Source organism: Anabas testudineus, chromosome 11 (assembly GCF_900324465.2).
Source record: "Anabas testudineus chromosome 11, fAnaTes1.2, whole genome shotgun sequence".
NCBI classification, from domain to species: Eukaryota; Metazoa; Chordata; class Actinopteri; order Anabantiformes; family Anabantidae; genus Anabas; species Anabas testudineus.
In genome coordinates this window covers 9,861,120-10,426,299 of record NC_046620.1, presented here as the reverse complement: position 1 = coordinate 10,426,299, position 565,180 = coordinate 9,861,120, and the positions used below count along the sequence as shown (strand labels likewise).

At 39.6% G+C, this 565,180-nt stretch overlaps 9 protein-coding genes and 2 long non-coding RNA genes across 15 annotated transcripts; 6 read left to right on the top strand and 5 right to left on the bottom strand.

Annotated features, from left to right (window-relative positions):
- The first annotated feature begins 739 nt into the window (after positions 1 to 739).
- LOC113154450 (synaptic vesicle glycoprotein 2A-like) lies at positions 740 to 15,149 on the top strand. Of its 2 annotated transcripts, XM_026348671.1 has the most exons (13): positions 740 to 783; positions 4,569 to 5,312; positions 5,965 to 6,145; positions 6,401 to 6,552; positions 6,757 to 6,890; positions 7,041 to 7,130; positions 7,288 to 7,395; positions 8,024 to 8,112; positions 8,196 to 8,360; positions 8,465 to 8,598; positions 10,598 to 10,804; positions 10,895 to 11,054; positions 11,339 to 11,522. In XM_026348671.1, exons 2-13 carry the CDS (start codon positions 4,703 to 4,705, stop codon positions 11,520 to 11,522), a joined length of 2,214 nt encoding a protein of 737 aa, XP_026204456.1. In that variant the 5' UTR covers positions 740 to 783; positions 4,569 to 4,702. The 2 variants fall into 2 exon arrangements, with proteins under 2 accessions (XP_026204456.1, XP_026204457.1); XM_026348672.1 differs by lacking the exon at positions 740 to 783 and having other exon boundaries at positions 4,703 to 5,312; positions 11,339 to 15,149.
- A 336-nt stretch (positions 15,150 to 15,485) lies between these two features.
- On the bottom strand, positions 15,486 to 20,591 carry ctss1 (cathepsin S, ortholog 1). Of its 2 annotated transcripts, XM_026348674.1 has the most exons (8): positions 20,494 to 20,591; positions 19,247 to 19,367; positions 19,045 to 19,167; positions 17,758 to 17,907; positions 17,454 to 17,678; positions 17,181 to 17,346; positions 16,687 to 16,792; positions 15,486 to 16,605 (listed from the first exon to the last, which is right to left on the bottom strand). In XM_026348674.1, the coding sequence occupies exons 2-8, from the start codon at positions 19,364 to 19,366 to the stop codon at positions 16,506 to 16,508; spliced, it is 990 nt and encodes a 329-aa protein (XP_026204459.1). In that variant the 5' UTR covers position 19,367; positions 20,494 to 20,591; the 3' UTR covers positions 15,486 to 16,505. The 2 variants fall into 2 exon arrangements, with proteins under 2 accessions (XP_026204459.1, XP_026204458.1); XM_026348673.1 differs by having other exon boundaries at positions 19,045 to 19,367; positions 20,494 to 20,513.
- A 3,269-nt stretch (positions 20,592 to 23,860) lies between these two features.
- LOC113154640 (leucine-rich repeat and immunoglobulin-like domain-containing nogo receptor-interacting protein 1) lies at positions 23,861 to 28,523 on the top strand. Its single transcript, XM_026348947.1, has 3 exons — positions 23,861 to 24,075; positions 25,861 to 25,947; positions 26,048 to 28,523. The coding sequence occupies exon 3, from the start codon at positions 26,056 to 26,058 to the stop codon at positions 27,883 to 27,885; it is 1,830 nt and encodes a 609-aa protein (XP_026204732.1). The 5' UTR covers positions 23,861 to 24,075; positions 25,861 to 25,947; positions 26,048 to 26,055; the 3' UTR covers positions 27,886 to 28,523.
- A 949-nt stretch (positions 28,524 to 29,472) lies between these two features.
- vps72a (vacuolar protein sorting 72 homolog a) lies at positions 29,473 to 37,469 on the top strand. Its single transcript, XM_026350245.1, has 6 exons — positions 29,473 to 29,882; positions 31,422 to 31,574; positions 32,161 to 32,281; positions 32,499 to 32,675; positions 33,161 to 33,305; positions 33,567 to 37,469. Exons 1-6 carry the CDS (start codon positions 29,766 to 29,768, stop codon positions 33,952 to 33,954), a joined length of 1,101 nt encoding a protein of 366 aa, XP_026206030.1. The 5' UTR covers positions 29,473 to 29,765; the 3' UTR covers positions 33,955 to 37,469.
- Positions 37,470 to 39,276: 1,807 nt separating this feature from the next.
- LOC113155483 (ras/Rap GTPase-activating protein SynGAP-like) lies at positions 39,277 to 77,142 on the top strand. Of its 3 annotated transcripts, XM_026350249.1 has the most exons (21): positions 39,277 to 40,393; positions 43,426 to 43,529; positions 51,114 to 51,202; positions 51,438 to 51,559; positions 55,195 to 55,348; positions 55,558 to 55,656; positions 55,781 to 56,020; positions 56,115 to 56,450; positions 56,631 to 56,775; positions 57,452 to 57,596; positions 58,066 to 58,302; positions 59,214 to 59,415; positions 59,702 to 59,734; positions 60,274 to 60,464; positions 62,390 to 62,594; positions 63,877 to 64,455; positions 66,651 to 67,160; positions 67,343 to 67,504; positions 69,336 to 69,547; positions 71,148 to 71,220; positions 72,473 to 77,142. In XM_026350249.1, exons 2-21 carry the CDS (start codon positions 43,430 to 43,432, stop codon positions 72,509 to 72,511), a joined length of 3,873 nt encoding a protein of 1,290 aa, XP_026206034.1. In that variant the 5' UTR covers positions 39,277 to 40,393; positions 43,426 to 43,429; the 3' UTR covers positions 72,512 to 77,142. The 3 variants fall into 3 exon arrangements, with proteins under 3 accessions (XP_026206034.1, XP_026206036.1, XP_026206035.1); XM_026350251.1 differs by lacking the exon at positions 71,148 to 71,220; XM_026350250.1 differs by lacking the exons at positions 39,277 to 40,393; positions 59,702 to 59,734 and having other exon boundaries at positions 43,430 to 43,529.
- A 2,627-nt stretch (positions 77,143 to 79,769) lies between these two features.
- LOC113155389 (relaxin-3 receptor 1-like) lies at positions 79,770 to 80,960 on the bottom strand. The gene has a single exon (XM_026350089.1). It carries the CDS (start codon positions 80,958 to 80,960, stop codon positions 79,770 to 79,772), a length of 1,191 nt encoding a protein of 396 aa, XP_026205874.1.
- Positions 80,961 to 93,492: 12,532 nt separating this feature from the next.
- Positions 93,493 to 98,389, top strand: LOC113155135 (zinc finger protein 516-like). Its single transcript, XM_026349657.1, has 4 exons — positions 93,493 to 94,801; positions 95,674 to 96,957; positions 97,112 to 97,176; positions 98,270 to 98,389. Exons 1-4 carry the CDS (start codon positions 93,493 to 93,495, stop codon positions 98,318 to 98,320), a joined length of 2,709 nt encoding a protein of 902 aa, XP_026205442.1. The 3' UTR covers positions 98,321 to 98,389.
- Positions 98,390 to 135,623: 37,234 nt separating this feature from the next.
- tshz1 (teashirt zinc finger homeobox 1) lies at positions 135,624 to 162,036 on the bottom strand. Its single transcript, XM_026350268.1, has 3 exons — positions 161,742 to 162,036; positions 160,850 to 161,525; positions 135,624 to 140,183 (listed from the first exon to the last, which is right to left on the bottom strand). Exons 2-3 carry the CDS (start codon positions 160,887 to 160,889, stop codon positions 136,840 to 136,842), a joined length of 3,384 nt encoding a protein of 1,127 aa, XP_026206053.1. The 5' UTR covers positions 160,890 to 161,525; positions 161,742 to 162,036; the 3' UTR covers positions 135,624 to 136,839.
- A 1,186-nt stretch (positions 162,037 to 163,222) lies between these two features.
- On the top strand, positions 163,223 to 171,160 carry LOC113155500. Its single transcript, XR_003298133.1, has 4 exons — positions 163,223 to 163,348; positions 164,859 to 164,951; positions 165,038 to 165,160; positions 170,729 to 171,160. It is a non-coding gene; the product is annotated as an uncharacterized LOC113155500 (long non-coding RNA).
- A 97,359-nt stretch (positions 171,161 to 268,519) lies between these two features.
- Positions 268,520 to 542,574, bottom strand: csmd3b (CUB and Sushi multiple domains 3b). Its single transcript, XM_026349411.1, has 72 exons — positions 542,322 to 542,574; positions 483,973 to 484,195; positions 457,539 to 457,651; positions 438,693 to 438,890; positions 410,684 to 410,891; positions 390,329 to 390,441; positions 376,709 to 376,786; positions 372,469 to 372,556; positions 372,172 to 372,296; positions 362,771 to 362,892; positions 355,921 to 356,024; positions 354,734 to 354,846; positions 346,566 to 346,748; positions 345,946 to 346,272; positions 343,893 to 344,087; positions 341,806 to 341,944; positions 340,806 to 340,993; positions 340,208 to 340,396; positions 336,581 to 336,697; positions 336,017 to 336,232; positions 332,752 to 332,940; positions 331,413 to 331,513; positions 331,136 to 331,204; positions 330,830 to 330,986; positions 328,712 to 328,903; positions 325,846 to 325,972; positions 325,443 to 325,645; positions 325,025 to 325,216; positions 324,548 to 324,686; positions 324,208 to 324,395; positions 323,115 to 323,233; positions 322,700 to 322,775; positions 322,443 to 322,559; positions 318,923 to 319,036; positions 318,737 to 318,832; positions 318,432 to 318,635; positions 318,018 to 318,142; positions 317,394 to 317,490; positions 315,432 to 315,536; positions 315,211 to 315,329; positions 314,695 to 314,764; positions 313,947 to 314,063; positions 313,484 to 313,693; positions 312,334 to 312,522; positions 311,088 to 311,265; positions 307,935 to 308,080; positions 303,368 to 303,448; positions 302,657 to 302,770; positions 302,325 to 302,513; positions 301,933 to 302,091; positions 299,625 to 299,813; positions 297,435 to 297,620; positions 296,807 to 297,001; positions 295,706 to 295,879; positions 293,873 to 294,046; positions 289,930 to 290,103; positions 288,959 to 289,144; positions 288,529 to 288,702; positions 285,202 to 285,384; positions 284,935 to 285,111; positions 283,262 to 283,441; positions 282,334 to 282,507; positions 281,945 to 282,118; positions 279,182 to 279,255; positions 278,135 to 278,246; positions 277,866 to 278,045; positions 276,892 to 276,951; positions 276,300 to 276,458; positions 274,707 to 274,843; positions 274,189 to 274,276; positions 273,494 to 273,629; positions 268,520 to 272,885 (listed from the first exon to the last, which is right to left on the bottom strand). Exons 1-72 carry the CDS (start codon positions 542,572 to 542,574, stop codon positions 272,726 to 272,728), a joined length of 10,920 nt encoding a protein of 3,639 aa, XP_026205196.1. The 3' UTR covers positions 268,520 to 272,725.
- Positions 397,676 to 400,763, bottom strand: LOC113154963. Its single transcript, XR_003298081.2, has 5 exons — positions 400,673 to 400,763; positions 400,431 to 400,580; positions 399,535 to 399,890; positions 399,027 to 399,191; positions 397,676 to 398,641 (listed from the first exon to the last, which is right to left on the bottom strand). It is a non-coding gene; the product is annotated as an uncharacterized LOC113154963 (long non-coding RNA).
- Positions 542,575 to 565,180: the final 22,606 nt, after the last annotated feature.

Here is a 565,180-nt window from a genome sequence, read left to right as displayed (position 1 = left end):
ACTGATCCAACATTACTGTCCAAATGTGTCATTACACAGTGGAACTATTGATGGAGCTTGGTTGTGCTGGTCCAGTGCACACATAAAAATGGTGTTTTACATGTGAACCAACATTATAAAGTGTGTAACACAGGTAAAAGAGCCAATAATAACTCGTAATTATTATTTGTAATTGTTTTTGTAACTACATCTTTATCCTTGCCACCATATTTACTCATTATAGACTCATTATAGAATTTTATTTCTTGTGTCCTGGGAGAGGAACATCTTCTCGCGGTGCAGGTGATAACTCAGATTATGGCAACAGGAGTCAGGCGTTCTTGCACGTGTGTGTTGTCGCTTCACACAATTTCTTATTGACGTTCATCTATTAGTCAAAAGAGGAGGTGATGCGTGTGCGCGCATGCGTGCGAAGACGCAAGTTCAATAAGAAAATGCCGTTTTGAGATCTGACGCGCAAACCTGTCATTAGCCTTTACGTAGGCAAAAGCGTAAATTGCGCCACCTTTGATGGCGAAGTGAGCGCAGATATGCGCCAAACCCGCCACACATGAAGGCGTTACTTTGCCGCTGCGCCTGGGTTTTGCGTGGGGGAGGGGACCCCTGCGCATCACTGAGTGGGCTTCTCTCCTCCAAACCGCGCAGCATCATCATCATCATCATCATCACTCGGTCGGTTCACAGCGACAGCCTCGTACGCATCCTCCTCCTCCTCCTCTTCCTTCTCTTCATCATCATCATCATCATCATCATCACCATCTCCGGGCTGAAGAGGGAATTCAGGTGAGCTCAATCTTTACCGTGAATAATAATCAGCTGTTTAATGACAGATGGCGCGTCCTGGTAGTGTTTTCGTGCATTAAGACGTCGTGAGGACGACGACATGGGCGTGTTCTGCGATGCTTTTTCTTCTTTACACAGCGTTTTAACACCGATTTTGTGAATCGAGTCGTCGGCCCTACAACCTAACACACGTCGTGACCTGCTGGCTGGGATTTCTAAGAATGAGCGCAGATGTCAGGGAGCAGGCGAACAGACAATCCCCCTGGTGTACTTGACAGATTTATATTTTTAATCCGCTCGTGTTTGCAGGCTTTGTGCAAATTGGCCTCTCTCAGCATCGCGGCCTGTTTCCTCTTTAACATCACCGAAGACAGTTATGATCGGAGTGGACGCTTGAATTCGCACATATTTCATCAGAATAAGACATTTCCATTTCCTCTCCCTGCGCTTATTTGCTTGTGAAACATATTTAGAAAGGATCCTAAAGCAGCACACATATAGAAACCCTGATTGGGAATAAGGCCACTTAATAATATTCGGTTTAAGGGAAGATTTGAGGGATTTTTCTTATTAAATCTGGAGATTTCTCACTTGACGCCTCATAGAAATCTCCCATTGCTTCGTGGTGTGATGGAAATCTCTGCTTTGGTCATGCAAGGAAGTAGTAACCTGATGCTGATTGATTTTCGAATGGGGGGGGTGGAAAAATAAAAGGGTTTCTGAGAGCATCCTCCTCATCCTCAGGCCTTCATCTCATCTCCAGTGACAGGGCTGTGTGGTCTAGACTGCATGAGGCTGTAGAGATGCTGTCAGCTAGGAAACCGAAAATGGGAAAGAATGCGGTGAGAAAGTGTGTTTTAAGTCTGACCAGTGCTCAGTTTGTGTGTGGAAAAAATGGGAATAAGACGAGCGCATCTGCAGCTACTTGTTGCAATGATTCAGGAGTGTGGATGTTATCAATGTGTGTATTAGAAAGCCAGGAAGATGAATGTGCATGTTTATGGATCAAAGCATTGGAACTAAAGCATATGAGGATCCTAGTGTGTTTAAATGTGCCTTTATGGCAAAATAGAGCATGTGTTAATGACACAGTCATTGCTTACTGAGACGTATAAATACAACTGAACCCTTGTTCATGCAGTTCTGTGCTTTTCCCAACACAATGTGTCAAAATGTCTGCTGTGAAGAAGATAATGAAGCTTAGCGTGTACCCACCCACACGCTGCCGAGGTCTAATGACACAAAATAGATGAAAACATCCTTCCAGGTATAACGTGTGTGTGTGTGTGTGTGTGTGTGTGTGTGTGTGTGTGCAGCGGCTTTAAAATAAACCAGCTCCTTGGTTTTTTCCTTGTGTGCTCACACTTCTCTGTGTTCATATTGTTGTCGCAGAGGACAGTGATTCCAGGCCTGTAAGTGCTTTGGTCCAAGATATTATTAGTTTAGTGTCCCACAGTTTAGCCTGGCTGACCAGGCCTGCAGGGGTTTCTTTGATCTGCGCCAGTAAATCTGCTCGTCATGCTGGCAGTGAAGGATCTGCGTCCTCATGACAGGAGATGATGTGAGAGTGATATAAATAAACCCAGTGTTTACATTCATGTGTTGACAAAAGGTCCAATGTAGAAATCATATCTAGAGCTGAAACAACAACAGTTAATTTACAGAAGTTTGTCTTGTTTATTGATTAACACTATTTTAAAAAGGTCATTTTTATGCAGAAGGTTCAAGCGTTGTCTGGTTTTTCCCAATTATGTGAGGAACTGCAGCTTTTCTCTGATCTGAATAAATATATAAGGAATTAGTGAGTGTCTTTGGGATTTGGGCAGTTTTTTGAGAATGTTGGTTGCAATTAACTCACAATTTAGTTATTATTTAGGGATGAAATAAAGAAATCCACAATAGAAATAATGTGTTTATATAGTTGCAGGCCTCAATGCTCGATGCAAAGCAATTATGCACAATGAATATAAACCAAATCAATAAACAAATTAGTGGACTTGGATGTGCAACAAACAACAAATGATGTACTGTACTTGACTGAGTGATAGCTGTGGGTGTGTCATGTCTTTTATGATTTGTACTTACTTAGCTGTGAAGAGAAAGTTTCTCTTATACCTCACGTAGTGGAGAATATATATGTAGCTTTTATATTTTTTATCATAAGTAGCACACAGAGAAAAAAAAACAACCTTTAGACTAATTACTGCAGACAGTGACGTCATACACTTTAAGAATTTAAGTTATGTTAAGTTGTTTTTAATCCAAAATTTGAATTATTTAATTGTGCACGATAAACTTAAAAAGCTGGCAATTAGTTTTTATCATAAATATATTTATATATTACTTTTAGGTCACAAATGTAATAAAAATCTAATGGTTTAGTACATATGTATATTGAAATGAATCACACAGTGTCTTATAATACAGAAGCAAATAGAGCCTTATAAATATTCTTCAGGATAACTGTCTTTTTAAAGGAGATGTGATACTGCAGGTGGTAAATTAGACCTAAATGCTGCAGCTTCTGTTTCTCAATTTCAAGGCTCATTTGTTTCAGTGCAGAGCTTCTCTAGTTGTTCAGTTTGTGATTTTAGGAATTACTTTATTTCATTAATCCATGAAGAAAATGTCAATATTCTCAATGTATGTATGTTTCAATGGTCACATACAGTATAATCTCTTACATTACTCAGGACTTTGTATTGTAGTGAAGCGGATGTGGTTTATAGGATGTTAAGGGATGACCACAACAACAGCAGAGGCCTCAGAGTGATATTCTTTTATTCCACACGAGTGTCTGATCCTCTCAGTCACATTTCATTTGAGTCATGGTTATGCACTGTAACTCTTCACCATGAACTGAGGCATTCAGGGCATTTCTGCACCAGGAAACATTCATTAGAAATCACTCTCACTCTTCAAGGCTAGATATCTCGCCCTGTAATTACTGCTTAGACCCATCTGTGACTCAGCAGAGAGCACATGCTGGGAAGATATGGAAATGCAACAGGTGTAGTCTGGAAACCCATCATTAAAGCGGGGTTAGGAATCCTAGTTAGCTGAGTGAGAAATAAAAAATGAAGAAAAAAAAAAGATGTGGCTGTGGAGCAATAGGCAAGGATGGATTATGTGACAATGGACATTCAGTGGCAAGAAAAAGTATGTGAACCTTTGGGAATTTCTGGCTTTTCTGCATTGATTTATTATAGAATGTGATCTGATCTTCATCTAAGTCAAGAGTATTAATAAATACAACGTGCCTAAAATAATATAACTGTGTCACCAGTGTGTATGAGAACACCTGACAGTAAGATACAGGTAGGCAAACGAGGAAAAACTGTTCGGTTGTTCAAAAAACAGGCTTATTAGGTGTTCAGGCAATAATGTCAGTCAGTGAGAAGCAGATGCAGAAACAGTCTGTGCAGAGACAGGCAGGCAGTCCAAAGTAAGCAACCAGTATGCAGAAGAGATGATGAGCCGATTCAAGAATTAGGCAGAGGTGAAAACAGGTACATAATAATGCCAACAAGGCAACTGGTAGCCAGACAGACAAACAGTGGAATCAGCTAGAAGCGAGTACTGTTATAGACAATCTAACAAAGTGACAGTAGAAACTGACAGGTAGAAAAACTGGTGTTAATGAGGGCACACGGAGACCAGCTGTGTTGTTAGATAGGCTGGGTGTCTGGTGGGGGAACTGGACTTTATAATGAGTTCCTCCATCCACATGCCTGAATTACTAGAGAAAATCAATTGGCTGATTTATATTTCCACTTTTTCCCCAGACGTAAGAAGAGCCTGTCGTCAGTCAAGTCTGTGTTTCTGTGAGGTGAATCCTGACCAACGGAAGCACCAGCAGGTTCAGGAAGCCTCTTAACGCAACCTTTGACCACGTTTGCATCTCTGGAGACTCCTAAAAATGGAGGACAACTACCAAAACCGGACTGCATTCATAAAAGGTGCCAAAGACATTGCCAAAGAAGTCAAGAGGCAAGCCTCCAAGAAGGTTGGTCGCTCAGTGGATCGGATGAGCGATGAGTACAGCAAGCGCTCCTACAGCCGTTTTGAAGAGGACGATGATGACGACTACCCCATGCAGGGAAGCCAAGATGGAGGCTACTACCGTGGAGACAGCCAGGCGGCCAACGATGATGACGGCGGCCACAGTGACTCCACAGAGGGTCACGATGAGGATGATGAGATCTACGAGGGCGAGTACCAAGGAATCCCCAGGGCTGATTCAGACAAAGGTAATCTGGCTGGAGGTCCAGGCTCAGTGAGGGCCGGAGGCCAGCAGTTCAGAGACATCGGCGTGTCCGAGGCCGAGAGGAGGAAGGACCAGGAGGAGCTGGCTCAGCAGTATGAGACCATTTTACAAGAATGTGGTCACGGGAAGTTCCAGTGGACCCTGTACTTCGTGCTGGGTCTGGCGCTCATGGCTGATGGGGTGGAGATCTTTGTCGTTGGGTTTGTCCTTCCCAGTGCTGAGAAGGATATGTGCCTGTCTGAGCCCAACAAAAGCATGCTAGGTAAGGCGCCTCCTCCTGTTGTGGCTTGACTATGTCGAATCTATTGTGGGTGATTAACAATCGGTCTGTGTGGCCAGTGCTTAAAGTACTTTATTCCCCTGAGCCATAGATTTCAGCTGTTGTCCAAGAACTATTAAAAACATAAATGAGTCACACTGAGTCAATCCCACATACAGTGTCCTGTAAATACTCAACAAGGCAGCAAATGTGTAGAAACCATGTGGAGGCTTGTTTGTAGCTCTATGAAGCAGCGTGTTTAAGTGTGTGTACGCGAGCTGACACAGAAATGAAGACATGGATAAAACAGTTACGATCTTCTAGTATTTACTACAAAGAAGCAATAAAGTAAATTAGATTATTAGGTTATTGCCCTTTTTTTTAAATCAACATTTTTGTGACCCATTTTTAAAGATACAGAGCTCCAGCAGGGAATGAAACTGGGGTTGAGAGACACAAATAGAGCAGAAAAGTTAATTAATAGTTAATTTAGGACTGAAACATTGTAGGTTTTAGTGTTTTTATTATCTGTTGGTAATGCCTGATCTTTTTTATAGAGGTTTGTCAACTTCCATATTAAACTGTAAAGCATACGGTTTGTTTTAACAGAAGCTGACGTTTTGTAATAGTTTCATCTCCCGTGCTCTGTCCACAGGCCTGATTGTATACTTTGGGATGATGGTTGGAGCTTTTCTCTGGGGAGCTCTGGCTGATCGGATAGGCCGTCGGCAGTCTCTGCTCATCTGTCTCTCCATCAACAGTATCTTCTCCTTCTTCTCGTCCTTCGTCCAGGGCTACAGCACCTTTCTGTTTTGCCGGCTCCTCTCAGGTGTCGGGTGAGGAGTCGTATAATTCCCTTTTCCAATTTAGGCTGTGTATTTCTAGATATTGCTGAAATTCCTGGTTCATTCCTTATAGTGAACTTGCTTTGGTTTAGAGGGAGTGAGTAATTTACTGCAGCAAAGTGTAGTCTTCTTTAGTAGTAGATATATAGTCACCAGTTGCTTCTAACTTGACAACCTAAACTTTATGAATCTCTGCAGACAACAGTTTGACTCTCTCTGGGATCTGTTGGTTTCTGATCTTTGCAGGATTGGTGGTTCGATTCCCATCGTGTTTTCCTACTACTCTGAATTTCTGGCCCAAGAGAAGCGCGGTGAACACCTCAGTTGGCTCTGCATGTTCTGGATGATTGGGGGAATATATGCATCTGCTATGGCCTGGGCTATAATCCCACATTATGGTGAGTACAGTGATCTGTCCATGAATGTTAGTGGGATAGTTTGGAGCTGGAATGAGTAAAATAAAACATGGATCATACTGTTTTTCTACATATATTCCAGATTAATCTTTAAAAGACAGGTTGTATGATCTTATCTGTCACTGATTTGAGTTTAAGGTGTGATCTTAATCTTTTCTGTTGATGTGTTTGTGTTTGTCTCCTCAGGATGGAGTTTCCAGATGGGCTCAGCATACCAGTTCCACAGCTGGCGTGTGTTTGTGTTAGTGTGTGCATTTCCTTCTGTTGCAGCCATAGCTGCCCTCAACGCTATGCCAGAGAGCCCACGCTTCTACTTAGAGGTCAGCAGATGTTCCTTCTGACAGGATTAGCTGGCTTCCGTCATAACCAACACACTACTTAAAACCAAATATGAAATCTTTTGGGTATAGATGAGATGATTTCTTCTTCTTTTAAAATACATGGGATAAGTCCGACCTTTACTTTTTCAGAATGGCAAACATGATGAAGGCTGGATGATTCTGAAGCAAGTTCATGACACGAACATGAGAGCAAAGGGATACCCGGAGAGGGTGTTTTCTGTGAGTATCTTAACTTTACGTATTTCCTTTAAAACACTGAGCAGCAGTGGACAGGAACAGTAAATACAGGAGCTGCATAAGCTGGTATTGAAACTTGGGCAGAAGTCACGCATCTGATTTTTGTCTCTTCTTTTGTTTTTGTGCTTCTTCATCTAAGGTCACAACAATAAAGACGGTGAAACAGGTAGATGAGCTGGTGGACACTGGCACTGACACTCCCGTCTGGCAACGCTACAGACTGAAGATTATGAGTCTGTCGAAGCAGGTGAGTTAAGCTGAGAGGTGAAAACTCCTGGTTAAAAATAAAATAATTCACCATTTAGCTATTCTGAGAAGGCTAAAGAAGCTAAGGAACAGACTGTAACCAAGGATGAGGTCACTGATATGGAGTTTACAATGATATGTTATTTTCACATGCTTAAACTTTCATTGTGGTTCTCAGGGCAGCAAACTTTCCCAGTTTTCTGCTTGATTTTTAATTTGCATTCAGCCCACGCTCTGTTACACTCACTCGCCTACAGGCCCCATCTTCTTCTGAATCTGCTACTGCGCCACCTGCTTAACGCCTACTGTAAAAAGTCTTGATAGTAAGACTTGAAGCTCTGTGATGAGACTGAAGAACTAGTTCCATGCAAATACCCATACGTATAATACCCGTATCATAAGGGAACTTTGGAAAAACAGCAGGGCTGTGATGTTGCGTTCAAGTGTCACCCTCTGTGCTTCAAGTCCATTCTAGCTTTACATGTTACATTACGTCATCAGCACAAAGTAAGAGCATATGCAATGTGTGTGAAAATTGCCATCGGATCAGACATTTACTAAGATCTTAAATCTGGCCTCCAAAGCTTTGTTTTTTTTAAATTAAAAGTTTTTTTTTTCACATGTTGCAGATGCGGAATAACATTCTTGCCTGCTTCAGCCCTGAATATAAACGGACAACCTTCATGCTCATGGCTGTCTGGTTTACCATGTCTTTCAGGTAAACTAACAACTCAAAAAACCTGCAGTTACATGAGTTTTTCCACAAAGCACGCTCACGTCTGAAGTTTGTTTGTCTTGCAGCTATTACGGCCTGACTGTGTGGTTCCCAGACATGATCAAGTACATCCAGAAGCAAGAATATGAATCAAAGACGAAGACATTCACTAAAGAACGAGTGGAGCACGTCACTTTTAACTTCACCCTGGAAAACCAAGTGCATCGCCAGGGACACTACTTCAATGACAAGTAAGAATTTTGTGAGCTGTAGTTTCTGTTTCGGGACACGAATACCACAGCACAGAACTATTTATAAAAATGCAGTACAAAAACTGGAAAATACTGTTTACCAGGTTCCTCAACTTGAAGATGAAGTCCATGGTGTTTGAGGACTCAGTGTTTGAAGAGTGCTACTTTGAGGACATCACGTCCACACACACCTTCTTCAGAAACTGCACCTTCATCGCGAGCTTGTTCTATAACACAGGTAAACACGTACAGCATTTCATCATTAATGAGGTGTAACGAGTTTTAATGATCAGTTTATTGTTTTGATTGATTAATTTGATTCAAGTTTTTAAATGGCTTGTTTACATACTTAAGTTTTATAGCTGCATTCATTAATTTTGGGGCAACTTGGAAGAAGCAAGACGAGATGAAGACACAGAGTCTTCATCATCAATTTAAACAGAAAGTAGAAAGTAATAATTGCTTGTGTACACATCCAGCAAACGCGTGTAGTGAGTATTAGTGTTATATTTTCTGTCTACTCTACTTTTAGCTCTATTTCTGGTCTCTACCAGCTCCCGAGGGACATATATGGCTCTTTTGCTGCCACTGTGTTCAGCAGCTAGTCACTAACGTGACGTAGATATTGTACAGATTTGTACAAATTTATGTTTTTGTCTGAAACCATCTGCATCTGACATAAACAGTATGGTGCTGAGAGCAGTGAGACTGAACCAAAACAGTAAAGCTGCTGTTAAAAGACACTAAAAACAACTGAGGGAAACTGCAGAATCAACAAGTGAGCATCAGCATTTAAAAACTGCTCTATTTAATTAGATTGTTAGTATAAAACGATGATGTAGGTAAGATAATAAGAACTGTACTGTGACTACACAGCTGTACAGCAAAAACACGAATCATCTGAGATTGAAATTGCATTTTAAATAGCTTTATTGTAGCCTAAAGTGAAAATAGAAAAAAAAAAAGATGCACAGTAGTTCAGCGAAACTGTAACTATGGAAACATTCTGTTGCCAGTAACCCCGGGTTACACTGCAGCACAGCTGTTACCATAGCAGCGTAAACAAATGATGGCAGAGTGATGGGACTGATCGGCTGTGAAACGGAGCTCTGTCATTAAGATAAAGCAGATGTGTGTGTTTACTGTGCTGTGCTATTGTTGGTCTCAGCAGTCACCGCTGATCAGAGACATATTGTCTCGAAACTAAAACAATAGATGAATGACAGAAACCTACTACTCTGATGTTAAATGATGAAATAGACTCCAAACTAAAAAAAGCTGTCTCCTCTTTCTGCTCACCGTCTGAAAGCAGCTATGATTAAGCCTGTAACCGTACACCAAAAGATGAACCATTTAAAACCTGCGTTTGTTTGGATGAGAGCTGTGAGTCCATTGTGGGTTTTGGGTGAGAACAAACCCTTAGCTGCTGTAACTGTGCTGTGTGTGGTTTTTATTTGTGCTCGTGCTTTAAATCAACATGACAGATTCAGAACTAGGAAGCACATCTGAGACACTACAGTACAAGTGCTGAAGCTCTCCACCCAGTCTTTAAATGTGAAAGATTTAGTTTTTAATCTCAACATCTTCACTGTCACATCAACAGCCACCGCAGCTTTGAGAGCCGCAACGTTTTCACACCCGTGAAAAACAACAATATATAACGTTATGTGCGTGTGATTTGTGCGTGAATATTTTCATAACCATTTATCACTTTTACGCCTGACTCCTTTTAACAAAATGCAGTATATTGGTTTGGAAGCGGTCCAGCTCCATCATAATAAAATCTAATAATGTAGTTTTCAGCCACTACAGGCAGTGATGTAGAAGCAGAGAAGAAAATAACCTTGAGGAAAATCTGCCTCACCTCTCCTGACCTTTTCAGTTGTTTTCCTGGTATACTGCATATTATTACAACTTACATGGAATAAAGACATGTGTATTGGATGCTGGTTTTGTGTTTAGCCAGTGCCTTAAAGGAATTTTGAGTAGTCCCTAATGGAGGATTTGATGTGTGGTGGTTGTGCAAATATGCAGAATATGCCTTCTTAGTATTACAGGAATGCAGACTTGCACACAAAAATCAAATGCTTGTTCTGCTTTTAGTAATATTGGTGCTAAAACCAAAAACATAGGTTATGAATACTAAGTAAAGGATCTATCCACAGGCCAACTTCAGGTCAGCAGTGCTGCAAAACCGTAACACTGCCTCCTCTGTGCTTTTGTCTTTTGTGCGTCAGATTTATTTAAATACAGGTTTGTGAACTGTAAACTGGTCAACAGCACGTTTCTCCACAACAAGGAGGGCTGCATGCTCGACTTCAGCGACGACTTCAACAATGCCTACATGATATACTTTGTCAGCTTCCTCGGCACGTTGGCAGTGTTGCCTGGCAACATAGTGTCGGCTCTATTAATGGACAAAATTGGACGTTTAAGAATGCTGGGTAGGTAAATCTAATGACTGCAGATAATTAACGTACAATCATAAAGCCTGTTTACCATAATATGATTGTCATCCCTCTCTCCCTGAACAGCGGGATCCAGTGTCATATCCTGCATCAGCTGTTTCTTCCTGATGTTTGGCAACAGTGAGTCGGGGATGATCGCCCTCTTGTGTCTGTTTGGTGGCATCAGCATCGCCTCGTGGAGCGCTCTGGATGTGATCACAGTGGAGCTCTACCCCTCAGATAAAAGGTAACCTGAAAACGGCTGAAATGAAAGCGTTACATTTTACAGATCCTCTTATTTCACTCTTTAGACGTTCACTACTCACAAAATGTTGCTCTGAATGTTTTGCTCATTCGTTTTGTGTTTTTACCTTTTTGAGTCATCTTTACATCAAAAGGCAACAGAGAAGGTGTAGTAAAAGACACAGCATGCTCAAATACAGAAGTGATCTCGTAAACTGACGACACAATCATCTGTATTCTTAATTAAAAGGTTGTAACGGTGTTTTCACCCTCTCTTCTTTTGTTAAGGACCACAGCATTCGGCTTCCTGAACGCTCTCTGTAAACTGGCAGCCGTCCTGGGAATCAGCATCTTCCAGTCATTTGTCGGCATCACCAAGGCCGTACCCATCTTGTTTGCTGCTGGTGCACTCGCTGCAGGTAGTTTCCTTGCAACAAAGTTGCCTGAAACTCGAGGCCAAGTGTTACAGTAAATCAGATGACCTGCAGTGGGCAGCAGAGTACAGCTGGAGTGTGTGTTTGACAACTAGAGCCCAAACCTCCCTGAGAGCTTCAGCGCTGCCTGTCACACACCAACAGAGCAGACTGCCATCCCCATTGTAAGCCCAGAATCCTCTGAAATATGGATTGCATCATTTGATACAGACACACAAAGATTAAGAGCACACAGATGTAGAAACAAATGCCTGGGTCATGATAACACGATAATTCCATAGATACTTTATTTTGGTTACACTGTCAGGGTGGGAAAATCTGATCTTTTACAGAAGAGTAAAACCTACAGTACAGGGTGACGTGCAGTTAGGATAAAATGCCCACAGATCTACAGTGAAAAGACGAAGAAATGAGACTGAAAAAAAGCCATTTCTGGGGGAATGGGGTAAAGATTTAGTTCATGTATGTGGTCAGTTTTCAAACATAATTGCAGAGTTTTTCTTTCTTTCTGTCTATCCTTGTCCTCGGTCACTGGCTTTTAGTGCTGCTGTTTAATTTGCTGTGATGTTAAAGGTTCAATTCACTTCACATTTCCATTCAAACTAATCCTCACAGATGTGTTTAAAATGAGTTTTAGGGTTATTTATATTGTCTTCTTCTAAAAGCGCCCGTGACCCTTGATCACTGCTGACTACTGGAGTCACACCTGCTGAGCGTTACTTTCTACCAAATTATATGAAAACATTCCAGTGAGGCTGGATTCATTCAGAAACAAATATCTGATTTTTGTACCTGCATAAATCCAGTCGATTACTCAACTCATAGCCTCAAAACACAGACAGGTGAAGATGCCTTTCACAGGATTCTCTGTTGTTAATGGGAACCAGTTCCTCAGTGTTCAGTGCTAAACTAATACTTTTCCCATTTCCTAATGCTGTTGAATATGTTTGTGTCTGCAACACAAGAACGTCTGTGGGATGGATTTTGGTCTCGTGCTAAGTGTGAGAGCAGATACAGAAGTGGAATATTTGCCTAAATTAGTCATGTGAGGGTGTTTATATGTGAGCGTGTGATTACATATGTATGCATGTGAAGATTTTTAAATGTTATTACTTCATGCAAATCAGTGCAGCCATGTAGACAGCATCTTTCAGGCATTTGAGATTTTAATGGTCCAACAGCAGAATGTAAGAAATAGCAGTCTAAAAATCATATCAGATATTACTCATACAGTAGCTCAGGTGAGGTGAAATATTTAGACTATGTTTACAGCTAATATTATATTTTAGCACCACTGCACCCGATCAGTGTACATGCAGGATATTAAACTGTAAAGAGAAACCTTTATTTGATTCATAAGCACATATGAAATGGCACCACAATGAAAAGAATGATCAAGTCTGATTGATCAGGTTTTAAGGCACAAACAAAAAAATCAGACATTACAACTTGCTGGTTTAATTTATTTTAAGCTCCACTCCAGCTCCGCTGAAATCATTCCTTTACTACATCTATTTAGAATAAATGTTATTTCTCACTGGATGTGATACTAAAGGGAAGCTAATTAAATATCATTAGCTACTTACAGTATACATTTTATTACTTCAATATTACTTCTCCAAAGGCGTACCATCAAAATGTGTGCTGACAATCAGTTAGTGGGTGTGTGGGTGTTGCTGCTGGTGCCCATGTTATTCGACCTAAAGACGTCCTCCGGTTTGTGCGTGTGTGTGTGCTCAGGATGTTTGAGGCTTGGTATCATCTGTTGGTGATAAAGTTAACACAAAAACACACAGTTCAGATGGATAACAGATGCTCTCTCAGCTACAGGAATGTGTCTGACCTCTTCAGTTCTGCCAATGTGGGTGTGAGTGACTTTAAAAGAATAGATCAACATTTTGGGAAGTACCCTTATTTATTTTTGATAGCTTATAAAACTGGAAATGAAGAAACTGCTAGCTTGGCTGTGTCCAACGGTAACAAAATTTGAACAAAACCAAAACTTTTGGGCTTGTGTGTTTGCACAAACAAAATGAAAGGAAATAACATGTTCATTTGTTATTGTTGTTGATATTTTCTACTTGTGGACAGAGCTAGGTTAGCTGGTTTCCTGCTTTCCAACTTAGCTTTATGCTAAGCTAAGCTAGCTGTCAGCTGTAGCTTTAAATTTAAAGTACATACATGTGAGGTATCAATCTTCTTGTCTAACTCTCAGCAAGAAAGCAAATAAGAGAATATCCCAAACCATTGAACTGTTACTTTAATGTTGTCAAATGTAGATTGTGTTGTGAGTATCAAATCTACAAGGTCTATTGTGTATTCAATGAACAAATTTGTCCCATCTTGTTCATAATAGAGAGACTGTTAGAAAGAATTGTTCATGTGCGGATGCTTGTGTCAGTGTGTGTGTTTGTGTGTGTGTGTGTGTGTGTGTGTGTGTATAAGCTAAGTCTAAATTGTCTGTCACATATTTTTCTACTTTTTTCTGTCGCATGTTTTCATCCCTGTGATGAATACAGCTCAGTTGGGGACCACGGAAATATATTTACACTAGAAGATTGAGAAAAAAACAAAACAAAACAAAACAAACCCTAATGCAATATATGCAGTGTAGAATTTAATGTGTTGTTCTTCATAATGGACTTGGGTGCTCTTTTGTTGATACAGTTCAGTCTTTTAAACAAATCCCATCAAAGATAACCATTCTCAGAGATAACGCATGGTCTGTTCCTCTGTTTAGAAATATGGAAAAGGGTCACATCTTAAACTAAGCTGACTACACCCTGTTATCCTTCTGTATTCAACTGATTGTGACGCATGTTTGTATTGTATTGTCTGACTTCTTGGACGTCCTGTATGCCAGCTGTTTTTGTCTAAAGCAAGAACTAGTGTTTTCACTGTTGTATGATGACATAGATTTGTTGCTTGCAGTGATTGTTCTTAATCAAAGTGGGGTTAAAATTGGTGAAACTTGAGTATGTGTTTGAAAGTAAGTTAGTGGTGACTGTGCTCCTTGTTTACCTAGGACCCAGGTAATTTTTTTTACATGCATACATATATGTAATTATATATGTAATGACATATATCATGAAACCCTGAATTTCTGAGGAGGAGGCTTGTAATTGTGCAATTCATCTTGCTGCAGAGACACAAGATAGCTACGGCCGGAAAAGGGCAATAAACATAACTGATAGGAGCAGAAAATGTGCATAACTGATGCACAGAAAGTACAATTTGACATGAACTTGTTTGTCCATGTGAGTCAGTGTAAAGGGGGGAAGTCTGAGCAATAAAGTGGAGGCCTTCCCCAGTCCTGAAAAAACAGGAAGTCAGTGTTAAACTGAAATGGACCATCAACTCACCAAAAGAGCGCCCTCTGTCAAATTGAAGCTCCTGTCCAAAATGTAAAAGTTTACTATTTAATGTTACTATGTGTAGATTTTTCCTTCTAAACATATAAATATATATAAATATAAATGTACAAACTATCAAAAGGGTCACTGATTTGAGTTTTAGCGTAACGGCAGCAAAGTTATCAGGAATGAAGCAAACACCAGCCTGAAGACTTCCCTTAATGATGGTTGTCTGATAAAAGGATGGAGGACTTTTTATAGCGCGGTTTGAGGTTTCCTCAACACTTTAGAGCACACAGATCAGTTTTAGAGGGAATCTTGAAAAAAGGACCAAACCATGCCTGAAACCAACTCCTTTATTTGTAAAGAACTACAAGAATCCTCATTGTAGTTTGAACAGAAGGAGTTTCTGTTTGCGTTTTCTTCAGTTTGACTCTGACCTGTTTAAATGATAAAAGTTCTACTCTAATTGTGAGTTCAATTCAAAAATCTATGTGCTCTGTGTAGAAACTGTAGATGTTTGTTTGTGCAAGTATGGAATCTGTGGAACAAAAGATAAAGGAAAACAACCAAAAAAAACAAACAAACAAAAAACACAAAAATCTATTGTGTGTTGTCTTTGTGTTTTGTAAATGAAGACTGAAAATCTTGGTAAATTCAGTATTTATTAATTCTGGATATTGAGAATATTTTAGTGATGCTGAAAAGGTGCTGTATTTATTTTATGTGAGAGTTGATTATGTTCATTATGCTGGGATTTATCCAGTTCTATGAAGAAAATTATATGAATCATAATGGAAATAAAATCTGAAGAAAGCAAAAAACAATGTCATGTTTTGCATTACATTTCACGTTTTATATATTAATGTCAGCAAGAAGTTGCACTTTGCAGCAGTATCTGCCTACTTATAGCTCTAGGATGGGCACAGTCATAGTCCTTATTGCTCTATTTTGTGCTACTTGGGACTCAACATGGTGTGTAAGAAACTTTAGCTGATCGGCTTTAAGGACAGATCTTCTTTAAAGCTACTTGTAAAATAAATATAGAACTACTGTCCTAATAAATGAAAAAAAAATCAATATACATAGTACAGTACATATACATAAATCAGCATCAAACAGTACAATTAAACCTCCCAGCTGCAGTTGGAGTGTATTTAGATCATCACAAAACCATCAATCAATCAATTTATTCCTATTCATTTTAATCCTCTATACTCTACTAATATTAACAATAATAATGTCATTCTCATATGACTATATAAACTAATATATATTGCTAATTGCTTAAACAAAACACAGCAGATGCACAAAAGACACTTTAAATCTTTGCTTTGAAGTTTCTTCTATTGTCATCAAGAGGTGGTTTTAACACACGAAAACAATTAAATATAAATTTTTAATTACAAAAAATATAAAATTGAGAATATAACATATATGATGTTTGCAGAAACACTTTGAATGGACAAAGCAAGTTACTTTTTCTGTCAAATTCACTGTGAATAATAAATGCATGTAAAAATTCAAAATGTAATCCAGAAATAATAATAATAAAAGTGCAATTTGGATTTTGAATTTGTTCTGTACATATTTGACTGTTTAAGTAGAAAATTACAGTACAGAGTAAAAGTACAGAGTCTGTTATATTAAAGCTAAACTGTCACACAGTTACAGTGTGGGGTAGACGGCAAAGTTGGCAATGCCACAGAGATTACTCTTGTTTCTGGCGAGTCGAATGAAGCCTTCCTCTCCCCATGCAGTTCCCCAACTGGAAGCACAAGACATTTAAATCAGACAGGGCTGCCACAGTCAAAATCATTTCAATTATCTTTTTTTAAACAAAATTCACCTGTTTTTCACCAGCCAGTAGTCTTGTCCTCTGTCTGTGCCATAGCCCACAACCAGGACAGCGTGATTTATTAACATTGGGTTGCAGTTAGGAACATTGTATAAACCTAAAAGATCCACAAGTTTAGTAACTTGACATAAGTTATGTCACAGCAGCTGAGGAAATTAAATCTAAAGTGATAAAATGCTGTCAATCCTCTATTAGCATGAAGCTAATAATGTTGTCCCAGAAATAGTCTTACTTATAACTCGGGGGACTGATACCCACAGAAATACTCTTGTTAGTGAAGTGCTAGTTAATTAACCTTTTTTAACCTTAATTAACTGAATTACCTTAACTCTACCCATGCAGGACAAAACCAGGTTGACCTTAAATTTTTCTTAGCATAAAATTTAATTACAAATATAAAAATCTTTGCAGACATTCACTACAAAGTTCCTCTCAGGTGGTATTAATAGTAAGACAGAAACTGGGTTCTGACTGATCAGCCTCACCTCCTCTGTAGAGATGGAACGATGGCAGCATGGCGTTCACGGCCACAGACACCGGTCCTACTGATGCTACAGCAGCTTGAAGAGTCTTCTCATCACCTTGTGGAAGGATGTGGAAATTGGAGCAGTAGCCGGCTTTTCCTGCGGTGGAATAGCGGCACTTCCCGTTCTGAAAACAGAAACACAATTTACTGAATACATTATGCGTCAGTTTTTAATCACACCTGGTACCTGGTAGGAATATTTTATATGTATGGTTTAAAACACATTGATGACCTGGTGTTCATAGGGATAAAATCTCTCTGAGTCAACACCTCCATTGCGGATGACGTAGCTGAATGCTTTAGAAATGTATCCTCCTCTGCAGCCGTAGTTTCCATCGTTGGTGCTGCAGTCCACCAGGTTCTGTGGACTAAGGGGAACGAGGATCCCTGTTTGCTTCTTCATCTGGCCCTCAAGAGCTCCCATAGAGCTGAAAGCCCAGCAGGAACCACACAAGCCCTTAAAAAAACAAAGTGAAAACATGACTGTGTTTACTTCTGCTGCTTTCTCACGAGGCCGTGCTCAGTAGTGGACTCACCTGGTTTTGGACGGGACTGACCAGGCCGTTCTTCCTCCAGTCCACACTCTGAGGTGTCGATAAACCATTTGCTTCCTTAAAAGTGTAGTTTCTGAAATCAAAATCTTCAACCTTCAAGCCGTTCAGCTTCTCATTGATCTCTTCAGCTGTCTTGATAGAAAATAAGGCTGGTAAACAAATAAAAATGAACGATACAGAGAACAGTGACGATCTCTTTTACAAATGCACTGTTTGTACGTGGATGAGTTCTTGGTCATCTTTGGTACTGGTTTATCCTCCCTCTCAGTCCACTATCGTGACATATTTTTAATCTCACATACAACTTTTTTATTTTTCACATCTCACATCTCAAATAAGCACAAGCAGTCATACAATGAACCACAACTTCCTCTGATTGTTATCAACATTTCCACCTCTGCCTACAGAGGCACTAATTAGCCAACAAATCTAAAGCCTGGTTTATTTTAAATAGTACAATGCCACACAAGGAGACTTCTTCTTTTTCACTTTTGCTGCACAGTTTTCTACAGCATCTATCTGTAGTCACCTCTGTGAAACTGTCCTCCATTTGCCTCTAAGGCACAGATAACTCTGCTGTTTGGGATGTCTGACAGGAGGCCAAAAGTATGTCCTAAACGTTGTTGCCAGTTTCCTGCAGAGAGTCGACACGTCACGCCTGCTCAAGCTTCACTGCTGAGTCTGCCGTTTCCAGGTTTAAACTAAAAAAACCCTTCCCCTTCTAGCACCTTCCAGCATCTTTGTAAATGCTTTAAATACATTTTTTCCACATCCATAGATCAAGCAGGACTGGATTTGTCATGTCAGAACAAATATTTGATCATCATGTACCAGCAAGAATGCACTATAGCTTGTTTTGTAAAGCGGTAGTCTGGGGGGGGAGTTAATGAGGGGGGGCAATGAAGGGTGACAGCGTATGAAGATGTGTGGTGCTGCAGTTTCTATCCACCAGAGGTCTCTTAGACACATTTCTGTCCTTAATATTCTGCACTGTTGGGTTCTGTTTTTTTTCTTTCTGTTAAGCAGCACATTGTCATAAGGCTACTCAATGTCTCATGAGATGTACACTTTTTAATTCAGCAGCCACCCAACAAACTCAGATTGTACTATGTGAGCAATAATCCAAACTGTTTGCTGTTGTTGAGAAGGGAAAAAGCATGCTAACATTATATTCCTTTTACTGTACATGATACATTCACAAATACACTCTCAACATCATAAATGTTGCTTCTAATGTTGTTTTCTTAGCGGGAGACAGCTCAGTCTCACCATGTCAGCCAGGTGGTTCAGTCCCAGCGTGAAGCTGTGCTTTCCTTCAGAGGCCTCTTGATTGTGTCTCAGCACCAGCTGCATGTTCTTCTCCCATACTGCTCTCCTGAAGGCACTCTCAGTCTGAAACAAAATCAGCGACGGTGTGATGTGACAACCAGTGCGAGTGTATGTGCACATCAAAGAAAGAACACAGTCCCACCTGATTATCATAATCCTTACGATGTTTGATTTTCCACTGGCTCCACACCTCATTTAAATCAGATGTAGAGTGGCAGAGGGCGAGTAAGGCCGAAAGCAACACCGCACACAAAATGTGCATCCTGCAAAGGTAAAAAGGAAACTTTAAGGAAACATATATGACCCATTGATTTAGTTAGATTACCAGAAAACTGCCCACATTTGTGATAATTGATTCATATGTTTTTTCCAGCACAAAATGCCAGACTGTCTTTAGTTACAGCTTTTTAATTGTGAGGGTTTGGCTGCTTTTCTTTTTCTTGTGTAATAACGAATTACATAGCTTTAGGATTTCGGGCTGATGGTTACGCAAAACAAGTAATTTGAAGAAGTCACCTTGAATTCTTCTGGAAACTTGTGTTGGCATTATAAAAAATGTGACTACCTTTTAAAACTGTATAGTCGGTATTGTGTTTACTGCAAGGCCGCAAGGACACCATTGTAGGCAAATACACTCTTAATAGTTTGTATATTTTTTAATCTTTTATCAAGCCAACTGTTTAGTCATAGTGCTGTGAATTTTGTATCCCAGCATAAAAGTCTGATACCCAACAGACATCATGTCTTGACTGTGAAATAAAAAGCCCATTTCCAGAAAAGCTGTGACTTTGTGTGTGTGTACTACAGGCATCAAACTCCACATTTGCCTATTTACAAAATACAATGAGTTAGACAGTGCCTGACAATTGCCGACAGTGTCAGTGATAATGTTTTATTTGTGCATTTGTCAGGTGAGGTTAAACAAAATTTACCAGTCACAGATTTTATACCTTATTTTAGTTTAGAAAAAACTTTCTGCTTTTCTGGAAAAGGGCTTCATTCAAATCCCTTTTACAGCAGAATAAACTGACACAGAGTGTCTGGAGCAGTACAAAATATTTTCATACACATAATATCTATGTATGTTCAGTGCAGTGCACCGTTCAGCTAACAACTCTAAAACCACAACCTAGCACTCTGCATGCAACAGTGACATATATTATAAAAACATAACTTTAGAGCCTTTAAAACGCTTAAATGGAGTCAAATAAGGATTAGAAATATACTTATCGTAGCCTTTTCATTGATTTCACCATCTCGAAAGGGAGACGTTAAACCCTGCTTTAACTTAATCTCTGACTGTTTTGATCATCAAATCTTTTCTAACTTTTCATTTCTCCACACACCTAAATGTTTTATTACAAATAAGAAAAACAGGCTTGTATTTACCTTGTTGAAGAACAGTCAACTATGCAACTTTGTCCTCTGAGGAAATTGCACACGTTTTTAACAAACGAGACGAATTTCACACATAAAAGAGGAAGTGTAGTTTCCTCTAACGACACACACAGTGTTTTTTTTTTGTTTTTTTTTTTACCTCTGTGCATTTGCTCGCCCTCCTCGTCATGTGAATCTACTTTGAAACCAGCTGCAGCGGCCTAAAATACCCCAGCAGCCCAACCAAAGGAGGTTTCATGACAGAAACTAGAAGCTGCTTCTGGGGAAGACAGACGTGGAAACTTTGAGACGTAAAGGTTTAGTTACAAATTCAGAAATGTGTGTAAATGAGTCTGTTTTGTAATAATGAAATTGCTAAATTAGTATAATTAGTCTAGTATAGTATTAGTATAACAACTTAATCACAGACTGACTGAGTTAGTGATGATCATTTAACAACAACATATACACTACAGAAACATAGACACAAAAAGTAGTTTGAAAATAGTTGGTGAGTTGTGAGTTGGTTTATTGTCTTCGAAACTAAATGTGAATAAGCTGATAAGGACAGTGAAAGTACCATGGATCGTAATACTGCTACTGAAATGTTAGCCTACTTTTTTAAATTCAAAAGAAACCTGTTGTTAGCCTTTTCTTCCATTTGTCTCTAAGCTGATAAAAGTACTACAAGTCACCGTTGTGAGGACATCTGTCACAATAATTATTGTGAATATCAGTTTAAGTATATCAGCTCATTAGAAAGGTACCACTGGCAGCTAGTTAGCTTAGCTTAGCATAAGGACAGTAAACAGGGATAAACAGCTCTAGTGACGTTATTATCCACCTGTGCAAGAGGGACATACACAAAGTGATGTTTTCACATGGATCAAACAAACAAGATCTAATGTGTTGACCAGTTAGAGGTACCTGTAAGGTAACTTTGGGCAGATTATACTTTCATATCCTGTAAGGTTATGAGAGACGTAATTGTGGCCGAGGACCTTTGCTGCAAATTATTCCCTATTTCTCACTTCCCTCATTTAACGTAATCTTCACTCTATATGTTTTTTTAAATAAAGGTAAAGAAAAAGAGTCAAAGTATACATGGGAAAAAATAAAAAGAATTTCCCAGAAACCTCACGGTAGTCACTATTACAGAGAACAGCAATGATGAAACAATATGATTATAAAAGGACTATTATGCAATGTGGAACTTTGATTTGACCGAAGCTATAATTGGCGTCCATCTCTGATCTTTCCTCTTTCTGAATCCGGGCTTGGACAGAGATTTGCTGATGAACGCAGGTTCCCTGAGGTACCAGATGGCAGGTTCCTGACTCAGCACCGGCTCTTCTTCTATAGTGATCAAGCATTTTTTACATCAACACGCCACATAATCCTGCGGCTGAGCCGAGAGGCTGTCAGTTCTACTCATACACCTGAGTGATTCCTTATTTTAACTTTGAATTCGAAATTTGAAGTGAGATTTCGCTGATTAAAGAACCACTTGTCTGAAAAATATAATCAACATGGGTGGTCCCCATGTTAATTGTGCAACAAAAACACAAATGCAAAAATGCACAAATGAGAGTGACTCAAAGATGTGGCATGAAATTCAATCACAATCAGAAAGTCAGAGCATTTAGGTTGTGCGGGAGTCAACAAATAATACATACATCAGTATTTCACTGATGTGAAACACAAAGGATTCATATATTTAGCAGTCTGATCCTTCACTGATGCTATTATTGATATCATACATTATTGATATCATAACATGTTGGACCTTTGCAGTGACACCAGTTTTAGTTAAATCAATTAATCCAACTCTGCTATAGCATTTAAAATAACCTTGACATGTTTGTTTTTGCTGTAGCACCAAAGTTGTACTTAACCTGTTCTAGTGAGGTTTGAGTTTAAACAGCTTTTAGTTTTCATGTCACACTTGCAGAACTTACTTCATATCCAAATTCAAAACCTTAGTTATGGCACTCCCTAAAGATCACCTGGCTCATTTTTGCTCAAATCTAATTCCCTTTTATTTAATAAATACAAAACTTGATATTTGCTGGTTATTTTGTGCAGTTGACAAGTTTTATAAGTTTTTTCTTTCATTTCTATTATTAGTTGTTCACTTAAAGTGAAACTCTCCATTTAAATTATTCTCCCCTCACTACTGAACATTTTGCTTCTGTTGTTTTACAGGGAACAAACACAACTGAGAGTTTAATATGAACAAAGGTTGTTCACTCTGTAAGACACACACTTTAATATTTTGTTGGACTGCCTTTAGCTTTGATTATGACACATATTCACCGTCCCAAAGATTATCAATGGGTATGGGTATGAGAGCTAGATTCTGTGGTGGCTAATCCATGTCTGAATATCATGTGTCATGCTCCCTGAAGCACTCTTACACAATTTGAGCCCGATGAATCCTGACATTGCCATCTTGGAATATGCCTGTGAAGGGAAGAAAAAATCTATTGATGGAATAACCTGGTCATTCAGTATATTCAGGTAGTCAGCTGACCTCATTGTTTGGACACATAACGTTGCTGAACCTGGACCTAACAAACTGCAGCAGCCCCAGATCATAGCACTGCCCCCACAGGCTTGTACAGTAGACACTAGGCATGATGGGTGCATCACTTCACTAACCCCTCTTCTTACCCTGATGCACTCATAACTCTGGAACAGGGTGAATCTGGACTCTTCAGACCACATGACCTTCTTCCATTGAACAGTTCTTAACCCAGTTTTAGTAGTTTCATCAATCTCCTTAGCTGTTTTCTTTGCCTAATTCATGCCAGTTAGAGTTAAATAACTTGTTACCAGCTAACAATTATTCATCCATGTAGTAATTATCCAATGGGAGGCTCTTACCTATTTGCTTAGTCAAATTCAGGTGGTGGACAGGCAGTGTACATTTTTTAATATCTGTCAGTGAGAGAAAGTAATTCCACCTGTTTTCAGTGCTATTTGTGTTTCAGCACATCAGGTCACTTACTTAAAACTAGACAGAATAAACAAGAAGAAATGCTTGCATTTGTACTGAAATAGCATTCATGGAGGTTTGTTCAGGACAGGTCAGGACTTTATGTATTAAAAAAAAGCTGTATCATAATCAAACTTTTAAATACAGATCACAGGGCTGAAAAGATATTCCTTTATTTTTATGTGTTGAAGCTAAAATTCATTCCCATCTGGTGTTGATCCTAAAATCTCTGCATTTGGCTGACCTGTGCCTGCCTCCTGTCATCCAGTGCAGTGTGTTGGATGCAGTCCAGGAGCTAGTACATATAATCCACCAGCATGCACCGAGCACAAGCGTGTCCAGATCCAGGTTGTTGTTGCCATGAGGACAGAGAAGCAACAGGGGAACTGAGTTGAATATTTCAGAATGGGCGGATGATGTGACTGTTTCTCTCACCCCGCAGGTTTCATTTGGACGTGTTATGCTTTGAATTCAGTTTGTGATATATAAATTTATCCAGGAGAAAAAAAACTGACTTGCAAATGCAAACTTTTTGTTCTTACCAAATTGTAAAAATGGAGCTATCACAATGACAAGCTGTCAAGACTGAAGAGACGGTGAGTTATAATACTTGATTTTCCTTTCCCTGCCTAACAAATTACTGTAATCGTGTGCCTTTTATATTACCATCCTTTGTGTCTGCGCTCTTCAAACTGTCAAGCTATATTAAATGAATGCAATTTCACCTTCGTACACTATTTTCACTCTCCTGCGTGTGCTCCCAGAGGAGTTCAGGAGGAGTCAGACTCCATCATTCACTACTCTAGGGAGCTGCTATCGTCACTAGCTGTTAGACTACATACCCAGAATCCATACAAATGATGGTGTCAAGATAAAATTGCCTCTTGGAAAATAGTAGCTTAGATACAGTAACATCTTCAACCTGGTTTGTTTGCAGAAATGTTTAATATGCCACCGACTTCAGTGGAAAATCTTTTAGGAACTCTTTGAGACATGGGGACTAAATGTGTGAAACTTAGATCAAAACGGAGCTGCAGGAAAGGGAAAAAGTACAATTTACATTTACTGTATAATCTCAGATATTCCTGCAGAAAAATGTCTCGTGCAGCCTCGTACGTCAGTTTCTTTCTCCCTCGCTTCTCACATGCTCTATAGTGTCCCATCCTTCAGCACAACATGTGATGAGAGCTGCCAAAACCGAGGGTGGCATCACACTTGAAGGTGTTATATGTTTTTTCACTCTCTTGGCAATTGAAGCGGTGCCTTCCAGCAAGCCACACATTTTTTTTGATGAGCTTATCCATTAGTCATTATTACAGACTTACATTTTCTTTGATGGGTACCTTACTTCTACATTTGAAAAAAACAAAAAACCCTGTTTACATGTTCTCGAGAGCTGATTTCACATGTAAACAGCGACAGATGAATGAATTATTTTAGGAGTCATGAGCCATTGTGTGACTACAGATAGCACCGTGACAGTAACAGGGAATTGTTCACAGTTACATTCAATGTTCATACAGTGTTAGAAAATGTCTGAGCCTGGACACCAACCGCACGTCTTCAAACTAATACACTCATGTTTTTCTGCGTTTGCCGCTCCCTAGTGGTAAATTAAGTAACTGTTGAAATAAAATGAAAAGCTGTGATGACAGAAAATGTAGAAGATGAAGTTGTCCTGACATTAATATTAGGACCCTTAGACTTATAACTGTCTTAGTTTATGCATTTATTCATTCCAGCTCTTCTGGATGTGAAAATCATCAGTACATGTAGTATAAAATTTAAAGTTTGACCTTGCCCTACCCATATTGCAGCAAAGCTTTGCTGTTATGTGGTTTGTTAGAGTGCAAACAGGTTCAGAGGGTGGAAACAACAGGGAAAGTCTCTGTCAAAGTCCAGTTACTGTGGAAATACTAGTTAGTTACTGGAGCTGGCTCAGCTGTCATGTACATAGCAATATTTTATTATGCCAAGCAAGCAAGAGAACTTTATTTATGTAACTTATTTTTAAAAATAGAAGTTACCAAATGCTTCAGAGAAAGATGAACTGGCAAAAACTGAGAAGACAGAGAAGACAAAGTATAAACATAAGCAGAATTAGGTGTAGCTACAATTCATAAAATAAAAGACATAAAATAAAGAGAGAACTAAAAAAGGCAGACGGTTATTTGTTGGCGTCAACTGATTTGGCTCATCTGAGACGTTGCAGGAGGCTGTTCCAGGATGAATGACACTGTTACCTCTGATAATTTATCGTGTTAGATGTGTAAACAACATGAATATCAACTGAAATTACTGACGTCTGTTGTCTGACATAAATAAGCGTCACCATTCAAGTCTGACAACTTCCTTTGCTTTCTTTCTTATTTTTTTGTCAGTATTTGTAATTTGTGTATGTCTACAAAGACAGGACCCTTCGTCAACGGCGGTTAGGTTATGAAAAGTCATGTCCTCCTAACCAAGAGGTAAGAAAAACAAAACAAAACAGCAACAGATCAATACAGTAGACTGCACAATGGCCGCATGTCCTCTTGAAGATCACAGCTGTCTCTCTCTCAAATGCAGGCCGCCAGATGTTTGAAGGGGTTGCCATCCACCAATGGCTGTGCTGGGGAGCTCTCTACCTGTTAACAGCAGGGGTGACATCAGCGTCTGAAACCCGTCAGCCATGTCCACAGTCCTGCCGTTGTAGCATTGTGCTGCTGGAGGTGAACTGCTCTGATGGTCAACTCAGCACAGTGCCCGATGGCCTCCCACAAGATGCTAAACTACTAAACCTAACTCATAACAAGATCAAGACTCTGGTGAATCAGCGGTTTTGTGCTTTAACAGAACTTTTACACTTGGATTTGAGTGACAATCTTCTGGCATTAATTGAAGTAGATGCCTTCCTTGGCTTGCAGAAGCTGCTAACTTTGCATCTTGCCCACAATCACCTGAAGATTATTCCTGTGGGAGTGTTTGCTGGCTTGATAAACCTGCAATTACTAGACGTAAGTGATAATGAGATCCTTGTTTTCCTAGATTTTACTTTCCGTGACTTGGCAGCCCTGCAGTCTATTAAAGCCGCAGATAATGACTTAGTTTTTATCTCTCGTCAAGCATTCACTGGACTAACCAGTGTGCAGGAGCTTCACCTTGATGGCTCCAACCTCACTTCTGTGCCATCAGAGGCCCTCACACAGCTGAGTGTGCTGAGAAGCCTTCATTTTCACCGACTAGGCCTCACCAGCATACCAAACTATTCTTTCCGCCATCTAGTGCACCTAAAGGAACTTGTCATTTCTCATTGTCCCAAGCTGGAGACACTGTCAGCAAACAGCCTCTTTGGCCTAAATCTTACATCCCTTGCAATTAGACACTGCAACCTCAATGCTGTACCCTACATTCCTTTGCATCACCTTGTATATCTTGTATATCTTGACCTTTCCTTTAATCCTATCTCTTACATTCATGGAAACATGCTTGGGGACTTGCTCCGACTCCAAGAGCTCCATCTATTTGGGGGATCATTGCAACGCATTGAAATCAGAGCATTCAGGGGTTTAACACATTTCAAATTGCTGAATGTATCTAGAAACCTTCTCACCACACTGGAGCTGGATGCTTTTCATTCAGTGGACACCCTGAAAACTCTGGGACTTGATAACAACCCACTGGTGTGTGACTGTCGTTTGCTGTGGGTGGTGCGAAGACGCCAATACCTGGACTTGGGTGGACACTCGCCGACTTGCACTACCTCCATCCAGCTGCAGAGCTGGAATTTCCTCGACTTCTCACAGACTGAACTACCAGGCCTGCTCACCTGTCGGCAGCCTCGAATTCTTAACCAGAAACCTCAAGTGGTGAAAGTAGATCAGGGACACACAGTGGGGTTTTATTGCAACGCAGAAGGTGACCCTCTGCCATCTGTCAGCTGGCTAAACCCACAGCTCACACCTTTATCACCCACTGGCAGAATACGGGCTCTTTCTAATGGCTCATTGGAGGTTCGTTATGCTCAGCCTCAAGACAGTGGTACTTATCTCTGCGTGGCATCGAATGCGGCAGGAAATGACAGCCTGGCTGTCAGCCTTTATGTCCGAGCTTTTCCATCATCTACTAAAAACATCTTCCATCTCAAAGGTTGGTTTGCCTTTCCGTCTGCCTCTCCAGGTGTGAAAGGAAATCAGAAACCTCAATTTGACATCAAGACATTACTTATAGCAGCAACCATTGGGTTTCTGTCATTTTTCAGCTCGGTGAGCGTCTGTTTCGTTTTCATGTTTTTCTGGAGTAAGAGCAAAGGGCAAATAAAGCACACAGCCACAATCGCCTATGTGCCACGTAGTGCCGTGTCGAGTAGTACAGGAGGAACAGGCAAGAGTATGGAGACAAGCAGGTTCACCATGAAACTAATATGAGTCAATACGTAGAAAGCCGGTTTTCAATTAAAATAAAATTTAGCTGAAAGGTTTTAAAGCTTGGCATTAATGCTTGAATTTATTGAATACAATTTTATTTTATCAGCATGTTGACATATATACAGTAGAGGCTGAAAATTCAAGAACATGTTAGCTTTGGGTCTAACACCTATGTTGCCTACTGTAGTGAAAAAGACAAATAGGCTTTAGGTTAAAGAAGATTTTAGCTCCACTTTTACAAAGCTGGAATGTACAATAACTAAAGTTAGCAGTGATGAACAAGTAATGCATGTAAGATGAAGAGATAAAAATCATTAACTCCTTACTGCAAGTAGTGCTTTATATGTTTATATATTGTTCATATGTTGAAAGCAGTTAAAAAACAGTTTATATATTAAGGCTGGTAGAAGAATCTTATGTTTGCTCTGTTTATTTTTGAATGTTCTGTTGAAAGGCCAAATTAAGCAGCAGGCTTATTTATTTAAATTATTGTTAACCTTATATTAAGGTTATTGATGCATCTAAAAACCTTTAGCATTTCATTTCTGTTCTACTTCATGTTTATATTTTTGCTAGTATTCTGACACTGTAACATTTACTGCTATATTCACTCATTCAATTGATGTGTGGTCTTGTTATTTTTTCCCAATAAAGCACTTAATATCTTTGTCTTGGTGTGGTTATTTGTAAAAGTTTACATTGGAATTAATAAAAGTAAGCAAGTAAGCATTGTTGTGTGCTTTGAGAAAGTAGATCATTTTCACAGGCTCTAGAAATTAATTCTACTCTGAAAATACTAGGCTACATGCTGCAAAAGCTAAAAGTTGACATATTATAACTTTGATGTACTGCAGTTGTGCCTCTTACTTTGTTTTTACAGGAATGGAAAGTAAGAGGAGTACAGAGGACTAATAAAATCCTTTGGTGACTTGACAATAAGTTGCACTGTTCACTTTACACATATCTGCAATATAAAAAAAGGCAGCAACATCTTTTCCTACACAATAAAACAGAAGGACGCAAGGTGGCTGGACAAACTGGTACAAAAAGACTACACAGTGACTTGACTCGCTAGAGGCTGTGGTGGAAAAACACACACAGAAAAAGATAGAGACCAATCCACAATACACCCATCATCCCCTACACAACATCCTGATGGACCAGAGAAGTCGCTGCAGTGGACGACACACCTCACTGTGTTGCAGGACGGAAAGATACAGCAGATGATGATCTTTCTCTACCTGAATTTCCCTTTTGGGATTAATACAGTTCATCTCCTCTTATCTTATTTAGACCTATAACATTGTTGCTATGGCAAAAACATTTAAGCTCTATGGGTGCTTGGCAACCACTGGTTTCCATGACAACAATAGACAACAGCACCGTGTGGCCGCCAATCTACATGTATCAGTCAAATGATTATTAAGTTAAGATTTTGTGTACGAGATGATGCTACACAACGCTGAATCAAGTCAAACTGTATAGTCAATTGTGTACAAATTCTATGCTCTATTAAGTAAAATTGTACAAATATTACGATTTATTTTGAACTGAGTTTTGTACCGGAAATACATGAATTGACCCGGATGTGTTGTTTCCACCGCTAAGACAGTGGTTAGCTGTGTTTTAGTTAACCTTGCTAATAGTAAACATTACAGCATATGAGAAAGAAAATCAAGCGTTTTCATAACTCAGTTAAATACGAGTACGAATACAGAGCGAACTATTTAAACTGGGCGAAAAACGAGGTAAAAGAAGTCGCCAGAAAATTGCTGTTAGCGGATAAGACAACACACTAGCTAGCTACAAATCCAAACATTAGCTGGGTAGCTAGCATTTATTCTAGTTAACTAGCTGGTTTTAATTTATAAATTAAAACCATGAGTCTGGTAGTTGGTCGAGAGCCTAGAAAGACTGCGGGTAACCGCATGTCGAAATTGTTGGATGCTGAAGAGGAGGACGAATTCTACAAGACCACTTATGGAGGATTTAATGATGTAAGTAACGCTAACCGAATTGAAAGACACTGACGAAGCTAATAAGTTAGCATTAGCAGCCTGCGTGAGTTGATCAACTTGTATAGTTGGTCGTATATTTAATCTACGTCCATACTAAGGGTTGCATTGTATTATATTAAACTGCAAGTAACTATATTGTTGAATTTCATTATTATATAGTTGTATTTATCATTAAAGACATTACAAAGTAAAAGCTCCTGTTTTTGTCTCTTAGTTGTATCTCATTGATCAAAAGGGGGCGGAAGACTCACCTCACTTAATAAATCAACACATTTTAATAGCAACACACAGTCTTCTGCTCATTCAACAGTAAAGTTTTTGGTGAACATTTTTATAAAAGGCAGGTATGAGTACACCTTTGAAAGGAATAGGTTATTGCAGAGTTGTGGTATTAATTCTAGCCGAACAGATACAAAGCTGTAGAAATGCCATTCTGACAGTGTTTAGTTCAGCTTCCCTGCAGTTAATGGCACAGCTGCCTGTTAGATGTCATGAGAGCATTTTTAATTAAGTTTTTCAGCAATTGATCCTTAGATTGCAATTTTTGAGAGCAGGACAAGTACCCATTAGTTTTGTTTGCTCATGTCTGTGAGTAGAGCTCAAATATTCTCAGTGCCAAAGTAATAGAAGTTAGAAAAATCTGTAAATCTTAACAAAATGGGAATGATACATAAATATTAATAGAAACACTTAATTTGTAGAGCAGCTCTGGTCACATATACACAACCTTGCCTGTATGATTAATCTGAAACGTCAACATATCATGGCTAAATCCAAATCTACAGCTAACAAATCTGTTGTCTTTCTTCATTACAGCTGAAAAGAGAAGTAAAAACTACAGTTTTAGAACTGTAAGCAACTGTGTATTGTGGGTTATGACATGATATACTGCTATAACTTTGGAAATGTAAGAACTTAATTGTTGCTTACATGTTAAGATGATGATTTGTTTTCTCAGTTTACAGTCTGGCTAATTTTCTTCAAACAGCTGCTGGTTCAAGTGTCAACTTGTGTTGAGGGATTTGGTGGCAGCTGCTCTGGCAGTTCTGACATTCGTCTCAGATGAGCTTGACAGCAGAAGCTAGAATTTCAAAAGAATCACAAACCTAACTTCAGTAATTACTGCTGGCACTTATTAAAAGCAGTGTGATCATTGCTGTACACATACTGAAATATGAAGGCTAGTATGAATTATTTTGCCAGTATAGTGTTCTTAACAAATTCTGCTCTCTATCACTGCAGTTTGTGTTTGCATATCTCGTTAATAAATACATTTGCATTTTTTACATCTCTGTTCACTTAGTATCAAAGAACAGCATGAGTCTTGTGTAGCCGAAAGCTACTGCTATTTGGCATTTAGCTTACATTTATTTAGTTCTAGTAGTCTAGCAGTCATCGTAGTAAACAATTGCAGTGTTTTGAGAAAAAATGAGAAATATTTCATTAGCTTACTTATACTATAGCTTAATTGTGTAATTTCTATTTTTTTGGTAAAATGTGTTTTTTTTTTCTTTTCAGGAATCAGGAGATGATGAGTATCATGGAGAACATTCAGACACAGAGGACGAGGTAGACAGTGACTTTGACATAGATGAGGGAGATGAGCCAGACAGTGACCAGGAGGAGGATGCACCTCGAAGGAAAAGTCGAGTTGTCACTAAAGCTTATAAGGTATCAACAGTAATTTCAAGTGCTATCAAATTTGAAATCTTCCTGCATCAATATCTTCATCAGACTACATTCATGAGTTTAAAATGACAGCAGCATTACGTTGCATATTGTTTTGTTTAACAAAGAAACATTTTTTTTCCAACTAAAACAAAATGTTACCAAAATTTTGTGTGGATTTATTGTAGAACAAATTGTCATTTCCTCTACAATAAATAACCCATTATGACTGAGTGAAAATATATTTTCAGGAAAACGATAATCAAAAACTGAAAGTGTAGAAATGTAATAATGTTATCAAAGATTTTTAACTGCAACATGATGATAATAAATTTAGCAGCTGCACACAAGAACCACTTAAAGATGTTTTTACCTGGCTGCCCTGCAAATAACAAGCCCAGTGGAAGTGCACCTCTGCTGTCACTGGTGTCCACAGGGGTCAGAGAAATGATTTTGTTTTGGCACACTCTAGGGAAAACATATACTGGTCTCAGTCATTTCTAACGTTTTGCTGGAAATGTTTAGACTTATTGTGTTGATTATTTATGCATTAATGAAAATAATGGCTTTTGTCATTGTATAATCCAAGGAACCAATAAAGGTGGCGAAACCCAAACCCAAAAGACCCTCTGAGGAACAGAAGAAAACTGAGAAAACTAAAGTGGAGCTTAAAAGGAGGATTCCACAAGAATTCCAAGATTTTGGCGAGAGTAAGATAACTACAAACCTCCCACATACACCACACTGCTGTAAGAGGTTCCCCCATGAATGATTAGAAGATCTTACATTGTTTAAAACATAAAACACCTCATGAAAATGTAATTTCTTTACATCAGAAAAGGATGCCAGATTTAAATGAGTCAGTTTTTGAACATGAGAATAGTTTTTGAATATTTTTTTGAGATGTGTGCCCTGATTGTTTTCTAGCCCGGAAATCTGTGCGACAGTCCACCAGTGAACATACTCGAAAGACAAATCTGCGTTTGCAAGAGCGACAGGATGCCCCTCGGAGAAGGAGAGGTGCTCATCGCGATCGCCCCCTTACACAAGAAGAACTGCTGGCTGAGGCCAAGATTACAGCTGAGCTCAACATTCGATCATTAGGTAAGAACATTTTGGCCAAATTACTCAAATGAGACATTTAGTACCAACATTTTTAGACTTCATTAGAATGTTACTATGGTTTATTTTATTTTTACATTGGTGAGTAATATGATCACGTCTGACTCCAACAGTGCAGTTTTTTCATTTTGATACATTGCTTTTCAAAAACAAGCAGGATAATCATGTCATAGTGTTTTTGATTACAAAATGGACCAAGTCAAATAAATGCAACAGAAAATGACAATGGAAAATAAATCATTCGGTAAACCTATTTAATATAGCTAAAGAGATGGGATATATGGGTTCATTGTTAATATTGTGTACTAATCAATTTAAAATATTGTGTACAAAGCCATTTTAGTGCTGGTGGTTGTTATTAAATTAGCAATAAATATGAATATATTGTCTCAATTAGTGTCAAATCTCAAAAAATGTTGATTAAAAATGTTAATACTTAAAGTATTAATTTTACTCACTGTGTGTAGAAAACTATGAGCGTCTGGAGGCAGACAAGAAGAAACAAGTCCATAAGAAGCGGCGTTTTGAGGGACCAACCATCCGTTACCATTCAGTGCTGATGCCCCTTGTTTCTCACTCGGTTCTAAAAGAAGAAAATGTAGATGTTGAAGGGTATGTATGATCTGTGTCCAGACTTAAACATAATATTAACCTATCTAAAGCATCTTATTCTTTTTTGATTATGTGGCACAAGAACATAATATATTTAATATTAGTAGTTATTAGAGTCTGAGAGATTTTATTTTTACAGTGGTATCAGTGGTGCTTCTCTTGAATGTATGACATGCAACAATTTGAGAAAAGAAAAAAAAAGTGGAGTTTAGTGTCTTTGTCTAAAAGTTCTAATTTTTGTTAATTTCCCATTGTCCAAAGGTTGGATCAGGACGTTCCTCAGACTGCACCACAAAATCCCACTACACCCTCACAGCAGCCTGCTGGAGGCTTGTGCTCCCGTACCTATATAACATTCAGTGATGACGAGGCTTTCGAGGCAGAATTTCCATGCAGCGCCCAGTCAAGTCCTCCGATACCAGTCCAGGAGGTTTGTCCTGTCACCCACAAGGCCGCACTGTATCGAGACCCTGTCACAGATATACCCTATGCTAATGCGCGAGCCTTTCGCATCATTCGAGAAGCATACCGCAAATATGTGGCTGCTCATGGATTTCCAAACACTTCGGGAGGCACAGGACTTGACTCTGCAGCGACAAAGGGTGCCCGGCAAAAAATGGTTGTCAAGCAAAGTGCCGTTGCAACATAAGTTAGCCTCACAAACAATTTAGGAAATACGTTTTTTGCTACTTTTTTTTTTTTTAAACGTATCACTTCAGGTACAGTGACTTGATTGTGTGATATGAGGACAAACCTCTACCAGTTCCACCTCCACCACCAGAAATACAGTTTCACAGTACATCAATGCATTGACCGATCCAAGATGGAAAAAATACAAATTCACAATAGGTTTGCATTGGCACATAGGCAGCTTTGTTTTTGTGATTTTGCTTTTTTACTGTTAAATTTTTGTTTCTAAACAATGTGCATACATAACAACAAAAAATAAATGTTTGAAACCTAAAATAAGTTACAATTACAATCACATTTACCATTTCTGAACTCAGTGCACTAAACAAAAGACTTTTTTTCATAGTGTGAACAAAATACAGCTTAAAAAATCTGTAGTCATGACATATGGATTGTGTCACTCCATCTTCAGCTTTGTTTTAGGCTCAAACATGGTTCATCTAGACAACAATATTGAGTAAAAACCCTATTTTCATAGGATTTCTGCTTGGTGTCTGGTTGTTATATCAATGAAATAAATACGATGTGAGGAGCAGAGCAGCGGTTTTGCTCTGGAACAGGGGAGGAAGGGGGGTTGCGTGACAGCCAGACACAGACAGATCAACAGGATGGGAGATGTCGGAATGTTAGAAAGCTGTTGTTTGTAATTTAACAAGGTGATCTAATAAAATGAGCTAGTATGAGCTATTTCAATATTTCCAAATATGCTATTTGCTTCCCTAACGACTGTTCTTCACGTCACAACATGCCTAATAGTTTCTGAAATTGGGTGTATGGCGTTATGTTTGGGAGGCGTCATAGGATTCAGATAAAAAAAACATTAAATAAATAAAAAAAAAAGGCTAAATTTGACCAGTGCCCCTTTAATGCCTTATTTCACAAATTAGTGTAATAATTTTGATTCATCAGAGTCCCCTGGTTATAACAGAATAGCATTCAAGTTATTTGTTATGGACATGTTCTTTTTTTCTTAATGTTTGTTCTGATACTGAATTTTAAATCACTTCTAGACAGTATGTATGATAAGCCATCTGAATAAAGCACATGGCAGTATCTAAATAAAGCAGACAATTTACAAGCTTTTTAATACCTTTGATGCTATTATAAAAGCAGAAAACAGTTCGAGCTCCAGTCTGCAGTGTCACAGCAAACAATGCTGCAATGTTGATCCCTCTAGGTACATAGATGAGGTTTTCTGTATTTATTCTCACAGGGTAAAATCATAGAGCAGTAGGGTCACCCTGAACTTGACACCTTTGACCCCTCGCATACTGAAAAAGAATCAGTAACCTGCACAGAGACCTTGAATTCCTCTGGAGTTTAAGGTGCGAAAGCTGCTGAGCTCACTTTCATGTCAGTTTACCTCTCACCAGATAGTTCAGAAAGAATTTTTTACCTTTGCAGGAAAGCACCCAAAATTCAGATTTAATGTTTCTGCACGAGCCGATTTTCCCTGCTGTTTGTCTGTTGACCTGATAATGCTGAGAAGAACATCTTACTTAACCGTTAACAATGTCTTTGTTGTGAGTGAGAAATAACCAAGCTTTTGTTGGATGTGTGTGAATGGACAGCTAATAGGTAGCTCATTGGGGACCTTCTAAAATATTATCACTTGGCTCCAGAGTGTAAAAAGCACCAGTATTAATACACTAATGTATTAAGGAATAAGTGAGCAGTTTATTCATTATACAACAAAGGGAATGTTGATTTTAAAGTTATCATTTGCACCAAAACTAAGTTTCTGTAACAAACCAAATGTATGAAGTGATGCAAGGGCTAAAGATCAGATCTTCTCAGATGGTCTCTGTCATGATGCTGGTGAGGTGAAAAGCAGAGGCGGCTCAACCATCTGGACGTTTCCCTGGTGTCCGTCCGACAGCCGACCTCACTTGCTCTGTATTTGTCACATACTTAATCATGACAGCCTGCCCGACAAATCAACACTGAATGACAGAAGACCATACAAAGAAAATCCCCACAGACTGGTGTGACCAAACACCGCAAATTGATTTCTTTTTTTCCCCCAAGTATTATTCATGCTGATGGCAGCATACTGTGCTACTTTGGCTGTTATACAAGCAGGTTTGAGAAAACAAAATGTGTCTAGAATAGGATGAAAGGCCCCTGAAAATATGGCTAAAATGAGGACTGGTGGGTGTAGCAAAGACTCATTGTCTTAGATAATTTCACTAGACTTATGGTTAAACCCAAATTAATTTAGCACACACTGTATGTGCAATTTGTGCTCTGTTGTCACATTATTCCACAGTAATACTCAAAGTCGAGCTGTATTCAGTACACTGGTATTTTCACCTTTTGTAGATACAGATTTGAATGATCATGTTGCATAAAATCATACATGAACTCTCAGAGTTGCGATGGTGTTGCACTCTGTTCACACCAACAGCAGGAACCACAATTGGAAAATAAGTCATTTTATCACTCCTTTTCAAATCTATCAACCTCAATACTTATTATTTGAAAGAGCTGCTGCCCACACACTGCCACTTGCTTTGCCACATAAAAAAAAAAAACCCACATTAATTCAAAAATAACAAGTTATCCCTTAAAGCGATGATAATGAATTCAGTGTCAGGCTAAGCCAGTGTCTCTGGTGGATAGACAGATGTAACGTGTGCAGTTAAAATATTTAGCCTGTACTGTTGGAGGAGCATTACAGTTTGATGCATCTAAACACTTCTCATATCATCTGCAGCAACAGAACACTGAAAGCTTTGTCTCCCACATACTGCACAGTGCATATGGTACCAATTGAACAGTTTTCAGAATAGGAAGAGAGGGAACTGCATTATCACTCGTTCTAGTGTGGTAGTTGCCATGGAGATGAGTGTAGGTGGTGTACTGTGCTGTACTCCTTCCCTTGTCCTCTCCCCTCTTCTTTTGCCCACCCTCTCTGTTCTGCTGTCTGCAACATCCGCGTAACTTTCATTCCTTCATATTTACTCAAATCTTTCTGCTTGGTTTGGATTCGGGCAGATTTGTAGCATTGTTGCAACACCGTGTTTTCCCGTTTTAAAGCACACTCAACTCAGATGTATAGTCTGTAATTTTAACTGAGGAAATCAATAAATTGGCAGAGAGTTGAACTACGTTGAAAGGATTGTAGGTACTGTTTGTGGGTTAGGACGATTTGGATGATTTTCATATTCGAGTTTGGGACATTTCTGTTCTGCTTTCATCAGACACATCCTCTTGGAGTTTTTTATATTCCATAAATTAGCTTCTTGTTGACGATCCAAGTTCTTATATGCTTTGTCAATCTCTTTTTGCAGAACAGTTATTCTTTTATCAGTTTCCATGGCAATGTGTGTGTGTGTGTGAGAGAGAGAGAGAGAGAGAGAGAGAATGATTGAGTAAGGGCTCAGAGTAAAAGAGTGGGGATGTGTCATTTCCAGTTTATATTTTTGGTGTATTCTGAAATACTGCATGCACATCCAGTGTCCCAGCTTAGTCAAATAGTAACATATTGCCCCCCCCCCCCCCCCCCCCCCCATCTGGTTTTATCAAATCATCTCCTGCTTTGCTCATGTATACAGCAGTATAGTAGTGTATACTACACTTAAAATTACAGTAACGTCTATACAAACCCCACTTTATACCAGAAAAATTGTAAGTTGTACAGAAATGGAACATGTCATAGTGTGTGAACAGAATACTGTTCAGTTTTCTATTTTAATATGGTATCAGTGTGTTTACTGTATATACAGACCTAACCTTTCAATGATTCATTCAAATAACTATTCCCATCTAGAAAAAAAAGCTTATCATTACTCACATGTCAATTTTCCAACTACAGTATATCCACACTTTAGTACCAATCTCATATTTGTGGAAAAACCTAACCAGGTTACACCTTCTTCATTATGTAACCCCTTCTTTATATATGCCCACGAAATGATCTATGACACATTTCAGGATTTAACACAATTAGCAATACATAATTATATAACATGTTTACATAGCAGATATTAAAAATAAAAATCCCTTCAACCAGGACAATCGCTGTTGCCTCCACACATCTCCACACTGTATGGACAGTTTTGTTGGGCAGGCATTTTTTCTGTGACCAGAATAAAACCAATTACCGACTATTAGCGTCCAAATGAGTCACACACAGACTTGATTTCCTCTGTGTATGTGCTGTTGGGTTTTCTTTTAAACACAAAAAAACCATTTTAATACAATACTCTCATAGCTACAAACAAATTGAAAGTGCTGTTTATTCCTGTGGCTCCGCTATACTGACTCTGCAGCAGTCCCTTTGTAGCAGGACTGAGAATTGAGAAGAAAATCATAGTCTGTGCAAAACGAACATCTGAGTTAGTCAAGTGCATCTTTGAAAGTTCACTACATGTCAGAATTTCCTAACTTCGAAAAATATTTTTTTTGATAACTCAGACTGTGGAATCGTCCTAACGTGAAGAGGGCCCCTACTCATTTTCTCTTGATGACCAGTTTGCATTTGGGAAAACACTAGAAACTATTTCTTCCTTGTCTCTGTAGGATGTTTGAATCTGGTAGGCCTGGTGGTGCAGGTTGGACCTGGCTCAAGGTACCAACAAAGTTAAAATGAAGCCCCACAAACCAGTTCCTACACAATGAATCTGGGGCTTTTGGGGCCCTGGGGAACTTGTTATCAGAGATGTGTTGTGCCAGCTGATGCACAATAAGCAGTTTTTTCTGTTTTCTTTTTGTGTGTGTGTGTGTGTGTGTGTGTGTGTGTGTTCATCCATTTTCCATTTGTTGCCAGTGCACGTTGGAGCTGTCTTATTAAAACATTTGACGTGAAGATTTGAGCAAGTGTATCTTTCTGACAGCTCCCAAAGCTATAAAAGAAAAAGAAGCTTTTCCCACCTGCTGCTGGCCAAAAATACATTTATGGGAATTTTTCAAGTGTGCAAACTTGAGCCTCATTAATGCAGCATCCCTACTTTAACCAAGTCTGCGTGAGAAACTTTGCCCACTCCACATATTAAAGAGGTGACTTAAATGAACTTATATACTCCACAGCCTGCTTTGCATTGTAATTATTGGGCACAGTGGGCGGCCGGCCGTCATCTTTTCGTTTTATTTTCGGCTATTGCAAACTCCAGAGGAGCCACACAGCGCGGGGCGGTGCGGCCAGCCTTTGGAGGCGTTGGTTTCTGTTTCTGTCTATCTTACGCGCTATCTCCGCCCTTGAGGGAGAGACTTCTCCGCTAACCGAGCCTCCTTTTCACGCACTGCTGTTAAATCAAAATTAGGTGTGACGGGCTGCGAGAGTGCGAGAGGGACGCGGCGTCAATCTGGCACCAAATTCACCTCCCTGTCGTTGTGAATTTCTGGATTATGGGGACATCGTCGTGCCGCGCAGGGCGAACTACAGACGCTTTCCAAGATTAAATCACCCGAGCTTAGAAACAAGGAGCAACCCAAAGATGTGCACGAATCAGTTCCGATGCTGCTGCACACAGTCGGGATGTCGCCTGTAAATACCTCTGGGATGTTTATGTTGATGCATTTGTGTTTTTTAGTGCGCGCAGTGTGCAGTGGATGTGTGTGTTGCTCAGAGTTGGCATAGCCCACAGGCATCACCGTCATTATAAATCCTTATTCCAATATCAGTGATCGGCATGATTCATGTGCAGCGTGCTGTAGTTCTAACCATACGGAGTCCGTGTCGTGTAATGAATCGCTGTAGAGTGTTGTAAATGTAAATATAAGTGACCATTATGAACTAATTGCTTCTGTGGGTCGTTGTGGATCGCGCTAACAGGAGTTCATATTATTCCCACATCATAAAGCGACGCAGGGGCTGTTTGAAGTCACATGTGCCCAGAGCAAACAATTAAGATGACAAAATCCATCCTCACAAGAGATTGTTGTTATTGCCGAGGAAACTGCATTGGGATCACATCTCAGTTCCTGGATTGCAATAGAGTTGGAGGAAAGGGAGCAGAGGAAGAAGAGAAGGAGGAGAAGCAGAGGAGAGCTGCTGAGCTGCACAACCCAGCCACTGCTGACAGGCAAGCCTTGGTTTCAGTGATGGACTGAGCTGAAGGTGGAGGGATTCCTGACAGCCAGTTTCACATTTTCCACAGCAGCATATAGGCATGTATGGACACACTGCAGCGTAAGTGAGGAGCGGCCCACTTTGAACACCACAAATTGGCCTAATGGTTCAAATACGACTCTCTGAAAGAGGACGACACCGGCCTTTCAATTGGAAACCATCTCTCAGGTCTGCACAAACTGATTCTACCTTCGTCCCAAAAACCAAGTAAACTTGGAACCTCAGTCCCTTCCCAAGTGCCCTGCAATCCCAGCGGATTCAGTCTGCATCTACAGATGTGACTAAGCTGTCAAGATTTCGTCCCCAGGAAGTCCTGTGATTTTGGGTAAGTGTTGCATATGAGTGTTGAAAGAGTTAATAGTGGCATAAGAAGATTTTAGATATACAGCTTGCCACAGTAAAGTGTTACTGACACATGCCCTGGAGATGCTCTTTTATGGAGGTGCCAGAACTGGCTGTCCATCTCACAGCCTGAATATGTGCCTGCAGCAAAGGCAGGACGATCTGTACCAGCTGGAAACTCACCAAGACAACTCGGGTGTCCAACACAACTGTACATACAGTACAGGTACTCAGGTTCAATTGCTGCCCTACATGTCAGTGGCATAACGGGCACTAACTTAACTAATTATTTGGGTTGTGTGCGTGAACCTGAACTTGTTTTATGGTGATGCATTGCAGACCAAATGATAATGATAAGGCTTCCTAATTTAAATAGCTGCCCTTTTTATATAGCAAATATATAACAAAAAGTGGATGTTTAATACTGTAAGGCTTCTAAAGAATAGATCTGATTATGCACAACGTTTTGCAGGATATAAGGCCTCACATATGTGCTGCATACCTACATTTTGTGCCACCTAATGTATTATTTGAATTTTTTTAAATGAATGCAACTTTGCAGCATCCTAAAATCACAAGTGTCATTAAACAGCATTTGTAGCCTTTATTTAAATATATGCTAATTGGTGTCAGTCATGTTAAAAAATGCTATCCAGTGTCATTATTCATTTTCTTACATGATGCATGTGATGGCACAGAATGTGTCATGTGTCACCGGGTACCCGGCACTAGATTTTCTATGAACTATTTCTTAAGATGAAATCAGTGCAAAGACCTGGTTGATTGGCAGTCAGACGATCTCGTCAGCTAGACATTTTTTACCATTTTACAGTGATTTCACTGATACCTGTAGTTTGCTAATTAGCTATCTCTGGGTGTTGCACATTGAACACCTGCACAGACTACAGTGGGGCCTCTGGGAGCTTGAGTATGCATAATGAGACATTCAGAGGTGATTCTGTTTTTCTCAGTCAGAAGAAAATAAGAAGCAAAACAGGATTTTGCAGGTTTAGTTTATTTTCTTATCATTTGTTTACATTGACAAATGTCAAGTATGCTTTTAATGCTGGGTCCACTTTACAAAAATGGACTGTGACTGTGTTACAGCAAACATTTGCCAAACCGTGTTTGACTCTTGACTCTGTAGGAAAACTTCCTACTGATATTCTGTAGAGAACTCTCACTGCGTATTTAGGAGCAATAGATGATGGGACAAGATTAGCTTGTCATGTTTTTTTGGTGTGACACTTTTCCTCCATCTCAGCTGGCAGGAACAGATGTACGTAGGTGATGTTTAGACACTTAATGATTTAGTGATGATATGATTTGTGGCCAACGGCTTCATGGTCCATTATATTGCACAGTTAAACCACTGTGGGCTCTTGCACAGATTTCCCCATCTTAATGACAAAACATAATGCAGTGGAGAGAGAAGAGCTTCAGTTAATGAAATGTCTGAGGCTGCACACTTGATAGAACAAGATAAGTCTGTCTCACTCTGACTCATTGCCCCCTGCAGGATTTCCTTCTCCTCCTCCATGTGAAAGGCCTATCTATGCAGGAGAGGAACAATCTCATAACATCTCCTCGTGGAATTATTTTGTTATTTTAGCTGAAATAGAAAGGTGTGAGTCACAAGTGTCTATTAATCTTTCTTCTGAACTGTTGTGAATCTGCACTTCTTGCCACTCTGCCACAGTTGTCAGCCAGGAGCCTGACAGCAAAGAGCCGATTCCACTCCAGCACCCAAGTTTCTGTCATAATTCAGCTGCTCTTCACCCATCTTCAGTCCAGTGCACTGAGGGGGATTTCTCTTGCTGCCAAGGACAGAAAGGCTTTGTTAGCCTGAATCTTTTCTAGAAAAAACAGGGGCTTGTGCAATGAGCTCCTGTCCTGCAATCTTCTCAAATTGTTGTCTTTTGCTAGGGGCCATGAATTGCTTCCTTATTCTCTCTCTTTTTTTTAACGAGAAACCCAACAGAGAAGACACAAGATATTTTTACCCTTCTGATAATTCTTGTCCATCCTAAGTCCCTGTTCCCACTTAACACAGTCTAAAAACGTACTACCTTATAATACTCATGTTTTCACTCACACTAACTAGAAACTTTTCTTCATATCCTCCCCCTCTTAATCTGTCCCTGCATGGCCACTAGAATTAGCCACCCCAGATTTCTCAGTCTAACTAGTTATCATCGCATATAGGTGTAAGAAGCGTATTATTTTTAAGGTAAATGAATGTCATGTCTCGCACATGTCTCTGAAGCAGGAATGCCCCCTGTCCTGACAGAATAATCGTGTTTCCCGAAGCATGTATTAGCTAGTTAATGGCTGTTTTTCTCACACTGATGTGTCTGTAGGAATGCTTATCAATTAATCATAGTAACAGCTTGTGGTTAAGCAGCATTGTGACATTTAGCCTACAAGACTATAAAGGGCAACTATGATACGTTGAATGTTGCTTGTACAAGGATTCACTTGCAGGTTTTCCATGTCTGAATTTAAGATCAAACCTGCACCATTTGAAAAAGAAAGGGGAAAAAAAGTAAAACATCTGATTTGTTTCGTGCCACAGTTCAGATGTTCACCTATATAGCTGTGTTCAATAGCTGCAGTTTGTGCCTCTCATTCACTAGCATTACATTCAAGTCGCAGAGGTAAGCGTTTCTTTTTTCAAAGATAGGTCCCTGATGATCCAGAGCATCATTAGACAACACTTACTGCCGTTTTGAAGTTATTTCCAGCATTTTTCTAACTATGCAGATGAAAAATATTCTACTTGCTTTTCCACTTGCTGCTCTATACAAAAACCCAGATTAAAAACTAGACGTTAAATTATATTTTGTCTTTATTGGTCTATATATATATATATATATATATATATATATATATTTTTTTTTATTTATTTTATTTATTTATTTATTTTTGTTATTTCCATACCAGCAACATTATTATATTTTTTTTTGTTGACTGCATCAATGTGTTAAACTAAAAGAACTTGTCTGTGCCATATAGCTGCATGGACACATCTTCAAAGACGTGGCTGCCACATCAGAGTCAGTTTGGGTTGGTTGGTCAAGCGGAGGTTTGCTGTGGCGGAGCTGGAGTTTTAACCCCAAGTGAGTCAGTTTAGCTCCAAACTGGTTCGACTTCTCTTCACTGTCAACTGTGCTTTCTGTAATTTCTCAGCCTGCTCTCCAGTCTGTCGTAATCTGACCGGATTTTTCTATGTTATGTATGTTTTTTTTATGTGCCTCTTTAATCCGCTGTTTTCTCTGAGATGCGTTGACACCACTGTTAATGAAAGGTTTAACATACACTTAAGCTTTAGCCGTGCTATGCCTTTCCAGTCCTTTTCGTTTCAGTGAAGCTTTACAATAGCACCTCACTATGTTGAGGATTTTTTTTTTTTTACCACTCAATCCTCCACCGTAGCATCGCTCACCTTCTGAGCCCTGCTTTGTCACACTCCCAGAGTTTTATTTTGACATCCTCTAGGTTTGATAGTGCCATTTGCCTTTTCCTCCGGCTTTGATACACTGTGAATCTTCCTCCGCTCTACGCTCTATTCGTACTTCTCCAGATGAAAGCAGCCATTTCTGCTCCCTACGGGGACAGGAAGAGAAATACTTTTCTGTACTTAGCATTATAACATTTAAAGCGGTTCTTTCATTTCAAACATCTCAGCCGACAGTATTGTTTTGAGCAGTTTAAAAAGAAACAAACAGGAGGCAGTTTATACTGTCGGGGAAGTCTTGGTTAGAAATCACTTCTTTGTGAACTATTAAATCATGTGGAGAGATAATCCGGAAGTTCCTCTCTATCATTCATAGTTAAGAGAGCTTCACGTTGCTGCTTCATCTCTAACATTTCATTTTCGCCATTCTCACCTCTTTAATTTGGGTCTGCTCATGTACAAGCAGGGCAATAATGCTTCTAAATACATTAGTAAAAATGAAGGTAGTTTGATGGAGAGCAGAGCACAAGCTACGAACATGTTCCTATGGTAACTAGGCCACACTCCTCCTGGCTAGCACACACACAGGCAGGGGGACTGGCAGGAGAGAGGCAGGAATGCTGGATAACACACACGATGGAGAGCAACTTGAGGTTGTTTATTTAGGCTACTGTACGTCCACTCGGAGAGCATTTACATTTTAAATATCCTGTCTCTTTCTCCAGAGAGAGAGAGAGAGAGAGAGAGAGAGAGAAATTGTGGTAACATTGCAGGATGAAAGTCACTTTCTCCAAAAATATCTGTCCGTTTTCAAGCGGATCGCAGGTTTTCCCTCGGCTCCCTCACACCCACACTGCCCCTGCTTCCTCAACCCCTCCATCTACTTCTGCTTTCACATTCTGCAGCTCTACCACTTCTGTGCGTTGTATGTTTACTTGATTACTGGGTTCTGGCTTCTAAACATAGCATCAAAGTAGTCCTGAACATAGTTGAAAGTGTCACTTTTTGCTTTTATAAACCCAGCATCCTTCCAATGATAGCACATCGACTTTTCAGAGTTTCAGTGGCATTATTCCATTATTCCATTATTCCATTATTATGTAGAGGGCATATTGAGGCTAGTTTGAATATATGAACTTCTCCGAGTTTGTAGTCAAAAGGCAGTTCAACTTCACTACGCATTTGAAATTCACCTTGCATTTGAAGACACCAGACATTGCAAGACAAGCGTTTATTCTGTCAAGTAGCCGATTCTCTAAATGTCGACAGCGTACGTAGTCTGTGTGCTCAGCATCACCAATGCCATTCGAAAGTTTTTTTAAATCACTGCTCGTACTAAAACCGTGTCAGACTTCCTGTGGCAATGCTGCCGGCTTGTCAGAGGGCCGAGCTGATGCAGCAAGGTTTTGCTCCTGTCCGTCATGCAGGTTGATTGTTTGGACAGCTCGCTGTTAATGAATGTCCTTAGCTTTCTACACACATTTAGACTGTTTGAGGTTTTTCAACAGCTGTGATGGCAGATAAACCTCCTTTAGCCCACTGTACTCAGCAATTAGCATATACCTTTTAAACTACGTCCTTACTTGTTATATGTGAGTTTCTAGAGTTGACTGTGTCTGAAATTTCTGTTCCCACTCCAGCTTTCTCCTTTCTACAATCTAGAAGTCCCTGTGAAAACTGTTGTCAACAGCAAAGTCTGTGCTGTTGAGTTTTCATTGTTGGATGATTTATAAAGCAACTTAACACCTCTTTATTAATTTCAGAGAAATGTATTCAAATCTGGAACCCTCTGATTCATGTCCTGTTTTCTCAAATAATAGTATTTCTTGTTGAAAGCTGTAAAGAACTGCAGTTACACTACACAAATATAGAATGGGACCACAAACAATTAATGATATAATAGTGACTAAGATAAAATAGATTCATATTAATTGTTTGTTTCAGGTTACTCATTAAGCACCTCAGAAAACATTCATTTCACCTTAAATTTTGATGGGCAAAATAACTAACTGGGGTTCACACACATGAATACAGATTGTGTATACATTTTTTGTGTATGTTGCATTTCACCTTGACTCCCTGGCATGGAATAAGCAACAGATTTGCTGTCTTGGCACAGAAGATCATAGGGGGGAATTGTGTAGTGCATAGTTTCTGGAAGCTTTTTCCTACTCTGTAATTTTTAACAGTTTTCCCTATTTCCCTATTTCAATTGCATTAATTTATTTTTAATGCAATACATTAGCACTAATTAAAACCTATGATTGTCATATTTTGTTGTAGGGTAAATCAATGAGAAACGCAGAATTAGGATTTATTTATGTTAATCTTGACATATTTATTCATATTATGGACATATTGAAGCTGTCAGAAAAGTAGGCAATTTCCTGCCACAATTACCATTTGGTTGTTGAACAGTATTTACTAGTTGGAATACAGAAATGGTTTTTAGAGTTCCACATGACATGAATGCAACATCTGTCCCAGCAGGCAAGTGAGTGAGTCACCAGAGGCTCCAGACGGTATATAATGTGGTGTTGTCTGTTGCTGGAAACACTGTCAATCAGAGAGAAACTGGACTGTACCATCAGTGTGGTGGATAGTCCGATTTTCCCCGGGAGTCCGACTTCTACTCTTAGTGCAGTAAGTTGTAAAATGTAAATGCAGAGTTTGGGGTAGCATCACTACAAGCATGCAAATTGGCACATTCTTCTACTTAATACTATGTTAAATACATTAAAACCTTTATGCTTTGAATGATTTAATATGCACTCACTCAATTTTAGTTGTTACTACAGTGCATAAAAGAACCTTAATGGATTTTCTGCATTATACAGTATTTATATTCAACTGCAGCATTCATTGGCCCATTTTTGAGAAGAATAATTCACTGTACTATATAAACCAATTTACCGCTTAAGAGAACACAGTCCAGATCTAAAATAACTTTTAAAAAAAGTAAATGTGAGTGGGGTTGTTAACTGTTTTGTAACTGTTCTGTAATATGTGTGAAAACGTCTTCACATTGAATCTGGAGCTTTTGATAAAATGCATCTGCAGGCCAAAAGACAGGCACTGCTAATGATGGTTTGTAGAAGTGCATCAATCCAACATTTCTCTTACTAATGGTTATGCCTCAGCTTAGTGGTGGAGAAAAAAAGTTTTTTGAAGAACTCATGATCCAATTGAAGTGAAAGTGTTTCACTGTGTCAGAGCATTTAACACAGTCAGATTGAGAAGGAGCAACAAAGCTTTAGTGTTTGTAAATGAATATTCACAAATTATCCCAAGTGTAGTTGTAGAAACATTTGTAGTTATAAATGTTTGTGCAAACTATTTGTACTTGTGCAGAGATGTTCCATACTCCTAAAAACATTCATGGCGTGTGAATAATAGTTTCTTACAGATACTACAAACTGCTGTATGTGCAAAATGTAACTTTCCCAAAGTGTGTTTGACACTGAAGTCGTCCCTGTCTTTTCACCTAAGTCTGATTGGACAATAACAACCTAAAAGAAGAGACAAACTATCTAACGGGAGGGCTGCTGGTTTTTCTATTTTTTAACACAGCTGGCTTTAATGGAGAACATGTTGAGATTAAATTAGCTGCATATGACACTTGCATTTAAGTGGCTGGTTCAGGGTGGCTGCTTTATCTGGCAGAAATGAATGTCCCCCCCCCAGGATTTTGCTAAAGTCTAAAATGGCTGGGTTTGAGACAGCTTTTCTAAAAATATGTGCTGCATGTTGTGATGTTTTTAATATGTTATAGATTGAACAGCTGTGCAGAAACTGGACATTAGAAATGCAGTGTTTAACATTATGTTAATACAATAAGAAAAAACTGACACACAGACATACACAACACTTTCTTGGAATACGAAGAAGTATCTGTATTCATCTGTATACACAGCACATTCAATGTTCAGCAATTTTTCTTCAGCATCTTCAAATATAATTAGACCCACCTGTGTGCAATCCATGCTGTTGTCTGGTGGGTGACGTCAAGGGATGAATACAGTGGTGTCAAACATGACATCCGAGTAGTAATGTATTGATTTGCTGAGCAATTATGTTATGAGGTGTTATTATAACAACAGAGGAAATATCTGGGATACTCTTGCTACTATAAATGTGAGGGAGAGACAGAACATTTGGGAGAGGTGGGGTGTTTATACTTCAGTTAGTCTTTGTTGAGGCTTAGAATATTGATAACTTGATTATCTGACAATACAGAGAAGTATCCAATCAAACTTTCATTTCATTTCAAAGTTGGGAAATATGTGATTGATAAAATGTGCACCGTGGGCTACATATAGATTTTGATACATCGTTTGGTGAATGAATAGCTGCAGGAAGATTTCATGGCTATTAATCAGTTTTATCGTCTGTATTTTGTTATGGCTCCTTAGGTAGAGATGCCACGTTGTATACTAATACTAATATTGTATTTTTTGTGGATAAAGAAAAAAAAAAACATCCTGTGAAGAAAGTTATTTTATTAAAAAAACTAACTTTCCAAATGTGTATTAATAGAGAGATATATGGTAAAGGTTGAGTATGTTTCTCCAACACCCACGTGCACTCTTCCTCTTTCTGTCTTTCTCTTCCTCAGTATCACAGTTAGCTAGAGGCTGTTGCCGCCCACACACTCCATCCTGACAGCAATTTACATCCCGAGTAGCCCATCTGAAAACATTGTGTGTTATGTCACGTTTACTTAGATCACCGCATGTTGCAGGTGACTATTTTAGTGGCAGCGATAACATTGGAATGTGCGAGATAGATATAGATCCTCTGCGGGGTCATTCGGTCGAAACCCCGGCGTGAGACAGAAAAGAAAAGCGGAACATTTTCTTCAGGGGAGGAAGACTCCCTCCTGGGCAGCCGATAGATCTGATCAGTTCACTCGTGTGCGTGTGTGTGTGTGTGTGTGTGTGTGCAGTAAACACTGTGTTCTGCAGCATGTTACTTAGTGTTTTTCATCATCTTTATTGTGCAGTTGTGTGCCAATATCTTCTACAGTTCAACCAGAAGCCCTTGGAGTTGTTTCCATGGATACCAAACAATTAGCTGGGATTCAGAATAGAACCTGGAGAGTAGCCTATTTACAGGCTTTAGGAGCGAGGAAATCATAGGATGACAGAGTGTCTTGATTCTCTGTTGCAAAGGGAAAAACAGCTCCTTTGGGTAATGGGGCATTTCTATTAGAAATTACCCAACAGATCAATCACGGGCAAAAATAGAAGAGCAGTGTGAATATCAACATGAAACATGATCACGTTTTTAGCTTGAAGAAACCCACCTATGGATGAATCAGAGACATTTTATGCTACATTTCAAAGGATCAAATGAATGATGGATATGTTTTGGTTGCACAACCAGCTTATAAATAAGTAAAGGGTAATGTTATATGAATATGAAAGAATGTGGCTCTGTTGTACAACGAGGGCTGGAAAAAAAACATTCAAAAAAACATCTTTAGCATGAAGTAAGGGCCACGTTTCACCTTTAGACATGCTTCACACTTCCCCTGTGTTGTGAAAATGTGAACTGTGTGGAGCCTAACTTTTAAAATGCAGCAATTACATCACATTCATGTTGAAATGGGGGTTATTTTGTTATATTTTCCTCAAATCCCGAGTCTCACCGACAGAGTTTCAGATGGCATGGGTGCTGTGCTGGCCGATGCCAAGTGCATTTAACTTGATATTTTTCACATTGGTCAAATGAATGTGCTAATTTAAAAGTTGTTATTTCTGTAACTCGTTTTTACAACATCAATCTCACCACTTGCCACCAGCATAGCTAACTAGCTGGCCGGGTATGGAGGAAAATGACGAACCCATTCTTTATCCCACAAGCCATCGGCAACAATACCAGACCTACTGTATTTGAACTGTTGAATTATTTGTATGGAGGGAAGGATTTTGGAGTAAAGTGGGAACAGCACTCACACTCACGGATCCTCCTGCTCCTCGGCACTGGCCTCATCTTTTTTTAGTCAACACAGTCGTATAGAGGAAGCATCAGATCTGATTCCCTAAACATAGGTGCTCATACTTTTATAGATCCATCACCGTGTTCCAGAGTTTGCACAAACCTGAAGTCAGACAAAGAGCAAGATGACTCAGTGGTGTGATTCTTGCTTTGATTATATAGGTGCCCAAAGTAGCTCTCCCATCAGGTTGTGTGTCATGTTCCACTGGCCTTGAATTCCAAAAGTTTTCTAGTTAAGAGAGATAAAACACAAATGTTTTTCAGACCGCTCCAATGTTGTTCTTTGTGTTTGACGCCGTTGCTGTCTGTCCTTGTTGGTGAGCTTTGTTCGAACTGACTATTCTGCTATGTTGATGTGATCAGTGTGTGTTCTGTCGTGATCTCTGAAGCCGTTTCTCTTTCTCTGTGTGACCGAAGCAGCTGCAAGGTATCGATACGAGTGATAATGGAGTAACCTGTCAAAATCTAATCAAATAAAATGTCATTTTTGAAAATGAGTGTAAATTGGGGTTACATTTTTTACTTAATGTAAATGAGTAGTCATTTTTAAGGTTATTAAGTTATGAATTAACATAAATACACAACCGTTGAGCTGTTATACCCTTTATGTTGTATAAGACATGTTTTATTTCTTTTCTGACCTGTTTAAATTTGTTATTACTCCATTTGATGACTTTTGTCTTATGACACAGACATTTCTGTAATTATGTTCATGCACTCATGCTTCAATATCTGGTAAACGTGTCAGAGCACTTTGAAATGTGACACTAATTGTCATTCAGACCTAATATGATTCAACTTTGTGGCTGCCTGTGCAACTGTTACGTCACACTTTATCCATATAACCTTTCTCCTGCTATTTCAACTTTTTTCATCAGTCTTACACATTTTAATCTCTTTTGGCACCAGATCTGGTACCTCAATAATAACTTCTTATTATTCCAGTCTCATAATGGGATGCCACATTCTTGTAGCTGTGGCATATTTAATAGCTGTCATAATCATTGAATGCAGTGTGAAATAGATACCAAATTCTGTTAAAACAAACTATATTGCAACTCTAACAAAGCAGCCATATGTCCAAGTTGCATCCAATTTTGCACAGTTCATCCTAATATTTCCATCTATATATCTAATTGATCTAAATGTAGTTTAAGGAGAATAATAACCTTTTATCTATGTGTTTTGGGTTGTTCATTGATCACCTTTGTTTCTGCTTTATTTATTAATTACTCTTTCATCATAGACCAATCTCGCAGGGCAAGTTTTGCCTCTGTAAGGCAGTCAAGCATGGAAACCCCTCCGAATGCCACCCCACAGCCCTTCAGACAGCCGGTGAGTACACTAAAGCCGGTTACATCCAACAAATTACAGATTTTGTGATCTTGAAATATCAATTCTCAGCATGGGACGCTTGGATGATAATTTACCCTTCAGAAAATTTCACAGTATCGTTTTCTAGCTAAGTGTGCTCGTAAATTATGGATATTTTATTGAATTATGCAGTATACATTCTTTTACATTTATGAATGGTGGGGTTTTTTTTCTATTTTCCCTGTTGAATCTTCAGAGTTTTCTCAATCGAAGGTTGAAGGGTTCCATCAAGAGGGCCAAAAGTCAGCCCAAACTGGACCGGACCAGCAGCTTCCGACAAATGATTTTGCCCCGGTTTCGTAGTGCTGACCAAGAGCGGTTAGTAACCTTCACTTTAACATGGACTTAAATATTTAACAGAACATAGTGTGTCCAGCTTCTATTTGAATATTCTGTGGCACATTGTGAGATTATCACAGAGTTAATACATGTGTTTTTACTTGAGGTGTTCACGGGTAACCCAAGCCAGGGCCAGCTTTAAATCTCATGGCTAATTGTCATTTCACAAGAATCAGATTCATTTTTTTTTTTTATAAATCAATTAATCAGTACATTTTAGACAGGCTTAACAGCTACTACAAGACTTTTTTTCTGTGAGGGGATGGTCTTAAACCCCACAAAGTCACCACAGTCACAAAGATGACAGACAGTACATGTAACTATTTATATACTTAGATTGGGAACAGCTTTGAGCTTCAGACACTACTCAACCATCAACAATCAAATCTGCTCTTGCTTGGATGCCTGTCAGACTGCTTTGTGTACTGAGTGGTATGTTAATGGGTTAGCTGTGACTATGCTACACTTGAATTCTTTAGGAATTCATTTTCTTGCTCCAACTAGAATACTGACTACTTCGACTTGACTACGCTTCAAGTTTGCTTCTGATTGTAATTATAGTGTATTGTATAGTTTAAGTAATTACAGTGACTAGTATTAAAGCACAGTGTTGCAGATGTTGGCTACTGGTAATGTTCATCACAATCGTTATGTTCTTATTTTAAATGTGAAATTGCCCTGTGTTTTTTATTAGACTCACATTTGAGGGGGCAACTTTGTCTCTTATAGTACTTATGGGACATTAAATACCTTTGGAAAATATGACTTTAAACCCATTTCAGAAGGTTTCACTTTTGTAAATTGGTAGCATAAGAATAAAAAAATGAATCTACTCCACTCTGCCCAGCTCTCCATTTTAGAGTAGCATTATGCTAAAAACATTGTAGCTCAGCTTTAAAATAATCTTGGGAAATGTGGGGAGCCACTCCTAAGAAAGAGGTAAAGAGAGAGGAAAGGAAAAACAACTGGAAGAGTTTGACCATATTATAATATAATAAGACTATACATCATTTAATGAATCAAATTTAATAGGCAACATTTTCATTCACGATATCTTATAGAACCCACCGATCCCAAGGAGGAAGAAATACAGCTTCATATGAAAACAAACCTTCTTCTTTTGAGATTAGTCTAGTGAATTCCTATCATCCTTACCTGTGCTTTATGATTAAAACTCCCATAGCATGCCTGCAGACAAGCGCTAGCCTTTGTTTATCCTGAAGGAAGATGAGTAAATCCTTTACTCAAATATCTCAAATCTACACTGTGCCCTAAAAAAATCTTAGAAATAAATGTCACGCTGCCAGCGGTGCTCTGTGGAGCCCCCCCACCCCACACTCTTCACTCAAACCGTTCTGATAAAAGAAAAGCCCTGCTGAATGAAGAACGTTGCCTTTAGTGAATTCTTCACAGATGGTTTGAGCTTGTGCTTTTTCCAGAGCTTTCAGACCTTAAATGAAGATATTTATTTCAATGGTGATATGAATAGTAATGAAACAAAACTGTTCTTACTGCAGGGATAGCTGGGATGTACCTGTATTAAAAGTGAATTAAAAATTGGTTTGTTAACTGAAGACTTATAAAATTCTTTGATTGTGGGTGATATTGCTACCTGAAAGTTAATGTTTGTGTCTGAACATTAGAAAAATAACACAAGGAGTGTATCTTATATGGTATGCACATGACAGGAGACTGCGGCAGCAAAGCTCTGTTGGGCCTTCTGGCAGAATAGCTTACATTTCATCATCCAAACATGTTGGGATACCACGGAGGCTCTCGTGACAGGTTTTGCATTTTCTGTTCTGACGCGAGGTCACATCCCAGAGGAATCTGACTTGCATTGTGATCAAAATTTTATGCAGTCTTCACACAAACCAGTCACGACGCTTATATGGGAAATGTAAAGATGTAGAGACAGAGAGGCAGAAGGTAGCAGTGTAGTGCTGACAGTACATTTTCTTCCCACCACTGGAGCTGTATAATAGACATTTTTGGAGCAGGTGTGGATGTCCTGTGCCCAGAGACGATGGATGTAAAAAATGTATTGTTTAGGATGTAAAAGTCTCAAAGCCGGTTTAAATGTTGCAACAAATGAACCTGAGGGCTTAGGGGTGTTGGGGTTAAAGTGACGTTTTGCCTCAGCCAGTGTGCTTTCCCCTCCAACGACAGCCATTCACCACTGCCTTCACAGCCTGCTTTGAGTTCTGCCCACACACACGCTTAAATCACTCAGTTGTGTTAAGTTGACTTTGCTGTAAACCCTCAGCATCCAACTTCACACTCTAGCTTTCGAGCGCAGCTGCTCTACCTCTGCTGCCAACTTGGTTTACCAAAGCGTTTTTCATGCTCTGCATTGTGCAAAGGCACTGTCAGCTCCTTAATATAGACAAACTAGTCTGCTATTCTTCTTACAGATGTCTCCTCACATCTGCTGTTGTTTCCAAAATCTGCCTATTAATGCTTCTAAAGTAAAACATCTGCACATAAACGCCAAACTTGTTGTTTTCATACAGATTCAACAAAGACGATGATCTATATCTATATATAAACATAGTTAGTTAGTCAGTGTTAGGCGTGCTGATAGGTTGGTGTGGATTTAGTTACATTTGGATACAGTCGGACTAGGTTTATTCCTCTTCCTCCAGTCTTCAGATAATCACCTTATAACTCTATTTACATTTTAAGTTCAAGCACGAGATCATGAGCGCAATCCTCTCATCTAACTCTTGGTGCCAAAGCGAAAGATTTGTATTGTGCAAAATGTTCAACCAAACCACTAAAGAATTGTGTTTCTGCCAACAGAACAGGAACTTTCTGTATCTTATATCTCTGTGAGCCAGCAAATCAATTTACTGACTCACATTCAATCGCTATTTGCTTCACCTTAGCCTGAAAAGCCACAGCTAAACCTAAAGGGCAGGCACCCACTCAGTAGCTAAGATGGTAACATGCTGTGAGGTGTAGCCTTAATAGATTTAATTTGGTTTACCTCCTTTTACTACAAGTCTGTGGCAAAAATGTTTTCCTTGCTACATTTTTTCAATTGGCCTACTGACCTTGCTTCGCCTCACAGAGACAGCCTTGGCTTACCTTTCTGCGTCCACTTCGACCATTACTTTTCTTTTCCCTGATAGAGCTGCCCTCCTCTAAAGGTTACCCTATGATCAAGCCACAGTCCTCCATGTCTTTTTATAACTGCATCACAATATTACCGAAGACTGTAAGTGCTGAACTGCTTCTCTTAGTTTACATGTTTGCCCCATTTTCACAGTAGGCTCAATATTAGCAATTACATTTTCATTTTTGAATTCATGTATAGTTGTTTGATTTGGAAGAATTACGTTTCCAAATAGCACCTCGGGCTACTTTCTAACATGCAGCACGAGTCACATGAGCCGAGTCAACACACCAAACTGGAGACACGACTGCAGAAAATCTGGTGGTCTCAACTTTTCCATAAACTCATTATAAAAGGATCATATTTCAGAATTCATAATGAATTGCGTGAGTGACGCACAAGGATTTCTGCAGTGACTCATTTTGTATTATATGAAAACAGAAATACAATCATATTTGAATTGTGAAAGTAAATAAAGCTTTTCTTCTTTCACCAGGACACGCTTGATGCAAAGCTTCAAAGAATCCCACTCCCATGAGTCCCTACTTTCTCCCAGCAGTGCTGCAGAAGCTTTGGACCTGGTTTTGGATGAAGAAGCTATAATCAAGCCTGTCCACTCTAGCATTTTAGGACAAGAGTACTGCTTTGAGGTGTGTCAAGTTGTTAACCTTTAAATTCTCCCTAGTTCTACTAATGGATTTATTTTCTTTTTATTTTTCTGACCACATTCATACAGTTAACTAACCAATAGATTTTACAAGCGTTTATATAGTGGAGATAACAATTCAGGTACTGTTGCAAAGTTACAGAGGTAGTTCAGCAGAAATTGGAGGCATATCAGGAATATTTTATCCTGCAGGTGACCACCAGTTCAGGAACAAAATGTTTTGCCTGTCGCTCGGCTTCAGAGAGAGATAAGTGGATTGAGAATTTGCAGCGAGCTGTTAAACCTAACAAGGTAGATACACTAACCTTTTTCTATGATATTTTAAATTCCAGTAGTACCATTTTCCTTTGGCGTTTAACAGATATAAATAAGGACTGTTATAATTCAGTAATAGAACTCCTTGTGCTGCTTTCAGGACAACAGCAGACGAGTTGACAATGTGCTCAAGTTGTGGATCATTGAAGCTCGAGACCTTCCAGCTAAGAAACGCTACTATTGTGAGCTGTGTCTGGATGACATGCTGTACGCACGCACCACCAGCAAACCCCGGACAGACACAGTGTTCTGGGGCGAGCATTTTGAATTTAACAATTTGCCTACCATTCGTAGCCTTCGCTTGCACCTCTACAAGGAAACGGACAAAAAAAGGCGCAAGGTAAAAAAAAAAAGGGTCTCACACAAACTCAACACACACACACACAAAAAAAAAGAGGAATTGATAACATGTGTTGTTTTGCTTGGTAATCTAGGAAAAAAGCACATACCTGGGCCTTGTCAGCATACCCATCTCCAGCATCACGGGCCGGCAGTTTGTCGAGCAGTGGTACCCTGTTATACAGTCCAGTGTTTTGGCCAAAAGCGGTGGTGTTGGAAGTACCAAAGTGATCAATGCTTCACTACGTGTAAAGTCTCGCTACCAGACAATGAACATCCTCCCGATGGAGCTGTACAAGGAATTTGCCGAGTACATTACAAACAACTACCGAACACTGTGTGCAGTTCTGGAGCCGCTGCTGAGTGTGAAAAGCAAAGAGGAGGTGGCGTTTGCTCTGGTGCACATCCTTCAAAGCACAGGGAAGACAAAGGTAAACAAGGGGTCAAACCTGATTTTGTGTTTGTGGGGTCATAAATAATTGCTGCTCACATCCCTCACGTCTGTGTACCATTATTATTATTTTTTTCATTGCAATTAAATTACAAAGAAATGTCCTTTTCCTCTGTGTGTGTGTGTGCTCCACTGAACAGCAAATGTAATCTTTTCTCAGGAGTTCCTGTCTGACATGGCAATGTGTGAGGTGGATCGATTTATGGACCGTGAGCACTTGATCTTTCGGGAAAACACGCTTGCCACAAAGGCCGTGGAGGAGTACCTCAAATTGATAGGTCACAGATACCTCAAGGATGCTATAGGTGAGGTCAGCTCTACTGCTTTGTGTTTATTTCCTACTAACTAAATGAAGGCACAACGTCAAATCAAATATTTTGATGAAATATGTTATACTTGGCACTAAGTTTTAACATCAACAGTATCTATCATTTTACAAAAATAATTGTGACATCGTTTGTGACATTTCCCCAAAGGATGCTTAATTATGATGGTGGGAGCTTTGTAGAAATACTTGAGCTAAACAAGAACTGTTTAAATGTCACATGAACAAATTGAAATGTGCTTTAATAACATTTCTGTGTCACCACATTAAATGCAAATGTCCTGTTTTGTTGAAAAAATAACAAGCTGGAACCACTGTACTTTACTAGCTGTGATACAGGAAAACAAACAACACTAATCCTGTATGTCAGAATTACAGTATATAAGGTTTTAAGCTAGACACCCTCCAACCATCCATTAATTCAAACGTAGCCCATCTTAACCTTTTGTTTTCCAATAATCATTTTACACAGTATCTTAACTACACCATTTTATTACTTTATACGATTCTAAGAAAAAAATCATTCTCATTCAATTTGAGATCTACTGTGCAGCACTTGTGCAGCTGTGTCCCGGTGTTATTGAAACTTAGAGCTGAGTTGTTTGCAGATTTATGCATTTTTTAGGTTACATAACAGCATGATCTGCGACTTGCAGGTGACTTCATTCGAGCCTTATATGAGTCTGAGGAGAACTGTGAGGTGGACCCCATGCGTGTCCCGCCATCAGTCCTGGCTGACCATCAAGCTAACCTTCGCATGTGTTGTGAACTGTTACTCTGCAAGATTATCAACTCTCTCTGGTCAGTTTTGGCCCCAACGATTGTAGACATGTAAAGTGTGTGTTGTGTATTGATTGGTGCCATGCTCCTCTTTGACAGTAGAGGGAGAAAAGTCATTTGAAGTGAGATTTGACACTGTAAAGCTTTGTATTGAAACAACTTTGTAGAATTAGAGATACTTATTTTAAAAATAGATATGTATGCAATGAAAATATATACTACCATTCAGATATTAACCAAAGTAACATTTGAAAAGGTTGTCACACACATTTATAAATCAGTTTCCTGTTGTTTATTTTAGGTTAAGTATCAATACTTTTTAACTTTTAAATTGGAGCTTTAATTAAAACAGATGAAAACAAACTTATGTTTTCTATATGTTTTGATTTCCTGACTTGCTAAATTTCTGACTGCTTTAGGAAACTTGCTGGATTTTATATATTGTGTTTTTTTCTTGACAACGGGAAATAAAATCAAGTTCTCGTTTCAGCATATTTCCTCGGGAGCTTAAAGAAGTTTTCGCCTCGTGGAGAGCCAGATGTGCTGAGCGTGGAAGAGAGGATCTCGCTGACAGCCTCATCAGCTCCTCCCTGTTCCTTCGCTTCATGTGTCCAGCCATCATGTCCCCATCCCTGTTCAACCTAATGCAGGAGTACCCTGCTGAACGCACGTCCCGCACACTCACTCTCATTGCCAAGGTGATGCAGAACCTGGCCAGCTTCAGCAAGTGAGTGTCTGTCATCACCCGTCCTTTTACCCCAGCTACATCATTAATTTGATTCAGGCTTCATGTTTTGACCACAACTTACCCACAGCAAGCTCTGAGCTTTTCAGTTGAAACACATTTGTTCTGACCTTTACTTTGCAGTCTTTATGGACATTTATGAATATGGAAACAATTGTTCTGGCTCACATAACCGTCCATTAGTTATTCAGATGTCAAACCTTTGGTGGTAACGTGGTCGACTCTACATTTCAGGAACACATTGGATAAAATACTGAAATGATCAGACATCCCTCCAGCTTTTCCTTTATAAAGATTTACTACTATACTCTTTATTGTTACATATGTTCACACTGTTGGCAAAAAATAAACAAGTCATTTGAAGACATATATCTTCTGAACATAAAATGTAATTGGCTGACAGTAATGCAGGCGGTGATGCAGAGACTCTTGTATTGCTTATAAGATAAGATATGAGATGAAGACATTAAATCCAGCAGTTAAATTGTAAATCATTAAGGTCACTCAGTGAGTACATAAACAACAGCTTTGCTGGATGTGGAAGAGCCAGGAACACACTTGCACCCACGCAAACGATCACAAACCTGGACACTTAAACGAGGACATGAAGAACCAGTTTCTCAATGTTCCTTCTCTATATTTTATTCAGAATACAATCAAAGCCAGGGTAAGACATAAAACTGAGATTCAAATACATGTAAACATATCCACCGACACTCTTACACTTTAACAGTCTTTTTCATTTTTACTTGTGTTGATTTTCAGTCTATCAATTCCCATTTGCATTCATTTATTCAGAACATCACAAGTACATAACAAAAAAAACAGGTTACACAGTAACATGACTGGAAATGTCTCCTTTGTCTTCATGTTTCTTGTCATATACTCTGCAGATTTGGACCCAAGGAGGAGTACCTGTATTTCATGAATGAGTTCCTGGAGATGGAGTGGGGCTCCATGCAGCAGTTTCTATATGAGATTTCCAACTTGGACACTGGAGGAAATGCTGGAGGTTTTGAGGGTTACATTGACCTCGGAAGAGAATTGTCCATGCTCCACAGCTTACTGTGGGAAGTCATGGGTCAGCTTAGCAAGGTGGGTGGAATAACATAATACATTACTGTTAATTTAAATTAAACATTTAATATTTTAATAAAATTGTGAATAATGTAGAGTGGAGGGTTGACAATGTATCTGTTTGAACTAAATTAAAACAGAGGTGGAATGAGTGCTTTAATATTTAACGCTAGTGCTTCAATTGTTAATTTAATGAAATTTTACTGTAGTTGTAATGTAATGAAAATTATAAATATTTTATGCTGAGCCCTTAATTGCTTCATACATTAACAGATTATGTCACACAATATAATTTCTATTTCAGTTTCAAATGATTCAGATGTTCCCCAGCCTTCAGGTACTGGAACATTTAATATTTGCTACTGGGAAAAATTCTCCAAATTAGAAACATATGCAACTTTTTCTCTATCAATTCCAAAACCTATATAGATATCTGATCTGAAACCATGCTGTGGTCCTAAAAGGTTTCCAAAAAAAAAAAGTAGAAATTGTCTAAATATACTCTTAGAAAAACTATATACAATTTATTTTTGATTAGCTACCCCTGAATGACACTGACCAAACTGCCACCGCAATGAAAGCAAGTGAAGCACACGCAGGAGGTGATGAGTAATTATCAGCAGTATCTTTACAATTTACTGAGTTGGTGGCCCGTGACTGAATTAATGCAACTAGAAGCTTGTAAATTCATGGTGATCAGACTGACTTTGAACTAAAGTAGGTTATGAGTTGGCAACATATTGAATTTAATCTTTATTCTCATCGTGACCAAAATAAAAATAATGTGTTTAGCATAAAAAGGTTTGAGTGCCTGTCCTTCTCTGTGTGGCATGTGAACATAGAAAGCGTTGGATTACCTGATTTTCTATTTTTCAGGATGCAATTCTCAAACTCGGACCACTACCAAGGCTGTTGAATGACATCAGTGTTGCCTTGAGGAACCCACAGCTCCACATGCCTACAAATCACCAGCCCGACAGACCAAAGGACAGACTCTTCTCGCGCCCATCTTTCAATCGTCTCAAGTCCTCTGACTTCCAAAGCCTTATGATGCGGGACCTAAACAGGTATCTTCTGGTGGTTTCCTTTGTTTGTATAGCTTTATGGTTCCACATGCATCACACATGAATTTAGGTTTGCATGTTCCCAAACGCCTCTGTATGGTGCACCTTCTTGCAGAGGAATGAATCCTGCAGTGAATTTTATGCAGACAAAGTGAATGGTTGTGGAAGCCAATAATGGTAATGTTAATTTACTCTTCAGACTTTTTAAGTACACTGTCTGCCCAAAAGAAAAAGTCACCACCTGGATTTAACTAAGCAAATAGAGCCTCCCACTGGATTACTGCTGCATGGATGATTATGTTTTAGCTGGTAATGAGTTATTGAACTCTAACTGATGAGTAGCTTCTCATTTCTTAAACAACCATTTTAGAAGATACATCCTGTGGTTGTAGAAAAGATGTTAATGCTAAGGAAAATGCTGAAACTACTAAAACTGGGTTAAGAACTGTCCAATGGAAAAAGGTCATGTGATCTTTGATGAGTCCAGATTTACCCTGTTCCAGAGTGATGGCACATCAGTGTAAGAAGAGAGGCAAGTGAAGTGATGCACCCATCATGTCTAGTGGCTACCTGTGGGGGCAGTGCTATGATCTGGGGTTCAGCAATGTTATGTGTCCAAAGAATGAGGTCAGCTGACTACCTGAATATACTGAATGACCAGGTTATTATCAAAGGATTTTTTCTTCCCTGATGTCACGGGCATATTCCAAGATGACAATGTCAGGATTCATTGGGCTCAAATTGTGACAGAGTGGTTCAGGGAGCATGACACATGATATTCAAACATGGATTGGCTACCACAGAGTCCATACCGTAAACCCATTGAGAATCTCTGGGATGTGCTGGAGAAGACTTTGTGCAGCGGTCTGACTCTACCATCATCAATACAAGATCTTGCCGAAACGTTAATGTAACTCTGGACAAGAATAAATGTTGTGACGTTGCAGAAGCTTATCAAAATGACGCTAAAGTAAATGTGTGCTGTAGTCAAAGCTAATGGGTTATTCCAACAAAAATAAGAGTGTGTGACTTTTTTTTTGGTCGGTCGGGCAGTGTATTTTATCAATCAGTAATTGTCAGCATCATCTACTCCCAGACTCTCTTACGGAAACCTCTCTCCTCTTTGTTTAGTTCATTTCAGCACTCTGCTATTGTCAAGGGACTTCTGCTCTCATTACAGCCTAATTATTTAACTATGAACTTTTTAAGTAAGAGGGGAAAAAAAACTGGACTCTATTTTGTGTTCATTGAATCCCTCCTTCCAAATCCTGTTGGGAACCACAATGTGCTGCAGCAAACATGCAATTGAATGAGAATGACTAAGATTTGCTGCAGGCATTTGTAAAAGGAGAGAGATTAAAACGGATGCAAAGAACGACACAACTGTCACACTTAATAGCTCTTGCCCCAGAGGTATCAGGCCTTAGGTGTTAACACATGCTTTGTTGTGTAAAACCTACACAAAAAAAAAAACAGAGGACTGTAGTTCTTGCATACCATGAAATCTTCTAGACAGGTGCTTAGGATCAAAAACTGTTCAGCGTGATGAAAGCAAGCAATCTCGCACACTACACATCACTTGTCTTCACTTTATCCACTCATCTCGTGATGAGTAGAGGTTTTTCTACTGGTTTCATAATTACATTTCTGAGATTTGTAAACCTTTCATCCTAAACACCCAAACTAATTCAATCAATCTTATGCCCTACTTGTTTCAAATGAATCCCAAGCTCTATTATTGACTTCTTTTTCTGACTAAACAGTATGTAGATAACAAGCAACAACAAGTAGGAAAAATTGGGACCATTCTGTCCTGTGCTCTTACTTTACCCTCACTTATAAATCATTTAAAATAAAATACACAATACATGTAGAGTTCAGTATCAGATATTTAGCAGTTAAACAACATTTTTGTCATGTGTCTGCAGTTCAATAGACATCTCTCGCCTGCCGTCCCCTACAACTGGAGTGTCGGCTGTAGAATCCCTCTCGTCAAATCTGAACATGAGGCGCCATGCTGAACGAGACCTCCGCTCATCCAGGGAAGTTTTCTACGTGACCCGCCCGCCACTGGCTCGATCCAGCCCCGCGTACTGCACGAGCAGCTCAGACATCACCGAACCTGATCCAAAGGTACAATGTGAAATAGTCACAAACTCATTAAACAGCCAAGCAGCGGTGCAAAGATATTTGGTTCACTTCTAACCAATCAGAGAATTTCAACGATTTCTTCTTGATTAGTAAGTTCTGCAGCTTTCTTATTTATTGCAATTTGATATCGGTCAATACAGTGTCTCATGCTAGTTATAGCTTAAGTTGCATATTATAGCTTTAAGTTTGTGTGGCCACATTCCTATTTCTGTTTGTTCATTGATTTTTAGGACCCTAAGACATTTTCACTCGCACACACTTTTGAAAACCTAAAGATCCAGTGAGAAACTCACATTTACTAGTACCTTATCTTAAAACAACATGAAAATTCAGAGCTTTACAGAAAACGTGTATCTTTTTAAAATGAAAGAAAAAAATAAAAGAGAATAATTGAATAAAGACAAAATAAGATAAAAACTAGAATTACTGCATTGCGTGAACCATGCATGTCTCTCCAGACTCATATTCTACTAAATTTAGTTTTTGTGCAGGTTGTGCCAGATGTAATGAAATTACTTCCAGGTGTTTCTAAGATATAGCATTGACAATTTCATGAACATAAGCTGGCTATGACATTGACCTTTGACTTTTGGCTACTAAAGTCTAAACAGCTCATCATGCAGTCAAGGTGGACAGTTGTGGCAAATTTGAAGAAATTCCCGCAACGCATTCCTAACATCAACTCACAAGGACTGGATGAAGATGAGGTGGCTACAACCTTGACCTTTGACCCACAAAAACTAAACAGGTCATTGTTGACTCCAATTGGACGGTTGTCAGCCAAATTTTAAGATATTCCTTTAAAGCGTTCTTCAGGTATCACATAAATGTGAATGGGCTTCAAGAACTAGATTAATGTTTAGTAGATATTGCGTTCACAAGAACTAGATAGCATCAAACTGACAACATACCTTTACTGTACATTCAGAAATGTATGTAAAATATTTACATTTTCAGGTACAGTAGGGTCTTAAATTTAAAAACCTTGTGTGTTTTCTTAAGCTGAAAAAGAACATTTTACTTTGTGATGGCCAATGTCTGATGCACAGATTTTTTTAGAAATATTGACGTAAAAAACAAGAAAAAAACAAACAAAATTAGCAAAAAGTTGAAGATCAAACACAGTGTAACAATGAATAACACAGGCGCAATGCCGACAAGCGGCCACCTGAGGCAGCACTGTCTTACTTTAGGTATGCTGCGTTTTCAACAAAATCCTATGAAAAAATTAAGCTACAATAAAATGCTTTCTTGTGTCTGTCAGGTCCACAGTGTGAATAAAAGTGTGTCTATGATGGATCTTCAGGATTCCCGTATGAACAGCATTTCCAACCTGAACTCTGTGGGAGACATGCTCACCTCCTCTCAAGCCTCCATCGCTGGGCTCGGCCACAGCTTCGGGAACCTCGGCGGTCCGCTTCGTATGGGAGGGCATATGCCGACAGGCTCAGCAGGCTCCGGTTTGAGGCTGAACCAGATGGGCCACATAGGGGGCCCCACCGAGTCCATCTCACAACAGCAACAGCAGGCAGCAGCAGCCATGCACTTCCCCCTGTCTTTCCAGAACCCTCTGTTCCATCTGGCCGCCCAGAACTCACCAGCTCAGTCTCAGCCTCCTCCCCCTCCTCTCCTCCTCGCCCCCGAGCCTGAGAACGGCCACCCTGACTATGCTCCCGCCTTTGGCAACAGTGCTTTCTCCCGCAGCGAGGACTTGTCCGCCCTGCGGTCACAGAGCAGCCTGGTGCAGCCCAGCATTGTGCACTCACACAGTTACAGTGATGATTTCACCCGGCAGAATCAGAGCAATGACTACGCCTGGCACCAGCTGTCACTGCAGGTGCAGGTAGGAGCCTTTCACGTTTCCTCACACATAGTAAAAGACTGTTTCACGTTTGTAATGATAGACAACTAGGTTTTTCATTTCCAGAACATTTTATTTGGTTAAAATATATCACAAATATAATAGAGTACAGTAAAATAAGGTCAGTGGGATTCCTACAATATAATTCAAAACCTCAACCATGTACGGTTACATTTGGTTGAAGATATCACCACTTATGTTGGAATCTAAAATGTATTAAAAGCGGTCGACAGAGGAGTCTGATGTTGAACTTCTATAACTCCTCATTCTATAGGTAGAAAAGACTGAAGCAGTCATCATAGATTGTGAAGCTAAATTTGTAAGAACTGGATATCACTGAGTTTATTAATGAGTGTCTAAAATTGAAAAGCCAGACTATTAAAGAACACCACTAGATGGAGAACTTCTGTTTTAATCGCTTGTCCATATTTACAGACTGTTAGTAAACTTCAGATTCTCAGTTTGGTTTATTCACTTAAATTTATTGAGAGAGAGCTCTAGTAGGAGATTTATATAAAAAACGTTACACTCACATTTGCTCGGCTACAGTACTGTGAGGTATTGTTCTGTGGATGAGACCTACTGCATAGAAAGGTACACCAAAATAACCCAAAGGTTGCCAGATGATACCTGTAACCACATGTGACAAATTAATACACATTGATCATCTGTCGCTGATGTGTTAGTTGCTTTTAAGGCTTAGTTCATGGTCAAAATGTTATCACTTGAAACAACAGGCTCATTCTTTACCTTAAATTTAGTTTGGATCTGCTTTCTGTAATATGTACTGTATCCATCATGTAAGATTATAGGTACTTTGACAATCATCAGATTTTAAAGTAAATCTTAAACCTGAAAATACGTTTGTTAAACTAAATCTATTCCATTGCCATTTATTTTAGCATTCGATCAAATCTTAATTTAAAAACAAAAAAAGACAGTATTGGTCACCGCTGGATCTGCAAATGTTGCAGTGAAGACGGTGATGGCCAAGAATTCGTTTTGTTAATAACACCTGGATTAGTTTTTCTTCTTTCCCATGCCAAAGCTCCCAAACATAGTTGGAGTTTCATCATTTATTCTTAGTGTGATTTTGACACCTCGATGGAGAAACAGAAATGTTTAAGCTTTAACTGCTCATTCCAGATCAGCCTTCGGAGTTTCTTAGATTGTGCTCGTACTTAGGTTTTCACAGGTACAGTCAGTGTGTACAGTCAAGTCTGTGTTCACACTGTTGGGTTACGGAACAAAGTTTGGATCGAAGCAAAATGGGACATATTAAAAAAAAAAAACTGAAAAAGGCATTCTCATAAGCAGCACAATATTCAAATCTAGCTTAGAGAAAGATTTGAGAGACACTTGTTATGCTACAGACAACACTTGACATCTATCACACTGTGTCCTTGTTTCATCAGGGCTGGATACTAACTAGTTGGTCAGTAGGGCAGAGGAAGCGTCATAACTCCTGATATCACACAAATCATTATAGACACAGTTTCAGTCAAAGCTTTTACATTTAAAGATTAAATCACTTTTTTGATGATTGATGGAATTCTTCGATTTGATGAAACATAAATCTGAATTGACCTTTTGGGCCTTGAGTACATGATGAGCACACGCTTGCTGGTGTACTCATGGACTGCTGATTTATCACACTGATAGTTTACTACAGCATTTTTCTGTAAAATTACAGTTTTTAATGATCCTGTCATGAAGTCTTGAGCTATTTCTGTCCTGCTGCGTGGGCCTGGATGGAACAAACATCACAAGAGGCTCCTGTTTTATTAATACAGATGGTGAATCAGGACAGTGCTCTATGAATTAATTACCCATCTATCTATCTATTTATCCATCCATCACTACTGTTGCTTTATAAAACACAAAATCCAGTTAATGCCAAAAGATTTATCTAATCATCTAGACCTCTCAGGTCAGTAGCTGATTGGCTACTCAAAGTCAAAACATCAGGATTCATTTATATGTACCATATAAAGCTTGTGGCCTGCTACAAATCAAGAAGCTTTTCTGCCTGACGTGACTTAAAGTGAAATTTGGACTACACCATTCTTATCGTGCTTGTTGTCTGCCTTTGTGTCGTACTGTATTTTACCACTACATACATTTTCAGCTTTTCATTCATGACAATTCCTATCAGTCAACCTCTTCTCTCCTCTCAGGAGTCTCTACAGCAACAGCATCTGATGGGAGTCGTATCTCAGACACCCACTGGGACAGGCACTCCTGCCTCTTTGGCAACACCTCCTACTACAGTTCATCCTGTTCGTCAGACATCCATTGCCCCGCCGCAACACCTAAAGTCCCAGAGGTCCATTAACACTCCAGCTACTGCCACACCTCCAAAGGTTCGCCCGCAGAGCAGGAACCTCCTCCTTGACTCTTCGGACACAAACTTCAGTGGCAGTCAGCCGAAAACACGTCAAACTCAGCAACCACCGCAACAGCAGCAGCAACAGCAGACCCAGCAACAACAACAGGAACAACAGCTGTCGGTGACAGACAGTCCAGCTCCCGGGCTCCCGTACCAGACGAGCTCTGCCAAAGAGAACCAGGCCCAACCGTCCGCTGCAGAGGAGTCAACAGACACGCCAACAAAAAGCACCAAGAAGCCTCAGTCACAGCTGCAGCCTCCACAGCAACATCTGCTCAAGCCAGTTGTCAATAAACAGGTCAGTCTAACGTCCATATCAACTACTATTTGAAGAGTCAATACAATACAGCATGGAAAAAATATTAATAGTAATATATTTAAAAGCATTATTAACTCTCACTCCAATAAAACTTCCTATTTTGGACATTTCTATTACTGACTCCTGCAGTAAATTAAAAGCTTCACTGTCCTAAATTCCAGGGTTCAGGTTCAACATTGAACACCCCAGCACTCAATGAGCGGACAGTGGCCTGGGTGTCCAACATGCCACATCTCTCTGCTGATATTGAGAGCCTGCGGCCAGACCGTGAGGGTCAGCTGAAAGAGTACTCGAAGAGCATGGATGAGTCACGACTAGACAGGGTCAGTGTATTTTTTTTACCTACCTCTTTATACTCACTTGCTTCTTTTAACAATAGGTTTAAAAAAAAATGTAGCACTATTTTTGCCAGGCTGGTTTGAAATATGTGTGTCAGAAAAGTCTCTTTTACCTCTCTAGAGGTAAAAATGTTTTACTCAAGGGTGTTTGTGGATGTTTGTGTGATTTCTCCAAAATATCTATGATGCTATTTAAAGTGATAAAATACAAAAAGGAGATTTAGAGGTATAAGAAGGAAGGAATAAGGCTCTTTCTGGGATCTGAAGCAAATGTCTGTTTCCTGATCAGCACAATTTCTCTAAAATATGATAAATTTGGGCGACATGTAGCTTAGTTGGTGGAGCAGTCTTCTATAAACCCCAGGGTCAGTGGTTCGAATTCTGGTTCCTCCAACACTGCACAGTAGCGCCTTCACCTACTGCAGTTGTCCAAACAACAATTTCCCCAAGCAGATCAATGAAGTATTATTATTAATATGGAATAATTGATGGATTATGATCAAGTGATCAATACCTGTACATACAAGCCCCCTCAAAAGTATTGGAATAGCACAACCAATTAAATTGTGTTTACTGTTCACTGAAGGCATTTGGATTTAAGATGAAAAGATGAAATGAGACTTAAGCTCCGACTTTCAGCTGTTATTTGGTATTTACACCTAGATACGGTATGTACACTAAACAACACTGAACATAACACCTTTTGTCAATTACCAGCTGGGTGGAGGTTTAATGTCCATCAGTGTTGCAGCAACTAAAAAAAAAAAATCGTGCTGTTGAAGAGGCTGGATAACAGCGGTTGCTGTTTTTCTTTCCCCGTGCATGTGGGCCTGGACATCTGGATGTTTGGGTCCAGCCCTAACTCAAAAGAAATTTACAACAAAATGTTATTCATCATTTACTTTATAACATTTGTTCCAATGACTTTTTCCCAATCAACTGTAGGTCATCTGATACAAAATGCGCTGGGTAGTGTTTTATTCAATATTTAATGGCTCTATCCAGCCAATGTGTGGCTGGATAGAGCCATTAAATATTGATGACAATGCTCTGATTCATTGGGCTCAAATGGTGAAAGTGGTTCAGGGAGCATGACACATCATTTTCACACTTGGATTGGCCACCACAGTGTCCAGACCTCAACCCCATTAAGCATTTTTGGGATGTGCTGGAGAAGACTTTGTGCAGCAGTCTGACTCTCCTATCGTCATTACAAGATCTTGGTGAAAAATTAATGCAACTCTGGACGAGAATAAATGTTGTGACATTGAAGAAGCTTATTGAAATGATGCCACGTTAAATGGGTGCTGTAATCAAAGCTAGAGGCGATCCAACTAAATATTAGAGTGTGCGATTTTATTTTTAATTTTTTTGGACGGGCAGTGTATTGTGAATGGTTCTAACATTTCAGTCATCATATTATGTTAATCCCATTTTAAGCAGACAGTTTAAGGCTGCATATCAACCACTTTAAAAGGAGGAAAAACAATCACTGATGGCTACACACACAGCAACGAGGTTAAATAGTTTCAAATGGTTCTTGGAGCTTTAACACAAGCATGCCTGAGTTGGATTGTGGTGGCTGCTGTTGCTTTTTCTGTGATGAATAACTCCCACACTCTTGCCTGTATTAGAAACTTATGCATATGTCGCTTTATTGCATTTATATTTCTGGTCGCCTATTGCAATTCAACAGCAGCTACTTCTACACTTGCATACAGAAATCTGTACTGGAGAGCAGGTCTATACTGATAAAAATGACTCGTCATTCTGCAATAATGTAGAATAATTTGAAGTCATCTTGTTCATCTTTCAGGTAAGAGAGTATGAAGAAGAGATACATTCCCTGAAAGAACGACTGAAGATGTCTCATCGCAAGCTTGAAGAATATGAACAAAGACTTCTGTCGCAGGAACAGCAGACAAATAAGATCTTACAGCAGTATCAGAATCGCCTAGAGGACAGCGAGCGCCGCCTAAAGCAGCAGCAAATGGAGAAGGACTCTCAAATCAAAGGCATCATCAACAGGTGAGCAGTGTCTGGGTTGAACTAGAGCTGGCAGAAATGTGACTGTGCCAGTTACTGCTCGACTTTTCTCCATTGTCTCAAATGTTTTGCACACAAGGTTAAACACTTACAATCCACAATAGTTAAAAAAAGAAGTTATATAAAATACTTACTATTACAGTGGAGTGTGATAAAACAGAAATAATGTGTTTACAATGGAGAACGTATTGCTACTGACTGTAACATAACAATTGTTGTTACTTTAGCAAGTTGTAGACTTCAGCGGTTTAGTTTAGATACTATAAGAGAAAGATAACCAAATCTTTTTGGTCCGTTGTGTAGATAGTTATCCACGCTCAGAGCTGCCTAGTGAAGATGGAGGTTATTGCAATGTCTTTAAGACCTCACAAAATATGATGAAGTAGAAGTTTCCTACTAAAGTAAAACTTGCATGATGTTATAAGGACTCAATTTTTTATTTTTATTTTTTTGCAATATGGATATTTACTTTTTCTTGCTAAGAGTTAAATGAGACAGAAAGTCTGCTGGAGCCTGGAGGCAGTTGCAGTGTGGTATAAATTCAGGAAGTAGGGTTACATGAAGCTAAATAATATTATACCATAACATCACAAATGATACAGGGTTGATCAGTGAGCTTTAAAGGTGCTAATAGTCTTTATGCTAAGCTAAGTTCACTTCACCGATTTCAACTTATTTTCTGTGTTTCTAGTTTGGGGATATGTGAATAAGGATGTTGCTTCACCCTGACCTGCTTGTGTTGAAATAGCCAATTTTCTAGCTCAGAAACTCATCCAGATCTTGTCAACTGGAGGCGTTTAAATGATCATCTGGTCCCTGTTACAATGGAGGTTGTAGTCTTGGTTTATGCATGCTAGATCTAAGATGAATTTAAAAACTCCTTTAGATGATGTCAACCAGAGCATTGTTTGGCGTAGAAGCAGCAAGATAGTTGAAGTCAGAGGGAAGGTTAACGTCATTCATATTCATGTAATTCATAGGAACAAAGTTGAAAATTGGTGAAGACACCCTTTAAGCTAATTGTGGTTTTCAGACTTGCTATCAATCTTCTCATGTAACTCTAAAACAAATAAGCATATTTCCCAAAATGTGGAACTATTCCTTTAAGAGTAGCTCATTGAAATATCACAACTAAAACCAAGAATCATCAGGCTCATGCCTAATATGAAACACTTCATGACCTGAGTCTTAAATTCATACAGTAAGAACTTATTCTGAACCATACTTATTTCTTATTTATTTATTTATCTGATTTCTTGGATTAAAACGTGACTCCTACAGAACATTGAATTTCTCGTTCTTGCCTCGGTTAAATATTTCCTCTGGATACAGCAGAACGGTGCACACCAACCTCCACACTGTCATTTCATACATCTAGTATAACAACTAAATTTGAACTCTCTGAACTTTTCTGAAGATTCAGATGCAGAAAGCTCTCAGAAGAGCTGAATGTAACCAAACACATGTCAACACCTTAATATCATCATATGGCGGCAGAATCTTACAGTAAATTTGAAGAACACCGGCTTTGTAATTCTATTTTTGTCAACCGGTATGTTTGTTTCTATTTCCCTGTTGTCAGACTCATGGCTGTGGAAGATGAGCTGAGAGGGGGTGCCATTCCTGATATTAAGCCTCGAATCCTCACAGACCAGGTTTGTGCCTGTGTCTACATCTTTTATCATCCCTATTCACTAAACCAGTCATGTCCTAAAATGCTTTGCATCATTCTTACATCACATCCAGAGCATTTGCCAAAGCCAGTGCAGGGGAAAAGTTTGCAGCTGTCATACATATCACCTACTCCCATCTTTGCAAAAGCACATTTATGTGGAAAAACATTTCACCATTTTTTCTGCACGTGCGTGAGCGGAGAGTAAAAAAAACAAAACACAAAACAACACGGTAAAAATCAAGAGCTGATACACAGAGGTTAATTTAGTGTGTCTCTGTGAAGGAATAGCAAGTCTTCAACACTGAAACTAAATATTATTTACCACAAAAACATGATTATTATACCACAGAGCGCATTCATCATCAGAAAAACCTTGACTGTGACTCACTGAAGCGTCAACGCAGTAATTCTTCAGGTCTCAGCTTAGTGAATGCACCATGTGGGCTGGATTGTGACGCAGGTGAAGAGGCTGTGTGTGCTCTGTGTTTATGCCAAAATAACTCAGGAGATACATTTTCTATCCTTTTAATACACTGTCACCTTCGTTTGCTCAGTATTAAGGCCAAATAGACAATATTCAGACCAGATATCAAAATGTTCCTCCGCTGAGGACTGACATCCAAACTCTGCAACCAAATTTAGACTCTAGTAAATTACTTTTATGTTGGCAAAGCAGAAACAGTTTGCATCCATCATGTTTGGCTCAAAGTCACAGATAGACTCACTTCTTCATAATGGGAAAGGCTTGTGCGTTATCATGAACAGACCTTTCACAGAGGGTCTAAATTTAATAGGTCATTTTGGGAAAATACCTGTATTTGCTTCTGCACCAAGAGTTAAATGAGAAGATTCTTACTATTCTCACATCAGTTTTATGCTGTGAATATGAAGCTAGAGCTAAAAACATTTAAGCTTAGCACAAGGACTGGAAAAAGGAGCAGCTCACCTGGTTATTAGGCAACAAAATCTTAAAATTAGCCATAACACCCACTTAAAATGGTCACTTGTTGATTTTGCATGGTTTTAACAATCAAGACGCAGGTAAACGTGTTAAAGCTAATTTCCTGGCAGCTCAAGCTACATATTTACCATAGATGTGAATGGTATCAATCTTTACATCCAGCTCTCAGCAACAATACGTCTATACCTCAAAAAACTATTTCTTTAGATGTTTGTCCATGTGAAGTTATAAAATGATATAAGCAGTAATTTCACATTTTCTCTACCTTCAGTCTCTCAGCCAGATCTATGGTGGCCACCCAGGATCCTGACTGCCAATACCAAAGTGACCAGAGTTCATGATGGTCACTCGAGTGTAAGAAGACAGACGCTCTACAAAACTCCCATGAAGACGAAGCTCTGCAGTGGACCCCGCAGGACCACTGCAGGTTTCTTCTCACAACATTCTTTAAAGAAAAACTTTGCACATATTGAAACTTTGCCTGTATCAGAACTTGACAATCAGTTTAGTGTGAGCACCAACGTGTGCAGTGAATCTTCTGCACATGTTGACTGAAATATAAGCCAGTGTCACAACAATGGCAATACTGAACCTAACGCGTTTCTTTATTTACATGTAGTCAGAAGTGAGCAAAGATGTGTAAAACACTGAGGATGACGATGGATTCATGATTTTACCCTGCTACAAGCACCACACCCACTTTAGTGGCTGCAGACAAAATGTCAACGGCTTTTACAAGCACAATTTCCCCCAGTGGTGATACCTGTGACAAGCAACAAGTGTGTTGTTCAATCATTTGCCATCTATGATCCTCAGATGCAGAGTTCAAGCAAAGATCTGTATTGCTTTTTGATTACATTGAAACCATTTAGCAATGAAGTCAAACGGCAAAGATAGCTTCACTTACAAGAGTGGTCATTATGATTTTTGCATCCTTTATAATACAGACATCCCATCTAAACAGAGTCCTACAATCAAATATATTATAACTGCTTTAAAGTGCTTTTACAATCTTAATCCTCTGTTATGTTTTCCTTCGGTAAACAGGTGTAAATCCAGAGCTACAATCTTAAATTTCAGTGTATAGAAGTATTTCTTAAAGCTACTAAAACTTTTTAATAATAGAATTATTTTACAAAATTGTCTGAGATTAAAATATGTATAATAGTGATTATGATAATCATAATAGAGTACATATATATTATTTATAAACAGTGATACAAAGTGCTTTACAAACAAGAGAGAAAAAGAGTAACTACATTTTTAGAGTTAGAGTCTAGAGGGGCTCTGTAAAATACCTTCTGTGGCTTAGTGACAGCATATTTATGAAGAAAACACTGCATTCCAATCAGGAAGCATTTGATAAAACAGCATTTGGGAGCTTGCCCAATGCTAAGTACCATTTACACCTGGTGTTAACAATTAATCCGGATAATTATATATACAGATTAATCTCAAATGACTAAGAGTCATGGTGTTAAATCCATGTATAAGTGGGGTCTAAAGGCCATGATATCTCTTACAAGTGCCCCAGAAACTGGAGCACCCCCACAAACAATTACTGTTGTAGCAAGTCTGTGCGCTCCTTCACAGTCAGTTACATCTACTGTACAGGTACAATGATTAGTCAATCTACTCTAGTTTTCAATTTGTCAACCTGCAGAAAATAAATCACTATTTACTACTATAATAATCATTTGGCTTCTCAAATGTGAGGAATTTTTTGGTTAGAGAGAATAGGGGCTTGGAGCTTTAGAAATATATAATGGAATGCATTTTCCCACTGTTTCTGATATTTTACTGGCTAAACAATTAATTAAGAAAATAATCAACTAATTAGCTGACAATGAAAATTACAGAATTGCAGTTCTAGCTGTGTCTCAAAGACAGTGTTTGTCTAAAACAATCAGCCTGAAATCGTCCTAAATTGAAGACTTTTAGTGTCTCAGTTCTTTTTTTATTTAGCTTTTAAGCTTTTTTTTAATCTTAGTCTTTTTGTACAGCACTTTGTAACACTTGTTTGGAAAATGCTATATAAAATACATTTTAATTACTATGATTGTAAACATGATGTGCAACTGGAAACAAATCATAAATAGCAAGTAGTGAATTATTCATCTGTTGTTTAATGTTTCTGAAGCATAGATGTGCTGCATGTGCTTTTTAAGTGCGAGGATATTATTCTAATCACATAAAAAAACGAAACGTTAAATCAAGGCTTTCCTACCGAAAGACTTTTCTTTTTTTTTTTTAGTAGTTTTTTTAAAATACAACGTGCTGAACTCTTCCATTTTTTCAGAAGAGGATGGCATTCAGCCTTTTGCATTATACAACATGAAAGTACTGAGACAGAAATCACAGACTAACAAAAAGAGGAGACAGTGAAAACAGTTTCTCAGAGTTTCTAAGCATGGATGTGTAGTATATTGTATGTGCACAGGATTCGACTGCCTTACAGTCTGTGCCACAGGGCCCTAAATAACAATGCCAATACAAAAGAAAAAAAAAAACTTGTAAACTTTGTATATTAATGTATTTTTTGTAGTCAGGTGATGAATTAATAAGCAGTGTGTTGGTTAACTCTGTATGTTGGTCAAAATCATTTATATTACAAAATTCATGGTTGATATAATTTATCTTAACCTCTTGCCTTTAAGACATTTTCTTTCAAGATGGACTCGCTGCTCACTTTATTAGGTACGCCTGTACAATCTAATGCAGTTAAATAAATAAATAGGGCAACTCTGCCATGAAAAAAGGTGATACATCTACTCTATGTTTTTTATAGAAATCCTAGTGGATGGTGGAGTCGTGCTGGAGTGCATTATATTAAAGTGTTTCTAATGTTTCGGCCTCCTTATTAATGCAAAATCTGACCTTGTAAAATTTTAATTCATGGCAGAGCTGCTGTATTTGACTGCATTAGATTGTACAGGTGTCCTTAAAGTGGCCAGTGTATCAATGATACAAATTACATGTTTATGTTACCAGAAAATGTATAAAATAACTTAATGTATATCTATTCTTATATGTAAAATGTATTCAGATCAAGGGTAGGCCTTCAGGCATGTTGAACTTGTGGTAAAAAATTTATTTTTATACACTGCCCGTCCTAAAAAAAGTCACCACTTTGATTTAACTAAGCAAATAGTTAAACTCCCATTGGATAATTACTGTAGGGGTTGATTCTTTTTTTTAGCTGACATGTTATTTAACCCTAATTGAAGAAGGTCTTGTGGTCTGAGTCCAGATCCAGGTGACGTAAGCTGAAGACGGTCCAACAAAATATCAGTGTGTGACTTTTTTGTTTTTGGATGGGCCGTGTATTATTACAACTCTTAATGCTGCAATCCAGAAACTACAGTGCTATGGTGTGATTGCGTTCTTGGGGAGAGAGCTGAATAATTACCCAGCATAGCACATTTCTGTTCAAGATTGATGTATTTAAATATCTCGCCTGTGCTGTTCAACCAAAATAGCAGTGGTGCTTTCAACAACACTGGATTGCAGTTTTAAGTAATCTTCTTTTGAAATACGCTTTCATTTATTTGGCCTGCATCGCAATACAGTATTTTGAAATGTAATACTACACTTCTGTTTTCATTTTACAAGAAGCTGCAATCCGTAAACTAAAAACGTTTTAAAAGACATAAAAATATATGATATGCCCAATGTGTTATGGAAACTTTCTCTGTATTAGCTGCAGTGGTACAGCGTGCTACCTCTGAAATCTTGCCCTCATCTCCCTTCTCTACTGGAATAAGGATCCTTATTCAGCTTTCACACCCTGAGAGGATACTTTCTTCCATTTGGCCAGAATAATGTGTTTCTTAAAGCAACAACTCAAACAAAAAATAGTTCATAAGCAGTCAGGTTTTCCTTTTGGTTGCTTGTTCATTGCTATTTTAAGGAACCATATGCAAGCTTTTTCATCGCCGGCTGTTTCTAAAGTTTGTACTGCTGTATTTAAATGCCATTACCACTACATACATACAAATATCTTAATCACAGGATGAGGTTGATTGCGTTACAGGTTTTCGTCAGACTCTCAGGTGTTAGGAGGAACACGGAGACATCTTTTGTATTTAATGCCAATTGCACAAAATATTCAAACACAATCATTGGCAAGTGAATATCGGTGACAAACAATTCACACAGCTGATGAAATGAGGGGGTCTGCGTCTGTGAGGAGACTACTCGCTTTTATTTTGGTTTGTTCCTGGCCTTCATTTCATCCATATAAATAGTTTGATTTCTACCTTGTCTTTTATTATTTGAAAGTAACTTATTTTTGTCCAAATAAAAATGTGACAAATGTTCCAGTGTAATAAAAAAGGGAAAGGAATCTTATTTAAGAAACTATTTAAGAAGTGCTTTATATTTACAGAACCACACTTAAGAGGATATGTGAATGTTTGTTGACCTGAGGGAGAAGAATTACTGCCGCTTTGCTGCAGCTAAAGCAGGACCTAACAGATGAATTGATATATCTTGTATATTTTGGGGAAGCTATTTAAGGTGAATCTACATATTATATATATGTTTCTAAAATGGATGTATAGCATTTTGGAATGAAACAAAGTATTTTTCTTGGCAGCTATTATTCTGCACAATTGATCTACTGTGTCACAAATACATAGATGGTGGGATTTCTGACTTGAATTAGGCCTACTGGATGTAAAACCTTAATTTACTTGACATTTCTTTTGAAATAAGCCATGCCCCATGGATAAGCCATACCCTCCAGTCGCCTGATGTTGTATGGTGGATGTTTAATGTTGGTAGTTTTATTTATAATGGTATTTATTGTAGGTATGATTGCGCTTGTAATTATTATTATTATTATTAGTGTAAGTATACGCGATTGATATGATTTGTTTGAACAAAGGGAATGTATTCATTTTTCAGGTGATTTTTTTCCGAGTGATTTCAATAAATCAATAAATCCCTAATTGGAGATCTTTCATTTTAGTGGCTACTTTAGCAGCTTTTTAAAATTGGGTGAAGTTCACATTTGTTAAGTATATTAATACTAAAAGTAAAGTTATTTTCTCAATGTATAGTAAAACATATGACATATATGTCATATATATATATGACATATATATGATGAACAACAGTTTGGAACAAAATGTGTGAGTTTAGATAGTTTTCCTGTGGTAGACTGCAATAGGACAATTTAAGAGGAGACAATATTTTCTCATTCAATCATCATGTTCATGCTGTACAGTGACAACCAGTGGCCACAAGTCATTAACGCAGCCTGGCCTCAGACCTAACCTGTCACCTTATTGTGGTTTTCACAGTTGCTGGTCTAGTATTTGACCTATATATTATATTATATATACACAACACTTTGTAATAACAGCACTAGAAGTGCTAGCCTGCAGACAACACACTGTACTGATTTTAGCACCTTCAGGTGCTCTCAGCTACTCCATCTTTTCTTCTAAATAACGAGGACATGAAATATTTACAATCTAATCAGAAAACACCCACCTCCAAGTCCATTTCATCTCATGTCGCTCATCACATCTCATGTCGCTCATCACAACCTGGCCGACCACTTCGCCATCAGTGTCAGCTGCTCTCCATCAGAGATATGCATGATGCCAGAGGACTGCAGACAACCACCTGCTGGACACGCTGCCCTGTGCAGGAAAACGAAGGTGAATCAGTTTCACAGCTCCCACTGCTGCCTCAGGTTCTTGTCAGTCAATGTGTTGCAAAACACAGTTCCACATGTTTGTAATGGGAATATGGTTAGTCTGTTGTTAGAAAAGGTCTGAATACAGTTTGTCTGCTCAACATTTCTGGTTCTGACATGTTTTTCTTACACAATCTACCCTGAAGACATTTTTTTATTTGTGAAATACACTATACTCTTGGTTTCTTAGACAGTTTCTATTCTCAGCCACATTTAAAGACTGACGTCAACAATTAAAGGAGAAAGCCATTGTGAATCCTTTCTGTATCGAGCAAAAAAAAAAAAAAAAAAAAAAAAAAGATGCAGTATACACTCTACAGTATACTACTGATGGGACTAAAGCATTTTAAGGCCTTTCAAGCATTTTAACACTTTATTGCTGAATGTTTCATGTACAGAAAATATGCATCTACCACTGTTAGCCTAAAGTAACAAAATCTGTTACAGCAAGCCTCACTATAAACACTCCACGTATATTTTAGTTTGTTCATCCATACAAAAGTCTTCATGCTAAGATAACTGGTTGCTGTCAGTTAAGGGTGTGGCACAGATCCTCCCATCTTCCTCTTGGTGACACAGCCAATAAGTATAAATACAAAAATATCCCAACTGCTTCCTCCCTTCTCATTAATGTTAAATTAATAAGCACTGAAACAATCCAGTGCATCGGTCTGTAGGAGAACTGAAACATACCTCATGCCTCATTCAATTTTAAAACCTGGACAACACCACCATCTCGTGGTGAATCAAGACCACAAGAGGACGACATGTTTAGACTATGTAGACCAAAAAACATCAAAAAGTATGTGAACCTTTTGGAATTTCATAGTTTTATTATTTGTCATATAACTTGATTCGATATTCATCTCAGTCAAGAGTATTAACAAATAATATACTTTCCTCTGTTGCAAAAATTGAAAATATATGTTTGAAATGTATGAATAAAACATTATTTACGGTATAGATATAAAAATATTTGCTGCTTTTGATACAAAATGCATCTGAATAGGTTTATCCCGATATACTGTAACATTTAAACCTGTTCAACAGAATTAAGCTTGTGACCAAGAATTCAATTTTCAATTCAATTTAATTTATTTGTATAGCGCTTTTTATAACTGACATTGTCGCAAAGCAGCTCTACACAACCAAAGTAACTATGAAAGTTTACATAAACAATGAATGTGGATGAATCATAATAATCAGATTGCCCCTGGTAAGCAAGCCGAACAACAATTTGAAACAAAAGCACTACTGTCCATCCTGTATTCACGACTTTCCTAATGCAGTACTCAGTTTTTTTTTCACTTTTGTTCTTCAAGTTACAAAATGTTACTGATATAACATTTTGTTAACTCGGTTTTCACAAACATACTGTAGTTATACTGTTAAGTATATAAGCTGTTAGCAACGTACAGTGTAGTATATAGGTTATGCAGTCAAAACAACTTCTAGGGTGCAAAAATAAAGAGAAAAAACACAAATGCAGGTTAATAATTTTATTTATTAATTTATATTCAAATAAATGACTAAACTGTTTTCACATATGGACTTCGTAAAACAAAAATAAGCAAAGTTCATATATAATACAGTAATAATACAGTAGTAGTAGCAGTAGTAAAGATTTGTACAATAGTTTTACACAACTGTAAATGATTTTGTTGTATTTCATAATAATAATACTAACAGTAGTAACAAGGAGGAGGAGGCAGGATAATGCATTGTCCCAGGACTAAGCTTTGATCATGTGAAGAAAACAGATACAAGCTTATTTATCTAAAGCACATGGTGAAAACTCTTGCAACAAAAATCTTCCATAAAACTAAAGTACACTTGTAAAGAAGTAGATCACTGTGTGGTTTTACAAGGCGGATACTGCTGTTGGAAGCGTCGACAGTGGTGCGTAATTCCTCGTCTCTGTTTGAGTTTCTTGGCTGGGCATATTGTTGAGAGGAATGACTGGTTGCCCAGCTTGCGCTGATCCGTCCTCAGAATTAATGCCATAGGGCATCTTGGACATAATAGCCAGGCTCAATTTGAAGAGCACATTATGGAGAGCCAGGCGGTATTCTTTTCTAGCCAGGCAGTAGATGACAGGGTTGAAGCAGCTGCTGGCGAAAGCCAAGCAGTTAGCCAGAGGGAAAAAGTATGTTTGAGCCAAGTAGAATGAGGGGCAGATGTCAACAATATCAAGTTGGATCAGGACACCCCAAAAAGTGAGCATGTTGTACGGGAACCAGCAGACACAGAATGAAAGCACCACCACTGCCACTGACTTTGAAATATCAGCTTTTCGCCGAGAGTTGGTCCCTTTCAGTTTGTGGCGGCACAGGAAGCGCAGCAGAAGTAGGTAGGAGAGGATGATAATGGTGTAGGGCAGCAGAAATCCCAGCACTACTCGCAGCAGCTGATTTATTCCAAGCCAGGCCGTACCAGCTGGGAAACGGAGCAGGCATGTTGTGTCGTTGCCACTGCCCACAACTCTCAGGTCTGCAAACACAGCTCGGGGTGCCGCTGCTCCAAGTGCTCCGGCCCAGATAAAAGCCGTGGCCACCGGAAAAGTCCACGATCTACTGCACAGGAAGGCACTGGGTTTGAGCGCAGTTGCAATATAGCAGTAGCGGGTCAAACTCATAGCTGTCAGGAAAAAGCAGCTCGCAAATACATTCAGCCCAGTAAGTAAGGATACAGCCTTGCATGTGGCCAAGCCGAAAGGCCAGCTGTAGTCCAGAGCAATGTCCACAGCCCAGAATGGCAAGGCCAGGGAGAACAGCAGGTGAGCCAAGGCTAGGTTGAACACAAAGAAATTGATGGTGCCCTTAGTGATGGTACGAGTAGAATAAAGCAAGAACATCACTAACAAATTCCCCAACACTCCTGCAGTAGCCACCATGAAGTACACCACAGAGATGAATATTCTCAGCCAGAGGGATCCATCATCAGCAATCTCCAGCCAATTGTACATGCTCATGTTGTGAAAAATCAGGTGGGAGTTATTGCAGGATGGATCTGCACTGCAACCATTCACTGTCTTGAAGTTAATGTTTGACATTTTGGATACCCCAAAGGCAATCCTGTTGAGAGTTCAGGTTGTCCAGCTGTTATCTGGGATGTTTCCGCTTGTCCTCCTTGTGTCAGTAATGAATATTAGAAATTTAAGTTCTGGTTGTCTGTTTATTAGCTAGTAGTCATGTATCCCTGCAAGGAAAGATGAAATTATTATTACATAATAGGCACTACAGTTTATGAGTAAGTAAGTAGATTATCCTTGTCAGATAAACTAATTATACTCAAGTGCTACCCACAGAGTTCCATAATCCAATTTAGATTTCAAAGAATCAAACTTATCTGGAAGGAAATGAATAAACATATGAAGTGATTAAACCCATTTCGCCCTTTGAAAAGCCCGTCAAGAATCCCACAGTCACGTTTTACCATGCAGTAATAGAGGTGCGGTAGCTGTGTAACCACAATCAAGAGTGAGACCACGAAATCCAAGTAAGGATATTGTTAATAAAAACATTATAAATATTTTTTTCTGATTTAGTAAGACACACATTAAACTGTCCTATACTTCCACGTCTTATAAAGTCATATGAAACAGTAAGTCAGAAATCAATATCAGCCCAAAATGTGTCATTTGTGAGCAAAAGGCATCAAACCTCTGTCGAAATGACATAATATTTGTTTGGAAGTGGTTTTAGGATTAATGTTTGACTATTAAATGAACTGCCTATTTCTCATAGAGATGCAGGAATGATTTTACCATTTAAACTATATGCAAATCACAGACCTTTTCCCAGCTTCTTTTATGTTTACTTTATGTGAACTTTAAATTAATTATCCAAGCTATCTATTTCTAACCTTGTCATAACCACTGTAACAAACAAACACATCTATATCTGTTAAAGTTATAGATATTTCTACCAAACTGTGGTTTGCTGTGCTTATGAGCTTTTAGACATAAAACAGTCAAATAAATATACTGATGTTTGTCTATTACAGCTCTGCTGACTCAGTTTTAACTCTTTTTAACTCTAAAAAGTAAAAAAAAACAAACAAACAAAAATAAACTTACCTGAAGATTATACAGGAAGTAAGTAAATCTTCAGCTTTCAGAAGTTTGTGTTCTTGCAGTTACCTCTGCTGCACACAATGAAATTACCTTGAAGCCAGTCAACAACAACAATAACAACAACAACGTTGACAATGTGGATGTCGCCCACTGAATTCATGCTCCACCCCATTTTATTTTTCACTTTGCATATTCAGCCTGGAATTAAATAATGGGAAATACCTTTTAAGGAAACAGACGTATGTGTCACTTACATTTAGAGGACACATGTGGCTTTGGTATTTAGTAACATATACTGATTACTGACTATTATTCTGATTGTGTTTTAACTGCAACTGATGCTACAGTCAAAACCGACATACGTATCTAGTCAGTGACATTGAAAACACATGTTCTCTGTGTGCTGTTTAACATTATTTTGTACTCTTCTTCTTTCTTCAAGGTCACTGTAACCTGCTGTTTTACCAAATTGAAAAGTCATTGTAACCCCATGTGTCACAGAGACATGAATATGTGTATATAAATAAATAATTTTTATTATCATTATAATATAATAAGAAAAAATGAATAGATGGGGTTCTCTTGTTCTGATCCAACCCGTCATTTCTTTGTCATTTCTAAATGACTGCATTTTCAACAGCTACACATTTACTGCTCACTATTCTTTGGTTTAGCATTAATTAAATGAAGCACATGCTGTACAGCAACCTGCTGTTGACCTCAAAGCCTAATATTTCTTCTCTCCTCTCTCTGCGTGTTGGGGTTAATGTTGGCTTAGCTGCAGAGAATATGATGATGGCGTTAAAGGGACTTTGACTTTACATACAGGTGAGAAAATGACAAGACTCTGACAGGAAATAATAGCAAGGAGATTTTCTTTTTCTATATATATCTGGGGCGTTGCTTCAAGATTAGATTGAGCAACAGAAATGACTCTTCATCGTAGATTGTTGATAGTGGAAACAACATCGGCAGTGAATGCTTAAATGAGATTAGCTCGGAATAGGCGGAAGAGTGAGGAAGTTGATTAATGCTGATCTGTCTGCACTGAGCCATCTTCATAAACAAAATGAACACAACAGCAGCCCCTTGAACGGTCACGTTCACATTGCCAGCAACATGCCGCAGAAACAGCATGTTAATTCTCGCCTCCATGTTTATATTATTAAATTATATATATTTTATTTAAAGCTAGAATTCTCATCAACCATCTATATTTATTGACACACAGAGCTGCAGAGCTGTTAAATTTCTGGTATTCATCTTATTCTACATCCAAAGTTCAACGCCACTGCCTCTGGAAATAACTCATTAAAAATGTACATCTTGTTTATTACATCTGCACAAAAAATCTATAGCTAAAAAATGACTGTGTGTGGTTTTAGAGGGGTTATGTGGTGAGGTATTTACTTTGGTTTTAACTTTTAACAGAACAGTCTATGCTCATTCCTGGATGTGGATCTGTACTAAGGGTCAGAAGAGACCCAGAAACCAGGCAGTGCTTCAAGTTCATTTGGTATTTCCATGTAATCTACAAACTGTTTGCTCCTGTTTATACCCCTTAAGATACTGGAAATGTTAAAGCACTTAAAAGTAATATTAGTGAGACTGAGGCTCAAAAACAAGATATTAAACTAAATAGATTAAGAATGAGAATAATAACAATAATAATAATAATAAATACATGTTTACAGTTTAATGAAATGGGCTAGTTGAAACCCAGTTATTTTTACATTCACATTTCTAGTCACAGGAGGTCTGCGATGCTGCAGAGATGTAGCTTTGTCGCCACCCTGTGCAAAACTGACAATACAACTGTTTGCCAATGAGGGGGGAGACGTAGGATGGGCTCCCTTCACTGTTCTGTTAGAGCGAGCCCCCTGGTGACAAGTGTTTGACTTAACAAGTCTGAACACATTTACTCTGTAACCAACACAACCTACATATGCACAATAAAAATTCTAACCTCAATCAAATACAAAACCAAACAGAACCAAACTAAAGCAATAGAGACACTATAATTAAAAGCAGCTCAAAGATATTGTTTCCTATAATCACAACAGTCTGATACTTGAAACTGAGTTGTCAGATTAACTGAATTGTGCACTAACTAGTTTATTTGACACTGTGCATGTATAAGACTCGTGTTAACTACATTACATACACTTCTCAGTACAACATGTTGGACACAGTTCAGTATAAAACACAAAACCTTTGTCAAGTCTGCTGTAAAACCCAACAACACTATGTGCATGGAAGATCCCTCCCAGTCCGTGTTTAATATAGGAGGTGGGGTCTGTACAAGTGTATCTGCTGATCTGATGTTAAGATCATGAACCACCCTGATGATGCTGCTGCACCTGTGCAGAGGTGAGACAACGTCATCACACATATGATGGAGGCTGCAGTGTTTCCTACAGGTGCTCTGCTCTGTCTCTGTGTCGTCTTGTTCGGTGGATCTATTAAATCCCAGGCTCTCAGCTCTTTACGCCACTAACTAACTAACTAACTTAATAACAAACTAACTAGTACAGTAACCAAACCAGCCGCGCACTCTGTGAACGGGGCAGAGCCGCGCGCACGCAGCGGTGCCACGCGCTGTTTTGCCATTAACGTTAATAACGTGGTTTCTCGCGACGGGAGGGGGGAGGAGGGGGGAGGAAGAGGAGGAGGAGGAGGAGAGGAGAGGGAGAGGGGGGGGGGGGGGGGACACGACGGTCCAGGTGATCCGCTGTGATTGAAACGCGCCGGGGAGGAGAGGAGAGGAGAGGCAGACGAAGACGCGGCCGCAGGACGGAGGACGGAGGACGGGACCCTGATTGAAGTGTTTCTCGGGAGAATCGCCTTTGTTCGACCGGGGATGGGATTGGTGAGGAGCGACCTGCCGCCCAACCTCTGAGGTAAGGACAAACCGGGAACTAACTAACTAACACACGGGGGGAGGAGGATGCTGCAGCGGCCGAGGCTGCTGGCAAGTGTGCGCGCTCTGGTTTTAGGAGTTTGTGCCGGCGAAAGTGGCCCGAGTCGGGGATGCGGGTGTCGGGGAGGCTCTCCTGACCGTGGCAGAGCCACAGCCCGCTCCGCACACCGTCCCGAGCCGTCAGCGGGCTGTCGTCGGGTTATTATTAGCTTTGCTGTGGTTTGGCACCGCTCTCAGCAGCCCAGAAGTGAACTGCTGTCGACGCACGCAAACTTGTGTTAAGTGAGTGCGAACGGGACAGACAACAAGGCTCCATTGTACCGGATCAGCGGTGGATTAACGGAATTCCTTTTCTCTGTACTGTCTGAATGGCCTCCAGTCCTCTCTCTCTCTCTCTCTCTCTCTGTGCCTGCCTCACCCAAACCCCACGGGTGTAACATCTTCATTTCTCTGGCACTTGCACCAAACATTAAACTAAATCAGCGCACAGTCAGCAGCCATCAGAGCAGCTGAGTCCAGCAGAGCTGTTGTGAAACATGTGGACGGGACGAGGATGCCTGTAGTTACTGTTAGTAGGGGCTGTGGTTTAAAAGTGGCACTTAGTAAACACTAAACCACCTTTTTTCCATTGTCAGATGATTGTTTAGTTCGTAAAAAGTCAGAAAATGGCAAAGAATGGTACTTTTCCACAGGCTAGAAAAGAGTAAACAGGAATAGTGTTGCCTGAAACTACAAATCCTCACATTTGACAATCAAAATAATGGTTGTAATTGGTCATTTTGCTCCTCCACAACCGACCGAGTCATTAACAAGTCATTCAAATTGTTGGCAATCAAGTCAAATCGATTAATCGACTACTTTTCAAAATAATTGCAACAGCACTGCAAGGTGCTGTACAGAGTTAATGAGGAGCAGAAGGCAAATACAGTATGTGTCACGTAGGTCTCTAGGGTGCTGTTTGTGTGCCCTGCAGATAAAAAGCTGTTGTCTCGTGGCTGATCATCAGTGTTCGAGTTTAAGGATAAAGATTGTTAGGTGGGCTGCAAAACGTCTAATTACATCCCAAACGCAACCAGACGGCTTTTCTGTTCTAGACAATAAATAAACACTGGCCCAGATTTTGTATTTCTTGCTCCTCCGCCCCTCCCGCGCTCTTTCCATACACTTGCACATCATGCACAACATGCACCACGATCCACAGCTCTCCCCCTCCCCCCGGGTATGTGGCCAACCAACATGTGGGGAGGTAATCCCAGCTATTAGGGTAATCTCCTCAGCATGACGATCAATAGGGGAGGGTGTGCGATGGACTACCAGACAAGAGTAGGGGGGAGACAAAATTTGTGCTAAAGAAAAATGATTTAATCATCTAGATTAGGTCAGGAGACTGGGGTCTGGACTGGGGCTTGTTGCTGGGAGGGGGAAGGGTGCAGACAGGAAGATGTGCAGGGTAAGGTCATCTCCACTTTGGGCAGCTCTCCCTCGTGTGACAATGGGCTGAAACATTTAGTCTTTGGTTTGTTTTCTGAATGAAATGTAACCAAAATTACAGCTTAAAGACGGGACTGCTACCAGAACGTCTGTGTCACAAGTAGGAAAGTGAAAAATAAAATCTATAATCTACATAATCTGAGTACCAAGAACTCAATACGAATTATAGTTAAATAAAAAGAAACTGACATTCTTTCTGAGTTAGGATCCTCTCCTCTAATGTTAACATCCAACAGCAGAGCATACAGATGACCTATAGACTGCATTCAGTCTAATGTAAACATATGTTTTTTCTGTCTGGAGGGTGTTGTTGTTGGCCCAAAATATGAAACAATAACTAACGTCATATTAGCTCAGCTAAAATTTGATTTGATTGAATATTTGCACTTTCTGTGTTATACAATTTCAAACTAAGAATAATAGCATCTGCCATATGATTAAACATGATGTAAATATCTTAAGATGTGAGACTGTGTGGCATTTAAGTATGTCAGTCGGGAACAGTATTTTACACAGTTTACCAGGAATATCGTAAATTAATCAGTAATAAAAATAATAGTTGTGGTCGTAGATTCAAGTCATGTTAGGATGTGCCAATACACTCTGGCAGATATATTTAGAAATGTATTGTAGTAGCCAGTTTTTAAGATTGGTATTGAATGACATTCAGATGTTGCCATGATGAGGTGCAGCGTTCCTCCTTTTGTCTGTGCAGAAGACGTGCTCGTTAATATCCCATCCACAAGCAAACCATAAAGTGAGTATTGGGTGATCACTCAGATAGGTACAGTGGAAGTGGAGAGCAGACACTGGCAAAATGTCCAGATGGAAGATGGGAGGGATGAGAAAGGCGTTCACAGATCCCTTCTGTTTGGCCCCAGCGAGACAGTGGGAGACGAGATTGGATGGGTCTGAGGGAGTCAGGTTACCATCAGCCCATTCTACTCCAGAGAAGTGGTGTGATACCCCTATGGGAAACCTAATCCAGATCCTGCTGCCAGCTGTCATTCTTTTGCACCAGGGTAAAATGGCTAGGCAGGTATCACCTTACTCTTCTTCAGTCCTCACCTTAATCATAACAGGAACTGGGAACTTTAAATGTTCAGTATTAAATAAACTGCATCTACTATGTAACTTGAGAATCTTATTCTTATATGTGACGCCGCTGCACATATCAGAAAAACCAACCTTTCCAGCCTGCTATTAAAGATTTCCAAGTGATTTGAAGTACTGTACTGATTGGAGTGTTGTTGTACGTTTATAGATTTTTTTATTTTTAATTTTGAAGTTCTGGTTTTAGTGCAGGAGACGTAGACGCGATCCTACCATCCTGAAACATGCTGCTGAAGTTTCAGTCATGCAACAGCAGGTTGTTCCCCCTTCCCCCCCTTCACAAACTCCTGTTCACGGATCACTATAGAGCTTACTTCTCCAGCAGGCGTGACTGTGAAGTGAAGATGAAATATAAGAGAACTGTCATTATTCAATAGGTTGTATTGTGATTGGCTGGGCTTGGATGTGGTTGCCACACCTCCTAGGTGATCATAAATAAGGCAAAGCTTATGTAAATAACTTCCTAAACAACCTGCGGGAGGATGGGGGGGATCTGGGCTGTTGAGAAAAGATGGTGAAATCTTTAAGTCTTGTGTCGGGTAATAAAGTAATATGGATAAGGTTAAAATAATCGAAAGGGCCACAAGACCAGCTCCTTAAAACATAAAGTATTTTTATGTTTGGCTAAAAGAAACAACAGATTTGTTATTACAATCAGAAGAGAAATGTAAATACTGCAGTCTATCATTTAAACACTATGTGGACATTGTACTGTTCAGAAGACAATGAATTGTCAGTTAAGTCAGTTAAAATCTACTGGGTTTTAATCACAAAATTATTTCATTGAAAAACTGATTTATTCATTAGTGGGGAAATTATTAACAGATTATTCAAATGCGTCATTACTCAAATTAATAATTTTAAGTAACTTCACGTCACACAAACCTCTACCTGTTTTCCTTCATTTTATTTTATATTTACTTTTTTGGTATTTTGGAGAGACAGAACAAACTATATGATGACATCACTTTGAGATTAGTAGGTTTTTTACATTCTATAAAGCAAATAATGACTTAATTAATGATCAATCCATCATAGAAATAGTCATAAATTGCAGCTTTTGTGACTTTTCTTTCTTCTTAATTTTCTTCTGTGGCTACAGCACCATGAATATTGCTTTGTTCATCTGTTATTGTTCTCTTTTGTTTGCGCCGGCAGTGGGATCTATTGAAATCATAGCTGGTGTTTGAATGCTCACCTGTCCGGTGTAGTAATGAGAACAAGCTATGACAGAAAAAACTGGTAACGTGAAGGGCGGAAAGCAAAGAGAGAGAGACATAAAGGGAGACAGTCAGAGCGAGTCAGAGCTGACCTTGCCATGATAATCTAATCCCTGTCGAGAGTGCTTTTTTTAGAGAGCAAGTTAATGCCAGCAGATTATACTCCAGTGTCTCCCACACTAGCCAATCCCACTGAAACGAGAGTGGGTCCAGAGTGGAAATTACCACCAGAAATATCAAATTAAATTAGAATAATAGAAGTCCCATCTCTGGGTATTGTTCAATTAGCTTTGAATGTGTACGTTAAGGCTTGCATGAGCCATCTTGTGTGGTTCAGCCCAACAACATTTGCACAGCCGGTAAAAGCTCTGCCAACAACCTTGCATCTTCTCTTTGTCAGTCTCTCTTCCCTGTGTATGCTTTAGTGCACTAAGGGGCATCTATGATAAAAGGCCACTCATTGAGCAGCTCATCATGCTGTGAAGAGTAATCCCTGTGTATGTTGTGTAACTGAGTGGAGAGTTAGACGAGGAGGGGGATGGGCACCCGTGTGTGTAAGTTTGTCTGTTGTTGCTTGTGACTGTTGAGCTCATGGCTGCCTAATCTCTTAGGTACATTAGGCTGTTCACCCACAGTAGCGTGATGCTTCATTGTTTTTTAGGGGCCCAAATACGACATGCGTGTATGTGATAGTACCAGGAAGTCATTAAAACGTGTTACCTGAAACAAGCACCTGGGTCTGTGGTCTCGGTTTGACCTTACTACAGTACATCTGGAGGGCGTCATCATCAACGCATCAGCAGTGAGTCAGCAAAGAACGAATTTTCTGCACACACTGTGGTGTTTACGTTTGCCTACCGTCTGGTCTGTGACTTCTGTTTTGTAAATGGTACATCCTCTTAACATGGCGTACTCTGTCGATACATGGTAGTTATTGATGCTTCAGCTAATCGTGTGTTTCAGGCTCTAATAGTTACTCAACTTATAGTGAGTGAAGGATAATAAGTTTCCAAAAATAAACATTGAAATAAAATTTCAATAAATAATAATAATAAAAATTTTTTTTTTATACCATAACAGAAACATTGTAAATTCAGTACAAATTGCCTACTAACTACAACATGCAGTATATTTAAGTTGACCTTATCTTCAGTGTTTTCTCTAGAACACACAGCTTCCAAGTGTTTGACTTAACCACTGAAGCCATATGATATATGTTTTTGTAGAATTAGGCCTATTTAATCGCTGATGTAATGTGTTGAAAATCTGCTACCACATTGAGTTGATTTTGTGCATGAATGCACAGTGCCCACAGCAGAAATACTTTTTTTTTTTTTATATTTAGAGATGGACAATCTTAGAAAATATCTCCTTATATTTACACTGCAAAGAAAACTCTCTCAAGCTTTGTATTATTTGCGTTTTATGCCTCCGTTTGTGGAAACTGACAGGATTATTGGACAGAAAACCGTAGATACGAGGTGAGGCTTAGCGAGTGACTGAGGCTTTGAACACTAGCATAAGGACAGTCACATGCTATCTCCAGTCAGGGGTATGTTGGCACATGCTTGTTGCTGGTTGTTGAGAACATTTCAATGACTTCAGCGCACACACAGGCACATATGTATGCAAGCAGTCATGGGGTACTCACACACCGGAGCAAACATTGTCACACTCACAGTCAGCAATTAAAAAAAGATGCTGACAGGAACAATAAATGAATATTTCTATCTTACAAAAAAAAATACTGTGGCATACTAAGAGTACTGTAGGTATTTTGGCATGTCTGGTGCAACACAGAAGCTGTTTTCAGTCCCAGGCAGGAAATTAAACTCACTGTTATGGTGCAGCAACCTTGCACACAAGCAGCACGCACACACACCACATACTGACAGTGGATATTTTCATGCAAGTACACACAGACGCACACATGTGCATGTGCGCACACCATAGCACACGAGCTCTCAGCATCAGTGCCCTGACCATAGGGAGTTTGTGCTGAGCTGGTTGGGACGTCAGGATGAATCAGTGTGAGGACAGCTGACTGGACATGCCTATTCATCTGCCAAAGAAAAGGGAGAGAAAAAGGGGAATGAGGGATTCTAAAAGAAATGAGTTAAGCCCCTGGAGCAACATGTTTGGCTATCTGCATTACTTTACAGATCATCCAAAGGGCTTTCAGTGTTGATGGGATGAGAGCAGAAGAGCTGGAAAAGACAGAATAGATGGAATAAAAAAAACAAAAATCAGGAGGGTTGAAATTACTGTTGTTAAAAATAAAAATATAGTGAAGATTATCTTATTTATAAGACAATGCCTTGCATACAGGTTCTTATATTCTTGAGCAAAAGTCGGTAGTGCAGATGAAAATATGTAGCACACACACTAAACACGTACACTGCTTTGCCAAAAGCATTAGCCCAGACTGTAGATGCGGCTAACTCCATACTGATGGCCCGTTTATTCCCATCTGTTGCCCTCAGCTCTCTGACTTTATCCCCATTGTGTTAACTCATTACATTCGCCTTAACCTTAACCCCTTAATTGCCACCCTCCAGTTTCTCTTGCACATCCTCCCCCTCTTGGAGACAGTGTGCCACATTGCCCGTGCACTAATCTGATGGCGTCTGCCTGCTAAACACCTGCCATGTCCATGGAAAAATCTACAAAACTCCCATATTCTAGATACAGCACCCATTCCAGTGTGAGCGGATCAGCACACATGGCTACAAGCAGGCATACACGCACACAGATGCGACCACGGATGCAGATAGAGATAATTAGACGGACAACCTCGTCCCCTGAAAATCGCACCAGAGTCAGTCTGTTTTTTGAAGCCTTTATGTTTATGTAAACTTAGTTTCTTTTCACATTTCAAGGGCTGAAACTACAAAACAAGAATCGTCTTTTGTCCAGCCTGTTTGCTCAAACATGTATTCGAAGACAGTGACGTGTAGGCCTAGGCCTCTTTGCTTTAACAATAACTCGCTTGACCCCCCAATGAGGGGTGCAGGGCCAGACATGAGGCGATGTGACAATTCTGGTGCAGACGACACAATAGCAGGTTTTTCTTTTGACTGCCTGGCTGGTTGTATGCCACACAGAGTACTTTATTTCATTATTAACAGTCTAACAAATACTCATGTTTGCTGGTGGAACATTTTTAACAACATCAGAATGTGAATAGGCAGTTTTTTTCATGCAACAAATGCCTTTTCTGTTCCTGGATGGGTTTGTCCTGGTTTTTAATCAGATGTGTCCGAACTAGTAAAGCCTCTTATGAAAAAGTGATTTTCCCGACTGCTGAGATAATTTATGTTAAAATTATGAAATTTAAGTCTGTGCAAATTTGTTTTTATTTATTGAAAAATCATGTCAGAGAAGAAAGAAAATATTAAAGGATAAAGGGTAATACATACTCTATTGTTATGAGCAAGACAACTTCAGTGACGGTAGATTTGTTCCCATATTTAACCAATAATCAGAAATGTTTTACTTTTACCCACAATACTACACCAATGCTCACCACTACCAGAACCAGGGCAATGTGTGTGCCTCCATGTGAGTTTCTAAAATAAAGTTTGTTGATAATGGATTATTGATCATGAATTAGAGTGGACTACCCCTCAGGGTTCATCCTGGTTGGCCAGGAATGAATGCATCTCTTCATGCTTCACCTCACACACTCAATTTAGGCACAGGAAACCAAAGAACACACATATAGGCATTTTGAGACACTGACCCGCGGTCTAATATGGGCAGACAGGCTCTGTTCAACCACTAAGGGACAATACAGGGATATTGTAAAATCAAAATGTCTCTGTGAGCTCTTACACAGGGTTTCTACTTAAACACAAGAACAAGCTCTGTAAGCACACATGTTCAGTGTCAGTGTTCGGTTGTCATTTTAGTGCACCAGCCTGTGCATCTTTGGATATTTTCTGTGTAAGGAGATGTGAACTGTGAATCTCTAATACTCATTATCTAAATGTTCATTCATTTGGGAAAACTAAGACAACCACCTTTAAAAGATTCGGTCCTGTGATTAATAACAGCGGAAAATATGTTATTATCCACCCTGCCAAATTAAATTGAATGATTCAAGTACATACTGATACAAAATATTGGGGGTGTGCCTGGTGAAGCTGAGAAAGGCAAAGCGGGTATTTAATGTCATAATATGGTTTTACCTCCACATTCATAAATCTCACCAGCACTCTCTTATAAAGTCCTTTTTTCAGCTCCCTTTGTCAACTCTGCTGACCTGTTTCTCCAAACATGTCTGAGCTTTGCTTTTTTTTTTTTTTTTTTTAGAAATTACAAGGTTGATTTGGCCCAACTAATGTTTTTGCAGACTCTGTGGTTTGTTAGTTTTGGTTTTGCAGCCTAATGACGACTTGCTTCAGGCTTTTGGACTTCATATTGATGATAAACAACAATGATCCCAAATGCAAACACACTTGGAATCAACTTTACATATTTTATCTTCTCACTTGAAAATGAACTAGTGAGGAATTAACGACCGGCTTGCCAATAAACAGATGTCAAATGTAATATCATTGACCTAATTCTAATTTCTTCTTCTATTTTCAGGTGTTCTTGCAAAAACAGTATGCAGCAACGATCATCTATGCAAAAATAAGAATGGATACTAAATCATTGATGTCTGTACTGAGAACTCTTTTTTAACTTTTTGTTATAAACATAATTAGAGGATTTATTATACAGCTATTGTTTGGGACGAACCAGTGCTGCAGAAAGAGTAATGGAGACAGAAGAGAGAAAGGACGTATCACTGAAATGCACAGCTACTATAAATACAGAGACAGAAGAGGACGTGACCTCTGGCCACACCTGTGCAGTGTGTGGTCGTAGCTTTCCACTTCTCAGCTCTCTGTCCCAGCACATGAGGAGACACACAAGAGAGAAACCTTACAAGTGCCCATACTGTGAGCACAGGACAGCTCAGAAAGGCCGTTTGAAGGCCCACATCCGAAGCCATAAACTGGGCCTATTCAGCCATAATCTCAGTGACACCGAGGGTAATGGAAATCAAGAGCAGAAAGATAACACTGAGACACCTGACACTCCTGAAATCATCAGCACGTCTGACAAAGCTCATAATGTAAATGGGAAAATAAAGAAGAAAGGAACCAAGAAAAAAGTTAAGGGGAAAGAGGGTGCTGAGGTCAGTGATGGAGCTGATGCGGGGTCTTTTTCCTGCACCATTTGTGGCCAGGTTTTCCCTCAGGTAATACTCCTTAAATCCCACATGAAAAGGCACCGAAGCTCCCAGGATCACGGTTGCCGAATTTGTGGACGCCGCTTCCGTCAGGCATGGTTCCTCCAAAGTCATATGCGCATACACAGGGTCAAAGGCCGGCTAAAGAGTAGCAAAAGCAATGAGCCACCTGCCACAATCAATGGTGTTCCTCAGGACCCAGCATCATTGATGAATGAAGAGTGCCTGTATGAGCTCTGTGCTGGCTGTGGTAACTTTTTTAGTGACCGCAAGACTTTGCGAATACATGAAAAGCTACATAAACTGAACCACAGCCGCAGTCAGATGCAAAATCTACCACAAGAAAACCATGACGCCTCTGAGACCCACATTCCTAAAAAACATTTTTTGGAAAGCTTAAACCTCACGTGTGCTGGACGTAAGGAAACATCTGAGCAAAAGACCCTCAGCAGACGAATTCCAGAGCTCGATCCTGTTTGTAGCTATCAAGCGTGGCAGTTGGCTACAAAGGGGCGACTAGTGGAAGCCACGGAGAAGTGTCTGGGATGGGAAGAGAGACTAGCTGATGCTGAGGTGGCATATGACACAGAAAAGGGCGAGTATGTGCCCCGGAAACAGGAGAAGAAGAGAAAGCAAATCAACAACTCTAGCTCCAGTGTAAAGAAGAAGAAAGGCGACGCGGGCTTTGATCAAAAGAAGGTTTGTCAGAAGGATCGCATTCTGCTGAATGGACTTGGTCACGCATTTTATGAGGCATTACAAGCTAAGAAGGCCAAAGGTGTTCAGTTCTCGCCTAAACAGACAAAGAGCATCGGGGACCAAGAACAGGAGGGTAAGGATACACACCACACCACTTTATCAGGACTAGGGTTGTTGTTCATGGTCATTGAAAACAGAAATTCATTTGAGGCCTACTTTGTGCTGAGGACAGTTGTGTTACATTGGATACTGCACTCTGTTAAATCAAATGGAGTTTCATTTCCATTCAATATGGATTCTTTCTGATATTGCAATAAAGCAAAATAAATTTGGCAGGCCTTCGACGTGAAACTTTAATACTGAGACAACTCTGTGTCAGATGGGTAGGGAGATTGGGAGTAGTAACATCTTATTGTGGGAAAGTGAGACCTCTAGTGAATTTGTTATCAAATTGCAGCCATTATTTCTGCACTAATAAGATTCAGAAAATGCATATCTATCGAAGTGTTCTTACCAAGATGCCAAAAGCTTTTGACAAATTCAAAAAAGTTCAACTCCAAAATGTATCTGGGATATATTTAGCTGGATCTGATGAATGAGTACAAAAGATAACGTGCACCTAACCTATCGCTTAATAAACTGCTATTTGGAAGCAGGGTCGCCCAAAGATAACATTTTACTACTACTAAAATAATGAGTGTTGAGGGATCAAAACATTAAAAATACAGAAAGATATGCTAATAATACTAAGAAATACTGTATAAAGCTATTGAATTAAATAAGACTTAAAGTCTTAAGGGTTTAAGTTACTGACTAGTCTTCATGTGTCAAAATGCTCTACCAGAACTTATAACCAGTATCATCTCTGAGCAGATGTCTATTCAAATATGAACTTTACTGTAGTATGGCTTCCACAGCCTGTGCTTTTAAAAGCATCTGGCCTGAAATGTTTAACAGTACTGCTCTTGATTGGGTAAATCAATTGTTTCTTTTTCTGCACTACAGATAAAAACCCATACTTCTGTGAGCACTGTGATTTCCATACTGCTGATGCCACACTACTCAGGTCTCACCTACACAAGAACCATCAGGACGTCTTGGGTCTCTACAGCAAACACAGCCCCATTTTGGACAACCATAGTGGTTCCAAAGCCTCAAGATACATGGACTACCTCAGACACAGAAGTGTGTTGCTCAGTCAGCCATACTGGAATCCTTACACATGTCTGCCTGGCCAGGCGTCAGTAGAATCAAACATTAAAACAGAAAAGTCGAGTGGTAGTGAGGTCAAAGAGCACAGACAGACGACTACTGATACTAGCATTCTGCTCAATTTGTCTGCATTACCTGTGAGTGAAGGAGATGGCGCTGTTAATTATCAAGTAAAAACAGAGAGCCTCGTGAGACATCAGTGCCCATACTGCTCCCACACAACCAACTACCCAGAGGTTCTGTGGATCCATCAGCGGGTTGCACACAGAGTGGATGGGAACAGCTCCGTGGCGCCCAAATGGGCACCGTGGTCGAACAATCTCAAGAGTTTTAAGGCAGGCGTCTCCCAGTGGAGACGCACAGGGCCTCCACCATTTCTCGAAGGCAAGGACTGCCCTGCTTTACCTGCTCCAAGAACTCAACGCACACAGCGTCCAGGTTACACAACTCCCAGCAGCAGTGTCAGTAGCAAGCACTCAGCCCCTAAAACCCATTCAGGTGTCATTAAGTCCAAACACCAGTCAAAGGACTCACGCTCTTCAGAGGGTACACACCCTAGAGGGAGGGTGGGACTTCTACCTCAGAAGAAGTCTGACGAACACGGCCGAGCTTTAGAGGGGGGCAGTAAAGGCTCCAGTGCCCAAGGTACTTCATCAAGCAGTACTGTGCACAACAAGAGTGTCTCTAGTTTCCAGCCTGTTGGCAACTCCAAACAAAAAGGCCCCAGAGCTGCAGTGGAGGGAAACTTCCCACCGGAGGGTTTGGGTTTTATGTTGGCCAGGAACCATGGTGGGACAACTAACACAGCTACAAATAGACCCCATTCCCGCAGGCAGTCGTGTGACTCCTCTTCAGGTCCTAAGGGTCCTGATGTTTGGGCTGCCATGAACATGTGGGGGCTACATGGAAGCAAAGCATATTTAGAACCACTCCTTTTTGCTCAGGGAAAGACTGAATCAACAGGAGAGACGCCAATGGACATTGATATCCTGAGTCTCCTGAAAAACTATAGCCCCCACGATCTGGCTGCTCTCTATCAGCACTGGGGCTTTGTTGACCCCAGGATTGATCCACAAGGTAAGGCTTAAATCAATTTTTAAATCACTTAACCATCTCTACTCAATTAGATGGACTATTAATGTGTTGTTTCTATATAGAATATGTCACTATTTAAAATGACTCATCATCATTAAAACATGCAAATGTTTATGTAATGCTTCTGTTTTTACAGCAATGTTGCAGATAAATGGAAATTTTGGAAATGAAGTCCATTCCTCCTCTGAAGCTTCCAAACAAGTATGTTTACTTTGCAGCTTCAACCGATACCATTTAGGTTTAATACAAAGATTAGTGAACCAAAAAAATCTGCAACCCAAAACCTGAATGCACCAAAAATTATTGTTTCACTTTATCCTTAGATAGAAAATCATTGTTGTCTCTGAACGTAGCATAATTTAAAATATAGTCCTGATTTACTGCTATGATCACTCTAAAAACCTCAAGTCTCTGTTGACCCATACATGGTCACTGGTGATGGTTTAATTTGTATTATAAATTCTACTGTAATTATACTTTAAACTGAGATATATTACAGTAAAGTGAGTTAACTGTATACCTGATCTGTCAGATCAAATTAAGAACAGTATTAAAATCTCCCAGTCCTTCACAAGTATGTACGGTATGTCCTCACCAACTGTGTGTTCCTGTTCTCGTGTCTGTACCTTGTCTATGTCTGAATACAGTCTGTCATTTCTATGCACACGTGCGCCTGAGTATTTTCATGTGTTTGCATCCGTAGCTGTCAACTTCCACAACCTGGTTGTCTCTCCCTTCTCGTTTTTGTAAGAGAGGCTGACAGGGATGAGGCAAACAAATAATAAAAAAAAAAACACTGTTGTCCCCCTTAGGGTAAAATTCGCCCAGCATCTCCATATGGTGTGTCATCAGCCTGTCAGTCAGGCCTACCCTGATGCTACCTACAACTGTTCTTGTTTAATCCTCTTTCCCCTAGAGTAACACGTGGGCAACTTTTTAAACACTGAAGATGGTTAATATCAGTTTGTAGGGGTGAGGAATTATAAATCAGATCAAATTAATGCAACATATTAGTTTGCACGAGTTTATTAGTATACACAAAACTGAGTCAACCACAGTATTATACACATACCTGTACTACCTGGATTCCTGAAGTGTAATATCCCTAATAAAAAGATATTCAAGATACTGAAAAAAATTCTACTAATAAAATGTCTGATGAAACAACTATGAAACAACTGTGACTGCTCATGATGCTACTTAAAATATTCCAAATTGTGACTGTAAGTTACACAGGGACAAAGACAAATTCACGTTAGATCTAACTGGTTTGCCTCACATTTGTCTCCTACAGGTCAACAGCCGCTCCACTTCCTCCTCAGGGTCTCTGAATAAAGGAACTTGACGATACGTGGCGTTTGTGTTGGCATCCAGCTTGCACATTACTAACAGCCTAACAAAGAGGCCTGCTGTTCTTTAAAGGAACCCGCCATAACTCCTGAAGGACAGGGGCACTGGATAATGCACAATATATGCAAAGCAAAGAGATGGAGAGTTTTACGCATGCTCTTTGTTTCTTGAAGTGTAGATATGTTAGCTAAAGATGTACACAGAGATATGTTTTATGGAAACGAGGCAGACTAATTTAGGCTTCTTGTCAAAATAAAAAAAATTACAGAAATGTAAAACTACAAGTCTTGTGGGATTTAAACAAGACATTATTTGGCTTTAGACCCTTTGGAAAAAATGCTTTAACCGGGGGGGAGGGAGCTCAGAAAACAATAGCAAATACCAAATCTTACAAACAAGGTTGACACTAATAATCTAGCTGTGTCCTAAATGTTTTGTTTACTTGTACCTCTCTGTATGTTCTTTTTGGTTTAGTATAAGTACAATACCTTAACATAAATTGCAGGTAAAATATTAACTTTCAGGGAACAGTTATTACAATTATGTTTTTTTCCCACTATAGCAGTGTGCAGTTTTTCAGCTAAGCATCTTCCCACTGCAAGTACAGGGTTAATTAGAGCTAAATCTGACCAGAATCCAGGCATTAACACAATTAGTTCACCATCCCACACGCATTCAGACAAAAAGGATGCAGTGGTTTGTTGCTCTGCAACCAAGCGTCTGAAGTAATGAACAACTGATTAATGATAGAATCTCTTTGTATTTGTTACACAAATTACATTTTTATGCCAAGCTTTAGGTAGAGAACATGCTGCTTTTGGCAATTTGGAATTTTGTTTTTGCAGATGCATCCTCTATCAGTTACTCCAGTGTAGAAGACTGGTCTGAAATCTGACATTCTTGTCAAACAGTGCGGCTGCTGACGTTTCATTTGCATTCATTACCCGCGGCTATTGCCAAATTTAATGTCCAGCAAGGACAATTACAGAATGTGAGAAAGAAAAGCTTATTGTAGCCAATCAGTCATACAAGTTGTGTCAAAATAACCAATGAAAATGACGTGCTAACCTGCTTTATACATCATTTTTAGTTTGAAATTTAAATGCTGTAATCTGTCCTTTGTTTCCTATAAAAGCCACGGTGTAAACATCTACACTTGTTTCATATTGAGCTAGTTATGTAGCAATTTAATGCTGTGATTTTTAGAAGCAGGAACTGTAGTGATAATTTCTACTGAACTGATGTGGCCCTGACACACAGCTGCCAGTTATATATATATATATATATATATATATATATATATATATATATATATATATATATATATATAAATAAAATTAAAATAAAAGACTGTTAGACTGTTTAGTATGTTTATATTTTAGTTCTGATTCTGTGTATTCACCTCCCGTAGAGAAACAGTCTATGCATTTGACAAAAAGCCATCAACTTGGGAGATCTTCAGAATACATAATTTATTATTGGATTATCACTTTTAACTTGTGTGACAAACTGTTTTTTCATTAATTTGTAAATGATAGTTTTATTTAAACTGTCTTTTTTGGTTTGCTATGAGTGGAACTTTAACACTCCTCAGTACTTGATATTTGTAGTAACAAGAGAAATGTGATTTTAACAGAGTTTTTGTTTGTTTTTTGTTTAATGACACATGTGAGGTCAGACTGTGGGCTCAGCAGGGGGTGAGGATCCTGCAGCAGGTTTTACTGAACCTCTGACCTTGTGGCAGAGGAGGAGCGGGTCTCGAATCAAACTCTCTCAAGCTTGAACTTTTATGCACACCCTAACTGTAGGTTGATCTGTCTCTGGATACATTTTTGTGACTGCGTATACATGTTTCATAGTTGATTATTGTATCAGATTTTCTATTTTCCAGTTAAAAATTTTGTCTGACTGTAACATTATTCGAATAAAGTTGGTCAATTGTTGGTTTGTGTCCTATTTATAACCTATATGATGAACGTGTATAAATCACTTGACCTGCTGTCTTGATGGGCAAGTTTTTGTGGTTGTATTTATAAAATATAATGAATATTATAATACTAACAAGGTAAATTATAATCTGAGTGGCTGTAAGTGAGCAGATTTGCAAAAAACATTATAAAAATATAGAAACAGGTTTTTTTCGTTTTCAAAAGCACACACTGCTGGTGAATCACTGGGTAATGTTTTGCTTCTCATTGTAATAATAGCACATATATAATAACAATTCAATGATAATTCTGTGAAAATGATACAGTTGTAAGCCTTTATGTGTGGTGCTTAAAAGGGTTATTTACCCATAATTCATGTGTGCTTCTCTTTATGGTTTCTACCAGCAGATGGCAGTCAGTCTCCACAAATACATGATTTAAACACTGCTTTGTAACAAATTCCACTTAAGTTACAAATAGAACTACCTCATGTCCTACTATGGTATGCTACTGTATTTAGTTTTTTGTGCCAAAATGTCCCCCATAAGCTGTCCACAGCTTCACATTGTACAAAGACAAAGCTTCACATTATGGATGAGTCAATTGAATTCCTCATCAGACTGCTTTCTGCCTCTAGACATGATGGAGATAATGTCAGATCTGGTCAGTTTCAAACATGGTCAAACTGGATCCACAGGCATTATAGCTTTTTAAATGCAGATAATATTCAACATATGGAAAAAAACATTGGACTTCTAATAATGCCAACATATTTATAGGTAACCTTACGGGGTTTGTGAAACTCAGAGGACAATTCTCAATAAAGGTTTTACTATACAAGCACATTCACAAAGCAGGAGCACTACTGCTACTGTGCGTCCATGCGTCTGGGTACACAGTGGTGTGCCTGTATGTCCTTGTCACAACGTGTTTGCTAGTGGCTCGTGTTATATCTCGGTGCAGTGACAGCATCAGTTAGCTGCCTGAGAGACATCAGAGATCATGTTTGCTGTGCCACCAGCGAGAGGGCTGAGAGCTGGTACCAGGCCACAGGGACTGGGAGTAGATAATGTCAGGTGGCTCCGAGCAGCAGAAACGCAGTGGCATATGTTGTGTGACAGCGAAAAGCCTGGCTGAGAAGAGAGACGAACCAGTGGCCAATTGGAGTGACATCTGTCAGGGCCGACTGTGTGTGTGTGTGTAGTACTACTGTTATGAAAACCAGTCTGACCTCTAGACCTCACAGCTGAGAACAGTATTGACACTAAGTGACTACAGGCCGGTGTTTATTTCCATTTAACAGGTTGGTTTAAGGTTAGAATTCACATTTAAGGATTAAGTTATGACTAGTAATTGTAATTCATGGAGGTTGGAGTGTTCAGGACCTACTGCACTGCATCTACCTCAGACCTTTTTATACATTTACCTTTAACCAAACTAATACCATCTAAGTTTATTTAAGTTTTTATGACAATTCTTAATTAGGCATACATCCTATGAGGATCTGTATTAGTTTATTAAGTTTCGTGTGCAGTTGTAGTTCCACATTAAAGTACATTTTAATTTGTTTGAAGTCTTTGAAGTGTTTTGCAGTGTCTCAGTTTTAGATACTGAGACCCCACTGTGACAGTAATGACTAGACAGCGGGCTAAAATACTGAGCGCTGCCTCAGACAGGTGGACAGTGGTGATAAGGAGATTTCCCAGCAGTCACAGTAGGTGATTGGAAATGTTGTTCTGTATACTCGGATTGTTAGAGCATGGCATTGACGTTTCCAGGGTCAGGGGAATGATACCTACCTGCACCAGTGTGGGGTACAGTAGTTTGTAGGTTTATGTTGTATTTATAGTTGCAAGAAAATGTTGAGTTTTTGGAAATGAGGAGGGAATCTTCTCTGCAAGGTATATTCTCTTCCAGGTACCTTTGCTCTTCTGCTTTTTAGATATTATTATTTGTCATAAGTCTACAACTAAATCAACAAGTGAATTCTCACTTCACAGCAGAAAAAACACTCAAATATAGTGAAAAATAAGTTGGTTGAAGGATAATTATAATGCTGCACCCAACAAAGTAAAGAAAAGATGAAGTGTGACCATTCAGGTACGGAGCGACATGCAGGAAGAAGAAGGCATATCCATCAGATTAACACACGGTAATGTCTTCCTGGTCTGGCTCCCAGCATCAGTGATTTATCAATGCAAAGCTAATAGCATCAATATGAATCTAACTAAAAATCAATATTTCATTACCTAATTGTTAGTGGGAATGAAGAAGGATGATTGTATGAGACAGCGTTTGAGAGCATCTGGAGTTCACAGAGACATCTGGAGGACAAACTCCAGCAGAAACTGTGCTCTCGGTTAGGACACACTTTTCAAGAAGGAAAAACGTCACTGTGCGCAGCTTGAAAGATAAAAATAAAGAAAACAATAGAAACTAACACACAGTACAGTGGTTTGTGGCAACATGCTACTGCAACGTTACAACAGTGGTACAACCTTACATTATTAAAAGGTTAACTATCCACGCAGTACACAAACACAAACTGAAGAATACAATAAAATACTAATTTCCTAATTAATCCCAGACATAACAGAGCTCAGTTAAACTGTGTCAGTATGCACTGTAAGTTCAAGATAAGAATATAATATTGTTAAATATAATATTGTTAAGTCCCTACACGTTTCTGCAGCAACAACTTCTCGTACAGAAGACCGGAGACTAAGGCTGCTACTACATTAGGCTAAACTAATTAATGTAGATGCAAACTAACAATACATAGACACATAGCGTCTAAATACAATTTCCATAGTCTTTCTCAGTTTCCACTGAACATCTTTAAGAATCTGTTGGAAAGTTATAGTTTGATGGTAAAAACAGCTGAGCACTGTGGTTTCTGACAGATAGTACTTACTGTGCCACACATGAACTGTGTATTAATACACACAATTGGTGGTTTAATGAGTATTTGCTGCATCAAAATGATAAATAAACTGATATCTGTTTAGTTAATTATAAAAATACTACCTGTCTGTCTGAAACATGATGTGGTCTAATAGTAGCCTGGATGTCCATCCACACTAATAATAGCACTGAAAAACAACACAGTTCTACACAGAACTTACACTGACTGTACAGAAACAGCCACGATCCAAAGAACACGCCTTGTTTTAACCCAAAGCAACTTCATGCACAACAAAAACCATAAATTTACCTATAAGACTAAAGTTCCTTCACATGAAATCTCTGTTGTATGATCATATGAGAACATCTGGAGTTCAGAGACATCTGGAGGACACGTTCCTTCTTTCTAAGGATTTCATTAATTTTGGACCCAGTTATACTCCAGGTATATCAGGCATGGAAATATCGGAAAGATAAAGCTTAAGATTAGTGCAGAACTTTATTTAAAAATGAAGAGGTGATAAATGTTTACAGCGTGACCTGATGATTACTGTGCAGCATGTTTTCATTTCACATGATACCACCTTATCTAAAGATCTGTACTTGTCTCTTTGAAAGTAATTATGTAGTAGGCCTACGTTAAGCAGTGAGACAGTACAATTAAAGTGTGTGTTTACACTCATGTCTCAGTGATCTCAGGTGACCATAAACTGGAAATGAACTTCATCTTGTTCTTGAACTTTGATTTTATGCAATTCCCCCTTGTTTTTCAATTAAAGCTAACGATGCTAATTGGTTTACACAACATTCTTGATTCTTCTGTGACATGAGAGGCTTCCTAAATTTGCAGTAAAGCTACTCCACAACACCCCACTATCTTTTTATCTCGCCCCTAGGAACCCTGGAATACAGATGGTTATGGATCATTTGGGCCTTAAAGGAAACAGGAGTAGCATCAGTCGTAAGATATGGGTCTATCTGCATTACCCAAGACCTTGAAGGTATCACAGTCATACAGTGGAGTAGTTAAAAAGACAGAGAATATTATCTCAATGGTGCCAAAATAAATCTCTCGGGAAAAGGTATTATTTGTTATGTCAAAGATCTCAACGCATGGTGACACTTGTTAATGTTTCTGTAATTTATGAAATGGTTATTTACAAGCTTTGGATCTGTAGCACAGAGCGGGAAGAGGTTTATTTTAATTTTTTTATTTAATTGCTGTGAAGCAAAGTACACGACAAGGCCCAGGAACTGGAAAGAAGCCAGATCCCTCCACTGTCGGGCACTAATAACACATCCCAGTGACAGAGATGCACCTCCTCTCTACCTTGCTGTATCGATCTCCCATCTCGTTGTTAATAGTGCTGTTAAACACCAGCTCTTGGCTCTTTACTGTGTCTAAGCCCACTTAACAATAACCTACCCCCCCCTCTCTCGCTCACCTTTAAAAATGCCTGAGAGGCAGTAAGACAGCCACGGGCTAAACTGTTGGCACTGGTGGAAACGATTCACCTGCCTGCAGGCTAACGTTGTCTTCTCTAAAATGTATCTTAAAGCAAAATGGTGATGCACATAGTGATTTGCTTGAAGGAGGATCTCCTGTTTAATTCATGTGCGTGATGGTCGCTCACACCTCGGCTCATCTGTGGAGACAGATCTGTGTAGGTATGGTAGCGCTGGTCAATCTTCCACTTTGATGGACACTGAAAAACCTCAAACTCTATTAAATGAGTTAAATTAAATATTGCTATATTGCTGTTTAAGCAGTAAACAGAGCATTAGCTAATTGTGGTATAGGAAGAGACGGAGGAGTGTGTCTGAGGCAAACAATTGCTGCCCATTTAGAGCAGACATCCAGAGGGAGTCCAAGTCTTTAGTCAAGGACTTGTGTTTTATTAGTTGAACGATATAAAACATGACAAAATGCCTGCTCAAAGAGAATCAAAGATTCTCAACCCTTCCCACGGGGACGTCTATATAGGGCAACGGCTCCTTGCATGTCTTTCTCTCTTTTCTCTCCCGGGTGGTGTGTAGGCATCTTCAGAAACCCTCTGAAAAGCTCCTCCATCGACAAACAACCGCCAAAAGTGTTTGTTGCATGGCTACGGACACTCTCCTCAGTCACTGAAACCAACTCTGGTCCAGTGTCTCCTACAGGAACCTGTTAAACAGGAGCGATGATTTCATTGTTGCTGCAAATGTTGTTTCTGCTACAAAAAAATTGCAATGTTAATTTTTCCCTTTGTCGCTGGTGCATCCCACCAATGATGAAGTGAACTCACGGTGATTTGTAACGATTTGCCAGCCTTTTGTTCCAAATCCACATTGCTGTAAAAACAAACTGCATGCGTCCGTCTTTAACACGCTGAGATTAGACAGACGAGAAAACTGATCGAGTCTTACAGGGGGTGTACTTTTTTTTTCTCCCAGTGCTTTGAAACTTTTTTTGATAGTGTGTTCTAGCTCCTGCTGGAGCACAGCTCCCTTTTTAGCTTTAAAAAAATAAACATTTCAGTAACTAAACAGGAACGTAAGTGCGATGTTTGTTGTTTTTGATTTTACTGATGCCTCAGGAAGGAATTTCTAGCTTTGGTGGTGAGGCTTTGAAGAGGTTTTTCTAAAGGTGCGCAATGTTTTTCCTGTCTTAAAACAGCATTTGAGTCTTATTTATCCTGCTAATGTCACATTTCAGACACACAAAAAAATACACACACTCGCATACAGTACTTAGATCAGAGAACCGTTCCTTAAAGACAGAATATATTACTAGGCCAGATTGTAGGATTAGAAGTGGATATACATTTCTATGAACCAAAGGAAGAGGTCAGCACATATGTACTGGTCCAAAACAGCTTTGGATAATTTGCATCCATATCACTCTCCATCTTTAAAATGACACAGATTAACGTAACAAAATGCTGTTGGGGTTAGGGTGCCAACTATGAACCACAACCTATGTTTTCCTGACATCTATTAAATAAAAACTTTAAATTTACCTGCAACAAAATAAACACATAAAGGTGTGTATTCCACTTAGAATTAAGCTTAGCTGTGTGGACGCATTAGACCTGTGGCTTTCAACTGCATTTCCTCTCAGGACTGCATTGCACTGAGCCATTTTATCGACGAGCATGACTAAATGTTTTTGAAAACTCCAAGGTCAAGAATAAACTCATGTTTTTAAGGTCACAAACTGGTGGTACACGGCACAATCAATCGTGAGATCTACATCATTGCATTAACTTCTACTAAAAAACTGTATTTACTCTGCATTTGCTGTCAATATTCCCTCTTGACCTGGATAATAAATGCTCCTGAATTTCTTAGTATTGCACAATAAACTGACATTTCCCCCCTGGAGACGTGGTATTCATCACTGTGGTGAGCTGTAAAACTCAGGTGCTCCGGCTGTGTTCATGTCGTGTTACCGAATGATTCATAAACTCTGCTGACTCTGCGCTTTGTTGCAATGCGAACATTTTTCTCCTGAAATGTTCACCATAATAGCTCCATTCTGAATTACAGCATTGCTGAAGGTGGCAATCATGTTGCCGTATTAGTCACACTAATTTGACAAAAAGGAAAAAAAGAAAAAGGAGCAGGAGGAGGAGGAAGGACAGAACGACAACACACGTCTCTCCTTTACAGGGCAGAGCTTCAGCGTCAACATGTTGTCTCACTCAACCACACACACACTGCAGTGCTACAGCAAATCAATACGCTTGGTTTAAGCTGTGTTCCTATCAATACCAAAGCTGTAGCAGCTGGAGATTTTCTTTGTTTCTTGAATTTGAAACAAAACAAAAAACCGTCAGTCTCCCTGATTATTAACTAGATAAGTTATGTAGTGGCAGTTACTGGGGTAGAATAATGTACATGCATGTGGACAGGTGCAAACAACACCATGATTACAGTAAAAAAAAAAAAAAAAAAACACATGACGTATCATTAATGTTGTGCGACTTATTTGCTTTGAGTCAGAGGAAAAAAACTCGTGAGAACATGTGGGAACTCAACAAACTTTTCAACTGATGAACATACAGTAGTTTGCGGTAAATTATAAATGACATCTGAGTCATGCAGCTGTTACCAAGAGATAGTGATGTTGAAAAGTCAAAGACTGTTGTTGTGGTGTGTGTGTGTGTGTGTGTGTGCTGCTACTAGCTACTTTGCACGGCTCATAATACAAACAAGCTCAGTGTTAGAGTAATCTCCTATGATCAATAGGGCCTTTTTTTTTTAAAGCTCTTAGTATCTATAGATAACCCAAATGATTTCACTTTAACATACTAGAATTACATATCCCTGGTGTTTTATAGATTTGGCGCGTGCATGTTAATTTGATAATTTATTACGTGTATATTCACTTTGTGTACATCCATTACTACATTAACACCTTTGTTTGTACTATGAATGGAGCGGAGAGGATTTGGCGAGCAGTGTGCGCTGAATAAAAATAAATCTGGCAGGTTCACAAAGGGGAAACAGCAAATTTATCACTAAAAGGAAGGACTGTGCATGAACAGTCAATAGTGTTTGTGTGTATTTAGTTTTATTTACATTTTTTTTTCAGCTCCTTTTTAGGAGTTAGGGAGTTTTGTCTTGTCCATAGGACATGACATGTCTTTCTTATGACTCACAAGCTCGTCCATCTGCTGTCATTGTCATTAAACAAACATATCTGTTGCTATAGTGAGTATACAGACGCTTGCTTGTGATGCTGTGTTAGACTGCATGTCGATGATCATGTTGATGCCATATTTGGTTTTATTTGGAGTAGTGCATTCGTTTTTACAAGGGTATTGGCTGTAAAGTATGTTTCACAGGAGGAGAAACGGTTTCTAAATGTCGTTGCAGTTACTGCTGGTCACCAACAGAGGTTGATAAAGGTCATGGATGACTTCATGTCCTGTGGAGCACATAGTGATACAGTGCTGAGCATATTAAAGTAATGTGATATTTACAGTCTGTTGTGGTTCCTGCACTGGTTCCAATCTCTCGCCGAGCTTTCCTTCAATTGTCTCCAGTTTAATTGCTTTACTGCCCCTTGAATACCCTTCGCTTTCTCTATCCCTTCGCTCTCTGTTTTTCTTTAACCACACACACACACACACACACACACACACACAGACACACACACACACACACTTCCTCTGGCCTCGAGTCAGGCAGGGCAGCTGCAAAAGGCCTCACCAATGCGGGCTGACGAGAAGTGACAGCTCTCTGTATCACTCCCTGGCACTGACAACTGACAGATGGATACCACTCACACACACTGCAGGGGAAATGAGAATGAGAGAGAGAGAGAGAGAATAACAGAGGTCAAGGAAGAGGAAAACGCCAAGGAGGATGAATCTCCAGCATTATTCTCTTTTCACGAAGCGGTTGTGTGACTGGGATCTGGTAGAATAACAAGCTTGTGCCAACCTTAAGCTCATAAACACATAAACATGTGCCTGCATCCATGCACGCTCACGCACACAGAGTAAAGAATACCTGCAGTGGAGTATATTTAAACATTTGTAAAATTATAGGATGATAAGAACATGTTACTTATCACTTTGGAATAAAGAGATGAACACACTGAGAAAATGAAGTATTGATACCTGTTGTATTTATTTTATTATATTATATATAGAGAGAGAGCGAGAGAATTAGATATATAGATATCTATATATCTAATTCTCTCTCTCTCTCTCTCTCTCTCTCTCTCTCTATATATATATATTTATATATATATGTATATGTATATCTATATATATATATATATATTCAGAAACCCTTTGTTTTCCTGATCATTCACATGTCAGATATTTTTATCATGTTGTCAGCGATGTGAATGTGCTGCTTGAATGATGTCAACACATTCAACTTGTGAATGTGAAGATTTTTACAGTTCCTCAGTTCTGACAGATTAGAGACACTGCATATATCCATCAGAGCATAATGTCTATTTCCCTTCTAACAACAATATCAAATTGTGTGTGAAATGTGATGTGATGTCTTTTTTTTTTTTGACACAGAGGAAGGACAGGCATAGAAGCAAGATATGTTGCTCACATCTACAGAATGATGCTTAATTATTGGACTGTTCATGTATCCACCTGTAAAACTAAGTAAAAGAGGCTGGAGAAGCTTTTCACTTGTTGCCTCGTCCCTGTGTTTTTGACATTGCCAATAACATAAATAGGCTACAACATAGATTTAGCATAATGGGGATGATGCATTTCAGGTCATGTTCATACCATCACGCATCTAAACCGTTGGAAAGTAACAAGTATCATATGTTGCTGTGAAAGCCTTTATATTTGTGTTAGTGTTGACCCAGTGAGTACACAACAGAACATATATGTAAGCTTAATTTCAATACGTTTATCCTGAGGCTTTATTATAGTCCCAAACCTTAGAACAGGCCTTTATGTCTTTTCATCCTTTGTCTGAAACTGTTCTTTTGAGCTGCTCTCTTTTTAAAGCCCCCCACCACCACTCCAAGTCCACTCTGTTCTGATTGGCCAGTGTGCAAAGGCCTGCAAGTAGGCCAACCAGAGAGGAGGGAAAAAACACTTCTCAGCTAACCTGAGCAGGTGACTGTGCAGATCTGAAAATGCGGTCTGTCTATGGACTGATGACGTTTTTATGTAGGACTGCTGGGAACATTTTGGGAGTGTCGACAGAAAGTCTGGAGGAGCTCCTGGAAAGTCTTGAAACAAAGTTTACAGAGCAACATTTTGTTGCTGCAGAACTTTTCCTACATATGTTCAGCTCATATTTTAGAATTTTTCAGTACAGTTACAACTAAAAATACAAAAAAAGGATAATATGACTTCTTGCTTGGATGCTGCCCAAGTTTTCCATATTGGTTGTTTGATTGATACAGTAAATTTAAACATTGCATGACATATAAATCATGTTGCGTGTTAAAAAAAAAACAAAACATTTTTATACAGCAGTACTGGGCGTAAAAAAAAAAATAGAAATCAAGCTGTTCTTCACAGTTTCAAGGAAAAATATTTCATGCCTGCAGATTCAAGCTTATTGAGTCACAAAACAAATCTATTTTCACCTCAGTTGTTTGGCTTGGTCGTATTCACATGAGAATCAATTGCGAGGTGGTTATTGTGGTGGTGACTGACTCAACTGTGCAGAAAAGTGGAGAGTGAGAAATAGAGAAGATGAAAGGAAATACTGTGGCGGTAAAGGAAACCCCAGGGGAAAATGGCGCTAAGAAGACACAAATAAAAATTGAAATAGAGAAAGGAACTGCACATGACAACAGCAGATATTTGTACCAAATACTGTCTCTGAGCAACTGTGTCTTAACTATAGCCTAAAATGCAGCACATTTGCTCAAAATCAACACGATGGATGCGCTAGGATCCATCACTGTGATGTAAAGTGCCTCCTGTTCTAAGAAATACAATTTCACAATAAACTGTAAGAGGCCACTCAGGCAGATTTGGCAAAGTTGGCGTTCAAATGCAGCGTGCTCCGATTTGATTTTAAGTTGGCACACACTAAGCATCCGTGCTGAGTCTGATTGAACTAATAAGCTCATGCCTGAAACCTTAAGTGACACTCTAAAAGTAGTAGCAGTGTCAAATCTCAAATGGGCGATGCCACACCAAGGCGATGATGACACAAGTATTGTGTATAGGAAGTGAAGAGTATGGTAATGTTGTCAGTGCACCCCGAGGCCTCGCAGCCATCATCCAGCAAAACAAGAACCTCAGCGATACGCTGTCTCGTTACTGGCTGGCACATATTCTGTCAGTCTTCCTCGCGCCAAGCTGCTGCTCTGATTACTTCCTCTTCACTTCCTACATCCCTCACAGACTGCTTGACCTTTTGTAATTACGTAAAATGATATTTACTTTGCTCTTTCTGGAGGGTGAAATCTCCCCAACACTGAAACTTGTGATCATGATAGCTCGAGTCTCATGTGATCATCATAACTGCGGTCTCTCACGAGCATGATTGCTAGTGTGTTGATCGCTAAAGGCAGCTTGTTTTCTTGGAGTCTGACAAGTCTGATTCTTAGCCAGGGGGTGTGGACTTACAGAGGCAGGGGACTGATGTCTTAAAATCCCCAGAATATTTCATACGTAATGTATATTATAATTCAGGGTTGCTCTTGAATCAATGAGCAATATTCTCATTTGGTGTGACATGAAGAAAAAAAGGCCAAGTGAACAAAGCTATAGCTATAGTTGAAATCACAATGTGTTTAAATGGCTGAAACTTTACTGTAGTTCTATATAGGGACACTTCATTTCAGGGCATGTGCCAATACAAAATGCTGATTCAATACCAGCAGCTCTTTTTATCGTGAAATTTTGACATTTGTAATGTGACAGCTGATAAACTGCAAGTGAACAATCAATACAATATAAACTATTTAAATACGCTGCAATATTATTATCCTATTATCCTAAACATCCATAACATATTTGACTCACTACTACATCACTTAAGCAAATTACTGCCTGAGTCTCTGAGCTAATAATAAAAGATGCAATACAATTATTTTTGCCCATCAATTGTTTCAAAACAACTTTGAGAGAAAACTTGCAGAAAATCAAATTTATACATCTATATGTTTCTATCTATAATATAATCTAATAAATTTGAAAGGAGGAGGTTGGGTTGGATGGTTTGGACAACAAAGCAAAAGACTTTGCTTGACATATATCATATATTCATACATGGCATCAAGATGTAAAGTCATGTAATGTTATGTTTCAAGCCAAACTTAGACATTTTTACTTAACCTACTCATATGTATTTGTGTTTAAACCTAACCAAACGCACATCCAGCGTTTGATTTTGTTAAAGTTAAATTCTCAGCTTTAGATTTTATACTTTACATGGTCCGCTAGTGGTCTGCATTGACACAAGCACCATAACTGGCACTTTGAACATTTATTTGTGTATCGACAATAAAAGAACTGCATTTTACCTTTTCTTAATAAAGCAAGAATGTGTGGCAATACTGATCAGGAAACTTCTCCTATACAGCACAACAACATTTGAAATACCTAATGTTCTGCTGTTTCCCCTACTATAAGCATTTAAAAAGTTAAATCTTCACATTGTCATTGTACTAAAATAAATCCCTCCCATGCGCGCGCACACACAGGAACATAGCCGTAATCTGCTATGAAACTTAATCACAAAAGGTCATGTTGGCAAGGGAGAAACAGATTAAATTAGCATAGTATTAGATATGGAAAATGATTTCTGTCAAATCAAACTGTAGCACAATTATAATATGTTAATTACTTATTTCATTACGGAGGTTGATTGCAGTTCAGAGATGAAATCATGCGGACAGAGACACCTGGAAAGGTGATGAAGCTTGAAACCAGTCTCTCCACTCTGACTTCTTGTTTCCTTCCTGTGTCCTCGCCATTATTTCTCACCTATCCACATCTTTGCTTTTCATGTATGTATTAACTGCCTCAACGTGCCACACACACACACACACACACACAAAAAATTGCTTCTAAGGGTGAAGTACTTCTCGTTTATTCATTATAGAATAGATGATGAGTAGCGTGAGATCACATGACCCACAATGCTCCTCAAGGGACTGAGTATCAGTGTGTGGGGCAGCAAATGAAAACAAGGAGGGAAAACATTCACATAGGTTTTTCATTGAACAGGCTGAACAAGATCAGATTTTACCAATTAGTGTTATAAATACCATGAATTATTTATAGTGGAAAATAGAATCTGTGGTGGTGTAGGCCTACAGTGTTTAGTGATGTCTTAAGATTAAGCATTTCCTTCAGGAAGTTCCGTGACTCCCATTAAACAGTAAAGTAACAGCCGAGCGCCCTTGTTTTAGAAAATACCTAATGAAAAATGACATGATATTGTAAATGTGACGATTGTTGATGCCTCCATTGGTTTGTTTGTCGAGGCGACACACTTCATCGTGATTACAGTGTATGTTATGAACCAAATCTATTAGTTAAACAGAGGAAGCAATACGTTGGTGAGAAGCAAAGAAGAAATAGGAGCGGTAACTTCATGTATCATGCAAATACAGCTGTAATATTTACCTCATAACTCATGTGCTGCAAGCTTAACGCAGTCATGATTGAAGAGCGACTATGATAAAGCATCAGATGCCATGTTAAATACAACCACAACACCATCAGCTGTACTATTATCTATCCACCGTGTGGCCCAACAAAGCATTTCCAACCAGTCAGGTGAATATACTGTTTAGTAACCTGACGCAGACAAACTCTACCTAACACTCATCAACCATGCAGCAGATGATGATGAACTCAACAAACTAGAAACAAGCAGCAGTGCACAGATAGAAGCTTAAAATTAGAAATTAGTGCAGCCAGCATGTCATCAGCATGAAGCAAAACGTTCACATTCACATCCCAAATAACAACAACATATATTTTTAGCATCTACTGGAGACTGAAGATTACAACAGGAGGCAGCAACCAAGACAGGAAAATGTCGCACACAGATTCACACCGTGCATGAGCATAAGTAAAATGCACAACTCAAATATGAGTTTTCACCTCCACAAACCAACCCCATCACAGGAAATGCAGCCAGTAATCAACCTGCTAGTGTTTTGATTTCATTAATCCCCAAATAGCACAAAACTATCATGAGTCATAAGTCAAAACAACACAACAACAACAACTGAACAAAGCCACAACAACAGAGTCTTACCTTGCTGGAGTGAAGCAGCAGAGTAGCCTACATCATCACAGGGATGATCTGGAGGTGAGGCAATCCCAGTTGGAGAAAAAAAAAATAAAAATAAGACCACCAACTCCATTTCCTGTTTGAAGTGTGCAGGTGATTTCAACACCTGAAGCAGGCAGGCAACACGACGTCTCTGAACATCCTGAAGTGGCACGATGACCCTGCAGGCAATGTTTTCTTTAGAAAAGCTAAATTAATCCTTCAGCACGCGCTTAAAACCGTTTTCACAGCAGCTTTAACTCACCTGGCCGCTGTGCGGCAGGTGAATGACGCTGTACGTGAGTGGGCGGGGCTTACGCGGGTTTAAATAGGCCGCCTTCCGCCGAGGGAGCGTTGGATATGAGTGCAGGGACAGAGAGTGAGTCATGTGTCAGAAAACAAACGTGGTCTTTACATTTACATTGTGGACAACTGCCCTACCAAGTGATCCACATCTACATTTCAAATTTCCCAGTATTCATGAAACTGTAAAAGGTCAGGTTACCTGAGCAGATCTTTCCCATTTTGACTTGAAAGTTCAAATTGCTGCTTAAAAAATGTTCTTGCCTCAAGGTCCAATTAGTATCTGTTCTCACACGTTCAATGCAATCACGTCATCATGAGCACAGAAACCTGAAGTCAGACAGTATATTTGCACCCGCTGCTGTGTGATGACATGTGCTAATGCTCATTTTTAGAAGGCCAGCGAGGACCAAGGATCCTCTGCTTAACATATCTGCATCAGTGCTATGTGGATTTGGAAAACTACATCCCCACATCATCAACTTTTACGCAATAAATTATTCCGCAAAGCCTTCATATTGGACTAAATTGGATACATTTCTGGCATAATTTATTGTTTAATCAGTGGCCAGAAAAGCTTAAGCTGATCTGTAACCTCTTTTCCTGATTGAAAGACTGACACGTCTTCTGTGAGTTGCTGAAAGGCCGAGAAACTGTGAGTTGATGGCAACACTAAATGACACTTGCCTCTGACAAGTGGCAAATGGAGAGGATTACCATAAGCCAATGAGCTACAGAATGAATATATGTTCAAACCTCATTTGAAGTGGCATCTGTGACATTGCCATGCCAATTTAGAGAGAATTCAATCTGCTGGCATCAGCTCTCTATAACTGTGATCGGACTTGTGGAGAGACCAATTTGTTTCTAAATGTGTGCAGTCGGGCCTCTTTGTGATGATGATACGATATCTGTATCTATTCTTGAGCTTCAGCTGTATTCTCAACTCCATCAGCACTCAAATTAGCCTCTCTTATCAAGTATTTGAGGGAAGATTAGAACATAATACAGTCTATCATTTTGAAAAGCAGGGTTAATGTTGGCGAGGATGTTTGAGAGGTTATCAGCTGTCAGTAGAAATTGCTAGAAAGTTGATGAAGTCTGTGTTTCATTTGTGACCAGCAGCTAACCCAATGTGCTTGTATTCTGCGATGAATTATGTTTGATGAGACTGCTATTTTTGTCAATTTCATGCATGTTTGTACAGTTCATGAATGAAACTGTCCCTGTGAGGGTTTTGCCATTTTTTCCTAAATTCTTACTTTTGCTATTTTTGCACTTTGTTCTAAAAACATACAGTATAAACAGCCTTTGCATACTGGATGATAGACTACCTTTCTTCTGTGCTGCTATACTGTCAAAGTAGTTTTGTCTCAAATACAATGTGTAGGTGCAACCGTAAAGGAACGAGCGCTTTGGAAAATACAGTGTTCACTTGGATGAGACGTGCAGTTATTGTAGATGAGATGAGACCCTCTCTGAACAGTAAATACAGCCAGCAGATAACTTAGCATAAAGACTGCAAACAGTTAGAAAGAGGTAGCCTGGGATCACACTATGTAGCAAGTATTTCACACATGCAGTATACTGTATATATATTATTACATTATTGTTTAATAATTTCTTTAGTTTTATTCATGCAAATGTTGGAAAATAATTCATTTATGAAACGAAGCCTTCCACTTGTTTTCTCCCGTTTACTGTCGCTTGCTTCCTGTAACTAAAAAGTACCAATTCTGGAAGTCAGATTTTCCCTAACAAAAATCCTGCATACGTCTCACGGTTTGATTATTTTGATGAATGATTATCATCTTTCTTGCTCTCTCACAGGGCAGCAGAGTATGGGAATGACCAGTTTCTTAGACTATTATCGCTCATCTGTTTGTGCAAACGGCACTTTAATGCTTCAGAGGAGATGAGTCTGAATAAAATTAGAATAACTGGATGTGAAAGAGGAGGTCCACTCTGGTGGGGCCTGGTGTTAAAACAAATTGTGTGTGCTAGAGTGTGTGTGTGTGTAGCGAGAGACAAGAGTCCTGTGTGTGTGTGCTGTGTGTGCAGGAGAGCTTGTATATGCCCTGTCATATGATAAATGTTCTCTCTCTTATAATCTATGTGTTTCAAAATATGATGTATGTGAGGATGAACTTTGAATTATAACCTAAAGAGTGAATCATTAATCTTCTGACTTTGGTGGGGAGTGGACCAGAGGAATCCATTTTGCTTGTTTATATTTTATGAATAATGCAATATTGCAACTGGCCAGCTGGATCTGGGCAGTGACATTCAGACATATAGAAGTCGGCATACAAGCAAACAGCTCTGTTTACTGAAATGAAAAGGGAGGTGAGTGCATACTAGCATTCACAAGGAATGCCTGACATCAGTGTTGTGGAGACACAGTTGTGACCAAATCGGGGGTTTATGTGCTGGTTTATTTTCTCATCACCTCATCGTAATACCTCAAAGTAAAGTGCCTTAAGATGACAACTATTGTGATTTGGCGCTATAGAAATAAAAGTGAATTGGTCCATCACTTTGATCCAGACTGAGATAACTCACCTGGCATTGGACTGATCTTTGCACACACATTCATGGTCCCCGGATGATATCTCTGACTTTTCCACATTTCTCTAGCACCACCGTAAGGTTGATATTTGTGATTTTTTAGTGTAATATCTCATTGATTGTTGGATTTAATGCCATGAAATTCAGTACAGACTTTCTTTTCTCTCTTGGGCATCTGTCAACCTAGTTTTTGCAGTGTGTCCTATAATGTTGGCACTGGTTGGACCCCCCATTGACGGCTTTTCAGTTGATTCAGCATGTAGATTTGGCTGGTCTGTCGGCGAGAGAGGCCCCTGTGTTCAACTTAGTAAATCACTGCACGAGAAGAGAAATGGACCCAGTATCATTTACAATTTCAGATATATCTCAGGTATATTCTAGAGCTAGTCGCTATTACTATCTGTGGTGAGTGAATCTTCTAGGTTTTCTTCTGCTTATATAATGACAGTACAGATTATTACCATCTGCTGGTATAGAGAGTTATTTGGTGACTTTTTGGTCACAAAGGCAGAGTGAGGCCATTGAAAGTGTATTATAATCTATGCAAATTATCATAGTGAGATTAAGTAAACAAAAATTGATTGACTGAACTGAAATTGAAGGTTCCACAGGATCATGGTTACATAGAAGATCCATATGTAGTAGCTTCTTCATTTTTTTGCAGCTATTGATTTCTCATTTACTGCGGTATCAGTGACAGTTCTTCTCCACCCCTGTCAATAATGTTATCTCTGCAATCACCAAAAGATCATCATATTTACAGTAACCACACAATCTAGATAGCAAGCTAAGAAAGAGGCTCACAGGGGAAAACTGTGTACACGGTGTTTGTGAACAAATGCCTGTGTTGAAATTTTCAGACTCGAGTTTTATTGTAACACTTATCTTCGTTTGGCATTTTTGCTTAAAAGAACTAAATCTAATTAATTGATTATCAGAATAGTTGGTGGTTCATTTTTTTTTTTATTACCCTACTGAAAATGTTTTTCAGCTCTATATATTTGTTTATTTATACTGTGAAAGAGTGATTTAGCAGTAAGTGACACAGTGAGCTTTAGTACATCTGTTCTGATTATTTAACAAAATATAAAATAAAGAAATAGAAAAAAAATAGTAAAAATGCCCAACTACAATTTAACAGTCCTTCGTGTGCCAATTATTGTTTTCCACAGGGAGAGCAAAAATGATGCATAATCAGCCACACTGTAATTTCAAATAGTCATTCAGGTCCTGAGGCCCAGGTGGTGTCTTCAGTGTGAGTGAGACAGGCAATGTAAAATCCTACCAACTTATCTGGTGAACCCAGACACAATGTAAAAGATGATTTACTCTGAGCGCGTTACATGTCACCAGGGCTTGCTTTGTTTCCCCAAGGTCTGATTTGAACTTAAATTGCTTCTGTGAAGACTTGGCTCAGCTTTTCATTATGTTGCCCCTCCTACTGCTCATATATTAGGGAGTCTCATGTCCTATGATGTACTGTATCCTCTAATGGTAATGCCACCATCTTTTCCCAGCATTGCTGTATCTGTCAAACCGCTGAAGAGGGTTTTAAAAGTTTTATTCACCAGGTTATCATAGCAGGTCAGGAGCAAAACTAAAAAAGCAAATATTAGAATTCCAGTTATTCTAAAGTTTAATGAATGTTTGCTTTATTTCAAATGATTATATTAATATTATATATATGATATATATATATAGTTATATATATATGTATAGTTGACATGATGATTGTTCAGGTTAGCAACTAACATTTCATAGATTAGCTGGAAATGTTCAACAATCCTGCAATGGTCACAGAACCTCTTGTAAAAGCACAATTTTGTGCATGTTAAATAAATACTAATAATACTACTACTAATAATAATCTGTTAAGTGGTGAGCATTAGAGCTGCTGATATGATTATCTTATTACCTTTGTACAGAGCCATGCTAGCTGTTTCCAATTGTTTAGAGTGGCTAGTAGACTGGCTGCTAGTTGTGCAGTGGTATTGACTCTTATTAACATTATTTTACAGCCAAAGACAATTCAAGATTATTTTTAAACATGTTGTGTTTATGTGTATTTAAATGAAGGAGAATAAATCCTTTACAAAATTAACAAACATTGGATCAACAATAAAATAAGAAAGAAAACAAGATCATAACATTTGAACTCATGCACACATTGTCAGACTTAAGAAGATATTTCACTGATGCACTGGGATCCCTCGTTTTAATCACTGCTAAAATAGACTTTTATACATTTTATCCATCAACTCCCAGTCATCTGCCTGCCTTGGCAAATGAATGACAACAGTGCTCATTAGACAGCTTAACAGCTTTATTTGGCTCTGTTAATTATTACCCATTCCCAATATTCAGTAATAGGAGATGACACACCCACATCTGTACACACACACACACACACACACACACACACTATCACCACTGTGCAGCTGGCTGGCTCACCACAATCGTTTGAAACAAGATAGAGAAGGATATAGCAGGCTGGAAAGTATATATTAACAAACTCGTAACTGCTGGCAGAGTGCCTCTCACCCTTCCAGTGTGCATCCACGCAGCCATAACCAGATGCATCAAGCACACATTACATCCCTATACCCTGAGTATTTACTCTGCCATCCAGCCAGAAAGATTAGTTTAGCTGGAGAGGTGATTTATGGACGACAGAGAGTAATCCCTTCTTGTCCTGTGTGCTGTAGTTGTGCCTCCTCCTTTGCCTCTGTGCCGAGCTTACACAGTCTGAAAGCCCTTGATACCGTGTTCGCCCTAAGGTGTAATGTTTGATAATATAACTACTGCTTCTGTCACCCAGACCCCCCATTCCATCTGCACCCACAGCCGAGCCTCCGCCCCACACAAATACATTACAGCCCCACAATGCTTTGAGATTTATGAGAGAGTAGTGGCATAGGAGCGGAAGAGAGAGACAGAGAATATGCATTGATTGAAAGCCCCAGATAGTCCCATCCAATCCCGCCCCAAAGAACATCAGTTATTTTGCATTCTGACACAGCGATTGATAACTTGTAAATGTGTGCAGGGATGACAAATGCAGATGGAAACTGACTCTGACAAAAATGATAACAGCATCGGTCTCGAGGGGGTGACGGAGGTGGAGGCGGTATGCTGCTTAAAATATTTAATAATTGATACGGAGGCAGTGAAATGTTGTTTGACCCTGGAGGAGTGTGAATGTCATCAGAAAATTGCCAAGACTTTGAAGTGAAATACATTAGTGGGGTGTTTGTGTGTGCCTATCTACAGAGGAGGGCAAGAGGTTATGCCCTGTAATGGCTGCTAAACTGAATCTGCATTATGATCATTGTTTGCCTTTAGGACATGTTATATGCTCTACTTCTCAAGGCAGGGAGTGTTGTATAAATCCTGTTTGAATAGGATTTATTGCCCAGTATTAGTAGGTTAGAATCTGTTATTAGGTTTGTATTGAAGTCACACTAGTTCCCTTCTTTGTGCATCAATAGATTCTTGAAATGATGCTACATGCTGACTAAATAAAATATATGTTATTCCTCACTGGTGAATGTGGAGGACATGGTGAAGTCCCATGCTACCGCTAGCACATTGAAGCTTTAAATGGAGATCAACTGAGTACAGCGAGTGTGCATTAAGAATATGGTATCAAGTGACTGTAGTATAAATAAGGTTGTCCAGGTTACTAGTGAATCAGTAGAAACTGATGCCAAAAATACACAATGAAGACAAAGGAACACACCAGCAGCTCTGCCAAAACACTACTGAACAGCATAAGTCAGGAGCTGGATGAAAGACAATTTCCAGCAAATGGCAGGTTGCTCCAGGGTGATCATTGATGAAAGTTAGAATTAGTTTTCTACCAAATTATTACTATGATCACTTATAGCAACTACTAACTAAGCAATATTAAACCTTTTTAAGGTTTTCTTTAGGCACAAACTTTGTGAATGTTTGTGGTGTTATTGAGTCCACAGTGTTAACATATGTTAACTGAAAGCACAACCTTTAACCCAAATGTTTTGTTGCCTAAACCCAACCTAAGGTAAGACTGGGTCAAAGTAGTAAACGTTCTTCCCCAACCATCAACCCCTTATGTGTAAAGTAAGGTTTTTACCTTACTAGGACTGGCTTGTAGTGCGTAGGATGTTGCAGGTACGGGGTACACACCGTTATTTCAGTTCTAGCTGCAGGTAGGCATCTATGATATAATAGTGTACTATTACACTTAAATGTGCTTTGGATCAAAGCATGTTTAAACATCTCTGTTTCTCTCCATATGGTCAGTTTTGGACCCCTGCAGTGGCCAGCAGGGGGGAAGATGGACAGTTTCAAGCCCATCACCCCTCATATGTTCAACTTAACAACCCTCAAAATCTTTCTCTTGTCTAGTTTGGTATTAAGACAAATCAGTCTCCAAAGCAGAGTGTGTGAAGCATTTCAATCCTCTTACTCAAGTCTGATGCCTTAAAAGGAACAGACAATTAAGAGGCTGCAATTAACAAAGTGCCCAAGATTAAGGATCACTGTTGTAAAGTCCATTACATAGTCTCAGCGAGCAGGTAGCAGGCACAGGTAAATACTGTCATGGGCTTATTTTATAGCTGGATAAGTACGAGAGAAGATGAAACACTTCACCATTAAATCTTACAACTTTTCTTTTTCTCGTATCATTTGATGATAGAACAATCTAATCCTCCTCAAAGCTTCTTACTGTGCTGAGTCTTCCATAAAAGTACAACTTGAAAAAGACAGAAGATTGAAATGGCCAAACAAAAGCCATTATCACACCCCCTACACGATGAGCCTCTTACACGCATACATGGTGAAAATGGACGTTCAGTGATAAATCTTTGGCCGTGTTGCAACAAAGCAAAGTCAGGTCTTCATCAAGAAATTAGGTTTGGCATCACAATAACCTTCAGCTTCCTGACCTTCAGCCACACGGATGGAATATTAAGAGGCACAAGCTTGAAGGCCTAGAGAGTCCGGACTGAACTTAACTGAAACTGAAACATAAGACTACAAAGAGATTATTAGAGACACAAATTGACCACAACTAGACAAATATAAATAAATAAATAAAATTGCAGACATGCAAATTTACTCTTTCATTGCGGTTGTCTTGCTCCAATGTACTGTAGCAGAGGTGGGGGTCCTTTTCCATGTCTGTGCCCAGAGGGTTATTGTCTAATAATCCATCCATGATCATCCCTATGCCTGGCAGAATAGACTTAAGCAGAATACATGCAATACTGTTTATTTCAGCCTTTAACCGATAAAAAACTGGGACTGATTGGGTTTGTCCTCCCTTGGGAATGTGCGAACAGGTGCAGAGCAGCATGTTACAAATTCTATCACTTTAATAAATGAACTTCTCCAAAGAGTCGCACTAAAATTCTGATTAAAGTTGGACTGATGTGCCTCAGAAGTTAGTTCAAGCTCCCTTTCTTTTTTTTAATACGTTTGACAACGCCTACCTCCAGAAAGAGGGGTGAGGAGAGTGAAGAAGCAAAGGAGAGGGAGCCGTCAGGAGCAGAATGTGAAGAGACATTAAAACATTTCAAATGAAAGGTGCGTCAGAAGAGCTTGTCAGTGCATTACCGCCAAGATTAAAGGGGTCTCGGTGTCTTCTGTCGGGTTCAAGGGAGACTGCATGAGGATTTGGCTCAGACTCTTAAATACCTCTGTCGACTAAGATTCAAACAAACACTTCCACAATAATTACATGTTGACTTTTCTTCATTGCTAGAGCAGAAGGTAAAACATTTTAAAATGAAACTCCTACAATGTCAGCATAAGTACTCAGTGGTGTTTATTAAAGTTGTAAAATTTCTGAGACTATTATTCACTGATTAGGACGCATGGCATAAAAAAAGCATAATGCTAGCGCATTTGTACGCCTTTGGAGTTCAAGAGGAATACGGTATTTAGTTCAGGTATTAGTTAGGAAATGACTGTGCCATGTGTTGTCATCAGGAAATAGGCAGCCATGCCAAAGTTGCTTCTCGAAGGAATCCTACTTAAAGTGGTGACATTTTGCGCTCATATAGCAGTTTTTAACTCTTCTGAGGACTTTATACTGCAACATAGCTGAAGTATAGGACAGTATAAATAGTAGCTGTCACGTTGGTTGTTGCTTGTTCTTATTTATCATAATGAAATTACTTTTACCAAGGTACAGGAACAAAATCCTCCATCCAAGCATGACCTCTCAACCTCCTGCACTTAGAAAATACCCCTATGGAGTTTTGGAAAATAAAATATAATTACTAATACTCTCGTGTTTTATGTACAGGACTTTCAAAGCTGGAGAGTTTAGAAGGAAAACACACTTGCTCTGTGTTATCTAAACCAGTCAGTAGCTCAGTGGGAAGCTGTGGACTGCTGGTGTCCTTAAAAGCAGAAGCTGTCAACACAGACAAGGTGGCTGAACTCTAGACAGGCCTGTCAGACTTCCAAGCAGCTGTGACCGGTGCTGCTGAATGCAAACATGAGTGGCCATTTGTATGAACTTGGCAGGCTGAGAGGTGACTGTCAAAACCTGGTTTTGAGGAGAGAGACACACATACAGTGCCCATCTTAGCAGTGTATAAAAGTTCTTTAGGGAAAAATACAGACAGTGATGTCATTTCATAGTATTTTGACAGAATCTAGACCTTTGAAAAAGCGGTTTGACAAAACAATTCAAAAGCTCAAGGTCTACTGTACAGTATATGAGACGGTCTGAGCAAACTCCAGTTGCTGATGAAGACAGTGTGATGTGTTTTGTTTGTTTCATAAAGTAGATTTCCCCAAAACAAAAAAGAGCCATCACACCAGTCCCACCACCTACTGCACTTTCAACCCTAGTGTTGCTAGTGTTAAACAGACAAAATGTGATGTCTGTGTACAGCAAACATATAATTCTACATACATTTCCTTTTTAATTGTTATTAAATAATCAAATCAATTTTAGTTTGGGGTTTAATCTAAACACATGAAAAGACATTTTCCTAACTATTACTAGGCTATACCCCTTAGCCACCGTTGCAGATGGTTCATTTCTGCTTGTAATGTATAGCATTTCAAAGCAGTTGAATTATGTTTGGTTTGGCTTCCTTGTCAGCCACAAGTACAAACACATTCCTGTTAAATTTGAGATTAATAAAGCAGAGTGCACCATGTGCATTGAATAAAACACCACAACATTTCACCGAGCAGACATTAATTCAATGATTTCATGAGAAAAACACAGGAAATTCCAAACGTCAAGGTTTAGAAAACCTTCCAAAACAAATGGACATATCTTTCGCACAGAAATGAAAAATGGCAGTATATAATAACCCAGAGTGATGCTAAGCTACTTAATGTAAATTCCGCCCTGCAGAGGAAAAATGTGCTCTCTTTAGTTGACCGGTACAAGGACATACACAAATCACAACAATGAAGACAAAAAGAAGCAGGAATTAGCTGGAAACTGTGTAGACTGAAGCAGAAGTAGCTGAAAATTGATTTCAAATTCTGTCAGTGATGGTAAAGAAAACAGCGCACACAAAAAAAAAAACATCTCTCACCAACTGCCTCGAGAAAACAAAACTGTGCCATTAAAAATATAATAGGATTATCGTTTCTGTTTGTTTGTCACGGTGGATCAAGAAAATTACAGTTAAGAGAAGAGCTTAGAGCCACATTGTTATCACCCCTTCAGAAAACGAGGCGCAGACACAGACCATTTGCATATTCATTTACTCCTTTTGAAATTCACCTTTTTAATTAGTCTGCGTGTAACAATCGCTTAATATCTGCAAACACCTTGACACCAAGAGCCGCAACAAACACGTCCTCAGCTGCTGTGCACTTAACACGGGATCATCAAACGGCGGGGAAGTTACACAACGCCGTGTGTGTCGGAGTGATGTCTGAGTGGGAGAGAAAGAGCTGCAAAAGAAAAGCAAAGAAAAGAAACAGGATGAAGGCTAACAGTCACTCAAAAGCTTGCACCGTTTGTTTGTTTGTGTGTTTGTTTGTTTTTGTAAGTGTAGTAACAAACAACAAAAAAAGAACAAGACAAAAGCATCATGACAGGAAGCTGCAGCATTGATTTAGATCAACCTAAGGTGTTGTCTTGTTTGCCTTCTACTAGACAGTGGCTTCAGAGGGCGACAAGGAGAACGTCCTCATTGGTCCTCACCTGCCACAGAACAGAATCACCTGTATGTTTATATATTTTCCTAATTACTCTGCAAAGACAGCAGTGCACAAGTAAACCATACGATCCATTTCAGTAGCAACTCAGCTTTTTGGCACAGAACTCTTTATAAAATGATTCTTATTTAGTATTAAACTCTAACAACAAACCCATTTGTGCTGTTTGCTTTCATTTTCTCTTAGTTACTTGTGGCTGTGCTGTGAAATTTGTCTCCGTTCTCTATTTTATTTTATCTCTGTGAGAAGGAGAGACAGAAAGGTGACAGCATCTAAGTTGGTATTTAAGGTTATTAAAAGTACTATTTGCGAAATAAAGCAATTGAGAGCAGTGAGAAAAATACAGATGGACAACATCAGGTTATAGGTTTCGTTCACATAAACTGTTGCGTGCCGGCACACTTACATCAAACTAATCAGAAATCTCTGCTGATGTCTCGTGTTGACACACGGGCTAGACAGCACTGCTGGATGTTATAAATTAGATTAGCAACACTGCAGTGGAAACCATCAATTTATATCATGCAAATGTCATGTAGATTTAGCCTTCCCATTGATTGAAAAAAAAAAAAAGAGATGATGTCTGACATGTGCCAGCAACTCAAAAATGATAATTTACATGACTAGATTCAAAGGGAGACATGGAACCAGACTTAGTGGTGTTGAATAATCTAACTAACAAATGAAAATACAACAGGAAGTCAAACATACTTGCTCCTGCTATTACATTTGATTATAATATTAACTTTTTTTTGAGGTTTGAATTTCAACCTTTACAATAAGACTGTTGATTTTTCAAATCGTAATACATGATATATAATTATGATTTGTTTTTGATGATGAGTAGTAGTCTAAAAAGACTGACGCCTCACTCTGGATAAAACGCCCCAACAGTTACTTCTAGTGTTTCGTTCACTGATTAACCCACTTTATAATTATATGACTGCTGTGTTGAGACCAGTCGGTATTATTTCATTTCACATGTCATTAGAGGGGACGTTTGGCAGCTGCCAGTCAACTCCTCTGATGTCTCTCAGTGCTGCAGAATATTTTTCCAGCTCTAGTGACAGTTAGTGTTATAATGATCATCAGCAACAGTGACAGATGTACAGCTAATGAACAGAGAGTGAGTCTCTGTTGGTGTCATCATTGCTTTGAATAAAACACGCTGCTGTGATGTTGGTACTGCCGCTACATGAGAAATTACATAAACAAAGACAGACTGTTTCACCACTGAGTATGAAAAGTATTTTTGAGGCTCTCAGTTGTTATCAGAGCTAAGAAGTAAAAAAGCAACTTTGTCTTAACTGCAGCAAAAGCTAACAAAACCATGCTTTGAAATATAATATGAACATATTACACACAGTGATTCGATGTTTTTAAGGTTAATAGAAATGTGAAAACATATTAGTCAGATATTGTAATTATCATTTCTATATATACAGCATTCATTTAAGCAGCATTGGAATTCCTGAGCAAAAGGTACCAGCTACGGTATTAGTTATGGAAGATGAGTTTTCCTTATGAACCTTTTCTGATTTGTACATTCAATAATTTATTAAATCTGACCTTTAAAAAGTGGGTTACAATACTGAAGTAATACAATAAAGAAAGTTAATTCTAACATTTAAAATCTTATGTACAATGATAGAAAAAAATGTATTTATTAAAAATACAGTGTGTTTGACTAATTCAGAAACAAAAAAAACAAACAAAAATAATAATAATAAAAAACACTTTTGAAAGCCCCTTCACGCAGATGGCGGCCTGGCTCCTCTGAATGGCAGTTAGATTCAGATGACATGACAGATGCTATTTCATTTCTCTGTTTCTTGTTTTTCTCTGTTTGGACAGAGAATAATAATTGGATGTACTGAGTGGATTTTCCTACCAATCTCCCAGTTATAGCACCATTTTGTTCTGCAGCTGCTTCATATTTTGGTTTGGTTTGGTTTTCAGTGAACCGTGCTGTGTCGCTAGCAAGAAGAAAAAACTCCTATAACAACAGAATTAAGTGTTTTTAATTGAAACTTGAAGTTTCTATGGCAAGAAACTGCAACTAAATGATGGCTGGTGCTTGATTGCGGCTCAGAATCACCATTCTCGGGCAATATTGAAACGATTTCACTAGTTCCTGATAAAATATTTTCTCCATCAGCTGTCAGCGTGCAATGCGGCTGCTCGCTGCCTTCGTGTGTGTGCGTGTGTTCTGGGATATCCCTGCAGCACTGGCAGAAAAGTGCAGCCAATTCATTCTATACTGTGTAACCAAACCTGTTTTATTCTTAGGGTCGGTACATAGCACTTTCTGACATGTTTGATGTGTTTGCACATCTTGGTGTGATGTGTGTGTACATAAATAACACAACTCTGATTATCTGAGTGTATATGCAGTAAAGGGGGGGACATGTGGATATTCCTTCTGCAGCGCTGTCTTGTTGCCGCATTTCTTGCTGACAGGTCTGATCAGAAAGTGATGACAGCCTATGATTGTCAAAACGCCTGTCGCTGAGTGGCAGCTCAGCTTTGGCTCTGCCTTATTTTCCACTTCCCTTCCCCCTGGTTTTGTCACATCTCTTTCCCAGCACTGGGGTTGGCTTAACTCAGAGTGAAGGTAAGAAGAAATGCGTACAGGCAGCAAGAGGAACTCAATCTCAGCGTGTTGTGTTAAGGCCATTGTAGATGTCACGCGTTAATACTCCCACGGTGGTGGGGAAGCAAGCCAGATAGTGACAGTGTGGGAGTTAAACCAGGAGTTGGAGAGCTGAGTTTGGTGAGAGTCTTGACAAACAAAGCAGAGCTGCTTTTTGCATTGTGTGCTGGACAGGTATGACAAGAGCAATATGTGTAGTTCCCCTCGAAGAATGCACTGAACAAAAACTTCGAATGGTGCACCAGTTGATAAATTTCACAATAAAGGTCCCTGTTTTCTAAATGAGATTGAGTGGTTTTAAGACTAGTTGATGCATCCTTCAGTAAAGGATTTTAACAAAGCTGACAAGTGATTCCTGGGTGATGCAAGTCATTCATTTAACTGTATGAATGACTTGCAGTCTCCCTTCCACTGAACTGTAGTTATTGGACTAAAATGAGATAAATCCACATTTTTATAAAACGAACTCCATGCCAAAAGTCAGATAACAGGAATTACACCTTTATTTTAGAAGATAAATTTGATAATAATACTAATTAATATCCTACTTTGCACAGAATTCTTTAAAGAGCTTCATAAGAAGTAACTCATTTTCACTAACTGTATTTTTCACAGCAGCAGAATGCAGATCAACTATACAGCATTTGGGAGCAGTTTCAGCGTACCCATCACTTCTTCATCCACCAGAAGTTATCCTGACATCCAGCACTGACACACATTTGCACACAACACCGCATTATTACAGAAAACATTACTTTATTGAACTACTAACTGTTGGAAATAAGATCTAAGATACATATGTCATAAAATTCATGCCTCATAACTGACTAATTGTAATGGTTTCAGATTAGACCTAATGAGATTCAGACAGTCCTCTGTATGAAAACAGCTGTTTGGGTGTGTTTGGCTCGTCAAGCTAACTCATCATATTAATACAATTCAGCACAAAGTCCACACTTGTCACTGTGCTCCCGCTCTACCACCGCCCTCTTGTCATTTCTCTGTCACTCTATTCCAACTGTGATTATGATTGTTGGATAGCTGTTAATTAAAGATGTGTCAAACTCACGCTAATGATAGTGACTTGATTTGGGACTAGAAAATAAAACCAGAATACACTGTGGAATGTATTTAATACAGTAAAGGAGAGAAACAGGCGAGCGTGCTCTGACTTTGCAGAAAGTTGGTTGTTTTGTTTTTCGGTTCCAGGAAACAGTTTACCCTCAATGGAGATGTTAGGCAAGGCAGAAGTGACAGGCCAACATCCATCCGCCTCCTCAACTTGTCTATTTATATGTATATTCATATTCATGAGCTATTGGACCATGAGCTCTTGGCGATGCATTTAGTGTTATTGGAAAGCCTGAATCTCAGTTCTCCCCCCTGGCAACTGACAGAGAAAGATTGCAGTGCCCAAGTGACAAAGGACTGGCAGGGCCTGGTATAAATCATTACACTGACGTGGGCAATGAAAGTAGGATCTCAGCACTGGACTTGTAAAAGCGACTCCACCCTTCACTTTGGGCATTAAGTGGATTGTTGGTTCCTCTATTAATACATCACTTAAGGACGTGCACATCTTTGGGTGGCCGATTGAAGAGGAGAGAGGATCACAGATGATGTAATAATTTACAACTTCCTTACTTCATGCTTACGCCGCTTTCAAACTTTTACCTCCGTGCCTCCACAGACAAGAGTCTCTTGGCCTGGGAGCAGAGTGCTTATGCGTCAGACTGGATGACAGTTAACCTTTAAGTCAGCCAATAATTTTAAAAACACAGCAAAATTAAAAGAGACTTTGAATTCAGAGTCTACTGCACAAAAATGCATCCTCACTTGTATAACACTGAACACTTATTCATGCTGTTTAAACTAACTCTGCTTTTGTGTCAATAATCCACCAGTGCAAAGTAAACTGACTGAATAAATACAATATAGAAATCAATTTTATTAGCAACAGCACCTGTATATTGAGCTGTGGTATTTTACCACAAAATATATAAGAAGAAGATGATCATTTGTATTTGAATTAGCTGGAAATGGTTCAATTTTGAACAGTAGTTCAAGACATTCAAGAGATACAGCTGAAGAGATGCAGTACTTAGCAAAGGTCAAACTCAGTATGTACAAAATCTTGAAGCAGTGCAGTCGTGCATACAGCACACACTAAAGCCACAAAACGAACACCCAAATCCAACACTGTGTTCTTTTGTTTCACCTGAGGACACAGGCGTCATGTATTCTATGACACTTAACACTGCAGCGATTGATCATAACTGACACACGTCCTGCTGTGCCTCTAACTTGAACACAGTCCAATTCAGAGTGAGTCATCAAAATGCCACAGGCCACAGGTAAAAAAAAAAAAAAGGACTATTGTCTTCTGCATTTTGACTGTCCACTTCACCCCCGCAAAATCTGTCAGTGTCAGATAAAAGCTTATGGACTAATACTCTAATTTCACATGTAGCTTTCATTTTTTCAAATGACTGCAATACATTCGAGTTAAGTTATTAGATTCAAGAAATTAGATGGATTAAATCTTTTCGTTGGATTCATTTTTTTTAGTTGGATAAAAAATTTTAGAAATCTTTTTTTTTTTTTATTTCTTCAGAAAAACTTTGCCACCCATAATCATTATTTAAAACAGATTCCTCCACTTCTCTTATTGATTTGCAGCCTCTCTCTCACTCCATGTCTTTTCCTGCCCCTCCTCCTCCTCGCTCTCCCCCCAGGCTCCTGCACTTCCTTCCTCAGTTCCTCCTTCAAGCCTCTGACAGTAGCGCTGCACATAAAGACACTGCTACCTTTGCATAATGCGGCTGCACCTTCTGTAGGTCGAATGAAGCTCCTTCGACATGTGTCAGAAGCTTGCCGTGTAGGCTTGGACTAATGATGGCACAGCGGCCAGCCCACTGCCCCTCAGCATATGCCCACTCTCACATGTGTGAGAGTGAAATTGTGTATGTGTGTGCGCGCGCAGGGGGTGGCAGGGTTCGTCATGCTGATTAAAAGCAACCCCCCCTTCACAAAGCCCCTCAGAAAAAGACAGCAGGGAACATGAACCACTGTCAGGTTGGCCCAGATGAGGACACAGGATCCGTGTCACCTGAATTTACCGGCCTAATATGACAGCCAAGTTGTGATCCCTTGTCTGGGACGTGTCACGTTTGCAGAGTTTGGGCTTATTCTCATGCAAATGATGTCAGGTTTGGACAGAATGTGAATGAGACTCGTCACACTGTCCAAGGGTCTAAACCCAACCACATGACAGTGGTTTCTCGCACAGCTCAAGATGAAATAAATGCGACATTTGACATTCAAACCTGGGAACCAAAACCAGGAATAGTTCAAAATAATGAGGAATTTGCGAGAGGAACCACAGCACCACAGGTGTAACCTATTTACCTTTGCTTAGGTCCTAAATAGCACATATCCAGACTCCAATAGTAACATGTGGAGTCTGTTATTAAATGCAGACACACACATCCTGGTGCCCCAATGTTTCTGCTGTGAAAACATTTTTTTTTCCAGACAAACTTATCATTTAGTCAGATTCAGATTCAGCTTAAATAAAAAAGATAAATTTCACAGCTTTTTTTACAAAAAGTTTCCAGCTTCTTTTGTTAGTGAGACAGAATCAAACCCATTTTACAGTCACTTAAAAATCCCGAAAATAGAAAACAGGAGAGCTTTAAAGAAATAAAAGCATTATTATTTTCTAAGTGCACGCTTGTTGTGTGTACTATATGTACTATTGTGTACTACACGTAGTACTGTTTTTTCAAATAATAAATCTAAATACACAATGGTCAAAATTTACCAAAATGAGATATTCATGTATAAATGTCTCAATACTTCAGATACTGTGACACAACAGTGATGGTGAGGCGCCACACACCTGTGGGTTTTACAGCCATGGAAAAAGCCTTTGATAGATCCTAAAAGACACCCCATCCATTCAGCACGCTGGCAGCCATCATTATTCTCAAAAGAATCGACTTTGTCACTTCTCCATTCTTCAAGAGTCTCTCCCTCGGCCTGATGAATTATGTCGTCTGTATCTTCCAAAACAAGGCTCAATCCTGACAGGTACACAACACTTTACAAGATGGTTTTGACTGCCTGTAGATCTCAGCGGGGACAAACGTGTCAACAAGCAATCGGATTGAACTCTCTGTCCATGATGAGGCGTCTCGGGCGATTTTTAAAACTTCAACTTCTCTTCAAATCTGCCATTGAGGCTTAATGTTTGTACGTAAATTTAAGGTGCTATATTATTTTGCTGTCAGAGTGGGTGCAACAGAAAGAAATGAGCCTGCCACCTCAGGTGCATTTATTTGTAACTCAGTTTCTCTTCTGATTGACGCCTTGCAACTTCACACCACAGAAGTAGAGTCACCATTTTGTGTCTAGTGATCATATACATAACATATACAAAGTCTAACATACTGGATATTACTTTGAGGGAAGCGACTGGCATGAGTTAGAACACCAAATTATTCCTTTTCTATGACATGTTTGATCTACATTTGGAAAAGAAAATCCCTTGTGCTAACAATTAGCTGAATAATAATCCAGAGAAAAATATTCTACTTAGGTTGGCTGCTCTTCTTTTAAAGACACATTTATTTTCACTGTTTCTGTTAAATTTACTAACTATTAAATCAATCCACATAGTGAAAATTAAATATCCAATGTCTTTAGGGTATGTAGGTCACCTTCAATTATTACTACACATTGTGCTCAAAACTTAAAGAATGATTCTGCCTCTCAGGCTTTGTACAGGCCACCATTATTGTGTATTGCATAACCATGATTTCTGAGGTTACCGGCTTCTTCATAAAAAGAACTGCAAACACTTCATTCACTATATACTGTATCAAAGTGCTGCCCCCTCTGCAGGTGTTTTCTATTTAATAATAAAATTATTAGATACTAATTGTCTTGGGGAAATTATTGCAGAGAGGCACAGGCAGCATTTAAGGCTTATCTGGAAGCATCATGGCATGTGAAACTAGACATCAAACCACAAACCCGGCCCTATCATTTCCATCTACAAATAACGTCTACAAATAACACTCGCCTAGAAATCTTAAAATGTATGTAGAAATTTTGTTTGTTACTAAATAATTATAAATATTATAGAAAATAAGAAGACCAATAATGTATCACAGTCTAGATTAATATACAGTAAGTGTGTGTCGTTGTTTTTTCCTTATGGTATTAGAGCATTGTTTGTTTCTTTGCATCTACCAAACTATTTAAATTAAACACACACCCTTGCTTGCAGCAGTAAAATAACAAAGGCGGTTCTCAAGTTCAGTCACAGTACTGTAGAGGAGAAGGATTTATCTAGATATCCTCCTTCCCTCTGGAGTGCACATGTGTTTAAAAAGCGAGGTCTTGTCATACAGAGCTGTGCTCAACAGAAGGTTGCCCAGAAAGCACTGAGGGAAGACAAAAGTGGGCGAGGTTAATTCACCGAATCCTTGCTGTCGGCATGAGTACACATGATATGCGTGTCACACGGATTCAAACACTGCCTGCGCCATCATGTGCATCTTGCTGACACGTAATACTTCATGGATGTACAGATGTTGCTAGTCAGAAGCAGAACGGTTTACTGCGACTGTAAGCTTTCCATTCTGATTATTATAAATGGATAACAGGTTGCATCACGACATAGCTTGTCACATACACCCTTTTGTTTAACATCAGATTTGTGCTGCTGCCTCTGTTTGCCTGGTAATGGTGATGACACGGAGCCAATTTATTTTATGTTTGCTTTAAAGCGAACAAGAGTCATGAGAGAACAAACAGAACATTGACTGCCTGACAGAGTCATATGTGGAGCTTTTGTATCTGTGGTGACAAGACAAAGATGGCTTGTTTCAGAAACCATGTAAGAAAACAGCCACACGTTGGTGCTCCATGTTCACAACGTAACAGACACACAGCTTAAATCCTGTTTGTGACGGTGTTGAATCAGTACTTCCTTAACAATAGTTAACTTTCAGTGGAATATGCTCCTGCATGTTGTTGCCTATTATATGTGACTTTTACTGTATGTGACACTTCTCACTGCTGTGTCTCATGTTTCCCCGCCACACAGAGCATGCTGCAAGGCACTGGAACTCTATTGTTTCTTGGGAAAAATGCCTTGGGCTAGTGTTCAAAGGCTGCGTGGGGTGGGAGCATGTCGACTTAAATACCTTCAGTGGAGACATGCCATGGCCTCTTTTATCAGGTGTCTCACTAGCTGAACTATAAAGCTTAGCTCTACTCTAAACCATAAAGTCAAATCCTGATTTTTTATGACAATGCTTTATTCGCTTTTCTTCCTAAAAGGAATTATGTCTCTATTTGAAATTGCTCTTACACATTCACTGATTTGAGGGTCAGCATTGGGTCTGAACTGAAAACGCCTTTGTTCATTTAACACTAGATTAAAATGTGTAATAGTAACAAGGTGCCCTACAGTAAACTATGCAAACTAACTATGCAAAAGACACTTGGCCATATTCGCTACTGCATCAACTAATGTTGTATAGTATAAACATAAAATCAATAACTAAATAAATCAATATCTGAACATTGTTGTTTGGAAGCAAGCGGATAATTTATTATTGTAGTGTTGGACCAAGCATCACTGAGAAATACAAAGGTCCAATAAGTAATAAGCACGTACATTTCTATTTGCCACAGAGACAGTGGAGTAGAAACAAATGTAGTGTGGAGGACTTGTAGCTGCAAACTGTTGGTGTAAGCGATAAGCCGGGAACACTGTTGTTGTTGCTCATACTCTAGTCAAACAGATGACAGCGAGGATGACATTTTTTTTGTTGCTTCAGAGTAAAATCTTGTTCACTGGGAAATTCAAAATCGGGAAAAACTGAAGTGATGCTCGTGTTGTTGCTGTTTGGTAGATTACAGTGTGGATTCTGGATTTGCAAGGCCTTTTCTTCTGGGAATTAAAATAGGATTAAAGTCCATTATGCTGGTCTGAATGTGGCGATCCTGATGTGGGTGTTTCATGAATATGCCAACTCTGTTCAGTTTTGGCTGCTGTGACTGTCAGACAGGTTTGTCTTGAGGCTCGTTACCTGGAGAAACTCTGGACAGGACGGACACATTGACAGTTACGAAGAACATTATTATACAAATATCATATGAGAACAAACTGCATAACTCACCAATGAGTATTTAAAAAAATAATGCATTTTATTATCCAATATATTAATACTAACATTGTCTAATGTCTGTGAAGTTTCATGAGTTTTAAATTAAAAGCTTCTTTCTGTTTCTGGGCCATGTTTGACGTAAGATAAAAAAAGAGAGCAGCGTTAGCTAAATGAAAACTAGGATGTGGTGGAGCAAGTTCTCTCTGAGGGCAAAGATTTTGATGTAGCTATTGCTGTTTACCTCAAAAAAGCCAGCCAAGACGGTGGCTCCATTAAACTATGATAGTGAATGCTGGCTGAAAAACAGAAGTGGGGAAATGGTGGATTTGAACCTATTGTAGTGTTGCTTCCCAGAGTCAATGCTTCACTGCCGGACTGTAGCCACCAGTCCCCTTGGAAGGATGAGAAGGAGTTCATTTAAAGGCAGATCCAGAAGAAGCCAGACCAGCTGTTTGCTCCAAACAGGAGCACAACAGAGTGCTGTCAAAACCCAGGCTGTCACACTGTATTGTATTCATGGTGCTGACAGTGGATGACTGGAAGGACATTTCAGAGCAATCGGGAATAAGGCTGCTCTCTACCTGCAATATGGTGACCACTTAAGTGCAATGCACTTCCTTTTGAGTCCACGCTTCAGATGGCAACATGAAATGAGAGCTCTGTCATTTCAAAATAGATCCAGTGCTCTGAAAACCATGATAAAGTGGATTGTAGAGTATCTCCCCAATTTTTCCACCTTGAACCTTAACTGTTAAGCATGATAGGGTCAGAATGCAGTAGAAATCACACAAACAACACACAGTTTAATCCAAGAAATGGTGTTTATTTTACAACTTAGGATAAAAGAACGCCATTCTGAATAATTGAAATGATGATAAAACCTGGAGAATTATTTTTCAATGTTATGTACAGTACCATACATCAAAGCAGATGCCAGTAAAGTTCTGTCATTTTTTTGTAAACCAAACTGAAGGACCCACTTTCCACTGAAAAAGTGCATTGTGATCCAACAATATGCCGTCGCTTTATACATTTCCCCCCATATTTGTCTAGAAAATAACATTATAAAAATGCACACAGTACAAATAATGTTTAACATTAAAGAGCAAGTTATGCCAACATATAATTATACATACTTGCTGATTACTCATACATTAAGTTTTAAACTTCTTTAATTGTACAACTGTAGCTTCACATTAATAAAATCGGTAGCCTACTAACGCAAAGACTGTACATATTGAAACAACCAGGAAATTATGTTTGAGTAGAGAAACAAAGATCCTAAGCCTTTTGTAAGAATTTCTGTGATTTAATGGCAAATATAAAACCATAGTATAGTTAGTCCCTTAAAATGCCATTTTAACTATAGGAATTTACACTCAAAAGGGTGATCTCATGTCTTTTTACCAGACATTTCTCTATCAATTTACACTTCATTAAAGTGCTAAAATCATTTCAATAATTTTGAACACCAACTTTCACATGGCTATATTTATATCCGCATACCTTCATATAACTGGTTGTATCAAAAGTCTGTTAAACAGGGATGTCAGTTTTGTCATCGTGGTTTAAAACTTCATAAGACATAATATGTTCACCGTTTTACATTGAAGAAAAATAAAAACATGCATAAACTGTCTTATAAATAATACGCAAGATGTGTTGAAATAGACCTGTTTTAAAAATGATTCAAAAACAGTGTTCAAAATAAGAGCATGGTCCAGTTTTAAAACAACAGATGGACTTTTCCAAAAGGCTCAGAAAAAATGCAGTGCATTAGGAAAGCAACAATCAGTCAGTGACTATATAGTGCCAAGACTGTTGTACCAAACTGGTGCTTTTGTGTTTCCAAGAGTTCAACCTTTACAACACATTTGAGCCTCTGCAGTTTATGCTTCTATCATTTATGGAGAACTGAATAATTACAGTATGTGGTATTAAAGCTACCATGTTTTCATTACAATATATTCCATGAAAAAATGCAGTTGTGGCACTATCTGTTGTGACAGATTGTAGCTCAGAGTTATAGTGCAACAGGAATCTATCGCGCTATTAGCCTTATCTGACTTCATTGTTTGTCAAACTTTTCCAACTCTTTCACAAAGATGAGATGGTCCTCTGGTGACCTTCCATGTGTTTTGCAAAGGTGCAATTTGATTGCATGTTTGCTCACAAATGTCCTATTGCACAGTTTGCACTGATTTATTGAGCCAGTGTCGTCATCTGTGAGTACAGGGGAACTGAAAGTCTTGTCCTCTATTCTGCTGACTGCCTGCTGCTCTATTAAGTCTATGGATAGCTTTGACAGGTCCTTCAGGGTGAACCCAAGATGGGACTCCAAATGGTGAATGTAGGAGGAGGGAGTCCTGAACTGGGATGCACAATCACTGCACAAAAACAGAGGCTGGCCAGAGTCAATGTTTTTTAGGAACTTTGTGCCCCCTGTACGCTTTAACTGATATTTTACATTGGCCAGCCAATGTGAGATAGTAGTCATGGAGAGACCAGTGAATTTACAGATGTGGACCCTTTCCTGTGGTCCCAAGTCATTAATTACAAACTTGCCATCAGAAGTCTCCCTTAGACTTGAGGCAAACTGGGCCTGGAGTATCAGTAGATGCTGGGGATTCCAGTTTGACTGTCGGCCTTTCCGTCTTTGGATGGGAGACAGCTCCTCCAAGCTGTCCTCAAAAGTACAGCCGTCTATGTCTGATTTTTCAGAGATGGATGATGGAGTCGTAGACTTTGGTGTTAAACGGCCTGTAAGATTTTTCACCATGTCGGAAATATCCATCAAAGCATTCTCTCGTGGTGGAGAAGACGACTGAGAGAAGGTTTTGAAAACTGGTTTGCTGTTGTTGTTGTTGTTATTGGGTGTGGTCGAGTTAGCTGTACTCCCATTAGTGTTTTTGGATTTGGTCAGGTCCATGGGCTGATCATCATCATCTTCATGGTACTGACTGATAGGCTCTGTTGACTGAATCTGACCAGAGCTGCTGTTGAGTTTATAAAGCATTGCAAAGGGGTCTACGAAGGGCGTGGGTACTTTTGCAGCTTTCCCCAAGTGGTTGTTCATGATCGATTGCAAAGCACTGAGAGGGTTGACAAGTGGTTGTTCAGGAGAGTGATCAGTGATGATGCTCAGGTTATTGCAGCCATTATTTGCAGCTTTTTTGGGTGAATCCACTTCAGTCTTAATGTGTATATCCACTTTACTTTTTGTCTGCGCTCCCTCTTTGCCTTTTGAGTCAGTCTGGTCTTCTACTGCAGTATTCTTCACTGTCTTTGACAGATTTTCTGCACTGGATGAAATCTGTTTCTCCTTTGGATTTGGCAATGGTGACTTTGACAACCTGCATTTGTTCTCTACAGATTTTTCATCTTTTTCATTGTTTACAGAACTTTTTCCTGTAACCTTTTCTACTAGCTCCTCCATGGCCAACACATTACTCTTGTGACTTGGAGGTGGAGACGGGCTATTTGGTGAATGGATCAGTGTGCCCAAATCAGATGACAGCACCTTTAAAGTGTTGCTGCTAAACAAAGGTTGAACCTGTGCACATGAAGGCATGGTAGACTTAAAGGATCCATGAAGCTGATAGGCAGCATGAATGCTGGGGTATCCACCCCAGGTTGGTGTGCCTGTTTGAGCCTTGCTGATTGCACTTGAAACCGTATTCTCTAAAGACTTCAAGATATCCAAGCCACCTTTAGGTGTTTCTTCTAAATCCTCTTCCCTCAGATATTGGTAAGATCTGGCCTTGCCCGGTTTATCAGTGTTTTCAGGAGGATCTTCTTTCTCCTCTTTTATTTTTTTCTCTGGTTCCCTAGATTCGATGTTCTCTTCCTCCATCTCGTCATCTTTCTTCTTTTCATCTTTACCTTCAGGGCTACTGGGCTGCAATGGGGAACCAGGCTGTGACTTTCCATTGGATGCTGGGAATCGTGTGGCAGTTGGTGGCAGAGGAATGGACTGAATTTTCTCTTCAATGACAGGGTCAAAAACTAATTGCTTACCCTTTTTAGAAGCTGAATTGGTTACTTTGAGAAAGTGTCCTGTGACCATCATGTGGGCTGTCAACTGTTGCAATGTGTCATGTGAACTGCCACACTCCATGCATTTGAGAATTTGTGCCTTGCGTGCCTCAAACTGCCAAGTATAGCTGGCACCATTTTGGTAACCGTATCGATTGTTAGGAGTGACGTAAGGATTGGCCACTTTTTGGTCTTTGGGGGACTCTCCCAGGAGTATCCCAGACGAGACAGACTCTGGGGAGCTCGGGGACATCAAGTCTTGAAATGCTCTTTTTTTGGTTGGGGGTACCAGCTTTGATGTAAGGGCTGGCATTGGTTCTTTTAGAGGCACTTTCTGATAGTGTTTTGTTTTGATCATGTGAACGCTGAGGTCTTGCAAGGATTCAAACGAGTGACCACAGTACATACATTTAAGAACTTTCTGGGCATCCTCCTTGCCTTCCATCTCCAGGAGGGAGCGCTTCCGTGGTTTGGACCACTTCTTGCTTCGATCATCCTCCGTGTCCTTATTGTCGTCACGATAATGGCCCGTCTCATTCATATGTACCGTCAGGCCTACCAAAGTGTCATATGCTGCACTACAGTCCTTGCACCTGAACTTGCTGGCCCCAGTAAACACAGGGCCATATAGCTTATTGTTTTGTCTGTAAAGCTGCACGGTGCTGAAAAGGCTGGGCTCAGGAAGGAGTTGGTACGGTGTATGTTGTAGGGTTTTGGCCAGCGCTGCCTGGTGCCAGTCATAGGTTAAACCTCCTGTGTTGCCAGAACTTACACTTGTGCCAGTGTTGCTGTTGCTTGACATTGTTCTTGTGGTGGTACTGCTGGTGCTAATATTAGTAGTTGCTGAGGTGTTGCTACTGCTACATCTGCTCTTCACATGGGTGTTGCCTGTACTGTGACTGTTCAGGTACCCATTGCTCCCTTTGTGATTGCTCCCATTTCCATTGCTAGCTGCAAAATTGTTCCCTTGTTTACTTTTAAGCATGTCCAGAGCAATGCTGGACCAGGAGGCATCTGAGATCAGATTTGCATAGACAGCTTTCATTTTTGCCAGACTGTCCTGTAGGGAGAGGCCATTGATGGACTCTGTGCTCTCTCCTAGCTTCTCCTCTGCCCTGTCCTGACCATCACTAAAGGAGGACGTGTTCTTAAGGTCCCCCAATTGATCACTGGTGGTGCTGAGTGGAGAGGCGTACCCAGCATCTGGGTTTGTGCCATTGCTGAGTGGAGAGTTTTGGCAACTATAGCGATCTCTTCCATCCTCATCATCATTGAACAGATAGTCTGCATCTTGACCATCCAGGGAAAGACCGTCATCCTGCAGGTGTTCCTCTTCGTCAATCTTGTCCAATTTAAATTCTTCCTCAGGTCCATAAGCTGGGAAACAAAACAGAGGACAAATGTGACATTAGAACATTTTTGTACATTACAATAAAACAAACTGCATTTGTCACCCTTATTATATAAAGGTTGTGTGTGCAATAATCTTAAAAAAAAAAAAAAAAAAAAAAAAAAACTGGGCCAATTGTCCCAGCAGATGGGACAAAAACAGTAAAAAAACAGCCATATCTTTATAACTAGACATTCACTGCATTCACTGATCTCATTTTGAGGCATGAGGAACATATACTGACACGTAAAACTGATTTTACTGGAATATCTGGAAGCGTTTCAATATATTCATCAAATATAAAACCTTTCTCCATTATCAGCAAAGTGAAATGCTAAAACATCCTTAAGCCAGAAAATTTACAGTATTTTAATATGTCATTGTCTATTTTGCTGCTGAAGTGAGACTGTTCCTGACTTTGATCTGCTCTATTTTCCCAACATGCCACTGATACTATGGATTCACATGTAAGAGATAGTGGAAGGAAATGCCAGCTGCATCAGCCTTGCCAAGCTATGGTTGGCTGGAGTCAACTTGGCATCAGCTGTGGAAGTCCTCACAGCATGATGCTAGGAAACGGCCAGTGGACATGACAAGCAGTGTTGTTACTGCCTGTGCTCCCCGAGTACTCACAGCATCAAGTGTGCCATTTTAAAAGGAAGGGATAGAGCTTTAGAAAATCAATGAAAAATGGCTGCCTTCTTTATTTATTCAACTTTCTACAAATTTCACAAAACTCAAAAATATGAAATAAGATTATTTTCAATTCTGGTTGTCAAAACATAACATTCAAAGAAATGACAATGTGTCATAACTTTAATATTCTTGGATGCCTAAATAGCAAAAAGAAAATAAGGTTTATGCAGTATATGGGCTTAGAAATAGATTAAGAAGGAAATTTTACATAAAGGCAGGAGATGGAAAAATAGAGGGTTATGCTAAGGCAGCTCCCCCAATCCATCCCTCTTAAGATGCTTGTCTGAGATGCCAGAATCAGTCTCCAGTGAGGAGGCAGATGTGCTGTCAGCTTCAAACAGCATGTAGCTCTCTATCCCATAATCAGAATGGACATAATACCTGATGTTCGTGAGGTGCCAGTTACTGCTGCCTGGGAAAAGCTGGAGGTCCACCAGCTGCAACTCTCAGTGTTGTATGTGTGTGAATGTGTGTGCGAGAATGAATGTACATGCTCCGAGTACAGCCTTCCTCTTGTTAATTAATTTGTGCATTCCTGTGCTAGTTTTGCTCTTAACTGTAGACTCTTAATTATACTCAGGCTACGCTGAGATCATTCACTTGAGTTATTCACTAAATTAGAAGATTTTAACCTTTTGCCAAAGCAGCTATAGAGCTTTCTTTCAACCCATCTCGTCCTACCAATCAAGATTCAGCCCACTGTATTGAAATAAATGCAAAACGGAACCTATTCAAAGTCAATGTGGTGAGAGTAGTTAAAGACAAAACAGCTTAGCTGACAAAGTGTGAGAAACCTGACAGCAGTACAGACACACACACACACAAAGCACACCAGCACTAAATTCTGGTCTTTCCCTGTCAACCTCCGTATGTTGCCTTGACAGGCATCAGCGTCAGGAGTGTGTCAGTGTCAGCCCGAGGTGTCAGTGTCCACGTAAACAAGCCTGAGAAGAGGTGGGAGGGGAGAGTAACAACAACAAACACAAGTCAGCCATTTTTCCCTTCCACCCGGGTCTCCTCCTTCACCATCTGTGTCAGAAAAGCTGCGGGTGCCACCGCCGGCTAATAAGGCAATCAGAGATGGAAAAGATGCTGACACGGCAGCTTTCGAGCGTCACTCAGAACAAAAGAGGAAGAGGGGAGGGAGGGAGAGACGGATAGGGAGGGGATTAAAACGGGGGTGGAGGGGAGGAGAGTGGGTAGAGGTGTCTGTTGTGGTTGTCAGTCAAAAATGTAAGCCCACTTTGTGCTGTCAGGGAGGATAGGGAAAAAGAGGGGAAGTTTTGAAAAGAGAGGAGAAAGGATGTGTTTAGGCCAACGAACAAGAGGTGTGTGTGCGCTTGTGCTCGTATGCATATCTGACAGAAGAAAAAAAAAAAGCATGACAGGGAAACAGCATCCAACAAACTAAGTATGAGATATGAGGAGATCCAAATCGCCTAAATTTCTGCCGTGTGTAAGCATGTTTCTAAGTGTCTGTAAGTTATAGTAGTTGTGTAGTTGTGTGTTCGCGTGTGTGTGCGTGTGTCAAGTGTCACAGCATGTCAGGTGCAAGCAGGGATGCAATGTGGCCGGTCAGGAGAAAGCAAAGCCATCTGCGTCTGGAGAGGAGCCTGTCACTGTTGTTGTGCCCAGAGTACAGGATTTCCTGCTACAGACAGGTGACTCCGCAGTAGGACATCCCACAGTCACACATAGATACACACACACACACACACGCACACACACACGCACACACACACGCACACACACACACACACACACACACACTTAAACGGGAAGCTGTGTGTTTACAGTGAATGAAGTTAGGTGGAAAAAAAAGGGAATATGATTTGCTTTCCAACACTAACGCTAATCACATACCATTCACCCATTGAAAATAAAAACGGTACAGTACAGATTCCATGACTGGGTCTACACATCAAACTTCAAGAACCATAGTCCTGTTAACTTATTCTTTAATAAAACATTTGTTGATTGTTGAAAATAAAAATAAGACAGTTTTTTGGGTAGATGCTTGGGATTTAGGATATCGATTCTATGTTATATTAAGCAGGACTTTGTTTGCCTAAAGTCACAGAATATAATAATATTATAATAGGTTTTATTAGCAACACTACGTAGGTGTCCGACAATTTGACCAGTGGTAAAACATAACTTGAGACAAGGTGAGATAACACTAGCACACTAGCCCCTCTCTTTGCCTTTCATACACACACCAAACACACACTTTCCCCTTTAAACCTTCTTCATTTATTCATGTTGTCTCAGAGAAGAGGGCAATCCCGGCTCTCATTTGCAGTGCTAATGTCCAATTCCACCAGCTTTCACCCTGCTGATTTACCCTGCGTGGCTGAGTACTGCATTTGGAGTGGGGCGGCTGGTGAGGCTCCCTCACACCGTTTAGTAGCCCTTCAAAATGGGAGCCCTGGCGTGGCAGTCTTATTTCTCTCTCCCGTTTCGCTTTGTCACCGGCCGCTCCATTCCCTGCCACTCACCTCTGATGGCTTTGGACAGGCCTGATCAGTGTGTGTCATTGACCTGCATGGCGTGCATGAGTGTGTGTGTGTTTCAGCAGAGAGAAGGCTGTAAATAAAATGACATTATTATTTCCACTGTCCTATCATGTAGAAAAGCCAATTATGGTAATGCTTAGTATGTCAGGCAATCTCTGTCTCACTCTGCTCTCCCCTGTCCTCCTCATTCTTTCCCTTTTTTTCCCTTTGGGATAGTTGTGGCTGTGGTTTCATAGGACCTGACACTCTTTGGACTACTTGTTGGACGACACTGAGTAACTGAGAATTTTATACATTTTTCCATAAATAGTCACTAGAAGGAAAATCAACATATGGTAAACTCTCTCTATTAACCTTTTGTGACTCTCCCATAGGCTTTTTACCATTTTATTTTGCACAAATTTAAATTCAAGTGCATTGCTGCTGCTTCCTAACATGCCAAAGCGAGCAAAGCCACATAGATAAGCGTTACCCCAGATACCACGTATTAGCCATCATTTTACCCACAGCGTGCTTGACAAGACATGTAAAAGTCTACCTAACAGACCCCCTGACCCCACCCTGCCCTAACCCACATGGAATAATCCACCATATGGCAAAACAGCTCTGGGGCTTCTAATAGCTCATGTGTCATACAAATGCACAATCTCGGCTTCCAGGACTCTTCCGGCTGAGGAACACAAAAACAGAATCAGCTACAGCTACAATCACGTGAAGACTATATTATAAAATTGACTTTTTTTTTTTTTTTTAGTTTTGTTGGTGACTTTGTTCTAAGATTTAGAAGAGAAAAAGAAAGTTTATTATCAAACACATCAGTCTATTTGAAACAGAGGATAGATTAGCTTTTCTCAAACTTTCTGGAAAAGACTGTCCTGAGGGTGTCCGCATACGTCCAAAGTAATTTGCAAACGCTTAAACTCATATTACGCTAATAGGCCGTTTCCCTACTGACTGCTGTTATTCTATTCTTCACTTTATTTCTTGCATGTTTTTGTCCCTGTTTGTTCAGATCTCCAGTGAGCCAGTTTTGACAATCCATGACAATGACGGTGGCTTATAAATCACCTTCTCCCCGATCTGTCAGTGCCCACTCGTTCTGAGATGAAACAACAGCCATTAGATCATCGGCATCGCCGTTTCCAGCCTTCTCTGTGGGACTTTTCTGCCAACCCCCACCCCCCCTCCACACCCAACCTTCGAATGTATCTCGACATTTCAAACCATCTGGTTTGTTTTCAGGCAAAGTGCAGATAAAGCATTAGTAATGCTAATTAAAGATGATGTGAGTGAGATTTATTCAACCAACGCCAAGCACTCCAGCCTACATTCAATGTAGGCTGTAATACACAGATGTCATAACCTAAACAATTATTTTAGAGCAAATATGATCAGTTTATTTACCACGTATAAAAGCTCTTACTATGGGTAACTTCTAGGGTCAAAATATAGTTTAAAGCAAATTTTATATCTATATTGTCTTAATGTTCTGCCACAACTTTACACTTTGGGTTTTAACGGTGGGTGGGTGTTATCAAAAAACTAACAAGCTAACAAAGTAACGCGTTTTTATTCTTTCTTCATAGATGCCTTCTTTTAAATTCACCTGCATTGCCCCTGACAGTGGAGCTTCCCCTGACTGAACAACAGCTGCTCCCATTGCTTAGCAACAACCAGTTGATGGATGACCCCAAAGATGGATAATTACCATAAATCACTATGGTTGTGTGGAGAACAGAAGCAGGAAAAAAAATCACTGTAGCACAAGAGAGACGAGCTGAACCACACTTTAAGCTAGTGTGCTTGGTCTTAATGTTAACTTTTTTCTCCTTTGAATTTGTCGACGGCAGTAGGGAAGCTCAAGAAATTGCATTTGATTTTCAAAGTAGCCAATGTTTTGGACAGAAAGAATGGGGGCTGTAAAATAAAACCTGATGAAATGACTCATGGGGCAAAACCTGTCCTGAACGAGCAGTGACAAAGAAAACAAAGTGGGCAGAGGAAGGAAGAAAGGAAACGGCCAAGAATGAATGATGGCGACAATGATGAGTTTAGTGCAGCAGAAGCACGAGGAGGGAGGGTGGGGGGGAGAAGAAGAACGAGGAGGAAGTGTGCGTTCAGTCTGCATGTACACGTATATTTATGCAACGTGCAATGTAAGAATGTGTGTAAGAATGACAGAAGTTGACTGTGAGATACAGAGAAATGTAGAGGAAAAAAGAAAATTAGGGGGCACGGGGTCAAAACAGGGTCACAACCTAACCAGTTCAGTCTAGCAGAGTCCGGTTGCACAATAAGCCATCAATCAACCTTCTTCACGCTGTCAGCCCTCCCCTCAATTCACAGAGGCCATCCACTCTGTACACTGCTCAGGAACAAAACAGACAGGAAGAGAGAAAAAAAACATACACTCGCACACTTCCATAAATCTGATCCTCTACTATTCTGTGGGAAAGAGGCTCCTCAAAGGCTGGTAAAGTGGCACATCAAAATGCATCTACCTGTCTTTGTACACTGTGTGGTTTCAGAAGATTATGGAGATGACAAAGTGGCAGAGTTACTGTGGGGGGGCAACATGTATTGTCCAGAGGTTGATGATTTAGCTGCTAAATATCGCTGCTCTCCACAACTCCACATATGCAACACAAGCCCGCACACGAGTATGCAGCGGGACTTTGAAGGAACAGGACCTCAGAGACCTGACTTACATCCGTCTCCCAACACGGACAAAGACAGACGAAGAAATCATAACTTTAAAAACCATAAAGTCACTTCAGGGAAATTAATTAGAACATCAAACCCTCGGGGGCAGGCGGCTGCTCAGGACAGCCAAAAGTCCCCCCAACATTCAAGTGCTTTTAGCTGCATGTGTCACCAGGGAAATTCCAGCAATTGTGCACCATCAAAACTGTTATCCTTTATGCATCGCCACATTTTCTTTTTCCTTCTGTCTGCTCCAGTGATGAACTAGTGCTCGAGCCTGCTCCATTAAAGTTCCACTGTTTCATTTTGACACCACTTCAGGATTTAAGGCAGCACGAAACTAAACGAGACGCAACTAAAAAACACAACAAAAGCATAAAATGAACCACACAGCTGTTTGCAGTGTGTAGTTGTGCTTGTTTTCCCCTCTTTCTGATTCCCGTGGCAAGAAAGTGACAAAGGAGGAAATAATAGGAGGGTGGAGGGATTAGTGGTTGAAAAAGGGTCCCTGGAGAAAGTCAGTAAATTACGTACTGGGCTCTCCAAGTGGACTAGTATCAGTAGTCATCTCACCCTAATTGTGTCTGTGTGCGACTTTGCATGGTTATGTGTGTGTGTGCGAACGTACAATGGCTATAAACAGTTTCACAGTCAGAAAGAGAGAGAGAGAGGCAGGAAGGGAGGAAGCAATCCTTCAACAGAACACAATATCAGACTGCGGACAGACAACGAACGGCTGGAAGGTTCTGGAAACGGGAGAAAAGCCTGCCTCCCTCACATTTCAGCTCACAACGCCGCCTCCCAGAGCGCCCCCAATCTAACACTAACACACACACACATAAATGGCACCATAACTCTATATCCGCAATCAATCTCCACTATGAAGACACATCCATCTTCAGTAATGTTAATGGGAGGGTTTTGGGGGGGTTGGAAGGGGGTGGAGGACAGGGGTAAAACAGAGGGTACGTGACTGCAAAGCTGACCTCAGCGCAGTGTGAGGTAATATGGGTTGTGTGTGTAACCGAGACAGGGTAAATGAATAAAAAGCGAGAATAGAGCTATGTGCATTTGTGAGCACGGTAGTGTATTTGTCTGCTTGTCAGGAGGTCAGGTGTGTGTGTAAGTAAGCGTGGGAGAGAGACTGATGGCTGTCAGCTTGCATCTGGCAGAGAAAATAAATTAGGCTTATAAGGACAAATGAACAAGCTATGGAATGAGTAAACGGGGGTGGAGGGGATCACGACAGAGAGGGGCGAAGAGGAAAGGGAAGGGATGAAGACGAGGGACATAATGAAGGAGAAAAGAGGGATATTGTGCATATGTGGTGTGGCGTGGATATGAAAGGAAGGAGATGGAGCAGCGTTGCCAACTAAGAGAGTTCCTTTCAGAAGCCAGTGACCGTTCATTAAGAAGGACGGGCACACAGACAGGCCTGCTGCTGGCAAACGGGAGAAGCTTTGGCTGCGGCTTCTCTGGCTGCAAGCAAAACATACATGTGGGTGTATGTGTGTTTGTTTCCCCACTGCCAGCACTTCAAAATCCAGAAAAGAAAAAATTTTATATTTTCTCGTTCTGTATAACACAAGCTTTTAAAAGGTACAAAGCAACTTGAGTGTAATGTATGATCAGGGCTTTGTATCTGAGCTGGACGGGCCTCTAACTGTGCGTTTCCTGTGTTTGTGTCTCGGTGGTTGCATGTATCCATGTGTGTTCTATCTTTGTAGATTTGTCAGTGTCTACCCCATGACACACTCCCCTCGTTGTGAGTGGAGGAGAGCTCTCGGGGGGCTTTGTCATGCGGCGGTCTGTTCTTTTCCTGAGGCCTGGCGCCCCTCATTTGATAAATGACACATGTCATTCTGTCAGCCCCTGCCATCCGGGCTGGGAGGCCCCAAGCTGATGTATAGCTGCCCGGGCTAAAGGAAATCGGAGTGTTTTGGCAGCGCCCTGAGAACACAGCCTCTTATAAGGGTTATGTGTCTGTGGTTGTGTCTGTGCGAGTGTGTGTACGAGTGTTTGTGCATATCTGTCTTTCATACTGAGTGCATGTTTAATTGGGTGTGTATGTGCCTATTATTGAGTGTCTGTGTCTCCCGGAGTAGGTGTGTAGGTGTGTGTGTGCGCACGTGCACGTGCACGTGCGTGCGTGTGTGTGCATGCTCACAACCTGTCAGGCAGACGGGCAGAGGGAGACAAATCATCGTCATGGCCGCCCCAGCTGTTCCCCAAATTTGGTGCGAGGAGGAGAGCGAGGGGGAAAAAATCCTGCCGTTTGAGTTTTTAACGGCTGATGCTTCCCAGAAACGGGAATGAGTGAGAAGACAAGTGGAGCTAAGCACATGCGCACACACACATACACACGCACACAAAACAGTCAAACATTCACAAACACAAACTGAATCAAAACTCCAACGCTTGAATAGGAATCAGGCCAATCGCAAGAAGGAAGCAACAGACAGCCGGAGTGGGTTTCTTGCAAACAAACACACGCGCGGACACACATAAACACACATGCTTATGGGTTTGTGTTCATGTAAACACATGAACACAAACTTTGGACAAGGCGTTTGCACCTTAACCCGTGTGAAAGACGGCAAAAATAAAAAAAACTTAGAACAGAACTGAGACTTTTATACTAGAGGAAAACAGTTTGTTCGCTCATTCTAGCTTTTGCACACAGTTCACTTCAACCACAACTTGGACAAACCTCAAAACAACAAACCCATTTGTTTATAAGAGCTCCTCAGAACATCCTGTGCGCTAAACTAGCTCCAACGGGCCTTGCAGCTACACACCACACACATACACACACACATTTCCCTGGTGGAGGACGGTCCCACCTGGAGGTTGTGAACTCTGAATGACCCCCGTTTGATTGGGCTCTACTCCCCCCCCACCTCCCACGGAAAAGAGGCGGAAAAGAAGCGGGAGAAGGGAAAGAAAAAAAAAAAAAAACAGCGTCATTAAAGCTGTGAGTGATGAGTGGCAGCCATGGGTGACATCCTCCCCTCTCCGTCGCTCTCTCTCCCCCCTCTATCCAACTGCTTTCACTGTCTCTCGCCCTCTCTTTTCTTCTCCATTGCCTTGATACTTTTCTCTCTTGCTTTATTCACCTCTCCCTCCATCCCTCAACCCCTCAAGTCATTTCTCTTTCACTCCTCTGTTGCTTTGCCTCCTCTTTTTCCACTCCCTCCTCCTTACTGCCCCCCCCGCACCCTTTCCTCCATGGCTCTTTTTGTCTGCTGTCACTCTCTTTTTCTCCTTCTTTTGCCCCTTTATGCCCCTCCTGCTAGTGCTTCTTTTCTGCACCTCCTCTCTCCCTCAAACACACACACACACAGACAATAGTGCCTCAACTAAGTCGTGCTTCGCTCTGTGGCCCTGGTCATGCAGCTCCTTGATACATAATAGATCCCTAATATTGAGAGGAGAGGATGCACATTTCCAGGACTGTGCTTCAACAGTAGCTTCACTGTCTGACACAACAAGGCTAAAAATGTCCAACAGTAATTTGAAAATTGTGTTAATAGTTTCAAATAGTTAATAAAAGGATGTGTGCACGTGAAAACGTCTATTCACAGAGAGCACATGATCCAGTCATACAGTGAACTTCATAGCAGAACGCCGTACTGGCTTGATATCTACTGTTGCTGAGATGAAACACCTTGTTAAAACTTTAAGAGACCTAATTTTGTTACTTAGATATAAAAAAAGAAAATAAGTATTTAGGTTTATTATCCTCTCTTGATGAATTCAGGATCGGAGCACAAAACCCCTTCACTCTATCTGCCAGATACTCCTCTCTGTCTGGCCACCTCACTTCATACACAGAGAGGAGCGGAGAGTCTAACAAGGTAAGAGGGTAATTGACTGAACGTGATAAACACATTGTTAATCAGTGCAAGCCATTTTGCTCCTTGATCTTGTTTAGCTTGACCAACTTTAATTAACCATTTCTGACGTGCGCGATGCCCTGTGTTCGAAACACGTCTTTATTCCTTCCACTGACACATGATATTCTCAGATTCTGCTGATGATAACGTTTGATTAGCGTACTGGGTTATTATCAGTGTACAGTCACATCTCGTAGTCACTGCTCATATCAAAAGGAATAAAACAGTCCAGAAGAGTCAACACTATAGTGTGTTTTTCTGACTGAAACACATTTGTTAAATTCAACCTGCTTCATACCAAGACGCATTTTGATCTGATCAACCGCTTGCCGTTCGTGATCTGGGACACATTTGACCATATTTTTTTTTGTAGTTTAAACGGTAATACATCATCATGCATCCCTGACATCGACGTTACAGGAATTTATTGTACATCATCATTACAGGGTAGATTGTCCTACGTACAAACACACGTAGGAAAACAATGCTGTGTGTAGTTAGAGTGCCACAGAAGTAATTTTCCATTGGTCCAAAGAAAACTTGGACTTCTAAAAATACTTTGTGGTGGAAATGAGGCAGCAATAAAAAAATCTGGACATAAGTGGTCTGCTGGACACCGTAGACACACATGGACGACCACAAAACGTTCTTTTTCTCCTGCTCCTCAACTGTGAGGACCTGTTGCTTTTCTGTATGTTTTTTAATGTGATATATTTGGGTAATTTGGGGCAATTTGAGGATGTCACGCAAACCAAACTTCTGATTGTTTAGTAGAAAACTCCACAGGAGACCTCTTTAAGTTGCTGCGGTAAATCAAATTGCTGCTTCCTGAATCAAATAAAATTAAATTGCAATGAAGGAATTTGCTGATGGTTGCACGTGGGTAAAAAAGCAGAAACGTTACAGAGGATTTGGACTTGTAGTTCAGTGTTTATGGCATACCTTTCTCCAGGCTCACTGTATGTGTCCTAAAATCTGACAGCAGACATTGTTAAACCAGATACAGTAAGTTTAAGTATGAGGCAAGGAGAGGAATGAATTAAGTGACAGACTGAGAAGATGGGGAGTAAAAACAGATTATATATGTAGCATTCATGCATCACACACACAGACAGGGTGAAATCGGGAATGTGGCCATTCTCGCCGGACAAATTCCAAATATATCGTGCATATTCTGCAAGATGACAGATACATTACACAGACTGTCACGAAGATGGAGCAGAGAAGAGTACCCAGTTTAGAGGTGAGGTAGAAGGTAGAATACAAATACTACTAGTGTAACTAAGCATCATACAGAAGACATTCACGGATAACAGTTAGTAGGAGGCAGCCATAATCATGAACCACACAAGCACAAACTTTTCAGTTTTGAATGGATACACGTCGTTTCATCCCGTTTTCATGCAAATACAAAATAGTGTCTTCAATCAGAAAGAACTGAAATCCTTAAAATAGTAAGGTAAAAATACTCAAATCTTACCTTTTAAATGTTACTTCAGTACAAAAGTAAAAAAAACTAAAATGTGACAGCCAGCAGCCCGTTATTTCAGCATAAAGCCTGGAGACAGGAAGCCTGGCACATGATAAGTTGTTTGTTTAATCAGCACAAAAAATATAGTGGAATATAAATTACAACATCTTCCTCTAATGTAGCAACAGTATTAGTTGGAATTAGCAGCAGGCTACACGAGACGTGCCATGAATCTGTTGTATTTACGTCAAAGTTCAGTGTTTATGCAGGCCATCATCCAAACATTATTCAATGTCAAAATGTTTTCTCTGTAGTTAGTTTGGCGTAGTGGTTGCCCTGTCATGCTGTACCATGGTTATGACAGAGAGCAGAGGCAGATGGACCACGGCTAAGTAAACAGGCCATCAGCTGGGTCAGCAGACAAACAGCGACAGGTGATCAGAAACAGATGCTCAGGTGGACATCTAGCCAACGAGTTAGACGGACAGTTTGCTGTGTGAGGGACTGAGTGCCTGCAAAGAATCGCTGCCAGAGGAGACGTTCGGGTGTACAAGAGGCCTCCTGCTGTTCTTTCTGAGACAGACGACTTAGAGGGACAGAGCTGAGCTTATACCCCCCCTGTGACTGTCACTGTCTGAGACAACACAGCGGCTCAGGAAAGATTTGGGAGGAATTTGTTTTTTTTTTTTGAGGGGTGTGTGGGGGGGGGGAGTGGGCAGCATGTGGTGCCGTTGAATTGACTGGGATTCCTGGACATTATATCCCCTTTCAACAGCCCATCAAGCAGAGCGCTGAAGCCGATGACTGTTTAGTGATATCTGTGCGTAACCCTCGAGCACGCTGCCGTCAATGGCTCTTTAAAATGAGAGCGGCAAACAAAACTGAACCAACAAAATATTCTTTGATTCTTTTCCAGTGCAACATTTTTTTTTACGGATAACTGTCCGCCTAATGGGGATGGAAATTGCTCTTGGAAAATATGTGACTGTCATGTGTTCAGACTTCAAAGAAAATGACACAGACTTTACTGCCCTGTGACCACTGGATTTACTCAACTCAACAGTGTGACTGCAGGATGTCGCAGAAATCAGGCTATTGGGGGAAAAAAGCGTTTCTTAAAATAAAATGTAAAATATGAGAACAAGGCCAGTGGGCCTGAAAGAGTAGAGTATTATGTGTCTTCTTTTCAGATGTCAAGTTCATGTTCTTGTAACCAGTTCACTGACTCTTGAGCATCCGGTGAGAGAGCGATAGATGAGGGCGAGAGACAGGGAGGAAGATGAAAGAAAATATGAGCAGAGTAGAGGAGAATTGAGTCAGTAAGATAGAGATTGATGACAGATAGGAAGATGAGAAAAGGCTTACAGGGAGAGAGAAGGGGCCAGTAATCCCAAAAAAAAAAAAAAAAAAAAAGAGGGAGTAGGCTGAGATAAAGATGAAGAGGTAAGCAGAGGAAGCAGCGGTACAACACCAGGCTGCAGCGTGACCTTCCCAAGTGTCAAGGACAAAGTGTTAACCAAAACCATTCCCTGATGGCTTTTCTGCAGTCTCCAAAAATGATATCCAATGCTTCTCAAACCACCTTATCCACTGAATAAACACTCTTTGGGGAATAGAAATGTCCACCCTCTGGGATTTACCCACTTGTATGAGTGCTGGTAAATAAATGCTGAGGCTAGTTTTCATCAGTCAGCATGTAATAAAAAGGAGTAGCCTACTGTTCTTTTCATAACATGCAGTGTTGGTTCGTGGTAGTTTTGGCATCTCTGCATGTAGCGTAAAAAGCAAAAGCACACAACCACAACCAAAAGCCCTCTTTAGCTGCAAGTTAAGTTATTGAAAAGCCGAAAGTGACTGATTAACCAGACTGTTGTTAAATTTCAAAACGAGTCTTAAACATCCAGAATGAATTCTTTTAGCAATACAATTATATATTGTTATAATTATTATACACAGTAGAATCATTTGGTGGCAATGGAGTTATGTATTAATCTTAAAGCCATAACGTGATAAGTTTTCAAATTCAAGATGTATTGCCTGATATATTGAGTTCTGCTCAGTTGGAAATATGAGAGGCCAAAAGAGAGACTAGTGTAAAAGAACAAAGCATTTCATGTCATATTTTACTCAAGAGCATGAAATGCACACTTTCAGTCACAGAGCTCTACAGCACAAAATGTCTCATTTTGAGATACGACTGAAGGCAAAGTCGTACTTTACTTTCCCAAAGTCACATGACAGTTTAATGGGAAAAGGCTGTTTCTATTACCAGACTTAAAAAAAAGTGCTGCTAAATTATGAGATGCTCAAAGATTAAACATCGACAATAAACAAAAATATGTACGCGTCTCTTATTTGTCCCTGTATGTGTACTTGGCATACCTGGCACAACAGAGAAAGTGTGTGTTTTAGCCTATGAGGCTGCAGTATAGCAAAGTCACATATAATTAGTGGCTAATAACAATATGTTGGGAGTCGCTGCCCTACCATAAATCAATAGGCAAAATAATTGCTAATACCTAATATTGATTGGTGGACAGGCTAATATCGATTAGTGTGCCCACCATGCTCTCATTCTCCGGGGTGACCGTGGCTAAGCAGTAACGCAATGACAAGGGTAAAATGTTATTTCTCAAAAAGGCACAGTGAGAGACAGCTGCGCAGGGAAGAAATGACTACAGGGCCTCGGCAGTAATTCTTAATTGACACCTGTCAGAGCGACGACAGCAGTCACAGCTGCAGCAGGAGAACGTCTAGCCAAGTTCTGTTCATCTGTCACTTTCAATACCTTTTCTTCACAGACCCTCATTCTCTCCCTCTGTTGTCTTCATCCTCTCTGCCTCCCACACCCACATCCTCTCTTATCTACCCTGCTTCAACCCAGATGTTCAAAGCTGGTTAATAGAAGCGACACAACGTCAAGCGTGGGGAGTACAAGGCCTCAAGTGGCAACTCGCTCACCTCACTGCTGTTTTTTTATTTTTTTTTTAACATTCAGTATTGAGGCTAATTTAAAGTTTATTGCACCAGCTAACGACTGGAACCACAATGTGCATGTTAACTGTACTTTATAACATATGTGGACAACACAGACATACAAGTCAGCTGTGAATCAAACACACAGCACACGATGTGTATACTACAGTGGACACAGTCAGACAGCAGCTCCCCTGAGTACACGCTGACCTCTGAATGGACCCTGGACCACCCATCTTCTCGCCCTAAATCATGACTCAGACATTTTTCTCTCTCATTTCTTTTGCAATGCTTATCCTAATTATCTTTGTCTTTCTTTGTTTGCATCTTCGGCCGTTATTAGAAAAAAGATATTTGTTTGAAGAAGCGGATGCAGCTGGCCAACCTTGGGTGTCCGATTGCCCACAGTTCTTTGCTTCTTTGCCACAGGCTGCAGCTTCAAGCGTAGGTTCATTTGCCTAAAGTTGTGTCTAATAACTTGTACTCACTGTGTCTTCATGTGAAAAAGTTCAATGTGAGCGAATCCTGATCACAAAACACACACAACACAAACTGCTTTGTGAAAATGTGTGTGTGTGTGTGTGTGTACTGAAATCAAGGGTGTGCTTGTATATATAAGGCTATAGAATAGATTTTATAATCCCAGCCTTTGCTTTCACTCTTCTCCTTTCACCCAAATGGCTTTTACACTCAATCAACAGGAACACTTTGCCGGTTCAGTGTGTATGCTTCACAATAATTAGCAACCGGTGCCCTAATCCCCTCAAGGACAGTCATGGCTATGATTTCATTCTTGTTATTATTCCTGTTATTATCTTACATCCCCACCACACATTGTGGCTTTTGTTGTGCAGCTGTTTTGAATTGTAGCCAAGATGTCTTTGTGAATGGAAAACATGCCCACTGAAAATGAAGAGACAATAAATACGTGCAGGATGTACTTAAGATCGAGGGTGATACCGAGTTTCATTCCTGTAAAAATGACCTTGTTTTCTTTATTTCTTTGTCAAGGCTCAGCGTGTCATGCTCGAGTGAAAATCCAGGTTTTCCTGCTTCCTCTGAACCTCATTAAGCTCGGGGGTAGTTTTACCTCGCGGCTGCAAGCGCCGAATGCCTTTACATCGTCACCCTGCTAGCGAGCTTAATTCCCACATATTTTCAATTCGACCCTCTCTTTTCCATAAGAGCAGTCATCGATCTTCATTTGTCACTTAACCTCCACGAAGATGAGGACAGAGAGTGTAGTTGTGCGAAGTGCGCACATTAGCGTGCGTCTTTGATTTCCTGAAGGCCTACTGCCTCTGACACCACATGCAAATCAAAATGCGGGTGAAGCGGAGTGCGGGATGGCAAATATATCCACTGACTCCTTCAGTCAATGTCACCTGTTAATGACACTTTACATACACCGCCCTTATCGCCAGATCAGGCTATTCACATGCATACACGCACACACACACACACACACACACACACACACGCACACACACGCACACACAGGACCACAAGGTTACAAAATATCTGCGTCTTGCTCAGTGATGCAGAGTCGTACAGATACACGTAAACACACCCACATGTTGTGTTCCCTTCTGCACTTCTCATTTCAAATATATTCTTTCGTCTCCGCACAGCTCCAGCTCCTGACAAATGTCATTAAATACTTTATCAGAAGCATCCTGATAAAAACCAACACCAGGTTCTAATAGCCGTCTTTCGTGCTGGCTTCTTAGTTGACAGGTGCCGTGAGCTAAATTTCTGCAGAGGTAATACAAAGTAATGCAAAGTAACAACAACGAAATGTATTAATGCCACTCGGCTTAGAACTTTGCTCCTTGTCTGTCAAACAAACCAACAAACTGCTACCAGAAAGATCAGAGGGAGAAAGGAAAGTATTAAAAAATATCTTTGACTCTCCCCGGAAGACACATTCACGTTCTCAAATAGCATTTATGGAATACGTGTTCATAGTAGTCGTCATGTCCTAACCATAATTACACACCTAAACATGAGATACAAGTGTTCAAGACCTCATTACACGGCTGCTCCTGTCCAGCACAGCGTTGGCTGAACGAGTCACACATTTCACACACATTGAGTCACATCACTTCAAGCAACCTTATGCTGTTGAGTTTAGATTGGAACAACTGGGGGTGGGAATATGAGAAGTGGCTAACACCAAGTTGATTATATCAAGGCAGCTTGCAGACCTGACACCTTGCTGAATTTGTCAGCATTAATCGGCGGGGCCCTGTCACTGATCCATCAGCTACCTGGATAATTAGGGAGCACGGCTAACGATGCTGTCGGGAGGAAGGGATCCCCCCCGCACCTTCCTCAAGTCATAATTAAGAGACTTTTGCATTGAGGTAGTGATAGCAGCAATAAAGGTAAAGAAAGCAGCAGCTAATGTAAGTAGAGTGGCTCACAAGGCAACGCTCTACTGTCCTGTCTGCTGCCTGTTCACTCAGTGTGTACCTCATTGTGGCTTCAATATGGACAAATGTTGCCGAGCGCCTTAATTAAACGTGCTGAGCTCAGCTACACAGACAGATCATTAAAATGTAGCGCTGAAGTTTGTTTATGGGAGACACCCGACGATACATATTAAAGGACATGAACAGCATCCACAGCATCAGATTGTTAAATGAATACATGCTTTTTATGCTTGAAGCTTCTAATTAGATGCTTCAGGGTGCGAGTGGCCAAACGCAGTCGGTTACATTTCTATCAAGAGAGCAGACAAAGGCAAACTAATTACTGTGTCCAGGTGAGCAGGAACACAGTGCGTCACTTCACGACCGATCAGGATGGAAACCTGTCGAATTCAGGATCAGATGCTGCTGAACTTTTACAACTGAGAGTGAAAAGGAGCTGAGCGTTAAGTACACTGGTGTAAGTATGGACCTGTACTATGGTCAGCCCGGCTGTGGATAGGTCACCCACAGTTTGCTCCACCTCCTCTTCTTATTCTCTCTTAGCAAATAAACCTGGATGCTGTACACGACAGGTAAAATATATATCTTTTTTTTTTTACAGCTTGATCTTTTCAACTCCACTGAAATACATTTTACACAGCGTCACACTGTAATCACACTGACGTGTTGAATGATTAGTTGACAGATTCATTACTGGGAATGACAGCGCTTGATTTAAGATATTGTGGTTTGCAAACTAGAAGTCAGACTAGACGTGGAGCAATACCATTAATTTTCCAACAGCAATCAAACCTGTGATCTCAATGTCAAGGCAAACACTTGTGGCATGTTTGTATATATAATATACACTATATCACACCTGCTAATTAAACTAATTACTGACTATCTAACAGTAAGGTGTACAGTATGTGGCCATATTTAAACATCTAATAACATGCACATTTTTTTATAAATTAAAGAAATGAACAAAGTGTCAAGGATCAAATGCTGTAACTCCTTAATTACTGCACTTTAATGTTCCCTTTTCTCTGGATATTAAGTTTATGTTGTGCTTGTGCACAGTTCAAAATACAAATATATTACATCAACAGTTGGGATGTAACAGAGAAAAGCTGAAAAGCTTCATGTCTAGGAACCCTCAACCAGACAAAGTTAGCTCGTTCAGTGCCTTAAAGAATTATTCTACATAAAGATAAATTTTTTTATTCAGTAGACTGGTTGTTAACGGTGCGGTGGAAAGCAAATAGGAAACATGGGTGGACGACATACAGCAAAGGTCCACAGCTGGACGTGGACGTGGCAGTCATGTGGCGTGTACTCACAAGCAAAAGTGCCACACGTCATACGGTAAACGTAAATATTAAGTCATTGTAGGATAAGAGAAGCGAAACCGTTTCACAATTTCACATTTTGATGATAGTTTCTTGATACTTCCTCACTAATTACCCCCACTGCCTATGAGAAAATACCTCAAAATAATTTCACTTCAGTGAGAGAAGGCAAGAAAAAAAAAAAGAAAGAAAGAAAGAAAGAAAATGACGACAAATGACTGCAGCAAAAAGTCTCTGCTGCTCAAATATCACTGCACTGAACTCAACTGCCAAAACTAACAGATGCAGTAATGCGGTTCCAAATGAAAGAACACTGATGTATTGTCACTGGTCATAAACTAGATAGGGTACGGTGCCATTACAGGGTCTAAAATCATCACTGTGACTGATGAGACTGAGTCCATTTGAAATGGCATACAAAGAGCCATTGAAATCTCTGTCTCTCTCTCTCTCTCTCTCTGAGGAGGGTATGCAACATTTTGTTGGAGTTCAACTCCAAAGTGATAAATCTGGCTTGTGGAAACACCTAGTAATGCACTGTAAAAATAGCTTGTGTTTATAGGTGTGTGCAGCATTTCACAGACAAACCAGTCTCACACACACACACACACACACACATCAGTAGAAGTGTTTAAGTTTTTTGGACTGACCATAAGTCAAGTACTGGAAATAACGTACAGACAAAGTCTGCCAAGCTGGGATTGACCATTACTGCCTGTGATGTATGTGTCTGTCACAAAAACAGACAATTAAATCAATATTCAAAAGCTGAGCCAGAGCGGGGCCACTTCACGGTTTGGATGAATGGCCAGAAGGGGCTGGAAAACCAAAAAACACCACGCTCTCTCTCTCTCTCTCTCTCCACCTCTCTTTCTCTCTCGAGGGTTTTCTTTCTGTTTCTACCACCATTTCCAGCTGAGGTGTAAACAGACACCCTTCGCTTTCGCTGTGCACACTTGCTCTTCAAACACATTTCCTTCTATCCATCACTAAAAACCTCGCGTCAATTAGAAATTACAGCCCCACCGAGTTCAAAGTCTTAGCCGTCACAACCTTGATTAAGTCTGCTTAACCTCACATTTCCACCGGCTGCTTAACATTCTACAGCTGTTTTATTCAGCTTTGGTCATTACTGCACGAACTTCAAAGGCTCCTCTCTTCTCGTCATTTGGAAATGCATGTCAATCACGCACGCACACACACATCTCCCAGGGACATGAAATGGATTCAGGCAAACATGCGATTCTCTCGCAGAACAGTTCACGTCTGGTCAACTTAGCCACAACATGTAGGCCTGACTGTCAAAAGGCAAAAAGGCTGCGGGTACAGAACCTCTCACAACATGTAGGTTTACTTTAGCCACTTTATACACTACAGGCGACAAACTCTCATTAGTAATAAACCTAAATCCTTAAGAGTGTGTTCTGAAATAGAGCATTTAGGAACATAAACCAGATATTATAATACCAGAGAGTCAATCAGGAGGAGCTTCACTTTACTCCACTGGATTTTATATTTTATATTATCTATAATATTGAGAATTACAGTATAGGTTTGATGTATCCATGAGTGAGTTTTATGTCTTTTTACTCTCTAATGCATCACTTTTAGAATCCTGTATTATTTTCTGCTGCATCTGCATCTTTAATAACATGAGACCTATTTACAACTTCCTCTTTTTTTTTTTTTTTTTTAGAAGAGATGAACACAGAGGTCAGGTCCAGAGGTTGAAGTGACCCCACAGAGGGGTTTTAGGGCTGTTTCAGTGTGAGATGCTTCACTGGGAACTCGCTACGCCCCAGCACTCCTCCTTCTCCTCCTCCTCGTTTCCCTCCCCCTCGGGTATTAATCGCAAAGTATTTATCCCGCATGAGAACTTTTCTTTCAATTTGTCTTTTTCTCTGCTCCTCGGCGGGGGCCAAAAAGTTACCCTTTGAGGGAGGCCAGCTGTCGGGCGCATGCGCGTCTCTACGGTGAATGATTTACTGATGTTTATCGGGAATGAATAGATCAAAGGCAGTCGCATGACAGGCGATCAATCAAGCATCAAATCAAGGATGGCAATCCCAGAGCGGAACACAGGCTGAAAATACGCCACTTTTCTTTCTTTCCTCCCCCCCCCCACCCCTTTTTTTTTTCTTCTTCTTCTTCCTGGCACTTACACATCAAACACGTTAGTCTGTAAAAATGAGATAAGATGAGCTTTGTTTGGAGAACTTGAATGCTGGCAGCCTTAGTCGGGCACCAGCTTTTTAAAAAGCGTTCAAAGTTACGCGCAGCTGTGCGCATTCACTCCTCACAGCCAAAATTGGTATTGAACATATGCCTGCGTAAATAAACACACAACCCTGCTGCCAGTCACGCATGCCCCGTGGCGAATTAGTAGAAATAAACTTATTAGAGGGCAGAAATGCTGCAAAAAAAAAAAAAAAAAAAAAAAAAAGTCAGCATCTTAACCAGAGAGTAAACACTTGGTTATTGTTCCCTGTATCAGGCCCTCACTCTGCTGGATCAACTTAACTGCATGTGTGCACATCCCTGGATGTTTGGTCGTGACTGTGGTGAGGGGAATAAAGTGTGGCGTGTGTGTTTCTAACTAGGGGCGTTTGTTTGCTGAGCCGGGGCTTACCTGCTGACCGCCGCGGTGCTTGCTGCTTTCTCCTCGGCATGCTGCTGCAAGACTTTCCGCTTGACTTTTCATGCAGAGATCAAACTGGCGGACGAGCCGGAGAGGAAACCGGTGCAACGGGGAGGTAATCAAAGCCAGTAGCGGTTCCACAGCTCTTCAGCAGGTTGACAGGGTTTAGGTGGCGATCCCTCGGAAGGGTGAAGAAGTCCTTTCTTATGTGTGTGTGTGTGTGTGTGTGTGTGTGGCTGATGCAAGTGGAGGTTCGCTCTTTTACGCGTCTCTGCACATTTTATAATTGGTATGTCCGGTGAGATCACAACTAAAGCTGAGATAAAGCAGCTCCTCCGTTAACTTCTGTGGATCTCAAAAAACTCCTGGCTCAGGCTGGACTGGTGGAAACTGCCGGAGAGCTCCGCGCGAATCTCAGTCTATCGGGCAGAGATACAGACAGATGCCTGAGCCCCGCGCCGCGCTTCCATTAAAAGAGGTTTACACCCCTCACCGGACTATTTCATATCTTTTCATTCACAGCCACACAAAAAAAAAAAAAAAAAAAATCAAAAAATTGAAGACAACGGGATTCCTTTCCTTTGCGTTTTAACTCACTCGGGGGTGGAGACGAGTCCAAACTGCGCTGTAGTCCGTCCAGGTGCCAGCTCCGGTATCCAGCATCCAGCTACAGTGTTCGGGAGGAGATCGGTACAAGAGAGGAAAGAGTGACACGTTAACGGGGCTCGGTGTGTGTGTGTGTGTGTGTGTGTGTGTCAATCAGTCAACTGCGCGCACGCGTATGTATGCGTGCGTGTGCATGCGTGCGCGGAGAAACCCCGCAGCAGTCAGCTCACACACCAGTATCGCTGATCTCACCCCCTTTGGATAATGAAATACTCACATTTACGCCGCTGGTCCGACTGTCAACACGGACACTTGACGAATTTCTCGTAAACTCATGAGAAAACCCGGCGCGCAGGCCCGCCCTCTGAGCCGCAGTCTGTAGGTTTCCTGTTGTTGTTGTTGTTGTTCCCTGTTTTCTTTATTTACTATAATTTATTCTTTTAAAAACACCGCAGGAGCGTCCCCGGATATTCTCCGCAGTGAAATGTGCGCACATTGGTGATGCGCGGTGCGTTCAGACAGCTCCCACTGATAGACAGACACATCCAGCTGCCTTTCCGGCCTCTCCTTTACTCCACCCCTCCACAAGCGTCACCCTGACAGTCAGAGCCCACCTGTCAGTCTGCTGCTCTAATTGTTCACTGGGATGGCTTTCATTTCTACGCCTGTCTGTCCCCCGCACACCGTCTAGTGCTGAGGAGAGATGCCGCGTCCTGTTCCTGAACACACACGAGTCCCTGATTTTGTAAACTTACAGTAAAATAAGTGAATGAGAGGTGCCGCTGCTCGCTGATGCGCAAGTCTTTGTGTTGGATACCCCCAAAACCAGAAGAAGAATAGCTTTAACAAGCAGTGCTGCTGGATTTTACAGTCACATTAAGTTGGTGTAGCATAGGATGAGACAATCAAGTTTCCACTGACAGTATAATTGACTAATTGTGCATTTTATTCACTAACATATACAAAAAACTAACAAAAATCTCCATATAAAATCGCTAAAATCACAAATAAACCCATTAGACTTTGTTGATCCTACACAAGGAGGATAATCTTTGCTAAAGGCACGACAAAATCAGGCCTGACTTACAGTATTACAGGGATTATACCCTGAAACATCAATCACAAACAAGTGATGTACCGAGCAACATAGGAACATGGCTACAAAACATCCAAACTGTGCGCAAAGGCTCCTAAACTGCAACACAATCCGGTCAAAACACAAATAATGATCACGTCCGTTTTAAGAACAACACATCATTTGGACAGGAATATGATTCTGCATTGTTCCACCGGTTCAGATGGCGCAGTGCAGCTTTGCTCTGTATCAAAGTTTGCACAAAATGTGGATATTTCAGTGACCTCTTTAGTGGGACAAAGGATGCTGCGGATCGATTCGTTACACCTTTTTAGTGGGGCTTCTGCTGGAGGGGAGGGGCTCTGAATCCACAAGAGGCTCCCTTAATAGCCTACTCTCCATCCTAACTATTATCCACCATAAAGTGTTTATAAAGGGCACACAACTGGGCTAATGTTATCTTAAATGAGACGGCGTCATATGTCCGTTTAATGCACAACCTGCTCAGGGAGATAAGTGAAGAAGAGAGAGAAAGGAGAAACTCTGAGGTTGTTTTCTTCTTCTTATTGTTATTATCGAGTCATAGAGGCTGCCGTGATAATCACCACATCATTTGGATGGCTTGGGAAGTGGCTCAGCTCTCACTGGATGCGCACTTCCTCCGTCTCCAACCAGCCACCGGACTTGAGGACGTTGTTCACCCAGCTGCTCCGGGTTACTAACGGAGGTTTGGGCCGGATCATTTACAAGAAACTGGATTACAAACTTTCTGCAGACCACCGAGACAGACCCAGTTTAACCCAAATCTGGTGAGTTTCTGAATTTACCCCTTCCAATTTCACGTTTTCACAGTGAACAAGCAACAGACAAAAAAAAAAAAAAAGCTGCTGCCGGGTGTCTCCTCTCCATTACGCACACCAGCAACGCTCCTGCGATTTCTGCGTCTTTTTTGAGCCGCTGCTCGTCTGAAAACCCATAATCTGCACCCGAGATGCCTGAGGTCGCTTATTAAGTGGTAAAGAAATACGAAGTACCGCCCCAACATCTGTCTGTCCCTGTCTGTCAGAGCAGCCTGCGCGCTGATTGATGGAGCAGACTTACGTCACTAACATTTCCATCCCAAAGTTTGCAGACAGACATGTCTCCTGCCGGAGCCCGCATCTTGTTACTGCTCATGGAGAAACTTTACATGTTTGCCTCCCAATCAGCATGAGAGCATTTAAGAGGAATTTATTAAAATGCAAATCAATAATATTTATATTCTAAATAATCCAGATGCTAACTGCTGCGTAAACAGAGTGTGTTGTTCACCGAGGGAAATCCAGTGTGATGTATCCACTGTGCTCATAAAGTACCTCACCCACCAACACATAAATCTAAAAGGTTGGTTGTAATTACATCACGGATGGAGACGTTAACTGCTTCACTCTTCTGACTGAACTCAACATTTTTATTGCACAATTCCGTAATAGGCTGTGGAACAATAAACCAACTATATAACCATGTAAACTAGAAAAAGAAAAACACAAAACAAAACCAAGCAAACCGTCTAGTGATTCCTTTGAGTGAAACATCTTGTCAAAATAAAATGTCAAAAATAAAACAACATAAATAAACTGATTCAATATTTAGTCATTTTTGGTTTCAGCTGCTTTCTTGCTCTAAAGGGTTTTTAGGGAGCAGAGACACAGCACAGGAATCGCAGGAGAGAAGCTAGTGCAGGGTCTGATCCTAGGCCAGCAGGGGGGGACATGTGGCTCAAGAGGCAGGGGTAGCAACTGTATCTGCACTGAAATATTTGTGCATGAGCAGGACTTACTCCGGTTTCCCACTTAAAATCTAATTATGAGGAAGTTTCTGTCTTAACAGTCGTTTTTTTTTTATTGTTGTATTCTTTTTATTTGTGTCTCGCTGGCAAAGATGAAACATTTCAATTTGCATCCTTGTGATTTGAGGAGTGTTTGTGACCTCGAAGCTGAATTATAACCAGCCAGTTAAGCACGCCATCATCTGCTTGGATTACACTGCTGTTCCCTGAAGTAATACAGTTTAAAACTTGCAGGTGTGTTGAGAAATATATTGTGACGATAACTCATATTTCTCCTTCTGTAACCTTTGACCCAGCATCTACAACGTGTTTAATGTATAGTGACTTCAAACATGTCCAGCCAACCACATCTCTGGATATTGTCATCTAAATTGCTTCCTACAGTAGTTAAACTACCTATGAAGCGACCACCCGTGTCCGTGCGCATGTATGACAAAAGTGTAACACATAAACAATTGTCCCCCCCCCCCCTCCCCGACATGTATACACAGAGGCTCTCTTCCACATACTGTGGTGCAGTGACAGCATGATGACATGTCATCTTGTTTCTTTCTCTCCTGCGTGAAGATGGTCCCTCAGAACAGGTGAAAACATTCATGTAGCCGTCATGTCTGTGTACATACATTACTCTCTACTTACTTTTGTTTCTTTCCTTTTTTTTTTTTTCTAGCTTTGACATGACCATCTGAAGAGAAGCTGCTTAATAAGATCTACTGGATCACACTGCAAAAGGAGTCGAGCAGGTTGTCAAATCAGGTGAAGGATCCAAACTCGTGTCCAAATAATGACAGAGGTACTTTTTTTTTTTTTTTTTTTTTTACATGCAAATATTGTCAATTTAAATAATAATGTGTGGTTTCCACAAGCATTAAAATAGTGGGACATATATTCACCGACATACATTTCTAGGTTTTAAAATATCTAATTGCAAAATGTCACATTGGTCATGATTAGCTGAATTTGTGTTTTCACCATTTTAGTACAATTTTCACATGAACCCATGGAATTACAATTCTCACGGAGATAAATTATCATCTGGACCTTTGCTGTATAAAAAGAGTGCAAAACAAATTAACAAAATCAATGTTTTAATAAAAACGAAAGCAAAGTAATGTCTTGAGGTTTGTATTATTTAAAGTTAAATCTTTATGTGTTACTCAGCAAATGTGAAGAAAAAAAAAAATGCAGCTCTGAAACAAATATCTGAAACAACTACCACCGTGATTATTAGCTAAGTCATGTAACTCCCATCTCTCATTCATGTAATCTACATGGTCACAACAACAGGGACATGATTTAGTCTTGAAAAAGAAACGATTCCATGCTAATATGATCATAAATATGTGTTAGAGCGACTCATGGTAGCATGGATAACTTCCAGTACATCTTGTGTTTTTGACACTAGTGAAAAATTGTGCATTTGAAAATATGTTTTTAGACAAATGCACAGACTAACACTGAAATGTAATGGATTACATTTTTCTAAGCGTATGCATTAAAATTTCTGCACGTTTCATTTCACTTTAGTTTAGGGTCATAGTTTGAGTTTTCATGCTTATTGCAAGGTATATTAGCAAAAATGATAAAGACCTAAACCAAGAATTAAATGCCTCTCTCTTAAAATTCATAAATAATTAACACAATGATGCATATTTTAGCATGTAGCTAACCACCTGAGCCATTTCACAGTCATAAAGCTCTGATCTTAGCAGATTCAGACTGAAGTTCCAGTGTACACCACAAATTCGCTGTCTGTGGGTGTTTGCAGATTTCGCCTCTTCTTTTACATTTCATTTTTAATGTTACTTGTACAAAGATCTACCAAAGTCCTGGACTCCCAAACTTGTGTGTAATCTTTTTTTCTTAGTGTCATTCAAGTAAGTTAACATTTGGAAGGATGAAGTCTCACAGCTTATGATAATACCTCTCCTTGTAATCTTGAGTAATCTTCAATCAATGATAGGTGCTATCAGATTCCAGACACTCATTGACAGGCTGAATATAAGAATATATAATAAAAAAATTAATAAAGAAGAGGCTCTAACTTTGACATGAGCTATATCTTCACATCTATCAGATAAGACTGCATAATTAAAATGCCAAGAGTGAGTATGGAGAGAGGGAGAGAGAGAGAAAGGGAGAGAGAGAGGTTTTGATATTTTATAGAGATTTACTTTTCCACAACTTGTTCAATGCGTGGACTTAAAAAACGATATGTTGCTGTAGTTTTGACAATGCAATTAAAGGTTTGTAATCCCCACCTGAGCTTTTTTTGATTTTGTCAGTTTGGACGAAGGATGTGATGAAAATGCTGTGCGGCAGTGACAGATGCAAGTTTATTAAAGGATTCGAGTCTCCGAGGGATTCGAGGTGTTATTTTATGGCGACGACAAAGCTCGGAGCTGAAGGGAGAGAAAGCAACTCCAGCTTGTTTACGTGAACTGTGACACAATTGTTCAGCAGAATACTTACAGTACAATGTTTTTTTTTCATTTCCCCCTCCTCAAAATATATTTTTTTCTTTTAAACATGAGCTTCATTACAAACCACCATGGGCAAAACTTTATGTGTGCTCAGAGACAAATAGTGCTTCCTGGAACAACCTTACTAAAAATCCTCGGCTGAATTAAGTGACATATTTCACGTTTCGAAATACCACCCTCTCTGACACGCACACTTCTTCCCTCTCCTCCTCCCTTGCCTTTTGTTTTCTTTGACACATGCACTCCAATTAGCATTTTTCAGCCATTAAGGAGGAAAGAGAAGCAGCCAAATGTTTGTCTCACCGAGCCCTTTCTACGACGAGACTTTCTGAGCCCCTGTGGAAAAAAAATAAATAAATGAAACATTCAGACAGACTCAATATCATCCTCAATGTTAACATTATCTTCTTCACATAACAATTACCAATCGCTTTGTCTGGAAAAGCGATGTGACAATGCAGCAACTTGCTTCTGTGAGAGCTGTTGTCAGTCTGCATTTGGAGCAATTAAAATGATTAAAATGAGTTTTTTTATGAGAACATAAGCAATAAGGATTATTTTCTATCTCAGTGACATCCTGTAATCTGTTGAAGATGTTCATCTTCTCAATATTTTCATTTTTTTTTTAATAGATACACAAATATTTTTCCCTGCACAGCGTGACTTCTCAACACAAGAGGCTTCTTATAACCATATGCGATAATACACAACAGTCTCTGGGGGATAACATGCACAAACTCTACTGGTTGGAAAGTGGAGAGTACAGTTGGATGTTGAGTTTTTTTCCTCATCAGTCCTCGTGAGTGTCAAATTAGAGCACCCTAATCTTCAGCTTTACTCCTAAATTTAAATCTGTGAATGTCAAATTACACAGATCTCTTGCTGCGGGCTTTGGCTGCAAAAATCTGTCACGGCTGCAGTTGTGCTGTACATTAAGGGAAGAAAATGCTCTTAAAAAGGTGCTTTTTGACATTAAAATGACTTGTGTGCACAGCACCGCTCGATCTGTGCAGTTTGAGGCATATATTTATGAATAGGAACCTTTAATTAGGGCTTGTGTTTCCTCCCTAGTCACATTGAGGGATGGTCCTCTCCGACATTCATTAATGATAATCACCAAGAGCGATGGCATAGCTACAGGCCAAGTCTCGGGGGACTCGACACTTGAAAAGAAGCATTAAATTTCACAGAGGGACTCTTTAATTGCAAAAAGGAAAATATATAGCCATCATTGTTAAATATGATCTTTTGTAAGCCTTTTACTGGTTCAGGGATTTGTCTAAGGGTTTCTTATCCTCACACTCTTTCAAATGAATCTAGAGCTACGTCTGCAATAATAATAATAATAGCACAGGGTTCTTTTTTCTAAACAGCATTCACGCTTCTTTCTTTATCACAAACCAAGCAAAAACTGTAGCTATATTCAAACTTAACGTGAAAATCAAAAGTCAGCCGCACATCAGACTGACTGTCGGATATTGAAGCTTTCAGAGAATTGTGCATGACTTAAAAACAGGTGCAGTATAAATTATTTTACCTAAAGGAGTAAACAGAATCTAACATCCTCAATCTGTCTCAAAGATGTCGAGTTTAAAATAGTCTGAGATTAGAAGGAGCTCACGTGTGAGACACAAGCTCCTGTGTTGAATACTGTGTAAGGATTTCAGACCAGCATGATCTGTTCAGCACTTTCTAGGAAAACAATTCTGTGTAATGTCGAATGAAACACCAGTAACACACTAGTTAAAGACATGGACATGGATCACACTGAATTACCTAGTAGTTTATTTACTCTCGTAGCTGTTTTGTCTTCTTTCCATTTATCCATTTATAATAATCAATCTTAATATTGACTGAGGCAAAAAATGAAAAACTTTCCCACGACTGTTAATAAAAAAAAGCTTCTGATTCAAAAATAAGAGCACTGAAGCTGTACATGGACACGCTCGCACACACGCACACGCACACATGAGCGTACACGCGTTCGTACTCATACACACCCGAACCCCTTGACCTAATTGCTCAGTCTCACTCAACTAATTAATCACAGCTGACTTAACATGGTGACAAGGTTAGGTAGGTGACATTCTCCAAAAATCTGCCTCCTCTCTCTTTTCTCTTCCACTTTCCAGCCCTCCTCACGTCTCCCTTTGTTTATTCTTTCTTTTTGTTTCCTTGCTTATTTCAATTCCTGCTGGTCCTCATCTTTTTTCGTGTTGTACCTTTATAGTTCTTCCTTCATGTTCTCTCTTAATATCTTTCTTTTTTAATTCCACATCTCTGCAGCTTTGGTTCCATTTCTTCTTTCTCCTCTTCCTCACTTCATTTACTATCTTCTTTTCCTTCAGAAAAAGTCTATGTTAAATCTTAAATCCAGATGGAAAGCATAACTTGGTCCACATCTATTTTTACCTGGTATGGGGGGGGGGGGGGGGGGGGGGCACTTTGCAGAGGTGAGAGTGGGCATGCTGGGAAAGAAGGAGGGTTAGGGGCGGGGTCACAATGCTCCATTAATCAAAAAGAATGACACTCATGTTGTCCCTGACAACCATCCTGCCATCCGTACGTCTGTTCCCCTCCTCCTCCATCCCACTCAGACAGGGCAACTTTAGTGATGGGGAGGGTGAAGAGGGAACAGTGGTGCTGGTGGTGGGGGGGTGAGCGAACTTTATTAATCAAGCATCTGAGATTAATTGTTATGAAGTGTCACCCATAAATTCTCCATTTGGATTTAATAATCTTGGAGGTAGACTTAACAATCTCTGTCGTGATTTGAGTTTTATTGAAGGGGCTGCAGGGAAAGAGAGAGAGAGACACGGAGAGAGAGAGAGAGAGAGATGCAGTGACACAAATAGCTTCTCAGCGGACAGTCCCTCTCCGCATGACAGTTATGAAATACAATTATCAGCGAGATCTGCTTAAGAATTCATCAACTGCACCCTGGCCTTCCAAGGAGAGAACGAGGGGGAAAAAAAAAAAAATCATACATACAAAGCAAGTCTTAACTGATCAGACTTCTCTTTTCCCTGCAGCCCTTAAGCTATCATTTCAATTCTTCTCTGCCTCCGACATGTTTAGTCACTGTAAAGCTATGGTGCGCGTATTGCTTTCAAAGCGCCCTGCGAATTATATGAAAGCATAAATCATTAAGTAATCAGGGAATATGGCAAATGACACACCACATGCAAGTCTCCAAGACAGAGCGGAGTTTGTTTGAAATGTATCACCCGTTGCTTTGCATCAGGGTCAATAAGAGCTGTTGCTATAGCCGTGCAGTGAAAATATTCTGTCACTGAACTGTACTGTACAACTCCCTGTCAGCTCGAACGTAACGGAATCATAAAATGTAATGATTTCAATCAATTGTTGTCTAATTGCAGTCATATCTTTTGAAATGAACGAAGAACAGCCACTATGTAGGTTGACAGTATGCATAAAATTTGCATAGCTTTGCATATCACACAGCCATTAATGTTAGTTTTATTGGAGGCTTGGGTATTCCTGCATGTTTTTTTTTTTTACTGTTGTCATTGTCTTAAAGGAACAAGGACAAAACCGTCCAGATAATAGTTACAGAAATTGTTTGACTCAACTATCATTAAGACACTTTAATAAAATGGAGCTAATTTCTACATCAAAGACCAGAAGCCGGCCTTGTTTCTATCTCAGAACATTATTTTGTCTGATCCAGGAAGCTTTTTCCTAAGAAAGGTAATCTGTCCAGTGAGGATGGGCTGACAAAAGACACATCTGAGGGATAGAAAACGAGTCTGTCTTTGTTCAGAATAATAATGGAAAGTCTTTATGTGACAATTTCTGGGAAATGCTGGAGAAGCTTGTTAAACATGTGCTTCTAACTACATGTTCTCTTGTGCCAGATATCATCCTGATCAATGACGCCCTGGCTCTGTGAAGAATTACCATAGCTGGGTCCGTGGTAAATGTTTTAGCTATCAACACTGCTTCATCCGCCGTCACCCAACACCACAGCCCATTCCTCACTGCCACCGCATCATGGGATCAGCCTGGTTAAATCCAGGCCCATCTTCTCCCATCAGTAAACGCAGTTGTCTGCTGGTGATGTGTGACTCCTGAATGACTCCTTCCCTTCGAGCTCATCTGTTTTACCGGGTCGGGAGTGCTAATTCAATGAGATGGTGGAGAAATTTTCAAATAATATTGTGACACTCGAGCACAGCGGGAGACCGGACCACAGGCGACCCCTCAGTGTGTTTACATGCACTGTGATAATGTGATTAAGACCAGAGGAAAGCGACGCAAATTACCACAACTGTCATGTTTTGTCATTAACCAAGTTATATTATATGAGTTAAGGCCTCAAACAGAGTAAGACATGATTAACAGAGCTCAAGAAGTCGTCAATCTCTCAGCCTCTTATGTCATTTATACTCAAAGTTTGCATATGTATTTTATGTTACAGTGTTTTTCCTATTAGCCTGTAGTTAACAGCACATTTCTTAGGGTATTATGAACCTGAACTGCGTGTGTTTCTTACATCAACTTTAACCTTGGTTTGACCATTCGTGATTATTATGTATTTATGTATGTGCAACAGCAGATATTAGCCCTCCAGCAACCAAACCAACAAAGCCAACGAAATACTTTACCCCCCTTTTAAAGAAGTAGCCATTTGAACCCAACCTGTGATCTCGCTGTACACCTACACCTAAACAAGCCGTGTTGTGCCACAACTCTAACCGAACCTTTACTACAGCAGAACAGACTTAGTCTTTGACAATTATGTGTAATGGTTCTTAAAGCTACAGTCAAGTGATGCTGTCCTGCATAAAATCAAAAACATATTTTTAGTTCGTAACTGTTTTTGTAGGAACTATTTTCTGCTGCAGCTCTGTTTTCATCTCATCTCTGTCAAATGTTTTATTGAGATTCAACATTTAACATTTTAAATGTAATAAAAAAAAAAACATCCAACTGTCTTCACTACTGCTCCATTGCGTTTATTTTGTCTGCCCCACTGGTCAAGGACACCTATATCAGTAGACGTCAGGGTAGGCCCCATCCATCAGAAGGCTAGGGGTAATGGAATCAACCGGTGACAATGATCATTAGCACTGCAAACAATAGCCCATAAACATCCCCTGACAAGTGGTCAAATGCGAGAAAGGCGAGGTAGGAGGGGGGGGGTTTGAAGGATTGTATGCGAGCATGTGTGTCTGCGTTTCTGCGTATGCGTCCATAAGTGTGAGTCAGACAGCGAAAGAGACAGAGAGAGTAAGGGGCCGTAACGTGAGATGAAATGGTGCTGCAGAGTAGCAGAGAAATGGCGAGGAGGATATCTCCCTGGGGATGATACGAAGGGCAAACACGCAACCTCTGCAAACAAATGTCCCCTGTGGGTCAGAGTTCAAACATTCCACAGCTCATTTTAAAAGTTTTCTTCGCCTACTTTCCGTCTATCCTCCCTTTTCTTCTTCTTTTATCAGCGTAGTTTTTATCCGAGATGTGCATTATCAGACCGCTTGCAGCGGTGAGGACACCTTTTGCCGGCTTTTTAATGAAAATTCTCATTGAATATATGAAGTTGCAAAAATGAAAACTTCTAACCTGGATAAAACATTTTTACTTCAAGCCTTAAAATTGCTTCCTGTCAAGATAGTATAAGTAAAATGTGGCCAATCAGTGTTTCCATTTTCTCCCGGTGAGCAACGAATAAAATCCAATTAGAGAGAAGTTAAAACCAAAAAGTAGATTTTTTTCTTCTTATGTTAACTTTTTATTGCAACGAGTAGCTGTTGCTTTTGTCAAGCCGAGTGTTTCGTCACTCCATTTTTTTGTCAGCTGGTTTCTCTCCCTGCAACATGCACATGTGCACACACCAGTTTAATTAGCCACCATTTGTCTTCTCCTCTGTTTATCCAAATGTCAAGAATGACAATGGCCAATTAGTGCAATGAAATAGTTTAGCCCTCTGTAACACTTGGAACTGTACAAGCCAAGTGGGATATTTGCTTAAAGCTGCTGTGTTGCATCTGTGCGTCAGTGTCTGTGTGCTAAGGTGTGAGGAGAGGGTTCAAACAAAAGAAAACGGTGAATGGGAAAGCATAGCAGGTGTTTGGTGAGCATGTTTTTGTTGATTTCCTTTATTAAGTCAATATTACTTATGACATTCATTTTATTTCAAGCTCATCACACAAACAATAACTTTATTTCTGGCACAAAATGTGTAACACAGCAATAGAGAGAATCTTTATTTTATGTTTCGCTATTAGTGGCAGACTAAATTGACCTTAAGATTGGTTCACTCTTCAAAAATCCACAAGAATCCAGGGCAACAGCTGGATAATGGGCCTGCAGTGATTTACTAATTGTCTTCAGGATACAAATTAATAATTGGCAAAGCTTTAGCTGAAGTACACTTCTAAGTACTCTTTGCCATTCATTTGTATCTTCAGAAAAAAACAAAAAAACAAAAAGGCAGCTGAGACGATATCATTAACAGTCTCTCCAAATTGAAACAGTCATCAAGAGTGTCTTTAAATGTCTCCGGAAGCTTTTTGTTGAGCGCAAATGACATCTCGCTCATTTTGCTGGTGGCTACATGACTGATGTGTTGAATAAGACAGTCCGTTTTGACGCTTTTGAAGGCTCCGGGTTTGAAGTATATGATTCTGAAGTGCCAGCATATGCTTAGTGAGATAAGTAATATGACACACAGACATCACAGCCTGCAAATCTTTCGTCTGGCTGCCTTGAGTGTCCACGTCGGGTGCTTTTTCAAGAACACTTTACAACTGTCACAACTGACTGTCAGCGCGCAAATGACACACGCAAACGAGCTCATTTTTTAACGCAGATTAAGACAGCTGTCATATCAAAAAATATAAATTCATCCGGACTAAAAATACCATTAATTTGATCTCAGGCTTTTAAAATATTAATTTGCTATTTAAGAACCAAAGAATCCTCCCTTTTAGCATTGGTTTGGTTATTAGAGTAATTAAATTAACTACTCATCCTTGGGAGTGAAGCTGGATTTAAAGCAGAAATCACTGGAATCAACACAGCAATAAGCATTCAGATTCATTTCACTCGCTAAGGTGCATTTGATGGAGGGACCTAATATAAAGAGATAAGCACAGAATAACACCATACACAAACATATATATATATATATATATATACACATACATATATGTGGTGTTTGTGGTTACACCTGCACATCCACACACACGCCAGCCGGGGGGTCAGAGCTGCAAACGAAGTCGCTGACATTGTGGCACTTCTTTGACGATTGTGCAGGTGTCGTCTGCACACAGGCTTCTGAATAAATGGATCTGAAATGATTTACCTAGGGTATCTGCCACCTGAGCACAGACACATCCACTGCTCCACACACACACACGAGCCTCTTCCCTCCCTCTGTGTTGTTCATACAGAGACGCTGACGCAGAGACACACCAACACCAAGGGGGAAGAAGACAGAAATCTGGCAGAGCTGCATCCTATTGTGTCGTCCTGAGTCACATTGTGTGACAGAGATTTACCAATTTTAGGTTAGACTCTCACTTTGTGATGTATTGATTTATGGCCTTTCTTTTTTTTCCCAGACATAAGGAAAAGACGAGCGGGGTTATGCTAAGAACAACCAATTGTGTGACTATGGCTTCTGTGGTGATGTCTGCAACATCATCAGCAGAAATATCTACTAATACACACTAACAACAAGAGACGTCTGTACAGAAGCAGCAGCAGCAGCAGCAGCACACAGGACGACTGGCTTAGGGCAAGACATTCAGATCACAGCGGCTGTTGTCACCTACAAGCCACTTGAAATCATCCCTGAGAAGAGTACACCTCTTTGTTTTTGTGATAAAATTGCAGCGTATGTGAGTTGATAAAGACACTGTGTGAACATACTGTGTGTGTGTGTGTGTGTAAACTGCTGCAGCTGTGCAAGCATAAAAATGACTGGATATCAAGCTTTGTCTGTGTGTGTTAAGTTTGATTCTAAAATGAGGATTCATATATGCACATGTGTGTGAATTTGGCATACATGGTGAATAAGTCCAGCTGTAAGAGCACAACAGATGATACCACATCAGTGAAAACGTGAGGTGAAAAATATATATATATATAAATATATTCCAGAATCTTTGTTTTGAGCTTGATTTTTTTTTGTACGCTACTGCAAAACATTTCATTATGACAACAAAATCTAATGTGAGCAATTTCATTAAAAGCTATTCTGGGAATTCAGTGTGATAGACGCAATCTGTCACATTTGAATTCACTGAAATGCAATTTTCTAACAGCTATTGAAATAAAATTTGCCATTTGAACATTTATTTTTATTTCAACAGGACAAAACATTTCCAAGATTGCACAGCCTCGCCATTATTTTCACTGTGTGTTCTACTAATTGACAATATGATAAAACAACAGACACAAAATCCGAAATGTTCTTGCTCGGTTTGGTGCAGGTGAACAGAGGGTTAACAGTTTGACTGTCCAGTTGTGATGGGAGACGTGTCCTGAGCAGATGGGCAAAAAGTTGACACTGGTGCAAAGGAGAAAAACAACAAAGTCAAGAGGTGAAAACAGAGGCATCAGAGAGACACATCATCATCCCACCTCTCTGACACTCTGTAGGGCTTGACCTTACCAGGCTGCTGGGTTGTCAGAGTGGCCTAATCAAGTAGTAGGCAGGGCTGCCAGACCTGCCCTGGTCTGAGAACAAGCACAGCCCTGACTTCATCAGTCCAGCTGATACATGTGTAAAATGGGTGGTTTAAAAAGTGACCACCATTTTTTTTCATATGCATATTCAGGTTGTTTTTCCACACAGACAGCACAGTCAAGGTGTAGAGCAGGTCCACACCTCATGATCGCTGTTCCCTTTCTGTCTTCTATGTGAAGAACACATGTTTAGAAAAGTACTCTATAAATAAATGTATTGTGATTATTATTAAATAGAAAAGGCAGGACGTGAGGTACCTTGTCTGCATTAAATAAATATGCAAACTGAAAAAAAAAAAACTAAATATAAATATATTTGTTTCTAAAATGTTGTTAACATATTTAAATAAAACTAAAAGCACTTGAATTACAGATTGCCATCTATCAGGCCAACTAGAATACCCACAAACTCATTTAATATAAGTGTTATCCTCATAGATGAAGTAAATTGTTCTTTATATTATATCTTACCTTGACAAATCTGCTTTTTTACTAAGATGTATAACTTTAGAATAAAACCAAACACTACTGCGTAAGAAATGCTGCATTTTTGCTTTTTATACGATTTAAAGGCGGTGACTAATAACACGAATATCATTACAGCTTTATTAAAAAATATCATTGACCTTTCTGTGGGCATATGAGTGGACATCAAACCCAACTTTTTAAAGTCTTTCTTATGCAGAGTTTTGTTAACGTATGCCGGTCTTAATAAATTATCTCTGTCACATTATAAAAAAAAATTAAGCACAACTCTACAATTTTATGAGCCTGTAAAGGTGAAGGCCATGCATATTAAGTTTTTCATGCACCGTGAACTTTTGAGGTATGCTACAATAGGTCACATAATTAATTTCTGCCGAGAACCCTGAGCCATATATTTTAAACATTTCCCTCCTTCTCAAAAGATGATAGTTCCTTGGTGATGGACAATGTAAAAACTTGAGAATCTCCGTAGTCATCTTACAATTAGGCTCAAAGTTCAAATTTATGGTCTTCTGTGAAGAACATTTCCTTGGGAACAGTGAAAATAGCAGATAAAAGGAGCTAACGATGATACACTGATATATCTAAGAACATTACAAGAAGAAAATGAAGCTGTACATCAATAACATGGCAGCTGACCATTCATTTCTGTCAATGTGTCAGAAGAAAACTTGGTTTTAAATATAGTTTTCAGGTCAGGTCTTATTATATAAGAGTTAATATATAATATAATGAGTTAAATGATTTCCCCTACTCTATACCTCACAACAGTCTCTTTAGGAATATAATAAAAAGTGAATTTGAAGGCAAATGCGACTAAAGTGTTCAGTTCATAAAGTAGACACCTCACTCACATCATCTGTACCTGCATATTATTAAGTGTATTTGTATTCATATGTCAGATGCACATTGGAGACGGCTTTGCGTTGATTTGCACTGCGCCTTCATCACATTGTAGTTATTTGCTGAATTTAATCATCTGGTTTACTGATGACGTAAATTTAAGCCTACATGGCTCCTCTGTGTGCACGCGAATGTGAAATCATTTTGCTCCATTTCTCGTGATAACTGGTTGCGGAGGCACTTTCCTTTTTCATATCTTAACATCATCTTCATCATCTGATCTTTTTGTCACAAAGATGTTTTCACATGTGGAAACCTTTTGGGTTCAAAACTCAGTTGAGCTGTTTAACAAGATTTTAAATGTAGTTAACCTCCAACAATGTGCCACTGATCTTATCACTTTGGTGCCACTGCTCTACACACATTCATTCACATTCAATATTAGCTAAATTAAGTGTCTTAACAATTGCTGAGCAACAAGCAAAACGTGTAGCAACAGCCTTAAAGATTACACCTCAATTCCATTCATGTCAATTCAGGTTCAAATTTAATACAAGATGCGATATGAAGTTTTCTTAGAGAAATTAAATGTAAAAAATAACACAAGATTATTCCCAACTATTTAAAAAACAAACTGCAAAAAATATCAGTAGAGTATTTACATGTTCATCGCTAGCGTATATTAGCTGTATCACATGTGAACATGAGTTAAACCAGGTGCACCAAAGGCTTTGGTTCTCCGAACACTGAAATCCTGTTGTGAATTTCATTTCACTCACAGTGTGTAATACGGGTTAATTTGATAAGCTCAGCCTCTCCCTCACTAACTCTCTCCTCATCTCTGATCAGAAGAGACCAGTGCAAAATTCAGACTTGCTGTAATTACTCCATTTTGCTTCATTGCAAAATCCTTGTGTAATATTTACATAAAAACATATAATTTATCCAGACATGAACTTAGGTTTTTAAACAAATTTTTAGGTATGCATGTGCAACTGGTTTCATTAAATGATACAAGTGTCCATGTCAAGTCGTGTCAATGGCTCAATAGCATGCACAAATATTCTTGGTCTCTACGTTTATAGCAAGGCCACCAATTATTTCGGCTTCCTCTTGGAGAAAATCGCTTTTTTCTGCCAGGTTGTTCTGGTGAAAAATCATGAGCCTCAGCAGTTGTTTCCATGTATTCAAAGCCAGTTGAGAGGTGTAAATCAAAACTGTAGCAAATTCAAAACGGTTTGCCAATACTTGGAGCAAATCACTGTGCTTGAATTGCAAAAAATAATCCACACTCCACCACTTATTCCATAGCCATTTCCTATTTCCAATGCATTATCAGGTTTCTAAGTGTAATATTGAGCCTACACACATTTCTTGCCAAAAATCCCCTTTGTTGTTGACTCTTCCTCTTTACATTTAAATATACACACACTGAACCTTTAACCTTTCATCACAGAACCAGATATTTTCTAACTCTGAGCTTTTGTACTGATGATTCAGCTGGGGAAGTTCAATTCATCTAAGGGCTAAAGGCTGGTCCAGCTGTCAATCACCTAACATTGACCAGTAGTAACATATGGACAGACAAAGATTACAAACTGTGTGTTTTCATCCTCTCATTTACTGTGCACTGGCACTATTAGCTGGTCTGTACTGCTGTAATAGTACCAGCACTAGTACCAGGTAAGTAAACACAAGAGAGAGAAAGTAGTACCTGCCTTCTCTCACTGCCTCAGGTATGAAGTTTTACCACAGTCAAACACTTTACATGTCTCTGTCTACTATTATCATCTCTACAACACAGACAACACTGGAAATAGGTAGGGTTGCTGCAATATGGAATCAGCGTCGACAGCTGAATGACGTCAATACAAGAAGCCAACATGTGTACTTGACCCCTTCCCAGCTAGTGCGAGCCGACACCAATATTGCTTGCTGTTGCCACTCAACGCATGACAGCTGAATGGACACGGAGAGAAAGTTTGGTTCTGTTTCTCGCTCTTCCTGATCTCCCTCTTACAACAGAAAAAACAAGCAAATCCAATCCACTCGGGGGGAAAACGACACGCAACAATAGCATCCACCAATAGCACTGTCAAATAACGCCGTCTCTCTCGGATGTTAAAAGCTTTAAGAGCTGAGGCCTCTGTGACATTCATAGCCTCTGGATGTCAAAGATGGTTGAAGACTTGAGAGCAGGCCTGTTTTAAAAATACTGTGTGTGGGTGTGTGTGTGCACGTCTTGGAGCAGCAAAAGTGACATTTGAGGGGCACTTTACAGAAGCCAGCGGTTGCTAGGGATCTTCTGTATCACCTAAAGAGCCTTTGTCAGTCATTGGAAAGCTGTCACCTTTTGGGGGGCCGATACGGTAGGGGGAGCCGGCTGACAGGTAGGAATTAATGAGAGGTGTATGACAGCAGACCTCAGTGCTCTTGTGTATGTGTGTGACTGTGTGTGTGTGTTTGAGAGTGTGTCATCGCTCGCTCGCGTGTGTGTGTGAGGTCCTTTGTCTCAAGAGGATGAACCACCTTCTTTGTCATCCTGATGCAGGAAGAATAAGAAGAGTGATGTTAGAGAGAGACAAAAGGAAGATTCAACAAATTTCCAAGCATCTTCAGCGAAATAACCCTTTTTAGGTCGTGTTTGTCTTTAGTGTTTTTTTCATTTGAGTGAGTGAAATTTGTTGATATAATGAAAGGACCAGCACGAGAGTGATCCTATTGCAGTCATCCATATTGATGTGCTCTTCTCATAACAAGCGCCCGTACACAGACTCACAAGGATTCAACAGTTGAGCAAGCAATCACACAACATGTTTTCACCTACGCTCACCTCTGGCCCTGGCTACATGAAACCACAAGTACAAATCCTAGCAGAACAATTGAAGAGGCTCTTCAAACATGGTGCCAAATTACATTCTCTTTTACTAACGTGTGTGTGTGTGTGTGTGTGTGTGTGTGACTGTCTGCCTTTGTCTGAGTGTGTGTGTGTGTGTGTGTGTGCAGGCTGATGTAATAATCTGTGTTCCCTTCCACATTACACAGTTCTCCATCGGAGTAAATGAGTTCTGTCAATGTTTCTGCATCTCAATTACACAATGAAAATAACAGGCAGCGGCAGTGCAGGACGTGGAAGAGGCGTAGGAGAAGAGGAGGAGAACGGGGGGCCGCTCATCCACAGAGGCGAGAAATCCAAAGCTTCAGCGATGACACTTGACTTAGTCAAATCCTGGAATGGGCATCGCTGTTTACAAATCAGTGGGATTTTATAAATCAATAAATGAAAGTAAAGGCAAATGTAGTGATGCAGCTGCTGTAGCTGCTCTGTTAAAAAATGAGAGCTGACAAATGTAGAAAGTCAATAAGTCACCGCTGATTTACTGGTGAATGTGTCAGACACGTAACAAGTGAGAGTAGTGAATCATTTTCAACAGAAATCATGCAAACCCTTGTTTACTGTGGTCAGTCAAAACATCCTAAAAACAGACAAATTAAAAACGTCAATTAAAAATGGATGTTTTCTTATTTCTCCTTCTTCTTTTTCATCTAAAAGTCAAACCAACATCTGTAATGTGATGACTAATACTAACATTATAATAGCTTGCTAACACTAGTGCTAGCTCACATTCAGTTCAAATTTATCTGTATAGCGCCAAATTACAACAGAAGTCATCTCACGGCACTTTACAGTGTTTAAGGTTTCTGACCTTACAACTGTATACAGAATTATATAAGAAACCCAACAATCTTATTTGAGCAAACACTGTAGGAGAGGAAACCTCCAGCAGAACCAGGCTCATAGTGGGCGGCCATCTGCCTCGACAGGTTGGGGTGAGTGGAAAGAGGAGAGAGAAAAGAACGGCATGCAACAACAAAGACAACAACAACAAGCAACAAAAACATTGGATGATTTAAACTGTGAAAACACCCAAAACTAAAAAAAACAACCTTTGCAGCAACACACTAAAAACCACAAATCTGCCGTGACTCTCATCGGCATTTAAAAATATTTAAACATTCACAAAGGATTTCTTAGAGCTAGTGAAAGCTTGTCTGAAACATGTCTAAGAGAGGATATAATTGGCTTGCTAACAGGCTCGACTGAACTTCTACAGCTATATAAGAACAGCGCATTTATTTTAACTCCAAGATATCTGACAAAAGCAGAGGGCAGAGTGTGAAAACAGATTGAGAGACACATTTAAAACCGACTGAATTTAAGCATTCAACAACCAAAGTCAAAGCAGAACTGGGAGACAAACTCAAGGATAAGGAGAAGAGAAAAAGATGCTTAGATGTGTGTGTTTCGGTGTGAGTCAGTAAATTCTTATAGGAAGATGCTGATTTAAATAACTGACTCTCTAAGGATCTGACATAAAACTGAAAAAAAGAAGAAAGAGATGGAGAAAAAGTAAAAAAAAAAAAAAAAAACAGCTTTCACCAAGTGAGTTTATCAGCTTGGCACCTGCTACTGGAACATTCTTGATGAACCAAAGGTTGTCTTCATTAAGCGCATTAATATTCATGACGCATGGTAATTTTGACACAGAAAAGGTCTTGGTAACCTTTTCGCATGTGAGGAAATTTTTTTTTTTTTTTTTACTTCTCAAGGAAATTACAGTCCGGCAATGACTTAATTAATGCTCGCTTTCTTGGCCACGGTTTGAGGGCCTGTCAGTTTGGCGCAGCGCTGGCTGTCAGGCACGCCAAGGGCTCGGGGAGAGAAGGATTGAAGGAGAGGAAAAGACAGGGGAGAAGAAGAGAAAATAGAGCAGACACGTGAAGTCAACATGCACTCGTATTGCCCACAGAACGTGGTAATGGGTTTGCCTTTTTAGCCTTTACTTTTGTTTTTCTCCTGCTTTTTAATTCCCATTTTATTTTGCCCTTTTAACCTTTCTGACTTTTGGACTACTTGATTTATGTGAAAAAAGTAGTTGACCCAAATACATTTAAAAGAATTTCTTGACGTGATGTCTTTGAAAATGAGATTTAACATGTTCCGTATACAGTAGCGTAGCCATTTATAATTCAGATTAATCTATCACTCTTGATTATTTCTCCAATTAAAACCAACCGTGCAAGACTCACGTGCTTCCACGCTGTTCTGACTGACACGGCTTGAGACTCTTCTGAATCAAACCCTTGTCGAACTGTCTGATGCTTGACAATGCTACAACAATATTCATGTTCATTTTCTCTCTTTCAACCACCCAACAACACACACACACACACACACACAGTCACACACACAGTCGTCACACACGCTACACAAACTAGTTTCCAATATGGTGAATCATGGCATGTCCCGCTCTAACATCGGGCAGTAAAAAATGTGAACATAAGGTAGCATTTCCTTTATCATGTCCCATAAAAATAGCAATTTGCCCAAGCCCTTGTAGCACAATATGGAAGGCGGTGTGTTTGGCTGATAATGTTGAGATGACAGATCGTTCCATACAGGGAGGTTTCTCCGCTGTCTGCCTGCCCCGTGCAATAAATTGCAGAGGAAGACCAAAAGAGAGAGAGAGAGAGAGAGAGAGAGAGAGAGAGACAGAGAAGGAGGGAGTCGTTGGAAATAAAAGACGACGGAGGGCAAAGGGAGAGACAATGAGAGACGATGAGCTGGGGTCAGGGATGCTGTGGAGGGTAAACCCACAGACGCCGAGATGAATACGAACACCGAAAATGCTACAGAGACACATTAATGAACACAAACACCTGAACGCAAATACATTAAGAACACTATTTTCTCAGCTAATTATATTCATTTTCTCTCCTTTTTCTGTTATCATCAGAATAACACTTCGCCATCTGACTTTCCCTTCACCGGCTAATTAAGATATTGAATTTTACATTAAACTTCACACGGGCGAGATTTATAGAGTGAACATTTTATTGAAGCCACAGACACGCCATTACATCTTACAGCTTATCAGGTGCATTGGTTTAGGTGACATAAATACATTGTCACTCTGTAAATATTTTACTCATCACCTAATAAAATAATCTATTTCAAACAAATGCCTATGGGCTCCAGCTCCAGCGTGCTTTTCTGGATGTGACAGTTTGTTGAATATGTAAATGCCGTTGAGTCAGATCCTGAGACTGATAAAGTAGCTCTGTGAATGTTTGTGCGAGTTATGCTTTCCCTGCCGAAGATGTCTGGATGCGTGTCTCTGGTGTGCTTTGTTGCTTTGATCACGCTCACTCAGCTCATCGCTCTTTGCAAAACCTGCCTCAAGGAGTGTGTGTGTGTGTGTGTAAACAACTGTGTCCTAACTATGTCCCACCAAAGCGAAGTCCATTTATATCAGAGCTACAGACTAAAACTAAAGTTTCTACCGAAGCAAATCTACTTATGTGGAATATAACACAATGTTCAAATATGTATTACAAATTCTGCACAGACCCAGACTTGAACTAGTGGCACATAGTATGGTTTTATGCCATGGCTACAGAAAATACTGCGTTTCTGATTGGCTGGGAGGTGTCCAGTGAAATATCAGGACACCTTAATCAGTCCACGGCAACAATCAATCTGTTAGGAACTACAACATTAACACAAAACTAAAACCAGATCTGGGTTAGGGGCATTTAAAGGTCTAATTTTAAATATTTATGAATGGACTTTATTTTTCTTTGTATTTACAGCTATTGTTTCCCCATCAGTGATCTTTCAATTTTCTCCTAAATTGCGAAGTAGCTACTTCGTAAAGTCTGTTTCAACATGAGCATAAGTCTAATCAATCATCTTTAGACGTTTAATTATAACAACCGAGATATCACAGCAACGGTGGGTTGCCCGGTTATAAGTGATAAATCAGTAGTATCGGTGCTATAGGTGGCCACAGCTGTGCATAAGCGTCACGTGTGATAAAACCTCCCTGATGTAGCACTAGGAGTAAAATTGCCCATCTTCTCTTTTGCGATCTGTTCTTTACAGCGACAGGTCTAATGAGTAGGTGCAAGTTTCTATACGCAAACTGACATTTAAAGGTGTTTCTTACTTGAGGGCGTTCCCTTCTTGGTATCTATCAATGCATCAGTAAAAAATTAGACCATAAATAACCACTATAAATAAAATATCTATAATAACAGCTATAAACATTCCCTCAGGTTAAAAACGTGCTACAGAACCTGAAAAACTGAATGATATGGAAACAGTGAATCTAAATAAATAAATAAAAATCTTGTTTGTCTTCTTGTTTTTCACTGTTTACTTTATATAAACCTTTTGACAGCATATGAGTGTATGTTTATTACATTTTACAGCTTCCCTTATTGACAGCATACTTCTATTACAACCAGTGTTTTCATGCTTTGTAGCAGCATTTTCTGCCTATATTAGAGAAACGACCATAGATTGTTGACAGGAAAAGGGGGGCGAGGAAGAGATGCAACAAAAGTCCACGGTTAGGGCTGAACCGAGAAGGTTGCGACAATCTAGTCAGCATCTTAAACCCTTAGGCCACCAGGATGCACTAAAAATGGATGACATTTAAACATCTCTTTTTCCCCTTTGCTCAGAGTGCAAGTCTGTACTGCTCTCACAGCACACCAAGAAAACCTTTTTTTTTCTTCTGAGTGCTCTTTCTTTACAAAAGAAACGTTATTCTTGGATTCCCATCTGTTGTTATCTTATATCAGGATGCCCCAACATGCATTATCACATACTGTTACAGTATTGGCATGTTGACAGTGATGCTCTCTAACCACAAAAATGGAGGGACTCTTTTTATGAGGAAAAAGTGTCATCCTCACAGTGCCTGTCTGTAAACAGCATGGCGTGCAAACATGTAACGTTGGTGGGACAGATACGCCGCATTAGCTTCAGATGACAAATGCCATAAAATGACAAGTGCAGTATCTGCCTTTGTGTCTTTTTTAAATGTAATACTCAACCCTTCATCTGTCCTGCATATGTTCTTCTTCCCTCGTCCTCCCCGTTTCTCCCACTCTCTGCCTTGTATCTGTCTGCCATTAGGCAGATAGTTGCCGGTCTCATCTGTATCATGTCTCCGACTGTCCCCATAGGAGCACCACACAGTTGCTTGCTTAAGGATTCAGGAGCCACAGCCCCATCCCACTCACCGATCCCATGGATCAAACTGACACTTGGTCAGCATCAGCACATTATGAACTATGGCCACCTGCCACCACAGACACATTGTTCCCTCTGGAGTAATGTGAGGAATATAGAGGGGACTGGCAAACCCGGCCTGCTGACAGCTTATTCTCTCTCTTATCTCCTCTGTTGTGGGAGCTTGTGAAAAGTGGACGGTAGGACTGCATTGAGATGCAAAGGTTGGGATCATCCTATAGGTCTGTGTTACCTTTCCTGCATCTTGGCCCTTGCCTAGCATGTTTAAACGGGAGAAGTCCACTCTGCTTGTGCTTGCCTAGACTGCATTTGCGTTCAAGAACCAAAGTTGAGATGAGCTGTTCAATAAAGTCATCTTTAAAATTATCTTTCTTAAATGAATTCTAATGCTGTTTTACCCCACTGTAGGTGTGATATGAAGTAGAAGAAGAAACCGTTTCAGGTCCCAGTACATTTTTCCAGGACTTCCGCCTGCATCTGGCTGCCCCCAATCATTCAACCAGCCAAACACAGAGTAAAGCAGAACTTGAAGTAACAGATTGTAATACTGCTACACCTTCCAACCTCTCTGAGCACAGTTTCTTTGGAGTTTCATCATAATGATGCAATCTCCAGTGAATGAGATTAAAAAAATGACCTCATTTCCAAAGATAAATCGGACCAACAGAGATACAATCAATTTCTTTTATTTCCTATCTTTCAAAAAAGCGCACACACAGTCACTGAGCCAGACAAATGCGTTCCTTCCTCGGCTGAAAATAAAGAGGCTTCTCTGAACTGGACTCTCCACAGCTCCCCTTTAGGATGTCTCACTCCTCCTCAGACCCTGGATCCCATTGACACCCTTCATGTATGACCAGGTGGCACCGATCCACTGAATAATGAAACAGGTGATTAAAGTGACTGATGTCCGGCCATCTATTCCCCCAGGTCTCCTCTTTAATGCCGCCATTAGGCTCTTGTGTTCAAACTTAGCTCATCAAATGGCCTCATTTATGGTGAACTGGCAGTGTGTAGTATATTGAGTGAAGATTGAGGAGCACTTCACATCATCCACATTTGGATTTACACTTACCGATTAATCTGACTGACACAGACAGCATGTGGTCAAATAGTGGAGGACAGAGAAATGAAAATGTATATTCCTAATACAGCTCAAACACACACTATAGCCAGAGTAATTAGCTTCTAAGTCACTCCGAGTGTATGTCTTCTCATAGCGTGCACATTGTTAACATTATTTTTAGATGCAGGATGTTTTAAAACTATCTTGAAAGTTGGCTAATTTTAATTATGTAAAAGGAAACTCTGAAGGTACTTGGCATGTCCTCCTCATTTACATGCTAACACAGAGCAAAAAGTAAATGAAAAACTAAAGATACATCCACAAATGAACTTTAGTCCAGGATAAAACTTTGTATATAAAAATATCTTAATAAATATAATAATAATATTATAATAATCATCGAATCAACTGTAATGAATCACAAAAAATCCAGCATTGGAAAAATAACCTTGATGAAGAGTGTGTTATGCAGCTGTTGGCATCACACTGTAAATGTCAGTTCTGAAAATGGCATTGAGTCTCTAACTACAGCATATCAGTGATAGTATGAACTGTATCTACAGTATCTCTCTCTGTTATTTTGTGCTTAAATGTTCCTGTAATGATGTACTTGAGTTTTGTTTTTTAGATGAAAGACCAACAAACCACATCCCAAGCGGTCTCCACTTGCTGTGACATAGTGGCATTACTGTCACCTGGCATGTCAGTCCTGTCTGTCAAATACGGTGACTAAGTGGCGGGGGGACCCCAACGTGTCACTAACACTTGGGCATTACAGACAGCTAAATGTCCTAATGGCCTCGCTAATGCAGTGGCATTAACCGGTGGGTTGATCACACAGGCTCGCGAACACCAGCACAGTATGTGTGTCTGAAGTGATCCCTACAGTCACTCACTCTGCCATCCAGTCACAGCACTCAGACATTAACACACAAAATGGGAGAAGGGTTAAACAACCACACAGAGCTTCTGAAATGTGAAAACTTGCTGCCTATCTCTATGTCAGATGATAATAAACGGGATATTTTGGGGTTTTAGCTGTTGGTTGAACAAAACTAAGGAAATATTGGTGAAACTTTTTCACCATTTTCTTACAACTGAACAATTAACAGAACAAAAAAATCATAATAAACATAATGATTTGTTAAAGTATGTATGGCATGTTTGCATGGTGTACACTACTGTGTGATCAAAGTCTATTTAAGCACAAAGAACAGGCCAAATGCTGCACATAACTTGGCAAGTCCTGTCTCACTGAAGAGGTGACTCACAATGTTTCTGCTCTAAATACAGTTTGTTCTCGGTCAACCCGTGTGCTTAAGTGAAGATAAAGAGAACTTCCCTGCCAGGTCCTGTAGATCACAACTTGACATCTGTGTATTTGTACCACGGTTCTACCTACGGCATCTCTCTGTGGGACACTGTACACTCCTGTGGAAAGACGGTTAACACTGATGCAAGGCTTTGAAAGCAGCAATTAGCACTCCTGGTGGTCTACACTGTTGTGTTTTTTTCCCTTTTACCTTCCCCATTCTCTTCTTTAACTTCCCCCTGGGAATAACTGTTAAGGGATACAATTAATTTTTTGACACAAAAATGAAAGTGTTAATTCACCTGTGATAATTAGAGCTATTCTTACCGCATGTTGATGAATGTAAAAATGCAGTGTTTATTTATTAATTAATTTCCGCCCTGCCGTCAGAATGAGAGCTCACTTAATTGTGTGATCTCGACTTAAGAAGGAAATCTCAAAGGAAATAGATTATAGACCTGCCCAGCAGTAATGAAACATTGTCAGAAAATGTTCAGAAAAGTTACAGCATCTTCACTTTGATGTTCCTTTTTTTAAAACATGTCTGAAGGACTTTGATGGTTAGGCATGTACTGAAGAAGCACCATGGATTTTCTGCTTTCTGTGGAGCACTCTGGTGAGATATATGACAAACAGCCTCAACATGTTAACTTATCTCTTTTACAACCTATCACAAAATGTGTATTTTTATTATTACCATAATCTCAACATTGCACCTGGTACGCTATCAAAGACTGTAAATGAATATATTATTGTGGTTTAACTGTGGTGTAAGATTGTTTTCTGTTATGACAAGTCGACACAACTTAGCTGAGTGAAAAGCACATCGGAGTCACTCAAATCCACAGGTCACATTAGTCGCCCATGAGTTTGAAGGTGTCACAGAAATGCATATGATCACATTATACCACACCAGCAGTATAGTACACTGAGGGGGTAAGGGACATTAATCTCCTGAACGTATCAGCTCACATCTCTGTGTCCACTTGATACATGAGCGTGTTCACTCAGAGAGGCCTAGACTGAAATGTTTGTGAAAATGTTGCATGTCAAGTTACAGCAATCACCTAACCCGACCTCTCACCCTCACCAAAGAGTGGTGTTAACTCGGTCAGTCAAGACTATCACTGTCCAGCCAGGCCCGTCCCGCTCCATCTTGCCTGGGAGACACATAAAGGCAGCCATCTTAAATCATGTCTCACGGCGCACATCTAATGACTACTGAGCCCCTGCATATTTCAACATTAATTCATTAGAGGCGGGGATTGGGGGGAGGGAGGAGGGGGAATCAGCGGCAGCAGGGAGAATCCTCAGTGCACTCTGATTAAGGCCGTTATGTTTTATAGAAGCCATTTTTCAATGCCTTCTCTGACAGCACTTGAGGTTATTAAATTGCAGGCTTCAAGGAAAGAGTGAGAGAGGGAGAGAGAAAGTGAGAGAGAGGGAGAGCGATCATGGGAGGAGGAAAAGGAGGAAAGACAGATGGAGGCTGGAGAGAGAGAGAGAAAACGATTAACAATAGCGAGGAGACAGGTTGCCAAGTCTCCTTTGCCTGCTGATAAAGTGAACTTCTTGTGATTTGTTTGTGTGTTACCTGTGGTTTCTGGGGTTATCTATATCTCACTGATGTATGAGATATATGTAAGTATGTGTTGCATCGTACCAAGACTGTAGCTACTTTCTCTCTGCCAGTTATACAGAGATTGAGTCAAGATAAGCTACGGAGGACACTGCTACGTCCACTGAATGACCTTGAAATGAAATCTCTGGCGTGGACCACAAATAGCAAATTCAACAAATTGTACATATAGTGTTTTCTTCAGTGATTCCCCTGGTAGCATTTATTGAGTTTCCCCATCATGGAACCGTTAGAATAACAGCGCAAACACACACAATACGTACCAAACATGTAGTCTGCCTCCTTTTGTAAAGACAAACTGGTTGATTAAATACTTTCTGACTAGGAGACATTTTGTCCATTCCTTTTTTTCAAAGCCCAATTTCCAGAAAAGCTGGAACTTTAACTAAAGTACAATAATAAACTAAAATCTGTGATTTCACTTAAAGGTTTATTTGTTTGGAAAAAGAACTAATGAATGACACCAAGTTGTCTGGGTCAGATCAAACTCACTGCACTTTCACTGTATTTGAAGTGATGTCTTATAGCCTAATACAGAACATGTCAATATCTGGTCAGGCATTTATAGTAAAAACGTGGATATTAGTCTCAGGAAGTACCTTTGCTGCACTCCCATTTGTGAATATAACATGCACAAACCTGTCTTAAGTCATATTTGGGGTAATGTAAACTTGTTTAGAAGTTGTTAAGAATACTGATGGTCAACAGAGAGGAGGATTATATCAAAAGACTACTTCTATAATCCACGACCAGAGACCAGTGCAACTTCTATAAATCCAAAGTTAAAGACAGGAAACTTCCCACGCCACCAGAGTCAGTTTCTATCACGGCTGACACCATAGTGGGCAGAAGATAATATAGTTAAACTAAATTTGCACTACCGTATTGTAACAATAAAAGGTTATAGATTCACTTCGATCAGTCCGTTTCTCCTCTTAGGAATATGATCATGCAGAGCAAATGAAATGCCAGACAAGCTTAAAGCTTTTGAAATCCCACTAATTTGAAACAAAATGATGAGCCACCTGATTCAAGATAAAAAAACAAAACAAAAGAAGACGCAGCATTTCTTTGGTTTCTTCTCTCCTTGTGCCCTCTCTTTCCTTGTGTTAATAACCAGAGGCAGTTCCTCATCAACCAGTATCTCCTTCAGTTTCCAAATGGCTGCTCAGTACCAGGCTTGTCAATAGACAAGGGCACTGTAACTGCTATATTTCTCTTATATGAGGGACATCTGTGAATATACTACACTAAATATTATGCATGCAATGTTTTTTTTTTTTAAATACATACAGACAAACAAATTGCCCTTGTACTTAATAGTGCAGTAACAAATCACTTACATATATGCACAAAACCCCGCAGCAAAGCTCAACACCATTAAAACAATGATCTATTGTGTGTAATGAATCATGCACATCACGATCCAGGTCTGTTGGAAATACTCCCACAGTTGAGCGTTCTTTTGTGCGCATACGCCCGGTCAAATTAATAACTAGTTATTCTGTCACTTATTTCACTGCAAATCATTGGACGCTGAGGTAATTTTAACACTCAGAGAAACTCACTGGATACAAGCACAGCTGAATTAAACGACAGACATTTCTTCACTAAATCCTCTTCAAAATACATTGGCACATCATCGACATTTGGCAGCATATTGCAATGGCATGTATTCATGCTCTGCCACGCTAAACCTTCCAGCCAACAATATTATTTTACTGGAGAATACGTCTGGGTCTGGAATCTGCTTTCCATTTGGTGATCCATTTTCTTATGCATCACAGTGAACACCACAACCACAAGAAGATGAGTCACTTTATATATAGTTTAACAACTCTCTTCATGTTGTACTCCATTCAACATTTTCCCACTCAATGTCTTATGTGTGTACAAGCCCAAACAATAAGACAACTTTGCCTTAGACAGTCTAATATTTCATATCTCTGGTACTCAGTGCAGTCATTCTCATACAGACAATAAACATGGTAAGTGTGTCCACTTTTTCAAAGATATTTGGACATAACACAAGCACCATATTACAGTAACGCGTCCTTATCATTGCTTTATCCATGTCGTCTGTGACATTTAAACAGTGTATCTGATTGGGGCCGATCAGTGAAGACACAATGGCCACAAATTGTAAAATGAATGTATGGTCAGTCTCCTGTAAAAGCCATCACTTGACAGCTTATTCTGCTTGTTACAGATTTTTTTATGTAAAGAAGTAAAAAAAATATTAAGCACGCTTTAAAGTAATATTCAAATCAACTCGTGTGACTGCACTGAAGCAACAGTAATTTTAGTTTTAGAAATTATACTTATTAGAAGAAGCTGTCAAAGCTGAGATTGTTGAGTGAATTTTTAAAAGAACATAAGGCCTAAAGTGAAGACAATACATTTGATTGTTCTATTTGAGCTTGAGCACCAATGGATTTTATCTCTTGATTAGGGGCAAGTCATAGATTTCATAGATTAGACAATACCATAATCATGGAAAAGAAAAACATCACCTGCAGCTCTTTATTGGATCTTCAGTAATGTATCAGCACACAATAAGGCACAAACAGATTTTAGAAAAATGATTAAAAAGATGAGCTGGGAGGTGTGGAGGTTGCAGCCAGAATGAAGGAGAACACCTTGTGTGAAACCAGAGGGAAGCAAATGAGACTGAATGTTTATACAGTTGAGTGGATAGAGACAGAAGGAGAGAGGGGGAAATAAAAGGCAATACGGGGTGTCAGGGAAAGAGAAAGGCTCTAACAGGCTAAATGACGCCTGATTCCCTGGATGTTTGGGCTCCCTCTGGGGAAGATATACAGTAGTTGTTGCCTTGCACTGACAATTTGAGAAGCTCCTGAGGGAAAAAAGACACCAAACAAGGCAGACAAGCACACAAGAATCTATGTGGTGCAGAGTGACTGAAAGTAACATCCACATATCCTGGAAACCATCATTCCAGCATTAACCCATGGAATCACTATTTGCAGTTAGCAAGCTGCATGCTTGAGTAGAAAGCAAATTGTTGAGATGTATTAAAAGGCCCCTTTGTTTGATATGAAATAAAAAGTTCCTCAAAATAGAGAGTTATGAGTCTAACTCAACAACTGATGCTGAGCATCAAAAATATCAGCGGAATAGGCAAAATAGTTGGATAGAACCAAACTGAACACATGTAAGCTTTTAATAAATGACGCTGCCAAATTTTCTACTGAGATGGCCAAAAATGATAAAAGACAGGAATTCAAGTATGTACCGCCTTCAGTTTGCCAAGAAGGATGGTTGGAAATCTGTCAGTCGTGTGAGAACTGACATCCAAAGAGAAAAAAATAATAAAACAAACAAACAAATGAACAACAAAAAAAATACCAATATGTACTACCTACTGTGCAGATATTAATTCGGATTTTCGAAAACCAAATCCAAAGCCTGAATATAAAACAAAAGATCTTTTTTGCAATGGCTCAACATCTTTATTTTTCTAACGCCAAGTGATGCATTTCCAAGACATATTGGTGGCGATGAGGATCAAAAAGAAAGAGCCAAACCAAGTGACATACACATGCAGCATAATAAAAATTCATTGAATCTACTCCACAGGCCAAAATGGATGGTGGCAGCTAGGTCATATTGCATCTGTGCAGACGGGGTCAGGGGTCATGTAAAGTTGTATGAGGAGACAGTGTGCTTTCATGCATCATGTAGCAGATAAAGATTTTTGGCGCTCGGAAAAAAGAGAGGAGGCTGGGACCAGATCACTGCAAACAACAACAAGGAGTCTGCTTGTCTGGAGCCACCATCTGCTTGTTGTTATGCTCAAGTTTAAAAAAAATTAATAAATAAAAAAGAAAATAATCAGGTAGGATTCACAAGCACATTTTATTTTTAGATGACAAAAAACATTATCAAGACTCAACAAATGCACTTGATCAAATATTGCGGCTGGTTAATTTTATGTGTTCATGTGAAACCCTCTAATGTTCGTATTATTACCACTTTTTAAAAAAATCTAGTAATGGTGAAACAATACTACTACTGCTGCAATACTACTTACTATTTTAAAAGCTAAATGTACTCTCAATGTATCAGTTTACACATGCATGCTTGTGAAAGACAGGGAGTAAGAGAATACGGGCATCCGAAAAGCTATAAAGCTATTCATTTGACTTCTTTACTTTTTATTCAAATTGCCCTGACCTATTTGTTGTTCGATGCCAGCCCTTATTTCATATGATCCACCGGCAGGCCGAGAGCGATTATTTCAGCACAAGCGGCACAGACTTGACATGGGCCCAAAAGCGTTCATATACCTCTCTGGCCCCAGGCCGCAGTTTGTCATAACACAGGGAATTATGTATTATGCCTGCACCCAGTGATGACATCACAATAGCAGGATGAAATATAAGCTCTGATATGGCTAGCTGATTGCGGAGAGCTGCGAGGGCTTTCATTAAAAACAGCATATCGCTCATAAAAAGATTAGAGCTGGACAGCTGTTTCCTGATAGTATGAGGCTTCTGTAGTGGCTTCATCATAAGCAAGCACACCTGAAAAATAGGAAATGCTTCGGCACTTGTGTGCACGATGTTGTAATGCTGTGCAGGTTTGTGGAAGTAAACAACAATACAGGCTAAGTAACGCAGAAAAACTTGGATTAGGGCTCACACCTTTGCTTATACGGCACATTTTAGCAGTCACGATGGAGATATGGTCATACTTGACTAAAATCATACATCATTAGACAAAATGACTAAGGATATCACCTGTGCCGCCTTAAAGATGAAAATTTAAATCATAGCAAAAGAAGCTTTACCAACCATAGCAGGTAATCAGTGGCGAAAAGGAACAACTGTGAGTACATTTAGTCTCTAAGTACTACAGTAAGTACATTTATTATAACCTCCTATTATAGTATTATGCATCTTATACATCTACTGCACTGCACTAAAGAGGTAACAACTGAACCTGAAACCAGTTTCCAAAGCTCAGTTTGCACATACGCTACAGATAATAGTAAAATATCTTGAGACCTGACATTATATGCTCTGTAGCTACTATGTTTGTATTATGCCAGAGAGCAGAGATAGTGGTGCAGGTTTTGCAGCAGAGCCTTATAGATAAGTAACATATAACGTAGTTCGCTTCTCTTGGTTAAGGAAGACCATCCTACCTTGTCATGTAAGATGAAGTAGTGAGGAATTTATCTTCTGTAATGAAACACAATGCACTGTGATTCACACAGTCAAAAGGCTTTAAGGTGGAAGAAGATGTAATGTACACTAGACTGCAATGGAGAAGCAATATTAGCTTCTATAATTATAAATGGGAACTTTTTACCTTCAGTTTGTTTGTCAGGTCCTCTACATGAGTTCACATAAGTGAGACTTCACTTATAAAACATGACCAACAAACTCAGACACAAATAAAAGTACTTTTGTGTGTATTGATTGGGTTTCAGAATAAAAAGTAAGCATCTGTGCCTACTTAAGCATCGATTAGCCTGTTTCTTCTGCAACAATTTAATTGTCTGCAGTTAATCAATTGTGTAATAATTAGTCTAATTCAACTAATTGATAGACTCTGACTTTGATAGATTTGCAGTTGCCTTTTAGTCTAAATTATGCATTAATATATCTCATTGTAACTGCTCAGTTCTCTACCGTCTCCGCAGTGAGCGGTACATAATGGAACAAATATGTTGTGTGGTAGACGAGACAAAAACAGGAAGTGCTGATTGTCTGAGAATAAGAGAGGTGCACAGGTGCCATTTCTAATTTGGTGGGAGAGGCCGCAGGACGACGGCCTTGAAAAGCACAAAGCAGCTGGAATCAGTCTCATAAACGTGCACAACATCAAAGGCTCTTTAGCTTGTTTCATCAAAGGTGTCTTCACCGCTCAGCTCTCACTGTCTGCGAGCGCACTGTGAGTGTGTCATTCTTAGTATTAGTTTCAGGAAATCTTGGCATGAAAGAAAAATTTACTCTTGCATCCAAGAAAAGTGATATTCCACTAACCCAACACTGTTTACATAAGGAAATGAAAAATGAAAGCAGGCAGTCACACGCTGATCCACGTTCCCATGTGTTTTTCTTAAAGAAAAAAATATATCTCTGGCTTTGTCAGGGTGAAAGTAGTGGAATATGACATTTAAATACCAGTGTGAGCAGTGAGTACAATATGTGACAGGTGTGTTAGATATGAATGTAAAACAGTTTCACATGTTTTCTTCCACACTGAGTTCAGAGCACAATAGGCCAAAAAAGACATACTGTACAACACCAGCATCACACACACTGACTCAGAGCAAAAGTCACAGACACAGTAGTAGAGTTGATCAGGAATCATTTGATGATTTGAGATATAAATTACAAGCCCTTATGGACAGATTTTAAAATTATTTGAACATACAGTGTCAACTAAAACATAATAGTGATGCTCTCAGTTTCAGGAGTCCGCAGGTAATAGTGTCAAACCAGAAAAGATGTTGATGGTCACAGTCGCGTTAGCTGCAGGATCAGCTGATAACTCCAGGCAATATAAAAGACATAGGTATAAGGACAAGTGCATGTATAGTGTTGTTTAAAAGGTGGGATTTTGACAAATGATCTGACTCTGAACATGTGATACACAATAACAAGTCAGCAGCTTTTCACTGAATAATGCAATCCAAGCACTGTGATGAGGTAAAGCAGCACACTGACACAGCACTGAGTCCTATTGTTATACTGTTGTCAAGAATTGATTTGTGTCAATGTGTCACATGATGACACATGGCGGAAATACTAACAATCATATTTAAATAAGATTTTAAAGTCCTACATAAAAAAAACACACATATTATACTTACTGTATTACACATACATACTGAAGAGTGTATCAGATCCATCAGATGCATTACTTTTTACAGGTTTTTGAACACACATTGGGGTGCTTGCCCTGTTTTCTGATACCCAAATGGGTCACCAAGTAGTTTCTTTATTAGCCTGTGGTCTAACACCTCTTTTGATACGCCACACCGTGGCTTGTACACCCCCCTCTGTGATCCTCTTCACCCGGGTTTGTCCTCCTCTTCATAAGCTACCACTGAACTCTCTTGCCGAACTAGAATAATAACTATAGAGACCATGTTGCCAACTTGGAGACTTTCATGCTGAACCTGGCGACCTTCTAAATCCTATTGGTGACTTATTTTGTCAACAGTGACTACAGCAGCACATCTAGAGACTTTTCTAGTGTTATTGGAGACTTTTTCTGGTGTTTTGGAGACTCTGACGTAAAAGCACATATCGTTCTGCAGTTACTGTCCGTAACGAGGAGAGGCCTCTGCCGTGAGCTCCTCCACTGTCCCAGAGCACTCACGGGCGGTCAGGGTCATTGTGGCCTCACGCTGCTGCAGTGAGAGCAGAGAGGACACCCACACCTCACTCACTTTTTGTGACTCCTCTCTCCCAAGGTGTCAAATTAGGTGATGACATCATTTAGTGACTTCTAGCGACTTTTAGGACAGCCAATAGCTACTTTCCTTACCGAAGATTTGGCAACACTGTACCGAAGGACGTAAATTTTGTCGACTGTGGAAAACACAAATCTCTATATCTACTGCCAAACTTAGATGAAGCAAAGGCTCAATGTGGGCAAATACACGACTCTATTTATATTTGATTCTCAAATATTGTCCATTTCTATAAATTAGCAACTATCTGGATATTTGAGCCCAGACTTAGTGTATAAGCAAATGCACACAGATAGTGGAAAACCGACCTAAACAGAGAATAATGATGAAGAAAAGGGAGCTGAAAGTGAGAGAAAGAGAAGGAACACAGACAAAAGATAGAGAGATGTGGCCATTACAGGTGCACTCATCGGAAGGGCAGTGTGTGTTGAGAAAAAAAGGAAAAAGAAAGTTCCCTCTGGAAGACAATAGCTTTGGACAGGCACACAATAGCTTCATTAGAGGGTTCACATTATCAGTTCATGGGAGATAGAGGGAAATATCAGAGCGGACACATTCGAACGATGCCCATCGCCAAAGCCTGCCAGCTTGGCGAGAATGAGCCTCAGCTGTGACGAAGGTGATTTTTTTTTTTTGTTTGTAATCTGATGCTCCTGAAGTTGGCAGTGATGGTATATAAATGAAATGGTCAAATAGGTAGAGCGTGAGGGGAAAGGGGGTTGGTTACTTTACGACCATGTTCATTCCATTGTAATACCATCCTCTTTCACTGTGCTCTTATCAAATCCCTTTCAAAGCTCTGATAGAAGGTTACAGGTTGTAAACAACATGGCAGAAAGTGGGCTGGTTTGTGAGGAGGAGTTAAGCTGCATCAATAAAACCAATTTCCAAACAGAATAACCACCCTGTCTCTTTTTGTCCTTCATGGGATTTATGCCTTCATGAATCCCAAATATCATTTCCTATCCATAAAGATAGATAAAGAAGAAAATCAAGACACATAGCGGACCTTTACAAGCTGTCAAACACTAAGTGTGAAGAATAATTTCACCAGTGGAAAACCCACACACGTCACTCACCATTAGCACTGGACGTGAACCCTTTGTAAGATGTGCACCAACCAGGCTATTGATCACATAGATCAATCACTGGTTGCTGGTGAGTGAGACATTTAAGTGCTCACACTTGTTCACCAGTATCAGGGGAGCTGTCATATAACACTTACAATCAATTAGTGAAATTAGCCCCTTAACCCCAATGTGGTTCTTTGGACTGTACTCAAACCCAGAGATGATAAACTGTGTTTCAGCACTGACTTTTATTTTGAAAATAATGTATATAGTAGGGACATGAACTGTTGCATCAGCAGGTAAAGGTGTTGATGATGACCACACTGGATTACAAGGTTAAACGCCATTTGACTGAACCATGTCTATGTAGGGTAGCGAGGTGAGCAGATCAGGTCATTGCTTCACAGTATTAACACTGAATGATGTTCCAAAACTGGAAATATCTGTTTACCCCACCAAGCACTGAAGGTGACACTGCTAAGCCGCTGAAACATCTCAAGTGTGAATTCAGGTCGGTGGAGAGATTTTAGCGTTCCCTACAGTCTGCCCCAGAATATTCCTCACTTTCTTGTTCAAGTATATTCCCACACACACTTCCTGTGACTTTTTCCTCGTATTTGTACTTTCTATATACATATATATTGTACATATGTCTCTAATGTGCATACCTTCCCCTTCAGCAGGGAAAATCCTACAAGGTTGCAGCCCCTCCACGGATGTGCCCATGTCATGGAGGAAAAGTATTCTAATTTCAGCCAAGTTCACCTGTATGCTGGTAATAAATCTTGTCTGGTGACAAAAATAGATGTCCAATTAAAGTAGAAATTGACACAAAAAGAAATAAATGAAGAAAGAGTGCCACTTCAAGGACAAAATGACCTGTAATGAAAAGGATAAATAACGGTGAAGCGTAATTATCTCAACTAATGATATATGTTATTTTCTTAGACAAAGAATATGTGAAAAAAGCAGTGGCACATGAGAGAAGACCAGCTGTGCAAGTTGTTAAAGAGAAAAAGATAGCTATTCCAGTTGGATGAATTTAAAAAAGATCCAGGTGTAAATATGGTTTTACTGTTTGTACCTTTGTCATCACATATTCAGACCTCTTGTCCTTATCAAAATGCTTAAACTCAGATATAATCAGTCTCATCCTAACTGACATTCTTGGGATTACTAGTTTCCAAATGTACACTTACATCAGATTTCACCTCACGATATCATTCTCACGCTCACCTTACACCTTGTTCGCAGCCATGTTACCATTTAAGTGTGCCAATTCGTAACAGATGGTAGACCTTCAGTGTGAAGATCAATACGTAAACTCAGTATGACACTCCCATCTCTGAAATTTGGGAGACACTTCTCCAGCGCAAACTAGAAGTCATGTGTTAACAGATACTTCACACAAACACCATGCTGAAAACTAATCTCATCTGAATAGGTCACAAAGCTGCTCTGTAGGGTAATCAGATAACTACAAAGTGTGTATTGTGTGTGTATGATACAATACAAAACAAACCCAACTCATAACCCTAATATTCACTGCAAAGCTATTTTAGTGTTAATGCTACACTGCTTTGCAATTTATTAAAAGTTGTATTTGAAAGAGATTAAAATGACACCATTTAGAAAAGACACTGCAAAGTGAGATAAAACAACAGAAACACGCTGCAAGCAGAAAAGCACAAGGCTATGTTGCGTAAATGTAAAAAAAGGGCACTTTATATAAATATATATTTTAATATAAATGTTATTTTCAGCTATGGATTAATACATTTTTTACTATACAGTGACAGTTTTGAGCAGCAGGACAGTGTATGTGGGACTGATGCAAAGTAAACAAGTCACACAATGCAACTTTATCCCTATGCACAAGTTTTTAATAGCCCTGTATGTTAAGGATATCATTTTGCTCATTTGACAAACATACAGGTTAATGGATACAATACACTGATCGCATGTTGCTTAAGAGACCTAAGTAAAACACCTACAAGTTAGTCTTAAGTGAAACTCGTCAAAGGATTCAATCAGCGGAGTTTATCATTCAGACAGCCTAATGCAGCAAGGCTTTTGCCATTTACTGTTTCTGTCACTGGTGATTTTCATCATGTTATAAATGGAGCTGTCATGACAATGCTATGAAGGATCACGCTAAACTCCATTTACCGATCTCTTCTTCAAATCCCAAAGGGTGGAGCTTTGATTACTCCCGCAATTAGCGATGTCAACCTCCTGTATGAATTAAGTATTCAGGATTGTGTTTTCAAACCAATTAGCCTACTCTCTTGCTATGACTTGTTGATTAATTATAGATATTTAGTTAGGAAAGGCGTCATTAATTATTAATCAAAATTGAATTATGTGGCATAATTAACCGCAAAACTTTTCCATTTTTTTTTCCATCTCAGTATGTTTTCATTTATATAACCTCAGACTGTTTGTGACACGTGACAGATCTGAGACGAATGTGACCTTGGCCTACGTGAAAAGGCGTTGAAAGCATTAACAACGTGCTAATAGCATTTGTGGGAGTGTTTGCTGTACTGTCAGCAAGTTGCTGTAAGTGCTTAACACACACACTCAAATCCAAAATCAATGGGCTCTTAGAAACCTGTTGTACTGATGCACTTGAAGACTCTATTCATCACTTGTTTATAGCCACATACTATGAAGTGAGGTAATGGCATTTATGGGTATTTATAAGTGACATGTTGAGTCCTTAAATAATATTTATTGTGTCTGCCACTCTGATGCTATTGTAGCCAATGTCCTTGCTCAGATCATATAACAGATATCTTGTCATATATTGAAGGGAAGGTATGATTTATTGCAAGGTCGAAAAGGTTACAGAGTGCCCTAGTAGCAAAATAACTGAATGTATCATCAGCTTTTCTTACAACAACATGTCAGAGTTACTTCACTGTGTAATTAGCATGGACTGACGTGCTATTAAAGTTTGTGACTGAAATGCTATGAAATCTTAATGTTGATCATTGTCTGTTTGTTGCTGGGCAGATTTCCTGTTCCTGTCTGCATTGTCTGGCGGACTCTCGATAACAGATTAATTTTACCAGTGAAAAGTGGCATGGGTCCATGTAAATATTTGTCAACACTGACGCCGTATAGAAAAAATGAAGCAGACAGCTGGTAAAACAAGTGTGAAACAAGGGCTACATATTTCTTCTGCATCTGCGATAAAATAACTGCAGGTAACTGCACTTTTAGCAGATTCCAACTTTGTGATTGATGTCGTTGGTCTAGTTACACGCCATCAGCATAATGTTTTAAGGGAAACATAAGGGAAAAAAGACTGTAGCATTAGTTGCAGTTGTGCTCAATTTCTGTGTGTATTGATGCATTTCATAGCACATTTCAGTAACCAAAGAGACTGTGATGAGATAAGGAGATTACCGCACTTATCATAATCACCATTGAACGGCTCTGAATTTGCATGAACATACAGTTTATTGCTCTGGGATAAGGCTTACAGTAGCAGTGTAGCATATTTGCTCATAACCACAGGTAAATCTGAATGACAGCTGTAAAATTGTAGCAGCTAATGGAATGCTAAATTCACTCAGGATGCCTGAAGAAATGCAGATTCACCAGGATCCTTTACCTTAATAAATTAAACGGATATCTGATAAAGCTTAGCGCACATGCACAAAGAAAACACCCCTACCTTTATATTCAGCCTGCCTATAATGTGAAAAAGAAATGGCAATTGACAATATTAAATTATGCTGATATGCAGTATGTTTGAAACAGCATCTAACTTTGGGAATCTGCTGTGTCTAAAATCAAACAAATTAACAAATAACCACGTAACTTTCATGGTTTCTACATGACTCTAATTAGTAATTTAATTTTTTTAATACACAAAAATATAGCTGTCACGCCAAAGAGCCCTGTATGTTATCAGTTCCATTCATTTCTACTTCTACAAGGTGAGAAATCCCACAAAAATGTAAACTCTTTCTAGCATAAGCAGTAAAATTAATAGGCTTTAATTACCTCAGACTACATCATGCCTTGTGCAATAGAAAATATTGTATTTCTTCACTCATGTCTTTTCCCTTTCTTGTGCATAAAATGGCCACAAATCACACACATGTACCTATAAAGCACAATAATTCCTGAAAAGACCTAGTTTGGTCTTTGAAACTGTCTGAGGGAGATATACTCTCTCTGTAATGAAAATGTTCGGTCAAGCCAATTAAAGCGGAGCCATTTTGTCTTTGTGTCCTCTCTTCCTCTGCAATTAATTAAATGTGGTTATAAAAGGAATATTCTTGTGGTCTGAATGCCTGCAACAGACCTCCACTGGTCATGTACTAAGGTTGAGTTACTATGTTGTCAATGGGCTATTATATGAGAATTAGGTTTGAGCTTTCCCCCTTAACAAAATGCTATTGTATGATACGATTATGGATATTGCATGAAAACGACTGACTCCAGTGAATGTTACAAGCTGTGGACATGAATAGTATTGAAATGTGGTCACATGTTCTCCTATTTTATTAATTTCATCAGAAGGTACATTCTACGCACTTTCCCCCTTTTTCTTTTGCTTTCATTAATCAGTTATGAGTTCACTTTTTTGTTTCTCCTTTTCTGTTTCATGCCTGGTGATTAATTAAAATAAAATAAAATGTTTATGTTTATGAGTAATATAAGACACTTGCATATAAAATGTTTTAAATCCTTACACAGGTTTTATGGACATGTACAAATGTTACTTGTATTAGAATGAAGCATTTTTTTTTTTAAAGTAACACCAATGACATCCTCATTTTCTTACATTACATCATTTGTATGACACACTATACTTTTGCATTAATTTGCAAGTGAGTGATCTCACCAGAAAATCCTGAGGATATATTGTTTACAGGTGAATTGTAAGAGTAAAACATTTTTCGTGAAAATAAATTGCCATCATTACCACTTACTATATCTGAAAAATTAATATGTGCAATTAAATAACTAAAATAACATGATGTCATCAAAAGACATCATGTGCCTACTGTAGGGGTAATACTTCAGTAGATTAGGTAGCAGTGTTTATAACTGTGAAAATGGTTGAACAAATCGAGACCCCATGAGATCCCAGCATAACTGAGAGTTTGCATATTTCATCATGTGCAATGAGGATATACAGTAAGGAGTGTCCTTGAATGTGACTACACGTCATATACAGTGTGGTGGGTTAGTCATCTGTTCCAGGGAGATGGAGTGTCTGGTCATGGACCATTGACATTTTAGGCTCTTGTCACCAGGTCTATCCTTTAAGGTTGCACGTACTGTACCTTTTATTTGACACAACCAATGTATATAGAGCAAGGAGGACTTATTTGGCACTAAAGCTCTTGGGGATTCACCTACAGACTGTCCTGGTACAAATGCCTTCAGGCACAGAAGTAAAAATACACAGAAAAGAGAAAGGGGGGCAGAGAAGCATATACTAAGTGTATACAATCGTAATTTGGCTTTTGAAGGCTTTTGCATTTCTCCATACAGTACTGTAGACACTAACTTATCACCTTTTTATTATTATAATAAGCATCAGGTGCCCGGCATGGACAGCAGTGCAGGCCTTCCAGCCCTGCCACAGGGCTACTTATTATTATTAACATCATTTGTCTGGATCTCTTGCTGGTTCAACAGACACTGTGAAGATGACATGTTAATAAATGACCCTGGGTACCTCTTTGGCATAGGCCTGTTCCTCATCTGCCCTCTCAGTCTCATCAGCAATACGTGTGCACACGTGCACAGACACACATGCATCCAATCCCCAACAGGGACAGGAGGTGGTGATTTGTTTTCCTGAAGGTCCCTACTCTGTCTATTGTTGTTTGCACTGAAGGGGACAAATTCAATTCATTCTTATGACAAGAAAGCAGTGATACAGAAGAATAAGGAGAGGCACGGGGAAGGGAAGACTGAGAGAGGAGTTAGAGAGATAGGAAGATGTGACTGTCCAGGAGGACGCAAACAGACGAGGAGAAACACAAAACCTGCTGAATGTTACAATATGAAACAAAGTAGAGCATAATGGCTGAGCTGCTGTGCTTAAGGGAGTTGAGGGCTGCAGGTGTGCAGAAGGTGAACTTGTTTTTCTTGGTCTAGGAGTTAGCTCTGATGACAATGCATTAAAAAAAACTGCTGCTGATTAATAAAACTGCAACAATTACACTGATCCTGGGTGTGTAACTGTCTTTTGTATCCAGAAATGAGAACCGTCACAATTAGCAGGTGATGATGATGATGATGTAAGTCGGGAGAAACAATCAAACAGTTGAATCCACTGCTTAGTGTAGGTCTTTATTTATTTGTTTTAAATCGTTTGCACAAGTTAATTCTTGGACCTGGAAAATAACAGTTTGATGTAAAACATTTGTCTTGTTCCAAGGTGCATAGTGCGATGTAGAGGTGACACACTCATAGACGTTCAAAACAGCCATTGCCTCTGGGAGGAGGAATCAGGAGTGCTTAAATCCAAACTCAATTTGTTTGTTTCAGGATACTTTTTCAAGAGCTTTCAACACTTTCCACGGTCAACAAATGGAATTTGCTAAGTTATGTCAGAGATGGCAAAAAAAAGGCTTGTAAGTGCACAATTCTTTCTTTTTAACCTACCTGCAAAGTCTCTCTCCTTCTGAACCTCCCCATGATGCGTCCCCTATGAACTGTCACATTAATAACGCTGTGCTCATATTCAAATGTTCTGTCAGGAGCTAAAGAAAGATGGAGTGCCTTTGCCATCACGAGGCTAAGATTGAAGACACGTCCCACTGACATTGTTAAAAGTTTATGAAAATATATGAATCCTCAAATGTCACTGGCTGTTGGGGCTCCCAACTCTTGCACAGTTTCAGGACAGAATCAGTCTTTTAATCAAAATGATTGAATACCAGAAGGTTGGATTCCGGTGTGTGTGAGTTTCATATGATGGTGGTGAACGGAGGAGTGCTAAGGTCAGACGACAAATCTTGGCATAGCATGATTTTGCTCATGGGATGCATGCGCATGTAGGAGTCACATTTTCAAATTAGCACGGACCGACTCCGACAGAGTCAACTGTCTGTCACATGAAGACATGTGATGTCAAATCTGCATGTCACACACATTACATTCTTTCAACCTATAACATGATTCCCATTCTCCAAGATGCTCCTATACAAAAAAAGGTGTGTTGCTACAACAGACAGTAAATGTTCAAAATTTCAGTTTCTGACATATCACCCTGTTTATCTTTGACAAACAAATGCATCAACTAAACAGTATGTGACTTTTTAAAATGTGTTTTTACTAGACATATACTCGCACTAGCACTAACTTTAATGCGGGCAGGTGCTGTCAAAGCCTCCTGTGACCCAGAGTCATTGTACATTGTCTAAAGTTTTTCAGTGAGGCTTGCACTCGTAACCAATCTGGATATGTCGGGTTGATTAGTAAGTTTTGTATTTGCGACCACAATTGTGACCACAATGTGCACTGAGCAGGACATTTTGCAATTGAACACAAATACTAAAATATCATAAACTCAGTCTCTAAATTAGCTATTACACCTACATCTTCAGAGCTAATGTGTCGTAGCTTTGATATAAATTGCACTGTGGTCTATTATAATATTTATTTCATTAAAATACCATGTTGTGCCTGCATTGGCTATTTTTATAAACTCTGTCTCTGGAGATATACAGTAGAAAGTAGAAGCATGTCTAAATTCTGAAGTTACCAGGTGGACATATCATTGCAGGCAGTCTGTTGGGAGCTGTTGATATGGAGCTCTACTGTGGGACTAGGAGAATGATTGAGTGCCGTGGGCCTACAGCAGTCGTCCCGTCTGTTCTGTTGCCACTCTATTCCATCATCGGCAGATTTGCCCTTAAGAGACTCTCCAGAGAAAACGGGTGCTGACCTTGTGCACCTGTGCTTCTCTTGATGCTGGAAGAGACTCGCTAACCCAAGAGTTTGCCGTCCCTGTCCTCTACCCGTTTGGTCTTTTAATTGAGACTATATTCTAGAGCAAGGACAAAATGTTGAATTAGCTTACACTACATTTAGAAATGCCCCTCCTCTTAGTCACCTTATGTGGTATTAGGGAGTTAAAAAAATAAAAGAGAGACATGGGGGGGCTTTCCATTGATATCAAATAAGCTACTGCCTTCCTTTAAAGCTTCATTGTGCCTGTTTTATCACATTCCTTTTCAAGCTTTCATTATAGTGTGGGCGTTCTTGATGAGTGGTGAACTGGAAATTATCCAGAGCTGCAGCATCAACATGGACTGACAGTCCTCTATGGCCTGTCAGTCAGTGCAAACTGATAAATTACTTTGCTGTCAATCCCGCTATCAACTTACACAAATTGTGGGAGTAACCAGCGACAAACAGGAAGATGAAAAAATAAGTCCCTATTTCATCACAATGGGGTGAATACATCAAAAGGCAGATGCATTTTATGCACTAAACTTCTTTACAACTGTTCTCATTTGCATGCAATGCTACTCAACCATCCCAATTAGGGGGACAAAGAAGGGAGTAATTGCAGATTAAAAACTAGAATGCTACATGTAATCGCATGGATCAAAACACAATTAAAACTTCATCATAACCTGTTATGGCTCGCTGATGAGCCCAACCCCCCCCTCCCTGATCTTAATACTTTAAATCATATAAGGGAGGGTCGTTTGCCGACGGACAGATGAAAACACCTCTTGTGCCCAACAGTAAATTAATCACACCAATTATTCACCACCAAGAGACATTTAATGCAAGCCTTTGGAGAAACGAAAGCCGGGCACTCAAATCCTCTCATTTGTAATTGGCTGTCTACTTCAATAATTGATTGGAACAAATGTGAAATGGATGAGAGGGTCTAAGTGTTCTCCATCACACGCTTTCTGGTTCAGCAAGTTCACGGGCGACTGCTCCAAAAGGAGTCCCACTGCACAGATTTAGCTGATTTTTATATCATCTGATTGCTATATATGTAAGTGGAGATAGCAGTTGTGAGCTATTTATATGATAAGGACAGTCAAAGGACAGTTTGTCCTAATGTACACAAGTAGTGTCGTAACGTCTGGGTTCAAATACGACCAATTACTAATCAGAAAACACTAGACTCCACAAATTCTGTCTTCAATCTTGGTTGTAATCAGCTCTCTGACACCTCCTCCAATTTCATCATATAAGTGTCATCATCAAGCATCATATAGTTTATTCTTGAGTGTTTTTTTTTCTAATTGTGCTCTTCACCTCTTTAGCCAGACTTTAAAATTCTGCCATCTTTTCCCTTCCAGACAACTGTGGAAATAAGCTTTTATTCTTATTGTGGTTTTATTAATGATAATTGATCATTTCATTACATAGTTGTCTGGTCGTCTTAGACTTTTACATGTTGTCAAATTTGTCAATCTTCAGTATCTATCACTTGTGACAAGGAAAGAAATTGAACCTAAATTCCTCTATGATCAATTATTCTTGATGGGATTGTACCATGTATTGTAAAAAGGTAATTTAAGATATCATTTTTTATCAGAGATATTTTTTTATTTCTGTGTGTGGCTGTGTGCATGTTTTCCATGTGTGACAAAATGGCTTTACAAACACACGCGATTAAGTCATGAAATGAAAGCCAACATGCCCAGTGGGGCCCAGAGGCAGAAAAATGAATCAATGACACTAAGCAAGAACGGCTTAAGGGAGCATTTGGGAAGTTGTTCTCCTTTTACTGTCTTGTTGAAGACAAGAAAAGCACAATAAAAGGCACAACAAAGTGATGTGCAAGCAAATACTGTGGTAAGTACATAAGTATATGTATTTACAGTGGCAAGAAAAAGTATGTGAACCTTTAGACTTTTATGGTTTTCTGCATTAATCTCTCATGAAACATCAAGAAATTCTGATGTTTCATGTCTTTATTGAAAGCAACCATAAAACCCTCAAAATGATGATGAGGTAAAAGTATGTGAACCCTAGGAATTAATAACTGGTAGTTCAATCTTAGTTTCGTCAATAAACAAAACTCATCCAACAAACTAATACATTTTCTTAACTTATGCTTACACTCTAATTTGCTCTTTTGAAGTCATTATTGAGGTTCACATACTTTTTGCACTTGCACTGTGAGTAATTCAATGATTGTTCTCAATAAAGACAGGAAAGATCTGAATTATTTTTTGTGTTACTTAAAGCACATCATATTTGTTAATAATCTTAAGTTAGATGCAGAATAATTTATGCAGAAAACCTTAAAATTCCACTTTTTCTTTCCACTGTATAGTTACTGCAGCAACAACTCACCCCCCTTACGTGTTATAGGTTTTAAATTGTATAAGCAGTAACTCACTGTAACTTTTTTGGACCAATGACCAGTATCTCTCGTCTCTCTTTTGTCCTCTTTTTCACCCACTCCATTGTCACTCTATAAGAGGAAAAGATCTTGTCACAATAATGCATGATGGGAAAGAGAAAGCAGGTGCCGAAATGATCCCCTTTCATCCTGAATAATTGCACAGACACCCCTCCACCTCCCATCCCCAGTTTCTTAGCAAATCCTCCTGTCCCATCCACCTGCCAAGGGCTAAACACTAGTCCATCCATCACCACACCACTTGACAAATACATTCCATAATAGAAGTTTATTTTTTATGGGAGGCAGAATCAGAGGCCTTCCCATGCATGCAAAAACGTGTCAAAGTTATTTATGGGACCTGCTGAAAAGCACAATATGTCATATCAAACTCCTATTTTCCCTTTCCGACCACCACATCGCCTGTCAATATCTCTGCAGCTTTCAATAATGTGGAACACCGGCAGAGATAAAGCCCTGTGGAGCTGTGGGTCAGGGGAAAGAACGTCCTCTCTGCTGTTCAAGAATAAACATACACACCCAGATAAGACTATACAAACACTCGGGCACATAAAGATCTACACATTTCCAAAAGGAGCTAACTCAGAGACTTTTATCATCCGTCTTATTTTGAATACTATCACACTGTCACTGACATACAAATTTGTGCTGTATTCAACTCCTAATGCTGTAGCTTTTATAAGTTGGACACATTGTGTGTTTCCCAGACTGTTAGATTAACATTTTAGACATATTCTACCTCAGTAACTTTAGTATTACAGCATACTGGTAAAAGCTGTGATGATCCTTTGTACAGTGTAAAGTGCACTACTGTTACCAAGACAAATGTCTGCACATTTGTTGTACAAGGTAAATAAAGTAAGTCTGACTTAAATCTGCACTTTTAAAACCAGTTATGGTCTTTATAGATTAATCACACCTGGGTTGTCTCATAAATAGCATATTTCAATAACATTTACCTGCACTAATTCAACAACAACTGTGTTCAAATGTTACACAAATAGTGGCGAACTGTTGTCTGAGAGCCATGGTTGCCAAGAACAAAATGGAATTCAATGCACTGACAGCCTCATCCGTCTCAAGGGTCTCAAGGTGTCCAAGTAAATTCATTCACTGATGCGTGCTCCAAGTCTATTCCTAAGTCCAGGTTCAGCAACATATTAATTGAAATCGAACTCTGTGTACCAGCTCACCTTGGATGTTTTACGTTAACAGCACAGTATCACTATGTTAATGATTCCACAAGATCACTAATGAACAGCTCTGCTGAGGTTGGAAGATCAGCTATAACAGACGTGAGAGACAGCATAAGGTAGGCCTACAGAACCATGTGTCTGGTTGGTAGAAAGAAATTAACACAGGAATAAAAAATATATACGTACATAAACTCCTCCAGCAAATATACAAGACAGACTTTTGCTGAAGCCCTGTACAGTAACCAAATGTTGATGACTTAGTGATGTAAGTGTCAAGTTGAAAGATTTTTTATGTATTTATTATTTATAAATAACATTGCTTATAATATTGTGATATAGATTTACATCTATCGCTCTCCCCAACACGTGCTACTACCTTTTGTAGACATTTACTTCATTCCCATCACTGACATTAATCCACTGAGAGATATTTGACCTAGTTTACCACATTTGTCATTCATCGGCTGTTTATATGAGTAATTTATTCTATTTAGTTAACTAAAAGAAAAGAGAAAGTAAAAAGAGGAAGTTCCTGGAAATGTAGTTGTGTGAAAGTCCAAACCTCCAAAATGCAACAACAGCCTTTCGACGATCGTCTGTGCATCACATTGTGGATAACAGGGTTTGATTCCAGAGGACAGTTGCAGCGAGAGCTGCTGGGAATCATCGCTTTTCCGCACAGGACCTGAGGCCTGTCAGTCATCTTGACAGACATGTCCTTTCAGAGTAAGAAAATGTACCAAACAAGGTCCCCAGATAAAAGCTGACAAACCAATCAAAAACAGACAGAAATTAGACTTATCCAACTTGAGAACTGCCACTCACATTGATTGGCAAGTTTTGCAGGTGACTCTTTACCAAGCAGCAGAAGGAAATGTCTGCTTTAGATTATAATTCTTGAGGAACAAAATGCAACTAGTTTCTCTTTAGAATTTCCTAATGACTTAAGTCCATCAATGTTTAAGACATAGTGTAGCAACAGCTCTACAGATGTATCCTAGCCTGGTTAAATAGTAACATGGCCAAGTTTTCTCTGTCTTCTTGTAGGAGATAAAGATATTTTACATTTGAAGAAACTGTATCTCGTCATAATCCACTATGGCCTGTGTGAAAATGTTAAACTGGCAGTCAGAGAAGTAAGATTTGTTTCTAAAATAAAAGCTAAAATTCAACCTTAATCTCTTCACCTGAATTTCATTTCGTACACCTTACAAAGGTGTGAATGAGGTACTCCCTCTGGAGAGCAGTGTAATCTTATTTAAATTACTTTCTTGCAATTTTAATTAGGTCATGGAGAGTTAAAGGTTCAGAAAGTCCGAATGAATTTCAGCAAAGCTTTAGTTTTTTCCAATATGGCTGCAGTTACTGAAAAGGAAGTTCACGTAGACATATGATAGTATGACAGACACAGACACTGTCAATAATTGCCTAAAAGAAATAGATAATATAATATTAAAGAATAAAAATAAAAAAAACACCTCACATTTTTTCTACATTATTTTTACATGAAAATTGATGTGACATTAATTACTGTAATTATCAGAAGGTAATACAAAACAAAATAAGGAAACCAGTGATGTATAACATGTATTTCTATAGATTCAAATGAACTCAAGCAACAAGCTGCATACTGTATATATGGATTTTATCTGCATCCTCTTATTTTACCTAAATTGAAGTTGACTGTTGCAAAGTTTACAGAGAAAATACATTTCCTCTAAGCCATCCTTTTAAATATTGAGGGCTAGTCAACTCATCACCACGATGGGTGTTTTCATCCACCCTTTTACTGACTGTTTCACCTCAAAAATCAATAAATAATCCACTGAGCAGTTTAGTAAAGACTTTCTCTGTCAGGCAAAAGTCTAATATTTAAAGTCCCATTCCACTACACTGTCTCTTGAGTTCAATCAGTTGTCTTAGGCTACAGAAGTCTCAAGTAATGTGCCCCCTTATAAGCAGGCTGAATGAGTTAAATGAAGCAAAGAGGGGTAAAACCAAAGGGCCAAACACTTAATCATAAAAGATGGCTGCTAATGACAAAATGTAAAAAACATCAAATGACAAAACTTTTTCAGCCCCCTGACTAAGTTCCCTGGCAGGGGGGCCCGGCTTTCTCTCTAAAGCCTCATGTTAGTGAGCAGCTCATATTATGATCCACAAATCCCCCTACAGTGAGCATGACAGACCACGGCCTTCAGTTGCTTTTATGTGTTAATCCTTAAAACACGCTTGAAAGAAACAAAACATCTGATGCTGATGGGGCCGAGTCAACTTTTCCACTGATTATCTGAGTGACTGTGTGTGTGTGTGTTTGTGTGTGTGTGTGTGTGTGAGAAGCAGCGAGATGCGGATGGTTCGTAACAGCTTGACTAGAGTTGGGTTGCAGCAAGGCTGGTGTCACATTATAAAATGAAGTCATGTTGAAGGGAGAGACGTGTACGTCAGGCTCATTTTGCTCTCTGTCTAAAGCCGTCTAGACCTATGTTGTGTGCAGTGACACTCAAACAGCACTAAATGTGTGCTGATGCCCTGAGTGTTGATGTGTTATGCCATTTGCCGTTTGCCTCATTCATAACTTATGATATTACTCATGGTAATGGTGCAGGCCCTTTTGCCAAACATAATGAAACTTGATCAGTAAAAGGAATCTCAAAGTTGCCTGTCACTTCTGTCTTAGTGAATAAATTTAAGTAAGTTGCTGCAAATCAAATGTTTAAATTCCTTGATCTTATTGCAAAAGTGCAACTTTTTTTTTGAGGCAAATTTCAAAGGGTAAGTGGATTCTAGCTATAAAATGTTAATCAATAAACTTCAAATTGAATCAGCTCTTCGTTACAATCTGTTATTTTGCTGGTTTTTGGGAAACATCTTGATAAATAAAGTCACAGAAAATTAAACGAACGAACTAATCATTTGCTGATGGATTGATTGACACACAGTGGCCTCTGTCAGTCTTAATATCTGTAACTAATCAGATTTCTTAGACTCAACTAAAGTAGCTTTCTGTGAGATATTGAAGGGGCAGGAATTTAATGAGCTCGATAGTTGGATTTTTAGTTGCTCAGTTCTTACTGTGGAAGAGAATGTGTATACTTACTGTATGTGTACAGAGAGCCAAACCTTTCCATTTCTATTATTATCATTAGTAATATTTCATTTTCATCTTTTAAAGTGCTACACAATGTTTAGCATGTTGTTAAACTCAGTGTAATGTTAAACAGTGGTTCAAATATAAATATAATGATCTGTCTAGAACTTAAAATATGTATCACGTGCTGTAATAATCCATCTCATTTTTCCACTGATGCTGCAGTAATGAGAGCGAGGTTATAGAAACTAAAGTGTTCGGAAAACATATTACATTGAATTGTCTTCCATTTAAAATCTTTTTTTATAATAATATCTGTACATGTCAAATATAGGATGATGGTATAGGTATATATAATTATAACAAATCAAAAGTGTTTAAAGTATAGTTAGGGGAGCAAAAACATTTCAGTTAGATCACTGTTACACATTCATGATAACTTCACATCTATGATAACATGAACTTTTCTGTATGGGAAACAGTTGCAATCCACCACCACCCACTTCTGCACATCTTTACCTTCTCTGCACTTCTTAGGAAACTGGGAAGAGCAATTCAATACAAAGAGCTAATCTTTATATAATAATATGAATTATTATTATATACCAAAAACAGCCAGTGTCTGACACAGTTCTGCAGCCACCACACATTGTATTCATTGCCCACATCGGTGAGTAGGAGCATCTTCAGGTAAGCCACAGAGCTATGTTGTCCTGAAGCATTAGGTTGTATTTCACTGCTTATACAGCATTACAATTACTTTGATGTTGACCTCATTGCAGCTGTTTATGTTTACAAGCTCCTTCGCCAACACAATTTTACAACGCGCTTTATTTACTGCAGCTACGGAGGGTTTAATGTATGTTGTCTCATAAAAAAAACACACAATAAAAGTAGCTGCACATTTACTGTTACTCTCTGGTGGCTATTCAGTCTTGTCACTAGATACAGACGCCCAGACAGCAACAAAGCTGCATGTTTTATAAAGCAGTGGTGATGCCTACAACGTATTCTTTGTTGTCCCTTACTGATGCAAAAGTTGCATTGTACAGCGGTGCCTGTTTTTAGAAAGCCTCTTACGATCACTGTTAGAAATTAACAATTTTGAAAACTTCATAGGATCATATATTTTATATCTTTTTACACATAGGAATTTCAGTGAATCCAGGACATTCGACCATTTGCAACGATCCTGCACTGTAGTTGCATCCATAACCACTGTAGTGTTAATGCTGTAACCATTGCACTGAGCCAGGGGTTTAACCAGAAATCTAGATAAATGCACCTTGGTTTTATTGATTTCATGCCGGATCTGCATATTATATATGGTGCTGCGAGAGAGGTCAGAGTTTAATTTGACTGATCCTGGAAAATGTAAAGTTGCCATGTTTCTGTGGAAAAAGAGTGTGATCTTCTTGTTTGATAGAGCAATGTCATCATGAATCACAAGCTCTGTCTCACAAAAACGCTTCTGTTTCTTGTCCAAACGGTATCTTTGAATGAGTTTTGTGTCATTAGGTGGTTAGAAACAGCGCTTCTGCCTCGGATCCCCTGGGAACTCCTAACCAGCTAGGATGCCTCTGGAGCTCTCCTACACTTTGGTGGAAATAAGTGTTATTTCCCAAGATAAGAATGATAAACGATAAATGTAGGACCAAAAGTTAGGAGTGATTTCTTAATTTGGACTGCATGATAAATATTAATGTAATCATATTTCATCATAGTAAAATGTTATAATCTATATAATAAAATAAATTTCTGCAGCATGGCTTTTAGAGTTGCTTTAGTATGTAGACTTGTACGTTCACAACTATACAAAATGGCACTACTTCATTCCAAACTGTTCTAAGCTGTTCTTCCAGTTTGATTAATGCTGACAAAATCCCGAAAAAGACAACTGTCATCACTATTTTATCTGGTTGAAAAAATGTCAACCATCAGCACTATTGGGAGATCCAGTAGAGCGAAAATCCCTCATTCTTTGCTAATCAAAATTTCCATTTCCTATGATTTGGGAGCTCTCGATGCAGGATAGCCTGTGCTTTTATCCCAGGTAGAGGTTTAATTTGAAGCGAGGCATGGAAATTAAAAAAAAAAGCCAGCCTATGTCTACCTGTCAATCAATCGTTTGTTCATATGGGAAGCTCTCCCGCTTAGGCACTGACAAGAGTGAGCCTATTTGAGCTTGGCTTTTTCAAAAGAAGAAAAAGCCTGGATGGTCATCAGAAATCAAGTGCTATCTTGACAAGACACAATCATACATGGGTTAATGCAGCACTAATCTAAGTAATCTTTTACTATTACAACTCCTTCTGATTTCATTCAGCTAAAACTTTCGGTTTGTACTTATAGGAGGAAGCTTGATTGCTTATATTTTCAATAAACTAAAATGTGACATTGTAGCATTAAAGCTAATTCATCCATGATAGCTTTCAACAAGAACAAATGGTCAATTTTTCTGTAAGTTTGTACAGTACACAGTTCCAGATACCAGTCAAAATCCATGACACCGAATATTTAAACTCACAATTTAGATACTTTAATTTTATTATAATGAGAGGATGAAACCCAAGTGATAAAATAAATCACCTACTGCAGTGAGACTTTGTAACTGGAAAAAATGAAAAGAGTCACTTTTTTTTTTTTTCAAAATGTTAAACTTCCTCAAAGTGGCAAACCGAGGTAAAGTCTGTGGAGAGTGAACGTCCTTCGAGATCACTGGCACACAACGAGCGCATGAGTGGAATTACTGTAATCGTCATAGTCATAAAACATGCATGAAAGAGTATTTAGGAGTCAGTCAACATCAGTATCATAAAGAAGGGACACACAGAGATAACATCACTTGGGTCGACTGAGTCCACTGCATCTATAACGAGGAAGAAGTCATTTTTTAAACAGCCTAAACAAAAACTTAACATCACCTGAACAAACCCTCTTGATCCTTGGTTATACATATATAGTAGCCACACCTCTAAAAGACAGGAGCTGGTACAGACGATACTCCATTTTTAAATCACAACAATATTATTCCACTTGAGGAAATTCAATTGCTAGGATGGACATTTAAATTAGATTTTAATGAATGCAGACAGATTAACAAGGGGACTAATCACATGATGAGGGGTTTTGTACTTACTTGTCCATGTTACATTTCTTTTGCTGCATGGGAACCAGAGTACAACAACTACAACATGGGAACCTGACAGTGGCGTATCCCACCAGCTGGGAGCTGCCTCTCGATGCCCTGGGCAACAAAAATGTTAATTGGGGCTTCTTATGTGCAATTTTGCTGGCCATATTCTGTAAATATCACTTAATATCAGTGTAATAAACCAACTAGAGTGACATCCACAACCTCAGCAGCAAATAACAGTTTTTCCCCTGTCAGTATCAAGTAACACAAATAGACATTTATAACTATGGCATATAGAACATCTCGGCTATTATTTAAACAAACAAACAAACAAACAAACAAACAAAAACTGACCTATTAAACAACAACAATAATAATATTAATAATAATAAATATTTTTACTTAAATTCCATTTTAATGGATTAAATAAAATCTAATAAAGAAACTACTTATTTTATACTATACAAATATATATGTAAATCTTTTAAATATGTAAGTGTAGTTGAAAATTAATCCTGGATCAAATCAATGCTGGAAAAAACAAGTACTTTTTTACTAGGCATTAATGGAATGGTCACTGACCATTATTTATTTGATTAAATGTGAAATCCATGCTCACAAAAACAGGTCGTCTCATAATTGTCCGAAGTTAGTGCTGCCTTAAAATATATGCAGACAGACATGCATTATTTTGACAGTAATGCACTAAAATGGCCTATCAACAGCAACAACTGTTCATCTCCGTGAGACAACCTAAGTTGCTTTTTGCTGTACATTAAGACCTTAAAATGCTGCCAGGATCCCATTAATACATCTCATTGCATAAAATTTCCATTTGATTTGTATTCAGAATTTTAGATGACCAGTAGAGCACCAGAAAACCCTCATTATTTCATATTCAATCAATCACTCATCGGCACGCGCCTGTATTATGCCAGTTTTGACAGTGTGCAGTTTCATCTTGATTATGGAGATTGGCATTAAAATCAGAGGAACAATACAGAGTCCTCGCGCATGGCCGTTCTTGAACATGCCACAATTTCATTACTATTGACAAGCTGCATTATAATGTACTTATGTGTCCTCCTCATCTTTATCAGGTTGGAGCTTGAAGCCATGTGAGCCTTCCAGAAAATGGATGGTATGTATTCTGTATTTCTTTACTGTCTGAACTACTAACATACTGCACATTTCCACATTTAAAAATAGCTAATGGTAGAGCAGGTTTAGCCGGTATTTATTTAGGTTAATGGAAAAGGGAAAAATCTACATGTACAAATCTAGTTTTTGTACAAAAATACTAGACAAACTGTCACAAATGTAGACATCCACTGCACAAGTCATAACAATGAATTTGTATAATTGTGATTACGAGTCTTAGTTGGTAAACTATGGTACCTTTATGACTATGGCACCATTTTTTCTAAAACCAGAAAAGGCTTTAATTTGGTGGAGCTCTGATTCTTGCCCCTGACTGGCAATGGCAGCCAAGCTTAATGGGTATTGTAGATTAGATAGTATTTAGAGCCATCTGCCAAACCAACGTGATATGAAACAAAGCTGGAATATGAAAATCTTGTTGTCTTAGCAGTAAACTACAGTATAGGATCCTTCAGTATCTATGTTAACATAGATAACATGGGATGTGATATCACAATAATTAGTTGGAAATCTGCCATTTTACAATCAAGCAAGTAAATGCAACTCTTAAAAGATCACCTTGTAATGACTGGAACATAAAACAAGTCACAGTTGGAGTCCACAAACAGCTGGATTCACATCAGGACATCAACTGGAATGAGGTGACTGATGAACTTCCAGAAATTAAGTGTGACAATGAAAGTTATTCTAGCAAACGATGTCGAGGACAGCAAAAGTGGTGCTGTCACACAACAGGAACCTTGGTTTGGGGAAGCTGGGGGATGGGCTGCCTTAGTGGCCACAAACTTTTTCAATTTCACTGTCAATTTCCTGGGTAATTACTGGTGCTTTTGATGGACTTTTTATGACACTGGCTCCCCTCCTGTGAGATGCTGTACGTGCTCAGCTGCAAGAGGTTGGGGCAGCATTTCCTACTTTTGACACCAATTCCCACCTCCCATAAGTGGACCTTGTCATCACCGGTGACCCCTGTGGCGTTCTCTCAACAGAATGAGTCTGGCCAGTGAGGCCAGCTGTACTTTATCTGCACCACTAGGCTGAAGATGGGTCAACTGGACCATGACCTCTCTGTGCGTGTGTGTGTGTGTTTGGTGTGAGGGATAAGTTTGAGAAAATACAGAGCAGTAGAGTTTTCTATGCACTAAAGTCTCCTCAACTGCCAGGCTGATCAGTAAAAATGTGCACTGATGATATCTATGATGTATAAATAACGGACAGAAAAAAAAAAGCACTTATCTATTTCCTCTTAATCTTTCCAGATCAGCGGGCTTGACAAATCAGCCAACGAGAAAAAGGGCCAGCGTTCTGGGCTTATTGGGCAGCACTGTCAGGATGGCACTCTGTCTAAAGAGATCAGAACACCAAGCACATCTCCCGCGAGATCGACGGGCCGACAAACAAATGAGCCCACAGGCCGAGGGTCACAGATCATTAAAAGCCATCTATCAGCGGCTTTCAAGGCCTCTAATTCCCCCCAAATCGAATATTTCCATGTAAATATGTCAAAACAGGAATGAAATTAGCGTGGTAGTTTATTGACTGTGATAAAATCTGAAAAGCACCACTGCACATAATTACATACTTGTCAGAGCCATAAAAATTAGCTTTATTATCAATGGAATGGTTTTGTACAACTTCATTTAGGTCCGATGTCTTCCAGATGGGGCTGCTCTCTGCACTTGAGCAGTTTTTATGCAGCCCCCCTCACTCCAAACACACACACACACACAGAGACACACACATACCGTCGTGTTTTTCATCCCTTTATTCCCATGCTGAGCGGCAGAAAAAAAAAAAAAAAAAGAGGAGTGAAAGAGGAGCTGATGTCTGTGGCAGAGTTGAGGGCCACATCAACTGTGTCTGATAGCAGAAGTTTTTGATCTCATTAATGATACTGGCCTCCATTGTGAACTTAATCGCACACAAATCAAAAAGCTGGTGATGTTAAAGATGCTGAGGGTAAGAGGGCAGCTGTTTCATTTGCTTTTAGAGTCGACGCCTTCAACAAGAGAGAATATTTCAACATGTTCCCCGATTTGCTCGTCACTGCACAACTTGTGAGTAACTGCACTCGTACTCTGAGTATCTTGGGCAGCTGCTATCTGGTGCATTTCCCTTCTTGTCTGCCCCTCAACCCCCACTGCTGCCTCAGTGAAGCTTCGCGAGTGTGTCAGTCAGCTGCACTAACAGTTTTACCCCCATCTTTTATTTAGATTATCATTATTATTTGTTGCTATTGTTCCATCTTTTTCCTAACTCCATTATCATATCAATTATCATCTCAGTCACACATCCTCATTTCCACTCATTTCACATTTACATCAAGTCGATAATGCATCCCCGTAACTGAATTATTTAGTTAACAACTTGAACTAGAAGAGAGGCGATTCATATTTAAAACAGACACCTATTCTTAATGGCAGCTTCTGCTTAATCCTTTAGGAGATTTGATTGCAAATCTCTCTCTCTCTCTCCTGATGTACCCAATTTTTCTCTCTGTACCAAAAGAGTGTAGCACAGCACAGTGGATAAACAGACAACAGTTAGTTAACATAGTGGGCCTTTAAATGAACACCTCCGTTGTGTGATCTACTTTCTGTATGATATGCTATGAAATTGAAAGAAATCTCTTCGGCCAATGTGGTTCTGAAAAAAGAGCAGAGAAGGAAAAGGAAATAGCCTTGCTGCTATCTGTCTTCTCTCTGCCAGTGGCCTTTCGATGTACAATACAGCTTTACACGTTGCAAGGCGGCACACAGCGAGCTGATATGAGGACCTAAGGCACACACATTTTATAGGCACTGAATAAATGGGGGAATTAGAGCTTCCTGGTTTTGTTAATCACTCATGAGGGCCATTTGCTTAATCTCCTCTGGAGCATGAACACACCTCGAAATGCATATTAATTACATGAAAAGCACAAACACATCCTCCCTGCATCTTGTGAGAGTCATTGTATCTGGTAGAAAATAGAAACTTCTGGATGCTCAGTTTAAGGAGAATATTCTTATTCCCAGAGAATCTTATGCCCAGAGAATCTGTTTGATAGAGGGATTTCATTACTTTGGACAAAGGATGCACACAACAGCAGCCCACAAATGGTGATTATACAATATTAGTTCACATCCCATGTTACCAATCCTGGGCTCTCCAACACCTCTTCAATAACTTAACTTGTTCCTAATAAATGTATTAATGGTGATTCTGCTCTTGAGAATCATTTTGTTTGTGGACACAAGAGTCTTTTAAAATGAATCTCCTTTCTAGTATACTTTCTCTCAATGTTCCCCCAGTGTAAGCTCACAAACTGCTAAGTGTACTGTACCATACTTCCACAAAGACACATTTTAGTGTCAGGTTAAAAGGTAAAGGATCAGTTGTTAATATAAGGTGTCAGAGTTTCACGATTGCCTGCTTGAAATATTCACAGTTCTTTCCTACTATGTAAAACACACCACAGGCAGGTGAAAGTCCTAGACTGACCTACAATTGACGCTACACAGTCAGCAGATTTGTATGGAATAAACAAAATGGAAAAATACTCACTTAAATAACAACAATGATATATAGGGCTATTAGATCACGTTATACACATATATCTAGGGGCGAGCTTGCAGGCACTTTAAAACCTTTATCACTGACCAGGTTCACTATGAAACTGCGATCTGTAATCCCACCAGGACAATGGACTATATTAAATCTGTTTAAATATGAACCAAATAAATCTCTCCTTTTTCAAGTAAATGTCTGAAATCTCACACCGAGTGTCAAACAACAGATGACTGGCACACTGGCTACAATAAAGCACAACAACAAGGTCTGATGTGGATGTCTGAGCTTTCACGAGACACATCTGCTTCTGGGAATAACGGCGCTTTGCTAAACTGCTAACAACCTCTCTCCTCTACAAAACATTGAGCATCAATTCCTAATTTATGCCTCAACTCTAGAAGATTAAAGTGACAAAAAAACTACTGTACCCGTATCACAGTCAACATAGAAATCATTAGCTGAGGGAACGCTGACATCGATTTGTCTGTACTTCACTGTGTGCCAGCGTTAAGTGACGAGCAGCTAACTCGTCTCTCGGATATTTGTCAGTGCGAGAGGAATTCTCTGTTACCGTCATGTGATTTTATGTGTTCTTGTTTGAAAGGTTCCTTCCATTTGTTTGTCCTTTACAAACAGTGACTGAGAGCTGGGGAAAAAAAAGATCTATCCACTGAGCTATATTTCTGAAGTCACCCTGTGTTTCAGATGACCATTTTCCCAAGATCCCTCTTCTCCCACTTGTCTAATTACCATAGAAGTCTTTTTTCAAACACCCCCTCCATCTTTCCCGAAGGAGACCACATGCAACTATAATTGCCTCCCTCATTAGTTATGTTTTCACAAGGCGGGATAGGGGGCAATTAATTTTATCACTTAATTTTGTCACTGATATTTCCACACCTCTAGTATTGATGTGTCCAGCACCACCAGGTCCATTTTTCAGGAAAATTAATTGACAAAGCAGTAAAATTTATCAACATATCACCAGATTAGGCGACAAATTGATGCAATGAGGGAATCAATTGTGTTTCTGTCATCAGGGCGCAACAGCACAACCCAGAACAGCGCCGGACAAGCTAGACCACTGCGAGAGTGACTTCTGTGACAGGTGCTGTGATTTATGCTTTTATTTAGACAGGGGGCATAAATCAGAATGAGTTACAAGTGCGGTGCTACGTCCCCTTGAGAGTCATACAATTGCTTGCACAAAGCAGAAAGTTCACAACACAAACGAATGAACGACGATATAATCAAAGGCATCTGCAGCAAATTCAATATGAGAAGAATAAGGACAAGATTACTGAATAGATCAGCTGGAGCAATAACATCCATTACTGAAAAATGAAAGACGGTGCAGATAGAAAGAATGAATGAAAGGAGTAAAAACATGTATTTTCAGCTTCCTAAGCTTGATGTTAAACAACAAAAATGACTAAAAGGGCATCCAGGTGGTCAAAGATGTCACCACAATCTAAACAAAGTCTTTGCTAGATAGATTGAAGAGCATCTGAAAACCATTCCCCACAACTTTCCAAGTGTTCGGGTTCTATCTGATAATTTCTGTGTCTTTCTGAAATCACGCATCTGACAGCTGTATGCTCAGTTCACAGAGCGATTGGTGTGCAAAGGTGAAAAAGTAAGCAGGGTTTGAACTTTTCTCTGACTCTGACTGTCTTTGAAAAACAAAACCGTTCTGTTGTTGTTGTAGACGACAGGAAATAAAATGTGTTAGCATCACCTGAACTCTCTCTGTGTTCTCCAGGGTGAGTGAAGGCCATACAACCCCGGGGTCATTAGGGTTCGTAGAAGTGCAGTTTCCATCCACAGGAAATAAAAACCTAACTGAATAGTTTTAATAAGAACATGCCTATTTCACGACCCTGTCAGCACATGGCTGCTGAACACTTTTTAGGTTGCGACCCAGCCCGTTGAGAAACAGGACCCTATTGTAACACATGACCCTGGTTGTCTGCATTTCTTCTGCTCAGCAAACGCAAAAAAACGGTTTGCATGACAGTCAGTCTATCAAAGGCATTCAGGTGACCCCTATGCAGTACTTCAACGCATGGTGAGAACAAATTGAGGACAAAATGGCCACAGCGCATCACCTACTGTTCTGTCCTCTCAAGAGGGCACACATTTTATCCTCAGCAGAGGAGAGAGCGCGACACAGGAGAGAGAATAAAAAAAACAAAACAAAACAAAAAAAAAAAAACTGTATAACACAGCGTCTAGAGGAGCAAGCAGGAGAATTGCTTGGGCGCCGGGACTGTCATGTCTGTATAAACAGGCATTGATTTTTCTGTCGAGCCCTGGCACCTCAGCCATTTATTCTCAGCTTTGTGGTTGGAGCCCAGCGGGGCTGGAGAAATTCTGTTACAGTCCAGTTGGGCCCTTGAGGCCTGTGTGTGAGAATAGATTTCACCTGTAAATGAGGAAAGGGACTGGAGCCACTTAACAAGGGCAGCCTGTGTCACCTGAGGGCAAGATGGGTGAAGTCACACTGGATGGATAATGACACATACTGGTAGGAGGGGAAGAATGAGAGACAGAGGAGGAAGGAATAAGTAGAAAGAGAGGAATGACTGATGCTATAGGAGCAGAAGATAAGTAACAGGAGGTGTTTAAAGCAGAAAGAAAATGGAAAGCTAGACACACGAGAACCTCTTTGTTTGACTTGAGGTTGCAGTCACAGTATAAATTAAAGAAATGTATTGATCGAGCATTTTATTTACTCTGCTTTTTGAAACATGCATTTGGGAAACTATAGTGTAAAGTTTTCAGGCAGTGCAGAACCTTTAAGAGGCGAACATACGAGAAATAAAGACGTGAAGTCAGAAAGCTGTGATAGGAAGAAACTCAATCACTGCACACGTTACATGCACGGTTTAAATGCAGATTGAGTATACGACTGGTTTTATAACCAATCGTTTAAACTGCCATTTTGAATGTAGTGTAAATTTATCTGCAACACAGTCCTCGTTCTTGATTTTATTTTCTTCACCCCACTTTAAAAGTACTGTCCACTTTATTTGAAAGGATATCTACTGTGGTGCATATGTTAAGCCAATGTTCTTGGCCTTTGACTCACATCTGTAGGTGAAAAAGCAATACATTTCATTTAGGATTTAAGCTTGTTAAGGTGGTATTGACAAGGCTAAAGGTTTTTATTGTAACACTCACTTTTCACAGATGTCAGATTGATTATCTGGTTCTAATGATGAACAGCACTGTCTCCACTCTCTACTGCTGCTCCACCATGAAGAGCTATCCTTGTAAAATAAAGGAATCCTTCCTGACCATAAAAAATAATGTGCAGTACGTCATCATTAGTAAAACAAGGAAAAGGAAAAGGTTGTGCTGCATTGCAACATTATTTTGAAGCCCTCTTTTAAGTTCACACTGACGTACTTTAAATTTGGAAAAAGCTCTACTACTGTAGTGACAATGACATATTCAGTATGTATTAAATATCCCCCTGTTCCAAAACTGAAGCTACCATATTTGTCAAATATCCAAACACAAGGCTAAATGTTTTTCTATGACTGTACCATTACATCAACTCTTCGTGCATCATATTTACCCAAACTCTAGCACAGCTTCTGAAGTACATGTGGCAACTTTGGCATCGTCGCTGAAATCCCACTAAAGTCCTGTGAGCGTGTGACTGCACACCATCACTTACTATACAGTGGATGTACCCGCTCAGTCTTAAAGCTAAAATGAGAAACAGGATACTGAAATCCCAAATCTAAAAGGCTGCTTTCACATTTATAAGACAAATGTAAGAAACAGTTCACAGAAACAGGCAGCTTCGACATCAGGGGAAGCTGTAATTGATAGAAATTTAAGACAAACACTGAGTTTTTGACTATAAGCGGGTGCAGGCGCACACATGCACACACGACGGAAAGTGAGCTGCTCTGTGAAGTTTTAGCGCAGAGTGACAGTAATGATAGTGTGTGAAGGTTAACTCCTAGAGAAACCGAAGCACTCCAGCCGCATGGAAAGAAGAGGGGCAGGTTTGAAAAGTACTTATTAGTCAAACTGGGTAACAACGGCGCCGCCTGCACAGTATAATCAAATCACTCTATATACCTAGTTGCAATACGGCATCTGAGAAGCAGCCAGCCCTGCAACCTTGACAGGAGGGTTATTTTTACTGATACTCTGCCAGCCTATTGTCTTATGCACTTATTGGAAAAGGCGTCATCAACAAACGGAAATAAATACAACAAACTGTGAATGGGGCGGAGAGGAAGGGTGAGTTTTGGTGTGTGGGAGGGATGAGAGGAGCTTTTGTGAACATACGCTCTTCTTGTTTTTCCCCGTCTGGCCTCGAGTTAACTATCCAATTGCTTGTGGATTACACAGAGTGCCCGGCACACACCGATTCCCACATTCACTTCAGCCAGTCCCCAGTTTTTATTTAGTAGCAAACACTCCTGCTCGTCTCCTCTGTGATCAATACGCGGTGTCTCGGGATGAGGCAACGGGTTTTAATATGATTTTATGAGATCAGATAGCTCCCTTTGATCCCCTGCTGTGATTCGTCTGATCTCCTGTATCCAAGAGGCTCCACTGTTCATATGCATATTATGTCTAGGAACATGAAGAATGGAGGAAGGAATATGTGAGAGGAAAAACAACACTGCGCCTGTCTGAGGAAGTGTTTGTTAACCAGAATTAATATAAAAACCTCCAGTTGTTATTGTTGTTTTGTTTTAGCTGGCACTGCTGCTTGTGAGAAGTGCACATCAAGCAAATTAACACTTGCAGCTTTGTCCCTAATTGCACATTTGAGAAAAGCGGTGGCTTAGGGAATGTTGTATGTAAATAAGGTTTCATTTTGTTTTGTTTGCTGCTGGTGTTTTATCATAAAAAAACAGGTACTTTCCATATTGAATAATATTGGGCATAGTGTGTAATACCACAATAAAACCTCACCAACACCTATACTAACAAGAAAACTTTATAAGCCAAAGATCAGAGATTAGACTTAACTGAATTACTTGTGTTACAAGCAGTTATTCTCATTGAAAGGTCATAGACACAGGTTGTGTCTGGGTTCATTCCAGAAACTGTAAATTTATCTAAACTGATTTGACATAAACCAGAGGCAGAACTTAATATATAATATATATCAGTATAATATATATCCGAACTGTCCTGACACCAAAAGAGCTATCACCTTAGCAACACATGCATACTTGAATTATTGATCTAGTCCCTATTGCACACAGAAAAAGGCACTTTAAATATAGATTGTTTGCATTTTTTCAAACTAAAGCAAGTACAGAAAACAGTCAAAGCCTTGGACTATAAGCCTTTTACCATATCAAGCATCTAATCACATAACAAATTAGCCAAATTTGAGATTGACCAGTAAACATAGACATACACAGTTATTTTATTGATGACCATCTCATGCTAAAAATGATTACCACCACTGTCTTGAACTGCATTGACTGCATGATGCTTTTTTCTATGTCCATCCTCAAGTTCACGCTTTGGACCCACGGAAATGTTGTAATTGTCCGCCGTGTCTCAGACTGCTAGAGGTAATGAGCAAGTGATAACATCACAGTCTGCTAGACGGGATGAAAGAAACACCACAATAAAAAGAGGAGAGGCCAAAGCAGTAAATATCCCTGGGCCACACAGTGCAGATACTAATTGCGTACCCAAACTGGAGCGCAGTAAATAATGAAATTTTAATTTCTGCTCTTGCCATTGCTTTTTTCTCATTCATGTTCAGACGGATGTTTCAAAGAAATTTACTGTGGCCATAAGGAAAAACGGGAAACGGAGGGTAAGAGAAGGAGTGAGTGAGCAACAGAGAGAAAGAGAAGGCAAAAGATAGGTGGGAGGTGCAAGGAGATGCTATAGTTGATAATAATGATGACTAACCAGCTTAAAGGTTTAAATAAAATCTATTTTATTACATCTAAAGTCTAAATCTACAAAATCTAGCACTGATTTGGAGACATTTTTAGACAAACTATCCCTGACACAGTTCACATTGAAAAGGAACTGATCAGAAAGCCTTCAACATTTCAAACATCTGCCTTAGTGCTTCTTAATCTGTGTCATGACCTTAAATACCCTGCGTCTCATGGGGTTGCAGATGTGAGCGAAAATATGCATCTTTCAAAACAAAATAAGCACAGTTCTCTGATGTTATTGCATACTCTTAATTTCAGTTTCCCAAAAGAAAAGATTTTTCCAGGTGCAGAGAATCTTTACCAACAACATCTCTGTAAAGCTTACTCTGGGCTTTCCTTCCGTTTTCATTTTAATTTACCGTACAACAATATTAATGATTTAAGCCCATCAGGTAGCGCTGTTACAGCAAAAAGCAAACCAGTACTGCTACAAATCAACAGAAAGCCCGTGCTACACAAAAGACACATGTTGGCTACTATGTTCATGCAGTGCTGTCATGAAATAAATAAAAAAACTGCATGACCATTTCAGACTTTTGCTCTTTATGTCTGTGATTAGTGTCATATTACGCAGCATCGTCAATAATATCATGTTTGCAACAGACGGGCTAACTGGGGAAGACTTCCTCTCTGCTCCTTTTAGTGCTGGCAAAATTTAACATGAAGAGCCATTCATCTAGATCCACTGGCAAACAAAATCAAATAAATCAAGACTTTCTCCAAATATAAAAATATTTGTGTTGCGGGCAGATAATTAATGAGCACAGCTGCACTAATTAAAAGCCATCTGAGTTCCATTAATCTTGGTTTCTGAGTCCCATCGTTTCTCAAAGTGGACAACCACGCCTTTCCTCTGCAATGCCCATTGTCCTTGGGCTCATTTTTCAGGTGATTTGGAAGAGCATTGTTGCTTTATTAGCATCATGAAGCAACATGAAAGCACAATTAATAATACAGTCCAAGATGGGGACAAAGAAAATGATTACTTCCCTCCATTGCAGGATTCCACAACTGAGCACTGTGGCCAACATAGCTTTATTTCAGAAAGGATTACATTCAGCCAAGTTTTCAGCTAAGTGTTAACTTTCCCCACTTTTCCAAAATGACCAGTCTAGAAATCGCAAAAGTTGGACTGTTATAAAGAAAGTCTTTCTTTATGGTTAAAGAAGAACGGGTAGGATTTAGCTACTCTGAGGTGTCGGTATCACAGCAGTGCTTTTAATTAGTTAGTAAAATAGCAAATACTGGATGGACATGGTAACTGTGTAGTGACAACTAGTCTGGAGCAATGAGTGTTATATTGTAAAATATGCAGAGTAACTGACCAAGATATAGAAGCAAAGCAATCAATACAGCCATTTATGTAAATATGTATTATCAATATTCATCTTCAAACAAGTCCTCCAACCTACAAAGCCATTTAGTTTGGGTTTTGGATTGTTGATCAAAAAAAATCAAGACATATATATATATATTTTTTATTTATTCCAATTTTGAGACTTGCTCAGAGATAGACTGGCAGTAATAAACAAATTTACGCCACTCTGACACAGCTCATAAACACCATCAGAAACACAAACAGCAGTACATGACATGACTCGTTTGCCAACTGAACCTTTGGTGAAGATAGAGCGAGGGGAAGGAAGCATATGGCGCAAGAGAGACTGCCATAAACTGGTTTTAGAAAAAAAGGGTTGGAGTGCTTATTGAATTAAACAGTACCTGAGGCACTAATGACTCATCTCTTTATACCAGCACTCGCTTGTAAATCTCTGAGCAAAATAACGCAGCTTGATTATCACTGCTCTCGACATGAGTTGTGGTTAAGCTGCTACTATAACATTTTGATTTGGTGACGTGATTATATTTTCATATTTTTAGCATGAATTAAGTTTTTTGTATGGCATCAAATGAAAACCTATGCAACAGATACATATATATGCTGTATGTTGTGTAGGCGGTGGTGCCGCCTGTATGTCACCGGAGCTGCTGTTAGTGACTGCTGCTACAACTGATGATATCAGAAACGATCAGTTAGAACTGAACCTGATTGTTTGAATGGATTCTTTCTTTAGGGAGGTATTTTTTTGTTTGTTTTGTTTTATTTGGTATTGGATATTCTAATAAATACATTTGTCATGACATTCCTGTAATATGTATATGCTTTTTAATTGCACCAGTTCACTTGTAGAATAAGTGAACGTCACGCTTCTAGTTCGCGTTGGCCTTTAAAGAGAAGTCAATATGCCTAACACCATGTCTACAACAAAAGTGTGTCAGCCACAATTTTGAGACATGTCACGCAACGAACAGGCTCCTATTTTTATCAATCTAGCTGCCTACACAGCCCACGTGCCGGCTTGCATGTCACTTGCACTCGCTCCTCACGCTACGCTTTCTGAGTAGACGCTGCATAAGACGTCAGCTGTGTGGAAAGATGTTAAACCGAATGATGACAAGAAAGAAGCACTGTTGCAAATATGCCATTTGAAACTGGCCTAACACAGTGGCACAGCTAGCATAAAAAGTCGTGTGAATGCTGTAAGGGCAAGGCCACTCATGCATTGCAAACTCAGCTTAGCTACTGTTTGCAGTCTGATGATGCTGCTTTTACAATTTAAACATCACAGAAAAGTGTACTTCCTTTGTTTAAATGTAGCTGTAATTACAAATCTATAACATAATGCAATGTTTGTTTTTTACTATTCCAATTTTTTGTAATGTACAGTACTAGTAGTAGTAGTAGGTTACGCTTGAGGATGTAATTTAAGTGTCCGGTGACACTAAAACATTACCTCTGACCTGTTCTATGTACAGTAGTCCTTTTAAAACATATGCTTTCTAAGAACACGGTCTAACTTGTTTGACTTTCAGACTCATTTTAACCACCACAAGCTGTTGTTAAAAACAACCGAACATTAGCTATGTTATTGCCACTTTAAACTGCTTTTTTCTGCATTTTTAATTATTAATTTCTTCATATGCTTTGTTCAGTACATAAAATTGTTGACAGTAATCACAGGGGCAATGGCCATTAAATCCTAATGTGGCTAATGTTTGCCTAATCAAAGTTTTATGGACGGCAATAACTTTGATATAACATTTTTTAATTATCCTTTAATTTGAGTCATGATATTGGTGCAATCTCTCATTGGAAGAAAGACCAAACAACAATGTTCCCCTTGGGGATGGTTATTGTTTTATACATTAAAGGTAATAAGGCGGGGCAAAGTGCAAGACCTGTTATTTCTATGAACATGCAGAGAAATTTATCAGCAGCTTAACAGATCAGTAATTGATTAAAAATAAAAGAGGACTCATCACAGTTACTTTTTTAGGTTGCACACTGTATTCAAATTTAGATTAAATCTTAATCAGATCACTGGGACATTTAGAGACGCCAATGGAAAATAATCAAATCACAAGCCATTATATTGTTCAAAACACAGACAACTGGTAATTTAAGTGTTTGTCTGATACATATTAAATCGCTGATTGGAGAAAACAGAGCAGAAATACATGGTAATGAACGAAATCGAGCATATAACAACAAAATGCCATAGTTAGAGTAGCATACATATCTCTGAAATATGAAGGGTGGAGAACACTTTCAATTCATGTGACGAGATACATTGTAGGAAAGTCTTCATCTTGTTGTTGTTCCTTCTACTCCCAAATTACCTTCTCTCTGCACTTTGTTGGTGGAACATACAGTATTTACCCCCTTCAGAGTCCCCACCACCCAAGCACAGACGTTTGAGCGAGTTTATTAGTTCAAAAGGATTATTATTCTAATGTGAAAATGGAACTAATGGTGTGCCAGATGCTTTTTGCACAATTATCTGAGAAAACAAGTCTCAAGTCAAGTCATGTGTTATTATTTGGTCATTTTTCAGAGACCCTTCAAAATTGCCCAATTATGTTCTATTACGGCAAGGCCAACCCTGTCAATCAATGCAGCAGCGTTTGCCGCTGCCTTCAAAGACAATCCACTCAAGATTTAATGGCTTTCAGAAGTTGGCACTGCAGCAAAGTGATAATGTTGCTCAGACTAATAAAGTTTGGTTTTCTCTACATCTACTAACATTACCACTTGATATCAGCACATTTCATTTCTGAACAGGGACAAAAAAAAAAAAAAAAAAAAAAAAATGTCACATTAAGAATCCCAGGAAAATCTGATTTAATGAAAAGGTGCTGTTCAAGAACCGAGTAGAGAAGTTCAGAAAGAAAATGGAAACTTGGCAAAGAAAGCGATGTGATCCTTTATGGAACATTGCATGTAAAGCAGCTGTATGCCAAGAACTGCTGAGGTGGAAAGAGCCTAGAGGGTTACCTTGCAAACTGTTTCAACTTTTGTCCCAAAAAGAAAATCACCTTAGTATCTCACAGGTATAGCATGTGTAAGAGACTGGATAGAGAATACCTAACTTACAAAGAGCTTACAGTATTACTGTAACAAACACATTTAAAAATACTTATTTGAATGTTTTAATTCCATAATAAGAGTCCATACTTCAAGTACACATCAGTGGAGGGTTAACACAACCTTACACACTCAAAAATCAGGCAAGTGTGAAACGAAGTGGTAAGAAACAACAGTAAGTAATTGTTTTTCATCAACTCCAATATAGATACTAAGTTCCTTTATAAGATTAACTTCTTATTATTTGGGGGCTGCAACAGGCCTTTCATTTTTGTGTCATGCCTCAAAGTCATACCATCTCCTGCTGTTTCCCGTTTGCCCAAACTTGTGCTAGGTCAGCTTGAAACACATGCACTGCCACTGGGAATTTCTTGGCAACCCAGGTGTCACATTTGAGCAAAACATCTGCTGTTTTTACCCGCAATGCCAAACCTATTCTGTCACACTGAATTGGAAATGGGGAAGCCATAAATCTGACACCACTGCCTGATTGGCTTTTGCGGTGCATATACACACTTTTCTATACATGCACCTCCGCAACATTAACCTGTAACTTCAGGTTAATGTTGGGGAGGTAGGGACACAATAAATAAAGTCTTTGTGTTGCAGCCCAGTGCTGCAATCAATTTCCACCATCTCCCCGCATGCCCTTCTCTCTGTTTCTCTCTTTGTTTTCATATCTTGCTGTCCCTCCCTCTTCGTCCTACATCTCCCTCCTCTCTGTCTAACTCTATCTTGCTTGAGAGCTAGCATATGTCTCCAATCATTTCCTCCCAGCCCCCACCCTCTTGTCTTCGCCTTCCTCCCAGATTTCCTCTCTTCCCCTCTGTCTCTTCCCCAGTTACTCCTTCATCTCTCCCAGTTTGACTCGAGCCGTGACTGGTGCAGTTATCAATCACAAAAGCCAAGCCTTGTCAGGGACGACTCAACCCAGAGGCACTTCTCTACCCTCACTCCCTCTCTCTTTTATCTGTCTCGGTCTCCTTCCTTTAACAAATTTGTTCCAGTTAATAAGCCCTCCCAAATGACCCCCTCTTCCTAATTAAGCACAGGCAGCATGTAGGGAAATATGATACTTAATTAATGATGAGATAAACTCTCTCCCAAGGCCCTGTCAGAAAACCATGACACCATGTTTGGTGGTTTAAAATCAAATTAACATGCCAAAAGACAGAGCAGAAAAACTGATGGGTGATTCTGCTCTTCCCCTTCCACTTCGTCATCTGAAATAGGAACATCTGTAAATCTGGATTTAGATTTTGAAGGCAATCACTTAACTTGTAACTGGCTTATGACATCATGTTACACATACTCACATAAGTCCACGCTCAGTTTATTAAATATCACTTTCTCAAGTGATGCTCACACTTCCTCTGCTGTGCCTACATATCAAAAAGGTCATGTAACCCTCTTTAATCATTGACTGGTTCAGGGAGCATAATGCCAAGATCAGATCACACAGTATTAGTGTAGTAATTGCCCAACTCAACAGGGATGGGGAGCTCAGTTGCAAAAGTTGCTCATCCTGTGCAGTGTGCCATGGCGTGTACAGTACATATTTTATTTGCCTTTCATCACCTACAACACTTCATCTGATTCAAATGTTATCACCCCATTAAATGGCCCTTATCAGTCGTTACAACGCCCTTAATTATGCTGCAGCAGGGGCAAAATGCACCTGCCAGGGGCCAGAAGGTGCATATCATTTATACATATTATAATTAGGTGACCTCTAGTGGGCATATTAATCATGACAGGAACAAACGTGACTATTTGTGAGATTGTAAAGATTGTAAGAGCGACCAAGTCTGCACAGCGATGAGTTCGGATTGGATGACCAGGACAACAAAAGCCAGGGTGACAGTTTCACACTGATCGTCGGTGTTACTTTAGTGTTTTTTTTTAACCAAAACCATGATCTTTCCCTAAATCTAACCAAGTTGTGTTAGTGCTTAAACGTCTTCGGCTACATGTATTGTTGCAACCATGACAATGAATGTTTGGCGAATGATATCTGCCAACTAAGCCTACAACAGTATTTTCCCATTTCATCAATTTTGAATTTAAAATCTTCCTAACAAACCTGAATTTCATTTCAAACTCCTTATTAATTCTCAAATTGTCAGTGTATTATTTCTATTTTGCAAAGAACAGCTAAAAAACAAATTTAAGTTTTGTGTAAGAAATAACTTAATGTTGAATGATTAAACTTCTTGTAATCGTTTAAATAATACAATTACTCATTTATTTGTGATTCAGTTACCTTTAGGCATACAGAAAATAATAGAAAATATTAACAATCAATCCAAAACTATGGACATTACACTGTACATGAAGGATCGTAGGACTCACCGCATACTTTATCACAGCTCTGCACATTTTTACTCCCACTGGGGGGGGTTGTGCTGCAGCTTCACAAAAAAAAAAAAAAAAAAAAAAACAGTTACCTTAGTAAGTAGAATGCCTAACATTACAATGATTGTTTTAAAAGTCAGATAAAGAAAAAAACTTTCTTTATCTGACAATCACGACAATCTGAATTTTGTAAACAAAATGAGTGTTGGACTCACTAAACTGTGTTGCTATGAACCATCCAGGTTTTCGATGTGTTCTGCAAAACACAGAAATGCTGGAGGGTGAAAATTCCTTTAAGTGAAAAGCATTTCTGCAGAAAATATTAATCTGACACAACAGCTGTATGTATGCATCTTCAATCAAATATTTTTTTCTAAAACTGTCGAGCAATTCGAATTTGCTAATTGATTATTCTATTGGGAGCAAGAGAAAGAGGGAGATCGATCAGTAGAGACTGAGCCTCTAACCTAATCTCTAATTTTAAAGATTTTTAAATCAAAGTGTTCTGAATGGTCGTTTTTGTCTAAGACACAGAGAAATAACACAACACTACAAGAAACAGAGGTAGGTCAAAGAGACTATATTAAATGTAGAATGTGAATAAAAGATCAACTAAGACATTAGTTTGAAGCAATGCCATCTTCCCTGACAGTAAAAACATAGCACAAAGGGTTCCATTAGGCTAAACTACAAGGTTCAGATGACCTTAGCATATCCTGCAAATCCATTCTCCTGGTCAAACACTGTGTAACTATGTGAGTTCAGGGCTTTAGTCATAAATCTTTAGGTTCTAGACCTCAAGCTGGCAGCTTATGAACTTCCTCTGAAATATTTTAGTAACCTGTAACTAATAATTCTTATTGCCATTTTACAACAAAATAATAAAAAAAGATGAACAGCATACTGCAGCATGATTACAAAACTACATGTGGGGGTCTACAAAAAATGCAGAGCAAACTGTGGATTGTATTTATTCAAGTTTTAAGGTAAATTAGCATGTGACACAAAGATTAGCCCTAATCGTGCAACTAATGTGGAGATTCTTTAAGACTCTTAAAAGTCTGAATGCAATTTTGATCTTTGTCAAGTGACACGTTTGCTGATAAAGTTTATCATTTAGCATGATTGGCGGTTTCAACATCCTGCTTTCAAAGTGTTTATGATTCAAATGTGAACAGAAAAGCCACTATCCTTCATATTACGGCATGTCTGAAATCCCATCTCAATAACCCTCTGGAATTCTGACACCATGCAGTTATATAGCACAAAATAGGCTTTTTATGCATTGCAGTGTTTAATATACAAACAATTCATATATTCAAATTAGTTACAACAAAGACATCGTATCAATCGGATGCAGCTCTCATGACCAGCACCCACAAAGAGTTTAAAAGACACTCACTGACGATAATTTATTCTCTCTTATCTCATTAGCCTTTATATGATTTCTGTGTTTACAACAAACTTCAATTTCTTTAATCATGTCTAACATCTCATTCTTTTATTATGTTTTAACAAGCATTAATTAACGGTTGACACAGGGAATCACATTTAATAATGCATGGATAATATTTTGTCCAGAACATATGGTGTACTTTATTAATATTCAACATCAATTGTCACATTCTGTCTGACAGGCCCTTTCAGAAACAGGGCATTTTGATGTGAGTGGAGATATGAGCAAAGTTAGGAGTGATTTGTTTGCAGTCACTTCTTGATATATATAAGACTAATTTATCACTCACCAGGATTAAGACACAGACTCTTTAGTGAGGGAAAGTTAAGAGAAACATTAAGTTATTGAATATTGTGTTAAGATCATCTGTGTTACTCTGAGTACTCATTTAAATCTAAGGCATATGTTGGATTGTTTGTGAAATATCATATTTTGGCCTGCAGCAACATGGGCATTATGTCTGCATGGCTGTGACTGATACTTCTGAATCTCACTTTAGTAGTGGTGGCAGGCTGCATGTGCATCATATATGACAAAGTCACTTTTATGCCTAAGACAAACACTCTTGCATTCCTGTAAACACTATAATGCAGAACAACTATTTTCCTGTTGTATACAACTGATAATCGTGCCTCTGTCCATACATATGGTTTATACAATTTACAGAAGCTCATGTTTTTAGGCCACTGGCAGTATTTTAATATAATGTAAGAAAACTGTGGGTGTGGCAGACTTCATAATGCATGATATGTTGCCTAACTGAAGTACAGATTTGTTTTAGGACTTAGTTACTCAACTTAGTGCCTCTTTCTGTTAAGGTAATGGCTCATTCTGATCCTGTATTAGACTGTAATAAACTGAAATATATAAAGAATATTATCAGATGATTTGGAGACTAAAAGATCTATTAGTTAAAAAGGCCCAGGTGATACTACTACAGCTCTAGGGATGTACACACATTCCCATAATACATTTAAAACATGTACATTTTGAGTTTCTGACCAAATCTTTCAGTGAAAATCTGTTTGTCACATCCCCTCCTACAAACCAGTCAGCCAAATGCATTATTTTCACATCATGTCACCGTGCTGACATCATAATTATTCCAAAGACAGTTTGGTTGTAAACTATTTTTATCAAGTTGGGCACTGGGATCATCTTGCCAGTTGAGCTCTTCTTCGTGGAAATGTGTCTCGACAATGACAAGTACATTTTAGCTCTTGTTCCCCCTCATCTTCAAATTAAATTTACACTGACTACTTTGATAAGTGCAGAGTGAGTGTTTACATCCCTGTGGACTGGGAGAAAAATAAATACACCAAAACTATCACATCCACAAACAACCGGCAACAAATCTGACATATTTACCATAACAGCTGTTCTGAACTTTGGTCTAAATGAAACACATCCATAAAATAAGTGTTTGTTCTGCACCGTCCTTTGAAGTTGGATTTGTTTTTGCTCTTTAATGATTTCTTTCTTCTGATGATGATGGAAGCCGTGCTGACACCTTCTTTTGCTTCATCAAGTTCCACTGCACAATTACATGAATTTACTTTCAATAAATTACCATCTTTGCATACATCAGTCAAATCATCCAGCTGAGGCATTCGCAAACAATATGCATTATTAATTTCATTGTCAGTGTTTATTTGGTTAACTTGTAACCGACTTGGACAGCCCATTGCCTTGATGATGCATTTAAAAGCACCAGGGTCGGCTTTTTAAAAGGAAATCAGGGGATGACATGCTTCCACACACCACTTCGCTCCCTGCTGAGGCCACAGAGGGAAAAAGACTGAACTCCAGTGAAAGACCAATCAAACTCAAAAGATGCATCACAAGCTGACGAAGACCAAACAACAGAATCAGGAAGATCATCCACATCACAGCGATTCTCAGTGAGTGGTTGTTAGCACTGATTGAGTATATTTCAATTTAACAACTTTCTCCTGTCTACACTACTTAATTGAATACTGTATTTATAAAAGAGGAGAAAACAGCATGAGCAAACAAAGAAGTTCTGTTAGAAATGATGTCTCATTAAGCATGGAGTGAATAGTTCAACAGTCTCCAGCATGTCAGTCATCAATCCAAATGAGGAAGAGCAGATCTAAAAGTTCATCACAGTATTTTTGGGCCTTTTCCAAATAGTTAGCATCAAAAGCTTGACTTAATTTACTACTGGTGCATGGACTGATATCTACTCTATGAGAACATGGAAAGAGAGAGTTTGGAACAGAGAGGTTAAAAGCAGGATGCATTTCCAAATAGACGCGCCTGCTAATGGCAAGTAAGAAAAGAAAAAAAACAGAGCAAGTGAAGACAAATCAGAGTGAAGAAGCACCTTCTCAAAGTGCCATGTTGCAGACATCCATTTAGCCCCGAGGGCACCTGGAGGGTGCTGCAATGGCAGCTCTCATCTGCCATCAAACTATCATCCCAGATGACAGCTCTTAGGTACACTCCCAGCTAAATTCCAAACTCTTGCACCAGCTTACACTGAACAAAAAAAAAAAAAAAAAACAGGAGAAGAAAGGAGCGGGGGGTTCACCATCTTGCAAATATCTTGGATAATTAGACACTACAGCAGTCCTTTTAAAGTACCAAAAGCTAGTTCTATTTCCAAATTAGATATATTGTATAGGTGGGACAGTGGGACCAAAGTAGAATAAAACAAGATTTAAATGTAAAATAAGTCATAAAAACACATTTCTTTACAAATACAGTAGAAGATGTCCAATAAAATATGAACCAACCAACTGAACCAGTCAGAGGTTTGGACACAGCTTAATCTTTTCTTTGTATCTATTGTTTTTTTTTAAACAACATTAACACTGAGATAATACAACTATGGAATATTTATAAGCATAAATTCTCTCAATAACAAAAATCACCTCGGTCTTCTGCATTTTAATAGCAGCTTCATGAATACTACAAATGATACAGTACTATTATACTGTATACAGGCTATTAGATCATTATCTGGATATCAGACATTGGCTCTTTTTGTAGCCTGTAAATCATCCATGTTTCCAAACCCCTCTATTTTGAAATTCCTGAAATCATAATTCATTTGAGTTCAGTATATTCGTGTGTCATTTGGTCGACCACTATTTGAGACCATCCGTTGTGTTGTGCCAAGATAGTGTTGGTATACAGCAAAGAAATAGCCCTATACAACTTCCATATTATGGTAAGAACCACTCAACCAAGAAAAACTGAAATGAAAGCCCATCATTAGTTTAAAACATGCTGGGGAACTGATGGCTGTTGTGTGGGGAACACCCAACCAAGGGTCACCTCTGCTGCAGAGCATGGGTTCATTAGAGGTACCAGCCACAGAAACAGCTAATTAACAGATCATCACATTGAAACATTAGAGTTTCCCAGTACTAAAGTGGCAGACACATCGCACTAAGATACAAAACAGAAGCCAAGACGAAAGAAACGGGCATTATACCAGTGGAAATCTGTCCTTTGATCTGACAAGTCCTGATTTGAGATGTTTGGTTCCAGTCACTATGTGAGATATTCTGAATTCAGGGAATACTTAACTCAGGTCTTATAAATCCAGTAGCAGCATGTTACTGGAAAAGCAATACAGCATTACCTCTTGAAGTTAAGTAGGAGAAATCCATGCTCTGTTTTATAGTTAAGATGCTTAGAGTGCGGTAATTAATAAGAACAAAGCAAAACCATAATTGAGATGTGTCCAATGTATTCAAAAGTTCAAACAGAAAAAGTTTTGAATACAGAAAACTTTTTGATTCTAAGTCACACTAAATACAACCCATTTAGACTGAGTCATCCTTTAACTCAACGATTTCTTTCCCCTCTTCTTTCCAGAGTCATGTTTTATGTCATGCCATCAATGCATGATTTTAAAGTGGATGACTGCCTGGCGCCAAGAGAGACGCATCGAGAGAGCTGGGACTCTGAGATTCCTGCTTTATCTGCCAGGCCTAATGATGGCATCCACCTGCTGTTTTATGGTCACAGCTGGAGCAATGTAGCTCCCATTTGGCCGCAAGTATGCAATCTCTCTTTCTATTTCCCTATTTCTCTTTGCCTTCTCTCTTGCCCTTTTCTTCTGTCTTCTATCCTTTGCTCTTGTTTGCTCCTGCTCTTATCTTAGTCAGTCACCAACTTGCTATCAATGCCCTTGTTTTTTTCCCATCTTCCTCCACCTCCCTATTCAGCACCCTTCTTTCACTTTCCCTTCGTTTCTTTGTGGCTCATTGCACTGATGTTCTTTTTATGGTCAACAGCCACAAGCTCCTCATCTGAGCTAGTCTGGCCTCATGTGTTTCAAGAGGGGATGAGGAGATGTGGGGGTGAACGCCCACAAGGTGCCCATACAGCCAAACATCAGAACAATGTGTCACACAGCTGCCTGATGACCTCGACCACTCAGCCTTGCAGGGCTCTGACTGTGCATCTCCATCCTGAGGGGAGCTGCAACATGAAAGTAATGCATCTTTTTCATACGACGAAATATTCCTAGATAATATTCCTAGATTCCTTGACAACTAATATAAGCTGCCTTGAGCATCTCTCAATTCAGTTGTATTAGCTATTTTTTCTGTTTGTGAAAAACAACATTCTCTATTATATTTCTCAACATTTTAATAATTTTTTTGCTGTTTTTTTTTCACTTCTTGTTGTTGCATCACAGGGTTTGTAGGCAACACCACAGCTGCTGTGACCTGGGGGTTGGAATACTTTCTATAAGATTATATTTTTATCTGGATCCAGATTTCAATGCATTTATTAAATAAAACATTTCCAAATTTGACTGGCCTTTAGCTTTAAGTTTTAGAAAATATTATCATGGAGTTACGTAGAAATAGACGACTGTGCATTTTCCTGATTCTTAGTTATTAGACAGAAACCACAGGTAACAAGATATACAGTATCTATAGTTAATAACAAGCTATTCCCTGATTAGTACTTTTATACTATGATGTTACTTGTTATTACAAATTTCCATAGTATAACTTCTCATTACCTTGTTATTAACAAGCTGTAATGTATAGTATTCTTAGTATATAGTGCTAATGTTATTTTTGTATTAGTTGGCTAAAGTCAGCTCACAGTCTAAAGGTATGACTAGCAAAAAATGTCTGACCAAACCAGATGCCACTATTCTATGTTGAGTGTTGAGGAATTTATATCAAAATGACACCGATATATATTCAGCACAGGCAATTCAGACATGACAGAAGAAAGAGGAAAAAAACATGACAGACTTTAAAAAACCCAAAGTTAGACTTACTTTGTACTGTGTAAGCTCCTAACCACTGACTTACCAGGACAACACAGGTATATCGAACAAGTGAGCATCGCTTCCTCAAGGACCTGCTGCCTGTACTTTGACTGATAAGCTAATTTCTGAGTTGTGCATTTCAAAGTCTTGCTGGGCACCTTCCCCGGGACAGACCCATAGAGGATACTCCCAACATCTACTTACAACAGAAAGACACAGGTTGTGCTTAAGGATCATTGAACAGCAAGAAATCCTTCACCAATCAAGTCAAATTTCCAAATAACAAGCCTCATCTCACCTTGCTTCCTCTCTTAATCCCCTGTCATGATCATCACTTCCAGATCAATCACGAAAGCCTCAACTGGCCAGATTCTAGGCAGGTGATCTCCAAGGAACTTCACAGCAGGTGTTTTCTAGACAACTTCTGACTGACTTGACTGAGGAAGACTGGGGTTTGGACTAAAAATAGGAGCAACAAATCATTTCTGAGAGACAAGATGAAATTACTCAACAGCAGAAGGGGAACAAATCATGATCGCATCTCAGGCCCGTCAACAACCCAAGACGTCCTCTGAGAGAGGCACCAGCTTGACAACATGTCAATATCACTTTGAGTGCTTCTCTGCGAACACAGCTCTTTGGGAAATCTCATTTACTTCAACAGCTTTACACAGAGAATAGACAGTGAACATTTGACGAATGTTAGAAAAAAAAAAGTGAGCAGTTGATCTTTGAGACCGCAGGAAGACAATTTAAAAAAAAAAAAAAAAAAGAAAAAGAGAAAGATAAGACAACACTTCTGTGTTGATCACTGTCAGTGCGTTTACTGGACCAGACGGTGTTGTCTAAGTTTCAGCAGCTAACGCCCGTCTGTCGGAGATCTTACATTCACAGGAAAGAAATCGCTCTCCTTGAGTTTAGCCCCCAGTTCGGCTGTCTCTTAAATCTGTCAGTCATACACCTCTCAGAAGCTGACAGGATGATTGAATACAAACCCACATTAACCGTGACAACTTCAGCTGCAGTTAAGCAGACCTGAGCAAACAGAGCATTGTTGTAGGCATGCTCACAACACAGACAAAGCCCTCAGTCGCTCTGCAAACACACAAACACAACAGAAAAAGAGCAAATTAAACAAAGACGTGACGTGGGTTTATTTATATTAATGAAGCATGCCTCAGATAATGGTAACTTTAAATTTTTACATTGTGGGATTTGTAAAAGACAGATGGATGGGGTGGATAATGTGAACAAGGAGCTGTTTTTATTTGGAGGAACTGCACATTAGTGAATATGCATATTGGAGCATGTCTTGCAATTTCCATATTTAGCTCCACGCCCTTAGGTGGTTCTCGCAGTCTCCAGGGGCGACAGTCACTCTTGAGTGTGATTTGTCCCAGGGGCTGTTACACATGCTGAATAAACATGAGCCTCCTTCCGCTACTTGTAAGAGGTCAAAGTTCGTATTTACAAGAACAGCAAATCCACTTATAATCAAAACCTGATTTGAGAAAGGTACTTCTTACATACACTACCACCTATTGGGAACATCTGGACTTCTGTATTCTGTATGAAGCATATTTGCCAGATTACAGATTTAAACATTTATTACTAATTACTCTTAATAATTTAGCCATCTATCAACAGAATTCATAGAACAAGAACAACCCTGCCACTTTTTTCCTGCTCTTCAAGTTATAAATACAATTATTAAAGTATCATTACAACTGATGTGCAGTAACATATGTTTGGTCATTACTTATGATACAGTACAACTTCAAATGCCTACATAAAGTAATGTGCAATTGGAAGTTTGCTGATGATAGGCCTTGATATTTATGTAAATAATCCTTTAAACTGTACCTTCTGGTCAGTTTAATGTTTTAAAATCAGTTTTCTTTTCCAAATAAAGGAAAATTGTAACTTTTACATGAGTCCAAACTTTTAGCTGATAATTGAAGCATTAATTTCTTTAATTGTTAACTTAAACATAAAGTTAAAAGATCTTTGTTTTTATCTTCTTGGTGCAACTAAGAGAAGTGGAACAAATATGAGCCACTTTAGGCTTTCAGGAATGTATGAGTGATAAGTGATGCAAATAGCCCTTCCATCTAAAAACAGCCAAATGCTTATAGAAAGAGATTCATCATTTTCCCATATCTTCACTGCCCTTCTGGGACAAAAACACTGCAATATTAAATTAGAGTAGTGTTGTTGTTTTTTTTTTTGTGATATTACACAGGCACATTAGTGTAAATATTGCATTCCACCTCCCCATGAGCACAAAAAAGAAGTGAAACTTCAACTTATAGCATACTTAAGTGTTCTAGTGTATGGTTTTGCTTTTTACTTAGAAATAGTTTGTGTGCATTTATAAATAAAACGGCTAAACACAGAACAACTTTAGTTGAGGTTTATGGATTAACAGTTTGCATTTTATTAATTCATTTTATTCAAAAAGTGGTTTATTATCCATGCACCATTTTCCAATTGTATAGTGCTAAGCACTGACAAATTATGGGTGAGGAAATGAGAGACTGAGTTTGCAGATGTGCACAGAAACTGTCCATGTGTAACAACAAAAAAAAGAGAAAACTGTTATTTTGACCTAAATAACAATGCATTAAGTGTATCCAGCGACACCAGACTATCCAGTTAAATGCATGAAGGTGATCTTGCATGACTGTGCAAAATTATTTGCCATCTGACGAGTTTCAAGCTTGCAACAATTGGATTGCTTTAGCTGTATTAAAGTGATGGTTTGCTTTAATATTTTTGGTCAGGGTTTTAAATAATAAACACTCGAACAAACAGTTGAATGTTGCAGCAGAAAACCCAACAAAAGCACTGATGGAGTCAGTTAAGTGGCTTTGATGATATGTAACCACCCATGTTCCTGCTTATGATAAAAATAAACTCCTAACCTTTGGCAAAAGCTGCTATGAATAATGACTTTGAATATTACATCACTCAGCCATATGTTTCTCCTATGGGCAGACTGTGGTAGACCTCTAACTTTAGGTTATCTGTGCCCTAATTTGTGGTACTGACTAAACAACTGATAGTGTTACATCGATCAGCGTTTACCTGTCTAGTGGTGTATAATGGAACATATAAAAGAATAAATAAATAAATAAAAAATCTGTTGTTGAAGTAGGAACACAGAGGCTTATCTAAAAAAAACTAACAAAAAACTTGTCTGATAAAACCGTTTTAAAGACAATACATAAATCCCCATTGCATGTTTTTGTCCAATTGTGAAACATACACCACAAGCAGTAAGCACCCCTCTTTTAATTGTCATTTTTTATTGCAATACTACCTCCTTCTTCCTCTCACCAATTAGGGAATAAAAAGAGAATTTGTCTTTAGACGTTCTCACTGTATGTGCTCCATCTCCCTACTAAATCATTCAACAGCACTGTGCTTCTCATTAGCCCGCTTAGCAAAACTTCCTTAAAAATCAAATAAATCAGCGCCTGGGAATAGGAATTAAAGTCCTGCCTACAAGCACTTGGGAAGTTTTTTTTTTGTACAGTACTTATTATTTAGAGCACTGCAGTCCTAAAAGCTGGCTTAGCTTCTCTCTTGAGTTCTGGCACAATGAAGTGAAACCTGAATGCTGCTGTTATGGGACTGTGTATAATATCTCCAGAGTAGGTCCAGCATTGATTATTATGGGCAAGCGCAGGCTCATTTAAGGCAGTAAAACAAATGTGCATAAAGGTCTAGGATGCAGACTATATGACTTCAGTGTTCCTAGCTTAGCCTTGGTGCCTGGTGACCTTTGCAGCACATCGGTCCCCTGCATGTATCCTCCCATATTTTCTGTGACATCTCTAATAGAGCTGCACAATTTGGTCAGAAGTCGTATCTGGATTACTATGGACAAAACTGTTATTTACAATATATATCACAAGTGTAATTAGTTGGTTATCAGGGGAAATAGACAGATTAGTGACAATCCATGTTTAACAAAGAAGTACTTTACAATGGTGATAAACGATTGGTTGTTTAGTCCTATTGGCAACTCATTGACACTTAGCTGCTCATTGGTCTGATGAATGTACTTGTGTGTTTCAACTCATACACTGAATACAGGCATTCACAGAAAATTTTTTAGCAGTTTGTGCCTGTCCAGGAGTGCTTGATTTCAAAACCCACTTAGACTAAAATTGTTTCTTCATAACACTCAATCCTGCATTGTGATAAAAACAGTATCAACACAGTGCAAGTAATATTATATTTATTAAACAATCTAGATCTAGAAACACATGCTTGTTGTTACACATGCAACAAAACCCCCACAAATAAAAGGACAGTAAGAGTAATTTATCATGTGCAGAACAGCAAAAATCAGTGCTGTCCTTTTACACAGACATTGTCAAAAGAACGAGATCAACCACAAACCACGGACAGGTAGCACAGAATATTAGACATTTTACTTTTACTACAGAGACTAAATGTTTGGCTAACACCTTACAGAGAGCTTTAATGTGTGTTACCTCTAAATAATGAAGAGCTTTATAGGCAACAGATTCCCTGAGTGAAGGAAGTCAATAAATCATAGAACAAAAAAACTTACTACAACATCAATACCAATAACAGAGAGAGAGCAGAGTGCATCAGTGTGTCAGCAAATTCAGCTGATTTAGGTAAGGCAGTCGTCTACAAACCCCTACGAACCCCAGGGTTGGTGGATCGATACCTGGTTCGCCCCCAATTCCTGGCCACATGCTAGACCCTTTGAACCCTGAACCCTCGACGCCTCAAGGGGACAGCTTGTCCATAAGGATGAATAAAATATCTATTATTATTATTATCAGTAAAATATATTTCAAAAGAGAAGAATCAAACATCTTGGGATTGTTCAGTTTTACTTCAGGATTTCTTGACTTTATTTATTTATTTATTCTATTGCCCCCCCCCCCCCCCTCCCCCTCCATAACCACAAGCCTCCCGGATCAACGATCGTTTAAATGCAAGCCAGCATCCGATGTTGTTTGGGGTTTGTTTATGGAGTGTGATGGCTAGCCGCTGAGATGCAGGACTCACTTGGGACTGGACCAGTCAAATCTCGTCAGGCCCTGGATGACTAGATAAAACAGCCGTTCAAGGCCCATCCGCACGGGTTTGCGTTCAAAAGACAACATGGCATGAGGCCTGGGAGACACAACCGCCCATGGGTCCGTTTACAAAATAATAAATAAAAACAAAAAAAGAGGCTAGAGAAGAGCAGCGAGGCATGGAAATAGAAAACGATGATTTATTTAGCACGGTTACTGTTTACTTTTTCTTAGAGAGCAGATTAATTTTTTAAACAAAAAAACAGATATGAAGTCTCCAGTGTGTGAACTTTAGACTCCTGTGGAATTTGACTTCAGCACTGATCACCTGCTAAAGAGGCAGACTTTGATGTTTTTCACCTTCATGATGAAGTTTAACTTTTTACTGATTTTCTTTATATTGCAAACAGTTTAGAGTTCGAGGTTGGGTCTCAAGGTGATAATTGAGGCTTCCTCTGATTACTACCGATTGAATAACTTGCAATCAGATTTGATTAGGCTTCTCAAGGAGTATGACTACAAAAATATAATTACACATCTATAATTTCACTGATTTGACATGTATGTTTTAACCTGTATTGCTGTCATACAGTAAGTAATGTACCGTACATGTTGTTGTCTGACTCTGAAAACAGTAACGAGCACCTTAATTATAACGTCCATAACAGTCCCTTAAAAAGCTGTAGGATTTATTGGGCAAGTGCTGATTGTACCACAGAGACCAGTAACCAGGCTATTTACTCAGCTGTAGCTATTTAGTGTTAATTCAAACAAAAACAACAACAAACAACTACAAAAAAATCAGAAACTCTAGGTTGATTTTGTGAAGTTCAGTGGATATAAATCACTGACGGGACTCATTCTGCATGGGCTCGAACAGTGCACACACAGACTGCGTGTTTAGACTGTCACTGATCTGAGTGCAATATTTTCATCTACAGACGTGCAACAATTACTAACCCCAGCTGAAGGAAGTGCAGTTGCTTCTTCCAGATAACTTCACATGGATGACTGAGAAATTCAAATGATAAAATAAATAAAAGGTACCAACAAACATGAAAATGGGGTTTGTGAGTTAACTGTACAATCAGTATTATAAGTATTATTCAGTAAATCTAACATTACCTGAGATTATATCCAAGTCTCTTCTATGGAGGAAACTTTTCAGAGGAAGCGTCTCCAGTGCTGAAATCTAAATTTCTAATTATGCAACACTGGCTCTCCATTTTAACATCATGTAATTAACACCTACAGTACTCTTCAAATTCCAGTTCCTGATCGTCATTCTCATCACAACCGAGATGACCCCCCCCCCCCCTCCCCTCTTCTTTTTTTTTTTTTTTAAATCACAGCTTCTCTAGCACAAAAAAATCAAAAGGAGCCAATTTAAATTGCTGAACACTAGTAGGGGTTTCTCAAGAGGACACAAGAATAATGGTACGTGTCCACCATTAAGTGAGTTAATAAATATATATTAAAAAAAAAATTGGCACTGATGCAAATGAGGGTTATGAAGAGACTACTTTGAGGCGACTTTGTGATGTAGCAGCTATTCATCACTGGGGCTGAAGATGCACTCTTCACTGTCCTTAGCTTTATCTAATGAAGCCCCCACATGCAAATGAGCCTGCCCTTTTTCCTTGATTTTTCCTCTTCTCTGTTTAGAACTGAATGTGGGAAAAGGGGCGTTACAATATGAAATGTTACAGCACAAGCACACTAAATTCACTGGATAATGTATGTATAGGGGACACAAGACGCTGTATATTAAGAATCACTGGTGCTGTTTCCTCTCTCTGTGCACATCTGCAAACATTGCAGGCTTGCAGCATCCTCTGAGACTTATCCGTTTCTTTGGAACATTTTTTTTTTCCAGAGCTCCTGACTAAAGAAAAAAAGCTTTTATGTCACCTACTTAGCAACTTACAGTACACAGACATTCATCAAAACAAGCTTAAATAAACGCAAGGCCTGTTTACTACGCAGACATTGAAAGAGATGCACTGATAGAGGCTTTGATCAAGGAGAGAAATATCACTTGCATGTGTGCATGTTTCTGGAAAATGATAAAATATGAATCTACTACAATAGAAACCCGTCTCCTGAAAAGTACTAGTACTACAATTATGATTAAATTTTTTGTAGCAAATGCAGTCATGTAATAATAATGTTGTGATACAATGTGTTTTTTTAATTAGTGTTGTATTTATTAACAGAGAGCGACATGTAAGGAGGTGGCTGGAGTGGATGGGGGGCAAATAATGTGCAACACTGACAAACTGCAGACCCACGTTCGAGTCCAGAGTTTGTGAATGTTAATACTGACACTTGGACCTGGACCTGTGTAGCGCACATGTACAAACTGTGTCGTCTCTACGTCTAACGGAAAAGATTCTGAGACACTTTGTAAACGGTTGCCTTTAAAGAACAGATTTCATGTGACACGTTGCATAGGAGACAAAGTCATTATTCAAATAAAATATGCCCGCATGAAGATGAAAAGGTCACTCTCAGATCAGGCTTCTCTGCTGGACTCGACAAAACAGCTCCACGCGGTGTCATCCAAGATTTCCACTTTGCTTGCACAATGTGAACTGCAGGCAATGTACACACACACACACACACACACACACACACACACACACACACACACACACACACACACACACACACACACACACACACACACACACACACACACACACACACAGTGTATGTGGCTTTGAGTTGGTGCAAACTCTGACAACATCAAGGTCTGGGTTACAAATGAACACAGCAAATAGTGTGCAAGCTTAAGAGCTATTTCGCAACCAATTCCTTGCCTTGTCGTTTGGCTTTTGGTATAATATAACCATGGTAACTGATATTTAAGATGATGAACTGTGAATGCATTTGAAGCATACTGTTGATATAATTTTGCTTTGCTTTGCTGCAGTTGTAACTAATGCTGAGCAACAAATCAATATTGTCCTTCACTGACTTTAGGTAGCTTAGAATATGGTTCTATGCTACGATTCTTGTGTGTTGCATAGCTGTGGAATAAAGTAACATACAGTACATGCCAGGACCAATATACAACAGCTGTATCAATTTGTGCATCTCTAGTTTTATGATTTTGATTTCAGCTATATCACCTAGCCCTAGTTAGTAATCACTGAATGAACTCAGATTGCATAAGTGATGAAATCCTGACCTTCAGAGATCTACTGCATCATTTGAACACAGATAAGGACTTTTAAATGTTGGGGTCCGAGGAAGTCTGTGGCCTTACTATGGGTACTTGATGGACATGGGAAAAAAACAGGACAAACATAGAAAGCACCTTGCACAGCACGTTTGGATAAAAAGAATACAGTGAAATAATGTGTAGAGAGGAGGCAGGCGAGCATTGGGTCGTGGTGTGCCTTCATTGCATTATATGATTTTAGCACAACAGATGTGGCAAAGAGTGGGCAATAAGGAGAGAGCTGAACAGTCAGATAACATATTGCCAGACAGCAGCCATTAGCCAAAGAGCTGCAAAAGCACATCAGGGGAAAACTCAAAGAGATAGAGAGGCAACAAAGAAAGAGAGGGGGAAGAGAGAGTGAGGGTTGGAAGCAGAGATGTGAAAGGAGCACGGGAGAGAGTGCAGAGTGGAGTGTGGAGACTGATTGCCGTTGATCTTCACAATAAGCGAGGCCGACAAGCGGCGAGCGTGCCTCTGCTCCGACACTAATTGCCCGTGAAAGGTGACCCGTGGTGAGGCGGAGGCGCTCAGCTCCGATCGTCCTCGCCGTGCGACGTGCGCCCTGATCGCACGCGACACCAGACAGCCGAGCCGTCACACCGGCCACCAGCCCCACCAGCTCAACAGCCGGAACCCATCCGGAGAGAAAGACAGATAGAGAGGGGTGAAAGAAACCAGGAGTGAGGGGGATGGATGGAGGATGGAGGATGGAGGATGGAGGATGACGACTGAAGAGGCTGAAAGAGTAAAAGGGAAGGGAGGAAGAAAAGAGCAACATGGAAAGGAAGAGGGGTGAGAGCAGGATAGAAAAGAGGGAAAGAAGCCACTATTGGGGGGGAAACAAGGAGGAAAGCGAAAGAAAGGAGGCAGAAAACGCATGAGCAGTGGCACAGGAGCTTCACCATTTGTAAAAGATGAACTGAGAAAGTGAATGATAACAAATGAGGGGAAATCTGATTGGACTGCAGTTCTTTTGCAAACCACTAATTTGGTATTTTGCAAAGAAATACGTGCTGTGGACATGTATTTGTGTATGAGCGTGTGTATTTCAATATTTTAAAACAGTTCACTCCTTGCAAACATCAGCGTAGGGACAGCTCCTAGCAGTTATCACTACGCTGAAGGTTTGTTGGCATTGGCTTTTTACTTTCATGCTGTTAATGAAGATCACTCCATCTCCCTTGAAAGATCCTGAAAGGCCCACGCTGTGGCAAATACTGGTCAAAATGGTACAAGTACACCTTCTATTAAAAACAAAAAGTCTGAAGAGTGCAGCTGTATATTGAGCTATCCCCATTTTAATCAGCTAAACTAAAGGCCTGTTGAGATGTGGGTGATAAAGTTTCTAAAACACTGCAATGATTCCAACATCACCACAGCTCACGTAAACTACTTACTGTGTAGAAATAAATATGCTTATGTACTTCATAGAGTTTATTATGGTGAACATGGGAGATGTTGATTCAGGAGAAGGAGGTTCTGAGTCTTATAGACAGCTAAGAATCAATAGACACAACAATAAAAACTAATTATTGTTGCAACGAAGCACGAAAGTAACTTTTTCTAATTCAAAATGCAAACTAGTGCATTGAACAAGACTTTAACCAAGCACAAAACAACAAAACCTGAGATGCACAACTGCCAGCCTCACGATGTCTGAGGCTCCAGAGAGTAAAAGCAGCTGTTAGGGTGGGCGACAGACCCACAGACATCCCAACAGTCACAAGAAGATAGAAAAGTGAGAAGAAAATGGTTACAGATGAGCAGGTGAAGAGGAGCTGGTGCCACGAGAACGGAGGGAGAAGAAGAGAGCTATACAGTGAGCGCTGGGAGAATAAAATGGCTGGCTGGAGTTACGCTACAGATGACAGCTCTCCAATAAGTGGACAGTGTGTGAAGCTGCAGACCCTCCTCCTACTGTACTTCAACACTCTCCCTCCTATATCCAGGACACACACTCAAACGCTGCCCTGATTTCTGCTGCCATTATTTGCTTTTGCTGAATTCATGTATCAGGTTTCTTGCTCTTAATACAGAAAAGTGCCAGGAAAGATGCTGAACTGTGAATGGATGAAAAAATGGTCACCACCCAAAATAACTCTACATGTAATTAAACTGTTTGATTCCACTGAAATGCACTTTTCCTTTGCTCCCTAATAAATACAGAACGCTTAATGCTTACATGTGTTGTATTGTAATGACTTCCTGTAACATTTATCAACTAGTTGGAAACTTCCAGAAGCGTTTTTATTATTGATTTTCCCCCCTTCTCTGTGGTTTTAAGATGTTGTGAGAGGGTAAAGAAGAGAGACAAGGCTGGATCTTTTTACACAGTGGAGCCAGACAGCTGGAGCCCAGTGTGGGGGAAGGAGTGTGGGCAGGCTACAGAGCATTTTCCCAGCACAGATACTGAGATATCTAAACGTAGCGGCCATTAATAACAACTCAGTTGTCATCTGCACAGTCACTGACCCCCAGACCAGTCGATACATGCGGAGAGAGTGAGAGAAACAATGTGTGTGTGTGTGTGTGTGTGTGTGTGGGGAGGGGGGGTATAAGCTAAATCTGCAACTAAAGCATTCATGAAAAACACCAGACAATACACAGAAAATGTGCATAAATGTGAAAAATCCATCTACATTATTGGTTAAATGAAGAATTTCAAGATGTGTGTGTGCGGGTGTGTGTGTACACGTGTAACAGCATTTATTCAGTTTGTGGTTAGCACCACCCTTTGGTAGTGCTCAGTATTATAAACTGGCAACACTTGCATGTGTGGTCCATGTTAATTAACCTAGTTGCACGAAGGCTTTGTGAATGATGTATCCATCAGGGCACGAGAATACAAGAACAACAGAATACGAGAATAGTTTCTTACTGATATGTTACACTGAACATGAATTCACTGTGTCCACCCATTTGATAATAGGTTATTAGCTCCTGAAGATAAGTAAAAACACACACACACAATAATAACTGTACAAAAGATATTTCACCTATATTGTAGCCTCACAAATCAGGCACAATGTTAGAAGTCAGACAACTCGGATCGTGCAAGACAGAGAATCATCACAGCATTAACTGAGTGAAAAGGGGAAATGACCAAAATAACAGCAGTGGCAGAGGAAAGCTTTTTCTAGTTATCTTCTCTATTTGATAGATGTGCCTTTTGTATAACAGTAATCATCATTTTTCATGCTGTCACTTTCTATCTAATTGCTCACCTTAGAAACATGCTTCCCTGCAACTATTGCTATCTAACGGAGCACAGCCACAGAAAAGACAGACGCTCAGCAATTAAAAGACACTGCCGCGCTGGTCCTGGTTATCTGTGTGAGAAGCATCTGACGAGTCAATTCTTTGGAATCGTGTCATTTCTCGAGTGACCAGCGTTGTTACGGGGCCCAAATGTTCAGTTACAGTCAAGGGAAGTATCAGGTGGACACAGCGCGGTTTCATCAGGGAGCTCAAACAGACGATCAATCGTTGATCAGGGAGTCTGCTGACTGCTCAGGACTGGTTTGATTTCTTCTTCTGGAGACATCTGCATTCGCAATATGACAGGTTGGAATCAATTTTAAACATTTGAGGCGATTATAAAAATGAAAAAAGAAATCTTTCCTAAAGCCGCATTATTTGAATGAAAATGAGTTTTTTTAAACCAGAAGTTTGGACCTGATCATCTTAATGCTTAAGACGTGAATGACTTGTTTATCTGTGTGTTGTTTTTAGAGCTTTTCTTCTTTAACTTCCCCGTCATGTATTTACATGGGTAAATACACTGCTGACTGAAACTTGTGTTTACTTCCCTTCATCTGGGAGTGCATCTATCTACAGCTTTGATGGAACCGTTTTTAACCTGGGTGTCGCACTTCAGAAACTTCTCACAGGCTGGAGACGATATTCAAGATTGCAAAGTTCCCCAGTTTGGCTTCATATCCACAAGCCATCCACGGGACTTTCTAATTAAGAACTTACTGCTCAGGCACTTTTGGTGCTTTTCTAAGCAGTTAATAAAGTTCTTTAACTTCCCCTGGTCCTGTACACTTTGTAGTGCCGCGGCGTCAACTCTCAAAGTCAAGGAGCTTTGCTAGTTTCCCCCCCCCCTGAGACCATCCCAGAGATTTCCCTTTGCACATTTCCGCAAGACTTCCGAGAGCGGCGAGTGATAACGCAGTTTAAGATGCTAACACCTCGCCATTAACATGTGGCCAGTCCTAGCGCCCTCTCATCAGCGCCCCGAGGGTTTCTTCCTCTGAAATGCTCTTTTAGCAGCTCCCTGACAGGCGAGCGCTTGGCTTTCTAGTTAATTAAAGGGAAAAACATGGCCTTAACTGGTGCATGGTCGCGCCCAGCCTGCATAATGGGACGTAATTAACTTCCCCTCATCGTTACTTCACTTCAAAGGGTCGGTTTTGAGTCAGTCATGCAGACACACAAGCAGACGCGCACACACACATATAAGATGTGTATTTATTACTGCTGGTGTGCAGTGATAGGCCCCCGAGAAACAAATCCCCACAGCTCTCCTCTGGGAGTTGAACGCAAGAGCTTGAACTGTTGGGAACATCCTGGAAAAGTTTCAGCTAAATTGTGAGCGAATGTTGATAACACGAACATCCTTTAAACTCCAATATTAAAATCAAGATCTATAGGTCTGTATATGTTGCTGTGGCGCTCCAGTAGTCCGCTCCACCTCTTTTTCATTACAACATGAGTCTTACAGACGTTATTACAGGTACTTCCCTATTTTATCTCCATACAGTTCACTTTTTAGCTGAACAACTGTGAATTTTAAAGGTTAACTGATAGAGATTTACAACGAAGACACTCGAATGCCCTTCACATTAAAGCTGCAACAATTGACCTTTTTCCTTATTAATCAATGTTATGTTGTGTTTTTCATTAATCGATTAATTGTTATATTCTATGAAACATCCATCACAATTTCCCAGAGTCCATGGTGACTGTTTCTTCTTTCTATATTTTTGGTCAAACACTTTATTCAGTTTTCGGTAATTCAACTTTTATTTTTGCAATAAATTCAAATTTAATAATAATAAAAAGTTCCCTGTGCATTAAATATTTTAGCCTCTTCTCTGTAGCGTTTGGATTTTTCTTTGTCCTCTTTGACCTCTTTTATAGCCAGTATATATACATACACAGTATAAACTCACAAACACTCCCCACAGCCCCCCTCCCTCCTTTGAGCAGTCCAACACTATAGGGAGAGAAATAATCTGAATGCTGACATCTGCCACATGCATTTGGCTGCAGCCGACACTGAGGTGAGCCCAACATTTCAGACACACTCCCCCCACACCCCCCCCCCCCCACCCTCCTTGACCAAACCAAGATACCGTGAATTTCCCAGCTGTGAGTGAACAAGCGAGCGACGAGGCTCGGCCAAATCGGACTGATGGCTGGGCTCTGTTTGCCTTTTGCTGTTATTTATTCATGTGTTTATTCTTCCTGTCGTTATCCCCTCCGATCCATCCTTTCCTGCCCCTCCCCCAGGTGCCGACGAGGAAACAATGTCTCATTACATCAGGTGTGATATGTACCCACCCCAGCCGCTGTGTGATAAAGCAGAAAGGAGCTTTTTAAATCTGTCTGTAAATCTGCAGCCTAATCAAATCCTAAACGCGCTTTGCTAGTTTATTTTTTTGGAGACAGCGTCGTAAGTACGTTGAGGATTTAACTTATGTTACTTCTTTTTCTCCAAATGTTAATGTGTGTTTATTATGTCTGATGTCATAGTAGAGGACACGATGTGCTTGGTAGCTGCTGGTGGGGACGGTGGTGCCGTGGACAGGGTCAGTGGTGGGGTCCAACACGAACACTTGTGACAACACAGACTGGCTGTCATTGGTCAATAGCAGTGGACACCTCTCTTACATTTGGATTATCGTATATCAACTCAGTGAACCACACACACACACACACACACACAGTCACCCCCCCCCCCCCCTTCACAGTGAACAGTTGCCCTGTCGCAGTTGCTTGTCCCTGCATGAGCTCCACAGTTACCCTGAATTTACATGTGTGCTAATTAGACTGGAAGAAATGATTGGCTGCTCACAACATCGCAGTAAAGAGGGCCCAGATGCATACAGGAACACACACACACTATATACACATATGGGCTTCCACATACACCAAGTCCTGGTGAACAGTAATGCATTAGTGCATGCCCCATCACGCCATGTCAAGAGACACACCTCGGCTGAATTTAGGTTCTGTCACATGTGATTTACTCAGTGTTGGACAACCTCACACCCCTCCCTACTGACTCTACATATCTATCTCCCTCCAAGTCGTGTGTCTTTAAGTGTGTGTGGAAATATTTCCTCCATGCTGAGAATCGAAGCCAATAACATATGCTATTTTGTCATTTGGTATTTTTAAGTTGTTCTTATTAATGTGCACCAGCGAAGTACACGCTGTATGTAAATTATGTATGTTTAATGTGTGTGTGCATCATGGCGGTTAGCACTGAAACCCCCACAGAGTTTCTCTGTCAAAGTCCTAAATCAGCCTTGTAAAAATAACAACTCACCCTGTGTTATTCTTGCTGCAATCCTATGTGCTCAGGCCCCCCCAGCTTTTGCCAAATAGCCTCTTTTGATGTCTCCATGCTGGCAGCACACAGTCGGCTCTTTACCTTCAGATTCACACAGTCATAGAGTGCGAGGTGAAAGTGAGAACAAACATATGTTGTGCGAGACGATGATATACACACAGCCATACTGTGACTCAAACATACAGAGCTATTCTCGGTTTCTTCAAATTGCAGTTTTCTCTTGGCTATTCTGAAAACGTCTTACACTTGTATCATCAGAACATCTAAAAGGGATATTAAGACGAGATAAGTGCAGCCCTGTTTCAGTGACGCCTTTACGGAGCTTTCACAAAGTTGAGTCTCTCAGCTTAACTTAACAACACTTAGAAGAATTGTTTTTTAATTCAGTCGACCTTCATTTTATAGACAAGGCCAAATTGAATTACTCGGCGTAGAACCTCTATGTTCTTTAATATTAGTTTCACACAAGAACAGAGTCTGCCTCTAATCAGCATTACACAAGGTCAGTTGTTCAGAAGTCGTGTCTGTGTCTGTGTGTCTGTGTGTGTGTGTGTGTGTGTGTGTGTGTGTGTGTGTGTGTGTGTGTGTGTGTGTGTGTGTGTGTGTGTGTGTGTGTGTGTGTGTGAAGACGAAACAGAGGGACACACATAGTAACAACAGCAATCCATGCTGCAGAACCATTAAATATCGTTCGGAAGTTAATACTCTAATGCCACTTTTAAATCTTATGCTCTCCTTTTTTCTTTGTTTTCATTTTCACACACATTACTTTCCCCCGTTTTACTGAATTACTCACAAGATGAGAAATATACCAATTATTTGTGTTCTAGTCTTTGGGAACGTAGCACGTCCTGTTAAATCATTTGATTATTAATGCACCATGGTTACATTCACAGTAATTGTGATATTTATGTACATTTCATGCATTGCAAATTCCAAACCATCTGTTTGTGTCTTATAAATAAGTTGTTGGACTCACTATAATTAAAATTCTCTGTTGGCCATCTTCTACATTGCTCACACAGAACTTGGGATTACTGGTACAAGATGTTACCGCGAAAACAACGTGCTTGCTAAAGTCCCGTTTAATGAAGTTGTAGGGATTCACTTACTGAGCTGTTTCTTGAACTGTTAACCAATAGTCTATAAACAGTTGATTAATCGGATCATTTAAGTCATTTATCAGGCATACAAAGCAACATAACTGATAGATCAGACTTCTTAAATGAGGAGGTTTGCAATTCCTCTCTAGAAACAGTATCTCTGGATCTTAGTCTGTTGGTTGGACAAAACAAGCCATTTGAAAACATCACTTTAGCATCTGGGGATAACCACTCCACCATTTGATGACGTTTTAATGACGAACCAGTTAAATAATTAATTGAAAAGATAATTCATGGGCTAATTTATTATTTAAACTGTTGTCAGTTGCAGCCCTAGAAAACCCAAACAAGGAAATCTTCGACTCCAATACAGAAGCCCATGGCCAGTTTTTTCACCAACTTTGCCAATATGATCTACAGGGCACCTCACGTGTGAACATTAAAAACCTCCACACTAAACACTGTGTGTGTCCTTTGCAGGGAGGGATACAAACAGCAGAGAGATGTGTCAGAACAAAAACAAAAAACACACAGAGCAGTTTTATGGAAAAGAAAATGTAGCGCCATAATAATGACTCAAACATATCAAGTCTTCAAGGAAGCACCGGAGAGCGAGAGAATGTGTGAATGAGAAGAACTCGAACATTAATACATTTCAAATGGAACAAAAACTGTTTTCAATTTTGCCCTCTCCTCAAAGGTTCTGAGGTATCTATCACTCCTCCAAAAGAAAAAGAAAGGAAATCATCCAATTTAGCAAAAGAGGGACGAGCGAGAGTAAAATTTGAAGCCCCAATTACAAGTAATTACCACTTTTCATTCTCAACATGGTGAAATGATTTGATGCCTTTCAGAGGGTAGTCTGGTTTAGCTCAACACAGACATCTCTTTCTGCCTTGTGTTAGTCTTTGGCGGTGGTTAATACGATCATTTTGTGGAGATAAAAGACAGGGCAGTTAAAAATGATGGTGCTGGAGCCGGATCTGCTGGCTATAAATCACACAAGGTGGTACGGAGATGAAGCGAAGGTACGTGCCACGACAGCCTTTCGCTGTGACTAAGACTAAAAATGATAAAATAAATATATCTGCGAGGCGCTCGCGAGGTGGGGCACTGCGTGCAAGGTGTCTGTGTGCAAATGTTTTAGTAGTGTTGTGCCTGTATCTTGTGGCAGGCCTTGCTATACTGGAAAGACATCCATCAGCCAAACGCCTTCCATCTTCTTCATTAACGCTCCAGTTGTAGATAGACTGCGAGTTTGGGAAATTACACGGTTAGAGACTAAAATCTGCTGGTTAAATATGAGATCTGTTTTGAGATCTATGTTTGCCTTTGGCACCCATTTCACATTTCTGCGGTTAGTAAGACATATCACCACTACTAATGAGTGCAATCACTCAGTGCAGCGTCTGGCAGAAATGGTCTCTATTAATACTGCCTTTAAGAGCAACAGCGTTCTGTGACATTCTGACATCAAACATTACCTCATAACACAACTGCTACATATTTCCAAACTAAATGCATGCTCCGTGTGGTCATTTGAACAAAGGATACGTCTGGCGTGTAATCGGTAGGGATTTTTTCAGGGCTGGTCAGACTAAAACTATTTAAAGACATCACCACAGGCTGTGGAACACTGTGAGGCACATGAATCAAAGTATGTAAGAGAGTTAACCATCTATTTAAAAACAGTTAAACGATCAAATAACGAATAGTCGGCTGTAGAGTCGTCAGCATCGATTCATGTGTGAATTACTTTCTCAATTATTTCTTATTAGCACATCCTCACACTGGAGAAGCTGAAACTAGATGAACATAAAAAAATAGCTTTTGATCAATCAGTTCATTGTTTCAGCTTTGACAAATACAAATATATATATATATAGTGGCCAGATTGCTGCTGCACTGTGCAAGACATCATAAGCTGTGTCTGTCTGTTGTGATGATTGACTGTATATTGGGAAAAACCACAAAGCAAACAAGCAGACAAAAGACAGTTTTTCACCTCTGGAGAAAGTAAGGCATGGAAAGTAAACTTGTTTCGAGGGTGACGTGACCCCTCTTACACCTCAAATCACAACAAAAGCCCCTGGAGACAAGCAGAGAATGTCTGTCTATCTCAGAAAGCCTGCTCCTCTTAGGCTACTGCAGAAGACAGATACATGCACACATTGACTGGTGTAAGAGATACAAGCAAAGCACGCGCACACACACACACACACACACACACACACACACACACACACACACGGCACACCTCCAGCTTGCTCCCAGTATAGCATCTCAACATCGACACAAGGCAAACACAGTTCCAAGTTGTTTGATGGCTCACACACTCACACATGACAATGCATTGATTTTTATTTTTTTCCCTCCCCCCTCTCTCTTAGCTCTGCTGAGTGCGTAGACAGAGCGGTGTGGAGAAATCCATTAAGCCGACACTTCTCGTTTCCACTGACTGACAGGCTTTGACGGGCTCGGGCTTTTGGCCCACCCGCTTGACTGGCAGCTCGACAGTTAAACAAGCCCTCCAGTTGCTATAATAGTTTAAAACACTTTCAATTACCCGAGTCAAACAAATCCTGCAGACGAGCGCTCAGGTGCGTCTCTACAAACAATCCCACACCCCAGCAGGTCCTTCCCCGCCTATCGTTTGGTTTATCAGGAGATCCCCCCCCCACCATACTACTACGATGAAGAGGAATTCGAAGAGTTTTTCTGGACAAAGAAAGCATAAAGCTGACGTGGGGAATTGGAGGGTGCACCCGGCGGAGTACTGAGGGGTGGGAGAGGGTTTTAAAGGGTTCTCATGGTGTTTCTCCACTGTTTGTGTGATACGGCTGCATCATATTCTCACTTCAGAGCTCCTCTGTGCAACTGCAACTGCATATTTACACCAAACCTCATTAGACATTAAGTCCACTGGTTTTGACCAACTTCCCGACTTCTACTGAAAACCACACAATAACCAGCGGTGTGTTTCCACAAATCAATGATGTCTCACAGTAATAAGGCAGACTCATAAATCACCTGTTAACAAGAACCTCAGAGCAGATTCAGCAGGTTTAAATACTGGGAGACCTTAGTGGCAGTAAAAATATAAAAAAAGGTTGATCTCTTTTTTTTGCGCATAACATTGATATTACAGAGAAAAACTTAAACTTTTAAATTACATTTGATTGTTAGATGACTGAAACCTGTGTAATCTGAGGAGCTCTTATTATATTTATGTGTTCTTCTACAGTACGTAGTCATCTTTGCCCTGCTGTATATGTGAATAAATTAAAGGCAGCCTTAGATATTAAGTGAAATATCACACACACACACACACACACACACACACACTTCTGGACTAATGTGGTGCTTCGCGTGAACCTTTAATCAGTTCAAGGTTTATATATAAATTCTGTAGCCAACACCTATCATGGTTTCTTCTACAGAAACTGAAGGCTAATGAAGATGTGAAAAAAAAGTAAAGCGTGTCGGGATTTAAATTATTTTAGTGGTATATTTTTGACCACTTACCCATAATTCTATGCAGGCATATGCTGTTTTCTTTCGTATTCATATTGCTGCTGTTTGATATGGCCTGAGAGCCTTGGCAGCGCACCTTTCATGGAGGTTTGTTTGTTTATTCATAATTATCTGGCATCACCAGCAGCACCCAGGGCTCTTGCTGCAGTAATAATCTCCCTGATGCCCCAGAAACACAAGACATGCCCCGACCAAACAGTGAAGTCATTCCCTCCTTGTCCTTGAATCGGTGAGAGCTGCTGAGTTGAGAGGGTAAAGCGGAAAACACATGATGAAAGTATTTTTCCATTATTAAAATCCTTATTAAATTCATTATTATGTATGTTAATATATGTTCAATTGTCTTAAAGTTGACTTACAATACAAGAACTATGTAGTAGGTAATTAAGAAATGATGAGATTTTAAAGCTTTGAGGGTTTGATAAAAATCTGACTACACATGGTCAAACTTCATTTTAAAATATCATGTTGATGCAACAAAAATATCAATGCGTCACCGGAAGTCCACAAAATGACTGTAGGAGAGAACAATCAAGTTAAAAAAATTAAAAAATAAAAGAACCAGTGCTGAATGTTTTAATGTCATCAACAATAAATTATTCTGACAAGCTGGACTGTCTTTGTTCAACAACACTTCAACCTGACAAGTACAAAAAAAAAAAGAAAAAAAGAAGTGGGTACAGAAATACAGTACAATAGTTTTTAAACGACTATCGGTAGAAACATGTTGAAACTGATGATTAAAGAAAGGCTTTGTTCACAGTTACACTAGACAGTCAGCTACAAAGTAAATCTATCGCTTAAATGTACTTGATTAGTCGCTGTAATTGTGTCTACTTACTGAAATGACACAACGTTATGACAGGCAGCACTGCAGCTACTACACATGACCCTCCGTATGTCTTTAAAACACTAGCTGTGGGAGACTGTCCTCACAGACCATAAATGTCACCTCATTGTGGTCTGGAGAGACTCAGACATGTACTGATACTGTGTTACTGTGCGAGAGGCGTTAGTGGTGGTAAACCAACACAACAGCTACTAACCAGGTCAGGAGACCAAACTGCATCAGAGCGGATTGCGAATGATCACTATGAAGCCCCGGGGCCTCCTACAACCAGTCAGAATGGAGAAACCAGACTCCCTTGTTATTTTCTGCAATTTAAGACAATGGAACTTTTTCCTAAAGCAAGCTGCTACTGAGTTGACTGTTATCCATGTAAAAACTTTGGCTATAAATATACTAAAACTAAGTATTAAATCTCAAAACAAGACTTTACAACATAAAAGATTTTATTACCTCCTTCTTGAAATACCTCCAATATTCATTGACGTTAAAGCCCAATTTATATGGATACTGTGAACTTGTTTTCCCCCCACAAAGAAACAACAAAGCACATGAATAATAATATACATTTTCAATGAGCTACCCTAAAATAGACTAATACATTTATTCAGCAGCGTTCATGATGTCCAGCTGTGCACGGCATGCACAGCACTGTATGTTTTATACCAATGAATTGCAATTATTTATTTAATAAATACTAATGTAAAAGTCTTTGAATGGGTGCATGTGAACTAAACTGCTTAAAATTCATTAGCCTGCTGAGGTTGAAATGTACATTTGCCCACATAATAAAATAAAGTTTGAATACACTTGAATGTGATGACAGATGTAGACAGACAGTATGTTAAGACTGTTCCAGTGGGTGCACAAACTGGAAACAGCACAAACTGGTCTAGCTAAAGCAGCTAACACAATCAAAACAGACTTACAATCTATATTAAAGTTATGCAACTATTTTACATGCAAGAAAAAGTATGTGATATGGTTTACTGCATTTATTTGTCATAAAATGTGATCTGATCTTCATCTAAGTAGAAAGTAGAAAACCATGAAATTTGTTTTTTTTAAACATAAACAAAATGTCTATAGACAAAATTGACACACTGATTGAAATTATTTTCAATGGAGGTTGAGATGACAACTGTAAAAATTTGCACTTGCTTATCATATTTAGGATGTCAGTGTAAGTGAACGGGGTCAGAAGTGAACGACGAAGATGACAAATCTTCCCCTGACCTCTTCTCTCTCTCCTTCCTATCCAGGTCAATACAGTCAGGCGCCACAGTCCAAACAGCCCAGGACACACCATGTAAAGTGACTCTACAATCCCCCGCCACCCCCCTTCAGACACTATTCGCCCTTAACAATAAACATTGATTTTTTTTTTTTTCCCTGATGAGGATCTAGCCGGCATTTAATCTAACATTGTAACCCCTCCCTGTAGGACATGGCTGAGCATGTCATGCTAATCGATTACTCACAGCAACCAGTGCAGGTTGAGAACTTAACTTTACCTCTGTTGATGACAAGTAGCTGTGACCAAGGACGGATTTAAAATCTATCATTTTGTCCAACAGTCAACATTAAAAGAGAATATAGTTAAACATCAAAGCACAATAGAAGATTTTTCTCATCTCAAGAGCAGAGAAAATCAGGATTATATTATTGCAAAAGCCTCAAAGCCAGATGATGATTTACATTCATTCACAGCACTTCAAGGCAACGTACATGTTTGACTAAATACACCATCAAGCCTCTTGAGTAGCCCATTGTTTACAGAAATCTGACTTGACCAATGATGCTGCGATCAAAACACGGGTGGGTGTCTACCCATAATCCCTCTCTTTGTCTACCACAAACCCCTCTTTAGGCAAGGACACTGGTTTTTAAATACTCCCATATGCAAATTGTTGCATGCAATTAGCATTTTTAAATATTTCAGCCTCTCGGATTCACCGGATCCTCTGGGCACGCTGATCACAGATTTATGCACCATTGTCAATCACATTTCAACATTCATATACTTTTAACAACAGCTTGTGTATGAATGTGGATTCATTTCATTCTTTTTCGAACTGTTAAACGCTTTAGTGCCACCCTCATCCGTGAAGACTCGGTTTTCGATTTGAACACAACAACACCACTTATTGCTCAGTATGAAGCCCGGCGAGGTTAAAGGAAAGCATTCAACATTAGTTTAAGATTGAAACTTTGCAGTTTTTCTACTCTGCTGCACAATTACTTCACCATTCCTGAGGTGTTACTATGATGGAAGGGGAAAATAGAAGAGAAGATGATTAATAACATAATAAAGGCACAAATATGTATACATCGTGCACAATCTATGGATTTTCTTATTTATATACCATGGTTCTAACAATAACTATATAGTGTGAATTGCATTTTATCTGTGTCTTCAATTCATCACACACAGCATTTCCACCGCCACATAAATAAATAACCAATATATAGGCAGTATCCCTATTGTACATCAAACACAGTCAAGATTATATGTGACAAGGCTGGCAATTAACTATTTCTCTCACACTGAATTCAAACCATAAAAAAAGATGATCAAGGCTGGTTGATATCCACAGACTATGCATAATTTATACGGCTGGTACAAAATACCGTTCTGTTGCAGTTCTGTTCATTCACTCGACTAATTCATTGAAATAAAGGGTCCCACAGGGGTATCCGTGTAATCAAGCCTAATCCCAGATTGATTTGAGAGCGGCCGCAGACAGAAAAGCTGGAGAAATCTGGGAAAGCTCTCTGTCACACGAGGAAGACTGCGGGAAGTGGAGTGATTGGACGAAACGGTTTAGAAGCTCGGATTTCAAATTTCACATGAGAGGATGAAGAAAAAAATAAAAATCTGACGGTTTACAGAAGAATGAAAAGTAGTGATGTTTAAACTACACTGCAGCGAAATGTTTCAAGCTCCAAAGTCAATTCTAATTCCTTTTTTATTTTACCGCTGATAAAACAAAAAACTTCCTTTTCCCTCAAGATTCTCGGGACATTTTCTGCTTGCGTTACCTTCTGCTGCTGATCTGGCAGGAATGAGAGTCCGCGCTCGTGCCGGCACGTGTGCGTTTATTTATTCTGGTACTACTGAAGCTGTGCACTGTCTCTGGGTGAAATAAAACACAAAGAGGAAAGCTGAGATTCCTGGATGCTGCAACAGCAAAGACAGGAAACTGTGCGCAGAGACAGCGCAGAGAAGGTGAGAGAAGACGAACGGGTTTGATATTTGTATGTTTTCTATATAATACACACAGACACACACACACACACACTGCATATCAAAGTCAACAGGATTAACTGCAGAAGGTGGTGTTAAAGAAGAAAATTCATACTAAATATTTAACGCAGATTTCGGTGGATACAATTTCTTCAACAATAGCAACTATATTCTGAACTGAAAATCATTCACCTCATGTAAATCTGCAGTGTTAACCTGATCCCAAACCGCCTCCTTGCTCCATTAGTGTAGCGGCAGGGAGAAATTATGGTCTCTGTCTTTGTTGCAATTACCCTCTCGACACGCTCTCTTCTACACTCACATGGGTTTCATACACAAAAGGACTTCTCGAGGAGCTTCGCCGCATAATTATCCTTTCCCACGGACCCTGCAGCCTCAGCTTGTCCCAGTTTGACTAACACACAGCGGGCTGAATGTTCCTCTTTGTCCCTTCTGTGTCACAACCAGAGAGAGGGCAAAATCGACAAGGATTGAAGCAAGGTGACACCGAATTAAAAGACAAAAATAAGCAGCTCTACTGGACTGCTGTCTTTGTGCCTGATCTAATTTGAATCATCTATAAAAACCATATCATTCATAATTTAGGTCAGTCCCTGGATTTTCTTCTTTGTTCTTTCATGATTCGTGATTAGACCTGAATATGAAATAATTGAGTTCTTATGTTTAAAAAACACTCACTTAGGTTCCACAGCAAATATCTGTGCTTTACACCAAGTTACAAAAATGTGTAAGTCAAGTGTCAAGGGTCGTCTGTACGTCTGAATGTACAAAAACATATTCATATATGTTGTTTCTTCATGAGTTCTACTAATTTCTACCATGACCTTTTTCAAGCTACATCTAAAAAAAAAAAAAAAACTATCATTAAACTTTTTGTTTAGCCTAATACTCACACTCTGGAGCTGAACGGTGCCAATGCTGGCAAAGCAGTTCAAAACTCCACGCAGGTTTTTGAGGAGCAACGACAACCACTGAGTAAAGAAGCACTACAACAGGTTCACTAGTAAGTAAACACAGAGTTTAATCAGAGAACAGAGAAACACATCAACGGTTTCATATCTGACTTTTAAATACGTACTATCCACAAATGATCTGCATCACATACATCAAAGTGTGATGAGAGAGACACCAACATATCCCTGGCTTTTTATAGTCATGTACTTCATTGTACATTGATTTATACACACACACACACACACACACACACACACACACACACACACACACACACACACACACACACACACACACACACACACAATATGGTGTATACATGTAATGGCAGCATCCTGTTCAGGCTGCTAGAACTGGCATACAGCTTAAAGTTTCCCAGGTCAGCTGGCTCCATCTACTGGTCACATCCAAATAAAATTAAAGGCAAATAATACTGATAACTATTAACTACTCAAATGTGCATCATTCACTTAACTTTCTTCAAAGCAGTTTCTCAACATTTACTCATATTTGGAGCACAGTTAGCAGAAAATAGGCCAGAACGCTCCAGTTGGCCAGAGAGATGACGAGTGCTGATTTTCATCCAGGCGCTGGCACGAGCACAACAATTAGTTTCTGAAACTGAATCATCAGAAACAAAGAGCGCATTGTAACATGTTCAAATTCCAGATCATCTATTTCCAAAAAACGATTTAGTCCGGGGACATTAAATGTGTTTCTTAATGTTGTTCAGACGAGTTAAAAAATGAACTGCTGCAAAATGACTTAAGTGCAACGTATATATGTGTATGTGTGTGTGTGTGTGTGTGTGTGTGTGTGTGTGTGTGTGTGTGTGTGCGTGTGTGAAATGCTCCAGGCTCTAGGAACCAGGAAGTTACACAGGTCAGCTGGCACCATCTGGTGGCCACATAATGCAAATACCAGAGGGAAAGATTAACAGCAGCAGAACAAGTGTCACACCCAAGTATCTCTGGTACAAACTGTCAAACTAACCTATATGTAACAGACACAAGATGAAGGCCCCACTGCGCCGCCATGTTTTCATTATACTGAAGCAAAAGTTATAAAACACACCAGCAAGACACCAACATTTAAAGTCACCCAATTGCCATTCATCTCGGGCACAGTGCTCCTGACGAACCACCAGACATATACAAACACAGACACCCTAAGAGCAGCAGACTGCAGCTTCCAGGTCAACTTCTACGAAGCATGATGTTTCCATGGTCACCGTATCTATCTGAGCTGACTACATGAGAAGCTCCATAATCAGGTTATCAGGGGACAAATGTTCAGTAAAGCAAGAACAGAATTACACTTGGACAGTGTGTGTGTAGACGAGTGTGTAAGAGTGACAGGCCGTAGCCCTCATCTTTCATTTAGACCTATTCTAAATGAAACATCCTCTACTCTTAACTTCTCACTGTCAGCTTTGCTCCAATTTTCTATGTTTGAAAGACAAGTGTAAAGTAGTTCAGCCAGCAAGAGTGTTATCAGCTTAGACCTAGTTACAGTAAAAACGATGACGTGTTGTCAAAAAAGATGCCACATTATGAGTGGAACAAGTAAAATCAGCGTATAAACTGATCACAGAAAGCTTATGTGTTGAACTTTGTATTGTTTTAATAAAAATGTCTGGATGGAGACAGCTGTGTATCAATACACTGATTCCGGCTTCACTGCATTAGCCACAGAACTGTAGTATGATTGAAATTACCAACACACATTAAATAAAATAAATAACCATCATATTGTCATTATCTGGGTCAAAGCACATAGAAAATGACCGGTCTAGTAGAGAGTTCCCAGTCTGCTGTGGACCATGAACTGAACTGGACCATGTAGTAATAGAAGAAGCTGTCCTATAGTTTGACTGATCGAGCTTTTTTTTTTTTTTTTCTTGCCATGTGTGCGTGCATCGTTTACCTGTGGATAAGATGGTACCAGGATGTAGTAGATCTTCACATCTTTGTATCAGACACCATGGGAGAAGAAGGAGCTGCACACAGATGCAGCAGCAGACGTGTTCATTTGTGGCACACTGACTCTCACAGTGTGGCCCCTGAAGAGCAGTTTGATGTGCACTTTTGATGCCATGACAAAAAGTCAAAGTATGTGCTGTGACAAACAACAGACACAACAACAACAACAACACCAAAACAGAGCTGCTAGTTTCTCATGTCAGGAGCTGTTGACAGTAAACTTAAGACAGGAGGAACAGTGCAAGAGCTCGACTCGTGTAAAACAAACAAACAAACAAACAAACAAACAAAGTCGTGTCAGGAATGACTCACCCTCCTGAAGACAGGAGCCACTTATCCACTTCAGAAAATGGTGCATCCGTTTCCAACAGGTCGGTAAATTCCCAAACCATCCACCGGCGCAGCCAAAGCTCAAGTGAAGAAAGACGCGGCCAGATGGGAGTGATCCAGCATTTGAAGATTCACAGGCAGGTCCCAAAAAAAGAAAGCAGGTGTCACACTTCAGAAAAAGTTCAAATGTTAGAAAATAGACCACATGGTGCCTTCAGGAGCTGTGCAGGAACTTTTGATCAGCTGACAGGACTTTCTGCACATGGACTTTGTCGCCATCTAGGGGTGCGCATTGGAAACTCAGTGGTGGTTTGGGTTATTTTAATATATCTGATGATATAGGTACTTGTCACTAGACTTTAATACAATAATGCAGTACAGGAGGTCCTCAGAATAAAATGCGTACAATTAAATGACATATAATAAAAGGCACAACAAAAATAACACCAGCACAAACACAAAGGCTAAAGCTTTTAACTGGTCCACAGCCCTTAGTCCACGCAGGATCATCAGAAATGCCCCAACATACAGGCTGTTAATGGACTTCAGGACAAGGTCGGACTGGTTTCTTGTCTGCCGATTCCACGAATGAGCTTCTGCTTCTAAAATGCTCTTACATATCTGTTTAAATAGCAAGTGGAGTCACAGAGCTTTCCATTTGCGCTGTGAATCATCGGCCCCAAAAAAATAAAGAATAAAATATAAGCCAGGGATAAAAATGTTGAGATGCATTAAGTGAGTACAGCTAAAAGAAAAGATGGTAAGTAAACAGGGGAGTAGCTGTGGTGATGTAAAAAGAACCAATGTAATGGACATAGTTTGTTGTTTGTTTGTTTGTTTAAAATTAGTTTTGACATTTAGATTTTTGGAGAGACCAGCTTCAGTTCATTCATCCTCACTCACTGCCTCTTAATGCGTCTTTGCTACGAGTACATTTGAATATTTCAGATTCAGCCTCCACACTGAACATGTCTGTCCTGCAGATCTGGATAGAGATTAGCTGAAGTGACCTGTGGAAAGTTACTGGTTTGTTTACTTAAATACACTGATTGAACCATTCTGCTGGTGATTTTACAAAGTATATCTTGAACATATACCCTGCAATATTAAATATGCGATATTTCTACTGTGGTAATGATGCTTTTAGTGAAGCACTTCTCCCAACATTGGAGACGTAAACAAAGAAGAGCAGTTCAGTAGGTCAACAAAATAGGAAAATAAATAACCAGTCCTGTATTTATTCCCACTGAACAGTGACAGAGACTTAGATGAAATATTGAAAGTGCTGTAGTATGTCTGAACACACAAGCTCACTCTTCTCATTTTCCACAATAATGACTGTGCGTGCTTGAATAAAACGCTCAGGGCTCGTGGTTAATGCAAAGGTCGGCCTGCTCTGTTGGAGTCCTATTGCAACTGCACCAAAAAATGCTTTCTCCAAATAAAATGGATGCTGCCGAGTCTCATTCATTCCCTGATAGGTTTGCACAAAACTTGAAAGAGATGGATTTCCAGGTTAACTCCAAGCAAACTCTGCTATTTGCTTTTCCTATTACCTGCTGCTGGTCTGGACGTCAGACTAGCAGTCACTGGTGCAGCAGCAGAAATACTGTTACATTTGCAGAGATAAGGACTTCCACTGTAAAGGAAGGGAGTTCATCACATGGTGAGATAGCTACACCGTAGTTAAATATATATATTTCCCCTGCAAGGCACTCCCTGAATGTGCAATTCATTTTCACAATAAAAGCAAAATTTCAAAATGGCACATTATATTACAATAGTGAGACTTAATCTCACATACAGTATTTAAAATATGTAGTTTGTACTGACTGTGCATGCTGTATATCCCTGTTAAGGTGTTATATAGGTGTGTTTACCTGACAAATCAGTGGCAAGAAGATATTTAAAGCAGAGACAAAGGAAAGAAAGACATGTTTTTTACAAAAGCAATTAGCCTTTTTTAATCTTACATTGCATTGAAAATTTACATAATAGATTCATACATTTTACAAACAATTTCATCATAAAAATATATTTCTGTACAAAACACTTTTTTATTCTATATTTCATCGTTTTTTTTTTTCCTTTTTTTTTTTCAAATGGTGAATATTTCCAATGTCCCCAGGCAGGGACGGCTTTTAAGTCTTTCAAATCACATGGGTCTTATTGCGGTCGGTCAGTAGGAAAAGCTTGTGGCAAAATAGATTGAAGCTTAGAAAAAAATGATTTGTGATGAAGGGGAGGACTGGAATACAGGAGACGTGTGTTTTATGTATGTCGCTCCGTGTGTATGTGTTTGATTGAGTGTATGTGTGGAGATGACGGGGAGGGTACCATGGTTTTTTTGGTAGGCACTGTGTCAGATCCATACCCAAAAAAAAAAACAAAACAATAAAACACACACACAAACACAACAACAGCAAAACTGCAGTGACAATCGAAATGGTAAAAAAAAACAAGGAAGCCAAAACGACACTGCTTTTAAATCACTAATGACTTTGAAAGTTTTCTGTCGGCTGTTTGCAGTTGGTGCCTGTGGTCACAAGATGACTAGATGTTCCTTCACCCTGGAACCCGCACTCATTAAAACTACCGCTATTCATGATGTGTGGGACCCCAATACACTAAATTCAGCCGCTCACTCTTTACAACAGATTGTTCGCAATGAAACTAGCACTTTTTTTTAAAGCTAAACACGCTGATGTACTGTTTGTATTCCTGTCATGTTGGAACCAATACACATACTGTAGACGCTGTATGTGGTGCATTTCCAGGCCCAATGCTTACAATAAGCGAGTATAATATGGATATTATGTGTAGTAAAATCAATCATTGCCTGTTCTCTCAGCAGTGGCTCACTGACGGCACATGAAACCATCAGGAAGTGGAGTAAAATCCATCCATCTCTGGCTGAACACACAGCACTGTACTCGTGTGTGATACTTTGTAAGTGTCAAACTAAAAACCTTCTTTAAAATTAAAGTTTTGTAAATAGCCGGTGCCGATTTATAACTGATACGGAGTTCAGAACGAGGGCAAATTACATGAAAAAAAAAACCCAAAACGGAATTCATGGAGTGTGATGATCTCAGACATTTATATTGATTCGAGAGACCAAACACATATTAAACACGGGGGGGATGAAATTGGGAGCTAAGCCCCAGTGATGTGTGTAACCTTATAGTGAACTTGTGGTGTTGAATATTTAAAATTTACAGATCATGATGTTTTGTGAACAAGCAGGGGCCAAAACATGTACATTTTCCCGACTAAATCAAATCCTAATGTAAGAAGTGCTTCACAAACTAACCCGCTGATAAAAGCAGCTCTCACCAAATCGAATTACTCTTTGTATTTCTGACCCCTCAATAACTTCAAATTATAAACATGAAGGGGCATGTCGGTGTACAACGCACAACACACATGAACTTCAAACAACTTGTATGTGTGTCATTATCCTCAAACTACATATTGTGCACTTCACCAGTAATTATCTCCATCATTCATCTTACCATTACTGGTACTGCACTTGTGTTGTTGCCTTTTTTAACCACAGTCGCTAAGAGTCGGTGGAAACATTAACTTCAACCAGAGTCAGAGCTAGAGAAGAGATTGGCCTTGTGTAATCAAAAAGGTGGCTTTCATTAAGTGGATAGAGTTTCTGTTGCCATGAGAACACAGAGTTTGTTAAAATCCCTGAACCGTAATAAAAAAAAAAAAATTTAAAAAAAGAGAAATCAACATATGTTCTCAGTTTTGACGTGCAAATGTCTGTGGCCTCACGTTACTGTTAGGTTACAAACAGTGGCAGCTCATCATTAAAATGTTCAGTTCTACAATGGCAACTGTTATGGAGATTACTGGTCTGCATCTGTAGTGGTTCTGAAGAAATAAAGAAAAAAAAAAAGACAAAAGTCGCACAGACTCCATCTAACATCGGTTTAAGACTCTGCCGTGTGTGATCGATGTGTAATGAGACACTAACTTTAAACAGCATGATTGTTGCTGGCACATCCCGCATCTCAACAGTAATGACAACAGCGGCGCCACTGACTCACGACTGCCTCAGTGGGAAAGACGGTGGGAGAAACATCACGTTGTACGAGAAAAAGCAAATTAACCAATTCCGTGTTACAACCGAACCAAAAAAGAGTGTTTGTGACTTCTGTGAAGAGCACGTAGTTGTGAAATCTTTTACTCTGATATTTCTTTCTTTTGTTTTTTTTTCTAAAAACTCTCTGCTATAATCTTTCCCCTTCAGCCCCTCCCCTGTGGTAAATATATAGCACAAAAATATAGGTGGTGAATGCTCCCGAATATATATGCAATAGATTTACAGATCAGAAGATTCTGCAGCAATAACAAAGAAAGAAGATTAAGCACTCGCAGAGTGCAGAATTACAGTGAAACTGTGTCCACAATCGTAGGGCTACAACCCTGTTTGTCTTTCTTTTCGTCTGTCTGTCAACCTGTGTCTGTCTGTCAGCCTGTCTCTGTGTCTGTCCACCTGTAAGCTTGTTAATCTGTGTGGACACGCTGACGCAGTCCCATGACGCTGCTCGTCTTTTTCGCGAACCTGCCCGTCTCGTTGTGTGGTTAACTGTTCTGTCTTAATACCTCCCGTCTGTCTCGCTCGATTTCGTTTCGAGTGTGTACCTGTCATCTTTTCTGTCATTCATCCTGTCAGCTCCTCTCTAACCTTTCTGTTTGTCCCTGTGCTCGTCCATCTTTCAGTAGGTAGACAGGTAGTGCTCCTGTAAAATGTGCTTTAGTACCAGAGCTTTCTCTGTTTCTCAAAGTCTTTGTCTTTGTTAGTCCATCAGAGTCCTCTGTATCTATTCAACGCGTTTCTCAACAGAATCCATTTAATGTCACGGGATCGTATTCCTTCTTCAAGGCTAAACTCCGTCTGCGCTGATTCCTCACATGGAGGGAGGGCCGCTCTCTCTCAGCAGTGGATGTCAGGTTAGACATGCTCTATTTGGCTATCAGGATTTTAAGACCCCATCTTTCCTCTTGATGACCCCCTTACTCTACGTCCAGTTCAGGTAGGGGTTGTCTCTGTTTCTTATCCATTGGGTGGAAAGGAGCAGTTTATCCAGTAGATGAATCAGTCTCTTCTCACCTGCTCTTTAGTGCAAGCTCACTTTTAGACTCCTTTTAGTTTAGCTTCGCTCTAATCCCAGTTCAGCTAGGATTATAGCTCCGAGTCCAGGGCTGCCCTTATCCTTTGCTAAGGAGTTAGTCTCCTTTCAAAGCAACTTTTGCTACTGTCTGCTGGCATTAGCCATCTTAGATACTATTTTAATAGAAAAAGACAAGAGTCTGGTAATACCAGCCTCCGGTTGTCATGGAGACAGGAGGTTGTCCTGTCTGGTTGCTGTGGTGTTGTATTCCGTGGTCGTTTTAGAAAGAGGCTCCAGGTCTCAGCGAGAGAGTGCGGTTTACTGATGAACTGCTGGTGACAGTGTCTTTTACTGTCAATGTTGAACCCCGATAGACAGAAACAGTTCGCTTTGCTTCACAGTGTCTTTCGTGACATCTTCTTCATGTCACATCTCCCCATCTGTAGCCGTTTGGCCTCCTCATTCCTTAAAGTTAAGTATTTGTTCAGAACAGTTGGGGAGACAATGTTAAAAATCAAATTAACCCATTTTTGTAGTGCAGTTTATCTTTATGATGTAGAACCATGGCCAGGGCACTGATAATGTGCTCTCTCTTTCCCCAGGCAAGGACTAATGGTCAAAGAGCTGGCAGTGGGTCCCTTCACTTCACAGCTCTGTGTGAAATTCAAAGTTTGGCTTTGGGTTAACATGTTGCAGTGTCTGACTAGCAGATCATCACTACCGGTATTAGAGACGGTGAGTGGGGTTACACAAGAGGTCGAAACATAATGGCCGTGGCTGGTTTAGAATCACATCATAAACTACCCATGACCAGCTGAGTCTTGGGGTTAGAGGAGGATAATATCCAGTGTATTCTTTTGCTGGGCTGTATCCACTGCGGCTTTACACCGGCTGCGTTGCGTCTCTCAAAGGTAGCAAACAGGTCACATTCACATTTCTCTGCATTTCATTTGTGGACATAAAATGCTGTAAGGGAAAGCAACCGGTGCTGAATTTTGGTTTCGAGTGGACAGTTTTCCTCCGCTTGGCGAGTGAAAGGCTTCTGGACTGGGATTGAAGGTCTTTTGTAATTAATAGTATAGACCATAGTTGCTGACTGTGTTGAGTTTTGAATCACAGCACACAGCCTTGTACCAACTGTGGTCCCATTAGATATTTGAGTCATTAGGTTCAACTGAGGATAATCAATCCTCAGACCATGGTGCAGACAGTATTTAGATTCGGATCGAACCTAACAGCCTTGCCCTCCACAGCCTTGGCGTTGGTGTTGTACATGGGGTTCTCAAAGGCAGCCTGGCCGTTGTTGTTTTCATGGACTGAGCAGCCCGTGTACTGGGTTTTTGGTGTGGTTCTGTGAAAAGAAACAGTAAAGCAAATGTAAACGCATGCGTTAGGGAGATCAAATAGTTTTAATCATCTGTTAATACTAACACAACTGGGTAGCCAGTGGACAATACTGAACACAGTCTTGGGAGTGGAGGCATAGTAAACAAGCTTTAAGAAGGATTAGAAAGAATGCTTTTTAGTAAGCCTGGTGAGATCCCAATCAGCCCATCCAAAACTAATTCCTTCAGCAAGCTTTTTTTTTTTTTTTTCAGATATTAACATCAGAACAGAAGCTATTTGCATCTGTTAACAATGTGAACGCCAGTCAGTTGTGCTTGAACCATGTCTCTGAAAAATCCAATTTAACACCTCCTAAACAGAATTGTTTTACAGCACAGTTTACAACTGATAATCACTAAACTGTCTCTTAGCACCACAACCACCGAGCCACAGACCCAGGTACTGTTTTCATGAATCAGACGGCCGCCTCAAATGCCTTTTTACTACGTTTATGACATTATCAAAAAACAACAGCGAAGTAATGGCAGCGGTGAGGACGTGTTCTTTTATATTGCTGCCATTTAACGGAAGTTGAACTGAAATGCAAAACATCCAGACGCTTTTAGCACATACCTTTGCTTATAGAGATAGAAGCCAAAGCCAGTGAAGATGAGAGCAAAGAAAGGCACCAGAATAGCGATGGCCACAGAACTGCTGTTGGTACCAAGCTGTGGGGGTGGCGAGTTTTGACTCTCCGACATATTCAGACCTATGACACACAAGGAAGTGCATTATATGTTAATTTACCACAAACAATTAAAACTGTCTGCACTTATATGCACAATATAAATACACACACAAGTGTACAGTATGTGAAATCAGTGGAAGGAATCTCTGTAACTGGTAAAGGATTGGGATTTCTCGCCAGAACAGCTGCAAGTTCGATCTTGTCAACAGTGGCTACTGAACTGTGACTTACAATATGGTGAAGTGGTAATGTTTTTTTTATCCCCTAAAAATTCACGAATCTTGTCCTCGCTGATTTTGGCATCACCGAAAAGCATTTACCTGTAACATTTTTACAGTGTTAGTAGTCTTCTTTGGATGGAGATTAGCCCTTTCAGGATAATTTCAGGTTTGCATAGTGGCTTTTCAGCTCTTGCTGACTCAGTGTGAGCAATAAGGTCACCGCTGCCAGCAAAAAGAGGCTTCCTCAGTGAGCTTCTGAGCAGTATGTCAGATTTTTGCATCCAATATTTTTAATCCGAACTGACTGACAAGAAATATAACACTTATCTTGTGGTGTTGAAAAACCTATGAGAATTTACCCAGTCTCTGAAGTCCGAACTGTCCGTAGTCTTTTCCCTGAATAAAACCCTGGAATACGTAACTAGAACCATCAGGCTCTGCAGATACCTGGAGAGAAAAAGGTTGGAAAACAACTAAGAAATCCAGTAACAGGAAAGGAACAAATATTTTATTTGAGTGTGCAACATGTAGAAATTATAGGCATATCTCTGAATCTTGATTAATTTATTTTCTAAAGATTTGAAAGTTATCACCACTGACACCCAGACCATTAACAAGGACTGTGATATATGTTTTTACTGTTACACTGCAGATTATGAGCATGGTGTTTAAGACCGGACTCTGCAAGTAAAGGTCACCTGTGAGCAGATTTAACATTTAGTTTTAATACAGTAAATAGTAACATTTTGTTATGATTAACATTAAATGAAATTACATCTCCGACTGTCTGACCTTAATGTGTCTATTAAAAGACATTTTGTTTTAACCTTTCTATTTTAAACTGTGATTGCTCTGTGCTGTGTCCACTGAAACTTACAAATCCATCCATGGTCCAGGAGTCGTCTATGATTTTGGCTGGAGATATGGCTGAATCTTTCAGCTGGGTTCCCTGGTTCACATAGTTTACCTGGTACATCACCAGTAACAACCTGGCCTCGGAAGCCTTATACACTCCTAGAGAGGACAGAATAAACAACCTGGTTTAAATATAACAGTAGAAGCGTAAAATATATCAGAATATCATTGTTAGCTTGTTACAGATCATCAAACCCCTCAGAATGTGTTCCTTCTTCCCCTGGTGCATCAACAAAAATTAATATTCTATACCAACTGCAAAATCACAAAGACATAAACAAAGGAAGAATAACCTAAATGCAGCTGTAAAACTAAATAAAGACCAATTTAAAATTTGATAAAACCTTTGGACAGTAATTTGTCAGCATGTACAAAGAAAATGTAACCATGTCAAGAGATTGTAGAGAAATGTAGTGTAACTCCCAAGAACATCACACATTTACAGTCACATATAGGTTAAATACGTGTTAGTAGGTGTTATTTACCTTTAAACTGAGCTAGGAAACCCCATGACCTGAGATTTATATCTTATTACGTTCTTATTTAGCTAATGTAAAAATGTGTGTGTATTTCCTTAAAGCACTCTTTTAAAGTGCAGTGCTTAGGTAAGCAGACTTGACATCTTCAGAGTAATCTTAGGAAGAAAACATGCTACTGTGCACTGGCTTTTTGGTGCCTGCATGAGTGCAGCTTTAGATGTTATTGATCTAAAGCTGCTCCTTTAAACCAGAAGACGGATGTTAACAGTCTGATAGCTGCATGGTGTCGTGATATGGTGTTTGTGCTCTCTGCTACTCCAGGAACCAATTCTAGCTTCAACGGGATTTGTGTTTTAATAGGGTCTTAACCCCCCGCTGACTCTGTTGTAGGACCCAGGGAGGTAGGTGTTTGAGTAAGAGTTTGTGTACACCATTAAAAAGCAGCACAAATCATTTTAAGTGTTCAGAAGTGTTGATAGCAGGAACTGCATATCACACTTCATGTCTTGGAGTTAATAGATTAATACGTGATAGATCCGTATGTAGCAATAATACAGCATCAGCTGTAGAACTGGAGCATGATTATGAGGCATGATTTGAAAATTTCACTTTACTTGTGAAAACTGCAGCTTTTTAACATTTGGCAAAAGCACTGTCTGTGGAAATTGCCGTTTCAGTGACTGATCAGACGGTGTAAAGGACATTGGATGAAGTCAGCCTGTACAGATTCCAGAACAAAACCTCTGCTCACATAACACTGTCCTTTGGTAAAGACTGAACTCCGAAGGACATGAAAAAGAGGCTGAATATTGAATATTGAATATAAATATTGGCATCACATTCTCTGGTCAGATGAAAACAAAATAAATTTGGTTGGATCAGTGAGGGTTTAGGGTGTTTGGTGTGGGCAGAACCATGAAACATGAATGTGGACGTGTGTTGATATATACTGTAGCTGTACGAATGCAGCAGGTGTAGGGGAGACTGCATTTATATAAGGCAGTATGGATGTAAGTTTGTACACCCCATTAAATAAAAAAGCTGATTCTAATGTATAAAACCACAATGTGACATGCCTGACAGGAGCAGTTCCATGTTGCCGTTGTTAAGGGTAACGTTGACTCTCCCTGTTGTGGAGTTGAAGCTGGTGATGCTCAGTGTCATAGGCTGCTTCCTCCCACGGTAATTATAGGAACCCTTCCATATGTAGTTAGGAGCAAAGACATCATCTGGAACTAGAACAAAACAGATCAGATACCATCACATATATTAGCTATAAGAACATTTCATGTGCAATGAGGGTTTTTAAATTGGAACTACACAGAACAGATGGAAACAAAACCGAGCTGAAGAAGAGATAACTGAACAAATTGGCAGAAGAGAGAGAGAGAGAGAGAGTAGCAGAACATCACAGTAGTTAATTTACCTTTGCACGTGTAGTGAAGTCTAATAAATTATTTAGAACTACAATGGAAAACAGTAAAGTACAATAAAATCGACAAGAACACAAAAAGAACAAGACAGTGCAGAACTGAGCACAGAGCGAAGGAGCCGAGCAGAATTAACTAAACTACAGACGAAGTCGGCCTAAATCCGATTAAATCGATAGGAAAAATCAACACTGTTGCTAGTTTGGAATAGAAAAGAATAGAGTGTAACAGAACTGACCATTTAATTTGGGGCTGGGAGTTCCTGTTGCTGGTTTCACAGGTTTCTTCTTCTCTCCAGCTACGGACACAAGAGAAACAGACAAAAAGATATTAAAATGTTTTGGTTTGGCTCTTATTTAATTTACAGGTACATCAGTTAAAGGGAGTGTGTTTATCTAGGAGAGAGTTACTTTAGAATAACAAGTTACGAAATTAAAATGCAGTCCCAGTGACTATTAGTCACACATGCACTTAATGAGTGAGCAAAGTGTTGAAAAGGGTCACACAAAATAAATGTCTTTAATGGTTATTTGTAGGCAGATAAATGCAAATGGGTTCATGACCAACAATTGTAGTGCCTTTTAGATCCTTTTAAAAGGGCCTTAGGACACCGGGGTTTGACCATTCAGAGCAGCTTCTATCATCACTTCAAGATGCAGCCATTGTTGCCAACAAGTAAAGGCAAGCAAGGAGGAGGGTATTTGTCCTAGAATCTGAAATTGGATCACGGAGCGCTCCAATTTAAAGGCTACTTCAGGGCAGAAGGGTGGCGGCCTTGGTGGAATGGTTTCAGAATTGAAGCTTGCAGTTTTTCCTTAACAGAGGAAGCTTCAAAACTATATGTGTTAAGATTTCTTGATGAATAAGAGAAAAGCTTGAAAAAACTTTCCCATAGCATGTTCATTCTGGGCAATCTACAATTGTTTCCAAGGTCGGGGACAAACCTTCAAACCAAAGATGGCAGAACGACTTAAAATGTGACAGTCAGTAACTCTGTGATAGAGGTTCTGCGAGTTACAGCACTGACACAGTTTAAAGTCAACTTAATGATACACACCAAGGAAAAGATGACGGCCTGACTGGTTCTCTCCTAGTGTCTCTGCTGACAAAGTGTCCTTGAGCAAGACAAACCTTATTCGTTCAAGCTTAATTACTCTGGATACAACCGTTAATCCAAAGCACTTGATGCAGATATCCTCATGAATCATTTACCTCGACATATAGGCATCTTTCCAGTCCACGTGCCATCACTCTTGCAGACTCTGTGTTCAGAACCCCCTGCCAGGAAGTAGCCATGCTGACAGCTGTACACCAACGTGTAGCCAAAACCAGGTAGATCCATCCCCACCACGTCCACGTGGAGTGGGCTCTCTGGCTGCTTACAGGCGTGGGCTGGAAGGTGGAGAGGGGACATGAGTTAGTCAGACAGGCAGGACACATGGTCTCTAAGTTAACCATATGACTGGGTGTGTATTCCTTACGTATGCACTCAGGTTGGGTCCCACTCCACGTCAGATCAGGCTGGCAGGTTCTAGATGATGAACCTTGAATCAAATGACCTGGTTGGCACTGAAATGACACCACACTACTCACCTGTAGAGACAGATGAAGAAGGACAAACACCAGTCAATGAGGAGGACAGTTTGACAAAGTTAAAGTCGCAATAGCATCCAAGTAGTAGAAATTTACAGTTTCTCTTTGTAGGTTCATATGAGGACCCTGACTTTAAGAGATGAATGTGTTGTACTGAAGAAATACCTCATACAAAAACAAGGTTATTTCAAATTGTCATGTTTAGAGCACATTCTGAGTTTGACTTGCGCTTGGGAAAAAATACACAGTGACTTTGGACAGTGACTATGCAACAAAAAAAAATGTAACGGTAAAGGGAATAAAGTCTTTGTTCTGGGCACAAATCTATTCTAAAGGTCAACTAAAGATAATGTGAGGCTTCATCAGCCTGAATTAGTTAACGCTAATGGTTATCTTCCAGGATCACAGTTATTTTAGTGAAACTGCCTCTGTGATTGCACAGGCAGCGTTTCCTTGTGTTGCCAGGACACAGCGCCGGCAATAAACCTGCATGTGAAACGAGTGTGAAGAAGAGGAGAGAAGAATTCACTTACTTTGACCAAGTCACAGAACTGAACTGTAAAAGGACAGGGACTGTAAAGTCCGCCCCTGATCCTCTCAAGTGAGGCAAAAGACGAGATCATTTCATTGTCAGTGTAGACAGGGAGAACTCCTATAGAGACCATTAAGTCTTTCAAAGTACATATGTCATATTTAGTGAGATTAAGTGAGAAGAAAATCAGCAGTGGGACACGTTGATGGCTTTGGGGTTCAATATATAGACCATGTAATGATAAGTTCCCCTGTTTGTGCCCAGCTGGGGACCTCTATCGGATATTATCACCCCCCACTCCCCCTCGTTCCTTCCTGTCCCATACCGCATGCTACCAAATTAAAGCAAGTAATAGAAGGTAGGAACATATATAGTTAGTTTATTAGTACTGATATGTTGTTACCTTGAAACCATAAGTCCGGTTTAAGGAGCCATAGCGCGGCGTTCCTGGGTTATCACAGCTGGTTTTAGTTGGTTCTGAGGAGAAGAGCACAGTGTAAGCAATTACTCACAAAATCTACAAGAAAGATAAATTAGTAGTAGCATTATATCCCCGGTTTTAACTCTCCTCTCCTCTCCTCTGTTGTCATGGTAACAGTGGGTTATGTATCGCAGAAGGACAGCAGGGGGCAGTAGCGCTTTATCAGAAAACGAAGCTGGGCCGGCCCAGCCCTGAATGAGTGTGTGTGTGAGTGTGTGTGTATGATTGTGTGTGTGTGTGTGTGTGGGGCAGGGTCATCAGCATGTAGAGCACATCCTGACGCAGAGCTCGATTCAATACAGCTTCCGAAATGACAGATTCACTCTCCACGTCTACCCCTCCGCCGCTCTCTCTCCTCCTCCCTCTCTTTACGGCCCTCTTTCTCCCCCGCTTCTGTCTCTTTTTACCTCTTCCTCACCATTTCTAACGGCTCTCGTCCTCTCCCTTTCTGTCGTTCCGTGTCACCGTAACTCTCCCAGCCCGACCCCACCTCCTCCCTCGTCTGTCTTATTTAAAGAGCAGGCTGCTTCAGCTCAAAACTCATTCAGTTTCAGTCAAATAGTAATACTCATCACACGCCAACATACAGCTGCAATCATACACTAATAAATCACCCAAACACTCACACACACACACACTCACTTTAATCACACAGTCACTTTGTGCATCGTGTATATGCTGGCGTATGCTCAATAACCTCAAGCTTAAAAACAAAAAACAAAACACTGAAGATTTCTTATCATGAGCAGCATATTTACAGTACAACTACTCATTTTTCAGTAAATATGAATTGAATCTTTAAGTCATTGAAGTAACTCTTCAGAAGGTGCCTCCTATTTTTAGATAATCTATTTCATAAGGAACATTTGACTTTATAGTGGCTGTAAAAGTACTGGATGCAAGCCTTATCTGGAGCTACGAAGGAACAAAAAGTCAAGTGTCTATTCACATCACAAAAGCTCTCATTTATCACAATTCATCACCATACTTGATGTTTAAGCACCTGCTCTGAATCAGACACGTGAAGTGGTGCTCTAAACGTCATGTGGTGGTGAATTGACCCAGCGGGACCATTTGTAATGTCTGCTGACTATCCCTTCTCATTTTCCTTTTAATCCCCACATAGCAGGAGCTTGTTTGAAGTTGGACGCCTGTTTCAGAAAGCCTTTAACTTAATACTTTAAGTTACAGCCTGTAATGGAGTTTCTTTACTTATGAGCTTTCTCTGTAAATTCTGAAAATGACCCAAATAACATGCCAACGTTTTCAAACCACAATGTTAGACATAAGTGATTATTGGTTAAATAGGTCACAGATTTGTCACAGTGCAAGAAGTTTGGTTTATATACTATATCCAGAAGGAAAGAACAATTTCTACCTAGTATACAACAGTAGCAACATTTTATGCAAATTACAAATGACAATAATTTGCAATCAGCATGTAAGCAGTCCTTGCAAATGATCTTAGTGAAACTCAAATGCTCTTAGTGGACACTGGAGCAGAAACTGAGACATGCTGGTGCAAAGTGGCACACCCATTTCCAGCGAGCATAAAGTAATTATTTGAAGGTTAAGCTCGGGAAACAAACTTGCAATCCTCAATCTGAGTTTTCAAAAGTTAGAATAATCACTGTATGTGATAGCACTGACGTATGATTTACTTTCAAGAATCCTCCTGAGGCCATCTTTTGATTAGTAACTTTAACATTACAGCAGCCCATGAGTCAACTGATGTGTAATGAGGGTCATTTATTGCCACGATCATTAGACAGGCAAATATCAGACCAGTCCAGGCTCCCCAGTGAGCCACTAGGCAGTTATCATAAACTGTCCAGACGCCATAGTGTAGATTTCAAAGGTTAAAGTAAGGAAAGTAAACAACAATAACATTAATCAAAAGAAAACACACAGTATGTAGAGCAGTGGGACCCTCCAATACGGTTCTTTGATATGTTATTTAAAAAAAGATACCTGTACTTGGTGAGAAACAACTTGGGCTCTAACGGACAAACCATCACTGCCTTTTAAATGTACATTGCATTTACATCTTAACTCAGGCTTTGTAGTGGGTAAGACACCCCTGGCTGACGATACCAGGCTAGGATATGGCTCGTATGGGGAGAAATGATTTATGAAAAAGTCGGGAACTATTTAAACATAATCTGTAAGATCCTAAATCCATTTTTGGTGGAGGTTAAAAGCCCTGGTATTATATTTTGAAAAAGTTGGAGACTTAGTTACACAGGATGATACTGGAGGAACTTTCTTAACTTGTGAATTTATTCATAAATACAGTGCCAAGGTTTAGACTTGTGTATTTTAAGTTGGTTGACTAAGACCTATGGGAATGGGTATTGAATCTCAATATGCTTTGGCACTGATCAGAATTTATCTGCAGCTCCTAGTAGAGAAATCTGTACCAAAAGCTGGCATGGTCTAGTCAGATTTATGATTTAGTTTACTTATTCTCTCATCAGATCAATGGTGATATAAAACAACAGCTTGACAATTCACGTTATAGTTGTTAGAAAAAGTTGCTTTTCCATAAGAAAAATATACAATTATTAGATTTACTGTGACTAATGCTAATTTCATGACCGAAAATTGGTGTTATATATAATAATATATTATAATTATAAATATGTTTTGTCTGGTTGCAAAGTGAAGACAAACAAATAAATTTACCAATACATCGTGGCTGTGTCCCACTCCAGGTGCCGTCACTTTCACAAAGTCTTGTGGCGGTGCCAACTAGAATGAGAGGCGGCGCACAGCTGAAGGACACTTCTGATTGATAGATGAAACTTCGTCCCTCTCTGAATCCACCAACTGGAGTCCCTGGGTCGCCACAAAATTTGGCTGCAAATACACAGACACACACAATCCCATATCAGTTTGTGTTGCTAGGCATAACCAACGAGCCATCGCTTTTCTGTTCAAAGACAAATGTAGATTGAAGGATAATATCAGGGCATTGAATCTTGCACCTGGTGATGCATGTGTAGTGTTGTGTGTTTTAACACAGCAGACACAGTCTAGTATCTGAGCGTGTGTTTGTGTGTTTGTGTGCTTACGTAAGCACTGTGGCAGCATGCCGCTCCAGGTGCCATTAGCCACACAGGTCAGGACAGCTGGGAAAGACAGCTCATATCCAGGTGAGCAACTGTAGCTCACGCTGCTGCCCCACTCAAAGTCACTGCCCTGTAGTACTCCATTACTGATGGCAGGGGGAGCTGGGCAGGTCACCGCTGGGAGGGAGAAGGAAGGTGGTAAAAAACAAGCATGCAGCAGGTGCAGGTGATGCTCCTGCCTCACTGACGATCACTGTTATCTGAGGGGATTCAATAATTAGATCACTTGTTTCAACTACTGAACTAAAATTAGTTTAAACATGTAGACTGATTAAAATGTATCATCATACACTAAGTTGATATTGTTAACTGGGAAGATCACAGCAATTACAAGTTATTAAAGGTGACTCATGAATGTTGGAGTTTTGTCTCTCTCTCTTTTCTCTCACCTGCTCAAAGGGGAGTTTGCTGGGTTTGCTACATCATTTTTTTAAGGTCTTAACCTTGCTATTCGAAGTGCCATCAGGTGATTTTGTTGTGATGTGGTGTTATATAAAAAAAAACTGAAATGATTTGAGTTCTATCATCAGATTTGCTCCAACGTGAGCAGAACTTGCTGTGTCAGTCAGAGTTATACGAGGTTTAAGTTGGATTTGGAGCTCACGCATGATCACGGCCATTACACCATACTGACTGTCCACATAGGAACTGATGTACTACTGCTCTATTTGTCCTGTTGTAAATGTATTTGTTGGTGAAAGATGTGCAAAGAAATTAATTATGTGTGTTCACAATACACAGTACCACAAAAGGTTACTTCTTTATCATGTATAGACATTTATTATACGGGCGCACGTTGTTAGGGTTACAATATTAGTTTAAGTGTTGTTTGAAGCTTATGCAGAGCTGCATTGTTTGATAATTAATTTACCTGTACATATGGGCATATTGCCGTTCCATGTCCCATTCTGGGTACACGCTCTCACAGGTGAGCCATCCTCCTCCATCCTGTATCCTGGTTGGCACTGGAAGGACACATTCTGTCCAATCGTAAAGTCTTCTCCATAGCGAAGGCCGTTAGCTGGCACACCCGGGTCCCCACAGTTTATCACTATAGAGATAGGTTGAAGTGGAAGAGATTGGATGAAGATTTAAATTGCTGTTTACGTCATGCTTGGGCACAAAATAAGTGACATTTTTATTTACCAATTACTTCTGGAACTTTTTTTATATGGAATTCAAATACTGAAGAGAGAGAGTGGGGGGAGGAGAAAAGCAAAGGACTGCAAGGTGACAGAAGTAAAGAAATGTGAAAAGTACAGTAGAAGTGTAATGTATGCAGATACTAGGCAAGGTAGAAAAGGGAACAGCTATTCTTGTTAATGTCCGAATTGAATATTATTTTTGGTCATGTTTTTTTAATCTCTGTTTCAGGCAAGGTGTAACACAGACCTTCTAATAAATTGTTCACGATAATGGCACGTTCAAGATTAAGTTTATGAGTGAATTGTATTAATGAAAGAGATGAACTTAATATTTAATACCTATACTTGACTGCCTATTTGTTTAAACGCAAGTGGTGGACATTAAGCCCAAATTTGACTGTGACACTAACCTTTGAAAAATACGTGTAGATCGCAGTGGTTAGTGAATCTGTGATCAGACCTTATGATCTCTTCACATTTATTTATGGGCGCCACATCTCATGAATGAAACAAGGGTGATCTTAAAAATGGTCGAGGTTGTCCAGGGACTCTTGCAAAGCATTAGGATTCCCCTGACTGTACTTATAAAGCACTGTCCTTCATAGTCTAATAGGCAGTTTAAATGCTTTGAAACCCACCCTAGATACTGTCACACCCATTAACAGACGTAACGTAATCTTCTATAAAAGCCATTTCCTTTAAGTCAGGGAATTTTCTAAACTTCTTTCTTTCCTGGCCCCCATATTCAAGAATTCTGTTATGTCAGCATTTCCCTTCGTAACTCACTACTGGACATTTTAAAGCTTATTTCTCTGCACAGAGCATTAAAGCCAGAAATGTCACTGAAAATTGGAAAACATTAAAATATTATTAGGATTCTCTTCATGTGCGGTTCCAAAGCAGACATGCAAGCAAGCAAGCAAGCAGATTTTTAGTTTGTGTAGCATGCAGCACTGATTAACACTTGTTCAACCACGGTCCTGGTCACATTTCATATACAGTAGGAACACATTGCAAGAGCTTATGGTTATTTACTCTTTTCTTAAGAAGCAAATTAGCTAAAAAAAAAACATTAATCAAGGTTGTTCATGACACTTTATAGAGTCTGGAGCAGAATATTTAAGGCCAATTAAATTACTCAGCCCCTTTTTACTGTCACAAAATAATTTAAAACAAACCAAACATAGGGTGGTGAAATTCTGGAAGGCAAATTTTCTAATCACACGTCAGAATTAAGTCATTGCAAAGCATTTAACACTTGGTTATATATTTTAAATTAAGTAGTGTTGTACATGAAGCTAGCAAAAATGTAATACAGAGAACTATATTTACATGTATTGTTAAACTATCTATAAATTCAGTATATATCGATATATTCAGTATCCAAGAGGTAACTTACTGGTACAGTTGGGCTGTATTCCTGACCAGGTCCCGTTGGCCTGACACTGCCTGGTGGTGGCACCAGTGAGTAGGTAGCCATCCATGCAGGAGTAGATGACAGAGTGAGAAAATGTCGTCCCATCCAAACGATATACTCTGCCATTACTGGGAGTGCCAGGGTTACCGCACTGGACAGCTGTGGGCAAAATGAGAGAATGAGGAAGAGGCAGCTGGCTCTGAGGTTGTAGATTGGATAGGTTGAAATTAAGTAAAAATATCTTCCTACGTTTGCAGAAAGGCTGCGTGCCGGACCAGGTCCCATTAGGGAAGCACATCCTCTCAGAGGAACCAATCAGATCATAACCCTCTGAGCAGCTGAAGTAAACCTTGGAACGAATCTTGAAATCCGTTTGTTCCCTTGAACCATGGGAGGGAATGCCAGGATCGCCACAGGAGCCAGCTGTGTCACCTACAGAAAGAGAGAAGGGGGGGTACACAGAGGTCCCAAACTTTAAATTTAGAAAAGATGAGCCAGCACAAACCTGCGACATCTTCTACTGACAGTTTAGTTTAAACCTTTAAAATCACTTTTCATTTTGTTTAAATTACAGAGAGAAAGGGTGTGGAAAGACACAAAGAACATTGAAAATAACAATAAAAAAATATTACTTGTAGAGAGAAACTTGCTACTTATTGAGAATAGTAGACTGACTTTTAGTTTTTAAACCAGGTTTTTATAATTTACCTACTATGTCAGTGTGTTAGAGAATCTAAAAAGTATTGTTTTTTCATTTTAATCCATATTACACTCACATGGGAGTCAAATATGAAGCTGCTGGTTACAAATAGCAGTAGACTGCACACTCATTATGATGACAGAGTGCGTATGTTTGCCCTAAGAGTGTGAGAGTGTGTGCAGCATATGTATCTGGGCTGATCAGTGGGTGGCAGTCTATGTGTGTGTGTCTGTGTGTGTGTGTGTGTGTGTGTGTGTGTGTGATCCTTGCTCTGTCCTTGTAGTGCCGCCTGGTCAGCAAATTCTGCCTGATAGACAGAGCACGCTGCTGGGAATAAACTTTCAGAGAAAACACACACATTATTAGTCAAATGCCCAGGCTCGGACAATTGATGGTAATATTAGCCAAAACTTTCTGTTTACTGTTTTGTTAATAGTTCAACTGCGCTCATGTCACAACTTTATCATGATCTATTTGTTTTGGATAGCAGGTGAATTTACTGAACCCGCTCATGTCCATTACCGATCATTAATACAAGATGTGCAACAAAATACATTGAAAAAACAGCTACCTTAAGAATTTCCCCAATGTATCTGCAATGTTTGTGTGATTTCCCCCATATTTTTGAAAAATAACCTAATTTCACATCGACTCTGATACTATACTGCAAATATCTAGAGGCTTGATGTAAAATTGAGCTTATGCATACCACAGACGCAACACAGAATGACATAACATCTTTCACACTGCTTCAGGATTCCAGACGGCGTTTGTCAGATTTAAATAAATAAGCCTTTGCTGCGTTGTATCATCGTTATTTGTCTTGGCTTTTTGGCTTGCAAATGTGGAGAAATAGTCTATAACAAGATGAATGTTTTTCCCTTTTTGAATACTGGGAACAAATCCCGCAAACACACACTCCGTCAGGCAAAGACACTACTCTACCATCTACACAACTCCCATGGGATACACACACACACACATACACACACACACATACACACACACACACAGCTCCAAAGTCACCATGTAGCCTCAGGTGTATCTGGTCTCAACAGAGAGAACAACCGATCTAGTTCATGTCACTGCCGCAAGTGTGTGCATGTGAGCATGAATGGGGGTAGAACATTGTAAAAACTAATCTCTGTCATTTCCCACAGGTGACTTTGCTAATGACACACACATTCATCTGCACACGCACACACACAAGCATCAATCCGATAGAAAGGATTTGGCTCCACTCTGGCTTCATGGGTTACTGAGCTGAAGCTCCTTTGTCCAGGTTTGCAGAGGAGCTCATAAATTCTTGAAGAGAAAAATCACTAGGCCACAACATTCACACTAGTCTTCATTAATTAGACATTTTCACTGATTCAACAAAGCTATAACGATGCCAAAGCTTTCCCTTGTGAGAAGTGCCCCACTAATGCCCCTACTGTCTGTGTTTGATCCAGGGACTTACTGTAGGTAGTCAAATAGGAAGGGGTGGAAAGACAAATTAAACTGTTTAATCATGATGCTGTTTCTTATAAAATATTTTTCCAGTAGCAGTTACTTTGAGTACTCTCAATGCTAGCCATTTCAAGTGTTTGTGCAAAGCTAATCTAATGCTCTACTGGCTGTAGCTTTATATTTGACTGATTTCAGAGTGGTATCAATTTTAAATCTTCTCAACTCTTGGCAAGAAACCAAATGAGTATTTTTCACAAAATGTTGGACTATTCCTTTAAATGCCTCAAAATGATCCAGCTGCATTTTTGCTTTTGCATCTTAACTCCTTGGTGAGTCGGGTTTCAAGTAGGGCAAGGCTCACAGCGTTCAAATCAATGCAAAATCCTTACGTTGTTAAATCTGATTCCAGTTCAAGCTGTGCAAATGGTCGTGCAAACATTACAGTTCATCAGAAACACCAGTTAAACAGTCGCAGAGCATAACTGCAGTGGAAGGCACTGCCACAATGAGCTGAACTCTTATCTTTGCAGGGCTCTGGTACAGACCTGGCAGGTAAAAACCATGAATCACCGCTTCTTAAACTATTACCCTCCCTCACCCTGCATCTCCTTCAGGCAATTGCTGTAAATAACAATGTATTCTTAGTCAACTCGTCTGGAATGTGTTTTCAGTCAGTTTGTTATATAAGCGGCAGCTGGGAGCCTCTCATTCTGGAGAGCCATAATCATGCCCCCAGCCAGCCAACTGAGAACCATATAACTTAGACAGATTGTTTATACATCATAGACGGTAAGGAGGCTTTCTGTCTGGAGAGACAATCTAGCTTAGTAAGTGTTGAGATATGCATATACATTAAATTCAGCAGGGAGAAAATATGCCTGTGTTAAGCAGTTTATAAAAAACTATGAAACTACAGTGGTGTATCTACAGACATTCTCTAAAAATCTCCTCACTACATATATAAGACAAACCAGCTAATGCACAAGGAATCTACACATACTGTCTATTTAAGTGTCATCATATCTCACTATCATCAAAATATGAAGCCTCTAAATTGCCTAAAATAACTTTAGAGGGTTACAAAATTAGTTAAAGAACAGAAGTGTACGTGGTTAAGTCCTGGGGATTGGGTGTGTATGAGTGTCTATGGAAAGGTTTTGGTCCACAGCCCCTTTAACAGACAGATCCAGATACGTTATCTTTTTATGCACCAAGGCTACTCTCCATCTGACCATTCCTCCTATTAGCCCTCGGACGGAGTGCAAAGGGTTAAGAAAGAGTGCCTGTAAAGGCATGAAGTTCTCCACACTCTGTTGAGTCTACATGTTTCGTTTCGCCTTTCATCTGCAACTCCTATCTATCTCTTCTTCTGATAGGGTGGACTTTAAAGTCTATATATATTCAATAGAGGTTAAAATGGTTACCAGAGCAGAAGGGCATGGGGGCACTCCACATCCCATTGAGCTGACAGGTTCTGGATGATTCTCCCTTCAGCTGTCTTCCACCCAGACAGGAGTATCGAGCCGTTGAACCAAAGGTAAACTTATCTCCAGTCAGCACACCATTAGGGGGGGAGCCAGGATGACCACAATCTACAACTACAGTCCCAGAGAGAGAGAGAAACAGAAGGAAGGATACACAGTTTGTTTTGACACACACGGCTTTGCGAGAGGAGCCACAGTGACCACTGGCAAAAGGTGAAGACAGAAACAGATACAAAAAAATAGGAATTGTAGCATTAAGGAGATAAATACAAGGCAGAGATTTTTGTTTACTAAAATCCAAAAGGTTTACATAATGAGACAATTACAAGGATAGGATCCAAATGAGCTTAAGGTCAAGGATCGTACTAACCTATACATTCAGGAAGGGGTTTGTCCCATTGTCCAGTTGGTTGACAGGTCAACACAGGTGATCCAAACAGGTAATACCCAGGGTTACAGTCATAGAAAACCACGGTGCCAAAGGTGAAGTTGCCATGTTCTATTTTACTCTGCCGAATGGAGTTGGCTGGGATGCCTGGATCAGAGCAATTGACCACTATACACAGAGAGACACAGAGGCGGACACACACAAATACACAGAGATAGAGAAGTATGTGTTATTTGGCATAAACCAGAGAGGGTTATTTCTCTTTCCCCTCTTCTGTTTTCCCTGTGTTTTGCAGAGATTACAGCTCTGTCAAATAAGATAGGGATAATTAAGATATATGAAGGCGAAGGAGGAAGCGGTGATTAGGGCTGGTCCTTAAAAAGCTAAATATGGTCAATGGTAGGTGACGATCAGCGGCGGTGGCATGTTTCTGTGTCCTGGATTCAGAAGCCTCAAAGGGTAACAGCTTGTAAACATTACACAGCATTTTTAATTTTACTCAGTTCATTGGCACCTCATTCTGTAAATGGGGCAGAGCGCCAATAGCTTGTGTATAATTTCATGTGAACGGAGCTACCTTTGTTGCTGTAAATAGTTGTTGAGATTTATGTTGCACTGAGAACATTACATTTCCATTCTTGAGGCTGGAGCCAGGAGAGGGTCACAGGGATGTAGAGCATTAAATCTACCTCAACACTTTAATTAGGGAACTTGTGTTTTTTCTAATTTTTTAGAAAGAAGTTTTCTGCCTTTGTCATTGTGACTTGCAGAATTTTAATGGCAGAGAAGAACACTGAATAAAGGTGGAGGTAGAGCTAAGATGAAATGGTAATGGTAGGGGTAATGGTTGCTCCAGGAGAAAACAGCAAGGGTAAATAAAGAGGAGTTGAGGTGGTATTAAAGGTCAGGGATAAATAAGGTTAGCGGTGAATACACTTAACTTTTCTCCCCACCTTTACACGTTGGGGGCGGGTGGCTCCACTGGCGGTTGGCCTGGCACTGAGCACGTGCAGGCCCCTCCATTTCATAACCCCGGTTACAAACAAAGCTGACCACATCGTTGAGGTTGAAGCCATTTCCCACGGTTCGACCATATATAGGACTTCCGGGATGGCCACAGCTGATTGCTACGGGGAAAGACAGCGTGCAGTCAGATTTCACTTTACATTTATTATGAATCTTCTTGTAGTATTTAAATCAATATGGTCCTACCCAATCCCTAACCCATTTATTATACTGAAGACATACAGTAATTTATTAAAAACATTTCACAAATATATTGTTTCAAACAGCTAAATGGTTTTCTTAAACATCTTTATTAGCCCTAGGTTACTTTTTCTGTAGTCATATCCAGCAGTGCTATATGAGCTGTTAATGCCACATATTTGCAGTTTTCCATGGATGCACTTCGCGTCTATTTAGACAACTATCAACACACATTTCAACCAAATATCCCTGCCTTTCCTGTAGTAACTCATAAATATTTATGTGAATGACCTTGAAGACATAGCAGATATTCCAATTTAGGCTCATTAATTTGGAAATATTATGTCTTGTTATCTTTGTTGTTAGCATTCAGTGTCCTCTGTTTGCCATTGAGCACCATAATTATTCATCGTGTTAACTTTATTCAGAGGGGCTACTTAGAAGTTTGTGTGTGTGTCGCTTGTCCTCATTGTGCTGACAACACCGTTTTGATGCCTGTGTAAACAGACAGTTTACAGTTACTGCCAGCCCCTCTCTCGTCTGCCTCTCAAATCTTACCCCCTTAAATGCATTGCTTTGCAGAGTGAGGATGAGAGCAGAGCAGAGGAGACTAACAAAAGTGAAAGAAATCAGGAAACACACAAGGCGGGTGGAAAAGAGGAAAAAAGAGAAAAGGTGAGAAAACAAAAAAGAGGAAAAAAGGGGGCACTAGAGGAGGAGAATACAAGAGAGGAAAGAAGAAATAACAGAGGTGAAGAGGGCAACGAGAGAGATGATACAGACGAGAGAAGACAGGAGAGAGAGGAGAAGAAGGCAACGTCTTTTTTTAGTTGATCAGTGAGAATCTGAAGTTTGTTTGCATGACTGAAATATAAAGTTATCTGACATCATCAGCATGCCCTGCAGCTACAACCCCCCCCCACACACACAGACAGACACACACACACACCATAGTCTCATCATCATTCTGTGTTTGTGTCTCTAAACAAGAGCCTCTCATCTCCATAATTACAGTACAATTTGGCTGTAAAATGATTTCCCACAATAACACCTGCATGAATAACCTCGATAAAAACAGCAAAACACAGAGACACTTCCAGATACACTGACGGATACACGCGCCATTCAAACCACATAGACACAGAGGCATGCGATGCCCACACACAAAATAGAAAACATCATATCATCATTTTCTATGAACTCTTCTTTGTTAGAAGGGTCACAGCAAAACAGCAGTTTTATATAGAAAATAAACACCTTTTCGTGTATCTCCTTCTCCACCTCCATCTTTTAAATGTGGTTCTAATTTAATGAACAGGCTGACTGCCTCTTTTGGGAAAAGGCACCTGTAATGTGCTTGAGGTGGCACTCATCATCGCCACCTTACCTCTGCCCAGTTGCTGCCTAGAAAACATTCAGGATTCTCACAGCACGTCACCAATTTTAGAAAGAATTCACAGTGTCCTGGACACGCCAGCCTTCTGTTTTTATCCTTAAGCTCAGCTATTTATCTCATCCAGACCATACTAGCAATTGGGCCCTCAAGCCCTTTATATAAGACTGCTGATGTGATTCTGCAGAACTGCTACAGTAGGTGAATAAAAGTGAATAAGCGTATAAACCTGGCTAGCTTCATTATGGAATAACTAATAAAGTCTTAATTCTAAATAGTTTTATGTAGATCATTATCTAGATATATTCATTTTTTCCATTTGTGTTTTAAATTTGGACCCTAGTCTGTCTATAATTAAATATAACTGTGATTTATCAGCTCTACCAGACACACTCCCTTGGTGGAGACCTTGAATTTGTGTCCATAATCAATGTTAAAGGAAGCTTCACTGGTATTAATGCTTCTGTCTGATTATAGCAATTATAATAACTATTTGAGTCGGCCTAGATTGGGGGTAAAGACTACAAGGTGGAGGCATGGAGTTAGAAAGAAGTATGACTACAAAACCTCTGTAGCCTGCTTCTCTTCTGTGGCCACATTGACTAATAATAATTGACAAATGAAAGCAGAATCATTTAAAAAAAGTTTGGCTTCAGTCTATCAATTTAGAGATAGGAATGGTAAATTGGTAGAGCAGTCTGAACCCCAAAATAATGACACATAACATCTTTTCTTGTTTAATTTTATGTTTTAACTCATTAGTATAAAGTGTAATCTGGAATACACTGTAAACTTATGTTGTTGTTGCTTCCAGTTGTAGTTTTACTCTTCAGTGATGGAAAACAACTCTGTCCAGTGTTTTGAATTCGGACTGCAGAACCCTCTTAAACGCTCTGTGTCAGTCCTACAGTACATATTGTTCCTTTAAATTTCACACACACCATTGAGTGAACTCAGTGGTGTGTGTTCTGCTTTCTGTGTCTTTTCATTTACAGTAAACACTATGACCTGGTTGTGTTGGTTGATTATTATATGGAAAACTACATTTAAAAGACTTATTTTAATGCTACACACAAACACACACACATGCACACAGGGTACACAAACCCTGCACAAACCCCAAAGGGTTGTTTCCCGTTAGTATTCTTTGAATTCTTGCTTGTTATCACTGAACCACAACAAAGCTATAACTGCAGGTGGCTTTTTTAATGATGTGCTAGATCACATCACATCTAAGGCAACACCCCGATTTAGTTATTTCCCTCTGACTGAGTTCTGCTTTAAAGAACTTTTTTATCGATGAGCATCAATGCGTTTTATTGTATTTTCAAGGCAGTTAGATTTCTACAGCATTTGATCTACTCTCCAGCGGTATGTGCTGTACAGTATAAACACGACATTAAGCTTCTAATTAAGAAAGAAACAACATTTTAATATTGTATTTCAAATATATAATAACCTTTTCACCAGGACCATTTTTGTCTTTTTATTGTTATTTTTTTACTTTAATATTCAAACAAAATTCATTGCAATTTATTGCTAAAAAATATCATATCACACACCTCTGTCAACAGCTTATCAAACATGCTGCATGCTACAGATCCCTCAATTCCACAGGCAAAGTAAATATCCAAAGTTCAAATTCAAGTGTTGAGCACTTTATCAAAATTGTATTTCCAAATTGCCTCTAATATACCAAAACTTTTAATACTTTTCTCATACAATACTTTTTTAACTACAGTTTTTTTGTTTGTTATTTTTATTTTCTGCACTTTACACGCTCATTTGCAGGTCCTCACGTCCACGCTATTGATCCTGAACAATCACATACATATAGAAATAGAAGCAAAAAACCTATTATTTCTCTTTTTGTTGGTACTGGAACACTTTCGTGTGTATGTGTTACACTAAAAAATATGAAAGATAGTAAATATTGGGAGCCACAATTGAGCACCTTTCTTTTGTTCATGTTACAGCTTTAGATGTCCTGAAAATTAGCCTTCCTGAAGCAGTTAAAGGTTATTTTTATTATATTATTTTATTTTAGATAAAAGATTGTTAGACTACCTTAAGCATTTATTAACATCGGGTACATGTTGAAGCAGAAAACCTGACGTGCTTATCTAGTGTACTCGTGTTACCGTAGGGTTGGTATCATAGAACACAGGCAGTTTGTGAGTGTTTGTATTTTGTAGCATCAGTCTAGATCTCGTGTCTTATGCACTACAGGGTTTGGCTCAGTCTGTTTGTTGTAGTGAACCTTTACTTAATTACATATAAATGTGTGTTTCCCTTACATATACAGACAGGCAGCTGTCCAGACCACTGGTTGTCTTGGAGACAGATTCGAACTGATGACCCTATTAGTCGAAAGCCAGGTAGGCACTGATACACGACTGTATCACGGTAACCAAAGTTCTCTCCGATCACCTGGCCGTTCACAATGCTCTCTGGGATCCCACAGTGACCAGCTGGAAGACAAAGAGAAACATAAGGGGGTCAGATTAGTTAGTTAACCTAACCCATATAATTATAATTATCCCACACCTAACACTGCAAGTCTTGGTTCTTCTACATGTATATCAGGTGATAAGAATATGTACTAACCTTGCCTTTGCAACCATACTATAATAATTTGGGGAGGTTCGTGGTATATGTCCTATGGCTTCTCGACCTTGTCCAGTATTTTTTGTTTTGGTTTGTTGTTTTGTTATATTGTTTTACTAAATTACTAAAACTAAACTAAACGTAGAGGACTTTAACTCGTGACAGCTAACCAAACAAATTTTTGGACTCTTTATCCCCTGATCGGGTTAATTCCCGAAGGCCTATTAGAACAGTACAAATGCCAGATATTTGAAAGGGCATTTCACAAAGTAGAGAGGAAATGGGCATTTTCTGTTCTCAAAGAGTTTGGACTCGGTATTGATTTCATTCTTTATAGTACATAAAATCTGCACTGTGTCCCTGGTGTCAGTAAATGCTAACGATTCAAAGACAGCTGTAGAAGTTGGAGGGAACCAGAAGAGCAAAGGTTGCCCCATATTATGTCCGTCATTTTATGTTGTCTTTGAGGTGTTGATTACTGGAGTTAAAGGGCAGTACTCAAGCGAGGTACACACTTTACTTTCTTCAATTTATTACAGAAAGTTATGTGCTGAAGAAAAGAAAGGATGGCTGGAACCCAAATATGTGTACATACATTTACTCCAAATTACCACACTGCATCTACAAACACTGGTTACGACTTTGCAATAAAACCAGTTTATTAAAAAAAATAAATGCTGGTTTGGGAAGGCAGTGCATGGAATAAAATCAGACGTTTTGGTTGTGGCTATAAATCTGAAAACACAAAATTGATCCCTTCTAGACGAGAACCAATAATATTTGACATTTGTTTTCAAGTCATCATTTATTACTTTAAAGCCGGCATATTCAGCAAACTATACAAGTTTATATTATAAATAAGCAAAACAAATACAGATACACTTTAGTTTTGAAGGATAATAAGAAAAGTTACTGAGTTAAAATGCTGTTTATAGCACTTTTCAAAGCCTCGACTTATTTATTTTTTGACAAACTCATAGCTTCTCATCAGTCTAGGTTAAGTTTTATTGAACTTTTCTTTTATAAATCACATCTCATATCCCCCTCAGCCTGTGAAGTATTCTGGGAAGCGCTGTTTCTACAGAGGCTTTATGGGGAAGTGACAGCATCGTGTCATAACATCTGTTACCTCTGGCTGGCGCAGTGACAGACGAAAGTAGCTGTTTTTTTCTGGCTTAAATAAAAAAAAAAAGAACATTGGGAATGAATTTAGAGAGTGTGTGCAGCAGGAGCTTGCTGGTGATAGTTTTGATTGTGATGTGAACATGGCCAGAGGGAACCAGCTGTGCAGCCAGACATACCTATCTTTGATACCTGTCCTCATTAGATTGACTTGAAAAATCACATCCTTCAAACTCCCTCTCTAATAGTGCGACGTCCACTATCAGTGTGTGTATTTCAGTGTATTTGTGAGTACTATATGTGTGGAGACCTAATGTGTTGAGTCTTACACTAAAGTCCACACGTTTCATAAAATGTCTAGACATACTGTATGTTTGAATACATAATTTTTTCAGTTTTACCTAAACATCGTGTTTCCGTTCCACTCCAAAGCCCAGATGACAGGCACTCTCTGACAGCTGACCCCACCAGCATGAAGCCAGGATCGCAGGTGAAGATGGCTGTAGCACCAAATGTTGTCTGAGTACCAATCTTCTTCCCATTAGGCGGAGATGGCAGCTCACCGCAGGAGATAACTGAAACACACAGTCAGAGTGAAGCAATTTAAAAGCAGTTGTACACCAATTTAGCAGCGAGTTAATTTGAGGAGCTGGTAAACTCATTGGTTTTTAGAGAGGAATGCTGAGGAATGCAAAAATAGCTGTCAGTATTGTTTTCTTTCCATATTCAGAAATGCTGGGTGATGAAAATAACTGTAAGTTTTCAAACGTCACAGAAATCTTAAAAGAAAAAATAACATTGATTCAGAATGTCAAGAAAACCTCAGAAATACGCAACAGGTGACAGTTCAGAAATGTCAAGGAAACTCTTTCAAGTGAGAACATGGGCTGGAGGAGAAAAGTTCTTCGCATTGTAACTCAGACATCAACAAATAAAATCAAATTAGTGGAAACACATTTTGAAAACTAACTAAATTACATTAACATTAATCACAAATCCGATGTGTCCTTTGATAAAAAGCAAATTTTAAATGACTGAGTTTTACTGTCATTGTTGTGTCATGTGTTTGCAAACTTGAGTAATTCTGACTTAAAGCTGTCATAAAAAAACTAGTTTAGTGTTTGTAAGGAGCACATCTTCCCTCAACGTTCATATTTACATATTTTCAATGGTAGTTGTTCTTGTCCTTTTTTGTTCTCATTCTTTTCTCAACGCTTGATCACATCTGTTCATAATGCTACTGTCACCTCAGACTATTTCTTCAATATGACCAGTTGCAAAATTAATATGTGATAAGAACACACAAATATATAATAGCAATGGATATAATTGACATCATATTGCTATATTTTCATTAGAGGTATTTTTATTTCTATATGTAGTGATTCTCATGCTTAAATACAGTATTAAAAACTATAATAATAATCAATCATTACACTTATTGCTAATCAGCTGCACTGGTCTTTAAACCATTACACACAGTAGTAGTTTAGTATACTCACTCTGGCAGTGCGGACGCTCATTTCTCCAGCTCCACACACCATTGGATAAGCACTGGATGTGGGCAGGGCCCAATCTGTAGTAACCTGGGTCACAGGTGAACACTATGCGAGTTCTGTATTCATAATGTGAGCCGTTGACAATCCTCCAGCGGCCGTGCTCCAGAGAAAATGACCCAATGCTTGGACAGACCACCACTACAGAGATGGACAATAAGATGAGAAAAAAAGCACCATGAAATTAGCTTAAATTAAAAAAACTAAATAGCCATTTTCTAACTGCTGCTAAAAGTGGAGCCAAGCCACAGTAAAATATCCCACAATGCATAATAATGATTCAGTTTAAATAGCATCTTAGCTAAAAATGCCTGCCACCCACAGCAGTAATTATACGTTGCTTACAAACTGATGTGTTTGGCTTACGCCAGGAGAAATGATAATTTAATTAGCACAGATTGAAAAATGTAATATTTAATATTTTTGTGTTTTTCTAAGTGAAGCAATTAGAATCTTTTGGGAGTCATTTATTTATTATTTATTTATTCATTTGTTGTTGTGGCGTATATCATGTCCAGATTTGTAACACTCTCAGAATGTGTGCATATTCTCCTGATCTTCACGTATCACTAACCAGAACACCGAGGTATCTTATTGTGGTTGCTCCATGTTCCATCAGGCTGACAGATGGCTGACGTCAGCTCTTTACTGGAGAGTCTGTACCCATCGTTACAAAAATAGGAAACTCTTGTTCCAACGGAGTAGTCGGCTGTTAAGACGCCGCCGTTTATAGGAGCCTTGGGTGGCCCACACGAGACAGCTAGGGGAGGACAGACACACACTGGTTAAGAAGACAACATGCAGACAGAGGCCCCAATGCATAACTACAGTGTTTCTGGAGATACAAGGCCACTAAATGTTTCTGTATATGCAGAGTCACATATTTCTTTTAAGCAAGCTACCAAACAAAAAATATACAGTCAAGAGCAGTTTCAGTTCCAGTTCCATCACCTTTTAATAAAATGCCAACTTCTTGAGAATTATGCTGTTCCACTGTGGTTTTAAATAGACTTGTTTGTAGAGCATTACACAGTGTTGACAATTTGCTATACAATACATCCTTCATTTGACTTTCTATCAATACAAGCTATAGTATGTATCTCCCTAAGGTTATTTAGTGTGTGGTGTGTAGCGTGTGTTAGAGAACAGCTGGTGCAACATGAAAACATACTGAAATATGCAGAATATTCCGAAAATACTGTACACATACTACATCTAGAGCTAGAGTTAAGTTAAAATAATAGTTTTTTTTATCATTCATGTTTGAGTTTATTTGAAATGAAATAAGTGACATATTGTTCATATGGACAGGTCATTTGTCAGTTACATGTGGAATAAGTTTGCTCTGAAGAACAAATAATAAATTGTGATAAGAGGAGATTTCGAGTTTCCAGGAGAGATGCACATAATTTTATTTTCTACTATTCATCTGTTTTGGCAACTCCATCAACCTACATTAGACTTATAGTAAGCCAACATAGCAGTGCATGTGACTGATTTTTACTTATTTAATAAACTAAAATTATTTCAGTTGGGCATTAGATCAACATAGGTTCCAAAATATTGTGATACTGTGTAAAATGCAAATAAAACCAAATGCAATTATTTGCAAATCATTCAAAACTGAATTGATGATGATAGAATGATACAAAGATAGCATATTAAATGTTGAAACGCAGATATTTAATTGTTTTTGAGTATGTTCATTTTGAATTTGATGCCAGCAACAGCTGCCAGGCAGCAATGCTTGGTCTCAGAAACACCCTTTGTCAGTGAACATGGTTCATCAGTCTATCCACAAATCCAAGTTAAAACTCTACCATGTAAAAACATGATCCAGAAACGATGCTCCCTTGGCCCTAAGCTAATTTAAAATGGACTGAGGTGAAGCAGAAAACTTCCTGCGCTCTGATGAGTCAAAGTTTGAAATTCTTTTTAGAAATTTTGGACATCATGTCCTCCAGGCCAGACAGGAGATAGACCATCCAGCTTGTTCCTAGCACACAGATCAAAAGCCCATATCTGTGATGGTATGGTGGTGCGTTAGTGCACGTAGAATGGTTAGCTTGCACGTCCACGTAGACGGCATCGATGCTGAATGATAAATAAAGGTTTATGAAAAACATTTGTTGCCACCCAGACAATGTTCTTTTCAGGTCTTGTGCATTTCACCACACTTATTACAGCAACATGGCTCTGTGTAAATGGGCCTGCCTCCAGTCTGGACCTGTCACCCAATGAAAAAACATTATGAAGTCAAAAATACCACAAAGAAGGACCCAAAGTGTTGACAGCTGAAATGCTATATCAAGAAAGAATGAGGAAAAAATGACTTTCAGAATTAAATCAACTGGTCTCCTCAGTTTCCAGAGTGTTAAAAAGAGGTGATGCAACACAGTGGTAAACATGCTCCTGTCCCAACTTTTTCTAAGTGTGTTGTGGGCATCAAATTCAAAACAAGAGTATATTTTTCAAAAAATAATCATATTTCTCAGTGACAACATTTGACACTGTTGGCACTGAGAAGCAGTAGTGGTATGCAGACTGACACTGTCTATTTACTATTTCCAATCAATCATAAATGACAGAATGGAGCTCAAAATCTTAGCTTGCTCTTAGTCTAAACAATATTCAGTATCTTTGTTCCTGTGTACTTTTACATGTTGTTTCAAATTTATATTAAAAAACTGTAACTGACTGATGTTATTTATACCAACAAACATCACCATGTGTATACTTTTGTTATGTGCACACACAAACACACCTTGACAAGCAGGTACAGGTGAATCCCACGCGTGGTAGCCAAGCGGCGTGCGCCGGCAGGTTGCTGTGGCGTTGCCTATGAGACGGTAACCGCGGTCGCAAGCCCAGCGCACCACGCTGTTAACGTGGCCGCCGCTCTGAGAAGAGATGGAGCCATGGAGGGGAGAGTCTGGGGTGGAGCAGTACAGGGCTGGAGTGGAAGAAACACATATGAAAAACAATTATAACATTTTAAATGATTTCAGACTGAGCAGTTTACTTAGACTGAAACAAGATGTAGAAAATTAACGTCACGCCAGAAACTCTCACTGACACTAACAATAAAAGTTAACAAAATCATGATAAAGTATTTTCATCTATTCTCAGTATTGTAGACTATAAAAAAATACTAAAACTACAATGATACCATATAATTGCAAGCAAGTGCGTCATCACATCAATGAAATCATCAAATCCCATCAATGATAACAATTATATACTAATTACACAAACTGTAATTTAACTTTTATAAATGAGTCACTGCTGTTTTCATAATACAGGACAATAGGAGACGCAGCCAAAATAGATTAATGTTACATGTGTCATATTTAAGAGTAAAAAAACATTTGTTCAACAGGCTACAATTATGGTTTCAATTGTGCATTTTTCAACAATCTCATTATAGGCATGAGTATCATGTCATCATTTCAAGTAGAATATAGCAAAACTCTTTGTTTTGTGAACTCGTGGTGAGTTCTCGGAGCAGACATATTAATGACCACATTCATAATGGAAATTACATATACCTGTCCAACACTTCTTAAAAGCTTAGTGTTTTCAGATAATTAGGACTCCGCCTGACAAGCTGTCTGCAAGGCACATAAACCAAATAATAAGCCTCTCTCTTGATCGCACAATCAATAAGTAGTGTTACAGTGGATCTCAAACATTATGGAACCCACTGCCCGCAAAGTCAGCAGTGACTTTATGCAATTTTATGAAATATTCTTACACCGAGAAATATTAATCCTTTTCTGGAGAAACTATTGGCAGCTGCAGGCAAAACAAGCGGTAGTCCTGTTGCAACCGCCAACAACCTGGCAAGGAATTAAGTAATGTCTGTCAATCTGTTTATACATTATTGGCAAACTGTATTCTCTGTGTCTATGGCAGTAGATAAAGGTCATTACAGAATTTCTGCATGTCAGACTTACAAATTATAAGTCACTAGTAACAGTTTCATACAAAGTTTACCCAGACATAAATCCAGTAATATGTTGATTTAGGAGAAACACCTTGACTGTAACTTTTTTGAGGGTCAACACCAGGCCAAAAAAGTTAAGTTATTGAGTGGACTTGTTAACAGTAAGTCTGTTATAAAACTATTTTTGTCTAGCATTAAATCTACAGAATTTGTGCCAACCACGTTTTTCCATCATATGTAAATTGTGTTTATTTCATAAATCACTAACAGCTTAAAAGCTGATGGCTTTTTTTTGTCTATAAAATACTAAGAACAAATCAAACAAAGGCTTTTTGTAATAATAATACTGTATCTTGTTATGATGACAAAGTTTCTTCTTGAAACAAAAGGAGATAATATAACAAACTGATTTAATATAGGTGTCCTGATTATGAAACAAACATATTCGTGAAGTTGGATGCTGATATTAGTAGGCTTACAACATATGCTAAAATAATCCTTGCAGATGTTCATATTAATCACAGCAATTAAAGGTTATTAAGTGAATCCTGGGATTTTTTTTCTGTTTTTGTTTTAAAAGGTTAAAGAATCAACCTCCTGAGTAGCAGATATACACTGAGTAGTTAAACAAATACTGTATCACCCCCTTAACTGTCAAAAATGCCCTTGAACAAAGCACTCAAGCACTATTACTCAAGATGCTTAATGCCCAATAGTCTAAAGTTACACTCAGCAGGTCCAGGTGCAACACAGACTAAATGCAAAGCTTGCTGTAAAACAGCATCTGTGTTCATCAAGCTCCCCTTGAATAAATAAAAGTTAACGCAACTTAGTAAACTGCTTTAGGAGACAGACAGAAGTGAGGAAGAAGTGGGAAAATGTTAATGATTAAGTTACTTTTTTACACGTTACTATTGTTACTCTGGAAAAAAAATCATCAGTGTTTGAATATATTTAATAAACTATATATTGTGTATATGTTTACACAATTTAGAGGTGGAACAACTCCTCTAAATCTATTTCTAGTGAGAATATCTCTTTGTCCTTCTGTCTGTCTACCCTGCCCTCGTTTCCATGCATTATCATAATATGAAGTAGAGTAGTAAAATAAAGTTGGGATACATACTTTGGTACTCACCAACATAGCGAATTTTGAAGCCTTTCTTGTTTGTGCCATGATCTGAAGACCAGCGGACCAGGAACTGATGACCAGAGGTTGTGAGATTAAAGGGTGTTGGCAGGTCACCGCTCAGCGTTGCCAGAGTGGGACTGTTGGGTGAGGGACCTGAGGGTGAAGACAAAAGCAGAGGAAAGGAGGAGAGAGAGAAAAAATAAATCACTCAGTTAAAAAAACAATGTTCTATTTGAGTACTTTCTATCTAGGGGCAATTAGTGGTAAAGTTTCATCTTAACACGTTTATACCGACGTGTGTGTGCATGTGTGTGTGTGAGCTCACATGTGCTCTAACAAATGCTACACTAACTAGCTGAATTTTGTCAGTCTGTGTGTTTTTTTACCATCAAAAATCTCCAACACGTCAAACTCTCTCTCCGTGTGAAAACTTTCAAAGGTAATGGTGACGTTGTAGCCTTTCTCTACGGTGACGCTCCATGAACACATCTGGAGGTTTGGGTAGCTCTCTGGCCAACCAGGGCTGAGGATGACTCCCGATGAGTCATACCGCACATCGTGTGCAGGACATTGGACTACAGACAAAAAAAGGGGAGGTAAATTTTTATATTAATAAATACAGCAATAAATACTTTTTTTGTTCTGATTTTTCTAATACTAACTAATTGAAATATTAAGTTGAAACACTTAAACTGCTTTTATATTGTCTAACACATACCTTGGCACGTTGGAGGTGGTGCATCCATCTGAAGTCTCTCTCCTAGGCGACAGGTTAAAATCTCACTGCCAACCAATGAGAATCCAGGATGGCATCTGTACCTAATGATGTCACCTGGAGGCACAAAATGAAGGTAGAGGAAATGAAACGACATTGATGAGAACAATTATATTTTATGGAAGTCAAATGGATCATCTACATTTTAAAATTCTACTTTGCTATGAATTATTATATGTTATTAATTTATAAAAATGGCGCACTTTAATAGAAGAATTAGTGGTAGAAACAGCATTAATTATAATTAAACTACTCAACAACTTATAAAATAGTAAGAAGTTTTACTTGACACATTAAATGCTGCTCTCCTCGCAGGTTTTACAATTTGCACTTACACACCAGCACTATTTTAGTCTTCATGCATAAAAACAACACTATTTTCACACCTTTACGTGATGTTAACACATAACATTGCACTTAGAGTATTCTATTGTGTGATATCGCCACACTTACTTAAATGATCTGAATACTTCCTCCACCACTACAAAACATACATAATTCTTCTGTTCATAACATGTAACGTACAGTAGCATCAGCGATTCTGAATGCGATCTTGACAAGTCTTGTTGGTAATTGGAAATTTAGTTGTCTCCGGTTTGTGTCCTCCATCAAAGTGGCATGTCGAGAGGCACTGCAGGCGGACAGACAACTCACCTATCTCCAGCTCGCCGTCCTCCATCAGTATGTCAGCGTTGGGCACTTCTGGAGGAGGCTGGCAAACCCTTAATTGGTAGGCTAGGAGAACAGACATGGCAGAGGAGGTGAGAGAGAGGACAAAAAGAGTGACTTTATATAAGGATGTGTGAAAAGAAATGTGGGAGGTAACCCTAAGCTCAGTTGAACAAGACAGGGGGAGCGTAAGACTTTCCAATGGCTGGAAACTGGCAACATGTATAGTTTTAAATGTTAGTTACACTGCTGTGTAAGCTACCATCTGTTCCTGTGACAATGGTTCAGAGTGGTTGCTGTTTATTTTATTTAATCTCGGTTGTATCAGTTTAGCTTCACTTTTTTAAGTTCAGATGGTCAGGTCAGCAAAGCATGGAATCAAAAACCGACTGGCAACGCAGAACACTGCCTTGAATCATAAAAAGGAACTGACTTCACAGCTACTGAGCTGAGGGCTGTAATCAATATTACTGCATGGCCATAGATCACTCACTAACAGAGAGAGAGAGAGAGAGAGTGACAGAAAATACAGACAGAGAGGGGGAGGACTAAGGGAGAGAGAGGCAGAGAGGCTGAGGGCTATAAGTCAGGATGAAATTCACTATGAAAATGAGACCTGCCAATAGTATCTTCTGCTCTCATGCATATCAAAGCCCTGTGGTCCGTGTGCACATGTCTGAGTGTGCATGTGTATGTTTTGTGAGCGAGAGGATGGGATGCCTGTGAGCAGTCATTGATCTCACTAAGCTCCGAGAGCATTTTTCATATCTACTTGCGTATTCATGTCACATCGGCGTTCTCAGTCTTACGCTCATGACAACATTATCCACCAATGTATGGTCCTCATCTCTGTATGGGAGTGCTGACATTCAGAACCTTGACCAAGATATAAATAAATAGAAGGACAATGACACAGATAAACATCCTCAAACAGTGGATTGATGCTTCCTTTGGGGTTTATTTGGCATTTCAAACACAAACTGCACTTTAGCAGCTGTCTCAGATGCAAACTATGACATTCTGAATTTCAGCTTCACCACTGAAGGACACAGAGGGAAACTTTGTGCCTTATTGTGAAAAGCCATCCTATCAGGAATGGTGCCTATTCTTCCTGTGTTTATTAACTAAAAAAAGCAGTCTTCATCAAACTAACAAGCACTGGGCCCTCCTTCTTATCTTGTCTAATAAAACAGAAGTGACAAAATAATGCTAAAAACCACTGCCACGCATGTCATCCCCTCTCCCTCTTATCCATCTTCCCTGTCACTTGCTGCTGTACATCAGCCCGTAAAGCAGAAATTGAAGATAAACTTGAATCCATCAGATGATACTGTTCCTGTGTGAGTGTGACAGCTGACAGTTAAAACCTGCCAAAAGAAATTCATTAACAACATGTCATCTGTCTGAGAGAGGGAAGCCTGCTCAAAAACAGAACTTGACATGCTTTCACTAAAGAGCAGCGAACGGAAAGTTTTGAAAAGAAGCAAATATGAGCTTTATGTGGGAGAGGGTGACAAGTATACATGTATAATATACTGGTGTGTGTTTGTGTGTGAGGGAAAGAGAGCGAGAGAGAGAGTGAGTGAGTGAAAGAGAAACCAAATGACAAACTGTGTTATTAAGGGTAAGAGAAAGTTAAACTCATTAGTAACCATTCTGTCAAATTAAACCTTCATACAACTTTGCAGGCGCTAAACTATTCTGACAAGAGTGAGGAATTTAACAGGCGCTGCTTTCTTGTCTCGTGAAAACTTGCTCTACACTTTGTGTAGAACAACAACACTTTTAGTTTGATGACAATGCTTCATGATGGCTGTCATGTTAACTATTTTCTCCAACCTTTTAAAAACCCTCTTACCGTTTTTGTTAAGGTGACAACAATGATTAATTTAAGTGCTCTGGCAGTGATGAAATGAAGACATACTGTACTTTATGTATGAGGTAAGACCTTTATGTAAGTATACGTTAATGCGATTGGGAAACACTACATTTGCTGTAAGACAAATAAAAAATGAAAAATTAAAGACAGCACTACCTGTATAACATGTAAGTTATACAGGTATATTACGGACAGTAATATACAATGCCTGTTCCAAAAAAAAAGTCACCTACTCTAATATTTCATTGGACCCCCTTTAGCTCTGACAACATCACCCATTCACTTTTAAAAAAGCTTCTGCAATCTCACATTTTCATTCCGAGTTAGAGCTGCATTAATTTTTCACCAAGATCTTGTGTCCATAAGGGGATAGTCAGACCGCTGCACAAAGTCTTCTCCAGCACATCCCAACGATTTCTAATGGGTTTAAGGTCTGGACTCTGTGGTGGGCAATCCAAGCGTAAAAATGATGTGTCATGTTTCCTGAACCACTCTGTCCCAAATTAAACCCGATGAATACTGACATTGAGGTAGTCAGCTGACCTCATTCTTTGGACACACAATGTTGCTAATCTTAGACCTGACCAACTGCAGCAACCCCAGATCATAACACTGCCTCCACAGGCTTGTACAGTAGGCGCTAGGCATGATGGGTGCATCACTTCATCTGCCTCTCTTCTTACCCTGATGTTCCAATCACTCTAGAACAGGGTGAATCTAGACTCATCGGACCACATGACCTTCTTCTATTGCACAGTTCTTAACCTAGTTTTAGTAGTTTCAGACCCTTCTGAAGCCGATTAACATCTTTTCCACCACCACAGGATGTGTCTTCTGACATGACTTTTGTTTTAGATGGGCAGTTTATCTGGTTTTTGATTTTCCAAAATAAAATATTTATTAGGAAATAAAGGAATTAAGTTTGTTCAAGATACAAAATCTAAATAAAACATAAAATATCAAATTATGACTTGGATAGCACCTATTAGCCATTATTATTTGAACTAATCTAGTTTATTTATTCATTATAGAAGGTATCACATAAAACTTCAACTACAGTGAAAGATTTAAAAACGCCATGAGTGGAGCTAAATACTTACAAAAGACAGTAAATCGAAACAGGCAAAAAAGACAGAGGCCAGAGTGACTGTGGATTGACAGACAGGCAAAGCAAAAAGCAACAGGGGAGTTTTTTCATTTTAAACATTGGTTCGAAACAAAGAAAGATCTAAGTGCACTGAAGGACCAAAGCAGAAAGATGAAATGAAATGGAAAAACTGAATGGCATAGACAGTTTTGACACGGAGAAAGAGCAGCAAAAATACAATCTCCATAACTCTGTGGATGGGAGAACACTGTGTGTGTATGTGTGTGAGACATATACAAGGAAGAAACAGCAGGTTCAGATGTACCACAACTTTGATGTGTTGTCAGAAGATGCTAATACCAGCTGAGTATGGAATATGAAAACTATTAATGGCCCCACTGTGACTAATATAATATTGTTACAGTCCAATGTGGCAGAGATAGACGGACCAATCAGAGAGTGAACAGTTCCAGTAGAAGACTAAACCTCAATGAGTCAGGATGAGTCAAAGGCAGCAAGTCTCCCTGGACGGCCTCATCTGCCTTCTGCTGGTCCCCTGCCTCCCCCATGTGATGGTGCCTGGGGCAATGTGTCCTTGCCAGGGCGGTGGTCTGGGGGTGCTGTGTGGGTCGTCATTGGTTCCACGTGGAATGTGTGGATTATGTGCTTGGATCCTCTGGATTGGTCCTCGCATCGGTGGGAGTGTATACTCCTGCTCTGGCCTGCTGGTGACCTGGTCTGACCATGGAGGTTTTTCTCTGCAGCTGCTCCTGCTTCTCCCAGGGAGCAGGGCGTGGTCATCTCTGGACAGCCTCTGACCTCCTGGCCCTGGGGGCAGCTGGGTCTCTTCTCACCCCTCGCTGGATCTGTTAAAGCATGGTCTCACCCTTGCCACCTTGACAGGAACCTTTGCCCACACTTGGGGCCATGCTTGCGAGTCCGCACGCACGCAACACAAGCACAAAACACCATGGTGCTGACTACTGTTGTTCTGCTGCATGTGATAGTGAGATGTGGTATATTTGCTTGTGCTTGAACCGGTTGGTATCTGTTGTATGTTTGCACTGTGCTCTGCTCACTATTACTATTATTTCTGTTGTCATTATGGTTCTTGCTACGGTTGATATCATTACTGTCATTGATCTTATTATGGGTTGTTTTTGTTATGATGACTATGTATTGAATTATTCTGTTTTATTTACCTATTGATTTTCCTTTTTAATTATTGAATTATATTATTATTTCTTCTTTCTTGTGGTGGACACACACAAAAAGGCATCCAATACTCCAGGCTGCATGCTACGCTGCTGGACAGGACACGGTAAAAAAACAAAACGGCTGCAAGTCTGAGTGGAAGTTAATGAGGATGAAGTTGAAGAGAAACTAACACAAACAGATCAATGCCATCACTCCAGCTACAACTAATGATAGCATTATCGTTTTACCACTATATGTCAGCTACAGAGAACACGATTAATGAGAGTGTCATTTGTAACTGAGTAGACACGAACAAATAACATGTGACACCTATTAATAATATGTTCATTCGATGTATGACAACTCTGATGATGTTGCTGCAGCCTTACCATGGTAGCTCAAGACAAAGAAGCCGGCTCCAGAGAAGTCAGAGTGGAATTTGATGAGGATGATGTTGGAGGTTGAGTAGACAGACTCCAAAGCTGTGTTCCCACTAAACTGTCCAATCTGAGGAGACGATTGGTCAGGACCATCCCTAATGAGAAGCAAAGAGAGAACTTGTTTTATAAAGGAGGGTCTCAGAGACTAAGGACCCATAAAGGAATGGACTTGATCTTTCTTTATAGAACAAGAGGAGAGAAAAGTCAACGTCAAACAGAATTTTAATAAATCATTGCCGACAATATGAGACAAAACCTGGAGCTGCAGACATTTTCTGACAAAGTACCAGCGCTCAGAGTGATTGTGCGTGAATATGGGCCTATCTTCTTTTTTCAAAACAATCTAAACTACAATGTCACGAAGCTCATATAGCTATAAAACCTCCACAAAGTCCAATTCCAGCTGACACATACAGAGCAGCTCCTCTTAGGCCCTCGATAACAACACAGTGCAAACACTTCGGCTCACTTATTCCTGCTTTGGGATGCTGAAGTTTATAAATATGGATGGCTTGACTTGTCGTTAGATCATAAGAATGACAAATGTGAATCCTCATGCAGACTTGGCTTTGGCTTCGGCAGTTATATCATGAAAAGTCACACAATTACAACAGAAGGCCAACAGGAAGTTCCCTGTCAAATGGCGGGTTAGGTTCTCATGTAATGTCACGGGCATATTTCACCTTTAATGACAGCACCACCAGCTGTCATAGTGGAACTATCAGTGATTAAAAAGTGTCATCATGAAGTTTAATGGAATGATTATTTCCTGCTGTTAAGTGTTTTTTGGATGAGGCCAATTATATTTGTCAGGTTAGAGATCAGCACCTCGTCAGAATCACGTTGGGTGGTTCGTATCACAGTAGCTCCCGTCCCACTTACTCAGTATGAGTGCAGGGCAACATACACTATACAGAGAAGGCCTTACTGTGTGAGGTAGCACAATACATGCTCGTCTGTGATATGTATAATAATTCTTATGACGAAGTCCTGTAGTAAGCCTCCCAGTATGAGACCAATTAGCAGACTGACTGTCAGATTGGCTGGCTCTAGACTGAGGAGACCGCTGTGAAAGAAAATCACACCTTTACCACTGACACTGTGCTCTCTACGGGGTGCCAGCGTTGTGGATGTGGGTCTGAGATTGTGAGCTTTTTAAAGCGTGTTTTTGTGCGAGGCTGCTTGTCTTTGCTTTGTGTGAGTTCAGCAGTTTCTTCACTTTCCTTAACGGAGAGCGGGGGTCAGGAGCACGCTGCGCGACCAATTCATGGAGTTCACGGGCTCGGTTGTGGATGGACAGCACATGGATCAGCGGTTGTTGTTGTGTGCTGTGGTGTTTGACATGAAGAAAAGCTGGCTGGATAATGTAGTATTGATCTACATTTGTACATTAAAGACATTTTTACACTAAATGAGGCACACCTAAATGGGTGAAGGAAACAACATTTAATACTTTTTATAGAAACAACAACTTGTTATGAACAGCAAAAAGGAAAAAGTTCACCTGTGTCAAATGACTGTGTAGATTGTGTACATACTGTGCAAAGTATCATCTACCGGTAATTAGTATTTTTTGAATTAGCATTCATTTGAATTTTGACTAAAGGTGAAAGAAAAATATTTTAAAAAGTAAAAATTTGTAACTATACCTTTAACATATTTTAATTTCTAGAAGATTAACTGTAATTAGAAACAGCTTTTTTTGTAAAGGTAAATTAATTAACCCTTGAAAAAAAGCATTGTGATCAGTAACTCACATGGTTAGTTCCTGTTTTACATGTTGTTAGCCATGCTTGAGTGATCCTGAAAATGTCAATACTAGTACAAAATGTCTAGCAGAGGCTGTAGGCAGAGAGTCGCAACTAAAAATTCAGATGGTGTTGCTGATGCTACTTAACTGGAACCTGCAAGATTATGTGGAGCATCAAGCAGATATCCACATCCTTGTAACTAAATTAGAACATCCTAAAGTTCTCCCAAAGGAAGCCGGACTTAACTGAAGACCCGGCAAATAGTCTGTAATGTACAATAAGTTGATGGGAGGAATCATTCAGGCAATAAGTGCATTTTTAGGCCTAAATGTTTCTTCAGTTTCCTGTGAGTCACATGAAATCTGGAAAAAGAACATTGTGCCAGACTTTTAGATAAAGATAAAGACGTCAAACATGGTAATCCGAACTGTTCATCCATGACAAGCTGACAAAAATACAAGAAATACATTTGACCACTTTGTGTCGGTCTAAAAATACACGATTTTCAAGGAAACGTATCAGCAACAAACTATGTCTTGCCCTGCAGTTGTAATGTTTCCCCTACTTAGCCCTGCTTCTCCATGTCTGTATGCCAGGTGACGTTTGTAAACTGTTGACGTTGCAGCCTGCCGTCTATTTATAGGAAACAGGCTTCAGCTCTAGATAAGGGGCAGAAAATGGCAACCATAGAAATAGATTGTACAGTCTATTTATGGTTCTGCTACCATCTTGTACCTGCAGATATCTATGTAGCCTGGTATCTAAGCACCATTTCAACACTTCCATTGACAAAATGTCTGCTGCTGCCAAAGGCTGCTCTCCTCAAGAAGACAAATAAAGAGAGAAGTCGAAGCTGGGGAGGGAGGGGGGAGATGTTTATAACATAAGTAGTATAGGACCAACTGAAAATTAGAGATAGTGAAGAACAGAGGGAAAGAGAAAAAGACTAATGGGTAAAAAGAAACAGGAAAAAAAGATGACAAGAAGGAAATTATGTCAGAGTAACTTTATATTCAGAGAGAGACGTCTGTAGTCATAGTAACCCTTAAAGAAATTTAGCCAATTAGTGGTTAGCTCTGAAAAGATGTTAAAGAGCATGCCATCCTGTGTGAGAGAGAACGTGTGCATGTGTGTCTACCGCAAAAGTTGTCCAAATATGTGGAACTAATTAAAAAGGTATTTGGTCAAATAAAGAAGAACATTTTTTTTTTTTTTTAGTTCAGTGAACTTGGATGGACCAAGAAAAGACTGGAAGGCACAAAACAAATATGACCTGTAACACGTAAGAGGTAAATATGTAGGAAAGTAGAATAAATAACCCCAAAAAATCATGATTAAAAAAAGCACCTACCAGACAGTAATGTAGTCATATATGGGCTCAGTGCTCAGCACGGTAAAGTTGATGTAGATCCCATGTCCAGGAGGAACTCTCACGCTCCACACACAATCCTGGAAGTTGGGGTATTCCTCAGGGTGACCAGGAGAGTAAATGGTTCCATTTAATGATGTGATGTTCCCACCACAGAGAGCTGTGAGATAATATTAACAGAATTTCTCTTAATAGATTGCAGGCAAATAAGTATCACAAGTGTGAAGCTTTAGTAATTGTCTAGGTGAGTCCAGATGACGGAGAGAGGACATGTCTCGTCTGTTACTTATATTATGAACATTGGTCCAAGTCCTAAAACCTATAATAAATTATAATTCCAGGTTCCTTTGAGCTCTGCCGCTCAGGTATTTTTGCTCATCTGTGAGTTCTTTTCTGCTGTTCTCTTTAACACTGCTGAGATCTATGCAAAACAATATTCACAGAATATAAATATAAATTAATGATCCTCAACTGTCAAGACTCTAAAGTTTATCCTTCAATATCCTAACAATAACTGGATTAATGTTCATGCAACGTCCTGATCATAAAGTTAGAATAATATAATTTAATGATCTGATTTCCACCCTGTGATTAGCTAAAAAAAAATGTCCAACAGCAACATGTCTGGCATCTTTCTAATTATTTTAGGGTTTATTGTTTACATCCTTGTTATCGTACATTGTACAGTACATTTGTTCCACTTTGCTCTCAGAGTAACAATCAATATCTGCTGGCTATACTGCAGTAGAAATATCCAGAACATGTTTGGGCTTAATTTCAAAATGCAGTGCAAAAAAAAAAATAAAGCCTAGTTACAGGTAGATAACTTAAAGATCACTTTAATATTAGTGATAATTTATCAGAATGAGGAAAATTAATAATATTAACCACCATTAGCACTATTAACAAACAGCAATGACCCCAATACAGAAGATGAAGGGTGTTCTCAGGGTGGCTGGGGGGATATATATTTTCAAAAAAACTCTTTCTTTGTTAAGAAAAATGGTTTGGCTGTATACATGTATATTTCAATTCCCTTGTGCCGTTGACATGTGCAATAGGTTTGTCTGGGAGAGATACTGTATTTAGTATGAGCAGAACAGACCAGAAGTACAGGGCACGTACCCCTTTGGTTTAAATATATAAAATATCATGAACCGCAGAAAAAATCCTGTAGAATGCATTCCAAACAAAACTGAAATGATAAGGTTAAGACCGTCTGAATCACCTTCACATCGTGGCAACGGGTGGTTCCAGTTCCTGCTGATGCCATGTAAACATGTGAGCGAAGCCTCTCCGATCAGAGAATATCCAGGCAGACATTCAAATGACACCGTCATCCCGACACTGAAATCTGTGCCAATCACAATGCCATTTCGAAATGGACGAGGGTCTGGACAACTCTGGAGCTGGTAGGCTGGAGGGAGACAATGATCCATCCCCAAATTAGTCAAGGGAAACAGGAACAATTTCAGCCTGGCTTGTTGTCCAAGAGCAGCAGTGTGGTACAGTATGAGCTGTTTTCCTCTTAACTGATTATCCAGACCACCGACTGAGGCTACCAGTCCAAGAGCAAGAAACCATTTAGACATTCTGCAAATGGACTGCACTCTGCCCTCAACTACTTTAACTAATCTTTCTCCTCCTACTTAAAGAGTTGTTTGTCAGTGCTGATGTTCGTGCAGACTTCAAACGACTCACTCACCAATTTCTCTGACTTGTTTAAAGAAAATCTGGAGAGAAATTCACAGACTAACTCCTTGACAAGGGTATCGTGCACCAATACATGTTGCTTTTGATGTTGCTAAAATATCCTCAAATTGAATTTGACAGGGTTGCCATATAAATATAACAGAGTAAGTCATTACAGACAACGTTACAGCAGTAGAGGGTTTGCATGACTGAAGACATGTAACTGAGAAAGACGAGCATTAGCAGCAATAATGGCAGTGGAAATAATAAAAGCTGCCAGTATTCACGTGTCCTGGTTTAAAACACTTTGGCAGAGCTGCGGTGATGAGATAAAAGGTATTATTTGACAGGGACTGTAATTTGCACATTAATGGAATTAGCAGTAACAATGTTACGCTATCTACATGATAAATCATAATAAATATAAGACTGCTCAAAATATTTTCAGTGCTTGATAGAATAAGTCTCATCTAATCACTAAAAGTCAAGAAGTACTTTTTGTCATGGTCTAAAAAAAAACAGATAATGTTGTTGTTGTGGACGGTGGATAAAATCTAACAACCACATTAGAAGCGGCTGCTGTTTTCAGTATAGCAAGCCCCACCAGCAGATGTCTGCCCTTGTCTTTGCTTAGCAAATACCTGTAAACAAGATGTTGGAGAGAAACTTGTAGAAACAACATTTACCTTGGTAAGTGATGTGGAACCCTGGTTTGTTTTGTGAATAGTCACTGTGGAAGAAAAAGCTGGTCTGGTGGGTGGTGCTGAACAGAGGCTTGGGGATGACTGGACCACTGAACCGGTCAATGACCGAGCCAGTTTCCAGCGTTCCACTGCGGATCTCTAAATAATCATGGATCGCTTCAGTGGAGAAGTTTAGGAACTGGAGATGGATACCTGAGGAAAACACACAGTTTATGACATTTACGGCGACAAAGCTTGACTGATAAAGAGGCCGCGGATAAAACCTAAAGTGTGTTAACTGAAATGTGTTTAGATCGCAGGCTTCATGTGCAGCCGCTCAAAAAGCATGGATAAAGGTCAGCAACACACTGAGTAACTGAATAAATCAATCAAAAAATAACACAAATACATGAAAGGGGAGATGGAAGAAGATGAAGAGGAGCGTTGACAGTACTGTACTTCTTACCAAAGCCGACGGGTAAGTTGACTGTCCAAGTGCAGTCTAATCCGCTGGGGTAGTTGCCGGGATAGCCAGGACTCAGAATCACTCCGCTCACATCTGTCATAGAGCCGCCACACTGGGCTGGAGTCACACACACACACACAGACACATAGGAGCACAACACACAGAGATTCATGCGTACACATACATAACACGGAAAGAGAGATAAAACGGGAAACAGGTTCATTGTTGAAAGCAGCACATCAAAGGGAGGATGCTGAACTCAGTGAGCAGCAGGCGGCAGACATGCAGCTCCTGTTTGAAGACACTGCTACTGACTGGGACACTTCAGTAACTTTAACCTGACATGTTGCATCACTCTGAATAAAACATTAACATTCGCCGTCTTTAATAAATAGCCTTCTTGAATAAATTAGGATTCTGCAAGTATAAATGTGTCCAGGGCTTGTTTCCTCTAGTTTGCCTCAGTGCATGCTGATGCTCTGGCAGGCTGTGCATGTTTATGGCGGAGTCTGGCATAGCTTTGCATCAGTTTAAAAGCCTAATCACATTCTGAATGGAATACTAAATAATCAGCTCATCACAGAACAGTAAATTGATCAAACAGCTTGTTTTCCAAAGAGCAAGAAGAAGGCAAAGGAGACTGTTTGCATCATTTCTGCAGCACTGACGCTTTGCTTGTAGCTCGGTATATTCAGGCCTGTGTGAATGCATGTGTTTGGGCTTGTATGAGCTGTACAAGGATACTCACCAAGACATAGTGGTACGGGGTAGTTCCATCTTCTAACAGGGCCTGGCATACAGGTGATATGGGCATTGCCCTGTAAATGTAATAGCAACCACAATCTGTTATCATACATACACTGTAGTAAGGAATTCACCAGTCTACTTAGCAGACACGTATTAATACTACAGAGCTGTATATTAAGCAAGACAAACCTCCTTTGAGCTTTACAGCTTACTGCACAGAAATTGGGAAGACCACACCAGAGATATACATTATTCAGGAGTTGTGCAAACCACACCAGACTTGTATGTTTAGAAAGAGCTGGGGAAACCACTCAAGAGCGAGTTTTCCTTCTGATTCACAGTTTGAATGGTTCTCGGGTTGTGCAACCAGGGGATGAAAAGAGTGAATGGTGCTGGCACATCAGATAAACTAAACAGTCTTTAATGAGTTCATGTACATATCTGGCTGCTGATCAATGCGGACCAATGTGTATGTACAGGTTGTGTTTATATCTGTGTGTACAGGTTGTGTTCATACCTGCAGAGAGTATCCTTGTTCACATGAGAACTGCACAACGTCTCCGACCATAAATCTGTCCCCTTGCCTAATTCCATAGTTTGGAGTCTGAGGCTCTGGACACGATTCCAGACCAATAGCTGAAGGGAAATAATCAACATTGTTATAGAGGTTCCAGTCATCATTACCTATGTAGCGGATACGTCACAGGAGTTTTTTTTTATCAAAGATAAAAGTGATACCTGTATATTCCAGGTGAAAACCAGCAGCTGAGACACTAATATCAGAGCTGAAGCTAAGATAGAGGTTGTTAGATGTGCTGTTCAGGAGAGGGGGGATGGTGGTGCCTAAAAAGCACAGACAGAGAAAAAGAGCAACAGAGGGCCGTGAATGCATTTTTTCATTTTTCAACTGAGACTTGAAAGCAAATGATCTTACTTATCTGACAGCAAAAAAAAAAAAAAAAAAAAAAAGAACAATAAAGGCCTCCCAAACCTACATTTTCACTTTTTTGTTTGTGAAGTGTTCTCGAAGGAGGGGAAAGGGAATTACTTTTATTTGAAACATCTGTTTTATTTGAAACCACTTTTCAAAATGTTGGCTTGACCTACTTAGCGTGGTGAGAGAAAGTACAAAGTATAAAAACAGCAGTGCACTACTGAAGCAAAGCTGGCGCAGCGCAACAGTGCAATTTCTGTAAGGGGCTGTCAAAATGACATATTAGCCCATGTACTTTAATGTAAAGGAATATTAACCTACTTTAATGGGTTTCTCAGTGGTGGTGATGTTTAGTGTCTGGTTCAAGATGCAACAGGAGTAACACTATCTTGATATTAGCCAGTGAGCTGTGAGCAAAGAGTTATTTTATTTTGATTTAGAGGTTTCTGCTCAGCAAAACATGAGTCAGCAAAACTCACTAGTTATAGATGCATTCTCCTAAATGAACAGCGAATTAGCTCAATGGGTCTGATTGGTTGCCTGTTGTGAGGGAAATTAATTAGCAGGTTTTTGAACTGTCTGCACACCGCCTGCTGGTCATGTTCACATTGCAGAGAAAATCTCATTCATTATCATGACGGAAAATAAAAAAGGGATTTTTCCTCAATGATAAATGATGAATGATGTTGATGTTGATGATGATAATTAACTTTTTGAAGTTAACCACAACAGCTGTTTTGGAATGTACGGCAATAATAATTAAGGTCAACCCTTTAAAATGTTTTATCATCACCCCACATGTATGTATCATCAATATATGTATGAATCACTGTCATTGGTACTTTATCTTCTATTCTACAACATAGTCTCTTATCCAGTTTGACATAAGGATGTAAAGTTCCTTCTAGCAGCAGATAACCAGATGATTTAGCTTTTTCAAAAGCAGTATCTGAGCTGTTGGAGCAGTGGAGGACAGACATCAAGGACAGGTGCACAAACTACAGTCTCTTTTAGGTTAGTTCACCTCTTTTCCTACACATAACAATAATAGACAAATGTTAAGTATCATGTAACATGCAGACATGTCAACTCTGAGGCACATCACTAACGCAGCACTGCTGCTTTAAATAGAAGATAGGCGGCAAAACGTCAACCACGTCCTTCTTGAAATGTTTAAGCTCTTATGCAAATCACACAATATCTTATACAATTGTTATATTGTTGATACTAAGTATTAGAAACACAACAATTAGAAGTTATTGAATCACCCGCTTTAACATAAATGTAAAGCTAACAACACTGAGCATTTAGAAATGAGAATAACTGCTCAGCAATATCTATTCCTAGTAGAGAATTAAAAGTGTAAGAGGATCAATTAGTTATGCGACAGAAATTTCCTACATGTCTTTCAAGAATAAATAAGTAGGTGCCAGTGGGTGTGAACCTCAGCACCTGCTGTGAGACTCAGAATGGAACCAGCTTAGCTCTAATTGCACTCTTAGCAGGGGGCAAGAAGGGCAGAATCTTGGATGTCACACAACAACATTCAATATTTTCCTACACTTTCTTCTACACGGTCAAATTAACAATAGCTATCAAGGTTGTCGCCATTCACTGCAGACGTGCATTATTCATGCTATTTCTAGGTGAAAACAACAATAACATTAGCTGGCAAGTATCTGCTGTGACAAACTATAATTTAGAATGCCCTTTATACGTGTACATTTTTTAGTAACGCTGTACAGAAAACTCATAAAAGACCTTACCAGAGTAGCTGCCCAGTCTCGGTGCATGGTTGTCAGCGCCGTCGTAAAAATCAAGTGAGTCCCAGTTGTGCTCAGTGGCAAAACTCACAACTTGTATCTAAAGAGAAGAACATGAGGTGAGACGTTGCTCTCGTTAGCTCTTTTTTCAGTCTAAATCACTATTTGATTAAACAACGGTCCGCACATTATCATTTTCTACATACAAACTAATTAAAGAAATATGTGACGACTGCAATTACGTGTTAATGTTAAATAAAACATGAGACAGACACGCTTATGGCCAAAGAATAATCACTGAATCAATGCTGAAAGACACTTGCATCAAGCAGGTTTACTTGACAGGACATACTGCACTGGATAAAAGAAATACAAGTGTCTATTTTTAACCGTCTCAGCTTCGTGTCAGAGGCATCTGTCCGTGAGAGTGGTTTAGCTTTTGCACAATCAGGCATTATCTATCCCGATTAGATCCCATCTAGTTATCTCTGTATGGGCCCCTATCTCCCAGACCATCTATCCATTCATCCTTCTAATAATATCTTATCTTCTCTGACATCCTGCCTGCTCAGCTTTTAGGCCAATGATACATAGGTCAGCCAAGAAGCAGGGCGCGACAGGCGCTACCTGTATACCGGCCCCTTCTGGAACAGACACCTTCCACACACAATTCTGGTTGTTGTCGTAGGGCTCTGGGTATCCAGGAGATAGGATGGTCCCGCGACGAGAGGTCAATACGCCTCCACAGGGAACTGAGAGGGAGAAGACAGAGTTGACACACAGAGCGGGGGGAAGCCGAGGGAAGGAAGCAGAGGTTAAAGCAACACTTTGTCTACAAGTAACAGGAAAATAGAAAGAGGGTTATACCAGCTGTCCCCACTGAAGACGGGGAGACCAAAGAGCTGCTGTACTGCATAACAGCTTTGGCGTAGGTAGGAGAGTTTAGCCACATCTGAACATGGTTTGCATTTTAAATATGTGCATTTGTATTATTCAGTTGAGTCATCATTTCTTTTACCTAATTTCTGGGTTTATATTTACCTATACATGTTGGCAGGGTGTCATTCCATTGTGCCAGGTTGTCTGGGACGCTCTCGCACCGTATGGCAGTAGAGCCGTGCAGGATGTAACCAGGGTTGCACTCGAACTGCACCAAGGAGCCAACTGCAAAGTCATTACCGAGACGTTTCCCAAAGCGCGGCTCAGGGACTGAACTGCACTGCGTGGAGCTCGTCCGTGGCACAGCTGGAGAATAAAGGAAGGTATTACAGCCACTAACAACACACACACACACACACCACTGTGTATTTTATATACATAAGTTTGGCTCCTTGTGACTTTCTGACCTTGGTAGACAAAGTGGAAACCCTTTGCAGTTTCTGGTCCAACTGTGGTGAACTTTATCGTGATCTGGTTTCCCGAACTCAGAGGGAGAGACTCACCTAGACAGAGCAAGACACGGTCAGACCAAGAGGAGGAAAGACTGCTTAAGCTGTTTGCCTACCCATCCTCCTGTAACAGTCCATCCTTACCAGAGTGGGACCCAGAGAGAGACGATAGCAGCGTGTTTTGTTGAGTGGGTCCGTCGTAGATTTCTACCACATCATTTAGAGATGTCTGGAATAACACAAATTGACCAAAGAGGACTGGAAACAAAAAAAAAGAGAAAAAGACAGATAGAGTTAACCATCCTTGAAAGGTGGAAAATTATTATTCCATGCCTCTGTCTGTGCCTGACCTTCTGATGATAAAATTAACCTGTAACACCTAATTCAAATTTTACTAAGCTGCAGTGTCAACTTCTATTTGAAGCAAACTACTGGCACAAAATTACACATCAGGAGGCTCGAGAGTCAAGACATCACTTTGTCTTCTTTGTGCACTAGTCCAAATCCCCCCCCCCTTCACTTGGCTATGGTGAACATCAGTTAGAATGACATGCTAGTTTAGGCAAAACCTGGCTGACCTATGCCAGTAGAGGATTCTTGACTTTATTTCAAGGAGGAAAAAATGAAATAAAGGCATCTGACTGTCAAATCCATGTCACAAGTACTGTCAGTCCACAGAGCCAGAAATAAATGGTTTATGTTTGTAAAAATCAATCCTCTGTCTCCAGGTAAGATGCACCTAGAACCACAACTGACGTTCCAGTTTTAATCACACGCCAGAATTTGAAGGAGAGTTGTTTTATTTTGCTGACAGTATGATGGACGTGAAGAAACAGCTGTGGTGGCCAAGAATTAACCCGGGGGCTTCCATATAATAGCAGGAGATCTCTCTGCTAAAGCATGATTTTTACAGTATACCTGCAGTGGGAAGCAGGATTAGAGGTGTCCCTGAAGCCCTGTATTTGTTCAAACTATGTTCTGCATCTTTACTATGTCTTCCAAACCAACGATAAATCATCCCAAAATGTAAATCTGTGAGTGTGGAGGTATAAATGGAAGTTTGTTTGCAGCACATCCTTTAGGATAAATTCAATTTATTTCAGCATCAGTAAAGCTCTCTAACTCTCTACGTACACACACACACACACAGCGATCACCTCTCTATCTCTCCCTCCCTCTCTGGCCCCAAAGGCAGAGGTGTAAAGGATTAAATCTGAACATTGCCAAGGATATTCAGCTATAAGAAGGTCACTGGTCACTTTGTACAAGGCTGTTCCTCTCTGTAGAAGCATGATCCGCATTTTGCTCAGACTCACAAAAGATGCCCCTGTCCGCTTTCATGTAAAAACCTCATTTTGTGTTGAGATAATGAAAAGACATACAACACAGTAACAAAACTGTGCATATTCAACTGACTGGCAGAGTTTTTCCTGCAGATGAAAGAGAGAATCTGACTCGAATCATCATCACAAACCGGTTTATCTCTGTAGAGTAGACGGATCTAACCTTCTGTTTTTGCGGCCTATAGGCCTGTCATGGTTAAACATGAGTGGACATAGAGTTCCCACTATGTATGGATTTGAATGAAAACAGAATGATTGAGGTTTTGATCACTGCTCGCTCTGATATTACATAACGAAAAGCTAGTGATTCGCAGCTGAAACTGTTTCAAAACAGCACAGATTTCAGGCAGTGACACACACACACACACACACACACACACAAACACACACACAGATTCATGAAGCATTAACGTACAAAGAAAGTAGCTTACGCAGTGTAAAGGTATCATTAAGGATTTTACTCAATCCAAGATAAAAACAACATATATGCTGTATGTACAAACAACAAACACACACACACACACACACACACACACACACACACACACACACACACACACACACACACACACACACACACACACTGATCACAGCAGGGTTGTCTCACACTGTGTTAACAACCCGGCTCATTGTAATGAAATCCCTCTGTACTGAAGTCACATAAGGTACGGTACACCCAGTAGATCCGTTCCTTCAGAATGTGAATCAATTCACTGGACTGGATCAAATGATTGAAAAAAGGTTTCACTGTTCATCTGAAAAGGCTTCTTCAGCTCTTGACATCAGATGGAGAAAACCTGGGCATTGATTCCTGTGGAGCTGCCATGCCTCCTGATGAGCTGCCCGAGTGGTTATCCTCAGCCACCTCCTCGTTCAACAGCAGGTATGTCATCGCCACAAGAATAAATGCCAAGGGTTTTTCCCCACCTGGCATTAAAACTGAAGGAGCTGTTTGTATGAAACCTCCACAACCACTTCAGCTTCTCTGATCATCAAGCAATTTGATAGCTAGTTATTGCATCCTGGAGCCTATAACATTTAATTACTGCAAGATCATAAATTACAGACAACCTCTTGTTTTATGAGATTGACAGCTGCTTAGAAAAAAAAAATCTTGTTGTAAGACTCCGACACTGCAACTTAACTAGACAATCTGTTTCTCTCTGTCTTTGTGTGGGACGTTCAGGGTTGTCTATGTGTCTTATACAATATGCAGGCCAAACGGATGTTAGCTCCTCTCAATCAAAATGTCTTCATGGAGCTGACACACCAAGACCTGCTACACAAATATAATAAGACAGCAACCAGCAACAGCCCAAGGAAAGCTGCTACGTATTCATAGCACCACAGGGCATAATTGGACATCGTTTCCATCAATTACTAATTGTTTGTAAAAGCTCAAGTCAGACTTAATGAGTCAAGCTAAAATACAGATGTTATAATGTGATATTGTGATCAGATGTTTAAAAGAAATTAAATCGGCTCCTCTTAAAAATTAAATGACATTGTTACTGACAAAATTAGTAATTAGTATTTGTTTATCTTGAGCTTACAACAATATATTATTTTCTTTTTTACGTGAATGTTCTATTAGTGATATGGAGTCATAAATACTAATGAGCTTTCATGTGAAGAACACAGCGTCAATCACAACTGCTTATGAAGACATGATATAGCTATTTTTTTTAATTACTACTGCCAAGAATGTACTTTAATGCCTAACTTGATATTGTTTGTACTGATAACAAGATAATTATCAGTTCATCATTTTAACTGTATTCTACAGATTATGAGGGATGTTTAAATATGGATATAATTGACATCTGATATAGATAATGGTAATGGTATGGTAATATAGCTATGCTAATCATTAGTGACTTCTTGCCAACACCCTTTCTTTTCCCTAATGACCCCTGATTCCCTGTACAGCCTCATTTACTGTGAAAAATCCTCTACAATATCCATAATCTTCATTACATGGCATAAGGACGACTGATCAAACCTGGCAACGTAAAAAACAGCCTCGTCTTTAAATGTCACTTCAATGAAGAAACCCTGACCTGATATCAAATACATGGCCAGCGATCATCTTTTGATCATGACTAATATCTCTACTAGTTTTTTTATTCTAGTTTAAAAACCCCAAAAGGAGGTCCTTCTGGGTGTTCTAGGGTGTCCCCATTAAAATCAAACAAGTTTTAATGACACCACGTCTCCGTGTGTAAAAGAACAAGAAGACCATTCATGTAAAATAAAAAACTGTGATCGCAGATCACATTGCAAAGAACCATGGGCCATGGCGCTGTGCAAAACAAACTTACCAAACTCTCTAGGTACGGATATAGAGTAGACACAGGTCTGTCCAGATGTGTAGTTTCTGGGGAAGTTTGGAGAAAGAACTGTTCCTTCTGACCCCGTAGAGCGACTTCCACATGGAGCTGAGAGGGAGAACATACATGTACAACAAGAGGCAGCAAGGCATATTGTGAGACACGGGTACAGAGAAAATGATGCATTGTTGAACCGAACTGTGTTTGTGGAGATGCTTTCATCCAGTTTGTGTTTTCTTCAGTGTTACCTTGACAGCTAGGCAATGCCCTGTTCCATCCAGGTCTGCCATCATCCCCCATACTGCAGGTTAGAGTAGAATAGCCCTAAAGAAAATAATGAAATAAAATAAATACTGATCAGCAAATTAGCTGACGAGCCAACCAACCAATCATCTACCCCCTTTATTCACCACCGTTCAATCAACCAGTCTGCAACAACCAACCAACTCATCACCCACCCAACCAACCAATCACACATCCAACTATTCTACCACCCAACCAACAGCCACCCACTGAACAACCCAGTCAATCAATGAAGTCAAATGGCACCCAAACAACCATCCCCTCATCCAAACAAACAAAAGCTCCAGGAGCTAGCTGGTTCATCCACCCTTACAATCTATCAATGCCCCTCAGACCAACTTGCGATTTGTCTGTTTGTACCTGCAAAACATATCCTGCTTCACAGTAGAAGGTAACAGTAGAGCCCAGCTTGTAATCAGATCCCAGCCTGGTCCCATTCAGAACCACACCTGGGTCAAAGCATGATTCCCTCAGTTTGGCTGGACAGAATGAAAGAGAATAAGCAAGTTAGAGAAAGGATGAAACAAAGAAAAAGTGACAGGCACACATTAATAATATGTCAAATTAATAGTAACTAAGTCCCTAGCCATAATCCAATGAGGCAGGCAATCCTCTGGCCTTTTTACCAGTCTGTTTGACTTAGGTGTTTTTGCCAAAGATGGGGCAAGAACAATAATTTCATCCTCTGGCTTTTGTGTGGTACATGAACCTGATAAATAATGGCTTTGGCTTCCCTCCCAAAAGATTAGCAGCCAGCCTGCATCAACTTAAGACTTAAATTTTGAGTCCACATGAGGCCAGTGTTTGTGCAAGTGAATCAGACTCACCCCTCTGTCAGACTATTTCACCAGACACCAATGCAACAGGGACCTTATGGTGAGAGCGATCATTCTTTTTCATCTTAAAAAGCGGTACGATGCACACTGTCATCAGTGTGAGAGAGCTGTTGCTGTCAAGAGCATCATACCTACATATACATGTGCACTGAGTGTTCAGAGGTGCAGTAGCCTTCTTTGTTCAGTGTGAAAATTAAATATCTCTAAACAGATCCTGTCACATCCTATCATCACGGGACGTGTCAGAAACATTCAGTCATGTTAACTGTGAAAACCTTACAAAAGAATTTCCCATGTTACCTTCACTATGAGAAACGGATAGAACTTTAAAAAAGTCCCTGATGTAATTACATCAACCAAAGTTAATATTTCTCAACAACTGACAGATACAAAGTGGCTATAAAAACACTCCCAGCTGGAAAGACTGTTTGTACTTTTCTATCTTTTCATCAAAGGCTCCTGCTGACATTCAGATCAAGATACAAACAATTAGATGTTTTAAATGGAGTAAGTGGTAAATGTAAATGTACTGCATGTGTTTAGCGACTGCACCTCGCTGAATGTTTGCTCAACCAGTATTTAATGTAAATGTTGGTATTATCAGCAGAATATCTTACCTTTGTATTCCAGGTGGAAGCCAGTGTAAGAAACAGACCCATCACTGCGGAATGCTAAATGCATGGTATTCGAACTGCTCTCTATCCTCTCCGGGAGTTTGCTGTCTTGAAAACTACCAATCAGAGGACTGTTGCTATCGGGACCGTCGTAGATATACAGGAAGTCATAGTTTGGCTCAATGTTGAAACTAGAGATAGATGAAGAAAACACAAGTTACTAGAGTTATATATGTAATATTAATGATAATGTTAAATATTGTTTTAATCAGGAACGTAATGGTTTGCAAAGTTGGTTTTGTTTAGTCATTCGTACATTCCTATATTTTGAAGTACAGGTTACCTGATGAAGGCCAGTGACAAGACATAGTCAGAGTTGACAGCAATAAGCCAATCACAGTCTTTGGAGTGAGGGTATGGATGTGGGTAGTTAGGAGAGAGAATAAATCCACTGGAGCCTGTTAGGTTTCCTCCACAAGGTGCTACGATGGGAACACAAGCAAGATAATGCATTTACTCTTTAGAGTCTTGATGTACCATAATGTGAATATTCTCTCAAATGCATCCATGAAGAGTGAAAAGCTGATTTAACTTGACTGAACACAAATGACATCATGTTAAGAGGAACCTAAGTTATATAAATTCAACTATACTCTATAAATTATAGAGCAAGTTCAGACCTCAGAGCATTTTTATATAGTCCTCCTATAAGTCAAACACAGCTGTGTCCTTGAGCAAGGTAATGAATCCTAAACAACTCCAGCTGTATACACAAAACATCTATTGTATGTAGCCAAGAATATAACGCTGGACTTTTCACCTATGCAGACAGGCGGACTGGGCTGCCAGTAGTATCTGTTATCCACTTGTATGCAGGTGATTTTGTCATCTCCCTGGAGCTCGTATCCTGGGTCACACTGAAAGGACACCGAATCCCCCGGCTCACGGCCATCTCCACTACGACTGCCGTTCATTGGTACGCCTGGGTCCCTGCAGGCTGTCGCTACAGAGCCTGGACAGGCAGAGACAGAGAGGGAGAGGGAGAGAAGGGAAGGGGAAAAAAGTTAGGGGAATGGAGGAGGAAGGGAAATCAGAAACATTTATGTCACACCACATCGTATCTTAGCTATTAAGCTATAATTACTAATATTCTAACATTTATAACACACTATTGTCACAACTCACATAGCATGTTAATCATAATAAAAGTTGGTGCATTATTTCTGAAGACGACTTACTGGAGAACTGAATTGCAAATCCTGACTTGCTGATGTAAAAATCTGTCTCAAACTGAACAGTGACAGTGTTCAGCGTGGAGTGGATCCCCTCGGGTATCAGAGACCCACTAAGCTCTGCCAAAGACATTTCATTTTCAGGTGGTCCGTCCCAAACCTTCAACATATCATGGCTGGCTTCTGTGTCAAAAGCTAAGAACTGAAGGCTGCATTTTGAACGGGAGAAAAAAAAACATTGATCAAAAAAATATACTGTTGTTGCAGCAGAGTAATAACTACATACTCATATTATACATAATTAATTAGAAATTATGACATAGTCCTACTGTATGGAAGTGCAATAAATAACAATGTTGTTTTAATTTTAACACTGGGAAGGTTTTAAAAGATGCAATATATTCTTTACCTCACAATATTTCCTGAGTCCACCTCAATGGTCCAGGTGCAGCGTAGATTATTGTCGTAGGGGAATGGGTATCCAGGAGAAAGAATCCTCCCTGATGATTCACCCTTAAAACGTCCTCCGCACTCCGCTACAGGTATAGTATCACAGACACATTAAAGACTGTTAATAAGTACCAACACACGAGCCCACGCAGACGTCCCTGCAGTACAGTACGTCTGCCCTCTGAAGCGTGACAATATTACAAAACCAAATACCATCAATTCAAGTCAACGAATGACCAACTGATGAGTCTATATGTGTGTTTAAGTGACTACGACATAGATGGCAAGCTGTCCATTTATCTCCTAATTGTTTATTAAAGCAATCGCATCCACTAATCACTGCCTCAGTAGCCACTGGGCAGTGATTAAATGATCACCATGGAGACAAATGGGTTGATAAAGAAGAGAACACTCATCCTCTTGTCCATCTTTCTCAAGTTAAAAAAAGGAAGAAGGAGAAGAGATGAGAAGAGGAAGAGACAAACTGCTGATTCTGCATTCCTCCCTAAAGAAATCACCATGCATTATATAACAGAAAATAATTTCCCCTTCTCTCTTTGTCTCTCTCGGTTATATATTTTCACAATCTTCATCCTCTCTCTGCTTCCCGACCCCTCGCCATGTTCCTCCTCCCTGAGGCTCCCCTCCCTTCATCACTGGAATATATTATCTCGAGTAATAGGAGCAATATTAGGAGTTGGGATGGAGACAAAAAAAGATAGGAGGAGAGGGAAAAGTGGGAGAAACAAGAAGAAAACCAAGTGGAGTAAAGACAAAATACTATGAGTAATAATAAGAACCAATATAATATTAATACTAGAGGTTAGCTGAGGTCACATTGTGTCACTGCTAAAATATAAAGTCAGAGAATAGCAGTGGCAGTAGCAGCCAGTGGTTTTATGAGTCTTTCATTATTGATAGTGAGAAGAAAAGAGACTTATTAAGCTGAATCCAAAATCAGAAAGTTCAGAGGCAATGATGATGTGAGAGAGGTGCTTAAAACATTGGACTAGCTGTTATGCTTATGGCTCCCATGCCCCCAGGAGCCATTTTGTGTTTTGTGTCACTCTGCATGGGTCCAAATAACCAACTAAAGACCCACTGGGGGGGGAAAGAAATCTCTATATATAAGCTTAGAAATAATGAGTTTAAAATAATGTAAAAATCACAAAATGTTCAGAGACAACCATGTTGTCTTCGTCCAACTCGTGGGATCTTTCTGATCTTTAGCGTTTGTGAGAGCACTTCTGGTGACCTTGTCTGGAAGCACAGGTTATGATAGATACAGCATTGTTTGTATGTGGCAACAGCTGGCCTGCTACTAGCTACTAGCTATTAGCCCTGCAGAACACAGGTCTGATCCCAGGAAGAAGACCTGAAATTCACCAGGAGCCGCTGGGAGGAGTCATCTGCACTGATTGTCGACCAGACTGGTCATGGCTGAAGGAATTCAGTGCTGATGAACAGGCAAACAAAGGCCCTGCTGCCATGCGACTTCTCAGACTCCATCGCCTCCAGCAGTAACTCGAGTAACCTGGAAAAACTGCTTAATTTCTCAACTTAAAGGCACCTGTCAATTCAGTGCCGTCGTTGCTTCCCACAAACTATCTGCTACGTCTCAACTCTCTAATTGTATATTATTATTTTGTTATTGATCTACTCAGTATTTTAGACCTATTCTAGATTAGTTTGGTTGTTTTTTTTAACTTTTAATGTCAGTTTGACTCTGTTTGACATTTCCCCTTCGGGGGATCAATGAAGTCTGATCTTATCTTATCTTATCTTATACTGCTGGGGTTATAATGATGTTTAGAAATATGTCAATACTCAAAGGGGAGTGGTTTCGCAGTAGGTCATCTTGTTTCGTTAAAACAGCCTTTAATGAAGCGGTGTATAGCAAAGCTAAATTAATTAGTGTTTATGAAGAAATACTCACAGGTATGACCTACATTTAGTATGTTATACTCTAAATAGAGGGAACAATCAAGTAGAGACACAAATATGATAAAAAGGTTAAAGAGTGTGTTTGAGTGCATAGCAGAGCGCTGGGAAAGTAAGAGGGCAGTTACCATAATAGACAGCAAATCACCCACTGCGGGAAAGGAAATTCATCAATTGGACAGAGGGAGTCCAGGTACCAAACCCGGCAGAATAAATAGCCTTTTTGTTGAGACTAAACTATTGCAGTGTGTGATATCATGAGAAAATCACCAAACACTTTTCTACAGGAAATTAGCCTCCACCTGTTTTCTTTTGAGATTATTGAATGAATGTTGTGAAAGCAGAGACTTTGCCTAAAAAGACTGCACTGCATTCTTAAATAAGGCAAAGTATGGTAACGCCTCCTGTTGGTTAGTTTACTCCTTACTTACTTACTTACCTTACTTACTTACTCCTGTAAATAACATATCACAGCTTCAGATCAGCTTCGTGTTATAATCAGTTCTAGAGGAAAAACACTAAAGAAGGGGCTAAATACGATGAGATCTATTCACTGAATAGATCCTGTTCTTGATTTTAACATGCACTAAGGTGGAAAATGTAGTCCCTTCAAACAATGTCAATATGTTTGTTAAGCTATGGGTAACTGTGGAGGTGTTCAATAAACACATGTAATAACGCCTACAGACGAAAGCTGTATAGACCACAGGTGAAAGCCAAAGCCCCGATGAACCCTCCTCACTTTTGTCTCTCAAGTGTTTTGAACTGCTTTACTCAAGGTTCAGACCATAATTGCACATGTACATGTCTTTGTGTCGGTGTACACCTTTTCAATAAACGTCTTTTCAAAGTGTAAAAGGCTTCAAAAAAAGGGAGGCACATACCAATGCACGAAGGCAGAGGGTTATCCCAGGCTCTCCGTTCACCTGTCATGCACTTCAAGGTGGACGCTCCGTGCAGAGTGTATCCAGGTTCACATCTGTATGTGATGCTGCTCCCAGAGAAATGACCTTGGTCATTGACCTTGAAGCCAAACTGAGGCACACCTGGGTCCTCACAATGAGACAACTCAAAGCCTAGAGAGAGGCAAAGAGAGAGAAGTATAATTATAGTGTGTACTTTTTAAGACACTCACTAAGGGACGCTAAGACCCACTGGAGACAACAGAATTAGTGTTGTTTAGATACACAGCAATATTCCCTTAATATCTGGCACACTCAACGGTTTTGGAGCTTGCTGATATCACAGATCCTATTAAGCTCACATCCAAATTTAATAATAAAAACAGAAAATGATACATGAGACATACCAATATTAGGAGCGATACCAAGGCATATATACACTTTATCCAATTTAATGTTGTTTTCCACAGTCTGTCTCGGTTTCCATGGTAATATTCTGAATATTCAGTTTATTCATGTGCACAATTTTGGAGAAGGGGATATGAAGAGGTACAGTGTATAAATAGCTTATCCTTATGAGGCTTTAATCAGGATTTGATCTTAGGTATTACTTGGAAGACATGGTGTGCTAGGATTTGAGTTATCTCCTGGAAGACTGCAGCACAGGTAGGCGCATGTCTAAATCCTTAAAAATTATCATTTGCACTTTTAGCATTTTGGAATCATCCTGACATCACACCTGTCATCACCATGGCATCTAATGTGAATGGCTGCCCGTTTGAAATCCGGGTATTAGACATATAAGCAAATAAACCGTGACGCATTATTCGCTCAGTCACATCTCTGTCATGTCTGGAGGTTTACTGCATTCCAGCCTTCATATGAAACACATGTCTGCAAAACATGGTGAATCAGAGCTGTTGAACAGTCAAAACAAGAGATAGTTTAATTCAGTGTCTTGTTTGAATGAACTAATCTGAGCATCAGCAACAGAAAGCTGAGGTGCAGAAGGGTAAGTAAGCGATGCTCCACTCTGCTCACACAGCAGAGAGACAATATAGCTTCAAAGTGAATGCAAATCATCCTGGATGACTCCATTTAAACAATTAGATATTCTCATTCCAACTACAGCATGCATCTAAGAGGGCACTGCCAAATGTGGGTGCGCTTTAATGAACATCAGAATGCACCTTTAACACCCCGTCCCACGCTGAAATCAAAGCTCTCTGAAAGCTTTGCTAATCAAACGTGACAAGTCGTGTTCGGTGGTGGAATTTACAATCAGCGCTTTGCTGGTTTAACAAATGAGGATCGTTTAGAGTTAATGCGGTTCAGCAGGTATGCTGAAATTCGAACTGTATGTTCGCTGAACATAGATAAATATATGGCTCATATAGTCATGAATAGTATAGTACAAAGCTTTTTTATGAGAAGTTGACAGGTTGTCAAAACAATTAGATCGAACTAATAACTTACTGTGTAATAAAAGCTGACTGTGTAGTCAGCAGAAGTGTTAACTAAATCTCAATATTTATTTTTCACAATTATCATGAGTGACAATATCTTTCTCTAAGCCTAAATAAACTGCTTTAGTGGTCTAAATCCAACATCACACAGGACTATGGACTCAATCTTGGGCTTGAGTGGTATATGGACATAATTTCCAGGAGACAACATTGCTCTAGCTCTACCACTCATTACACTGTTGTTACAGCAGTCTACAAGCTTTTATCTGATTGGCCCACTTGCACAATCACAGCATGGTAATATTACATTTTACATTACTATTATTATAGTTGATATGGTGCTACCTGTGTTCTGCATTCTACCGCATGTGATTTCTAAGTACAAACAAATCCTCAGTTCTTACTTGTTTCAGTGTCCTTCTATGCACTGCTGTTTTTTTTTTTTCGAATATACATCACTAAAGTTGTTAAAGTTCCAGCCAAATCAAAATTTAAACTTACCCTCCAGTCTGAATTACACAAAAACAGTACACAGTACAGTACATCACTTCAGTAAATCACATATGACACTGACTTATCATGACTAGGGGCTGTGATTGTAAAAGGTTTATACTGGTTAGGCATGTGTACTTACTGGAGTAGACCAGTTTGAATCCTTCTCCTGTACTTTCTTCATTACTGTAAAATTCCAGCCAGAGATGGTTGGAAGTGGAAATCAGTGTCAGGCCAAGCATAGACGATCCTGTGAACGCTCCAAGAATATGAGCTGTGTTGTCTTTTCCATCATAAATCTGTAAAAACAACAGCACAATGCACTTGATGATGTAAATACATAGGGAGGTTCTATTTTTTAGTCACCACTGATCAGTTTGAAGCATACTGTAGATATCAAGCAGAGAGAATGGCCGAGGAATCACCAAATGTGTGTGTGTGTGTTTACCTTGAGTATATCCCCCTGGGCTAAATGAAAGGTTCTAGCAGAGATGTTGATGCCTTTCCCAGCCTGCACCTACAGTCCATATTGATGTCCATATTAGATCAAAGTTATTGACCAACATGTACAGTAATTACCAATTTAACATTTATTTATCATAAGCTTTAGTCATTTATTATTTGCTACTGCTAATATGTTTTCTTAAATAGCTGAAACAAGAATGAGCCATGTTTATTAATTAATAAACAAAGTAAATAAATTTAGTGCTTATTAGAAGATATACCTGGATGCTATAGATGCACTCATGGTTGTTGTCGTAGTTCATTGGGTAGTTTGGAGATAGGAGGATCCCTTCATTGTTTATAACTGAGGAACCACACTCCGCTGATGACATAGAAACCAAAAACAACAATACATTAGACATTAAGATTATTAGAATAATGTCATGGGACCATGTAGTGTTGCTTCGGCTTTGGTTAAACGATGCACTAAGAAAGACAGCAATGAATAAATGCACAGCAAAATCTAGGTGAGGGTCATGGGCACTGCAAAAACAAGAAACAGATGTCCACACATTAAACGTAACCGTTGTTTTGACCAGAAATGGTGTTCTTGTCTTGAAGAAGACTTGAGGAAACTCAGCCGTCTGTTTCTTATTTTTTACTTTACAGGGAGTACAATTTAGAAACCAATTTACCTAAAGAAACCCTCTCTTTGCATTTCATGGGTACCCTCTATCTACAGTACCTACTGTAGGAATCTTCCACACTTTTTCCTTCCCTCTCATTCTCCCCCTCTCTGTGTCGCTACTGGTGTAATAGTCATATTACAGCTGTCATATCGTCAATAAATCACACTGCTACAGTTTCCATTTAGAAAATTACCTCTCCGCCCTCTCCTTCTTTAACTCCTTGGCTCACAGCCTTTCTCTCCAGCCCTTTCTATGAAGAGTGGCTCTACTTTGATCAGCCTCCCTTCAACACTACACCATACTCGTTGCATCATCACTCTTTGCATGTTGAAGACAAAGACCCAAAGACATAAACACTGGCTGTGTTTTTTTTTTAGTTTTTCTTTTTCTTTTTCGCTTTTTAAGTTAAGTTCCACAGTCAACCGACTCTTTTGCTAGAATTGGATGGTAATGTCTCTGTGTCTCTGCACTCGTATGGTCCGCACCTCTTGAAGTGTTGCTAAAAAACAACCTTGTAAAAGGAGTGAAGAAACATTTAGTTTTGTGTCGTTTCTTATGTGCTTTTATTATTGCCCTTTATTGATTTTACATTTGCACTCAAATCAATGTAATTTAATAAGTTTCTTGCTTGCAAAGATGCTGAAGTTATCAGTGCACAGAGATCCTCATGGGTAAACTAATGTTCGCTATTAAGTATTGAGGGACAGTATCTAGGTCCTTCAAAATTGTCTATGGAGCAATTATAAGACAAGTGATCTGGTCAAGGATAATGACTGGAACACTGATACTACACCCAAAGGAACCAAACACGGACACTGGGAACATTGCCAAAGAAGGCCACGATTCAAACTGATGACTTTCTGACACCATTTCCTCTAAGTGTTAGAACACCACTAATAATATTAAAACAACCATAACAATTAGCACATACCAACACATCTTGGCAGTGGAGCACTCCACATTCTTCGCCCACCACCCAGACAGATTAACTCGGGTGCCCCCTCCAGTCGGTATCCCATATTGCAGGAAAAAGACAATGTGTCTCCAACACCAAAACTGTAACCGTTTCTCCTGCCGAATCGAGGCATTCCTGGGTCCTCACATGGCTCCAAAGTATATTCTGCAGAAGATAAATTGAAACTGAATACATAGCAAATACAGCAAATAAACTTTAAAACAAAACACAATAGATCAGTGCTGCTTCTGACTAAAGGACTAGCTACATGGCTGATCTAATATAAAAGTGCATAAAGTACAGCAGAAGTAATATATATTACTGCTTTGGTGAGCTCAAATGTTGAATTTTTAAAGTACAACATCTAAACAATAATAACCATATATATCCATTAAATAGAAACTGATACATAACGATGCATGAACATAATCTTCCTGTAAAAGTGTAAAAGAAGCATTTTCATTTTTTAAAGTTTTAATTCTATAAATATTATCTTTGTATGTGAACCTACTCTGTGTTTTTAGAGGTACAGCGGAAGATTTATTTTGTAGACTGATGATGTGATGTGTATTTCAAGATGAGCTGCAGTATGACGCAGCATGTTGAGCATGCTAAGACTGGCAAGTCACATCTGTGGTGACACCTGCCATGTGTTACATTCTGAGTATCAGTGTATGCCATCTGGGAAGTGGTAAATGTCTCTAAATATAGACTTAGATTGAAGTGTTCCTTTTTTTCAGAGTCAGGTGCTTCCTTATTTCAGGATCTTGATTTGTGAGTGACAGAAGCTGCATTTGACTGGTTTTAATCATACATCTTAACCATCATTTCGGATGTCGATGATGATGTTGGAGTAGCGTGATTATTCTCAGGACACCACCTTTTGGAATATAAAGAATCTCTTTTTTTTCTTTCTATTGTGATATTTAAATTTCAGATTGCATTGACTTTAATGCTGTGTAACCTTTCACCTCTGTTCAAGTATTTTTCTTGAGGTATTCACAAGGTCTTAGCAGTCGTCCTTGAAGCCAGTAGTGAAATACTTACATTAAACAGTAGAATGAGCGTCAAATCAGGAGCGGTTTTGTGTTGGGAGGACTGTGTCATATAAAAATATAAAAGTGCTTATATGCCGTATATGCTGTTCAAATGTGCCTAGGACTACCTGTAAAGATGTATTGGTATCACAAACCATATTAACAACTTGAATTGGTCGTTTAGAAATAGTCATTAGTATTGTTGTAGTGTCAGTGCACATTCATGAATGCTGGGAAGCTATGGGTATACAACCCTAACTGCAGGGAGAGGTGGATTTATTAAGGTACTAATAGAGATGTCAACAAACTTGGTCCTAAATCATGGACTTCACCTATAAATTCAAAGTTTTCAAAAACACCACTGGCAAGGTGCTAGCAAGTACACAGTGTTCTTGACATTTTTCAATTGCTGTCACCCCGCTGCTCTTGTTAACATCTCTGATCTTGTTTTGATGTACGATGATGCAGGAACTGGATCTCAGTGCAGCTTTGCAGTGCAACATTGTTGGCAATAGTGAGGTGTATATGTACTGCCATACGGGGGCTTACTGCAAATAGGCAGTGGGTACATTTCTCTAGCCCATCCCTCAAGAACTATGTGGCTTTGACATGTGGTGTTCCCCAAGGTTGTGTTTTAGATCCCATTTTGTTTTTATTGTATATATTGTTTACTGGACAACTGTGATGTGATCAGCTGTGCTCTGTTCAGTGTACTGTATTATAATATGCTACAAAGTTTGTGAAAGATAAAAAACAAAACATGTCACCACAAGTTGGTAGCACATGCAGGATTTTAGGACTTGGGTTACTTTATGCTTGTCGTGATCCATGCTTGCTATTTCCTCTGGATTATTTTTCCTCATGCTGCACACACATATTCACCCACAGGCTCCCTTTCTTATGGCGCTACACACACATCCACTTGCACACATGGCCACCTGGCCAGTAGGGAAGTGGTAAGGCCACACCCCTCCTACTCCAGTCTAACTCAAACACATTCTGCCTGTCCTTCCCCGGTTCTTCCTGTGTTTGGTTTCCCTTTGTTGTCACAAGCCACACCTATGCCCAGCTGCTGCCACTCAGCAATTTTCCCACTATAAACCCCCCAGCCACATCTTTTATCGTTTTTTCCTGTCTTCGGTTTTCATCACTGTGTTGTTCAGTACTATTTTCTGATTGAGTTTGTTTGGACTTACTTTGTGATTTGGGTTAGCTCTTATCTTGTTACATTTTTGTGTCCTGTGCTGTTTTCCCATTTTTGCTCCCTTCAGTCCCTTTTTTTCCGTCGCTAGGTTTTGCCTGCTTTCCCTCACTAATGCTTAGTCTACCCTTTCTGTGTACTGCTGAGTCTGCCGTTATATAGTGTTAGTGTATTAGTTATAGTGTTGTGAATTTGTTTTTCCTCAGTTTTGCTGTTGTTTTTGTACTTCTGTACAAGAGTGATTTTCCGTTGCCCCCATCTCATATGTTCACCCTTGTTTTAGCTTTTTTTGTATTAAAAAGCCATTTTACCTAAATCACCTGGCTATGTCCTCCATTTTGAACCACACTGACAATGCTGAACATAAACCTTTTGATTAAAACACTCCAAGTTATGGAACAAGAAGCAGTTTGATTTTACTTTAATTCATTTGGTGCATAAAAATACAATCCTTTATTCTGCAGCTGTACTATAAGACAACCTCCCTTCAAGTCAGAAATTAATAGATTTTTGAAATGTCCTTGAAAAGATGGGTAAAACCATGCTACAGTGCCACTGTAAGTATTATTTGTAAAAGTGAATTGTATATGTTTTGTATTTGTCATGCTGTGTATTACATGTGGAGGGCCACAATGGAAATAAACATTTGGGTTTTTATGTGTTTTTATCATAGAACAAAAATAAAAATAATGTAAGTCAAACTACAATCCTGCTTATTATTATTATTCAATTATACATTTCACTTAATCCTGTAAATTTTCATAACTACCTATACTTGATAGAATTAGATGGCAATTGATGTCAGAGCATTTCATCATAATCAGTTCTTATTAAACTCTAGCCTTGTCCTCAAGGTGACTGTCATCTCTTTGACTATCTAATGCAGGATCCTTTTGATCACTTTAGAGTTTCACAAGGAGTACACTGAAGTGAGGGTTAATTAGATCTAAACCTTGTTTGAGTATAATAGTACAATCTGACTACAGTCAAATAAGTTACTTACCTGAGAAAGTTATGTTGAAGCCCTCATACGAAATGGAAAAGTCAGAGATGAATCGTAGCTGGGCTTTGAAGTTGCCATAGAGACCAGCATTGATGTTGCTAGGCAACTCGTTGCCGGTCAGCCGAGCCAGTGGTTGAAGGAAACTCCCGTTCTCAGTAACCAAGAGGTAATCATGTTGGTCCTCCAGATGAAAAGAATTAAACTGAAACTGGACTCCTGTTAGAAACACACACAGACAAGTTGTCAGATAGTTAGGAAGGAGGACGGTGATCTTTTAAAGTTTGTTTCACCCTCAGCTGGCTGGTTCACAACTGTATGTACAATTGCAGCAGACACCGAATTCATCATCAAAAGTATAAAACATGTATACGCTATTTTAAGTGGCATTGTGTATGTTATTTTGAACCTAAATGCTCTCCATACATGCACTATACTGCACCCTAATAAATATGCTACAAAATGTAAAAAATACAGAAATGAATGCTGTAGCTGCACTACTGTGTGCTCCTGTCTCTCACCCTGTCTCTCTATATTAAGTAGTGTGAAGCTATGTGTGTATCTTGCCTTTCCCATGGCTGACTTCAACAGTCCAGGTACAGTTGAGAGATGAAGGGTAGCTGTCTGGAAAGCCGGGACTAAGGATGGTTCCCCAGGGACCTCTAACATCCCCGCCACATAGAGCTGAATAGATTGAGAGAGACAGAGTGGGAGAAAGAGAGGCAGAGAGACAAAGATGTGCAGAGACATGGGACAGAGGCAGAGAGGTGGTTAGCATCAGATTGTTAATAGCTAAAACAGATAATGTTACCCTGTGGACATTTAAAACCACTTCTACATACACAAGTATACACACAAATCCTACACGAGAAGTAGAGAAAAACAGATAGAGAGAGAAAAACAAGCCTCTGAGGCTTGTGGGTAAAAAGGTCTGTATGCGTGGACGTGCAAAATCTTTTAACTACCACATAGGAAATGGGAAAACACTGGTGCATCACTTTGCATTCCTCAATAGTTTTATTTTAAATATTAAAGTTGCATTTAACTTTATGTTTATGTAAGTATTTTGATATCTCTAAACTAAGTAGCACCTGACCATTATCAAGTAGTTCCACATAGACAAATGTGTGCTATAGTTATTTGTTCCATGTGTTAAACCTAACCAAAATGTATAAAAATCAGGCAAGAGAATAATAATAATGTTTTTTTATAGTGTGTAATGCATCTTACAGGTTAGAATATGTGGCAGCATTGATACCGCTGACCACAGTCCCTGCATGTCGAAAGTGTGGCATGCTCATCAGACAGAAACAGCTCTCGCCTAATTAGAGTAGCACTTCAGTTCAGGGGAACCCATAAAAGCACATCCACATGAAGGTACACTTCACAGGTACTAACACATGGTACATTATATGTCGCTAAATGAGAGCACCTGTCTTGAACCAAGACCCATGATGCTAATTTAATGGCTTCCATATGCTTTATTTTTGATATTCAGGTATATTTTGTTATAGTCAAGCTACTTTCTTTCAGCATTAATATGAATAACACAACTACAGTAGTTGTGTTATATAACAAGTGACCATCTGGACAAGAAGTGTAATTTCTTTTGCTAAGAAGTGGGAGATTTGAAACCTATTTGCAAGATTCTGTTGTTTGGGGTTTGCAGTCTCTAAGCTCCAAATTGATCTGAGGCAGAAAGCCTTAGAGACTTTAAATAAAGATTCCAATAAAAACAATGCTTAACTATTATTTAAGCCAGTAGAACTCTAAAATATCTTTTTCATGTTATAACAGTTTGATTTAAAATAATTCAATGCTGTAAAGGAATACAAATGTTTCTTAGGGATTGCTTAAAACACTCTGAACCTCACAACAGAACCTTAGGATGACCCTGTAAGTTCTACACATAGTTCACACAGTGCACATTGTTATGCAGAGAGAGACCTGTGGTCGCACAGAGTTTTTCAGAGTTGAGATCAGGTTCCCGGGGAAAGCTGTTGCTCATACTATGCATATTAACACATTTATGTGTTGCAAGGTGCTTGATTTCTGCTTGGTCCAGTTGATTCATCTTACAGTTGGCTGACTGGCTGGTAATTTTCTCTTACAATAACCCTATAAAATACCATAGCATTACTTTAAAAGTGCAAGGGTGGCAGAGCAGCAGGGAGAAGGTCAAAACTTAAAAGTTCTGCTGAAGTTTCCTTGAGCAGGACATTTTACATCCCCATTGCTGACCAAGGTGACAACAACAGAGCAGATACTGTGTACAAGTCACAGCACAACATCGGTATCTTCTCATTCAACTTCCATGGTTGTACAACATGAGCATATCTCAAAACAAGGGTGAGAAGTGAGAATATTTCAGGACTAAACAAACAGATGCAAGCACGCATGCACAAACACACATGTGCGTTACACACATAGCTTTATTCACACTCTCCTGCACAAAACCTTGCATGCATACACACGGCTATTAAATATTAATACTTCTTTGCCAGGTAGGTCTTAATGCTGAATGCTAAGCTGTATGTGAGGAAACAGAGAAGCTGCACGACAACTCTATCTTTGCCTGTTCCTTTGTCTCGTTGTATCGTGCAGCATGCATACATTTTCAAGCAAGTTGGGAGACAGTAAAAACTGTAAAACTAGCTAGCAGATGCTAGTTTTTAACTAGCATTCGATGATGATATGGGGGGAGCATTAATGCACACTGTAATTAATGCTGAACAATATATATGGAGGTATATAGCTACATGACCTGCTATAGAAAATATGTTTTATTTTGGATAGATTTTCATAGTAACATTACATAAACTCATTTGGTTAATGGTATAGGAATAAAAAAAAAACCCAGAAAGATATTTTTTATATTTGTATACTTTACAATAAGGTTATTGCAAATCATGGCTTTTGTAATAACCTTATTGTTACTGTAGCTCTTTAATGTCAGACACTACATCAAATGAAGAAATGTTGCTCATGGCTTTTAAAAAAAGGAACAACATGTACCAATATATTTTGTGCTGCTTTTGCAAGTATTGAGTCCACCGTCTTTAGTTCTGTTCAACATGGAGTAGTTGTCAATCATCAGGTTAGAGCATTTCTTGCCATCCACAGTGCAATTGGTTCCTACAGTATATTTGTATGGTACATACTGTCCTGTGTAAACACTCTAATAGTATTCAGCCTGCAAATTTCAGGCAGCATGCTTGATGTTTATGCTCAAACTTGCTCCTTGGAGAAAACCACTGCCAGTCCCAAGTATTGTGCAATTCAAATGTGGTTAACAAGCGAATAAGCCAACAAGCCAAAGCAAGCAGACACAAAACGGATGCAGCAGCGCCACATCTTTCTTTCCTCCCTCCTCTCCTGCTCGACCAAGACTGGGAGAAGAGAAAGAGCGAGAAAAAGAGTAAGATGAGAGAGAGAGAGAGAGAGAGATCTCCCTGCTCCCCTCATCTACTCCCGAGCCCCTCTAACTCCTTGATTTGAGAGAGTAGAGAGGGGGGGGGTGACAGCCAACACAGGCTCTCGTCAACCTTACCTCAAACTTTCCTGTGTTCACAGTTCACACAGGAGAGGAGGTGACAGGAGGCACATGGATAAAAGCACCACACAGACAAAAAAAAAAAAAAAAAAAAGGAAGAAACACACATGTGGTGACGCAGAGTACACATGCACGGACACACACGCGCACAAAAACGCTGTACATGCCCATAGATGTGTAATCTTCTGCTCAAATCGTCTCCTATCAGCCTCAGCAGCCTTCACTGCAAATTGCCCCTGCATACACCAAAGTGTGTGTATGTGCACGACTGTGTGTGTGTCTATGCGTTTTAACCAGTGGCTTTGTCATAGAAAAACATGTTCTGTGGGACTCATTTTTCTCGCAAAATTGTTTTGAGACGAGTCTGTAGAAATGATCATTTCTGTGCACTTATCTTACCTTTTATCTTTAAAGCTATATCCTACTGCTTATCTGATAAGTAGGAATTTTTCAAAAGTGAATATTTCCTTCTGGAACAAAACTGCCCATTACCACCATACATAGATACACACAAGTACTATGCCTTGCTTGGATTGTGATAGTAAATCTGATGATAAAGGAGGATGTGTCAAATTGAAATAAATGATTTGTTTGTATTTATTCTGTGTGGTAGATCATTGTTGAATGCTGAACATATTTACCATCACAAGTAGGCAAAGGGTGGCTCCACCAGTGGTTCTTCTCACATACTAGTGGCTCTTCATGGCTGAGTCTGTAGCCAGAATCACAGCCAAATGACACAGTGGACCCAATGGAGAAATCCTGTCCATATCGAATACCATTGACAGGAATACCAGGGTCCAGGCATGAATAGCTGTCCACTGTAACACCTGGAAAAAAAAAGAAAGAAAAAAGATTAAGATGTTAAATGGCAACTATATAAAGACTTGCAAAGCTGCATAACTTAAAAATAACAGATGGCTTGAATCTTCATATCTCAAACACCATGCTGCTCAATCATGTGAACCTAGCTTGTCAAACTGCTGTCCTGTTGTGTCCTGACATGATGTAAACCTACTGTGCATCCCAGTATGATGACAGACATACTGTGAATATACATTTAATAAAGAAATAAAAAAAATTAAATATATATATATATATTTCATTTTTTTGTTATCCCATATGGTCAGTAAATTGGTTCATATTCTTGCCTTATTATTCCCTATTATTAATATTATTCTGTATCTATGAAGTCATTATGTGCACAAGCATCAATAAGCTTATTTGTTTCTGACTTACTTTCATATAATATTTTGAAGCCAGCGTTTGATCGGCTGTTATCTGTGGTAAACAACAGATAAAGAAAATTGCTGCTGCTGAACAGGAACTGGGGCACCTGGGTACCATTAAAGGAGCCAACAAGAGGAGACAGGAGGTTTGGCCCATCATGGATCTCCAGGAAGTCATAACCCAGCTCTGTCTGGAACCTGTGAAGAAATAAAAAGACATTACATTTTCTTGATCATTACTTTGATGCTGGTAATAATTTTGTCAATGTGATCAAACACTAAAGTCTTGTTTTGGAATGAAAGCATTCATGTTAAATTTAAAACAATAAAGGAAACAGAAAAAAAAATGGTAAAACTTCACATCTATGATGTTCACATTATGCTAGGTTTATTTGTAGCATTCTTAACAAAACACAACTTTAAGAGCCTGTCAAATTGTTTCAGCGTATTTCTTTGTGGTACTTGAATTAAATGTTCACAGGGTCACTTAAGGGTTCAATCATTTCGATTTTTTTACAGTGTGTTACTTCAAAATACCAACTACTGACTGAGAGCTAATCACAGACATGAAAGTGATAATTTCTCTATATGTGTGTTTGATTAACTGAGTTAACATGCTGCAGAGAGACAGTGGAATAAAGTGAGAAGAGGTTCAGCCTTTCATGTTCTCGAGAAAATTGCTGAGCCAGTTCTGTTAAATGCAATTTACAGTTAAATAAAATTGAAACAGATGCAGAATTCAATAAAAATTTACTTTAAAAGCTCCTCTAAAGTCTCTCACCAATTCACAGTTCAGGAAAAACATAATATAAACCATACTATTATATAGCCATTCTTATGAAAATACCACTCCCAGTATTAATTATTATAATAATTATTATACTCATCAACATGAAGTCTAGTAAAACTTTTCAGGTTGTTGGCAGTTCTGATGAATCTGCACAGTTCTGCCTGTTCAAAGCTCTGAGAGCCTTTATATTATGCAGAATCAAAAGAATTATGCCACCCACCTGTCAAATGTGATTTTGATGGAACGTCCAGGTTCTGCTTCAATCACCCATTCACAGCTGAGGGAATCTTTATAATAACCAGGCCACCCAGGAGACAAAATCACTCCACTTGGGGCTGAATAGTGACCTCCACATGGTGCTGGAGCACGAGACGAAAGGGTACAGTATAGAAGACATAAATAAAAGGGAAGCTGGGAGATAATTTGTATCAAGACCACCCAAGTCTATTCTATTTTTTATTCAGTCAATCTTTTTGTATAAAGGCTGATTTGCTGCAACAGTAAACTGGCTGATGAGACATGCTGTGATTTCACAATTCAACACTGCAGCCTTAAGTCTAATATTGACTTTTTTTCCAAAGTATTTTTTTGTCTCTACCAACTCTCGAGGTAAACAGACCTGCTAAATATTCCACTATCTTAACTTTGCCTTTTCAATAGTGTAAAATTGCATACGCTAAGTTTAGTTGTTTAGATTTAGTGAACTAGCTGTACAATGAGAAATGGTCAATATTTGTGGCTGTAGTTCAGGGAGTACAGCAGCTTGTCCACTAACTACAGGGCTGGTTCAATGATCCAAGACTGATGCTCATTAAGGCACATATGCACCATATGAGCACTTCTATCTGTTGATTAATTTCTTTTATTATTCTCTGTCATTAAAATAATCTAAAATATTTAATTTTCATTCCACATATTGTAAGAATGGCATTAAATATTAAAAGAATATGGACAAATCTGCATGTTCATAATCATCGCTCATAGCCCCAGATGAGGTTTTAGCAGAATGTTAATTGTTATCATGACACTGCATTAGCCAGAAGCTATTCTGTTCCACACTTCTTTAAAATTTGATCTTGTTTAGAGTTTAACTTAGTATCTGAATTCAATTAGTTCTGATCTGTACCTCCTGAATACAAGTTAGTGGATTTTTCTTCCAAGTAGTTACAGAGACACAGCTACAACAAATCTGGAGACACTAAATGACCTGGAGCACAATTAACATGGCCCTTCTTTGTACTATCAACAGTTCCATCAACAGCAGCTGTGTTAGCAGTATCTTAAGCTAATTCTGGCTGCTTTTCGAGTTATACTTAAAACATTTATACAGTGTTATTCTTTTGATCCACCAGAAAAGCCAAATTCATATTTCCATTTTAACATATGCACATGCACTGCTTGTCCAAAACAAAAGTCACCACCTGGATTTAACTAAACAAATAGGTAAGAGCCTCCCATTGAATAATTACTGCATGGATGATTTTTTTCAGCTGGCAACAAGTTATTTAACCCTAGGGTCAAATTATTGGCATCAAGCAAAGAAAACATCTAAGGAGACTGATAAAACTACTAAAACTGGGTTAAGAACTGTCCAATGGAAGAAGGTCATGTGGTCTGATGAGTCCAGATTTACCCTGTTCCAGAGTGATGGAGCATTAGGGTAAGACGAGAGGTGAGTGAAGTGATGCACCCATCATGCCTAGTGCCTACTGTACAGGCCTGTGGGGGCAGTGCTATGATCTGGGGTTGCTGCAGTTGGTCAGGTCGAGGTTCAAAAAGGTTATGTGCTCAGAGAATGAGGTCAGCTGACTACCTGAATATACTGAATGACCAGGTTATTCTGGTCAGGAACAATTCTCATGACACTGCATAAGCTTACTGAAACGATGCCATGGCAAATACATTCTGTAATCAAAGCTAAAGGTGGTCCAACAAAATATTAAAGTGTGTGACTTTTTTTCTTTTTGGACGGGCAGTGTATGTTTTATTAACATCAAAATTATTAGGTTATTGATCATCTCCACTAATCCTCTGAATACATAGAGCTTACAGAAAAAGGTTTTACATTTTTTAATCTTACTACACTCCATGTATATTTGTAAGCAGCTCTATTTGCAGCAGCAGTGGATAAACAGCCTTTTCCCAGGGTATTTAGGTTAACTGGCCATCTCCATATCTTTTCCCTCTGTCGAGCTGACAGCAGATCATTTCCACCTCCTGGGTCTTTATGCTGTAGTAATGAGGATATCTTGGATGCCATACTGTTCCCAAGTTAATAGTGTAATCAGCTATCTAATCAATATTTACCTTCACATTTAGGGATGGGTCCACTCCACATGACTTTTCCTCTTTCTAACTGACAGGAGATGGTCTCAGTTCCTTGGGTTTTGATAAAACCGTCCTCACAGACCACGGAGATGGAGCTGCCAAGCTGGAAGCTGTCGCCAAAGCGGCGAGCATTGATAGGAATGCCAGGGTCTGGGCATTCATTATGGCCAAATGCTAGGTTACAAAAAAAAAACATAAATATGATGTGAAAAATATTGGAAACTAGATGCTTACAGAAGGAAACAGACACATACATGGGAAATATATAACCTTCCCTTTATGGTCTCACAGGATACCATAAAATGTATCATGTATCATCAAATCCAGACCTGGAAAACATTATGCTTGTAAACTGTCTGTTATACTTTATATTCCTGCTCTGCACATATGCTCATTTCTTATGCTACAGTTCACAGTATGTGCACTTAGTTTCATCTAAGCAATGTAAAAGCATGTCTGATTCAGATTATGAGCTGGTTCATGTGATTACAAGAAAGTCCAACTGTAGCTCTTTTTGAAGCAGTCCGGTATTCATGTAATAAAAAAAAAAAAAAAAAAGTCTGATATAAACAGAATGATGTGTTGAAATCCCAAATACGTGGTGAGGAAACATGTGGATTGAACACTTCAACATTTTGGGAAATGGGCTTATTTGCCAACCAACCAGTCAGAAGAGAAGATCAATATCAATTTCCATCTCTGTTTGTTTGGTATGGAGACGTGTTTAGCTTAAATTAGCAGGCAGGGGCAAACGGTTTGCCTCCATCAAAAATGAACAAATATGCCCTCCAGCAAATCCAAAACTCTTATTTACTGTACATGTTGTATCTTGTTGTCTCACAAGCAACTCATCAATACATCTAAGAGTCAACTGGGTTTTGATCAATTACAAAAGTTTGCCGAGCTGACAACTTTACAATAACGACAGAACTTCTAAAATGTGAAATCGCCCTGAAACCCGGATGTTTTCAGTTGTATTTAGACATACAGTAGATTAAAGATATGATGTCTATTAAGGCTATTTGATTTTGGAACGTGTACTGATTTACTTTTGATGGAACTAGACTAACCGTTTCCGCTTGCTTCAAGTCTTTGTGCTAAGACAGGCTAAACTCATCCTGGACCTCTGTCTGTACTGGACGCAAAGAGATGAAAATGATATCAATCTTCTTATCTTACTGTGAGTATGACAACAAACAAGCCAAAATGATCCAAAACGTATTCCTTTAATGCCTTCATTGCCTTATTATCCTTTTTGTTCTGCAACCTACACCTCTATTCTTAGCTGCTGTAATGACCACGTGACCCCGCTTGAATGAATAAAGTTTGTTTTTTGTCTTTTACAGAACCAGCGCCTTGTGTTAAAAATACCAATTATTGAGTTTTCTTCAGCTTGGAATGAGTATTTTATGTCTACAGTAGCCCAAAATCGACAAACCAAAATGGGAAATGTGCCAAAACCACATAACTCCAACATCCACAGTCCCAGCTGTTGGACCTACTGTATGTTGCATGTTATGCCCCCTCTTTGCCAGTTTCCTCCTTCACTACACTGTTTATTGTCAAAGGCACAAAAAACAAATCTTAAAAAGTTCTGATTGTGAAAGAGGCAGTTTACACCACAAGACGATTCAAGCATGGATGATTATAGAGTTTTAGAATGAAACAATCTTAAACCTAATACAGCCACCAGTGGTTTAGGAGAGCAGATTTGCCATGAATAAAATTCATACACAATCATGTAAGAAGTGCTGGCTTCGAAACAATGCCTCAACCTCTGTCTGCTGTATTAGTATGCTGAGGAAAAGAATAAATATGACTCTAAGTGATATTTTGCCTGCTATAACCATGTATCAAACTTGAATTTGTATGAATAACTCATGTTTTCAACTCAGATCTTGGTCATATGTAGTAAATTGTTAATATACTAGTGTCAGACCTCATCTTATTTTCAAGTATAACACATATATTTGGCAATTTTGCTGCATTAAAATAGAAAAGTAGAACAAAATGAAATAAATGTATAACATACTGCTGTAAGTGATATTAAACCCTCTTCCTGACATGGAGTGATCAGCCTGAAATTCCAGCCTGAGCGTGTTGGTGTTTGACGTCAGATGGGAAGGACTTTCGGCTCCAGAGAACCTCCCGATGACGACTGCATCATTTGTCTCGCCATCTTTAACCGTTAAGGAATCATAGGGTGCCTCAAGGTCAAAGTCATTAAATGCCAAGTGGATTCTGGAGCCTGGATCTGATTGGATGAGCCATACACAGTTCATGTTGTTCCCATAGCCTTCTGGGTAATCTGGGGAGAGGACAGTTCCTGAGGGAGCTGTGAAGTTGGACATGCAGGGGACTGCAGGAGAAAGGGATGTAGAGAAACAAAGAAGCACAGACCAAAACAGACAGGGGGAGAGATGAAAATATAGGAAAGAAAAAAGAAACGCAGAGAAATTTTCTGTTAAATATTCATCTCCACAGCATCATCGGTCATCATCCGCTTCAGGCCATAATAAACTCTGTACTGTCACCATGGTGACAGGTCAGACTGAATGCTATCAACATCACAGCAGAGCACATGCCTTTTTTTAATCCTATCCTCTGTAATCAAAAGCCTGTAAATCACATATCAATTATTTTAATACTTACATATGCATATGGGGATGTTTGCCGACCACTGATTGTTGTCCTGGCAGGAGATTGTTTTCTCTCCAATCAGCTCAAAGCCAAATTGGCACTCAAACCTTAGGATTCCTCCATTTGAAAAGCTATCCCCTTCTCGTATTCCATAGAGAGGGGTTCCAGGGTCGCCGCAACTCTCTTTGTCTATTTCTGCAAAGACACAGTTTGGAAGTTTGACATTAACATCTGTGTGGACCTAAGAGGCCAAATGACCAATGTTATTATGTTCTGTGTTACTGTCCATGCCTTTAGGCTCTATGTTCTCACCTTCCAGTCTATGTTATTCTTCGCTCAACCACCACGTGCCCCTTATTTCTCCTTCTGAGGCACCCAGTATTTATACCTGTCCACTTAAAGTCCATTTTTCCAAGTTATGTCATCCGGTTGTAGTTAAAATGACGTGTTCTTCAAAAACTCCTCTAAATCACATTATCTGGACTGCTACTTCTCCAGATGACATAATCTAAAGATGATGATCAAATTAGATATTGTAATACAGTATAAGGTAAGCAGATGCAGGTTGATTACCAATTATATGTACTTCCCCAAAGTGAAGCCGTGGAAAGCAAGTTAAAAATCGGTATTGATGGCAGTCTGTTGCCGCATTGTCAGTGTGGCGTGTGCTTTTGCTTCCAAGCAAACTTTGATCTTTGTACATGTCGCCTTGTATCTTGTCCTGTCCTTTGTTCTTGTGAATCTGTTTGTGCTTTGCTTATTGTGTATGGACCTACTACCTGTCGCTTATCACCTCGCCTTGGTCTTTAGTAGTTTGTTTAAGTCTCTTTAAATTTATCTACCCAGCCTCAGTGTGTGTTTGGAGTTTAGCTTTAAAAGCGTTTGCAGAGACACTGTCATGCTAGACAGGGCACATCAAGCATTTTGAACCTTTGAACCGACATCCACTGCTTGAAAATGATTGGCTCATGTTTTCCGGGTCAAGTGAATTTCTTGAATGATTCTACTTTTTTAGAACTTGTAGCCTCTATTAAGTTTTTATCCAACTCTTCCTGAGTTTGCAACCATTCATGACACCCCTTTTTTCCCCGCATTCACTCTGACCATAAGGGTCGACAGATCCTTGTTTGATTCTACATAAAGGTGCCACTATGTCATCATAATTCTCTTTAAAAATGTTGTATATGGTATTTCTGGAAATATACCCTCTATTTCCCCGGCCTCCCTCTCTTTTATTCCCCTGCTCTCCTCTCCTATTTTCTGTGTTATTTACAGGAGTGGCCCATGGCAGGAAGCAAAGGTGTGCGCTTTGTGTGCGTATTTCACTGCTACTATATGTGTATGTGTGTGTGCGTGTATGAGTGCGTGTTTGTGATGTATTGCATTAATTTCCATCATGACATAGTCTTTATGAGAGCCACAGACTCAACCAATCACAACCTGCCTAACACACATGCTTGCATGGGAACACACACACACACACACACACACACACAGACATACACACCTAGCAGAAGAATAGAGAACAAATTGCTTTCGAGAGAAAATGGGCATACTGTCGGAACATTCCTATACTACTACACACACACACACACACACACACACACACACACAGACACACACACACACACAAAAATGATCCTTTTGTGTTTGTAACAACAAAGCGAACAGCTTCAGAAAGGGGATTTTACTAAAGTGTGTGTGTTTGTGTGTGTAAGTTGCCCCTTGAGCTCCAATATATTCATTAGCTGTAAAGATCTAATATAGTAAAATCATAAATGTAAAAAAATAAAATAATTATGTGTTTTTTATGTGACCATTGCAAAGTAGATTTTAGAATTAGGTTGTTAATAGCAACGGGATACAAAATGCATAGTTGTATGCACAGTCTAATGTATGTCATGTGCTATAAGTTGTCTCCTGCAGGTTTCGGATAATGCTGCACTTTATTTTCAGTATGTGTATCATTTACTGATATTACAGAAACAAAAGCTAAGTTACATAAAAGAACATTAAACCACATCATATCATCAGCTAAATTAGCTGTAACAGGCACAGCAGAAGAAGAATTGAGTGGAAAGTCTATTATGTAAACTCAAGGCAAGTTTGCTTTGTGAAGAAGAAATGAGAAATTCTCCCTAGTCTAATTAGCTTGTGGTTGTCTGAATTTGTGACCTAAAGGGAGTGGCTCAAATTGACTTGTTCACACTCTAGACATGTGAGGATGGTCTGATGAATGAAAATGATCTCATTCATTACACTTGCTATACTGACAGTTTTTCTGCCTCTCTCAGGTTTCAAAACAGGCCGCTGAGGAGCTTTCGAGGATTAATTTGAGAGGAGATGTGGGTGAGAAAGACATGTTTTCTGTTCTCATTAAAACACACACAATCTCTGCTGGCTCTTTTTACATAAAGGACACAAAATGTTCTTTTATACTCAATGGTTGAACTCCCAAATACCTATAATTGTCTGTAGATTGGACTTTATGATCATAAGTAATAATTGGGCTGTTTTCCTTGATCTGGACACATGACAGTGCAGAAAAACATCACTCCAGTCTGCTGTAAAAACTCCTCATCGGCAGAGACAGAGGCGTCCCAGTCCCAGACTCTGTCTCATGACCTTGTACAATAATAGACTTGTGATTCCAACATAATCTGTGAATTTCAGGATGTGCCCGTGCCTCACAAAGATTTCTGCAATCATCTGTGTACCAAAAGTACAGGTGACAGAACAGGACACCCACATCTCAGAGGCATTTTTGTCATTTTCGTGCCATTTAGATGTTACTGCCACTCCTCTCCCCCATCTGAAATATGTTAGAACGAAAGAAATGAATGCGACAGTGAACACACCACTGTCTTAATTACAATATGTTACCTTAAAAGACGAGATGAAATTCCATCAAGACTGTGTTTAAGAAAGGTTGAATCAGCATTTACCAAAGCTTTCTTCTGCTTCCAGTGAAAACAAAAAATCTAATGAGCTCTTAACCATCTGGTACACTGACTTGATGAGGCTTTCAAACGACTCCGTGACCAATGAGGACCATACAGCACCTCATGTGTTCTACTAAATACAACATTGCTTAGTCAATCACTGTCCATTTAATCTATCTTAGTATTTAGGAAATAGGGAAGTTGCTTTTGACGTTGAAAATGATGTGCAGACCAAACAGGAATCAGAGCAATTCTTCAAACAGTCACTGTGTCCGCTCAGTTACACGATGTGATGTGATTTGAAATGTATGGAATATATTATTAGGTTCTCATCAGAGAAACAATAAATTTTTTACACAGAATTCTGATTGAACTATAGATATAATGTTTCCATATGTGTGACACAGGTGGCTACAAGAGGATTGAGTATTACATGAGTCAATAATTCATGAATAGAAAATGAAATGCTGTTTACAGTGCTCTGATTAAGAGTACCCTGCCCTCACATGTTACATGTGAAGCACACATGTATGCATATATATATTCACAGACCAAACAAAGAGTGGATGGATTACTATCCCACTATCAGGGTTATTGAGTGTAAAACTGAACCACATTTCTGGTTATGATGCAAAGGAATATTTCACGAATTCATTCATTCTGTGATGTTTCAGCTACTGTGAATCAAATCACATATAATGATGTGTGATTAAGAGTCTCGCTCAGAACCTGTGGTTCAGGGCAGGAACTATTCACACTGATGCTGGATGAACCAGGTGTCCAGCTTCATTACTGTGAGATAACATTTCAATATGAGCTGCTGCAGTTATTACAGGGAGTCTAACCATGCTTATAAAGGGTTTGCCATTTGCAAATGATGTTTTGTGCCAAATAAAGCACAGTACCTTATCCGCCAAGATGTCTTATTACCTCCTCTGTTTAAAAAAGTAATTTACATAAAAAAAAAAACAAAAAAACAAAAACACACTTGCAGTCACACGAACAGCATCATATTTACATGGGTAAACACAGACGCACACACAACACAGTCTTTACAATCACTTCAAGGGACATTGCATTGATATACATTAATTTCTTCGAGAGCTACGCTAACCTTAACCACATCATCCCTAACCCTCCCCTTACTTTAACCTTGAAACCAAGTCATCACTCTAAAATTTTAATGTTTTCGTCAGAAAGACCAGGATCCGATCCTCTAGAGTAAAGCCATGTCCCCACAAGTGAGTGTTTAGTCAGATTTAGGTCCTCACAACATGAGGACCTACACCCACACACACACTGGACCCATCGAACCAGAGGTCAACTATGCTGTAAAAATACACCTTGACATCTTTCCCTCTTATAAAATACATCATGTATTAAAAACCATAAAAAGCAGATGAAAAATCTAAAATAAAATCTCAACAGTAAGAGCTGACATTATGATCTGGTGATGATATCCTGCCATGGAGAGGGGAGGAGAGGAGAGGGGAGGAGAGGAGAGGAGAGGAGAGGAGAGGAGAGGAGAGATTGAAACTATAACAGAGAATTGTCTTCTTCAAAAGCAGCTGCTAACTCATGTGTTAGATGCATGAGATTTAAAGGCAGAGTAATAGCAGGTACGCTAGATACCAGTGGCAATAAAAAGTATGTGGAATTTGTCATAAGATGTAATTTGATCTTTATTGAAGTCAAGAGTATCAACAATTATAATCTGCCTAAAAGAATAACACAAAAGAAATTCCGATCTTTCTCAATAAAGGCATGAAAGATCAGATATTTTTTTGTTTCATTACATTATTTTTGTTAATACTCTTCACTTGGATGATGATCAGATCACATCTTATGACAAATTAATGCAGAAAACCATGCAATTCCAAAGGGTTCACATACTTTTAAGTTCACCGTGCAACCTCACTTTACAACTGGCTGTGAAGCAGCCACTTGATGTTTATGCTGCACAGCACAGCATTACGTAACACGGGATGATGGGATAATGTTAGAATGAAGCAGTTAAAAAAGCAGGAGCTTGAGGCAATGACTCATCGCCATTCATATGTATTTCATTGAAAATGGTTGAGAGGTAAGGAATCTTGGTATCATGAAAGACACAACGAACACCACAGCTAATCTGACGTTTCAGTCAAAGTGATGTAACTTACAGGCACCTTTATCTGACTTATCTGCGATCAGCATGTGGTTTTAGTGAGTAGCAGGTGGATGAACACACATGAGCACCTGGGCATGTTTCAGTGGACAGGAATCTGCCGCTACTCCTGACTGGATCAGAAGATTTACTCTATGTGGATTGTTGGATCCTGCATCAATCCTGTTGGCAGCTGCTGTATTAAATTATAGAAAGCAATGGCGGTGCTCTAAAATCCCACACTGGGCACTCCCGTAAAATCGGAAATGTAAGATGGGTTGGTGCTGGACTACTGCTGAAGCCTCAGTTACAACAGACTTTGCACATAAATCACTGACTTCAAAGTAAGACAGAAGAAGAGGAACTTAAAAAGGGGCATACTGTATATTCCTGTTCCATCGTCCCTGCAAGTCACACACCGAACCTAACATACTGAGAACATGACTGTACATCTGTCTGCTCTGTGTTTTGATGATATTCACAATGTGAATATGTGTTATTCCCTCAAAAGACAAAACCATTTAAATGCAATTTATGTGCCAATACCGCACTGTGTTGCATTAGGCTAGACATTCAAAACTGACACTAAAGCAGCGTAAGTCAATTAGAATTAATAATACTGGAAACGAGTCTCTTGGAATAACCATAAGATATCTGCTATAGTTGTATTACATGACTTGTTTTGACCATTGTTTTAGGCTATTGCTATTTCCAAATCACCCAAAAACCAATTTCAAGTCAGCCATCATTTTCTAAATAGACCCTAAGAAAAACCAACATGCATCCATGCATTGGCACACCCAATATCTTTTTCATTTCACAGAAAATAAAAACAAATCACTGAGGCGCTATTTTATTGTTGTTGAACTCCAACCATAAAGCAAATTTAAAGCAAATGCTTTGGTTTCAAAATACTTAAAAAAAAAAAAAACATTGTCCTATATCTACACACACACACATATATTATGGGTCTCTTTATGGACTGTTTAGACAGATATATGTTTCTTGTAAATGCACTGTATTTATTCATACAATAGACAAAAGCCTCACTGAAACTTTAATGTCAAAAATGTTGCAGTGTTCTCTTAAATCTATCTATATGACAAGATGGGATTCACGGTAGACTGAAACATTGCAACATACTGAAATGCTCCCTCCCACCCTCTCTCGCTCTGTGTGTGTGTGTGTGTGTGATTTGTATGCCCTGCAACAGACAGTGAAGTCAAAGTGTTGCCAGGTTGGCGACCTTGCCTTTAATAATAGATGAATAGTGACAAGAATGAAAGAGGGACACACTGAGAGAGGGAAAGACCACGAGACTAAGAAAAGAAGAAACAGGGAGACAGATGGAGTGTGAATAAGTAAAACGAGAGGGAAGGAGAAGCAGGACTGGTCAGCTGATGCAGGAAACGGGTTGAGCACAGTAGACAAAGTGACACCAAACAACAGTGCATTACAGCGAGCGGAAACAGAGAATGGAGGATGGGAAGACAGCTAATGAGGAAAAATGAGACAGATAGAGAGACAGACAGAGAAGGAAAGATAGTGGGGAAGTTAGTGAGTGACTTGCTGGAGCTTCACTGGTTCACTGGTGGAGGACCTCTTCAACACACATTACATTAAGTAGCCCAAGTCTACGGGACGCAGATGCACAAACACATGCAGTGCCAACAGTATGGATGATACTGCAGTGAATTTAAGCAGATACATACTCATAAATAAAGAACGTAAGGCCGTCACGCCTGTAAATCTGCAACTGCTTAGATGAAATTAACTCAACAAGAGTGAGCTGTGTTACTAGAATAGGTAGTAGATAGGATTCATTTGAATACATGCTGCATTTTTCCTTGATTCAATTGTCAGTGTATAGACGATGAAGAGCTGACAATGGGTGGTGGTAGTATTTGAAGCAAAACTGTAAAACAAACAAAAAAAAAACTTCCATTCAATTGGACTGTATGTTCTTGGAATCAGCATTTTATCGCCGTGTCATTTGAACTTCACATTCAAACCCGACGAGTATAAAGGGCAAACATATATCAAAACAATGTGTCATTGCCCCTCCACTTTTGGAACTCTCTGCATTACCACACTCAGCACTGTGACCCCATTATGACAATAAATCCACAGATGATGACACCCAAATGAGGCACACAAAGTTAATTCCTGCAGCGAAGCTCACCTCTCTGTGTTTCATGGACTGTAATCAAATTCACACTACATCTATCAAACAGGGAACTGCAAAGGTTATATTTTTAGTATGGCAGGAGCTGATTCGACAGAAGCGCAGAATGCTTCATTGATATTAAGATAAAGGGCAGGTGTTGCTAGACAAACATTTATTTTTAAAATGAACCGGTGAACCGACAGATTTGCCTGATCACTGATCAAGAAGCTGTTTCACTTAGGCCATCAAACTATATAGGGCTGGTCTTTAAAAATAATTAAATAAATAAATAAAGTTCCATTTCCTTGAATAGAGTGGTGAAAATAAACCACACAAGTATTTCCTTCACTCATGTTTGTAGGACGTGTGTGTTGTGTCTGGGTCTATACATGTCTGTACTGTAAACTATTTCTTTGGACTAGTTAGTGTGTGTTTTATTTATTTCTATTGACGTGGAACGTGATGGATTTATGTTTGCGCAGCAATTTGTCTTGCAGGACAGGTTTGTCCCAAAGGAGACAATAAACGTAACCTTAGCCTTAAACCGCATGTGATCAAATGTAGTAATGCATCCCGAAAGGCCAGATGGCACCAGGATTATCCTCACTGGAAGAGGCTTCCACATCTGAAAGACAGCATCTAGGGGATCGTCTACTGTACGTCAACACCTCCGAGGCCACAATAATCATCTGTACCATAAAATGAGTTAGTGGTCATAGTGCGCCAATCTATCCTGATGGAATATACCATGTGCTGAATTGGTCAAAGCTGTGTTGTACTGCTTATGAATTTTACTTTGTGGAAAGTGGAAAAGTGAATTATTTCTCATTTCACACTCAGTCAAATAAGTTCTGTAAGTTACAGTGGATTTCAACAAAGAGACACACGTCTTCCAGTCACACACATACACACACACATTACTCACCTTTATAATTGATTTTAAATCCTATGGATCCCACACTTTCATCCGACTGTAGGTGAAGCCACATCTGGTGGGTCATACTAACGATCAGGTCAGGAACAAAGCTACCTGATAGGCTGGAGCACAAAATGCATTACTATTAAATCATTGTCATCATAATTGCCATTATATAAAGTGTAATTTTCATCACTGCAATCATAGCCATAATCAAGTTCTCAAGTGCTGCTCCGAGTGTGAACAAATTGCTGGATCATACTGTGCTGGAGTTGAAGGCTTTGGTTTGGCATTGGAGAATATTGCGCCCCCCATTTTTGCAGACTGCCATCACCTTTTAGACATAGAAATGCAGTCACCACTGCACAGTGAACTGAAGGCAGCTGCTCTGTAAAGAAACTGCATTGCTTCTTTTCTTCTGGGCACTGCAGAGTATTTTAAAAACTCAACAGCAGTGCATCTTTTTAAGTGGAGCACACGTAATTCTGGCTGCTGTTTGACGATCTGACGAACTGCAACAAAACGGGACGGGGGGAGGGGTGAGGTTGTTGAGCTGCATGGCAGCTGACGAGTTAAATCAAGAACCAGAATGAAACATCACAAAGTACAAGGTGAAAACTGGGTTGCATTCCATTTGATGACAATAGCGGAGGTAGTTATGAAGGAAGCTGGTCATTACGGAAACACAGTGTGTGTATATTTATGAGCTCACCCATACAAAAGGCACAATCGCAGTAAGGGCAGTACATTTTCTGAAAGTTATTGCATTTAACCTTGAGGAGTTTCTGTTTCTGTTCTAGCATTACTTTGAAATGGCTGCTTTTTTTTCTTGGCATAATCTCTCTGGTACTGTATGACAACTGGAATGTATCACTGCAGCAGAAGAAAACGGAACTTAATTTACATAATTTTCAAGCAAAGGAGCTGCTCTAGGTGTATTTTTTAAGTAAACTCCATCTTAAAAACAGAAGAGCATTATTGCACTATTCTGTGTGATAACTACTACCGCTCATGTTGGCATCATTAGAGATAAGATACAGTGTGGGAGTTGCTACCCCTCATTTGCAGATGAATAATATAGTGAAGTCAAGTTTACACATTTATAAAGCTCCATTATTGCCGTATGTATTACATCTGACATGCTCAGAGTGCACAGGAAATCCATGGCAGTGTGTAATGGATAGTCTAATACTTACACTTGAAGTATTGTCGTAGGATCTCCCACCTCGCCTCCATCTCCTATGGTCAGAGTATCATAAGCTATCTCCAGGTCAAACTCTTCAAAGTTGATCTGGATCACCTATAGTTCACACAGAAAACACAACACATATGTTTCACTTCTTAGCCACTTCCAGGTCAACCCAGCTGAATTTGATCAGTACAGTTTAAAGGCATGTTAATTAGAACATTTATAAACGATGTCATAATATGTTTAGAAATATATTGCTCTATTTTGGCTCTGATCATAACCAGCATGTGCTGTGTTTTACCTACAATCATATAAAAGTCCACTCATGCGAATCATTACAATTCATTTTATTCAGCACAGCATAAGGATCCAAGGATAGATGAGAAACACCTTCTGCACTGCACTTGAACGAGCGAGATCCAGCACACGGTTCAAAACCCTGATCAGGAATTATTAAACCAACACTTTCTGTTTCATCTAAGACCAGAGAGCAACGCATTTGGCTGAGGAGATGACAGAAAAGGAGAGTGGAAGAGGGAAAAAAGAGGGAAAGAAAGGAGAAGAGAGACAGAAAGGGGAGAATACATAGAGAGGGAGAGGATGGAATAAGGGAGGAGAGAGAAATATGAGGCAACAGAGGAATGGGTGGTGGGAGGGGGGTTATAATGAGCACATCTTTGATGCTAGCAACGCATAGAGTCAGAATATTTCAAGTCGGAATTCTGACTTGACCCTCAGGGGAAGACTGAAACCTCATCTCTGTCTACCCTCCTTCTTCTTCCTCTCTCCTTGAGAGGAATTTTCAGATTTCCAGATTTAATATTCTGCTGGAGGACTTCAAAAAACGTCCAGAAACATCACAGAGTTCTGAGACTCCTGCGTGCTGGCGTGTTAATAGTGTTATTAAGCAAGATGGAAAACACCATCATCACCCGATGTGACTGCAAAGTAGTTAAACGATGAAGAAGTAATATTCCCATTGCTCACAATGCTGACTCAGTCTTATCGACGTGTAAGGCAGCAGATTGGATTAAAGCATTACCTACAAACCTGCTAAACTCTCTCTGGCAAGACTCACACACGGAAACACACTCTCTTACAAAGACAGGTACAGCTTTGTGGAGATTAATGTGTCTATTTCTGTGATTACATAGTCACCATTTTCACACTTATCATACTATTCCTATGAGCCTGGAGCAGGCTTTCAATCCAACAGCTAGTCACACAATAAATAATGCACCGCTATGTGTGATGACTGTACATCATCAAACAGCAGGATCAGATCTTATAGAAAGATGTATTGTCACTTTATGTTGTGTACTTTCTCTCATTTCTTGTGCCAATAGCGCTATGTGTGTGTGTGTTTTGTAAGACCACTTGCACACACACACTTCTCTTTATGAGGCTAGCTTTGTAGGAAATTCTGCAGGTACGGCAAAAATTTTACACATGCATGCAGAGAGCAGCTTATCCTCAAAATAGCACACGTGATGTGCTTGTGGTTTAAATTTTTGGTTCGTATGGGGATTTAGTTTTTTTCTTGTTGTAGTATAATACCAGAAAAGAAGCTTTTGCCCACAGGACAATCCAACAAGTCACCTCAGGTGCTGCCAAACCATCAGGGAGCATTCTCCAGATGAACATGTCAAAGATGGTGCACAGTTTGAACCTCTTACAGTATTTTTGTGCTATAAATTGAAAAGAAAATATGCACGTTTGCATGTTTTACAAGCTACAAAACAAATAAATCTGAAGCAAAAAGTTAACTCTGGTCATTAAATGATAAAGTAATGCAGTGGCAATGAACACAGGAAGGTGGGAAGGTTTTGGAGTGGTAGGAATAACGTCTGTTTGAGGCTTAGTTAGTTGGGTTGCTAACTCAAATCGTGCAGTCGTCTCTCATTCTGTGGCAGGAAACAGATGAGCCCTGTTTGCCAATGCAATTTATAAAGATGGAGGAGGACCTGCGTATTTCGCTGATGGAAACTGAGATAAACTGGTCTCTCTATCTTATTGTATACTGCACATCCTTTACAGAACATCCCTAATGCCACATCAGCACAGTTCACACAGCATTAAACACAGATAGGACAGAACTACATTACTTTGAGCCCATGTGTCTATATGTGTTGATGTTCTAGTGAAGTCAACTTTACCTCATTACTGACAGTGTGTGGGTTAGTGTTAATGTGTGCATTCAGTCTCCCTTTTAGCTTACTGCGTGTACAAAATATGAAGCTGAACACTACGAGTTCTCCTCTCCTTTAATTGGTTGGTGCTCGTGAAAGCATCCATCTCTCTGTAGCTCTCTCTATAACTCTCTTGCCTCTCTCTGTCTTTCTCTCTCACTTGATGTCACCCTCTCTGGCGTTCTCTTTCTAATTGGCTGCTGCATTCCTTCTTTTCATCCACCTATGGCTTCTAGCCAATGAGGCGACAGAATTGGATTTCTGCTTGATAAAGCACTTCCTTTGGTGGCTGTGGAGACAATAAGGTGGAGGGATGCTCCTCCCTGCCCATACTATAATAGAATCTAGGGATACCTTGAAGATACGGTTACTGTAAAAAGTGACACAGTCAGTGATGTAAAGCAAGCACAGACAGGGCAGAGGAATAACAGATTGTGTGTGACGATATTACAGTAAACCTGCTGCCACCCGCTCCCCTTCAGCGTATTTCTTCCTAGATGATAAAAACTGTGCCAGTGTGAGAACAGTCTGGCTTTAGCTGATGAAAACCGATGGCTCAAGCCTGTCATAACCTAGTGTTTTCTTCTCTTTCGCTGAGCCGAATCCACCAGGTGCCTACTTTTTAGAAACCAACTCTGAACACATTGAAAAGGCTATGCATGGGTTTTACTGTTGCTATGCAACCTCTATACTGACAAATGCATTACAGTCACGGTGCTCATTTGGTAAATGTTTAACATTTTTTACCCGAGCCTTAAAAGTGTTATGCTGTCCTGTCAAGAAGACACACCCTTAAGCATTTTAATGACTAACAGCAAGCAAAACCAGCACAGTGATCTTTACTGTGCATGTCTGACTTCTGTAGGCCGTTGGGGCATTAGCGAATCCAGTGTCTGAAAAACCAGCACAAAGAAAGTCTGACCTAAAGCGTAACTCTCCCCTCTTACTATATGCCATAGTGGTGTTAACTAAATATGCAACATGGCAGCACAGTAATATGGTATGCTAGTATCCATACAATATTCTGTGTCTCTAAATGTGTAGGAAGTGAGATGAAAGCAGTTCCCTTTATTTATTCTGTCAAATATAACATATAAAACAGCACAATGTAGAATTGCACTATAAATGTGCCAGATGTGTACCAAAAAAATAGCTGGACACATACAGTAGACAGGAAGTTGCAACTAATTTCATCATATTTCATGCATCATGAGCAGATAATGTGAAGAAAGCACTTTGATAATCCCGAGAGATAGGTAGGAGAAAGCTTGGGAACTAAATGATCGGGAAAGTAAGGAGGAGAAAGGAGAGAAGAGGAAAAAAAAAGAGTAGAGAAGAGAAGAGAAGAGAAGAGAAGAGAAGAGTAGAGAAGAGAAGAGAAGAGAAGAGAAGAGAAGAGAAGAGAAAAATCTAGTAATGGCTATCCCGTCCTGCCATCCCCAAGGTTAAATGAGAATGGGAGAGAATGAATTGGCTCTAAAGGCTCATTCTGCCAAAACTAAATGAAGCAATAACATCAGAGAGCTATAGAACCCCATTAACACTTAACCTGAGCGAGTGGGAGAATAGGGGTGGATAGAGACAAAAAGAGGGATGGTGGGAATGGGGTTGACAGAGAAAAGAAAGGGACGAGAAGGGGATGCTAAAGAAACCGCATGTCTTGTTACCTCCGCAATATGAGAAGGCGACCGTGAGAAATATAAAACATGGGTGGGAATGGATGCAATGGAGAGGCTGATACAAGTGAAACAGTAAAAAACTGATTTTCCCCTCAAGTGCCCTCTTCCCTCCCTGTGTTCTTTTTCTCCATAGTAATTTGATGGTTTCAGGCTGAGCTCTTTAATGAAGAATCTGGGTAATTCTGAGGACAGAGCCTCTGGGAGTGAAGCATGAGGAGGGATGGGCATTATAAAAATGGAGAAAAAGGAGGATGAGACAGGGAGAATAAGAGAAAGGGAGTACAGGATGAAATAGGGTGAGACATGTACAAGCAATAAAAAAGAGATGTTCTGCTAGTGGGAGAGGCAGGAACAGTTGGGACTATTCCCTTACTCTGAATGTGTTATGCTGCTCGCACCATCGCCCACTTCCCCCTCTTAAGTTTCAGCCTCTCTCTCTCTCTTCTTGGTTGCAGTATCCTCTTGCGTATCTTGTTGCTTTCTCTCCTCAGGAGATCAACTGACCACTCACCTGCCTGCTAAGATGGGCCTCGTTCCCTCATCAGCTTCCTAATTGAGGACAGCTTTCTACTGCTAGTATGCCAGATCGTCACTGCTCCCATTCTGGCCCAGCCATTCTTGCTTGTTACCTGTTGTTTTCCTGCCAATTCCCTACTGTTTGTTTGCCCGTGCCACCTGCTCAACATAAGCTTGCTTTTGAATCTAGTAAATTACCTTTTACTCTGCGAAATGTGTTTCTCGATTTGTAACTTTCTCCTGCCACTAATCACTTGAACAATGCCAAGGAATGAATTCATAAACCATTACTAACATTGAAATGTCCACAGCTCTAACCCTTCACTAGAAAGATACCAATATCTAAACTGTGGTTTTTTGTGCAGCCCTAAAATGAACCATTCTGAAAGATTTACACCAAAGCCTGTTTTTAAGTGTAGTCTGATCTGTCACGTGAACTTCATTTTAATTTATATCTGTGGCACTAAATTAACAAAACTAACTGCCTCACTAGGATTAGCAAGATGTTGTAATAATCAAAGGTGATGATTGGTTAAAAGAAAAGACTACACAGTGTGTGTTCAGTGCTTCTAAACTTTAAACACTTGACATTTGTATAGTCTTCCAGGAAAACTATACAAAATTGTTTGATAAGTGCACAAAACATAAACTCACAGTTTAATAAGTTCTGTTGAAATACACTATGGCACTCTGACAAGTCTGTAGCACCACAGATACTAATGAAAAAGCTAGATGGAGATTTACACATTACATTGAGGTTTTATTTTCTGCATTAAACTAACATGCTCTTACATGAGCCACTTCACATGTGCACATGTGCCAAGAAAAATGAAAAATAAATGAAGATGGAAGCTGATTTATAGTCAAACTAATTGATTTATTTATAATTGATTATATCATTCTCTTCATATAACCTTTTGAATTAGTTTATTTAATTGTAGAGCCTTCCTTTCTCTGTCTTACACAATTTTTGTAAATGTCTAAATACTGAACAGGGGTCCCAGCTTTGGGGTTACAGCTCTCATTTACAATGATGTTATGGTCAGCCATGTTTAAAGTAACGTAGAGGTCGTGTTTAAGACCTGAGCTGAACACTATTGAATTGACCTCTTTCTAAGTTAGGAGCAACATCTCCTTGAATATCAAGAAAATAGTCTAATAGACAACAACAGCAACACATAACAGATAAAGATAATAGGGTGTGGCTTAATCAAATTAGAATTTGTGTCACTTATTTTTGAAGTGTTGCATTTTGGCCAGAAGCAATGCATGCTGGATATTTACTGCAATTTCTCAGTGGCATTTTATTTTACATGTTTGTTTAAGAGTATTATCTGTGCATTTATATTGTATTTTTTATGTTCCTTAGAAGAAGAATGAGAGAGGGTGTGGCTTAATCAATTAATTAATCAGGTTTTGTGTATATGGGTATTAGTAAGAGAAAAAGACAACTTACAGGCTATGTAACAAGTATAATCTATAAATGATAAAGATTTTATCAGAGAATATGGTCTTATATATATATATATACAGTAAGATATATATATATATATATATTATATATATATTATATATGTTTAGCACATTTAGACACATTCAATTTTAAATTCTTACACACATTACACATACCGCACAGACACACACCTCACAGGGCGCATAAGGGCATTAGTACTGAAGCCTTCAACAGTAGCAGACTGTAGCCTTCAAAAGAGAATGTATTGCTCTAGGCCATAAACCAGAGGCCTTGGGCAGTGACAGAGACAGTTGTGTGTGAGACCACAGTAAAGTGAGAAACAAAGAAATGAGCAAGAGCAAAGCCGAAAAAAGTGTGTGCGTGTGTATGATTGTGACTAAACAAAATAGTAAAAATGTGTATTTTTAACTCACATACGTAAAGTGTGACTACGTGTTAGTGTGAACAGATCTGCGTGTGCTTCCCTGTGGTGCTGACGCAGGTATTACCACTGACGACAGAGAAGTCACCACAGTGACCCTGAGTGGAATAAGGATGTGTCTCCTGCATACTAAACAGATTTCTCCTGGGGTATAAAGTGACCACTTGCAGCTATCTGATAGACCTCCAGCCTATCGTTTGCCTCTTGCCAGGATTAACCAATCACACAGAATTAGACACCGATATGCTCTGACTAGCATATCATTTTCAGTACCACTTGAATGAATTATTATTATCACATTACATAAATATACAACCAAACTAACTTTAGCAATGTCTGTTAGATCTGCTGTTTTCTATGAATTTATATTAAATTCTAATAATAACATTTTATACATATATATATATTAAGAGGAGGTTAAGTGGAGGAACTTGACATTAGTATGTTTGAATGTGAAAAAGAATAAAAAAACATAGAACAGTCGTATTATATTTAAGAGTGTTCACAAACAACAATGATGTGAAGTTAAGAGTCTGACAGAGAAAGAAGAGAGAGAGAGAGAGAGAAAGACACTTTACCTTGTTGGGATTTGAAGCCGTAATTATCCACACACACTGTGCGTTGCTCTCGTACTGAATTGGGAAGTTTGGTGATGTAAAGGTTCCTGATGGACCTTGAAGATTACTGCCACATGTTTTCACTGTGAATAGAAAAAAAAAAAACCCTGTTATTTGTAGCAACTGTAAAATACGCAGTGGTATTAGCAACAGCATTGCTAAGCCTGCTGAATCACGGTGTTACAATAAAAGGCAATACCCTTTGTAATTAAACCATTTAGGTGACGCTTAACCAGAGACTTTCAAAATAAATCCAGCAGCAAAAGTGTGGCACTCATGGGTCAGTCAGCAGTAGTCCCATAGAGAACACTTATAAGTAACAATAACACAACATTGAGCGTGAACAGAAGAGAAAAGAAGAGAAAAGAAGAAAAGAGAAGAGGAAGAGAAGGTCAGATAGATGTTATTGATACTGTCAGCAACATCTCTCTGGATAGCAGTACTTAATTGGAAGCTATTGGCTGTGAAATACCACAGGATTAGCTAGAGTTGCAATATTGACTGATAGAGACACTCACCAGCAATTTACTCTCAAAATCTATTGAAAGTCAACAACTTCCAACTACTGGCTGGGTAATAATTACATTCCATCTCTAAAAGAAGTAAAACCTCTGGACTGCAGCTCGGAACAAGAGATCTGCCGCAGGATAAAGTCACAGATACAACGTGGTTCTTCCACTTGAGGAATAATCCTTGATTGGGTGACCAATATGTGTAAAATGTACCAATAGGTGGTTTGAGGAGGGATTCTCTTTATAAATCCATAGAAGAATTTGACTGCAGATTGATGCTCGAGCTGGAAACTCACAGCAGCTGATAAACACTGAAGCTGCACTCAGCGGGGTGTTGAAAACGACACGTGCTAGTTTTTCGATAAACCAACTAAGCCTTTATTAGGCAGTGTGTTCTGACTGAATGTGATAGAGAACCTGCTTGTCTGTCCTTGGGTCGTCCTGTTAGAGTAGGGAGGTAATTTTCTGGTTGGTTTGAAGCAGCGTTTGTTCCTTAATTAGTTTGTTCAGCGGTAGGCCGCAAGGAACTCATACAGTTAACAGCCACAACACACAGACACGAAAAAAACAAAATCACATAAACGTGAATTCTTGTACAGTTACATTTTACAATCAGGGACGAGGCCACATTCAGCTATGCACACAATGACACATACTGCAAAAAGAAGGAACAAATACACAGAGGCCAATGAGAATAACACCATTAACAGTGTCACACACATGTACAGCCATCCCAAATTCAACACACATTGCCGCAACTATGACTTTTTGGTCAGACAGAGGAGACGAGTAAAAGAATCATAGCACAGCATGTTGTGTGTTTCTTGTTGTTTACAATGGGCCGTATCTGAGAGGTGCTATAGGAGCACGTCAGAACGAGTGCAAGACCCCCTTAGAGATCCCCTATACAGTATCTCTCCAACTCTGTGTCTCTGCATTTCCCCGTCTCTCTGTCTTCTGGATGTCAGCCTGAAGTCCCCCTGCCTGAGCCCAGTTGGCGCTTGATGCTCTAATTCTCAATGCATCTTCAAATGACCTTCTCTTATGTTCAGCTCACTGCGGTTTATACACTGATAGATATACAGAGATGAAGTCGTGTTTGGGTTCCACGTGAAAAAATGATTTATCTGCATGTCTCAAAGTGGGTGTATTAGTACAGTGTGTGTGTGTGTGTGTGTGTATGTGTGTGTGTATGCGTTGACAGCTCAATCAGCGTGGTTTGAACGAATGGCCGGCCCATTGTCGTGCCAACAGCAGAATGGGTACAGTGTTGCTATAGCGATAGTGCGTAGAGAGTTATCACCAGAATTACCAGAGGAGCTAACATCCCATAATTTATATTAAACTCCATCCATCTCTCAGGCTGCATCTGTCTGTCTCTCCCTGTCTTTCTCTACGTTTTATACTCGTGCTGCCTTGGTCCCCCTATCAGCCATTGTCTGTCCTTCATGATTTATATTACACTATCATTTGCTCTTAGTGACCATCTCTTTTTATCTCTCGACTCTTCTTGTGCCTTTTCTATGCTTCACTTATTAGAGTCTGTAACTGACTCGTGTTCGAATAGTGTATTTAAATTTCTCCTGTTACTTGCTACCTTTCGGCCCCAAATATCCCAATTTATCAATTCAATCAAATGGTAAGTAAATAATAATAAATAGGATCAGTTGGTGTGTTATAGAGTTCGCTGCTCAGCACTATGACAAGGTGCGATGCATCAGATGTCATTTACTGTAGTATACTAAATTATACTTTATACAACTGAGGGAGACAATATTTTTGCATGACTAATATTTGTCAATTTAGCAAGAATACAGTCTAAAAGATTGCTAAATTATTGTTTTGGTCAGTGGTGGCAGGAAAAAAAAAAAAGCCAACCATAGCCAGCCTTATACCATCAACACTGACATATTCTCATCTCAGAGAGCTGTAGTGCTGAAAATGCGGTCAGTGAATAATTGCCTATTTACACATCTAACAGACAATTAGCATTCATTTGGTGTTGTCTGTTGCTTTTCTATTTTTAGTTCTGGTTTCGGTCTCTGACGGCACCGTAGGGAAGTACCTGGCTGTTGAACAGCTCCCTTTTGTCAAAACAGCCTGCCTAACCTAAGCGACCTACAGGCATGCACTTTGGTAATAATTCTGCGCGACACCTTCTACATTACTTGGTAATTTGACTCAGTGTTGGTTACTTGAAGTGCAGCAGTTTAATAATGGTGGTCTCACTCTCTCTGACAGCCTCTTTGCCTGTTAGTTTGCTTAACTTTGTCTCTGTGTCTCTCTGTATCCCTTTCTCCCCCTCTCATCATTATTTGTTCTGGCACGCAGTATAAAGGGCTTCAAGCCAATGGGGCCCACACTATCATTGAAGTGATAATGAATTATAAATCAAATTAAAATTTTTGATGAGGTCTATACGGTACTGAAAGCATATTGTTGGAATTGAGCAAGATTAACTGAATGCTTTAGGCAGGGGCTGCAGTGAGCGTTTGTGCCTGTGTAACTAACAACATATCCTTTTTTTTGAGTTTATATATTCAGATGAACTGGATTCCCCCCAGGATTCTCACTTTGTCACATTCGCACAAACATGTATACCCCCATAAACCACTAGGAGGTGGACCAAAATTAAATTATGTTTCAGGCAAGGAGCACATTGCCAAAGCCTATAGTGTAGCTCCAATGCCCTTGCTCATACTTCTCCAAAGTTTTGCTTTATAGCTTCAGAGCATAACTAACATGCCCCATAGGCACAGGGAAGGTTGCTGTGAGAATTCTTTGAGTCTGAATTTTAATGCTGTTCAGCTTCACAATGTTTTGACTTGATTCTTCACTCTAGCATAGCAGAAACTCCTCAATGTTCCCTTCAGTCTGATCTCTACCTTATACTCAAGGTCTACAACTCTGCTACTCTCTCAGCAGGCCTTTGTGGTTAGCGAGTCGTCGCACTGGGTTCAATCATCCCTACAGGTATACCTGCTGAAGCATAGCAAGGACACTTAACCCATGCCTGTTCCAGATTATCTGCCTGACTCCGTACCTCAACAAGACAGCATGAAGAGAACTGGTTTTCCATAGAACACAATTGATGGGTTGACTCGGAAATGAAATACTGGACCAGCAGTGACCTCTTGGTGCAAATACATGGTATAGTCTCAAAGATGGTGAGGTGTCACCCATACTTAATCAATAAGCCTCATTTACCAATAATACTGGTTTGTCCAGAGCTATGTGAGCTGAGCAAGTCTGCTATCTGGTGCCAGGAGTGGGTGTCAAATCATGTTCCATAGTGATGTCCTACGATGGGAATTGAACAGCTAGTTTTTATTCTTTTCAATAATAATGTAAAATAATATTATGACTAATTAGTTTGATTATTAATGAATAGAACACAATTTTAATATAACCCAACAAAAAACTGCACAAGCTGAATTTAAGGAGAAATTACTTCTTAAGAGAAACCACTCAGGAGTCAATGGTGTGCCCTGGTGACGCTGTACATAATGTGCCAGTCCATCACCAAATGCCTACAAGCCAGAAAAAAAAACTTCCTTATGATAGTAATTTTATTATCAAAGGAACATCATGATTAGAGTAAATTCATCATTAAAGGTTCGTTCTCATAAAGATATATTTCCTATTAAAGTAATCTTTGACGAGGATGATGTGTAACCAAATAGACAGCTAAATGGAAAAATCAAGTCCTGATTTTGACAAAAAGGGTTAGAGGGGATCTTCTGTTTTCTCTGCTGATGAAAAGAAGACAAATATTACTTGCCAACCTATCGTGTTCATTTGTAATTATAGGTGGCCTGGGTCGTATTTGACAGTTCAACACAGACAGGTCTAGCAAATCTGAATACTGCAACGTCAGAACACACATATACACCGTATCCAAACCTGTATATGTGGTAACCAAAAAATGTTTTTCAAAGTTCTTGTGGTCACACTGAGGCTCAGATCACAGCGTCGAGGCAGATTAGAGATCAGACGATTCTGCAGCAGCGGGCCGAACTGGCTGTTTTAACAGTCTGCCTACAGGAGCAGATAGATTGACCAATGGACACAGAGGATGATTGATGACATCATTAGGCTGGCACACAGTGCTCCAATGGCCCTCGCTCTGGTTAGAGCTTTAATGGGTACACACATATACCCCTGCACTAAAACACACACACACACAGATAGCCACTAATGTTGCTGTTGTACAGTGTGTATACACACACATCAGCTGAAGCTCATTCTTCTTCCTTCCTTTTGTTTGTCGTCTGCATGAAGCCAACATATGTACATAGCGTGTCTGTGTGCATGCATGTATCAGGCTGACATATAGCACCCTGCATTGAGTCAGTATATTCAGGCAGATCAACTGAGCTCCCCTGAAGTTCACACACACACACACACACACAAACACACACACACACACACACACAGGCAGACAGAGAGAGAGAGAGAACTGGCTCAGTGGCCTTGCCATCTGTCCATTAATCAAGGTGCCACATGGACTCCCTCTCTCATAAAGTGTTGTAGGAATAGACAGAAGGACATTGCAGTTTGATGGCTGTTTTTGTAGTTTATTTTTATTTAGTTTTGTAATAGTTTTATTTTATCTAACAAAGTGAATACTGCCCTGTTCCCCCCTCTCTCTCTCTCTTTGCATTGATTCACTGTTGTGATATAAAGGGCAGTTTTTCAACATACATTCACTTTATTTTCCCTCTAATGTTCCCAAAGACACATTTAGCTGTATTTAAGTGTTTTGACAGAAGTGACCCTTTAATAAATCAGCTGGCTTGATGCCTTTTGACAGATTGCTTCTCTCGATGTTATTCATGAGTTTCCACTTTATCTATTGGCTGGTCTGGATATAAAGGTCAAATTGGAGCTGTTTTCAGTTAGACACAGATTTTCTCTCATTCCATTTCTGTTCGGGAGAATGAAAGAAAACAGGCTAAATAAGGACACTGTACTTCAGAGAACACAATGTTTTCTCACTGAAGATCAGCTGTACCATCATGGCTGCTCTGCTCTCCTGCACTAGTTTACCTGTTGAACCCATTCCACAGTTTCATTTATATTCATGTAGCTGCGAAGTTAGCGGAGGTGCAAACAGAAGCACACAGCCAAGTTCACCGGGATCAAGGGGATCAAGTATATAATTTTGCACTTGTGTCTACCTTAAAAAAGACTGTGCCAAGGTAGATCAAGTGGTGCATATCAGGTTGGGTTTATGCAAATGCAGCGTGTGTTTTTTCTTAGCCCACAGCTCAGTCCAGCGCTCATACATCATGCACCATTAGTTGAATATTCTCACAATATATGCACTCAGTCTAGCGTTCCAGTCAGTAAGCCCCACTGGTTCGCTGTTTATATAGAACAAGTCATTTGGAAAAGAATCTTGTAGTGAAAATTTAATTAAGACATGTTATTGGAGCCTGAGTGGTTGTGTCCGTCATGCACGAGCTGGAATTTCAGTGTCTCTGTATATTCAACTTTCAATCATTTTTTTAGAGTGCTCTAATCATTGGTATGCTCTCTCTTAAAGGCCAGGACCTGCAGCTTGAACAGTGGATACAGTGAGCTGATGGGACTGACTGCTAACTACTGATACCATAGGCCTCCTACTAACAAATATGAGGCTGTTGCAGCTGACTCAACCACTGGCACTCAGTGTAAAGGAGTCAGATGCTCAGAAATTCTTTTGTTTTAAGGTTACGATATTTTTTGCCTTCATCTGATAGACTCTAGTGAAGAGGTAGACAGGAGATGTGGGGGAAGCGAGTGGGTAAGACATTCAGTAAAGGTCTCTAGCTGGGCTTAAACCTGGGATGCTGAAGTAGTGTGGTGATCAACAACCGTTCGCCCTATCAGGAGGTTAAAAGGTAAAAAGACTATATATATGAAACATATGAAATTAATTATTAGAGTTACAGACCACTTCTAGACATTGGCACAGTTTATTCCTATCACTGTCTGTTAGCTCTAGACTAGCCTTTGTTTTTAGAATTTCGATATTGGAATTTTTTCCCTAAGGGGAAATAGATTTCTGAGAATAGATTTAAAAATAGACTATTGGTCTCAATATTCTTCTGTATGCTTTTCAGCTAAGCCACCTCCATAAAAACACCCTATTGTAGGCTTCCAATGTATATCTGCAATGTTTACGGCAGCATTGTATATGGGTTTACTGTTCTGTTTTCTCTTTTGAGTGATCTTGGCAAGTAAAGCCCCAGCATTGCTGTGAAATAGATATGATTCCAGTGTTACATGTACTGTATCTTGTCCTTCAAGCAACCTCAATATGATTATTCTGGGATTTATGGGATTTTAAAGATGGAGGTCTTTCTCTTTCACCAAAATAGGACATAGATATACTGCATAACAATGGCACACAGGAGTGCTTGGAAGAGCGGTAAACAAAAATATACAGTAGTGGCTTTAGTTGGAAAAGTATTGTTGTCTCAATAAGCATGGATTGTGGATCACTGGGTATCATTCATGGTTACACGTAGATTTGTCAGAGATAGAAATATAGATAAAGTGATATGAATAGTTGCTGTTATTTAGCACAGGGAGGCATAAATTGAGTTTATGCAAGTTGTTTTAGAGGATCATGCTGGAGTAACAGTGCCCTCCATTGTGAGAAACTTTAAATAACAAAGATCAACTAATATGAAATCACTAGTTACTTAGCAACAGCCACTGAGCAGGTCGGTGCACTTTGTCATGCCTTTGTCAAAAAGTTAGACATGGTATTTGCTTGCGCTGGGAATATAAATGGTTGTGTTTTAAATTCAGCCGATCTTTAACGTTGCACACCTGCCATTTAGACAATAAGGTACTCCTGTAAAAGTGTCACATCCTGCCCACGTACCACTCCTTCAAACGACACTGCTGACTGGGGAGTGGTGGCTTTGTTTCCCAGTGATAGAGGTCATCTTTTTTCTAACAATTCAGTGGTTCTGGGGACAACATCAGTGAATTTTAATGTTATTGGCAGTTTCCCTCTGGGGAGGCTTATCCCATCATCTCATGCAGGTAAATGTCGGATTTGATTGGCTTAATGTCAGAAGCTATATTTAATTGGTCCTTATAAAGTATTTAGTGATGATGAATCCATAACAGTCATTAACAACCTTGAAGAGCCAATCAAAAGGGTATCAGCACTATAGTATTTCTGATAATGAGTTGGATAATAAGGTTGACTGGCGACAGACAAAGTCAACGGCATTAGCCAGGTTATATCCAGCTTTACAAGGATCTGCGCTGTCATGGTAACAAAACACTTACTGAAGGTCAGTCCCCCTGTGTGTCTGGTTCACAGGAGAAACCCATGGCAGCAGTCAAGACTAGTAGTTAGACTGTGTCCTTTAACCAGAGGGCAGGAGAGGAGACCCAACAACTGCTTTTGCCCTCAACATGTGCCCCAGGTGCTACTCCAGAGCTGACTTAGCACTTTGGCCTCCCAACGGACCAGGGCAGATACTGTAGCAACATGCACTGATCAGCCATTACTTTAAAACCACCTGGTGTTTTTAACACTGCGCCTGATCACTTCTTTTTTCTACACAAGATAGCATTACATCACCGCATCATCATCCAGGTCTGCATTCACTGCATTCTTAAGGTTCATCCTACACTAAGATTAAAGTGGAGACGCTGAAACGGTGAAATTTACATTCGTAAGTTTGAGTTATGTTCCAAATGCTGCGAATCTGTTTTTGCTAAGATGTTGTTTTGCTCAGTTTATCTGGTGTTCATATGCTAATTTCCTGTGATGGATTTCGTAACTTTTACTTTCACAGAAGCTATACTTCAAGCAGAAAGAGTAGGTGTGTAATTTTTCAGCGTTTCCTTCCCTTATTCTCCTGCGTCCTCTGTTCCCTGCCTTCACGTTCTCTTTCTGTACTTCCTTTCTCCCTTTCTTTTCTCTATTTCAGCTATTATTAGTTAGGTGTTAAAGTACTTCCCCGTCGTCCTCCCTCTTTCTTCTATTCACACACATAGACCCAGAATGAGTGAATATTGGTTTTTATGTTAAAGTATGTGTCTCCAGCCCGAGTCTGAAGCCTAGTGAAGGGAGACATGACAAACGACTTTGGCATTTAACATGACAGACGCCCTCTCTCTCTGTCTCACTTCCTCTGTGTGTGTGGGGCTGAGACAAAAAAGTGGCAGATGTGAAACTAGAACTAGTAATGAAAGCTGAAGAATGAATGTATGAAACGTGTTAATTGTCAGGGCACTGAGAGAACTGATGAAAAACGCACACTTGTCCCTATGCAAATCAAATACTGAACTCTTTAGCTGTATTGTACATATTACAATAATAACTGTATTTTTACTCCCTTTCTAAATTCAATTACAAATTGTAATTTCATTTACATGGCGTTTTGATCAACAAAGATCCAACCCAGTGCTTGTCATAGTAGCTTTTACCTGCAGTATACCGTGTTTACAATAAAGGCTGTAATTTGAGGTCCTGATCAATCACTATCACAGCTCCCCTGATGGAAGCACACAACCGAAGCATGTTAGTGAGGCACTACACTGCAAACATTGGATTATGCAGTGTTTTGTTTCATAATTTTATAGCCAGAGGCTTGACACAGAATTGGGATTTTTTCCACTATCAACTCGGCCCCGTTCAACACAAACCCATGCTGAGGAGAAGCCAAGGCAACACACTGACAGCATTATGAAGCAGTATACATGGGCAGTTGTGCTGGACTGACTTCTTAACTACTGTTATTAGAGTCATTCCTGTTATCTGTGTCTGTTGCTGTGGTGTCTCATTTTGTGTCATTTGTGCACTTGTGCAGATGCATGCTGGGTACTATTTCTTACCTTTACAGACTGGTCTGTGGTCACTCCAGGCTGCGAAGACTTCGGCCACTCTCTGACAGCTGATAGTTTTGCTGCCCTGAAGAACATAGTCTTCCCCACAGCTGAACTGCACCACACTGCCAATACTACATGAGCGCACACACACACAAGGACATTAACATATACAGAGGGGAAATAGAAAGTCAGGGAAAGCAAAACAAACCAACAAGCAAGAAAAAAACATGAACAAAAATGTGTTGCGTTTATATACAACATACAGTACGAGCTTCTCTTTCAGAAAAGGTGTGTAAACTGTACCTGAAGTCGTTGCCATGACGTTTCCCATTCTCTGGCTCTCCTGGGTCAGGGCAAGAGTTGGACGCCTGTCTCACACCACCTTCATTTACTATACAAAGAGACAGACAGGTGGAAAGCCAGGCACAGACTGGTTAGAATAAGGTACAGGCAAGGCATACAGTAAAGCTACACTGGGTCCAGAAAGCTCACTGTCCCTTTAAAGATAATCTAATTCACCTAGATACTGTTTGCTACGTGGTGGAGGCACTGAGGTATATATTAAATAACCCAGTTCTTCTAATTATGTTTCATGTGTTAAGAATATTCAAGCCCACTTTTCATCCACCAGCATCACATAATAATGCTTTCCACTTGCCAGGTCTTTACCAAAGGTAAGGAAGGGGTCAAGGAAGTGGTGGTGTGTCAAATGGTGACGCCACAGGGTACCTTTAGGGTCGGCACTGGGTTGCCACGCATCATTATTTTGTGCTGTGGGATGAAAATGTGTTGAATGTTCACACACTGTATTTTCACTGACATTCATAAATTCATCCGTAGTTATGAATAAATGTACATAGTGATTTGGACTGTGTCGTTCTAAACACGCTGCCAAATCAACACTACCTCAGTGTACCCTGGCACAAATCTAACATGCTCCGTGTCATTTTGTTGAGTCTAGCCCAAGAAATTTCAAGCTCGGCACTTTTTGTTTTTTGCTCGTGCTCCTGCCTCGACGCTCATTCACTTTACAGGCAGCACGAAACAGGTGCAAGGGGAAACAGGTTAGACAGACCAGGAGATAGGGAGACAGACAGGTTAGACAGTTAGTAGGCAGACAGGGACAACAGAGCACTCAGAGATACGATCTTAATTCTCTCAGTAACACAAGAGCTAATCTTGACAGTAACACTCCACACATCACAGAAAACAGAGACAACAGGCAGAACTGTACAAACACTTCGAGACTGCAGCATTATAAAACACGCACGATGAATCCCTACTGTTGTGTCTAATTATAGAATAGCCTTTATGTCTTTTTTGTTTCTTTACCTACCTTTGTTGTATTTTATTTTTGTTTTGTCGTCTCCTTAATGTTTTTCTTTCGCTGAGTCTTCCCATACAAATGACTATATAACTGTATTTCACTGGCTCATCTCAAATGTCTTTAGAGAAATATGGCTGCTAGATAAACATCAAGCAATGGACAGTGTGCATAAGAGAAATTCAAAAAGCTCCCGTGTCTTCTCAGGGAAAGCCAAATCATAACTTTCTTCCTATTCATTTTAAAACTTTTCCAGTTGAAACACATTGTACATTAAAGCACTTTTTCTCTGGCACGCCTTTCCTAATACTGAGAGGGATCAATCATGCCACAGAGCTCTTTCTAGTAGGTCAGCATGCAACACACGTACTACTACTGATATAGTATCCTAATGAGAGGAGTCCGTTTATGATCTATTTTTACGCAATTTAGGACCCCACGTGACAAGATCTTTCATATTCCCCAATGAGATCAGAGTCAAAGTCAAATTATTTAAATGATCCTTGAGTTCCCCTCATCTTTCATTCACACCAATGAATATAAAATTAGGCCACTCTGAGGATTTTTAAGTGTGTTTTTTGAGTCATTCATCGTTTGCTAATGTCTGGCGTCAGCAGAATATTACTAGAGGGAGAAACTGTCTTGATGTGCTTATTTACTTCAGCTGTACAGCTGGTGTGATATATATTATATTCTGAAATTCAAATGCACGGTCTGGGATTCAAATAGGAGGGAAACACAACTATTCATGGTCGTTGGTGTAGTTTAAAATTCAGCTTATTTCTAAAGTAGACATGTGACAATGAGTGTGGAAAAACGCGATTCTGTCGTTATGTTATTTGTCTGGTGAATTCAGACTCCTCAGACTCATTATTTTTTTGGCTCCATAGTTTTACTACCTCCTCTTTTGCCTTGAACCTTGTGCGTCGCATTTTTTGATAGATTATATTTTTATTTATTTTGATATATCAATGTGAACATTCACTAATTCATGCAAGGTTTGTGCCTATTTTAGTTTTTCTGGCAATTATTGCAAAACCACTATTGTTGAAATCTGCCAATAACGTAAAATTTAATCTGTGTCAAACTAAAATACCACAATATCACAAGACTTAATTGGGTGGTCAAAACACACACTTAGCGATTATACTGCCCATCTCTGCTTGCACACAAACAGCCTCCCACCCAGGCTATTTTGCAGTCTGACTAACATGTATATGTTTAGTCTGTATCAGCAAACTCACCAGGTGGTTGATGTGTGTATGTGTGTGTATTTTGTTAGAGTAGATAGTTTGTTGCTTTGTTGGAGCATCTAATTTGACCATCTGGACAATTAACACTATAACAGAGGGATTGGTTACAGTATCAGTAATGTGTGCAAACACTCACACACACAAAACCCACAGAAGTCACCCGCTTATGCACACATACACATACACATACATGAACAAATGCAAAAAAAACCTGCGTACGTAAACCTAAACATGGATGGACGAAAACACACAAGCAGGGGTTTTGGGTTTCACTGAGGAGTTAAACAAATCAGAGTAAAGCAACATGTGAACTAATCACAGTCAGACTAATTAACCTACAAATTCACATAGAGTCAAACCTCCATCCATGACCATGACTCTCCAACCTGTCAGAAAACCAGATGAATTTGCAATGCGCTGTGCCTTTAATGGTATGTTCAGCCCAGCACCTTTTTTTCATCAGCTCATACAGCATTTAAAAAATTCACATAAAAGCGAATGCTCATGCAAACACAACAGAAAGCAAATAAGGAAAACAAGCAAATTAGTGAGAGACATTCAAATATCAATTCGCAAGCATGCAAACCAATTAAAGGACTAGTACAGTCTACTCATGTGAATGTGTGTATACAGCTTAGCATTTTGACATCTGTGTATGTCCTTGTATCAATGGATACATTCTTAGCACATGTTTACACATTTCATTGTATGGTAGGCGGGTAAATATGTAAATGTTCTGTATTCATGAGTACGTATTAATGTGGAGACAAATGTGCATGTCCAAGAGAGCTATGGTGTTTGTGATTAAACTATGTAGAAAACATAAAAGAACATAAATATATTCTGTTGCACACAAATAGCTCATCTCGCATGAGAATGATGTGTGGGGGTATATACAATAAGAGACAAAAAGAGAGTAGTAGAGGCATAATAAAGAGGCAAAGAAGGGAGAAAGTTATTAAAAAAGGATTGGAAGTAAAATAAATCTAAAATATGTGAAAGTAAAGTGGGTGCTGACAGTTTTAATAAGTGAAAGTAAAACAGGTGCTTCTATTTTTCTTTGAGATTTTTCATGCACATTCTCCCACTGCCAGAGTGCTGAAAAGGCTCTAAATGGAAATATTCATGTGGCCATTTTTTACATTAGAGGACGTCAAATGACTTATTAGCACCCTTACGTTTGATAACTTCACTTCACTGTATCTAATTAAAGTGTTAAGAGTAACTTAACTTTCACAACTTAGAATTAAAATGTTTGATAAATGGAGTATAGTTTCATAATAGGACATGTTTGCATTTATTAATGTCTCATGGATCGCAACAATAATTTAATTTAAGTGTAGATGTGGAAAACAGCTACTTTGGTCTGTGTTGTATAATTTTACTGTTCAAAATCACCTGTGTGTACAAGTCTATTAATTATTCAGTTATATAAGAAGAGGAGAGAAGAGAAGAGAAAAGCATAGGAGCAATGAAAGAAGAGGTAGGAGCGGGTGGTAGAGAATACCACAATAGCTTTTTCACATACCTTGAACAGACCCAAAGCCATGATTAAGCTTATCAGAACACTAAATATGTCAAAGCAAGCTGTGGAGAGGCATGCATAAATACATATACATGACATCAAATAACAAAAGCACACGAGTCATGCGATAACATGCTCTCATAAAGGCTGTGGCAGTTTCAACACATTTGTGGTTCAACAAATTTAAGACATTATTTTTAGGACTGAAATAATAATATTACCACATTCTGTCTGCAAAGGTGCAGACAGAATGTGGATATTAGTTTGTCATCGTCAGATCAGAGGCACAAAAGTGCTGAACGTAACAGCCTTTTCAAGAGACTGAATTAATAAAAGCGAAAACAAAAATGAAGCCAAACGTAAAAACAAAAGCAGTCCAAGCCAAACCAAGCCATCACATGTTAATTCATTAGCCAAAGTGACATTAAGATGTGAACTCACATATTGAAAACTTGTTGTTGGAGTCTTTGCCAGGGAACAATTTAACGCCCCGCGATTTAAAATCTACTGATCGCTTCACTGCAGAGGAGAACAGGATACAGAAAAGAGAGAAAAAATAAAATCAGAAAACAGATCGAATAACGTGGGAAAAAAAAAAAAAAGAGACCTAGCGAAAGAATTTTGAAAAATGGCAAATTCTTCTCCCTCACAGTGCTGAGAGAAAGAAGAGCACAGCGGAAAGTTACAGAGGCAAAGTAAATTTGAAAATGGTGAAAAAAAAGGAAACAACAAGAGGGGCAGGGACTGACAAAAAGGAAACGGCAGAAGCAGAAAGTGGAAAAATGATTTCAACAATACCATCACTGAAGGCTTTTGTTCATAAAGAAGCTTAAGCTTTCGCTCTCTCTCTTTCTGTCACTCAGACACATGTATATCAGATGTCGATGTTTTGCTGGAAGCCCCCCATCATATTCTCAACAAAAGCTTGTATAAGGGGTTGTAGCTTTAATCAAAATGACAATGACGCAGCTCCGTAATCAAAGCATTCAGATAATGGTACATTAGAAAATAAATGGTTCCTTTAATCAAAGTAAATCAAAGACAAGAGGACAGAGAGCGGCGGAGGGAACCCCTGTCAGCATGACCTCTGTTTTCTAACATGGAGATATCATTTCATTAAAAGGTTAGCAGTGTTGTACTGAACGTTACTGTAGCTCAGCAAGTATGTTTGGAAAGATAGAGGATAGTAGAAAAAGTGAGTGGGCGAGAGCCGGATTTGACTCCATGCAGTAATAATAGAAAGACAACACCCTCGGGTAATCTCAACATGACTCCCTCACATTTGAAATTTTTGCTGCTCTGTTCTGTCAAAATAAGTGAATACATAATCAACATAAAAACATTAAAATGCAAACACATAGATATATATTGTCCTGAATGACAATGTATGATTACAAATCACTAAACTGAAAGTTTGACTTGACAGACACCATTTTCATAATGACCTGACTAATCCACCAAACGCTGCCAAATGACTGATAAATTAATGTTCTACAATTATCCTAATGTTATACAGTGTAGACATATACAGCAGACACATATTTAAGTGGTAATAAAATTGACAATTAACATCATGTACAATATTTCATGTCAATAATTATTCTGCTATACTGTGGCTACATAGATGCACACGTTGATACTTACCATGCTGGCGTAAATCGATTATTGTGCTAATGATTTATCCAATGTAAAGTGGTCGAACCTTTTTAAACACTAAAAGTTACGATAACAAAGCTGATATATAATTTAAAACAAGTAGTGGGTGAAGTACAGTGGACCAGCTTTTTTAGGATTAACATAACTTAAAGCAATAACTTCACCTCCTAAATTCACCCTCGTAATTGTCAGTTTCTTCACGTGAAATATATGTATGTAACAAACAGTAAACAACACTGTAAAACACAACATTATTTTCAGACAATAGGCAGTTTAACTAAAAATAAAAGCTAGAAGATCCTGTAGAGTATTACAGACAAAACAAAAACAAAAAGGTTATTCACATTTAAAAATATATGACCATTAAACTTACTATTTTTAATGGAGACACTTAGAGATTCGTTATCAAGTCAAACTGATGATGGACAAATAGGAACTTCAGACTATACAACCGTACACACAAAGACAGAATGCAACACGTTTGAACTCCACATCAATCTACCTACAGGAACAGCATTTCTGCGGTCTGACAGTTGTAAGTGTACAACATAAGGAGGACATGCTTGATACATGATGCAGTATCTAATCTCTCAGATAAAAAGCATCTTTCACTGCTTTTCATTTAAAATATGTAAGCTTAGTGATTCACATATCCCCCACATCTTCAGCTATTTGAAAAGAGTCCAAACTCTTTAAATGCTTGTAATAAATTCTGATGAAAAAGGCACTAAACACACAGAGCCTCTCTTTGCAAGGAGGAACAGGAGGAGCGCTGCGAGAGACCTACAGGATGACCTTCAGCAGACTGCTGTTTCTCCAAACTGACAGAGAGGAGTCCGTGAGAGTGGCATCAGGCACTGATCCTCTAGCATGACCTGGGCTCACAGACCAGCACCGTGCAGCTGGATCGGCATTTGCCAGTTAACACCGGATCTGGCAAGTCCACCGCTGGCTTCCCGCTCTTTTCACAGATGACAACAGGTTCACGCTGAGCACATGTGACAGACGTGAAAGAGTCATTGATGGTGTGTGGAGGCATATCTGTAAGGCCACCCAGACCTCCACGTCATGCCCAATGGTACCCTGACTGTCTATGGTACTGGGAGCCTGGTGGCTAAATGGGTAGGGTTGGGACGCAGAACGCTCGTGGTTCAAACCCTGTCTCTGTCATCATCATCTTCTTGCTTTCTTCTCATGATTGTAAGACCCTACACTGGTGCCCTGGGCCCTGGGTTCCTCCTGGTACGGAACAATCCCTGGCCTCATGTGGTCAGAGTGTGAAGGCAGTTTCTGGATGACAAAGGCATTGATGCCATTGACTGGCCCTCAAGTTACCCTGACCTAAATCCAATTGAGCACCTATGGGAAATTATGTATTGGTGGGGTTTGCTGGGTGATTCGGAGGATCCCCCGGGACAACATCCACTGACACATCCACACTCATCGGGAGGGGGATAAAAATCTTACAATATGTTTTCAAATGTATTCCCGCCAACTAGGCAGCCCAGATAGTTAAAAGTCTAATTATTTTGTATTTGCTGTATAAACCCTTTGGTAATATGCGTCATAAAAACTGTTTGTGTTTTGTGCGTGAATATGCATCAAATTATTTAGACCCATGTTAATATTTGAGCCTAAAAGGAACAACTTTGCTGCAAACATATGGAACAGATAGAAAGGCCAACTGCATTTAAGTAAACCACATTTATTACCTAATCATTAGTAGCAACAAGATAAATCTAAACTGAAGAAGTGGTTGACAGTAAGATGCCCAGAGCCTACAGCAAAACCATATTGAACCATATTTTAAAAGCAAACCATCTTGTGGAGCCTGGTGTAGATTCCGTAATGCAAAACTATATTTTATTTCCTTATTACTAGAGCGTAACCTAATTTAATAGCTCAAGAACCCACTGATTTTAGACAGACTTGCTTCATGACTAAGATATCTTCTAGATAGGTATTGCACACTATACTTGCACACACGAACACACCTACATTTAGGTTAGGTGTTATCTAATATTACTGTTTTTATATGCACATGGTTTAGCAATTATTTATTGCAGTAATACATAATACAGAGTCAGACTTGGATTACCTTGAAAGCATTTTTAAAAATATCTCTAACTGATTAAAGAGCAACTAAGAGGTAAAATACATCTGAAAGAATCCAGGCTTGAGAAAAAACCTTTATGCTCAACCATAAATTGAGCATACCATTATTTAAGAATTAATAGCTAATGCAGCTTTAAAATGTTTTACTACAACATTTTGGTGCATACAGCTATTTGCTTTAAATATGAAAAGAAGACCAGCTTATGTATGCTTAAGTATACCTCTGTCTACACTGACTTATCCCCAATTTAGATATATGCAATTAGTGAGTACCTTCAGTGGGTGATGATAGCTTGCAGTGCTGTAGACATCATCTACACCCGATGAGGTATTTTGTAACCACAGACCAATAATAATAATAATAATAATAATAATAAATTTATCTATAGAGCACTTTTCTAAACATATGTTACAAAGTGTTTCACAAGACAAGAGACACATGTAGCCCAAAAACATCAACTTGGGCAAGCACTAGGCAAACAGTGGAGAGGAAAAACCTCCAGCAGAACCAGGCTCAAGTTAAACGGCCATCTGCCTTGACCGGTTGGGGAGCAGGAAACAGTTATACAAACAAAACAATAATACAAACAACTACCACATCGGTCCTTGGGAAGACCAGTTCCAACGTAAAGACATTGTAATCTAATGGAGAGTCCTCCCAAGGACGGATTTGTTTTAGCTTACAAAAGACAACAATTACACAGCATGACCAGATTCAGTCTATGTACAGTGGCAGGGTTGACAGGCCTACCAGGTTCAGATGCAGCAAAACAAACCCCGAATAATGATGCCACCTCCACTGTACTTCACCATTAAGATGATGTTTTCACGTTGTCTTTTCATGCCATACATAGTGCTGTAAGTTTCTCAGAACACATGGAAGTAAGGTTTACTTGTTTGCAGCAGTGTGCATGATGTAAAAGGGGGACCACATTTAACAGGTCTACTATGGGTGTGTTATAATAACATGCAAAAGTGCATGACTATTTGTATTTAATTGGTTTAGTAATATTGCTTAGAAATGTTTGCTGATATTTATGACTTTGTTGAAGATCAGATGACATTTCATTACCAAATTTGTGGAAACCAGGAAATTGCAAACAGTACCATTATTTTTTCTTTCCAACGTTTTTGCATTACTTCAGCCGAGCACATTCCAAGCACCGCCACTGCTAACAGCCCGTTTTGATACAGCAACGACAGCTAGTGATGGTGAAATGCAAGCTCCCCAAATAATATAAAAGATGATAAAAGGGTAGTTCATAGATTTATGAGCTCATATGAAGCCCCTGAGGCCTGCAGTGTCTCCATACTCAGTCTGACTAATGGCTTTTAAGCAACGGCTGACAAGGAAAAGGAATTAGAAATTTATTTACACAAAAACCTAATAGTATAGTCCAAATGTGCTAAATGTTCTCTTTTTCCTTGGATGTAATTATCCAAGGCAATTAGCATTTCAAGATGAGTGCACTTGATCACAAGTAGATTTGGGACAATATGAGAGTCGTATCAAAGGTACCATGCAGTCAACGATATCCAATATGTCAACCTCCCTGAGGGGTATACTGTCTCTCAGCTCTAGTTGAATAATGTTTCCGTACCAGTGGTTGACTGGTGTTGCTTTTGTACTGACTGACTTATTTTGTTGCCCTAGCACTGGCTGACTGATAATGCCGTCAGTTGTTCATTAAGAGCCAATCACAGCCCTGCAGACACAGAAACTCATGAATACGTAATGAAGAGAGATGATGGAGGGGTGTGATTGGTAGGTTCTGCCAGAGGGAAAGGGAAGAGATTGTTCATACCTGACACATGCATAGACAACAAACAAAGACACACCTACACCTACACACACATAAACTGATCCATTTATCAACCTAAAATAGGGACATGAAGACGCACTTACTTCTAAATAAACAGAGCATAAATAAATAAATATACAGAGCAGAGCACAGCAGCATTCTGGAGACTTAGTTCATACAACACAAGTCTTTTTCAAATATGGGATATGTGTTATTGCTGGCTGCATCGATTTGTTGAAGTTACTGCTGTCACATTTGTGTTGCTCATGGCTTCATTACTCATGAGAGAAAATGCCATGGTGTGCGCACAGCTCTCTTGCACATATTGTTGTGTGATAATGGACAGTACAGTACAATAAGTGACATCTAATGAATGAGGCTCGAATTTCTTTTTTACAATTTTCTCACTACAATATGCCAGACAAACTAACGTTCTAGGAGAATGTATTTTCATACAGTAATTGCTCTGTAGAGCACTGTCTTAAACAATCATGTCTGTGATTAGGTAGCAGCTTAGACTGTCATGGCATCAGTTACATGCCTAACATCCTCCTATGTCACAATAGTATTAAGGTTGAGCGGGATGCTCATTTAAACATGAGGCAGACACGTTCAGATACCATCACATTTCATGGAAAGCAGATACACGAGTATCTGTAAGTGCACAAACACCCAGACACGTGTGTGTAAGGACACAGATAAACTGCTATCACACAGACACACGTGTCGACGCACACGGCAACATAATCCACAGAACAAACACTCACAGCCAGGTGTTGAGAGAGAGCAGAGTTGGTCTTTGCAAAGAAGAATGTGGACATAGCATCTAATCAGTGTAACCTTCTGCATTTGCTTAACCTTATCCTTGTTTAAGATTTTATGTTTTAGTTACAAGGGAGGAAGTAAGTGTACTCCACATCTAGAACTAGTCTTTATCTTATTTTCACATATTTCTGCATGTGGTTGCTTTCAAATTGTGTCAAAGCAACATAGATAGTATCGGAGATGTGAAAGCATATGGGATATGCATGATAGCGACATACTCATAGCCATATAAGCCACAATAGGGGCAAAAAGGCTAAATTTAAGTGACCGTGAATGAAAAGTTGGAGAGGGCTTTGCAGATCATCTAATTAGAAGAAAATTTAGAGCTGAACCAACTGGACCAATTTGCAGGAGAGCATCAGTGTTTTAATTTGTTTAGTAGGGGTCAGTGTAAACTTTTGACATTTTAATTATGCTTATGGTGTTTGTTCTGTAGGGGAAAAGCTTTCTATATATTTTACATTTTGGATGCTGAAGGAGCCTATTGAGTTAGAGGTGCTACGCACAATTTAAGCCACCACTTTATTTATATTAAACCTTAAACCAGCTCAGTTTTTTATAAGGCTGTCTCAGTTGTCAACAGTTTTCTCCAAGTATGGTGCCTCAAATGTGAAATATACAAGTCTCAGTAGTGATAATACGACAGCAAAAATTGTGAACTCATTAAGGAAGGTTCTGTAGAGTGGAAACCTGCCTTTTATTTGGAATCTGCTGTTGCAACACCTTGAAAATGCACCTGCTATCACAGTGTGATACTCCTGGACTTCTGCTCCATTTCAAAGTGTGAAAACACAAAATATGCTGTGAAATGCAGTAAAAGACCACTAGAGGAGTAGACTGCTGAGGAAGTACTGCCAGCAGAGGTACAAACATGTCAAGTTGAAAAATGAAAAGGGGTTCTGTACAAATAAATAGTTTGGAAATAAAACACAGTGAATGTCAACTTGAGCAAACAATTAATAACTAAAAGGTGAATCTGTTCCATTAATTCATTTTTATTAATATGCAGATACAGTGTATAGTGAAATTGATGAACTGGTTTAGTTTTAATACATGTAAAAGATGAGACTGTTCTCTACCTGCAGTGGATACAAGGCCCCTGAATATACAGCTATGTATGATGCAGTTTTCTTTAAATGTTCAGCTATATTTGTTTAACTAGCACTATACATTATGCATTTCAGAGTTACATTTATAGAAATAATCTATATTTGAGATATTTGAGAGAGAATATGCCGGAACAAGCATCCTCAGATGACCCTGTGCAGTTCTCGCTGAATCACAACCTCTCAGCCATTAGCTCACCCTCCTTTTTGTTTGCTACATAGAGTATTCACACTTTTTTTCTTTTAAGTTTGTTTAACAAATTTAGTAGCCATGGAGATTCTAGTCAGGGTATAGTTCCTTTTCTGCTTTTATTCATATTGTTTTCATATAAACGGTGATATTACTGTCTGTAGCATTGCCAGTAACTCTCCACCTTTATGTTTCTGCCCCCTCCACCTCCACTTGCTGTGATGTTAATGTTCATTAATAATAGCCGGACATGATTTCTTACTGTTTAAACATACAGTAAACAGATCAGTTTAAAGTAAATTGAACCTCTGGCAACCAGTCAATGGGATGGCTGACTGAAGGAACCACAGTAAACACACAAGGCCTTCACCTGTTAACCAAGCTACTTACAGTAAGTGCCACGGTACTAAAATTCTGATTAACTGGTCTATGGTGAATGAAAGCTACACTTCAGGAATGCTACTGGTTTCTGTGAACTGCAGTTAGACTCCCCGCTAGTAGATACTGAATGGCTGCATTTATGTACAGACTTGAAATTAGTTAAATAAAATGATACCATGGTAAAAATGTTACATGGGAGAGTTATGTATTCATCTATGGAATTAAAGTGCCATAAAGTGAGGGGAGGATCTAATTAATTGATTATTAATTGAATATAATGCAGAATCAATTAAAATAAATGTAGGTATCATTTTTACTCATACACATATGAAATGATCATTGAGCCATCGGTAATTAACCATTAATCATCCTTAATTAATTACACTGGCATTTCCCTCTTTATCACTTGACATTTAACTGTTCTATTCTTGCGGTTTACAGTGCAGTTTACAAGGGTAACAGACGCAGATTTACTACTCGAACTTTTAAAACAATGAGTCAGACAGACCCGTCAACTTCAGGAAGTGGGGTGGAGTTACTCTACAAAAGGGATATCACTCTTAAAGGAGCCCCAAACCCACCACTTTGGCATGCCCGGATATCCAGACCTTGACATGCCTCCTGTGCTTAGTTATTGTGAATAATCAATGTTTAGCAAGCTTAGGAAACAAATTGATATTTTGATATTTTATGCATATTTTAGCCTTAATTACTATAACTTACAGCACCAGTGGCTGACTGAATATGGGGCACATAGGCTAACTCAAGTGTACACACGATTCTTGTTATAAAAAAATAGTAAGGAGTAGGGAAAGCCAAGTAACAACTCTGAAAGTGATAAAAGTTTATCCACTTAAAGGGTAAATTCACTGATTTAGTTCCTGTGGCAGGAACATAGAAAACACATTCCCATTTCCATCCAGCTGAGAGTACACTACCTTCACACACACATCACACATCTGGAGGATGGCTGTAACCCTCAGGGTCCTGTCAGTCCGTATAAATAAGATACAGTATGTAGAAGTTACAAGAAAGTGAAAACTAAAAAGAATCTACAGTGATTACCTGCTACAGTGTAAATACCTGCACTGTAGGCGTTAAGCTGTAATGAAGAGTCTAGCAAAGGTACATGCACAAAGGCAATTATCCTTCTAATTTGTTCATTACGTTTGGGAACAGTTATGTCTTCAGATATGACTTCACTGAGAATTGTTTGCTGGCTTTCCCTTTCAACAAACAATCAGCCTAGCTAAGAGATATTTAAAATACTTTGTTGTGGTGCTCTGCTGTCATTGCTGCCTATGTCACTCCACTGCGGCATCATCCAACCATTACTAGTGCCAAGCACCCTCAATGCCATCCAGGGGAGATGTTAAGCGGTTTTCAGACATGGACTAGAATCCTGAACTTCTCTAGACATTACCCAGAGGAGATGTATGTGGGAACACAAATGTCCAAGTCAGTAGGTCCCTACAGTAAACAGTAACATTTCCCTACCAGCTCCCTTTGGTCTTGGTAATGAGCCCATGGGCAAATACAGCAAGTAATTGTTTGGAGAATTCACAGTGAGCGGGTGGGCGTTCCTTTTCAGTCGAGCCCCTCAGCACAACACTAGAATATATGAGAAATATTCACCACTGTCTTTGTTGCTGTGTCATGTTTTTCTCCATCAGGAAACAAGGGTTATAGACATAACGTGTAATTTCTAATCGTGTTACTGGCACTGCTTCCGTGTGCTTTAAACAAAACTCCAAGTTCCTCTGTGTACATTTTGTTTGACGTCATCACCTCTGCCAAAATCAAACAAACTACTTCCCCAAGTGAGAACGCATCTGACATGGAGTCAGTCTCCTGTTGTTTGCTCCAGGTGAGAAACAGCAACTCCAGGCAATGGTGGGACCTGGTTCTCCAGACACTGTCCACAGCAATATGTGAAACTGGCTTTAGTATAATTGTGATTTGTATGTTTTTTCACATTTTAATTAATGTACTTGATGGGGTTAAGAAACAATATAATAAAGAAAAAAGTAAGCATTTATCATACATAAATTTGTTTATGTATCTTTGCTGAAAAATTGTCATGTTGCACCTACAGGAACTGAGTCAATTCACAGCAGTTGCCACTGTGACCACACAACTCAGATCTCATCTTGGCCTGTACCTCTACAGTGAATTACACTTTGAAATATGCTCACATGAGCTTTTTGTAAAGCACACAAATGTTGACATAGCAGAAAAATTAGGGAAGTACAATTAAAAGTGTTAATAGTCAGTAGCTATAAAGACAGTAATGAGCTGAAAGATGGCACATTGACAACGAGTCCAACATTACTGCATAAAATGTATTAATATTTTAACAGTGATTAAAAAGAAAAATAAAATTAAACACTGTCTGTAATCATTTATGACTCACTCTGCTTTCCTTTTAATAGTTTACCCTAAATGCTAAACCTATAGCAAAGGCTGCCATCATAAATCATCTCGAAGCATCAATTAAACATTCAAGTGGACAACGCACACATGGAATTTGTCACTATGACCTCCACCTCCGCGCTCTGTTGGTTTCCATCTCTCTTTCTGATTTATTTTCTCACTGTTTCCCAACCTCTCTTCTCTGTTTCTCTGTTGTTCCTTTGTGATGTTCTTTGTTTTTGCTGCCTCTCTGCCCCCGCCTTCTCTGCAAACTTGGAAATAAATCATTAGGAGATTATTATTAATTCAGAACTTCATAATTTGGCCAGCAGCAGAAGGCGGAGGTTTTAATGAACCAAGTGGGTGACCTTATATACACACACATATGCACGCACGTACACACACACACATATGCACGCACGTACACACACACACACGCACACACACACAAACACATACACACACACACACACACACACACACACACACACACACACACACACACACACACACACACACACAGTCTGTCCAGCGAGCTGGCAGCACCTAGAGCCAAATGTCCCCCTCTGAGGTTTCATAGCAGAGTCTTATAAACTAAACTAACCCTGCCAAAGCAGATTTGTTCATTTAGTCTCTCAGAGACAAATTTGGAATTGTTTTCATACAGTATTTGCCACTAAACTAAACTAACCCTGCCCAAGAGGTTTGCCATCGTGATTTACTCTCCTAGAGACAAGCAGAGTTGGGTAGACCAGAACAACATATGGTTCGCAGAGTAGTACTAGAGTCCAAGTAAGAAAATAGCAGAATGCCATTAAGTGGAACTGTTTATAATAAAGTGGAGTTGATAAACACCCTAACTATGCTAATTAAAGAGTAAATCTGAAGGGGACAGACATTTATAAATGCAGCAGAACAGAGCATAATAAACATATACAAGGAAACGAAGGAATAACATTAAATTATTCACTCTTCTAAGGTTAATAAGTCCTGAGATACTTTAACAAGTATATGTTAAAAGAACTAAAAACACAGTTCTAAGTTTACTTTAATTTAATCGATAATGCATTCATTTGCCTGAACTGATTTCATATGATCCCTATTTGATCCACATGACAATATTTAATAAATGTTTTGAGGATAAACTCAGTGAGAAGCTTTAACAACTAAGATTTGCTTAGGAGAAGATATGTCAGCCACCTACTGTGCCTTGCTGTTAATGTCTAAGGTAATGGTGATGACTGACAGCTGACAGGAAGTAGCCAATCAATCACAAGCCTGTTAAGACCTCTACTAATAAATCAACTAACCTATCAAACTGACACCCCTCATTAACATGTTGATTAACCTTTTATACTAATTAAGATCAATTAAAATCAATTAAACAGATTAAAAGCAAATCTCAAGAGGAGTGGTCAGGCTGTCAATCAGTCCGTCAAGAAAAATATCTGAGAGAGCAAGAAGGAAAGATGTGAGGAGAGGATGGAGAGGATAAAGGGAAAAACTGGGAGAAGAAGAAGAGCAGGGGAAGGAAAGACAGGGCAAAGGACAGATAGGGAAATGAGAGATCAGACAAGGATGAGATTTAATGACTTCAACTTGCTTTTCTCTAAAACTTACCATTAGTAAGTCTATTGATTATTGGCTAATACCTGGTTTAACTTACTGACTTACTTTGATAAAATGCCTTGAAGTAGCCATTCCTCTTGATTTTTTGGCCTTAACTGGGCACTTTATAGTGATAAGATATTTCCTGTGAGGTGTCAAATATGGTCACATCCAATCTAATAACCTAATCAAAACCCACAGATTGGGAAATTATGTGGCGTTAATATAAAATCGCCACTGAATTAATGCAGTTTTAATTACTTAATCAACTTAATTGACCACAGTTCTGCAAGCAACACATGCAGCCATACAGTACATAATTCATGTGGTCATAAAGGAACCTTTAATGTCTGTAATCTTCATGGGAACTAAACATTTTTTGAAAAGGAAAACATCTGGAATTGATTTGCTGAACAAGTAAAACATTAATTGAGGTCTTAAATTAGTGGTAAAGCGACTGTACAATGCAGTTTCCATATACACTATACCAATATTTCTGCTTAAATACTGTTAATATCCACATTTGCTGAGGGCAACTTTATTTATTTCTACCTCAGCCAGTTTCCAAGATGTGACTTGTCTGTCTTGTCTTGACTTGTACTGTACAAAAAAAGAAGTCCTACAAAAATAAGCCAATGATCAGAATTCCTGTGGAAATGAATCATCACAATAGTGTGCATGAAGAATGCAGAGCTGCTTGTGGATACAAAAACTGACAAATTAAAAAATAACATCGTCCAAATTTGAAGAAAGCATATGGCACAGACCGCTGCTCTGAAGATTTGGCAATTTTGATAGATGCACACCTTATTCTTCTCGCATTAGTCTGCTCGGTATCTTGGTGACCTGCTGTGAACCTGACTGTGTGCTTAGAGGCACAGTGAGTCAGTAATAATCAAGTGACACAGTGCAATTTGGATGTCAAGCATGACCACAATTTATGCCCACATCAGGTCAATGACACATGGAGAAAGGCTCACTGAAATGTGGGACTTCAGTTTACCCTAGTTCAAGTTTACAATAAAGACACTTACACAACGTGTTCCCAGTATTCTCACTGAAGTTGATCAGGAGCTGAGTTGTTGACCACGACTGATGCCAGCTCATAAAACACCTACTGATGGCATATGTCAATCACACCATGTTTCCAACTGCCCTGCAAGTGTGCCACATGTCTCTGGCCATGGAAATACCAAAAACCCTGCCCCACGCCCTGTGTATCTCATGATTTTAAACTGACTTCATGCACCATGTACTAGTGACTCACAAAAAGGGAGTCAACAGTGTTTAAGAGTACACAAAGTTGATCTGAGACTAAAAGGAAACATAAGAGAGTATGAAAAACAAGTAAAGTGTAAAATATAAACCCTAACTGTTCCAGGCTGCCTGTGCAGTTGTTCCAAACATTCAGCTCTCATTATCACTGTTGGGAGACACGGACATTGCCAATGAATTTCTAAGCGTTTTCCACCAGTTAGAGTTTGTGTCAAAGAAATCTAACTGTACACTTATAAGCAGTTGCCCAAGAGAAAACTACACAATAAAGAGTTGCAGAAAGATGGAGACAATGAGAGGAACTGTAGTCGAGAAGAGACACAAAGATCGGAGTCAACAAGCATAATTAAAGGGAGTTAGAGGCAAGATGGTGGGGAGAAACTGCCAGTTGTAAAGGAGAAAAAAATCTGAAGAGATAAAAAAAAAGGAACAAAGAAAATGGCAAAGCAGCAACAACAGAACCCTGGAAAAATGTCATTAACTCAAGGAGATGTGTAGATAGTCTACCTATACAGGAATTAGTTTATACAAAACAAGCACTATGTAAATGTCTGAGAAACTTTTCAGTCTTTGAGGTCATGGTTATCCCAAAAAACACCTACTGTATGGATGTGTGGGCGTGTGTTTGTGTGTAAGTGTTTATATTAAGATGCCAGCCTCAGTGGATGTAATCACATCTTACCCATCTTACCTTGATAATGTGCACTGAAACCACGGTAACGATGGTTGCTATCAGTCACAAAATGCAATCGGAGCCAGTTCTTGTTGCTAACGATGGGAGAGGGGACATTACTCCCTGACAACCTGAAAGAACAACAGAAAAAAACGTTTATGAGAAATAGAACACACACACACACACACACACACATATATATACTAGAACATATCTGTTACCAACTCTTCAACTACTCCTATAGCACAATAGGCCCATAAAGAGCAGGCAAAGTGTTGCATGAGGCCAACTCTGAAGGTCTTTTGGCTATTTTAAACACAGGAGCACAGATGTTTTCTGTATGCATTCATATTTTGTCCACTACTATTTACAGGACCAACATTATACTTAATAGACTGGTATATGCAAACATGACAGGGTTTCAAACAACTACAAAGCTGTCAGGCTGCAATTACCACTTTTAACAATATTAGCTTTTTTGCATTGAAGTAGGCTAATACATGGAGGCTTTCGTGGCACACAGCACTAGGAGATGTAACCCAATTTGCAACTCTTTCATCAAGTAGGAAGGATAATTGGCTGAGAAGATGAACAAGGCTCTTGTGGTTGGCAACGTGGAGAGTGTTGGATCACTGCTGGCCTTAGAGGAGGTGACTACTTTGCATTTGACACTTGGAGAATAAAACCCTTGGTCTTGTACAACTTCAAATATCTGCAGCTCAAATGCAATCTCTTCTGGCAATAATCCTCCTCTATACATCTGTCCTTTGATGTATGGTGCTTTCATCTTGTAGTGTCGACCAACAGGTGGTGCTTCTCCCTCATTGCATTTTCTTTTTTATTCTTTTTTTAGTAATATCATCTCAGACACAGGTGCACTCACGCCTAAACAGTGTAAAGTATGTGGATGCCCTCTCACGTTTGCCTGTCTGCTTCTGCTTCTGCAAAACCCTGCCGTTAACCCCCGCAGTCCTTTAATACACTAACACACACATTAAAACGCAAATGCATGCTCACACGCTCATGGGTAGTGGCATTATAGTGTACTGTATGCACTGCTATCCAGCACCCATACCCTCTAAAAACAGCAGTAAAAAAAAAGTGGAGCACAAGAATGCTGAGGTAGGATTTTCAAAAGTGTGTCTTTGTGTGTATTGGTTTGGTGTGTGTATGCGAATATGGGAGACAGAGAGAGGGTCACCTTGTGCCCTACATCAGTAAGATTCTCTGATGTCTGCTATTAGTCAAACACACACACACATACACACACACACAGAGTGTGTATTTGGGCCTGTGATCATCAATCACATCTTTACATACAATAATGCCAACATACCAATATAATAACACAGCTGTGAATGAAGGTGAACATCTAACAAAGAAAACATCCTTAGTAGGTACTTAACATCATGATTTACTGCATTTTCCATTCTCTCTAGTGATATAACAATGTATAATATCATATCATGAGGTAAATGTTTCAGTTGGAATCAGTGGTTGCTGTTAGCAGCACTGAGAAATAAAAAGATTCAGATTCAGATGAAGATTTAAAGAAAACAGACACTTACCATATCCCTATTTATCCTTTTCAGTCATCAAATTACACATTATATTGTATATTTCTAAACTGCAGTACCAACCTTGTGTTGGGAAATTTGAATTGAATACACTATGACAAATCAATGCTGAACTAGTCTATTAACTGGACGGAGACTAGACAGTACATGATATGAAAGAGGTTCAGATAATAGAACTGCTGGACAATAACCGCTGCCTTGGCAGTCTCTGCTGTGAACAGAAGATATGATGCATACCTAATAATTGTAACACGAGGCACAGAATCACAACGAGGATCTACAAGTCGCAAAAATAGATTAACCTTTTCAAGTGAAAAACAAAGAACTCGGAAGAATATCTTCAGCTTGGAACAAATAAGTGTAATAAATGTCCAGTCGAGTCCTTGAGAAAATGTGCATCATATCCTGAGATCACAGACGTCCCCGGGGACAGGTCACTCACTTCTTATGTCTTGCTCTACACTGCCTAATATTTCGACTTTTCTGTTTAATACTATGCTATGCACCTTTAACAGGAACAGGCAAAAAATGCAAAGACAGGAATGCTCCCTCAAAAGACACATGAGTGGTACAGGTGAAGAACGTGGCAAGTCAGCATCTGCAACGTCTTTAAATATAGATAAGGATGTAGAAAAGGGGTAGAAATGTGTTGGCAGTGGGGCAATAACAGCATACGGGCACAGCGTTAATAGTTTAGATACGTAACAAAATTGCAAGATCGTGTTGAATGGCATCGTGATTAGGAAGTGAATCGTATCGTACCGCACCGAAAGTTGCTGCATATGTCTTCTTCATGCCTCAAATCCTCACAGTTTGACACTAGACACACTAGACATGCCCAGCCTTAGTGTACAGGCAACCTAAGTGAATTTTAAGTTATACACAATGAATTGACTGAATATCATAATGAATACTGATATGAAAACAAATATGCTGATATTTTTAGCCCTTCATGCTCACAGCCCTTAATTCCGTGATGCATCATTAACGGTAGAGTGTGTGCATCTTCAGCCTGTTCCAACATCAAATTAGGAATCATATCATAAATCTACACAAAGATCATGTGGGTGTGAGACGTTAAAATATTGAACTGCACGCTCAGAAAGTACTTAATTGCAAGCTGTAGGATGAAGGGATAATTAGAAAAATTTGTCTTGCAGCAGTAGCTGGAAGGTTAGAGAAACAAGCAGGCGACTAAAAAGGTCACCAGTCTGGAATCCCAGCAGTGTTACTTCACAACTAACACAAAAACTATTGATTTTGAAATACTATCATAAACAGAACTGAAATTATTTCTAAAGGCAAAACAAAAATATTAATGGCTGCTAAAAAACTAAAAAAGAATTTAGCGCATGAAATAAACACTAAACCGAAATTAATGAAGCCACTGGTGGAACCAACTGAAATTCAGATATTATTGAATCAAAAAATATTATTAAAACAAAAACTATTTTAAAACTATAGATTTGGTCCCAAGAATTCTTTGTCTGAAGGAGAAACCGTATGTATCACCTAGACAAGAATGTCCATGAAGGACAATGACACGGAACAATACAAACGCACAGAGAGAAAAAAAGCTCCATGTGTGCTTAGAAGCTACATACATGGATAATTAAAGTAAAAGAAATTAACTTGCAGCAAAAACATCAGCTTCAGAGCTGCTGAGGAGGTGGTTGGTTTTCCCCATGTGCACAATTTGTGATGCATTATTAAATCATTCATCTATGCTGATGGCTTCTGTCTGTGACTGTTAGGTGTTCTCCCAGGATACCTGCTATAAAAGCACTTTAGAGCAGCCATGAGATATTATAGATCATTTTGAGATGGGGTCCAATGATTTTTTTAATACCATGGAGAAAATGCCTGACTCCGTGATTTGACACACAGGTGTAAAATATGCTGGGCGCAGCCAGGCTTACTGAGTACTGTATCAATGAAAATATCGTAAAATGCTGGGTTTTGTGAAGACGATATGGACCATCCCCACAGCTGGAATATATGTCGGTCTTGACATGAACTTTTCTGCTCACCCGCCATCGTCGTTAGTACCAAGCTATGAAGCATTTTCACTAGAATATACTGTTCAGCTGAAATAATCACATTCACGAAGGTAGGAAGGAAAATGTTAAATGTGTTTAAAGAACAGCAGTCACCTGGTTGCAATAACCAGAGTTTATTAGCATCATTTTGGTAATAAATTCGGATAAAACCCTTGGTCCCCAGGTATTTAGACACTCAAGTGACGTAAATGAAGTGAATGGGTGTTCATCTGAGAACCACAGGAAATGACTTGCTCTGGTAATTTTCCCTGTCACCCAGCACTTTTCTATAAAGCACATCCCAACGGTAGCATTTTCCTGTGGGAGAAAATGTGTTATAATCAGTGTTTGAAACCTCACAGGAGTTTTGTCAGCAATCAACCACCAACAATGGCTATCACATTACAAATATCGTTTTCTGAAAGTCATCAATCTTACAAGGTAAACACACTGAAGAAATTACACTCAAACCCTGTGTTCCATCTTCAACTGCAACCTGGTAGAATGGAAAGAATAATTACTGAGATGGAGAGTGAGTGTGTGGCCATTTGTGAGTGTCCGTGTGTGTGTGTGTGTGTGTCTGCAGGAGAAGAGAGAATATCAAGTGGAGAGTTGCCAGTGGGAGCAAGAGAACATAATTGATTAAATACACTAGACCAAAAGAGCATCTCTCCCTCTCTCCATCTCTCTGTCTACCATCCTCCCATCCATCCTCTATGCCTCTCTTCCTCCACGGAAATACAAACCAGCTATTCCACTGCCAGTATGGGGATAAAAGAGTGGGAGCAAATAAAGAAGATTGATGGAGGTGCAGTGAGACATGGAGGGTGAGAGCAGGAGAAGCAGGGAGGGGAGGGAGGAAGACACACATAAGCTGACAGAAGTGCATTAGTTTCATCTGTTATCTTGTTAATTATTCATTTCGGCATTTAAGCAGAATGTAATCACAAAACACAGAAAGCTGTGTTACATTTTAAAGAGTTTGATTTCTGGATAAACCAATTTTACAAAATGATACAATTGACCAGAATAGAAGTGTTATTTATTCAACACTGAGGTCAACTTTGAATGCAGTGTTCAAACATATCTCAATTCAACGGTATGTGATTTTATATTTTACATTATGATGAGATATGAAAACTGTTCTTCTGTTAAGATATTATAAAGAACTCCCACAACTTTTCTATGTCAACGTCACATGAAAACTGTGCTCATATCTACTTAATAGTTGTGTAAAAACAATGAAAATCTTTTCGTTCTACTTTTGTCAGAAAAATACTGGTTCAAGTAAATTGACAAATTAACAGGTTTTAGTTCTCCCATTTCAGGTAAAAATAACAACTTTTCCCTCAAATGGGGCTTGTAATAAAACTAAATGACACACCAGGTGATGTGTTTCTACAAAGGAAATTCTAATATTACAATGTTCAAGTATAGTGACAGTAATAAGACAGAAAAAAGTCTTACAAAACAAAAAATAAATCTTTTTTTTAATACTTTTGTTGGAGACAATTAGACAGAACTGAATATTTAGAAGTCACAACTTTCTTGAAATAAGGATTTGTGGCATTATATTGTTGCTCTTACTTCAAACTCCTGCATTAAAAATACATTTAATATCTGACTTGAGAGATGAAGGGGTTAAGAGTTTCTTCTTCATGTGTAATAAATGTTTTTACATTTGCACATGCAAAATCCTAACATCAGTGGTTATACCGGTTTGACGGGTACACTACTCTAACTTTTGTGTTCATTTATGTCTGTATGTTACTCTGTCTGGTTGTGCGTGTGGCCATTCATTAGACGGTAGGGGAACGCTACTTAATCAGGCAATCCGTCTTAATAGCCCCCTCTAATTAAGACAGGTGGGAACTGCCACATACACACATACACCCCCATACACCCACGAACATGTCATTCTCACACTTGCATGCACACAGAGAAATGTGCACACATGCGCAGCATGAGTGTTAGGTTGAGGGTTGTCTAGGTGGAGTCATCATCAATCAGTATACAGAGATGGAGAAGTCCTCTGTGTGTGTGTGTGTGTGTGTCTGGGTGCACGTGATTATTTGGATACACCCTCTATGTGTGTCTACGTGCTTATGTGATCGTGCATTATGCCTGCTGTGTCACTCTCCATCAATTTCAAGTGGGCAGAGAGTAATCAGTGTTCACAACAGGACCCTGCTCTGTCTCTTCCTCCCCCTCCCTTTATCTCATCTAAATTTCTCTCCTCCACCCTGCTCCTCCTTGCCTGTTCATACAGCAGCAAGGTGTTTTTAAACTGGCTTGTTCAGATGGACAGCTGACAGCTAAAATACATCATGAGAATGTGGTTGTGGGCTTTATTTGAGGGTTGTTTTTTTTTTACATTTATAGTCTATAATCCTGTAAATTAAGTAACTAGGTCTTAACCTTTAAGACCACAGACATGTCAGAATCACTTCTTCCCTAATAGCTTTAAACAATAATAGAAGTCTTTCATAACCTACCTTCCATGAAAACACCAGTACAAATGTTAATCTACTAAAAGATTTTGACACGTGACATCATTTACAATTTGCATTCCCTTGTGTGCACAACAAGGACAAAAACCCAAGCCTAAGTGTACATGTGTATAACAAACAGGTTACAGATGGGCTTCCAAAACGAGTTTGAGATGGAGGAGAAATCAGATAGCTGTACACCGGGTTTCAAGTAAACAGGTTTCTTCAGTGCACGTAAACTCCATTTTCTGATTACTAGAGCCAGCTGTTTTCTCCGAGTAACCTGGTTATTTGAGTGCATGCAAACACAGTCAACGACAGCAGCTCACTGGAAAAGAAAGATTGGAAAATGCCCTTTAGTTTGTTTGCACTAATAAATGCTGCTGTCTATAAGGTGCATTCGCTGAAAAAAACCCTCTTCAATATATCTCTTTTTCCATTACTTTATAAATATGACGTTCAGAATTTCCCTTAAAATGTTGTGATATCATTTTGAGGCTACATCTCCCAACCCTAGCCTGGAAGGTTCCAGCATACAGGCATACATCTGGTGTGGAAAGCCCGCACATCACCTCCACTGAACACCTTGGCAGTGAACTGTGAGCAAGGCCTTAACACCCAACACGGTGACCTCACTGACGCTCTTGCGGCCGAATAGAAGCAAATCCCTGCAGGCAGATTCCAAAATCTTGTAGAAAGGTCAATGTTCACATCTGCGTGTCCACGTTTGACCACATATTTTATCTCATGACTATATCTGACTGTATCTGCTGCTTAAAATCACGTGGGCGGCCCAGAACATCGAGTATGGCATTCTACGAAACATGTGGTGCACAAGCTGTGACAAAACTACTTTAAAGAGTTGATACAATTTTTACTGCTAAATAAATAAAAACTAAACTAAACAATATAGGCTAGTTTTCCCAGGCAGAGACAGCTGAGTTTTGTTTATTATGGAGGGCTATACCCTGTTTAAAACACTTACCATCTGTTGGGTAATTTATACTTGTGATGGCAGAGCCAGCATGTTGCAAGTCTTTTTTTTTTTCATGATAGAAAACACAGTCGCAGCCTAACACTGAGATATTGTGAACTAAATTTAGGAAAAACTCAGCTTACTTAGCTTGTAACATCATCAAAAGATAAGCTCAACATCATATTGTGAAGCGTCACCATGCTGTACACTGTAAAAAAAAATCTGTGTAATTAACGGTGAAATACCGGCAGCTGTGGTTGCCAGAATTTCACCGCAATAAAATAGGGTGAAAATGTATGACACATTACGGTATATTTAATAAGAAACCGTACATTTTATACTTGGAAACTTTTTTGGTTTACATGAAATTACTATAAAAACAAATTAAGTTACCTGTTTACGGTAATTTACTATAAAAATAACTGCAATAGTTAAATCTATTGACAGGTAAACTATGTAAAATAACAGGTATACTGTAAACCTAGATACAGTTCTTTTTTAGTTATAAACACAGTACAACAGTATACAACATCACTGCATTTTATTGCAAAGATTCACAGTTACGGTAAAATACCGGCAGCTGTGGTTGCCAGAATTTCACGGTAAAAAATAGGGTGACAATGTATGACACATTATTACAAAGATTAAAAGTTGCGGTAAAATACCGGCAGCTGTGGTTGCCAGAATTTCACCGTAAAAAATAGGGTGACAATGTATGACACATTATTACAAAGATTAAAAGTTGCGGTAAAATACCGGCAGCTGTGGTTGTCAGAATTTTACTGTAAAAAGTATGGTAAATCAAATAAGGCATTACAGCTGATTGGCATAGATTTTACAGTCAACAATTACTTATAATAAATTCCAAAATAAACATATAAATACATTGTAAAACAACAAACTATAATCATTAAAAGTAAAGGTTGTGCCTTTAAGCATTCTGTGTTGATCTGATCCAGTAAACTGCCCATTTAACTCACAAAGTAGTTTTAAGAGCTTGAAAAACAGCATGTATTTTTAGGTCAATGTACAGTGAAATTAACAATATAAACATCATAAGAAAATGTGGCCACTTGCCCAGGATGAATAATAGGTCAGACATGACTGAAGATGGTGCTCAACATGGTTTAGAATCTCTCATGAACGTGATATTCCATAAACTAGAACCCATGATGTATGTTGTCATCATTTCTTCTAGAAGATTCCCAAGATGTCCATAAGGTGCACACTGTGGACTGGCAGTTTATTCTCTGCAGCCAGAAAACAGAAACAAAGCAAAATTAAAAGCATTATACCCACACACATATATACAGCCTTACATACACAGTTCCAATGAATTTTACGTGATAGAAAGTTGAAGTATAGTTTTGCAGAGCATGTTATGAGTATATGGGCAAAATATAGAATCTGACATATTAATCACCAAGCAATCAACAGCATTACCAGCATAAATACTCAGATGTTTCCACTTAGGCACTCAGACAATTCACAACTATACTTTAGAGTTCTGGTTTCTTCTGTATAATGAAGCTGTTGCTTTGAGAAAGATCAATTTGAGTCAAGTTTAAATTTTGATTGCATCTTTCTATTTTTTATTACACTAACATGAATGAGGGGGGCAATAATACAGCTTACCTCTAATTTGTCTAAACATCAGCGGTGTTTAACTCATAAGGTTCACACTTGAATGAAGTCTGAAGTCCTCTACAGATGTGGAATGATGTTCAGGAACTGGAACTTTGAACAGGTCTTGTCATCATTCGCGTTCGTCAAGTATGACGTGGACTGGCATGATCCTCTCTGCAGCCAGAAAACAGAAGCAAATGTTACATTGATGCAGCATTTAAGCATAATGCCTAAACACAGATATCTGATATATAGTTTTACAGGTCATATGTTTATCAACAGTATCAGTGTGAAACACAGACACTAACATATTTGTCACTAAGACATCAACAGTACAATGCAACAACAACAATACAATGATACATTCACTGAAGCAGTCACAAAATCCGCAGTCACATTTCAGACTGCTCGTTTCTTCTGTGTAAGATGAGGCTGTTTTCTTGAGGAACATAAACTCTATGAAATTGAAATTGTGCTTGCATCTACATATTGTTTGCTAAACTATGCCACAGCTTACCTCTAATTTGCCTTGACATCACTGGGGTTGACATGATGGAAAAGAGACATGGAAGGGTGTTCTGAAACTGGAACAGTAAGCAGATGTTGGCACCAGTTTGGCTTTAAGACTTAAGTTGCCCATCATGTTTACGTTCTGGACTGTCACGATCCTCTCTGCAGCCAGAAAACAACTTGTTAGACAAGTTACTGAAGACAGATAACTAAGACTCAACTAAACAAATAATATAATTTTTTATATTAGTTATTTTTTAAATAAAAAATATTAAATATAAATGCAGTTTACTTAACTTAAAAGAGATTGCTAGAGAAATCTCTATGTTCTCGTGACATGTGGCCAGTAGAGGAAGATCTGACCTTGAAAACATTAGTAGATCCTGTTACTGGAGAGTTCACTGCTCATTTTCACACTGGTACTGCGCTATTGCCTCCTAACAGTAACACTAACATTAACAAGAGCAGATACCTTGTGCCTCCACTAAATGTGAGCTTTAAAAGCTCTATATCTACAAAATGTCTCGTTGCTACCAGCTCAACACTTGAATAAACAATGTGGTTCATTACGATGAAGTCTGCCGTGAAGGACTTAGTACTTCAATGTTGTAAGCAGAAATCAAAGAAATTACATCTACACATTTTGTTGTACACTTAGCTAGCTAGCTAAACACATTAATGTTTAACACAAATACATCTAAGACAGTTAGATGTAAGACAAATGTTAGCTAGCAAGTTAACTTGTAAGATTAGCATTAAGGTTAGCTAGCGGCTACCGTTAAAAACGTTAACTAAATAACGTTTTGGGAACACGTCGTTAACCTCAACTTTAATGTCAATTACAATAACCGTAACTTTTAAAAAGAAAAATGACCGAAACGTTATTTTAAAGTTCAAACTTACCTCCACACGTTGCTCCTCCAGGGTAACATTCAGGAGACGCTGTATTCCGCGGTGCTGCTCAGACAGAAGCGGCGCCAACTGTTCAGTGTCCGTTAACATTTGAACCACAGTTTCCCGCTCTCTGAATACGTCAGTGCTCCGTCTGTTAGTCTTTAAATGACGGTGGTTCACAGTTAGTTTGAGAAAATAAAATAAGATAAAATACATTTACAACCAGTAAACCATATGTTACGGTAACTCACCATGTTTTCAGTATTAAGTATTACGGTGATATAAATGGAACTGGTCATTACCAGTATGGAGGCTGATCCCAGTGTGGGCCGCATTTCAAATCTTATCTATTATATTTCCAGTTTGTGCTGTAGGTACATTAGAGGTCAGAGGTCAACAGCAAAACCAATAACAACATAATTAAGACAAACTTTTCCAGAAACTTGATACATGAGATATTTGGTATTTTTCCACACCAATGACTTTAATTTCTTCAAGAAATGTATTATTCATGTTTTAGTTTTCAATCACACATTAAAGCCTTACAAGTGTAGAACATAAAATGACAGATAATAACAGTATATGCAAAAATATATTTTATTTCAAAATCAACATAAATACCATATTTTTAACATCTCCTTTCTGTAGAAAAAAGAAAATGTTTTTGTTGAGTTATAAAAGGTTTTAAACCGTAAATTTCAATGTATACGTCAACAAAATCTGTAATTTAAACCAAATAATACCATTAATTTTACGATATTTACTTGCTTGTGGACTTACGGTATTTTCCCATTAATTTTAGCTAAATTTTATGTTTTAACAGTAAAACTGTGTGTTTTCTACATACTTTCACAGTAAAAAGTAAAGTTACATACTGTTTCTTGATTAACAGTAAAAAAGTGTATCTATTACTGTGATATATTGTTTTGCATTTAACGGTAATATACTGTTGCTATTTAACAGTTTTTTACCGTAATTTCTACAAACATTTCTTACAGTGTATTTTTGCTCTATCAGAATAGGTAAATATAAAATGAGGTCTGGACCCAAATTGGCACATATAATAGTTGGTCCTCAACAACTGAATATTTAATATTTTATAGCCTTTGAATTCTTAAAATCATGTAAGTTAAAATCTACTACTTGTCTCTGTTGCTTTCTCTAACTCTTCCTGCCTCGCTCTTTTCCCCTTCCACTGCTTCCTTTCCCTCCTCCTGTCTGTTCAATCCTTTCATTTAGTCTCTTCCCAGAAGCCACTGCCATTCGAGGTGACTCCTCGCTTCCTGTCAAACCACCTTTCCTCACTGTGTGAATGTGTGCATGTATAATCACAGTAATCAGGAGACAACAAAAGGAGGAGATAGTGGGAGAGAAGAGGGACACAGGAAAGGAGAGGAAGCTGGTGTTATTATTATTACATTACATTATAATGTCAGCACCCTACAGTAGCTAGCCTTACACTGGCTGACGAGGACATAAATACATCCAGATCTATAGAAAGAAGGCTTAAATGCATGCAAACATACATGCAGATACACACACGCTAGGTTAAATACACATAATGACAATGACAACATATTTGTGATGTTAGAATTAATTAGCTGTGGCCTAACCCCCAACTGCACACCAGTGGTACTCAAACCCTGGCCCAGTCCCTTGGGTTCAGCTCTGTTGTGGGAACTGTAAATATCAAATTACACTTCCCAGTAACAATGACCTGCAAAAACACTGCCCCTGTAGTGATGACATGTGCTCACTGTAATTAATGTCTGACAATGTTTCCTGCATTTACAACAACGACATTTCATTCTCTTTGAAGGGAACTATAATTTAAAAAAAAAAGCCTAAGAACTGAAGAATAGAAACAGTGGCTATTTCACATTTTAGTCTAAAGACTGTCCACAAAACATTAAAGTAAAGAAGTCGTCACAAGAACAGAAGCCATTTTTCACCCTGTGTTTCGGTTTTCCACAAGCAATTGTTGGGATGACAGTTAAAACATACAAAAAGAACATCAAATACAAATAAGATCATCTAGATTTAGCTTTGTCATGGTTTTTAATGTGATATAGTGCAAAAGTTGAAGATGCCCTAGAGTAGAAGTGACCTATTTGGATTTGTTTTTTTTGTTTTTTTATCTTGGTTGAATGTGTATAACGTGACTCTGTTTGCATAAACACTACAATCTAATTATCACACACTAATCTAATTATAAACCTTACTTTGGTTCTACGAGTAATTTGATTAAGCTGTTTACATAGCAGAGGAAGATTTATCTTAATATACCCATCTTAATGCAATGTTGTCTTGCTGAATTAATTGTCATGTGCCTTTTCCCCTATAGGCAACCAGTCATTTCAGAAACCACCCTCATAAAATGCAAATGTCTGTCTCCTCGGCTGCTTTTTTTTTTTTTTTTTTTTTTTTTCAGCTGCTCCTATGTAACAATACTGCAGTTTGCCCAGATTTGAGACAGCATTGCAACAGCTATGAAACAGTAGCTCTAAAAATTGACACTCTCACATACTGGGCAAGCTGCACAGCTTGGGAGAACTCCGATGGACAGGCTTACTGGGCTTATGTGTGTTTACATTACTGAACAATCTTCCTATATTGCATCTAATTTCACAGTTCTCCACACAGTTAATCCTACAATGAACCCTACACATTCTAAATAAATGGAGATGTTTTTTTTTTTTGGACTTATTTACATGGTTTTAATCAAATTTCAGGAATCTCATAATCACATTTAGCTTTATGCACAGGTGGCAACTGTCAGTGTTTGTTTTGTCTGTCTCAGTGTGTCTTCCTCTGCCTTTCTCAGTCCCACTCAGTGTCTGTTCTTGCTGTAACCCCCTTCCTCCCCCTCAAGTCTCCCCTGATAGCTTTCCTTTCTCTGTGTCTGTCTCTCCATTCCGCTTATTCTTCTTCCACCTCTCTACTCCTGTCAGCTCCCATCTTCTCCTCTCTTACTTAATTCTGAGCCTCTGCTTTTGTCTCCTCCTTACCTCACCTTCTAACCTCTCATCTCCACTTCTCTCCTGGCTCCTCTTGTCACCCCAATTGCCCTTTCTGCTCCTCTTTTCTACCCATTCTTGTATTGTCTTCTTTCTCTTTGCCTCTCCTGTCTTCTGCATAACCTGTTACTGTTTTTTTTTAAAAACCACGACACCTCCTTTACTGTCCTCTCATTTTGCTGCCCTTCTCACCTCCACTCCTCTGCTCTCTGCTATGTTGGCTCAAACTAATATGAAGGCGGGCTCCCAAAAGATGGCAGTAATTTTTTTCAAAGGCTATCAAAAGTATGGGTTGATATTGAGGGTAAATTTGCCTAGACATGGCTAGACAATAGCCTGGTAAAGCAAAATTATTCTTTGGGCCACTAGAAATAGGATTTAAAAATTGATGCCCCCCAGAGAAATGTTGTGAAGGTCACTGATGTAACCTATAAGGCCTAGTGTTGCAAAAAGGTCCACAGAAAAATATGCAGCATCATGAACTTGTTTACAAGCTCTCTGTGAATGTCATTTGGCCTATGGATATGGATGGTAATGGATTCTCTAGAGTTTTCCCTGACTCTGTGATAACTGGTGAATATGATTTGCAGCAGTTCATTTTGGGAAACAGTAAAAAAAAAAAAAAAAAACTCCTTTTCTGTGTGCTTCTGATGTTATCTCTGCTGTGATGAAGACAGCCACTAATTGTAATACAACAATTCCTGCTACACACTGGCACAGCAGTGCTGTGGAAATTACAGCTATATCGGATGTGATCTAAGTCAATAAGAATCAATCATTTCAGCGGATTGTTAATTGTATTTTAACTACTTAAATTCAGTGTCTTAGTTGCCAACAAAAGAAAGTGCCTCAGCTACTTTAGGATTACAGTTCATTGTAGTCTCCCAACAACCAGGGGACAGGTTCCATGTTTTGGAACGCATGATTGGGTTTAGGCAAGAAGAGCACTTTCGTTAAGTGTAAATCAATAAAATTATGATACAGTACAGTATCATAAAGAATGATACAAGAATCCAATCATTGGCTCAATTTGTTAAATTTAATATAGCTTTCAGGTACACACAGGGGGATTTTCTTCAAAACAATGATACACATTTGAAATAATCTGATTTGTGTGTCTGTTTGTTGTGTATTTGAGAAATAGAAACAGGAGTGTGTTTGTGCTCAAGCTCGTCATTTCATTTAGTATTCGATTCCTTGTTTGTGAAAGGCAATGATCTTTTAAATTTGTTGACCATTCTTTCGACTTGACAAAAAGTTCGACATGCAATCACAGGCACGACGCCCGTTCGGGTATTTGATGTGTTCCGTCTCAAGTAATCTTGATTCATTAATCACGGGCTTGATTAGTTGCATCTTGTGTGCTTGACACAATACCTGATTTGCAAATGTGTGCTCTAATGAGGGATTCTGTTCAGGGGATTGAATCATTTTGAGATTGCAGTGGCCATTTCAAATTGCATTTTGTGTTGAATTTTAGAGGAACCACTTGTAATATTACTTGTGTTGAGCTGTTTAAATAATGTTTGTTTGATTTGCAATGGATTGAATATTCTGATTGCAACTGTGTCTGTCTCATTGGTCTGATAAATAAGTCAAAATACCTATGTGAAGCGGACCATGGATGTGTAGGACCTTCAGTTTTTGCTTGTACTTATTTTGGGCGTTCATTTTGAGCGTGTGGTTTTTACCTAACACACATGGATTTGTGGGTGCCAGGTACATTTCTGAGATGCTTTCATTTTCCCACGAGCCAAGGAGACACTTCCCATTTCTCCATTGCGTTTCATTGTCCTGCGAAGTGGATGTTGGTGTTTTGCGTTGATGTACCAGATGTGATGATGGCGTGTTGGTGTTGATCATAGGCTTCGCTGTACTGGGGTAGGAAGGTTGAGTGTGGGCGGAAGGATTTTAATCTTGCCAAACTATCAGTGAAGCAGATGCTTTTGTTTGCCCTTGGCTCATAGTGTTCACAGCTCAAACAACAAGCATAGTTAAATGACTCAATGCACATATAGCTTCTATAAGTGTCAGTAATAAACATTATGGCGTGCAGTTGGCTTAGCTGTTTTCACATATACATACTGCATCTGCATTGCAAAATGAATATAGTGCTGTACATACTGTACAATGTATTTATGTGACTGTCCATGTCACATTGTGGCATCTGGGCGGAATTAACTGTCTGCTAAACCAATTGGCCTGCAGTGATATGACTCCAGGCACTTGGCGACAAGGCTTCGACTCCAGCTAAAACCTGACAAAGGTAATTTCTAGAGCCTCTGAGAAACAAATTCTAGACAAGCAGGAGATTGGCAAATGACAGACTTTGAATAGCCCAGTCCACCATTACCATGAATTTGGTGATGAGCTGTCAAGTCGGTGCACATAAGAGCACAAAACGGCATGCTATTTCCTGCAGTCTTGTAATGAGAGACTTGTAAGGCAGGAGAGAAAGACACAGAAATGCCGAGAGACAGGCAGAGACAGATGGACGGACAGACAGACGAACAGTAAGGCGGAGAGACGGGAGGGAGACTGGAAGAGAAAGCAAGACGGAGAGAGACGGAGAGAGAGAGAGAGAGAGAGATGCTATTTAAGATGCTCTACTTGGTTTCAAGGGCAACTGATTCTGAAACAACAAAATATAAAATGTGTGTGTTTGTGTGGGTGTGTATGCAAGTATTAATGTGTGTAGGATTACAGGCATTTAGCTCACAGCAATATACTACTGTCATAGGCACGAGGACACCTCTGCATACTGATAAGACAGACGAGTGTCTGTGTGAGAAGGAGAGAATTGTGAGTGTTCCTGTTTGTGAGCGTGTGTGTTAGGACTGACACTTTGTGTGTGAATACTGATGTAGGGTCTATATGTGTGTGTGTGTGTGTGTTGGATCGTGTGAGGCTGCCGCTGTTAGCCCTGCAGCAGCTGATAAACACATAACAAATTCTTGCAGACACTTGCATATTAGTGAATCAGCCATTAGCTTTCTCTGCTAATTGCCATTGGAAATTAGCATTTAGCTATTAGCTTCTTCCCAAATTGCCAATGGAAATTAGTGTATTAGCACTTGGTGTTGTGAGGTAATTGCTGGGGCAGCATGGCCCACTTTTCACAAGGACTATTATGCAACAACGGAGTCAACAGTTTAAGTCGTGCAAAAGCCAGAGCCACCATTTAAGGTGAAGAAGGCCATCATATATTTCTGGATGTCAAATATTCTTAAGGACTTAAAAACCAACCAGCTGTCCTTCACTGCGTTTACATGCACTTAAGTAACCAGGTCCAGCATCCTTCCATAATGATTGCTCCTAGACACTGGGCTGGTGTCACTGTTGTGAAAGATAGGGAACATAGTGTGTCATACGTCATTACTTTGCTATGTTATTGATATTTTGCAAATTAACACTTTCTTTATCACGTAAAAAATTATACCGGAAGTTATGATATTGTACTCCACCATCTGCTCTCTCAATATGTGCGTCTACCATCTTTTTTTTTTTCTCTTTGCTAACAAGGTAAGGCTGAAAACATTGAAAGCATACATGAAATCTTTTGTTGGTAAAATTGTTGACATATAATTTAAAGTTGGAATTGAGTAAATTGGCTCCTCAACCACTTTAATGTCATTTCAATGCGTCTCTCCTTTTCCTAATCATCAATATTCTGATAAGACAGATAAATGTTGTTTACATTGAAGGGGAATGGAAAACAGTGCTGTTTACGGAGTGACTTTTGTCAATATCAAGCTTCAGCAACAAAAAGGACAGATATCAACATATGTTACTGCACATACAGAGAATAAAAAGCCACACTATTTGTTATGTGACTACACCAATGTGACACAGAGGCCTCCTTAGATGTGAAAGTACTGCATGTACTTACATGCAACCAAACACACACAAAGACACAACAAGAAGACACAGTAGCAGTTGGTCTCCATTCTTTGTACAAGGGGAAACACACCCCTGTTTGATGAGGGAAATCCATTTAAATGCAGAAAGGTCCACAAAACTACAAAACCTGTATTCATGGCAGTGTTAATGTAAATACATATTAAACTATCCACTTAGCAGTGAGCACCATCCTTCAAATAATCTCTGTGCATCTCCAGAGACCTTGGACAATGCTAGGTTCCATCTAATTTTCTAGCCCACTTACTGCAGAACATTAATTATATGAATATACCTATCAACCAGTTCCTCAGAGTGTTGTATAGGTATGAGGACTGTCTATGTCACTGCCTAAACTAACATCAACTAACATCATTTCCCTGGAGCCATCTGGAGATGAAGTAAGCTGTCAGATATGGTGCAGTAGCCTGCCTAATGTATCTTCAATGAAGTAGACATATTGCAGTCATAAAGAGATGCACCTTGATGGAAACAATGCTTAGGGATGCTTTGGCATTTAATCAATGCTAAATTGGTACTACATAGTGAGGGGTAGGCCTAATTTCTGTCAAAAAAACATTGTCCAAACAATTACAGCACCAATAGCCACATGCAACATTTATATAATGGGATTTGGATATTTATGCCAAATTCAGAGTCTGACATCAACAGCCATCAAAGAAACACAAAGGGACTATGTGTCCACTAGAGATTCTGTTTAGTTGGTTTTATACTAAGAGTTGTTCCATCTTGATGTTTAACAGAAGAGGAACCATCTATTGACTTTTGCATTCAGTGAAAGAGCTCTGCTTTCTGCAGTGTCCCTGTGAGCATTGCGTCATCTTAAACAAGTGTTTTGATGACTTTTGTCTGACAACTTTGATGACCAAGATATTTCTATGTACGGGAGTACTTTGTTTTCCTCCCAGTTGGGAAGCCATTAAAGTTTCTTGAATCGTGAGTCCTGAGCATAATTTCAATTTATCATCAACGTCACTGAAAGGATCTGTTAATGTAATAATAAGGTGGATTTGAAACAATCTTGTGTGTATGCCAGAGATTATATGTGTATTTTGTATTAAAAAAGTTTAAGGCATATTCCTATAATTTACTTATACATTTGCATTTTTAATAATGACTGTGAAAACTCTAATCAAGCCCTGTTTACTATATTCAGATATTCACAGCATCAGGGGATGAGCCATGATATGAGAAGCATCAGCATCCAGCGATCTCAGTATGTTACATCGGTCATCTAATTCAGGAAGTAATTAACTCTACAGCACTAAACTATATGAGCCAAGACCCAAGTTAAGTGTGTGAGTAAATCACTACCAGTCACTGCCACACTATCCCTAAAGGCAAAAATCTGAACAATAATAATAATTTGGCAATAAAACAACAACAACAACAAAAAGAAACAGTTAATTTTTCTAATTGGGAATGTGTGTCCCTCCAAGATGACAATGTGCTAATGAAGTGCATAAGTTTCCCCCTTGAACTTTTATTATATACTTCGTATTGGTCTGTCTTAGAGGATTTCTATTTTCTGGCCTTCATATAATGCATGTTTAAAGTGCTTGATCATAACACCATCTAACTATTAAAATATAGTTGTCTATACTGTAGCTTATCAGACGAAAACCTATCTATGTATCTAACTATGAACAACTAAATACCAATTAGTGAAATTAGAGTAAATATTTAACTATTGTTTGCTGTGAAATGCAGCATATTTCATGAAGAATGAAATTCATAAAATAATGTTTGAGTGTATGTATGGGGAAAAAATTTATTTTTAAAGTTGCTGTAGAAATATGTATCCCAGGTATCCTGTGCCTTTTTATTGCTTCCAAATCAATTACACATGCACATACACTAACATTCCAACAATATTAAGATTTAAAACCATTGTTTGCCATCAGTTACTTTCTCTGTAAAATACAAATCCTCTGCAGAGAGATGGTACATGAGCATAGTGCCCACACACCCATACTCACATCAAACTTTGAGATATTTTATCTATGGAAAAAATGCTATACTTCAAGAACAAGATACAAAATGTTTCTATCTACAATAAAATGTTCATTTTAGTTCTCAAGTTCTAGGTTATTTTTTATTACCATTTTGTTGAAGTTAAATTGTTACATGAATCCAGCAGCCATCTTTACAGAAATGGAAATGCAATACCACAACATAGAGTTCTATTTACAACATTATCCTACTCACATTTCCACCATGGAATAACGGATATTCATACAAGCCATTTTAATAATCAGACCATCCGGTCTAAACCTTGTATCTATCTTAATTATTTGTATGCAATTTGTACATACAGAATTATTCATTTCACCATTCCACTAATTGTGTCTCTGTGCGGACTCTGCTGAAATTTAACACTGAACTATGACTCATCCCTCTACTGCGAATCGGAAATGGTTCTAAAACAAAAAACTCTCAATCTGACACACATAAAGTGACATTTCTGCCACCCTCACACTGCCACATTTCTCACTAAAATAATAACTGGGACACACACATACAGTAGCAAGAAGAAGTGAAGCCTTTGAAATCTCCATGTCTGTATAAATAAATGTTAAAATCATCATCTAAGTTGATTTTTCCAATAACTATAAACACACAAATCAGTCCTTTCCCAAATGTACATACCTACAGTAATCCATTCACAGTATACTATGGCATGTTATCAATAAAACAAGATTAAAAGTTTAAGAAACTTTTGCCGTTTTATGTTGCCATATCATAACTGGCATGAAGCTGTAAAGGAAAGTAATCTCCAAAAGTTTAGACATCCATCAGCCAACTCTACTGTAGTTATTCTTCCTAGATGTGGCCATCCAGTTAAGGTGAGTCCAAAAAGAAAAGGTTCAAAAAACAGAACAGTAGCTAAAGGTTTAAATAAATTATTACAATCATTCACATGAATTGCCGTCCCCTGTAAAGTGGTCCACTTCTGATCTTTTTAGATCACACAAGGAAGTGTCAAAAAACCAAATCAGATTTGCATCGCTTTCATGTGTTCCTAGCTCGAGTCACAGCCAATCAATGGCACCGGTGACAGTCAGACAGGGATTTATGTGTTTTGTAATGTGTGGTTTCTGCACTAATGTGCAAATTGGCACCATGGGGTTCATGTTCATGTTGGATATGTTGCTTATTACCTTATTTACCTTTCAACCATCAACATAAAAATGTTGGATCTAATAAAAAAAAAAATGGAATTGTGCATTAAACTAAAGGCCTGTAATGTGCGCACAGCCTAAGCTCTGTACCCCAGCTTTTTCTTGCCACTATAAAAAAAAAGAATACATGAATAAAGCGACTCACCAAATGGTTGGTGGTTCAGATCCCTCTACTTCCAGGTAGTCGTACTTCTCCTCTGTCTGGAAGTCTGTAAAGATGACAGAGATGGTGTCTCCAGGTTCGGCCAATAGGATCCAAGTACAGTCGGCCTGGTTACCATAGTTGCCGGGGTAACCGGGACTGGTCACCACCCCACTGCCGCCCCTCACAGTGCCCCCACATGTGTCCTCAGCTGTCAATCAAATCAGAGTGACAAATAGAAAACCTGGGTTAGGGAGAGGAGGAGTGACCGAGGGGCGGACTTTTTTTTTGTTGAATTTCTTGCTTTGGGGATCAATGATTTTTGATTTTCACATCTCATATATCAAATGGGCCGGGTCAATTATTAGGTCAAATGTAGAAATTGGTTTACCAAATTAGTAATTTTACCTAACTCTCAATACTCTCGATAATTCTCAACAACCCACTAGATTACAGGTCAGCCAGCCTCCCCACCTCTCTCTCTACATGAGGGGATTCGTCTCAATTCCCTTAACTTTATTATGCTATGTGTAAACTCTGTGGCTTGAATGTTAGAAATGGATGGCTTTCACATTAGCAAACCATATTAAAAATACGGAGCTCTGACATCATACTTCTAATATGAAGTAGATGGAAATATAATATACGTGTTAATATATGAGCAGTTCTTTTTTTTTAAAGATATTAAGGATTTTAAGAATGACGCTGTTACTTTTAGCCAGTTAGAATTAGGAATGGGGTTTAGGGGTTAGGCTGCAGTTCCTGTCACACTCAGAGCTGCTGTCCTCTCCTCCAATAAAAAAGCACGATTCCCTTTTCTCCAATCATAGAGCTCCGCTCTCGTCTCCTCCAATCGCTACCAAGGCACTTCAAATTAGACTATTTCCCAATTGGCTAATTTAGTGTCAGTCTATCCATTTAAACTCATTTAGTTTCAAATTTATTAGAGCAGATGTGATGATAGATTTGCCTATTGTTTTTTAATTGTTTATCACATCTGATTCGTAGTTTTATTCATAGTAGTGCTGATTTCCGTATAACAGATAAAGACACATGGATTGCGCTGTGCACACGGCATAAATTATACACATATAATTTATACAGATACACCCACAGAGAAAAAACATACTACATTGGACCTTGTAGTGTCAATGGGGCATTGGTTAGAGACCCACTTATTTGAGGGGTCTGTGCTCAATTCACCTTTTCAAAACAGTGTTTTACACAATTTTATATCTTTTTAGTATTTTTAAAAAAGCAAATTGAGCCCATCCACTTCCCCAGTGATAGAAGATACAATGCCGACACTTTTTTCTGAGAGCGTACAAGTCCAACTGTAAACATGGTATAAATTATACCTGTATAATTTATAGTTATACATAGAAGAGGCGAAACTGTATGTAACACACTCTTACAGCAGACACGTTTTCCCACACACCAGGGAGTGCAATTTAGGATGGTGTAATTTATTTTATTGTAGAAAACTTCACATGTTGATATCATCAATATTTAAAGGATGGCAGAGAAACACCAGATGTGTTATCCATAAACTGCACTCCCTGATAAGCTGAAAAAGACACATCCTTTATAAGAGTGTAGACAAGCACTGTCAGGTATACATGTACATCCTTCAGACTCATCCAGGCGGTGCTGCCTTAAGGGATACATGTACAGATGACAGAGATAAGATAGGGACCAAGCTAGACTCCACCCACAGGAGGAGTAAAGAGAATAGCTGTGGTCCAAGACTCACATAGACCAATAAAAATGAATAAAAAACATTAGCAAAAAATATTAGAAATTGGACAGAACAGAGTTCACTGAGTAGAGACAGGAAATTCACACAGGCTAATAGGGGAACATAAATAATAGGGACAAACAAACACAAATAAAACTGAAGTCAAACAAACAAAAAAGGGATTGAAAATAGGCAAACTGTTAGTACAAACTGTATCTGATAGGAAATAAGAACAGGATGAAAAAAAAAACTGGTTTGAAATGAATTTGAAGACTCGTTAAGAGTCTTTTTCAGTACATCAAAGTGTGTGATACAGAACAATACACGCTTTTCAGGTGTCCCTGTCTTATTAGAAATGCTGCTTGTGTCAAAATGTGTTGACACAAGCTGGCGCTCAACACTTCTCGAGATGAAAAATAAGGCGTGCACAGTCCCAAACTAAAGGTGCTGATGTACTGAAAATAAAGCACAGAAAGACATTATTTATTCATTAATGACTCATTCAGTGGAACAGATTCATATAGGTCACTGAGTCATTCACTCAGTCAGACAGACAGACAGACAGACAGGCAAGGCAGGGCAGGCGCTGACAGACAGACCATTCACTTATCCAGACAGACATTTATTCCACAGCTAGCCGGTTAAGAAGATTTGTGTAAATGACCCGACACCCAAACCAAGGCCTGCAGAGACCCCATCACATTTGCAGCAGAGCAATGATGCAGTAGTCTGTACGTGTGTGTGTGTGTGTGTGTGTGTGTGTGTGTGTGTGTGTGTGTGCGCGCACCGCGACAGTGCTGCCTGCAGGATGGCAGCTGTCACAGGTTTATCATGACAACAGGATGTCCGTAAGCACTGATGGACACATGCACACACGCACACACACACACGTCTACACGCACGCATGCACGTCTGTGCGAACACACACACACACACACACACACACACACACACACACACACACCTCTTTCAGCCCTCCAGCTTATTGATGTGACAGTGACAGTTGATGGACAGGTGGAAAAGCCTGAAGCTGCACCGATATGTGGCTCATATTACAGAGAAAATGAACTTGTAAAATAAAGAGGGATCACTAAACAAGTAAGCAGCTCTTACGTGCAGTGTGCCTACACTAAATTTATGTTGTAGCATTATGTTTTCTGGCCTCTCAAATCTGTCATTGTGACCCATAGCGTGGAAATAGGTATTACTTTCTGAAACAAGCAGATGTGGAGAAAACCTGAAAGCCATCTAAGGATTCCACATGAAACGATAACAGTTATGATCCAGCGTAGAGCTGCGCAGAGACCTCTTTAGGGGCTGCTCTAATGAAAAGTGACATTTGTTGCATGCTAACAGAGGAAGGCGTGAGAAGTACAGACACAAATAAGCTAGTACTTAGGGTTAGGGTTAAGTGTGCACACATCAGACATGACGTGACATGGATTTGACGTTGGTTATAGTACATAGAATGAATCAGTCCTGCACGTTGCACCTGCTAATACTGCTTACTCAGTCAAACATGATGGGACATCTGTGCTTCATCTGTACAACTGCAGGACAAAGTGAACTGAATATGTCAAAATAGAGTTTTACCTAAGTTTATCAATGAAGCAGGTCACTATTAAGTTTATTTATATTATTATTTTGATGTTAAAAATCATATCTTGCTATGTAACAAAGTTTATAAAATCATTTTTGGAGTCCTACATCATTTGAACTTAGTAGAAGAAGAATAGCTTTGTATTACATTACATGACTCAGCTTATAGCAAAATCCCTTAAATTCAGTAAGCAATTCATTTAACCTGTGCCTGAAAACTAATGAGAACAAAAGCCATTGCCGGTATATCCAAAGTATAAATGGAGTTTGCTTGAAAATTAGCTGTAATTGCTTATTATATTGCAAAAAGATTCTTGATATTTGGTGATCAAAACCCTGTTAAGATTGAACCCCTGTGTGATTAAAGCAACTGTATAAATATTATGATTATCCCAGTTAGAGCATGAAATTATCAGCATTTTACACTTTATTCTCGGATCTTTTATTCATACACCCAGTTACTGAATACAGATTGACATGCAGCTAATAATCTCTAATATTAACATTAATTTGGAAGGAGCTGAAGTTCAAAGTGGTCCGCACTTCACTTCATTCCCACTTGGATGCGTTTGCAAAGTTTGAAATTGGAATCACCCTTAAATATTCTGTATGTCTTTTTGTTTTGACTTTTATAACAGATATAACATGGAAAATATTTGAATAGCAAGTCGATAGATGTGAAAACGTGTCAGATTCTACTCTGATTTCATCACGCGGGGCCTCTACGGAAAGTTTACAGCTTATTCAGGGCTTTGCTATCCGGCTACACTGTTGTGCCGTGTTCTGTTCTCTGTTTTTATTTGAAACAGCAACCTGGAGAGGCTGAGCTCGTGCCCCAGCATACTGACCCACAGGGGGAAAGAAAGTGTTTGTGGACGAGAGCGCTGTACGTGTTAGTTTGAGTGTGGCTCTACGTGAAAAGAAGAGAGAGAGGGGGAAAAAAGAGAGTTGTGGTGTTGCCCATGTTGCCTTCATTTCCCATCACATCAGTGTGCTAGTGTTGCCCTTTTCTTTGCCTTTTCTCTCTGTCCCTTGCCTCTCTCTGGTTGTTGTAGCACCATCTCTCTTCTCCTCCCTGCTGGTCTCGACTTGTTACACCCTGCCTCTTCTCATTTCTGCATCGGGATTATTTTTATAGTAAAACATTACATCTCCATCGCTACCCTCCTCTCCTGTTTTGCTCCTTATCCTCGTCCTCCCCACCCTCTGTTCTCCCCTCCGTGCTTTCATTCATCCTCATCTCTCACGCTCCCGCTCTCCTTCCTCGTCATCCCCCCTTCCTAACTCTCCCCATCTCACACTCCCTCACTCCTTCTCTCTCATGGCCCGGGGTGCTTTGATCACTTGTTCTTAGGCTCCTTATCCTTCCTCCCTCTCTCCTAGCCATTCATCCTCTCTTCCCCACTGTGCTGTCATCAATATCGCAGTCATCTGAGGATTCCTTCTCTATCCTTCTCTGTCTCTCCGTCTTTCTTTAAGATCTTACTCTCCCTGCATTGCACTCCGAGTGTCTCTCTCTCTCATTCTGCTGATTGATTTTGTGTTTAATGGCTTTTCTGGCCTCATCTCCTTCTCTCCTTTCTTTTCCACTTGCCGTTCTTCCTCTATCCTTGTGTCCCAAAGCTCCATCTCTTTTCTTGCATCAGTTTGATAGGCAGATCACTATCACACACACACACACACACACACACACACACACTCACAGAAGACCCAGTATGCTGTCAGCCTATAAGGATTATGGGCAATCTACATCATCCTTTCCTCCCCTCTGTCTTGGGGCTGTTGCCATCCATCCCTTTTGCACTCTTATATACATCTCACCACCCATCAACCTTTTGGCCCTCATATGCTGTAAAACTGACAATGTATAGCTTCCACTCCCTCTCTCCCTTCCTATCTTTCTTACTTCAGTTTACCTGCTATGCATGTCTGAACAGACAAGAGAAAGAACTGTTTCCAGTGCACACAAATCATCCATCATTTAATTTTAATAAAGTTCCACCTGGTGTGAAGAGTTAGTGGACACTCATCAAGCTTCCTCTGCAGCTGCACTGTGTGTCATGCTGCCTGAATGCACAGAGGATACAATTTCCCTTGTAGTTTCAATGTCACTTTCACCAGCCAGTCACGCCAGGATGCATTAATTCACAGTTGCATGAGATGGATGCATAAGAATCAGATCTCACAGGCACTGGCATTAGACCTGCAAAACTAGTTTTTGGAGTTGCTAGCATTGTGCACAGAATGCAACCTAGCTTTTGGATGCAGGGAGGGAAGAAGTAGACAGCCATTTTGCCTTTGACAATGCAGCTATCTTACAATAAGTAGAACACAACATTTGAGATGATTGATTATTATGCTTCAGAAAAAAATGTATCAGTGTATAATCATGTTTTAGAAGCTGCTGCTCAACCATGCGACAGACATGTGGGGTAAAGGCAGCCTCCTTTTTTGCCAAATATAAACCCATCTGGAAGTGGAAGAAATTCTGATATCACTTTACTTGTCCCAGTTTTATCCTCTTCACACCTCGAATGGGTCATTGTGTCACGGTAACCTTGTTAGAAACACCAGCTTTGTAAAGCTCAGAATGCCGAATTGTTTGGAGCCGGCTGCTCGTGTCGATTCAATTCTGTGGTTACTTATAAAGCTGAGGTTTTGTGGGTTTTGCATCTATCCTGTTTGGATTTTATGTCCCTGTTGGCAAATTTAAACTTATGACCACAGTCTGCTGATGCAGTAGCTTGTCATGACTGGAGACACGCTCTCCCCACAGGTACTGAGGTATCAAATGGAGCGTCTTCTGAGCTCTGCTGTTGCGTTTTTCCTTTGAAAACTCATGAAAGTGACGACTGTCAGAGCACATTTAAAGCAGACAAATACCCGCATTCAACTTTGTGTGACTCATCTGTGTTGCTGCCTTTGTAGCTGTGATTTAGCAACTTCAAATCCCGTCCTTCTCATGTGGTGTTGTAATTATTCTTTCTTTCTCTTGGATATTGCTGTCACATTTTCTACTAATTTAAACATATACTGTAGGTTTGTGTCCTCTGCTTGCCAGTATTACATTTTAGGCCCACAACCACACACACACACTAACACACACACGACGAGTAACCATGCTGACCTTCAGCTCCTCCCACCAGCTGTCCACAAATCAAAGAACAGATGCTGTCTGCCAGTCAACCAACAGCCTGATATTTAGACCAATTAGGGCAGGAGTGATTTAATGGTAGATCACCAGAAGGAGGTATAAAGAGTGAATGCACTGATTGATAGATAGATAGATTGCTATCAAGATTATTATTCTTACAGTAGCCCTATAACCCCAACTAACTGAATCATATTTAGATTTCTGGCAACAGATATAGTGAGATAAAGAAATATCCTTTCAACAGACTGTAATTATTCTTCTCCTATCACTACTGATGCCACTAAACTTACATCAGTGACTGACAACATCATTTAAAACTTCAACTCATCCTACTGAGGAACTTCACCGTGTGCAGTTGTCAGATGACAAGACGTGTTATATTACAGCACCGCTGGAGCTCATAAGCACTCAGAGATACTTTAGTTATAGAGTGGCAGCCCCGTCCACAATACCCCCCAAAAAGACAGTTAAAATAGCTATAAACTGCTATTAGATGATAGTTGTAGATGGAGGTCTGAGATGCTAAACTAAAATGACAGATCATAGGGAAAACATAATAAAAATGTCCCCAAGTAAGCCAAGTTGAGAGTAAATAAATAAAGGGTTTTAAAATGATCAACCGTTGTGATAATCTTCTATTGTTGCAAGTAAAGTTGAAGTATTACTTCATCGTTATTCATTCACCTTTTTGCTTTTTACTTGTCTTTTACTCTCTCAAAGAGTCTGTTTGCATGAATGTCTGACATTGTGCAACGTGTTCACCTAAGTCTGTCCTCAGCTTCGTGTGTATACCTGGGAATTTGAATGTGCTTTCATCTGAATGTGTGTGGGAGAGCCCGACCCTAGGTGTGTGTGAGTGTTAAATGTCATCCCTGACATCTTAAACAAATAGCTGCATACTGAGAATTTAACGCATCACAGGCCTGACGAAATACGTTCCACTCTTGTCTCTCTTCTCTTCACCCAGATTCACTTCTCCTCTCCTGCCCTTCTTTGTCATTACACGAAATCCTTTCCTTTTACTGTGCAGAGTGTGGAAAGCTAAACAAATCATGCTGCTTTACATACTGGAAAGACAGGAGATCGCTCCAAATTAGTTACTCACAATGCGATGCGAATGTAAAATTCTTCGTTGCATGACACAATCTGATACATGTTGCTGATGACTGCAGAAGATGATGCTAATGTGTATGAGTCACTTTAGTAAAGGACATCTAATCTGATCACCATATAAAGGTACTGTATCAAAGACATTTGAAAACATGCATGAAGGATGAGGTTGGGGTGGTGGATGCAGGAAGCATTTTGAAATGATTGAACATGTACAGCAACAGAGAATCAGACGACGACTACAAACTGTTGAACAGCTGAAGTCTTGTCTCCAACAAGACTGGACAAATGTGCCACTTGCAAAATTGCAACAATTAGTATGCTCTGTTCCCACGCAATTGAAAAGTGTAATTAAAAGGAAAGGTGATCTAACGCAGTGGTAAACATACCTCTGTGCCAATTTCCTTTTCAGTGTGCTGTTGGCATCAAACTGCTACAAAGTTGTGAACTATGACCCGTCTTTGGTGGATGCATCTTCAATACCTAACCATGAAACCCTCACCTGTTACTAATTACCCTGCTTATTTTGAAATCATCCAAAGAAAAAGTCAACTTTTCTGGAAGAAGGGTTTGCAATAAAACTGAAAAACAGACTAGGAAAGTGACATCCTTCATAAAAATACAATAATTAGATTACAGTCATAAAGTATAGTCCCAGTAACGAGGTCCAGTCCAAAAGAATGTGATGTCAAAATGCTATAAGTCACTCAAAAATGCTAATGAGACAAAACATAATTTGGTCATTTACAAATAGTTCCTGACAGGACGTCTATAGACTGTATTTGGAAAGGAAACAGCAATATGCCCTGATACAGACCTGATGAAGTTAGATCAGTACGCCCATCCATATCTAGTGGACATTTAGCCCTACATAATCAATATATAGACACAAAGATACTGTAATCAGTATGTTTGTAAGATCAGTAACAGTAAGAAAAAGTCAGCCACAAACCATCATGTGCACACTATAGATGACAGGTGTTTGTTTTCCATAATGAATAACCATTAATGCTGGAGGTTATGCTGCGAGGGATCAGCAGGACTAAGTGTTTGCATTTACAGATGATGTAGTCTTCTATAAAAGCACCTGAAAAACCAATATAGAAAGAGAAAGTTTTAAACCACATACAGCGAGACTGTTCCTGCCATTAAAACTGACTTAATCGTGTTTTTTTTTTGCAGTAATAAAAAAGTAAATAAGACACAATGGTGCAAGTGTGATATACATACATAATTTACCAGTTAATGCTGTGTAAGTACGTTGTACCTATTCATGCAAAAACAAATCTGTTTCCTTAAAAACGCCATCAAACATCAAAAAAAAAAAGCCGATCAAGAGAGAAGATAAAAAAGATGAGACAGAAAGGGAAGACAGGGAGCAGGGAGAGGAATCTGTGACGACTCTGAGACTCTCATTCAATTAGTTTTTCATTTGTGGAAACAGAAGGTAACAGAATAAGAGTGACAACGAAACAAAGAGATGCTTGTGATGTGTCTGTGGTGACTGTCTCTGCTTTTATCTGCATTTATGTTTTTGTTGCTCTTTAAAGTCATATTCTATTTTTTTTTTTCCATTTGTAATGTGAATATTTAAGGTTGGTAAACTGATGCTGATCAGCACACGTACTAGTCTGTCTGCGTTAACACATTCTAAAATATTTTTACACATCAGTGACCTAACTTTGAAAATCAGATACACACAAATACAGAAGCAGAACATCTTAAGAAAGGCAATAAAGAGCTGTTTCTAATGAACGGTTACAGAGATGAGGTTAGATAGTAACGATGTACCCATCCATCCCCGTCACTCCACAGCTTTAACAGCAGAAACTGTGGAGCATTTTCAGGACAGAGCCATCCACACAGATGTATTAAGTTACAATTTGCGATCTGGTATCTATCATCTAGCTGTCATAAAAATCTGATGACGACTGATAAAGACGTGAAAAAGAGAAGGTGAGTGAGAGAGAGAGAGAGAGAGAGAGAGAGAGATGTTAACTGAGATAAAGAGAGATGACAGAACAGATAGTGGTGATGACAGATGATTTAATGAAGGAGGAACTGGCTTGAAGGGGGAAAAAAAACAATTAGAACACAGCAGAAACATGGGAAGAGATGGAAAGAAAGGAATATTAAGAAAGGACTGAATGAATATTAGATAGAGATGGATCAAGACAGCGATTGAGAGGATTAGAGAGAGCAATGACAAGATGAAAAGAGAGAGAGAGAAATATGAGTATGGATGAAGAGCAGTGCCAAACTAAGAGGTAGAGGCATGTAGATAAACTGTGATACAGAGCGAGACAAGGAAGGACAAGCAAAGATCAATGGATAGAATGACGGAAGATAAGAATTTCAGATAACATCCTAGAAAAGGAGAGGTCCGAGTGTTATATACATGTGTGAGGGAGGTAGGAAGGAGCTAATGAGGAGTGAAGATGAGGACAATGTATTTAAATGATAGAGGAGAGCTCTAAGAAAACCTCCAACCTGAGGACTTGGGGTCGTAGGGTTGGGAGCATCAATAATAATTTAGCTAAATGTCTGATGGTAACCGGCAAGTTAAATAGGAAATTCTTTATATAAGAAGAGGAAGTGTGCCTATTTGAGAATCCAAGGTTTGTGTTGGGGAAACCGGAGATTTGTTAGTCTGTGCATATGTCTAGCCGATACCCAAACAGCGTCTGGGTATTTTGAACCGCACTTCACTTGTGGTTTTGTCTCATTCTGTCTCTGTTGAATGTTTAATGGAAGGAGAGAGAACAAACGGCTACTGCTGCCTGAACAACCTTGTTTTCCCATTTTCCATCACTTTTCAAGGTTTTGTTTTTCCTCCCACTCCTCACTTTCCTGGCTTCTGAACATGGATTCAGCTCTAATTTAATACGGTTACTCACATGAATATTGCATGCAAAATACTACTGGAGGATCGAACCCAAGGAAAGCCATCTTCCTCTGTCTGTTTCTTTCTACTTAAATTCTCTCCTGCCCATTACATGTCACTCTCTCTCTCTCTCTCTCTTTTTTTTTTTTTTTTTTTTTACCAGCGAACGTTCACTCCTCCAATCATTCCACCCACTTCCAGGAAAGGTCTAGTTTTATATATTCAGAAATCAATGCAGGAACTGCCTTGTATCAGGATGTGAGTGTGTGTGCACATATGCCCTGCATTAACACGTGCATGTCTGTTGGTGGGTAGCATGTATCTGTGAGTGTTTGTGAGTTAGCGGCTGTTTGAATTATTTATGAGGGAAAAGTGCTCCTCTGGGAGAAATGTAAGGTAACATGTTTCTAATATCTTATTCACAGCATGTCTATATTTTAAACATGCATAGCCTGGGGATATTTAGGTTCTGAACAGTAAAACTGGACATTGTGCATTTTAATTATATATTTAATACTAGTTAATACAGGATGCTTAAACAGTCTTTATTGCCATAAGGTCTACATGCTGTTGTACAGCTAACTCAACAGTATAAAGCTATAAACGCTCCGGAGTCCAGGGTGTTCTATAACTTGATGCAAAAAACTGTCAATGCATACCACTGTTTAAGATTGTTTAACGTTATTTAGCATCATATAACCGTCAAGTGCAAAATCCCAAGTGGTGAACAAAGTCAACTCTAGCAGAGGCCATCTGCAGAAAGTGCTCAATATAACTGTGTGTCAACATATAGATTTGGTTATGCTACTTTTCCTGGTACAGAATGAAGTTTAATTGCAACATGTGCACTGGTCACCTTATTGACATTTAATAAACTATAAAACCTACTTATACCCATTATCCAAAAGTACTGCTTCACTGTAGCTGGAGCATGTGTGTACGTGCGTGTGCGTGTGCGTCCACTCGACGCACGAGGCTGCGGCTGTTTTCTCCACTTTGCTATCTCTAAGTGCCAGGTCTATTTCATCCAAGCTGGCACACATCTGTAGCTGAAGTCTGAAATTCACTTATTAACGCACAACAGACAGAGCTGCATCCATGTCCACCATCTGCATCTGCACTGGCATCCAAATCAGGGTATACTGACCATTTATGTGTGTATATGTGTGTGTGTGTGCATATATTTTTAATCTTGAATAGCATCACTCCTGTAGTCCGCAAATTACTCAAACCAATCAAACTGGTAATGGTGAATAAACAGAGACAAAGAGGTCTCCCCTGACACGAGCTGTATTAAATCCATAGTGCATTCTCAGCTATCACTCATGCTTCCATAATGCTTGTTGTAGGCATTTACACAGGAATATTGCATTTGTGTGCATGTGAGTATTGTTTTGATATGATGTGCTTTTCATTAACACGATCTATCATGTGTATCAGTGTGTACTTTGTGTGCAGTAAACAGTGGTGCTTCTGTGATCACGAGTGTAACAGTAATTATGCGCGATAGCGTCTTTGTTTTATAAACACAGATAGTTGGATTTCTATGTCAAATAATGTGTGTGTGATAAAGGGTGTGTATCTCTAAGTCATGCATAGGTGAACAGCCTGATTGCCTGCCACACTGTGAATGAGTCAGTCATGCGTGTTGACTATTGATACACACACACACACACACACCAGTGCTCAGTGCAAGTGTGTGATACAGCTGTATCAGTTTACATAGCGGTGTCAGAACACGCGTGATTTTGTGAAAAAGATTTTTTTTTCATATGTAGAAATATTTTTTTTGTATCCATACTATATCTATGTGTGTGCATGTGTTTTTTTTTTATAACATGCATAGTTTAAATGAATGAAGACCCCAATAAACTAGAAAATCATGCATGTTTAGTGGCATCTCCTCAGGGAGTGTCTGTGTGTGTGTGTGTGTTAGTCATGACATATGTGTGTTGTTGGTGCATTAAAATGAATATGAATGACTGAATTCATGCCGGTATGGTGAAGAGTGGCATTTCATTCATTTTCATTCTGCAGTGGAAGGTATCACAGTGAGACCACTGTTTGAGATAACACAACGTGTGAAAGCTGCTGTAGTGGTAGTATGGCCTATGGCTACAAGATCATTTACATGTAGGAGCACTGGAAGAAAAAATAAAACACATATAAAGTTGTATTAGTTGGCACTGCAACTAGAAATCATCATCTAGTGCTCATCATTTGATGGTGACTAGAGGTCAACCAATTAATTAGTCAGATCTTTGACATTTTTACTAAAGCGAGCTTTATTATTTACACAATGAATGTGTCTGCAGACTCATTTCAGCCTCTACTGAGAGAATTTCACTCACATATGCGACTAAAGACTACAGCATATGAATGTGAAAAAATATTTGGGGCGCTCAGGTGACAGTGAGTCAGCTGGAGGCACTTTATTAGCACCTGATGAGCTTTGATGAGCCACTTTGATACCAGTGGCTCCTTCTATCAGCTGTAGGCTACCTGCTCAGCAGTGAATCACCTCAGCGGTCGAGGGTCAATGAGCTACAGACACAGATTACTATATCCATCATTATATTTAAGCTTCACCCATTCCTTGATGTCAGGACTATTATGTATTTTATAGTAATCTGCATTCTACTCTATGTCTGTTCTGCCTTCCACATCAACAACAACATACTGGCATTATATACTGTACTGGTCTCCTCGTCTCTAAAAAAATAGCACCCCCCCCCCCCCCCCCCCCCCCCCCCCCCCCCCCCCCCCCCCCCCCCCCCCCCCCCCCCCCCCCCCCCCCCCCCCCCCCCCCCCCCCCCCCCCCCCCCCCCCCCCCCCCCCAAGCCCTCACGGCCCTTAAAATAGGAAAAAGAGCATAGTTGTTATTAAATCATAAAACCCCTATTCCCTGCATCCCTGTAACACTGTGAAACGCTTGTAACATATTTTGGGAAACAACATTACAACGTATCTCACGTCTCGGAACCCACTTGGGGTTGGATCTTTTCCCATGCCTTCATTGTAAAAAAAAATAATAAAGAAATACTTTGAGATAACTCTGCAGATAAAGATAATAAAGATTCAACACTACAGGTGGAGGATAGTTAAAATTCTATAATTCCACAGAACTGACTCTCTCATCTTTATCAGAGGACGCGTGCTGTCTGTCTCTTTAACTGTCTGCCCACCTGTCATCTGTCTATCTGCAAGACGGCTTCATCTTGGGCAAAAACTGTTTCATATCCCATTCATAAGCATCCCATATGTCTGATCTTCGTGTAACATAATGCTTAATGTTAAGAGCGTGTGTTCAACGCCTACTACACAAAGCTAAGCCCGTAAAGTTATGTCTGTTCTCTGTTCTGCATGTCTCCTCTTCTGTATCTCTCTGTCAGCTACAGAATCTCTTTATGCTAAAACTATATTATGCATGCAGATAAAGCGCCTAAACAGTGGTTTCCGTGGCAACCCAAAACACATCCATCATCATCACCATGACAACCACGGATAGAGCTGTCAATCAGCAGTGTCCCAAGGGAACCTGGGATAAGCCTGTACACCCACATCTGCACAGACAAACACAGATGAACGAACATACCCGCACACAAATGATATGCACACACACCCACACACTTACACACACAGATAAGACACACACACACACACACACACACAAAAACTATGTTGTCTAGGGTATTCACCATCAGACTAGGAGATCAGCTAAGCTAAGAGATTACACACAACTTTCTGCACGCACACACACACACACACACATATATTAAAGATGGGCATAGCCAGATCCATCATAAACTGACACACAACAGCAGGTTGGCGCACAAGGGTCCTTAACCACCAGAGGGCCCCTGAGCAGATGGCTCAAAAAACAAATAGAGACACAGTTGTACTGTGAAGACATTAGAGGCAGATACATAAAATCAAACCTGAATAGAACAACTTCAGTTTCCAGTTTACCTCCAGTAGCAGCAGCGTACTGCTGTTTTCTTTTCTTTCTTTTTTTTTTTGATGTGCTAAAAAAAAAGAAAAACTCCACATCTCACTTCCTCGCTCTCTCTAGAGTAGAAAAGTAATAAAGTTTTCTCCTTTTTGCTGCTTCCTCTGTCTCTCTCAGACATGTCCTGGCCATAACCTTTCACCCTCTCTGTCTCTCTTCTATCTCTGTTATCTCCCGTTCCCCCCTTGCTTTCTCACCATCCCTCTCCTCTTTCAGATTAAACTGTCTATCCTGCTGTCCCCCTTGAAATCCCCTGTTACACTCCACCTCAGGCTGTGAGTGTGTGTGTGTATGTGTCTAAGCCAGACACGCTAGCTGAGCATTAACCTGTCAAAGTATCAAGAGACAGGTGGAAAGGGGGGCAAAGAGGAGAAATAGAGGGAGAGGGTGTTCCTGAGAGAGAGAGAGAGAGAGAGAGGGAGGAGAAGAGGGAGCTGGGTCAGCAGATCCAGAACTCGACATGTTGCCAGGTAGTGGAGGTGGTTCTGTTCCCATGGTAACATTTTCTCTACGGGATCTATAAAACAGACATATGATGTCACACACACACACACACACACACACACACACACACACGCTAAACTACTGCATGTGTATGTTTACCATTCCCAACATAGTCTTACATAGCAAAATCTTATGTTGTAGTTCATCAATCTCTCAATTTCTGAAAACACTGTTGACATCTATATATTTAAAGCAATATTATACTTTCAAGACGTTGCCCTTAGTAAAAATGCAATTTTACATTACTTTAATAAATGAATAATACAGAAAAATATTAAAGAAGTGCTTCAAACAAGCTACTCACACTTTATATTTCCAAAATACATTAAATTAATTTAAACAACTAAATGGCTTTGACAAATCTCTCCCTCTGTGACAATGTAATTACTGAAATTGTCTGCATATGCAGCAGGTCCTTTGTGTTGTCATGGCAGCCATGATTATTGTCCATGTAAAAGACTGTTTTGCTCGTCACAGCATTCATGTGCATCTTACAGATGTGACTAAGCAACCATGACAAATCTGTAATCTTTAATTCCCTCCAACCAACAATGAACTATATATACACAGGTTACACATAAACGTACAGTACATACTCGAATACACACGTAACGAGTACACACTGACTTAAATAGGAAAGTTCTTCAACCAGGATTCTTTATTCGCGTGTGCCTGGTAAGCAGTGTGAGAGAATACTCAACTGAAATGAACATTACTTTTAATGGAAATAAATTTTTTAAAATGTCTCTCTCTCATCTCTTGTCCACACATATGTGCATTTCCAGTTTTGCAAACCGAGAGCTCACCAGCAATTGTCCGACCTGGTTTGAAAAGCTACAACACCTACTGTTATTTATTTTGTGATATGTTTTCAATAGAACTCAAAATGTGTCTTATTGTGGACAGATGCTGGAGACACCTGTGAAGTCAGCCTGGGAGAAGTGCAGTGATTTTAGCTTCTAAAAGTTCCTGAGAGATGTTTGCACTTCTTTACGAATAGAGAATTTTAATGGCGCCTACGTGATTGGTAAGTTTTCTTATTTATTGTGATTTGACAAAGACTAATGCCTGTGCAGAGCGTGGAAGAACACAGCAGAGGGTAGAAGATTATAGAAGGGAAGGAAGGAGGAGAGCTGGGCAGAGCAGAGTGGATTGATTTTGAGTGTCATGTTCCCACTAAGACCCCAGACACACTATGCAAGTGTGTCTGTAGTGCCACACAACAAGGAACTAAAAAAAAAAACATAAATAAAAATTCAGTGACAGATGCAGATTCTGCAGAAGCACTTTCAATTTCAGCAAATTATTTCCACTTGCGCTTCCTCTTGCTCAGACACACAGTCACACCTCTCCAAGTGTGTGTGCAATATTACACAAAGCTGGCACAGAGTGGATACTCTCATTAATTATTTAAATCTTCTGACATGTCACAGGGATTTAACTCTTAATGGACTTTGTGAGCTTTTCTGACGCTGCGGAGTCGTGCTGAATGATTCACAGTTCACAAGGTGAAAGCGTTACATGGAACAGCAGCACACAATCAAATCTTAAGGTTGGATGAAAGAAAACAGGAATGTGCTTTTCAAATACGGAGAGGGGAGGCAGAGCTATGAAGTTCAGAACGTGTTATTTCACCTCTATGAAGTGCACTGTTTGCAATTGTAACTGGAGTAGGTGCAGTGCACATTGCACCTGCCTGTAGTATGAGTGTTGATCCTCACCTTTCAATATTTAATCAAACTAATATATTTTACAATATGGGTTAATTGAAGTCAGAGACCGGCGTCCAAAACCATACACACACTGCTACTGAACAACAACACTGAGTAAATAAGTATACTCATCTCTCAAAGAGAGAAACTACAAAAACAGCTAGAGACAAACACTCACTGCAGGACCTCATATAAAAGCAGTGAAGGGAACATCAACAATGCATGCATTAGCAGATTATGCATGCATGCAACGTCCAAAACACAATAGCCACGTGCGGCCATTATAGAGAACAGTGCAGCTGCAGCTTAAGAGCAAATTAAGGATGTGACCAACACTCCAGTGGTTAAGTGCTCCATGTAGGGCTTATTGAAGAAAATGAGCTTTACTGTACGAAATGAACTGTTGAAAATGTGCAGAGAATGTGGCGCCACACACTAATGGTGTCATCACAGAGCCACCTAACTGTAGAACAAAAAAGTTTGACACAGGGTGCTTCTGACTCGGGGAGCCTCATGGTGAGCGTCTTTGCACATCTTGCTGAGATGAGAGGACTTGATGGGGGATAACGGAGTACTAATGATCCTGACACCTAAGCAGACACCTCCTTCACAAAATCACTAAGAGAGATGTGTCCCAGGAGATTCTGTAGGTGGCCTGACAATGTTGCAGCTCCGTTACCAACATCAGTATCGAAAAGACAAATTACATTTGCCTGTTCCGAGGTTTAAGATATAATAAGTCAGTTACAATTAAGTTGATACTGCAAGAAAGGCTCTACAGGATGGGAAAGACAAAGAGAAACCTGCTGTCCTGAAAATCCATGGCACTGTTGGCCACAAGCTTTCACATGCGCGCACACACACACACACACACACACACACACACACACACACACACACACACAGATTGTGAACATCCTGAATCGTTTAGTGGCTAAATGAGCCCCTGCTGACTACAGTACTGCCACTATGTTGTGTATGTGTGTGTCCGCGTGTGTCTCTGTGAGTTAGAGCGTGAAAGAAAAGTTTGTGAGTACGTGTGTGTGTGTGTGTGTGCTATGTACCCTAGCTGTGTATGCATGCATATGAGAGTGTCTGGATTCTGTGGCGCGCACTGCATTGTGTTCTTGTGTGCTGCAGTGTCAGCAGACTAACAGGTGAAAGAAGCCTTCATGGTAAACACATTTTAAAAGCAATCCCACCGCATTTAGCTCGAGCACACCTGACACAAACCTTCTGCTGGCTGACGGAAATCTCACTCTGTGACTCCAAAATCTGTGATGTGACTAAATCAATGGGTGTGACTAAAATACAACCACGATAATTTGTCTAAATTCAGTGTTCAGTAATTTGTAAAGACCTCTTTTTTTATTTTAAATAGCAAGCTGCAAAATAACCGAATCACCACCTTTGAGATGATGAGGAGAAAATACACAGTGACAACAGATCATTTTGAATTTTAGTGAAATAAACTTCCAACAAAGCTCAGCAGGGGTGTGTACTGTAGCTATCCCTGGGAGACAACATATTTAGCTGAATTTGTGTTTGATATTTTATAGATGCCGCATCTAATACACCTAAAAATATATCAGGAATATTTTTAACTGTAATATACAGATAAATAAGTACTTCCAAGGTCATTATCATCCACAGGATGATGATTTTACCAATGCTACAGAATATGTTTGCATGTTTCTGCCAAGTTACTGACAAAAAAGTATCAAAGTAAATTAGTTGAAATCTGTAGTTTCATTGAATAAAAACACTCAGCTCATTAATAAGTCTTTTTCCAGCTTGTAGCAACAACGTAAACAAACGTAAACCATAACTAAATTATACCCAGGAGAAGGTATGGTGTGAAATATGATTATTGTGGCTGGGACTTGACCTCACGTGACCATTTACATTAATATTCTATTTATTAGGAGAAGCTGCAAAGACTTACTTGGTCGTGGTTATGCAGATGACGCTTCACTAATGTGACAGTACAAAAATAACTGCATGCAATATCACAGCAGCCTGTCTAATATAGCCAGGCAGATGAGCTACTCTGCAGCTTTTGAACACTGATATGAGTTTCCTCCAGGAATGACTGAACGCTTTCACAACTACACAACAGGTGCGTTACTGCTGTACCAGCATCTGTGGTCTGTGGTGTGGTTAAATAAATAACCATAAATCTGCTGATCGCACATCGTGGTGTAAGTTTGCAGCAATGATGCATACATGCGTTAGTAATTGCGTCTTTATAAATTAACTACTAGGTTATATGAATAAATAATTACTCTCTTACAGTAATCCTTTTGGTACCACAGGTTGTGTTGAAGCATATGATGTCAGCCTGGTGATCCAGTGTCTGAATAAGTTAGTGTAGTAAAGCTTCATTAGGATGTGCCTCTAAATGTACTGCGTGACATTAGTTTTCTGTGTTATATACAAGGAACAGGGTTGAATTAGAAAACTCTTGCCTGTGGTTACAGAAGGTTAACCTAATTCTGTGAAGTGCTGTATTTTCCCCGTTGGGCTGATCAACAAAATAGGTGCAAACTAAAATTTCCTTCCTCTCACTTTATCAATTGGTTTCCTCTTCATTGTGTTTACTATTAGCTGAGAAGGTTGTGTGTCATGCTTTACCCTTTTACTGAATAAACATAAAAAGAGAAAAAGATGCCATGGGCAGACTTTATATTGGCATTTAAATGGCAATGGCACCATAATCTGCAATGCTATGCTATTCAGTTACCTTGTTGAGAGGCATTTTAGACCATTTTAACCACCACTTTAGGGTCATGGAAGCTACTCTGCTTAAAGTATAAACATAGAAAACACTAAAGGTTACAGAAAATGTGTTTACATCTGTGTGTGCAAGAGAGCATGGATAGGAGGAGAGGAGAGGAGAGGAGAGGAGAGGAGAGGAGAGGAGAGGAGAGATGTGGACGGGACAGGAGGGGAAAAGTGGGTAGTGAGAAGTGGAAAGGAGGAGAGCGGAGAAGTAGCAAGAATTGAGGAAGTCTGCAGAGAAGAGATAAGCGTACTTCAAGTGTCACTACAAGACTGGTACATTGATCTGAGGGAGCGAGAGAGAGACAGAGGTGTACAGAGAGAGAGTGTCATTACCGTGGCCAGTGTTTTGGATATAATTTCAAACACTACACTACACTATAAATAAAACAACAAAAAAATGCTATATATTTCTTGTTTTCACATCTACATATTCTTTTGGGGGGAGTCAACAGCAATTCATCTGAGCTGCGGAGAGCTCTGTTTCGTTTTTGGCAAAGTTAAAGTTCAAAGTTGAAATTAAAAGCTAGTTCTGAAATAAGAGCATAATACAGACGCTGGAGAATTTAGTATTGTGTAGTTTGGTGTTTCAGTAATTCTACTGCAGTGTATCGGTATGTGTGTGGCATAAGGTAGGGCAGGATATTACATTATTAAATGTGTCAATTTCTTTGTCCTGGTGGGAACATATGGTCCTGGATTACCTTTCTCCCTACCTGGGCATGCACGGTACTGTATACAGTGTCTGCGGTGTGTATGTGTCTCCAGCTGCTTGAATCAGCAGAGCCTTACATCCACAGGGAACCATTAACAAGGTAATAATTAGACCATGGAGAAGCTGGAGGAGTTGTGTGTGTTTGTGTGTGTGTGTGTGTGTGTAAGAAAGGGACAGAGAGAGGAGAGAGAGGAAAGGAAGCAAACTTGCTCGGGTCAAAGACTTAAATACCGTGTGCAAAGCTATTAGAATTGTTGAAGTGATGAGGAAAAATAAAGTGCCAGGTTGTCAAAAAAAAAAAAGGATGTCAATAATGATAAACTTTATTGATGTGATTGGACAGCTGCCAGTCTGTACATATCGGCGCTACTACAGATTTTCGGTGTCTTGTCCTAGCACACCTTGACTAGCACTTCTGTGCTGAGTTTGCATATTCTCCCGGTGCTTGCATGGGTTTCCTCCAACAATCAAAATCATGAGGCTAAGCTAATTTGTGACTCTGAATTGCCCATGGGTGCGAGGGTGAGTGCAAATGATCGTCTGTCTTTATGTGTCAGCCCTGTGATAGATGGTTGATCTGTCCAGAGTGTACGCTGTCTCTCTTCCAGTAACAGCTGGGACCGGCTCCAGGCTCACGGCAACCCCTTAACAGGATAAGGGGTATAGATAATGGATGGATGGTTCGATTTAAGTTCATGAGTAATTCACTTGATCACTCCGAGCCTCACTCAGAAGTACAGAAATGTGCAAGCTGCCAAACTGGAGACAGCCATGTGCACATGCAAAAAAACAGTCAGGTAGAAAACAGTATGATAGCACAGCGCGAATCTCCAGCACGACAAGAGGCAGCGTGTACGTGCCCCGAGTGAAGATACTATATATAGGTGTTTCAACTTGACCTGATCCATCCATTCCCCTGAACTAGTTCGTACTACTTGACAGACATACAGTCACACATGTACATAAAACATAGATGCTATGTCAAATTGACACTGTCGTCCCTCTATCCTCGTCTTTGCGTGGATATCTAATGCTTGGAATCAGATTGCACAGACTGAAACAGGAAATAAAGAAGAAGGAGAATAGAAAATGGTAAATTCCACAGCTTGAACTATCGTGTGTGGCTGTGGGTGTTTTGTGGAATACATTATCTCTCTAACAAAAACACAGATATTAGACCCAGACGGTTGTACACACTGTGAAGCAGTCACACACACACAGCCACACCCACAAGTTAAGCATCTACCTGGTATCTACATGTCGACACTATACGACATATGAACACCTTTCAAATATTTTAGGCCTGTCATTCATGTTCATCACTGTCTAGGTTCTGAGTGAATCTGCTTTGTGTTGTATTAGCTTTGAACTATTTTGTGTGTGTGTGTGTGTGTGTTATAAAATCACTTTGACTGTTTGGACTTTGTCCCCACCACAATACTGTCATACTGTAAACCACATTAAAAATGCCATCTTTAATATTACTGCTGCAAAACAATAACAATAATAACATGGAGGAATTATCTACATCGTGCCCCTGGATAATGCAATTACACATAAAAGGCCATCTTGTCCATTATGTTAGTGCCACACATGAGTCACCGAAACTGTCACCAGAATGCTTGCATTAATAGAGAAGTAGGAGGAGTTTTCATCATACACAGCATGTTGCAAAACTCTTTTACATTTACAATCTTCATAAAGGTTACAACTTTTGTGCATTGTGTTATTTCTTTGTTATGCTAGAATGGATAGATACAATGACATTAGCATTACATTATTCTTATATTTATTCATAATAATAATCATTATTTTATAATAAATTAAGGACACTACATGTTTAGAGTGCAGTGAATTTAAAGATAACACTGGCTAAGTGCTAAGTAAATATATCTTTTTTAAATTAAGATTTTAAACTACCGCACTAGTAAGGCTCCATCAGCTTCATCCTCTAGTGAATAACTCACAAAGCTTTAACATGAACATGAAGTGATTTTGGGCTCGCTTTATTTGTGCAAATTGTATTCAGTACAAACAGCCAATGCAGCAAAAGCACAAACAATACATCACCACGTAGCTAGCTGAAAACACACACCTGGCTGTGTGTGTGGTGTGTCTGTGTTTGTGTGACAGTACTGTATATAGTGTGACTAATATGAAAACTAGGTATCATAATAGTTTGTCTTATTTTTCTACACTTCTACACTCCCATCTCCTACTTTCAAGTTAATGTTCATGAGTTTTCAGAAGTTAAAACATTTTCAAACTACAACTGCATTGTCATCTCAATCCACATCAGTTTGCTTCCACTCGTCCATTTCCTGTGTTCTACACACACTCGTAGAATTAACGTCGCGTTTTGTCTGAACACACAAACAATTACGAAAGCTGAAACCACATTCTGCCACAGCGCAGCTTTTGTTTGGGATGCAGTGTGACTGCAGTGATGTTGCTCAAAAGAAGAAAAAAAAAAAACAAAAAAAACAGGTGTTGGCTTTCAGACTGCAGCAGAATTAGTAATATGAATTCAACCAATAATGTGCATTCTCCTGTGAACACACAAACACATGCACCCATGCAGCAGCAGCAGCAGCAGCAGCAGCAGCAGCAGCAGCTGCAGCCACCGTCGTGTTATGCTGACTCCACATGCATATTTAACAATCTCTCTCTCACACACACACACACACAAACATTTCATTTCCGTTTCTCAGCCGGTCTAATTTCAATTTTTTTTTTTTTTTTTGCTGCACAATATTACTTTTTCTATTCCAACAGCAACCCTCTCTGCTTGGTCTTCCTGTAGCTCTTTCTATTCTCTCTCCACCCCACCTCTTGTCCTCTTTTATGTGGCCCAGTCTCTCTCACTCATTGTGTGTTTACAGACACTCTCTCTCTCTCTCTCACAACTTTTGTCCCTCTCTCCTCTGAATGGTGTGTTTGTTACTTGAAGATACAGTTGTCAGAAATTAATTTGTCTTTACAGTATACTCACAGCATAGCACTGTACCTTTCCATACATAAACATAAACTAGATTAAATTAGAAATCATAGTTTCACTTATATCCCAAAATGTTCAGCTTGATCTCTCGTCCTTGCATCACAGATATGCACGCTACATTCACGGATGCAATGTCTTGCTTTATCTCTGTCTTGCTTTCTTTTACTCAGACCACCCCCACTACACACACTTCATGCACACACACACACACACATTGACAAAAAAACATGAATATTTATAAGCATATTCTGTATCTGTGAGATCATGATTAAATTTTCTCAAGGCCAATTATGCTTATGTGTTTGTGTGTATTTGTGTGAATATGGATGCACTGAATGCTGAAGGATATTTCTGCCCTGTAAATAATTCTGCACTAACTTAATCAAAGCACACATGCTGACACTCATGCAAAACATGCACAAACAGATGCACTTAGAGCTTTGCACAGATAATATTCTTCATAGCACATCTAAAGTATATTGTAAATGCTTTTTTCATTTATAATGTGGTTAATTTACCTTTTTCCATTGCATTAGTGCGACATACTGTAGCTGTGTAGTATGTTTATCTGTTACTATACATGTACCCGTGGTCTGGGTCCAACGAAAGTGTGCTGAAATAGCACTCATCTGACACTAGCCTAATTCAATGTTTTCTAGACCTCTAAATAAACAGTCCTGAACAAAGTTCTGCTGATCTTACTATGTTAGCCAACTTCCTGTTCTCTGCATGGCGAAAAAAGACATTTATAATCCATTACCATTACTGTCACCTTTAAGTCCATGTGTGCTGCAAAATGCACAACTATTAGCTCCATTATCATTATCATTATTATTATTATTATTATTATTAATAGCTCCTGTGCACTCTCCATCACTCTGTTTCTAAACTCTGTTATGTTCAGTTAAACACTAAGAATCAGATAAGGCTATTTGATACAAACAGGTAGTAGGTAATGTTGTTGTGTTAGCTTACCTACTTGATGGCTGGACCAATAATAATCAGTCACCACAAAATTAAAAGGAGCATATTGTGTTGGAAATGGGCAAGAATGGGAAAAAATAAATGCTGGTCATGAATGAGAGGTGTCGGCCCCACAGTGCATCGTTGTGTGAGGAAAAGTAGGCAGAATTATAGCTTTTTCATTTGACTTTATCTTTTCAGCTAACTTGAACCAATGTACCAATTTGCAATGTGATTTCTCAGTAACTTGTTTTTTTTTAAATCGAAATTAATTTGAACGACTTTATTGATCTCCACTGGGGAAACTGCTGTTGGACAGCTGTGCACAGATAATGGCACTGCTATTGCGTTTCAGTGTCTTGTCCTAGGACACTGAGGCATGTGGCCATGTGGAACCAGGCATCAATCTTCCCGTCCTTGGGTTCATGAATGACTGCTGTACCAGCTAAACAACTGCCTTGCCTATGGCTGTATATTTCAAAATGCAAATTAACAATTATCATTAACACTAACACTAAATATATGAGCACCACAGAATATACTCAAAACTGCTCAATAGTAGAGCAAAATGCAGTCTAGAGACTTCACCTGTAGCATGCTGTGGTTCTAAATGTACTAAATTTATATCAATCTTACTATTTTGAGAAAGTGAGTACTTTTCTTATAAATTCTCTAGAGAATTAATGGATAATAATTAGAGCAGGGTGTGTGCTCGTGTTCTGTACATATATCTGTGAGAATATAGGGGCAACATCACTAACAGACCAGAGAAAGAGAGAGAGATTACGTTTGATATTGCTAAAAGCATTGCATTTCCACTCATTTGATTGCATGGCTGAATAACTGATGGAAAGCTATTACAGCTGGTATGAATGCCTCCAGCCGTCACCCCTCACACACAAACACACATACAAGCAAAAACACTCAAGTCAACTCTGCGTGCATGTGTGTATCTCAGGGGATGGTGCCAATAGTTGTGTGTGTGTGTGTGTGTTTGTGTGTGTGTGTGTGTGTGTGTGTGTTTCTGAGATGGTGTGAACGTATTAGTAGCTTAGCTCCTCTTAGCCTTACTGACAGAGTGACAGGGACATTGCTAATCCAGGACTGCCATTTCCCCCGCTTCCCCACGTCCCTCTCAACCACCCTCCCCCTCTGATGTCGCCTTGTCACCAGCCTTTTTATAAGGACTTCTCTCTACATTAGTAAGCTGACCGGTTTCAGACGAGCCAAGATCCTGTGACAGTGCAGCAGCACCAGTGATGTGAATCAGCAGTCCTTTGCTCAGTTTAGTGAGAATTGCTCCTTACATTATTTATAAAAAGGAGGAAAAAAAACATTACGATAACTTATTTAGATAAGTATTCTCTTGAGGAGAGAAACTGCATTCCCTATTTCTTAGGGCTGGTTATACAATATGGCTCTGTACACCTTTATGAAAAGAGTTCATCTGCGTCAGATTAATGGCTTCATTCTTGCTCGGTGACGCCCATATGTCTGAATCAGTGACCACCATTCAGTACCCAGTGTATCCAAATCAATCTACTACTGTGCACCCCCCAAAAAAGTGCCTGGTCTTGATTGAGTTCTGTTTGTTTGATAATGCTGGGATCCTTCTGTTGTCACTTTACCCTGTCCACTGCCATCACACACATGAATGCTTTCAGTGTGTGTCCTTGAACCTTAACGACAGAGTCCTCCAAACCGAAGCTGCAGAGAGTTAGCCTGGGCACTGTGGGAGAATAGAGCAACTTAGTCCCTCCAGCAGACCTTAAGTTGATAATACAGTGATGCACCTTGTGTGTTTCCAATGATTGTAAGCAATTAATTGCTCTCTTTCATTGTAGCAGCTGGCAGTTATCTCTTTTATCAGTGCTTGCATCACTAAGGAGTGCACATACCATAAACTGATAATCCCCCAACTTCAATACTGGGAATCTGCCCCAACCCTCTCCTGGGAGCTTGTTGTTTGAGTTTTTCTAAGAAGTTAAAGTGCCTTCTCCAGTGTATTAGGGGATGCTGCTCTTCTGGATGACTGACTATGGGTAACTTATCAGATCTGCAACCTGAATGCATTCCGGTAGAGTGGCAAAGTTCAATCCCTTAACTGAATCAAAGTCTTTGCAAGTTCAGGTCATTGATGTCACTTGACAGTCACATGAGAGTCACTGGAATAACAGTACAGCATCTTTACCTGGTAATGTATTAACCTATTACAACACATAGCCTTACAGCAGAAGTTTAGGAGGTGCAGCTTCAAATTATTTCACCTCTAATATTCTAAAGCTTCGAGGCATGGTCACTCATGACCATATTGTGATCAGGAACATGCCGTTAAAGCTGCCATCTGGCCCCTCACGTCCCTGTTGGTGTCCCTCATTTGCGAACACCCCCAGTTTTAAAGCATCAGCTGGATCATATGACTAAGCTGGTCCAATTCTCCAAGCCAACATTCTACCATCACAAAGAGAGAAGGATAAAATACCATGACAAGTGACAAATTAGGCTGTCAATGCCAGCTATTTCTCTAGACTAAGTGGCTACATGGCTGTAATGATGGATAGCCATCCCTTGATCGCTCACTCATCCAAACGCACACACCAAACTATAATTCTATAAATATATCAAAATGCTTTTGGGAACTGTAATTTAATCATGATCTAAAATGTTTGTTTTAACTATAGGAAATGGGAATATATTATATATATTAGTATACATTATATATTTTGCTTCTGCTATTTGATTATCTGGTGTATGTGGTATGCATTTTTAAACCACATTAGGCAAATTAATTATTATTAATTTTGTCAGTTATTAATATTGAACATCTTTATGTTAGGTTTCCACACAGGTGTTGATTCAAATGTGAAATTATTCTGAAAGATGTAGTTTGTGCAGGCTGCAGAATGGCATTACATTATACTGATGATTGTGTTCCTATGATTTTGTCGTCCCCAGTTATATTAATCCAACTCGGCCAAATAGTAGGAAAACTGCTCTGGAAGAAATGAACACCAACATGTAGTCTATGTGCACACACACTTACACTACATCAGAGATGTTAGTACAGATGTGTAAAAAAAGGGTGTGGCATGGACATGTACATCTAGCCTATAATTCAAAAACAGCCTACATCACACTTCACATATTTGCCTTTCCCCTACACACATAATAAAATGTGTACAGACATGCTACACATGGGCAATATTGCATTGCCCGCCCCACTGTCTGTCTCTCTGTCTCTCACACACACCCACACACACACACACACACACACACATGCGTGCACAGTCTGTCTGTCTCTCTCACAGACATACACCGTACTGTATATACACATACTTTAGATTACATGAAGAGTTTTGATCCAACATTTAATATACTGTAACTTACTTTTGAAAAACATTACATGGAGATTAGTATGTCTAAAATATTTAATAGGATTTGTAAAACTGTTGTAATTTCTGTTGCCATTGTTTGTCTTTGGCTAAAAGTCCAAACAATTATTATATAACTGTAAATCATTATAATAATATATTTTAGATTTTTTATTTGAATCATCGCTGCAGAATAAAACTCTTCATTTTAGGGCTGGGTGATAAAAATATTATCATAATATATGTGTTCATATTGATCAATGTGAATAATTATAAACATATTCAATCAGTACTATTAGGGAACGCCAACATGTGTGTTAGACCTGAGGGATGCACGCAGTTATATAACAGTTTAACTTAAGCAACACGTGTCTCACCGAATTTTTATTGCAATAATTTTCCAGCCTGTTAATATCACCCAGCCCTATTTATATACAGTCGTCCACATGCACAAACAGATTTAGTCATCCGTACCTCGGCAAATTGGAGCAGGAAAGTCCCAGACAGCAGTGTTTCCAGCATTGGTGATGCACGTGAGTGTGGCATGGCCATCTAAGACGTAACCAGGAACACAACTGTACCGCACACGATCCCCCACAGCAAAACGGACACCACCACTTAGTACTGCTTTGGGCGGGACACCTGGGTTTCCACAAGATGTACTGTGGAGTTCTGCAAAGGAAGAAAATGGAAGAAGGAATTAGTTATTTCAATCTCAGCTTTGAGTTCATCATGCTAAAAATGTTTAACTGTGTATTTCTCCTAAATCAGTTGTCACATAACCAAACAATTCACCAGTTCAGTTCATGCTACATTACATGTACATATATATTTACAACAAACTGTTCTAAAGTCTTACCTGCTGCACACATACAGTATTGTCAGGATGGTAAGCTTATAGACGTAGGCAAACTCAAATAAAAAAGTGAGGCAATGTGAAAGGGTTTATAGTTAATCACATTATTCTTTCTATAGGCAGCATATTTACAGTCTTCTGCCTAAGACATATGTGTCCATAAAGATTCACTCACACAAACACAGAGAGAGAGGGAGAGAAAAGAGGGGGAGAAGGGGCATTATAAGCCATAAACCAGGAAGTAGATGGGAGAACAGGGACCAACTCTGGTCTTATTGTTTGAACTTGATTGATACAACTATGAAACTATTCAGACAGATGGGGGAGGTGGGGAGAGGGGTGTGGGGTGTGGTGAGAGAGAAACAGCTGCCTTGAACAAGGAGGCAAGAACACAGAGAGACAGAAAGGTGGTGGTAAAGAAAGCAAGAGACGGAGATTGGAATTCCTATGTGAAAAACAGAACCATGAAACTACTTGGACAGATGGAGCGAGAGAAAGGAGAACGTTCAAGGAAGAAAGGGAGATGAAGAAAGGAAGGGCCAGTGGTGGTGAGTAAGACCATGCTCAGTATGATCCCAAATGAGAGATGAAGATAGAGCACTACTACTTCTTAAAATGGAAGTTATGTACAATAATCCTAACATATAAATCCAGAGTGCAGCTCCAGGAGACTCGTTCCACGGTAATAATAAAAGTGTGTAATCATCATTCACAAAGCAGACAATGGTTAGACAGGATTTGATGTCAGCAAATGAACCAATCTCTCAAAGTGATTCTTTGATTGGGTGCCTGATTCATTTATGCTTTAATTTTATTGGCATACCTTTTCAAATACACTCCACTCACACTGTAGCTACAGTGCTGGTGATTACTCCAAGGACTATGTGGACGTTTTGCAACTCTCAGTGGACACACGCGCACACACACACACACCACGGTCTTTCAGGTGGCTTTAAAATAAACTTGAATTCATTTTGAATGCGATGAGGTCTAAACTACAGCCAGCAGCCAACTAAAAATATAGATGAATACAATATACAACTAAACCAGAAATACTTTAGTAACAGAAATAAGTTTTGTTTCTATTGCAGAAAAAAAAACAAAAAACAAGCATCCCTCACATGCTTTAATTTCCTGATGAAAGTGTTCTGTTTAAGGTTTTCCTTAGAGGGTTTATTAATGCTCATCAATGCATGGACATCATTTACTGGGGGGGAAATCTTTTTGCTAAAGACCCGGAAAAGACCATCCTCAAGTCCCATCCTCCTTTTCTCCACACAGACAAATAGTTAGGAAACGTACAACGACACAACGCACTTCAACATGGATGCACATACACGTGTACACACCCACACAAAACCTGGGTCATCCATCACTGTGGCGACCCCCTGTGCTGTATTGTAATTGGCTGTCAGGTTGCGACCTGTTGGCCTATTGATTTTGCCAGTCAGTGTGGCCCCACTCAGTGTCGGGATGTTTGTTGTTCAGTGTCCTATCAGACGCACATTACTTTCACCAACACATACAGTGGCAAGAAAAAGTATGTGAACCTTTTGGAATTTCATGGATTTCTGCATATGTTATAAAATGTGATCTGATCTATGTCAAGAATAATAACAAAAATAATCTGTATCTATATAAATGTCTACAGTATTACTATATAAAATCTAATCTGTAATAAAACAAAAAAAAATCTGATCTTTTATGTCTTTATTGAGAACAACCATAATAACCCTTAAAATAATGACCTACAAAAATGAACACTCATCAGTGAAAGCTTAAGATTTGAAGGCATCATTGAAACTGGCAAACATTCATGTTCATGAGTCTACATTAAGTAAAACACTGAACTAGCAGGGTGTCTATGGCAGAACGCCACGAAGAAGGACATTGCTTACTAAAAACAACATTGCTGCATGCCTGAAGTTTGACACTCCACAGCAGTATTGGCAAAATGTTTTGTGGACTGATGAAACTAAGACTGAACTATTTGGAAAAAACACACAACACTACATCTGGCAGAAAGGTCACTGCATATCATCCTAAACACATAACCCATTCGTATGGTGGAGGAAACATCATGATTTGGGCCTGCTTTGCTGCATCAGCCAGTAAACATTAGAAGCAATAAACATTCAGTTATCGCTTCTAAGGGTTCACATACTTCCCACAATGAGGTTTTTATGGTTCTTCAAAAGATATAAAAATTAAGATTTTTTGGTTTTATTATTTTAGGCACATTATATTTGTTAATACTCTTGAAGATCAGATCACATACATACATATATAAATTTACATTTACATGCTACCGGAAAAAAACTTCTCTCTCTTCTTCACCCATTCTACCTTTTTCCTATCAGCCATCTTCTAAGTTTTGTGGTTTTCTATGGTTCATTTTCGCTCTTTTATCTCTTTCTGCCTCCTTTTATCCATCTGTTTTGGCTTCTTCAGGCCCTTGTTTTTTATCTTTAATTCCCATATTCCCTGTTTTCTAATCTCTCGCCCCGTTCCCTCAGTGTCTCCTCCCGTCACACTCCTCCTCAACTAAGAACTTTGATGACATGCCAGCTCCTTGCTTCTTCCTCTTCATCTTTCTTCTTTTCCATCCTTCCCACTGTATCACCCCTATCCATCCCACTATTCTACCTTACTTTCTCTGCCTAGTTTATTGTGAACATCACATAGTTTTATTACACTACTTTATTCAGTAGCCAGTGGCTACACCATACTCCTTTTCATGGTTTATTGCTGCCTGCCCTCTCTTATTTATTCTCTCTATCCACCACTTCTTTCTCCTTCTTACTTTCTTTTTATCTGTCTATCTCTGCCTCTCTATCCCTATCACTGCTTTTCCCCAGTTTACCATAACCATGATTTCAGTCTCAGTTGCTTCATTACAAGCTGCTGCTTTTATGGCCCATCTGTATAACTATCTGCATTTGTCATGCACACACACTGTATTGGCATACAAAGGTCTATGTACAGGCCTGACACCAGCATACAGATACTCTTTTTAGCATGTGCACACACACACACATATGCAACCATTTACCTGACTTTTATTTCTCCCTAGATAAGCAATTACACCTCAACCCAGGAACAGACAGGAACAGAAGAAGAAGAAGATGTAGAAGAAAGAAGTGAGATGGTAGAAAATAAGTGAGTAGTGGGTAAAAATCAAGAGCAAAGTGCTAGATAAAAAAAAAAAAGAAAATGCTGCCATGCTTTCAGAGTTTTAGTGAGACGGATGACACTGCAGACTGGAGGATTGGAGAGGGGGAGTGAAGGACAACGAAGACAGAGGAAAAAGACGGAGAGAAAGATAGAAATAGGAAAGAGATGCAGAGACAGAGAGAGATGATTCAATGAGTTTAGAGGTTTTACACCTCCGTCAGCAGTCACTTCTATAAAAAATGAAGTTTTGTACCGCAACAGAATTGATGCTGAACCACAGAATTTGCTAAAAGAAACCCTGTCCATGAATTTCCATTAACCACACCTGAAAAAAGATTTTTCACAAATTGTTTTCAAGACATTTCCTGTAGAAGATACAAGGTATATAAGGATTGTAACAGAGCTGACAAATGAGTCCTGAGGCCTGTAATAAATGGATATACGTTCTGGGGCACAGAGATCTATAAGAGGTTCACTGGCTGTCAACTTCTAAGTCAGCTGCCTGACATGTCATTACATTCAAAACTTTGACCAACTCTTTTTGTATCACCTCATGAAGTACTTGTGTCGTAAAACAATTTTAATCGTTACGTTAATGATACTTTATGACACGAGTTGTACATCAGTTCTGTGGCCTGCCATCAAACCTTTTGCTAATCAAGCTCAGCCAGATTTTTGATGTCGATATTTGTAGATATATAATTGATACAAATATACACCTATATCTCACTTCCCTCTTTGATTAGAAAAAGCTTTTGAATTTTGGAGTGAATATGCAGTCTAGTGTCTAACACGCAGTAAACTTATTTATTGTTGTACGTGTTTCCAACACATGTGCATTATATTGTCTGAACTTTACTTACTAAGATAAAAACTTCGAGAAAAGTTCAGCTCAAGTTCAAGTTTTAAAGGTTACAGTGCCGTTTTCAATACATAGAAACAAGAAGTTTTAAGAATTTATGGGCCCACTTTACACATGTATATGACATCCATCTATATTTTAATATTGACAGTGGATTTTTGTCTGAAATAACTCCTCCATTGTTAGAACGTTACAACAGTGCTGTCAAGCAACTGTCACTCATACTAGGATTAAGGCAATTTCCTCCAATTCTAACTCAGACAGCTCGACAGTCACAAATAGAATAATAAGAATTATTCTACATGGCTGTGTTATTTTTTGCTATGATGAGACTAATACCAAGATGAGATATCTACCATTTGAAAATTGTGACACCTTCTTCCACAAGCGCATTAACTGCATAAAATATAAACTGTCACTGAAAATACCATTACTAAGAATGGTGCCGAGCAAAATAGAAGATGGATGGGAAGGAAGTACAGATGGAAGAAGCGCAATCCTCTTCTCCCAGGTGCAGTGACATGATGCACAAACACATATTCATATACATCTGCGCACACTCTTTATGGTCACACAACAATGGTTAAGAGATGGAAAACTAAAATCAATTTCAAACAACAGAACATAAGTGTGTTAAAACTACTGTAGCTTCTGCTTTACTCCTCCACTACTGGTTCTTCATGACAAACTGCTTCATAACAAGACAGCTGGCAAGGCTGCAATAACAAAAGTATTACAACAAGCACCCTCACTTCTGGCCTCCTCTTGTCACCATTTGCAGTCCAATAAGAACAGCAGGGGGTAAGATTGCAGAGTCAATTCAATTCATTCCACAGACAAATTCCCTGGAGTCAGATCCCTGTGACAGAGCATGACAGAAGCACCTGCAACACAACTTTTTTCTTAAAAATTCAACTTTGTTTTAATAAGAACTAAAGTACATCTTACACAACTGCAAAAATATGTACAATATGATTGCTCCTTGTGACATGATAATATTTCCTGATTATCTTTACTACTTTAGGGTTTTGTTCAGCAATGAATAAACTTCACTTTTAAAATATAAATACTAAACTTTTAGCCAAGAAAATGCCTCATTTAAACCTGAGTACCTAAAAACAGTACACCTCTACAGTATGTGTGAGAAGATAATGACCATGTTCCACCTCTGCAGATTACAGGAAAAAAAGCAGTAATTTAGAAAAGTTGGCTTTATATTAGTTCCGTTTACACATTAATCATCCACTTCATGTGCGATTACATGACCACTTACCATTCAAAGTTTCAAAAATGCTCCACAGCAACTCTGCATTTTGTTAAAACCGACAGCTTGATGATGTTGGCACAACGTCTCTGCTTTAATCATGCTTCAGTAGCACCAGCTACCAGCTACCAGTACATTTCTTGTTTAGTAGGCTTCTAAGGGACTGAGCCAGGTGCCATACTTGGTCATAACTCGGACAGCAAGTGTAGCAACACGGGGTCAAATCAAAATACAAATGTGCATGACCACCGATCTATTAAATGTAGTGTGTAGAGAGGTCATTCTTAACTTGCAATAAAACTGGAGACTCCTTTTCCACATTCTGATGAAGGATTACAGGGAATAATGACTTTTGTGTGTAGTCAGGTTAAAGGTGCACAGTACAGGACTCCAATTGGTGGATGTACAGTATAAATCATGCATGAAACTATCACGCCGAGTGCCTGAGTTTAGGGTCTGTCTTACTTTTGGCTTCTAAATATAAAGTTATCCTATCTTTCCATATGCACAGCCAACCACTGAAGCTGTCAAACCAACCAAGATAACCATAACTTAGCCACACTGTATTAGCTTTTCACTGATGTTAGGGGACGAGGTGGAATCAACATTCAACCAGTTGCTAAATGGTTTGTTTGTTCTGTCTTCTCTGTATTAATAATACAGAATCAAGGATGTGAAATAACTGCACTAACAGGCCACACACACTGACACAACAACACACAGAAGCCACTTTTGTTGGTAGCTGCTTATTGATGCTGTAATTCTAAGACAGTGTGACAACATTAATAGAGGAAACAGGGACAAAATTGGCAGCACAAGGTGTGTACTGTATGTCAGAGAAAGATTCTGAGGAAGAATTTAATGCTGAAACAATAAAGTGCTTTAAGATACAGCACCTGTTGCTCCATTTATTAGATCATTTGACAGCTATGAGGATTTAACAATACACACACAACTGAGATGCTAACAATTGTTGCTTCTATAAATCAAATATTATGGAGTCCGAGCAGCAGATCACTAATCTGTCTCTGTGTTTAATGCGCTCCACAATAAAGAGAATCAAACGAACATACTCAACACTCTCCCTAAAGATAAAAGCAGTTTGGAGGATTGCCTTAGTAGTGCCTTGATCTGTGAGAACAATGATTATTTAAACGTGTACGCAGGGGCTTTAAGAAACATGGTGTCCATGCTGTTGATAACGTAAAGTATATCGATGGCACTTGACACTGAAGTCTTTGAGCCAGAATCGGCTTATTTGACAATCAAAGCTGACCACTGTTGTGAAATCGCTGGAGCAGCTGTCTGCTAAACTAATTCACCCAGCAAATACTGGTGTTTGTGTTATATTAGCTAAATGTTTTTTGGACCACTGCTGTTCAATTTAAAATTGATCCCTTACTTGCTCCCTGCCATTTTATGATACTGGTCAACTCGGTGTCAAATAGACATCATTAATTGTGGACCACTGTGCGTGCAAAATAAGTTAATCAATGCTACTAATAAGTACACAGTTTCACCTGTGTGCTGTGCAGTGAACAGAGCAGCCTGCATTTGAAACGTAGTAAGCATAAATATAAATGTTGGTACTTAGGTTTTAGTCTTTCTAGTCTTAAAATGTCCCTGTATGTATCTCAGTGAGTCGATAATTAGAGTGTGACTGCTCACAAAAGGAACTTTTGGAAGTCAATTAAAAGCCCTCTACCTTCACGTCACTGGCGTGCTCACATGCTCTAGTGCCTGTGTGCACATGCGTGTCATTGCATGTGTATGTACAAGGATAAATGTGTGTTTTCTGTGCCTTTGTGTCCACGTGTCCCTGTGGTTATAGCTCCTTGATGTGGTGATCAATGTGTCTCTCAGACGTGGTTCGATAAACCATTAGATTTCTCTCTGAAGACATCTCGCCAACAGAACTCCAGAACACACACGGCACATACAAACAAGAAGAAAAATCTAAATACCAGACGTGCTCTTCCTCTAATGGTTCTTTGTTTCCAGTAAGAAGAACCTTGGTTAATTTGTCTGCTTAGACCAATGTTTGTAGAATCTAGCAGAGAGCTATCTGCTATCATTTCATCTGACTTTAAAAAGCTAATTGTCAGTGATACTTATATTAAAGTTATGCCACTGGATTTTTTGCAGTTATGATCTTGATACACTTGCTAGAAAATGCCTTGTATTGCTTTATCTATCTTAATATACTAATCTTGTTTGAATTCAGCACCATTAAGCTCTAACACACCATTAGTCCTTGTATTAAGAGGCTGTGCAGATTTAAGTCAGGGTCCTGATCTGACTTCCTCTCTCTTCAACTGACCCTTCTCTTCTGTCTTGCTTGTCCATCTCTCCCTCCCAGCCTCTTCCCTTTCTTCTTCCCTTATCTCTTCGTACAGCCACTACTCTCCTCACTATTAATTAAAAGCCTCTCTGTGTGTGTGTGTGTGTGTGTGTGTGTGTGTGTGTGTGCTCGCGTCTGCGCACATCAGGCTTCAGTATTAATTAAAGGTGTGAATGCTAATTGGTCAGATCAATAACGGGTCGTTAGGCCTCAAGGGCCACCAGCCAATAGAAAATCGTTACGTGTCTGACATCACTGTCACTCTACTAAAGTGGCACTGCACTGTGACACATGCTCACAGATACACACCTGCACTCGCACACAAAGACTTGCACTTAGACTCACACTGCTGTCATCTGGAGAGATTTACCTTAGAGGTTCAACATAAAAGGCTGTGAGCAAGACAGAGTTTAGAAGCAGAAGAGGTTAGCAACACACAACTGGTGCAATAGATAGAAACTTACTGTATGATCCTAAATGAAATCAATATCCATTAAGGGAAGCAGCAGAAAGAGAGAACAGGAAAGGTTTTCAGATTTCAGGTTATCGGACGGCATAGCCATCGAACAGAACTGAGTAAATAAGTGTGTCCTCTCCGAAAGCCTTCGTGTTGATCGATACCTCGGCGCTCATTCTCTCTCACCACATACACACCGACTACTGTCTCTCTAAGTCTCTAAGCATGACCTTGACGAAGAGAAGAGAAGAGAAGAGAAGAGAAGAGAAGAGAAGAGAAGAGAAGAGAAGAGAAGAGAAGAGAAGAGAAGAGAAGAGAAGAGAAGAGAAGAACCTGGACAGAGCAGGGATTCATACAGAAGTGGTGGGTATTTGATGGGATAAAGACATGTTGCTCCAAAGCTTACCAACAGTCAGCTCAATTTGCCATTTTAAACCCACTCAAACACTGACAGCTCAACATCATGCCCCAATTAACCTAAATTGACATTGCTTTCATATGAAATTGTGCTCTACAAATAAACTTGATCTCCCAAGTATTTCTACAACACAACTTCTCTCTGTCTGTCGTTGACAGGGACGCTAAGACACGGAAACACATGTAAAGAAGTTTTCACACTCTTGGACAATGAGTAGCAAAGAGATCTTGAACTTAGTGAGATGTCCTGTTTAGGCAAAGTTCAACATATATTGAGGCGTCCCCTGAAGATGAACCATTTCCCACTCCCAGCCAAATCTTAATTTTAAGACCCCAAGACTGTTGCTGCTCCATCTTCAAGACAAACCTTTTTGTTTGTAGTAAAATTAATGCTGTGTCACCAGTAAATGTGGGGTTTTTAGTGTTGTCACTTTAATACTGTATATCTCTCTCTTTTGAAACAAACTAAACATAAACAGGCCTATGCAAGGTTAATGCTGTTAACTGGTATATCAAACATTAACAGGTAACCCATGTACAGATTACTGTCTGCAGACACAGTCACTTTCAAAGTGGGTCCCCTAGTGCCTATCAACTTTAGTCACACTCTGGTATATATTGGACATATTTAATAAAAACTCCCAAACATAAACACGTGTGTGTGATGATCATTATTCTGACTGATAACATGTGTGCATGGTCCTTGGATTGATGCACCAATGAGGAAAGCTAGCAAGCTAGCTCTGTGTGTGTGCAGCAACATGTGTGTGACATCTAATAGCTGTGGTTACTGTAGCATGACTTATTAAATTTAACATCACTAGACCTACTGGAAAACTGACTGACAGATACTGAAACACACACACACACAGACACACACACACACTAAGTTACCAACCTCACCTGAATGGCGAAACTATCCAACCATCACGAACACGGTTGAGTAATTACCCTACATATAAAATGCAGTGATTATAGCATCTGATCACCAAATTAAATATATGAAGCAGAGAGTAGAAACATTGATTTACCTTACTTTCTTAAAAAGAAGAGTTAAAGGTTGAACCCAAAAAACACTGATCATTACCGCACCGACAGGCACTACAGCACACACATCTGGGCTTGTTTTATTATTAATGCTACTCCCATTTAAGAGTGACAAGAAAAATTATTCCAGGTTCCACCTTGCAGAAAAAGTATATTCACCAAGGTTCAAGAAGATAATGATTCAGGAACCATATGCACAATATGATGCACTGCAAGCTGTTATGGCAGTTTCGATTTTATGATTTTTGCATCCTGATTCAAAATTACTGTTGCTAAAGTGATCAAAATGTGCTATATAATCTATATAATGGCGGCCTTTATGCTGAAGTACACTTCGCAACCCAAGCAGCTGGACAGTGTCCTATTTCAGTTCTTCCAACTCGTTTCCGTCTTGTCCCTTTTAATCTCTTGTGCTTTCATCTCTAGCCTCTTTCTCATCTCCTCCTCTGTGACTAGTCTTTGTACCATTAGTGCAGTACTGTCTAACATCAACTGTTTCCCTCTACACAACACTAACATATTCCATTCATTGTATACGAGGAACCGGTGTCTGTCTCTCTTAGCACATTCATTCTTTTGGGTGCATAAACACTAGGGAATCAATTTGTAAAGAGTTTGTTCTTTTCATCATACAACAAAACTGCAAGTATCTAGTACAACACACGACAGATACATCGCAAAGTGATGTCTGTCTCCCATGTGCTGCTAAGTAAAGGAGTTATTTTAATGAGATTCACTTGCTTTTGTTCCATAGGCAGCTAACTGTATGTGATCAAAATTGTGTTGAAATATTATTTTCCCCAAAGATATGATGAAAAGCTGTTCGATCATTGTAGTTTTATGCTGAGCTACACTCACTGAAATCAAAACACCAATATATGTATATATATTTCAATTTTATGAAAGGAAATAAAATCTGTGGAAAACATTTGGCATGGAAACAACAATGCTTTGTAATTGTAAAATAAGAATTAGCAGCTGAAAACAATAATTTATTGTTTATTTTATTGAGAATAACTATAAAATCCTCATAGTGCTAGTGGAAAGAATATGTGAACCCTTGAGACAGGTATTAGCATACCTAAAAGAAGGGAGTGGACTTGAGACACTTTGTGTTTGCTCAAGTAGAATATGCTTATGTGAGCCTCACCTCACCAAAAGGAGTTTTCAGAGGGACCTACGATCAAGATTGATTGTTGATTTACAAAAAGCTGAATAGGGTTACAAAGTGATGTCAAAGATATATAAGAACAACAATAAGAAATAAGAATTAGGTTATTCTCAATAAAGTCATAAAAGATCAGAATCTATGTTTGTGTTATTACATTATATTTGTTAATACTCTTGACTTAATCACATTTTAGGACAAATTAAAGCAGAAAACCATGAAAATCCAAAAGGTTCACATATTTTTTTCCTCACGTCATTTCACAGTGTAGAAATGTTTCTTCACAGGGGGAAAAATTAAATATCCAAAGCATTAACGGTTCTTGAACAACTCCAATACTGCTGTGTTACTGTACTTTCCTCTGCAGTTTTCCTTGAGGAGGCAGAAGTAAAGATATTAAAAGCAGTGGGAAAGTGAAATAATAAAATCTCTGCAGATAGAAAGCAGAGCACTGGGGCTGGAGAATTTAGTGCTGATATCCTGTTATTTTAACACTTAATTAGATTATTAAATATTGAGAAAATGAATGCCCTTAATGAATGAAATCTACTGATGAGAATCAGCTCAACAGGCTTGAGACCGTCCTGTGAATGTTCCTTATGACATTTTATTGGTGGAAATCCTTCGAATGGCTGACGCCGATACGTTCGTCTAAATGCCATCTCTGAGTGCGGTCTGACTCATGGCATCAGAAACTGCCACGTCAGCATGACCCTGCTGATTTTCTAGTTATGCTAATCAGGTGACCTTCCTTCCTGTTTGGCAAGAGGAGCTGATTGGATGGGCTTAGGTGGTGACCCTGAAGGGAGGCCGTTTGATTGGTTGGCTGATATAAAGCTGAATAATGGACTGACATTGGCCAGGAGGCCGTATTATTATCAACACACACTCACATATATAAAGACACACACTTCTTCAGCACATAAGCATACATCTATACACACTAATAACCATGCACCAGGACAGCCTATATTTTAGTCACCTGGCCAGTGGTTGTCGGACAGACCTGAATATCAAATCACTATATTGTTTGATGTAATTTCCATCCTGTCTCAGCACAGATAGGTTTGGCAAGTATTCAGCATAGCTCTATCATTAAGGTATTTCATATCACTCAGATATGAGGTCAATATATCATTTGCCGCACTTCTTTTAGTCTCAAACTTGTATAGTGCCAATCTAGGCATTGACAGACTTTTCACTTCACTCTCATTATCAAAGTATCGGACACTATTTTTGGACATTCTTTGTATTGGGCGCCTACTCTTTCCAGGTAATAAAACATTTGGCAGCTTCTTAATATAAATCTATTTTCAAATTAGTGCATTTAATCCAGGTAATTTGTCATTGTCATTTGGGCTTCTTTGATGTGAAGCACCTACAGCATTCTGCCGAGCCAGATACTAAGACGTTTGGCAGACATTTACTGTAATTACATTATCCAGGCATCAATTTGATACGTTGGAGACTTGACACTGCAAGATTTGGCAGCTATTTTGTACCATACTATTATAAAATTATATATACAGTGATGAAGATAAAAAGCCAGTATCACTTTCTTTTGACGGTGGTGAAGTCCCGATTCTTTGTGTTACACGGAAAAAGATCACTCATCATCTGTTACTCTGCTCTGTTGGACTCTTGGAATTTGAGTTACTTGAACTCACTATCAATTTGTGGCTCACTTTGGTCTACTGTGTGTTAAAACAGTCTACAATCTATATACATATATATAAATTCGATGATTTAAAGGTAATATACATAGGAACTTTTTACAACGTTGTTTTCTCCATCCGTAGCAATAAAAAAAAGTCAGTAGGGGAAGACAGACAGACAGGGACATGAATTCAAATACACACATTTTCCATCAAAATTCTGTTTGATATGATCTTCTCCCCACATGTGTTGTCACTGAGTGTGTATGTGCGTTTTGATTGATGCCTCTGCGTTGAAGTTGACCTTGCAGTGGTTGAAACTGTCACGAGCCGCATTCACACTGTAGATAATGAACACACACTTTAAACACGCCTCACTCGCTCAAGCACGGCACTAACAACAACATCGATTTCTCCCGTTTAACTCGAAAACATAGCACACATTACATTATTACAGGGAGCTGCTTTCATCTCCTGTCCTCGTCTGTTCCTTCCCCGTTACTCTCTCAGCACAGATGTACTTCCTCATTTTATATTCTCTTCTTTTCTCCTACAGTTGTTCTTTCAATACTTCCTCTAACTTGTTATTCTCTTCTACTCACAGCTTTTTATTATTCCTTATATGCTACATGCACATTTTCTATTTTCTCCTCTTCTTCCCTCTCAAATTTCCAATAATACAAATATACCTGTATAAGGTGTTGTAACCTTACACCCTGCACTATTAGGGTCACCTTCTATTTCCCATGATGCCATTAACCAACATGGATTCAACTGTTGAATTGAGGGAGGGAGAGAAACGCTGAATTACAGAAAGTGAGAAAGAAAAGAAGCAGACAGATGGAGGGATGATAGAGGAGTGGATATTGTCAGTCCCCTCAGGTATCCTCGATAAAGATCAGTGCAGCCGCAGCCAGAACCTCAATCTCACAGGCATGGAAGCACGGATGCACAAACACACACAACCACAAACACCGTTCACGCTTGTTCAATAGACGCCACTGATGCATACCCTCAGATGCACGCGAACTCTCTCTCTCTTAAACACACACACACGCACACTGACTTGACTTTTACACTCAGCTCATGTTCAAGTCACAGAGACTACAGTCAAAAACAATCAATCAAGCGCTGATAAGGGATAAGAGACTTAGAGAAACAAATGGTGGAATGTTCCTTTAATGGCTGCTTTTAAATATAGATGCAAATGTTTTGTAGCCCCATGAGTCCCTTTGGTTCAGTTTTAACTGAAACTCCCCCCCCCCACATCAGCTGCAGGAGCTCACATCAGCTGCCATGCATCAAGCAGTCAGACCAGATTCATCAGGATGTTGTTGGCTTGTGTTTACAGCAGCGACTTGGAAACATTTATCAAGTCTGAAATATTATTGCTCGTAAAATGAAAGATTTAGTAAACTGTTCTCAATGTAGAACGAATGAGGACGAGAAGCTGTTTCCTGAATTCTAATGTGGAAAGTAATTAAACCCAGCTCTAACTAAACTTCCTTGATGCTTCTGCGTTGAACTTGGTTTAACAGAGGACAAGAGGGGCTGACCGCACGTGCATGTAAAATAAATGGAAGTTGTTGTTCCTGCTTTTTGTTACTACTAAGAAAAAACATTTCTCAGAATATTTTTACATTTTCTTATTTTTCTCATTCTTGTGTATTTAATTTGTCTTTGTTTGGTTTTTCTGGAGGCACTATGCACAGTCTCTCTGATAAGTTTAAAGGAGGATACGTGTAATATTCTTACATTTTAGGTGGAGTCTAGCAGTGGAGATATTGTAAGTGCAATAGGACAGTAGAAATGACAGCAGTGGTGAATGCAAGTTGGGGATGAGGCGAGTGAAGTGAAATCTCAGCTCACTTGTTAGTCACACTGAAGCGTGTTTCTAGGATGAAGAACAAATTCTGATGTCTGTCACCTGGGAGCAACGTGTCTGCGTGTGTACACTGTGCGTGTCAGTGTCTGTACGTGTTTCTGTGCACATCCATGTATCCAGAGACGCCCCACGTGTCTGGATACACTGACATGCATATTGCTGGAATGTGGAAAATATATTGTGTGTATATTTGATGTTTAAACAAATAGATGTTATTTTGTAGTACATTCAATGTGGTGCTACATGTTTAGTACAGAAAAGTGGCTGGCCTAATGTTACCTTCCTTACCTGCAAGGTGGAGCCCTAGAAGACAGAAGACTAGCAGGTGAAGTAGGGTGAAATAAAAGAATAATTCTTCAACAACGATCCTGCTGAGAACGAACAGTAAGTGCGTGTGTGTCTAAGTGCTGTAATAATCAGTGATTCTGTCTCATCAGCGCAATATCAAACTGCCTCTGACATCATTTTAAATAATACATCACTCTCTTTTCTCTCTGTTTCACATGCACATATACACACTGTATGGTATGTGCTGGGGTATGAATTAGTTACGACCTGACAGTCCTCAGAGAGAAAGGAAAGAGTACACCAATCACATCAAAGGGTAACCCACCAAGCAGGAAAGGATGGAGCTGTACTACTGCACCTTTGCCCTGCCAAATGCCCAATTCTTTTCTATGGAGCTAGCCATGAATAAAACCCATATTGAGTATATCTAGTCGTAGTATGTAGTGCAAATACTCCATCAGTCATTTACCTAGTAAACTGTATCAATTAATTTTCAACATCAGACTAAGAAATGCAGACCAGACTCCTTGTACCAGACCGCATCGTCAAGCTCTTGGGCTAATGAGGTAAGAGTCCTGAGGCATTCATGGACCACATGGGAATTAAAACCTCTCCAGCTTCATCCGGGTCTGTGTCAGGGTTTCCTTGTAGCTTGACATGCCTGGAATACATAAAGATGGCTGGAGACGGCTCGAGATGTCCAAACACAGCTCCTTTCAGTGTGAGGGGCCAGCAGTCTTAGTCCGAGATTCTGCCTCTTGACTCCTCACCAAAGGCGAGTCCAGTCATACCACAAACATAACTCCGTTTAGTGGAAACCTCATTCTTAAAACCAAAGGTGACCGGTGGAGCATGTCTTTACCACTTATCTTGTTAAGGGTCACGGGGTGCTGAAGCCAATTGCAGCTAAGATTGGGCAACAGACAGGATACATCCTGGAACGATTGCCAGTCTGTTGCAGGGCTATGGTTGGAGAAAACATATCTAGTTGTGAATCCAGGGTTTTGGCTCACGTAGCAATCTGGCTAAAAACACTGCATCATTTTTGATGCTGTAATTATCCGCCTGGTTTTCCAGTTTACTCCATATTGTATAAATCTCTGTGTGAAAATAAGAGTTGTGTTCACACAAATCTAAGCATAAATACCATTTATTTTACTCTCACTGTGTGGGGTAAATGAAACTGATCAAAGCGGACTTCACACACTGAGAGAAATCTACGATGACTGTAAAACCTCATAGAGCGATCTGCATGAAAACATATTACCTTGATAAAAGCATCTGATTACAGGCCTTTTCATTTACACCTGATATTAATACACATCTTTGTAATCTCATAGGCTAACATTTAAACAACAGAAGTGCTGCTTTACTTCACACTTAGCTAAACGTGATCGGTCACAGTGGTTAACGAATTTAGTTTTTCCACTAAACACACAACATTTTATCAAGTAAAAAGCTGTTGCTGGTGATATGTTGAGAGAGCAAGCCCTATAATGTCTGATGTTATTGGTTGGAAATGTAATTCTATTGAAAAACAAAATAGCTGTGCTTGAAAACAACAAACAGAACATCTACCAATAATGATAAGTAGGTCTTCTAAAAATGTGTTGTTGACAATGCTAAAGGCATTACCTGTGAAAATCTCAAATCTGAAACCGCTCCAGAAACAGCTTAGGCAGAAGGATTACATGGACTAGGATGATTTTCCAAGAACTATCCAAACCAAGGTGTATCATTTCCTTCTATGAAAATCTCTGTCTCACTGTATAAATTCACCGACTAGCTGTGTTATGGACAGTATTAATGCTAAATATGGAAAAACAGATCATCAGCATAATGTTGCATTTTTGCAAATGCCAAGTATGGTCTGCCTCTCTGTCTTACTGACTGAGACGTACACACACACACACACTCACACACACAGAGTCAAACATCTGAATGTATGATCAGCGGGGGCTCCTCAGTCTTTGGATAAGTCCCCTGGAAGCTCTTACTGAGAGCAAAACCTTTCTGTGTTGTGCACGCACACAAATATCACACAACACGAACATGGGCCAAGAAGCAAGTACAATCATGTGCCAGAGAATAAATCTGGGACAACTGTTTGGACATACAAGTAGCACAAACACGGACAGACACACATAAACGCAGGCGCAGCATGTGTGCAGACTTAAACTGAGGCACTTTGCAATCAGCGATATTGTCATTACGCAGCGCACTAGACAAACATATCAACAAGATGAACACCCGGCGACGAAACAGCCTACCTACAAATAAACAAGCACAAAGGATCGTGGAGGGACGCAGAGGGACACATGCAGACAGTTGAATTGTATCGTCTTCAACAGCAACCAGCTGTGACAAACACTCAGTGAGTGCATGCGAATATAGACATCTGCAAGGTACTGAACAAAAGTTTACAAACACAATCAATTGGCCGCATATGAAAAATGATAAAGCTTTAGTTCGTTACATCTTCTTCATAGCAGGAAAAGCAGGTGTTACTAACTAGCATTTACAATGGCTCTGTTCTACTCAAGGTTCTCATTAAAACTGTGGCAGTGTGACAGCGAGCCAGCACACGCGATATCAGAATGCTGAAAGTAAAATAACTTTATTCATTTATACCTGTGCTTTTCCTATCAAATTGTGAAAGAGGCTTCTCAGATGCTGCTATCATTTCCTTCGGAGGAACTTGCTTTATGATGTATGTGCTTGAACGACAAATTCAAAATGCTGCTTTGAATATGGGTGAATTTTAATAAATATGTATTTCAACACTATTCATGCTACATCGGTTACATTTACATTCTGTAATAATGTAAAGTCTAAAATCAATAACACTAATAATATAACAGCAGTACTTATGACTACTTATGGTTAATTAAATCATCATATCTCTATGACCTCTTATCTCATACATTATCTAAACATAATAGACGTCCTGTCCTGTTTCCTTTGTGAAGACATTTGAGTGCATTTATCTACTGGAGCAGTGCAGGTCAGACTGTACTATCACCATGTCACTTGACATCTACAAAGAAACAGAATGAATGAATGCGTGCTCATTTGTTTGCTTGGTTTGTTCGGTGCCGTCATGTGTGCGCCTCCAGTAGATAGTGTTGTGCTCTGGAACTAACTGCCTCATTGAGGACATCAAAGTTTTTCTAATCTAATCTGAAATCTTTAATGCACTCAGGACATGGTGCTGATACATAGTGAGTTCTAATTTTAACCAGAGCTTCAACCATTCATATCTCATCTTTTATCTGTGAAAATTGTACCATGGTGTTTACTCAGGCCCCGAAGGGAAAGGGCAAAAGGAGATACTTGAGCTTCCCCTGGAAGGGAGCACGTTCCCTCTGGAAATAACCCCTACTCACTGGTTCAAACAACAACAACAACAACAACAAACATTAAAAGACTAATTTATTTTTAAAAATATAATAATATATCTTCTGGGTCAAATTAGATGAGCTTGCAAATCTGGTAGAGTTGTAACACAAAATGCATTTGTTTCTGTCCCTGCAGTTGTATAATATGCTCTCATTTTGTGTCATTCTCTGCCCATACTTTACCCTGATCTAATACGTTTGACAGCTTAACTTGTAGAAAAGGAATTAACTGGGTGAAAAATGTGAAGTGAGTTCAGTTTTCCTTGATAACTTTCACTATCTGAATAGATGATGCCCTCAAAGGCATCGAGCTGAGCAACAATCATGTAACTTTATGGTATAGAAGTTCACCTATTACACTTATTATTATAAATGTTATGCTGAGATTTGTTGTGAGTGGTTATCACCACAAGTCCTATGTGAGCTTTGTAATTTTGCAGAAGTGAAGCGTCCACAAGGAGTGACATCACAGAGACGCAGCCCATACATCCGCACACACAGCACCAACCTTCATAGTTGAGTTTGAAGCCATGTGCAGAGACGGCGAAGTCACTGGTCAATCTCAGAGAGAAGACGTTTCCTGTACTGGTGACTGGCGCAGGAACCTGGAAGCCTGTTAGCCTGCAGAAACACAAAGAAGAATGTGCTGCTATTACCTCGAATTACCAGAGACATAAAACATTAAAGAAAACCAATCTTTGGCTCTATTGTTGTCCAGACAAATAAAAAATGTACAGCTTGATAAACTGCACTGTAGCATCAACAACATTTTCATATTATTGTGTAACACCAGGTAGAATACTGGGATATTATCATGTGAAAGCAGCAGCTTATAAACTACAAATGGTGCTCACTATGTGAAACATACAGTACATGATGACTTCCAGTAATTGCTCCTAATATCAATACTTGCACATGTTTCTTATGTGAGCTCTTACCAATCCCCAGCCGGAACACAATGAACCCTCAATCATCTGGAAATAGCAGCCCCTCACAATGGGGACTTTTAATTCAATCAAGCCACAAGATCAAAGTGTACCGACAGAGAAATATGAGCCGTGGTCAGCTAACCAGTAATACTGAAATGGGCTGACGTACACAGGAAAACAATAAAACAGGAGTCAAGTAGCAAGGCTAGGCGGCCTTTCATCTGCACTCCACATTCGAGTTTATTCGCCAAAGAGAAGCTTGCACACAACTGCCCAGATGCACCTTCATCCTTTAGATGCCTTGAATTAAATGAGGAAGAGGAGAGAAGGAGGAATAGACGGCTGGCTTTTTTCCAGGTGTGGGTAAGTGTGCCAAAACGTCTTGCTGTCACTGCAACACATATTTTTTTCTTATCCATTCTTATTATTTTGTCTCCATCTATCCTCCCTTTGTCCTCTCTTCCTTATACATTGCTCCTCCATCTCTAGCATCAAACCAGCTAACTCACTTGTCTTCCCTCTTTACTTCCTCTGCCCTCACACGCTTGATCCCCCCTTCTGTCTTGCTCTCTGTTCTTCTCTCAGTAGATGTTAACCATCTACATTTCTCTACTTACTCGTTAGTTTTTCTCTTCTCTCCACCTTTTCCCCTGGCATTTATAAAACTCTTTTTTTTAAACTTCCCCTTTACCCCTTTATCTCTTTTCTATCTACATTCAGTTAATCACTCATCACACCCTACACCACCTTATCCCTCTAGCACTTGTCACTTTTTCCTCTTGTTCCCAGTCGATGTTTAATTTGTGATACATTTCTCTCAGTACAACATGTTCCACATGTTTATTTTTCAGCGAGCACTTTAATACCTCTTTGTCTTCAATGTAGTCTGTTAGCTGTTCCTGATCATTAACTGATCCCCTTATTCATCCCTCATGAATGTTAACCTTATTTTCAGGGGCTTTTCTTCTCTACATACTGTGTTTCTGACTTCACAACACAAAAAGATACTTCAGGAATGTCAGGAAATACTCTATGAGGAAGTCAAATGCAATGTTTACCTAGTAGCATAAACACACCAGCATTCCTTATAGTCTAATGTGATTGTAATTGTAATAGAAGAATCAAGCCTATGACCCCTTTACTCAGCAGACAAGGAAACATCTCCAGTCACCATAGTGTTTTTTAAAGTATTTAAAGCATTCACACATTTCTTAAGGTTCTTTAATTTTGTATTTCCCTGACTAAACCTTGCCCTCACATTTCTCCCTGATCTGTCCTCTGGTTGTTTCTTTGTCTCCACCTTTTAATTTATTAAGCTTTCTATCAGCAGCAAGTTTCTGTAAGAATCTGCCCTCTCTCTGCCCTCCATCTATTCTTCCTCCCAACTCTTCTTTCATCTTTTTCTTCTTTATCGTACTTTGCTTTTATCCTCAGCTATGGACTTACTTGATGATTTCTCCTCTCATCTTTATATCTCTCCATCCTCCTCTTCATTTCTTTGACCACCCCACCTTTTCCTTTGTATGCTGCAGTCATTCTCTTTCCTCTTTTCTTTCTTCTTGTTCGCCATCTCCCATTCCTCTTTTTATTTCTTTTTTTTTATTTAGTTCCTCTTAGGCACAATTTCCAGCTATTCTTCCCATTCATCCTTGCATCCAAACTCAACTTTATTTTGACTGCTTTCATCTCCCCTGTCAATTTGGTCTCTTGTGTTTCCTCTCTTTCACTTGGCTCCTGCTTCCTTGTATTTTGGCTCCCTATCTGAACCGTCTCTTGGTTCACTCTCATCTCATCCAGTACCACTCATAGTGTAAATGGTGGCCACTTTAATAAAAAGCATCCAACCATCTCTTTAATCTCTTAACACAGTTCCCAATCTCTATATAAACAGAATTTATGTATCAGCTTCGTTCACAGTTTTGCTCCTCTCAACTCTACTGTCTTCCTGTCCTTATTCTATTTTCCTCTCATTGTATTCTTGACATTGTTTTCTGTTTCTATTTATTGTCTGTCTGATGATGCTACCTCTACCACACCTACAAGTCTTTAAAGTTTTAAGTTTAAATGACTTTAAAATTAATTGTGGTCGAGTTGATTGACTGTACACAGTAAGACTGGTGTTCCAGTTGCTTGAGGTGGAAGCAGCTGGTTGTTCCTCAGCATCTAAACCAATTTCTCTCAACTGAGCGTTACTATTTGCTTCTTTCTGGCAAAGTAGTTGCACATCCCATCAAAAATTGTTTGAGCTGATCATCTTAGTAGATGCATTTGTTAAGAAATGGCTACTAATCCCGACTTGTACTTGTCTTATAACAAGATGCCATAACAAGTACAAACTTACTGTTTTCAATATTATTAGTAAATAAACACTATGGAAAGCTTTAATTTTGTAGTCACATGATGATTACAAAAACATAGGCATGTGAAGTGCTTCATAAATAACTTAAAGATTTTTTAAAACGTGTATATTATTATATATTATAATATATACTATATTCTATAGTTTACATGACACACACACACACACACACATCATTTCTGTGTAACAATTTATGTGCGGATTTGGATATTTTGAGATTCATGAGATAAAACCCAAATTATTTTACAGAAAGTGAAGGAATGATGGAAGGAGGACTGTCAGATATCTATTCTGTTCTTGGGGGAGTGTGCTCGTGTGTATGCGACTGTGTCGTGTGAAGGGTAAAATCACATTAGCAAGAGAATGAAGAGCTGGCTAATATCAGCAGAGTGCTGGATCTGCTCTCACATACTCAGACACACACAGAGAAACACACAATTATACAGGGTTACACAGAATATCTCACGCACCACACACACGGAGAAAGAGAGAGAGAAAAACAATAGACTATTCTATTTATTCTTTCAAAAACCCTAACAAAGCAAAAAAAAAAAAAAAAAAAAAATACAACAACAACAACAACAACAAGCATGCAGTCTGGCTAATGTGATTGTGGGACCCCCTCTCTTTGTTTCTTCTTCACTCTTTCCCTCTCTCCTTCTCCTTGCATCTGATGGTCTCTTTATTGCTCACATAAAAAAAAAAGAGATTTTTCATTACTGCCATGAAAGACAGGACAGGGTTGAATAGATAAACTGCAAAAACAAAACAAAACATAAAGGGTTGGATAGAATGAGTCGAGCAGTACACATATAAGGTATTATCTGGTGTTGAAAGATAAATACTATGAAAATCATATCTGACATGATCATTTTAATTTAATGATGAAGGAATTTCATCCACGACTCATCTGAAAATGACGTGAAATTAACCAGTACAGTATATATTATAAAAAGACATGTAGATACCCATGCAACCCGAATGTGGAGGCCACTAGTGAACCTTCAAAATAAAGAAAATAAATAAATATAAATAGAATAAAACATTAATATTTATTTTTGAGTGGCATCATTTCGGTTCAAATCACTCTCATTATACACATTAAAGCCAAATGGAAAACAAAATTGGGCGACAATTTACTTTTTCAACCATCATATGTAATGAGAATATAAGCTCAGCAATAAGGTCTGAAAGTTTAAAGCTGTTATTTTCCCTCAGCTACTGTCACTATGTGTAGCTACCAGTCCCTAACCACCAAAGCAGCAGTACACAGAGACCACTGCTCTTTGTCTGAGAGCTAGAGTGAGTGTGTATATGTGTGGTTGTGTGTTAGTGGGAGTATGTGTACTGGAATTTTATTGAGTTTATTCTGACCCTAGACCCGACCCCACAAACCTAAATGCTCTGAGTCTTGTCTTTCCCTTTTCTCTGTAGTTCCTTGTATCCCCAAGATCTCCCATCCATATTTTCCTTTCCCTTTCCCACCTCCCTCCATCCTTTGTGCCTCTATCTATTGGGAGATGGGTAACTGTGTCATTTACTCTCTTTCTGCCTGTCTCTCCTTCCCATGAGGCAGTCGGCTTTCTGTGTGTACACCAATAAAGCCCCTCTGCCCACTGACTGTCTTCACACTATTTTCTCTGCCTGTCTTCCCACTCAGAGCAAACAGAAATCAATGATTCTTTTGTGTAGAACGGATTCTGTGCAAGTTTTAAAATGACATCTATTATCTATTTGGTATTGTTTTAAATGCATTCAAGAAGTATTCGACTAAACAGGAAGTGCTTCTAATTAGTTTCTGGAAAGTGCTTGTGTTTTGCTGTCAATGGTTTAAATACATTCCCACATTATTCAATTCACTAAAGTGCCATTCTTTACTACATTTTTTAAAGTATTTGTGTGATATCTAATTTAACTTATCCAAAGTTCAGTAAGAAATACTAAACTTTTTAATTCCACTGTGTATTTGACAGTTTTCATTACCTTGCAGATGCAAGGTCTTGAACAAAATAATTAGCTAATAAATTATGATAAATTCATATAAATTAACCAACTTTTAGTAAATAAGCTCAAACAAGTAAGTTTACACACTAATAATATATAACAATGCTTCTAATCCAATAGCAATAATTGTGAAATAGACCATTACTCCTCGTGTATTTGATGCTGCTTGTCTGCCACACCTCTGGTCACTAGATGTTGGGATTAGATGCCAACATGAGATGAGAGACACACACCAAGGTGAAGCATATATTACCTAAATGCTTTCACACTTTCATTTAGCTAACGGCACTTTGTAAAAACACTGTTTATGGTGGAGGAAATCCTGGAGTATGACCTGAAGCTAAGAGAACCCTGTGGCTTAGAGAAAAGTCTCCAACAGTCCTTGAGTGGACCAGCCAGCCAAAGTGCACATTTAAACCCCAAATAATCTGTGGGGAGACCTGAAGACGGCAGTTCACAGAGTTTCCCATTCAACCTGATGGAGCCTGAGCATATCTTCCAAGAAGCATGAGGGAAACTCAACTTAAAATTCAGCTGTGCAAAGATTGCAGAGTAACTCAGGATTATTCAAAGCTGTTATTTCTCCAAAAGGAGTAGAAGAAGGAGCAAATGAACTAATTTAAGGGTATAAAAATGTGTCATTATAGGTAGGTGAGTGTAGCTTGATTAGGAAAAACACAATTATATGCACTGATTATCAAATTTAGTATAAAATAGATTCTACACAAGTGAAGAATCCTGATTACTCTCCGAAGCGACTCCATCGAACACTAACTTAAAACTCTGTGTGCTACATTTCTGAATCAATAGATTATTTTGAAAGGCAACATCTTCTGTAAATAAATCTGGTATTTTGATCTTTTAAAATGCATCCATTCCATCCATGCAAATGAACAGACCATGTTTAATCGAACCCAACACGCAATCGAATATTATTGTTCTGCATGGTATATTTACTTTTTTCTTGAACATCCGCTTCTCTGATTTCGGTGTTGTTTCATCATCTAGTTTCTATTTAAAATTCAAATGATCATCAGACAACTCCCTCTCTCACGCTCTCTTTCACATACGCATTCATATGTTTAAGTTCAGTTATGTTTTTCACGTAGGGTGGGGGTCGTGGTTTGACTTCAAGCTGAATATATATTTGTCAACTGTCCACATTTGGAGACTAATTTATGACTTTGTACTTGTTGATTGAAGACTGGGGTCTAATTGAAGACACACCAATGTCACGCTGTGTTTTCACTGCTTTAGGAGCAGAATCAGTATAACACAGAATTAAAATTAGTGCTTAAAGCTTGACAATTATTCAATGTGTATTAAAATAGATGCACTTATGTAATTATTGTAAATAAACACCATAAATAAAAAACTGTTAATTTTTTTTTAAAAAGCTCAGTATCAGGGTATTCAAAATATTATATATATATATATTAAAGTGGGTTGGAATTAGTGGAATAGCTGTGACAAGTGACAAAGTAGCACATCCGTCCTCCTCCTTTTCTCCTCCTTCCTTCTCTTCCACTTCACATGCAGTAGATTTATTTCATCTACTTGTGTCCAAAGTTCATGGTCTATCTTGAGTGACTGATTAATAACTCCACACACACACACACACACACACACAGCCATTCTCCAGTTTACAGTACATGTGGTCAATAGTCACCAGTGTGTCTCGTAAATCAATCAGTCACAATCCTCCCTGAACTCTGTGGGTATTTCTGGGTGCTTGTGCATTAGTATGTGTGTATAGGAGTCCTTGACCATGGTGGTATGCTATCCATTAAATTAGTCACACACCCTAGCAGCACACACACACACAGACACACGCACAGAAGCACAGACAACCAAATACATACCAACACACATACCACCTCTGGCCAGGTCACCCTTACACCCCGCTATTGACAGGCTCCATTCATCACCAAGAGACAGGGGGAGTTAGTGAGCAAGAGTAAGACACAAAGAGATGTTAGCTTTTCAAGTCTATAAGGGTATGATAGACTTAATAAAAAAACGTCACACACTAGGGCTGCAACAAAACAACCTAATCGATTACGTTGAATATGGATATGTGTCGCTTTGCGTGTAATGCATTGATGCATCACATTGTAACATTCATCCCAAGTTATGGCAGCTCCCACTTCCCAGTGAGCTAAAAACGCATCTTTATCAAAAAAAAGCCTGAACAGAATTGAAAAAGTGTGGGATTCTACAAAAGGAGTCCTAATAAAATAGTGCTGTGTGTTTTGTGAAACTGAAACGGACAAATATTAGCGCAGCAGCACAACTGCTATGCAGCAGCATCTCACAACAAAACATCCTTGAGCTCTCTGACCTCAAAATGACAACAACAATTGGCTTAAGGTTCGACCCAAATGTCCGGATAATAATTTGCTAGATAGGTATTTGGTTTTCAATTTTGATATTTGGAGATTCTTTATGGAAACAATTCAACTGTAACTGTGTTAATACATAGGCTATAATCTCAGCTTTGGAGCCTGACATCCCTCTTATTCATCGCAATGACACAACAAACTCTGGCATAGTGAAAGCAAAACAGCGATGGCTAAAACACAAAGTAATCATTAAATTACTCATCTAACCAAAAAACATAATCAATAAATTAACTGACGAAAAAATTATTGCTAGGTGCAGCCCCATAATGCACCTAAGGAGAGTTAGTAGCAAAATACTTCTTCTACTATACATCTTAGCTTGCACATCACAGGCAAAAACTAAACAAGATTTAATCATGACACTGACTTAGGCTCAGAAAATGATCCCACATCTCACAACATTAATGAGCCCACATACACCGATTCACAAAAAGGCGTCGTCAACCATGTCAATTCTCATGAACATATGCTTGAATGCACATGAGCACACACTCTAAGCAACACCAGACGGAAAGTCACAATGGGAGAAAAACAATTTCCGTCCAACAAATAGCATCCAGTGCTGCTGGTATGGTTTTGCCTGTTAGTCCGGGTGCCTGAGTGCCAGTGGGCATGTGTGTCCGCATGCGTTTATAAAATCTCAAAACTGTGCGTCAGCCGTCTAGTTCCAGAGCTTTGGAGGCGACAGGGGTCTACCCGCTGCACCCCCAAGGAGAGACACTCTGACTGAGGTTGAATAGTGGATTAACCTCCCTGTCAGCCCCATGAGGTTCCAAGACAAACATACAGAGACTTGGACTGACATGTCCCGATACAAATCAGAGACCCAATCCATAGTTGCCAAGTGCAATATGAAAATGATTCTTTGTTATAGTCTGAATTTGCTGAATTTGTGTGTTTTGGTAAAGTTTGACATGCTTTTCATTAATGGCTTTCTTTTGGCTTTTATTTCTTTAAAACGCATCTTATATAAATACGTATCTAAGCGGCAACATATTCAAAGTTGTTTTATTTCTCACTCTTATACATGAATCAGTGCTAAAACTATTTACACCGATACATTTTGCTTGTCACCACGCATCATGCACCGTTTTTAAAAAAGATGAGTAACTGTCATGTTAACAGACACGCTGAGACACTGGAAGAAGCATTAGCCAGTGCCTGGACGGGATGTGGGAAAGCCAAACAAGGATTTTCAAGCACAAGTGCTTTTGTTCAACAGACATGGTTTCTCAACAAGATTTTCAATAGCTTTAGTAAACTGTGTCCTTCCATTGTTGAAAAAGGAAGCTGTTGCATCCTCAATTCAATGATAAATGTTGAGTACCTCCTCCTCCTTCCCTCCGTCTTTCTCTCTCACAGCCACCCAGAAAGACAGCGAGTGCTGCCCCCCTGAGCTAAAGCTTGTTTAGGCTGCTGGCTACCCCATCACTTAATATTGAAGCCGACACGCATACATAGAAAAGGGGCATACAAACACATGAATACACATACTAGAAGGCATGCAGACATTAATGTAGAGCACGTTGGAGCCATGTTGTGTGCATGCAAGTGCATGCACCTGTGTTCCGTAGATAGGTAGAGACAGATTGCATGTGTCTACTGGCATTTAAAGGGGAGGTGTCAGGGCTGACAGTACCTTAAAGGGACAGTCGTTAGAGAGATATATAGATGAAGGAAGACAAGAAGGACAGAGGATGAGATGGGAGGGGATGGTGAGAGACATATGGAGACTGTTGGAGGAGAAATATGATGAGAGAACTTCTCACACACACAAACTATAGTTTGTGAGAACACTTATTGACATAATACACTGCATAGTTCCTTCACCGTAGCTCCAAGTCTAATTGTAACCTTAACCTAAAAACAAAGTCTTGCTGGGAATTCGCACTCAAAGTCAGATGTGAGCGGCACATAAATGCAGGGACAGAAGTCTGACTTCTTGCAGCATAAGTTTACTGGACAATGATCATGTGGGCAGTAGTATAGTATAGAATAGGAGTGCATGCATCATCTTTAGCCTGCACTGCCACTTTAAGGAAACTGTGACCTTACATCATTTAAAGTTATCTATCATCAGGCAGGTACTGAATAGTAATGCAGACAAAAGTTATTACCTATATACCAGACTATGAAACTACCATAGCCCTGTGGTATTTTAGTTATTTGTACTTTTGTTGGCAGTGTTGAATCTGCAATCCTTCTTTTTTCCCTCAGTTTTCACTGTCTTGTTTAACTGACTTCTGGGCAAACGAATAAAGAACATATTAAATATACGTGCTCTGCCTTTAAACCCTGCTTTTGGGTACAAGTCTTGTAATGTATTCATGCACAATGTGAATAATTAAGCAATACTAGAGCGAACTAAAAATGAGCTCCAGCTTGCTGGGCTAAATGGTTTCAGTTTAGGCACAGAAACAATATTATAATATTTTTGAAATAGTTATACTGTAGATGTAGGCTTGTAGTTGTATTGTATCAATCATTTATGCTTTACTGCAATAAACATCCTTGTGTGTGTGTGCATCTTTACCTAGGTGTACAACCTAGCCTGCAGTAATAACTACCACTTTGACTTGATAAAAAATATAATGCAACTAATTTTATACAAACATTCTTAGTGAAACAATATTCAGCCTTCAAATAGTGTTAAGTCATCTGAGGAGAAATACAACTGTAAAGAGACAAAAGACAGCTGACCTGGACATACCTGGTTCAGTGTAATGAACTAGTAACCTCACAGTCTAGACTGGCACTTGACCAGGCTGTAGATGATTGTGCTGGAGTAAAATGAATGTCTGAGCTGAATGTATATCACTGCAGCTTTCTTACACTTCACAGCCACAGTAATATACTGTTTGGCCAGTAGATTTTTGCTCAGCTCCACCATGTAATGGAACATGTTTTTTTTACTTTCAGACAGATGTAGTATTTGTTAATTGTAATATCTAAATGTACTTTGTTCTATAGAAGGGGTTACAGCAACAACAGCATCTACCCATGTAAATTGCCCCGGGATGTTCATGACTTCACAGACACAGCTTTTTGATAATTACTGATCCAAAGCTAAATAAAAACATTTACAATATATAGTTAGGTATACGTGTACTGTATAGGTATAATCTATATAGCATTCAACTGGCTTAAGGCAAGTACAGTATATTTCTGTGATGTTAATGTTAATTTCTCCTACTTGTCTCTGTGTGGTTTGTTCATATGAATGTTGCACTTCAGATTCACCAGTATCTTAAGTAGGGCCCTGTCAGATGATCGCAAGCAAAAATAGGCTCATAGGACGTTAGCATGTCACAAATATATATTGGCTTTGAAAACAAACAAAGCACTAGACTTTGCAAAGCAGGGCACTCCGTGACGGGTACGAGAGGTCATCAAGTAGGTGATGTTACACTGCTGTGTATCTGACTTAGATACTGGGCTCAGACCTACATTAAAACACAGAGGTCACTTAAAGGGAAAAAACGTAGCACTGACACAATATATATAAAAGGGTCACTGCAGTCCAAATTTATATTATTGAACAGAACTGTCTACATTCGATCCTTCCCCACTAGCATGGTGGAAGAAAAACAGCGACAACTCCCCTAAACACTGTCTTTGAGTAGCAGTGTTATAAGGCCCCTAAAACCACATCAGAGCATATATTTTATAAGGCTGCTTATCGTTTTATTATTTATTAATGTAACCATTAAAAATCTTCAGTGTGCAGACCACAACGTCAGCGGCAATAAATTGGCCAGAATCAGTGAAAGCAGGAATTGACTGTTGAAAATAAATAACGTTCTTCATTCAAAATCTCTAATGTATGAATGCACTATAAAAATAGTTTACTTGCAAGGGACACTAAAGTGCCATTTTGTGTGTATGAATGCCTTGAGGTTACTAGGGTGTATTTCTCTGAGTGTGTCCTACTGTGTTAGTTTTAGCCCCAGGGCTTGGGCTATATTCTGTCATCTAGTTTTAATGTTTAATAACGCAAGGCCAGTACACAGTACTGCATACTAATGACTTGAACACACATAAACGCTCACACACACACACATAATAGAACCTGTTGGCGCTACCATCATTTTAGGAGCTAGGAATAACAAAGATCATTATGAAGCAAAATGACATTTTACAAACACAAATCTACACTGCGTGTAAGTCCCCCAGTCTAGTGAGAACAGTGCCAAGTGTTGTAACTGACTCACCCACCAACAAAAGAAGGGTTCGATATTGACTTCCACGTAATGTTAGGTGTGGCAGTCAATAAAGAAATGCATTAATGTCTAAGCATGTGTGAAGCATGCGTTGCGAGTGCATGACCAAACTGGCAAAACGCAAACAAAAGGATGAGTCTTGGAGCGTGGGATGGAGACCACCCGTCAGCCCAGAGCAGCAAAAACCTTGCAAAACAGCCACAGACACACACACACACACACACACCCATCATGAACGCAGGCCACTGGGGCCGTCACGATAGTGACAGTGATTAATTGATGCATCAACATTGTGTGTGTTCATGCATGTGCATGTGTGTTAAGGTCACTACATGGTCTTTTAATTGAATTCTTGTATTTCTGTCTTGCAGGATAATGGAGAGGGCAATAGAGCAGAGAGAAACATATTGTTCTTACTCTCTCACTGCCGAGGCCTTTATTTTTTTCTGTTGTCTGCCTCGGCTGCTTTCTCTGATCCTACTTACAATGTGGGGGGAAAAAAGCTGCACAAAAATAATCTTGTCTTATGTAGAATAGAAGTAGAGAGTTCACCTGCGGTTAACTAAACTGGTTGAAGTTTTGCAGTTTTCAGGAACTTGCTTTAAGGTTATCTCAAATATGTTCTTCATTATGTGTTAGTGGCTGTGTCCTTTATTTAATATTTTTCTCAAGTTAAAACTGTAATAATTTACTCACCAGTTTGGATAAATCCAGTTACACAGGTTAAATCTGAACCGATGGTGACAATGAATGCATCAGGGTACAGTAGGCCCCAAAATGACTTGAAGACACACACTTTAGATTGAGGGTTAGACTTATTGTGAAAATTGTGAGCCATGGTAAAGGTTGTCCAGTGAATATTATAGATCTCTGATCATGCTTCCTACTCTCTGTCTCCCTCTCTCTGTACTTTTTTGAAGGTGTCCTCGGCCTTGGAGCTGTATATCTGCAGAGTACAGTTACTGGTCCTATCGACCTGTCCAGTGTTTTTCCTTCTTGTTGTTCTTTTCTATCTCCTCTTTCCACTCACTCGAGCTGCTCCAGGCAGATGGCCGCCCACCCTGAGTCTGGTTCTGCTGGGTTTCTTCCTCTAAAGGGAGTTATTCCTCTCCACTGTCACCTAGTTTTGCTCAAGTGTGGTTGTAAGGTTTTCTATATCATTCTGTATACAGTTGTATTTTGAAAGGTCTTACACCTTAAACACTGTAAAGTGCCTTGAGATGACTTCTGTTGTGATTTGATGCTATAAAAATAAAATTTAACTGAATTGATTGCATTGATTTTTACCTCATAGTGATTTAATGTCTGGATAAAGGAATTCTAGTAAATGAGAAAGTCAACTCTAACAGTTTGTCTAGAAATGGCAGTGGAGATGGAAACAAGGTGCAGATAAACAGCATACCCACGGTGTGAATGAGTCATCGTCGTGTCTCCCAGTTTGTGTTATGACATACTAAAAGGACTGATTCCTCTGTCGTCCCACATCAGCATAGTACTGTTCAAAGTGAATGAGTCACAAAAGTAGAGCTCTAGTGTGGTTATCTTCATATAATGAGAGAAGCATGTCTCCTCCTGCCCACACAGTTCACTACTAAATTCACTAGGGATGGTGGGTGGCTATAAGGCTGCAACAACATGCTGTTGTCTGAAGAAATGCCATCTGACTATTAAGAGTCTGTTTGACCAAACTGATGAAGTTATTTAACTTATTTATGTCACTGACAGAAATACAGTTCAAACATTAACCGGTCTAATTATTATTAAATTCAATGTCAGCTGATGTTACAGAGACAGAAACAATCAAAACACAGATAGCTGAGCGTAACAGAAATGAGGTGCTCTTGTCCAAATAGTCAGTGTAAGAGTCACAAAGCTTCACATTTCCCAGACAATATGCAATGCAATAACCATTTCAGCGGATACAAGTACTGTAACCTTCCCTTATTCTTTTAGTCCTTGCTATTTTTTCTTTGTTGCTGCTTCTGCCTCTTCCTCCTACATACAGTATACCCCTTTCCGGTTTCCGCCTTAGCTAATCTCCCCTGCAGCCGTCCTAATCTAACCTCACTCACTGACTCTCAGCAGCACTTTCTCTCTGTTGTTCTTTTCATCTCACCTTCCGCTTTTGTCTCCCTCTCTTTAATCTGTATGTATTGCCAGCCAATGTCTCCATTCTTCCCTCCAGGGGAAGCGAGCCAGCTCTGTGGCTGATCATACTGATCCATCCCCGAGGAAAAGTCTGCCTGACACCTGGGTGACTGCCCTAGAGTAACTGTGTGTGTGTTCATGTGTGTGTCAAGGGGCTAATGGGCAGCTTGAGGGGATTACCAGCTTAGCCACTGGGATTACTGGAACTTCACACACACAAAAACACAGGCAGACACACACATATACACACAGGACAGTCAATATTACCAGACAGAAGAGTCATCCAAGGTATATTGGCTGACTTGTTACACCGCCCTGGTTCTTATTAGCCTCCTATCCAAAACAAACAGGGTTAAGAAGATCCAGGCATGACCAAGGCTAAGTGGATATCACCAGCTCCATGCATAACTCAACAGGCTAGGCACATAGAATCAAATTCCATTTATTCAGAGTATCAATAGTCCAATTTGAAATTGCAAAGAATAAAAAGGCCCACCTAAACAAACGCTGCAGCTGTGATGCGCGCAGCATTTTGATGAAACTCTGAGGCTGTTAAGTGTTGCTGCTTTAACATCTTACAGTTTCTGAAAAGAAAATTCTCAATAGTTTATGACCCTGAGCTTTAGGTTCTGGAAAGCAGTACTTCTTTCTTACCACCTTCACATATACAGTCGATTTGTTTATTGCCACAACAAGTGCAAACTGCTATGAGTGTTTGTTGACATCTTGCTCATATTATGTGAGGTCATGTATGAATATTTATGTACAGAGAACTGCAGGCACTCATCTTTGCCATTTCAAAGTGCATTTTACTGCCAACAAAATCTATAACTAACAAAATATGGAATTAGAAGAATCACAAAATATTCATAAAGCTTTTTTAGAACAACACTATTCTCAGGTATGACATCATTATAATCATCAGAAATAATTAAATTTGGTTAAATTAAGTGTTACATGTGTGGAGTTACATGGAAATACAACTGAACAGAATTATATAAAAAACCCAACAATCCCACTAGAGCAAGCACAAAGCAACAGTGGAGGAAAAACTCCCCACAACAGAAGAAACCTTCAAACCAGGCTCAGGGTGGGCAGACATCTGCCTCTGCCGGTTGGAAGGAGTGGAGAGTGGGGAGAGAGCAGCAGCAAGCAACTGGAAAAATCATGACAACTTTTCTAATGTTTGTCCGACAAACACAGAGTTGTTAATATGCCATGGTTCTGATTTACCAGTTTTGCATTTATCAGGCGCTAATAGGTAGTATTTAGATTCACTCAGTGTAATGGATAGGATATTGCATTTAATGTAAAATTGCCCCCCTCTTCTCTCATTATACTGAACAGACCACTCACAGAAAATGAGGGGGGAAAAAAATCAATTAACACTATTCCCAGGTGAATTAAATGCACGCATTCATAATCTCTACGGGCTACAGTGGCCACAATATGACACAAAGAACAGGAGCTCCAAAGAGCTCGGGAGAGATATATCACCATGGGATTTAACTCTTTCATATTGTACTCACTGTTAACATTATTGTAATGATTATAATTATAATCTGTGGCAGGCTGAGCTGAAAAGAACAGAGCTGGTTATCAGTACTGAATTAATGACATTTACTGTACAGGAACATTTTTGAGAGAAACAGATGGAGTGAGGAGTGGAGGGGGGGGGGGGTGGGGGTTGAATTAATATTGTGAAAAGAGAGACACAGAGGGAGACTGAAAGACAGTCATTAGGAAACACAGAGATGAAAGAGTGAATTACATTCATTCGGGGAAAGGCGGACTTAGAAAGACTGAGACAGATTTTGAGAGAGAAGATACAAGTCACTGTCATTATGTAACCTATCTCCTAAAAATGTCGTTCCTATGCAACCGCGATTACATTTTTGTCATTAAGTGGTGAAAAGTACAGCGGCAAGAAAAAGTATGTGAACCTGTTGGAATTTCATAGTTTTTTTTTCTCAAAACCATTCTGTTGTTTTTTTGGGTCAGTTTCCTGTTGCATCCAATCACTTCTAAAGAGTTTCAGCTGACATACAGATGTTCTCATAATATGCTGAAGATTTTTTTTTTAATACACTTGGGAATTCATCTTCTTCATCTTGTGTTGTTTATTTACCTCATTAATGAATGTTTGTTGTGATCTTGGGGTCATTTCGACTGGCCGCCCACTTCTTGGTAGAGTGGCCACACTTCCAAAGTGTCTGGTTTTGTTTGCTTAACTGTAGACTGGTAAATTGCTAAAGTCCTTTGACATCACTTTGTAACCCTTTCCAGCTTTATGTAAATAAACCCTTCTTGATCGTAGATCCTCTGAAAGCTTCTTTAGGCGTTTTCTTCTTGTGCAGAGCAAACTCAAAACGTTTGAGTGGTTTATGTCAGTCAAAGCAGCTCTAGTACACACTTAAAAACTAATTTTATTAAGAAAAGGTTCACAAACTTTTTTTTATTAGCATTTTGAGTTTTTTAAAGGTTGTTCTCAAGAGCAGAATACATTGTGTGTTATTATTTTAGGCATCATATTTGTTAATACGCTTGACTTAGATGGAGATCAGATCACATCTTTCCAAATTCCAAAAGTTTCACATACTCCTTTTGCCACTGTACTTATAACCAGCAAGAGAGGTCCAAGGAGGTGGTTGTAAAGACTGTGTTTTTGTTTGTAACCCAACCCACAATCTTTCCCTGACATTAACCCAGTGATGCGAGTTCCTTAACTACAATTAGGATTAAAATGTAATCCGGCATCAATTATGTTCCATAAGAAAATTATATTCCACTGATCACATAACACATGTCTATCAATTCTGACATTTGAATAACAACATAAAACTGTAAAATTGTATTTAATAAACATCATTTAAAGCAGTCACATGTGCTTTAACAGCACCCCCGTAGAGCCACAAATTTAATACCAAGTGCCATTTTTACAGCACAGCATTCACATTAAATAGAAATATCACTGATTTCTTTAATGGCTGAAAATAGCATTGCAACTTCCGATGAAAGCGCCCTTGCCAAAAGCACAAATACACACACAACCAAAGTGTTTCTCTGCACACTGAGCAAAGGGTTACCAATTATGCACAGATCAAAACAGGTCCACACAACATCTTTGCTCTTCCTAGCTTTCTCGGAGAGATCATTTACACCAAATTGGACACCTGATGGACACCCGCTGTTTTAAAATGCTATTTCCTGCAAAACAAGTTGCTGCAGCAAGAAAACCGTTTGAACAGTGTTTTTTCCAATGTTTTTTCTAAAAGAGTTTTTCATGTACGTGATTACATTTTTATATAGCTATGCTGAAATATAAGGATATTTAACAAAGGACACAACACTATTTATCAAATACAATATGTAAAAAAATACCCCAATGCATTTACTTCATACTTCATTACTTCATACTCACTTGATTGCAGATAAACATTGCTACTATTGCCTCCCATTCAGTTCATTTGTAGTGGGGGGTTCATGTGGTGTCCTTTTATCATGCTTGGGTCACTGCATGCTTAATGTCTCATCACTGAAACAGTGCAAATATAAAGTAATTCCAAATTTGAAACCAGAAAGTGCTGGTCTGAGTCGCATACACAGGAGCATGCGGGGAGAAAAGCCTAAAGGAAAAACCCACAGAGAAAAAAGAATGTTCTTTTTCTCTTCCTTTCTGTCTTTTTAACCTGAGCAAAGCTATTTGGATCTTCTAACACACGCACACACCTCTTACCCCCTACAGGGCAGAACTGATGCAGGAAGAGATGAAATACCACTACCTCAGGGATAAACACACCTCAGTTCACACTTACACAAACCGCTCCCTCACTCGTACACACACACACATATACATTTACATATACACCTCTTGCTTTCTTCCTGAAAAAGTGTGTTCATTTCCGCAATATTGCTCCAACATCAAAGACCACATTTGCTTGTTTTCGTACCAATCACACACTGCTGTTTCCCATGGCCTTTGTGTTGTTGTGCGTTGCGTGCCTGTGTGTGCTAGCTGCATATCTTGTGTGTGTAAATGCATGTGTCCTGTACAATTTTAATTTGTAACTTTGTGTATGTCTCTCACTCTCTTTTTTTCTCGGCGTGTTTTCTATGGATGCCGCAGGCACAGATGTTGACTTAGCCAGGTGTAAAGCTGGTGCTATAGAGGACTGCTGATATAAACTGGGTCAGAGCACAAACAAGAAGCACGAAATAAACAGACAGTACAGTAGAATGGATGGTATACTGTGACTGATTTTCATTGTATACAAAAACTGTTGGGATCAAAGTAATCAAGCAAGCAGACGTTATATTTAAAATTTACAGATTTGTGTAGATAATGTACGATGATGTAAGAACATCTCTCAGTGCAGTTGGTGATATAACAGTTCTAACCAAGAGTGAGGATTCAAGCTATAACTCTCATCACATCAACATTCACTTCTAGTTCACCTCCTGCATTGCTGCATCGCGGTTTTAAAAAGACCTTGCCCAGGAACACAGGAGAGACACGAGAGAAACACACACACACACACACAAGCTGCATAAAAACACCAACTAAAAGCTGTAAATCTATGGACAGTCAGTCTTAATAAAAACGATTTGTAAATCTCAGGCTGTTAAATCTGTGCATGTTTGTCTTGACTTTAACCCTTGAAAAAAACTAAAACAATCAAATACATTTCTGTGGCATGCGTCCAACAGGTTATAACATAAACAGTGTTCCCGAGCTGCTGGCGTTTACAATACCTACATGTTATAAATAATTTACATTATGTATATTGTTTTGTTCCACATTTTATATACCAGCGCCATTTGTGGTTTTTAATGGAGGATACTTTTGCTGCTGCTGCTGCTGTATTGGTTACCTGAGCATATTTCCTTCCTTCTGGCTTTTCCTCTGTTTGCTCAGACACTTTTTCCCTCTTCTTCCTCTGGACATATGTCCACATTGCAACTTCTATCCTGTATTTTCTCATCTCCAGTCCTGCCTTGCCTCGTCTCTCTCTGCAAAGTCATCTAGAACCATACCCACAGAAAAGCAATGGGTCGTGGTTGCAAGGATCCAAAGTTGCTTAATTTAGCAACAATTCTCTCAAGTTCATAGTGAAAGTGACATGTGCAATCTGCTTCTGTGACATCCAGTCTTTCTATAAACCAATAAGATCTCATCATGTATAGGAAAATATTTTGGCTACATATTGTGTCATGTTGTCTGAATAATTTAGGCAGCCTGTCGTAGTGATATCCAGCATAACATTTTACCAAACGTGTGGGAGGTAGTCCGGAGACGCGCAACGTAACAGCTTGATCTGCCATGTCACCGTGTCATGATGTGTTTATTTTGGCTGGTTGAGATTCAAGGGTTTTCAAAAAGACGATGTAGTCATCAGGATAACAACATAATGCACCATGATAGAGGTAATTCTGTTCGAGGCATCCAGAGAGCAGCAGTGTTGGTATAAGGCTATCACTCATATTATCACACACATCAACAGTATCTCAACCTTAAAAGAAGAAACTGTGGCAGTGACACTTCGCACTGTGCTTGTATGTCCACAGTAAAGCGTGCTGCCGGTGCCCTGACCGAGTCCTTCGGCCTCTCACCTGCTTTGCTCCCCTGTAAATTCATTCACCCGCTCTCCGACCGACCTAAAGATGGATGCTCCTGTTTGAACTCCTCTATCAGCCTCAGGACACCCAGCTTAATCTCCCATCACTGCTTCAGTGACACTGTAAAAAAACACTTTTGCTTTCTCCTATCTTTCATTAGCGTTTCACAACTGTGATGCAGAACAACGTTATATCTCTACTTTATAAAAGAATATCAGACACATTATGCGAGCAGCAATCAAATTGTCATATAGCAATCTCCAACATTTCTATGAAAATATTTAGCTACGAGATATGCTTTAGAATCAAATAAGGACCTTAGCTCGACCTAGCAACAGCTTTAACCCTAAATGATGCAGAGAGTAGCTTCTTCTTTTAATCTAAAATAAAGATTTAAACAAACACATGTACGGTGCCTTCTACGTCTAGTGTTGCTTAAGCAAACAAATTATTTGTGATGTTTCTCCAGCCGTGCTCCATATTTGATTGTACTGCTGTATTTTTGTTAACATTCTCTTACATTAGTTTGAGCATCCTGACGGCAAAAATAAAAATACTAATCATTAGAGTGTTTTGTGCATTTTGTGTTGTCAGGATTTGTTTAAGAATACTACTTAAACTAAAATATCTTTTATTTTAACAGTGGCGTTGTGAATAATGGCTTCTGCGTGTCTTTAATTTCCTTTTTCAGCTCATCCCTGCATTTGTTGCTTGCACGTAAAACACTGAGGAAGAAAAAAAATCTTTAAAGTTATAACCCATAAATAATATTTAACAACTTGAAGCAATGTCCTTGGGTAGTTAGATGCTATTCTCCAAGACATATGGGTGGTTGGAGAAAAGTGGGAACAACAAACAATGTTGAATGTGCATGACTCACATCAGGACTTTAGATATCAATGTTAAATAAAGACTCTAATATCAAATGGTGACCTTTTACTGTGAGCCGTTTCTCATTATGAAGACTATTTAATAGTCTGTCACTGCATTTCTCTCATGTCACAAAAACAGTACAACACTACATTCATTTTACGTTTCCATCTCTGTATTATATGAATCTAATCCACACATTCTAACCACATATCTAAAAATGAGTTGATTCAAATAGAACCCAGGCATACTGTTGACATGCATCCACACAAACTTTAGTAAATGTTTAAAGAACAGATTTGCCTGCACGAGCAAATATAGCTACTCGATGGAAGGGACAGATTGGCAGACCGCATTGATCAAACATTCCTACACAGTTGACACAACTCCAATAGCTGCTTTTGCGAGCCTGACTTTGCCGTTTCTTTGTGTAAAACATAAAGCTACAGCTCATGTGTGCACATGCAAAGACAGTAAAGTGGAACCTAAAGAAAAAAAAATCACAAGAACGCATCCTCAACACCAAAAGATTCGCAATGGAAAGTCCTACATTGCCTATATGCAAAGAAGAAAGAGCTGAAAGTGCTGAAGAAATCATCACAACAAACAGGTCAAGGTAATAATATCAATATGAACTGAAACATGTCAAAAGACATTGTAGACATAATGAATAAAGATGTCTCCATAGTAACATTATGGTTACGCTCTATCAATTTGTGTGTATCTAGCACAGCCACTTCTGTATTTCCCTTAACAATGCCAGATCCTATGCTTCTCACTTTACTAACTCTTGCATACATTAATCCTGCTCGTCCCCTGAATGTGTCGAATTGATGGTAAACTTAAGATCCTTGTCCACCAAAGCATTTTATTGTTAATGATTTCATTTCCCCAAAGCGGACTTGGTTTTGTTTTAACAGAAATGTGGGTTGCTGTAGATACCTTCTCGCTGAAGCATGTCCCCCTGGTTATACATTTTTTAAATAAGAACAGATTTTCAGGTCTGGGTAGGAAAGTCGGTGCTATTCACAAAAGAGCCCAAATGTAGTGTTTCAGTAAGTGGTACATTCAAAGTCTTTGAATTGCTTTCAATTATTCTTCTGAGACGCTCCCTTGTTTCATGTGAACTGATTTATCAATCTCCAAAACCCACTTTCTGACCCACTTTCTGTTGCAATTACCAGAAACGATTTGCTTTTGGTTTTATTTTGCATGTTGACACACACATTCAGTCCCACATAACTGCAAATCAAACGTCCAATCTGGAAATTTACTGTTTTAATCCTGAAACTATGGCAACAATTATTTCCATCCATATCATCCTTATATCAGTTAGTACTTGCATTTTCTCCATCTATCCATCCGTGCCCAAAAATTCTCAGACACTCTCTTGGAACTCGCACATTATTAATACTCAGACAGTTATTAAAGTCTCTGTGGACTACACGTCTCCTAGTCCAACACTTTATGTTTCAAATTTGCTGTGGCAAAACTTCAGTGAGCGGCAGGAAGCTGGTCACTTCTAATAGCGGCTTGTGCCACAGGAAGGATTCGGCTACAGTACAGCTACACCCAGTGACAGGACGGACACAGATAAGGTGACAAGAGTAAAGGAAGTAATGTTAAACTTAATACAGAGAAAAAACATTTGCTTATATGTGCTGCATTTATTTTTATATATTCACTATGGTTGTTTACATTCTTAAATGCAACTTTGTTAGTGCCTATTATAAGAAATGAAATACGTCTATTATTTGAAAAACAGATAGATGTTCAAACCAAATGATATCCACAAGCTGAAGAACCAATAACATAATGTGACAAATGACCAATGGAGACAATTAACAAATTTAATTTCAAAATGCCACACTGTCCGTTTAAGGGTCTCTCAGGATAAATCAAGCACACCTCAGGAGGCTGCAGTTTAATTCAAAATGATTACATTCAAACCCACTTTGTCTTTGCCTCTTAACTCTGCCTCTGTCACACATTTCCCTGTTTTCTTCTTCATCTCTCTTTTGTGTCTCTGTCTACTCTGTTAATGAGTATGTTAATGTGCACACTAGTATCACAATTATGGATGGTTTATTGGATTATCCTGGTGCCCAGGCAGCCATAAAACCAAAGAGGGCTCATCCTCATACTGGCATAAACTGAATTGAGAAATAGTTATGCACTGACAACAGCCAGCAATTATTGTTGTTAGCGTTGTTATTAATAACCAGTCTATGGTCAAAGTAGCATGCTGAAAAAGAAAATTGACTGCTGGCTGTACAAAATGTTTCTATCCATCCTTCCATAAAAGTTTAGAAGACACATAAAGCACACGGAAAAAAACAACCTATTTTTGTAACCTCAAAGTAAATTTAGACTAGTTTTAATGTTTAAAGTAACTCCCAGTGATGATGATCACTCTACAGCCTTTTTGTTCTCCATTTGTTTTCCTTTGGCTCAGTTTTTTTTTTTTTTTTTTGTCTTGATGAAGGCAGGTTGGACTAGTCGTATACAGTAGTAATTACAAGATGAACAAAGAACACAATCAATTAGATAATTTATGTATTTTAATAAGGAGCTGGGTTTAATTAAATAATGTAATCACCCTAATTAAAACATTTTATCAGTTTAATTAAGAAAACTCTCCCTGGAAAGCGGGGCTTGAAATTGTTAGTACAACTATTTAATAGCTGATATTTCTTCCAGGTATTCCCAGCTTTGCAGTTTAGGAGCCTCGTGAGGGATCTTGATTCTGGAATTAATTCACTTGCACAGTATTGCCAATATAAAGATTTTCTTTTTCAAGTTTTCAGAAGCTTGTGGGCACAGATATGACATTAAGCCTGCTTTGACCTGGCTGGGACTGACCACAAACAAACATGAAATGTGTAATGTGCGGCACTGTGCCATACCGATGTGCTTGAGATGTTCAGCACAACAGAAATGAGAGCAGCTCCATTTCATCATATTTGCTTGTTGAGCCCTCATCACGAAGAGGGTGGACATGTGAGACGAGACCCAACCAAAGCTCAAAACAGTTTGTCATCGTCAGTAATTCCTACTTCCAAAGCAAGTCAATAAATAATAAAGTGTGGCGGGGAGGAATTGTTATTTCACAGTGCCCGAATCTATGTTTAACACGAAGGTCCGTTAATATTACGATTCATCAGCCAGACGGCCGTTTTTACGCACTTGCTGTGCTGTCAACAGGCCAAGTTGGACTGTGGCTCTACAGCATGCAGTAATCAAGGGAGGTGCCCTTTACTTGTTTATGAAAACTTACCACTGGAGAAACACTTCTACATGCTGATTGAAGTGTTTGTGGTGAACTCAGGAATAGATGTAACCCTGATTTGAGGACAAGCAGCATCTCCTTGAATGCTGTAATGTCATAAGCTGAAAAAAAAAATACTGTCATTACAGGCAATTTTCATACGATTTTTTAAAATGATGCCTGTGATTTCACGCCGCGTTTGTGTGTCCCAAGAGGAAGAATTGATAGCCATACTTAATAGAGTTCAGAGGAGGTGAGCGTTGCATGTGTCGTCTTGAATGACATCACATGTGGTAACGCGAGAAATCCTAAAAAGGAAGCACCAGACTTTTGGTTATGATACGCACACACACACACACAAATAAAAGAGATTGGACTCGTGAATGTCCAATCTTTGTGTGCATATGTGCGCAAATGCAAACATGCACAGTATGTGTCTGTGTGTGTGTCATGTTAATCACAATACCCATAATTACCGTTTCCCTGTTAATGAATCTGACCTTTTAATCACCATTTTGCCCTGTGTCCATGCGCGTGTGAAGGAGAGCAAGTAAAAAAAAAAAAAAAAGGAACGGCAAAGCGAGAAAGAGAATGAGACCGCAGTGGTAATTTGGTGTAACTAGCTGGGCGATTGGAACCATGCAGACCATAAATCTTCCTCGCGCACGCATGCAGACCGATGCACGCCAACGAATGTGCACATGCACTCACGGCAGCAAATCATTTCCTGTTATCTCAGATAAGCAGGAAATCCTAATCAACCAATAAAAGCATAGAGGGCATCTTTCACTTTCTCCTCCTATCTGTTTGTTCTCTCTCTTCTTCCCTGCAGAAAACATAGGAAAATCTCACGGTCACCCTGTTCTATTCTATTCTATTGGTTTCTATTCTGTTGCTTCCTTTTTAATTAACTGTGTATGGCAATTTGAGCATTAAAAGCCACTGGATTGTCTGAGTTTGATTATTGCAACTGGCTGATTAGAAATGATGCCCATTGAACCAAACGAACATGGTTCATTCCCCACAGCAAGAGAATTGCTTTTCAGCAACCGACCAAGTTTCAAGAGGACTCATTTCATCTCTCCATGACCCTAATCCCTTTTCCTCAACTGAACCAAACCAGATTTCCTTGCCTAGCCATGTGTCAGTGGTAGTTGCCTCTCACAGTTGCCTGATGTAATTAAAGAAATCCCTTTCTGAACTTACCCAGAACCCCATCGACAGTGAAAGCTCCTGTCTAATGTTGACAATGCAATTCTAGATAAAGAAAATTCTCCCGTGGTGACAGTGAATAGAGCGGCTGCTAATTTGGCCAGTGAGAGATGCAAAACAGATTTTTATTCACCCTTTGTGTTTTGTTTGCTAGATTTGTTTTTTTATTATCAAAAATTTCCAGGTGGAATAAAGTACAATAAGATCAAGATTCTAATCTAATTTTATTCTAAAGCTGCTGAAAATGTGGTTACGAATATTGGGTTTGCTTTAGTCAGCAGATTTACATGTTTTCAAATGCTTGATGTGACTAATAATGAAAAGTTTAAAATTGTTAAGGGGTTCTTCTGTGTGAATAAACAAGCTAAACCATCCTTTCACCTTATTAAAACCCAAATGCTATGTAAATCAAGGGACGTGACCAGAGCTGTTCTGTGGCTGTTCTGTTGTGAAGCAACATCTGTCAAAACCTTAGCATTAATCATCTCTATCAGTGTTTAGTCATGTGAAAATCGAACGGCATTTCAACAGAACGCACTCTCACATCTCACATTAAATTGAATAACTTAATGATAAGCTCATTGCAGGGTTAAAGGAACATGTCAAATGTGACTCGAGTCGCAGGCAGGTGCTCTTAGGCACTACTGGTGGGATCATAAAATCATAAAGCAGGGAGAATTTAGTAGCTTATCTAAAATGAGTTTCTTTCTTTCATATTGTGTCTGGCGAGAGGAGCTCAATAAAACAGTTCAATAACTAAAGGGAAACCATGGTGGCAACGATTGAGCCCTGGCAATTTGTGTACTACAGCAGGACGGCACCCTATTGCCATACACGGTAAATTGTTCCACTATAATACTGTTGCTCAAGAGAATCCTGCCTAGCAGCTGTCAGTGTATGTTGAAATGAACATTTAGGAAGGTATTTAACAGGATGTGCTTTCCGAACATGTACTCGTACCGAAGCTGAGATTCATTTCTGTACGAATTGTCTCATTAACTTGATTAATTAGCAAAGTCACAAACCAGTTATTGCTAAAAAGTAGATACACAGTGATAGAAATAAATAAAATGACGAAACATATTTAATCAGCAAAAGGTTTAGCTGATAACATCTCAGGAAACGTCCAATGGATCATGCGACTCAAGGCGACTTACATCAAGTGAGTGAGTCACAAGAAGCTCAGTGAAAAGGTTTTAGTGTTTTTCCTGGCCGCCTATAGAAATTGTATTTTGTAAACCGAAGCAAAGGGTTTGAGGCCTAATTACATAATTGTTTGTGACCTGCTAAACGTTCTGGGGGCACCGTTGATTCTCCTCTTCGTGGTGCTCTATACGCTTTCAACAGGAGACAGATCTGAACTGCAGACAGGTCAGATAAACACACCCACTCTGTGTCTGTGAAGCCACGCTGTTGTAGCAGGTGCAGAATGAGGCCTTGCAGAAATATCCCGTGACTCTCCATTGCCTCGATGGCAGCATGTGTCTCCATGACAGTGTTACCTTCACACATATGCACGTCACCCATGCCATGGACACGGGTGCACCTGGATTTGCGCCTTCTGCTGAAAGGTCTAAATAATGTGATATGAGTCTAAATAATCGTTTTCATCTTTGGCACAGAGATCCAGGTGTCATTTTCCCCCAAAACATGTTGAAACATCAACTCATCTGACCACAGACCGTATTGAATCCTTTCACATTAGTATAGAGTGCATATGGTGAAGGACCTAACTTCTTTGTAACCATGCACTGAGAAATATTCTTTGGCCCTTGGTGGATGTTTCTTTTATACCCAATCAGGATTAGGTGAAAACACTGAAAACACGTTTGTGCACGTATCATACACATCATGCCACGTAGTAAGTAGCTTTTTCACTACATAACATACAGGTGTCTGTGCCACTGGTCCTACCTGGTCCTGAAGTTAGCAGGATGGGGGTGTCCATCGTACAAGGACAGGAAGTCATATTCTTCTTCTATGGCAAATGACAAGAAGATGAGCTGGATTCTACTTCCTTCCTCACCAACAATGACCCAGGTACAGTTTGCCCCATTAGGGTAGCCATAGGGAAATCCTGGCGACTCTATACTGCCGTTTCGGCCTTTCAGTGTCCCGCCACATGTGTAGATGAAACCTGAGAGACAAAAGAGACAAAACAGTTGCTGTTGTGTTGTAGACTAGAGGATATGTTCTAGACAAAACAGAGACAAGCAAAAAGGGCGAGCAAGGATGAATCACACAACGGCACTTACACTGACACAATGTTGAACTGACACATCCATGTACGGCATATAGTTGTGTTTTTAATGTGTGTAAATATATTTGTCTGTGCCTGTCAGAATGAGTCAGTGTGTGTCTGGCATGGGTGTTGTGGGGCAGCTGATTTAGTTTGCAAACTACTGCAGAGTGCTTTCATACAGATGCACAAACTCGACCACACAAACTCCTTCAAACTTCACAAAATCACCAGGTTGAACCCAGGTTCCCTGACGGGGTGGAACCTCAGCTGCCTCTGAGCTACTATAGTGCTCTATAATGTAATGTAAGGTGGACAAACTGTTCAAAATAAGTACTGTATGGTTGCAGTACTGCAGAGTAAAAGTGTAATTAGAAATACAAATTAGAATTGCGCAGCCATGCTACAGTATAATGGGATGGTGATACAGGATTTTCGGAGGAATTGCTCACACGGAGAAGACAGCGAGGCTGTCGAGCTTGTTTTTATCCTTTGCACTTCCTTTTACAGCCTGCTTGTACTGATAAATTGGAAGTGAAGCCAATTCTGCTGCTGTACTTATTCTTAATCTCTCTGGGTTACAGTGCCTGCTAAATGCCTAAATTGTAAAATGTAAATGTAATTGATCTCCTTGGACTTTACGGTTCACATCAGGATCATTATCTTCTCCCTTTGATCTTAATGATCCTTTTATATCAAACACACCACAGGTGTTAGATGGAAACCTTGGTGTGTCCAGGAGTGAAGTCGGTCCAAAGCATTTTTTTTTTTTTTGCTGTGCTCTATCGATCCCCAATGGACAATCTCTTCCCTTCTTCCACTCCACAGTGGAGTCAGACTGCAGAGTCAGCGTACTGCACATAGCAGAAACCTTTTGAGCTGGTAGGGGTTTGGCGTCATCCCGCTCAAGGACACTTCAGAAGAGAGGAAGCATGCTGTTATATTGGACTTGATTGTCTTCTCGCTGAGCGATGGTGTTGTAAATTGCTGTGCTTCCTCGACTGTTGATATTGGATTAGGCGTCGTCTTATGCTGTTTATCTGTATCTTTTTCAAATCATACACAGTGTGTAGTTATTTAGGGTCCTCACTGAAATTTAAAAAAGGAAGAAAGAAACCCTGTACAATAGTATTTGATACAGGACCTGTAAGCCTTTGGTGTATTATAAGTTTAAAGGAAATAATTTCATTGGAAATTGTTCTGATGGTATGTTTAAAGTCCTTGAACTCCTGGGATTAATGGATCTCCTCTGAGTGCAAAGCTCAAATCAGGATGATCATCCACTTGCCTTTCATGTTTATGAGTCTCGTTATTTACCATGGCAGACTGGGTCACGGGGAGAGCAAGACAATCCCACCGAATGCTTTTCCAACCAATTATCCAAGATAGAATCCCAACCAAAAACTGTGTGTGTGTGTGTGTGCGTGTGTGTGTGTCCACATACATTACGTGTGTGTCTCTGCATCTGTTCGTTCAAACCCACATTTACCCAGACTATTCTAAGGCTGTCACAGTCATGGATATAATGACCAATGGCAGTCTGAGCTGCAATTAAGGGCCAGTATCTCTGTACCTTCACAACAAATCAGAGCTGAGATGTTGAGGAACCAGGAGGGACAGGCAGAGCCATATGAGAGACAGAGTAACACATAGAAAAGAAGGCGCACACATATGCATAGAGACCCGCAAAACTAACACAGTACATTCCAAACCCAAATATACATTTATTACCATCTCAATTCAGATGGTATACTGGTGAAGAGGAGAAGCTATGGACTAACACTGATTAACATATTAATTATTAGGTAGGTCGGTGAAGATTCTTAGTCATCCAGGTGACGTTATCTTAAAGTTGAGTCATGGCAACCGGACTTCTTTCTTGTTAAGTCAAAACATTTCACTACTCATCCAAGTAGCTTCCTCAGTCTTCAGTATTAGGTACTGAGATTGATGTATGAACACAATGTCATACGTTTCTCAGGCTTATTTATTTAAGAATAAACAAGGACTCTCCAGCCGGAGTTTTCTAGAGCCGAACAAACATACTGATTGACGCATATATGACTGCAATCAAGATGCTGTAACCCAGTTTGATGACACGCAGCTGTGACTCAAGTTGGGACAAGATTCAGGATTAAGCTCACAATAGAGCTTTGTTACCAGAGAAGAATTAAATCTGCCAGAGAAAAAAACAGGAAGACAGGAAGACAGGACACACAAAAGCCTTATTTTCTTGCATGCAAAAGCAGAGAGGCTGCAAATTAGGCATTACATAAAAATGCAACCGGGACTTTATTTAAATTGGTGAGTTTAGTCATAACAGTTAAGAGGTGGTTGTAGTGAATCTTCAGTGGACATGGTAACTGTATGAATTTATGGTAGTGCACAAGTAAAACTTTAAAAAAAAAAGTATTGTATTTCGTGTATTAGATTGTAAAAGATTTCATCATCTTGTACCAACCTACTGTAAACATCAGGTACTGACATACCTGTACTGTTGCTGTTGTATATTTTATACAAGTGGTTCAATTTTCCTATGATGTTGTTTTTAACGAAGTGTTGTTTTTGCAATTTATTGTTTTTAACTTATTCAGCCTCCACACAGGTGGATTGAGGTCAATAGTCCACACATATAAGACACAGTTGTTTATAATGCAGTGACAAAAAATAAGACGTCTGTAGTTATATTTTCCTCCTAACGTAACCCACATGCATCAATGTTGAATAGTACGGTTAAATGTGATACTAACTGAAAACTCATTTCAACAAAACTAATTCAAAATATGCTTGTTTAAGTTTTTAAAACATCTTTGTTTTCTAATCAGTCTGCACGGGAACTGTTTGCCGAGTCAACCACGATTTGATCTGAACAGATATCAGGTTGTCTTTGTTTAGATGATTTAACTTCATAGAACTGTATATCCGGGCTAAAGAGTAGGTTGAGTAAACCAGGCACAGAAGGACTGAGATGGAAAGGAGAATAAACAGAGAGACGAGGACCCCCCCCCCTCCCCCCTTCATCACTGTGCAAAGAATGAAAGGATGATTTAAAAGTCATCACTCAGGAGGCAGAGGGGCAAGAATGTGTCGAAGGGAGAAAGAGAGAGTAGGGAAGAAATAGAGGAAAGGAAAAGAGGGAGGGAGAGGGAAGAGAGGTGAGAGAAACAGTGAGAAGGAGACAGGGTTAAAAGAGAGACTTCTAATTATGCTGACTAGCAGACCGAAACTGACAGCCCTTCTCCGCTTGCACATGCACACACAAGCACGGGGTCACAGACAGACGGGCACATTTGCACACACACTCACGCATAGTGTTGCATATACATACAACCACACTAATGTGCACACCTTAGTAAAAAGACACACATGCACCAACACAAATACAGGCAGATTCAAAGGGATATAGAAACAAATCCATGTGTTACCACATACGCACGCAGCTTACTAAACACTCTGACCACTTAAACCTGATTCTTATTCTATCAATCCTGACTTGACTGCTTAACACCTCCGTAAACCTCCGCCCAAGCCTGACAAACACATACACCTTTGCCATAAATTCAACATGACCACAGCTGCCTGCCTCCATAAGGAATAGGACAAACTTTAGAGAACCACCTATCTAGTCATAGGGGTCATGTGTGTTTAATACTAAAATATTAAAACAAAAACGTAGGGTTGGAATTCATTTAAAGAAAAGCATTCCCCCCAAAGATTTAAATAGACATGCTAATTGGCAAACAGTGAAAGATTTGTGGTTGGACTGGGTAGCTCCCAGGTGTGAATATATGCACTGGTACTAATGAGGAACAGGGTTTAGCTGGAAAAGTGCATGCGTGCTCAGCAAAACCTTCCCTGGATAAAAGAAGCTTAAAGACAAAGACGAAAATCTGCTTCTTGAATTGAGTGGATTTAATGAACCCTGGTCTGCAATATAGGCTTGATCTCTTTCCTCAAAGCAATATCTCAACTTGAATGTCTTAGATAATTCACTGAAGGAAAAAAAAAACACAAGCTTATCAGCTTCTTCTGGTAATCATCAAACCGTTTTCAAGACAGTCCGGTACAACTTGTTATAGACACATGCTGGTTTAGTGGCTAATTTAGTGATTTTAAATAACGCATGATCAAAAGCTGGACTACTAACCACTGCTCCTGCACGACTAGATAGCCTGGAACTGTTCCTGTAGTGTTTGGAACGTCTTCCCTCCATAGTCCAAAAACTAACAAGGCACACTAAATTGCCAGTGGGCGACAATGGCAGTGTCTGTCTGTGTTGGCTCTGTGATGTAAGCTGGTATTATGCTCATACAAAGTTAGGGAAGCCACTGTGCAGTGATAAAAGGGTTGCAGTGATAAAATAAAGAGTATATACAACCATATACTTGGAGCACTGTGCAAATTACCTTGATTCTTTACAGCACTGCCTTCTATGTATTATCTTTGCATTTCATCTTCCCAAGGTTACCTAAAAAAAACACCCCCACACCCATAGCCTGCGTGTTTTTTGATGCAGATGCATATGCCCCTGCCAAAAGGATAATTTATGCTGACAGTCTCCAGCTCTGCCCAAACCTTTAAATACGTTAGTAAAGCATCATCATGCAGAGAGTGAAATAATTCAAACCCAACCAAAATACAAACACATAAATAAATAAAAACCCAACACCGGCTTAAAGTAACATTATTTCACACATGCAGAAAGAAGCCTGGTGATTCACGGGGGGGGTAAAATCAATTACTAAGCGTGTCATTTTCCACAGGGAAACCTGTGATCAATATAGCCATTTTCACATGGTGCTGACTGCTAAATGAGGAAACAGTGAAATTGTCCCATTCTTCATCCTAACAGGGGCCTGTGGTACCCCCTCAAGGTTGGTGGGCGTCCTGAGCGCTTACTTTGGAGGTTTGCAATGCCTCCATATGACACATACTCCATCTGTGTGGGTGTGCACACGTTGTGTAATGTAAAATATTACACTTATCCTCAGAAGTATTTTTATATTACACAAGTCCAATTCGGAAATCAAATTTAAAAAGTCCACTTTAAATTGTCTTCCATTTCTCTGTCTTTGTGTCCATTTCATCTTGCTCCCACTCTTTCTTCCACACTCTGGGGAACTTGGCGATACTTGATTCACTTAAAGGGTTATTCCATCTAATCTCACAGACTCATTTATAATTAAAGAATGGCTCTCCCAGTGGCACAAAGTGACCAATCAATTCACTGCAGACAGACAAACCACCCAATCATCATTCACATCACAGTAGCTCAAGCTCAGGGGGTAAAATGAAATGTGTGTTTATTTGTGCAAATGCATGTGAGTGCATGGATGTGGCTATGGTTAATTTATATGAGCTGACCATGTCTGTGGAAAATAATTCATTTTTCTTAAGGGGGCTGTGGAAGTGATGGAGAAAGTGCTGACATGGGAAATGCAAAAAAAAAAAAAAAAGGTGCGACAGTGACGGAAAGGTGGACAAACCAAAAGAAAAAAAGGGCGACTAAATAAAGAGTCGAGTGGCAAGGGCAAACGGGGAAAGAATAAGAGAAGAAAGAGAAGCAGCAAAGGCAAAAATGCAATAAAGAGAGACAGAGCAAGAGAGAGTAAGCATGTTTGAAACGTCCCATTGGTTCCTGCTGTCAGGAACGCTTGTCAGCCAAGAATTAGACTGCTCCACGGTGCCACTGACTGACAGTCAGCCCACGGTGTAGACTATACCCTGGAGTGGTTGAGGCTAAATAAGGGAAATGCCTAGAGATAGACAGAGGGAACACACCGGGCTGAAAATCAATTTATAACACTGTCAGTCAGAGGCCAGAAGCGACGATGAGATAGAGATAAGGAGACTGAAGAAAGAAAAAGAGAACAGGAGCAGCAGACAGACAAAGTATGAGGAAGAGGGACACATATACAAACACACACACACACACACACGCACAAAAAGACAAGATTTGAGAAAACAGTAAACAAATGGGACTTTATTGAGAAAAGACGAGAACAGAGGAGACTCTGTTGTGCTGCGGGAATCAGAGAGGAGGAGTAGTGCAAGTGATGAAGAGAAGTGAAACTGATAGAACGATACAGACTCAGACATGCAACCCTGCTGAAGTGAAGCCACTGCAGGTGTTTAAGCGTCTTTACATAATGCACCACTGTCTTGGCCTTTGGCGGTTAAAGACCTCAACAATGCTGGTAACGAGTCATACATGGATATGTGACCAGGAACACTGGATTATTTGTGTCATGTGTAAGTCGTTGCTTAAAAACAGACTGTGGCTGTTTCACAATCCACTTAAATAATAAGAAGCTAACCTGGAAATCACTATTCATACAGTACTTGTGTCAATTTTTAATCAGCATTGCTCAAGAACTGTCTGGCCGAGAGTTAAGACTGTAATTATGATTATTACTTACCTGCTTTTAGTAAATTTAATATGAGAGTTTGTTACCTCTCTTTATTGCTAAATCGTTATACAGTAACGCCTCTCATGACCTGTAATGTGAGATATTAAAGAATACATTTTAATGATCCTAACTTGTCTCTAAACACAAAGCAAAGCATTTAGACTTTAATAAATATGTCCAAAGAAGAACACTTATATTGTCTCCCCACTAGAGCAAAGCTACAACCAGCACATGGATGAACATCAGCACCAGATTCAACTGCTGTAAAACACTAAATATTTATTGGGAAATATGAGGCTAAGTGGGAAAAATAAGGTTTGCATGGGCTGCAATTCGCCAACAACCCGGGGCTTCTGTGCCGTGTTTGCATGCTTTGGCTTTCTCTCACAGTCAAAAGACATGCAGGCTCACTGGTGATTGTAAATTGCCAGTGGGTGTGTATGTGAGCGTGAATATTTGTCTGTCTCCCTGTGTCAGTCTCTCTGTGTGTGTGATTGACTACCAACCTGTCCAGGCTGCGCCCTAAAGGCCAAGCAGGTATGGAGAATGTAGGTGATCAACAACTTACATTTAATATCCATCTAAATACAAGAATGATGCTGTGGAGCTGCTTGCATGGTTACAACACAGACAGGACAATGCATAAAACTGACGTATGGTTTAGCCAGGTGGAGTCAACTCTTCGATTAGGTCTCCACTGTTAGGTCTAAACCCATTTCAAGTTGACAAGGTCTGCTATCCCATTAGGATACTGTTATCGGGAGTTATATAGAATATAAATATTACTGAGTGTGATGTAGATGTGCATGTCCAGATGTTAGTGCAGTGTCATGGGGGTGGGAGTGTGATCAGTGTGGTGAGAGACAGTTTGGTGGAAGATGAGTCTGTTGATGCCAGGATTCACGGTTGAATCTTGTCAGGGAGTTGGGCAACCATAAAAACTTCACAGCCAGTCAAAATTACCACAAGAGCAAAACAAACACGGATTAATGAGGTAAAGAAGCAACACGAGTGACGGCCAGAGATTTGAACATCCGTGTTCATGAGTCTACAGTAGGTAAAACATTGAATAAGCAGGGTGTACATGGCAGGACACTACGAAAGAAGCTGCTTCTTACCAAAAAGAACATTGCTGCATCCTTGTTGTTTGACATTGACACTCCACAGCAGTATGTGCAACATGTTTTGTGGACTGATGAACTGATGAAGATTTAACTATTTGAAAAGAACACACAGCTCTATATCTGGCATGAAAAGGTCACTGCAAATCACCCCAACTATAAAGCATGGTGGAGGAAACATCATGATTTGAGCCTGCTTTGCTGCTGCCAGCTTGCAGTTAATGGGGGGGAAGATTTGTTATATTTGTTAATAGTTTTGAGTTGTTATGTTTTGTAATAAATGAATTTAGAAAACCTTAACATTTGAAAAGGTTCACATACTTTTTCTTGCCACTGTATAAAGTGGAGCACAAATGTGTTCAAATGAAACTGGAAGCCACAGCTGTTCTATATTATTGGTGAGTTGTGGAAACATATTTACTGCTTAAGTCACTTGACAATCTACAGGGCTTTTATTCTCTCCTAGGAAATTATCTGTAAGTGCTATGAATTATATGACATTGAATTCACTTAGTTACTTTCACCTCCATGTTATTTCACAATAATGCTTTTTTTCATTTTAAATGTGTTTAGGTTTCCAAAGTCAGCACACATCTCCCCGTCTTTATAGCATGGATAATTAATGACGTTATGGTTATTTACGTGTGGTCTAAACTCTTTGACCAATGTAAGGGTTTCAATGAAGTACATTTTCAAATTCCTTTTATATTATACCAGAGGACTGGAAGAGCAGCATTTCCGTCCACCGTACGCTTGTGTATATTGAAGAATGACAGTAAAAGCTTCTTGAGCATTTAATCTGAACAGCTAGGTGTTGATGTGTGTGCGTTCTTGCATGTGCTAAAGTGTAAGCAATGACTCCGTGTGCATGTGTGTGTTTGTGCGCGTGTGTGTGTGTGTTGGATCATTCAAAATTGGAAGGACTATTATGCAGTGGGATTCCCCTTTATTTCCTTTAATAAAAACCTTCCAAAGGTTTATGCACATCACTAAAATCAACTTATATGAAGCATGCAGATGGCCTAAACAAAAATGATCCGTATGCTTCAAACTAACTCCCTCAGCCACACATGCTGATGCCAGCACTGTTAAGTGCATTTGACAAGTTTTGCCACTTGATCAACATCAATCCAACAACCACTTTATTCAGCTTTGGCCTTCAAATGTATCCAGACAACACATGCACAGCCATCATGATTCTCCTAAGACGTAAAATAAATTGTGACTCGGCTGATCCAATACTCGTAATGATATTTTCCTGTATTGAAAGTAGCACACTTTATTTTTTACCAACCACTACTATTGAACTTAAGGTGTACAACACAGCAGTCTATACATCCATACTGTATTCTGTTCTCATCTTTAGAGAGAAATGAGCAGCATGCACAGCAAATTGTAGGTTGAAACATCCAAATTATGTTAAATTACAATAATAAGCCATAATATTTGCAGGGTATGTTTCTAACTGCAGGATGCTGGCTTTAATGGCAGCTGCTAAATGGCAGCTTAGAGGACCTCTGGCATTGTACAATCACAGTGGCATACAGGAGTGGGAGAGAAGTAAGCCGTGATGACAGGAAACGATGGGAACGAGCAAGCACTCACTTTTGCTAATAAATTTTAAAAAATCTGCTTTCTAAGAAAGTGGGTCACCGAGAACAGGCAGAGAATGCTAAGCAGAGGCCCCTTTTTTTTCGGGATACACAGTGCGTGATGTGTATGAGAGCAGTAAAAAGGCGATCTGAGGCCAAGAGTGTGATCAGTTACTTGGATTGGTTCTAATTTAAACAGAATTTATATACATGTTAAGCTACTGTATGTCTTTAAAAAAAGAAAAATAAATAAATGAAGAGCTGGAACATGGAACTTCATAGCATTATCTGCAGTCGTATACCAATGTGCAGCATGTACTGTACAGGTGGATACACCCTCACAGATGGGCAGCTAGTAAAGAATTAATGAGATTTGATACTGTCTTAGGGGCTTCGGATTGATTTGTGTCTGCTGAATGTCATCACCTCCAATCTGGCTAATGAGATGCTACACACACAAACACACAGCAGTAATACTGCACCCAAGTACTGCAATGGGAAATAAACCCTCATGTTTAAGTTGCCTTCTTTACACCTTTTCTCTCACTGCCACTCTTTCTTCGTCTGTCGTTAACGTTTCATCCTCAGTGTTTTATTCTCACATTTCTTATTCTGGCGTAGCAGAGAGAGCTTTCTGCTTCCTGTTTTCCGCTGCCTTTCTGTCTTCTGTGAAACTGTGAAAGAAACTGATTTCAAGAATAAAACTAAAAAAAAAAAAAAAAAAAAAAAAAAAGTTTAATCCTCTGAAAACACTTTTTCTTGCAATTGCTTCTGTTTCTCTTCCTCCATTATCATCTGTATAGCAACAGCCGGTATTATACGTACAGCCACTGCAGGATGAGCTCACTAAGAGGGCAATTACAGGATTCACTCTCAGGATTCAAATTCAATTTCTACTAGATACAGTGTATTCAGAGAGGTGGAGGAGATGAGACAAACATACCAGCAGGGTAAACATTTCTCTCTAATTCACTGATTTCCCAGTACAATTCTCATTTCATTTCACTTCACTAAACAATAGTGTGCGTTCCTTCCCATGTCCCTTAAATAACTTTCATAATATTTCACAGGCAGGATCTGTGAACACTTACACCACCTAGTAAACTTCTACCTACATCCATTAACTGCTGTTCCTGTCTCACTTTCCCTGATATCTGTAGAATAGCTGCCACGGCCGGCCAGCTTCAAACCCTTCTAGCTGTGACACAGGGGTGCCAAGCACTTCACCACCGTGCTGCCCATATAATAAGTAATTGTCTCTTATTATTTTCTGACTTCAGACAATGATTGCTGTTGTGTCTGGTCTCAGAACAGCCTCATATGCTCCGTAGCTATGTTATATCTGATTATGAATTTATAATAGAGGCTCCTACAGTGCATGCAGCTCTTTAAAATTCACATTAAAGTGGGCCAGCTGTGGAAATGGATGTCATGATAGGAATCAAATCACAAAGTGTTCCTTGTTCTTCTACTTTGCGCTGTGGAATATTTTAAAATCCCCTTTGCCTCTTTACAAATGAACCATGTGTTATTACATTTTAAGTTTCTACACGTCTGTGAAAATGTGACTGCAGAAAACAATGGGGGTTCCCAAGATGGCTAATGATAACCAAGGGTACACAGATGTTGAAATATGAGAAAATGATCAAAATAATGTGAACACATCTTCATTCACACATTCAAACACAGTATATGTCTCTGTCCTCAGTCCTTCCTTTAGATATTGGAAGACACAGTAAAATGGGTCAGGTTGATATGTTACACAGCCATAGCAAGCAAACACAGACATCTGTACTTCTCTCTCATTATGCTTTTGTGAGACAAAGTACTGGCTGAGAGAAAGGAGTCTCAATTAGTGGCTGAATAACCATGAGTTACATAACAATTGTGCTGCTTTGAATCCAGAATCCAGTTAGGCTATTCTACCAGAAAGGATTCAAATATCAAAATACTGTATTCTTGTTTGAATTTTAAAGCTTTCACCTCTACAGATGTCATTCTCAAAGAGGATGTGGTACCTGTACATGTAGCTCTTTTAAATAGCTTGACTTATATAAAAAGTGAGTCAGAGAGATCATTTAAAAGGCTGCAGTTCGTTGTCATGTGCGTTCACCGAATCCTTCAAACTGAAGTCTTTAAACTAATCTTGTATGATACAGCAAAAATGAATCCTTTCTATGAATAATCAGCGAGCACTATCTGCCAAACTGAGGGCCTCTCTCTGGCACAAGGCGAAACAAACAAATCTTTGATAGAAACTGAATTGAGGCTTTAACAAGTCAAGTGTCGTTATAAGCGAGCGAGAAAAAAAAAACGGAATGAAACAGGAGCAGCTTCACAACGTGGCATTGCTCTGAGCGACAGTTCTGCTGTTTTTTCTTCCCCACATCTACTTAAAACCTTCATTCATCCAAGAAAAAACGCTAAACAAACCTCTCGAGCATAGTCATCATGCATGAAGTAATTAACCAAGAGGTTTGCCAACACCAGTATATGATTCATAATTTCTCTTTGGCTGATGATGTCATTGTCACGGCTCTTTTTAAAGGCCATAAAGAAGACGGTGTCAAAACATTTTCAAAATGACGTTTACCCATCGCTTGTCATCATTTGCAGCCGCTTAAACAGGCATACATGTATTTTTTCATTGGGGATTGTAGATTAAGAGCAGTCCAGGTCCTCTCTGCCAGAAAGAATCAATGAAGCACAGTTATATAATTATTACAACTGTTGAGGTAAAATAATGTTCTGCTCATATTACTGTTTTTTATGCAATTTTGCATTCTGATGACTCATGACACGGAGGGCAAGTGTGAGCAAAATTAACTGCTCAAGGCATGTGAAACAGCCCCGAGGCTAATCTGATGTTTGCTGTGTCCCAGTACACAGTGATTTATGTCAGGGCGAGCGCGAGCCGTATGCATGCTTATTCTTTCTTTGTGAATTTTATGAATCTTTATTGCAGACGCGAGCACCCTAAAGGACTTGAGGAGATTTAATACAAAGGCAAACAGCGGAGCCGCCTTCTTTCTTTCTTTCATCTAAATTCTAAGTTTAAGTAGTGTTGATACTAAACAACATGGGTCTTAAATTTGGTCTCGCTACAGTGTAACCCCAATGGATGTCTTATTTATAGATATACCTTAAACTCAGCAGACATTTAATTACATACACAGGTTTATTTAAATATATGCAAATCTAAAACAACTGCTTAGCCATTAGAATCTACCTTTGCAAATATCATATAACCTGTTAAATTGCTGGTATTGGATTGTATAAGTGTAGCGCAGTGACATTGTGCACTACAAACTACTGGCTGCTTTTCATACAACTTACAGAAACAAAGCATGTAATGTACAAGCTATACGTATATAATCAATGCAAACTAAGTTTCAAGGACATATTATACAAAGTGGCCATAAAATGCACTGCACAGAGACGCGTGTTCATCAAGGTATAGTGATTTCTAGACTGTCTGAAATGCCCTTAAGCAACATTTGTGCACCGATTGCCACTAAGTGCTACCTGAGGTCCATTTAGTAAGATATTAAAGCACAACACAGCTATTGCAGGACAGGGAAGCTCTTCTAACCACGCAGAAATGTTGTCGTCCTCCGGTGAATACATGAGACATTTGCCCACTTTTATACTCAAACTTTTGTAAAGAGACTAAATGTACCCTTATACTCTCCTGGATCCTCTGTATTGTGCCATTTCAATTGTGAGAAGAGAGAATAGAGCTTAAGACTTATTTTAAATGTATAAGTGGAAGTAATAAAGCTCCTATCTGTATGTAAGGACAGGATGAGCAATGGGTCTTCATCCTGCTGTATACTTACTTCAAGATGGGATTCAGCTGAGTGAATAGTGTATACGTTTTTCTCACATCCAGGTCCAACAAATCCACAGGGACCCACACAATCTCATCTAGCAGGTGACTCATAACTGCCATTAAACACATCTGCACTAGGTGGTTGGCAACTTGCTCAAGGAACAAGCGTTTCGTTAAAATCATGCAGTATCTAAGCAAATACACTATTCCACACTCTTTTGCACTGTTCTAGTTATTCTGGACACTAACATCATTGTCAACTAACTCTGTGGGCTCACAGGGTTTTTCCTTTGAAATAATACATCCCAATAAGTTGCACAGTTTCTAACTGTAGGGGCTTACAGCTGCGACTTCCTCCAATATGCCGGTTAAATCACCACAGGTGCTGCCATAGTGCCCGGGAAGCTGTTTCATTATTTACTGGGGATTGGAGCAGCTCCAGGCTTCGTCTATGGATGACATCATCTCCATGGTGAATCTTTACTGTTTAGGAGAAAATGTTTTGAAATCCAAAAAATAAAATCAGATTGTGAAAAAATAACAGATGTGTGGCCACATCTCAAAATAGTGCCCAATAGCTTGTGTGCAGTCCAGGGAAGTGAAGACATATTATGCACCATGTCCATGTATGTGGCAACCTTGAAATAGTTTCATACATAGCATCACATAAAATCACTTCACTGATATTGTTTAACATCTGCTCTAATGTTAATATTAATATTAATCCTCCATCATTCAGAGGTAAGATTAGAACAGGTTCTATGAGGCTTTCATTGTGCTGGTCCTGCTCCACCTACAGTGCTCTCTCTCATCCAGAAGTACAAACTATAAGTCTTCTCGGCGGTGCCATTTGGAGCAGACGCTCCCATTATCTCCTTATATTTGAGTGTATTTCTGAGAAATCTTTCTTGGCAACTGAAAAAGTGTAATTAGGCCACACACTACTGCTTCGCGTAATCTATTTCTTTCTTTCTTCTTCTTCATTTTTATTTTTTTTTTACCCCGCTCACATTTTATACTTGGTGCTCCAGCTCAAACCTGGCAAAGATCTGAAAGCCCTAAAAAAGAACACTCATGGTTTCCAAATCTGTGAAAGTAAGTCTGGCAGGTTCACCAGATTGGAAAGAAACACAATCACAACATTTCAACACTTCTTAGATTAACTTTAAAACAACAACAACAGCAAAAAAAAAATAAAAAATATCCAAGCATGAGTAGCCTGATAGTTCAGTGAGCACGGCTTTTATCAAATCATGACACCCTCGCTTTCCCTTTTTTCTCTTTGCTGTCTCTGTTTATTCTGTGTCAACTAATAATATTTCAATGTCTCATTTAAGACACAGAAGTATTAAATAACAAAAATTTAAAAAAAAATAGCTGCAAACGATATCAGTTCCTCTGATCTCTGTGGAGCAAATTGACCTCAGACAACCTTCTTTAACGAACATCCCATAACCTGAAACACTAACATACTCAATACCTATTCTGGATAACAAACAAGGTTAGGACTGAATTCTGGGGATCTCTGTGTTGACTGTATAGGTATCAATCGATACCTGTGTACAGTACATACATTAGTGAGTCAATTCATTGCTGCTGTGATTGATTACTAGCCGTCTAGAATGATAATTGATTATTTCCAGGCATTTATTATTCACAAAAAAAATGAACTCCGAAGCCAGTGAATTATGACACTGACATGCTCAATGAGTACAAAGCGGTGGCAAAAAAAAAAAAAAAAACTACTCTCTGGCCTGGATCAAATTTAGTTACCTCAGGAACCTCAGCCTTAGGAAGCTCATTACAAACTCCGAGACGTCTTTGTCACTATTGATCTCCATACGGAAATTATGTTTTTACCTTCGACTCTCCAGTGCGAGTACAGAAAGGCAACCAGGTCGAAACTGTGCTCTCAAGATTCACACAGCGGGACGGCAGACACCTGATTGCGATACAGCTGTGCTGACGTGTCTGTTTTAAAAGGCTGTTCTGTAGATTTAGCATTGCCTTTTCAATTTTGCCTTACCGCGTACTTACTGTACATTTCTCAGACTCAGTTGTGTCCTTTGTTAGAGTCATGTCCTTGTAACACAGATTTTGTCTTATTTATCTTTCACCAAGCCAAACCTGACGACATCACTATGAAATTATCAGTATTATTTTGTCAAACTTGATAAAAACGTCAAGACAACAACCAGAAGAGCAGTGGCTGTCTCATGTCTGCAGTATGTTTTATTCTGTCCAAAGCCTTTCTATCTACGTTCGTCATGTTAAATTCACAAATCTACTAATACAATTGGGCAATTTCTGAGTAACCAACAAAACCAAACCAAAAGCAGCAAAGACAATGCAGCAGAGAAACCCAGGCAAGGTGAGCAGCTGAGAAAGGTTCATTTGGGGAAGAGGTTTCAAAGCCTATTTTTTTTTACTTCACTAAAGTTGATGACTCAGTCTCTTTTCTAAAGCAGCAAAGTTTGAGAGTTTGTTACTGTAACTGTCATGATTGTTTAATCTAAATAGAAAGAATGAGCCCACGCTATGACATCAATTCCACATCTCCCATATCTCTCTTCTCTTTTTCAAACACATGCTCTCTCTCTCTCTCTCCATCTCTCTCTCTCTCTCTCTCTCTCTCCATCTCTCTCTCTCTCTCCCTTCCTAGTTCCTCTGCTCTTTTTTCCTCCCTACCTCCCTTGCTGTCTGGTAACCGTAGCAACAGGCAGTGGGTTGGGCTGCCAAAGTGAGAGGAGAGAAAAAAGGCAGAGGGAGCAGAGAGATGCATTTAAGGAACGAAAAGTGGAAAAGGGGACGTAATAGTGTGCATCTTAGGAAAAAACAAAAAAAGAGAGGTGACGAGGGCAAGAATAGAAAAAATGACCCATATGAAGAAAAGAGATTGGGCAAGAAGGACACAAAGACAGACATGTAATGTTGGAACAATGGGATGAGGAAAAAAAAAAAACAGTGGAGTCACCTCATATTCACATTACAGCCTATAGTACTGTACACAATAACTATAAACACAACCTGTGGTTTTAATGTTGTGGTGGACAGTGGTCAACATTTAAAGCCACCAGGTGGTGTTAATGCTGTAGACGATCAGTGGACTTTACAGCATCTACTGTTTCACAGCCCCATCACTCCACTCGATCATGTATATGTTGTCATTGCATCATATGTACTATGCTGAATGCATGTGGCTTTAAAATTTTGTATTTTTTATTCCTACGTCTGGTTTTGATGGATGCTACATAAATAAACTAATATTGTTGTTGTTAATTATTTTAGTCAATATTATTAACTGTCAAAATAATTATTTTTAATTACCAATGGGAATGCTAAGGAAGTGTTTCCTGATTTGCAATTCAAATTAGCCACTCATTTGTGACATGTGTGATTACTGTAATACATGGCATACTCAAAAGACAAAATGTGCAAAAGCAACTGAATGTTTCCTTGAGATGCATGCATGCCTCTGCCTCAAAATGAAGTTATGCAAATTTTAAATGTTGGGACATTTTTACTCGGCTCTTAGCCCAGACTGAACAATATTCCTTCATTTTTTTGCAGGATCCCCGTAAAACATTTATTTCATTCAGTAAATGATGAATGACTTGAAGAAATGGCCCAGCTGGAAGCATTGTTGGTCTGGCCAAAGAGGCAGACACCACAGAAACTGGCACAAAGCCGTGATAAAACTGTTCAGACATACACAAGCACGGACACATTTCCAAAAGAAGAAAAAAAAAGTTAGACAAAGAGGCACAGGTATAATGAAAAAAGAGCTGTACCTGCACACCATTTATAATCTGGGTCTGCCAGGAGTTTAATTTGAACTGACTTTCTATTAAATTCCCTTCTGATTTTATTTATTACATTAATACATATTTTAAGCCGGCCTCACATTACAGTGCTTTTCTTTTCAATTTACAGAAGTGCAGGACTCTATCTACAAGGTTTAGGACAAATTTAAGACAAAAGTTGACAAAATGCTGGCAGGTAGGACCTCTAAACTTTAACAATTTGGCAAATGAAATGCAGTTAACAAACTCCAGAGCTTTGTCAAAGACATTGGGGGGACACTGTTCCATAAACCGAACCAATAACTGGATTTACTCTCAAGCTTTGTACATTTGTTTGTCAGAAGTCCAAGTTTAGCACTTCGCCGCCTCACCCTTTCAAAACGTCCTCACTTCTAGGATGCTTAACTGCAAAAGGCCCTTACAAGATTAAGGTTACAAATAAATACGCATACAAGTCCTCAGGGTTTTCAACCAAATTGCCAGCGTTCTTGTTCTTAGTCCGAATGCTCATGTTATGTATCCATAACAAGAATATCATTCAGTATTAAAGTTTTATAGTCGTCGGGCTACCACCACGTCATGAAAATTTCATGTCAGTGCTTTCAAGCACAATGAAGCAAATTCAAAGTGATTTCTACCCACTTTTGGTGTTGTTTGTGGACGGGAGGATTCAACAACGGCACAGTGTAGCAAGCTCGGACATATTTTCATCATCTGACATCTTCTGTATGTTATTTTTTATCTCAAGATGTATTTAAAATCCATGGTATTGAAAAGAAAGCATCAGAATATAGATAAGATTGTATTATGTTCAACAAGATAGAAGAAACATAACAATACATATGACGTACATGTGGGACCAAGCGCTGTTTTGACAATGCAAAATAAAAAACTAATATGGTCGGTATGAATAATGCTTTTTGCTCAATTCCAGATGAACCTGACTGCAATATAAGTTGTTTCAGGACACCGCAAACACACTTTTCCATCCATTCACTTCTTTTCATTTTAAATTCCCTCATCTGTGCCGATCCCTTCTCGTCCTGCTGCAGCGCTGTTTTTGTGGAAATAACTTCGGTGCACGTGGCGCGAGTTGCTCTTCTTGTGCAGTCACTCGTGTCTGTCAGTGTGTCTGCGTCCGTTTGATTCTGTGTCTCAGAGCGGGAATCAGTGAGTGTGTGTGTGTGTGTTTGAGAGAGAATTGAAGGAAGGTTGCTGCTGATATTGATAATGTGGCCCCTTGCCAATCTCATTAGCTTAGCATGCAGTGGGCAGCCTGCCCGGAAAGACACTACGCGCGATTGTGTCTGTGTGTGCATGTTTGCATGTCTGTGTTGGGATCGCCATGGCCAGTAAATGCCACCACTCGGGCTGATGGTTCCAACAATGGTATTGGAAGAAAGTGAAGGAAGTGAAAAGGATAGTATGTGTGAAAAAAAGAGAAATATGTATAGACAGTGACAGAGGTGTTGGAAGCGATGGCGTATGACTAACATGTACGGAGGGGTTAATCTCCTCTTTGAGGGTCCATCCCCATGTGGCTTGCTGTGCGTTTGTGTGTCAGGGGGTAGCTGTGGGTGCATAAGACATTACAAGATGGAGAGAGAGAGAGGATAAAATGCGCCTGGCTGTGTAATTGGTGGTTTGACATTAGCTCCCTGCATGACTACTATATTCACAGAGGTGATACCGAGAGGGATGAGGGAGGGGTGAGATGAGTGTGTGTGTGTGTGTGTGCATGTGTGTGTGAGAGGTGGGGGGGGGGGGTCGGCCTATGTGAGGGAGGAAGTCGAGAATAGCAGCAAGGATAAATGCATGTTGAATTCTGCTTAAAAATAGTTGAAGTGAATCACTGGTTCAACAAAGAAACTCATCACACTACTTTCTACATCAATCAAAGTGATTTGACCCATTTACGTCTGCAAACACAAGGTAAAATCCGTCATGACTCCATGTTTAGTACATACCTGACTAATTCATCCAACATCCATGTCACATGGAGGTATGAGTAATTTTAGCCTTCACTCTTCTTTGCTTTCTTACCCTACTTGCTACACTACACACACACACACACACACACACACACACACACACTTACACAAAATGTTGGTAGTTGTACCATTTTTAGTCATGCCGTGGAAATTGTCAGAGTCAGTGTGGTTGATGTTCACAAAGCCCGCAGCATTTTAATTAACCTAAAAATGGCAAAGAATGTGAGCTGTGACATCAAAAGAGCATAAAGGTTAGTAAATCCGCCGGCTGATGAGCACAGGGAATATTTCAGCGACTGCGTCCAGGATCACTGCCTTTCATGAAAGGTTAACCCCCTCGCTCTGTTCCATCCATCCATCCATTCATCCCCCTGTCCAGCTAACCTCTTGTCATTGCTCCTTTTAAGCACACATCCATCATTTCTGCCTTCATTTTTGTTGTTTAATCCATCCATCCATTCTAGCGACAGATGCACTCGTTTAAACCGTTTGAAAACCGAGTGGAGGATTTGGACATTGGCCGAGTGCAGTGCGATAATGCCATAATGGCATACGGGGAGGGAATGATGGGATAAGTGAATGTTTAATTAACCAATTAACTTAATGAATTAAGTCAGAAACCACACCTGTGTGGAAACACCTGCTTCGAGCGCATTCGGCATCCTGTTGCGGACTCGCTGCTTGCTGCATTTCACAAAATGAAACCAATACCATTCGCATTAGTGGAGTGAAATTCGATATTCCTTATTTAAAATGTGTTAACTCGTGTAATGTGATGACTTATTTATTCTAAAACTCTTCTCGTTTAGCAGAGAAAATGTATTTCAAGAAAAGAAATATGAAAAAACAGACAGATTTACAAACCGTACCCAGAAATGACTAGCCTTTGGCTGTTAGCAATTTCCAGCTGCTCATTTGACGCCTAAATGCCCCTCTGAAACCACTATAGTCAAAACAATTAAATGCAGCATTTAGACACACTAAAAGTCTTCATTAAAACAAATGCTAATGAAATTCTTTCAGATAACACTCAGGCATAGAGTATGTTTCACTAAACGCCTCCATCACAAAGCAATGCTAATGAAATTCTGCGAAACAACAATTACATCATTAAACACTAAAACTTTCCATTGATGCCAATATTAATTAGATAACTCTAAAATAGCTTTTAGATAATGAGATACTTTTCCTCACTTTAACCAGTACTAATGGACGACGCTGCATCATTCTTTGTACCTCGTGACACATAATTTCGTCAGTCAATAAAGCTAAAGGCGGAGTGTGTGTTACGCAATTGAATTCACATTTGAGTTTTTGTAATTACAAATGTCATTGGAATTATTTAAGACCTGCAATTACACACAACCATGCACATTCAATGTGGCAGCATTATGAGTTTGTGTTTATGACTGCATATTTAAATACAGACTAATGTATAAATTCCCATGACCAGCTCCAATAAGACTCTTGATTAACATACATAGTAAACAGGATGATTTAACTTCTGCTTCTGCAGTTTATCACACGTACACCATCTATAGTGTGATTTACAGACAGACAGTAGGATAGCCTTTTCTTCCTCCTGTGCTCTGCAGGCACTAAACAGTCATGGCTACCCTGCAGCACACACACACACACACACGTGTACCCACACAGAAAAATGCCGACTGTTTCATTTGCACCAACGCAGACACACATGTACATCGCCTGCAGCGGCGCAGGGTGTTAGACACGGAAACGGCTTCAATTGACTGGAAGGAAGATTCCGACTACTCTGGAGGGCTGAGAGAGGGAAGACAAGAGAGACGGAGAGGGAGAGAGAGCATGCAAGGCCATGGAAACACACACATGCACACACAGGCAGGCATGCCAAGACACTTAACACCCAGACACAAACACCACTGCTTTGCTTTGAACATAGTGCCCATTACAGATAGCTACCGAGATAGCGAAAGGCGGCGCTGCTATGATGAGAGCACCAGAGAGAGAGAGAGAGTAAGAGACAGACTAAAAGAGTGGCAGTAAGCGATAAAGACTCTACTTCGACTTGTATCTTGAAAGTCAGTGTGTTTTCTGAGGGCAAAATCCAAATCACAGCTGCCAACGTGTCCTTAACAGCCAGGTACCGCGATGGCATCAACGCGCACGTCTTCACACGGCAAACCTCTGCTTCGTTTTAAGATGGCTAAACGTATTCAGGCCCGGTGGCTGCCCGGCTTCCTTCGCTTGTAATTGGCGCGCCTTGAAAAGTTAACCCACCGCAACGTGCAGTGGTTAAGCGCTCCGCTGACAGGCGCGTTGAAGATGGAGGGAAGCATGTCTGAGTGATACTTACCACGTCCAGATTTTCCCACCTTCCCCGAGATTTCACAAGTATTTTCTCACTGCCTGTTCCACCCACACACCACTCACACACACACCCTCTCATATCAGTGCAAGGTTTACATGTATTGCATCATTGGCCTGATGTGGACTACATGTTGCACCTATCAGGATTTGGTTGAAGTGGGTGTTGGGCCTTTGAAATTGGAATATTTTTTGATCTAAGGGCGCCTCCTTCATGTTTAAGGTCCCGTGACAGATGATGTGACAGCAACATAGATTACTGACCCTTAAACATGTTACAACATCTGTACGCGTCACTGCACGGACATGTTGCTCAGTCTGAAACAGCTGCATACATCTCACCTGGGGGCTTATCCCCCTTCACATGACTTTATCAGGCAGCACATTTTGCATTAGGAAGCATATGGAGAGGAGGTAATCATGGAAGGGACTCTACGCCTCTAAGTGGTTGTGAGTGTCTTTAAAACACAGGCTGACTATAAGCTGCCTTTAAGGCTAAGTGAAGTGTATATGTACAGTACAGTTATTATATGAGCGTGTAGTCTGTGTGTTGGTGGCCTTGTCAAATCTGTTTGCAATAGGGGGAGAAAAACTAAACTGGAGATGAAAAGAGCACGCATGAGAAAACATTATCTGTCTATATTCAACATTTGATATGAATGAGCGCAGATAAACACGCAGAGCACACATGCACATCTTTGTTATCAGCCTCTGTCAGCTATAATTTTCTTACGTACACACATAAACAGAAAGACATGGGGAAAACAATGTACACACAGTCATTTGCACAGAAAAAAAAAAAAAAAAAACACACGCCTCCAGCCTCGAGTGCTATCCCTTGTAACAAGTCAAAACAATGTGGCAGAGCTGACAGCTCACATTAGACCACTAGGCCTTAAAAAGACCAAGTGTGTGTGTGTTTGTGCATTTCCACCAGTGTGTATGTGTGTGTTTAATGTGAGTCACTATTACAGATAAATGTCAGGGGTTAGTGTAAAGTCAACGTCTTAAGAATCTTACAGCTCTTTTCAGCAATGATTTTAGACCGTGGGTCACAAAGAAAAGACTACAAAAGGTGACCACAACGTGTGAAATCACATTTTCAAATGCTGAGTAAGAGAAATTCACAGGGCGGGCCCAGTGTTGTGGCTGCTGTGACAATTTATTATGCACAGTTACTGAATAAATGGCCAATTAATCTGTTAGGTTGGGGGGAAAACTTGCTGCAAGGAGATTTTCAGTCCAGGATAATTAAATGGTCCTGTGTTCATTGTTTGGATTTGCATCCTCAAATGAATTAAACCAAAAGCCTCTTAGGTAGACGCATAGAGCTGCCCTATTATAACGGCCGTGGCGTAAAGGGTTGTAAAGTTGAACCTTAAGGTCGGCCATTATGTTAAAAGTAGTCCTGAAGTCTGAAATGTGTTTTTATGAAATGTTAAGTGGCTTGCTTACATCAAGTCTTCTTTGAAGACGTGAACGACACAGAAATCATATGCACTTACAATTTCCCAGTCGTTTTGTTAAAATGTTGGATTACAGAACTTAGAGTGCACTCAGGTGTGAATCATTTTCATTATTTAACATTAGTACCTAGTACTAAGTATGATTGTTGTTCCTAGAATAAAATCGTGTTTATCATTATTATAAAATACCAATGTGAGTAAGTCTTAGTCTTAACCTAATGGATTCACATCTTAATTAAGTAGGGATAGTTTGGACAATTCTACTTCCAGTTCCGCTCATCAAAGTCATTACAGACAGTACTTGCTTTCCCTGAAGAGGAGCTAGTCAGATTTGTTGACCATATGACTTCTCCTCATCCTGGATTTAGATTTCATCCCATTCTGTAAGATTTATTATATAAGAATTCAACAGTAAAAAGTGCAAACACACAGGAGGAGGAGGGGAGACAAAAGTAAATGCGCATGTGTTGTTATGTGTCTTTTCCCTGAACTATAACCCTTGTTTTCTTCTCTGTCAGAGTCTCCTGGTGAAAATGAGTGTCTAACTTTTCTGTGTGTGTTTTCATTCCATGTCATTTTACTTGTCTCTTCTCTGAACTCGTTCTACATTCGTTTTAACTTTCAAACTTGTGCTTCAGACTGAATGCCGGCCAAAGCAACCAGCACTCAGTCTGAAGCATGAGTCATCAATACATGATACTCTTTACTGTTAAGTTCGTGAATTCAGAATTTAAATCCCTCTATAATTGAACCATGCTGTAAATGGTTGACTGGTCTAGTGATAGTAGATGTGACTGTACAGCAAAGATTAAATACTTACTTATTAATCAAATATATCACATACATAATGTATATGTCCAATTACATTTACACTTATAGTCAAAAATGGTTGAGACGTATTACATCTTGGGATAATCCCCGAAGATTTGCTGACATTTCCCAGTCTAGTCGGTTAGTCGATTACTCAACCTTCAGTGAAATGCAGTCAAAATTTCCATCTCTTGTCTGCGCTGAGGCAATCCCCTGAGACCTTGTGACATTTTCCCAGCTAATTTAGCATTTTAAAACTGTCAGCGTTATGGAAAATACTCTGCTTGTTTTAAGTCACTATGACTGCCAACTATCTCTCACATATACACCATCTATTCTTCCTCTAATCCCTTTGTCTTTCTACCACTCTTTCATGATTTCTCACATCTAACAGTTTCTCTCTTCCATCCTGCTACAACCACCCCACCCCACCACCACCCACCCGTCCCCCTACTGCAGCTCTTCGCCCTCCCTTATTTTCTTTCACTCATTTCCTTTCTGTCTTTCCATGAATAGTAATGTTGTTGTCTACGTTTTTTAAGTTGTATTAAAAGCTTAATTAGGAGGGGAGGGTGGCGATAGCAGGGGGATGTTGGCCCCTATTGCCTTAGTAAGGGTATTAAAAGCCCAATGCTCAGCCACATGCTGATCCCAATGAGATACACCTTAAAAGGCTGTAGGCACACACCGCTGAGCACACACACACACACACGGCAGGCTTTCACGCCAACACACAGGCACACACTCGCATGCACACCGGCGAACACAGCAAATATATCGATCAAGGACATTGTTATCTGATGGCCAAAGCGACCACAGCTCCCCGAAGTCATCAAGAAAGATGCGCCGGAGAAAGATGGAAACAAATGAAAAGAAGAGAGAAACTGAGGGGATGGATGAAAAGGCTCGCGTCTGTTCTGAGAGGGGATCTGAATGCTATAAAGGAGAGGTTTTAAAAATAAAACGAGAGACACGTCGAGAAAAGAAAAGGTGGAGGTTACTGTACATGTCTGATTGTCAGCTGGGGGGAAAAAAGGATCAAGCAGGGAGAAAAAGGGTGAGAGAGAGATGAAGGAAGGTAAAGGGGAGCATGAATAAAAAGACCATTATTCCAGGCAGGTTGACATCTCAAGGGTTCCTCTGCTGTCAATCAGGACTTTACTCCGTGATTGATTGTGAAGGACTTGAAAATTCCAAATCACTTTGAGACTGACTGCTAAGATGTTGTGGGGATTCGTCCCGTAAGAACCTTTGAAGGGTATGGAAATGTTTTCAGTGAGAGTTACACATGTCCACCCCTGGGAAATGCTGAGTACAAAAGATTGTCTTTCCTCTGTTGGCCGGTGAGGAGTTAGCTTAGGGGAAGTTTCTGTCAGCACGGAGGCAGTTAAAAAAAAAAGGTGAGAGAATCCACTTTGTTCCCCACAGTTTGGCAGCCAAACCGACAGCTTCCCGGTCACGAGGCCGCTTGTTCAACCTCTAATCGACAACCGCTGCTGGGGTTTGTCATCCTCTAAAACATACGACCTTTCCGGCACTACCCTATCACATATATGGTTTGGTTATTGCTAGGTGCTATGACAGGTCTAAAGTGCTGCTGTACATTAGGACTATAACATATTAACAGGCAAATGCAGTAACTCATTCACCAACCAGGCCTGAAAAGAAACATTACGTGTAATATGTTGGTGCAAAAGTTCGGCAAGATGTCAAAACATACATGAGATTTAGTTCTTAGTCTGTCTGTGGTAAACCAATGCTGTGCATATGTGTTTGAAAACACAGCGTCAGCTTGTCAATGGCTTTTCCCACTTAAATCTGCATGAACTGATATTTTGGCCACTTGGTGGCAGCAGAAACAGGCTGTAAACAAGACATCAATGAACCTCAAGCTTTTAAAGTGAAGTAGTCAACTTGTTAGCAGCTACCCATTTACACGCCCTTTAGCTCTATATGGTACCATTTATGTACTACCATGTTGAAACTTAAACAACTTTATTATCTACCTTTGTAGAAAAATGCCTCTGGCTTGCATGACATTTACTGTAGGTCCAACATAAGCAACATTATCAGGAATTAAATAACAAAATGTTATATTCAAAGAGTGACTGATGTACGGCAGAGAGGATGAATGTTTTCTTTTTGTGCGTGTGTGTGAATATTTTGCTTTCCACAGGGTCTGTGTCATATTCTGAAAGCAGAAGCCCAAAATAGTAATAGTAATAGTGAGTACTCTGAAATGATGTCTGTCATTTGCTTGACTGCTTTGTCGCGGTGACAAGCTAGTGCTTGTTGTTGAAAGCCTGATTTGCACTAGAGTAAACCAAATAGTACATTTGATGGTTGAGCTGACAGACACTGCAATTGCTCGTTTGAAATAGTAGCCAAGCGATCCAAAGTATTTTATTACAGCTCATTTCGGATTCCCTTTAAATGTATGAACAAATATAAACGTCTGGCTTGCTCCGTAGGTGCAGAGCTGGACTGGTAAATTGCACATTTTCTGATGAATTTCCTCAATATGTGCTCATCTTAATTCCCATTGTGAGGTGCTGAGTTTCTGGAATAGGATTAGGAGTTTTACATAAGTCACCAAATGCAGTCTGGCAAAATCTGGCGTACTTTGTCTACTTTGCCAGCTACCTCTGCGTGCGATCCTGGCTTGTAAATATATCCAAGTTGCCAGTGAATTTTGGCAATCACTGCAGTCTTTCTTTTTTTTTTTTAACAGAACGTGGTACCCAGGCTAGGTAATTTTGCTGCCTGCAGGTTTTCCATTGAAGAGTTGATATGGTTCTTACAAAAGAATGATGAAGTTGCTTACATCCAATTTTCTACAAACTAAGATTTCATATGGTTTATTACTGGTGATGCATAAAACACAGTATTATTAACCAGTCACTTTAAATATGTTACACAGAGCATTTTATTGTCATCTAGCTGCCTCTTATTCTGTCTCTCTCTTTCTCTTTGGCTATGTTACAATTCAATATCAGTTCAATTTAATCTTCTATGTAATTCAGGAACTCTCACAGGAATTTCCTTTTCTCCGATCGTCTCCCTGCTTTCCCCTCCCTCTCCTCCCCACTGATCGCCTCCCCCTTCGATCCATCCCTTTCAGGTTTTCATGCTCTCTTCAGTATTGTCTGTATCTCCCTGTCTCTCTTTCTCACGCTTGCATTTCCAAGAAAGGAAGAGGGAGAGATGATGACACAAGGAAAAGGAGGGAGGAAGAGAAGGCATTAAGGCGCGTGTTTACAGGGAGGGACAAACAGACGAGATTGATGATTCAGATGAGTTAGATGATGGGAGCTGAGAGTATAGGCAGTAAAAAACATTAAGAGGCATGGGGAGGGGGGAGGGAGAAACGAGAAGTTGAAGAAAGAGGAGCAAGAGGAGACAGCAAGTTGCCCAGATTGCTGATATTTCTCTGGGTTACATCATTCACGAGGGCCCCCTGTCAGCATGCTGGTGAATGTGCATTAGTTGTTTGTATGGTGGCCCTGAGAGCTCAGTGCACTGCAGTTTAAGAAAACACGTGAAAGCAGATTAAAAAAAAAAACACCACTCTCACCAATTTTGCATCACGTGCACAAGATTTCGAAAAACACTGCAATGTGAGAAAACACAACCAAATACAAAAATGAGCTACAGCTAAAGGAAACACGTCTTTTGCTTAGTGGGTGACCAGCTCTTCCTCACACATCCCCCAGCAGGTTGAGGAAGACCCTTTTCCAAACAGTAGACATGATTAGTAAGTAAGAGGACAGAACTCCTCTTGTTATCAGGTTGGAGACGGCTGTTCTTTTATTTCAGCGAGCTCACATATTGATGTAAAGGTTGGAGCGTGCACATATTTGTCATTACGTAGCGGATGCAATCTCAGCACTCCTCGTTCCCTCCCTCCTTCGAAACTCATCTCTTTCACTAATATCGCTGCTGGCTCTTTCCCATCAGTGCTTGCCTATTCTCCTAAGTAAGTGTCAGCCAAATGCTTAGTGAATCTTAGTAACTATCTCTGAAGACTCATTACAAGCCACCCACAATCACTGGATCCATAATCCACTGCTGAGGCCAAAGGACACCCCTGATGATTGGACAATGACCCACACATTTAATTAACACTCTCACTGATTGGCTGCTTTTTTGTCCCGTGAGCATAAGGTAACCTATATGGAATTTCCTCTGTATATATCATATTAAAATAAAATTAATTACGATAACAGCCATCAGCGCAGTATTCCAAAGGCCCACTTTCAGCTGCGGTATTAATTTGAATTTCCCATCAACCGATTCCATTACTTGCCCTTCTCTGTGCTGCATTTGATGTGTCAGCTGGAGGGGATTTCTTAAGACATGGTGGGAAATTGAGCATAAGAACCTTCAAGAAAAAAAAAAAAAAAACAGGAAGCAGATCATTTGATTAATATTATTTGAGTTCTTTCAATTGCTTTTGCACCACTGGGGTGCTGGTTGCCATTGAGTGATTCTAGAGGAAGAGCAGCTGGTAGGGAAAGTACTTCCCACACAATTAAGATCCCAATAATATGTATATATGTAGACACACACACTGCACATGCTTACACAAAAACATTTTTACAGTTTTCTGTGTAAGGAGTTTACTGTTATCACCTTCATTGTGCTTTATTTTATTTCTACCTCTAGCTTTACTGCAAGAACTAGGACATCCTTTCACTCTCCCTGCTTTTTTCCCCTCTCTCATACACATCCATTAGCCTCAAGCTCAAAACAAAATACACCTGGTGAGAGAGACACACACACACACACACGTGTGGCGAAAAGACACAAAAAGGAGAGCGAACGGGGAAAAAGAAAGAGGAAGGGGGTTGAAGGCTCCATGGGAATTGAGGACAGAGAGAGGAGAGAGAAACAGAAGGTCTCGCAAACACGCGCGCATACTACTAACACAGCATAGATTCATGAATCCACACATGCGCGTGCACACGTACACACACAGACTCCTTGTGCTGTGCTCACACACATTAGCCTAAAGCTCAACACAACTACACCTGGCAAGAGACAGAGAGAGACGCAGAGAGAGCAATAGATGTGAGCTTGCCTGTGAATTGAGGTCATGCAGAGAGAGACAGAGGTAAAGACAATAGGAGGTAGGATGTGTTAAGAAGCACTGATGGTGTGAGCTGGGCAGGGAGCAACTTTGCAGCATGGAAAGGAGGGGAGAGCAGATTGTGAATGCACTGACGGTGGCTCAAAAGAAGAAGATGGATTTAAGTAGCTGCAGTAAGTAACAGTCTTCATAATATAGGGTATGATAATAATGACGAAGCATTAAGAAACATATGAGAAAACAAGGCATGTAAACCAACTGAAGATAAAAATTCCCCTTGCACATCCAAAAATACTGTGTGCCGTTGCACTGACAAGAGCGGGATCAAAGATATGCAGAAGAATGTTGGGGGTGGAAGAGAGCAGAGTGTCAAAAAATTAACAATTTATGCTGCATGAAGGGGTGTCAGAGGATTGCAAAACACCAGCAGTAGAAAAAAAAAATCAATTTGCATCTTGCGTTTAATAAAAAAGTAAGTAACACAACCACCAGCATCAATGACTTAATGCACTGCCTCACTTAAAAGATGTAAAAATAAAAAATCCATTTATTAGAGAGCATGTCTGGAAACATACGTGCGAATGTGTGTTTCTGCATTCGAGACAAAAGGAGGTATCCTCTCAGCATGTTTTCCAGCTGCTTCTTCCATTCTCCCCTCACTATCGTTCACATTTTCCTCTTTCCTTCAAGCCTTCTTCCCTTCATGTGCGATGGATGCACACTACATTCTTCTTCCCTCCCATCCCCTCAGACATTTGACATGAAAACACATTAGGCATTTAAATTCCAACGGAGATGCTGTGAATAGTCGTTTTTTTTGATGTACAGAGCTGTTATTATCAAGGCTGTAGCCTTTAGCTATTGGGTTGATTTCCTGCGTTGAGTTGCTGGAGGCTTCTAGCAGGAGGCATGGTGCGAGCTCTGGCTTCTCTCTTGGTCCTCTAGAGCAACATGTTAACAGCTCAGTGATGTTTTCTCCCTTGAAGACTGCTATTAATTTTTAAATGTGTAAATCAAAGCACTTTGTCTCACTTCCTCATTTTCTGTCCTCCTCGTGAGGATACTGTGGTCCCCCTCTCTCCAGCTCTTCTTCTCCCCTTTCTCTTGAGTAACTGTCACTGTCTTCTCCCAGCTTCTCGTTCCTCTTAACTAAATATACATCACTGCTTGTGATGGTTAACAGTGCTTTCCCTTGCAAAGCATTTAAATCCACTCCTCTCTTGCACATTTCCTATTCTTTTTGTTCTTTAGTTATTTCTATGTATTTTTAGACATATACAGTAAAAGTCTATCAGCAATTATACTGTATATGCTCATATATGTCTATGTCTATCTGTCTATGTGTATTACAGCAAATAGGTTGAGCAAAAAATGACATAACTCACAGTCTCAAACTATCTCTCTGTCTCTCTCTCTCTCTCTCTCTCTCTCACACACACACACACACACACACTAAGGGAAAGATAGAGAATGAGAAGGAACCACACACACAATGAGAGAGGGAGCAGCTTTTTACCTTGAAGACAAAAAGAGGGGGGGACAGACAGAAGCAGAGAGAAAGAAATATGGCAACAGACCTGAAATGGCCAGAGAGTTTGTGAGAGACAGAACTAAATGAATATTTCTCTTCCATCTCTTTTGTACTTTCATCTTGGCTGCAGTTTTTTTTTTTTTTTTTTTTTTTTGAGAATTTGAAAGAAAAAACACCAATGACGAACAAAAATACATACAGTAGTTCCATTTCAGATGTGCACTCTTCTTTACAGATTGAATAAAAAATACTTAATTTAGATAATTATGAATTATTTGTAATATAGTATGTAACTCTATAAATAAAATAACTTCAAATAACAAAGGATTTATATACTTACAAACATATTACTTTTCAACAAAGAGTATAAAGTATAACGAATAAAATGCAAAACAAATAGAGGGTAGAGATAAAACAAAATAATTTACATGCTTAATAAAAGCACTGGTCATTACATTTCTTTCACAATATCACTAAAATTGAAAATTATATTGGTAAACATGCCTCTGAAAGTGGAATAAATAGCCCCAATACAGTCAAAGAGATTGACAGAGAGTCAAATATGAAGTTGAATAAAACATTAACTTGCTCATATTTACAAAGCAACACAGTTTGTATGAAAGTTGTCAAAGTGCTGAGTCAGTTTCTAGCTCCTATACTCGACCCACAAAACAGAAAACCATACATCCACACAGTGCAAATGGAAAATCATACTAAGTCCAAAGCTCCACCAAAACCTCAACCAGCCTAAGACACATTAGATGAAAGGAAATAACTCATCCGGTCAGCACAACTCTGCCCCTCAGGAAGGATGCTATCTCAGTGTGTGTGTGCGTGTATCACACCTTAAACTAGGCTAGTTGATACCTGAGGGTTTAACACTGGCACGTACACGCACACACACTTGCAAGAAAATGTTTCATTCCTCCATCAAAGCTGCCTTATCTTGGAGGAATATTGAATATTCCTCCATACACTATATCTTATATGATTACAAATGACTTCTACATGTAGCACAAGTTCTTTTTTCTTTCTTTCTTTCTTTCTTTCTTTCTGTTTTTTTGTTATTTTCCATAAGCTTAAAGCCAAATCTGGAAAATGCAATCCACACTGCAGTGAAAGACAATCCCTCAAGTTCTTTTTTGCAGCTATCGTATAGACTGAATCAGCATTCAGTCCATTCCCTCACTATCACATACACTCTTTCGGTTTTGCATTGTGTCTTAACAAAGCAAATACATGTTCCACTTTGATTCCTAATTTCATGCAGGAGAGCAGTAACACCATTAAAACAATCCACAATCTGGAAGTTAAAAAAAAAAAAAAAAAAAAAAAGGCAGATCATTTCTCTAATTGGAGCAGCATCAAGACATTTTTCTTCAAGCCTTCAAACCTTCTCCAAATTAAATCTGCCTCGGCAGCCAGCTGCTCATCTTCCTTCTCCACTGTGGATGTTTTGGCACGCTGCAAGCAAAACTGCAGCGCACACATTTCGCCACAAAACATCACGCTGGTAAGATTATAGTCGCAAGCATAACAGAACTCGTGTTGCCGTTGCCATTATGGCTAATTTTGCTAGCATCTCGGGAGTCATGCTGGACACTGCACAGCATGGTCGTCGTTCTTTCACAGCTTGATTGTCATCATAGCCAGTACGAGACTAACAAAGCTGTCTGGAGTCTACTATGCATTGTTAGACACACAGTCTAACTAAAGGATTACCCAGGTGTTAGAATCTTATTATAAACTTCCCCCAAAAAAACAAAAAAAAAAAGACAAGAGGACGTGAAGAATTTTAAATGATCTACATATCATAAGATATATAACTTAACAATACAGTGCTTAACATGATTAGCATTATTTGAAACAGCAGCTGTGGAAATTTTAAAGATCCTTTGGACTGATGATGTAAGGAGGCAGCAAGAAGACAGCAGAGGAGAGAGTCGTGACCAAGAGTTATACATTCCCATTCACATACACACAGAGGGTACACACAAACACGCCCACGCAAACACACAGTCAAGGCAGCCACGAGCGGCGCTGACGCGCTTCCGCCGCTCGTGCACACGTGGGGAGACGCACGGACGTGCACTCGTCATCGCCGTATGCAATGCACATTTTCGCTTTCTGATGATTATAAGAGAGAGAGGCGCAGAGGAGAGGAGAGCGGTGGTTTACAGAGCGGAAGGAGAGCCAATGAGAAGATCAGCTGAGTGGAGCGGATGAGGTGTGAAGGCAAGAACGTGATGAAAAAGTTCAGCTGCCAACGTTGCCAAAGTGCCCTTGAACAACAAAGACAACAACACCTCACGGCCTCGCCTCCACTGTGCTGTATATGTGTCAACACAAAAACACTAATTGAATTTTATGTGCAAACTACTGTACAATGGTGGATGTGTGTGATGTTTCCTTGCATTTAACCATCAAGTCAAAATAAAAGCAAAGCTAAATTAAGCAAAACACGTTTTACATTATTCAAAGTTTCCACTTTTTGCCTTTTGATTACAGCGTTGCTCACTCTTGGCTTTCTCTCAACCAGCTTCATGAGGTAGTCACCTGGAATGCTTTCGCAGCGGCGTTCCCACATCTGCTCAACACTTGTTGGCCGCTGCTTCTTCGCTCTCCCATGCTGGTTGAGTGTGCCTTAAATTATGAATACATCGCTGGCAGTGTCGCCAGAAAAAAATAAATAAATAAATAAAATAAAGCGTTGCATTTTAACCTCCATATGAACAACACATGCAGCGACAAGCTGTTCACCTTCTCCGCAGCTCAAAAATACATCACAGTTGGAACCAAAATGCTTAAATTTGGACTCGTCAGACCAAAGCAGAGATTGTGATTGTGATTGTGATTCTTGGCCTAAGCCATTCTTTGACTTCTCTGCAGGAATTCAACATTAAATGCTTGATTCATGCAGCCTCTTAACAAATCGGGTCTGCTTCTTGAACTCTGAGACGCATTGACGTGTGCCCTAATCTGAGTTGCCGTTAATTGACGGTTTCTAACGCTGACAAAGAGTCGAGTCTTAAAGGACTGTCATTTGTCTTCATTTAGTTAAGTGGTTCAATGTTCATCTACCATGTAGAAAACAAATAGAAGGTGTTTACTTGACCTGTTTCCACCACAGCTTGCACCTAGTTAAGCTGCCAAAAACCAGACACATCTTATTCACCTTAATTGTCATTAATTGTCCCACACGACTACTGTAAGTACAGTTGAAATGGAACCAGAGCGTCTCTCTGCTAACTGTAATGGATATTTTCACATGTGGGATTTTCATTATTATACTATAATATAATTCCCCCAAGGTTAATTTTGGTGTAATTATATGATTGTTCACACTCGTTTTCTCTTCCAGAAGAATCTGGTTGTCCGCGGTGTTTGTTTAGATCAGTGCGAATGCTCGAAAAATAAATAAGTACAAGAAATGAAACCAAAGTTGAAATAAATCCATTTTTAACTCAGTGCATAAAGGATAAAGTTGAAGCTTCGCTCTTGTGCTGCAGTCCTTTGAAAAAAGAAAACATTTACACATGGTACCAGGTAGAACCGTATATACTTAAACAGGAAATGTCTCACCACAGCATCCAGACGTGTGGAGTGCAGGCGTTTGGAAAAAGGTAACACTGCTCCGCTTCATTAGTTAGTCTTGTGCACAAATCCATTATTTAAGTCAAACTAGCAATCTGCTAAATGTACTTAAGAGTCCTTAGCTCCTTTCCCACCCATAAAAAAAGCCTGTAGCTGCAGAGCTGAACAGCATAATCCAACAATAATGAAGACTCCTAATTAGCTTTGTGTGTGTGTGTGTGTGTGTGTGTGTGTGTTGATGTGAACTCGTCAAGAGGCGGGTGGTATGATTCCAGTTGTCGGGGGGTAAGTGAGTGTGAATCAACCCCGCTGACATCAAATACGCTTGCACACAAAGATATTCACACACACACACACACACACACACACACACACACCAAAGCTCAAGCTAAGCTGTACATGCCACTCATTGCAGTAGTCATTGTTCTCAGTGCCATGAGCTATATTGAGTGCGGAAGAGGGAGATGTGTGTGTGTGTGTGTGGGTGTGTGTGTGTGTGTGTGTGTGTGTGTGTGAGAGAGAGAGAGTGCCTGGTAGGTTGTAGAGTGACACATTGACAATATTTATGAGTGTTCAGTGTCTGTGCTGCTGGTGTATATGTGCAATGCTTGCATGGGTGTGACGACACATCAGCATGTGTCTGTGCGGAGGTGTGTGCGGAGGTGTGTGTGTGTGTGTGTGTGTGTGTGTGTGTGTGTGTGTGTGTGGGAGAACATTTTGCTGACTCATCCGGCTCCATTTAATTTACTCCATCTCTTCAGGAAACAGCTGCTATGACATTGTAACCTTGAGTTAACTTTATTGGCTCGTAGGACCATTTAGGGATGCACAAGTAGCCAATGGGATGTGACAGCTAAATGAACTACCTGTGTTAAAACTTATACAGCGTCTCTGGGACAATCAACATGAGCAGAGGTAGTAGGACATGCAGACACGCCGCTGAGGCCCAACAGACACAAGCAACCCTGCACCACCCCGCAGCAAACATTAGGTTATCAATCCCACATGAAAACAGGCAGCTTATCATTACTATTCAACTCAGCTAAGTAAAAACTGATACGACTCTGACTTATGATATCAATTTCAGATAGTAATCTCTGCATGGGTGAGGTATTCTGCACCAAGGAAACACCTTAAATGTTTTGTAAAGGCTTAGATGATTAGTCTGAAATTACTGCAAAAAATAAATTTGATAATCTCCAATTTTCTCCATTAGAGTGAGATTAGATTGTATTTGTGAAACAGGCAGAAAATTAAGTTGGCTCCTTTTGTTTTCCACTCCGCTACATGATTATCTGACTTCGCTGCTGTGAAATTCTCCAATACTAATGCTCATGCTGCCTTTATTTGCCGCAAGATCCAGATGCGATAACAGTCTACGTATCAGTTTCAGTGTATCGATTTAAAATGAGCCTCGGTGAAGATAGGATGCTGTGGGTATTTTTCATTTCTTTTACTTAAACTTTCTTTTCTGTCTCACTACTGATGTATACAGCAAGTGCATCTACAGTTTTATTGCAGCAAGACTTAAAGACAGCCATTACCGGCTGCTGGTAGGAGCTCTTTTGCGTTCAGCCGAATGCTGTTTTTCACCTTGTGCGACTAAAGCGAACTGGAGTTTACAGGGTGTCGTGCTGGCCAGATAGTGAGATGATGATCCCATCGCTGCTGTCTGCCTCCAGCGTGCTTGTGATCACATAAAGGCAAAGACTAGAAAAAGGCAGACGTTCAAAACTGATTTCACACGATCAAAGTATTCTGATCCTACCAACATGACCAAATAGCCAACTGATCATCCCTGACATCTTTAAAACCACACACTCCGACTGGTCCAGGAATAGTCTGTTACGCGGTGACGCACCACAACAAATGACTGAATTTCACCCATCAGCAGTTTAAAGATACATAAATCTGGATAAAGAGGACATCGGAGTAAGGATGTTTGCTTCCTTTCAGTGACAGGAAGCTACTGTGCCATCTGAATTATGGTGGGGATCACACATTCAACCTGCTGATAGTTCCACTGCAAGCTGCTTGCTATAATCCAGCAATTTTCCCCTACAGGCAAAAATCACTGCAGGAGAAAACATCATTTAAATCGTATCTGAGGTAAGAGCTTCAGAAAATGATGCATTTGCACCTGAAATATGAGAAAGTAGTAGCATGAACCCGTTTAAAACTTCTTCTTCTGCAAAAAAAAGTCAACTGAAATCAAGCTGAGTAATATTACGTGTGTTACAAATGCACGCTGAAAGAAAAACTGTTCAAGTTGATATTTCATTCATACTTTCAAGTGTCCCAGTTTAACCCCAAACAACACAGTGCAATTAGTGACCAAAACTGACCTAAGCAGGAGTCACTTGGGAAGACAAATCAATATTTCACTTTGCCCTTGCAGAGCCATTCTTACATCACTGACACCACTGAAGTCTGCAGATAAATGTTGCTTGTAAATATTAGATCCTGTGACGTGTGAGCTTGATCTTGTCGTGGTAGTTTGCTTTTATCAAGATCTCTGTAATGTACTGGAAAAGGCAAGGGAACAGGGGTGACTTTATGTTCTTTGAGGATTGTTCTTTATCTGAAAATACTTTAGTAAATACTGTACGATCGTTTTGAAATGTAAATGTCAGCACTCGTGCTGATACGTGTTCTCTTTTTGGTGTAACGGGCCATTAATATATTTTTCTGCAGGGCGTTCTGATAAATCCGAAGCCCAAATGAATTTAAAAAAATAAATTCAGGATTCTCGTCTGAAGAGTTCTTAGAGGAAATAACAGATGTATGAAAATGTAATAGAAACCAAAATGAGATTCAATTGGGAAAGAGAGATGATGAAAGATCAAGAGACGGGGGGACAAAGAGTACAATGAGGAAATGGAAAGGAGGGAGAATGAGAGAGAGAGGGGGAGAGAGAGGGAAAAGAGATGAACAGATGATGAAATACAGAGAGAAAAAGAGAGATAGAAGGAATAAAATGGAGAGAGAAAGCAAAAAGAGACAAAGAAAACGAGAGAGACACGGAGAGAGAAAGACAGAGAGAGCCTTATCAGTGTGTTGCAGGAGGCATAAGATGTAACTGGGGAGTGCGTGTGTGTGTGTGTGTGTTTGTGTTATTGAAGTGACTTTGGTCAAGTTTAAAACTGGAAAGTCCAGTCAACAGATGGACAGAGAGAAAAACAGGACCATCAAGTGGGTATTTATGGCTGTGGTTAATTAGAAAATATGGGATTACACGGTGTAAATCTTAGGTATATTTATGAATGTTCTTGAAATATTTAACAAAGCCAATGGAGAAGATTGCAATGAATCAGAGCTCAAAATAGACATCCATTTTCCTCCAGAGGTTGCAATCTTGACAAAGTCAGAGGACGCGGTACACAGCCTCAAAATCAATGTAGACAGCTCTCCGAAGACTTTCCTGTAGTTCCCTCTGTCACATGAGACAACTGACTGAGAGACAGTCCAATCAGTCGCAGCGTGAACCGAGCCGGCAGTGTTTTAATTGAGGTGTTTTGTAGCCCTTATTACATATGAGATTCATTCAACTTCGCCGCCTCTCTCCCTCAGGTCTGTCTTATAATATGAATGATCAACACCGACTCACATCCGGATCTCTGAGTGTGAACCTGACCAGTCTTTTCTGTGCCAAGTCATCTTCATCAATTTTCTCTATTAAAACACGGCCACTTTTTTTTCAACTGACCAGCTAAACATGTCAAACGTGTTATTATTACTGCTAATAGTTCATCCAAAACATATTTGCTGTTGCAAATTAGTTACAACTGCAATTTATTTTTTTAGAAGACAGAGTTAATATTTTAGTTCAAATTGAGTTGCTGTTGTCTCACCCTGTATGATCTTATGAAGATGACATTATTAGCAGCGTGAAATTGATATAATATTCAAATATTGTGCAAAAACAAGTCCAATACCTGTGCACACAGGTACGCTTTCCACTTTAAGGGGATTAACAGTGAGGCTGAGATGAAGGAACACCTCATGTAAAAGTCCTCAGAAACAAAAACATCACATCCAACTCCCACAATTTCATCAGGACTCACTCAAGAGACCTCAGTTTAGCCTCCTACTGTGGTGTCAGGAGCCGCTGAAAGTGCTGAAATAGGAGGCCGGTATTAAACGATGCTGGACGTAACCCGGAGGCACCTTCACATGTCTGACGGATCAAATACACGAGCAACTTAACTCTCCGTCTCTTTGTCACAGAGTTCTTTCTCAGGGCAGATAACCAGTCAACCTACGTTCTTATCTGTTGTCTGGTGTTTGTATCTCCCCAGCGACTTTGCAACCATCACACAAATATAACCCTCCGTCTCTGTGGTTCAACACCACACACACACACACACACACACACACTTGTCTGTTTTCGCCTCTCTTCTCCCCGCTCCCTTCTGTCTCTCTCCGTTTGTGTCTCCCTTTAAAGTTCAACTTATCTCCTTTCTGTGGGACCTCCTGTCTGTCTCACTGAGCGGGTGCGTGTCTGTATCGCCGTGCACGCGTGTCGGTTTAAGTGTCTGCGTTTCAGTTTGGTTGTTTTTTTTTTTTATTTTGGCGTGTCTGTGTGTCGAGAAGTGGAGTGAAAACAAATCACTTCAAATCCCCAAGTCGAGTTGTGTGTGTGTGTTGCGCACGTCCCCGGACAATTTGCATTGATGTTGTTGTCAGATTGGAGAAAGAGCATTAGAGTTTTTTTAAACGTCAGCTGTCTGCCGCAGTGCACACACTCGCACGGATGCACAAACACAGGGTGTGTGTGTGTGTGTGTGTGTTAACAGCAATGTGATGTCACACATTTAGAAAACATTGTTTGTCTCTTAGTCAAGTTTAGTCCCCTGGTATACCAAATGTCAGGGTGTGTGTGTGTGTGTGTTTTCCTGCATTTATGGATCATTTCACTCCAACATGCAACCTGATTCAGTACAACAGTGCAGAGATTATCCTTCGCACACACACACACACACACACACACACACACTACTACTACTACTAATGCAGGTTAAACTCCCCACAGACTAACAAAAACCTTCAAAACCTTCACTGGAACTTTGAACTGTGGCTTTAGAAAAACTGAGCTGTAACAGAAATCCCATGCCAAGAGTTGAAGCACGCACCCATGTACTCGTTGCATAACTGCACATGTATATTCACAGTTTCGTTTTATAGGTTTTCTTTTACTCATCTCAAGGCTGCATGTCTCTGTCTATTCATCCAAGTAACATTCACATAAAAGCGCTGACCTTCATATTCTTTCCTACCTGTTTTGAAGAGTGTAGTATTTGACCAGACTGAGTTTGCTATTGGTTAAGACCTTGTTACTTTCTTTAAAGTGTCTTACTACAATTCAAAACACACGTGCATCACAAAACTTCTAGTTAAGTCAAGTTTGCAACCCAGATCTGTTAAGCTCAGCGACCAATGAATCCCTTACTGAATCATGCACATCAGCTGTTTATTAAGTCTCTCTGTCCTTCGTAGCGGTGGTTTGAAAAATTTCCATGACACCTTGGGAGCAAGTAGATGGGACACAAGGTAATGAGAGGCACCCAACATGTCACTCATTCAATCCTTCATCCAGCGACTCAGCCAGTCAGCCAGTAAATGAAGAAGTTGCTGAATCCATTCTTCATGCCTGCCTCTACCTCACACCTGTGCTGGCCCCTCTAAAGCCCTTTCCTCCTCCGGCCGTTAAGAGACATCCAGCTAATTGCTGCGATAAAAGGCTTAGCGAAGGGATCACTATATATTAGCAGTGCTTTGTGTATAGATACTAGTCCAGGTCCTCAGGATCCCTTACAGCAATCAGAAAGCTAGTGAATGAAAAGGCTACAGATGTTAAGCACGGGATCATATTTAACTGAGGCTCTATACAATAACAATAAGCAGTGAGGAGCTCATCGGCAATTCTGAGGACTATTAAAAGGTGCTTTAATTTCTTCAACTTAACTTTAAAGGAAGCTAAATGAATCAAGGACAGTCGCGCCACCTCTGTCTGAAACCTCGGTCAGTGTGCAGTGAACGCACCACAGCCAGATTTCACAGCTGGTCCAAGGATCACAAACAATCAAATGAGTGTCAATAGTGCAATCATGCAAGCTGCCACAAGCAATTCTCCACCAACATCAGTGCAACCAGGAGACTTTACATTGTCCCTCAGTCGAACAGAAGAAGTTCAGGGCTATTTGTCTGGGGACTGTTGAAAGATATTCTGTGTAGGCAATCACTAAGTGAAGTGGAAGAGATGAGACCGGTAAAGGGAAACAAGATACACCATGAAAGTAAATTACACCATTTCATCACAAAATAACTTCTGAGAGGAAGTGGAGTTCACACACAGAGAGAGAGAGAGAGAGAGAGAGAGAGAGACCGTGGTAATGATGTCATCTTAAGACAAATCCAAGAGTGTCTCCACAAACAACGCATAACGGAATAAACTCCTCGGACTCTGTGACGGCACCCATGGAGATTTTGCTGGCATATGTGGATATTTTTCCTGAGTCACAGCAGTAAGCCTTATTGTTCATTCCAATAAAACTCATTTGGATGTAAAATCTCAAATAACAACTAATGCCAACTAGTGCCTAACGTCTATGGACCAACTTTGAAAAGCGTCCGCCAAGGAGACGATCACTGAAAGACTGAAAGATACTTAAAAAGAGGAAGGAGTTGCTGCCGTTTGAGATGATAACAGTCCAACTTTTTCAGCTCGTCATCTGGGCTCAGCATGTGACCATGACAGAAAAACCAAAAACCACACTAAAGGAATCAGTGCACGAGCCGACTCTGCTGTACCTGCATCTTCGTTCCCGCAATGAATTATCAAGAGTGGACGAACGAGTGAACGAAGTCAGTTTTTAATACAGGATTATCATAAGTGACATATTCTAACTTCGAGCTCAAACTGTGTCAGTTAGTTGATTCGCTGGTCAACAGGAAATGAATTGACAACAAACAAGTATTAAACAAGTACATGTGCAGTTCACTTTTCTTTCACTGGTTGCTGCTTCTCAGTTGTGGGGATTTGCTACTTTTCATTATTTAATATATTTCATTCATCTATTTTTTATTGGACAATCTTCACCGAGTAGGGAAATCGTGAAACTTTTGGTTTGCAGAAAAACGTACTGTTCTTTTAACCTATTGAGAATTGTTCTAGCGCGTTTAAAGCAAACCCTGACTATGAGTGCGTCTTACTTTATGCTTTACCATGTAGACATGCAGGTTTTGAGTCTTTCCCTTGCACTCTTCATTTCATACTTTGTAGATTCTAACAGCTGAAACATGAAAACACATCAGTAGACAACTTAGCATCCTAAATGGAACCTGAGGGGAGAATAAGAACAAACAAAGTTTAAGTTGTTTAACAAAGACCAAGCTGCATTATGAGCTTTTTGAATGCTATTATTGGCACTAATGAACAGTCTTTGTTGGTTATTTTTTAGTTTTTGAACCATTTCAATTCTCCCTTTTGACAGAGCAGAGTGTTTTTTGATGCATAAACATGCAGAGCAATCTTTTTAAGCTTTTCATTTTTTAACTTCACCTTTGTATTGTGAGAGCTGTGAGTGTGTGAATGTTGGTAAAGGAACAATTAAACAGCTGTAAGACTGGAAGAAAAAAAAAAAACAACAAAAAAAAACAAAACACAAGAACTGTTCTGGGCGAGAAATTACAGGTGCAGACACACACACACACACACACACACATACACGGCGACAGGATGGGAAGTAATGGAGTGAGGAGAGAACGCTGCTGTCTGACATGAAAATCAACACAGCGTGACATGACCATTATACACACAGAAGCGCACACACTCACATACAGATCAATAGCCAACTGCTTAGACCCCTGACACATTATTATGAGAAAGAAAAGATGGACACAAGCACATGATCGTATGCAGCATTCTCACACACATGAAGTCCGTGACACAGAGAAATGACATACACGTACTGTACAAATGACACCAGTCATCAGTTAATTAAATGATCAGTATGAATCCAGTCAATCAATAAAAACTAAAGATTGAATTTCTTCTTCCATGCCACATAAGCTAGTGTGTGTGTGTGTGTGTCAACTGACTCTACTCGACCTTTTACGTTATGTTACGAGTTTAAGACTCTTCCAGAGGCAACCGTCGAGAACCAGTAAAGTAGATAAACGTGACATTACATGTTCATCGCAAGCATGCATAAGCACACGCGCACACACACACACACACACACACACACACACACACACACACACATTAAAGGTTACCTATGTGGATCTACATGACCAAAACAATCTGGCAGCAGTGACATTTAGCCCGGTCTCCGTGTTCATATTGGTCTCCCTCTGTTGTTGATGTCTCTCTTCTACTACTATGTTTCTGCAGCACTAAAAAAAAAAACACTCTGGGATATTTTTGTTCCGATTTGACGTTTCAACAGGTTTAAGTTTTACACACACAGCAGCTGCAGTGTATTGAATAATTAGCTATGATAAAATGCTCGCTGAGCTACATTCCCATAGAGTTTTACGTTGCCTTGCTTTGCTTCTACCTAATTCAAGTCAGCTGGCAGACAACCACTGAGATAGCATAATGTATACTTTAACTGCATTCATCTAACTTTGGTCTTATTATAGTAGGTTTGGCCATGAAAAGGTTGCTTTCATACGGTGCTTTTATACCAAAGCACTCTGCAACATCTCTCCCATTCACCCACATACATACACTGATGACAGCAGAACAATTGAGGTTTTGTGCCACTTGCTCAAGGACACTTTAACATGAGGAGCCAGAGATAAAAGGGCAAAGAATGGACAACCCACACTACTTCATGAGCTATAGCCACCCTCCATTTTAATGAATTTCATTAACTAGGTTCATTGCAGAAATCTGGGAAGACAGCAACATATTTCCCGGGGAAGAGAGGGCAGGGAGTTTCTAATTTAGGGACATAAGCTTATATTCTTTTTTTCTTAAAGTTACATGAGAAGATTGATCACACTCCAACAGCATAATGTTAAACATGTTACTAAAAGCAGGAGGAAATAGCTTGATTCTGAAAATATAATAAAGTCATTGTTTATTTACTCTTTTCTAAGGCTGGTTGCAGGTTTGTGTTACATGATGGATTATATCTCAGCTAGAAGCAGCAACTTCTTGCACACTAGTCATCACAGGGAGGTTGCTAGGTAACCAGTTCTTATTTCTCACAATTTGAAACTATTTTTTTTAAACAAACCCATGGAAAGAAAAACTAAAGTAAACTAAAACGCCCGATGGCGGGGACGGAGTTCAGATTGAGGATACAGTAAATTGACGATTAATGTAAATATCCATAATATCAAGTAAGATCACAAGTAACTTCACGCACAATGTGTTTTATTTGAATTTATACACAAGATCAATCTTTTTCTAACTTTAACCAAAGTGCTTTTCTTGCCTTGGTTAATCTCTTTGCAATTTGATTTCAGCTATATACTACATTGAAATCATTCAAAGACACATTACAGCAGAACATAATCAGGATTCTGTTTCTAATGTAATCATGCAGTTCAGATGCAAAGGGAGCATCATATGTCAAGGGTTGTTCGAGGACCACGTGCCTTTTTTCCTGTGAAACAAGTAACAACTATTTAAAGACTGCTGATGTTGAGGAGATACTTGCCTATTTGTGTTCAACATTCCACCGCAGGGTTTCCGTCTTTCAGTCTCCTCTCTCTCTCTCTCACTCTCTCGCTCTCTGGCAGCTATAGTAGGCCAGTTAACAGTAATTATGAGGTTTCTTGTTAATTAGCGAGGAGCACCCAGCTGTTTCAGCCCCACAAGACAAAAGGCCGTCACCGCGCGCAAACACACACGCTCGCGCGCACACAGTCATAGACACATGCGCGTGTGCAAACCTGGGAAAGTCTCGGTAAAATGTCAAAGCTGTTCAGATTGTAATTACAGGGACATTTGCTGCCTCTCTCACAAAAGCCGAGATAAACTACCTGAGTGACACGCGCAAACAAACGCACACAGACCCACAACACACACATACACATTCAGAAGGAGGGAACTCGCACAAGAAACACACACTCAACTTTTACAGAAAATCAATACTAAACCCTTTACTTTGCACACACACCATATTAAAGTTGACATGGTAACAAGTAGTACTACTCAGTTTATTTTTCAGATGTAAATACCTTCAGGAAACGGTTTATTGATGCGGTGTGTAAGTTTCCTTAACGTGTGTTTGCAAAATACTGGAGTTTCATATTACCAAAAGAGAAAACAAGCAAGATGTGTGCTCTCCACATGCATGATATGCACTGAGGCCCAGGTGTATTCCTATATTTGGTAGGACGCCTTCACAATAAGAGCATGCCTTGTTTGCTTTCACACTCTCGTTTCTCATGCCAATTTATTTTTCATGTTAACTTTAATTGTTAATGGAGACGTAATCCCACCAGCCTGTTGTGTTCTGGATGAACACCAGTATCAACTCTGAACAGTTATGTTATGGTCCAGGTAAAAAATGCATGCTAAGCAGAAGAAACTTGGGTATATGCGTCCACGGTTACATCTGCTCTCCAAGGAGTTCTGACCTATCATCTCTACATCAGTACATGTTTCCACCAGCTTTCTGAAATCCACATTATACGGCAGCGTCAGACAGGTGGTTCTTCTTAAGTTAAGTTTTAAAGTCACCACAGGAGGGACCTCATGTTCTTGCAGGGAAAAACATGCAAGGAGAAGGAGCAGAGAGAGAAACGCCAGTACCCGGCAGCAGCAGCTCCACAGCTCTCTGTTCTGGAGCTGTTCTTCTATCTCTGATCTGGGAGAACAGCTCCAGATCAGAGAGCTGCTCTGAAGCTCCAATCAATACAAAGAACGGTAAAAGGCTCCCATCAATCTCTTTGCTGAGACTGATATGTCAGCCGGATTATGTGACACACGAGCTTTTAGCACCACACCTGCTCTGAAATTCTGCACACATGAGTTAATATACAGTGTTGAGCTTAAAATGCAAAGAGCAGTACAGGATTGATGTTAAAAGCCCATCACATGATGATGCATAAAGTGGCCTCAAACAATCTTTATCACAAATATTGTGCACGCACTGTGGCTCTTTCTGTCACAATCGTGACAGCCGCTTTACCCGATAGTCCGGGGACCGTCCACAGTCTGTGTTGCTTTCTACATGCGTATGAGTGTCTGTGTGTGTGTGTGTGTCTGTCTGTCTCTGTGTGTTTAATGTGATCTTGGCAGGTTCCTGAAAGCCCGCTGAGCTGTGAAGAGGTGGTGCAATTACAGTTTCAGTGCCCCACTGTTTCCACCACAGTTACATTGACGCGTACTACCAGCTACACCTTTTCCCTCAGTGGTCTTCTTCATAGCTCTTCCCTCCAAGGCCAGTGTCAGGGGTCAATTAACTGTACTTCCATCTAGACCAAATTAAAGTGAGGACAACTACAGTGATGAGGAAGAGTATACAAATTCAAATGTCCATACAATTTCAAAATATGTTTTTGGAGGGAATTCCTTTAAATTTTAAAGTCAATGATGACTTGATTAGTTTTGGGTGGCCAAAGGTTAAGGTCGTGATGACCCTTCCTCCATCCAGTCTGTGTGAACTGATGTATCAGGAATGCCTTAAGGGAATTTCCTCAAATTTGCCACTACTGTCCACTTTAGATTTAGATTTTTTTGTGGCCCAAGGTCAAGGTCACTATGCACTGTTCTCGTCATGGCTGTATCCCAGAAATGCCAGAAAGGAATTTCATTCCTCATCAGCTTTGCTCATGCATGGATTTATTATAAAATGAGTCAGGACAGACATGCATGTAAACTACAACATCACAACTGATATAGTAATAATAATAATAATAAGCCAGCCAATCCAACTTGACAACTGCAGCATGTCCAGACCCAGCTATAAATGACGGAGTGGACGGATGGATGGACACACGCACCTGTGCCTCGTCTACCGAGGATGTGTTTGCCAATCACAAGCCCAAATGAGTTTTGGTCCATAAGCCATTAAATGAAATCCCTCACCTTTCTGCATTGTGTAAACTATGCAGCATGTAGATGAAAATGTCATGTTTGCCAACTGATTCTCTGAAGTCTGCACTTCAAGCAGAGATAGTCCACAGCTCACGCCCAGCTGACACTACATCACGGTGCATTAAGTTGAGTGGCTGCACATCAGCAGCAACATAACATTTCCAACAGCAAAAAAAAAAACCCTCCGTAAAAAAATGAATGTGACAGCTCGTTCTCACTGCTGCTCGAGGCCGGCAAGACAATAAGACAGCATTTCACAAAACCACTTGCAGGGCTGGGTTCACATAATATTTCACATTAAGTCACATTATTCCATCATTAAAATTGCTGTTGACATTTTGTCACTCAATTTTCCTCACTCGACTTTGTGCATCTTGATCAAGCACCCATATGCAGGCAGGGTGCTCGCTAACGTGGCAACTTCAAAATTTTAATTTGATTTCGTTGACATCTAAGTATTGTCTTTATGCAAATTTCACTTCAACCTCATTATTCATTTGGTCTTACTCATATATTCGGCTCAGGAGTTGTTATTTAAACGTATAGTGTCTGAGAAAAGCCACTGCTGGAAGACTGAGCACCTCTAAAACCTTTCGAGAGAAAATATGATGAAGAAATCACTTCAAATACTAATCCGTCTCTTACGTTGAGTTTGATAACGAAGGGTCAAAAAACAAGAATAAACTTTGCTTTGTAGATGTAACAGAATATAAGATACTGAAGAACAAAACAGGATTAAAAGAGATAGTGAGTTGACTCAATATCATGGAGAATCAGCCAATATGAAGCAATAAACAGCATTTATTCATTGTATATTTATATATTTATTTCTTATTGTATCTTTGTCATATATTCTATATTTTTGTTTCATACACACACACACACACACAAAACACTTTCAAATGTATAAATTACGGAAGCGGCAGCACAGATAACTTCTGACTTGCCTGGATTATCTTGTGTAAAATGTTAAGTATACCAATTAGCAATGACTTACACACGGCACATGTAACGGACAAATGAATTAAATAATGGAAGTAATCCATATAATCCATAAGCCTCCTTGATTTCATTTTCAACTGTAATTAAAAACATAAAATAAATTACACAACTAGCGCACAAAGGTTTAAATTTGTACACTCGTCCAAGTTAAATACTGCATGCATATTCTTGGGGCATGAATATTAATATTTAAACCTTGGCAGCTGGGGCTTTCTAAATGTTCCCAGCCGGTTTAATTTACAGCTGAAGTGGCTTTCAGATCGGAATAAGCTGGTCAGATGCTGGCTTGTTTCCCATCTGCAGGCAGAATTTACTCACGTTGGACAGTTAGCTAATGTTGTTTTCAAACGCTTGAAGTCTATAGGCACGCATAACAAATAGACCACATAACCTGACCCCATAAATCCTAAATACTGATTGAAGAAGAATCATTACGTCGTCAAAGAGGCAAAAGAGAAAGTCAAGAAACCTCTGTGACTGTCTTTTTTCCCTCATTTCATCACCCGTTTTCCCATCATCTCCATTAACTTCAATTGAAAAAAGAGGCACACGCTCAGCACAAACCTTAACCCTCAGATTGAAATCTGAGGAAAGATGCTTTGTGCACTGTGAGTGTTTGGTGACAGTTAAAAGAAGAAAAGGCTCTTCTCTGTAGAAACAGAACCGGATCAGTTGTGTGAAGCAGAGAGAAATGTTTTGAATGCATTGACCTTCACAACATACAGTATGGGAAGTCCAAGTTCCTTGTGGTTGAATGGATTTTAATTCTGTTGACTTCTGTTCTACAAAGGCACAATTCTCATCCAGTGACTCAAATCCCTTTATCTTTCAATCCCTTTTATCCTTTTATCGTTCTATTTCTTTTGATCTCAGAAACTCGTTTCAGCTCAACCTCTGCCAGGCATTTGGACACTGACTAGTACTTAGAATAGCCTTTTGCTTTCTTTGCCTGGCAAACATACACAGCACATTACCGCCAGAAGATTGAAGTAGCAAGATGAAAACAACACTCGTAAAGCTGAGAGCTGCTACGAGATCAGATGACTTGTGTGATCGGGCTTTTGTTTATTTGGTTAATACATTTGTAGAATATTACTCAATAACACCAAACTGTCTTTAGGATGAGATGAAATCATGTGTTATGACATCCAATATGTTGCTTTTATGTGATTTTCACCTATTAAGTTCTCAATCTGGTCTGAGATTATTATTTATTTTATTTTATTTTACCTCCCCTGTTTAGATATTTGGTGTTGTGCCCATTTAAATTCACACTTCTGTTCAAACTAGCTTTCTGGAAAACTGGATGAACCATGTCAAAACATGATTATGGGTTTTCAATTAGCAAGAAAATGGAAATTAAATAGTTGGCCATGACTTTCAAGCCAAAGAAACACTTAACAACAACCCTAATTTTGTAAAACCATATGAAATTTGAAGCAATGTTGGCACCAACAGAAGCAAAGTTTATCACAGGAGTTGGCCAAGAGAGAAAAATACCTTTTAACCGAAGGATCATCCACATTGCTGGGGTGTTCACAGGAAATTAGGACTACAACATTTATTAAGGATGGTGGACTTTATCAGTAAAAGATATTATTGAGCCCTATAAGTGGGGTCACAAACGGCTTAGCTTGTGCCTGAGAGCCACTAGTTACAGTGTTGACCTTATCTGACCCTGGTTTAAGTCCCATGTGGAGCAATAGAGGCATCAAATGTGAATCACATGTATTATTTACAACACAAAAACGCCGTGATACAGCATGACATCAATTATTAGACATAAAATTAATTGGATTTAATGAGAAAATACATTTAATAGGGAAGATGACAGGATGGGATTATGCATGTTATGGTGTCAGGTTTGGTTGTGGTCATGTGGTCCAGTATCTGCTCTCTGTCTGACCCTGTGACATTGAGCGAGCGAGGTAGTGAGACAGTGTGAGAGAGAGGGAGGGAGAGAGAGCATGTAGGGTCAGTGTGTGAGAGAAGCAGACGGCTAGTGTCAAAGATCAAAACGTTTACTGTTGTCCACTGCAACACCCTGCTGAGCATTTGTCTGTGAGCTGGACAAAGGCTGCATGGCGTCCCCCTGGGTCCGTGCATGCAAACGTCATGTCCCTGCACACCAGACGAACAGTGATTCCACTTCCTGTTTACTCACATTTGCTATCTTTGTAATGTTTTGTTCCATTTTTTAAATTCTTTTTATATTTGAATGTGTTGAAAACTGTTTGGGTTCTGTGTGTGTGTCTCCATATCCAAAAGCCACACTGGTGCTGATAGGTTATTATTATGGCACATTTGCGTGTATGTGTGATATTTAAACATAGCTAAACATGTAGCTGTTTGGTTCCACGCCCGTCTGCCCTGTAGAGGTGTCCTCCTTTTTTAGGGGCATGCTGGTAGCCACCCAAGCATGAAAGCTTTTAAAAACAACAATTTTAGTAAAGGCTTGTGCTAAATACTGGTTTAAAAATAGGACTTTGGGACACCCGGTGCAATCGTTTGGCTGCACAGTCTCTTTGGAGTAATTTTATTGCCAACTATAAAAAAAAACAATTCCCTTTTACTTTACCTTATTTTGTAGAAAGTTTCCACAAAACGAATTGGAGAGTGTTGTGCAGGGATAAATTGTTCACCAGTGTAATGATTGACATGAAGGTAAGTGGGTAATGAAAAACTGCATAAGGGGGGAAAGAGAGGAGAGGAGAGATGTTAGGTAAGCAGGTGACAGCAGTATCCTCCAGCTGTGAACTGAGTGCACCCAGAAACAGCCTGACAGGGCCTGCTGGGGATATGAGTCTTCTCTGGGAAAGAAGCAGACAAGCACACGTGTGTGTGTGTGTGTGTGTGTGTGTACATACGTACACACCCTGTGCACAGAGACATGCGCCTACGAAGACAGAATGAACAACAGAACAAAAAAGGGCTCCCAGGGCGCAAAATGCATACAGGAAATAAATCATCACTCAGGAAAAGGAAAAAATAAAAAAGCTTCACCTGCAGCACTCTGAAACTCCTCGCCAATGAGAATACAGGATGTGGAGATGGTGCATATGCTGATTTTCTTTTTGTAAATAGTAAATTGTCTGCACTTTAGTGCTTTTCACAGTAGCACGTGGTGGAGCTGCCATGAGGCTGAACCACCGGGGACATCGTGCAGTTCAGTGTGTTGCCCAAGGACACTTCCAGAAATCGACACACCAGCCCTACGATTGGAGGAGGACAACTGCTCTAGCTCCTGATCCACAGCTTCCCCAGTGTGGAGGTCATGATAAGAATCCAAACACCAACTAATTTGGTTGCAGATATTAAAATTGCTGCCATTCTAAAAAAAAAAAAAAAGCTATAGAACAGACTCTCATAGGATTATATGACATGGGAGGGGGGATGTAATAACATAATAAGACAATAGACTATCCTCATGAGCATAACAGCATGAGATGAAGAGTTTGTTTAGAGAGCAAGGTGTGCGTGATGTCTGCTGACAGCCATGTTTCTGTGGGTGTGGGGCACAAGGGCATACCTGTCATCACACACCAGGTCTAAACACATAGACACAAACACTCTCACACTTCCTCTCTCTTAATACCGCTCTCTCTCTTACTCTCTCAGTGTCATTGCACCAGAAATATAATTTGTTTTATATGTTCAGACAAACAAACTATAAATGTTTTCTTCTATGATTATAAAACGTCTCCTATAGGAATAATTAACTTATTACAGCTGTTTACGCAGTTTCAAAAGTACGTCAACTATAATTCATAAATGCTGCTAATTAGAATTGTTGAAAAGTTGGATACGAGGTTTCTCCATCTGACAGCAAAGAGTTTGGGGGTCAGCGAGAGTTAATTTGTCAAGAAAACTGACTAATTAAACTCATGCTCGTGCGTCTGCCTGTCTCGTGTTTGTTAGCGTGGTGCAGTTACTCGGGTCTTTAGAGACTTGATTGTTCTTTACCACAACTATAAAAAAAAATATTCAAATAATTGGTCTTTTCCACAAACAGGAGTAATTACGAGAAGGATCGAATAATCAAAAATAACAGCTGTAGCTGCTCAGTAATAAGTCCCTCAAGGTTCTATGTTAATGTGTAGCTAATGCATTTGACTTAGCTGAGTTCTGTTCTCACACCTACACTGGCACAAATCACGCCTCACGTTTTTGTTTTTTTTTTCTTCTTTACTTTTTTAATGGCCACATGTTTTTAGCAATATTTTTTAAATACCTAAGTATTTTATCTTGTTTTTAGCACATACTTTTGTGCTCACATCAGTGTTGCATTGCCAAATGCTGCTCTATAGCAACAACTCGAATGATTTTAATGTCCACATGGTCACCATAGCAACAATCTTACCACAAAAATACGATCCATGACATTATTGTTGAATTAGAGTGAAGTAAGATACAACTAGGAGAGCAAGACACGATAAAATGTTGGACGTAGTATCAGTAAACTTAGCTAATTTAGAGCAGATTAAGAAGCTTGATGGACAAAAAATATTAGTTAAAGAGCTAAATTACAATGAAAAATTACAAATGTTGGCATAAACATGGTTCACAGGTATAGCACATGATTAGTAATGTGATTAATCAAAATGTGTCATTGTGTCAAGTATCACTGCCATTACATCATTTGGACATTATTACCTACAACAACGTTGGCAATGTATCCATTAATTAAGAGCACATGGTGTTTATTAGCCTACCTACTACTGACGGATGGTAACTTGATCATTTAAATTGTCCTTCATTAATATAATGCTATAAATGAATATGTTGTATGATTTTAACATCTGCTCAAGAATTTGTGATGTATTTTTTTTTTGCAAGATATAAAGATAATGTAATGCTTCTCACAAATCATTTTCGACCCATTAAAACAGAAAAAACAAATATGCAGCAAAACTGAAAACTGTCCTAAACGAGCTAACTATTTTTCATACAGCTGTTTTCAGCCTTGTAATGAATAAAAAGAAAGGACTGACCATTTGTTACTTCACCTGCAGGATGAGTAAGCTGGCATGCGGTGAAGACGCTGGCGAGTCGCAAGACACAGTGACAGCACAGACACCGAACGTATTTAGTTTAAGTTAAGTCGTGGGCGCAAAACGTGGTTTTGTCTGATGAGTTCCTGTGTTGAACGCAGCCTGCTGTTTAACAACGACGACGAACGACCTTCACTGACTTTCCAATTGCACAATTAATCTGTTAGTTCAGTATGTTTTAGCAGTTCGTATCTATATGATTAGATCATGCTACAACATCATCATGGTACAAATGTAACGCCAGTGCCTGTGTTTATTTTCCCAGAGGGCATGCACACTGTCGTTAAGGTCGTCAGTATCTTGCTCAAGGACAGTCTGACAGACACAGGCTCTGACTGTCACTAGAGATGGAACCTTTGACCAAAACTGCTGTTTCTATGTTCATCCATTTATCCTCCTATATACACACTTCCCATTTCACAGCAAGCTTTGACCTTTGATCCTTCTATAGTTGTGATTTTCCATGTTTCCTTACCTGTCTCTCTCTCTCTCGCTCTCTCACACACACACACACACACACACCAGGGAGCACCATCTGGTTATGAGGACTGTCTGTCTTTGTTAATTTCTCATCTGTCTTTCTCCTAAATCATCAGAGAGAGTTTCTGTGTGTGTGTGTGTGTGTGTCTTTGTGTGCGCTCTCCTCCTGTCCCTGTGTGTGTGTGTGTGTGTGTGTGTGTGTGTGTGTGTGTGCGCGCGCTAGTGTTTTTGCGGTCACACCCTCAGGGTAACACATGCTGTCTTGGTGTGCCCAACATATTTTTGTGTATTTGGTAGTTTATGTGTATGTGCTTGACTACTCAACATGTTCACGTCATGTCTACTTCTAATCATCTTGGAAATAATGAAGAGGCTGTGGAAGACTGACAGATTGTGTGTGTGTGTGTGTGTGAGTGAGAGAGTGAGAGAGAGGGGGTGAGACTGACACACAGAGAGAAAGAAACATGCAAATTGCCAGTGATATGTAAAAACTTAATATCTCCCAAATGTCACCTTCTGAGAAACTGAGAAACACAGTTGATCTTCACAACTTGATGGACCCTTAATCTGAACCTTGTTCCCTTTTGGCACGCATCATAGCACCGAAGTATGTGATTTGCATATGTGAGTTTAATTGATTTAATCTTAAATAGCCTATACATTACACATATTGCATTATGTATTTAAAGGTGACCCAATGCAGTGCAGATCTCTTTGCTGATGACTCCTGCAGGAAGCCGCCGTGTCTTTGTATTCAATTATGATGAATTATGTTTATATTTATTACACTCATGACACCGTTCTGTAAATGTACATTTGCACTAGGCCTTGGAGGAATAGAGCAATTGTATATAAAAAGCTTTTATGGATCCACAGGGCCCTGGAACAGCTGGAACTGCTAACTGGAGCACAGCCTCTCTGTATTTTTATTTGCATGGCAAAATTATCACTTCTTTCAATTTAACAGCCTGTTGATAACAAGGACAGCTCAATATGTGCGAGCTGACATTTGTACAATCTTAGAAGGCAAACACAAATCTGAAATACGCAAGAAGATTTGGCTCTCTGGCAATTTAAAAGCACACCATTTGGGTGGCAATCTGTGTGCAGGAATTAAATGTGTTTCCTGTTGTTGGCTGAGGGAAGAAACGCGCATGAGAGATTAACAGAGCTGTACCCTGTGAGTAACCATCTATTACAATTGACACTTATAACAAATTCACTAAGGATAGGGGCTGCCATGAAGAGAGAGGAGAGGGCAGGAGGACAGGCAAGACTAATGGAGGATCGAAAAGAGGAAAAGCAAAGAGGATAGAGGGAAGAGGAGACAGATGTGGAATGAGAGAAAGGGGGTGAATACAAATTCAGCTGGTGGAGATATTGGAAGGAGGAAGTAGAAGAAATTGGGAACTGATGAATAGAGGTGATTAGGGCAGGGTAATATCAAAAACATTAATATACATACCAGAACACATATCTGCTCACTTTCTTAACAGGGCAGCTCCCAGCGCAGCTACTGAGTACAAGGATTTTCAAGGCAATGAAAAGGTGAGGAAAGGGGGCACAGAGAGTACAAATTAAACAGAAAAGGGCACAGAGTGAGAGATCTCTATCTGTGAAAGTGAAATGCCCTCGAACTGCAAAGGTTTCCAGTTCATTAAAGCATTTGAAGCAATGTACACAACCTGTTTTTGCGTTAGGAAAAAAAGCGAGATCGCCGTCGGACCCAACCTCATTAAGAACGCATTTTGCACATGTTCACGGGGTACATATCTGCAAAAGGTTCACTATCTACGTGGATAAAGTCTCAGTTTCCAACAGCATCTATTTTAAGGAACTAAAGTAGATTCAGCAAAGAGTGTGCTCTTGGAGAAATATGAAAAATATCAACACTTACTGGAAGTATTGTACGGTGTCATATTCAAACCCACTTATGCTTTCCAATTCTACACGAATGCCACTCTACTTCCAGCATTGTAATTAAATGTTGAGAGCGAAAGTAACGGAGAAGAGGTTAGGATGGGGGTGAAAAAGCAAGAAAAACAAGTAATTACAAATTCCCTGTATAGGGGCTGTACACGGAGGAGGGGATTAGGTGAAAGAAAGTCAAGAGGGACGGATGAAGACAGGATGGAGTTCAGAGTACGGCGGCGCACAGTGACTACAATGAGTATGTGTGTGCATAGAAAACACAGAAACCAAACTTGAGACAGACAAGGATGAGAGAAGTGAGATGAGAGGCGGTTTAATCAAAGTCCAGAAGTGAATTTAGTTGAAACTCCACTTGTTACTTTTCAGTATTTTGTCATACCCACATACCTCTATTCCCATCCCTCCCAGTCCCAGTCTCCCAGTCTCCACCCCACAACGTCTCTCTCTCTCTCCCTCTCTACCACTAAGTCAAAAGTATTTATATGATCAAGAGGCTGACTCTGCGACAGACACATCTCCCTCCCTGAGAAACCAGCCATAAGCCTTAGGATTAAATACGTGTTAGAAAGTCGGTGTTGCACTAATGTTCGGCGTGCGAGAGAGAGAGAGAGCGAGAGCTCGTCTGCCTCGCTGTGTTACGCACAGTGTGACCCAATGTATGTGCGTATGCAACCGAGAGCATGCTGTTAATTGTATGTAGAATATCAGTTGATAAATGAACGGGGAAATGACTAGCAAAATACACGGAAAAGTGAATAATACATGGAAATGATTAGCAGTGGCATAATAATGGACAATGTGAATTAATTACTCAGCATCGGAGTCCTAGACAGGCTGACGGCAGCCCCTGAATACATTTAGGTTCTGGGAGACGGTGAAAAATGTGTGTGGGTTTATTTCTTCCCCCCCTCCTTTTCCTTCTTGCATATGCACATGTGCGATTTAGTATGTTTGGTGAGTAAATTAAGCCTCCAGAGCCACGGGAGGACAAATCTGACAGACGAAAAGGAAGAGATGGTGTGCTGAGAGGAGAGTGGAGAGCAGAGGAGTAGAAGTGCTGAGAGGAGGACGGGAGAAAAGGGAGAGAAAGAAAAGGAGGAGTTAAGCTGAGCGCCACGGCAGCGGGAGAGAACGGGTGAAACAGAGGGGAGGTGGATCAGAGGTGAGCGAGAAGAGCAGAGGACAAGTACAGCAATTTTTCCGCATCTGTCTAAGAGGGAATCGTCAGGTGAAATTTGGTAACGTGAAGTTCAACATCATGAGCCTTGTAAATTACATCCTGGCAAGCCGCTGATGAACGTACAGAAAGGACTCACTTTTATAATAACCTGTCACACACAAAGACAGAAGTTGAAACCTTTCATTAGCCTGCCCCTAGAATGCCCTCTTGTGCTCATTTCACAGCACAAAGACCGCGTGGAACGTGGTATCATGACAAAAGATTCAACTACTTCAGAACTGGCACCGCGTCAACGCGTTAAGCCGAGTCGCATAATTAACATCTTTGTCCACCGGCCTCGGTGACGTTTGAATCCATTCCCACCTATTTCATTACTTTATCTTCCAGATTAGTTTGTTAGAATAGAATTGCAGGTACAGTGATTGGTTACCTGCTGTGGAGCAGAATCATTCGCCAGCCACAGCCAAAATCTGAGCAACATTTGGCAGCCAGCTGCTTTTTTAATTTCCCATGCCTGTTTTTATTTTTTTGGTCCCCAACCTGTCAACATGCATCTTAAAGCTGCAATGAGTAATCGAGCTGAGCCTTATAAAAACCGGTCCACCCGGGGCGTCAAACGGTGACACAGTGTCAAAACCACACAACCATGGCCCAAACCTGTGGCATCTCGTAGAGGAAGGTACCGAGATGCCCTTTCACATCAGTATGTGACTCACAGGGTTTGACCTTCTCTGACTGTTTGGAAGGGGGAGGGGGGGCGCCTCGCTCAAAAACCTTTAGAAGGGAACATCTCTGCACTTCTGTCAGAGCTGTCCTGTGGATCTTTGATAGCACCGCGCCACATTAAGGTAAATTATGGAGCATATGTCTGCTAACGCTAAACTTTACATAGTGTAGCTTGAATGTGAACACATGGAGCTAAAACTATTCTTTAAACCACAAGTAACACATTTTTACTATGAAGAGATTAGAAATGTGTGACTCTTGCAGGTGATGCACCCATGAGGAGGTCGCTGCCAGGCTCTGGACCCCAAAGGGTTTCAAATTATTATCTGTTATGCATGAGGAAATACCAACTCTTTTTTATCTAACACCTTACAAATCTCTCATCCGTCCATCAAAGTCAACCATAAATAAAAACAAACTTTCAGAATAGAGATTGTTTTAAGAGTGAAACTACAATCCTGCATGCTGTGATGGTACAGTCTAGACGTCCCTGGTGTCTGTTTGTTTAATCACTGCAGAAATCCATAGTATTTGTGCTCAGTCAGCCTACACACCATCTCCCTGCACTGGAAGATCATGCAGACTTTACAATGACAATGACAAATGGTTCTCAGTAGCTTCCACAGTGGCTGAATTTTTGAGATTCCCTTTGACTTCTCGTACGTTTGCCACCCTCTCCTCCAGCTCGACGTTGGGCTCCTCACTAAATCAACTCGGTTGGATCTTACCAGACACTCACGGAGCTTGGCGTATGTTTAATTAGAAACTTGGCCGAGCATCTCTAAACTTGTTCTCTTTTTATCGTCACAGTTCTCCCTCCGTCCCCATCAACACTCATTCCCTCCCTCACCTCCTTTCTTTACCACTCCTCCTGTGTTGCTTCCTCATAAGCCCTCTTAGGCTCTACCCTCTTCTTCCTTATCAGTCTCCTTTACCCCATTCTCTCCTCAGGACACGGCGAGGAATGGTCAGTTTCGTAGCACACAAGCGACGGATGCAGAACTGGGTGTATTTGCAGTCTGTACATCTCTGTGCATGCATGTGTGTGTGTGTGTGTGTGTGAGCATTAGTGAACAGGATCAGAGGAAGCAACTTAAAATGGAAAGCAGAGAGAGGCCGAGATAGACAGACATGGAAAACAGGGGAAAGTGTGCTATACTGTGAATATTTTAACATTATATTTCACTCAAGAGAAGCAAAGGGGGGGCAGCGAGGAAGTGTGAGAGACAAAAATGGGGAGACACCGCCATTATATAACGACTGAAATACAGTAAAAAAAAAATGAATAAGCGGGCATGAGAGCAGGAATCTGGCAATAAAATGCTGTGTAAGGCTTCGGCGATCACTATAAACAACTCACACACACATGCACGCACCCACACACACACACACACACACACACACACACACACACAGAGACTCCCGCACACACTTTGGTATAAGCAGCTCACGTTCACTGCCACAGCCCAAGAGCTACCGCAAGAATATTTATTGGCTACCAGCTCAATGGCTGTATTGAAGAGAAGGATGAGGAGAGGGAAAGAGGAGGGAGGGAGGGAGGAAAGGAGGGAAGGGGGGGGGGGGGGGGAGACAGAGAGAGGAAACTGAAGCAAGCAGAAAATGAAGAAAGAAGGAAAGAGGCTGTTGCCGCTTCTCTCTCCTCCTCTTCTCCTTCTTTCCCTCCATCCTCCCTGTAAACCAATTCCTATTTCTCTGCTTTCCCTCCCGCAGCACACCATACATCCAGGCAGGCGCGCACGCCCACACGCACGCCTCCCCTCTCACTCACACACACACACACACACACACACACACAGTGCACGCAGACACCTCTCTCTCGCGCGCGCACCCGCACATTTCCTGTGACTGCAGATAAAAAAGAAGAAGTCTCAGTCTCACCCGAAAACTGTGAGTGCGCTTGTGAGCGCGCATGTGCGTGCGTGCGTGTGTGTGTGTGTGTGTGTGTGTGCGTGCGTGCGCGCGCGCATGTCGCATCCCCACTCTTACCTTGCGCGCGCGAGCAGAGCGCGCAGAGAGCCAGACTCCACAGAAAGCCGCGCAACACCGTCATTCCTCCGTCCGCCATCCTCTGGCTCGTCCCTCTCATCCTCCTCTTCGTCGTCGTCCCCCTCTTCATCCTCCTCTTTGCCGACGAGGGGTGCGCGAGACAGCGTTCCGTGCCGCTATTAGTGATAACATGAGCATCGGTGCATCTTCCGCGAGCCGAGCGCGAGCCCTCTACGCTCTCACCGGGCCGCATGCTGCTTCACATCCAGAAAACGGAGGGAGAGAGAGAGCGAGAGAGAGAGAGAGAGAGAGAGAGAGACAGAGAGAGAGAGAGAGAGGGAGAGAGAGAGCGAGGACAGAGAGGGAGAGATGAGTGCGTCTTTCTTTGCCACCTCCTTCTAACACAGACTACAGAAATCCTTCTTATCCAAAGAAATAAAGAATAAGAATAAGAAATTCAGTCAGCATCCACAGACAGGAGAGCACGGAGGCAGGGTGGCTGGGTGGGTGGCTGGGTGGGGAGGGGGGGGGACAAGGGACGGGCGCACAGGTTGTCGCTCTGTCTTTAAATCCACTCTCCGCTGGGTCTTATCGACGCGCCGTCAGTACCTCTCCATTCCGTCCCCTTCCCTCGCGAAAGAGTGACGGAGAGGCAGGGAGAGCTTTAAATCCACACTTCCTCCGGGATGCATCCCCACTTCACCCTCTTTCTACACCTACACAGCCTCTCTCTCTCTCTCTCTATAGCTGCGTCTCTCCTCTTCCTCTCCTCCTATGTCGCTGTGTACAGTATGTGTCTCCGCTTCTCCGCTTCTCGCGTCTCCCTCAAAACACAAAATCCTCTCTGCTCCGTTTGGTTTCCCCTGTTGCCTCTCACAAAAATAAAAAGAAAGAGAGAGAGAAAAAGAAAGCCAAATGAACGGGGTTGTCTGTTCTGTGCGTGTTGTCTGGTGAGATGAACCCGCTTCTCTCCTTCTCCTTCTTCTCTCGACTCATGCGTCTGTCAAACCTTCTTCTTTTCCTCCTCGTCTCTTTTATTCCTGGCGCAAACAACGGCGATGAGAGCGCAGCGTCTTCTCCCCTCCTGAAAGTAGAGAAATGAATCACTCTCTCATCATTCTCTCGTTCACTTGACTTCTTTCTGCAAAAGCATCACCAGCAGTCACTCCTTTTTTGTTTTTGTTTTTTTAATTTCCTTACCATCAAGCCTGCGCGTTGTGTTAAAACAGTCCTGTGTTAGTTCTTTGTAGAGGAACTAACCAAAAAAATAAAAACAGATACAGTGAAAATTCCTGTTGTCAGAAACCCGAGGAGATGTGTATCATCCCCTCTTGCTTGCTCTACTCAGGTCTCTTCACCCGGTGTAGCGGCTGGTACGTCTCTCCTTCCACCCGCCGGTATAGAGATGCTGCCTTCAAGTGCTCCTCGTAAGCTCCCGCTTCCATTCACGTGCTTTTGGTCGGAAACAAAATCCTAAAATGGTCCTTTTGAAGCTCGGTTGTTGTTTAAGTGGATGAGGGTGTATTGTGAACGCAGCTTTACGCAGCGGATACTCTATGTACTCTACGTCTGTTCATGCAGTTGCGCGTAAAAGACAAAATGCAGGGGGCACCCACTGGCACCAATGGGTTCCTTGCCGTAACTTTGTGGAAATCCAAATTTGATGGGACAAATTATAAATCCATAAACAAGAAACCAAATTCACTGGAAAGAAAAATCCTAGTAGGAGATGTGGGCCATTACATTTCAACATCAGGTGATGAGCTACTAATATGTATGACTAATCACATGGAGCCACTAGTAATGGTATGAGGTTGAGGGTCATTGCCCCAGTTGCCTTCTAAATTGAAATCAATACAAGTAAGAGTTCAGAATCCAGTGACAAATGATAGACACATACATTTTAGCATATCTATTGATCTGGTGAAGCGAGTTCTGTTGAGTTCTCCATAGCATGCAATTGATTTTTTTGTCAGTGTTTGTTATACAAATCAACTGCTGAACAATAGCCGGCTCGCTACCAATTTAGCTTTGGAGTTAACGTGATCTCATAGAGAAAACGTGCGTGCATGCAGACAAATCAGCAAATAACATGAATTTGAAATCTAATTATTATCTAAATTATGTCATAATGATATTCTGTATATGAAATGTCAGATCGGGTACCTCAGTTATTCTACTGTAGAAATTTCTTGGATTGCACCATACTGTATTCCTGGTCTTAATATGTCATACAACAGATGCAGGGATCAATGCAGCCTGCACCCGAGTTACAACTCAGTGGCTAAGGAAGGGGAAGCGGTTACGAAGCCTACTCTATGTCACCTTGAACTCAAAATATAACCACATATTTCAGTTTGACTGATTAATAAGTGTTGTAACTGGCTCATTCCCTTTTCTCTTGACTGTCAGACTCACAGTGTTTCATACGCTCAGAAACACTGAGTAAAATAATTGGATTGCATATAGATTTTCTCTTTTAAGGGAGAAAAATGATAAAGTGGCCATCAAGTTAATAACAACAAAAAGCCGTAGTGCTGCTGTGCACTTACAATAATATGCTGTACAAATATATGAAGACGCCACCAAACAGCCTCAGCAATGCATGCTCGTATTGTACCAGTCAAATGTGTTTCATCAGCCAGAGCATGCCAGCTGATGTTGTCATAGTCGAAGGTGAGTGGAGTTTAATAATGCTTTCCTTAAAGCAGCCACACAGTTTTATTTATTGTAATGATTCAACCAAAGTTATCACTTTATACTTCACAGTTTCTAAGGAAATGAAAAATAAATAGGCAAGTTGTCAGTGCACTCAGACTAAATGTTAAATGGTCTGCACAGCGCTTTTCTACCTTATTGGTACTTAAAGTGCTTTAAAGCTAAATGTTTTACACTCAGGTAATGGCTACATATGCTTTTTTTCCAAAATGAAGTTAAACAGATCAAGTTGTACGTATCTACTTTTCATATACATACATTTATTTACCCTCAGCTGAAGGCTTTACACTAGAATCTATCAGGTTCTCGTTAGGTGCCTTGTGGTTCTCCTCTAAGATTGTTAACAGGACACATTCAAATGTGAGATGATGCTGTGTCTTTGATCTTGAGCTAATTTGAATTACGAGAGTCTGTGCCTTAGTGGGCACAGTCTTTGGATAATCCAGCTGTTTGATAATGGCAATGCTATCATTGAATATGAAATAGCACTTACACTACTATTTGAAGAGCAACGTCTGTTTTCTAACAATGGATTACTGACAACCACCACCAGTGGAAATGAGCATTAAATATAACTACACCTAAATTCCAGAATTTAATTTTGTTATTTTATCTTAATTTTGTTGAATCAATTGTTACTGATAGTAATAGAGGTCATTGTAAACTGAAAAAGACGGTACTAGACAAATGCACTTAAATTTGCAAGACAAAAAGAATGACGACGTTCAAGAACATTTTTCATGAAAACGCAAATTAAGTAAACTGTCAAGTAACATTTTAAATGCAGCTCGTCAAAATCACAAAGCAGCTCCCAATGGAAAACTCAAACCTCGTTTGGTAAAACCTTCCCATGTTATGATTAAAGTGTGAAATTAAGGACAGTGCCTCTGATTTCCTGACCATTCATATCAAGTCTAGCATCAAGATAATCTACAGCATCTGTGTGTGCTGAAGGATCATGGAGGTGTGTTTGTTACAAATCAGTTTAGGGAATTTCAGAAAGGCAGAGGAATATCCTCACAGGTGTAACTATATAAATGTGTCAGTGTGAGGGTTAATGAAAATAAGTGGGGGTGACTATGCTTGTGTGCCTCAGTGTGTGTGTGTGTGTGAGAAATCTCTTTCCACGCGTTCCCTTAAAGCACTCTTCTGCCATCTACAGGCACACCGTCTATGCCTCCTGCTTTCTGTTTCTCCCCCATCACAAACATACTGTTAATGATTTTGGCATCATCTAAATTTCCAATGCGCGACTGCTGCCTTTGGGAGTGAGCATGAATACTCCACATACTGTCCATAAGCATACACCTAACTGCAAGTGTGTCGCAAATCCTCTGTGTGCATATTTATGGGCCACTAGATAGGCTGCATGTCTACCAGTGGCTTTCAGAAATCAATAAGCCGTGTGTGAGGTTCGTGTCACGAGAGAGAGACAGGAAGAGAAAGAACAAGAGAGAGAAGTGGAGGGAAGATGTGAAGAGGGAGGGGAGCAAAATGGGAGTTCTACAAGGGTGTGAAGAGGGGAGAAGCAGGAGAGAAAAATATAGATAAGAGAAGGAAGAAGACCCGAGAGAGAAGGATGGATACAAAGAGGAAAGAGATGGTGAGAAAAAAAGAGAAGACAAAAGAAAGACAGAGGGAAGGAGAGATATAGGGTGAAGGGAAAAATGGGAGATACAAAGTGTAAAACATTCAGGTTATAGAATTGTAGATAGAAAGTGGAGGGAAGGCAAAAGGAGAGGGGAGGGGGTGGGAGGAGTAGCTAAAAAATAAAATGGAAACGCGTGCACGAGAGAGAGAGAGAGAGACTTGCATGAGTAATCCCGTTTTCTCAATGGTACCATGCATGCCGTCGTCCCAAAAAGCAGACGTACTGAACAGGCAGATGTAATGTATTCCAGCATGTCCTAGAAACCCAGGAACCCAAGGTTCACCTCATATACTTTACTTATTCCGCTATATATATTAAGCTTTATCCAGAGAAGCTTATATATCGCAAGCATGTAGAGGCGTCAGCATCCTGTTCAAAGCAATGTTGTTGACAGAACTGAACCTGTTCACTTGTCCTTATTAATCCCTTTTTCCCTACAAAGCAGCACCACTGGCTCGAATGAGATCACATATATGATCACTGGATTTCCAAAGGTCTATTTATTTGTATCCATTACTGTCGAATTGTTCCGGCCAAAGCAATCAGTTTGTCTTTGATGATTTGAGATGACACACCCTGCACTGTGGGTTCTTGAAGCCACCAGTTGACAGGACCTAAATCAATTTGCAATTTCTTCTCTATATATATGATCCCTATTGTTGTAATTGTAGATGGCACAATGGAACACGCCAAATCTTCTTACAGCCTATTTACCCTGATTGCATTTTTTATTGTGTTTGTCATGTCTCTGAATTCTCTTAGAGCAATAACACAGTGCAGCAGGCAAAGCTTTAAGGGAATTCATTATTAGAGAAATAATATTAGTATAGACAGAAATGCTGTAATATATATTCAGGTTCACTCATTCACAATTAAATACCTTTAAAAGTAAAATATAGATATAATAAATATATGTGTATTGATATTAAATGAGTTTGGTTGCAGATACATTTTCTTCAGTTTTGTGTAATGGGAGGGAATAAAAAAAACCAATAGCTTTAATTAAATGTGTCAAAAATTTGAAAAGGCAGTTAGAGACCAGACATAAGGCCAAATCAAATCCAGTAAATATTTAATCTGATGGGATATTTTTGGCTAAAACACAGCAAATAACTAATTAAACTAATTAATAAAAAGTACCAAAACTTCCTTAACTCATTCACAAAGAACAAGAAGTGTATATTTAAGTAATAATAGCAAAAGTTACAACTACAGGTGCTACTGAATAAATGTAATGACTGACCATCAGAGAAAGATCATTTATATGTTCTAAACTTTTTTGAAAATCGTTGCTATTATAATTGCTGTCCCTGTAGTTTAAGCATTACAGTGTTTGTGCTTTGGCGTTGGGCATTTTTCTATTTACAAAATAATTCAGCTGCACCATTTTGTGGATCTATTAAAATTTTAAAGGTTTATTTTATCTTTTTAGTCACCCTGTAAGATTTTAATGGATATAATGATTCAAGAACAAATACAAACTTATTTCAATGTTAAAACCTTAAATAGAGATGATCAACATGTTCACTGGACAGGTCACATGCACGGCTTTGATGGCGATTGGTGTTCAAATGGCACTAGACAGGTAATATGTGCCTCAGTTCCGTCACAGCTTAATTATTATCAGATGATCTGGTCTAAGGGTTCAGAAATTTCAGGCTGTTTAAATTAAATCTGCATGTTGCAGTGTTGATATAGATCACTTGTAAAAACTACGACATCTTGGGCTCGTTAATTGTTAGAGGTCCAATGTTGACCAAAAATCCCCAACAATATTATAATATTATGGGTTTTCTCAGTCTCTTTGACACAATTACGAAAAGTGCCTAAAGTGAAATCAAGTATTATACAGAAGCCTCTGTCTAGTAGTGTAAGCTGTTCAAGAAAATCTTAGCCTGAGCTATATATTTTAGTTTAAGGTTAGGGTATGCTCAAAAGAAATGAGTATAACATGTCACCTGAATGGGGACAGTGGTACACAGTGACAGCCTTTCCCAGAAGGCATTTATGGAGTTGCACTAGCTCCAAGTATAAAAAGTGACAGAGGTAGATGTCTCCTTAGGGCCGTGACACAGTAAGGCGACATCAAAGAACTAGAGGCAACTTAGATCAATTGTTGCATCGCCTCACATCACCTTTGTCTAGGCCAAAAAAACGTGGCACTAGGAAATAGCTCTCTATACCAGAAGGTGGTAGGAGCCTGTAGGAGTAACCATTTGTCAAAGCAGAAGAAGACTTAGTACGGCACACATAAAAACTGTAGATAAAGTTTGTGTACTAACATTGACATGAGTTGGTTACTTCTCATTAAGAATATGTGGGATAAGAAGTTGAAAAAGGTACTGGGGTCCAGTACTCCCCTTGTGCAGTCATTTCCTAAGTTGAGTGTCAATCAAGAGTGTCTCTCTCTCCAACGGGTTCAACGCTGATTCAAGATGTCTGAAAGGCAGATGACAGGTGTATGAATAGCACCAATAATTCAGGACACACGACAACAACAAAGCTAACAGATGCTCACCAGAAGCCTAATGTTGGCTGATGGCCGATCGACGGCTTTGTGTGTCAGGGCCCTTAAGGCTTGTCATTTCCAAAATATACTACTCACTACACTGAGTAGCAAATGAGCCGAGATGTTAGGTTTGTGACATGGTGACATGGTTCAGGAGTGAGCGCCACTTCTCTTCTTCTTCTTCTCAATTTATCCATACACAGATAGCTAAGCTGTGGTTAAAAATGGCCAAGAGACAGAATCTCAGGTGCCTCATCCAGTTTATGTGTACAGCCAAATGCTAAAATGTCATTGTCCACAGAGACCGGATCAGCAATTCAAGCATGTTTGATATGGAGGAGACTCTCTCCGCGCGGAGCAGCTATGCTTGAGAACAGCGGGACGGCAATGTCCTCACAGCAGGGTGGCAACAAGACCCTGCCAGATGTGTACTCTGAATATTTGACTTGAGTCCCTCTGGGACTGGCACAAAGCGATCATGTCTGTAAATGAGCAGGCGGCTTAAGTGCAACTATGGAATACAGGAATCCCACTGTGAGACACAAGACGTCCTGTAGAAAACACCATCCAAGTGACAAAAAAACAAAGACAGATTTATTTATTTTTTGTCAGTGGAGCATGGTCCCTCAACGGGACGCCCAGTAATGAGGTAATTGACTAATGAGGTATCCAATCAGGAGCCACAGCGCCGGAGGGCGGGAAGGCGACTGCTGACGACACAATCGAGCAATTCTGTTTTTTCAAATGTGCACAGACACACCGAGATTCATGCCCACGCACTACAACAGGGAGAATATTTGTTCATCACCAGCTGCTCCTGTACAAGTAATGTTGATGGCGGAGTGCATATGGAAGCAGATAGACTGTACACGAGCGTGTAAATGTGTGAAAATGGCCAACCTACAACGAGCAGCAGGATCACTGGCTTTACAACAAGGTGCCAGTGGCTATTGCAGACACACACACAAGCGCACACCAGGTTTTGGCTCTGATTAGTTTCACACATGGCAGACATTAAGAGTATTATTATTGTAAGAACAGATCCAGATGCCATCTGATTACAAAAGGAAGAAGGGAGGAGTAGCCTTACCCTAGGTGTCCTGCAGAAAGGTGTTGTCGAAACATTGAGCCAGCCATGAGTTTCTCTGACACGTTACCAACATTTTGTATATTGTGTTCATGTTGAGCTGAAGCCTATTACAGCACTTTGTCTGCTCAGTACGGTCCATGACCGCAGCATAGATGAAAATATGGCCTCATTTTTCTTTATTCCTAAAAAAAAGTGGTGAGTTCACTGCTGTCAGTACTCCCAGCCGTAATGGAAGAACCTTGTGTGTCGAAACTTTTCAAAAACTGAGTACAGGTGCTGTGTGTTGTTGTGTACAGGTGATTTTTGACATCTACAAGGAATCAATAAGTATATAGTTTGGTAAATATGTATTAAATACAAACATACAGATCATATTTATGTTAAAGACCTTATTTTAAGGTAACAGAAGTTTCTTTGTTGTGTTGAGAAACTGCATGTCTTTGTTAAGATTAGACTGTTTTATCACCTGTGACACAGAAAACATGACTTTTAGCGTGTTCGGGTTTAAATTCGTCTCAGACCATTCCTGGTGGTATTGTTGCACAAATAAGCGAAAAATTGATGCTGGGTCTGGAATCGAATGTGGCCCCCAGCCACCAGTTCCCATTTCTTTCAGACAGTGGTGATTTGGTTGCGATCTACTGCTCTTCGTTGCACCGTGTGTGTGTGTGGCCATATATGTGTTGTGGTTAGTCTCTAATAAAGCGGTGATGGACTGTAGTGTGCAGCCATTTTGAGTGAGATGGACTGAATCTAAGTATTGTACTACCTGCTTTGATATTCTCTCCCTCTCACCCCATTCCTACCCCGCTCGCTTCCTTCCTTTCTCTCCCCGCATCTCACTCCATCACTGCTTTAGTCTTTTTTATTTCACCCTAACACACCGCCCGCAGGAAAGAAGGAATCTTCTAAAACGGTTATTTATCTACATCTCACTCTCTCTTTTCACTACCTCTTTTCTCTTTCCAATATCAGAGCAGGACACAAACACATCCTCAATCACACACACACACACACACACACACACACACAGAGAGGCAGGGCGTTTTGGGGTTGTAAATCCAGCACCAACCGAGAAGCTGTCACGAGCCACACCTGATAAATAAGGAGTGGCTGTGAGTGTGTGCATATGTGAGCGTGCAGAGTGTGTGTGTGGGGGTATCTGTGTTTGGGATGAGGGGCTCGAATTTATAGCTGTCAATTTAATGAAGTGCACAATGAGGTCACACTTAGAAAATCATCAAAGGGGAGAGAAAGAGATGAACAGTGGAGTACAAGTCTGTACATTACACCATGTCAAAAAGGAAAAACCAGATCCTGCACGTCATTTTAAAATGGAAGTCTATTCTGAGGAGTCATTGTATGAAAATTAGAAAAAAGACAATCTTATATGTCAGTATATACACAGTAATGCTGGTATAAAGGGAATTGACATCAAAGGATACTATGGTTTTCACAGTATCCACTTTCAGGTGCCTCACCTTAGTCTCAAACTCCCTCTAATTGTGGATGTGGTGGTCCATGTATCCAACTAGTGGAGCCAAGAAAGCACATCTGGCAACCCTATCATGAGTTGATGCATTTAAGTACGGGCTGTGGTGCAAAACTTTCACATGAGGATCAATACACGATGTCCAAATGACTCAGTTCACATTGTCTCAATCCAGGTGTTTACTTGCTGGATCAGATGAGTGACTAACAGCGACACGTTGCCCTGGAGTGCACAGGTGCACCCAGCTCTCTGTATCTGCATCCTCGTGTTACTGCTGGATGTGGTTTCGTCCGTCAGCACACTCCGCGTTGCGGTGTCAATTTATTCAGTTGAAAGCCTGTTCAGCCATGCTGTTCTAAGAGTTAATGGGGAATAGGGGTGTGCGAAATGATCAAATTAGACAAGATTAGATTGGGAACGCCTTTAAAGCGAGTTAATATTGTGTGGTGCACATATCAGTTGCAGTTCTGTGGCCTGTATCTAACGTGAAGTGCACCGTGACATACCTCGCATTTCCTTTTCGGCAATGTTGCAGGCCGCGCGATGGATGGAAACACGGAGGAGACGCTCCCTAAAAAGAATTCAGCACTGGTATTAGAATTGTTTTTACCATGTAAGACTGTATTTTAGAAATATGGAAATTGAACTTGTAACTTGTTAAAACTAACATTAAAAACAATTGTGATCAAATCAGATCGGGAATCCTGATGCTGCCTGAAAAGTGATTTTATTTTGACACATTTTCTCGCTTCTACTGAGGAGTGAGCTCAGCTAAGCCGAGTCGAGCTGAGCTTTCCAACTTACATGCAAGCATTACCAGCTTGTTCAGGTTCAAGTGTCATGCCCCCAAGGAGGAGTTGCAGCTTCTCTCACGTTGTGTATACATATTTGTGTGTTCCCTCGCCTGGCGCACATCACACGCGGAGAGCATGTAGCTATTTCACACGCACGTTTCAGAGTGAGGTCCCTGGATGACTTCCAGGCACAATCTACCAGAGGTACACCATCTTTCTGTTCTAATGGAGTGTTAGTGGAGAACAAATGATCAGCAGCCCTATGTTCCTTCCTCTGTTCATTGCCTGTTTTATTAACAACACACTTTGCTTTTACTCACTCACTCTGTTCTGAGCTTTTTCTGATTGAGTTTTTTTTTTATTTATTATTCATACAAGGAGCCTTATGCGTATTTCTGCCTGGTGGCTTGATTGGTGGACGACTGCTCTACCTCCTAAACCACAACTGCCACTAATCTAACTCTTTTTTTTCCACTGATCAGTTCTTGGTAACCCAAAAACCAAACATCACATATATTTTATATATTTCCTATGGTGCATGGCTACGTACAGAAAAGAAGACTCGAGTTCATCAAATGAAGGACAGTATGCACTGAATTGTTCTCTACTAAGACCTACAGTGCTGTATCTGTGTCAGGGACCTATGAGAAATCGGCAGGGAGGCAGAACAGATGGAAATGTCAGAGTGGTGGAGTGGACTGTGATAGACAGAAATGGAACAGTGAGGCAAAAGGGAAGCAAAGTCAATGAGAGGAAGAAACTCAGAGTTCAGTCAAGTTGTCGGACACAAGTGTTAGCCTGCAAAAAGTACATCTAATTGATATGATCTGACAAAGGCATGTTTTTGAGAGACACAAATCATAATAAAATTCAATCAAAGCTTTCTATTAATTTATTAAATATGTATTGTTAAGAGTGGACCTGTGTGTGCATGTGTTTCCATGACAGAGACAAGGACAGAGGTCCCATATTTTGGATTTGTGTATTTTACAACTTAGCAGAGACAAGAAACTTGCAGTTTCTCCTGAGGACACTCTTGAGAACAAGGTTAAGGAGCCTCCAGGCTGCTACAGTGTTCACAAATACCTGAAATATTCTCAAAGTCAAGAATCTGCGTGCTGTTATAGAAGCTGACACTCAAAGCACCTTTCTAAACACAACAGAAAGATTTTCAGTTCAGGGTTCAAAAACTGGGGGAAAGAAAGCAACATTCAGAAAATGGAGAGTGGCAATAAATAGGATACTATAAGACACAGGGTAGAGAAAATCTTTGACAATGTTTCTTTCCTTAGTTGAGTTCAAAGTATTAAAGGAGATATAAATTTGCAAGAATGGGGTCGAAGGTGATGAGAGTTATGATCATGAGTAGGGTGACCTGGTGGTTTGAGTTACCATCCAATTACTAAAAGGTCAAGGGTCTGATCACAGAAAAAGCTGCTAAATATCTATCGACAGCCATGTATTATGTCAAATGACTCTTGAGATTGACAATGTTTGCTAAGTTCAAACTCAAGTAAAGATGCTCATTAAAAAAAATGTCGTAGTTTCCACGTTTGTGCGACTGCTACAGTATCTGTAATAAGACCATCGCCTTCCCAGTTCCCAAGGGTTGGGAGGGACTCCCTACGCACATCCATCCCAGAAATTTGTGTCTGTAGTGCCAATGTACATTTCAGCATCCTTGACACTGTTCAGTGTCGTTTAGTCAAACAACTACTCTTCTTATTGTTGTTGACACTGTTCAGAGTTGTCATAGTTCATTTCTCAAAAGTCAATTCCTAGATATCCTGTATAATTAGTTTCCTTTCAATTTTTGTAATTAACTGTCAACTTCAGAAAAGAGTGGAAATAGAGAAAGGGGAATATGCAATCAGTCACATTTGGTTATAGGTGGGGTTTTTTCACAGAGAGAGGAGATGGATGAGAGAAAGACAATTGTGTGAGGAATGGTGCAGAAGATTGAAGAGAAAAAGATAGATGAATGAAGGAAGTCTCCTAGTGAAAGGTCAGATGTTCCTGCTGCAGTTAATGTTTTACCTTTTATCTTCTGAGACACAGCCAGATGATGACAGATAATAGATTTAGCACAGAATCATTTAATAAAACTGCTTGTAATAAGGTGTGAAGACATCTTTGCAGGATGGAGTCAATTAGTCCTCAGTGATCCTGGAGCCTAAAATGTACTCTTGAGGGGGGAACGGGACATGTGTTGCTCTGCCCCGACAGTACTGCTCTAAGAGCAGCTGATAAACACAAAGTGAGGGACTGTTGTTAAGTATTTCAGCTACTGACATCTATCTATATCTATCTATATAAATGTCTCGAGTCTGAGTATGTAAATGTTGCACTGCGTTCGCTTTGATTGGCCGTACTATACATTGTTGGGTAATTCAATCTAAAGCAATGAACATTTTTGATCAACTGTTAAATACTGTGAGAAATCTGTAACCACAGTTGCAAGAGGATTGCAAACATGTAAAAAGAACTTGTTCATGTGCCAAGCCTTTTTAAAAAAAAAAAAAAAAAAAAGGTCCCAGGGTTCAATTGCTTAGCAGGACACCTTTTAAAAGGCTCTGCAGAAGCACTGGGCAGGCTGGGCATGACATATTGCATGAGTGTACTGATCCGAGAAGATGGGTAGCAGAGGCTTAATGATTCTGGTTTTAAAATGTACTCTAAGTCTGCAACATGCACTTAGCCAGGTTGCTGAGTTTGTGTTATTTCTTTATTATGTTCAGATATAGAAACTATAAAAGTGCACTGTAAACGAACTCGGGTCATCACTGTCACAAGAACACACAAATTAAACGGGACTGCTTTGTGAGATGTCAGAAAGTGGATGGGTGCAGATGACTAACAATCTGTCAGCATCATGACTGTGGCATCCGATGTCTGTTTTAAACTAGTACCCTACTTAGAGAAGAGGTACCACTGACTTAACGAACCAGTCTTACACCTGCCAGAACTCGAGAGAGGCCAAGGGGTTGGTGTGCCTGAGAAAAAGACGCTGGCTTTAATGCTGCAGGCGGCTCTACAGCTCAGGCTTTGCCTTGGCAGTCTGAGCCTTGACAGGATGAAAACATCACGAGAGGCCATGATTTTTTTTTCCACTTTTACACATGGCATCTCCTAGTTTCCGAATGATCGGAGGATGCAGACTTCAAACTCGTTTTAGTAAATAAGATGATTTAATCGGACACACTGCGGCCAATTATTGGGCTACTTCACTAAGAAGTACTACTGGCAAAACATCAATTTTCCAGCATTTAGGAACAAGCACTTTCTAAAAACATTTCACAACATGCTGTCACAACCCTAACTCTGGTCAAGCTCCCCATGCTTCTGGTAGCCCCACTTACGTCAGTAGAGCATCTCTTGTGATCTACAGTGATGTCAACCAGCTTAAAATACCCCTATCCTGTGATTCACTATAGAAAGGCCAAGCTTATTTTTATTTGATGTCCCACACTTGTACAGAGACAACCTAATATTCATTCGTTGTCCTCCCCCTTCTTTTATCTCTTACCTCTTACTCACCTTCTCTGTGGCCAGTGCTCTAATTCCTAAATTTAATGAATATTCATAAATAAAGAGTTTTTGTTTTAGGGGTGCCAGTAAAATAGACAACCAGATACCCAGAATAGAACATTGCTTCAGCTTTTACTGATAAATCAGTGATAGAATTAAAGCTCGAGCCGGCACAGAGATGGTAGAGACAGGAACGTTTGTTAAAATGAAAGTGTTTCTGTTCAGACAGACAGATGACTGCAAAAAAAAAAATTGCACCCAGTAGAGACATCCAGTAGAGACAAACCCTTAAGGAGGGAAGGAGTGCTGTGCTGCAGTGGTCAAAACCTCAAGGCTCTTGAATATGTTAGTGAAGATCAGTGGCAGACATTTCTGAAAAAAACACAGCATGGCTCAGTTTGAGAGATTTTTAAAAGATCCTCCAGTAAGAGATCAAGTGATCTGAAGGGGAATATTTTTGGCAATAATTTCCTATTGTTGTGTTAGGTGTTCTTTCAAAGACACACCTTCATCTGCTGGATGTGTACAGACAATTTTGGAGGCTGTAAGTGGTGGTGTTGAACCATAATGTGTTATACTAGCAGGTGAAAAGTGAAGGGATATGAATACTTTCTGAATCCAATGTATAGCAAATGAGATGCAAGACATAGTTAGAAAAAGCATAATCATTTGTGTCATTCGTTGATACGGGAAAAAAAATTTGACGTTTCACTTTGCCTGAAATGGCCTCTTGGCGTTATTAGCATACCTCATTCAAATCAAAGTCACACTGCTGGAGGTGCTGCTAACGGCGAGCTTGTGGGACAAGCAAATTGGAATAAAAAAAAATAAAAAAATCACAACCTGACAGTGAGAAACAGTATCAGTTTTACTTTGAATTTTAACTCTGTCTGTGCACATAAGTAAAAAAGAACATTAAAACATGAAATTTACATATTATGTTACCAACCCCCTCTTGGTTGTATAATCTGAATACAATTAATAATTATAATTATTTATACATAAATGTCTCTATAGAAGTCGGAAACAAACTCCAGAGGGTTAACCATGTTTGGTGTACTTTTACTAATTTTGCATACAAAGGCACAATGAGAGATCAGTTTCCTGTCCCTCCTTGTTTTTCTGAATGATTGACAAATGACAGTCTCCACCCTTCTCTTCTCACAGGCACCAAATTGTTGTTCTCTGCAACTGCAGATCACACAGTTATGCTGATTTGGCTATTACTGAGAGTCTGTTTGAACATTTATCTGTCTGACTGGCCTGCTGGCCTGCTGTTTCTCTGTTCATTTTTTTTAAATGTCTGCAGACTAATAAAAGAATAAATAATAATAAAACAAAACAAAGGATGCAAATGTGGAAGATGGGGTGAAGAAACAACTCATTAGAGGAACTGATAAAAAAAAGAACTAAATAAATCAGCCAAACAGGGTCAAGAAAACAACAATGCACAGGTTAGACATCTCACGCATGGGTAAAAAAGAACTTGATAGGAGACAAACTTCCAGTAGCCCACACACTAGAATCACAGGGTGGCTTTGCTTTGATGAGAAAGGTTCACCTTTCACCCTGCAGTCTGCCTTCCCTTCTGTGTGCTTTGCACTTTATTTGTGTCTCGCAGCTTCTGTTATAGCAACAGTCGGCTTTTGCGAGTTTATCATTTTGCGATAAATAGGGTGAATTTTTACATTTATGAGGAATGGCAGCAACCCTGAATGTAATCTCAGCCTCTAGTCAGACAAGTTAAGAGAATGAGCCAGGTCCCCCCCCATATCTAACAATCCTTGAGCAAAGCACTTAACCCAAACTACTACTACAAGCCCCACAACAACAAAGCCCTTTTAAGCAATGTCATGAATTCATATTTGTCCTACAGCCCCACTGACTACTCCACTTTAGGTGTTGTTTGTGGCTGTTTTGAATAATGCAAAGCAATGACTCCCACACAAAACACCCTAACACTTAAGATTCACATAACAAAATCAATTGATCTCTGTGTATGCAGGATGTAACGAAACCTAAACTTCTTCATTAGCATTTTATTTAGGTACCTTTATTGTTCTGAATAAAACATTGCTCAGTTTTCAGCACAAGGTGTGTGTTAGTGTGATGGTTTGAATTGGTGTCTATGTTTGGTGTGTGTGTGTATCCTTAGGGTACCAAGCTATTGGAATTCATTGCTCCAGGCTGCATGTCCTCTACTTGTTCTCGTGTGCAGTGTCTGAATGTGACCCTGCATATCAGCTATTATGTCAAGCCAAGGGACCTGTGTGTGCTTGTCCAAGATGTGTGTGTGTGTGTGTGTGTATGTGTGTGTGCGTGTTCCTTTAGCTTCTTTCCTTTTGATGACAGATCTTCTAAAAAACACCTCCAGTCTATCAAAAAAATGCCAACTTTACCAACTACATACCCGAAGATTAAAAATGTCCATGCAGCTGATGCAGACGTGCTGTCAGTGTTTGGAAATAACATGTTGCTTTGGTTACACTGGTACATTATGCAGTAATCTAACATGTTATGTAATTAAGTTTAATTGAGTTTAATATTACTAAAATAGCTTTATGCACTGACTCATAACATTATACAACAACTTCGTGATTTACCAATTACATTACCAAACCACAACTTTTGATTTTTCTTCTTAAAGTCAAGTTGTAAAATAAATTAAATCTCCAAAACACTTTTTAAATGAAGCTGGTTTAACTTAAGGTTTTGTGGTTAGGATGCAGGAATTTCTTGGTAGACTTCAATAGAGTGGACAGCATAGTTGAGGGGGACATTTTGGTGAAAATAAGTACCTTAAAATAAAGTTACCATGAAAAAGGTAATCTTGTAACTGAAGGCATTACTTTTAATGAACAGTAGTAAGTAATGTGTATTAATGTCAGGAGAAAAACTATGTCATAAAGTCTAAGAGACCCTCTCTAGACCTTTGTGATAAGACTGTGGCAAAGCATAGCTCAGTACATGACATAAAACCATTTCTAAAGAGGGTTCCCATGAGCGCAGTGGCAAAGCATACAGAAATGAAATGAGAAGCAATGACCCAAAGTATATAGCAGCGGCTTTGGGACAAATCTCTGACTGTCCTTGAGTGGCACAACCAAAGCCAAGACTTAAACCCCACAGAACAAGTGTGGAGAGACCTGAAGATGTCAGTTCAGACACTTTTCATCCAGCGTGATGGATGTGAGCTTGAGCTTGAGAAGAGTCTTGGGTTTACAAAGGAATTCACATTTTAGTCCAAGTGCATATGTCAGTATGACCCTGGTTAGAGGACACTAGACTGTCGGTTTACTGATATACTTTACAGATCCCCATGGGGAAATTAAGCACATTGCATATGTGCTGTATATGTAGTTCAATGTATTTTTCTTACACGTCAAGCTAGGCTCACATTAAGCCTTTTTATGTGGTCTCAGCTCGTATCTCTGCATCTGCACCTTCTCTTACTCTTCCTCCTATTTGTGCATCCCTGCTCACTCCATCCATCCATATATCCATTCATCCTTCAAACTGCTTGTTCTCCCTTCTCTCTGCAATCCATCCACCCTTTATCCAACAGTCCAGCCATCCATCTCTTTATCCCAAAGCTTATTTTTACTTACTGTACTGCTGAGATGAAAACAAAGTGCAGTGCTATGATCATTTGCAATAATTAATTTTATGATTTTGCTTTACATATAAATTGTCTGATTTTAACTGTCTGCGCTATTATTCCCTTGTTTGATGCTGTTAGGCATAAAAATACATTGATTGCTTCTCTTATTTGTTAATTGTACCTCTTGTGAATCCATTAATTTTAATAACATAACCAGAAACAAGTCACTGTGTCAAGGTACTTTTTAAAACATGATCCATAATTTATGTAACAGACACTTTTTGTTTATCATTTGATGATTACCAGCGTACACCTTTCTGAGTGTAGAAAAGGTACTGAAGTCAAACCCTTCACTGGATTATCAGATATGTTACACCCACTCATGGCTCCTGACACCTGATTCAATTCAGTCAATACTCCTGTCTGTGTCATTTTTTTCCCGCCCATACATGTGATACGTTACACTGTGAATTCACTTCCTGACCTCACCTCCTAGCTGCTTGTTGAGCTCATTGTCTACTGAACTAAGAGGCTATAGCAGGTGTTCACCTTGTAAACTTGAATAACCATGAATCTGAATGAACTATTCTCATCATGAGTCTCTTATTCTTATGGTATGTTCATAACCTGTTGTTTTTCTTCGGTAAGGGTGCATTAATCCACTCTGAGGGTCCCTGATGTGTGGAAAAAACAGGCAAAGAAACTCCACCTGACTTCACATTGTGGTATTTGTAGTCTCCACCTTTTGTGGATCCACCTCCACAAACATACTTCAAGGCCACAAGTGGTGTCCCCAGTGCTACAAAGCCTATTGAACACTTGTAAGGACAGGGTATGCTGTTTGCCAGATAAGCAATTTGGTGGAAACTGGAATTGCTTGATGTAGGAAGTTTGGTTGCCATCAAATATCATGTTTGAGCATGTTAGACTAAAAGAAAAAAAAGAATCCAATGTTGTTGTCAGCGTTTTCATTATTGAAATAGTGCTGCACCAAATGATGTACTGTACCTTTCTCTTGCACTCATCAAGGACATCAAGGTCATCCACTTACTTTCATTTGCTTTTTATCTTCACTCTCCCTGTTAGGCACACAAAGTGAATAGACAAATATTACTGTTTGAAATGAAGCACATATATTACGATTCCTATGAAGGGGAAGTGATTTAAAATGCAATTTCAGGATCGTATCTGTCTCACTGTACACTTCTTTGGAGTAAGCTCCTCCCAGCTGAGAGCAATTTCATTGGAGCCTGTTTATACTAGTCCTAAAGTTTTTGTGCAAACCTCATTTACATTTGAAAAAAGTCAAGGATAAACTTTTTAAGGTAAGAATGAGTAAAAGTAAAAGTGACTTGCAGCAAAAGGGATTAGACAAGCAAACAGGCTCATGTTCTTAAGGAGGCGCTTGTGTCTTAACTTGTACAATACACTGTTCTGTATTTTTCTATCAGAGCGCTGCAGCTAGTGTCCTTTTTGTGCTCTTATGTGCTGCAGGCCTGGCAACGTCAACTCAGGGGACAAATGGAGTCTGAGAAAAGCAACAGACGCTCTCGCACTGCACTGAGCCTGTGCTCACTGGCAGTGTTGGATGAAAGAATGATGGCAAAACTCGCTCTGATAATTGGTAATGGCCTCCACCCCTCTCCGTGACACTGTCAAACCAGTGGAGGACCTTCAGTCATTGGCTCATTTAACAAAGCCATGCCAAGGAGCTCATCAGGGTTTGCCAGCAACCAGCCAACCCTACAATGTCTCCCTCCCACAGCAAACTCAGCAGCAACATTAGCTGCTGCCAGCTGAGGCCATGTTCAGAAATATTTTGTATGCTCAACCCACCCCACACCCTCCACTTTATAGCCTGATTGCATGGGCTGAGCACCATTGTGAACTTTTACATTTTCATGGGCTGTTTTTATGGAGCCATTGACAAGAAGCCATCGTAAAAGAAGCAATGCTGTTAGCGACATTGGCACAAGATGAACACATTATTTGCAGGTGCTGTCATTTTCTTGCTATCAAATACTATTTACTTAGGGCAAGAAATGTCTTGTATTTCCTCAAATGCAACTGCCTATCAGACTTCTTGTCATGACAAAAACCACAAGTGATCAGGTACGAGTTGTAAAACTTGTGCTTGGACTGGGTTAAGATCAAGCCCAAAATAATCAGGGTTAGGTTAAGTTGAAAGAAATATCCCTTCTGGTTACAACACACAGTGTCTCACACAGTCTAATGACGTCCCCGTGTGTCTTATACCAAAAGGATGTGACAAAGCCTATATGAAACACTTGGAGTAGGAATAGGTTGGTGAGACAGACCAGGAGGAAAACAGATTAAAAAGAGGAAATGGATACTAAAGAGAAGGGCAGGAGAGGAAATGAAGAGATAAGGAGATTATATTTCCAGTGCAGTCAGGATATTTTTCTTTTACAACTGTCTGCTCCTAATTTACTCCAAACACTACATTGTGGAGTTTTGCTCCTTTTGTGTCTCTGTAAAGCTTTGCGTGAGTGTCTCCTTGTACATGTTGCATCTAGTGTCAGAAATCTTCATATCCCGTGTATCATTATTCATTCATTATTATCTGTCAGAGAAAAACTCACAGTAATTCACCTGATATGAAAAAAAAAGTTACATTAAATGGGGAAAAATAGAATCTAAGTATTAGCTGGAGTCTATTTAAAAACAGTGAAGGCTCCTGTATAGGCAGGGTCCCACCCCTGAGGCAGAGCCAATGACTAATCTCTTGATAAAAGTATTGACCTGTCAATGATCAAATAATGGGAACTGGAGTTCGACCAAATCCCACTGAAACAGCTTGGGTCCGTAACAGTTATTGTACATTTAGCACACCACCCACACATCACATCTACTGTCCAAGAGACACCCCCACAAAAGTGTTTCAGTCCCTGACTGTTCATTCCCCATGGCACTGTAAGTCCCTGCAGCAACAAAAAGAAAGACCAAACTGAACAATTCTTCATGTACAGAAAACCAGCAGAGCTGCTGCACTATCAGGACATTTCAGCGGCTTTGAACAGTTGAACTCTGGTTCAAACAGGTATTAAATGAATGCCCTTGGATTCTATAAAGTTGAAGATGGCAAGTAACTATGAATTTTAATAAAATGTACTACTATGGCATCTATGGTAATCCTGTCTCTTGAAAATTACCATCTTACGCATCTAAACTTCAGGACTGTGTGTAGGACTGACAAATTTGCGTCCAGAGTTGTGAGGTAGGTTAGAATAAGTTTGGGTTTCTGTTGGATGGTTCTCCAACAAGCCGACTCACAATCTTTCCTTGATCTTAACCCAGTGCTGCGAGAGCCTAAATCCAACCATAAAAAACTTCAATGAAGTTGGAGTCTGGATGTTGTACTGTCAGACTGGATATGTTGGGATAATGTAGTAAGATGTAGTAGATCATGCAAGAACTATACCTATACCTATAAAAATAGTGGTGGACAAGATGTTCTTCTGGCACGAAGGAAAACTGGTTGTTGTAGATCAGACATCTTGGCGGGTAAAAATATGTTGACTGTGTACATTAATTTGATATGTTAAATATCGGCATATTTTCTACTTATTATATCTATTTATGTTATTCGTGAACATATGGTCATTAACGTTAGTAGAAAATGTAATTATCATATCTGTGATTCTAACCAATCAGAGAATTTGACAAAAACAATGTCTGCTTGATTAGTAGGGATTTGCAGGAATCTTATTTATTTTAATTTACTGTAGCTAAAAGGCGGAGACTAGCATAGCAGACAGAAGATGAGGCTGGTTGGAACAGAAAGGGGTTTCCTGCAACTGCTAGCTAAAGTTATATATTGTAGCTTTAATCAAAGTGATATTGCCTAATGTCTGCACAAAACCAAATTTAGGAATATTGGAACTGGTCTGCGGTGTGACAGCTGTGCACTTCGGATGCCCACCATGCTCCTTCCATCTGACGCTTCACTCTATTACTGTATTATCTCACCTGATTCCTCCTTTGCTCCCATTGCTATGGCTGCTAGAGAGCTTTGTCACTTGGATATAAACATGCAGTGTGTTGCTTCGGGAGACATGCTGAAACAACTGCAGCTGTTCTTCTAGTTCTCGCATATCTCGGGCTTATTACGCCTTTGTGAAGATGTTCTTGAAAGTGTTAGAATTATGAATTGCAGCATCTTGCCAAGTCTTCAATATGCTGCTTGGTTTGTGTAGGGCACATTGAAGAGCAGAGTACTGCATGCCAAATATTTCTTTATTAGCATTTGATGTAATAAATGGTTTTAAACCTAGAAACTCAATGGTTTCCTGATTGAGCTGTGTCTCGCATATAGAGAATCTTCTGGCTTTCATCTGGATTTCTGTCTTAATCTCCATCTTTCTAACTGTCTCTTTTTCACTTGTATGCCTTTCCTCATTAAAGTCACTCACTTAACTAAGTTATGGATCAGTGCCATCTGCTCTTCTTGCAGCCAGATCCAGAGAAACAGAGACAGACTGAGATAAAGTGACAGACACACAAAGAAAAAGGTCGACAAAAGACAGGGAGACACAGGTAAGAGAAAGACAGGAGAACAAAGCTGAACGAAAGAGGCTGCGAAACAGCAGGGAGGAAAAGTAGCTATAAAAGGAGCTTGATGACTTTAAATTTATTTTCCCTGTGGCAACTGTCTGTTTCATACTGGAAGGTCAAATCACTGTCCAGATGTCACATGTTGTTAAGTAAATGTGTGTGGGAGTTCACCAAGAATAAATCATATTTTGCTGGATATTTAAAGAAGGCAGTTTATATAAATGATATTTATTCTATAACTAAAAAGCACAAATTGTTACTTAGATGCGTCAGATTTCACGTTCAAGTGTCAACAATTATTTGCCTTGTTTACCACAGAACTCCACCCAGGGAACAGTGCTAATGAGCGAGCCGTGTTTTTATGATGGTCGTTAACATGTCAGAGGACAACAGTGTGCTTATATGCAATTTTTGCCCCATTTAGCAGCACCTGTGGCTGCAAGTAGCTGCATCTTTGTCAAGCCACAATTCCATAAAGCATAGCTAAGCATGTACAAAAACTCGAGTACAGAACATATTGTCAATGTAAAGTAAAGTAAATCCATTTTTTCCTTTCCTTCTTCAATGTTTCAGTCCAAAATAACACATTTGTGTAATTTTCATCTCCAGAAGCGTCCCACAAGCCCTATGCACCACCCTCTCAGGTTGACAGCTTCAAATAGTCTAAAACAAGTATCATTTGGAAACACTTGAAGGACACATTTAAGACAATGCAAATTGGTTTGGTAAATTAAATTGACTTTTTTTGTTTTGTTTATGGAAATAAAGGCTGGGGCTGTTTTAAAGTTAATAAAAACACCAAAAGAACAGCTGTGCAAGCACATTTTGGAAACCATGTGAAGCTGCTCTCCTCTGGCATATTGAGTAGAGGTTGGCACATTAGAGAGTCCATCGTACTTAT

Coding starts and splice junctions, on each gene's coding strand:
- LOC113155389 (XM_026350089.1), bottom strand. CDS start 80,960: ATGTCAAACATTAACTTCAAGACAGTGAATGGTTGCAGTGCAGATCCA.
- ctss1 (XM_026348673.1), bottom strand. CDS start 19,299: ATGAGGTGTGGAGCCAGTGGAAAATCAAACATCGTAAGGATTATGATA. Junction 17,908..19,044: donor TGAACCACCTGGCTGACATG/GTGAGACTGAGC, acceptor TTTTCTATCAAG/ACAGCTGAAGAGATCAATGA. Junction 16,606..16,686: donor TACTGGCTGGTGAAAAACAG/GTGAATTTTGTT, acceptor TTGTGCTTCCAG/TTGGGGAACTGCATGGGGAG.
- tshz1 (XM_026350268.1), bottom strand. CDS start 160,889: ATGCCGAGGAGAAAGCAGCAAGCACCGCGGCGGTCAGCAG. Junction 140,184..160,849: donor AGCACCGCGGCGGTCAGCAG/GTAAGCCCCGGC, acceptor TTTGTTTCCCAG/CTTATGGACCTGAGGAAGAA.
- LOC113155135 (XM_026349657.1), top strand. CDS start 93,493: ATGGAGACAGAAGAGAGAAAGGACGTATCACTGAAATGCACAGCTACT. Junction 94,802..95,673: donor CGGGGACCAAGAACAGGAGG/GTAAGGATACAC, acceptor TCTGCACTACAG/ATAAAAACCCATACTTCTGT. Junction 97,177..98,269: donor CCTCTGAAGCTTCCAAACAA/GTATGTTTACTT, acceptor TGTCTCCTACAG/GTCAACAGCCGCTCCACTTC.
- LOC113155483 (XM_026350249.1), top strand. CDS start 43,430: ATGGACACATCTTCAAAGACGTGGCTGCCACATCAGAGTCAGTTTGGG. Junction 56,776..57,451: donor ATACCTCAAGGATGCTATAG/GTGAGGTCAGCT, acceptor TGCGACTTGCAG/GTGACTTCATTCGAGCCTTA. Junction 62,595..63,876: donor TCACCGAACCTGATCCAAAG/GTACAATGTGAA, acceptor TGTGTCTGTCAG/GTCCACAGTGTGAATAAAAG.
- csmd3b (XM_026349411.1), bottom strand. CDS start 542,574: ATGCGGCCCGGTGAGAGCGTAGAGGGCTCGCGCTCGGCTCGCGGAAGA. Junction 322,776..323,114: donor AAGCAGGATATGTTTTGCAG/GTACAAACAGAC, acceptor TATTTTCTTTAG/GGCTATTCTACTCTAACCTG. Junction 285,112..285,201: donor CACGCAGCCTTTCTGCAAAC/GTAGGAAGATAT, acceptor TTTTGCCCACAG/CTGTCCAGTGCGGTAACCCT.
- vps72a (XM_026350245.1), top strand. CDS start 29,766: ATGAGTCTGGTAGTTGGTCGAGAGCCTAGAAAGACTGCGGGTAACCGC. Junction 31,575..32,160: donor TTGTCACTAAAGCTTATAAG/GTATCAACAGTA, acceptor GTATAATCCAAG/GAACCAATAAAGGTGGCGAA. Junction 32,676..33,160: donor GCTCAACATTCGATCATTAG/GTAAGAACATTT, acceptor CACTGTGTGTAG/AAAACTATGAGCGTCTGGAG.
- LOC113154450 (XM_026348672.1), top strand. CDS start 4,703: ATGGAGGACAACTACCAAAACCGGACTGCATTCATAAAAGGTGCCAAA. Junction 6,891..7,040: donor GCCCACGCTTCTACTTAGAG/GTCAGCAGATGT, acceptor TTACTTTTTCAG/AATGGCAAACATGATGAAGG. Junction 10,805..10,894: donor TGGACGTTTAAGAATGCTGG/GTAGGTAAATCT, acceptor CTCCCTGAACAG/CGGGATCCAGTGTCATATCC.
- LOC113154640 (XM_026348947.1), top strand. CDS start 26,056: ATGTTTGAAGGGGTTGCCATCCACCAATGGCTGTGCTGGGGAGCTCTC.